The following is a 576,716-nucleotide window of genomic DNA, read 5'->3' as shown; positions in this document are numbered from 1 at the left end:
TTTCAAGGTGACAAATATATTGCGCGCATATTAAAAACTTCAAGAATAATAGCATCCTGATGGGATTAACTTGGCAATTAGACCTCCAGAGTGAATTAGCACAGACCACTCTGGCATTGTAATATTTATGGAATGTCAGCCAGGACATTCCAGTCCCACATCTAGAGCAATTCTGAAACCACAGGCCGGATGGTGCTGGATTCAGTCCCATGCCTGAGGTTTGCCAGCCACACCATCACCCCATCCATCCAAATGTACTTTTCCTTGATGTGGAGGACTAGCAAGGCAGACCCTTTTTATCAATATGCACACTCTGTGACCATACACCCGTACACCTGTTCATTAATGCAAATACTGTATTTAATTTGCCAATCATATGGCAGCAAATCAATGCATAAAAGCATGCAGGCATGGTCAAGAAGTTCAGTTATTGATCAGACTAAAATTCAGAATGGGAAAGAAGTGTGATCTAAGTGACTTTGAACGTGAAATGATTGCTTGTGTCAGACAGGATGGTTTGAATATCTCAGAAACTGCTGATTTCCTGAGATTTTCATGCACACCAGTCTTTAAATTTTACAGAGAATGGTGCAAGGATCAAAAGACATCCATTGACTGGCAGATCTGTGGGTGAAAGTAACTCGTTATTGAGAGAAGACAGAGAAGAATGACCAGACTGGTTCAAGCTGTCAGGAAGGCGACAGTAACTCAAGTAACTGATGAGAGGGGATCCCATTGAAACATATAAGATTATTAAGGGATTGGACATGCTAGAGGTAGGAAACATGTTCCCGATGTTGGGGGAGTCCAGGACCAGAGGCCACAGTTTAAGAATAAGGAGTAGACCATTTAGAACGGAGTTGAGGAAAAACTTTTTCACACAGAGGGTTGTGGATCTGTGGAATGCTCTGCCTCAGAAGGCAGTGGGGGCCAATTCTCTGGATTCTTTCAAAAAAGAGTTATATAGAGCTCTTAAAGATAGCGGAGTCAAGGGATATGGGGAGAAGGCAGGATATTGATTGTGGATGATCAGCCATGATCACAATAAATGGCAGTGCTGGCTTGAAGGGCTGAATGGCCTACTCCTGCACCTATTGTCTATTGTCTATTGTAACCAAGGGGTACAACAGAGGCACTCAGAAGAGCATTTTTGAATGCATAACTTTCCTAATAAAGTGACCACCGACAGTAGATTTTATTCATTATGTACAGTATATAAATGGTATACTTCTTGTTCAGTATTTATTGTAGAGTCAACTGGATTCCCACCGCTGCTTGTCAGCTATTTGTACATTCTCCTATGATTACATGGGTTTCCTTTGGGTGCTCCACTTTCCTCCCACAGTCCAAAGACATACCAATTGGCAGGCTAATTGGTCATGATAAATTGTCCTGTGATTAGGCTGGTATTACATTGGGGGATGGTTGGGCGGCATAGTTCAAAGGGCTGAAGGGCCTACACTGCGCTGAATCAGATTAAATAAATAAATATATACACTATTAACAGTGCATCAGTACTACTCATGTTTCCTCTTTGGTACATCCAATGCTGCAGGACCCTAGACTATGGATCTACCTCACAGAGCTTTAGTAGTGTCTGCACTGAGCTTCATTGTGTCCCCCAGCATGTACCCTCACAGTCTGCAATGTTTCATTCATCAGCCTTTCCTTATGGACATCGTGTGGCACTACAAAGTCAAAAGGTTTCAGGCAGACTTCTCCCAAGGTGAGGATCTTCCTGCAGCAGTTAGTGTTTGTCTCAGTGTGCACACCTTGGAACTGCCTGTGGATCGTAGAGTTCTCTATTAAGAGCTACCTGGGATGAATCTTGCAAAGAACTTTACATTGCTTTCCAAACTCCTCAGCAATCATACTGCCCAGAAGGAGATAGACAATCAGCTTGTCCTCATCACAGCCAGCTTTGTGAGGGAAAAGATCCCAAAGGAAATTACCCTGTCACGGTAGCATTACAATTGCACAGATATAAATTCTAGAAGAGAAGTAGAAAGAATAAAATATAAGTTACCTCAAACAGTTTAGCGGGGTGGGGGGGGGGGGGGGGAGAATCATCACTTCCCCCGGCTATAGGTTGACTCTTTATAGAGTCTAATGTCCAAGGCTAAGAATGACCTTATCTAACGCATTTTGGAGCAGGGCAGTTGCTTGTCTTAGACTATTACTAAAAGTGCTCTTCTGTTCAGCCAAGGTTCTATGCAGAGGGTCAGAAGCATTGTTCAGAATTGCCAGGATTTTCTGTCGGGTCCTTTGTTCTACCACAGCCTCCAGTGTGTCCAGTCTGGCTCCTATAACAGAGCCAGCCTTTCTAATCAGATTATTGACTCTGTTGGCACCAAGGAAGTGGATTATTTGTTTCTGATTGAAAATTATGACAATAGACAGCCAATACACACCTCTGTATGCAGAAAATGAACAAACACACACACATACAATGCATTGGCACACAGGTATCCATGCACATACTCATGCAACCCATGTTTGCACATACACACATAACAAGATGGCAGCAGCGACCAACAGCGCCCTTTGGCAGACAACTCATAATACCAATGGATACTCTAGCAGTTATTTCTTCTGAACTGTGATTGCTGCAGACGGCAGCCTGTAATTTCCATTTTAAGAATGTTCTTCTGAACCGGCAACCTGAGGATTCTGTGGTCTCCTGAGGGATTCGGTGAAGTGGACTCTCGACAGTGCAGGTACAGCCGGGTTGCATGCTGCATTGAGACCTGATGGTGGAGGACAAACCTGTGGTCAGCTCCATTACTCCGTGCCAATTAAAGCGTTGAGCAAGATTAAAATTGTCGAGGATGGGAGTGGAAAATGGACAGGTGTTCAGCACTGTCTGCCTGTGTTTTACTGTTCTTCCTTTCTTCCTGCTACTACCTTCGGATGGGAGGTGCAGTAGCTGCCAGGTTCAAGGGCAGTTGTTACCCTGTAGCCATAGGGTCCCTGGCGGACTTCATTCGCCTCAGCACTGAACAGGATCCGCAGGTGAGGACTCACTTACAGGGAACCTGCAGTTCACGTTCTATGTGTCTTTGTTTACTTCTTTTATTATTTGCATGGTTTGATCAAGATGTCAAGGCCAAGGGCGAAGGATGTACAGTGTTCAGCTCACTACTCTGTAGGTTTACTTGCTTCAGTGCTAAACTGCCTGCCACTGTGGCCTGCAGCCACTGGCACCTCAGTGCTGAACTGGCTCTGGCTGTGGCCTGCAGCCACTGGCACCTCAGTGCTGAACTGGCTCCGGCTGTGGCCTGCAGCCACTGGCACCTCAGTGCTGAACTGGCTCTGGCTGTGGCCTGCAGCCACTGGCACCTCAGTGCTGAACTGGCTCCGGCTGTGGCCTGCAGCCACTGGCACCTCAGTGCTGAACTGGCTCCGGCTGTGGCCTGCAGCCACTGGGCTCCTGGACCGGCTTCACTTGCCTCAGTGCTGAACTGGCTCCATGGCTGTGAGCTCACTTTTAGGCTCTCTGAGGTTCTTTCCTTGCGTATTGGGTGCTTAACCGTCTTGACTTCACTACACCTTGCTCCAATTCCAACCTCACTCCTTCCGAACACTCTGCTCTCCACTCCCTCTGCACCAATCCTAATCTTACTATAAAACCTGCCGATAAGCGGGGTGCTGTTGTAGTCCAGCGTACTGACGTCTACCTTGCCAAGGCACAGCATCAACTCGAGGATACCTCCTCTTATTTACCCCTCGACCATGACCCCACTAAGGAACACCAGGCCATTGTCTCCCACACCATCACCAACCTTATCAGCTCTGGGGATCTCCCATCCACTGCCACCAACCACATAGTTCCCACACCCCGCACTTCCCGTTTCTACCTCCTACCCAAGATCCACAAACCTGCCTGTCCAGGTAGACCCATTGTCTCAGCTTGCTCCTGCCCCACCAAACTCATTTCTGCATACCTCGACACTGTTTTATCCCCCCTTGTTCAATCCCTTCCCACCTATGTTCATGACACTTCTCAGGCTCTGAATCTTTTCAATGATTTTAAGTTCCCTGGCCCCCACCGTCTTATTTTCACCATGGATGTCCAGCCCCTATATACCTCCATCCCCCACCAGGAAGGTCTCAAAGCTCTCCACTTCTTTTTGGATTCTGTCTCCGCAGCATCTGCTCTCATGATGAGGCTTTTCATTCTAGGACGAAGGAGATGTCTTCCTTTTTTAAAGAAAGGGGCTTCTCTTCCTCCACCATCAACTCTGCTCTCAAACGCATCTCTCTCATTTCATGCACATCTGCTCTCACCCCATCCTCCCGCCACCCCACTAGGGGTAGGGTTCCTCTTGTCCTCACCTACCACCCCACCAGCCTCGGGTCCAACATATTATTCTCCGTAACTTCTACCACCTCCAATGGGATCCCACCGCCAAGTACATCTTTCCCTCCCCCCCCTTTCCACTTTCTGCAGGAATCGCTCCCTACGCGACTCCCTTGTCCATTCGTCCCCCCCATCCCTTCCCACCGATCTCCCTCCTGGCACTTACACTTATTGCAAGCGGAACAAGTGCTACACCTGCCCTTACACTTCCTCTCTCACCACTATTCATGGCCCCAGACAGTCCTTCCAGGTGAGGTGACACTTCACCTGTGAGTCGGCTGGTGTGATATACTGCGTCTGGTGCTCCCAGTGCGGCCTTCTGTATATTGGTGAGACCCGACGCAGACAGGGAGACTGTTTTGCTGAACACCTACGCTCTGTCCGCCAGAGGAAGTAGGATCTCCCAGTGGCCACACATTTTAATTTCACGTCCCACTCCCATTCTGATATGTCCATCCATGGCCTCTTCTACTGTAAAGATGAAGCCACAGTCAGGTTGGAGGAACAACACTTTATATTCTGTCTGGGTAGCCTCCAACCTGATGGCATGAATATTAATTTCTCTAACTTCTGCTAATGTCCCTCCTCCCCTTCTTACCCCATCCCCTATTTTATTTATTTATTTATTTAGTATTTCCCCCTCCTTTTTTCTCTCTCTGTTTCCCTCTCACAATCACTCCTTGCCTGCTCGCCATCTTCCTCTGGTGTTCCCCTCCCCCTTTCTTTCTCCCGTGTCTGCAGCTTTGTTTCCCTTTAGCCAATCAACTTCCCATCTCTTAGCTTCATCCCTCCCCCTCCTGTCTTCTCCTATCATTTCAGATCTCCCCCTCCACCTCCCTCTTTCAAATCTCTTACTATCTCTTCTTTCAGTTAGTCTTGACAAAGGGTCTCGGCCCGAAATGTCGACTGTACCTCTTCCTGTAGATGCCGCCTGGCCTGCTGTGTTCTACCAGCATTTTCAGTGTGTTGCTTGAATTTCCAGCATCTGCAGATTTTCTTGTGTTTGCATGTTTAACAGTCTTGGTTGTGTTGATTTAATGGGTTCTGTTGTGTTTCTTTGTTTTGTGGCTGCCTGCAAGAAGACAAATGTCATGGTTGTAGACAATATACATACTTTGATAACAAGTGTACTTTGAAATATAAACTTTGAATTATGCACATGCATACAGACTCTCCCAGTTCTCCCCATGCTCTTCTCATCCAGCAAGCCATGCTCCTCCAACTGGCTGCTGCTTCCATTTCATCCACCCATCACCACTAACCGTCCCAGCAACCATGACACTGAAGGCCTGAGTTCTAACATAGGGCTCCTGCGGGCAAACTTCCCAGGGGTTTCAGATATCCCTCAGATGATATCTCGGGCAGGCAGAGCAATACACTGCCTGCGGATGGTGGATACAGGAAGAGTTGCTTCATGGAACAAAAGCAGCAACCAAGTGACAGGCGCAGGATAAATTTCTGAAGTCCACCACCCAGTAGAATGTTGTTCATGAGCCACTTTGAACAGACACCTCATTGTCTAAGGGCAAGTGTATTCTGAGGTCACGGAGTGCGGGAGTCTGCACGGCACACCCTACCTGTATATGATGGCCTGAATCTCTGAAATGTCTCCCTAGTTTATTCCAGTCCTCTCCCCTTTTCCTCACCACACTTCAAAAAATGTGATTTCAAATATTTGTTCAGTTTGTCCTATCTGAATTGATCAAGTGATCGAGTGCTCTGCCGTCCCAGGAAAGCTACCAGAAGGAGAGGCAGAGACAAGGCAAGGGGCCATGATCAACTACATTTATCACTAAGTAATGCATCGAGGAAGATTGAAACATCAAGGCAAATGTGGAGGAGAGCGAACGGTTCTTGGAAAGACCGCTGGCTCATGCTGCTTCCCCCAGAGGGGCTGCTGGTTCATGTCTCTCCTCTTGGAGAGGCTGCTAGTTTATGTTGCTTCCCTCAGGGGGGCTGTTTGTTCGTGTCACTTCCATCAGAGAGGCTGCTGGGTCCCAATGCTTTCGGAGGTGTTACCAAAATTTGTGAGATTTATAGATTGGACATATTGACCTTTTTTCAGTTTCGTGTTTCGAGTTTCTTTTGTGTTCTTGCCCATTGTTTCTTGTTACCAATCGTCGAGCTGAAGGTTTGGGTGATCAGTTAGTTCTTGTGTGAGGGAGGGCTGTGGGGGTTTAGGGTATACAAGTTTTTTTCTTTTCGTATGGGGGACATGTTTGATGTCTTTCTTTCCAGTATTTCTGAGGCTTTCTGTATTTTATAGCTATCTGGAGAAGACAAATCTCAGAGTTGTACTCTGCATACATACTTTGATAATAAAATGAGCCTTTGAAGTTTGTCACTAAATTCACCACCCTTCAGGGAAGTGTTTCTCAATCATTTCATAGAACAGCACAGTATACTATAGGCTTTTTAGGCCACAATGTTGTGCCGCCCTTCTAACCTACTGCAAGATCAAATTAGCTCTTCTCACCCACATCACCCTCCATTTTGTCCTTTTATCCATGTTCCTGTGTAAGTCTCTTAGATACCTCCAATGTATCTAACTCTACCGCCACCCTGGCACTCGCTCCAGGCACCCACCACTCTCTGTATAAAGAACTTGTGTTTGATAAACTCCTCTCCCCCGTTATACTTTCCTCTAATCACTTTAAAATTATGCTCCCTCACGTTAGCCATTCTCCACCCTAGGAAGAGGTTGCTGGCTGTCCACCCTATCTATGCCTCATATAATCTTTTACACCTCTATCAATTCACTGCTCACGTTTTGCATGCCACAGTCCCGAGGAGACACCAGATTGCTTGGAGGAAGAGGGAGTTTAAAAGAAGTGCGTAGGGGCAGTGGACGCAGTTTGTATGCTACAGTCCCAAGGAGACTTTAGATTGCACACAATAAGGTAGTTGGCAAGGACCATTAAAAAAAAGTTTGGTTTAAGTGGAGCAGCCTTTGTCAGTGGGCCAGTGTTGGAGTGGGGATTTGAGGCTTTAGTTCATCGAAGCTTTGCTGAAGAGAGACTAGACCATAGGTAGGTTTTATTTTTTTTTATTACTTATTCTTTCTTTTTCTCTTATTGCACATTTAGAGCAGTGGTGATGTCAGACAGGATACGGGAATGCTCCTCTTGCGGGACGTGAGAAGGTAGGGAGCAATGTTGACAAAGTGGAGTTTACAATGATTTGTCTGCTGATTTATAGTGCTTTTATTGAAAAAATTATTGTTTCACTATATCAATTTCCAGAGAAGTAAAAGGTGTGGATCCAGCATCCTGGTAAATCCCCTCTATGCCTTCTGTAAAGCTTTAACATTCTCCCTATAATGAGGTGCCTAGAGCTGAACACAATACTCCATGTATTTCTTCTCACCCCACTTAGGTTTTTGTGCTAATTATCACAAATCCAGTTTATAGCACTGAAGCACTCTACCTGCTGGCAGATATGTCCAAAAAGCAATATCCATGAAAGTACATTTGTCAACTGTTTGAGATTTGATTGGTTGATTTCTGGTTTTGTTGATTCCTATCACGTGAATGACTGAAGGTAAGTGTTCAGTAATATAACTGGATGAAGTAACATATGCTGGAACACAGGATGTATTTCCCAAAGGCACTAAATAGTGATTCTTAAAAGCAGGACTGTAATAATTCATAAACTTTTGCTTATGATAATACTTTTCCACAAAAAAATGTATTCGTGTGAATGATGGCCTTTGTAATTTGTGTTTTGTGTGATACTTATCAATGCATGGACTATAGTTTTATAACATGAAGTATTTAATTTTGTGAAAAATATGTCATCTGAAAGCTATTTATTTACTGTTGAGGTTTCTTTAAAGTCTAATTATTGAAAATAAACAAGTTCACAAATTGCTGAAAGGGATGACTATTCCTATCAGTTCTGTTCCAGTTTTATGCATAACCAAGTTAACTAGTCATACACAACTGACCTCTCATATCTCTGAAAATTTACTTTCAAGTACCTTTCCAGCTTCATTTAGAATGTAACAATTGAATCTGCCTTCAGAACACCTTTAGGGCCATGGATTCCTGCCCCCTGAATAAATAAGGCTTTTCTTCATGTTACTTTTGGCTCTTCGGCTAGTCGAATATTTCACAATGTTATTTAGGAGCAGGAGTCAGTCGTACCTTTCCTTAAGGTCTGCCATTTAATACCTGACCTAACTGTAACATCAACCCCAAGTTCCCTTTCTCAAAGAGTAAACTTCAGCCCCTTCGTTATCAAGATTCTGTCTACCTTTTCCTTGAAAGTATTTTGCTTCCACTATCCTTTATCATCCTTAGGGGGAAACAAATTGTTTCTTCTCTATCTTAAATGGGAGATCATTGACATTTAGCAGTGACCACTTGCCCTGTTTTTTTCTCTCACCAGATAAAGCATTATCCACACATTCAGGTATCTCAGGAGCTTATTTGTTTCAATCAAGTTGCAATTATTCCATGTCCTTTTATTTCTGACCCCTCTGCCAATGGGAAGCATTTCTCTCAGCTCTTCCTAAGCACTTAAAGATATTAAATACTTCTATTAGAGCAGATGCACAAGAGACCGCAGATTCTGAAATCTGGGCCTAAAAGCAAATGTTTGGAGAAGTTCTGCTGGTCAGGCAGCATCTGCAGAGGCAGGGGTTGAAGCCTTTGCCTCCAGGGATGCTGCTGGAACCACTAAGTTCCCCTTGCAGTTTATTTCTTACTTCAATCAAATCACTGTACTCTTGTTCACTATACCATTTATTTATAATATACAGATTCCTAGTCCAATTCCTTCAGCAACTGAGATGCATTCAATCTGACCCAGTTGACTTATCCATTTTCTGTATGGCTAGCCTTTTTTAGCACCTGAATTTTTTAGCTCATCCAGTACTCAACCACATCTTCCATTTCTGACCAGCAGCTCTTTCATTTGAAAAGACCGAATAGTCCCTTGGTCACACCCAACTTAAGTAGGTCCCTTTTTTGATTGCCATATTGCCCCTACTTATTACACGTTTATTCTGCAGAATACGTCCCTGAAGATATTTGGTTCTTGGTATTGATATGGTTGTATAATTGTCACATGCTCTGAGGTACAGTGAAAAGCTTTTGCTTTGCATGCCATTCAGTCAGATCCCGCCATTCCACTGCTGTCTGTAAGGAGTTTGTACGTTCTCCCCGTGACCGTGTGGATTTCCTTTGGATGCTGTGGTTTCATCCCACAGCCCAAAGATGCACCAGTTAGTAGGTTAATTGGTCCTTGTAAATTGCCCCGTGATTTGGCTGGGTTAAGTTGGATGTCGCAGGCAGCACAGGTCAAAGGACAGGAAGGGCCTACTCCACCCTGCATCTCAATAAATAAATAAAATACGTAATTACATCACTGTACTAAAGAGAAAATAGAGGACAGAATATAGTGCTGAAGGGACAGAGAGAGTGCAATTAGACAGAAAAGGTGCAGACAGATTCCCTTTTCTGTTTTCTACCAGTTGATTCTCATGCTTGTTTTGGACTCATTTCCTTTCTCGTTTCTCTTCTAATTTATAGAAACAGCATGTTTCTCTAGATTGTCAATCACAATGGACTCAGCACAATATATCATAAGCACATCCACCCTACCATTGGTCGTAACTACAGGGGGTGCTGCCTCAGGGAGGCTGCATCTATCATTAGAGATCCTCACCACCCATGCCATGCCATCTTCTTACAGCTGCCATTGAAGAAAAGGTACAGAAGCCTGAAGTCCCACATCACCAGGTTCAAGAACAGCTACTTCCCCTCAACCATTCAGTTCTGGAACCAATCTGCACAGCATTAATCACCTCTGCTCAGCAACACTATGATCACTTTGTACCAAAATAAACATTATTCAATTTTGTTCTAATTGTGTTTTTTCTTGTAAACAATGTGTTTAATTTATGTTTTTCTCATGAATGCTACTTATCTGATGATGTGATTATCGGGCATGATTTTTACAAGATAAAACACAATTAGAACAAAAAGTAATTTAGTGCAATGCGATCAAGGTGGTCCTAGTGTTGCTATCTTGAAATAATAATTAGTGTTGTGCAGATTGTTTCAAAAACTGGTTTAATGGTTTAAGGGAAGTAGCTCTTCTTGAAACAGGTGGTGTGGGACCAAGCTTCTGTACCTTCTACCTGATGGTAGCTGCAAGGAGGTGGTATGGCCTGGATTTTGAGGCTCTCTGATGATGCCCTCTTGTGGCAGATCTTCTTGTAGTTACTACCAATGATGTGGAGGGATTAAACTGCGATGTATTGGGCAGAGTCCACTACACTTCTTCCTGTAGCTTCTTATGTTCCAGTGTATTTGAGTTGTTGTACCAGACCATGATGCAACCAGTCAGTACACTTTCAACAGTACATTTACTGAAGTTTGCTGGAGTGTTTGGTGACAAGCTAAGCCTCCACAGCCTCCTAAGGACACAAAGTCACTGGTGTGTTTTCTTTGTGATTTCACCTACGTTCTGGGCCTAGGACGAGTCATCCAATATATTATCACCCAGGAATTTAAAGTTGTAGACCCACTCTACCACCAAAACCCCAATGTAGACTGGCACCTGCTTGTCCTGCTTTCCCTTCCTGTAGTCAACAAACATCTCTTTAGTTTTAATGGCTTTGAGTGAGAGGTCGTTGCAGTTCCATTCAACCAGGTACACTTGTGATTCGTTCAAAAACAGTGGTGTCATTGGAAAATTTGCATTTGGTTTTGGAGCTAGGCTTAGCCGCACAGTTGTGTGTGTATAGAGAACAGAGCAGGGAGCTAAGCACACAGTCTTGAAGTGCACCTGTGTTGATGGCCAAGAGGAGATGTTCCTACTGATTGAAGTCTACTGATGAGGAAGTCAAGTATCTAGATGCAGAGGGAGGTACAGAGGCCCAGGCTTTGAACCTTGATAAATAGTTTAGGTGGGCTGTAGTCGACATACAGCAGCCTGATGTATGAGTTCCTCTTGTCGAGATGGTTCAGATCAGAGCAAAGAGTCAGAGATATCACACCTGCTATTGACCTGTTGTGGTGGTCAACAAATTGAAGCTGCCCAGGTCATCTCTAAAGCAGAAATCAATTTGCAATATAATCAACCTTTCGAAGCACCTCATTACATTGAGACAGCTCACCATGCCTTTCTTGCTCGCTGATGCTATTAATGCCTTTTTGAAGCAGATGAGAACCTTATTCTGCAAAAGTAAGAGTTTGAATATGCCTATAAATGGCAGTTTTCCATTAAAATGTGGAAATCCTCTATTTTCTTCCTCCAACATTGACTCGGGCATTGGAAAGTTTGAGGTTTGACTTTCATAAACCATTATATTCTTTTCAATGGGTTAGAAGTACTGATGTAATTATAATGAGCACAACATTGGCAGAAGAGCTAAAGTCCTTCAGAGAAGTCTTAAGACCAAATGCCAACATTATTTTTTATGCACTTATTCAACTTTTCAAACTGTATTCCCAATATAGTAAAACTCAATTTATCCAACAATTCAGAAGACTTGCTCACCACAACACCACTGCCTTGTCATTCATGGACACTTGGCCCCTACATTCCTATTCCACTCCCAAGGCCTTACTTCCTGCACTTTCTTTTCCATCTCCTGTGTCCCTGGATCCCATGGTCCCTCTCCATTCATTATAGCCCTGATGACTGTACTCTCCTTGAATCTGAGCAACACACACAAAATACTGGAGGAACTCAGCTGGTTAGACAGTATCAATGGAGGGAAGTAAACAGTCGACATTTCGGGCTGAGACCTTTCATCAGGACTGGAAAGGAAGGGGCAGAAGCCAGAATAAAATGCAGTGAGAGGTTTAGGAGCACAAGTTGGCAGGTAATAGGTGACTCCAGGTGATGCAAAAGGTATGTGGATGAGGGGATGATAATCAGAGAAGCTCGAAGGTGGGGGTGGAGAGGCAAAGGGCTGATGAAGAAGGAATATGATAGGAGAGGACAGTGGACCATGGAATTAAGGGAAAGAGGTGGGAAACCAAAGAGAGGTGATGGGAATGAAATAACGTTGGAGAGGGGAAGAGAAGGAGTAAGAGGCCACCAGAATGGGAAAATTCTGAGGGAAAACAAAGGGGGTGGGGTGGAAACAGAGAGGAGTGGTTACCGGAAGTTAGGAAAAACAACATTCATGCTGTCAGGTTGGAGACAACCAAGATGGAAAATGAGCTGCTGTTCCTCCAACCTTCATCTTGGCTGCAGAGGACAGCATGAACAGACGTGTTGTTAGAATGGGAAGTGGAATTGAAATGGGTGGCCATTGAAATGGAGACCTTGGCTATTATAGAGGATGAAGAGAAGGAGCTTGAAGATGCAGTCCTCCAATCTGTGTTGGGCCTCACTGATGTAGAAGAGGCCACACTGGGAATGCCAGATGCAATTAGTGACCCCAGCAGGTCCACAGCTAAAGGGCTGCCTCATCTAAAAGTACTGCTTAGGGTTTTGAATAGTGGGGAGGTTGGAGGTGTAAGGGAATGTGTAGTAACTGAAGTACCAGGAGGGGGATCAGTGGGGAGGGATGAGTGGAGAAGGAAGTCATGCAGAGAATGATTACTGCATAAAGAAGGAGGGGGGAGTAAGGCGGAAGGGTTGAGGGAATGATGTTCCTCGTAGTGGGAACCCACTGAAGATGTCGAAAGTTGCAAAAAAATGTGTTGGATACAGAGGTCTGTGGGGTTGTAGATGATGACAAGGGAAACGCTATCCCCGTTATTCAGGAATGGGGAATGAGGTGACGTAGACATGCTGAAATTGGAGGAGATAACAGTGAGGCAGCATCAATAGTGGTGGAAGGGAAATACCTCTTTTTAAAAAAAAGAGGAACATTTGGATATCCTGGAATGGAAATACCTCTTTCACCTTCTCACATCATTCTCTTTCATTCCCCCCCTCCACCACCCAACTACCTTTCTCCTCACTTGGACTCACCTGTCACTTCCCATCCCCCACCATTTTATTCCAGCTTCTACCCCCTTCCTTTCTAGTCCTGATGAGGGATCTCAGTCCGAAACGTTAATTGTTCATTGAATATCTCCATTCATTGATGCTGCCTGATCTCTTGAGTTCCTACAGCATTTTGTGCATGTTGTTGAAGATTTCCAGGATCTGCAGAATCTCTTGTGTCACCCCTTAAATTTGCCTAGTTCAGTGAAAAATTATTATAATACTGCAAACCATTTTATAAAAATAGTGTGTGTTCATGCATCGTCGACGTCGATGAGGACCTCGACTCTATTATGATGGTGTCGAGACTAGTGCGTGATTTGGATTTAAGTGAGGGAGAGTTGCACAGCGTCAACCTCACTCTCTCTTCCCAATTCCCATCTGAATCCAGTGGCAAGACAGAGTCAAGATGGCTGGAGATGAGACTAGGCGCAGTGCATGACCAGGACGTCTTCTGTATCTTGTCCTGCTCTACATGTTCCACGACACTTGCAGAGACCGCCTTCTTAACCATTGGACCTTCCATTGTTCTCGTCCGCTCAATCCACCGGAGTCTGTCTTCACATGCCGGGATAGGCAACTCTCTATCTCACTGAGGGCTTGAGACCTGTCGGCTACCCTCACCTGGTTTAGTCGGCTTGTTGTCATATGCAAACAGCTACGGAGAGCCACAGGTGAGAGCTGAGTGCCTGGTGGGGAGCAAAGGTGGACTAACCGCCTTGAAAAGGTCATGACATGTTCCCCCACCAGAGGTGCTACCCCTCCCTGACACCCCATACACCCCATAAAAACAGTACAGTAAAGCTGAATTGGTGTATTAGTAGAAATGACCTCTAATTGTCACAAAAATCTGTTTGCTTGAAGTCCCATGCATGCTATATTGTTGGACAACACACACAAAATACTGGAGGAACTCAGCAGGTCAGGAAGCATCTATGAAGGGGAATAAGCTGTCAACATTTTAGACCAAAATGCTTCATTAGGACTAGAAAGGAAGGTGGAGGAAGCCAGAATAAGATGGTTAGGGGAGGGGGAAGCTGGCAGGTGATTGATGAGACCTGGTGAGGGGGAAGGTGGGTTGTTGGGTGCACTGGTTAAGGTAAGAAGCTGTGAGGTGATAGGTGAAAGGGGAAAAAGGCTGAAGAAGAAGGAATCTAATACTAGAGGGTGGTAAACCATGGAAGAAAAGGATGGAGGAGGGAAACCAGAGGGACGTGAAGGGCAGATGAGAAGGTAACAAGAATGAGGAGTGGAAAAAGAAAGAAGGAGTGAGGGGAGCGAAATTTACCAGAAATTAGGGAAATCAAAGTTTATGCCATCAGATTGGAGACTACCCAAATGGAATATGAGGTGTTGCTTCTCATCCCAAAAAACTGACTGTTTATTCTTCTTCATAGATGCTGCTTGGCTTGCTGAGTTTGTCCAGCACTTTTGTGTGTGTTCCTGAAGATTTCCAACATCTGTAGAATCTATTGTGTTGAGGATTATCGGCATTAATTGCTTGAAATGCAATTGAAAATTCAGCAAACATGATAGTATATTCAAAGCAAAGCTATACACAGGAAGGGTCTGGTGCCAGGCGCGGGACAGTATTGTGGACTGTGTAGATTCTATTGCCATCTCCTCCTCTTCATCCAGCTTGTCACTAACATTTATACATGTGCATGGAAAAATGGGAGACAGGTAGAAGCTTGGTGCCACTCACGGCTTGGTCTGCTTTGCAGAAGGTCCAGTTTGGCTGGCATTCTTGATCCAAATCATGTTAGTGTGGCAGGCAGGCACTATGGGCAGCATCATTAGGCAAAGGACCAGCAGGAGAATGATCCAGCCTGATATCACACCACTAATTAGGTTCTTTATATCAAACAGTTTCTCATAGATTTATTTTCTATTTATTGTCACAAGCAGCAGAATGTATACAATTGGCCTTTATTTTTGACGTGTTTGCTGCGTGACCTTATGAATAATAGGACAATTGAGCTTCATCCATCGATTCACACAGAGGTTGCCTCTGACAACCCTTCACTTAGTGCATGGAAAATTATGGGTTAGTTCAGCAAGCTGCTGACTTTCTGCTTGTTGAGGAGCTTGATATTTTAAAATGCTGTCACCTCAGTCGAGATGTGCCTCTTCCCCTTGAAGAGTCCTTTTAAAACAGAACACAAGCTCTGTTCGAAAGCTAACTGGGGCTTCAGTACATTTTAACTTTGCAATTCTGTAAAGAACAAATGTTTGACTCTCGTCCATAATGTGATTAGCCCTTTTAAATTAAAGGATCCCACTTCCATTGATAATCAACAGGTTCACTAAGTTCAAGATGCTGGAGGAACGCAGCAAGGGAAAATGGATTGTGTCAGTTGCTGCTTGATGGTTGGTGTGGACTCTGCGTCAAAAACCCAATTCTGTGCTATACCGGTCTATGATAACACAGTGCAATAGTCTGTCAGCCTCCTGCCTAATACAGGCAGTCCCAGGGTTGGATAAGAGTTCCACTCCTGTGATTGTTCTATTGGACCCAGCAAGGACTGACTGAGATAAAAGCCAGTGGACTCACATTCTGCAGTAATTTACAAAAGGGAATCGAATAAATACTTGAGAGGGGAAGGGTTCTGGATCATGGAGCAAAATACATGGATTGGCTCAAATTGGGTAGATGTTCTAAAATCAGATGGGCTGACCACCTCTTTCTGTTCTGTAGAACTTCATGTTATTACCAAGGAAGCAAAGACACCTGGACTTAATATTGAATTGTCCAATTTCTGGTAACTTGAATTCTCATTCTGCACCTAAGTAGTTCAAAAAGTTCAAAGTAAATTTTATTATCAAAGTGCATATATGTCACCATATACAACCCTGAGATTCACTTTCTTGTGGGTATACTCAATAAATCTGTAGAATAATAACCATAACAGAATCAATAAAAGACTGCCCAGCTAGGATGTTCAACCAGAGTGCAGAAGACAACAAAACTGCAAATACAAAAAGAAGAAACAATAGTAAATGATAAATAAATATCGAGAACATGAAATGAAGAGTCCTTGAAAGTGAATTCATCGGTTGTGGGAATGATGGGCAAATAAAGTTGAGTGAAGTTATCCCGTTTGGTTCATGAGCCTGATGGTTGAGGGATAGTAACTGTTTCTGAGCCTAATGGTGTGAGTCCCGAGGCTCTCGTATCTTCTTTCTGATGGTGGCAGTGAGAAGAGACAAGTGGTGGTGATCCCTGATTCCACTGCCATATTCCACTGCTGTTGGACTTCGGCCATATTCCACCGAGATACAACACTGGGCGGCACGGGAGGTCGTTCCTGCCTGAGGCCATTGAACTTGCAGCTCCTTCCGTGGAGGGTCAGACACCCTGAGCCAATAGGCTGGTCCTGGACTTATTTTCCACCTGGCATAGTTTGCATTTTGTTGTTTGATTGTTTGTGTTTTTTGTATTGCTATATTTATGCTCTATTCTTGGTTGGTGCGGCTGTAACGAAACCCAATTTCCCTCGGGATCAGTAAACTATATCCATCTATCTATCTATCTATGATGGATTCTGCTATAGTATGACAGTGGTTCATGTAGATGTGCTCAATGCTTGGGAGGGCTTTACCCATGATGGACTGGGTCATATCCACTGCTTTTTGTAGGATTTTCCATTCAAGGGCATTGATGCCCAGAATCAGAATCAGAAGTAATATCACCAGCATATGTCATGAAATTTGTTCTCTCTCTCTCTCTCTCTCTATATATATATATATATATATATAAAAATCCCGAAAATAGTGTTTATGGGTTCAATGTCCATTCAGAAATTGAATGACAAAAGGAAAGAAGCTGTTCCTGAATCATTGAGTGTTTCCATGCCAGGCAGTAATGCAACCAGTCAATGTACTCTGCACTACACATCTATAGAAGTTTGTCAAAGTTTTAGATGTCATGCCAAATCTCCACAAACTCCTAAGGAAGTAGAAATACTCTGTGCTTTCTTCATAATTGCACCTATATGCTGGACCCAGGACAGGTCCACCAAAATAATAACACCTTGGAATTTAAAGCTTCTATGCTCTCCACCTCTGATCCTTTCATGAGGACTGGCTTATGGTTTCTTTCTCCTGAAGTCTATAATCAGCTCCTTGGTCTTGCTGATGTACAGTAAGAGTTTGATACCTGTGCTGATGGAGATCATGAGGAGATGTAGCTGCTAATCTGAAATGACTAGGATCTGCAAGTGAGGAGATCTAAGATCCAATTGCACAAGGAGGTATTGAAGATAAGTTCTTGGAGCCTATTGATTAGATTTGAGAGGATGATAGTATTGAATGCTGAGCTGTAGTTGATACAGCGCATCCTGGTGTACGCATCATTGCTGTCCGGATGTTCCAGGTTTGAGCAAAGAACTAATGAGATGGCACCTGCTGTGGACGTATTGCTCCGGTAGACAAATCGGAGTGGATCTAAGTTGCTTCCCAGGCAAGAGTGGATATGTTTATCACCAACTTCTCAAAATAATTCATCACCATAGATGTAAGTGTTACTGGGCAATAGTGATTGAAGCAGGTCTCCATGCTCTTCTTGGGCATTGATATAATGGAAGCCTGCCTGAAATAGGTGGGTACCACACACTGCTGAAGTGAGAGGTTAAAGATTTCAGTGAACAGACCAGCCAGATGATCAGCACAGATATTAAAGTCTGTCCAAGTATCCCATCTGGGCCGGTTACTTCCTGTGACAGAAACAGAAATCATAGGATCATTGATGTTGTGGAAGTTCACAATGGTTCCTCCATGTTTTAATGGTCAAAATGAGCACTGAAGGCATTAAGCTGATCTGGAAGTGAAGTGCTGTTGTTTCCTGCGTCGCTTGATTTAACTTTATAAGAGGTGATAGTATTCAAGCCCTGCCATAACTGTCGAGCACCTTTGTTGACTCAGCTTTGACCTGGAATTGCTACTCTGCCCATGAGATGGCTATCCCATTTTGTGTTTCTGTTTGTGTTTCTTCCCCATTTTCTTGTTCGTTCTTTGGAGTGGAGGTCATAGTCAAAGAATAACAGAGCACAGAAGCAGGTCCTTCTGTGCAACTCATCCATGCTGACCATGGTACCAAACAAGCTAGGCCCATTTCTTCGCATTTGCTTTATATCCCTCTAAAACCTTCCTATCCATGTAAGTCTCTTGAATATTGAGCAACACTCAAAATGCTGGCCAAGTAGCATCTATAGAGGGGAATAAACTGTCAATATTTTAGGTCCCAGCCTGAAACGTTAACTGTTTATCCCTCTTCATGTATACTAACTGACCTACTGAGTTCCTCAAGCATTTTGTGTTTTGCTCTGGATTTCCAGCATCTGCAGAATCTCTTGTGTTTATGTCATTTCAATAGTGTAATTGTACGTACCTTAACCACTTACTCTGGCAACTTATTCTACTTACCAGGGACTCCCTCTCTTTTTTATTGCATGGGCCCTTACTATTAACCGAGAGATCTGTGGACCCCAGGTTGGGCACCCTCTGCATGAAGAAAACACTCACCCGGTTCCTTTTTAAATTTTCACCTCTCACCTTAAACCAGTGACTTCTACTTTTCATTTCCATGTACTTTGCATCCACACACTGCCTGCTACACCCACACACAAAGAGTAAGTCACTGTTCGGTAGTTGGCATGGACTCTTTTCCATGATGCTGGCTGGCATGCTGAGTTCCTCCACCATTTCTTGTATTACTTTGATTTCCAGCATCTGAAGATTTTCTCTTGTTTGTGTGTCATGTCAAAGAATGCCACTGTCTTGGAGTGTGCAAGTACAACCAAAAAGTGTCCATGCTGCGCATTAGACTAGTGTGGGCAGGACTGCCAAACAGGGATACTGAGAATTATGGGGCTACTGGGGAGGCGGGGGGAGGGGGGAAATTACTTGTGGCAGACCTGCTCTGTCACAGAGCCATACAGTACAGAAGCAAGCCATTTCCTGAATCTGGTGGTGTGGGTCCTGAGGCTCCTGTACCTTCTTCCTGATAGCAGCAGGAAAAAGAGAGCTGGATGGTGAGGTCTTTGCTGATGGATGCTGCAACTCTGTTCCTTGTAGATATGCTCAATGATGGGGAGGGCTTTACCTATGATGGGACACTTGGACTGTTTCCATTACTTTTTGTAGGCTTTTCTGTCAAAGGTTATTGCTTTTTCCATACCACACTGTGATGTAGCCAGTCAGTATCTCACAGCTGTATGTCTGTAGGAGTTTGTCAAAGGTTTAGGTGTCATGTCAAATCTTTGAAAACTTTTAAGAAATTAGAGGTGCTGCCCTGTTTTCTTTGTAGTGGCACTTATGTGCTGGGCCCAGGAATGATCCTCTGAAATGATAGCAATGAGGAATGTTAAGTTTGCTGACCTTTTGCACCTTTGATCTCCTGATGAGGACTGGCTTCTGGACCTTTGGTTTCCTCCTCCTGTAGTCAATAATCAGCTCTTTGGTGTTGCTAACATTGAGTAAGAGATTGTTGTTGGGGCATCTCTCAAAAAGATTTTCAATCTCCATCCTGCATGCAGATTCATCACAACTTTGTTTTTGGCAAACGAAAGTGGTGTCCTCAGCAAGCTTGAATATAGCATTGAATCTGTGCTTAGCCTCACAGTCATAAGTATAAGAGCAAGGAGCTAAGCACACAGCCTTGTGGTGCACCTATGCTGATGAAGATTGTGGAGGACATGTTGTTGACAATACAAACTGACTTTGGCCCACAAGTGTAGAAATCGAGGATCCAGTTGCACAAGAAGGCATTGAGGCCAATGTCTTGGAGCTTATTGATTCATTTTGAGGGGATAACAGTATTGAATGCAGAGCTGTAATCATTGAAGAACATCCTGATGTATGCATCTTCCCTGTCCAGTTGCTGCAGAGATTTTTTTTAGATTATGAAGGACACACAGTCCTCTTTTATTGTCATTTAGTAATGCATGCATTAAGAACTGATACATTGTTCCTCCAGTGTGATATCACAGAAACACAAGACAGACCAAGACTGAAAAACTGACAAAAGCCTCATAATTATAACATATAGTTACAACAGTACAAGCAATACTGTAATTTGATAGAAGAGCGGACCATGGGCATGGTAAAAAAAAGTCTCAAGGTCTTTCGAAAGTCCCAACATCTCACGCAGACACCGCCATCTTCTCCGAGTTGATTGAAGAGCCAATGAAACAGCATCTCTGGTTGATCTGTTGTGACAGTAAGGCAAACTGGAGCAAATTCAAGTCACTCCTCAGGCAAGAATTGATGTATTTCATCATCAACCTCTCAAAAAACTTCATCACAGTGGATGTAAATGCTATTGGATGATAGTCATTGAGGTAGGTTCTCCCGTTCCTCTTGGCCAGCAGTAAAATTGAAGCCTCTTTGACTCAGGTCAGTATTTCAGACTGCCAAAGCAAGAGTTTAAAGATCTCAGCCAGCACTCCAACCAGTTAATCAGCACAGGTCTTCAGTACTCGCCCTGTTACCCTCTCTTCGCTGGATGCTTTCTGTTGGTTCACCCTCCGGGAGGATGCTCTCGCATCGGCCTCAGAGACTGGAATCACATGGTCATCGGAGGCTGTGAGAATTTGTGAAGGTGCTTCGTGTTTGTCAGTCAAAGCAAGCATAAAAGACATTGAGCTCATCTGACAGTGACACCTTGTTCTCACCTGTGTAGCTTGGTTTCACGTTGTAGGAGGTGGTAGCATTCAAACCCTGCCACCGCTGTCAAGCTGTGATTCCAGTTTGGTCTGGAAATCCCACATCTCACAAGGTGGTTTTCTGGATGTTGTACCTGGACCTATTGTAGTTTATTTGATCACCAGACCTGAATCAGGCCCTCAGCAGATTGCTGATATTTTGGTTCATCCAAGACTTCTGGTTGGGGAAAACTCTAAATGATTTTCTGAAGACACACTCATCCACGACTGATTTTATGAAGTCCGTGACAACTGTTGCATGTTCATTCACACCCTCTGATGAGTCCTTGTTAATAAATACTGATTATCAATCATTATCACTGCTGTTCATTCTTTTTTTCTTTTTTTTTGGATCAAGGCATCACTAGCAAGGCCAGAAATTATTGCCCTTGAGAAGATGCTGGTGAGTAACATCTTGAACCACAGCTGTCCATCCGTTGAATGTACTCCCATTGAGAAGGTGGGCAAGCAGTTAGACTCAGCAAAGGAGTTGGCAACATTGAAGGATCAGCGATATATGGGATAACAGCTTGAGATAGAATCTGTAGAATACAGTGTCCCCAGCTGCATGCTGTATATGTTCCTCTTTGTGGTAGAGGCCCTGGACTTGGAGACTGCAGCTGTAATATCTGTGGATATTTTGCAGATGGTACATGTTGTAGCTGGGTAGAATGTTCAGGCTGGTTGATAAATCAAGAAGGCTGCTTTATCCTTCATGGTGTTGAATCTCTTGAGAGTTGCTGGAGCTGCACACTTCCAGGCAAGTAGAGATTATTTAATCATATTCTTGATTATGAAATATTATTATGCACTATAGGTGGTGATTACGTATTATATTGCACAAGTGGAACAGGTCAAAAGCTTTAAGTTCCTTTGGGTCAGTATAACAAATGACCTGACTTGGTCCAACCAAGCAGAGTCCACTGCCAAGAAGGCCTGCCAGCGCCTTTACTTCCTAAGAAAACTAAAGAAATTTGGCCTGTCCCCTAAAACCCTCACTACTTTTTATAGATGCACTGTAGAAAGCATTCTTCTAGGGTGCATCACAACCTGGTATGGAAGTTGTCCTGTCCAAGACCGAAAGAAGCTGCAAAAGGTCGTGAACACAGGGCAGCACATCACACAAACCAATCTTCCGTCCTTGGACTCACTTTACACCGCATGCTGTCGGAGCAGTGCTGCCAGGATAATCAAGGACACGACCCACCCAGCCAACACACTTTTTGTCCCTCTTCCCTCCGGGAGAAAGCTCAGGTAGAAGACTCGTACGGCCAGATTTCGGAACAGCTTCTTTCCATCTGTGATAAGACTGCTGAACGGATCCTGACCCGGATCTGGGCCATACCCTCCAAATATCTGGACCTGCCTCTCAATTTTTTTGCACTACCTTACTTTCCATTTTTCTATTTTCTATTTATGATTTATAATTTAAATTTTTAATATTTACTATGGATTTGTAATCCAGGGAGCAGGAAGCGCAGAATCAAATATCGCTGTGATGATTGTACGTTCTAGTATCAATTGTTTGGCGACAATAATGTATAAAGTATACATGGAGTGTCATGGTAGTGTAACCATAGTATAAAGATTTACAGTGTCAGCAATCAGTGATCAGTTCCTGCTGCTGGCTGTGAGGAGTTTGCACCTTCTCCTTGTGACTGCATGGGTTTTCCCCAGATGTTTTGTTTTCCTCCCACAGTCCAAGGACCTGGAGGTAGGGTTAGTAAGTTGTGAGCAAGCTGTGCTGGCACTGGAACCATGGTGACTCTTGTGAGCTTCCCCAAGCACATCCCTGGATTGTGTTTGTTGCTGATGCATATGATGCATTTCACTGTATGTTTCAATGCACCTGTGACAAATAAAGTTAATCTTTAACCTTTAAAAATCTGTGGGGTGTCAGGAGGTGAACCATTCTCCAGCCAATACCCAGTCCCTGACTTGGTCTTATTTTGTGTGACTGAGCCAGCTGGGTCACACTATTGGAGAATTATTTATAAAGAACAACAATCCTAGTTTAAAGTCAGAAAGTCATAGCCCAGTGGGAAAATCTGTGAGGAATTCCCAGTAAATTGGTAAGGAAGTTTCTTCAAAATGGGCTGGTTTTGTTGGACAGAATTCTTTGCCAGTACAGTTCTGGGTTGTGACAGGCAGAAAGTAACACACTATTGTGATCAGCACTTGCAAATAGAAACCCTTTGACTTGCAAGTATGTCTGGGCCGAGGAATACACTGAAGTTTCATGCAGCCAATGCAGAGTCTCTTTAGGGAAGGATCACATTCCGGGCTTCTTCTGCTTCACCACCTGACTCACACCTGAGTCAGGTTTGGAAGCCCCTCAAATATTGAAAGGTAGCCACAGGAATGGTAATGGTGTTATAGTTTTCACCCTTAAAACAAAAAATACGGTTCCGGTCATGTCATCGTTCAGAATGGCAGCTTAAATCAACAGCTCCTGTGGAAAAATACATATTTTGCCTCATTAATCCATCAAATATAAGATCTTTCAAAAATATCTGAATTGATAAGGGGGGGGCAAGAATGGAGAGAAAGAATCGAGATAAAAAAAACACCACTGCGGAGCCTATGGAAGAGAGAGATACAGCATGCGGCTCTCCTACGCGTGCGCATGGCAGCAAGGCTGACATGGGGCCTTGCTCAGGCAAAGTGGTAAATATGATAAAGATTCTGGAAGAGATAAGGGAAGTCCAAGAAGATATAAAGCAGCAACTCAATGATATAAAGTCAGATCTTGTGCCAACGTCAATCAAGAAATAGCGGTGGCAGAGACACGAATTGAGAAGGTGGAAGATCGCGTGCAAAACGTGGAACAGATACTAAGTAAGAAGATAAAAATATTAAATCAACAGGAAAGTAAATTGCTTGGCCAGGAGGGGAGGTTGCGACGGAAAAATATCAGGATGTATAATGTTCCCAAAGGAGCAGAAGGATTGTCAATCTTTCTGGACTTTGTAGACAAGCTGTTGCGGGATGCACTGGAAATTCCCCTGACTATGGAGATTGAAATTGAAAGGGCGCATCGTTTGCTCGTCCAGCTGCCTTCCGGAGACAGAGAAGGTAAACCACACTCCATAGTGTTTAGATTCCTTCGATTCAAGAGCAAGGCGGAGATTCTATGAAGGGCCTGGGGTAAGAAAAGGGTTTTTTGGAACGGGAAGTTAATATACTTCCATCAAGATTACCCCCCCCCCCCCCACCTGCGTTCCTACAGAAACAGAAGGAATATTCCAAAGTGAAACAAATATTAAAGCAAGAAAAGATTAGATTCCAAACTCCGTACCCTGCTAAACTGAGGGTATTTTACCAAGAAGGGATGCGACTGTACCAGACGGTGGAGGAGTTCACTACAGACATGAACAACAGAGGACTGTCCATTAGTGTGGTCAAACCAAGGGAAACTCTGGCTGAGCTGTTGTCCCAAGCTGCTTAGGAAATAGTAAGAGAATCTAGAAAGCAAGGGATGAGAACAGGATGAGAGAAGGAGTTTAGGAAGAGACTGTCAGTTCTCCGAGGGCAGCCCTCACTTCCTCCAGAAGAGCCATAAGGTTTGGCTAACTTTAAAAGTGCTGATAAACTAAAAGGAAGCAAAAATAGACGGTGATATACCTATCTTGAGAAATACGTGTTATAATGTGGGTTTTATATTACTCAATTTTTTAAGAAAATCATTTATTCATTCCTTTTTCCCCCACCTAAATGAGAATATATACATGGGAGGAATGCACAGGGAAATCATTTTTGTGTAATGGACATAGTTTTTTTTTTACTTACTTTTATAAGTACTGCAGTGGGGGCCCTCAGCCCACAGGTAGGAGGGGCTATCCCCCACAGCTAGACTTTTCTTCTCCTTCAACCCATGGTCATCTAGAGACCCCAGCCTTGGAACCACACCTTCGCTACCTTTTTTTTATTATTCGCTTTTTTTGGTTCTTATTTGTTCAGGGAGTAGATCGATTAAGTTATATTCTTCAAATTTCAATGATATACTAACAGATAAATACACTTAGAGAGTAAGACCATATACTTTGGGTATATACCTCAAGAATGGTTGAAAAGAGATAAATATAAATATTTAATGAATGTACTGCTGGTGGCTGGTAAAAAGACCCTTACCAGGAAATGGTTATCTCAGGAGAGCCCAACTTTAAACGTATGGATGGAAATTACAAAGGACATTTACAAAATGGAGAAGATAACAACATCTGTTAATCATAAGTTGAAACAATTTTATTCATACTGGAAAAAATTGTTTAACTACATAACACCTCATAGGCCTGAATTTATTCTTACAATCAATGAATGTGTTGTAAAAAGATCACTCCCTACTCTGTACATAGTTTTCTTCTTTTGATTGTTCTTTCTTTCCTCTTCTTTCTATAAGTGTATACCTCAGATAAATATTATGTGGAGATTTGTGGCAAATATTATATGATATATATGTACAGTATCTGAAATCCATCTTATGGAAATGTCTGTTTGATGATGAAACCCAATAAAAAATAAATTACAAAATAAAACAAAAAATACACCACTGAATGTAATGGACCATGAATGTAAAAGTTTTTTTTCTGTTTCTTCTCTTGTATATACATTTTTATTATGAGGAAAGTTTATTTTAATTAAAATATACTAATCCTACACTAATTCCATTTTATTCTTCTTACATTTCCATTAATTCCACCACTCATCTACATACTAGAGGCAGATTACACTGGTCAGTGAAACTTTTGAACCATCCTTTGCACTTTAAACTCAAGAACTCAAATCAATTAAAGCCCAATCTCAGTAACAATAAATATAAAAATATCAGATTATCATAAAACCACAAATGGTGGACCAATACACTTCATGAAAGGAAATTTCCCAGATCTGGGCTATGTGTGACACTGAGCTATCAAGCCACATTTAAAAAGTTGACCAGGGAACCTAATACATAAATATAAACACAAGGCTGAGATGGTTCAGCTTAAAACAATTTAGCAGAAAGCAATGAAGCTTTGAGCTGCTTTAAACTCTTGATAATATGGTAGAACACATTATGCGTGAAAGTACATTCCAACACGTTTTATATGTTCCAGAGCTGATTCTGATGTCACTGTCTCTGTTTTTGTATTAGCTAGATGCTTTGAGGGTTTTGTGCTGCTCATACTGCTTCATTGAGTCCTGAGCGAAGCAAGCTACTAAAGAATTAGAGGTTTGGAAAGACTTTAAAATCTACTCACTCTCCTCTGCATTTGACCTCTTATTCTTTTAGTCAGTGTCTCTCTCAATCGCTCTCATTCTCTTGTTCTCTTGCCCTCTTGATCCCTTCCACTTTTACTCCTTTTTTCTTTCATTGTCTCATTCATCTGCTCCCTTGCTCTCACTTGTTTGCTTGATCTCTTACTTTCTCTCTCATTCTCTTGCTTTGTTCTCACTCATTCTCCCACTTTCTACCTCTCTTGTTCTCTGTATCTTTCTTACCCCAACTCCCCTTTCACTTATTCTATCTCTTGCTCCCTTGTACATTCCATCTCACTCCTTACACTCGAACTCTCTCGTACTCTCTTTCTCTACCCCAACTCTCATACTTTCACTCTCCCTTGTCTTTCTCCCACTCATTCGCTCTCCCACTCTCCTTCTACTGAAAAGGCAAGGGGAGGGCTGTAAACTCCAATCAAAAAGCAAGAGAAAATCTGCAGATGCTGCAAATCCAAGCAAAGCACACAAAAAGTGCCAGAGGAACTCAGCTGGTCAAACAGCATCTATGGAAAGGGGTAAACAGTCAACGTTTTGGGCAGAGACCCTTCATCAGAACAGTTTTGATGAAGGGTCTCAGCCTGAAATGTCGACTGTACTCTTTTCCATAGATGTTGTTTGGCCTGCGAAGTTCCTCCAGCATTTTGTGTGTGTTGCTGTAAACTCCAGTCAGCCATGGCTCCTTTCCACAGTGAGTAACAACAGGAAGGAGATGTCGAAAGGAACTGCAAGCTCTAAACATTAGTGCCTTTACAGACGACCATAAGACCATAAGACAAAGGAGCAGAAGTCGGTCATTCGGCCCATCGAGTCTGCTCTGCCATTTTATCATGAGCTGATCTATTCTCCCATTTAGTCCCACTCCCCCACCTTCTCACCATAACCTTTGATGCCCTGGCTACTCAGATACCTATCAATCTCTGCTTTAAATACACCCAATGACTTGGCCTCTACTGCTGCCTGTGGCAACAAATTCCATAGATTCACCACCCTCTGACTAAAAAAATTTCTTCACATTTCTGTTCTGAAAGGGCGCCCTTCAATCCTTAAGTCATGCCCTGTCGTACTAGACTCCCCCATCATGGGAAACAACTTTGCCACATCCACTCTGTCCATGCCTTTCAACATTCGAAATGTTTCTATGAGGTCTCCCCTCATAGAAGATCCTCAATCACAGTAGAAATAACCAGCGAACAAAAAATACTTTGCATCTTGTTAGTGGGTGGTTTGAAATCTTAAAGTAATGAATTGACCTCTATTCCTGGAACAACTGTTGTCTAATTCACAACATAAGCAGGTTATTAGGATACCAAGAACTGTCCAAAATTAATTTCCCACAGATTCTTACTGAGCTTGCCATGGTGAAACAAACCTTTACATTCAAATTAGATTAGATTATGAGGACATTCAGTCCTCGCTTATTGTCATTTAGAAATGCATGCATTAAAAAATAATACAACGTTCCTCCAGAATGATATCACAAGAAAACACAGGACAAACCAAGACTAAATCTTACAAAACCACATAATTATAACATATAGTTACAACAGTGCAAAGAAATACCATAATTTGATACAGAGCAGACCATGGGCACGGTAAAAAAAAGTCTCAAAGTTCCGATAGCCTCATCATCTCACCAAGACGGTAGAAGGGAGAAACTCTCCCTGCCATGAACCTCTGAGCGCCGCAAACTTGCCGATGCTGCACCATTGGAAGAACCCAACCACAGCGGACTCTGAGTCCCTCCGAAAACATCGAGCCTCCGACCAGCCCCTCCGACACAACCTCTCTGAGCACCATCATCTGCCGAGCGCTTCGACCCCGCCCCGGCTACCGAGCAACAAGCAAAGCCGAGGACTCGGGCCCTCCCCCTTCGGAGATTCTGGATCACACAGTAGCAGCAGCAGCGAAGCAGGCATTTCAGAAGCTTCACCAGATGTTCCTCCGTGCTCTCACGTCCGTCTCCACCAAATCAGGATTGTGCACAGCACCCTACTTGACAAATAACAGACATCACCACCGGAGTGGCCACTGCGAGCTGCGTTGCACTGCTATCTTCTCCTCCCTCTATCAGATGCTAAAAAAACACTGAAGTAAAAGGAAAAATTGCTGTCAGTTTGATAAAATTCAAATATATTAAATGATGCATGAACTTGGGTAAGATTTTCAACTATTGATCAACCCAAGTTCATGCATCATTTAATATTTTTGAATTTTATCTCCAAGAGATCAAATGGAACCCATTTCATGGCCAAACAGGATTCACCAGGCACCACAGGAGAAATCTCTGGAGGAGCAATTATAAAATTTAAGAGAAGTTTGAATAGGTACATGAATGGGAGAGGTATGGATGCTTATGTTCCAGGTGAAGAGATGGGACTAGGCAGAAAACTAGACTGGCATGAATTTCATTAGCCAAAAGGCCTTTTTCTGTGTTTTAGAGCTCTATGATTACATGGTGTTCCCCAACAGTACCAGTTATACATCTGTGGTAAACCATATATATATATATATATATATATATATATATATATATATATATATATATATATATATATAGGTTGTAACTGGGTTACCTGTCTGGACATGTCTGGACACTCCCCTCTGCTGACTGCTCCTGTGGCTCCTCCCACAGACCCTGAATAAAGGCAATTGTGTCACTGCTCCTCCCTCAGTCCAGGGCAGATACTCAGCATGGACACTGGTCCATTTACTGTTAATAAAAGCCTTTCAGTAATTACTCTACTTCCAGTCTTTTGGAGTATTTGATAGTGCATCAACATCACCAATCTCACAAGCGTGTAGACCCACAGAGTTGTAGACTAGAAATAAAAACAACTTGCTGTAGGAACAAAATGGGTCAGACATCTATGGAAAGAAATGAACACTTGATGTTCCCTTCCACAAACATGAATAATGACAACTAAGTGTAGAAGTTCAAAGTTGTGCATTTGAATTTATTCCAGCAGTTACCATACTATAAAACAAAACTTGATCACAAAACACACTGAAATATTTCAAAAAAAAAAGGTGAAGGATAGCAGAAATAATTTCTTCTTTTGCTCAACAAGGCAGCAGATATTGCTGCCACACCATGGCGAGGTGGTAAGAGGGGATCACTCATTTCACTGAAATTTGTTTCCTTCCTTTAATTTGCCTCAACAAGCAAACTACTTAAAGCTTTGGAGTCTGTAACAATAGCAAACCTGTCAGAACCTACCGTCATCACTGAGCTAAACTGATGCTCTTCAGATGTTGATGCATGAACAGTTAGTAATTGTATGGGGTACATTACAGTCTATTCAGATGCCATCAAAGCAAATTCAATAAATTGATGCTCCTTTCAACTTCTTATTCTCACTGCAGAAGCAAAATGTTCCTGTAGCTCAGGAGGAACCAAAAATAGGAAAGCTAAAGTGAATGGAGTTGTATTAAAGCAAATGTGTTAACCATTCTGAAACTGAGGAACATTACTATAGAGGTTGGTCATTATCTCATGAAGCAGTAGAACAAGGTTGTGCCAGGAAATATGAAGGAGGCTTAACTTAAAAGCAGTGCAGCAGAGACGATTCAGCGATGATTGATAACTTTAATAATAGACTGTGAAAATAACAAGCCACAGGGGGCCACAAAACAAGAGAGAACAGATAATTAACACAGCAAGGCAACAAGGTAACTGGAGGCTACGAGTAAGTAGTTGGTTCCTATAAGTGAACAAGGACTGTCACTGGGAGCTGGGTTTAAATAGATTGCAGGTGGTGAGTTAAAAATAAGTGGCAGCTGACTCCTGTTAGCTGGATGGAGACTGGGAGGAGCCTGTGTGTGCATGACTGACAGGTTCCCACCTTCACTAAGGCTGGCTCCTGATGGCCCAAGACGATCCAAGTGGGTCAGATGGAATTCTGCAATGAGTGAAGGATTCAAGACGTAACTGGACCTCTCCTCCTTCCCAGTTCATCGGTTAATGCACACCCCAACCACGATGACATGAGTCCATCAAATGGCAAACCATGTACACTAGACGAGCTTCCACCATCCTAGGAGGTGTGGGCTCACGTGGGCTGAGTGGTCCGTGGACAACAGGCTTCAGGCAAGATACATGGAAGGCAGGTGTGATCCTGGGGAACAGTGGCAGCTGGAGATGGTAAGTGGCTGGACTGATGCAATGGGTAATCTTGAAGGGATCAACGAACCAGAGCCAGAGCTTGTGGGAGTCAGTGAACGGGGCAGGTCCCAGGTGGACAGACAGAAATGGTGCCCAGTCCAGAGTCATCTGGCAAGGTGCCAACAGCTGTTAGCCTGGCAGCAGTAGGCACGTTTGGCAGCTAGGATGGCCCTCTGCACACTCTTCCAAGCAGTCTGACAGTGACAAACCAGGACACTGGTGCAGAGGACTTCAACTATTGGCTCCTCCACAGGGCACAACAGGAGCTGGTAGCCATAAAGCACTTCAAAGGATGACATATAGCTGACAGAGGGTGTGTGTAGATTGTGGGACAGCTCGGCCCAGAGCAGATACTATTTCCACCTGAAAGGGTTAGAGATGGCGAAGCATCACAGAAACTTCGCTACTTGTTGATGATAGCCAGAGGACAAATTCGCTGACGTGTGAAGGAGGGAGCAGAAAGTTCGCCAGAAGCAGGAGATGATTTGTGGGCCCCTGTCTGACACGGTGAGCTGGAGGAAACTGCAGAGGCGAGCTGATAGGTTGGATAACCAGGTCTGTCAACTCAACAACTGATGCAAGTTTGGGGAGAGCAATGAAGTGGGCCTCTTTGGAGAACTGGTCCATCACTATCGGGATCACTGTGGCCACATCCAGGGTGGAAAACCTGTGGTAAAATTCATGTTGATGTGAGTCCATGAGTGTCAGGGGATCCGGAGTGGACATTGGTTGGAGAATTTGGACCAGATATATAGTGAGAGCAGGTAGTGACAAATTGACATATATGTGAAATCATAATGGATCACCAGAGCCAATGTTGCACCTAGATGGCCGGAGGGGGCTGAGGAGTGAGCCCACTGGAGTGGCTCAGAGCACACAGCCACTTGTTCTCAAGTGTGTCAGCTGGAGCAAGCTCATGCTGTAGGATCTAGTGGATCTGGTTTTCAAGATCCTAGATGATCACAGCGAGGATCTGGGAGGATGGGATGAGGGGCTGAGGGTCGATCTCCGTTTCAGCTAGGTGAAACTGTCATGAGAGGGTGCCGACCTCACTGTTCTTGGAGCCGTGTTGGTAGGAGATGGTGAAGTTGAATTGCTCAAAGAAGAGGACACAGTGATTCTGAGTGGGTTGAGCTGGCAGGTCTTTTCAATGGATATGAGGTTCTGGTGGTCAGTCCAGATGAAGAAGGGCTCAGTGCTTCCCATCAGCCAATTTCTCCCTTCCTCCAAGGACCTGTAAGAGGTTTCTTCTTTTATGTTACTGCGTAGGCTAATTAAAATGGCTTCTTTGTTAGGTTATAATTAAAATGGCTTCTTTTTTATGTTAAATGCTGAGAAAGTCCTCTCACTAGCAGCTTGTTTGGGTTATATTATTGGTAATAGCGAGAACAAATCAATTGGGATAGATGTTAACAACAGGAATTCTGCAGATGCTGGAAATTCAAGCAACACACATCAAGTTGCTGGTGAACGCAGCAGGCCAGGCAGCATCTGTAGGAAGAGGTGCAGTCGACGTCTCAGGCCGAGACCCTTCGTCAGGTCATGACAGGGGTGTACTTAGGGGGTCCTTGGAGAAAATGCGGATGTCGTCAAGGTAGATGAACACATACCAGTGTAGCATGTCATGAAGGATCTCATTGACGAAGGTTTGGAAAATGGCTGGACTGTTGGATATCCAAAAGCATCACCCAGTATTCATAGTGGCCACTGGGTGTTATGAACACCGTGTTCCACTCATCTCTCTGGTGGATGCGGATCAGGTTTTACATGCTCCATAGATCCAGTATGGTGAGGTCTGGGTCCTCTGGAGAAGTTTGAATGTGCTATCCATCAAGAGGAGAGGGTAGGGGTTCATATTGTTATTTTGTTGAATCCACCATAGTCAATGCAGGGGTGAAGATCCCATCTTTCTTCTTGACAAAAATGATCCCTGTGCCAGCTGGGGGCTGGAATGGTTGAATGAAGCTCTACGGTAGCATGTCAGAAAAGCAGTCATTCATGACTTGGTCTCTGGAGGGGAGAGGGAGAACAGGTGACCTTGGGGAATGGTGGTGCCCAGGAGGCAGTCAATCGCACAGTGGTATGGTCTGTGATGTAGCAGAGTGCTGGCCTCCCTTTTACTGAAGGCAATGGCTAAGTCATGTTATTCCTGAGGGAGTCTGGTGAGTTCAATGGATTCCTCCATCTCTACAGGTTGCATGATGAGGTCAACTGAGGTGCTGGCAGGTGGGTCCCCAACTCAACAGAGAACCAGATAACCAGACTAAGTGAGGGTTGTGAGTGGAGAATCAGGGATAACCAAGATGAGGAGAGTGTTGGGTGAGTCAATCAGGAATTGGATAGACTTACGTTCCAATGCTCACAGGCTGTTTGAACACTTTGGCCATCCAAGACCCCAAGGGTTGTCTATCAAGAGCCATGGTGCAGAAGGGGTGAGAGTTAGGTTCGGTAGGGAGCTAAGGCAACCCTCAAAAAGTCCAGTCTAGAACATTACCTGCTGTGCCAGAATCCACCAGAACTTCCGTACTTAGAGCCACCGGGGTCTGGAGGAGGACAGAGAGAGTGAATCGGGCTATGGTGCTGGAACAAGGGGCCGGGGAAGATTGTCAGATACAAGAACCTTCGTCTTTACCTAGTGGCGCAATTTTCCAGATGCAGTGGGCATTTAATTCTTGGGAGCTCGCGGCTCCGCAGTAACTGCACAAGGTACTTCTCCACCAACTTTCATGCTCTTGGAGGATTTTTGGTGGTGGTGGGGAAGGGGGAGTTTAAGAGAGCTCTCCCTAACTTTTTGAGTTCTGAAGGCTTTGATGATGAGGGTTCTGCATCCTGTAATGGTTCTGAGGACTGGAGTTCTGGCTGAATGTCCGGAAGGTCATTCCATAAGATGCTTGCCAACTCAGAGGGCCAGAGTGATGAGGCTTTCGAGGTCAGTGGGTATCTCCCAGGTAGATTGCTCATCGTTTAAGCACTCCAACAGTGCATGAAGGCCAACAGTGCTTCCGCCTTCCAGCCACTCTCCGCCACGAGAGTCCTGAATTTCACTGTGTCACTCAGCACTGAACACAGGCCTTGCTGCAAGCAAAGTATACAGTCTGCTGCCCCCCCCCCCCATGTTCTGAATGGTTGAAAACCCAGCACATCTCAGCGGTGAATTCTTCATAGTTATCAGATAGTTGTTTTATTGTCCCAGTTATTGGTGGCCCAGGTCCAAGCTTGCCCAGTCAAGAGAGAGACAATTTTGGCTCAGTCCAAAAAATAGAGAGCCAACTGGAGCTCCAAGTGTAAGACGCACTGGGACAGGAAGATGCAGTAACAGGGATTTGTCAAAGCTTTCATGCACCAGACCTCAGAGCTTCAAGGGAGGAGGTTGACTGGCATGGAGTTGCTGTATCGTGATGGAGAGTTGGGTGAGAGTGGAGAGCAGATGGTCAATGGTTTCCGGCTGCTTCTGTATCGTGTACTCATGTCAGCAGACAAGTTCCTTTAAGTGAGTATACACTGATGGGACAATCAATGGTTTCCTCATCCTGTCAAGAAATGTAGAGGAGTCTTCACCCAAGAGCAGAATTCAGCGATGAACAATCATTATACTAATAGACTGCAAAATAAAAAGCCATGAGGGGCCGCAATCTAAAGAGAACAGATACTAAACATTTGGGTAACAAAGTAACTGCAGGCTAGGAGCAACTGGTTGAAGATTAGGAGGAGCCTGCATGTGGAGATCAGACTGGTTGATAGGATGAATGTACCTTTAGCCTTGGATCTTGGGGGTAATTGAACTCAGTGCCACAAACCACCTCACCCTTTGATACCAGAAATGTGAAATGATAACTCTTTTACGTGAAATAGAACGCAGAGCAATAGATTACAGGGACAAGCCCCATGGCCTACCATGTTGTGCTGAAGTAATTAAACTAGCAATTAAACAACTAAATAAACTAGCCCTTTCTACCTAATGTTTGGAATTCTCCATTCTCTACACATTCACGTGTCTATCTACTTGCCTTTTTAATGCCTCTATTGTACTTTCCTCAGCCAGCCCAGCAGCACAATCTAGGAACCCATCACCCTCTGTGTAAAAGAAATGTTTCACACATTTCTCTTCTCACCTTAAATAAATGCAGTCTGGTATTAGAGATTTTGAAATGATTAAATACTAGCAGCCTATCTATACCTCCCATAGTCTTAGAAACTTCTGGTAGATCTTCCCTTGGCCCCTGCCACTCCAGAGAAGACAGTCCAGCCTTTTACCGCCTCTCGTTGTGACCCCTTTTTGAGGCAGCATCCTGGGAAAGTCCAAAGTTCAAAGTAGATTTATTATCAATGTACATATAAGTCACCATGTCCTGCCCTGAGATGCATTTTCTTGCAGGCTTTCACAGTAAATAGAAAGAAACAGAGTCAGTGAAAAACCTCCCACAACAGAGATGGACAAACAAACAATGTGCAAAAGACAACAAGCTGTGCAATTAACAGAGCAAAAAAAACGCAACATCAAGAACACGAGCTGTAGTTTTCTTTAGAGTCCATAGTTTGTGGAATCAGTTCAGTGAGGAGTGAGTGAAGTTATCCCCATTGGTTCAAGAGGCTGACGGTTGAGGGGAAATAACCTGGTAGTGTAGAACTTGAACAACAGGAATTCTGCAGATGCTGGAAATTCAAGCAACACACATCAAAGTTGCTGGTGAATGCAGCAGGCCAGGCAGCATCTGTAGGAAGAGGTGCAGTCGACGTTTCAGGCCGAGACCCTTCGTCAGGACTAACTGAAGGAAGAGTGAGTAAGGGATTTGAAAGTTGGAGGGGGAGGGGGAGATCCAAAATGATAGGAGAAGACAGGAGGAGGAGGGATGGAGCCAAGAGCTGGACAGGTGATTGGCAAAAGGGGATACGAGAGGATCATGGGACAGGAGGTCCGGGAAGAAAGACGGCGGGGGGGGGGGACCCAGAGGATGGGCAAGAGGTATATTCAGAGGGACAGAGGGAGAAAAAGTGTAGAACTTGAGTTCTGTACCTCCTTCCTGTTGGCAGCAGCAAGAAGAGAGCATAGCCTGGATGGTGGGGGTCTTTGGTGATGGATACTGCTTTCCTGCGACAACACTCCTGTAAGTGTGCTCAATGGTGCGGAGGGCTTTACCTGTGATGGACTGGTCTGTGTCCACTACTTATTTAGGTTGTTTTTCTACTCAAGGTCATTCCAGGCCATGATGCAACCAGTCAGTATACTCACTGCTGCACATCTATAGAAATTTGTCAAAGTTTTAGATGAAATTCCAAAACTGTGCACACTTCTGAGAAAGTAGAGGCGCTGCTGTGCCTTCTTTGCAGTTACAAGCTGGACCCAGGACAGATCCTCTGAAATGACAATACTGAGGAATTTAAAGTTGATGATTCTCTTCACCTCTGATCCCCAGATGAGGACTGGCTGATAGACCTCCAGTTTCCTCCTCCTATAGTCAATAATCAGCTCTTCTGCACATTTTCCAAAGCCTCTATATTCTTCCTGCAATGGGGCAACTAGAGATGAATGGAATACTCTAGATGTGGCCTCACCAGAGTTTTAAGAAGCTGCAGTGACTGGGATTAAGAATGCTCTTCTGATATCAGAGAAGGGATTGTAGAACTCAATAGTATTGATTTGGCCCATAAAGTCTGCTCTTTTGTTCAATATTAAGTTTATAACAAAATTATGGTCAGTTCATATCAGCTCCTTCATTCCCCCAGTGACGCAAATTCCATCAGTGAAAACCTCAAGCTCTCAGACTAATGCGGAGCTTCAAACCGAAATGTTAACAATTCCTCTCGCTCACAGATGCTGCTCAACCCACTGAGTTCCTCCAGCAGCTTGCTTTTTGCGTCAGATTCGAGCATCTTTTTGTCTTTGAGACCTTTATATTTAAATCCACTTTGAGGAGTTGGATCAAAGGTCAGGAGCTACAAAAGCCTGAAGTCCCTCATCACCAAGTTCAACCATTCATTTCTTGAACTAACCTGCACAATGTTAGTTACTACCTCAGTAAAGTAACACTATGACCACTTTGCACTATAATGAACATTTTTTGTTCTAATTATGTTCTTTATTGCATAATTTATGCTTAATTTATGTTTTTCTTGTGACTGTTGTCTCTACAGTCAGCATGGCTTTGTGAAGGGCAGATCGTGTCTAACAAGCCTGATATAGTTCTTTGAGGAGATGACCAGGCATATAGATGAGTATAGTGCAGTGGATGTGATCTATATGGATTTTAGTAAGGCATTTGACAAGGCTACACACGATAGGCTTATTCAGAAAGTCAGAAGGCGTGGGATCCAGGGAAGTTTGACCAGGTAGATTCAGAATTGGCTTGCCTGCAGAAGGCAGAGGGTGGTGGTGGAGGGAGTACATTCAGATTGGAGGGTTGTGACTAGTGGTGTCCCACAAGGATTGGTTCTGGGACCTCTAATTTTCGTGATTTTTATTAATGACCCGGATATGGGGGTAGAAGGGTGGGTTGGCAAGTTTGCAGACAAAACAAACGTTGCTGGTGTTGTGAGGATTGACGAAGATTGCAGAGAGGTATTGATAGGTTGCAGAAGTGGGCTGAGAAGTGGCACATGGAGTTCAACCCGGAGAAGTGTGAGGTGGTACACTTTGGAAGGACAAACTCCAAGGCAAAGTACAAAGTAAATGGCAGGATACTTGGTAGTGTGGAGGAGCAGAGGGATCTGGGGGTACATGTCCAGAGATCCCTGAAAGTTGCCTCACAGGTAGATAGGGTAGTTAAGAAAGCTTATGGGGTATTAGCTTTCATAAGTCGAGGGTTAGAGTTTAAGAGTCGCGAAGTAATGATGCAGCTCTATAAAACTCTGGTTAGGCCACACTTGGAGTACTGTGTCCAGTTCTGTTCACCTCACGATAGGAAGGATGTGGAAGCATTGGAAAGGGTACAGAGGAGATTTACCAGGATGCTGCCTGGTTTAGAGAGTATGGATTATGATCAAAGATTAAGAGAGCTAGGGCTTTATACTTTGGAGAGAAGGAGGATGAGAAGAGGCCTGATGGAGGTTTACAAGATATTAAGAGGAATAGACAGAGTGGATTGCCAGCGCCTCTTCCCCAGGGCACCACTGCTCAATACAAGGTGGACATGGCTTTAAGGTAAGGGGTGGGAAGTTCAAGGGGGATATTAGAGGAAGGTTTTTTACTCAGAGAGTGGTTGGTGCATGGAAGACACTGCCTGAGTCAGTGGTGGAGGCAGATACACTAGTGAAAGTTAAGAGACTACTAAACAGGTATATGGAGGAATTTAAGGTCGGGGGTTATATGGGAGGCAGGGTTTGAGGGTTGGGACAACAATGTGGGCCGAAGGGCCTGTACTGTGCTGTAATAGTCTATGTTTTATGTTCTATGTACAGTCATGTGATTGTGATAATACTGCAACTAAGCTTTTCATTGGTTCCTTAAGTTGCCATAGACAAGGAGGTCTTTTAAATGCTCCAGTTGTGTGTGTCTCAAATAGCCTCTGAGAACCAGGTCCAGTGCCTGGCCTTCACATGTGGCTTAGCTACTAAGCCTGGCGGATCCGTTTCTACTTGTAGAAGGATCAAAAGCAGGTTACTGCTACCTTAACATCAGTCACTTTGGGCAGATGAGGCTTGTCAGCCATGGTTGTCAACTCACCTAGGAGGAGGAAATCTCTGATCTTAATCATCCTTTGCCTTCTGGCTATACCTACTGTTAGGGAAGGCTTCAGGAGTTAACTCCAAGGAAAAATCCAGAGCTGGAGTCCCTAAGGCAGTCCTAGGTTAAGTTCAAGACAGACTGAGCTCCTGTGACTGCGTTGGTACCAGACTGTATTGGTCTCTGCTGTTCCTTCAGATTCATTTGCTGCATTGAGAGTGGGAGGCTACTGCATGGACCACAGCTTAGTCTCCATATCGTACTGCCCTGGCTTGTGTACTGATGCAGCTAGGATCCAGCATCCATAGTCAACCCAGACCACTTGAGGGCCTCAAGCTTTTCATTGTACCTGGACATACATGTGAGAAGAAGCTTAACTTTGACTTTGTATACACAGACCTCTTCCAACTTATCAGCCCTAGCTCTAACCTCTCATACTTCATTCTACCTAAACGCTGCAACACATCTCTGCCAACAACTTAGCTGGCTCCCATGCTCTAGAATTTTTTTCTTCATCTTCTTTCTCTTCATTTGCCCTACTCTAATATTCCTTACTTCATTTTAGTCCTTACTCTTACCATTTTTTTCTGTATAACATTTTTCAAACATTGTACAAGTGTAAGTCGTTCTTAATTTAAGTACCTTGAGACAGCATTGATCAACATTTGGTATTGTTATTGGTTTATTATTGTCAAATGTACCAAGATACAGAGTGAGCTTCTTTATACATGTCAAATCATTATACAGTGCATTGAGCTAAAATACTATAAAATGATAACAATGCAGAATAAAGTGTAAAAGCTGCTATAAAGTGCAATACAGGTAAATGATAAAAGTGCAAGATCATAGCAAAGTACCTTGAGAGACAACAACTATTCATTCAACAGTTTGTTAACAGTGAGATAGAAGCTAGCCTTGAGCTTTTGTATCTTCTACCTGATGGGAGAGGGGAGGAGAGAGAATGTCCAGAGTGTGTGAGGTCTTTGATTGTGCTGACTGCTTTACTGAGGCAGTGAGAGGTACAGACCAAATCCACAGAGGGGAGTTTGTTTTCTGCGATGTGCTGATAATCAAAAATTATGTTTCTTATTCATTCCAAATTATGGATATTCTTTGTCTAGTCAAGATCTTTTGGGCCTTTTGGAGAGAAATCGAGATTCAAGCACTTTGAGTTGGGTCTGAAGTTATGTCTACACTGGGCAGGTGAAGAAGGGCGGATTTCCCTCCCTAAGAGGTATCTGTGAACCAAAAGGGAATTCACAAGTAATGCTGCAATTACTTAGCAAGTCAGGCAGCATCAATGGAGAGGGAAACAGCACATTTCAAGTGCAAGACCTTACAGTAACTGAATGTCTCTATTATTTGCTTCTTCTATTTTAGACTTCTGGTGTTTGCAAACCTTTGCGTTTGAAATTTTGCGTAACCAGTATGCACACAAGAACAGGAGCAATATTTAGTCACTCAAGTCAGCCCCACAATTCAATATGGTCCTGACTGAGCTAAGCTCTTCTTTACCAGTTCTCCGTAACCATAGTGTAGAGGTAAATAAACCTTTATTTACCTCTACCTTAAATATCTCCATTGATCTACCCTTCACAACCTCTACAAAAGAATTTCTAAGTACTTTAAATGACCTCACCTTATCTCGTAAATTTATTCTCTTGCTTGACCTTCGACCACTAATGACATTATGTCCCCTCAGGATCTAACATGTTTCAATAAGATCTCCCCTCATTCTTCCAAACGCAAGAGAATACAGGCCCAAAATTTAGAGAGATGCAGCATGGTAATAGGTCCTTCTGGCCCAACAAACCCATGTTGCTAAATTACACACATGTAACCAATCAACCTACAAACCTGTACATCCTTACAATGGGGGAGAAAACCACATCATTTGGAGGAGAATGTACAAATTCCTTGCAGATAGCAATGGGAATTGAACCAGACCACCTCTGCTGCAATAGTGTTACACTACCCTGCTACAGAGACAGGATTTTCCATTCTTATAATGTGGAAGGAGGTCATTCAACCTATCAAATCTATACCAGCTCACTGAGCAATTTCATCCCTCACTAATTTTACCTGTTTTCTATTCTCCTCATATTCCCATCAACTTCCTGGATTTAACACTCACTCGGAACAATTTACAGGGGACAATTAACCTAACACCCTACATGCCTTTGCAGTGTGGCATGAGAGGAAATCCATGTGGTCATGAGGAAAATGTTGCAAACTCCATGCCAGCAGCAGTGGAGGTAAGGATCGAACCTTGAGCAATGGAGCTGGGAGGCAGCAGGTCTGCCAGCTGTGCCAACATGCTGCACTATTCTTCTAACTAAATTAACTGAACTTGAATTCTGAAGGACTGGGATTTGAACTCATATCTCCAAATCATTTATCTCAGAGTCCAGGATTACTAGACTAATTGCCTGCCCACTGGTATCCTACCCAAACATCAGCACTAATTGTCCTCCAGCCTCTTTTGAAAGCTTCCATATTGATGAGACAGGCAGGACTAACTAAAGAATGCAAGTACTGTTGTTGAACACACAGTTCACTTTAATTAGGATTAGTTCAGTCACAAGGGATAGACAAAAACTGAACCCAGCAAGACTGGAAAGCTGATTAGTTGTTGCTACATAAACCAATACTGGAGCTTCAAACTACATTATTCTTCAATCATTTATTACCATCTCTGACAGAAATATTTTGTCTGCTTTTCATTAACATTTCTCCACAGTTTCCTCGAGATACCTCAATGATCTATTGCCAATTATTCTAGCAGAAAATACCAGCAAGATAGTCAACTGCCTGGGACACAACAGTTTCCAAGCAAGACATAGTTAGAACTATAGATATTACACAGAAGGAACTATGTTTGATGTTAATGCAAGTGGAGTACTCAGTCTCTGGTGCGAGTCCTTTCATGCTCCATCTTGTTGGAATATGTCAAATCATTGATAATCATGTTATTTTCTTTTGAAAACTGTAATTATTGATTGACCTTTTCTCTCCCAACTGTATCCGCTGAAGCTGGAGATCTCCATGCGGGGGAATAGAAAACAAGAATTGGCTGCATTAGGACAAGAATTTGTCTTTTAGCAGAGTATTACTGATGCTGCACTCCAGAGTTGTTCCTGCACTTGTTTGGTCACTGACTGCCTTCGATTTGCAGTCCCTGCCCAGCTGCACTGTGTGATCTCATTCAATATTCAAGATACCCACAGACCCTTATATTTATTCCTATCATTGCTTTGGTGACACATTCAAATTTTACCTCTCTCCTGAGGGCTGAAAGAGGCCCGATTCTAAGACAATACCAAAATACTGGAGGGATAGACATGTTCAGTCCTGAAGTAGGGTCTCGGACCGAAACATCAACTATTTATCCATATATCCTGCTTGACCTGTTGAGCTCCTCCAGCATTTTGTGTGTGTTGTCTATGTGGAGAAATAAGCAGTTTTCCAGAGGATGGGAGATAACAGAAGGATGGGATCGGAGAGAAGGCAAAGAAATAGCAGATGCAACATGGCATAGGGAAGTGCAAGGTTCTACACTTTCAAAGGAAGAATAAACATGCAGACAATTTCCTAAATAGGCAGAGATTCCAGAAATTGGAGGTGCAAAGAGACCCAGGATTCCCTTTTGAAAAGTTGCAGGTTGATTTGATAGTAAGCACTGCAAATGCAATATTAACATTCATTTGGAGAGGACTAGATTATAAAGGCAAGGATGTAATGTTGAGGCTATATAAGACATTGGTCAGACCGCACTTGGAATATTGTGAGCAATTTTAGGCGCTGGATCGAAGGAAGGATGTGCTGGCCCTGGAGATTCACAAGAATGAAAGGCTTAACATATGATGAGTATCTGATGTATTCGGGCCCGTACTCGATGAAATTCAGGAGAATGAGTGGTGATCTCATTGAAACCTTTCGGATACTGAAAGACCTAGATAGAGTGGATGTGGAGAGGAGGTGTTCATTAGTAGGAGAGTCTATGATCTGAGGGGACAGACTCCAAATAAAGGCATATCCCTTTAGAACTGCAATGAGGAAGAAGTTATTCAGCCAGAGGGTGAGTAACCTGGAATTTGATACCAAAGAAGCTGTGGAAGCCAAGCCATTGGATGCATTTAAAGTAGCGATTGATATGTTCTTGATTGTTAGAGAGGTTAAGGGTTACAGAAAGAAAGTGGGGGAATGGGGTAAAAAATAAATCAGCCATTGTCGGATGGTGGAGCAGACTTTCTGAGCCAGATTGCCTAATTCTGCTCCCCTGTCTTATGGTCTCACTGGATTTCTCTTTATCTGTGCTGAATGTGTAATAGCTCTGATATCCAGACATCAAAAACTATGATAGAGTTCTAAAGCCATACAGCAAAGAAACAGGCCCTTTGGCCCAGAATGAGCATGCTAATCATTTTGCCCACCTACACTAATCCCTTTTGGCTATATTAGGACAATTAATACCAATGTAAATAATTTATAAAATATTTAAAATACATATTAAATATAAAATTAATGCATATCTCAAAACTTTTAAATGTAAAACAAATAAGTAAAAATAATTTAAAAGTATTAAAACAATTAAAGACAAGAAGCAAGTAAGCAAATATAATTGAGCTACACAATAAAAGAATTCAAAATATAAAATAAATAATTAATAATAACCAAAATACATAATTAAATAGTGCAAAATAATTCAGAGATCAGATAGATTATGAAAATATTAAAAAAGGAAAACAAAAGAAAAATGCATTATATAATTAAATGATTAAAAAAAAGATAAAACTTTAAAATATGAGGAAAAAGTCCGATATAAATACCTTTATCCCCATCATCTGCAGGCTGGGATTCCCACTGAAAGTAACTATGAAATCTGTTCCCATATCAAGTCAGTAGGCTTGGGGTCAAATAAGTGAATTCCTGAGTAAAACACAAAGGGATCTTGGCATGGCAGCAACTCACAAAGAGTTCTGCAACAAGGCAGAATGAAGGACCTACTGCGGGCCATCATAAATTCCTGATCCAAATGACCTCACCTTGTGTGTCAGGAAATGTAAAGGAGGCTTGACCCAAAAGCAGAGCAGCAGAGACTAATTAGCAATCAATGATACTTTAATAATAAACTGCAAAATAATAAGCTCCAAGAGGCCACAAAACAAGAGAGAACAGATACTTAATGCAATGCAGCAACGTAACTGAATGTTAGGAGAAATTTATTGAGGTTGGCTTGTTCGATTGGTGAACAAAGGACCATGGATGAGAGCTGGGTTTAAATAGGCTGCAGGTGAAGAGCTGGGAATGGCTGCCAGGTGGCCCCTGTTAGCTGGTTGGAGACTGGGAGGTACCTACTAGTACAGGCCAGACTGGAACTCCCTCTCTTACAGCCAGCACCTGATTGCACAGAACGACTTGATGATCAGTGGATCCAAGATGAAACTGGACAGCACCCAAAACCTTTCCTTGGTGCCATAATCTTCCCAGGTGACCAGGTGCTGCACATCTGTACACAACAACATAACTCCATTAACCAGCAAACCCTATACAGTACACTGGACCATCTTTCCCCATCCTTGGTTCCAGAGGGGCACACTCAGGTGAGTTGAGTGGTCCAAAGACAATAGGCTTGAAGTAGGATATGCAGAAGGTAGGTGTGATCCTGAGAGATGTTGGCAACTTGAAAGTAAGTGACTGGGTTGATATGATAGGTAAGCTTAAAGGGACTAAGAACCGGGGAGAGAGCATGTGGATATCTGTGATCAGGGGCAGATCTCGAGTGGACAGCCAGACATGGTCCACAGGCTGGAGTAGTCTGGCTTGCCTCTCCAAACTTCCAAAATGACAGACCTGGTCCTGTAACATGTAGTTTGCCTCCACTGTTTCCATCAAGACATTGTATCAGACTGGGGCCCACAATTTTTGTTCGGCTTCTGGTGAGCCTTCTGCTGCCTCCTCCACGCCTCGGTGAGTTTGTCCTCTGGCTATCGTTCGCAGACCAACAGACAATCAGAAAGGGCCAATCAACAAGTGGAGAAATCTCTGTGATGCTTCATTGCCTCTGACCTTTCCAGATGTCCAGATGGAAGAAGTATCTGCTCTGCCATAAGCCTGTCAGCAGTAAGCACAGTCGGCAGCTAGGATGGCTCTTTGTGCCCACTTCCAGGCATTCCAGCATCAGCAACAAAGGGCTCTGGTGGACGGGACCTCCACAATTGGCTCCTCTGCAGGGAACAACAGGGATGGTAGCCATGACATACCCGTGATAGAGAAGGTGTGTACTTTGTGGGACAACTTAGCCCAGAACAGATACTTCTTCAATCTGGAAGGGCTAGAAGCGGCAAAGCATCACAGAAATTTCTCCACTTGCTGATTGGCCCTTTCTGTTTCTCTGTTGGTCTACGAACAATAGCCAGAGGACAAACTCACTGAGGCGTGGAGAAGGGAGCAGAAGGTTCACCAGAACCGGGAGATGAATTGTAAACCTCAGTCTAACACAATGTCCTAAAGGAAACTGTGGAGGAAACTACGTGTTGTAGAACCAAGTCTGCCGCCTCAGCAGCTGACAGAAGTTCAGGGAGGGCAATGTGTTAGGCTGCTTTGGTGAACTGGTCCATTATGTCATAATCACCATGGCCCCATTGCAAGGTGGCAAAGCTGTAATTAAACCAAGGATGATATGGGACCATGGGTGTTGGGGGGACTGGTAGCTGGAGGATTGGGACTGGGCACATTGAGAGCAGTCAGCAACGAACTGATTTACATCTGCGATCATGGTGGGCCACCAAAACTGGTATCACAGAAAATCCAGAGTTCATTGTGCGCCTGGATGGCCAGAGAGGGGTGAGGAGTGGCCCACTGGAGTTTCTCAGAGCACACAGCCTCCTACATGCACATGTGATTGTCAGGTGTGTTGACCAGAGCAGGCTTGTCCTATAGTTCATGTGGATCTGGTTCTCAAGATCCCAGACAATCAGGGAGAAGATTTGAGAGGATGGTCTGATGGGCTGTGGGTCAATCTCTGTTTCAGCTGGGTTAAACTGTGGTGATAAGGCGTCCACTTTAGTCTCTTGGAGCCAGGCCGGTAGGAGATGGTGAAGATGAATTGCACCAAGAAGAGGGACAAGCAAGCCAGACAACTATTGAGTTAGCGGGTGTGGTATATGGAAATGAGGTTCTGATGGTCAGTCCAGATCAGGAAAAGCTCGGTAGTTCACATCTGTTGATGTCTCTATTTTTTCAATGCCCATTTAATGGTGAGTAGCTCCCTGTCACCTATTCACGCGAGAAGAAGGTGCAAGGGTGCATCTTCCCATCTGTTCCTCACTGTGAGAGGATAGCCTCTGTACCCATCTCAGATGCATTCATCTCTATCATAAAAGGACCAGAAGACTTCAGGTGCTGGAGAAGTGGTGACACATCTCTTCAGCCCCTCAAAAGATTGATCTGTGAGGTAGATGATTTTCCTCAGGAGGTCAGAGGCTGGAGTTCCTGATGAAGTAGCGGTAGAAGTTGGAGAAGCCCATGAAGCACTGTACCTGTTTGAGAGAGTGTGGTTGAGGCCATTAAACAATAGTGCACAATATCACTGGGTCCATTGTTATGCCTTGGGGTGAACGGAAGTAACTAGGAAAGGAAATGACTCGGAGGTAGAACTGACAGTTTTTCTAACTTGCAGTCTAGTTGGTTTTCAAGGACACACTGAATTGAAGAGACATGACAGACGTTAGGGAGAGAAAATATTTAAAAAACAGAGCTGTAAAGGGACTTGGGAGTCCTTGTTCAGGATTCCGTGCAGGTTAATTTGCAGGTTGAGTCTGTGATGAAGAAAGCAAATGAAATGTTAGCATTCATTTCAATAGGACTAGAATTTAAAAACAAAGATGTAATGTTGAAACTTTATAAAGCATTGGTGAGGCCACACTTGAACTATTGTTAGCAGGTATGGGCCCCTCATCTTAGAAAGGGTTTGATGAAACTGGAGAGGGTTCAAAAGAAGTTCACAAAAATGTTTCCAGGATTGAATGGTTTGTCATATGAAGAGAGTTTGATGGCTCTGGGCCTGTATTCAATAGAATTCAAAAGAATGAGGGGTGATTTCATTGAAACCTATCGAACGGTGAAAGACCTTGATGGAGTGGATGTGGAGAGGATGTTTCCTATGGTGGTAGGGTCTAAGATCAGAGAACACAGCTTCAGAATAGAAGGGCATCCTTTTAAAATGGAGATGAGGAGGGATTTCTTCAGCCAAAGAGTGATGAACCTGTGCAATTCTTTGCCACAGGCATCTATGGAGGCTAAGTGTTTATGTATATTTAAAGTAGAGATTGAGAAATCCTTGATTGGTCAAGGCATGAAGGAATGTGGGGAAAAAGCAGGAGATTGGGGCTGAGAGGAAAATTGGATCAGCCATGATGAAATGGCGGATCAGACTCAATGGACCAAATAGCCTAATCCTGCTCCTGGATCTTATGGTCTTAAGGAGATCTTAAGAATCCTTGGAGAAGATAAGGATGCTGTCAAGCTAGATGGACACATACCTGTGTAGCTTTTCTCAGAGGATCTCGTTGATGAAGGCTTGGAATACAGCTGAACTATTGGAAAGTCTGGAAGGCATCACCAAGTATTCATAGTGGCCAGGGGTTTTTATGGACATTGTTTTCCACTCATCTCCCTGGTGGATGCATATCAGGATGTACATGCTTCATAGATTCAGTTTGGTGAAGATCTCAGCCCTGTGGTGTGTTACGAATGTGCTATCCATCAAGGGAGAGGGTAGCAGTACTTAATGGTGATTTTGTTGAGTCCACAGTAGTTGATGCAGGAACAAAGACTCCCACCTTTCTTCTTGACAAAGAAGAATCCTGCACCAGTTCGAGACTGGGATGGTCAAATGAAGCCTTGCTGTAGCACTTTAGTGATGTAATCATTTATGACTTGAGTATCAGGAGAGGAGAGGGAAAGGGAGAACAGACAACCTCGGGGGTTTGAGAGTTTCCTCCGTCTCCACATATTTATGGAGTGATCTCAGGTGAGGTTGCAGACAGCTGGGACCACAGCTCAGCAGTGAACCAGATGACCAGCTGAAGTGAGGGTCATGAGTGGAGAGCCAGGGGTAACTGAAGATGAGAGGAGTGTTGGGTGAGTGGATAAAGTGGAATTGGATGGGCTTGCAGTGCTCTCCGATGCTGATATGAGTGCTCTAATCACTCCAGCCCACAAGGCCGTGGCGCAGAAGGAGTGAGGGATAGGCTTGGTAGGGAGTACAAGCTGCACACAGAGTCCCGTCCAGAAAGTTGCCTGCTGTGCTAGAATCTACCAGAGTCTCCTGCATGCGTGGAACATGAAGCCGGAGTGGGTTGCTTACTAGACAAAGGGTCCCCGATCTCTACCCAGTGGTGCCACTTCCCCGGCCACAGTGGGCATTTGATGCTGGGGTGCCAGCAGCACCACAGTAGGTGCACAAGTTGTTTCTGCACTGACACTCAGGGTCTGAGGGTTAAGGAAGCTGTCCCTCCCTGCATGGGTTCTGGAGCGATTGCTGATGAGGGTCCTGCAGACTGAAATGGTTCTGGGAATGGAATTGGGGTGCTGGCTGATAAACTGGAGGGTTGTTCTTTCAGGCACTTGTCAATTCAGAGGGACAGTGATGCGGCTTATGAGGTCAGTGAGTATCTTCCAGGTAGGCGGCTGCGATGGTAACGCATTAGCCGCACTTCTGCATTCCAGCTGAACTCTTCCGCAAGGGTCCTGAATTCCACCGTGTATTCCAGCAATGAGCGTGAGCCTTGCCACAGGCAAAATAATCAATCTACTGTCTCCCTTCCACTTCCTGAATAGTCAAGAACGCATTCCAGCAATGAATTCCTCATATTTATTGCAAATGATGGTTTTATTTTCCCATTTAGTGGTGGCCCAGGTCAGAGCTTACCCAGTCGAGAGATGATGAAGGGGATTTTGGTTCAGTTTATAGAATTCAGAGACAGCTGGAGGATTGAGCTCAAAGAGTAAAATACACTGGGGCAGGAAGTTGCAGCATCAGACCAGGGATCCATAGAAACATTCAAGCACTGAAATCCAGGGCTCTGAGGGCGGAGGTGACTGGTGCAGAGTTACTGTATCAAGACGGAGGGTTGATTGAGAGTGGTGAGCAGATAATTAATGGTTTCCTGCTACTTCAGGATTGTGTGGCTCCTTTTGATAGATGATTTCCTTTAGGTGAGCATACTCTGCTGGGTCAACCATTGGTTGACCCATCCTGCCAGGAAATGTAGAGAAGGTGAATTAGCAGTAAACAATATTTTACTAATAAACTACAAAATAACAATCCACAAGGGGCCACAAAACAAAAAAGAACAGATAATTAACATGACAAAGCAGCAAGATAACTAAAGGCTAGGAGTAACTGGTTGAGGCTGGCTGGTTTGATGGATGAATAAAGGACTGTGGATAAGAGCTGAGTTTAAATAAGTTGCAGGAGATGAATTGGGAATGAATGGCAGATAATTCCTGTTAGCTGGGTGGGGACTGGGAGGTGCCTGCCTGTGCAAGCCTGACATTGGGTGGCATGTTTGTATAGCAGCGATCATGAAGTTATTACAGTGCCAGTAACCCAGGTTCAGTTCCGCTGCTGTCTGTAAGGAGCTTGCATGTTCTCCCAAAATCCATGTGGGTTTCCTCCAGATGCTCATTGAGCTGGAAGGACATGTTACCCTGCTGTATCTCTAAATTTAAATAAATCTAAAATGATCTCATCACTTTCCTGCCGCTCAGTATATTATCCTTTATCATAAGAGATGGTCTTGAAACTTTCTGTCTTTGGACAGAATCCATATTTGAATGGAAGATGTAGGAGCAGGACCAGGTCATCGGCTGTTCCCATCCGCTCCACTATTCTGCAAGGTCATAATCAAGAACTAGTTGACCTGCTCCTGCAGGTCATATTCTGACCTGGATAGATCAGCATCATTGTCAATCTCAGCACCATTCCTCTGAGACGATAGAGATGGCAGATGCTGGAATCTGGTGCACAAACAATTTTTACTGGAAGAACTCTATGGGTCGAGCAGCATCTGTGGAGAGAAGGGGATTGTCAGCTATTTCTTTGCTCCTGCAGATGCTGCTCTGGTCACTGAGCTCCTCCTGAAGAGAGCTTGTTGCATGATTTCTCAGAACTGTCCTATAAAATGTTCATCAGTAACTCAGTCTCTGTTTTGAATGACTGAGCCTCCACCTCCCTCTTGAGCAGAGGATTCCAAAGCGGCATCATCCTCAATGTGAAAGAATTTCTCCTCATCTCAATCCTGAATGGTCAGCCCCTTATATCTGAGATTCCTCAGTTGGGGAAGCACCTTTCCTACATTTGACCTGTACGAACTGAAGCAATTCCTGAAGCAGAGAGAACTGAGGTCATCTAGTTCATCACCACTTTCCGTGTGAAGTAAACTAAGGCTCCCACTGTATTAGTTACCTGTGAATCAGTAGGTAGGAAAGAAAGTTCAAGTCCCACCCTAGAGACCTGAGCAGAAAATTCCCAGCAAATGCTGCAATATTTAAGGGACTCTGTTTTGGGAAAAACATTCAACCAATATCTATTCTTTTCTCTCAGGAAGGTGACAGCTCAGAAGAGTTATCTCCGACACTTTAGTCAACGCATATCCGTCAATCAATAGCACTGCAGAAACAAATCATTTAGGCATCATTGCACTGCTGTTTGTGGAATATTGCCATGACATCATTAACTGCTGCACTCCCAATTATCTGGTTGTGATTTAATAGGCAGGGAAACACTTTGGTCATGGAAGGAGATGAACTTAAGGTTGTGGCGCATGAAGAAGTATAACCAGTAAGTGCTGGAAAGTCTCAGCAGGCCAGGCATTATCTACAGGAAGAAAAACAGTGTTAATGTTTCAGGTTGACGGCTCTTGGCTCGCATTGGGGAAGCAAGAAAGTATTGAGTTTTAACCTGCAGGCGGTTATGGGGAAGCGGTAGATCAGACAAGAAGAATGTCTGTGAAAGGGTGAGGCAAGACTTGTGACAGGGCTGGGGTGTTAATGAAGCAGTTACAGCATGACATACAAATGTGATGTGTTGCAAATAACAGTCAGGATGTCAGAGAGAGTTACAGCATGGAATGTGTGTGTGTGTGTGTGTGTGTGTGTGTGTGTGTGTGTCTGCACGTCTGAGGGAGAGAGGAAAGAGCTTATACTGTATGAGAATGAAAGACAGAGACGGGTAAATTGTTTCACAGAGATTATGTGAATCTTTTAAATTCTCTCCCCAAGAGAGCAATGGTGATGCAGTCACTGGGTACTTTCTGGGCAGTGATCAATAAATTCTTAGGTACTAAGGGAGACAGTAGTTATGAGGTTAGTCCAGAAAACCAGCACTGAGGTTAAAGATCTGCTTTAATTTTATTGAATAATGGAACAAGCAGAAGGGCACAATTGGGCTTATCCTGCTTCTACTTTTTATATCCTGAATATACTTTGCTGATTTTTGGCCTTGGGAGTGAGAGCTGCAGGAAGCAGGGGGTTAAAGCTAGGCTGGGTCAGTAATAGTTAACCCTTCCAGAGACATGATCTAGGCCATTAAGCCCTGTAACGGGAACCTGCTTCAGAAAGACACTTTGTAAATTGATGTCTTTGCTTCACGGCCCTAGCATCCATGCAATTTGAATGCATTCTTTCAACCTGGTGACATTCTTGGCTTTGTGCTGCCACTTCCCATTCAATCTCCTCCACCAAACCCCAAAGCCAATTTGGAGCTGTTGGATGCAGAGATGATGTCTTCTAAAGTGTTCATTGGAAGTCATGCAAGAGGCACAAATCTTACGATTACAGCCGTTTTATTGGTCATCTGTGTACAGGTCAGGTCATCATAGTACAGGTCAGAGATGGCGAGCCTCCACCAGCATAGATGTCTGAAAAGTAGGAAAGGAGCGGTAACTTTAACAAACTCTAAGTGGCTGTTCCTGGCTTTAACTGATTGACTGAAGCTATTCTGTAACAAAGCCAGTCCTGATGAAGCATCTCGACCCAAAGTGTTGACTGTTCATTCCCCTCACTCCTCCTAACCTGCTGAGTTCCTCCAGCATTTTGTGTGTTGATCATAAACAAACTAGTAGGTTTTTTTTTCTTAAACACTTATCTATCTTTCTGGTGAAGGGAGGAGGTCTGACATCTGCCATCCTTACCCAATCTGACCGACATGTGACTCCATACTCAGCCTATGTACTTGAATCTTAAATGCCCTCTGAAGTGGTCAAGCAAGCTAGTTAGTTGTTCCATTACTTTTGCAGTGTGAGCGCTCAGAGAAGACTTTCGATTTTCGAAAACACACCATTCATTTAACTTGCCTCAGGCACGAAAGAGCTCCTAAGCCGTTATGTTTTATTTATGGAGACACAGGAGTCTGAAGATGCTGGAGTCTGCTTCAACAAACAATCTGTTGGGGGAATTCAGGTTGCTGAGCAGAAAAGGGATAGTTGATGATTTAGGTCAAAATCTTGCATCAGAAAGTTTATTTATGGTCTTTCAGTATAGATTCACAATAAGCTGAAATATTATCCTACTGAACTTTATCACTTTAAAGACTGCTGCCAGCATACATTTCCTCTTATCAATGAACAGTGACTACAAGTGTGTACCAGCCATGGAATGCACTGCAGCCACTTGCCCAGACCTCTCTGACCTTCACCACCAAGAAAAACAAGGGGCTGAATCGGATGGGGTATCTTGTGGTTAATTTGCCCCTGCACCTGGCCAAGGCGGTCATTCACAGATCTCGGTGATGGACAATCAAGGGGTTCCAACCATGATGATTACCTGCCCCTTTCCCAAGATTACTTCTATGTCTGCAGGCTCTGGAAGAGGAGCACACAGTTTCCATGGGTACATCGGGATTTTTTAGATTAGATTAGATTAGATTATGAGGACACTCAGTCCTCGTTTATTGTCATTTAGAAATGCATGCATTTAAAAAATGATACAATGTTCCTCCAGTATGATATCACAAGAAAACACAGGACAAACCAAGACTAAAACTGACAAAACCACTTAATTATAACATAGCGTTACAACAGTGCAAAGCAATATCGTAATTTGATAATGAGCAGACCATGGGCACGGTAAAAAAAAAGTCTCAGAGTCCCAATAGACTCATCATCTCATGCAGACGGTAGAAGGGAGAAACTCTCCCTGCCATGAACCTCCAAGCGCTGCCAACTTGCTGATGCAGCACCATTGGAAGCACCCGATCGCAGCGGACTCTGAGTCCGTTCGAAAACTTGGAGCCTCCGACCAGCCCCTCTGACACAGCCTCTTCAAGCACCATCCTCTGCCGAGCGCTTCGACCCTGCCCTGGCCGCCGAGCAACAAGCAAAGCCGAGGACTCAGGTCCTTCTCCTCCAGAGATTCTGGACCACACAGTAGCAGCAGCAGCGAAGCAGGCATTTCAGAACTTCCATCAGATGTTCCTCGGTGCTCTCACGTCCGTCTCCATCAAATCAGGATTGTGCAAGGCACCCTACTTGACAAATAATAGACATCACCAATGAAGTGGCTGCTGCGAGCTGCGTTACGCCACCATTTTCTCTTCCGGGATCGTCAGCACTACAGGGGCTCAAGTATGTGCAGGGTAGAGATGACAGTGTTATAATTTGAAACTACTGATTGTGCAGAACAAGTAATACTGTAGTATTGTAATGCTATAATTACTGAATCAACTTTCTTTGGAAATAAGAGAGAAATAAGAAAAAGAAATTCAACAGCTACATTGGAATACAACCACCACCTGCAAGATTTCCTCCAAGTGCCCCACCATCCAGACTACCATCGTCCTACCCCAGCAATGGGATACGGCAGCCCGACTCTACTGCCCTGGCAGTGTGTTGTGTACAAAGCTAAGCAGGGAGTTAAACAACTCCTCAAAATCACCCAAGCTGGATCTTCTTCTTCAGGGCTTTCAATGAAACTGTAGAAAGTTAAATAAAACATGTGTCAGATTTAATACAGACATTTTGTGCCTGAGTATTCTAAAATTATTGATTATCCTCGTGATCAGCATTAAACAACGTAATACAATGCAACATTCTATATCTGTGCCATGGACTAGAGTGAACTTGTGGTGCAACGGAAGATCAATAGCGATGGATGATAAACATAATATGTCCTTCAAAGTTCAATACGTCCACTAAATGTTTACCAATATTGAGAAAGATTAAGACTCACAGATATGCTCTTTCAAGGGCAAATAAAGAGTGGGTAGAGATGGATGTCTTTCGATTATGTTTACACCATGTCAAAATCCAAATTATTATCATTATGTACTGTGTCTTATGACATTGGTGAATATAGTTTATGACCATGATTGTTCCAGGCAAATTCTACAGAAGTGATATGCCATTGACTTTTTCTGGGCAGTGTCTTTACAAGATGCTTAACCCCAGCCATTATCAATACTCTTCTGAGATTGTCTGCCTGGCATCAGTGGTCACAAAACCAGGAAGAGTGATATGTACCAGCTGCCTTACACCTCCTTTGGTCGGGACGTATCTCCACCTCAGCACACCGTGCAGGATATGATGTAAAAATAGCTTATGAATGGGATGTGATGTTTTTCCAAAACAGTCTGCATACAAGAAGTGCCTCTAGAGGCAGGACACCAACCCTTACTCTACCATGGACTTGTCTCAGATTCTGCCTTTTTTGCAACAGTTTTGTTTGTGCACAGTCTCGTCACTGTCTTGCATAATTTATGCATTATTTATGCTTAGTGCTTGTTGCCTGAACTTACTGTATGTTCATGTGATATTGCTACAAGTAAGTTTTTCATTCTAGCTGTGCTTCACCAGAATTTTGCATGTGTCTGCATTGTGTTTGTTTCATCCTGACTGGATCTAAGCTCTGGGAGTATCTTCACCAGAAGACCCGTAGCAGTTATAGATGGAGTCAGAATCATACAGCATATAACCAAGCCTTTCAGCCCCACTGCTTCATGCTAATCAAGATGTCCCATCCAAGCTAATCCCATTTGACCACAACATCTAATCCTTTCCAGTTCATGCACTTGCCAGTTGTATTTCAAAAGTTGTTATTTTATTGCCTCAACCACTTCTCCTGGCAGTTCATTCCACACACAATGCCTATTAAAAGTATTCTCCCTCCCGCCGGAAGTATTCATGTTTTATTGTTTTACAACATTGAATCACAGTGGATTTAATTTAACTTCTTTTGATACTGAACAACAGAAAACGACTCTTCCGTGTCAAAGTGAAAACAGATCTCCACAAAGCGATCCAAATTAATCACAAACATAAAGCACAAAATAGTTGATTGCATAAGTATTTATCCCCTTTAATATGATACATCAAATCATCACTGGTGCAGCCAATTGGTTTAAAGTCACAAAATTAGTTAAATGGAGATCACCATCTGCAGTCAAGATGTTTCAAGTGATTGAAATAAAAATACACCTGTATCTGGAAGGTCCAATTGTCGGTGAGTCAGTGTCCTGACAAAAACTACACCATGGAGACAAAGGAACACTCCAAACAACTCTGCAAAAAGGTTACTTAAAGCACAAGAGATGAATACAAGAAAATTTCCAAGTCACTGAATACCCCTTGGAGTCCAATCAAGTCAATCATCACCAAATGGAAAGAAAACGGCACAGCTGTAAATTTGCCAAGAGTAAGCCGTCCTCAAAAAATGAGCGACTGTTGAGGAAGGGGACAAGTGAGGGAGGCCACCAAGAGGCCTATCACAACTCTGAAGGATTACAAGCTTCAGTGGCCGAGATGGGAGAGACTGTGCATACAAACACAGTTGCCCAGGTGCTTCACCAGTCGTAATTTTATGGGGGTGTGGCAATGAGAAAGCCACTGTTGAATAAATCCCACATGAAATTTCAGCTAGAGTTTGCCAGAAGGCATATGGGAGACTCTGAAGTCAGCTGGAAGAAGGTTCTATGGTCTGATGAAACCAAAATTGAGCTTTTTAGCCATCAGACTAAGTTCTATGTTTGGCATCACCCAAACCCCACGCATGATCAAAAACACACCATCCCTACCATAAAGCATGGTCGTGGCTGCATCATGCTGTGGCGGACCCTGGAAGGCTTGTGAAGGTAGAGGGTGAAATGAATGCAGCAAAATACAAGCAAATCCTGGAGGAAAACCTGATGCAGTCTGGGAGAAGAATTGTTTTCCAGCAAGACAATTACACCAAGCATAAAACCAAAGCTACACAGGAATGGCTTAAAAACAACAAAGCTAATGTCCTGGAGTGGCCACGTCAGAGTCCAAACCTCAATCCAATTGAGAATTTGTGGCTAAACTTGAAAAGGGCTGTTCAGTCACAATCTCCATGCAATCTAACAAAGCTTGAGCAGTTTTCTAAAGAAGAATGGAGGAAAAATGCAGTGCCCAGATGTGCAAAGCTGATAAAGACCTATTCAAACAGACTCAGGGCTGTAATTGCTGCCAAAGGCGCATCTACTAAATACTGATTTGAAGGGGGTGAATACTTATGCAATCAATTATTTTGTGTTAAAAATTATAATAAGTTTAGACCAATTTGTAGAAATTTTTTTTTCACTTTCACATATAAGAATCTTTTCTGTTGATCAGTGTCAAAAAAGCCAAAGTAAATCCACTGTGATGCAATATTGTAAAACAAGAAAACATGAAACTTCCAAGAGGGCTGAATACCTTTTATAGGTACTGTATGTGACTGATGATAAATATGATTCTGATATGGGACTTTATTGTGGACTGAGAGTGGAATAGGGCAGTGACAGGGGAGTCATAGTTGGGAAAAGAGGAATAGAGAGGAGAGAGAACAGGAAGCACCAGAGAGACATTCTATAATGACAAATAAACCAATTGTTTGGAATCAAACAGCCTTGCTTGGTGTCTCAGGGTTTGGTGTGTCTGCACCCATGCCAGACCCTGCCCCTGACGTTCTTTCTCCCCCATCTGTCCCACACCCCTCCCGTGGTGCTCACCCTACTATTCTCAACATCCTTTGTCCTGCTAGATTTACAAACTTGCTCTCCACTCCACATTGACAAATACAGTACTATGCAAATACACACACATAAACAATCACACATACACTCCTTTGCTAAGGAACTGGAATTATATCAGGTGATTCAGAAGCATCTGGTACAAATCTGGAATAGGATGCATTTAGAAGACATTACAAATACATAGCCTCTGTTTGACTTTCTAAGTTTGTGGAAGTTCCTCCTGTCTTTGATTCTCTCAATGCCAGGTAGCTTTGTCCCACTCCAGGAAAGTAGAGAATGATCCCTTCTTAACAGATGACAACAAAGGTATTCCTTCAAAATAATTGCAAGAAGTCATGCAATCATAGTTCTATAGCACAAAAACAGACCCTTTCATCTACTTTGGTCAACCAGCTAACTTTACTAATCCTATTCACCAGAACTTCGTCCACAGAAGTTCATAAACTGAATTGTTCCAATGGAATGGGCAAACATCTTCATTGATTCTACCTTCAAACTGTTGGCATGCAATGATGGAACTCCATCAAATGCATTCATGACTCACACAGTTGGGCAAGGGTAGTCCCCTTCATCCCTATTACTTTCACCACTGGTGATCAAGGTTTTGAACATCTAACCTGAATAGATCTTTGGTTTTTAATGCTGCACTACTTGGTTTACCAGTGTCACTGACCAGCATAAAATATCAATCCATTTTGCTCCCAAGAGTGGATTACTCTGGATTCAACACAGTATGTTATAACTATTATAGGGACTGATGTGCTGCAGCATTAAGTCCCAAAATCAAACCCTTTCAGACTACACGAGTAGTGAGATTGGCATTTGCATTGCTATTATTGACTTTCTAGGGGTCAAAATCAGAACCAGAATCAAAACCAGGTTTATTATCACTGACATGCAGTATTTCATGAAATATGGTGTTTTTGGCAGCATTACAATTCAAGACATAAAAAAAATTAAACGTTACAATAAAAAATAAGTAAATGGTGAGGACTAGTGAGGCGGAGTTCGTGAGTTCATTGTTCATTCAGAAATCTGATGGTGGAGGGGAAAACCCTATTCCTAAACTGTTGAAGTTGAGTCTTCAGACTCCTGTTGCCCCTCCGCGATGGTCACAACAAGAAGAGGACAAGTCCTGGATGGTGAGGGTCCTTCATGATGGATGCCAGTTTCTTGAGGCACCGCCTGTTGAGAATGTCCCTGATGCTGGGGTGGGTTGCTCCCATGATGGGAGCTGGCTGAGTCTACAGGCACTCTGCAGCCTCTTCCATTCCTGTGCTTTGGAGCCTTCATACCAGGTGTTGATGCAACCAGTCAAACTTCAATGAAAGAGGGTATGAATGTCTGGACTTGAAGTGTCAACTATCCATCCCCCTCTTTAGATGCTATCTGACCCTCTGAGTTCCTCCAGAATTTTGTGTGTTGCTTTAGACTTCGTAGAATCTGCTTGTTTGGGCTGAATGATTCCTCTGTGTATGCTAAGGAATCCTCATGAGTACCGGTGATGATGCTGAAACAATGTATTTCCTACCTCTCAGTCATTGTGAACCATCAGGACTGATCGGCCATTTGAAGCAGAGAATTATTTTGCAAGTAAGAAAATTGATAATATTACTATTATGGCCCAGAAGATGCCATTCAGCCGGACACATCATAAGTGTATCTCTGGTAAAGTGAAATGGATAGTCCCATTCAGTTATCTTTTCCCCTAAATTCTCTCAAGAGTCTATCCAATTCCCCTTTGAAGACACTGATTTCTTTTGCTTCTAGTATCTTACACTATCCTAGTATAAACATTTTCCTCACATCTTCCTTCACTAAAATTTTAATCTTTGCCTTTTGGTCCTAAAATTATCTTCTCACAGTAATGGTTTCTATCTAAAACAAGTCAAGATTTTCTACAGCTCTATGGAATCTCCTCCCTAAACAGGTCAAGATCTTCTGCAGCTCTATGGAATCTCCTACCTAAACAGGTCAAGATCTTCTACAGCTCTATAGAATCTTCTTTCAATCTTCTTTACTCCGTGGTGAACTGAGCCAGGTTCTCTCGTTTAGCCTTATTTTATTCTATTGCATGATACACACACTATTGGTAGATGAAGACTGCCTTACTCAAGCTTTTTTGTAGCCGTTGACAATTTCAGGAAAGCTGTTTTGGATGTAACTGTAAACAGGAGTTAAGGTTTTCAGGAGAGAGTATTGGTGAGAGACTACTTGTTGTTACCTCTTTGTATGGGTCCTTGTCAGATAAATATCAAACTCAAGTGATGTGGGAGCAGCCAATCGCCTTCCAGATAATTTTCTCACACTGGTGGCAGAGTTGTGGAGTTAGTAGGACCTCTGTCTCTCAGCTGTAGAGAACCAAGTTCAATCCCGATCTTGGATGCTGTCTGCATGGAGCTTATATGTTCTTTCTGTAACCTTGTGGGATTCTGTTGGGTGATCTGGTTTCCTCTCATCTCCTAAAGATGAACAGATTGGTAGGTTAATTGCTTCTTGTGTGTTGGTGAGTGGTAGAATCTGGGAATTCAGAGTGACTAAAATATGGGATTAATGTAGACTTAGTGTAAATTGGATTGACAGTGTGCTGAATAGCCTATTTCTGTGCAATTTCTCTGTATAACTCTCTTGTGGGGTAGGGTCCTCAGGGGTACTCTAAGGTAATCAGATTATCTCTTTACTACCATCCAGTAAAATTCTCCTCCTCTGGAATAGGCAGAGTTGCAGGCATATCCTCTGGCATGTCTTATTGAAAGATGGACCTTGTATTGTCAGGCCCTGTGATTTAATGATTGTAGATTGAATAATTTGAGCACATTAATCTGTGGGAAGTGAAATGATTTACCAGTGTGTGTTCATTCAGATAGCACTCAACGAGTCTTATTAATTATGAGACGTTAATTTATCAGATTCCAAGTGTACATTTTGCCCATCTGCATAATGTGCAAAGTAAGCCATTTGTGAAGAAAGTGCTGTGATGAAGAAAGGCTTCTGTCCCTTTCATGCCATGGGAACTGGGAACACTTTCTTCATCATGACCCAGTCAGTTAAGTCCCTAAATTTCCTTCAGTCAATTGTTGTGTCTAGACTTTCTCGACCTGCACAACCCTATACCTACCTCAGCAATGCAACACTATGGGCCACCTCTCGCGCTACCATGGACTTGTATCTGATTGTGTATTTTTTTGCACCAATGTTTTATTTTTCACAGTCTTTCTTTCCCTCATTGTCTTGTATAATTTATTCATTCTGTGTGTGTTTGTTTGAACCCACATGCCTGTGATATTGCTGCAAACAAGTTTTTCATTGTACCAGTACCTCACTCTAATTGTGCATATGACAATAAACTCAACTTGACTTAATCTAAGCAGCAACCATTTCCTCATTAACCAGGAGGGGTAATAATACATAAATAAATCAACCAATTAAAAACCCATACTTAGAAGACTCATTATATTAATTAAAATTATATATCTTGATAATAGGATCTTAATCATTTAAGTATGGAATATATCAGGCATAATTATTTCAAATTGCATAATGCAAGCAACTTTAGACATAGGAAGCATTAAAATGATTGAATGAAATTTCACAAAATAAACAAGTAGGCGATCAGCTTTCTACATGTTCTGGGGAGGAGCAACCTTGCTTCATTCCATCTTACTTATTGCCCTTCACTCTTTCTTTCAGCTCTGTTGTTTGCCAAAGTTAACTTTCCACTTCCTTGCTGAAGAGTCAGAGCACGGGAGATGGTGGGTGGGAATGGTTGATGCATAACTTACCACACAGAATAAAATTTGCCTCCTTCAGTGAATTGGAGATTTGCTCCAGCAGCTGCATAGTCATGGTGGGGTGAATGCCAAAGGCGAGTATGAGAAAAATAATGCATGAGGAGATTTTGAAGGCAGATGTATGATTTGTTAGCATTGCAGAGATTTAAATGGTTAAATGGGCCTTTTCAACAAGTCCACACCATTGTGTGGGAAAGGAATCAAAACTTCTCATCTTTGGAACAGAGCATGTTATTGAAGGATTAAGAGCTGCTCATTGCTTCTTGGCTTCCTAGAAGAGATAGTCATGGATAATAGTCCTCAGCATTCTTATTTGAGCAGTTTATGAACCAAAGTGGTATTATGCTCACTCTTACTTCATCATATTATATCACATGAAATGGTACGGTTAAGAGATCAGAGGGAATTGTGACAAAGGAGTCAAAACTGTCACAGGGTGTTCAAGGTTGATAATGTGACATCAGTGAGCATTTTTTTTCTTTCTTGCTATAGAATGAAATCACTTACCTCAACAGGTTTTATCCCTGCTATTATTACAGAAGTATCTGGTTCCCTGGTAGACACATCCAGCAAGTCTCCAGGCATGTAATCCAGGGAAATTTAGCTGAATGGATTTGGGTTTGGCTTGCCCACAGAAGGCAGATGGTGGTATTCTACCGGCAGAAGGCAGGAAAATGCGGTTGAGAGGGATAATATGGATGTATGGAATGCTCTGCCCCAGAAGGCTGTGGAGGCCAAGTCTCTGGATGCTTTCAAGAAAGAGATGGATAGAGCTCTTAAAGATAGCGGAATCAAAGGTTATGGGGATAGGGCAGGAACTGGATACTGATAGTGGATGATCAGCCATGATCACAGTGAATGGCGGTGTTGGCTCGAAGGGCCGAATGGCCTACTCCTGCACCTATTGTCTATAATAAATCAGCCATGATGGAATGGTGGAGTAGACTTAATGGGCCAAATAGCCTAATTCTGCTCCGGTGTTTTGTGGTCTTATGGTCTAAATAATGTACCACATAATAAGATTTCCAGACCAGTAGATTATAAAATAACAAAAAAGGTTATCATTTTCAAAATGTTTTTGATTTTTTAACCTTCTGCATCTATCTTACATGTAACAGCTATTTGGTGCTCTATAAAAATTCTTGAGATATTTTTCTTATTTTGCTTCATATTTCTTAGTTTCCTGTGAGAGAAATTCTGTAATTAGATTTTTAAAAAATCATTGATAACATCTTGATGTCACAGGCAAAGCCCATGAAGCCAATAAATATACAGTATTTATTGCCTACTCCGAAATATCCCGAATTAAGAAGGCGGCAAAGTGTTAACCATAAGAGATGTAACCCAGACCAGGGTAAAGACTGCAGATTTCCTTCCTTGAAGGACAATAGTGAGCAATTTCAATGTTTATGACAATCTGTTAGTTTCATAGTTATCACATCCCAGACATACTTCATTACTTGAATTTAAGTTCACCATCTGCCGCTGTGGGATTTGAACTCACAATTCTGAATCTGTGGCTCAGGTTCCTAAATACTTGTCAATTTGACTACTTTTGCTAAATGACAAGTATCCTCTGAATGGATATCTGGTGGCAACCCAGTCTGCATTGCATGGATCCCTTAATTTTGTAGTCAACTTTCACTGGAGTCTTTCACATCACTGCTAACAGAAACATGTGCACTAATGCCTTTCCTGAATGATCCTCAGGCCAAACTGTGACTGTCAGAAAGTTTCTTCAGAGGAGCCCTCAAAAACTGCAACCTCCTCTGCTGAGAAGGATGAGGAGATAGGCTGTACAATCACAGGCAAATCATGCATCATCTCAACTTGGGAAACATCATTCTCAGGATTGGGTCAGTTCTCTGGTGCTTTCTACCCAATACAGTGGGAGCATCTTCACCAGATTCTCAGTGTATACAGATAGGCTCTAAGCTTGCTGATGAAGCCTATTTCCTGAAAATGGGACAACTTTACGGAACCCAGGATTGTCTACATTTTCTTCAAGACACTGGATGGGTGTCCCTTAATTCTACAGAACAGTGGCACACAATGTGTGGTACTAGACTACTGGGGCTACTAGCAGGGCACTGAACATGAGCAGATGGAGTGGGTAGATTCATAGTTATTGAACTGTGCTTAGTATACTTGGACTTCTGTCTGGATCAGATTTGAGCACTAACATTAATTGTGAATTAATGAGTTAGTAATTTAGTTGTTTAGTATTTAATTGTTGTCCTTTTTTCTCTCTAAGTTCTTATTAATCATTACAATTTAATTCATATTGATATACAGTCTATATCTTGCATGAATGTCTTTCCTCTGCCCATTTTAAACCAAGTCTGAGATTGCATTGGTAATACCTGCTGAATCCAATAGTGCCAATTGCCTCTCAACAGAGTGAAGCATCTCTTGATCTCACCACTGGCTGACAGGCAAGGAGGCTGGACCTTTCCAGTGGGCCACATCCTTCTGAAAAACCCCATTTAAATCCAGAATCACTGCAAAATTGAAAATAATGAAAGGAAGGAAACATATCTATGAATTATGACGCAGTCATGTGAAACGCCACTAGAGGTTCATGATTTTGTTTACAACCTCTGACGGTACTTCATTGCAGTCAAAACAGTCAGAAGAAGTGCAGAGCTTGTAAATATACCCAATGGCATCATCTTGTTCATGAACTTAAGTTCTGCAAGCATAACTGCACAACCTCTGCCTTCTGCTTATGAAAATCCCCTAAAGCACAATTTCACTCTCTGAAGAAAGATGATGACTGAACTGATATCTGGAGAGACAAGTCAGGCCAGCTTGATTGAATTTAATTAAATCACTGAAGTTGGTTTAGATACAGCTGTTCCTATTAGAAGGATTGAACCTTGGTCACTGGGACTGTGAGGCAGCCCCTCTACTAGCTGCAAGAGCACCCTATCCAGATGCATTGCAGTTTGGTCTGCCCTGCACAAAGCCGCAAGAAATAACAGAGTTTTGAATGGGGTACAGTCCATCATGGAAATCAGCCTCTGCTATGCTGAAGACTATGATTCCTTCTCCCAAAGAGCAACAGCTTACACTTCACTGTGTTTAATCTTGTCCAAGTCATTTGTCACTCAGTTCTGCTCTCTAAGCTCTAATGGTATCATTTTGGCCAACACTTCAAACTGATTTTCGTTGACAAATTTTGAAAAGTCCCTCTGCATTCCAATATGCAAGCCATTTATTCGTATCAAACTGTAAGTGTCACCAGCACTCTCCCATGGGGAACACCACACTCTATCAGATCCCGTGTGAAAAACAACCACTTACCACATCTCACTGCTTTCTGGCCATAATCCAGTTCCTTTCTCCAAACCAATGCTGACCCTTCTGATCCATGCACCTTAATTTTATTAGCTAGCCTTTTATGTAGCACTATCTAAGACCCTTTACGCCCATTTATATCCACTAAAGTCCATTCATCACACTTTATTTCTACAATATTTTACCACCATCATCATCTTTCACAGCGAAGAGCCGATACCAAGTGCTCAGTAAATATATCAGCCCCGCCCTGTATTTCTAAACTTACAGAATATCGCCTTCTTTTCTCCTAACGTATCCCACCCCATCTTTTGTCATATACTTGCAAGATTTATGTTTATTTACATTTATATGTTCCCCCAAATATAAATTTCTCCTGTTTTCTTTTTGTCAGTCTTACATAGGTCATGTGTGACACCAAGCAGAGATACTGGACGGATGATGCTAATGAGAGAGATAACGGAAGACAATGGAGAAACATTCAAAATGCTAATGAGAGAGAAGGGAGAGATTAACGAGAAAGAAACACAGTTCAGATATTGACAGATCGGTTGCTTTGGACCTGAACTGTTTGAAGTTTGATGTACAGGTGATACCCCAGCAGGAGGATAAAAGGAGCAGGTTTGCTAAGGCATAAGACACACCACGAGACCATGGAAAGAGCAGTGTGCCCACACGAGTTAGTGCGAGTTTGGAGGACCGGTACGTGGGAACCAACCAGAGGTTCACAGGGCGTAAAGGTATGATTGGTGGGAACCTGGGGTGTGTGTCCACCCTTGCCTGGGTGCCAGGTTCACCGCGGAAGAACAATTGTATCCGGAACGGAGGGGTCACAGTTGGTGACCACAGCAGGATTAGAAGACATCAAAAGGTCTGCCCAAAACCAAGTGCGAAGACATCAAAAGGTCTGCCTGAAACCAATTGCATCTCTCTCTATATATATATATATAAAACGGTACGACAACAGCGATTACTGCGAACTGAACTGAACTGACGTCTGCTTCACTTAAGACTGATCATTTTACCCCTAGACTGCGATAGAGCTTGGTTGATTCCTATTACCCAAGTTCTGTGTATATGTGTGTATTATCATTGCTAACCTGTTACATTTATATCCTTACGATTAGTGTACTGTATTGCTTATTTCTTTAATAAAACTTTATTAGTTTCTAGTAATCCAGACTCCAACGAGCGTTCCATTTCTGCTGGTTTGGCAACCCAGTTACGGGGTACGTAACACATACCTCTCTCTCAACGTAATATTTCCAGCCTGGAAGACTTTGTATCATACATTTGTTTTTTTTTTAATTTCTCTTCTCCTTTCTTATTCTGGCTTCTTTTCCCTTTCCTGTTTCAGTCTTGATGAAGGGTCTCAGCCATAAATGTTGACTGTTCATTCCTCTCCAGAGATGCTGAATTCCTCCAGCATTTTGTGTGTGTGTGTGTTCCTCAAAATTTTCAGTGTCTGAAGAATCTTGTGTTCTTATTATTTTGTTTTTATTCTCTCTCACCCTGGCCATGATTCCCCTCTCTTTCCTTCTTGTAGGAATGTAGCTGGGGATAGATAATAAATGTCTGTGATATCCAGAACCCAAAAATGAATATTTTAAAAAAGTCTTGGAAGACAGCTCAAAGATTACCTTTTGTTTTGATAACGTTGATCTTATCAGTGGTTGGTTTTATTGTGCCCCAGCAGAATGCCCTCCTATTCTTTTGCAGTTCGCTCTTTTCCAATATAAAATGTCTACTTTGGGTGAACTCTTGCTTTTCCCTGTTACAGAAAAAGCCTTACAGTGCAATGATCCCTTTTCCCCAGGTGGTCAGAAACACCATTGCCCAGGAACAGAATAGTCTATAAAAATTGATGGATACAGCCCAAGTCCATCATTTGAAATGCCCTCTCCACTGTTGAGCTCATCTGCAAAGAGCGCATCAAGAAGAAAGCAGCATCCATTATTAAGGACTCCCACAGGAACTGTTCAACCATCAGACTCCTGAACCAGCATGGATAACTTCTCACCTCAATGCTGAACTGGTCCACAACTGATAGACTCACTTTCATGTTCTCAAGAGAATTTATTTACTTATTTCAATATTATTATTTGCAGGATTTGTCTTCTTTTGCACACTGTTTGTTGATCTTTGTTTATGTATAGTTTTTCATAAATTCCATTGTATTTCTTTGTTTTCCTGTAAATGGCTTCAAAAAAAAATAGAATCTCAAGGTAGTATACAGTGACATACATTCAGTGACTATGTTATTAGGTACACCTGCCCATAAATGCAAATATCTAATAAACCAATCATGTGGCAGCAACTCAATGCATAAGGGCATACAAACATGAACAAGAGGCTCAATTCTTGTCCAGACTAACATCAGAATGGGGAAGAAGCATAGTCTAAGTGACTTTGACCATGGAATGATTGCTGGTGCCAGACAGTGTGGTTTGGGTATCTCAGAAACCGCTGATCTCCTGGAATTTTCACACACAACAATCTCCAGGGTTTACAGAGAATGGTGCAAAAAACAAAAGCCATCGAGTGGCTGGTGGTTTTGTGGGGGAAAATGCCTTGTTAATGAGATAGGTCAGAGGAGAATGGCCAGATGCTATATTGGTTCAAGCTGACAGGAAGGCAACAGTACCTCAAATAAACACATGTTACAGCAGTGGTGCACAAAAAAGCATCTCTGAATGCATAGCACATCGAACCTTGAAGTGAATAGACTGCAGCAGCAGAAGACCATGAACATACACACAATTGTATACACATTTTGTAATAAACTTACTTTGACTGTGACTGCTACCATTTTGTCCACTTAGCCATTCCATTCTCTAGCACCAGGTCCAGATCCTTCTTCAGAAATGGTCCAAAATCATATGTATTAAAAAATTTCTCCTGAATACCTATTCAGAAACTCTTTCCCCTTTTCCCTTTACTCTTCTTATCTATTTTAAGGGGAGTAATCTCTCAAACACTAATACTCCTTTCATTTTTGTATACCTCTAATTTCTTCTCAGCAGTAGGGTGGGATAGTAACTCAACTAGCAGAGGTGCTGCTTCACAGTTCTAGTGACCTTGGTTCAATCCCGACCTCTGGTGCGCACTCTTTATTTGACTTTGTGGGGTACCTCCTGGTGCTCCAGAATACCTGCACATCAAAAGAACAGGTGGATCGATGGATTAATTGGGAATTGTAAATTGTGTCTGTTGTTCAAGTGGCTGGAGGAATCTGAGAGCTGATGGGAATTTGGGCAGAATAAAATGGAATAGGTTATGATCCATGCAAAAAGTATTTGATGGTCAAATTTGATTTGCTAAAGGACTTGTTTCAAGTTCGGATCACTCTATGACACTAAATGCTCATTCACATCACCATTTTGAAGCCAATAAAATACCTCCATATTTTAAGATACTACCCATTTGTATTTCCCAACTCTAACCAAATGTATTCTTCCTTTGACCCTGCAAGGACAATGTCCCTTTTCCCCTCTTTGTGTATTCTGAATACTCTACATCCAGAAACATTAATGTTTATTGTTTTTGAGTCATAATGTTGAAGCTCAATGTAACACTGAGTTTGAAGGACCCTCACCATCTGGGACATACCCTCCTCTCATTACTACCACCAGGGAAGAGGTACAGGAATCCAAAGTCCCACACTCAAATGTTGAGGAATTTTTCCTCTTCACCATCAGAATGGTCCATGAGTTCATCAATAATGCATCACTAATCATTTTTTTTCAGTATTTATTTGTTTGTTTGTTTATTTATAATTTATATATTTGATGTAACTTAGAGTCTGGCACTGTACTGCTGCTACCAAACAACAAATTTTATGACATGTGTCAGTGATAATAAACTATATTTTGATTCTAAGTCTCCAGAGCATTCAGTTTGACTTCCCCATCTCAGTTGGGAAGGTTGCTATGCTCTCCATTCAAAGAACAGAAATTTCTATTCCACTCCAAAAGTAGTGGATTTGTAAGGATTGAAGGAATCACTGACTGTAGTTCAAAGCTCAAGCTCTGGATAAACCAATACAGTACTCCTACATTCAGAAAGTGCATGACCACCAACAATGAATCGTTTAGTTCAGGGGTCCCCAACAGTTTTGCACCGCAGACCGGTTTAATATATTCTTGCAGACTGGCCGACCGGTGGGGGGAAGGGGTTAAACTCACCTCAGCATGTCTTTTTACAGTTAAGGTTGCCAACTTTCTTACTCCCAAATAAGGGACAAGAGTAGCAGTCAAATCCTGGGACACTTTACCCCAGGAAAGACTACCATAACCATGAAGCCTTGCGCGAGCACCTGTGTGCGCATATGTGATGTGCTCATACGTGTACGTGCCGATTTTTTTCCACAAATCGGTTTTGCCTTCATCTTCTCGACTACACTGTACATACATTATTTCTACTTTATATAGGCTGTGTATTTATCATATTATTCCTGCTTTTACTTTATTTTAGTGTTATTTTCAGTTTTCTGTGTTATTTGATATGATTTGGTAGGTTACCTTCTGGGTCTGGGATCGCTCAAAAAGTTTTCCCATATAAATTAATGGTAATTGCTTCTTCACTTTACACCATTTTGGCACGAAAGGTTTCATAGGAACGCTCTACCTTAGCAGGGGAAATACGGGACAAGGGCGGTCCCAAGGGACAAACCAATTTCACCCAATATACGGGATGTCCCGGCAAATACGGGACAGTTGGCAACCCTATGTTCAAGTTCAACAGTGCGTGACAGAGAATGAGGAAAGGTGCAGCTGACTCATATCGTTTCCTCACGGCCTGGTAGCACATGCTTTGCGGCCCGGTAACGGTCCACGGCCCAGTGGTTGGGACCTGAGAGATACGCATGACACCTTCTTTCTGAAGCATAAGACCATAAAACATAGGAGCAGAAATTGGCCATACAGCCCATTGAGTCTGCTCCACCATTCCAACACGACTGATTTATTTTCTCTCTCAACCCCATTCTCCTATCTTCTCCTTGTTACCTTCCATGCCCTTACTAATCAAGAACCTATTAACCTCCATCCTAAATGTACTGAACGACTTAGCCTCTGCAGCCATCTATGGAAATGAGTCCTACAGATTCACTACCCTCTGGCTAAAGAAATTCCTCCTCATCTATGTTCTACATGGACATCCTTGTATTCTGAGGCTGTGCCCTCTGGTCCTAGACTCTGTAGCTATTTGAAAACAATTTCTTCATGTCCACTCTATCTAGGCCTTCTAATATTTAATAGGTTTCTGTGAGACCACCCCACCCCCACCCCCCACACACACACACATTCTCCTAAACTGTAGTGAGTACAGGCCCAAAGCCATCATCCCCAGGAATCAGTGTCATAAACCTCACCTGGGCCCTCTCCAATGCTAGTATAGCCTTTCTCAGATATGGAGTCCAAAACTGCTCACAATATTCCAAATGTTGTCTGACCAATGCCTTATAAAGTCTCCAATATCCTGCCCTATTTCAGGAACCATGCAGAACAAATAGATGTCTCTTAGGTTCTTGGATCACCTCCTTTATCCTTCACTCCTCACTCAAGTCAACGCTATTGGTTATTGAGACAGTGTCAGTGGCGGGGGGGGGGGGTGCAGGAAATACTGATGAAATTCCATTGGCTGCATCACTTCAAAAAGTACCTCACAATTCATTCCATTGGTGGACATCTCATTGCTTATAATATCCTGAGAATCTACCATTTTCCACCTGCGTAACATCAGGTAAAAAGAGGGAGGGAGGAAGAGGACAGAGAAGAGACCATTCCTTTGGGATAAACCTCTGTTGAATACCCAGGTCTAGAAAAATCTTGAACACTTTGAGACTATGGAGTTTACCAATACTCATCAGGCTAATGAAATTGTCGTTATTTATAGTCTTTGCAGGAACATTATAAATTGAACAATTTTTCAACTGTCATCTTTTAAGGATGTGTATAAATGCCCTGTGCTTTTATACACAGTCCTTAAATTGAGCAATTTCATTTTCCATAACTCGTAGCTACAGAAAAATAGTTCTAAAATATTCAATCTCAAAACAGGCCTGTCACCGGATCAATAGGATAATTGTGTCGTTTTCAGAACCCAAGTGTTGACATTAAGATAGCTGAATTGCTTAGAAAATACCTGTTTTGTTTCAAATGCAAAATTACAGGTCTATCATTCAACTTGGAGGAAAGTTTAGTGAAGATGTCAGAGATTAGTTTTTTACGTACAGAATGGTGAGTGCTTGGCGTGCACTGCTGGGAATGATGGTAGAGGCTGATGCAACAGGGATATTTTAAGAAACTCTTTGATGTAAGAAAAATGGAGGATTATGGGCTGTGTAGGAGGGAAGGGTCATAGTTATCATGGATCACACATCAAAGTTGCTGGTGAATGCAGCAGGCCAGGCAGCATCTCTAGGAAGAGGTACAGTCGACGTTTCGGGCCGAGACCCTTCGTCAGGACTAACTGAAAGAAGAACTAGTAAGAGATTTGAAAGTTGGAGGGGGAGGGGGAGATCCAAAATGATAGGAGAAGACAGGAGGGGGAGGGATGGAGCCAAGAGCTGGACAGGTGATTGGCAAAAGGGATATGAGAGGATCATGGGACAGGAGGCCCAGGGAGAAAGAAAAGGGGGAGGGGGGGACCTAAAGGATGGGCAGGGGGTATAGTGAGAGGGACAGAGGGAGAAAAGAATGTGTGTATATAAATAAACAACGGATGGGGTACGAGGGGGAGGTGGGGCATCAGCAGAAGTTTGAGAAGTCAATGTTCATGCCATCAGGTTGGAGGCTACCCAGATGGAATATAAGGTGTTATTCCTCCAGCCTGAGTGTGGCTTCATCTTTACAGTAGAGGAGGCCGTGGATAGACATATCAGAATGGGAATGGGATGTGGAATTAAAATCTGTGGCCACTGGGAGATCCTGCTTTCTCTGGCGGACAGAGCGTAGGTGTTCAGCGAAACGAGTCTGTGATGAAGCCACACTCAGGTTGGAGGAACAACACCTTATATTCCGTCTGGGTAGCTTCCAACCTGATGGCATGAACATTGACTTCTCAAACTTCCGCTAATGCCCCACCTCCCCTTCGTACCCCATCTGTTATTTATTTATATACACACATTCTTTCTCTCTCTCTCTCCTTTTTCTCCCTCTGTCCCTCTCACTATACCCCTTGCCCATCATCTGAGTTTCCCCCCCTCCCCCTTTTCTTTCTCCCTGGGCCTCCTGTCCCATGATCCTCTCATATCCTTTTTGCCAATCAATTGTCCAGCTCTTGGCTCCATCCCTCCCCCTCCTGTCTTCTCCTATCATTTTGGATCTCCCCCTCCCCCTCCACTTTCAATTCTCTTACTAGCTCTTCCTTCAGTTAGTCCCGACGAAGGGTCTCGGCCTGAAACGTCGACTGTACCTCTTCCTAGAGATGCAGCATTCACTAGCAACTTTGATGTGTGTTACTTGAATTTCCAGCATCTACAGAATTCCTCGTGTTTGCATATTTATCATGGACTAGGTTTATAAGACACTGGAGCATAATTAGGCCAATTGGCCCATCATGGTCAATTTATCTTTCCTCTCAAACCCATTCTCCTGCCTTCTCCCCGTAACTTATGCCCTTTCTAATCAAGAACCTATCAACTTCCATTTCAAATATACTCAATAATTTGGCCTCCACAGCCGTCCATGGCAATGAATTCCACAGATTCATCACCCTCTGGCTGTGGAAATTCCTCCTCATCTATGTTCTAAAGGGTTGCCCCTTTACTCGGAGAATGTAAGGGACATCCTTGTATTCTGAAGATGTGCCCTCTAATCCTAGGCTCCCACACTTTCAGAAACATCTCCTCCATGTCCACTCTATATACTGTGCCCATACTGTGCTGTACTGTTCTAGGTTCAATGAGCTACCTCATTCCTACCTTGTGACAGATCCAGTTTTTGAAATATATTCTGAAGCAAAAGAAATATAGGCACAGCAAACAAATGTAATTGTCATCATGGCAGAAGGTTAGTTTTTCAGTTGCCTTGGGAAAGCTTCTCAGGCTGGGAATCAGAGAAGTGGAAATTCAGGCTCCTCCGGCAGATGTGTTAGCACAGATGAGTTGTTTTCAGACTCTTTCCCGAGGTTGTGCCCTGTGTGAATAGCCCGGCTGAAACCTGTCAAAGCTCATCATCCTTTCCCTCTGGTGCCGGCTCTGAGTGTTGTCCTCTGCTGGGTCTTTAATGTGCAAGAGTACAGATGGGGATGAGTGCTTTACAAACAGAGGGGTCAGTGCCTCTGAGTGTGAGGGGTCAGGTGCGCACAAACTCCTGAGCAGCACACTGCCAAAGACCAAATGAAATTGAACGTCTGATGAAAGCAGACTAAAAATAAAGAGCAGCACGACACTAAAATGCAAACTGTAAAAATATAAGTCAAGCAGCATCCTCTGTAGACAAGCCTGCAGTATGAATGCAATTAACTCAAATTAAGCCAACATTACAGAGGCCAAGCAGCGGTTTTGGCCATCATGCTTAAAGGCAACCACATTTCCTATCTCATCATGGCATAAGGAATGGCCAGAGCTTTTAAGAAGCATTAGAAATTGACTGCAATTCGAAAGATCTAAAAAATAACAGTTGTTCATGCAGAGACTTAAACCATAAGACCATAAGACATAGGGGCAGAATTATGCCCATCGAGTCTGCTCTGCCATTATATCATGGCTGATTTGTTGGAAATACCTTTTCCATGACCACTTTATATCTCAACCTTTTAATATTCACAAGGTTTCAATGAGTTCTAACACTGCAATGGAATTAATTTATATGCTTTCTCCACAGACCTTTCATGGTATGACTGTCCATAGGATTCACAAGTTAACAGATAAATGAAGTAATTCATTGAAGTAAATATTTTTCAAAGCACTGACAAATTTGGAGTTCATCCTCGTCATCAGAGCTTTTCTGTGAAAACTGATGACAAGGATGTTAAATCATGAACTTTAAAAACTAGACTGGACACAGTCACCACAGTTGATCCGAGGAAGTATGAATCAATCAAAATTGTACTGGATATTTTTAAGAAGAGATATTCTGGGAGAAATTTGGTCGTGCAAGGAAACTATGGACAGGGACAATTGCTTGAAGAGGTGGACTGGTCTTGTCAGAGTGATCATAACAGTGAGCTATATTCAGAGTCAGCATAAGAGAAAAGTGAGTTAGTTACAGGTACAATCAAGAGTTGAAACTGCAGTGTTGAGTCTCTGTGTGGAGTCAAGTTAGTGAAGGGTATTTTGTAATGTTCTGTTACATACACTCGGTGGCTACTTTATGAGGTACATTTGTACACCCCATTAATGCAAATATTTAATCAGATAATCATGTGGCAGCAACTTAATGCATAAAAGTATGGTCAAGAGGTTCAGTTGTTGTTTAGAACCAGCATCAGAATGGGGAAGAAATGTGATGGTAATAGTCGGATAAGACTGGCCAGACTGTTTCAAACTGATAGGAAGGTGGCAGTAACTCAAATAACCATGGGTTGCAACAGTGGAGGGCAAAAGAGCATCTCTGAATGCACAACACGTCAAACCTTGAAGTGGATAGGCTACAGAAGTGGAAGACCACACTGGGTTCCACGCCTGTTCCTAATAAAGTGAACGGTGAGTTTATACTGTAATATTTTATATTAATTCCTTTGATTGCATTTATGTGATTTTATATACAGCATGATTCTAGTTTTAAGAAACTTTTAAGAGCCCTGAGTGAAATCTGATGTGTCTTACCTAACCTGGGCAGGTTTCAAGAGAGGAAGAAGGGATTAGCTACCAACACTATTAAAATTAAATCATGTGCTTTACTTAAAACTGGAAATAGAGAGTGTCAGCAGACTATTTGTATACTAGCCAAGGCACCTTGTAGCTTAGAATTCAAAACATAGGTTTTATTTTTCCCGAAGTTTAGATTAAGAAACAGAAGATTCTATATATTTGAGAAATTTGTCATGTCACTCAGAAAGATGATAAATAGTCAAGGGGAAAAGGATGTTAGTTGCAGACAATCAAATGATAGGCTTCTGTTCACTGCCTCTTTACATCACTGTGCTCTCCTCCTCACTGTGGAATCAATGCACTGTTGGAAGAAACTTGACTGGTTGCATCATAGTCTGGTACAGAAGTGAAAAAGCATAAAAATGGTCAAAGTTGTTAGCTGATTAGTGAACTCAGCCTAATGCATCATGGGTACATCACTCCCCGTCAGAAATCCTCTTCATCTGGGTTATGCCATCTTCTCACAGCTACCATCGGGCAGGAGATAACTGAAGCCAGAAATCCCACATCACTGGGTTCAAAAACAGCTATTTCCCTTCAGACATTTGATTCTTGAATAAAACCTGAGTATAGAAATACTGTGACTGTTTTGACCATAGTGAAGTGTATTTTTCCCTAGGGAATGAGACCAGAGGGATTGGAATTGGTTTATGATTGTCACAGGCATTGAAACATTGTAAAGCTTGTCTTCCATACTGTTCGTACAGATCAGATCATGACACAATGCACTGAGGTAGAACAAGGTAAAACAGTAACACAGGATAAAGTGTAACAGCTACAGAGAAAGTGTAGTGCAGGTAAATAATATGTAAGATCACAATGAAGTTGATTGTGAGGTCAAGTCCATCTGATCATGTTAGGGAAATGTTTAATAGTATTATAACAGCAGAATAGAAACTGTCCTTGAATCTTAAGCTGCATAATATACTGCAGATTTGATTGCAAACTCGATATATAAGTTTGCTGATGACACAACAATGGTAGGCCGTATCTCGGGTAATGATGAGTTTGAGTACAGAGAGGAAACTAAGAACCTGGTGGCATGGTGTGAAGACAATAACCTATCCCTCAACGTCAGCAAGACGAAGGAATTGGTTGTTGACTTCAGAAGGAGTAGCGGACCACACGACCCAATTTACATCAGTGGTGCGCAAGTGGAACAGGTCAAAAGCTATAAGTTCCTCGGGGTCAATATCACAAATGACTTGACTTGGTCCAACCAAGCAGCGGTCAATGCCAAGAAGGTCCACCAGCGCCTTTACTTCCTGAGTAAACTAAAAATATTTGGCCTGTTCCCTAAAACCCTCACTAATTTTTATAGATGCACCGTAGAAAGCATTCTTCTAGGGTGCATTACAACCTGGTATGGAAGTTGTCCTGTCCAAGATCAGAAGAAGCTGTAGAAGATAGTGAACACGGCGCAGCACATCACACAAACCAATCTTCCATCCGTGGACTCACTTTACACTGCACGCTGTCGGAGCAGTGCTGCCGGGATAATCAAGGACACGACCCACCCAGCCAACACACTTTTCGTCCTTCTTCCCTCTGGGAGAAGGTTCAGGAGCTTGAAGACTCGTACAGCCAGATTTGGGAACAGCTTCTTTCCAACTGTGATAAGACTGCTGAACGGATCCTGACCCGGAGCTGGGCCGTACCTTCCAAATATCCGGACCTGCCTCTCGGTTTTTTTGCACTACCTTACTTCCCATTTTTCTATTTTCTATTTACGATTTATAATTTATTTTTTTAATATTTACTAATTTTAACTATTTTTAATATCTTTAGTATTTAATATTTGTAATCCAGGGAGTGTGAAGCGCAGAATCAAGTATTGCTGTGATGATTATACATTCTAGTACCAATTGTTTGGCAACAATAAAGTATAAAGTATAAAGTAAAGTAAAAGATAAGTTAAATTTCTTACCAGTAAGCTCATATATCTAAGATTCACAATTTAGCCTACTGGTATTGATTGTACTGACCCACTTTCTTACCAAAGTATAATGCAAGCCTTGTTCCGGGTCCCAACAACCTCCTGTATAAGTGCAGAAGTTTCTTTATTTTTGTATTCCAGCCACAGGTGATGTAATTGAAATGCACAGAACTTCTCCAAAACTTAACACGGTCAAGGTGAAGCTGGCTGGGGTATCCAGGGGTCAACGTGTCAAGACAACAGGTCTGCTGCTCAGGATGAGAAGAAGTTTTTTCACATAGGGTGGGATGAATCTTTGAAATTCTCTGCCCCAAGAGGGCTGTGCAGGCACAGTCGCTGAGTATATTTAAGTTTTTGGAATATTAAGGGAATTTGGGGTATCAGGTTATCAGAGCAAAGTGGTGCAGAAGTTAAAGAGGCAGCAATATCCTTTACAACATCCAGGCCATGCCCTCTCTTTATGGTTACCATGGAGTTGAAAGTACAGAAGCCTGAAGTTCCACACCACCAGGGTCTCGAAAAGATGCTTCCCTTCAACCATTTAGTTCTTGATCTGAAGAACTCTAATCATTACTTTGATCTGCCAGAACTCTAATCATTACTTCAGTGTAGCAACAACATGATGATTTCACACTACAATGGACTTAGTTCTTTTGTTCTAATTGTGTTTTTTTCTTGTGAAGACTCTGTATAAATTATGTTTTTATGTGAATGTTATGTCTCTGATGCTATTTAGGGTGATGCTACTGCAAGTAACCTTTTCATTGCAATTATGTACGTATGCACTTGTGCAAATCAGAATCAAAATCAGGTTTAACATCATGGGCATATGTAACGAAATTGGTTGTTGTGCAGCAGCAGTACATTGCAAAACATAATAATCAAACTATAAACTACAGTAATAAGTATAAATATTTAAAAAGTTAAATAAAATAAGCAGTGCAAAAAGAGAAAAAGAAGTAGTGAGGTAGAGTTCATGATTTCCATGTCCATTCAGAAATTTGATAGCAGAAGGGAAGAAGCTATTCCTGAATCATTGAGTGTGTGTCTTCAAGCTATGTGTACTTTCGCCCTGATGGTAGTAAATAAGAAGAGGGCATGTCCTGGGTGATAGATGTTGCCTTCTTGAGGTATCACTCCTTGAAAATGTCCTGGATGCTGGGCAGGCTAGTGCCCATGATGGAGATGAATGAGTTTACAACTTTTTGCAGCTTATTTTGATCCTATGCAGTGCCCCCCCCCCCCATACCAGATGATGATGCAGTCAGTTAGAATGCTCTCCACGGTACATCTGTTGAAATTTGCATGTGTTTTGGGTGACATACCAAATCTCCTCAAACTCCTATTGAAGTATAGCCACTGAAATACCTTCTTTGTAATTGCCCTGATATGTTGGGCCCGGGACAGATCCTCAGAGATGTTGACACCCAGGGACTTGAAATTGCTCACCCCTTCCACTTCTGCTCCTTCGATGAGGATTGGTGTGTGTTCCCTCACCTTACCTTTCTGAAGTCCAAACTCAGTTCTTTGGACTTACCGACGTTGACACCACTCAACCAGCTGATCTGTCTTGCTCCTGTACACCTTCTCATCACCATCTCAAATTCTGCTAATAGTGCTGAGTCATCAGAAAATTTTTAGATGGCATTTGAGCTGAGCCTAAGCCACACAGTTATTGTTGTATGACAATCAACTCAACATTTTCATTTAAATGGTACCACGGGAATGAGGTGCAAAGTGACCTACTCCAAATTCTCATGGAATGCTGCAAGTCCTAATTTCCAGCCTATGATCACAAGGACTCTGCAATAACAACATAATAATAATTTCAGAATTATACCTGCATTTAGTGCATTTACTCACACATTTAGCCCTATTTATTTTCAACTTTATTTGACACTGAGATGTGTAGATCATTGTTAGGCCATTTCAGAATGCACCTACCAGCCATCCACATTGGCCAGTGTGGACAGGCCCTCAGGCACACGTCACATGATTAACAATGTCAGATTTCTCACCCTGAAGAGCATTATCTGGCTTTTCATACAGCATTCCAGTAGCACCCCAGGTCAATAAGTCACTGATGCATCGAGTGATACCAAACAAAACAGGCCCTTTTATCCGCCATGTCTACAGTGACTTATCATGTACTTATTGATGCTTACCTTATTGATCCACAATTGATCCATAGCCTCCTGTGCTCTGGTCATTAAAGTGCTCATCCAGATGATTCTTAAGTGTTGTGAGCGTTCCTACCTCCATCACCTTCACCAAAAGTTCATTTCAAATTGCAACCATCTTCTGAATAGAGCAATTCTTCCCTCTTACTCCTCGCCTTAAATCTGTACTCTTAGGCATCTTAGACATGCCTGATATGGAAACACCAATGCCCAGGAACAGCAAAGTTTACAAAATGTGGTGGATGGATACAGCCCAATCGATCCCAGCTGAGCTGTCCACATCACTGAGCACATTTACAGGGAGCGTTGCCATAAGAAAGCAGCATTCATCAAGTACTTCCATCATCCAGGTCATGCTCCCTTCTTGCAACTACCATTGGACAGGAGGTACAGGAGCCTTAGGTCCCATACCGTCAGGTTCAGGAACAGTTATCAACTATTAGGCTTCTGAACCAGCTTCAATAACTTCACTCACCTCATTGCTAAACTGACTCCACACTTACTTTCAAAGACTAAAACTCAGTATTATTTATTTTTTTTAATAATTATTTGCATGCTTTGCCAGTGTTTGTTATTTATAGTTTTTCATAAGTTCTATTGCATTCCTTTATTTTCCTTTAAATGCTTGCAAGAAAACAAATCTCAATGTAGTATATATTAAAATAGAAGTGATAATAAATTTACTTTGAATGTTAAACATTGAACTTTGAACCTATACCACAGGAAAAAGTTTATCATTGTAACTTATCTATGCCAAGAAAGGTATTTAATGTTCTTCATATTTCATATTTTCATACAACTTTATGACTAATCAAGTCTTTGCTTTCAGGTCAATCCTATAAACTCCAGTCTCACTGTAATCGCTTCTCTCTTCAATGCTCTTTGACTTGCTCACATCTATACACTAAGAACCACTTAGAGGGGCTAATTAACCTCCCAACCTAGGCATGATTGAGATACGAAAGGAAACCAGAGCACCAGAAGAAAACCCTTGGACACAAGAAAAGCGTAAAAGCTCCACACAGTCTCCCGAGGTCGGGATAAAACTGATTCAATGAAGCTGTAAGGAGCAGCTCTACTAGTTGTACTCCTAATGGAGTTAGTTACTTAGATTTAACATACCCAGGTGCCATGGTGGGACTTGAACCTGCATCTCCCAGTCAACAGTCCAAATATCTTAAAAATTAGCTTTATTTGTTACATATACATCAAAAATTACAGTAAAATGTATCATTTTGTGTCAAATCAAATCAGTGAGGATTGTGTTGGGAAGCCCGCAAGCGTTGCCACAGTTCCACGTTATCGTAGCAGGCCAACAAGTCACTAACCCCAATCCGTACATTTTTGGAGTGTGGGAGGAAACCAGAGCACCCAGCTGAAACCCACACGGACATGGGGAGAAATGTATAAGTGGCTTACCGACAGCAGCTAAAATTGAACACTGATTTTATAGCTGATCCTTTAATAGTGTTGCTAACCACTACATTACCATGTCAGCTTTCCTATTGTAACTACTTCCAAGTTTCATTCTAGTCTAACAATTTAACCAAACACTCCAATATAGCTGCTAAAAAGTATATGCATAATAATGGCTACATTAAGTTTGTCTTTCTCATCAATTATTTCCTCCCATATTCTTGTGCAGAAAGAATATGTGTTTGTTATAATATGCAGTAGTTTAGGAGAGCTGCATGGATATATTTAAAGTGAAGCTAAATAATTCTATATATAAGAGGCTCTGGGTAGACATTGAGGAGATAAAGAATAGTGGGGAACCTGCCTGATGAATAAATACCAGAATGAGTTAGGTGGGCAGAGTCCTCTACATCTGGGCTTATGGTCCAGTAAAGCAAGCTATCTCTCAGGACATGATAATGGTAGCAAAAAGGTTCTAAACCCAACTGAGAGATACATAAGACTATCCAGGTACTCCATCTGAACAGTCATTCACTTTAGATTATGAGGACACGCAGTCCTCTTTTATTGTCATTTAGTAATGCACACATTAAGAAATGATACAATGTTCCTCCAGTGTGATATCACAAAAATACAAGACAGACCAAGACTGAAAAACTGACAAAAATCACATAATTATAACATATAGTTACAACAGGGCAAGCAATACCGTAATTTGATGAAGAACAGACTATAGGCACGGTAAAAAAAAGTCTCAAAGTCTCTCGAAAGTCCCATCATCTCACGTAGATGGGAGAAGGAAGAAAACTCTCCCTACCATGAGCTTCCAGCGCCGAAAACTTGCCGATGCAGCATCCTGGAAGCACCCGACCACAGTCCGACTCTGAGTCCATCCGAAAACTTCGAGCCTCCGACCAGCCCTCGGACACCGAGCATCGAGCACCATCTCTGCCGAGCGCTTCAACCCCAGCCCCGGCTGCCAGCAACAGGCAAAGCTGAGCATTTGGGGCCTTCCCCTCCGGAGATTCTCAATCGCACAGTAGCAGTGCCCTCTAGTTCTGGATACCCCAACATTGTAAACATCCACTTCACGTCCACCCTATTTAGTCCTTTCAACATTCAGTAGGCTCCAATGAGGTCCTCCTACAATATTCTAAATTCCAGTGAATACAGGTCCAAAGCTGCCAAATGTTCCAAGTCATTTCAATTGATCTAGCTTCATTTTCAATTGACCATAGGAGCAGAATTAGGCCATTTGACCTGCTCCATCTTTCCATCACGGCTGATTTATTATCCCTCTCAACCCCATTCTCTTGACTTCTCCACATAAACTTTGATGCCCTGACTAACCAAGAAACTATCAACCTCTGCTTTAAATATACTTAATGATTCGGCTTCCAAAGTTGTCTATGGAAATGAATTCTGGCTCAAGAAATATCTCCTCATCTCTGTCCAAAATGGACATCCCTCCATTCTGAGGCTGTGCCCTCTGATCCTAGACCAACCCACTATAGCGAACATCTCCACATCCACTCCGACCGAGCCTTTCAATATTTGATAGATTTCAATGAGATCATCCCTTATTCTTCTCAATTTCAGTGAATACATGCCCAGACCCATCAGACGCTCCTCATATTGTTCCCGGAGTCATTCTTGTAAACCTCCTTTGGACCCTCTCGAATACCAGTACATAGTCTTTAGATAAGAGGCCCAAAACTGCTCAGAATACTCCAAATGTAGTCTGAACAATGCCTTATAAAGCCTCAGTATCACATCCTTGTTCTAGATTCTAGTCCTCTTGAAGTGAATACTAACATTGCATTTGCCATCCTTACCACCAACTCAAGCTGCAAATTAACTTTTAGGGAATCCTGCACAAGGACTCCCAAGTTTCTTTGCACCTCAGACTTTAAAATTTTCTCTACATTTAGAATATTGTCTATATCTTTATCCCTTTTACCAAAGTACATGACCATACACTTCACTAAAGTGTATTCTATCTGCTAATTCTTTGCCCATTCTCCCAATCTGTCCAAGGCCTTCTGCAGACTCTTTGCTTCCTCAGCACTACCTGAACTTCCATCTGCCTTGTATGATCTGGAAATTTAGTCACAAAGCCATCAATTCTGTCATTGAAATCGTTGACATATATTGTGAAAAAAAAGTCCCAGTACCTACTTCTTTGGAAGACCACCAGAATACATCCCCTTAATCTGATTCTTTCTCTCCTGCCCATCAGGCAATCTTCTGTCCATGCTAGTATCTTTCCTATAACGTAGAACTCTTATTAAGCAGCCTCACGTGTGGCATCTTATCAAAGGCCTTCTGAAAATCCAAGTATTCAACATCCACTAACTCTCCTTTGTCTATTCAGCCTGTTATTTTCTCAAAGAATTCCAACAGATTTGTCAGGAAAGATTTCTCCTTAAGGAAACAATGCTTACTTTGGCATATTTTATCACGTGCCTCCAAGTATTCCAAAACCTCCTTAATGATTGAATCCAACATCTTCCCAACCACTAAAATGAGGCTAATTGACCTATAATTTCCTTTCTTCTGCCTCCTTCCCTTCTTAAAGAGTGGAGTGGCTTTTGCAATTTTCCAGTCCTCTAGAGCTATTCCAAGATCTAATGGTTCTTGAAAGATCATTACTAATGCTTCTACAATCTCTTCAGCTACCTCTTTTAGAAAGCTGGCGTGCAGTCCATGTGGTCCAGGTTACTTACATATCTGCTTTCAGACCATTCAGTTTTTCAAGCACTTTCTCTTTAGTAATAGCATCTACACTCACTTCTGCCCCTAACACTCTGAAATTTCTGGCAATTAGCTAGAATCTTCCACAGTGAACACTGACTCAAAATACTTATTAATTCATCAGCTATTTATTTGTTCTGCATTACTATCTCTCCAACTTCATTTTTCTGCAATCCAATATCCACTCTTACCTCACTTTTACTTTATATATATCTGAAATAACATTTCATATCCTCTTTGCTATTATTGGGTGGCTTATCTTCATATTTCATTTTTTCTCTCTTTTTTTAATCAGTTGCCTTCTGTTGGTTTTTAAAATTTTCCCAATCCTTTAACTTCCCCCACAAATTTTTGCTATACTGTATGCCCTCTCTTCTCCTTTTATGCTGGCCTTGACTTCCTTTCTCAGCCACGGTTGCCTCATTCTCCATGTAGAATACAGCTTCAGTTTTGTTACGTACCTATCCTGCGTCTTCCAATTTGCCCACAGAATCTCCAGCTATTGCTGTTCTGCCATCTTCCCTACTAGAGTCTCCTTCCAATTAGTTTTGGTCAGTTCCTCTGTCATGAATCCGTAACTCCCTTGACTCCACTGTAACATTCAGTCATCTAACTTTATCTCTCCCTCTCAAACTGTAGGGTGACTTCTATCATATTGTGATCACTGCCTCCCAAAAGTTCCTTTACCATAAGCTCCCTAATCAATTCTGGTTCATTATGTAATACCCAATCCAGAATTGCCTTTCCCCAAGTGGGCTTGACTACAAGCTGCTCTAAAAATCCACCTTGCAGCCATTCCACAAATTCCCTCTTGGGATCCAGCACCAACCGGATTTCCCCAATCTACTTACAATATATGTTGAACTCCCCCATGACTATTTTAATATATGGTAATATAATGGGTGTGAGATATTTTTCATAATATAAACTGTTCTACATAATTCACAAACACTATCATTGAGCTGTGTTCACTTTCAGAGACTATGTCTGACTCAATGACATCAGTGTAATGCAATTGTTTTTGATTTGTTTGTAATGGAAGTAAAGGGCTGAGACTTCTGTTAAGTACAAAAATTTATTCACAAAATCCAACAGTAACATTGCCCATATTACAGCCCTTTTCTATTTCCCATTGAAATTTATATTCCACATCCTGGCTACTGTTTGCTGGTCTGATTATAAGTCCCATCAGGGTTTTTTTATCCTTACAGTTTCTTAACTCTACCCACAAGGTATCACAATGTTCGAATATGGCCCAAGTGCAGAGCGAAGGACACTGAAGCAGGTCAATAGTTCACAGACTTTAATGTGAACAGAGTTAGAGGGAAAATAAATCAATAAACGCTAGGCCAAAACAGAGCCGCTAATTAGAATTCTCAAAGGGAAAATGAAGCCAACACTGCAGCTGAAAGGAATAACTAAATATAAAACGAATATCACTAGTCATCAGAGTCAGTTGACTTGACAATCCAATCTCTCAGGCAAGACCGAATGCAAGCAGGCAGTGAAATGTTGCTGTGCTTTGCTCAAGTCTTGACAAGTACTACAACAAAAAGAACGGAGTAAAATACCATCACAATGAAATAATAATTAGCTGACGTGTGCATATTCAGGAGCACAATTGTTGTACTTGCTGTGCTGCCGAATCTGTGGTCTACATCTACGTCACCTCTTTCTAAGAATTTAGTTTCATTTTTAACCAATGGAGCCTCCCCAACCTCTCTGCCTACCTGCCTGTCCTTTCAATATCCTTGGATGTTAAACTCTATAATCTTCTTACAACCACATCTCAGCAATGGCCACATCATACCTGCAAATCTCTAACTGTACTATCTACTTAAAAACACTCACAGCACGCTGGAGGAACTCAGCAGGTCAGGCAGCATCAGTGGAAACGATGAGTCAACGTCTTGGGCCGGAACCCTTCATCAGGACTGAAGATATAAGGAGGGGGAAGCATTTGAAGAATGCTTGTAGTTTCAGTTGAAAAACCAGTAATTTGAAAGACAAAGGGGTGGGGGAGGGGAAGCAGGAACGTCATAGGCAGGAAAATAATGGGTACTAGAAGAAGGAGGCGGAACCATGAGGGAGGTGATAGGCAGCTGGGGGAGGGGGCAGAGTGAAATAGGAATAGAGGAAGGGAGGGGGATGGAATTACCGGAAGTTGGAGAATTCTATGTTCATACCAAGGGGCTGGAGACTACCTAGACAGTATATGAGGTGTTGCTCCTCCAGCCTGAGTTTAGGCTCATCATGGCAGTAGAGGAGGCCATGTATGGACATATCTGAATAGGAATGGGAAGCAGAGTTGAAGCGGGTGGCTACCAGAAGATCCTGTCTGTTGTGGCGGATGGAGTGGAGGTGCTCGACGAAGCGGTCCCCCAATCTGCGTCGGGTTTCACTGATGTAGAGGAGGCCGCACCGGGAGCACCGGATGCAATAGGTGACCCCAACAGACTCACAAGTGAAGTGTTGCCTCACCTGGAAGGACTGTTTGGGGCCCTGAATGGTGGCAAGAGAGGAGGTGTAGGGGTGTAGGGACAGGTGCAGCACTTACACTTACAGGGATAAGTGCCGGATGGGAGATCCGTGGGGATGGACGTGCGGATAAGGGAGTCGCGGAGGGACCGATCCCTGTGGAAAGCGGAGAGAGGTGGAGAGGGAAAGATGTGCTTAGTGGTGGTGTCCTGTTGAAGGTGGCGGAAGTTGCGGAGGATAATGTGTCGGATCCGGAGGCTGGTGGGATTGTAGGTGAGGACAAGAGGAACTCTGTCCCTGTTGTGGTGGTGGGAGGATGGGGTGAGGGCTGAAGTGTGGGAAATGGAGGAGATGCGGGTGATGGCATCATTGATGACGGTAGAAGGGAAACCACGATCCTTAAAGAAAGAGGACATTTGAGATGTCCTGGAATGGAAAGCCTCATCCTGGGAGCAGATACGGCGGAGACGGAGGAACTGGGAATAGGGAATGGCATTTTTGCATGTGGCAGGGTGGGAAGAGGGAAAGTAGAGTTAGTTATGAGAATCAGTGGGCTTGTAGAAGATGTCAGTGGACAGTCTGTCTCCAGAGATGGAGATCGGGACATCGAGAAAGGGGAGAGAAGAGTCTGAGATAGACCAAGTGAATTTGAGGGCTGGGTGGAAGTTTGAAGTAAAGTCGATGAAATTGACAAGCTCAGCATGGGTGCAGGAAGCAGCACCAATGTAGTCGTCAATGTAGCGAAGGAAAAGTTGGGGAGCAGTATCAGAATAGATTTGGAGCACAGACTGCTCCACATAACCAACACGTTGCTGGGTCCCATTCTACTTCCCATAGCTACACCCTTAGTCTGAAGAAAGTGGGAAGAGCCAAAAGAGAAGTTATTAAGTGTGAGAACCAGTTCCGTCAACCGGAGGAGGGTAGTGGTGGTGGGGAACTGGTGAGGTCTATTATCCAGGAAGTAGCGGAGGGCTTTGAGGCCTTCTTGATGGGGAATGGAGGTGTATAAGGATTGGACATCCATAGTAAAAATGAAGCAGTTGGGACTGGGGAACTGGAAGTTATTGAAGAAGTGCAGGGCATGGGATGTATCCCGGATGTAGGGGGGGAAGAGACTGACTATGGGTGACAAAATGGAGTCCAGGTAGGTAGATACAAGTTTGGTGGGACAGGAGCAGGCAGAAACTATGGGTCTACCGGGACAGTTAGGCTTGTGTATCTTTGGGAGGAGGTAAAACCGAGTGGTATGGGGTCTGGGAATAATGAGTTTAGCGGCTGAGGATGGAAGGTCTCCATTTGTGTTTAAGATCATCTACTTATTCTGCATACCGTGTGCATTCAAATACAATACCTTCAGCCCCGTATTCATCACGCTTTTCGATTTTGACCCCATGTTACACTTTACCTCATCTCACTGATTGCAATTTTGCCCTATCATCTGCATGTCCTTCCTGACAGACTGACCACACACTGCATCAACTTGTATACCCCATCCTCAGCCCTATCACTCCATTTCCCAGCTCCCCTGCAGCTTAGCTTAATCTCTCCCCAACAACTCTGGCAAACCTGCCTGCATTTGGTCTGGAAGAACACTGAATTTTTAAGCACATATTTTTGCGTCTGAGGCTTTTATTTTAGCTTAAGGTACAATGCAAATTACTTCTAATTTTAAGTATATTTAATAACTTATTGTCTCAGTTCACCCAGAGGGATATCTGCATGGAGATTTGACAGCTATGCTCTCCTCATTAGTTTTGTTCACGTGTTGACACAGGAAGAGAATTTGGTTTTGAGCTCTATTGTCCAATTTTTTTTTGCCAGCTATTGAGTTACAATGGTCAAGATTCCTTTATTACATAAAGTTTTCAGCTTCTTATTTGCAACATTAGAGGCACAACTTTTTAAGGTCCTTTGTAATGCTAACTGATATGGGAAGAATGCAAGTCTCATTCAAATCAGGAAATAATTATCAGGTAGACTCCAACTGTATGGCAAGAACATCGATTTCTCTAACTCCCAGTAATTGCTGCTCCCTCCTTGTTCTCTCTTTTTCCATTCTCTTCTTCTCCTCACCTGCTCATCACCTCCCTCTAGTTCCCCTTCCCCTTCCAATTACTTCATGGCCCATGGCCCTCTCCTATTAGGTTCCTTCTTCTTCAGCCTTTTGTCTCTTCCACCTATCACCTCGCAGCATCTTACATTATACCCCATCCCTTACTCACCTACCTTCCCCTTCACATGGTCGCACCTATCACCTGCCAGCTTTGTAACCCTCCTCTCACCTTTTTATTCTGGCTTCTGCGCCCTTCCTTCCAGTCCTGATGAAAAGTCTTGGTCTGAAACATCAAATGCTTATTCAACTCCATAGAGGCTGCTTGACTTGTTGAGCTCCTCCAGCATTTTTGAGTGTTAGTCAATATTTATTAAGAGACATTAAATGCATTAAAATTACCAGTTTAATGGATTTGTGTCATAATGATTAAAGTTCCACCATAAGGATTAGACAATAACGCAATAAATCTAGATGTCAAATGTCAAGACTTCTTGAGAGTTGGCTCACCAATTGGTACTCGTGATATTAGGACCCAAACATTAGGCTCATGGGCTGAAGACAAGAACTCCATTTAGTCTGAAAGTGGAGGAGAGAGGAGCAGAACACACTCCAAAAGTGATCTGAAGAAAATGCATATAACACAGTGAATAGTTATGAACCAGAGTAGATTGTCAGGTGGTAATAGAAAAAAACAGATATAACTATAGTGTTCAAAAGGGTCAATGTAAGTACCTGACTTGATGGTCCAAACAGCCTCCTTCCATGATGTAACCAGCCTCTGTTTTAAGGATTCTACACCTCTTGTCTGAAAGCAATAGAAGATTCACTGAAAGGAGAAAGCTTTATTTAAAAGAATCAGAATATGAAAAGAATGCAGACAGTATTTCATCTCAGGGTTATTGGCCAATGCAAGGGGTGTCGCTCACATCTCAGAGTTCGAAGGCTTGAGACCACTCCAAATAAAAATACAGCAAATCTAGACTAGCATGCCAGTGAGGTCCTGAAGGAGCATTTCACTGATGTCTCTCAGATCAGACATCGAAGCATAAACCTGCCTGTCCTCTCAGGTGAATATAAAACAGAAGTGCAAAGGGCTTCATGTTGAATAAAGCATCAAGACCAATAATAATCCCCAAGCCAACTTCACAGTGCAGATTTACTGTATAAATAAATTTGGCAAAAAGGATACTTCTCTTGAAAAAGAACCACTGCAGTTGCCAGGAAATGTTTCATGATAGTGGGTGTGAATTTAACTCAGAAGATTTAAATGGAGGTAAAAAAATATCAAGGAGATGAAATGTAGGTTCATTTACTTATGTTTATGCTGCTATCTTGTGGTAACTGATAACTGGTTATTTAATGTCACATGTACTGAGATACAATGAAAAGTTTTATTTGCTTGCAATCCAACAGGTCATTCTATGCGTAAGTATATTGAGATAAATATAAAAGGAAATAGAAGAATGCAGAATTTGGTGTTACAGTTACAAAGAAAGTGCAGTGCAGGAAGACAAATAAAACACAAGAATCATGACAAGGTAGAGTGGGAGATCATCATTGGTATATAAGAGGTCAGAATCAGAATCATGTTTATTATCACTGACTTATATGATATTAAATTTGTTGTTTTGCAGCAGCAGTACTGTGCAAAGATGTAACATTACTACAAATTACAAAATGAAATGAATAATGCAAAATTACACAGGAATAGAGAGGTAAACTCCATGGGTTCATAGACCATTCAGCAATGAGATGGAGTTGGGGAAGAAGCTTCCCTGAATCATTGAGTGTGCATCTTTAAGTTCCTGTACCTCCTCCCTGATGGTAATCATGAGAAGAAACACCAGACAGTCTACAGGTGCTGGAAATTCAAAGCAGCACACACAAAATGCTGGAGGAACTCAGTAGGTTAGGCAGCATCTATGGAAATGAATAAACAGTTGAAGTTTTGGGCCGAGATCTTTCTTCAGCATGCTTCCCTCTTTTATTTCAGTCCTGAAGAAAGGTCTCATCCCGAAACATCAACTGTTCGTTGATTTCTATTGATGCTGCCTGACTTGCTGAATTCCCCCAGAATTTTGTGTGTGTTGCTTTGAGAAGAGCTCAGGATGGTGAGTATCTTTAGTTATCTTGAGGCATTACCTCAGAAGCTGTCCCTGACCCTGCTGGTACATGTTCTTAAGTTTTTGTAGCTTTCTCCTGGTGGAAGGGAGGAGGACAGGTTTTGGAAGAAGTCCGTGATTATGGTGGCTGCTTTCCAAAGGCGATGGAAAGTGCAGACAGAGCCAATAGAGAGGAGGTTGGTTTAGGTTATGCTAATGAAGCCAGCTCCTTCACATGGTTTTTAATTTAGCAGAGTTTATTTACTGTTCACTGTTCACAAAGAAGATGGGAGAAAACTTGAGCAGACCAACCATATAATCAAATGGCTAGGCATTCAATGGCAAGCAACGCATGTCCCGAGGTATTTACTGGGCACGTCAGATATGCAATGAGATCACTTCCACCAGCCTTGGTGAATGCAGCACCAACAGCTTCTGAGAAACTCAGCACTATCCAATCTACAAGCATCGGTTTGACTGGCAGCCTGTTGAACACATGGAATATTTCTTCCCCCTGTGGAAGTTGTACAAGGAAAGGGTTAAAATGTTGTGCTTGCAGAACAGAGCGCAGACGCTTTATACTGCATTTTCTATGTGTGGCAGTTCAGTAAGGCAGATGATAATCTGACTGAGCCATTGTGCAGACGTAATGCAGTCACCCAGGCTGAACACAGCCTTGAAAGCCCAACTCCCCTTTCTGTTTAAGCCTGGGAACCAAGATCACCAGGCATACCAAGACAAGATAAAGATGCAAATGAAGGATTCTGGGACACCACTTACTATTGGTCAGTTATTCTATTAATGTTATTCTCAAGTATTATTTGCCTTTAACAAATGGATTTGATTGGTTATTAACACCTGAAATGTGTATTAAGATAGATTCTGAAATATGCAGCAGATGGGATTAAGAAGGGCACAACGTTTCTATTGGATCTATGTCTGATTTCAACTAGTTAGTTTCTGGATAAAAATGGTATTTCTTTGTTCAGACTTCAGAACAATGTGATGATAGGGGCCACGCTGGTCTCCTTGTGAACAAGTAAACCAAGTATAACTGAGGAACGAGTGCAAGTTAGTTGGCAATAACACTCCCACCACATTCTTCCCTGTGGAACCTTTAACTTATGGGTTGAATTGTCATGTGAGAAAAGCAGGCTGCATGTAAACTCCACCGTTCCCCACACCTGCAATCACAGAACAAAATGCCACAGGAAAGAACAGAAGAACTAAAAAATCTCCAAAAAACACTATGGTCTGGCATTAGACAGGGCAATAAGTTCAAATCAGTAACGTAGGGTGGCAAGGTCGTATAGCATTTAAATTCGGCCACTGTCTGTAAGAAGTTTGTACATTCTCCCCTGACCCTGTGCTTCAATTTCCTCCCGCATTCCAAAAATGAATGGTTAGCAGGTTAATTGGTCACATGGGTGTAATTGGGTGGTGTGAGCTTGCTGGCCGCAAGGGCCTGTTACCAAGCTGTTTCCCTAGTTAAATTAAAATAAACCACGGCAGCCTCAGGATGTATCATCTACAAAATTAACTGCAGTAATCCACACTACACTAACAGAACAGGCTTAACTTTACTGCAGAGAAGACCAGTTGCAGATTCCCCTCCAAACCGCAACCCGCCCTGACTTGGAAACGTATCAGGATCTTGGTCCAATCCCTGGACACCTCTGTAACAACATCTGTGAGGAGCACCTTCTCCAGAAGGACTGAAGTTGTTCAAGGCAGCTCACCATCATCCTATCAATGGGAATAAATTATGCCCAAGTTCTAAAACTAAATTTAAACAACTGGAGGGCATTTCTCATATTAGTGATATGGAGATGTGAGTTCAAGTCTCATCACTGATGCTGGTGAATTATAATTTTGTTAATTCAATAAATCTGGAATAATAAGCCTTGATTAATAATAGGGATTGTAAACCACTGCTGTCTGAAACCATCCATCCAGTTCTGCAGTGGCCTTCCAGTCCTGCTGAAGGTTTTGGCCCAAAACATTGACTGTACTCTCTTCCACACATGCTGCCTGGTCTGCTGAGTTCCTCCAGCATTTTGTGTATGTTGCTCGGATGACCAGTATCTGTAGATTTTCTCTTGTTTGTGATTAGAAAGTAAATCTGTTACCCTTACTCATGCTACCTGATTCCAAGTCCTATTTAAAGCGGCACTCAACACTTCAAGAGATACCATTCATAGGTATAGTTGTTGGAAAGACATCTGGGAGACCTTGTCATTTGAAGAAGGTTTACTCTGGAAATTTCTCCAAGAGAACCACAAACTTGTTGTGGTTTGATGGCTTTCATGCCTCATTGACCTGGAGAGCCATGTTGGCTGGAGCCAAGAATTTTTGCTTTGGCTCTTGGTAAGGTCACCCATGCCAAACAGGTCAAAGAGTGGAGGCTAGACTAAGAGTGGTCCACTGATCCTCCGGGTTCAGGGGTTCAGCTCAAGGCAAGCAACCAAACAAATTGTTATGGAAACAGCAATGAAGAATTCTACATCCCAGTGTGATGGTATTCCTGAGTCTCCACCTGGCTGTAGTGAAAATCGATACTAATACGATGAAGGAAGCTGTGAACACCACCAGAGATGAGGGACTTTCATTGTTGCCTTAAACGCCAGTGGTGTACCAGGAAAAGAGAGAATGAGACTCTGGAAATTGTCACAGGAATTACCATAAACTGATTGAGTATTGTTCAACACCACCATACTGAGCATTAATATAGGAGTCCTCAGGGAAAGGGAGCACTGAACTTAGAGGACTAGAATATATAATCAAGGGTGAAATGCTGAGGCTCTATAAGGCAATGGTCAAACCCCATTTGGAGTATTGTGAGCAGTTTTTGGTCCCTTATCTAAGAAAGGATGTACTAGTATCGGAGAGGGTTCAGATGAGTTTCATAAGAATGATCCCAGAATGAAAGGGTTAACATATGATGAGCTTTTGATAGCTCTGGCTCTGGACTCACTACTGTTTAAAAGAATGAGAGGGGGATCTGATTGAAACCTACTGAGTGCTGATAGGCCTAAATAGAGTGGGCATGGAGAGTGAGTCTATAGTGAGGGATCTAGGACCAGAGGGCACTGCATTACAATACAAGAATATCCTTTTAGAACAGAGGTGTGGAGGAATTTCTTTTGTCAAATGGTGGTGAATCTGTGGAATGCTGAGATCACTGGGTATATTTAAAGCGGGGATCGATATGCTCTTGATTAGTAAGGGCCTCAACGGTTACTGGGAGAAGGCAGCAGAATGGGATTGAGAGAGAGAAAAAAATCAGCCATGATGAAATGGAGGAGCAAACTCAGTGGGTCTGAATGGCCTAATTCTGCTCCTATGTCTTATGGTCTCATGGGGTCTTTCAAGAGATCTCCACCATTTGGACAAGATTTGGTCAAGCGGGCATGATGTCAGACAGCACAGCAACTGATATTGGAGAGAGATACAGAAGCGTAAAGAGAAAGACACATTTCCCTGAACTTCACTTCCCCTTCTAATCTATGCAGGCACCAGGCCATCTCCTCTACCTGACCATCTCCTCCATTAGAACCTGTCATGTTATATCTAGAAATCTATGCATCATTTATCCAAGAACCATGTTTCAATGCGCCATTCAGAAAAAAAATCACTCTATCAGATGATTGTACTCACACACATTGCAAATATTGAAATTGATGGAACCACACACCAGGAGCAAAGTGGACAGTCACTAACACCATGCTCGTTCTCTCTGGCAACCAAATAAATTTCTCTCTCTTTGATTCCCTGTAGACATGGGCTGGACCTGTAAGTTTCAACCAACCTTGCACCCAGCAATAAGGAACTCTACAAAATGAGAGAGGTAATCAGATACTCATGCAGGGTTTTGTTGAATGTTTGCTTGAATAGTCTGACTGATGCAGGCAAAGAAATATCCAAGTAATATTTCCATCTGTAGACATTATTTATTCCTTTCATCATCACAAAAGTTATGATGCACATTTGGACCACAGCAGGTGAATTTTTATACATCCCTGAAAGATCTTTCATGGCCAATTTAACCAAGTTAAAAGGTCCTATTTCAGCACAAGACAATGAATGGTGTGTTTTCCTTCCTACAGATTTAAAGTTCAAAAAACTTGTGCAGTTTCAAAGTTCAAAGTTCAAAGAAAAATATATTATCAAAGTACATGTCGCCACACACAACTCTGTGATTCTTTTTCTGCAGACATACCCAGCAAATCTATAGAACAGTAACTGTAAACAGGATCTGTAAATTGTAAACATCAGGAACTGTTAACTATAAACAAATTGTGCAAATGCAGATATAAGTGAATAGCAATAAATAACAAGCATGAAATAACAATATAACAGAGTCCTTCAATGAGTATAGCTACCCTCTTTTGTTCAAGAGCCTGATGGTTGAGGGCTAGTAACTGTTCTTGAACCTGGTGGTGGAAGTCCTGAGGCAGCTGCGAGAAAAGACCATGGCCTGGGTGGTGAGGACCTTTGATGGCAAATGCTGCTTTTCTACATCAATGTTTCACGTAGATGTACTCAATGGTTGGCATACTTGTGACGTACTGGGCCGAATCCATTAACTTTTGGAGGATATTCCACCCAAAGGCATTGGTGTTCTCATACCTGGCTGTAATTCAGCCAGTCAGCACACTTTCCACTGCACACCTTTAAAAGTTTGCCAAGGTTTTCGATGACATGCCAAACCCCCACAGACTCCTGACGAAGTAGAGGCGCTGTCATGCTTTCTTCACAATAATATTTATATGATGGGTCCAGGGCAAGTCTTCTGAGATAGTGACACCCAGGAATTTAGAGGTATTGACCCTCTCCACCTCTGATCCTTGGATGATGACCGGCTCATGGACCTCTGGTTTCCCTCTCTCGAAGCCAACAATCAGTTCTTAGTTCTTATTGACATTGAGTGAGAGGTTGTTGTTATTAAACCACTCAGTCAAGTTTTCAGTCTCTCTCCTGCATACTGATTCATCACCACCTTTGATACAGCCCACAACAGTGGTGTCATCAGCAAACTCGTGTATGGTGTTGGAGCTGTACTTAGCCACACAGTCATAGGTATAAAGCGAGTAGAGCAGGGGCTAAACACACATCTCTGTGGTTCTCCTGTGCTGATGGAGATTCTGGAGGAGATGAAGGCATGCAGTCATTATCGAAGGATCAAACAGAGGGTCATTTAAGATAGGAACATAATAATGTTATCTTTGTAACTTATTTAACTCATTTTAGTTATCTGACATAATTCAGCCCATATTATGGTGCTAATTTTGTCTAATTTCCTCTAAACTGTACTTCAATGTTCTAAACTGTATCTGAACATTTTTAGCTTCAAAAGGTGGGTGTCTCAAGAAGGTGGCAGTCATGGTCCGGTTTGTTAACTCTCATTTCAGTTAATTTCTTTTTCCCCATGTTCCACCGGGCTCCTTGATTAGGGCACCTGATCCTCATCCAAACCAGCAGCATAAACATTCCAGCTTACGTCTACTCAGGGCTGTTCCATCACCGTAGCCAGGGCGGCGATGAATGTTCTGAGCCACCAAGAATAAGGGACCGTCTTCCAAGCTGCCAAGAATGAGAGACCGTCTTCATGAGCTTCTCCGCTTCAAGATTCTGTATCGTCTGTTGTTGTTTATTTTTGTTGTCTCGTGTCCAGCTGAGTGTTGCCAGTTGTTTTGCCGCTGCTCCGAGCTGGGATGCTAGTGGTCTGTCATTGTTTTGTTTTGAAGGCTCCGAGTCCCAGTCCAAGTCAAAGCTCCGGGTCCAAGTCCAAGTCAAGGCTCCGAGTCCCAGTCCATGTCAAGGCTCCGGATCCCAGACCAAGTCCAGGCTCTGTGTTCCAGTCAAGTCCAAGTCCTGGCTCCGAGTCCAAGGCAAGTCCAAGTCCATCTCCATGCCTGTCTCTGTTGGTCTGCCACCAACGCCCCAATGTAACAGTGGCATTCATCATAAAGAAACCTCACCATCTGGAGCATATCCTCTTCTTATTATTACCATCAGGGAGGAGGTACAGGATTTTGAAGAGCCACACCCAATATTTTAGGAACAACTTCTTGCCCTCCACCATCATATTTCTGAATGGTCCATGATCCCATGAATACTGCTCACTATTCCTCTTTAACACTATCTATCTATCGATTATCTATCTATCTGTCAGTTTGTTTGTCTGTTTATTTGTCTGTTTGTCTGTCTATCAATCTGTCTGACCATCTATCTATCTAGGTATTGATCTATCTGTCTATCTACTCATCTATCTATATAATTAAACCTACAGTGATTTTTAATGTCTTGCACTGTTCTACTGCCATAAAACAATGGTGGTGATATATTATGATAATAAACCTGATTCCCTTTCTGTTATCCGATAAAAATTGTAGTGCTAGGTTTATCCAGTTATCTCTAAACTACAAATCAGTTTTAGAAACAGTATCCATGCATTTTTAGTGGTTGCAGTAACAGTTATTTTAACACCAAAACCATTCATTGTCCATTCGCTAGCATCCATGATTTGGCAGCCTTTTTCATAGTCATACTCATAGTCATAGTCATACTTTATTGATCACGGGGGAAATTGGTTTTCATTACAGTTGCACCATAAATAATAAATAGTAATAACACCATAAATAGTTGAATAATAATATGTAAATTATGCCAGTAAATTATGAAATAAATCCAGGACCAGCCTATTGGCTCAGGGTGTCTGACCCTCCAAGGAAGGAGTTGTAAAGTTACTCGTTAGATTCTGGACTAGTTCCTGAGGATTGGAGAGTGGCTAATGTAACCCCACTTTTTAAAAAAGGAGGGAGAGAGAAACCGGGGAATTATAGACCGGTTAGCCTAACGTCAGTGGTGGGGAAACTGCTGGAGTCAGTTATCAAAGATGTGATAACAGCACATTTGGAAAGCGGTGAAATGATCGGACAAAGTCAGCATGGATTTGTGAAAGGAAAATCATGTCTGACGAATCTCATAGGATTTTTTGAGGATGTAACTAGTGGAGTGGATAGGGGAGAACCAGTGGATGTGGTATATTTGGATTTTCAAAAGGCTTTTGACAAGGTCCCACACAGGAGATTAGTGTGCAAACTTAAAGCACATGGTATTGGGGGTAAGGTATTGATGTGGATGGAGAATTGGTTACAGACAGAAAGCAAAGAGTGGGAATAAACGAGACCTTTTCAGAATGGCAGGCGGTGATTAGTGGGGTACCGCAAGGCTCAGTGCTGGGACCCCAGTTGTTTACAATATATATTAATGACTTGGATGAGGGAATTAAATGCAGCATCTCCAAGTTTGTGGATGACACGAAGCTGGGTGGCAGTGTTAGCTGTGAGGAGGATGCAGGGTGACTTGGATAGGTTGGGTGAGTGGGCAAATTCATGGCAGATGCAATTTAATGTGGATAAATGTGAAGTTATCCACTTTGGTGGCAAAAATAGGAAAACAGATTATTATCTGAATGGTGGCCGATTAGGAAAAGGGGAGGTGCAACGAGACCTGGATGTCATTATACACCAGTCATTGAAAGTGGGCATGCAGGTACAGCAGGCGGTGAAAAAGGCGAATGGTATGCTGGCATTTATAGCGCGAGGATTCGAGTACAGGAGCAGGGAGGTACTACTGCAGTTGTACAAGGCCTTGGTGAGACCACACCTGGAGTATTGTATGCAGTTTTGGTCCCCTAATCTGAGGAAAGACATCCTTGCCATAGAGGGAGTACAAAGAAGGTTCACCAGATTGATTCCTGGGATGGCAGGACTTTCATATGAAGAAAGACTGGATGAACTGGGCTTGTACTTGTTGGAATTTAGAAGATTGAGGGGGGATCTGATTGAAACGTATAAAATCCTAAAGGGATTGGACAGGCTAGATGCAGGAAGATTGTTCCCGATGTTGGGGAAGTCCAGAACAAGGGGCCACAGTTTGAGGATAAAGGGGAAGCCTTTTAGGACCGAGATTAGGAAAAACTTCTTCACACAGAGAGTGGTGAATCTGTGGAATTCTCTGCCACAGGAAACAGTTGAGGCCAGTTCATCGGCTATATTTTAGAGGGAGTTAGATATGGCCCTTGTGGTTACGGGGGTCAGGGGGTATGGAGGGAAGGCTGGGGCGGGGTTCTGAGTTGGATGATCAGCCATGATCATAATAAATGGCGGTGCAGGCTCGAAGGGCCGAATGGCCTACTCCTGCACCTATTTTCTATGTTTCTATGTAAAGTTTGATGGCCACAGGCAGGAATGACTTCCTATGACGCTCAGCGTTGCATCTTGGTGGAATGAGTCTCTGGCTGAATGTACTCCTGTGCCCACCCAGTACATTATGTAGTTGATGGGAGACATTGACCAAGATGGCATGCAACTTATATAGCATCCTCTTTTCGGACACCACCGTGAGAGAGTCCAGTTCCATCCCCACAACATCACTGGCCTTATGAATGAGTTTTTTGATTCTGTTGGTGTCTGCTACCCTCAGCCTGCTGCCCCAGCACACAACAGTAAACATGATAGCACTGGCCACCACAGACTCGTAGAACATCCTCAGCGTTGTCCGGCAGATGTTAAAAGACCTCAGTCTCCTCAGGAAATAGAGACAGCTCCGACCCCTCTTGCAGACAGCCTCAGTATTCTTTGACCAGTCCAGTTTATTGTCAATTCATATCCCCAGATATTTGTAATCCTCCACCATGTCCACACTGACCCCCTGGATGGAAACAGGGGTCGCCGGTACCTTAGCTCTCCTCAGTCTTTTTCACATTAAGCTGCAGATAATTTTGCAGGCAGAGCTGTTACAGAGGACATGAGCAGATGGGCATATACATCAGGGAAGTTTGCCAGACTCTCTCTGCTTCATCACAGTGATCTGGACAGAAATTCATCAAGTGCAGTGTAACACTTGGCTAATCAACAGCAACTCCCAGCCCGTAACACAGATCCAGTGACCTGGGTTTGATTGTGACATCGGTTGCTATCTGGAGGTAGTTTGCACATACTCTCTCTAACTTGTACAGGCTTCCCTCCAGCGTGCTCTTAATGCCACCTACATCCCAAAGGTGTGTGGTTGATGTTAAGTCGATTAGTTTCTGTGCATCAAGCCTCCATGAACTACAATCTCCACCATCAAAAAGGACAAGGGTTGTAGCTGCAGGGAAACAGCATCTGCAGCAGAATCTTCTCCAAGTTCGACCTCATCCCAACGTGGAGCTTTATGACATTGACATGACAGTCCTAGTAAAAACTAGTTATTAACTTGCCCCGAAGCATTAATGTACTTAATCAAGGTGTAGGTTTTCTGGATTTGGAGGAATTGATGAGGTGAAATGTTCTAGACCCAGGAATCTTCTGTCTTCTGTCTCAAAGAAAATGAAAAATCCAGGAAATGGCAGCTAACTCCCTATTACAACAGCACTGTACAGATGCATTTGTATTTCCTATGCAGACTGCACTTTGTAGTTAATTTCGGGACCTCTGTGCATCTCAAAACCCATGTACTGTAGAATCATAGGGAACATGGTGTTCCGTTTGCACACAGCAAGATTCCGCAAGTAGTAATATGCTAATCACCCTGAACTCCTTTGATTAGTGCTGTTGATTGAGTGGCAGTGACACATTAATCCTTCGTCAAAATGGTCCATGGCATCCGAGAGAGCAAATGGGCTGATAGATTCACAGATCATACAATGCACCCCAAACAGACACATCTGGGTGAAATAATGAGCTGAATGTTGCGATCTGGACTGGTGAGTGAACTCAGACCGGGTGTCCTAGGTGTGTATGTCACCAACAGAGCTACTGATACGTCTCTCTGCTACATGCTATCTGACCAACAGTTAGTGAGAACTGATTAGTTAATCTTCAATGAGGTGAGGTGAACAAAACGGTTCCAAGTTCTCTGAAAAACATAAAGACCATAAGACCATAAGACAAAGGAGCAGAAATCGGCCATTCGGCCCATCGAGTCTGCTCCGCTATTTTATCATGAGCTGATCCAATCTCCCATTTAGTCCCACTCCCCCGCCTTTCCACCATAACCTTTGATGCCCTGGCTACTCCGATACCTATCAATCTCTGCCTTAATATACCCAATGACTTGGCCTCCACTGCTGCCTGTGGCAACAAATTCCATAGATTCACCACCCTCTAGCTGAAAAAATTTCTTTGCATCTCTGTTCTGAATGGGCGCCCTTCAATCCTTAAGTCATGCCCTCTCGTACTAGACTCCCCAATCATGGGAAACAATTTTGCCACATCCACTCTGCCCATGTCTTTCAACATTCGAAATGTTTCTATGAGGTCTCCCCTCATTATTCTAAACTCCAAGGAATACAGTCCAAGAGCGGACAAACTTTCTTCATATTAGTGAATTCTTCATTCTAGTGAATCTTCTCTGAACCCTCTCCAACGTCAGCACATCCTTTCTTAAATAAGGAGACCAAAACTGTCCACAGCACTCCAAGTGAGGACTTACTAGTGCCTTATAGAGCCTCAACATCACATCCCTGCTCCTATACTCTATTCCTCTAGAAATGAATGCCAACATTGCATTCGCCTTCTTCACAACCGACTCAACCTGGAGGTTAACCTTAAGGGTATCCTGCATGAGGACTCCCAAGTCCCCTTGCATCTCAGAACTTTGATTTCTCTCTCCATTTAAATAATAGTCTGCCTGTTTATTTCTTCTGCCAAAGTGCATAACCATACACTTTCCAACATTGTATTTCATTTACCACTTCTTTGCCCATTCTTCCAATCTATCCAAGTCTCTCTGCAGACTCTCTGTTTCCTCACCACCACTGGCCCCTCCACCTATCGTTGTATCATCAGCAAACTTAGCCACAAAGCCATCTATTCCATAATCCAAATCATTGATGTACAACGTAAAAAGAAGTGGCCCCAACATGGACCCCTGTGGAACACCACTGGTAACCGGCAGCCAACCAGAATAGGATCCCTTTATTCCCACTCTCTGTCTCCTGCTAATCAGCAAACGCTCTAGCCACGTATGTAACTTTCCCGTAATTCCATGGGCTCTTATTTTGATAAGCAGCGTCATGTGTGGCACCTTGTCAAATGCCTTCTGAAAATCCAAATATACAATATCCACTTCATCTCCCTTGTCTAGCCTACTTGTAATTTCTTCAAAATATTGCAATAGGTTTGTCAGGCAGGATTTTCCTTTAAGGAATCCATACTGAGTTCTGCCTATCTTGTCATATGCCTCCAGGTACTCCGTAACCTCATCCTTGACTATCGACTCCAACAAGTTGGACTTTCTTATGTTGCTTCTGTTGTTCTGTTGTACATTGTGGGCACGCTATCCTGGCATCAGAGTATGCAGGAACACTTAAGTGCTACACCCAACACACCCTTAGGTTATGTTGGTTGTTAGTGCAGATGACACATTTCACTGTATTTTTTGATGTATATGTGATAAATAAATGAATTTGAATCTGACATCTCAGAGAATTTCCACACTCAATGAAGACCTAAATTAGGATAGTGATGGAATCTTCATCACTTGCCTGGACGAGGGCAGCTCTAACCACACTCGAGACACTCAATGCCATCTGGGGCAACGCAGCCTGCTTCATTGGCACCTAATCCCACCACCGTAAACATTCATTTCTTCTGCAACTGTGATCCATCAAAAAAAAGTGCACTTTAGTAAGATGCTTGTCTGATCTGATATCCACATAGTGATCTCCTCCATTTGGAAGCATGTGGGACTACCAGCACCTACAGATTCCCTCCATGTCACACACCACCCTGCCATGGAATCCTATTTCTGTTCTTTCTTCATTGCCAGGTCCCTCCCCAGCAGCACTATGACAGTAGAAGGTCAGTAACAGTTCAACAAAGCAACTTAAAACTATCTCCACGGCAACTGGGGATGAGTAATAAATGCTGGCCTGAATGGAGCAATGAGAGAACAGCGATCTATTTCCACGTCTTCATTGTGTGTGATATAGTGGTACTCCAGAGACAAAAATGGTCATTCTTTTGGTGATATAGTACTTGCCAGATAGTATTTTGGAGGTGCCCTCACATTTTCCTAGTTGAATAAGAGCAGTGAAATTTGCAGAGGGTACACATGTCAGTAACTATGCTTGGAGTTGGAGCAAGTGAATGCTTAGGAAGGTGCCAGCTCTAAGTGAGTGCTTAGGAGGGTGCCAGCTTTATCCTCCAAGTGATGGTAACACAACCTGAAATGTTCTTCCTCTTTAGTCTACTGGAACATATTGCATTATCTGTGGAACACATTGGCACTCTGATCCTTCCAAAATTTCCTTTTTGTTTTACTATCAGAGACTTGAGCATAAAGTCTGTACTGCCCTCCGTCACTGCAGTGTGAGAATGCTGCATTGGTGGATGTGAAATCTTTAAGACAAGGTGCTATCTACTTACTCATGCTACAAGTCGAATTTCTAGAGTTGAAAGCCAGGATCTCCCGGTGGCTGCCCACTTCAATTTGGCTTCCCATTGCATGTCTGCCCGTCGCCTCCTCTACTGCCATGATGAGGCCAAACTCAGTGTGGAGGAGAAACACCTAATATTCCACCTGGGTAATCTCCAAATACATGGCATGAACACTGATTTCTCAGAGTTCCAAAAATTTTACCCCTTCCATTCTTAACTTTTCTCATTACCCATTCTGGTTACCTTCTTCTTCAGCTCTTCACCTCTTGCACCTATACTCTCCATTCCTCTTACTTCATAGCCTTTCCCCCACCCACCCACCTGGACTTACCTACCATCTGCCAGCTTCCCCTAACAACCCCCCCCCCACCTTCTTATTTTGGATTCTGCCCCCTTCCTTTCTAGTCCTGATAAGGGTCTCAGCCCAAAATGTTCAAATAATGCCTTACTCCCCACCACAGATTCTACCTGACTTGCAGAGTTCCTCCAGCACTTTGCTCAGATTTCTGGTACCTGCGGAGTTTCAAAAACAAGAGAAAATCTGCAGATGCTGGAAATCAAAGCAGTGCATATAAAATGCTTAGCGGGCCAGGCAGCATCAATGGAGAAGAGTAAACAGTTGATGTTCTGGTGCCAAGATACCTCATCAGGACTGGAAAAAAGATGAGAAATCAGAGTAAGAAGGTGGGGGGAGGGGAGGAAGAAGTATAAGGTGGTAGGTGATAAGTGAAACCGGGAGTTGGGGAGGGAGTGAAATAAAGAGCTGGGAAGTTGATTGGTGAAAGAGATGAAAGGCTGGAGCGGGTGAAATCTAATCAGAGAGGGTAGAAGACTATGGAAGAAAAGAAAGGAGGAGGAGCATCAGAGGGAGGTGATGAGGAGGTAAGTAGATAAGGTGGGAGAAGGAAATAGTAATGGGGAATGGTGAAGGGAGGGTGTTCTTTGTATGTGTGTGTGCAGGTGTGTTCATGTGTGTTTATACTGTATGTGTGCATGCATGTGTACATATGAAGGTGTCCAGTATCTTGGTGAATGCTTATACCTCAGCAATATCAATAAAACCCAAATGTCCCAGAGGTGCAAGTTTGACATGTGAGTACCAGTAAAATACATCACTGACTGTTATGTATTCTGGGGCAAGGTGCTAGATAAATCAACATTCATTGCTCCTGGATCTGGGCTGAATCTCCTAACACAGTAGCTGAATCACTTGATCTTTTCAGTGAAACATCTCCCTCATTGTTGTCACTGTCTCAATGCTTTTCTTGAACCATCTCCTCTGTCTGCCCTTATCATCATGATACCTAGCAATTTAAATCAAATGAAGCTCTTCACTCAATCTCATCTTCCTGCTTCATCTGTTTTTATCCATTGTGAATTTCTAATTTTATCTCTCACAGACTGCCAACTGGTGACAGCTTCACCTTGCTATGTACAAAATGGCAGAGCAGCAATTTACATAAACGTTACAAATGGAATTTGTACAGATATTGGGTAATTGCAGTCTACATCAGGGGAGAAAAATGCAGCAGACGTTGCGTCTGTCTAGTTGAAGGGTTCTGAGTCTCGGTGGGACATTATCTGTGCTGACAGCCTATCATTGTCATTCTCGGTAAAGTGCCAATGTATTTTCGTGTATCGCTCTGCATTTATTTTCTTTAACTTGTCTATCTTGCTCTTCATGAGCTGTTGCTAGAACTTTCACGGAAAGTGATGCAGCGTTTGCTATCAGGGACATGTTGTGAAAAGAAAAACAACCAAAAAAAAACATGCTATGTTGGTGCCAGAAGTATGGTGACACTTACGGGCTGCCCCCAGCACATCTTGGACTGTGTTAGTGAGTGATGCAAACACATTTCACTGTGTGTTTTGATGTTTCAATGTACATGTGACAAATGAAACTAATCTTTAAAAAAAACTGTAGATGCAAGAAATCTGAAATAAAAACATAACATTTTCGATAAACTCAGCAAGTCAGGCAGCATCTGTGGAGACAGAAGCAGTCAACATTGTGGGTCTGTGACTTTGAAGACCAAAAATATTGACTGTTTCTTTTCCAGAGATAGAAGATGACTTGAGTTTCTCTGACAAAGGATATCTGGTGCCCTTTCAGGAGAGAGGCAGTCTTCATAATAGTCTTTGTCGTAGGCAGTACATACTCTGGGAATGAGAGCAACATCCATGCCCTGTATAACCTCTTCCTTTCAAATGATGTGTGCCTAAATTCCCTTCAGTCTTACAGACAAGAGTAACATGACGGCAAGAGTGACCAACAATATGCTCGGGAATTCCATGGGCATCTATGGAGGGAAATGGGCAGTCGACGTTTCAGGTTGAGAACTGCACCTGGACCTCCTCGCAGTCTTGGCCACAAAGCCATTACTTTTATCATCCAGGTCAGTAACATACAACCTGAAAAGGAGCAAACCAAACAATGACCCCTGCGGAACACCACGTTACCAGCAGACAACCAGAAAAGGTCCCCTCTATTCATTCTGCCAGTCAGCCATTCCGCTGTCCATTCTACTATCTTTCCTGTGATACCATAAGCTCTTATGCTGTTTAGCAGCCTCATTGCACCACCTTGCCAAAGGCCATCTGAAAATCCAGGCAGACAATATCCACCAACTCTCCTTTGTACCTATATCTTTCTTGTTATCTTTTCAAAGAATTCCAACAGATTTGCCAGGTATGATTCACTTTAAGGAGACTATATTGATTTTGTCTACTTTATTGTGTGTCTCCAAATACCCTGAAATCTCATCCTCAATAACGGACTCTAACATCTTGATTTATACTTACAACTGAGACTAAGCACAGCTCCGATGCCATATTTAAGTTTGCTGGTGATATCACTGCTGTAGGCCGAATCAAAGGTGGTGACAGATCAGCATAGAGGAGGGAGGTTGGAAATCTGGCTGAGTGCTGCCACAACAACAACCTCTCACTCGATATCAGGAAGACTAAGGAGCTGATTATTGACTTCAGGAGGAGGAAGCCAGAGGTCCATGAGCCAGTCCTCATTGGGGGATCAGAGGTCTAGAGGGTCAGCAATTTTTAATTTCGCAGTGTCCTCATTTCAGTGAATCTGTCCTGGGCCCAGCACATAATTGCAATTACAAAGAACGCACAGCAGCACCTCTACTTCCTTCGATGTTTATGAAGATTTGGCATAAAATCTAAAACTTTGACAAACTTCTGTAGATGTGGGGTGGAGAGTATATTGACTGCATATCACAGCATGTGAGGAAGCACCAATGCCCAAGAATGGAAAATCCTCAAAAAGTAGTGGATGTGGCCCAGTCCCTCACAGGTAAAACCCTGCCCACCATTGAGCACATCTAGACAGAGCACTGTTGCAGGAAAGCAGCAACCATCAGCAAGGGCTCCTACCACCCAGGCCATGTACTCTTCCCACTGCTGCCATCAGGAAGAAGGTACAGGAGTCTCAGGACCCACACTGCCAGGTACAGAAACAGTTATTACCCCTCAACTATTAGGCTCTTGAAACAGAAAGGTTAACTTCACTCAACTTCTCTTGCCCCCATTACAGAACTGTTCCCACAACCTACAGAGTCATTTTCAAGGACTCTTCATCTCATGTTCTCAATATTTATTGCTTATTTATTTATTTATTTTTTTTTTGTCTTTTGCACAGTGATTGTTTGTCCAATCTGTTGGGTGTGGTGCTTCTTGGATTTACTGAACATGCCCACAAGAAAATGAACCTCAGAGTTGTATATCATGATACATATATACTGTACTTTGATAATACAATTACTTTGACCTGCTAAAGTTTGGTAACTGGCATATAACTTTCTTCCTAAACTGTGTTAAATTATCGCTGCAAACAGTGAAGGGGCAAGCATTGGTAAGGTGAGTTCAGGGGATGAGCTGGGATGGTGTGTTGCAGAATCGATGAAGCTGGAGTGAGCTATTTGGAGAGGGAGATGTCGGAGGGGTGGAGTTCTGATGCCCGTACAACTGCCCAGGTATGATATTGGATCACTCTGGGTGCCAATCTGACCTGAAGAGCTTGAGAGCGGCTTCAGTCTGGACGGTGAAATCAGGACCCACAGTGAGTTGCTTGGTGGCGTGGTCTAGGCCCTGAGCACCTATGCAAGGTACGATCTGCTATTTAGACAATTTAAATGCTGGCCCGGATCAGAGACGAGAACCTATTTCACCCACACTCTGCAATGTGCACTCCTCTCTTCAGGTTGCCGGAGCCTTTCACTGTTCTGTCGTTGGGTCAATTTAAACACCGGCCCAAATAAACTGAAAAGACAGGGTGTTGGGATCTGAGACGAGAGCAGATCTTGCTGCTCTCTGCAATGGTAACTCCTCTCTCCATGGCACTGAGGCAGTGAAGACTGCCCCCAGCTGCTGTGCTCCATGCCCACTAATATGATGAACTGATAGTGAGGTTTAGGGCCTTCTCTGGGTTTCTCATCTGAGGACTCAATTTGGTTCAGAATGTTGTGGTTCGCTTCAATTGTTTACAAGTTTTGTGTCCCCCGCCCCCCTTTCTCTTGCTCATCGCGTGATGGTCTTTCAATTTTATTCTTCTCTTTCTCTTTAATTGGGTCCTTTTGGGTGTCTTGCTTTGTGGCTACCTGTAAACAAACAAATCTTAAGGTTGTATCATTTATACATTATTTGATAATAAATATACTTTGAATCTTTGAATACTGAATCCTTTGCCTCCATATCTTCTTAAAGAATAGTGACATAGTGATTTTCCAGTCAGTCTGGAGTGATTCCAGAATCTACTGATTCTTGCGAGGTCACTAATAATGTCTCCACAATCTCTTCAGCTACCTCTTTCAGAACCCTGGGATGTAGTCCATCTGATCCAGGTGAATTATTTACCTTCTGACCTTTCAACTTTCCAAGCACCTTCTCCCTCATAATAGCAACTCCTCAGCCTCCAACACTCTGGGAAGAACAGCCAGAATGTTGTCTTTAGAACTTATATCCTCTAATCTGAGCAGCAATTGGTAAACCTCTTCTGCTTCCTTTCCACAGTCTGTATGTTCCTCCTGCCAATCTATTAGGGTGACAAGAACTACATCCAGTACCCCAAGTGCAGTCTGAATGAAGTTTTATCCAGCTGCACTATAACTTTCTTGTACTCAAAACCACAACCAATGAAGGCAAGTAAGTCATGTGCCTTCTTTACTCTCTTACCTACTTGTATAATCACTTTCAGTGAACTATGGACCTGAACCCTAAGAACCCTCTGCACCTCAATGCTCTTAAAGGGCTGAACACAAACTGTGTACTTTCTCCTTTCATTTGATCACCCAAAGTACAACTCTTCACTTACCTGGATAAAATTCCATCTGATATTTCTCTGCCTGGATCTGAAACTGGTCCACATACAGTGTTGCTTTTGATAGTCTTTTACATTGTCCACAACTCCACCATTCTTGGTGCCATTCAGAAATTTGCTAATTCACCCATCTAAATTTGTATCCAAACCATTGATATATATCATAAACAACACTGGTAAAGTAATTTCAAGGTAAAGGACATGGAGTCATAAATACAGAACAGAACCAGGGCCTTGGGCTCAACTAGACCACGCCGACCAAGAGGGGCAGCATAGAAACATAACCGTTAGCGCAATGTTATTACAGCACCAGTGCTTCCAATTCCACCACTGTCTGTAAGGAGTTTATGTGTTCTTCCTGTGACCATGTGAGTGTCCTCTGGGTGCTCTGGTTTCCTCCCACATTCTAGATGTACAGTTTAGTAGGTTCTTTGGTCACATAGGATGTAAATGGGCAGCTGGGGCTCATTGGGCTGGAAGGGCCTGTTACTGTGCGATATCTGTAAGTAAGCTAGTCTGATTTAAGACCGTAAGATATAGGAGCAGAAATAGGTCATTTGGCCCATCAAGTCTGCTCCGCTATTTCTTCATGGATGATCCAATGTTCCAATCACCTGCCTTCTCCCTGTATCCCTTCATGCCCTGACCACATCTGACCCATTTCCCTCCAGACCTGACCTATCCATGTACCTGTCCAAGTGTATTTTAAATGTTCTTATTGTACCTTTCTCGACCACTTACTCTGGCAGATATACTCACCACCTTCTGACTGCCTGAGAAACAACATAGGGAAAGTACAACCCTCCCTTTGCTTTCCAAAAGGAAGCAATCCACTTACACACTATGAGATGCCAGAGCATAATTTATGGTAAGGCTCCTCTCATCTTCCTCTCACTGCACCTCACTCCTCAATAAATTGAAGTCAAGAGCAATGGATTACTGAAATCAGGGAAGAGGGACTCGCAGCTGAAGAAGCCAGGAAAAGAACTGGTATAATTCTAAATAGTAGAATCCCTCAGCATGTTATCAACTTTATAGGAACATAAATTTTGATTTGAATTCAGATTTCTGAATGGTCCGCGAACACTACTTCATTATTTTACTCTCCTTTTACAATAATTATTTATATTTTTATACCTTTCTTATCATTACTAATAGTACTTTAATGCATAACACTGTAGAGCTGCCACAAAGCAACAAATTTCAGAATATATGGTGCTAAATGGTGACTCCTTCGCTTGCATCTTCAGAAACAGCTCTATTTCCATCTTTAATATCTTTATTTTTCCCTTTCAGGATTCTTCTGAAGACCCTGACCTGGAGTTACACACAGACTTGGGTTCTTTCTGGGAATGGGACTCATTCTCAGGGTTGGCTGTTGTCTTTCGGCATGGCAAGGGTTTGGCCTTTGAGTCTGGCTTGAATTCGAAAGCCTAAGATCTCGGGCCTCTGGAGACGGGCGGATCAAGGGTCGGGGTCATGGTAGGAGACTCATGTGTTGTTGGGGAAGCCGGAAAAACTTCCGAAGACCCGAGATCTTTGTGATCTTCAGGCACAGAGCTTGTAAGAAGCAATGAAGCAGACTTTTTAACATTGTCAACCAACGGGTTGTCGTTATCTCTCCTGCCCACTGTGAAAATGGGGGACACCTCCTTCTCCCTTATCAGGGAGAGAGAGAACCTGTGGGTTGTCAAAAGCTGAATGAAATGCGATAGTCTATGGGGTAACTGCAAGGTCTGCGTCTTTGCTATCGCCTGGCTCATGCTTGGCTCAGTAGCTGGTGCGCAAGTGCACTTTTTTTGCTGGGGGAGGGGGGATTGTTGTTTGCTGCCGCTTACGCACGGGAGGGGACTTTGGGGTTCTTACATTTAACTGTCGTTCATTCTTTGGAACACTTCTGTTTTCGTGGATGTTTGAGAAGAAAAAGCATTTCAGGATGTATATTGTATACATTTCTCTGACATTAAATTGGACTTTTGAACCTTTGAACATTTGTCAGTAATAATAAACCTGATTCTGATTCTCAATTTGAAAACCACTCTCTGCCTCTCAACTGCAGAGGATTCCCTCCACTGTATAAATGAGACAACCCCAGCTCCTATGGTTCTTTGCTGGTGGGAGGAACCAGATTCCAATGCAATAGAGCAATAGATGACCAAAAAAATGAATAAAGACAGGCTGGAAAATGATCATCAGTTGGTAGAGTTTCACCTTCTTTTTGACTGCATCTGCTGAAGTGGGAACAAAGCAAAATTTGAAGGTTGGCCACAGTAAGAAGCCAAATCATATATGGTGCAATTCTGTGAACATTGCCCTTCTCTGCAAGCTCCACCTCAGGTATCAGAATCAGGTTTAATATTACTGACATATGTCATGAAATTTGCTGTTTTGCAGCAGCAGTACAGAACAAATACATTAAAAATATACATATACTACTACATCAATAAAAATTTGCTAGAGTCTTTGGTAATGTCATTTACCCCCTGAATTTCAGAGGGTGATGCTACTGCACTTGGCTATACCAACCAGAGATGGACTTCCAGGTACTTGTTTCCAAGTGCAGTTTAACCTAAACTCCCAGGAAAGCAGTGTGCAACTTGGTTCATTTTCCATATCCTATTTTAAGTCAGCCTTATTGGCACCCAGTGCTTTGATCACTGTGATAATCCAGGTCTATTGTCCAAACTCCAGAATTTAGGCATTCAAAGAGCTTATTACACCACATTGTTTATTACAGATCTTTTGTAATTTTTAAACTGCCTATTCAATTACCTAATTATATCATTATTTAATTACAGCATTCAATGAAATAAAAGTTTGCAGAAAAACAATGAGTCATTAAGTGGGCCAGTCCTGCTCTCACACTGCAAAGGCACTCTAAGACGGATCGTGTGGTACATTGACATCAAAGGGAAATTAGCAAGGCTGAAAGGGACAAAGGAGTGGGATTCGTAATTGGATAGTGCTGTCAAGGAGCCAGGACAAGCATAATGGACAAAGTGGCACCCTCCTGAGCCACATCCATCCTCTGTTCTATGAGCAACACACTGGTCCAACTCACATGGTGCAGAACCAGTATTGCATGATTCATGTGGTACAGCTGCAAGTGCTGTAGTCCAAAATTTACCATTTATAGTTCGACAAAATTGATAGTGTAGTTTATGTATCAACTTTTCTTGATCGGGGCATCACCAGAATGCAACTACAATGGTTCACAGATTAGCTAACCATGCTAAACTGATTTCAGATTTGCTCACACTAGTTTAGCCATTGACTGCAGTTAGCTAACCTGCTTGGAGTTCTTTAAGCAAGGATGCTACATTAATTAAAAGAGGAGTTGAGTGGGACAGAGGACCTCATCAGTGAAATTCTACTGCTCAGGAGGTCATGCACAATTTGTTCAAAGGTGGCCCTTTCTTGCATCTGCTGTGCCACAAGGAGAGGGGAGGGAGAGACAAAACGGGAGGTAAAAGAGAGTGAGAGGAGTGGGGAAACATCAGATCCAGTGTTGGGACCAATAGTGGGAGAACTGGCAAAAAGTGGCAATAGGGTCCTGGCTTGGTACGGAAATTCCAAATGCACAGGATCTCAAGGGGCTTGGGTACATCCCTCACCTCCATTGACAGCATCTGCAGGTTGCACTGCCTCAATCAGGCGTCTCTGCTGTACATGTGATGCCTTCCAGTTGCTGCTACCATCAGGTAGGAGATACAGAAGCCTGTGGTCCTACATCTCCAGTTTAAGTAACAGCTACTTTTCTACAAGTATCAGTTTCTTGAATCAACCTGCACAAACTTCAGCCTACTTCGGCAACAGTACATTTACAGATCATCTTTTGTGTCACCATGGACTCAAGTTTTTTGTACTAATATCTTGTTTGAACTGTCATTCTCTTTTTCATGGTATTGTATAACTTGTGTATAATTTATATCCTGTGTATACTCTGAACCTACATTCAGTAGCCACATTATTAGGTACACCTAATCCCAGGTGATCTCAGCTATTTCTGAGATACTGATATCACACCGTCTGGCACCAACAATCATTTCATGGTCAAATTCATTTAGATCACATTTCTTACCCATTTTGACATTTGGTCTGAACATCAGTTGAACCTCTTGACCCTGTCTGCATGCTTTTGTGCATTGAGTGGCTGTCACATGATTGCCTTATTAGATATTTGAATTAACAAGCAGGGATTTTCAAGGACAATAGCCTTTGGGATTTACAGAAAATGGTGTGAAAAACAAAAAAAAAAAAGAACATCCAATGAGCAGCAGTTCAGTGGGCAAAAGTGCCTTGTTAATGAGAGAGGTCAGAGAAGGATGCCAAGACTGGTTCAAGCTGACGGAAAGGCAACATTAACTTAAATAACATGTGTTACAACAGCACTGCACAGAAGAGCATCTGTGAATGCTCAACAGCTCGAACCTTGAATTGGATGGATTACAGCAGCAGAATATCATGAATGTACACTCAGTGGCTGCTTTGGTGCCTACGATGCTCCTACAAGCAAATTATTCATTGTACCTGCCCCCCTCCATGCTTGTGTATATGACAATAAACTTAGTTTGGCGATGGAGGTGAGGGATTGTAGGTGAAAAGGATGCCAGTGAATGCTGGGTGTAGTAGGTGATGGGATGGCAATTGGGTCCATAATCTGCTTTTAAAAGACCATCGACAACAAGGGAAGAACGGGAACAAATACCAAGGAATCTAATTAAAAGAGAAACTACCCAGCACAAGATAAAGGACGCCACTATTATCACAGCATTGGCCCAAGTGGAATTGTGCTCCCTTTAAGTACCTCCAAGTTAGGCCTCTACAATACAATTAACGCTGGATTCAATGTGCTTTATTCATGTGTGAACATTTTAAAACCGTGGATTCTGGAAACCTGAAATAAAATCAGAAAATGCTGACAAAGCTCAGCAGGTCAGCCAGCCTCCGTGGAGAGAGAATCCCAACGAGTGCTTCCTGTTTGTCTCTCCGCAGATGCTGCCTGACCTGCAGAGGTTTCCCAACACATTTGGCATCGGTCATAGGCTCTGAATGTACAAGAAACATCATGTAAGTGATATTTAACTGTGCAAAGAGGCATTATGGATGCCTGATACATCCATGTGCATTTGGTTAACATGCAGTGGAAACTAGGGTCAAATGCACAGAAATATACTGTATAATGCAAGTGCAAACAACCTGAATGGGTGTCAGAATATGTGACAACACTTGTGGGCTGCCACCAGCACATCCTTAGACTGAATTGGTTATTAACCAAAAGATGTATTTCACTGTTATATTTCAACATACATGCCATAAATAAATGAATCTGAATCTGAATCGCACAGTAACACAGGGCTAGATAATCCTTAAGTAGCACGTAAACACACTGCACTGCATATCTTCCAGCCCAAAGTCTTGCAAGGTATTAACTACTTCCAGATTACTTCTCACTATCAGTGCAGTGAAAGCTCACACTGGTAATGTTTTCTTCAGTTAATGAAACACTATTTTTGATATGATGTGACCCTTAAATGAACAGCTGCATGATGTGTGACTTATTTCAATGACATTCCCTTCTTCTCTTGTCTTGATCTTGGTTGCAGCTTAAATGAAGGGCCATGGAAATACTTGAAGAGTAAACTCAAACCCATGGCATACTGACAGAAAGGTATTGGTTTAGAATTTTGAGAACATATTGTCTGGCTTATACTGTATAGATAAAGTCTCATGGAAACTTAGCTACTGCTATATGCTAAATGCTTATACAGGTTGAAGCTTGAAGCTCTCCAGTCTGGAACCCTTGAGTCCTAACTGATGCCAGACCACAGAAAGTCTGGACTAAAGGAATTGCCCTCAACTATCTTCCTCTGAACAGAACTGTACTTTTTAAGTATAGACACTACTATTTGACAAAATTACCTTTAATCCGGTGGCTATAGAGCTAATATTGATGCAGAGTGGATTAGGTATTCTTTGGACACCAGGCCCAGTGACAGGGGCATCATCTGAGGGAGCAGCAAACACAAGCGGTGCAAGAAGCAGAAACATGGCAAGAGAGCTGGGGCATTAACTAGGCTATGAGCTAATCCGATGAGGCTAGGAGTATTCCTGGCCACATCAGCTCGCTAGAAAGCAAAATGAGTTCACTGAGACTGTGACTGAACAGAGGGAGAGAGATAAGAAACTGCCGCATTCTGGTTTTCACTGAAACATGGCTAAACATGCTTAAATTGGTGCTTCAACGCAATTGGATGACTCTATTTTGCACAAATAGGAACTCCCTGTCAGGGAAATCCAAAGGAAGTGGATTATGTGTGTATATTAACAAAGGCTGGTGCACAAACTCATCTGTAGTTAGCAGTCACTGATCTGGGACAATTGAACATTCTACAATTAACTGCTGGACAGACTACCTTCCCTCCTGAACGCTAACACCCAGGATATACTGGGAGAGATTTACAGTATCTACAAAACAAGCATTCGGACGGTTTCTTCATAATCACTCATACAGTTACTTGTACAATGTGGATTGCTTTTATCTTTATTTTGCACTTTTTATTGTTTTCTTTGTACTTATTGTGATTTTTAGATGCTCTACCTGACCCAGAGTAACAATCTTTTTGTCCTCCTTTCACTTGTGTACTGAAGGATGACAATAAACAATCTTGAATCTTGATTAAGAGTTCCAAGAATTGTTTGTAGGCCAAAGGTTTGCTAATTCTAAAATACTGTTAGCTGAGATAACAAAAGTTGTACAGATAGGTAAATTAGCTAGATTAGTACAAAGCTTATTTCATTTTAAATATCAGTTAGAATTAGTTAATTAGTACAGATCTGAACATAGAACAGACAGCACAGGAACATTCCCTTTGGCTCATGATGTTGTAATAAACTAATTGGACTAGGAATTATAAGAGTAGCTAAAATAATCTCTCCTGCTTACACTATGTCAATATCCTCCCTCCCCACTAGATCTTAAATATCTCTATCATATTTGCCTCTACTCACACCCCTGGAAGCACATGCCTGACGACAGCCATTCAACTGCAAAAAACTTGTACCATACATCTCCGCTGAACCTACCCCCTCTCACCTTAAATGCGTGCCCTCGAGTAAGAAACATTTTGACCCTGGGAAGAAAGATAGCGGCTATCTACTCTACCTATGCACCTCATAATCTTATAATCTTCCATAAAGGCTCCTCTCAGATTCCAGCACTTAGAAAAATCCCAAGAGACTACCCCTTTCATTTTCTCCAAAATTCCCCAGCGTATTAGCATGCTCCATACTGACTTCACTATCCTTGGTAAAAACTGATGAAAAGTACTCAAAGGACGATGCCTACATTTTCTGCCTCCAAGCACATGTTCCCTCCTTTAGTTTTGACTGGTCCTACAATCTCCCTAGTTATCCTTTTGCTCTTTTTGTATGTCTAGAATGCGCTGGGATTTTCTTTAATCCAACATGCCACAGACATTTCATAGCCCCTCCTGGCTAATCCACTTCTTGAGCTCTGAACTACAGAATCAAAATATGCTGGATTGTGGGACTGTTGACTGAACTTTCTAATTTGATTTCATTGACATCACAGAACAATTTTAGAATTGAAAACCTCTACATCAGGGGTGGCCAACCTCTTACATTCCATGCGTCAATTTTTTCACGCACAAGTTCTATATTAACATAGTTTTACAAGAATTGAATGGGGGTACAAGAGTTGTATGGTGCATCTGAACTCGTGAGTGAAAAAGTTGACACATGGAAAATGTAAAAGGTTGGCCACCCCTGCTCTACATGAATATTGCAAGTAGCCAATGCACTTCTAACCCAATCCCTTTCCAGCACCATAGAAAATGAACTCAAAACAACTCTGATTGAGGTCATATGGCTTTTCTTTAGTCTAAGATATTTTGATAAGATTTTGTACTGAAGGGATGACCTTTTGACATTTTCCATGTGGGTAGCTAGTTCTCCATCTGAAGAGTCCATCGGAAATTTGTGCACTTGATTGAAATTGCACTCATACCGCACAGAAACAGACCTTTGTTCACACCAGGCAAGATGACCATCTAAGATAGTCCTATTTGTTCACATATTACTCATACTCCTCCAAACCCTTCCAATCCTTTAACTGAATATTGACCAGAAACAGTAATCCCAGAGGACACAGCCTCAGACTAGAAAGACATCCCTTTAGAACAGAGATGAGAAGGAATTTCTTTAGCCAGAGGGTGGTGAATCTGTGGAATTCATTGCCACGGGCAGCTGTGGAAGCCAAGTCATTGGGTATCTTTGAAGCAGAGGTTGATTGGTGTTGATTAGTCAGGGTGTCAAAGATCACAGGGAGAAGGCAGAAGAACGACATTGAGAGGGATAAAATGTGGGGTGGACAATGAGCCGAATGTCCCAATTCTGACTCATATCTTGTGGTTTTATCTTAGTATTTTTAGTCATTTCTTGAGAGGTAGGGTCCCTAGCCACAAATGTTTAAGTCAAAAATTTTTCCCATTTATAAAACGGATGCAACACAGGCGAAAGCATTAACCTGTGCGTTTAAGTCACAAGATTTGAATTTTCAAATTTATGATTTAGTTTCACTGCACTAAGGAGCAAATGCATACCAATTTTTTTGAAATAAAGGACACCCTGCTGCAACTGTACGAGATGTGGGTGAGACAATGCCTGGTGTACTACCAACAAATCTGGTCTTCTTGTTTGGGGAAACAAAAGTCAGCTCACAGAAAGTTCACGAGATTATTTCCTTGGATGAAAAAGTGAGAGCAGGTTGGGTCTATGAATTACAGATAAAAACAAGAGATGATTTAATTGAAAAGGTTTTGCCAAAAGACGCTGAATGGCTGTTTCACCTGGGCGGTATTTAGAACCAAAGGGAATACTTTCAGAGAGTCATGAACTTTTAAATGGCAGAGTGGTCTCATGAGACTATGCAGCCTACTCCAGCTAAAGGTGCTGATGTCTTGCAGTGCAGTCTATTTGAAGACAATACAGCGAGGGCTATTCATGTAGGTACTATCAGTGACATCCAAACCTTCTAAAAAACACGAACTAGGAAACTGGAGACAGCAGCTTTAGATTTTCCATCCAGATAAATTAACAGATGAAAAATTAATAGGAATAATTTAATATGCTAAATGTGACTCTGTTCCTTTATCAAGTAGCCAATCAGAGATTTTCCTCTTCCCTTAAAACATACTATTATTACATGGCATTTTGTAACTGGTCTAGTAAGCCGTTAATGAGCATTACTATGAAAAAAAGTTTTGCAAAGTAGAGATTAAAACAATGTAAAAGTTTTCTAACAACCTGGCAGCAAACAAAGCCACTGCTTAACAACTGGAATGACTAATTATGATTGCAAGGGGTATCAGATGTTTTACAGGTAGCCAACAGCTGGCTATGTATACATCACACTGCTCAACAGATATTAAATCAAAACACAACCTGGGAAAAAGTCAGTTCGATTCTACACAAACAAATATCATTCATATTCACACTGTTCAACATTCTTAATGGAGATCTTTGTTCTTCAGACGTTAAGCTGGACAAGATGTCAAGGATTTGGTTAAATCCATAAAGAAGTGTAATTATCCACACTCTCAATGCTATACAGCATGTTGGCTTTTAAACAGTGGCACCTGCAGCAAATCTCAGGATAATGGAATAAACAGTTTGGCTAAACAAGCAAAAGATCAAGAATTCAGCTCAAAACATTCGCGTCTGGCCGTTCAGTCAATCTCAGCCTTGGGTCCTGTCAGCTAAGATGTTTTCAATGGTCACAACCATGAGTAAGGCAGCTAAACGGTGAAAACACTTGTGGTGTGGCTCCTGCTTGGTTCAGGTTTTCGTTGGTATTATTCAAGTACCTCCTCTTCTGCTGCAAATAAAAAGAAGGATTTGGTTAGGATGCATATGAGAAAGTAGATCGCACAGGATTAATTACGAATATTGGAGCAAATTTACTTCAATAAAAATAGAAAACACTGCAAACACTTAGCAGGTCAAGCAGCAACTGTGGAAAGAGAAAGAGGGTTAATATATCAGGTCTGGGACCCATTGTCTGAGCTCTTGTTCCTGAAATTCTGACTCTTTCTTTCTCCCAAATGCTGCTTGACTTGTTGAGTGTTAACAGTGTTTTCTGATTTTATTTTGGATTTTCAGCATCTGCAGTTCTTTTATTAAAAAGATGATTTCACTTGCTACTTATCCAGGAAGACTGTCTCAGTGGGTTTGTAAATTGGATCTTGCTGGGTGTGGTCAGTTATTCCAAATTTCCCCTGATGTGCTGTAAAATTAAGAAGTTCAGGCAAACTGTCATTTATCCAACCATGTACTGGTGGTTCCACTTAGAAGTACTGTATTAGCAAGCAAGATCCAGTAGGCTGAATCCGTTACTAGGGTTGACAGTGTTCCACTGGGTAAATTGCCCCTCCGATCCCATTACAAATTAGACCAGGCATAGGATGTGAAATTCTAATGATTTTGCTGACAATTACAAGGTTATCACAGATAGATGGCATCACAGGTATAGGGTCGGAGGGCTTTTAGCACATTGGTCTTTATAAATCAGGGCACATGAGGTGGGTTGTTATGTTGACGTTGTACAAGACGTTGGTGAGGCCGAATTTGGGGTATTGTGTGCCGCTCTCACTATCTTCCTACAGGAAAAGTATCCATAAGTTTGAAAGAAAAATTACAAAGGTGTTGCTAGGACTTGAGTTATAGGGAAAACTTGAATAGGTTGGGAATTTATCCCTGAAGCACAGAAAGAGGGGAGATCATATCATTGCATACAAAATTATGAGGGGCATAGAGGGGTGAATGGCTGCGGGCTGGGTGAGACTACAGAAGTTATAAGTTTAGGGAGAAAGGTTAAATAATTCAGGGAACACGTTTTCATTCAGAGAGTTGTGTAAGTATAGATCGAGCTGCCAGTGGAAGTGATACATTGTAACATTTAAGAGAAGTTTGCATAGGTACATGGATGAGACAGGTATGGAGGGCTATGGTCCAGGTGCAGGTAGATGGGACTTGGAAGAATACCAGGCCGGCATGGACTAGATGGACTGAAAGGCTTGTTTCTGTGCTTAGTGCTCTAGCATTTAAGAAGCAAAACAGAAGTTACATTATTATTTTTTAATTAGTTTGCTTAGATTTATGTGTTTTGACTTTTAATTATTTTAATAGTCTTTGGAGGAAAGCTCAGTACTGGGAAGGTTTAAATGAGAGTGGCAGCAGGGTGAGAGTCAGGGCAGGGTTGAAGGGAAGATAGACGTTATAGCTAGTAAGTCTGAAAGGAGTACAGACAGGGCTAGATTAATGGACATGATGGGCTGTGTTTTGTTTATTTAAATGAACGGAGTATTATGAATAAGGCAGATGAACTTAGGGCCCAAAAAAAAGATTTTTTATGCACCATTACTGCAACTGGATAGTTTATAAATGTCTATGAAAGGCAGGTAGTGCGGCATTTATGGACTGAGGAAGACAGTTAATGGTTTGGGCTGGTAAATATTAAGCAGAACCTTGATCAGATAAATCTATTCCACTGCTTTGAAACCTCCCACTTATTCAACATCCAATGGCTTTTACAGTGAGAAATCTTAGATTTGCTCCATCTACTATATAGAAAAGGAATTTGTAATTCTTTTTCTCTAAATGGATCCATTCTATTTTTCCAGTCCTTTAAATTAGTAAATTGGATTATTATTGTCACAGGTACTGAGGTAGAATCTAAAACTTTGTTTTGCATGCCATCCATACAGATCATTTCATCACATTAGTACACCAAGGTCGTACAATGGGAAACACAATAACAGAATGCAGAAAAAAATAATACATTTGCAGAGAAAGTGCATTTCAGGCAGAAAATAAGGTGTAATGCCATAATGAGTGAGATTGTGAAGTCAAGAGTCCATCTTTCATACTAGGGGGCTGTTCAATAGTTTTATAACAACAGGACAGAATTAGAATCAGGTTTATTATCACTGATATATGTTGTAAAATGTGTTTGTGGTATCAGTAGAGTTGCAATTGATGGGAAGGTGGGAGAATAAAATGGGAATAATGGGCTCAGTGGACCAAAGGGCATGTTTTTGCTTCGTGTGACTCTATGAGATTGCAAATTATTTCAGAAATACAAGGCCAGCAAATGAGCTGAATCACATTCTGATGAATCTCACCTCCTACACTGGTGTCCACCCCCAGAATAACTACTTCCCCATTTGTACAGTGCATTGGTGAAACAAGCATGCCTAAGATATTTCCCAGCAACAGTCTTGAAGGAGCTCTCTCAAAAGAATCCAATGGTAGAGTTCGTTCTGGTGGCAATTCCAGTACCTTGGTAGTGAAGGCATGGACACTCAGCTTCTTAGTGTAAATATCACCAACAGTTTGTCATAGTCCAGCTACATGGATACCGCAGCAAAGAAAGCACACCAGTACCTCAACTTTGTCAGAAGGCTACGGCAATTTGGTATATCCCCAAACACCCTCACGAATTCCTACAGATATACCATTGGAAGCATCTTGTTCAGATGCAACAGACATTAGCATAGAACTTGCTCTGCCCACGGATGCAAGGGACTCCAGAGAGTTGTGAACTCAGTGCAGGCCATCACACAAACCAATCTCCTCTCTCTTAACTCTGGCTACACCACACTGCCTCGGGAAAATAAGCCAACATAAGCAAGGATCCTTCCCACCCTGGTGTTTCTCTCGTTTCCCCTCTTCCACCGGTTTCAGAATCTGGACCATCAGGCTCAAGGACAGCTTCCATCCTGCTATGATCAGACTCCTGAATGGACCTCTCATCGGCTAAAAGCTGAACTCTTCACCTCCCAATCAACCTCACCTTTGTCCTTGTACTTTATTTATTTACGTGCACTGCAATTTCTCTGTAGGTGTAACACGGTGCTCTGCATTTAGTTTTCCTTTTACTGTTTTGGTATACTTATGTACGGAATACTCCATCTGAATGGCACCGAGACAGTTTTAGACTACATATCCATACATGTGACAATAATAAAGCAATTAAGTGCAGGGTGGATTTAGAGAAACATCATCTGAGGAGGTTGAGAGGTCTGGAGGAGACTGCAGAGATATGAAGAGGACAGATGATGGAGGGACTGGGAAACAAGTATAAGAATGACACGTGTTTATGCTGCAGAACACTGTCATAAACTAGTCTTAGTTTTTAAATTCATGAAAAATCATAATGGTTCACGAACCATAAGATTTCGCCAATTCATTCGAATATTTTCCAAGTGAGGTCTTGGGCCAAAACTGAAATCTCAGTCTTCATTGTTTAACAGTTAACCTCTGCAAAATACATACTTACTGCTTAGATAAGTTCTTTCTGATGAATTAAGTTGCCAATTAATGTTCTGGGAAGGATAGAGTTCCACCAGTCAATTGTACATGGTAAACATAGCTATACCAACTTCAGTAGTGAAACAGATCACGTCAGGGTGAAACTGGTAGAGTTGCTGCTGCACAGCTCCAGAGGCCAGGTTTAATCCTGATCTCTGGTGCTGTTTCTGTGGAGTTGGAACGCTCTCCCGGTGACCATGTGAGTTTTCCCTGAATGCTCTGTTTTCTTCCCTCAATCCAGAGGCACGCAGATTGGTAGATTAACTGGCTGCTCTAAATTACTCCTTATGTGTAGGGGAGTGATGGAATCTGTGCAGGGCTATTGGAAGTGTGGGGAGAATGGCAGTAGTGTACAACGCGTGGCTGGTGGTCAGATGGACTTGGTGAGCTGGAGTGTCAAACTTCATTGATATATGACTCCATAATTCTTTGGCTCATTCAGCCAAACAGCAGGAGACTAGCTCTGTCAAAGATGCTATCTTTTCACTGTGCCCAAATACATTCTAAAGTGGACAAGGTTCCCAAACCTTGAATTGAATTGACTTTATCTCTTACATCCTTCACATATATGAGGAGTAAAAATTTTTACATTATGTCTCTGTTTGAATGTGCAATGTGCAAATTATAGTAATTTGTAATAAGTAGTATGTACGTTAAGATATACAACAGAATAGTCATATAGCTTAGAAATACAATTGTGTCAACGTGAATTAATCAGTCTGATGGCCTGGTGGAAGAAGCTACCCTGGAACCTGTTGGTCCTGGCTTTAATGCTGTGGTACTATTCCCTGGATAGTAGCAGCTGGAACACTTTGTGGTTGGGGTAACTCAGGTCTCCAATGATACTTCGGGCCCTGCAGAGTCCTGCGATTGAGGGAAGTACAGGTCCCATACCAGGCAGTGATACAGCTAGTAAGGTTGCTCACAATTCTGCCCCTGTAGAAAGTCCTTTGGATTTACGGACTCATGCCAAAATTCTTCAACCATCTGAGGTGAAAGAAGCGCTGTTGTGGTGATTTTGCAACACAGCCGATATGTACAGACCACATGAGCTCCTGGGTGATGTGTATACTGAGGAACTTAAAGCTGTTCACCATCTCAACCCCAGATCCATTGATGTCAATAGGGGTGAACCTGTCTCCATTCCTCCTGTAGTCCACAACCAGCTCCTTTGTTTTTGCAGCATTGAGGGAGAGACTGTTTTCTTGAAATCACTGTGTCAGGGTGATGACTTCTTCTCTGTAGGCTGCCTAGTTATTATTTGAGAGAAGACCATAATATATAGGAGCAGAATCAGGCCATCTGGCCCATCGAGTCTGCTCTGCCATTCAATGACGGCTGATTTTTTTTTCTATCTTCTCCTCAACCCCAGTTCCTAGCATTCTCCCCATAACCTCTGATGTCATGTCCAATCAAGAACCTATCAATCCCTGCCTTAAATACACCCAATGACCTGACCTCCACAGCTGCATGTGGCAACAAATTCCACAAATTCACCATCCTTTGGCGAAAGAAATTTCTCCGCATCTCTGTTTTGAAAGGGTGCCATTCTATCCTGAGGCTATGCCCTCTTGTCCTATACTCCCACCAGGGGAAACATCCTTTCCACATCTTCTGTCTCGGCCTTTCCACATTCAAAATGTTTTAATGAGATCCCACCTCATCTTTCTGAATTCCAGCGAGTACAGACCCAGAGCCATCAAACATTCCTCATATGATAACCCTTTCATTCCTGGAATCATCCTTGTGAACCTCCTCTGGACGCTCTCCAATGCCAGCACATCTTTTCTAAGATGAGGGGCCCAAAACTGTTCACAATACTCAGGGTGAGGCTTCACCAGTGCCTTATAAAGCCTCAGCATCACATCATTGCTCTTGTATTCTAGAATTCTTGAAATGAATGTTAACATGACATTTGCCTTCCTCACCACTGACTCAACCTGTAAGTTAACTTTCAGGGTGTTCTGCACAAGGATTCCAAGTCCCTCTGCGTCTCAGATTCCTGGATTTTCTCCCCGTTTAGAAAGTAGTCTGCACAAAGTACTACCAAAGTGCATGACCATGCATTTTTCAACATGGTATTTCATTTGCCACTTTCTTGCCCATTCTTCTAATCTGTCTAAGTCCTTCTGCATCCTACCTGCTTCCTCAACACTATCTGTCCCTCTTCCAATCTTTGTATTGTCTGAAAACTTGCCAACAAAGTTATCTATTCCACCATCTAAATCATTTATATACAGCATAAAAAGAAGTGGTCCCAACACCGACCACTGAGGAACACCACTAGTCAATGGCAGCCAACCAGAAAAGGATCTTTTTATACCCACTCGCTGCCTCCTACCAATCAGCCAATGCTCTAATCATGTTAGTAACTTCCCTGTGATACCATGGGCTCTTAACTTAGTAAGCAGCCTCACATATGGTACCTTGTCAAAGGCCTTCTAAAAGTCCAAATATACAAAATCCACTGCATCCCCTTTATCCATCCTCCTCAAAGAATTCCAACAGGTTTATCAGGCAGGAATTTCCCTGAAGGAAACCATGCTGACTTTGTACTACCTTGTCCTGTGTCACCATGTACTCCATCAGCTCATCCTTAACAATTGATTCTAATATCTTCCCAACCACTAAGGTCAGGCTAACTGGTCTATAATTTCTTTCCTGATGCCCTCCTCCTTTCTTAAAGAGTGGAGTAACATTTGCAATTTTCCATTCCTCTGGCACCATGCCAGAGTCCAATGATTTTTGAAAAATCATTTCTAATGCCACCACAATCTCTCACACTACCTCTTTCAGAACCCTAGGGTGTAGTTCCTCTGGTCCGGGTGACTTAGGTACCTTTACGTCTTTCAGCTTTTTGAGCACCTTCTCTCTTGTAACAGTAACTACACCCACTTCTCTTCCTTCACACATTAAAACATCAGGCATACTGCTAGTGTCTTCCACAGTGAAGAATGATGCAAAATACTCATTTAGTTCATCAACCATCTCCTTGTCCCCCGTTATTATTTCTCCTGCCTTATTTTCTAGCAGTCCTATATCCACTTTCATTTCTCTTTAACATACTTGAAAAAACTTATACTATCTACTTTGATATTATTTGCCAGCTCACTTTCGTATTTCATCTTTTCCCTTCTAATGATTTTTTTAGTTGCTCTCTGTAGATTTTAAAAACTTCCCAATCTCTAGCTTCCCCCTAATTTTTGCTTTGCTCTATGCCCTTTCTTTTGCTTTTACAATAGCTTTGACTTTCTTTGTCAGCCACGGTTGTACTATTTTACCATTTGAGTATTTCTTCAATTTTGGAATAGACACGTCCTGCACCTTCCTCATTTTTCCCAGAAACTGCATGCCATTGCTGCTCTACTGACATTCCTGCTTGCAGCTGGGGTAGCTTAGGAATTGTTGCTGTTGTTGGTTGCTTGTGTGTTCTGCAAAGACAATGGGCATGCTTTGTTGATGCCAGAATATGTGGCGACACTTTTGGGCTGTCCCCAGCACACCCTTAGGCTGTGTTGAAGGTTAACACAAGCAATGCATTTCACTGTACATTTTGATGTACATGTGATAAATAAATGAGTCTGAATCTGACTCTAAATTTAGAAAGAAGGTGGGCTCATAATGGCTACTATGAAAGTGGTCAAAGAAACTGAGGAAAGCTGCTGAGAGTTCACTCATCAGTACCTCTCCTAGCCTCCATCATCTCCTCATGAACCTCTTCTCTCCCAGCTCATCTCCAATTGTCCTTCCTATCTACCCCATTTCTCTCCCCTTCTTCTGTCTTCTCCTCTGAATCCAATCTCCCTCACATATCCTTTTTCTTTCATATCTCCACTCCTTTCTTAGTGCCTCATTCCTCTGTCTTTCTCTCTCTCTACCTCTTATTTCCTCTTCTCTCCTCTCTTCTCCCTTTCTATCTCCACATCTCCTTCCCACTAATCCCAATCTTTCTCTGAAACTGGCTCTGGCTCATCAATATCCTATTTGGCTGTCTAGAGTTTGAACAATTAGAGCGTGGCTGGTGGACAAAGTTGAACCAGTTTTCATATACATATGCAAATTTTCATATACAATCAAAATTTTATATATGACAACGGAGATTATAAAAGTCAAAATTTTTTCATTGAACCATTCATTTAAAGTCAAAGTAGTTTTGCTTCTACCTTTGAAAAATACTGTTTAAATTGTGTTTAATATTGTTTAAATTGTGTTTAAACTGCACAATTTATAGAAATTTTAATGGCTTGTTTTATTGGACTTTCATTACACTATACTTCTATTATGTATGAGAGTCCAATAAAAGAAGCAATTAAAATTTCTTTATATTATGCAATTAAAACAATGGAGAATCCCAAAGATTTCCAAGGATAAATACAAAAATGATGAAAATTTAAAACAAAAGCAAAAAATGCTGGAAACACTCAGCGGGTAAGGCTGCAGCTTTGGGGAGGGTAGCCAAGATGATGATTCCAGTAAAAGACCCTTCATTATGATGTCCTGACAAAGGCATGTTGACCTGCAACATCACCTTTGTCTCCTTCCCACAGATATGGTTTGACCTGCTTGAGTGCTTCCAGCATTTTCTGTTTTCCTTTTAGAAATTTGCAAGCCTGATTTTTATTATTGATCCTTTGTTACTTATTGATATGAAAAAGTGAAATACTGCAGTTGCTGAAAAGCTGAAATAAAAATAAATTGGTAGCAATACTCGGCAGGTCAGGTGCTCCTACGGAGAAAGAAGTGTTTCAGATGAATTATCTTTTATCGGAACTGGTTTTATTTTAACTTTGTTAAAAATACCAAGGCAACTGTTGTCCAGTTGCTTCCACTGACAATAGACTTCACATGGAGCCATTTAAATGAGTTTTGAAACTTACTTGAAGTATTTTTTCCCATGAATCAGCACTGTGAGCAATCAGTAGCCAGCAGTTTTCTAGAAATAAATCCTTCGATTCAGATGGATGTTTTTTCCTCACGCACAGCACTTATAGGTCACTTCAGGGGATTCTTTTCCAAACACTTTATTAGTATTGCCAGTGTGACTTTGAAAGTCTGTGTACATGCGCAGAAAAATAATAAAAACCAACTTGAGAAGTTAACTTTCTGGAGGAAGTCCAAATGAAGTTTTCTGATTTATTCACTGTCCTTTTGACAAGTGGAGCAAAATACTGAGATCGCTGGTAGGGAACCGGTTCCAAACAGCAAAAGAAAAATTTGGGATCCAGATCAGGTGCATGTGCAACATGCAAAGGGGAATCAGCATTTAATATGGGCACCATACACAGCAGGGGCTTGAAAATGCACACCAGGAAGTTGAACTCAAACTCTAGCCTGATTCTCAGGGAAGGTGCTCAGGGAGTGCCACAGTCTTGGAAGTGCCATTGATATTAGCTTGTTGACTTTTTAGTTTATTCTTCTCACATGTATTGAAGTAACAGTGAAAAGTTTGTCTCGCATACTGTTGATATTGACCAGATCATTACATAGTGCACTGAGGCAGAGCAAGGTAAAACAATAACAATGCAAAATATTCTTTGAAATACAAATTATTATTTGCTTTTCTTTTCAAAATTGCAGTTTGTCTTCTTATGCATGACTTTGGGCATAGTTTTACATTGATTCTATTATGTTTCTTTGAATCTACTGTGAATGCCCACAAGAAAATTAATCTCCGGATAGTTTATGATTTCAAGCAGCCACGAAACAAAGAAACACCATAGAACTCACTAAAGGAACCCACACATCGAAGAGCGTCAAACACTCAATGTGCGCAAGAAGGAAGAAATTCTGCAAAAGGTAAACAAAAAACACAGAACATGAACCGCAGTGTCCCTGAAAATGAGGCCACAACCATGGAGCCAATTCAGTGCTGCAGCTGGTCCAGGGGCCTGACGGCTGCAGGCCACAGTTGCGGAGCCGGGTAAAGTGCCTGCAGCCAGTCCAGGGGCCCCGGTGGCTGTAGGCCACAGCTCTGGAATCAGTTCAGCACTGTGGCTGTTGCCGATGGCTTCAGGTCACAACTGTGGAGCCAGTTCAGAACTGAGGTGAGTCAAGCTTATTGGAGTAGTCAACTGAACACCAGTTCATTCTTAGCCCTCTGCCTCAACACCTTGATCTTTTTAATCTGGCTCAGTGCTTAAATCAGCTAAACATTTGTAAAATGTCTCCTGCTCTTGGGCCAGGGCCCCGCTGCCTTGATCAACCTGAAGTTTGAGTCCAGTTCTAAGTCTATCCGAGCAATGTCATACCTGCATTCCTGAGAATCAAATTTGACAGACATTTGAGGATACCACAAAAGCACCAGGTCATGCAGACAGTTCAAAAGCACAACTCCCAAAAGGAAATTACAGGCTGTGGATTGCAGTGATCATAGTCCAGAAAAAATATAATCAATTGAATAGCTATTAGTTTTGTTTGCCACCCACAAAATGTCACTGTGTCCTGCTGACGACATCTTGACTTTGCAGGCCTTTCAGCCCACCATGTCGGTGCAGACCATGATCCCAAATCAAACAAATTATATCTGGTTACACATGGCTCATATCCTTCTAATGCCTGCCTGTTTATGTGCCTCTCTAAATGCTTCTTGGAAGTTGCTGTCATATCAGTTTCTTCCAGCTGGTGATGTACTCCAGACACCTACAGCTCTCCCTGCAAAATACTAGCCTTACAAATCTCCTTTAAACTTTCCCCCTCTCATTTTAAATCGATGCCCACTGGTATTTGACATTTGTGGAAAAGGCATTCTACCCTATCCATGCCTTTGGTAACTTTATAAAATTCTACCAGGTTGCCCCTCATCTTCCAACATTCTAGAGAAAACAACCCAAGTTTTTCCAACTTCACCTATAGTTAATGCACTCCAATCCAGGCAACATCCTGATGGGTCCCTTCTGCAAAGCTTTCACATCTTTCCTGTAGAGAAAAATGCATTCTTTCCTGAAGCATTATCCAATAAATAAATTGCTGCCCCTGTCTTAAATTCCTCCCTGGGCAGTCTTACAAGAAGCAGAGAGCCTATATATGAATAATCTCATTGAGTATCCTGATTACTAAAGGGGTTCATAAAAACAGAATCCTCGTGATGTTTATTGTTCTCTCATTGACAGCATTGATGTTCACATGCAAAGCCACAATTAGTAGTCACGCAGTAAGGTAAATTGCACCATCTCATGGTCCCAGCGTGAATAGATGCTTGAATGGTCAAAGAATTTGTCTAACAGCAGGCAGCTCTTGCTTAGAGGCCAGCTTCTGTCTGGAGCTGCTCTGTTTTGCCAACATATCCAAGGCAAGGTGAAATCGGGTTGGCAGTCCCAGTCTCATTCATCAGCCCGGTTCATCACAGGCACAGTCCTTCCCACCATTGACAGCATCACTGTGAGGCCCTGCCTCAGGGAGGCAGCATCTATCATCAAGAATCTCCACTATCTGGTTCATCTCATCTTCTTATTGCTACCAGTAGGCAGGAGGTACAGAAGCCTGAAGAACTACACCATTAGATTCAGGAACAGCTACTTTCCTATAACCCTTAAAATGGTGCTGTGCTGTGACCTCCACTGAGGTCGCGGCTCAGTTTTGGTTGTTTTTTTTGTGAGGCCATGAGGATGGTTTTGGGGACAGAGGGGGGAGTTAGGGGGCAGGTTAAGATTTTAGGAACAGGAATGTAGGTGAATTAGAGGAATTTGAGGACAGGCTGGAGACTTGGGACAGCCTTGTGGACATAGGACATCCCCAGATCTGGCCAGGACACCTGACCAACAAACGGAGTTTGGAGGTATCCCAGAGACAGCGAGTTGCTAATGGGCTCGTGTCGGAGTTCCATACAGGCAGGAGGAACAAGGTCCATTAGCCACCTGGTTTTGCGGGTCGGTGAGAAGGGGACTTGAGGCTTAGTGTTCGGTGATCAGTGAATCCTGTGGATGAAGTTGAGGATCGAAGACGGAGGGTTGAATTGGAAGTCCAAAAGTCAAGGCCCATTGTCTGGAAGCCTGGGACTACAAGTCCACCGGAGTAGTTGAAGACCCAATGTCTGCGTGTCCACGACTGAATCTGAGTCCAAACCCAGGTGTGCTGGAGAATCGAGGCCAAAGAATATAGACTTTCTTGGGGCTAGAGGGCTTTGTATGTGCATGGATGGGAGGAAGAACAGGGGTCATTTTGTGCAACACACATAAAAGATGCTGGTGAATGCAGCAGGCCAGGCAGCATCTATAGGAAGAAGTACAGGCCGAGACCCTTCATCAGGACTAACTGAAAGAAGAGATCGTAAGAGATTTGAAAGTGGGGGGGGGGAGGGGGAGATCAAAAATGATAGGAGAAGACAGGAGGGGGAGGGATTGAGCTAAGAGCTGGAAAGCTGATTGGCAAAAGGGATATGAGAGGATCATGGGACAGGAGGCCTAGGGAGAAAGAAAGGGGGAAGGGGGAAGCCCAGAGGATGGGCAAGGAGTATAGTGAGAGGGACAGAGGGAGAAAAAGGAGAGAGAGAGAGAAAAAAATTAATAATAAATAAATAAATAAATAAGGGATGGGGTACGAAGGGGAGGTGGAGCATTAACGGAAGTTAGAGAAGTCAGTGTTCATGCCATCAGGTTGGAGGGGTGTTATTCCTCCAACCTGAGTGTGGCTTCATCTTGACAGTAGAGGAGGCCGTGGATAGACATATCAGAATGGGAATGGGACGTGGAATTAAAATGTGTGGCCACTGGGAGATCCTGCTTTCTCTGGCAGACAGAGCGTAGCTGTTCAATGAAACCGTCTCCCAGCCTGTGTCGGGTCTCGCCAATATATAGAAGGCCGCATCGGGTGCACCAGACGCAGTATATCACCCCAGACGACTCACAGGTGAAGTGTCGCCTCACCTGGAAGGACTGTCTGGGGCCCCGAATGGTGGTAAGGGAGGAAGTGTAAGGGCATGTGTAGCTGGGAGGGAGATTGGTGGGAAGGGATGGGGGTGGGGGGACGAATGGACAAGAGAGTCGCGTAGGGAGCGACCCCTTCGGAAAGCAGAGAGAGGTGAGGAGGGAAAGATGTGCTTAGTGCTGGGATCCCATTGGAAGTGGCAAAAGATATGGAGAATCATATGTTGGACCCGGAGGCTGGTGGGGTGGTAGGTGAGGACAAGGGGAACACTATTCCTAGTGGGGTGGTGGGAGGATGGGGTGAGAGCAGATGTACGTGAAATGGGAGAGATACGTTTGAGGGCAGAGTTGATGGTGGAGGAAGGGAAGCCCCTTTCTTTAAAAAAGGAGGACATCTCCTCGTGTAGGGGTCATTTTGTTGTTGTTTCATTGCTTGTAAATTAACTGCTTAACTAAACTAATCCCTTTTGCCTACACAATGTCCATATTCCTCCATTTATTGCACATTCCTATCTAAGAGCCTCTTAATTGCCTCAATCAGAGTTGCCCCTGGCAACACATTCCAGGCACCCACTACTCTCCATGTAAAAAAAACTTGCCCTGCACATCTCCTTTGAACCCATCTCTTCTCACCATAAATTTACGCCCTAGGTAAAGATCCTGGCTGTTTCCTCTGGCTATGCCTCTCATATACTTAAAGAGCCATGACAAGCAGGGTTATACGCCTAGCACAAGATGGACAGATTGGGCTGGATAGGTCTTTTGTGAATGACATGTATGTAAAGGATTGAAAGGCCTTCTATAACACAAATTTTTTAATAATTCCATAAAAGCGAACTTTCTAACTCTTAATCTACAGAACCATTTATGCTTTTGATTAAAACATCCCTGTTCTTCCAAACACTAACTGTTACTCACAAAAGAGAGCAATTTATTTCACAGCAGAGAACGATGCTCCTCAAGGGAAATTAATATGCTCCCATTTATCTTTTTTGTAAATGACTATCGCATATATTGTAAGCAATCAATCTCAGTTCTAACCACACAAGCTCAAAATCTATGGGAATTAGCTCTGGTACAATGGATTAAACAATCTGAAATTAACATGTGCAGCCCTTCCCCGTTTATTAATTAATCCTGGGTTACTCAATTGCTATTATATCTGTTTATCGATGGAGCACACATAATTACAGTGGGCCTCGAGTCACATATAGTGTTAGACAGCAAACTTCCTTCGCTGAATTATAATAGTGAATTAAATGAGTTACCAGCTTCTTAAATTCTAATATTTATTTAAAATATTTATTATACTGCAGCCTTGGTATAATGCACTTCATTATCTCATGGTTTCAGGTATATTGTGGATATAACATTAAACCTTTGAGAATCTGCTATTTTACTCTCTGGGAAGTCCAATGGCTCAGCACGTGGTTCCACTCTCCACCTGACTCAAAAGAGGTTTGACGAAATGTCTTTGTAGGAGCCACATATCTATTTATTGTCTGTCTGATTTGTATTTGTGTTACGCATGCTCACTCTGTATTAAGGTAATTTGTCCCTTGGGCTTGGGTGGCAGTAAAAATAAATGAATATAGTCACCTGTTCACCTGCATGGCAGCATAGAGAGGGGGTGAGTAGGGAGCGCATGTTTTTTGTTAATCGCTAATCTTTGTTTGAATTTGATGCAATTATGCTCATCCCGCTCATCTTTGTTCTTCATAAATTACAGAAAAGTTGCGCGATTTTGTTGTTGGCTTGGAATAAAGGATTAAATGTACTTTTTCGATTTGCAATCCAGTTAATTAGAAATGTGTCATACAGTGTGATACTCTCAGCCTCTCAATGACTCTTGGTTTGTTTTCAAGTAATTGCTACAGTCATAAAAGAGAGAGAAAGGCAAGAAGTTTATGGAGGGAGTTCCAGAGCTTAGGAAACTAGTAGCAGAAGGCACTGGTATCAAAATTGGAGTAATTAAATAGATTTTTCAGCCCTATATCTTCCAATCACGTTTTTCATACAAATTGATGGAGCATTCCTTCCTTAGCTGGACATTCAGTTGTTTTATCAATTCCAAGGAGGGGCGAGTCTGTGTAAAAGCTCAGAAGTATGCTTTGCCACAGTCTGAATAAATGACACCACTCTGATGGGAGAACAGTCGAGGGGGTGTCTGAAGCCAATTCTCAACGACCAATGAACTCTGACCACAAGAACAGAGGAACAGAAGGAAACAGGAGGAGGAGTATGCCACTCAGCCCCTCAACCCTACCCTATCATTAAATATGATCATGGTTCATCTATGCGGACTTCAATCCCACTTTTGTGACAATTCCCTTTGGCCTTCAATTTCACAATCTTTCAAAAATGTATTTACCTCCTCTTTAAATACCCTCACTGACCTGGCTTCTGTTCATGCGAATTTCAGAGATTCACCACTGTCTGCAAGAAGAAATTCTGACACAAATAACCTGATCTTGTAACTATGTCTCTCAATCAAGGGTCTCCAAATTGGTGAAACATCCCAACATCTATCCAGTTCCTCCTTAGAATCTTTCATATTTCAATAAGATCCCTGCCTCATTCTTCTATACTCCAAATGACACAAATCTAACTTTTTTGTTAGCATTTTATGACTGGACAACCTTCTCATCCTAGCAATTATCCTCTTCAGGATTGCCTCCAGTGCCAGTGTATCCTTCCTCAAATAGAGACCAAAACTATAATCCAGTCTCACCAACATCCTGTGCAACAGTAACAATACTTCCCTATTGCTATTCTCCAACCCTCTTGAAATTAAAGCCAACAAACCATTTGCCTTCTTACTTACTCGTTACCCCTGCCTGCTAACATTTTATGTTTCATGTAGAAGAATATCTCTGTACTCTATTTTGTTGCAGTTTCTCTCAATTTATTAAAGATAAAGATAAAAGAAAGGCTAGCTTTATTTGTCACATGAACATCAAAACTGCAATAAAATGCATCGTTTCCATCAAATCAAATCAGTGAGGATCATGTTGCCACATTTCTGGCGCCAACACAGCATGCACGTACTCACCAACCCCAGCCATACATTTTTGGAATCTAGGGCAAAACTGGAGCACTTGGAGGAAACCCACATGTTTACAGGACGAATGTACCAACTCCTTAGAGGCAGCAGTGGGAATTGAACCTGGATTGGTGATCACTGGCGCGGTAATAGTGTAATGCCAAATACTACAATACTGTGCTATTTAGATAACAACCTGCCTTTTGATTCTTCCCACCAAAGTCCATGACCTCAAATTCCCCCACATTAAACTTATTTGTCAAGATCATGCTCACCTACTCATCCCATCTATATCTTGTTGCAAAGTCCAATGATCTTCATTGCAGGATGCCTTCCTATCTATTATTATGTCTCTGGCAAAGCAGGCATTTTACTTTATTCATTCAAGGGATGTGGGCTTTGCAAGCTGAGTCAACATTTAAGTGACTAAGTTGTTACTGAGAAGCTTGTGATGAGCTGCTTTTTTGTACCACTGAGGTACTTGAGGAGTGGGTACGCCCAGAACGTTGTCGGAGAGTTAGTTACAGGATTTTGACCCAACGATAGTGAAGGAACGGCAATATTCTTCCAAGTCTTGCTGGCAGTGCCATTAATTGTTTTTTCATATGTATCTTCGACAAGTTGCATGTGCTCCTTAGGAGACAACATTAGTGAGCATAAACTTGACTTACTCAGCTGTGCAGATGACTCACAATTATATATCTCAGTTGAGCTGGTATGGCTGCTCTAAACAAATAGAACAGCAATAATTTCCAAAAACTAAATGAAGATAAAACTGTAATACATTTGGATGGTTCTAAAGCCAAAAGTGGTAAACTTCTTGATAAACTTGGGAACTTGGCTCCTCTTGTAATATCAGAAATAACAAGAATGGGTGTTATCCTTGACTCGGATCTGAATTTTAAATCCCACACAAAGAAAGTGACTAAAGCAGCATTTCTTCACTTAAGAAATATTGCAAAGCTAAGTACATTTCTGTCACATAATGATGCTGAAAAACAATTTCGTGCTTTTATATCGAATAGACTAGATTGCACTTTTTACCAGCATTGAAAAGCAATCTTTTGACAAACTCAACTCAGTCAGAATGCCGCTGCTAGTCTTTAAATTAAACCGGGATGAAGTAACATATCTCTCCTGTCTTAACTACTCCACATTGGCTTTCTGTATCGGTTAGAATTGATTTTAAAGTTCTCTTACTTGTTTTTTGAAGTTCTTAACAGACTGGGATGAGACTATATCACAGAATCGTTTTCATTTTATAAACCTGCAAGAGCTCTCAGGTCTTCTTTTGCCAGTCTCTTAAACAACCTCCCCCTTAGTAAAGCTAAGAAACTGTAAGGATAAAAGGACCCTGATGGGGGTTACATACAGAACTCCGAACAGTAGCAAAGATGTGGTCCACAAATTACAATGGGAGATAGAAAATGCATGTCAAAAGGGCACGGTTAGTTGAGTCATAAGGGATTTCAATATACAGGTTGGAGCTGGATCCGAAGAGGGGGACTTTCTAGAATGCCTATAAGATGGCTTTGTAGGGCAGGTCATGTTGAGCTTACGAGAGGACCAGCTATTCTGGATTGGGTGATGTGCAATGAACCGGGATCAATTAGAGAGTTTGAGGTAAAAGAACCCTTAGAGTTCACCCTACAATCTGAGAAGGAGAAGTTGAAGTCAGATGTATCAGTATTACAGTGGAGTAAAGGGAATTTCAGAGGCATGAGAGAGGAGATCAAAAAAATTGATTGGAAGCGAACACTAGCAGGGATGATAGCAGAGCAGTAATGGCTGGAGCTTTGGGGAACAATTTAGAAGCCACAGGATAGATACATCCCAAAAAAGAAGTATTCTAAAGGCAAGAAGACACAACCGTGGCCCTCAAGAGAAATCAAAGCCAACATAAAAGTCAAAGGGAGGGCATAAAATAGATCAAAAATCAATGGGAAGTTAGAGGATCGGGAAGCTTTTTAAAGGCAATAGAAGGCAACTAAAGAAGTAATAAAGAAGGAGAAGATGGAATATGAAGGTAAGCTAGCCAGTGATATTGAAGACAACACCAAAAGTTGCTTTAACTATATAAAGTGTGAAAAAAGAGAGAAGAGTAGACATTGGAATGCTGGAAAATGATGCTGGAGTGGTAGTAATGGGGGACAAGGAAATGGAAAATGAACTGATTAAGTATTTTGCATCAGTCTTCACCTTGGAAGACAATAGGAGTATGCTTGAAGTTCAAGAGTGTCAGTGAGCAGAAGTGAGTGAAGTTCACATTATTAGGGAGAAGGTTCTTGGAAAACTTAGCCGGCTGGTGGCATAGTGGCATCAGCGCCAGACTTCGGAATGATGGCTCCCGAGTACGAATCCAGCCGGCTCCCTTGCATGCTTTCCATCCGTGCTGGGTTGAGCGTTGAGCTAGCAACTCGGCCTTGTAAAAATCAGAAAGCCTGCTAAAAAAAAACGCCATCATGACTCCACTTGGAGTTATGGGCTTTCTTCTTCTTATGGTCTACGTCCCAGGATTCTGGCATAGTTCTGGAGGACTGGAAAGTTGCAAAAGTCACTCATTCTTCAAGAAGGGTGACTGGCAGAAGGAAGGAAATTATAGGCCAGTAAGTCAGACCTCAGTGGTTGGGAAGATGTTGGAGTTGATTGTTAAGGATGTGGTTTTGGGGTACTAGGAGGTAGATGATAAAACAGGCTGAAATCAGCATGCTTTCCTCAAGAAATCTTGCCTGACAAATCTGTTGGAGATCTTTGAAGAAATAATAGACAAAGGTGAATCAGTGGATGTTGTGGACATGGGTTTTCAGAGAGCCTTTGACAAGATGCCACACATGAAGCTGCATAACAAGTTAAGAGCCCGTGCTATTACAGTAAAGATACTAGCTTGGATACAGCAATAACCGATTGGCAGGAAGCAAAGGGTGGGAATAAAGAGTGCCTTTTCTGGTTGACTACCAGTGATTAGTGGTGTTCTACACTGACCTGTGTTGGGACCACTTCTTTTGCCTTATAGATGAATGATTTGGATGATGGAATTGACGGTTTTGTGGGCATGTTGGTGGACTATACATGGGTAGGTGGAGGGGCAGGTAGTGTTGAGGAAGCAGAGTGGTGACAGAAGGATTTAGACAGAGTAGGAGAGTGGGCGAAGAAGTGGCAGATGGAATGCTGTGTGGGGAAGTGTATGGTCATGCACATTAGTAGAGGAAATAAAAGTGTGAACTATTTTATAAATGGAGAGAAAATTGAAAAATCTGATGTGCAAAGGGACTTGGGGGACCTCATGCAGGATTCCCTAAAGGTTAAATTGCAGGTGGAGTTGGGTGGTAAGGAAAGCAAATGCAATGTTAGCATTCATTTTGAGAGGACTAGAATATAAAAGCGAGGATGTAATGGTGAAGCTTTATAAAGCACTGGAGAGCCCTCACTTGGAGTATTGTGAACAGTCTTGGGCCCCTTATCTAAGAAAGGATGTGCTGACATTGGAGAGGGTTCAAAGGAGATTTACAAAAAATGATTCTCATAATATGAGGAGCATTTGATGGCTTTGGGCCGGTGCTACTGGAATTCAGAAGAATGGGGAGGGAATTTCATTGAAACCTATTGAATGTTGAAAGGCCTTGATAGAGTGGATGCAGAGAGAGTATTTCCTATGGTGGAGAGTCTAAGACCAGAGGACACAGCCTCAGAATAGAGAAACGTCCATTTAGATTGGCGATGAGGGGGAATTCTTTAGCCAGAGAGTGGTGAATTTGTGGAATTTATTGCTGCAGGTGGCTATGGTGGCCAAGTCATTTGGTATATGTAAGGCAGAGGTTTATAGATTCTTGATTAGTCAGGGCATGAAAGGATACGGGGAGAAGGCAGGAGACTGGGGCTGAGAGGGAAATGGATCATCCATGATGAAATGGTGAAGCAGACTCAATGGGCCAAATGGCCTAATCCTGTTCCTATATCTTGTGGTCTTAAATGATACTTGGCAGGTCTGTTTTTTTGAACTATGCTCCTAAACTGTGGAATTCCATAACTAAAAATTATAAGAGAGGTAGAATTGGTTGATACTTTTAAATGCCAGCTTGAAACCTATTTATTTAACCTTGTTTTTAACTAACATTGTTTTGTCTTTTATTTTCATATTTGCATTTTATTGCATTGTAAAGCACTTCGAACGACATCATCTCTAGGAAAAGCTCTCTATAAATAAGTTATTATATTATTATTATAAATCAGAATGATGTGCAGCTTGGAGAGCAACTTCCAGGAGGTGGTGCGATAATGATTTGCTGCCCTGGTTCCAAGTGCAAAGCACAGATTGTGCACAGATTGTAGTGCAAAGAGAAATGTAGCAAATTGGGTCAAGGCGTGTTTCGCACTGGGTGTCACAGTGCATAACCCACAGCCTCTGACTAACATGTCCTTCATATGCTCGAAGGAATTTCTGGTTTGATGATTTCACAATAGAGGCTGCCTTCCCTACTCCCCACTTGCTCTAATTCATCATTGTTCCCCATGGTGCAACAGCACTGGAAATCACCTGGTAAAAGTGTTTTAAATTAAGTTGGGTTAGATAACATTCATGAATTGTATTAAAAACCATTTCTCTGCTTAATCTGCACCCTGCAGTTAGAAGAAATTGGATCCTAATATATTGTTACTTAAAAAACAGACCATAATTCACTTTCCAGTATAAAGGACACATCCCAAGGGAAAAGCTGTAAAATTGAGATATTCATCTTCTCTCAGTATGCAGTTATAATTGGGACAGCCACGGATCTGCAACCTTGGGTAAAAACTACAACCATGGCTATTTAAAAAGCAATCCTTAATGCTTTTCTTTTGTTCTAAAAAAGATTAAAATATATTACATTAAGAATGGATTTGTAGATAACCTTTGGCAGAATAAAAGGTGAAGAGCGTGTTCTTATCTTTTAATATCCACTTGGTTTTGCTGGTTGGGAATTTCAATGCTTCCCTCAAAGCAACATTCATTGGTGATATTAAAAAAAAAGAAAGTCTTAGGGAAGCTCTTTTCTATTTGTATCTATGAGCAATATGGTTGTACAGAGGTAGTTCTGTTCCCTCAAAGCTCCAGGGACTCAACATCAATCTGAACCTCTGATGCTGTCCGTGTGGAGTTTGCATGTTCTCCCGGTGATTCCATGAGTTTCTTACTGATTCGTTGATTTCCTCCTGCACTCCAAATATATACTGGTTGGATAATCGGCTACATTGGTATTGGTTTATTGTTGTCACATGTGCCGCGATTCAGTGAAAATCCAGTCTTATAAAAATCAGAAACCTGAAAACACGTACTACCTGCTGGCTGCACAGCACATTGAGCTAGAATAAGTTAAAACAATAACAATGCAGAATAAACTGTAAAAGCTACCAAAACGGTGTAGCACAGATAAACAATAAAGTACAAGATGATAATGAGCTACATTGTCAGGCCAAGAGTCCATTCATCATACAGGAGGTCTGTTCGATAGTCTGATAACAGTGAGTTAGAAGCTGCCCTTCAGGCTGATGGTATATGTTTTCAGGTTTCTGGATCTTCTGCCTGATGGGAGAGAAGAGAATGACCAGGGTGGGTGGTGTCTTCGATCATGCTGGCTGTTTTCAGCGTCCATAGAGGGGAGGTTAGTTCCTGTGAAATGCTGAGCAGTCTCTTGCAGTCATATCTAGAGCAGCTGCCATGCCAAGCCATTGTGCATCCCGATAGAATGCTTTCTATAGTGCACCACCGAAAATTGGTAAGAGTGGATGGTGACATGCTGAATTCCATGAGCCTTCTGGGGAAATAGAGGTGTTGATGGGCTTTTTGGCCATGACATTGACATGGTTAGATCAGGACAGACTACTTGCTATGTTCACACCTAGGAACATTAAGTTCTCAACCCTCTCAACCTCAGCACCATTCATGTCGACAGGAACATGTTAACTGCCCCCTTTTCTAAAGTCAATTAGCAGTTCTTTTGTTTTGGTAACATTGAGGGAAAGGTTGTTGTCATGACACCATGTCACTAAGTTTTTTATCTCCTTCCTGTACTCCGACTCATCCTTATTTGAGATATAGCCCACTACGGGGGTATTATCTGCAAATGTACAGATGGAGTTAGAGCAGATTTTGGTCACACCATCATGAGTGAACAAGGAGTAGACTAGGGGGCTGAGGACACAACAACGTGGACCATCAGTGTATTTTATGTGGGAATATGTGGTGGAAGTCTTTTTCATACATAATGGTGGGTGTCTAGGAAGGGCTTCCAGGGCATAGGTAGTGTAGGAAGCAGATACCATTGTGGTGTTTTCGAGATTGTTGGCCATGTGAATGTGTAGGGACTGGAGGGATAGCGATCAAGTAGAGGTGGAAGAGATTTTGTTTAATTTGGCACTCAATAAAGGACTCATCTGAAAAAGGTTACAGGCTTAAAGTGAGTAAGACAGTTGGAGATGATCAAACAAAATTCTTTTGCATGTAGAGGGATTTAGAATCTTGCTCGTACTGCCTGAGGAGGTGGAGGAGGCAGGTACTCTCACAAAATTCAAGAACGAGAACTTAAATTGCCAAAGCATCATTTTCTATACATCAAGTGCTGGTAAATGGGATTACAGAAGTACTTGATGGTCAGCAAAGATATAGTGGGCTGAAAGGTCTGTTTCTGTGACCCATATAGAGTCATAAAAACAGGCAGCACAGAAATACGACCTATGGCCCATCGAGTCCATACTGAATCATTTAAACTGCCTACTCCCATCAAGCTGCACTGGGAGCATAGCCCTCCGTACCCCTATCATCCCTGCACCACTTGTGCTGGCAGCTTGTTCCACATTCTTAAGACCCTCTGAGTGAAGAAGTTCTCCCTCATTTCCCCGTAAACCTTTCACCCTTAACTCATGACCTCTAGCTGTAGTCCCATCCAACGTCAGTGGAAAAAGCCCGCTTGCATTTACCCTATCTATACCCCTCATATTTGTGTATACCTTTATCAAATCTCCCCTTTATCTTCTACGCCCCAAGGAGTAAAGTCCTCACCTATTCAATCTTTCCACATAACTCAGGTCCTCCAGTCCTGGCAACGTCCTTGTGAATATCTCTGTACTCTTTCAACATAATTTACATCTTTTTTGTGGGTAGTTGACCAAAGCTGCACACAATACTCCAAATTAGACCTCATCTACATCTTAGAAAACTTCAATATAACAGCCCAACTCCTGTACTCAGTACTTTCGTTTTGAATTCCAATGTGCAAGAGCTTTCTTTATGACCCTATCTACCTATATTAAGTATAAATGCGTTGGACTGATTCATAAGAGACTCCAAGTTTGATATATCTTATGTAGAATTCAGAAGGTTTCCAGTTTTCATTGGGGAATGCAACTTTGGGCGATAAGTGAATTTCTCTTTGGGGGGAAGATATTACTGATGGTTTAACGAAAAAAATCATAAATATCAAGGCATTTTGGTGTATTTGGTACTACAGGCACTTTGTGTACAGCCAGCATTAGACATAAGAGATTTAAATGAAGACTTAATTAAACCTGGAACACTCTGTGGAGACCTAAACAGCATACCTTCCTCCTTTCCACTTAAAATGATAGACTTGCATGTCAATAGAATGGCTAATGACCACCGGATATCTCAAGCACATAACAACCAGTGAGATGCACCCTTAAAATACAGTCACTATTGTAAAGTATGGAGCAAAAATTGTGTACAGTAAGCTCCAATAAACAACAATGCAGTAAAGTCCATGTATCACCTGTATCACCACTCCCATCTTCTCTAACCTGGACACAAATATCGATGCAGCTATAAAGAAGACAAGACAGCGGCTATACTTTATTAAGAGTTTGAGGAGACTTTGTCAACTAAAACAGGGGTCCCCAATTTTTTTGCGCCGCAGACCGGTTTAATATTAAAAATATTCTTGTGGACTCTCCGACCGGTGGACCGGTGGGCGGGGGGGGGGGGGGTGTTCATGTAGGGTTAAACTCACCTCAACATGTCTTTTACAGTTAGGGTTGCCAGCTTTCTCACTCCCAAATAAGGGACGAAAGTAGCAGTCAAACCCTGGGACACTTGTGTTTACCCCAGAAAGACTACCATGACCATGAAGCCTTGTCCGGGCACCTGTGTACGCATGCGTGACATGTGCATCTGTGACGTGCGCATGCGTGTAGTGCCGATTTTTCCTCCATAAATCGGTTTTTGGCTTACTCTTCCCGACTATACTGTACACACATTATTTCTACTTTATATAGGCTGTGTATTTATCATATCATACCTGCTTTTACTATATGTTAGTGTTATTTTAGGTTTTACGTGTTATTTGGTATGATTTGGTAGGTTGTTTTTTTGGTCTGGGAATGCTCAAAAATTTTTCCCATATAAATTAATGGTAATTGCTTCTTCGCTTTACGACATTTCGGCACAAAAGGTTTCATAGGAACGCTCAATCTTAGCAGGGGAAATACGGGACAAGGGCTGTCCCATATGGGACAAACCAATTTAGCCCAATGTACCGGATGTCCCGGCAAATATGGGACAATTGGCAACCCTATGTTCAAGTTCAACAGTGCGTGACAGGGAATGAGGATAAGGTGCAGCTGACTCATATCGTTTCCTCGCGGCCCGGTAGCACATGCTACCTGGTGGTTGGGGACCGCTGAACTAAAATACTCAAAGACTTCTACAAATGTACTATAGAGCGCATTCTGACTGTGTGCATCGCCATCTGGTATGGGGAGGGGGTGCTACTGCACAAGATCAAAGTAAGTTGCAAAAAATTGTAAAATTAGTCAGCTCCATCATGGGTACCAGCCTCCGTAGTATTGAAGATGCCTTCAGGCAGTGGTACCTTAGGAAGGCGGCAGCCATCACTGAAGTCCCCACCACACAGGACATGCTCTCTTCACACTGTTACCATCGGGAAGGAGGTACAGAAGCCTGAAGGCACACCCACTGCCATCCAATTTCTAAATGGGCATTGAACCCATGAACACTACCTCACTACTTTTTGATTCTGATTTTTTTCACTACTCATTTTAACTTAACTATTTAATATATATATCTATATATACTTCATGTAACACCTTTTTTTCCCCGATATTTATATATCATGTATTTCGTTATACTGCTGCCATAAAGTTAACAAATTTCATAACATATGCTAGTGATATTGAACCTGATTCTGATTCTGATTCTTTTTATACTGGCCATCTCCCCTCTCCATTCTCAGACCTGATGCAGGATTTCGACCAGCAATATTGACATTTCCCTTCTTCCCTCAGGTGCTGCTCGATCTGCAGAGTTCCTCCATTGCTTGTTGCTCCATGCTAGTGATATTCATTGAGGGATAAAATTGATTAGGACTCCATGTAAACAGAGATCTGCCATTAGGGTTTTACACATATTGAGAGAGAAACAGACTAGCAAGGATGAGGGCTGGGAGTCCCCTCATGTCAGCGGGTCATCAGCGAGATCGGAGTTCCATGTGGGTGGGAGGCATGAGGGCTAGTGACCCCCTAGGTTCGTGAGTTGGTAAAACCAGAGTTTGAGGCCTAGTGGCCTTTCATTGCTGAGTTCAGTGTTCGAGGCCTAGTGTTCAGGGCCCTCATCAGGACCATCATCAGCCAGTCCAGGGCTCAATACCAAAGACTGAAGCCCAAAGATTGATCAGAAGTCTGCTAACGTGTGGAACCATGAGTCTGCAAGACCGTGAGAGTCTACTGTGGAAGTTGAACCCCAATGTCTGTGAATACCACAGCCTGCTGGAGGCCGAAGGCAGAATGCCCTGGACTTGGAGAACAGAGTCTGTGTGAGGGAGTAATGTGCCTTGTTTTGCTGAAGTTGTCTTGTTGCTTGTTGTGTTCTGTGCTGTTCTGCTGAGCATCGTGGGCAAGGTATGTTGGCACTGGACTGTGCAGCGACACTTGCGGACTGTTCCCATCACATTGTAAGGTTGAGTTGGTTGTTAATGCAAATGACACATTTTTACTGTATGTTTTGATGCAGAGATAAGAAAGAAATAGAGGGAGAAAGGGAGAAGGAGAAAGGTAGAAGGAGAAAGGGAGAAGGAGAAAGGGAGAAAGAGAAAGGAAATAAACAAAAAAAAAAGCTACATCTTGTTTGATCTACCCAAATAAATAGGGAAGGTTTTCAGTTTAGCATCTTATCTAAAAGACAATGTCTTTGATTGTGCGGAACTCCTGTACCGAGCTACAGGCTCAGCCTCACTTTCTCTGGTTAAATCTCTGGACTATGACTTCAACCCACAAACCTGACATGAACATTTGAATTGGGAGGAGGAGTAGTTCGCTTGGCTCCTCGGGCAATTTAATAAGTTCATGTCAGGTTTGATTATATCTTCAGCTCCATATCCCTGTCTACCTGCGATGACCTTTCCCTACATGCTTATTACAAATCTATCTACCACTGGATCATTGGTATCTTGTGAAGAAACCCTTATTTTAAATAGAATCCTGAACTATGGTTATGGGTTCTCCCACACAAAGAATTGTTATACAGTCTGTGGCCACTTTATTAGGTACAGAAAAGGAACTCAGTGTGGTTGCAGAAAATCTACTTCAAGGTTAAATAGGTTAATTAAATAGGTTTATTCCCTGGAGTTCCCTGGAAAATCAGGGGAGATTTGATAGAGGTATACAAAATTATGAGGTGTATAGGTAGAGTAAATGCAAGCAGGCTTTTTCCACTGAGGTTGGGTGCAACCAGAGCTAGAGGTCATGGACTAAGGGTGAAAGATGAAATGTTTAAAGGGAACATGAGGGGGAAGTTCTTCACTCGGGTAGCATTGGGAATGTGGAACAAGCTGCCAGTGGAATGGTTGGATGCAGGTTTGATTTCAACACTTAAGAGAAATTTGAATAAGCACATGGAGGGGAGGGGTATGGAGGGTGATAGTCCAGGTGTAGGTTAATGGGACGAGGCAGAATAATATTTCAGCATGGACTACATGGTCTGAGGGGCCTGTTGCTGTGCTGTAGTGCTTTATGACTCTAATATGGTTGTGGCCTCTGTGATCACTATTTGATTACAGCTTCCAAGCCTCTAGAAAGTGGCAGATGGCAAGGCAGATGTCCATTCAATTTAGCATTACAAGGAAATTATTACTTATAACTTCTCCCCTCTTCATTGTTTCTTCCATCTAACAGAAGCAGGTGGAATTACGTCAGAATGGAATACTTAACCTGTCCACTTCATGTTTCTACAATGGTCAGTTCAATGATCAGTTCAAGGACACTAATTTGCCGCAATTTCAGGCAATATCCAGACTTCCATTCATTTTTGAGAAAAATTGTAAAACAGAATGAAGAGATGGCACTGAAAGGCCGATGAGAACTAGTTTTAAATTGTGTCAGATTATTCACCACCTGCTCTGGCAATCTAACAGTCTCCTGGTCACCATTACTTATGCTAGTTATTTTAATTCCAAATTTAATTACTTGAATTTAAATTGCCCAACCACTGGGGTGAGATTTAAACTCATGTCTCTAGATCGCTGGTTATTAGTCTGGCGATTTTAACAATTTTGCTGTCATACTTTCAATTCTGATGAAAGGTCATCAAGCAGAGATATCACCTCCCGATGAAAGGTCTCGTCCCAAAGAATTTTTCTGTTTATTTAAGTCTTGTCCTAAAGAAATGACTGTTTATTTTCCTTTGTAGATGCTGCCTGACTTACTAAGTTCCTCCAGCATTTTCTGTGTGTTGATTTCTAGCATCTGCAACATCTCTTCTGTCTGGAGTGCCATGTAGTTGTCAGGTCAACGTTTCTTTACAGAAGCCAGCTGTAAGATGGAGGTTCAATACCCACTGCTGTCAGTAAGGAGTTTGTACATTCTCCCAGTGATTACATAGGTTACCTCCGAGTGCTCCAGTTTCCTCCCATATTGCAAAAATGTATGGGTTAATGCTAGTGAATTTGGGCTTGCTATGTTGGTGCGTGAAGTACACAATACTTGCCGGCTTCCTGACACTATCCTCGCTGAGTTAACATGATGCAAACAATGCATTTCTCTGTATGTTTCAATGTACATGTGACAAAGTACAGAAGAACTCAAAAGACTGCAGGTCTACGCCACCAGCAAGTTGCAGGCTGGCAGAGATAATGAAGGAGCTGAACAACGCACCGCCTGAGTCGATGGGGGCTTGCAGTCAAATAGCAAGTGACCGTCATGGTTACTTTTCTTGTGATCTCAAGAGCCCCTTGGACATTGTTCATCTGGTACGCCACAAGTTCAATTCGCTGACTTATTGGATGCGAGCAGGGACAGATGGAGGGGGCCCAGTCCTGAGTTGTAGTGAGGATTAGGCCTGAAGTCACGGTGTCGCCTGATTGCAGCCGCCCGGAGTGAGGGGATGAAGCCGTTGTACTTCACTGGGAGCGGGATGGTGTGGTGTCCAGAAATGAGTTGGAACTGCCCTCCCAGACTTCCGCTCGGCAGACGACAAGCTCTGCTGTGGCCGACTGCAGATCTCTTAGTGCTATTAGTGGACTTGGGCCTCAAACTGCAGGGCCACTTTCTTTCAGCTGCTGGAGGTGAGGCGTTCAAACCACTGCACTCTGTCGGGGCGGTGTAGTGCATTTGTGGTAACTGAAGATTTAAAATGGACTGAGAGCTGTGGACTACATACATATATATTGGTCTGGTTGTGTTTTTACTAATATTCTATATATGCTGACTGAGCCTCAAAGTGACGGATTTGCCTAGCGAGAGTCGGGCATCGGGACTAGAAATGGCCCTCAAAGCTAGTGTTTTGCTTGCGGGCAATGACAGATGTTATCAGTGAGCTGGGGGGGGGGGGGTCTGGACTGTATATATACATGCATATTCTGCATTGTTCTACTTCTACTGATATTCTATGTGGGTTTGTTGCCTTGTATGAATCAAACCACAGAGACACGGGGGGACGGGGAGGTGGGTCTTGGGACGCTTATTACGTAAATGTGATCTTGGGTGTGCTTACTGTGTGTGTGACTGTTGGTAATGTGTCTTTGCACCTTGACCTGTAGTAATGCTGTCTTGTTTGATGGTGCAGGTTTCCCCCGCCATCCGAAGGCACAGCATTCCTATGAAACGGTTCGTAAGCCAAAGCATCATTTCGTTAGGTTTCTAATTTCAGATTAACTGGTTTGTGTTCATTCTTGATTGCTGCTTGCCAGAGAGGATGTTTTTGTCATACAAAGGATTTCCTCACAGCAACATAGAACTGAAATGTGACATAATTCAACCAATGCCATGTCTGTTCTCCTCTGCTTGGTCTAACCTTCCTACACTTTGTTCTGTTATACAGGTTTCCCCCCCCCATCCGAAGGTAGAGCGTTCCTATGAAACGGTTCGTAAGCCGAAATGTCGTAAAGCAAAGAAGCAATTACCATTTATTTATATGGGAAAATTTTGTGAGTGTTCGCAGACCCAAAAATAACCTACCAAATCATGCCAAATAACACATAAAACCTAAAATAACAGTAGCATATAGTAAAAGCAGGAATGATATGATAAATACACAGCTTATATAGAGTAGATATACTTTTCCACAATCATTGCCAGAACTGTTCTCTGCAGCGAAAATCTCACGCAAGCGCCGTTGGCAGAAAATCTCACGTAAGCGCTGTTGGCAAAAACACGGTGCAAGCGCTCTCCAGTAACCTTTAAGCTATGAAGCTGCCAAATCATACCAAATAACACGTAAAAATACACAGCCTATATAAAGTAGAAATAATGTATGTACAGTGTAGTATCACTTACTGGAATTGGGAAGACAGCGCAGAGCACACTGATGATGGTGTGTTAGACTGAGTCGTTGCAGGTTGGAGTGGTGCAGTGGCTCCCACCCTCCAGGCTGCCGACCGATACATTGCCATGAAGCATGCAGCAGTAGCTGGAAGGCACACAGCACATCTTTAAGAAAAAAGCCGAAATAAACATGCTAATTAATTAGGTGCTGCCTGACACGTAATTGTCGGCCCAGATCAGTGTCGATTGCCGATTGCATCGCTTCTGATCTGGGACGACATTTACGTGTCGGGCAGCACCTAATTAATTAGCATGTTTATTTTGGCTTTTTTCTTAAAGATGTGCTGGGTGCCTCCCAGCTACCGCTGCATTCTCTGCGAATCGCTATCTGCCCGTGGCCCGGGGGTTGAGGTGATTGGACACTGGAGTGTCATCTCATCATCATCTGTTTCTATTAGAGTAGGCGGCTCATCTTCTCCTATGACTGCCCGCCTTGATGTCGAAGGTCGAGGTTCGTTTCGTCGTCTGCTGTGGCTGATGTGGAAGGCTTGCTTGACTGCTGAGCCTCGCGCATTTTTCTATCATACAGTTCTTTGTAAGCACTCAAACCATCTTGCAAACATCCCCTAAACCTACGTACCCTTTCAAAATTAAAGTCGTACTTTATCATTGCAGCGAAAATCTCACGCAGTTGCTTCACATTCATTTCGCTACTGAATTTGGTTTCGATTGTTATCCTTTCCTCTTCCAACTGCATCAGCTCTTCATCTATCAGTTCTTGGTCATGGGATGCCAAAACCTCTTCAATATCATCTTCGTCGGCTTCCACAAGCCAAACTCACGTTGTCCTTACTTCGTTCACCACGATCGAAATGCTTAATTATGTCTAGTTTTACACTAAGTGTAACACCCTTACGAGCTCTTTTAGGCTTTCCCGACACCTTAGAACTCATCTTGCAAACGGCTGCTCACAGGCACGTGTTTAAGCAATGCAGTTCTGAATCCGGGGGAGAGCGGCTGCTTGGGGCACGCGCTGATGTTTTTCAGTGAAAACACCTTCTGAAAGCGAAAACAGGGTACTAATGTAGGTCTTTCGTAACAGTGAGGTTTCGTAAAGCGAGCATTTGAAAAGCAGGGGACACCTGTATTCATGAGTATTCATGTATGATTAATTGACAATTAAACTTGAATTGAATTGAAGCTAATCTTTAAATATTACCTCCATTGCCCTCTCCGTTGACTTTCACTGACTCACTGAATTGGATCCTGATGTTCTCCATTATTAACAGAGGCCACCAACGAATCTAAATACTACTGGCCAAAGTGTACAACGGTCATATTGAAAGGATGTGATAGCTTTGGAGAAGGAGCTGAGATTCATCTAGATGCTGGTGCTTTTTGGTTATAGAGAGAAATGGGATAGGCTGCTTTTTTGGGAGAGGAGGAGGCTGAGTGGTGAAGGATATGCATGAGCTGGACATGGAGGTTGCCTCTCAGCCTATTCTGAAGACATGCTCCTCATGGTTCACATACGGAGTGAGCAGGAGCGCCAACAGATCTTATTGGCCTCTTCGTCTGTAAACGATAAACTCTGCAAAGAGCTCTGGTCTCTTATTGGGTCGATAGTATATTTTTCTTACGGTGGTAGTATCGCAAGAGGGCATAGTTTTAAGGCGAGAGGTAGGAGGTTTAGATGGGATCTGAGGTGGAGTATCTTAATAGACGTTACTTGGAATGCACTGCCTGAACTAGTGATGAAAGCAGATACTCTCATGGCATTTATGAAGTATCTGGACTAGGGGTGGCAAACCTTTATGAGAGCATGTGCCCAAATTGGCAAAGTTTTTAAAAATTCTCTCATGTCCCACGGTAATCTTGAGCAGAGATTATCATTGATTAATAAATTAGTAACAATAATTATGGACATTTTAAAGGAAAGAGAATGAATCCTTTTGCTTATTATGCATACTTATTGTTTTACTATTAATAGATAGTTAGATATACTTTATTAATCCCAAGGGAAATTTGGTTTCGTTAGGGTATACTTAATAAAAGTGTAACAGAAACAGATTGAAATAAATAAAGCATATTTAAAAACCTGTTCAAAAATTATTAATACTAATCTTTTAAAAAGACAATTGAAAAACAAATATTCCTGCAGATGCTGAACTCTGCATAGTATTCATTGTTATTATGACTGACTATCCAATCTTCACTCATGAATAACAGAAGAAAAAGTATACAACTTTATTGGCTAGGAGAGCCATTTTACTGAAGTGGAAGGATTCTGATCCACCTACTGTCTTTTAGTGGCTCTCCTCCATTATGTCCTGTTTAAGTTTAGAGAAAATAAGAAGTCGGACATTCGATACATCCTTTAAATTTGAGCAAATCTGGTGACCTTTTATTCAATATGTTCATTTAATTTGATTTACTGACAAAGGGTCTCAGCCTGAAACGTCGACTGCACCTCTTCCTAGAGATGCTGCCTGGCCTGCTGCATTCACCAGCAACTTTTATGTGTGTTGTATGATTTTGATAATGTTTATTTCAATCTCTGTTTGGATTGTTATTGATATATATATATATTTGAGATAATTCTCCTCTTGTTTGTATCTATGTTCCTTTTAAATCAATAAAAAGATTAATAAAGAAAAGAAAGAAAAAATATAATCAGAGCAAAGCTGATGCTAATTGGCCCAACCATTTAATGCCCAAATACTGACACATACACTAAATCTATGAGGATTTGAAATCATACCATTCAACCCCACGTGCTGGCGCTAAGCCAGCGTGAAACGTTTTCTCAGAAAACATCTCTCAGCTCTCGGGTTGTAAAGAAATCATTCACTGCTTCCTTTGGCAGAAAAGATAATCATTAATTTTTATTAAAGATAGGGTTTAAGGAATTGAGGGGTGCCACATGCCAACTAAATAGTTTTGCATGTCATCTTGGGCATAGATGCCATAGGTTCACAACCCCTGAAAATACTTTGAACTGTGAAGACATTGAAGGCTATGGACCTACAGCTAGAAAGTGGGCTTAGTGCAATTAGGTACAAGGGGTGGCATAGACATAATGGGCTGAAGGGCCTACTTCTGTGCTGAACAACTCTACAATTGTTCATCTTAAAATATCATTCAATGCCAATCCAGAACATATCAGGTCTATCAGAGAATTAAATTGTATCAGTAACTTAATAGCTTAGAACATAGACCAGTACAGCATAGGAACAAGCCCTTCAGCCCAAATTGTTGTGCCAAAACAATTATATTAGTAATCAAATGGCTAACTAAACTAATCTGAGAGATCTTGGGGTCCATAGGACACTCAAAGCTGCTGTGCAGGTTGACAGTGTTGCTAAGAAGGCGTATGGTGTGTTGGCATTCATCAACCATGGGATTGAGTTCAAGAGCTATGAGGTAGTGTTACAGCTATATAAGACCTTGGTCAGATCCCACTTGGAGTATTGTGTTCAGTTCTGGTCACCTCACTACAGGAAGGATGTGTATACTATAAAGAGAGTGCAGAGGAGATTTACAAAGATGATTCCTGGATTGGAGAGCGTACCTTATGAGAAGAGGTTGAATGAACTTGGCCTTTTCTCCTTGGAGCGACGGAGGATGAGAGGTGACCTGATAGAGGTGTGTAAGATGATGAGAGGCATTGATCGTGTGGATAGCCAGAGGCTTTTTCCCAGGGCTGAAGTGGCTAGCACGAGGGGGCATAGTTTTAAGGTGCTTGGGAGTAGATACGGAGGGGACGTCAGGAGTAAGTTTTTCTCACAGAGTAGTGGGTGCATGGAATGCATTGTTGGAGGCGGTGGTGGAAGTGGATACAATAGGGTCTTTTAAGAGACTCTTAGATAGGTACATGAAGCTTAGAAAAATAGAGGGCTATGTGCTCGAGAAATTCTAGGCAGTTTCTAGAGTAGCTTACATGTTTGGCACAACATTGTGGGCCAAAGGGCCTATAACGTGCTGTAGATTTCTACGTTCTAAGTGCCGGGAGGGAGGTTAGTGGGGAGGGATGAGTGGACAAGGGTATCACAAAGGGTGCGATCCCTGCAGAAAACAGGGGGAAGGGGGCGGGGAGGAATGTAAAGATATATTTAATGGTAGGATCCCTTTGGAGATGGTGGAAGTTGTGGAGGATAATTTGTTGGATAGGGGGGCTGATGGGGTGTTCATATCATTCTATTTCCCTTATATTCATGTGCCTATCTAAACGTCTCTTTGCCAGGCACCCACCAATCTCTGGGTAAAAAATTTACCTCTCATCTCTCCTTTGAACTTTGACCTCCCTCCCCTTAAATGCATGCTCTCCAGTAAAGGACATTTTAACTCTGGAAAATAATACTGTACATTATTCCTCTCATAACCTTCTAAACCTCAGTCATGCCTCCCATCAGCCTCCAGGTCAAACAATACAAGTTTGCCCAGCCTCTTATGATAGCTCATGCCCTCTAATCCCGCCAGCATCCTGGTAAACTTCTTCTGCACCCTCTCCAAAGTCTTGCCATCCTTCCTATAATGGAGTGACCAGAACTATATGCAATATTCCAGATGCAACTTAACTAGTGTTTTATAAAGCTATAACATAACTTCCTGAGCTTTGATCTCAATGCCTCAACTAATAAAGGCAAGAATGCCATATGCCTTCTTAAACACCCTAAAGACCTGTACAGCCTCTTTCAGGGAGCTCTGAACTTGGATCACAATGTCACCCTACTCATCATTTGGAAGGTTAAAGAATTTCCAAATATGATAAGGCAAAATTGCAGCTTAAACTTTGTCTTTGGTCCAGTATTTTAGTTGAAGTGACAGTCTGCTGTTTAATAGCATTATGGATTACTAGAGTCAATGAAAAGAAACATCTAATTCTGCTGTGAGCAAAATGACTGTTGAATTTTGCCAATGGAACATCGATTACCAAGTAATTATCTGGTCATTATTACTTTGCTGTTTAAAATACTCTGGACGTTCTGAAGGTTGGAAAGGTAGAATAAAACTATACATTCATCTTTTCCTAAGTGGTCTAAATTGAAGAAAATTGTGCAGAGTTTAGCAAGAACACATGCCGAGCAGCCTACAGATCATTTTGGCTAAACGTGATAGCATTGCATTACAGTGACATATCCCTAACATTAACTTGGCAACTCAGACGTTCTACATTTTCATTCCATCAATGAGATGACTGAGTGCAATGCTCCTCCACGTTACATTTATATACTCAGTGTCCCCTTTATTGTGTATACCTGTGTATCTGCTTGTAAATATCTAACCAGCCAATCACTTGGCAGCAAGTCAATGCATAGGAGCATGCAGACATGGTCATGAGGTTCAGTTGTCTTTCAGACTGAACATCAGAATGGTGAAGAAATGTGACCTAAGTGACTTTGACTGTAGCATGATTGTTGGTGCCAGACGGGGTGGTTCGAGTACCTCAAAAGCTGCTGATCTCCTGGGATTTTTACTCATAACATTTTCTAGAATTTACAGAGGATGGAGTGAAGAACCAAAAAAAAATCCAGTGAGTAGCAGTTCTGTGGATGAAAACACTTTGTTAATGAGAGAGGTCAGAGAAGAATGTGCAGACTGGCTCAAGTAACTCAAATAACCACTTGTTACAACATGAACACACATCAAACCTTGAAGTGGATGAACTACAATGGTAGAGCATGTTGGTGCACCTAATAAAGTGGTCACTGAATGTACAGCATCTTCACCTGTCTCTGGACTTCCCAAAGCACTTGGCAGTCAATGAACTAATTTTCAAAGTATGGCCAGCATGGTCAGAAACAGAATAGGGAAGGAACATACCACCTCGCATTTACTTCATTCTTATTCAAAGGGTTCTTAATAACTAATAGCAAAGATTATACAACTGATCAATATTTATAAAAGCAATTTTGTGGTAACTCCTTATAGGCATTACATGCATATAATATCATATATATGTTTACCATATTTAAGAGCCTCAAGCAGAATGCTCTTTCCATTCATGTGTCTCTCCAAGAGCTTCTTAAATGCTTCTTTCTTATTTGCTTCCACTACCACATCTGGCAACACATTCCAGTCACCCACCGCTCTCTGACCCTTGTTAGTCTCTTCCTTTTTACATTACCAAAAAATGCTCTTATTGTTTACTTTCATGTTTTTCTCTGACCTTTGTCATTTTCCTGGTTTTACTTTGTGAGTTGCAAAGTACTCCCAATTCACAGAGCTTTTGCTACCTCTAGCAGCTTTTCCTTTGATTTAATACTAGCTTTACGTTCCAGTATCAGCCATGAGTGAATCACTTTTAATTTGGGGTGTTTATGGCTTAAAATAATACACTTCTTTTGCAACATATGCATAGTCTGTTTAAAGGCTAACTACCTGTCTGTGCACCACCATTGCTTTCTGCAGATGAGCCAGCTTTCCTCTTTTACATTTATAGTTTCCTTAGTTTAGATTTAAGACCCCAGTTTCAGCTTGAGCTATCTCTTTCAAAATCAGTATAAAATCCTATCACATTAGGGCTGCACTACCCCAAAGGCCCCTTAAATAAGATCATCAATCATCCCTTCTTTTTGCACCCAAATGAGATAGAAAATAACCTTTTCCCTAGTTGATTCCTCTATGTTTTGATCTGAAATGTCCCTCATTTGCATTCCACAAATTCATCTCTTTCCGTATTAATTTAATTTGTCCAGTCTGTATGTGGGTTATTATTGCCTGTTACATTCACATCTAATTTCTTGATTGCTGCCAAATTTACAACCATTATTTGGTGACCTATAAATAACTCCCAACATTTTTTCTTCCCTTTGCTATTCGTAAGATGAACCCAAATACTCTAGTTCTACCCACAATATATCCTTCTATGCAAAGCACTTTTCCCTTGCTAATAGTGCTGCACCAACCGCATATCCTTATCTCCTAACCTTCCTAAATACGGAATATCCTAAAATACTTATTTATTTAGAGATACGGCACGGTAAGAGGCTCCTCTGGCCCAGTAGGTCTGTGCCGCCCAATTACACCAGCGCGTCCAATTATCCTGCTAAATTGTACACCTTTGGAATGTGGGAGGAAACTGGAGCACCCGGAGGAAACCGACGGAGCAGAATCATGGCGAGAACGTACAAACTTTATACAGAGAGTGGCAGAATTGAACACAGGCCGCTGGTGCTGTAACAGTGTTACATTAACCGTGACACTACCACTACATTCCCAGTTTTGGTCACTTTGCACTGAAATGGACATCATTTTATTTTCATTCTCCCTCTGTTTGGTTCCTGGAACAATTGTTTGTAATTCATATTTGATTTATGTTCCTGATGTAAATGGGCGATCTGTTTGTTTTTGGTGTGTGAGAGAGGGGTTGGGGGTTTGATGCCATTGCTGCTGTTGTTTTTTGAGGTTTGGGGTTTTAGATGTTTTAGCTGCCTAGCTGCAATCTTAGATTTTGTTTAAGCGAGGGGTTGGGAGGTTGCCATTTTCCTTGTGGAAGATATCTTAGATTTTGTGTGACAGAAGTTGGGGGGGGTTTAGGGTTTGCTAGTTTTTGTTTCTTTTTCATTTTCGTGCGGGGAGTGGGGTGGATGTCTTTACTTTCAACAAATTCCCATGGTTTTTCTGCATTTTATGACTATCTGAAGAACACGAATAATCAGAGTTGTATTGTACATGCATACTTTGACACTAAAATGAACCTTTAAATGCTGCTTTTACAGTATGAAGCTATGTGGCCTATGATGCTACTGCAAGTACGTTTTTCATTACATCTGTGCATGCATTTGCTTGTGCATATGACAGCAAACTCAAACTTTATTCACCCTAGTCACATTTCAGTGATGGTCATTTGATCACATCATAAAACTATTTAACTTGTTATGAGCTGTGAGCATTCAGATACAGTGCACTTAATTTGTCATTTTAGTCCCTAACATTGTATTTGCAGATTATTTGTTTCATTTGCTGCTTTTACTTACTTTCTGTTCTCTTTCTAGTTTACTCATTCCAGAATCGCCTTTGAGTTATGCAAACCCGTCGCTGGGCAATAACACAAGCTATTTAAGGCTGGGGTGGATTTTTAGAGCATATTCAACAACTTGAACTTGTCAAAAGCAAATACACATTCCTCAATATGGGGTGCAGAACACTGGCTATCAGCCATTTGTATGGTGTATAACAAAGGGCCACTTTATTTTTTTTTATCTTTATTTAGGGATACAACACAGTAAAAGGCTCTTCTGGCCCCATGGGCTTGCACCACCCAATGGCACATATTGTGACTAATTGAGCTACCAACCGATATGTCTGGGACGTGGAGTGAAACAGGTGCACCCGAAAGAAACCCGCACAGTTACAGGGAGAACGCACAAACTGCTTACAGACAGCAGTGGAATTGAGGCTAGGCTGTTGGTGCTGTGATGGCATTCCGCTAACTGTTGTGAAGAATGAGAGGGGATCTCATAGAAACATTTTGAATGTTGAAAGGGTTGGACAGAGTAGATGTGGAAAGGCTGTTTCCCTTTGTGGGTGAGTCCAGGATAAGAGACCACCATCTTAGAATTAGAGGGTACCCATTTAAAACAGAGATGAGGAGAAATTTTTTTAGCCAGAGGGTTATAGATTTATGGAATTCGTTGCCACATACCGATCATTGAGGGTGTTTAAGGAGGAGATTGATAGGTATATAACTAGTCAGGGTATCAAGGGATATGGGGAAAAAGCCGGAAATTGGAACTAGATGGGAGAATATTTTAGCTCATGGTGGAGTGGCGGAGTAGACTCGATGGGTCGAATGGCCTACTTCTGCTCCTTTGTCTTGTGATCTTGTGATTGTGCCACCATGTCACCCTGTTGTGGTCTGCCATACATATCATACAAATACAGGCAGATGGATATGGGTGAGTATGTAAATAGACAGAAAAGAGAAAATTACAGGGAGAAACAGATCGGACAGCTGCAGAGAGAGAGGAGGGGGGAATGAGAGAGGTAAAAAGAGATTGAAAGAGAGAAGCAGGGAGGGAAACAAAGGAAAAAGTGAGGAAAAGGGGTGAGAGAAGATACAAAAAAGAATGAAAGAGTAAGGATACATACAGAGACAGAGGAAGTAAGAGAAGAAGGAGACAGAGGCAGAGAAAGGCTGAGAAAGAGGTCAACTGAGTTGACAGCAGGAGAGACAGAGCAAAAGGTTGTGATAGAAAAGGAGCAAAAGTGAAAGAAAATATGTTGGAAAGTAAGATAGGAAGAAAAGTAAATATATTTATATATGAATGAAAATAAAATCATTTATATGTGGATGGGAAAGAGAGAAAGAGTGAAATTAATGTATAGAAAGGGGGATTAGATTGCAAAAGAGATGGAAACATCTGGAGATGAGGGTGAGATGAGAGGGAGAGGGAGGGGAGAGAGAGTGAGAGAGACAGATATAAATACATAAAATGAGTAAAAGGATTGCATTAACTTTTCTCTCCTGTTTCAGTGTGTGAGATTACAACTGTTGCATAGAATTACACAATATAACAAGACTTGGCATCGCAGAAAATTTGAGCAATTCTTTCAGAGGTGAGGAAGATCCATTACTCATGAGAATGGCATGGAAAGGTGAGCAATGACGATCCATCACATAAACAGGTAGTTTATTCCCTGGACTCTGTGGGCACAGGCAGAATCTTAATTACTTTTATAAACCAACTCCATAATGGAAAAGTACTGATACTGACCATTAATTGGCAAGAATACAGAATGAGGAGTGAATCAATGCTTCTGGAATGTTGATAAAATTGGTATTCAGTGGAACCGTTATTAAAAATGTGTTATTGCAAGACTATCATTACAAATGTTACACAAACCCACTGGCTTGTCAATCAGCAGCAGTCTGCAACAAGATGGCATAGTCAATGAAAACATACACAGCACTGTTCCACTGACGTGCACTCATTACCAATTGGGACTCTATAACAACACAGTTATTTTGGATACTATTATAGTCTCACTGCTGCAGTTGACCAAGCCAACATGCCTGAAGTGAGATATGATAATGAATCCCTTAGGCATAGTAATGGCCTATTTACTCCTCCCTCTCATCCCCACTAAAATAATGTTTTTGAATCAAAATCGTACAACTGTGGATTTCCCTAGTGTATAGATGTTTTGTGTTGAACAGATACATTTATCAAGTTGTTCGTAACACAAAACCAAAGTAGCATGGATAATGGTAATCTGGAGCAGAAAAGTGCTCATTAGATCAGGAAGCATCTGGAGAAAGAAAAATTGAGCCAAGGTTTCAGTTCTGATGGCAGGCCACTGATCTGAAAAGTTAACTGTTTTTCAAAGCATAGACGTGGCCAAGCCTACTGCACATGTACAGCATTTTCTGCTATTAATTCAAATTATCTCTCCATCATAAACACAGGTAGAGGCAGCCTCCTCTACATTGGAGAGGCCCGAGATTGATGGGGGAAATGGCTATGTCGAGGACCTTCTCTCTGTGAAGCCTCCTCTACATCGAGGAGACCCAACGTAGATTGGGGAACTGCCTTGTCGAGCAATTTTGCTCCATCTGCAACAAGCAGGATTTTGCAGAGGCCAACCATTTTAATTCTAATCCCCATCCCCATTCCAACAGGTTGGTTCACAGCCTCCTCTACTGCCATGATGAGGCCACTCTCAGGTTGGAGGAGCAACACCTCAGATTCTGTCTGGGTAACCTCCGATTTGATGGGATGAACATCAATTTCTCTAACTTCAGGTAATTTTCACTCCTCCCCCTTTTCTCTTCTTCTACTCCCCACTTTGGTTCCCCTCGTACCTCTTCTCTTTTCCTCACTTGCCTATCCCTCCCTTTGTTGCCTCTCCACCTTCCCTTTTTATCATGGTCTACTTCCCTCTCCTATCAGATTCCTTCTTCTTCAGTTCTTTACCTTTTCTACCTATCACCTCTCAGATTCTCACTATGTCCCCCATTTTCAGCTATGGCCTTCCAGCTTGTATTCACTCCCCTCTCCCCACGTTCTTATTCTGGTTTCTTCCCCCTTCCTTTCCAGTCCGGATGAAGAGTCTTGGTCTGAAATGTTGACTCTTCATTTCCTTCCCGAGATGCTGCCTGACCCACAGAGTTCTTCTAGCATTTTGTATGTGTGTCTCTATATCATGTTGCAGCTGTACAAAACTTCAGTCAGTCTGCACCTGGAGTACTGTGTGCATTTCTTGTCACTTCAGTACAGGACGGATGTGATATCTTTGGAAAAAGTGCTGAAGTTGTTTACCTAGGTACTATCTGGATTAGAGGGTATGAGCTATAAGGAATGGGTGGGTTGTTTCCTCTGGAGCACCGGCAAGTGAGGAGCTAACTGATAGGTTTACAAAATCCTGGAGTGGTGAGAGGTGATTGGTGGACTGGTGAAGGGTGACAGCTGATGAGCAGGTTGTGATAAGGACCTGATAAGTACTGGCTTAAATATTGGTTTATTATTGTCATATATACCAAGATACACTGAAAAGCTTGACTTCTATACTGTTTATACAAGTCAAATCACTACACAGTGTATTGAGATAGAATGCAGTAAAACAATAACAATATAGAATGAAGTGTAAAGGGGAGGGAGGGAATGTTGACTCAGACCATGAGAGGCCTGCGTCGGGCATTTTCATGCCTTACAAGGCGCAGATTGGAAAGTGTAAAGGCCACCAAAACAGTTCAGTGCAGATCATAATGAGATAGATTATGAGGACAAGAGTCCATTTTAATGCAAGGAGCTCTGTTCAAGCCTCTGGTAATAGTGAGATAGAAGCTGTATTCAGCCTGGTGGTACAATACTGTGCAAAAGTCTTAGGCACATATAGCAAAGGTGACTAAGACTTTTGCACAGTACTGTATTTGTCAACGTGGAGCAAAGCGCAAGTTTGTAAATCTGGCAGGAGCAAAAAAAAATTGGGAATGGTGAGGGTGGAGTGCTGCACAAGGGGTGTGGGACAGGTGGCAGAGAAGGGATGCTGGGGGCAGGGTATGGTTGCAGACACACTCAGCTCTGAGACTCCAGACAGGGTCATTTGAAGCTTGGTTCAAACCAAACAATGGGTTTATGGATCATTACATAAGGTATCTTTGGTGCTTCCTGCTCACTCCCCTCGCGCTTCCCCTTTTCCTACCCATGATTGCCCTCTCTCGGCCTCCTTCCCACTCTCTGTCCACAATAGAAACTCTTATCAGAATCAGGTTTATCATCACTCCATGTATCATGAAATCTGTTTTTTTTTGTGGCAGCAGTACAATGCAATACATGATATTACTACAGTACCATGCAAAAGTCTTCGGCACCCTAGCTCTAATTATATATATATATATATATGATATAGGTTTGCACAATACTGTATGTACCTTCAGGCTTTTCTGTCTTCTGACTGGCAACATTAGGGGAAAGGTGAATGGCAGAAGAAACTAGAACTAGTTAGAGTGAGGTGGGGACAAGAAGGGATCTGGGGGTAGGGAGGAAGCCAGTGGGTAAATTGTCTTTCTTTTTCAATCTTTTTATTGGTTTCATAATGATAAACATACCATAGTAGGGATACAAAATTATTGGGATTACATTGTTATAATTAACATAGTTAAATATAAACCCAGTTGACACATGGGTATTAAACCTCCCAATCATACAGGATACAAATATAATATATAAAAAAAATCATGAAAAAGGAAAAAAAGTAAAAATGTACCCAGGTGAATTGTCTGTAGAATATGATTTCCAGTATCTGCAGTCTCTTGTGTTTCCTTGTTATCAATCCACTATTCGATTCTTGACCTCATAATATACCTCATTATGACCTTGTACCCTCATGTCTGCCTACACTGCACTTTCTCTGTAACTGTATCTCAGCATTTTGCATTCTGTTATTGTTTCCCCTTGTGCTACTTCAATCCACTGTTGTAATGAATTGATCTGTATGCACAGTATGCAGGATCAGTTTTCAGAATCAGAATCAGGTTTATTATCACCAGCATGTGCCGTGAAATTCGTTAACTTAGCAGCTGCAGTTTAATGCACCTCACTGTACCTCAGCACATATGACAAAATAAACCAACTTACCAATTAGTCAATTTCCATTTGCTGTCATGTATTCAGCTGCCAAGGACTTACATTTCTTGAACATCCGCACTGCCCTACACTTACACCTCCTATCACTTTGTTCTTGCCTTTTCTAACCACTTTCAATACCTTGCAGGCCAGCACCAGTCTTCATTTGATAGGAACATGAAGCCCTGTGGAATTTTTAAAGGCATGTTATTGGTTTGTTGCTACTTTGCTAATGTAGCCTCTAGGACACTAAGAACTCCCACAGATGAATTTCCTGTTATCAAGTTTAGGAAATTTACTTGGACCCATCCAGATAAAGGGTTTCACCCAAAACATCAACTGTGCTTTTCCTTCTCTAGCATTGTGTTGTTTGCTTAGGGAAGCAAAATACACTCAGCGGCAACTTATTAGATCCAGGAGGAACCTAATAGAGTGGCTAGTAAGCATACGTTTGTGATTTTCTGCTGCAGTAGCCCATCCATTTTAAGGTTTGATGTGTTGTGTGCTCAGAGATGCTCTCCTATACATTACTGTCGTAACATCTGGTTATTTGAGTTGTTATCACCTTCCTGTCAGCTTGAACCAGTCTGCCCATTCTCCTCTGACCTTTCTCATTAACAAAGTGTTTTTGCCCACAAAACTGCTGCTCACTGGATTTTTTTTTTCTTTACATCATTCTCTGTAAACTCCGGAACTGTTGGTGTGGAAATCCCAGGAAATCAGCAGTTTCTGAGTTACTCAAACCACCCCATCTGGCACCAAAAATCATTCCACAGTCAAAATCACTTAAATCAGAATTTCCCATTCTGAACAATAACCGAACTTCTTGATCATGTCAGCATGCATTTATGTATTGACTTGCTGCCACATGATAGGCTGATTAGATAATTGCATTAATGAGCAGCTGTGCAAGTATACCAAATGAAGTGGCTACTGAATGTATAAAACAATAACTGTGAACAGAGAGTTGGGTCACAGTTGATTCGGTCAATACAGAAACAGTAGGCCTAATTGTCTCCTTCTGTTTCACAAAATTTCTGTGATTCTAATGATGGTTTGAGGGACTGCAGGGAATTTGAGTGAGTCAGTCATTAACTGAGCTTAAAATGCATGCAATTGTCCACAGATTTGAGCTAATGAATGAAAATAACACTGGAAAGAAGGAGATGGGCACTTAAAATAATTGAATTATCAGACAATTCCAATGGAGTACAAACAATGAGATGCAAGAGGCACTGCCCTTCAGTTTTCAGCATATCATGAGTAGCCAAGATGTTTACGGAATTCTAGCAATGAATTTCTTCTCTGTCAAATCCTGGAGGTTTATTTTGATAAACATAGAGCCCAGTGTTAAATTAAAGCAGCAAGTCTATGCTGGAAGCCCTCTATCATGTTCACGAAGGTAAATGAGGGCAGGGAATAGATGTGTCATTGCCCATGTGTGTCAGTTCCAGGTGTGCAGTGATAGGGTTGATTACAACAACACTGGGAATTTGGTCTGAGAGTGCTTGACACGTCTAAACCAATGATGACTAATTTCTAGAGAATTACACAGAACTTACAGGCCACCGCAGGATAGTGATCTGCTTTTGCAAACGTCCTTAAGTCTATGTTGTTTGTAAGTGGGAAGTTGCACAAAAATCAGGTATTATGGTAATCACACTTCCATAGTTTTACAATGAAACAAAAACACACAAGACTGATAAGAAATCACTATTACTAATATTGGAGAGATAGAGAAAGGACATTAGCTCTCCCATTCATAGGAATGAAAATATACCAGACTTTTGATTTTATTAATATTATGGGATCTCACTCATATCTAGAAGTATGCATAATACATTGTTAGTCTGCACCACATTCAACTTAACTGATTATATTTAAGCTCTAAACAAGGTTTTTCCCAACACTTTTTTTTTAGCTGAATGGAGAGGGAAGAAAAGTCCAAAGTGTTTCTCACAATAAACACCCACAAAGAGCTTTATTGCTATAATAGGCTTACTTTTGTAGTTGCATCTGTATCTACACTCTGGCAGAAAATTATGGGCCAGTTGCTGCAAGCTGCCCAGGCACTCAGTGTTACTTGGATTACAACATAGTTACTGGTAAGGATGACAAGGAACATCTCCAAAATCTCAAAATAGTGTTAATTAGATGAGAAGATTATGGGCTCACAGCATGACACAATAAGCGTGAATTCTTTAAACCAAGATCACTTCCTGTAGTCACACCATTTATGCGCAAGAATTACACAAGTGTGCTGAGAAAGTTCAAGCAGTGGTAGATGTCCCAAGGCCAAAGGATGTTTCACAGTTGCAGTTCTTTTTAGGAATTGTCAATTACTGTAACAGGTTTCTGCCAAATCTGGCTACTGTGCTCCATCCCTTGAACCCATTATTGCAGATTGGGAAGAATTGGCAATGGACAAAGGAGGAGAAGTGGTTGGAGTGAATTCGAGGCATGTCCGAGATAAAGTCGGAGTCAGAGGTGGAGTGAATTGGAGAGGAATTGGAGTGAAGGAGTTTCAGAGCCTGCCCGCTGAACCAGGAGCAGGGTTGGGTCAACCTAAGTGCCAATTTGGAAAGGGCAAGTAAGGGCCAGAATATAGTGGTGGCCACGGGCTGGGCGGTGGGGTCTAGGCCCAGAGCATATTGCTGTGGTAGGGCCTGAGTCCTATTGCGGGAGATGACCCAGATTGACTGAAAAGGCAGGGTGACTGGACTGGAGATGAAGGTCAGGCCAATTCTATTTGCCCTTTCACAATGGTTATTCCTCTCTCCACAGCGCTGAAGCTGTGACACTGCTCCGGCTGCACCAGGTTTTGTATCTGCGAGCTACAGGGCAATTTGCCCTGCTGTGTGATGAACTGAGGCTGGTCAACTCCGGCTGCTCTGGGCTTCAGGTCAATGGGCTCAATTTCATTCTGAATGCTGTTGCTTGCTTTCATTGTTTGCACAAGTTGTGTTTTCTCTCTCTCTTTCGCTCTACATTGTGTACTGGTCTTTTTAAAATTAGATTCTTGCGGGCTTCTTGTTTTGGAGCTAGTTATAAGTAGGCAAACCTCAATATTGTATAATTTACACATAATTTGGTAATAAATGTACCTTGAACTTTAAATTGATCCCAAGTTCTTGGAGGGCATCTGGATTCGAGATTGTGACGCTTGAGCTAAAACAATAGTATGACAACCTACACACTGAACTTGATGCGAAGGATTGGCAGAGGGACCCTGAAAGGTGGCGCCCAAACTTGCAGTCACTAAGCTATGATACTTATGAGAACACAGTTCATTGCCTTACCCAAGTAACTTCTAGATGCAAAAGAGACTGCTGAAGTTGGAAATCTGGAGCAATATACTGGAGGCAGCAACTTTGAAGGGAAATGGCAGTCAGTGATTCAGATCAAGATCCTTCATCTGGACTAAAGTTTGATGAAGAGACTTGAATCCATTTCCCTTCATACATGTTGCCTAACCTGCCGGGTGCTTCATGTGCTGCTGAAGCAACATCTAGACAGAGTTCAAAATAAATTCAGGTTGTAGGAACTATATTGAATAAATAAGTTTCCAGAGTGAGAAGAGGAAAGCTCACCTTTGTCTTCAGTACTTTCCAAGGGCTTCATTGCTGTAAAAATAAAAAAAAGGTCATGGTTACTGAAGAGTTGAATTTGATGTTTTACTTGGAAGCATTTCCAAAAAAAAATCAGAAAGGGGACTTACTAAAATTAAGAGAGGCATAGATGGGTAAGTAAGGGCATCCGTTAGTCTTGCGAGACCATGGATCTGCGCCTGGAAAGTCTTAATTTTCCAGGGCGCAGGCCTGGGCAAGGTTCAGTGCAAGCATCATTGGTGAAAGGGTCTGTTCCTGTGCTGTACTGCTCTGTATTCAAATAGTTTTTTCCTGATGAAGGGAGAAGCCTAGTAATGCTGAGCAGAACATCTGGCCTGAATAATTTACTGAGTTGGGCTGACTAGGCTAGAGCTGACCCATGTGAAGTTTTCAGCAGAAGTTCTACCCAACTGCACCAAAAGTTTTTATATGTTCACACACTGTTGTGTCTGTTATTGAGGGAGAGTGGATAGCACACCTGAATGCCAGCATGCAGGATAATGGGCAGAATTTTACTGATAATGCTGCTTGTACAGTATGTGAACTCCTCCCATGTGGGAGTGGCCAACTGAGTGATGGAGGAATAAAGCTATTAACTACCACTACATCTCCCTTTCTTGAAAAAGAATAAAACTAGTGTGTACTTCTTGTCTATAATGCTGCATTGAAATTCTAGTCATTGAAATTGAGCAATTCAGTTCATTTTACCCATAGTGCGTAACTTATGCTCCTTACATAAACATAAAAATGAATTGCCAAATTTATAACCATCTTTCTTTAATAGCTGTTATTTCACCTTGTGATATTCTGATCAGAAATGATCATGGTGCATGCTGCCAGACTATTATTCCTTTGGTGAATTAGTTTGAAACCCAAACAGCTTCACCATTCCTGAGCAAGTGACACAGAATGCTCTCCATCTTTTCACTTTGTCTGACAACAGTAATAGCTTTCTCTAGTGTGAGATTTTCCTGCAACTGAAGTCTCTCTGACAATTTGGTGTCTAGAAGCCTGACAACGATACTGTCTGTAATGAACTCATCTCTCAGATTTCCATATACACAGTTGTCTGACAGGGCATACAATGCGGTGATGACGTCATTTACACTTTCATCTGGATCCTGTTTTCTGGGGTTGAACTTTACCTTCTCCTATATCATATTTTGCTTTCCTGCGCAATATTCTTCTGAATTTTCCCTGAACTGGTTTGTACTCCTTTTTTCTGAAAACCTGTCAATCCTAATCCATTTAATGATGTCATCTGCTTTGTCACCCATGCAGTATATCAGCGTGCTTACTTGAAGCTCCTCTGAAGCCTGACTGAGATTGTTTGCAACTCTAAATCTCTCAAAGCGTCTGAGCCAATTGTCAATGTTCCCTGTTTTAGAGAAGTCAAATGTCTAGGGGGCTTTCTTAGGTAAGTAGCTGTAGGTACTGTAGGTATTTGCTCCACTTTCCTGTTTGTTTGTTTGTTTATTTTTCTTTTGTTTGTTTGGACTACAAATGTCTTTTTCTCTCCCTGGGAGTTTGACTGACTTCTCTGCTGTGTCTGTGTCTCTGTGCACTTCTTCAGGCCAGTGGCCCATAGTTTATTATTATGTATCCACTTTTGCATGCAGCTTGAAAGTGATGCCGAGCAATCCTGATCTGGTCTCAGCTTATGCCTCATGGTGCATACAATTAGTAACTAGCATGTGCAGTTTCGGTTGATAAGTCTCTAGATATTTTTCATAGATATATATGAACAAGAACAGTTTTATTGTAAATTCTTTCTTGTTGGGGATATCACTTGGTTTGTAGCACCAACTCATTGACCACTTTGTAAACTATGTTGTGTTCATTATTGAGGGATAATACAGAGCACACCAGGGTACCAGCATGAAGGATACTCAACTGAACTTTATCGATCATTCTGCTTTTGCAGTATGTGAACTCCTCCCTTGTGGAAGTGGCTGAGTAGCATAGGAATAACACTATTAACTACCACTCCAGACACAAGCCAAAACATGATACGTACACTCATTGGCCACTTAATTAGGTACACCTGCACACCTGCAAGTATATAATTAGCCATCATGTGGCAGCAGCTCAATGAATAAAAGCATGCAGGCATGGTCAAGAAGTTCAGTTATTGTTCAGACCAAACATCAGAATGGGGACGAAACATGACCTTGACCGTGGAATGACTGTTGGTGCCAGACAGGGTGATTTGGGTATCTTGAAAACTGCTGTTCTCCTGGGATTTTCATGCATAACAGTCTCTAAGGTTTACAGGGATAGGACAAACAAAAATCCAGTGAGCGGCAGTTCTATGGGTGAAAATGCCTTGTTATGAGAGAGTTCAGAGAAGAATGGCCCCACTGATTCAAGCTGCCAGGAAGTCAACAGTAACTTAAGTAGCTATGCATTACAACAGTGGTGTGCAGGAGAGCATCTCTGAATGCACACCTTGAAGTGGATGGGCTGCAGCAGCAGAAAATCACAAACATACAGAAAAGCACCCAATGGCCACTTTATTGGTTACCTCCTGTATCTAATAAAGTGGTCACTGGACGTAGCTGGACTGGGTGGCAAGTTACAGACGTCATGTTCAGTTGATTGGTAAACTAGTTTCTTGCATGCTATCATACAGATCAATTCATTGCAACGCTGCATTGACGCAGTACAAGGTAAAAAAATAACAGTGCAGAATAAGGTGTTTCAGAGGAAATGCAAGTACAGAATAAGATGCAAAGTTAGAACAGGGTAGATTGCAGCCAAGAGTCATTTATCTTGATAGAGGTGTATAAGATGATAACAGGCATGGATAGAGTGGACAGCCAGTGCCTTTTCCCCAGGATGGAGAAAGGATATACTTTTAATGTGATTGCAGACTTTTCTATAGAGGGGATGTCAACAGAAGGTTTTTACAGAGAGAGTGGTAAGTGCATGGAACACAATGTCAGGGGTGGTGGTAGAGGCAGATATGTTAGAGACATTTAAAAGACTCTTAGATAGATACATGGATGAAAGAAAGATGGAGGGCTTCGTGGGAGGGAAGAGTTAGATTGATCTTGAAGTAGGTTAAAAGGTTGGCACAACATTGTGGGCTGAAGGGCCAGTACTTTGTTGTTTAGTGTTCTATGTCTATCATGCTAGAGAATCACTTAACAGTTTTATAACAGTAGGATAGAAGAAATCTTTATTTTAGTTAGAGAAATAGTATTGATTAGAGTGAATTATAAACTACCTTCAAGGATTTCTGTACATCTGAACGTAATGTAAATCAATAAGACTGCCACCAAGCACAATTATAATCTCATGGTGACATAACCTGACTAGGGATAGTCAGTATGACTTCAATAAGGGCAGGTCATGCCTTACGAACCCGATTGAATTCTTTGAGGATATAACAAAACACGCTGATGAAGGTAGAGCAGTGGATGGAGTGTATATAGATTTCAATAAGGCATTTGATATGGTTCCCCATGCGAGGCTCATTCAGAAAGTAATGAGGTAACGGATCCAAGGAGATGTTGCTTTGTGGATCCAGAATTGGCTTGTCCACAGAAGGCAAAAGGCGGTTGTCGATAGTTCATATTTGCATAGAGGATGGTGACCGGTGGTGTTCTGTAGGGATCTGTTCTGGGACCCCTCCTCTTTGTGACTTTTATAGATGTGTCATGGTCCGGATCAAATTCCCTTTAAATGTACTTTGTTTGTGTTACGATCCGGACCATTGACTCCCTGTTTCCCTTTCACTCCCTGTTTTCCCGTGTCCCTCGGGCTTGGGGATTAGAGGCAATTTACTCTCGGCTGAACTGGCAGTTTATAAGACTCCGGCTTTCAGCCGTTCGGCGCGAGAGCGTTACGAAGTCACCGAAGGTAGTGCGAGCCAATGTCATCTGGCCGGAGCCAACTAAGTTTCTTGCCAGAGCAAGCCCAGTCTCCTCCCGAAGCAAGTACCAGCAAGCCGCCTTCCCTTGCCAGAAGAAGTCAGTCAAAGTTAACTCGCCGGGGTGAGTCAAGAGCTCGCCGCTGCTTGGAGCGTACTTGTGCCCAGTTATAGTACTGTCCATCGTTGTGTGGTCTCTGTACCCATGTCCTGCATCAAAAAGGGGTCCCGGCCCTGTACCCTGGAAGAGTCCTGACCCTGTGTCAAGAAGAGTCCAGACTCCGTCCTGTGTCTAAGGAGGATTCCCGGCTCAGTATTTTATGTTCTCTGTCTGAGTCTGTCCAATGAGTAAGAAGAGTCCCAACTCTGTCCTGTGTCTAAGGAGGATTCCTGGCTCAATGTTTTATGTCCTGTGTCTGAGTCTATCCCGCGAATAAGAAGAGTCCCTGGCTCCAGGGGTTTCAAGTATCAACTCCTGGCTCCAGAGGGTTTCAAGTATCAAGTCCTGGCTCCGGGGTCCGTGATTCCGAGTCCTAGCCCAGACCCTTAATCCCAGCCTGGTGCAGGGCCTGAATCCTTGTCCATTACGCTATTCCCGCTTCTGCTTTGCTCTCCTTGTAACGAGCAATAAACTCAATTTAGTTAATTTCACAAGACGTATTTGTGTCTTGCATTTGGGTCCACCCTTGCTCCCCACCTTGTGACAAAATGACCTGGATGAGGAAGTAGAAGGGTGGGTTAGTATGTTTGCTGATAACACAAAGGTTGGGGGTGTTGTGGATAGTCTGGAGGGTTGTCAGAGGTTACAGCAGGACATTGACAAGATGTAGAACTGGGCTGAGAAGTGGCAGATGGAGCTCAACATAGATAATAAGTGTGAAGTGGCTCATTTTGATCGGTCAAATTTGAAGACAGAATATAATATTGATGGTAAGACTCTCGGCAGTATGATGGTTCAGTGAGATCTTTGGTCCACGTCCATAGGGCACTCAAAGCTGCTGCGTGGGTTAACAATGTTGTTGAGAAGGCGTATGGTGTGTTGGCCTTCATCAGTCGAGGGACTGAGTTCAAGGGCCGTGAGGTATGTTACAGCTATAGAAGACCTTAGTTAGACCCCACTTGGTGTGTTCAGTTCTGGTCACTCCTCTACAGGAAGGATGTGGATGCTATAGAGAGAGTGCAGAGGAGATTTTCAAGGATGTTGCCTGGATTGGAGAGCATGCCTATGAGAATGGGTTGAGTGAACTTGGCCTTTTCTCCTTGGAACGTCAGAGGATGAGAGGTGACCTGATAGAGGTGTATAAGATGATGAGAGGCATTGAAAATGTGGATAGTCAGAAGCTTTTTCCCAGGGCTGAAATGGCTAACATGAGGGGGCATAGTTTTATGGTGTTTGGAAGTAGGTACAGAGGGGATGTCAGGGGTAAGTTTTTCACACAGAGAGTGATGAGTGGATGGAATGCACTGCCAGTGAAGATGGTGGAGGCAGATACAATAAGGTCTTTTAAGAGACTCTTAGATAGGTACCTGGAGCTTAGAAAAATATATGGCTATGCCTTAGTGAATTTCTATGCAGTTTCTAGAGTAGGTTACATGGTTGGCACAACATTGTGGTGCGAAGGCCCTGTAATATGCTGTAGATTTTCTGTATTTCTATGTTCTCTATTTAGAGGGCTGTATGTGAGGATGCTAAGCTGCTTTGTCAGCAGGAGTACTGCTTTGTATGATGTTCTTTAGGGAGGAGATTTTGCCAACAGTCAGCAAAAGTTAGGAGCTAATTTGATCTTGTTCAGTGATAATGCAATAATTAGCTGTAGGCTTTTCCTACAACGGCTATGTGAAGATACTTTTGAACAATACTGCTAGAATTTGGACTGTATTAGATCAATTGCGAGAATGTGCCATGCACCAGCCAGCTGACCCGTACCAAGTGGGATAAATACTTCACTTTTTTTTCTCAGTTTAGCACTTTATTCCTTTCCTCTGTAGTTCCGATGTATTGGGGAGAGGGTAGAACCACATCAGATCGATTGCGAGAACCAAGTGATTGCACAGTGAATCGATTGAGCCTGCTATGTGTAGAGGGCAATCTCTTTTGAGCACGGACTTTCAAATGTGCATGTTTTCATCTCGGAGAAGTTTAGTTCATTGCTCCTGCTCTGTAAGTTGCCCAGCATGTTCTGTAGCTAATATCACTCAATAAAATCATTTAATCTTACTGCTCCGTTGTCAATCTTGCTCTGCGCATATGTAACAGAATTGATTATGTCAGAGCCTTGGCACCTGTGTGCAGGAGTATTCTTCTATCTGTAGCTTGGACGAAGTTCAAGTTGAAGATCAAGTTCAGTTTATTGTCATTCAACCGTACATATGTATACCGCCAAATGAGACAACGCTTCTCTGGACCAAGGTGCACACACATTACAGCACATACAGTATAACTTATACAGTGCATGAAGTGCATTACACAAATAAATTAACAAATATTAAGGTGCATTTAAAACACAAGTTAAAAAGTAAACAGTATAATGCTACTGGTGCTTCATACTTGATCAGCCAAGAATGGTGACAGCAAGTCGAATAGTCTTACAGGTTGAGGGAAGAGGCTGTTTCCCATCCTTACAGTTCTTGTTCTAATGTTACGGTACCTCATGCCCGATGGTAGGGAGTCAAAGAGATTGTTGGACGGATGAGAATGATTACTGACTTTGCATATGCAGTGCTTTAGATAAATATCTCTGTTACATGGAAAAGATGATCTTCTCAGGAGAACTCACAAGCCTTTATAAGGACTTCTGGTCATATGCCTTGCAATACCTGTACCAGATAGTAATGCATTTGGTCAGAACACTCTCGATAGTGCTCCTGTAAAATTGGTTAGAATGGGGGGTGGGAGTAGATAAAGCCTCACTCATACTAATCTCCTCAGGAAGTGGAGATGCTGTTGTGCTATCTTGACCAAAGATATAGTGTTGAGTGACCAGGTGAGACCGCGTGTTATGTGCACTCCCAGAAACGTAGTGCTGTCAACTCTTTTCACGAAGGAGCTGAGTATTTGAATTGAGTAGTGGTCAGCCTGTACTTTCCTAAAGTCCACAATCTTCTCTTTGGTCTGGTTCCCAAGGCACCTAGTTCCCATGGCAACAGCAGCAGGGTAGTCATCACCAGTACTTGAAATTACAGTGGACAGATATGATGAAGGGTTGTAACCTGTTGGCCAGAAAGAACTAGTCTACAAATCAGTGACTTCGAGGATAGTGGAAGCAGACAGACCAATTGTCTTTGTTCTTGCTGTATACTTAGAGATGGAGGCTGCCATTTTATGAAGACATTCTGTTCTCCAATTTGTGAGTCAGTCACTTGGCTTGATCAGTGTTTTAAAGTAGACACAATGATGCCTCAGGTAATCTGCTGGACTGGAGATCATTTTTAAATAAGAAGTTACTTGTGAGATGTTCTTCGGTTGGATATAACATGCAGGTTTTTGACTGTTGGGATCTGTATTTGTTCTGCATGATTCAAGCTATTTGCTGATTGAGAAGAGCCATAAATTACTGTTTGTCTCTTGCTGGAAAGCGGGCAATAAATGGTTGCAGAGCCACTTAGAAAGGTGTTAAAGGTCAGACACATGACCTACAGCTAATAACACTGGAATGCAGCTGGAATGAAGCTTCAAGCGTGCTGGTGATGGTAGCTCTGTAGGAGACCAACTATCACCATATGATATGCCCCAGGGACACATAGAGATTCAAAACGGGACTACAAGGAATATGTGGCCAGCAGCAGAAACTCTTTCTTAACTGATAATATCTTTTCTGTTCTTTGACTGTTCATGGAATGTCAGGAAAACTTAGTAGGTGTGCACACAAGTATTGGATGTGTAAGTTCACGTGTTTTTCTGTTGAGACAACAAAGGTACTTGTCGGTAAATTCAGATCACTCTGTACCTCTCTGGTCATTATTACAAGGGATGATTCTTGTAACAAACTAAAAACATTTAACTCTGTTTCCCTCTCCACAGTTGCTGCCCAACCTGCTGGGTGTTTCTAGCATTTTCAGTTTTTATTTCAGATTTTCAGCATCTGCAGTTTTTTTTAAAAATCTTCACCTCCAGCACTTGGTTTGTCCTTTGGTTCACAGCTGATGTGCACCTCATTTACTGTATCTCATTTCCAAATTCATTCCGAATTTTAAACAAGAAACACAAGAGGACTGCAGGTAATTCAGACGGAGCAACACAAAAAACAATTGAGGAAATCAGTGGATCAGACAGCGACTGTGAATAGAAATGGACAATTGATGTGTTGGGTTAAGACAAAGGGATAACTTCACTCAACTTCACTGCCCCATTATTAAAATATTCCTACAAATAATGGACTCACTGTCAAGGACTCTTTATCTGATGTTCCCTTTATTTATATTTGCATTTGCACAGTTTGTTGTCTTCTGCACTGGTTGAAAATCCTAGTTGGGCAGTCTTCCACTAATTCTGTTATGGTTATTATTCTATAGATTATTGAGTATGTCCATAAGAAAATGAATCTCAGAGTTGTATATGGTGACATACATGTACCTTGAAAATAAAATTACTTTGACTTCGAACTTCAACTGGATTTAAATTATCCCTCACTCTCATAACCTCGCAGATGTGCAAAGCCATTTGATGTAACACCTCAAAAGCTATTTCATCAGTGTCAAACCACTGCCCCCACCTCTAAGACACAAATGGAGGCTCCGTGTTCAATCCTGAAGGAAGTTCCTCACTAGGGGTTACCAGCTTTTCTCAGTTGCCGAAACAATATGATCAAGCCAGTAGCGCATGTGGTAAATTCTAAACTGCAAATGAGCAAAATCGAAACCACCACAGCACAACAGTCAGCCATTTCTCAGTGCAGGTACACCTATCTCAATTGCTAATAAACTTCTTGCAAAACATTAGACACAGCAGTCACCAGAAGACACCAAAATCAATTGGAAGTGTCAGGTCAAGAAAAGCATAATCAAATGCCCCCAGCTGACAGCATCAATCCTACATCATTGACTCAATGTGACACCATTTTGCAAGGAATTAAGCAATCATTGCAAATCTGTTAATACGCCAACCTTGTCTAAGACAAGGTGTCGAGGGAGGATTGTTATAGGGCAAAGGGCAACATGCAAGAGAAGTTCAAATATTCATATATGTGCAGCCATATCAAGCACTGGTGTTTTGGCACACATCCCAGTGATTGGGCAAAATAACAGTCCACGCCTTATCACATTCCTTGATGGGCTTTACAGACAATTCTTAGCATTCAAGGAGGAACAGGATGCCAAGATCAATGACCCACACTATGTCATCATATAGGACAACGTATCTTTCCACCACGCATCTGCAGTGACAGATCGGTTTTATGCTCATCCATACGTGTCCATGGAATTCCTTCCACCATACTTCTCATTCCTCAACCCTATTGAGGAATTTTTCTCCCCTCCTGGAGATGAAAGGTCCATGACAAGCATCCTTATGACCAAAGGTCACTGATGAACACTATGACTGAAGCTTGTCTGATAATCACTGCGTCAGACTGCCAGGGCTGGATCAGGCATTCCAGCAGGTAATTCCCCTGCTGCATCGCTAGGGAGCACAGTCCATGTGATGTTGATGAAAAAGTGGCCCAACATTAGGGACAGAATAGATCAAAGATGTACTGTACATTAGTTATCAGAGATATATGTGAAGTGTGAGCAATTTTGTCTTTGCTTTCCATGTAACAAAAGATAGTAAATTGCCGAATGTGTTCTTGCATCTCATTCTGTTGGTCCTTCAATGTTCCTACTCATGATTGGAGTAGTAATCATTATATTTATAATAATGGACAAATGTACTGATCTCTGGCATTAGACACAGTCAGGAGCAAGTATCACAATGTATAATTTACTAAAATATTCATGTTATGCCTCAGTGATAAGGATGATCAGTGTTTCGCTGGCGACTATGCAGTAATTGCTGGTACACTCTGATCCTCCACACGGCTAAAAGTCTTACCATTAATACTATATTCTGCCATCATATTTGACCTACCAAAATGAACCACTTCACACTTAGCTGGGTTGAACTCCATCTGCCACTTCTCAGCCCAGTTTTGCAACCTTCAGATGTCCCGCCGTAACCTCTAACAGCCCTCCACACTATCCACAACACCCCCAACCTTTGTGTCATCAGCAAATTTACTAACCCATCCCTCCACTTCCTTATCCAGGTCATTTATAAAAATCACGAAGATCTATGACCAAAACCAAATATCCGCTCCATTGTATTGAATTTAACTCTTCCAGTATCACAAATATTGGAAGAGTGTGAGAAAGGGGTATGGAGGATGCAAGAGGGGGAGAGGGAGAGAGGGGGTATGAGGAGGGGACAGGAGGAGAGGGAGATGGGGAGGGGAGAGAGAGAGAGAAAAAAAAGAGAGAAAGCGAGAGAGAGAGAGAGAGAGAGAGAGAGAGAGAGAGGTTTGTTTAGAGTTGTCACCATCTGTTAACAGATGTCTCAAGTCATGTAGAAGTTGTGTATCCAGACAGCTAGGTCACAACATCAGTGGTCGACTCTGACCAACAAAGGCCTCAGAGATTCTCGCACCACTCACCAACACAAGGGGTCATTTACTGTGGCCAACTAACACACCAGAACATCTTGGGAATGTGGGAGGAAACCAGAGGAGTCCATGCAGAGACAGCAGCAGAGGTCAGTATTGAACCAGGATCATTGCATGTAGATGCTCAACCAGATGTGTCACCAAACACCCTCCACACCACTCGTCCAAACCCGCTGCTAAACAAAATGACAATGTGGACAGGAGAAAGTAGTGATGCATCACTGTGGAGTCTCACCAGGTTCTCAATGTAGAAGCGTTCAGATTATAAATTGAGGCCACACTCTTCACTGCTGCTGCTTATTACTGGGATGCCAGGCTATGCCTGATCCCAATTCAATCCAGTTAACCATGGAGTTGGCATATAATTTCTTCACAGTTCGTGTGTCTTCTCCTCATTTATAGACCATTGAAAATGAAAGGAGCAAACAGTAAATAGGAAGGATATTATAAGCTTTAATTTAATCTTTGGGTTTTAAAAGCATATCAATAAAAATTATACTGACTTACACGCTCACTCTGGAGTTCAAAGACTTCTATTAACTGGAAACTGAATTTCAATTCTGCTCTGAAGCTTTTGAAAGGTTTTAAGTCAGACTTTTCCAGTTAACATAATGAGGAAAAGATGCAAATAAATAAACGGGTTCAAACTCACTACTGATAACTTGGCAGTGAAAATGTATTTGTCACTTGATGTTTGCAAACTGACTCATCCAACTGTCACAATTTCTTCAAAAGATTCGATTGTATAAAAATGCATGTAATTGTGAATGGTCAGAAAGGATTATTCAGTCACATCTTATTGGTACAGTGACTCTCGATCAACTGGAAGGGCAATTGCATCCTCTGGTGAACATCTAGATAATTCAAGAGCTCTTCAATGCAAGCTGGATGCCAACTCCAAATTTCTCCCAGGCCACTTCCTGAAGCTGAACCAGACTGATCATAATGTTGGTGATAAATGCGACACTAAGCTGAACTTCAAGTTACATATCCCACACCTAATGTTTCCAATAAAGTAGGGTAAGACCATAAGACCACAAGACATAGGCAGAGAATTAGGCAGTTCAGCCCATCAAGCCTGCTGCACCATTCTATCATGCCTGATTTACTATCGCTCTCAAATCCCATTCTCCTGCCTTCTCTCTGTAACCTTTGACAGCCTGACTAATCAGAACTTAAACCTATCACTTTAAATATATTCAATGACTTGGCCTCCACACTTTTCTGTGGCAATAAAGTCCAGGGATTCACTACAGTCTAGCTAAGGAAATTCCTCCTCATCTTTGTTCGAAATGGGCATCTCCTTATTTTGAGGCTGTGCTCTCTGGTCCTAGACTCACTCATGACAGTAAACATTCTCTCCACATCTAGGCCTTTCAGTATTTGGTAGGTTTCAGGGAGATTCTCCCTTATTCTTCTAAATTCCAGCAAATACAGGCCCAGAGCCATCAAACGCTCAATTTTTGTTAACTCTTTCATTCCCGCAATCAGTCTTGTGAACCTCCAATGGATCCTCTCCAATGCCAGCATATCTTTTCTTAGATATGGGATCAAAAACTGCTGACACTACTCCCAGTGTGGTCAGACCAAGGCGTTATATAGCCTCACCATAACATCCTTGCCCTTATATTCTAATCCTCTCAAAATGAATGCAAAAATTGTGTTTCCATTCCTTACTACCGACTCAACCTACAAGTTAACCTTTAGTGAATCCCACACAAAGACTCCCAAGTTCCTTTGCACCTCTGATTTTTGAATTTTCTCGCCTTTACTCTTTTTGCAAAAGTGCATGACCACATACTTCCCTACACTATAATCCATCTGCCACTTTTTTTGCCTTTTCTCCCAATCTAAATCCTTCTGCAGACTCCCTGCTTCCTCAATACCACCTCTCCCTCCATTTATCTACCTCACCAAATTTGGCCACAAAGCTATCAGTTCCATCATCCAAATCATTGACATATAACAAAATTTTTGTGGGACGATGGCACCAGTGAATAACGTGACCAACAGCGACATCCTGTTGACAGATCACGAAACTACTCTTTTAACTTCTCTTATTTCTTTTCTTTTCAAATATGATTCTTCTACTAAGCTGTGAGTGATTGGAAACTGTGATTTAGATTTTGATAGTGTGTTTTGCGGCCGATTGAGCAATCTAGCGCTCTACTGTCTCTGCGGGAGTTCACTGAGGTTTGGAGCGGAGTGCACGGCCTGGAGGCATTGAGGCAGGGAGTGAGCCCATGATCAACTCTATTGCTTCTCTCTGAATGAGGCATCAAGGGTGCGAGCCCGTGATCACCTCCATTGTTTCCCTCCGATTGGGGCAGCAAGCAAGGCTGAAGTCAATGCGGACAAGAGTGGAGTATAGGTGGGTTTTTGTTGCCATCCGCCTGCATTTGACCAGTCTTCCTCTCTTTCTATCTAGCTGCCGTCAGAGGAAGGTGCAAGAGTCTTGGGATCCATGTTGTCAGAAAATGGAGAAACCATCGCAAATCCCTCGTAACTCCTGATCTTTGGTCTCAGGATCTGAAGATGACATGCAGGCTGCCTTCAGGTGGGTGAATCCAAGGAAAGCATCCAGTTCGAAAGTACTGGCCAAGAACTAAAGACCAGTGTTGACCAACTCGATGGTGCGTTCATGGATATCTTCAAGCTCTTGCTTCAGCAGAGTGTGGTTCCCATCTTCTTCAAGTGGGCTTCAATCATACCAGTGCCCACGAACATCATGGTGACCTGCCTCAATGACAATCACCCAGTTGCACTTACATCCAGAGTGATGACGTGTTTTGAGAGGATAATGATGAAGCATATCAGCTCCTCTCTGTGTGGCGACTTGGATCCGCTCCAATTTGCCCACTGAAGCAACAGGTCTACAGCAGATGCCATCGCATTGGCTCTTCATGGAACCCTGGAACATCTGGACAGCAAAGGTGCATACATCAGGATGCTCTTTATCAATTACAGCTCAGCATTTTCCCCTCAAAGCTAATCAGTAAACTTCAAGACCCGGGCTTCAACACCTTCTTGTGCAATTGGATCCTGGATTTCCTTACTTCCAGACCCCAGTCAGTTCAGATTGGCAAAAACATCTCCTCCATGATCTCCACCGGCACAGGTGCAGCACGGGGCTGCGGTGCTGGGCTCTGCTCTACTCACTTTACACCTATGGCTAAATACAGCTCCGACACCATATTCAAGTTTGCTGATGATAGCACTGTTGTGGGCTGTATCAAAGGTGGTGACACAGCAGCATAAATAAGGGAGATTGAAAACTTGGCTAAGTGGTATCATAACAACAAACTCTCCCTCAATGTCAGCAAGACCAAGGAGCTGATAGAAGATTTCAGGGGAGGGAAACCAGAGGTCCATGAGCCAGCCTTCATAGAAGGATCAGAGGTGGAGAGTGTCAGTAACTTTAAATTCCTGGGTGTCACTATCTCAGAAGACCTGTCCTGGACCCATCATATACTGTAAATGTAATCGCAAAGAAAGCACGACATCAACTCTACTTCTTCAGGAGTCTGCGGAGACTCAGCATGACATATAAAACTTTGACAAACTTCTATAAATGTGTCGTGGAAAGTGTATTGACTGGCTGCATCATGGCCCAGTATGGGAACAATGCCTTTGAATGGAAAATTCCACAAAAGGTAGTGGATTCGGCCCACTACATCATCGGTAAAGCCCTCCCACCCATTGAGCACATCTACATGAAATGCTGTCATAGGAAAGCAGCATCCATCATCAAAGATCCTCACCACCCAGGCCATGCACTTTTCTCGCTGCTGCCCATCAGGTTAAGGTACAAGTGCCTCAGGACTCACATGACCAGGTTCAGGAACAGTTACAACCATCAGGCCTTTGAACAAAAGGGCATACTCACCTACTGAGATGCTCCCACAACCAATGGTCTCAACTTAAGGACACTTTATCTTGTTATTTCATGCATAAGAACATAAGAAACAGAAGCAGGAGTAGGCCATCTGGCCCGTTGATCCTACTCTGCCATTCAATAAGATCGTGGCTGATCTAGCCATGGACTCATCTCCACGTACTTGCCTTTGCTCCATAACCCTTTGTTCCCCTGCTATGCAAAAATCTATCCAACCTTGTTTTAAAAATATTTACTGAGGTAGCCTCCATTGCTTCATTGGACAGAGAATTCTACAGATTCACCACTCTTTGAGAAAAGAAGTTAACATAGAATAGTACAGCATAGTACAGCCCCTTCAGCCCACAATGTTCCTCCTCACCTTCATCCTAAATCTACTCCCCTGAATCTTGAGGCTATGTCCCCTAGTTTTATTCTCACCTACAAGTGGAAACAACTTTCCTGCCTCCATCTTATCTATCTCTTTCATTATTATGTTTCTATAAGACCTCCTCTCATTCTTCTGAATTCCAGTGAGAACAGTCCCAGACAACTCAATCTCTCCTCTTAGCCTCACCCCCTCATCTCTGGAATCAACCTGGTGAACCTCCTCTGCACTGCCTCCAAAGCCAGTTTATCATTCTTCAAGGAAGGAGACCAGAACTGCACACAGTACTCCAGGTGCGGCTTCATCGGTACCCTGTACAGTTGCAGCATAACCTCCCTGCTCTTAAATTCAATCCCTCTAGCAATGAAGCCCAACAGTCCCTTTGCCTTCTTGATAGCCTGCTGTACCTGCAAATCAACCTTTTGTGATTCATGCACAAGCACTCCCAAGGTCTTCTGCACAGCGGCGTGCTGCAATCTTTTACCATTTAAATAATAATCTGCTCTTTCATTACAGATATACTGTATAGAGAGTAAAAGAGAATGGATAAGTAAAAGACTGCTGGAAAATGACGCTGGAGGGGTAGCAATTTTGGACAAAGAAATGCCAACAAATATAATAAGTATTATATTATTATAATATTACTGCTCTTGTTATTTATATATATTTGCCTTTGCACAGTTTGTTGCCTTCTATGCTCTACTTGATCTTTCATTGATCGTATTATAGTTACTATTCTATAGATTTGCTGAGTATACCCACAGGAAAAAGAATCTCAAGAGCTGTACATGGAGACATATACTGTATCTACTCTGATAATAAAATTTACTTTGAAATTTAGGATTGATCGGCAAGGCTGTGGACTCATTTTGGGGGATGTTCTGGCTCGCGTTTCATGTGTTCCTGGATTCTGGTTACTCTTCTGTTTTTGAGCAGTTTGATCAGGGCCATCAATGTGGACTGGGGCACTCTGGCAAAGAATGGGCCTGTGGCCTTCAGTATACAGGGTGATGCCAAACTGAACCGAACTGAATATTACTGATTTGATGTTTGACATTCTATATGTTGTTCACCCGCTTTTTGCCATTTGCGCTATTTTTTTCCCGCAAGTTGGGTGCTTGACGTTTTCTTGACTGGGTTCCATGGTGATTCATGGCTGCCTGTGAGAGGATGAATCTCAGTTGTATACATACTTTGATAATAAATGTACTTTGAATCTTTGAAAAGAAACGGTCTCAACACCAACCCTCTGTGGAACATCACCAGACACCAGCAGCTAACCAGAAAAGGCCCCCTTTACTCTCACTCCTTCCAATCAGCCAATCTTCTATCCATGCCTCCATCTTTCCTGTAATACCATGCACTCTTATCTTGCTAAGCAGCCTCATGTGCAGCACCTTGTCAAAGGCCTTCTAAAAATCCAAGTGAACAACATCACCCTGCCCGTTGTTCCCTCAGAAGGTTCCAACAGATTGCGAGGCAAGATTTCCCCTCAAGGAAACAATGCTGACTTTGGCCTATCTTATCATGTGCCTCCAAGTACCCCGAAACCTCATCCTTAATAAAGAACTCCAACATCTTCCCAGTACTGAAGTTAGGCTAACTGGCCTATGATTTCCTTTCTTCGGCCTCCCTCCCTTCCTAAAGAGTGGACTGACATTTGCAGTTATCCAGTCCTCCAGAACAATTTCAGAATCTAGTGTATCTTGAAAGATCATTACCAATGTCTCCACAATCTCTTCAGCTGCCTTTTTCAGAACCCTGAGGTGCAGTCCGTCTGGTCCAAGTGATCTACCTACCCTCAAACCTTTCTGTTTCCCATACACCTTCTCGTTATTAACAGCAACTACACTCACTTCTGCCCTGTGACACTCACGAATTTCTGGCATTCTGTTTGTGTCTTCCACAATGAAGACTGATGCATGATACAAAATACTTACTATATTTGTCCAACATTTCTTTGTCCTGATTTACTACCCCTCTAGTGTCATTTTCTACCAGTCCAATATCTACTCTTGCCTCTCTTTTATTCTTTATACAGAATATCTGTAAAAAATTTTTGGTATCCTCTTTTGTTTCATTCTCTAGTTTTCCTTCATATTTCATCTTGTTTCCCTTATGACTTACTTAGTGACCTTCTGTTTGTTTTTAAAAACTTCCCAATCTTCAAACTTCCCAGTGAATTTTGCAATACTTCATGCACTCTCTTTACCTTTTATGCTGTCGTTGACTTTTCTTGTTGGCCACATTTGCCTCATCCTCCCTTTAGAATACTTCATCTTTGGGACGCATCTATCCTGTGCCTTCTGAATTCCTACCCAAAACACCAGCCTTGTTGCTATGCCATCATCCCTACCAGTGTCCCTTCCAATTAATGTTGGCCAGCTCTGCTCTCATGCCTCTGCATTTTCCTTTACTCAACTGTAATTCTGATACACCTGACTTTACCTTCCTCTCAAACTGCAGGGAGAATTCTATCATATTCTGTTCACTGCCTCCTGAAGGTTGCTTTACCATAAGTGCCTAATCAAATCTAGTTCATTATACAACATCTAATCCAGAATTTTCTTTTCCTCCATGGGCTGAAGCATAAGCTGCTCTAGAAGACATTCTACAAATTCCCCCTCTTGGGATCCAGCACCAACCTTAATTTCCCAATCTACCTGCATGATCCCCCATGACGATTGTAACATTGCCTTTTTTACATGGGCTTTCTGTCTCCTGTTGTAATTTCTATCCTGTATCCTGCGTACCTTTCAATATATAATTCCCATCAAGATCTTTTTACCCTTGCAGTTTTTCAACTCTACCCATGAGGATTCTATATCTTCTGATCCTAGATAACCTCTTTCTCAGAATTTCTCAGATTTCATTATTTATCAACAGAGCCACACCACTCCCTCTGCCCACCTACCTGTCCTTTCGATACAATATGTATCCTTGGATATTAAGCTTCCGACTATGATCTTCTTTTCAACCATGACTCATTGCTACTTATAACATCATACCTGCCAAACTCTAACTGGTTTGAGATCATCTACCTTATTCTGTATGCTGCATGCATTCAAATATACTGTATTCATCAACCTTTATGATTTTGCCCTCTTGTTACACTTCAACTCATCCAACTAACTGCAATTTTGCCCTGTCATCTGCCTGTCCTTCCTCACAGTTTCAGTACACACTGCATCTACTTGCATACCAACTGTCCCATCTTCAGCCCAATCACTCCAGTCCCACCCCCCTGTGGAATTAGTTTATTGCTTTCCCAACACCTCCAGCTAACCTGGATATTGTCCTTCTTGGGTCCAGGTGTAACCTGTTCTTTTTGAACAGATCATACTTTCCCCAATGATCCTAAAATCTGAAATACTACCCCCTGCACTAATTCCTCAGCCATGCATTCATTTGCCAAATTATCTTATTCTTACCCTTAGAGGTGCATAGCACAGACAACAATCAGGTGATTACAACCCTAGAGGTCCTGCTTTTCACTGTTCTACCTAATTCCCTATATTCTCACTTCAGGACCTACTCCCATTTCCTATCTAGGTTGTTGGAGCCAATGTGTACCACAAATACTTGCTACTCAACCTCCCCCTTTAGAATGCTGTGGACCTGATCTGAGACATCCCTGACCCTGGCACCTAGGAGGCAATATACCATCTAGGTGGCTTTTTCACATCCACAGAATCTCCTCCCTGTTCCTTAAGCTATAGAATCCCCTTTAATTAGTGCCTCCTCTTCTCCCCGCTTCCCTTCTGAGCCACAGAGTTAGAGTCGGTGCCAGAGCCCTGGTCACTGTGGCTTTCCCCTGGTAGGAAGATGATTCAACTCTGGTCCCGCCTCAGTGCATTTGCTTTTATCCCTGACTGTATCACCTCTCATTCTGGACAATTGCCTTGGTTCTATCCTCCAGGAACCTAAAGTTATATAAGGTTCATTTCCATCCCACCTTTATACTTTCCAACTTACAGTGACTCCTGTCGAATACACACAGTCTTTTTCCATGGAATTGGGAAATCAAAAACTAGAGGGTATAGGTTTAAGGTGAGAGGGGAGAGGTTGAACAGGAATCAGAGAGGCATCTTCTTCACACAGCAGATGGTCAGTATATGGAATAAGCTTCCAGAGAAGTGGCTGAGGCCAGAGCATTAACAACATATAAATGCACTTGGACAGGAAAGGTATTGGATTTGCACACTAGTGTGCTTCCATGGGTGTGTTCATCTGGAAGTTTTGCAGAGGCAGGAAGCCCAACTTTGTGCCTGGCCACAGAATACCCTGGATGGAGATCACCGAATAAGTTGCAGATATTTCAGCTGATTTCCCACAAAAGACGACATTCAAAGCATGGCATTTTATCCTTTGCAGGACCACTGAGGCAACAAAAGATGTTGTTGAAGAAGGTATAGCATTTCACTGTAACTTTAATACAGTGCTGTAGAAGATGACCAGTACCCTGGTATATACCTTGAGTCCATTTCCATGAGCAAATACACACCTGTGGGGCAGGATCATGCTCCAAGCAGCTACTATTTTACAGTGTGAATTACATACCAACAATCTAAGTGGGTGCTGGCACTACAGGATGTTGCACACTCACATGGTGCACACTCCACATACTGATATGGTGCATACTCACACACTCACTTGGTGCACATTCACACATTTTCATGGTGCACACTCACATTCTGCACACCCACACACTCATAAGGTGCATACTCACATTGTGCACACTGTACACTTCGATGTACATGGGACAAATAAACTACTCTTTGCACACTCGCACAATGCACATTCACTTTCAGGGACTCTACAACTCCTTTTCTCGGTGTTATTTGTTTATTTACTTATTTACTATTGTAATTGCAGTTTGTCCTCTTTTGCACACTGGTTGTTTGTTAGTCTTTGGATATGTGCCGTTTTTCATTGCTTCTATTGTATTTTGTTTTACTGTGAATGCCCGCAAGAAAATTAATCTCAGTGTAGTATATGGTGACATATGTACCTTGATAATAAATCTTCTTTGAACTTTGAGAGAGAGAGATGAGCTGGACTGTTGGCGCTAAATACACAGAGAATTTTTCATGTCAAGTCTTTCCCAGGTCAAGAACAGCTAGTGGGAGTGACGCGTAAGGAGAGATGAATGGCCTCCTACCTTGATCCTTTCAATGTGTTTACACCTAATGGATATTGTTGGGAAGAGTAGTCACTTTTACAATGTAGAAGGGGTCTCCTCCCCTCATTACCAGCCAATGAGGGAAGAAGGTGGTTATTTAAGGCACCCGATGGATGAATAATGTAGCAGAGCTCTGAGAGCCATTAATTTTCAGGGTAGGTTATGTTGATCAGGTGAAATGTTCTGCAGTTTGCAGAGCCTCTCGTAGTGGCAGAACTCTTTGTATCTGGGAAGTTCAGTTGCATTCCAATAACAAATGTGTTTAACTTAAAACTTAGTCTGAACATTCACTGCATCTAGCAATTTTGTTTCTAGGCATTCAATCATCAATGGCATTTGTTGAAAGCTTAGAGCTTTCACCTTGTGCTTTGACAGGTCCATTATGGTGCTGGATACCAAGTCACTTCCATGAAGGCCAGGAGTAAAGATTTACATTTTTCTAGCACCTCTTGCATCCCTTTCAGGGCATCCCCAAACATTTTACAGCCAATGAAGTACTCTGCAGTCATTGCCAGAATGTACTATGCACAGAAAATAATATGTTGTCCCAAAATATGGTGTTCCCGAGACAAAGTGAAACTGATGATGCACTTGCCCTGTTTGCCTTTGGCTTAATGCAGATCAAAAATTATCCACAGAGGGAACTGATAGATTTTGCATTGTTTGTCTAACCCTCTGCAGCGTTGTCACTTGTTAACCAGCATGAGTCATTAAACAGCTGTGACCTTTGGAGACAACTACTGTCAGCTTTCCTTTAACAAGAGGCTTACATTTTCATCTTCAGAACTGCGTATTAGCTCCCAAGATTCTACATAACAACATTTGGCAGAGAAGATAAATGTTTAATGAGAAACACTAGTAAGAGGCAATGATCAATTGAGGATTACAGTTTTATGACAAGCACCAAGCATGCCTTTCTCCAGTAATCTACTCCGTCAATCTTGAATAAAGCATTGTATTTTAAATCCAGAAAGTCAGGATGCTGAAAATAAATGATAAAATCCCAGATTTTGTATGTCCATTTATCTTGTCTATATTTTCTTCGTGGATAACTTTATTATTTATTTTAATGCTGGCACAGTAGTGTAGTGGTTAGCACAATGCTTTACAGTACCAGAGACCTGGGTCCAATTCCCTCCGCTATATGTAAGGAGTTTGTACATTTTCCCCATGACCGCATGAGATTCCTCCGGTGCTCTTGTTTCCTCCCCCAATTCCTCCTACGTTTCGCTTGGTAGGCTAATTGGTCATTATAAATTGTCCCATGATTAGCCTAGGGTTAAATCAGGAGGAGGGGTGGTTTCTGGCAGTGCAGCTCTAAGGGCCGAAGGGCCCGTTCCGAGTTGTATCTGAATAAATAACAAAGTAATGTGCCAAATTCGAGTCCCCCCTTGGCAGCTTCTGGAGTAAGGCGCTTTTCTCACAGCTCCATCTTTTACAACTCACTTTCCACTTTGCTTAAAGTTTGAAGATTTATTACTTTTGCTGAAGGATTTACAATTTAATTACGATGGCTGATACTGGATCTGGAATTGAATTAAAGGGTGGCAAAACTCTTCCCGAAGCTGAACAAACAAAGAAATCAGAGGAAGTCTCCACTTCAGAAAGAATGCTCTCTTTAATAGAAGCCATAGATGCTAAGATTGGTATGGTAGACACCAAAATCGATAAGCTGACGAACGCTAATGCAAAGCTTCAAAAAACTATTTTCGCTGTTCAGGAATCTTTGAGGAATCTGGAAGATCAATATCAGATGCTTAAACAGAGCACTCATAGAATGGAAAGTGAACAGGAGTCAATGAGTCAAACTATTAAAGAACAAGAACTGAAGTTATCTTCTATGGAAAAGAAAATTAATGAGGTTACTTCGGAGTTATTAAGAATTAAGAAGAAAATGATCGTTCTGGAAAGCAGAAGTTGCAGGATGAATTTACGCATACTGGGTTTGCCTGGAAATACGGAAACCGGTGAGCCACTAAAGTTCTTTTTGAACATGTTATATTCACTTTTCAGTGGGATTCTTGAAGCCTGTCCGCTACTGGACAGAGCTCACCAAATTCGACGTCCCAAGCCTTCAACTGAAATGAAACCTCATCCTATTATAGTATGTCTGCATTACTTTACAACCAAAGAAGCTATTCTTTGAGATGCAAGGAAAAAGGATAAGCTAATTTATGATGGAGCAAAGATTCATATAGTTGAAGAATTTACCCCAGAGATTTATGCTGAACGAATTAAATGCCGGCAAATCATAGCTGAACTTTATAAGATTAACTGTCGTCCCTCTTCGCGTTATCCGGCTCGTCTGATAATTACTCCACCTAATTCTCGTTCAAAACGGATTGACTCCTCAGAAGATGGTTGGAAATTTATAAAGTCTATTTCGTAAGCAATTTGAATAGTTAGTCCTTAGCTGGGAGCTGCTTGTAGCGGCTTTGATGAAAGTCTGTTCCATGTTTTATGAGTGCCCAGACATGGACTTGTTTGATTTACTCAGATCCGTTGTTGATTGCTTTAATAGTTAATATAGTTTTGGACTTAATAATGTGCCAAATTCAGCTGGTTTTCTAGTAGTTACATCATTTGACTTGACACTTCCTTTACTTTGAAAATGACAGTCACTTTCTGTGGTCACACTCAACACTGAAAATATTTCCAAAGAAAACTGCTAATTATTTCTCCAGTGAGATTGAGAGTTAATTCTTTAACAATGAATGAAATTAACATTTAGAATGCTGTCAATACTCAGGAGCTGGAGAAATCATCTCACATTACAATTATTTTCTTAAAGTTAGGGGACAACTAAAAGCAAATTGATGAAATCAATTCAATAAACGTTTCAGCACGGCAATGTTGGGTGTGTGATCAACAGCTTGGAGAGGATGTCAATAGCTGTGCATAGTAACAACTGGGGAAGAAGACTGGGTAGACCAGAACTAGGGGGTCACTGTTTAAAAATCACAGTCAAGTCATTTGGGAATGAAACAAGAGGACTCCACAAACTGTGGTAAAAATTAGAACTCTGTAAATGGCAACCAATGATAGATCAATCATTAGTTGGAAATCTCCAACCTAATAGGTTATGAACATATCAATCAATAGTAAGCCCTCAGAACTACTCTACCAATTAATAAAATCATGGCTGATCTAACTGCAAACATCTCCAAATTCCCTCTTGGTCTCAGTAACCTATTACCCAATGGCTTATTGAGAATGCATCCATCTCTATCTTACAAACCTCCAATGACTCTACTTCTACCATCTCCCAAATCACAATGCAGCCAGCGAAGTAGATCTTTTGAACTGTATGAAGGGGAACAACTGATTGATGGAGATTGGCATTTGGGAAGTTTAACAATGGTGGCAGCCCCAGTACAGGAATGAACTAACACAAGGAAAATGATTCAGTTTTGAGACCATTCTAATGACTTTAATGTCAGACAACACTAATGTCCTTATCAAACTGTACTGCAAATGATAAACAGTAACATGGGTGAGGTGCCTCCAAGACTTACACATAGTGCATCATCATGTCTTTAGCAGATGCTAGAAGAGTGGAGATATGTCACTACTGAAGGAGGTATAATGCACTCCTTCCCTCCGCTAGTCTACAGGTCACACCTGGGCGAGGTGTAGCACCTGTGTAGCCCCCCAATCACGGTCATGTGACACCATGAGAGCAGGTGGTGGATGGTCGTATGAGCAGCTGGTGCATATCACAAGTCCTTGTTATGCAACCACTGACACCAGGCAGACAATCTCTGAAGAGTATGGATAATGGCTGGGGTCACCCATCTTGCCCAGAAGAAGGCAATGGCAAACCACTTCTGTAGAAAAATCTGCCAAGAACAATCATGGACATGGAAAGACCATGGTCGCCCCTGTCATATGACATGACACATAACAAACAAACGAACGCAGCTCACTTTCTCTGCACTAATCGTGTAATAAATTTCTTAATTCAGCTATGTGTTTCATGCGCTTTGCAAAATTCCAAGGCTGGCAAAGTGATGCAGCTAACGGAGCTGCTGTCAGACTGTGCCAGCAACCTGAGTTCAGTCCTTGCCTCGAGCTCTGTGTGTGTGTGCTTGCACCTTGGTGTTGGTATTGAATTTGCTTTATTATTGTCACATGCACTGAGGCACAGTGAAAAGCTTGCCCTGATACTGTTCATACAGATCAGATCATTACACATTGCACTGAGGTAGAACAAGGTTAAACAATATCAACACAGAATAAAGTGCAACAGCTACAGAGAAAGTACACTATGCGCAAACAGTATAGTACAATATCATAATGAGGTAAATTGCCCCAAGAGAGTGGTAGAATTTTTTGGGGGGGGGGGTTGATGGGAGAGTGGAGAGAATAAAATGGGATTAGCGTAGGATTGGGTGCTCGCTGGTCATTGTGGACTTGAGTTGAAGATCCCATTTCCCTACTGTATAATTTTGTGACTGTACAGGTGTGCTGGAGTATGCCTCTGTGAAATGAAGCTCAGGCAATGATACTGCTGTTACAGTACGTGCTAACAGAGTCAGAGTCATATAGTACTACAACATAACAACAGCCTCTTCTGTCCACGTTGTCCATGGCAGCCTGGTCTTCTGCCTATTCTCATCTACTTGTACCATTGCCCTCCATACCCCTCTCATACATTACATATTCAAACTTCCCTTAAACATTACAACTGACATACCTGTCCTTGCTTCCGCATCCTCTTCTACACCATGCTCTGCAATTAAACAGATAAGCCTTGTTAAACATAGTTGTCTGAGAAAAGGCAATCAAGCTTAGTTAGTGCTCAGGTTCAATCGATTGTCATTTGTTCCTGAAATAGAATACACAATTACTGAGCTCTTTTCCGCATGTCCAAATGGCAAAAGTAAAGTTTATATATATACACCTCTTGCATCTATTTCAGAACATCTCTAAATGCTTTACAGAGGCTTGCATTTATCTACCATCTCCCGCCTCTCTTTTAGAACATCCCCAAATGCCTTACAACCAATCGAGTACTCTGTCTTCTCAACAGATGCTGAAATCTGAAGCAACATACGAGATATTGAAGGAACTCAACAGTCAGGCAGCATCTATAGAAGGAAATGAACAGTCAGCATTTCAGGTCAAGACCCTTCATCCCGTCTGGAGTGGAGGCAGTTCAGGAAAGGTTCACTTGATTGATTCTTATAATTAAGATATTGATATTGGAAGAACAATTGGTGCATACTGCGATTTGGAAGAGCAAGAGGTGATTCTGAAGGAGCTTATCATGGCAAATGTTAAGTGGTTCAGCAGGGGTATTTCACAAGAAGTTACCCAAGCTCTCTTCTTATTCAGTGAAGAACTTAGGTCCCACACCACCAGGTTCAGAAACAGTTATTACCCTACAACCATTGGGCTCCTGAACCATCATGGATAACTTCACTTACCTCAATTTTGAACTGATTGTACAACCTATAGGCTTGATTTCAAGTGCTCATTTCCTCAGTTTTTTACATGCACAATTTGTCTTCTTCTGAACATTGTTAGTTTGTCATTCTTAATTTATGGATAGTTTTTCATAAGTTCTACTGTATTCCTTTATTTTCTTGTAAATGCCCACAAGAAAATGAATCTCAAGGTTGTATCTGGTAACATATACGTACTTTGATAATAAATTTACTTTAGCTTTGACAATGAAAGATAACAGATACTAATAATTCCTACGCAAACAACAGGAATTCTGCAGATGCTGGAAATTCAAGCAACACACATCAAAGTTGCTGGTGAACGCAGCATCTCTAGGAAGAGGTGCAGTCGACGTTTCAGGCCGAGACCCTTCGTCATGTCCTGACGAAGGGTCTTGGCCTGAAACGTCGACTGCACCTCTTCCTAGAGATGCTGCGTTCACCAGCAACTTTGATGTGTGTTACTAAGAATTCCTGTTCTTGGAGAACGATGAACCTTTGGAATTCTCTGCCCCAAAGAGCAGTGGAGGTGAAGTCACTGAGTTTTGTTAAAGAGGAGAGAGTCAGATTTTTAAGGGAATTTAGGGTTACTTGGAACAGGCAGGAAAATGTAAATGAGATCAAATTCAAATCAAACATGATCTTATTGAATGGGGGAGATCAGGGTTTCCCAACCTGGGATCCACAGACCCCCTCGGTTAATGGTGGGGGCCCATGGCATAAAAATTTGGGAACCCTTTGGGGAGATGAATAGTATTCTACTCCTCTGATTTCTTATACTCTACAATCGACGTGTTACCCAAGGTTCAATTAATTGTCACTTAGACCATAGGACCATAAAACATAGGAGCAGAATTAGGCATCAGTCCATCGAGTCCCTTCGCCATTCCATCATAGCTGATTTACTTTGCATCTCATCCCATTCTCCTGTCTTCTCTCCATAGCCTTTGAGATTCTGACTAAATAAGAAGCTATCAGCCTCAGCTTTAAATATACCCAATGACTTGGCCTCCCCAGTCATCTGCGGCAATGAGTTCCACACATTCACCACCCTCTGGCTAAAGAAATTCCTCCTTGTCTCTGTTCTAAAGGGATGTCCTTCCATTCCCTTGTGATTGAATATTCATCAGCTCTGGAAGTGGAGAAGTAACTGTCGAAGAACATGTGTCAATTAATGTTGGTTCACATGGAAGCCATATGTTGCTGGGTAAGGAGAGATAAAGCCAGTCAACTGTTTTCAGTGGTCCAGCTTTAAATATCTTCATTGTTAGACTTCACATCTCCTTCATTACTGAGCATTTATTGCAGAGCGCACTGCACATTCAGTAGAAATGGCTCATAAACAATTGAGCCATTCTACTCATATACAATCACTTCTACTTTGTTTAATAAACAATGGTGAAGAAAGACACTTAAAAACTATGTGGAACACGCTAATAGGAAACAACACAATATCCAGGAGCTAAATCAGTCATGTAATACACAGGATGATTACTCCATGTCTATTTTATATTTCTCCATGACACAAGAGGCCACTTGGTCCAAAGACTCAATGCTAGCCCTCGGAGAAATACCATAAATCCCATTCCCCCACTAACCTAACCCCTCACACAAACTCATTCTCCTTTCCCTGATTCTGCCATCAGCCAACTCCGTGAGGGGTAATTTGCAGTAGTCAATTAACCCACTAACCTGCATGGCTTTGGGACATGAAATGAACTCAGAGAACCCGATGGAAACCCCATGCAGTCATGGGGAGAATGTGCATACTCCAAACAGACAGCACCCTGAGGTCAGCATTGAACCAAAGGTTAGTGTAGTTTCGACACTATCTGCTAAGCCAATGTTTTATTTATGAACTTGAGGGCCAAATAGTCTGGTCTCCTGTTTTCATCTCGTAGAAACTTAACAAGCTTGTTGACCTCTGGAAGATGACCCAGAGCTGCTTATAGTTCAATTTTCCATTATTGCTGTCTGCGATAGCACCACTCACCCTATTCCAAAACCCAAAGTGATCAGCTAATTCACTGATGATTAATTCAAATCCCAAACAGTAACGGGATGTATCTAAGCAGAGATATGTACATGAAGGAGAAGGAAAAGAAAGTCCGCTGAGCAACAGGAGGATGAGGAACAAAGTGAGATAGCATAAAACATAGGAGCAGAATTAGGCCATCTGGCCCATCAGCCTGCGTGCTATTTCATCATGGATGATCTATTTTTCCTCTCAGCCCCAATTTCCTGCCTTCTCTCCATATCCCTTCATGCCCTGACCGATCAGGAATCAAGATACAAAACTAGTGAAGCTACAACATGAGACTGTAAAGCAGAGGCTTTATAAAATATTGGTCAAACCTCACGGATTATTGTGAGCAATTTTGGACCCTTATCTATGAAAGGATATGCTGACATTGGAGAGGGTCCAGAGGAGGTTCACAAGATTGATCCTGGGAATGAAAGGGTTAGCATATGAGGGGTGTTTAATGGCTCTTGCGTGTAATTGTGTTATGGCAAACCAAAACATCCAATGCCTATTAGTCAGCTGACTTTCACTGATTGGTCGTCATGCTATCATTGTCTCGAATGTTCTTGGGTAAACCATTTCAATAGTCGTGCTTGGGGATGCACTGTTCAGCTTTGAGTTTTGAGATTTTTGTAGCTGCATGGCTTTACTGAATAAAGGTTTATCTTATGTAGCTTTGTTCTATGAGATCCTGGCTTTGGGTCTCATCAGTAGTATAGGCAAGCGAACACAACAAATTGGCGATGAGGTGCTGTATTATATTGCCATAGCAATTTCAGCAGAATTAAGTGCAATTCGATAACAGGAGCAAACTCAAAATGAGGCAACCCATCTGAAGTTAATTGAAACCTTGGCCAGCAGGTTACCAGTGAGTCCAACGACATTGGTGTCAAACACTGAACAGACCTTATGTGACTCAGCTGTTGTGTCCATTACCAACTTCCAGTTCGATGCTGCTTTGGGAGTCACGTTTGAACCCTGGTTCAACTGTTACAAATATATTTGTTGGGTTGAATTCGCCGGATAAACAGACAGGTGGAAGACACACACTTTGTTCAGAAAATTAGGTACTGCTGATCATGAGTGTTACTTCAACTTCATTCTGCCTAAGAACCCATGTAACTTATTGCTCAACAAAACAACTAACAAGCACTTTTGGAGAGCAGTCATCTCTCTTCAGTGTTCGCTACCATTGCTTAAAACTCGTTAAACATGACGCAGATGACTTCATCACTTATGCCAGTGTCAACAATCACGAATATGAAAAGTTCAAGATGGATACACTTTTTATGTGTTACTTCGGATTTCCAGCATCTGCAGAAGCTCTTGATTTAATATTGATAGTAATTTGGCAATCGCCAAAAATGTTCTTTTAAAATAGAAGAACAGTGGGTTTGCATTTTGGGCAGAAGCCACTTGATAAAAGTGAACACGATCCACATCTAATATGCTAAGTATTTATCTTGGACTTTGACAAGCCAGGAGCACATTCCCATGGTTCTGTTTGAAATACAATGGTGTTTTACATTCGATAGCTAGGAATCTCAGGTTCGTAGAAAGCAAAGTCTAATTGCTGTCTGGTCTCACTTGTGTTGTTAAAATCAACTCCCCCAACCTGATGGTGGAGTTGAGAAGCATTTTAGCCAGCTTCAGCAGTGCTAACAGGACATTAACAATCAGCTGAATGATTACAGTGAACGGTTTGGAGATAGGAAATCAGGCACCCAACAAATGAGCACAACACAGGAGGCAGAACTGTAATACACTTAATGACAGTGTAGATACTGAGAAGTGTTAGCAGAAGGATTGAGGGCCAGGCATCACAGACTTAATTAAGGCAAGAGAACCAAACTGAGCACAAGGGAGTTCACTTCTCGTGCGATGAGTATAATCTAGTATGCATTGAATGATACACCCAGCAGTCGGTAGCCGAATCAGCATTTTCATTCCTGGATGGTTTGGCGTTCGGGCTTGGATCGGTGGCGTTAGAACCCGGGTCGACGGTCACTCCTTATGGAAGGAGAGAGTTTATGAGGCTGCTCTCTTCATATGCAATGAAAAGACGGTCCCCGTATTCTAAGCTTTATGTGATTATTGGACTTCACTCCACATTGGTTTCCTTCAGTTTTTCGGTGTTTCCTTTCCTGTGGACCATTGTCAGGGCTGATCTGTTAATTTTTTTGTGTGCAGGGGGATTTAGGGATTTGGTGTTTCTGTCGCTGTTTTTTTCTGGGGGTTAGTGGATTGTGGATTGTGGATTGTTATGGGAAGAGGATCACTGATTGCTTTGGTGGCTGTTTTTCTGCTTCAGGCGAAGAGGGGGGATTTGGGGTCTGTGAGTTTTGTTTCTTTTCTTTTTCATGCCAGTTTGGGATGGGGGGAAGTTGACGTCTTTTCTTTCATCAACACCCATTGTCTTTCTGTATTTGATGGCTATCTGGAGTAGACAAATAAAAGAGTTGTATTGTACATGTAAACCTTTGAACCTTTGAATACTAGCCAATCATGTGGCAACAACTCAATACGTAAAAGCATGCAGACGTGGTCAAGAGGTTCAGCCGTTATTCAGACCAAACATCAGAATGGGGAATCTAAGTGACTTTAACCACAGAATGATTATTGATACCAAGCAGGGTGGTTTGAGTATCACAGAAGCTGCTGTTTTCCTAAGATTTTCATGCACAACAGTCTCTAGAGTTTACAGAGAATGGTGCGAATAAAAAAAAATCCAGTGAGTGGCAGATCTGTGGGTGGAAACGCCTTGTTAATGAGAGAAGTCAGAGGAGAATGGCTAGACTGGTGACAGAAAATCACATAAGCACATGTTTCAATTTGATATGCAAAAGAGCATCCCTGAATGCACAACACATCAAACTTTGGAGTGGATTGGCTACAGCAGCAGAAGACCACAAACGTACACTCAGTGGAGATTTCATTATACAGTAGGTACCTTAAAAAGTGGTTGTTGAGTGTCAAAGCTGGATGACCAAGAATGTAAAGGTTTTCTCACTTCTTTTTTTCCCTTTCATATATATTTTTTATCATGAATAAGTCTATTCATGAATTTTTTTAAAAAGTTCACAAGAACAGACAAAAAATAACATGAGCAAGCCAGTCTACGGAAAAGCCTATGAAAAGTGGAGGATATAGCTTCTCGGATAAAGCCCTCGCCACCATTGAGCACATCTACAGAGAGCGCTGTCACAAGAAAACAGCATCGATCATCAGTGACCCCGCTATCCAGGCCATGCTCTCTTCTCATTGCTGCAAATGGAAATGAGATACAGGAGTCTTAGTTCCACATTGCCAGGATCAGGAACAGTTATTATCCTTCAACTATCAGGCTCCTGAACGAGTGTGGACAACTTCACTCATCTCCACACTAAACTGATTCTACAATCTATAGACTTACTTTGAAGGACTCTACAACTCATGTTCTCAGTATGTATGCATTTATTTATTATAATTATTATAATCATTTGTGTTTTACTATTTGCAAATTTATCTACTTGCTCCTTTCCCAATGCTGCCATGAAGAAGATGGTACAGGAGCCTCAGGATTCACACCATCAGGGTCAGGAACAGTTATTACCTCTTAATCATCACACTCTTGAACCAAAGGGGATAATGTTACTGAACTTCACTTGCCCCATCACTGAAATGTTGCCACAATTTATGGACTCACTTACAAGAGAAAATCTGGAGATGCTGGAAATTCAAGCAACACACACAAAATGTCGGAGCAACTTTGCAGGTCAGGCAGCATCTATGGAAAGGAGTACACTCAACATTTCGAGCCAAGATCAGTCCTGTTGAAGGGTCTTAGCCCAAAATATCGACTGTACTCTTTTCCATAGATGCTGCCTGGCCTGCTGAGTTCCTTCAGTATTTTGTGTGTGTTTTATGGGCTCACTTTCAAGGGTTCTTCAACTCATGTTCTTGACATTTATTGCTTATTTATTTCGTATTATTATTAATATTATTATTATTTCTTTCTTTTTCTACTTCCAGTTTGTTGTCTTTTGCACGCTGGTTGCACACCCAGTTGGTGCAGTCTTTTATTGATTCTATTATGGTTATTGGATTTATTGAGTTATGCCTGCATGAAAATGAATCTCAGGGTGACATAGTACTGTAGTAATTTTATGTATTGCACTGTACTGCTGCTGCAAAATGAAAACAAACTTCGTACCATATGTGTGTGATAATAAACCTGATTCTGATATGGGTCTCTATTGTGGACTGAGATGGGAAGGAGGCAGGGAGAGGGGAGTCATGGTTAGAAAAACAGGAAGGGAGAGTGGAGGAAGCGGGAAGCACCAGAGAGACATTCTGTAATGTACAATAAACCAATTGTTTGGCTTACCTGGTGTCTCAGGGCTGGGTGTGTCTGCACCCGTCCCACACCCCTCTCGCCATTCCCAACATTCTTTGCTTCTGCCAGATTTACTAACTCACTCACCGCTCCACTTTGACACATACAGTACTGTGCAAAAGTCTTAGTCACCATATATATGTATATCTGCCTAAGACTTTTGCACAGAACTGTATACGGTGACAGGTATGCACTTTGGTAATAAATTTACTTTGAACTTTGAACTTTTGTACATTGGTTGTCAGTTTTCGTTTGTGGGTAGTTTTTCATGATTCCATTGTATTTCTCTGTTCTGCTGTGAATACCTACAAGACAATGAATCTCAGGATAGTATATGGTGACATATACATACTTCGATATTAAATTTATTTTGAACTTTGAGTCAGTCCATCAAGCCTATCCCATGTTCAAAACAATCATGGCTATTCCGCACTGGCCTCAACTCCACTTCTGTGCCAGTTCCCCAGTCTTCAATTCCTCTATTCTCAAATACTCATTCATCTTCACTTTAAATATATCTAATGATAATAAGACCATAAGATTTAGGAGCAGAAGTAGGCCATTTGGCCCATCGAATCTGTGCCACCATTCAATCATGGGCTCATCCAATTCTTCCAGTCAACCCCATTCCCCTGCCTTCTCCCCATACACGTTGATGCCCTGGCTAATCAGGAACCAATCTATCTCTGCCTTAAATGCACCCAATGACTTGGCCTCCACAGCCACTCATGGCAACAGATTCCACAGATTTACCAACCTCTGACTAAAGTAATTTCTCTGCATCTCTGTTCTAAATGGACATCCTTCAATCCTGAAGTCATGACCTCTTGTCCTAGACTCCCCTACCATGGGAAATAACTTTGCCATATCTAATCTGTTCAGGCCTTTTAACATTCAGAATGTATGGCATCCACCACCCTTGGGGGCAGAGAATTCCAGAGATAAATCATGCCTTTCAATAAGGAATTGGTGTGAATAGTTTCTGCATTTGATCCAGATTGTTTGTTGCATCGGAGAAAACAAACCAGGTTCACAAGTATCAGGGTTACTCTGATTGCTCTTTCAAATATGCGTTACAGGCTCATGTACTACACAGACTGACCTTGGGCTTCATACAAACAATATTATTAAATTCAAAAGTTCAATGTGTATACACACACACACACACACACATTCATGCTTATGAATAGCAGAACTGGTTTCCTCTCTCCCTCCACTTTAGGTAATTATTTTTCTTATCACTTTGATGCCAATCATTACTGATGGATAGATAAGATACCTTATTGATCCCAAAGGAAATTACAGTGTCACAGTAGCATTATAAGTGCACAGATATACAAACATACAACCATCAGAAGAGAAGAAAGAAAGAAGAAAAAAAAAGTTACCTCAAACAGTCTAACAGGAGGGTGTCATCACTTCCCCCAGCAACAGATTGACTCATTATTGAGCCTAAAGGCCAAGGGCAAGAATGACCACATATGACGCTCTTTGGAGCAGCACAGTTGTCTTTGTCTGTTACTAAAAGTGCTCCTCTGTTCAGCCAAGTTAGCATACAGAGGGTGAGAAACATTGTCTAGAATTGCCAGGATTTTCTGTAGGTCCTTTGTTCTACCACAACCTCCAGTGTCCAGTTTGACTCCTGTAACAGAGCCAGCCTTTCTAATCAGGTTATTCAGCCTGTTGACACCACCCATGTTGATGCCATTACCCCAGCTCACCACCGCATAGTAGATTGTACAGACGACGACAGAGTAGTAGAACATGTGAAGGAGAGGCCTGCAGACTTCAAAGGACCTCAGTCTCCTCAGGGAGCCGAGGCGACTCTGGTCCTTCTTGTACGCTGCCTCTGTGTTGATGCTCCACTCAAGTCTGTCATCCAGGTGCATCCCCAGGTACTTGTAGGTCCTCACCACATCCATGCCCTCACCATCAATAGTAACAGGGAGCAGTGCAGACTTAGTTGTCCTGAAGTCCATCATCATCTCGTTTGTCTTACTGATGATGAGTAGCAGATGATTCAGCTTGCACCATTGACAAAGGCCTCTTCAGGGCCCTATATTCATCCTCCTGCCAACCCTTTATACACCCAATTATTGACGAGTCATCAGAGAATTTCTGTAGACGACATGAACCAGTGTTGTATCTGAAGTCCAAGGTATACAGGGTAAACTGGAAGGGAGCCTGTGGGGTGCCAGTGCTGCTTATAGCCATGTCTGACACACAGCTCTGAAGCCACATAAACTGTAGTCTGCCACTGTAGACGTGTGACAACCATACTGAGTGATTTTTGCTTATTTTAAATTTAGGGACAAATACAACTTATGGATGTAAGAATGTTTTAGGGGGATAACTTGCAACAGTTCCATATACTTTCAAATATTTCTCTTCACACATTTTGAGCAATCTTTAGTCCAAATATTATGTTTAAATACAAAAGTATAATTAAGTTGCGATTGGTGAGATTTAACTCAAGGATGCCACATCACTGCCTCACAAAACCAAAGACCCTGATTCAGTCTTCCGCCTCCAGTGCTGGCTGTGTGGAGTTTGCACGTTCTTCCTGTGATGGTGTGGGTTTGCTCCGGGTGTTCTGATTTCCTCCCACATCCTAACGACGTGCTGACTGTAAAATTAATTGGCCACGCTAAATCATCCCTTGTGCACAGGTGAGGGGGGTTGGAACTGGGGGGTTGGAAGCATGAAAAATATTAGGGACCAACAAAGGATTAGTGCAAGTGGTGGTGGATAGTCAACACAGATTCAGTGGGTTGAATTACTTGTTTCTGTGCCCTCTCTCACTCTTTCTCTGTATCATTCTATAATTTATTGAAGTATTTGATTAATCAGTTAAGGAGAAATAATTCCTATGGTAAAAGAAGAGGACAATATTAAAAGTAGGTAGCAAGAATGGTGAAGGAGAATGTTTCTCTTATGCATTTAGACCCAGAATGTCCTGTGTGAGGAAAAGTGACATCACTAAACAGTAGTATCTGATGAAGGAGAAAACTGCAGAAATCTGTTGCACTTGGAAGAATAACAGTTCAGCACAGACTAGATGGGCTGAAGAGCCTGTTTCTGTGCTGTAAAGCTATTTCACTCTGTAACTATGGGGGGAAGAGCAGGATACTGGAACAATTCAGATTTACGTTCAGATTAGTTTATAGTTACGCACACCGGGGTGCAATGAAATTTTTGCTCCTGTGAAGCTCACAGAGTAAACAGTACACATGTTAAGAATAAATACAGGGAATACAACATAGGGCCTGTGCTGTGTCTGTAAGTGTTCTATGTTCTATTTAAAGTGACAATAACGAACGAGGTAGAATTAAGGGTTTGAGAATGTGACAGTACCACTGGGAAGGGGCTATGAAAAGGGAGATTGGTTCAGAAGTCCGATAACAGTGGTGGAGGAGCCATTGTTGAATGTGGTCATCTGGGCTTTCAAGTTCCTGTATCTTCTTGGAGAAGGTAGAAGAGAGAAAAGGGAATGGCCAGGGTGGCAGGCGTCCTTGATGACTTTGTTAGCCTTCCTCATGCAATGCACCGTGAAGATGGGTGGAAGGATAAGCCTGTGATGGACTGGGTAGTGACGGACGTTCAAGAAGCTGACCTGGGCATAGAGTTTCCTCATAAAATGGATCATTTTATGATTCTAGTACTGTTGCTCAGTTATCCATTTTCTGAATACATACACACTGGGAGATAGCTTGTTTATTTAGAAACTAGTACTGTTAGCTTGCTGAATCTATGAAGAAGTAAATAAGGAGATAAGGATAAATCTGTACTCACCTTCTGGAAACTGCAATTCACATGCATTTAATAGGGCCACATTGCACTATTGATCATCTCTTTACAGTGCTACGTACATTTTTACCCTTGAGTATTATGTCGCTTCTTTAAAGTCCATGTTTTCAACAGGGAAGGTGACATGTAATGCCAGAGGAGAAACCTGGGAATACAAGCAGCTGATTTTATAAACGGGATTTCAAAATAGTATCTGTAAACTGTGCTGAATTGAACTGAACAAAAATCAAGGAGTTGTAGATTCAATCTGACACAGATCTAGTTTACAGCTGAAGTTAATAAGATCTTCATTACTGACAGTAATCTGCACATGAGGATTGTTACAGAAAGGGAACATTGTGAACTCATGGAATTATAAAGCTTGGGCAAAGGCCTGCTGGCCAATTTGACAATGCCTGTCAAGATTTTTGGGCTCATATCCATCTGTACATTTCATATCCATGTACCTGTCCAAATGTCTTTTAAATGTTGTTATTGAACTTGCCTCAACCACCTCCCCTGTCAGCTCGTTCCATATATGCAATACTCTCTGTATGAAGATGTTGCCTCTCAGCTTCTTCTTTTTAATTTACCTTCTCAACTCAAACCTATGTCCTCTATAGTTTCTTATTCCCATTCCCTGTGTGTATTCTCTCTATCTATGAACCTCATGATTTTATACCTCTCTATAAGGTCACCACTCAGTCTCCTATGTTCCAAGGTATAAGGTCCATGCCTGTCCAATCTCTCCCTACAACTTAATCCCTTGAATCCTGGCACCATTCTTATTCACCTTCTTTGCACTCTTTCCATGTGAATAACATCTCTCCTCGAACCAAAACTACACAATACTCTAAATACGGCCTCATCAATGCCTTGCACAATTGCAACATATTGTCCCAACTTCTATATTCAATGCCCGTACCGAGATGCATGCTCAGATTATCTGTGTCAATTCAATCAAGCTGATCTTGATCCTGAACTCACACTGATGAAACTGGCCTCACTCCTATACTGTGCAAGATAGACATGGTTCCTTTGGAGAATCGAAGGATTGATGGTTACGAGGACCAGACACAGAAGAATTGAGGCCAGCATAGTTCAGCCGTGATCAATAACGTTGAGTTTACTGTCAGATGTGCAAGTATGTACGTAAAGCAGGTATTTATTTATTGAGATGCAGAATGGAATAGGCCCCTCTGGCCCCTCGAGTCACACTGCCCAGTGATCCCTCAATTTAATCCTCGACTAATCACAGGACAATTTACAATGACCAATTAACCTGCCAACTAGTACCTCTTTGGAATGTGGGAAGAAACCGGAGCACCAGGAGGAAACCCAAGTGGTTTCAGGGAGAACGTACCAAATCCTTACTCCCTTACGGGAATTGAATCCAGGTCACCTGTACTGTAAAGTGTAGTGCTACCCACTACACTACCGCGCTGACCAACATGTATGCACAGGTGTACTTGCAGCAGCATCACAGGTGCAGAGCATCATATAAGCAGCATTCACAAGAAACTAAACATATTTTTTACAAGATCACAATTAGAGCAAAAGAAAAACAAAGGTTCATTGTAATGTAAAGTAGTCATCACATTACTAAACTTAGGTAGTAATTAGGGTTGTGCAGATTGGTTCAAGAGCCAAATGGTTGAAGGGAAGTTCTTGAACCTAGTAACAAACAAGAGAAAATCTGCAAATGCTGGAAATCCGAGCAACACGCACAAAATGCTGCCTGGCTGCTGAGTTCCTCCAGCATTTTGTATGTCTTGTTCTTGAACCTAGTGGTGTGGGACTTCAGGCTTCTGCTGCTCCTGCCAAATACTTGCTGCAAAAAGGTGGCATGTCCCAGATGGTGGGGGAGTCTTGATGGGCCAAATGGCCTATTCCAGCTCCTGTTTTCTTGCATTCATTCGTTACTTCAGGACTTTCCAATGCATGCCATAGCCAAATGTTGTTAAGTATATTCAGACTGAGGTATTGCTTAGCTAGCAGTTAGTATAGTCAGCAAACCCAAGCGTGGCTGGTAGAAGACTTGCATTAGAATTCTACTTAAGAAGTTAGAACAGAGATAGCAACAAACAGGTAGCAATCCCATGGAAACAAAGCTCACCTGTTGTTGCTTTGTAGATAGGAATAATGAAAATTATCCCAGAATTGGATTACATGGTGCTATCATTTGTATATTCAGATCCTGCCACAACAAAAAAACAAAACCTAAGGGATTTGTGAATGTTGTACATATTTTATGCTTTACTGATAATATTTATTATTTGTTTATTTCCTCATGTCTTACAAGGAGGCCATTGAGCCCATCCAGACCATGAAGACACCTTGTATGATCCCATCAGACCAAGTCTCTCACTTATTTCCCTGAAGCTTTTTCTTCCTTCACCTTCCCCATTCACCAGCCACTGAGCCACATTCACTGGAGTTAATTTATAGCAGCTAATGAACCCGCCGAATTGTGATGCTTTAGGACGTGGGAGGAAACAAGAGCATCTGGAGGAAACAGGGAGGACACATTAGCTCCACACAGACAGCACTGTGGGCCAGGGTCACTCACACATCATGAGTTCGAGATCTTCTGTGGCTCTGTCACCTTAATATCAGCGGCCCCTCTCCTGATACACATACTGGCCACTGATTATATTTCATGACTGTGGTTGTCAATAGCTTGTGTATGACCCACCTTGTCCCGAGGGCATTCATCCAGGATCTGCTCCTCAGCGCAGGGTGACACCTCTGCGTCGCCAAGTAGGATCAGCTGATCTCTGGCCACAATGGGAAACTTACACAACTGGGCACTCTTCCAAGGGGATGCACAATAATTTACTTTTGGATGACCCTATCTCTCCCAAATCTATCACCGCCAAACCCAAAACTCCACTGGATACAATCTGCTGAGGATACTCAATCCCTACTAACGTCTACTGTATCCCCTTCCCACCCCTGATTACAAAGGCAATCCCAATTATTGACTAATTCTTGCCCCCATCTCCACCACTCTCAATACACAGAAGCAATGAATCATCAAAATTCCTCAATGTTTTCCCTCACCACTCTACCCCTCCCTGGTCACCTCTGACCCTTGATCAAGCACAAACCTCAGATCTACTTCAGTTCATTGAGGTGCCTGAATTATGTTAAGGAAAAGATTGAAGAGCCCAACATATATTTAATATCCTTAGCCTCAGCCACCATTGAAATTCCCAATGGTGCCACCACAGACAAAAGGTATGCCAGTGGCTAAACTTCCTTAAGAGTTTGAGGAGATGTGGTATTTTTTTGTTTATTTATTTACTTCGAACTACAGATTGGAACAGGTCCTCCTGGCCCAATAAGCCACACCACCCAGCTCAATAAGTCAAATCTCTTACTTAATATCACCAAAGACTCCAGCGAATTATATACTAATGCACCGCGGAAAGCATTCTGACTGGTTGCATCACCGTCTGGAATAGAGACGTTAACACACAGGATGGTAACAAGCTGCAGAGCGTTGTAAACTCAGCCAGCTCCACCATAAGCACTAGCCTCCCCACCATCGAATACACCTTCAAAATGCGATGCGTCAAGAAGGTGGCATCCATTATTAAGGACCCTCACGATCCAAGACATGCTCGCTTCTCATTACTGCTGTCAGTAGGGAGGCATGTGAGCCTGAAGACGCACACTCAATCTTTTAGGAATAGTTTCATCCCTCAGCCATGAGATTTCAGAACAGTCAAAGAATCCGTGAACACTACCTCATCATTCTGCTCTCTTTTTTATATATTGTTAATGTAATTTATAGTAATTTTTATATTCTGCTCTGTACTGCTGCTGTAAAACAAAAAAATTCACAGCACACATCAGTGATAATAAATGTGATTCTGATTCTTATTCACTGCTTATTTCTGAATGCTCTAACTAATCCAACTCTAGTGTGACCAACTGGTCTCCAGCCAATCCTTTCTGCTCTTTCATCTTTTACTTTCCTTCTTCAGCTCTGAAGTTCTGTGATATCACAAATGCTAGAATACTTTTTCTACTTCCTAAAGTTGATTATGTAAATTTATCGTGCAGAATATGCACTCACTTTGGAGGTGAAGAGCAGAATACTCAAGCTGATGCTGATAAATGGTGACTCTTTGCATGCAGCTCCAATGGGAATAGTCAAACACAGTGGATTCCAGGTAATTGGAACACATCGGGACCAATACATTTAACCTCAGTTAAGCGGCTGCCCCAACTAATTAGAGTTTCTTGAAAATAGTTATAAAGGTATCAAAACACAATCTATCTGAACTAACAAATTATGCATTACAATGAAATACACAACCAATCAGAACACATCCAATATACGACAGTATTACAAAACTGTGTATTAATTCCTAATAGTTATTGACAGAGGGATTGTATGCTGCTGTGTTCGTTTGATTGAATGTAAATCAGTGTGGACAATAGAAAATAGGTGCAGGAGTAGGCCATTTGGCCCTTCAAGCCAGCACCGCTATTCACTGTGATCATCCACAATCAGTACCCCATTCCTGCCTTCTCCCCATATCCCTTGACTCTGCTATCTTTAAGAGCTCTATCTAACTCTTTCTTGAAAGCATCCAGAGAATTGGCCTCCACTGCCTTCTGAGGCAGAGCATTCCACAGATCCTCAACTCTCTGGGTGAAAAAGTTTTTCCTCAACTCCGTTCTAAATGGCCTACCCCTTATTCTCAAATTGTGGCCTCTGGTTCTGGACTCCCCCAACATTGGGAACATGTTTCCTGCCTCTAGCGTGTCCAATCCCTTAATAATCTTACATGTTTCAATCAGATCCCCTCTCATCCTTCCAAATTCCAGTGTATACAAGCCCAGTCGCTCCAACCTTTCAACATATAACAGTCCCACCATCCTGGGAATTAACCTCGTGAACCTACGCTACACTCCCTCAATAGCAAGAATGTCCTTCCTCAAATTTGGAAACCAAAACTGTACACAATACTCCAGGCGTGGTCTCACCAGGGCCCTGTACAACTGCAGAAGGACCTCTTTGCTCCTATACTCAACTCCCCTTGTTATGAAGGCCAACATGCCATTAGCTTTCTTCACTGTCTGCTGTACCTGCATGCTTACTTTCAGTGACTGATGAACAAGGATACCAAGATCTCGTTGTACTTCCCCATTTCCTAACTTGACCCCATTCAAATAGTAATCTGCCTTCTTGTTCTTGCCACCAAAGTGGATAACAACACATTTATCCACATTAAACAGCATCTGCCATGCATCTGCCCACTCACCCAACCTGTCCAAGTCATCCTGCATTATCTCAACATCCTCCGCACATTTCACACTGCTACCCAGCTTTGTGTCATCTGCAAATTTGATAATGTTACTTTTAATCTGTTCACCTAAATCATTAATGTATATTGTAAATAGCTGCGGTCCCAGCACCAAACCTTGTGGTACCCCACTAGTCACCACCTGCCATTCTGAAAGGAACCCCTAAATCCCTACTCTTTGCTTCCTGTCTGTCAACCAATTTTCTATCCATGTTAGTACCCTACCCCCTATACCATGTGCTCTGATTTTGCCCACTAATCTCCTATGTGGGATCTTATCAAAGGCTTTCTGAAAGTCCAGGTACACTACATCCACTGGCTCTCCCTTGTCCATTTTCATAGATACATCCTCAAAAAATTCCAGAAGATTAGTCAAGCATGATTTCCCCTTCATAAATCCATGCTGACTTGGACTGATCCAGTGTAGATACATAATGCCTTCAAATAATGCTTTCAACGATTGCATCCTCCAAATCTTCAGTTTCACTCTAACATTCAAGATGATTGTTGATGCTTTCAAATTCTTCATAGTTCCTAACTTGTTGAAGGAGTGAAATCATTTCAATTTCACTCGCAGCAGTTTCTCATACCTCCAAGCCTGAAGCCTTGAAACCACAGTGAGCAAAACAGCTCAAGATTTTCTTATTGATTATTTCTCGCCAACTTTCAGTGACAAAAATCACTGCTCTTTGAACACAAATACATGCAACTAATGCTATTTTAATACTGTTCGCTCTAAGCACGGTGTAGTGTCTAACGGCCACACAGTGCACGGCACTGAAGCTAGTTAGAAACTGTTTGACAAAGTCTCCTGTGCCAGTTAAGTGGCATAGTGTCCTAAATAAACAAAGGGAATGCCAGCTATTTTGTCCCAAGCAAATGGTTGCTCTGATTAACTGGAATCCACTGTATTCCCTTTAGGACTGCCGCAGCTGAAATCCACGGGCACAACTATGGGAACTACAGTAAACAACATTGTTTCAAAATGTTTAACAAATCTATCGATACTCAAATCTGGAAATATCAGTGGACCCTGGTCAGCAGACTTGAGTCAAAAGTGCGGTTCCACTTTAAGAAAATGGAAACATGTAATCCGATCTGGTCTGCAGGTACAATTGAAATGCAAAGGCTTTAGGCTCCCTGCTGGTGAATATACAGTCTCTGGAAAATAAAACTGAAGAGCTCTGAGCAAGATTGCTGTACCAGAGGGACGTCAGGGACAGCCATGTACTTCGCTTTATGGACACATAACTCACACCCACCACTTTGTTCGCAGTGCTGCAGCTCGATGGCTTCACTATTCTCCGCAAAGCCAAGACAGCTCAGCCTTTTAAAGGCAGAGAAGATGGAGTCCGCATTATGATTAACTCATCGTGGCGGTTCTGTTTCAGTCCTGCTCACCTGACCTCAAACTTTATCTGCCGTCATCCTGGTAGTGGTGTAGATTCCACCTCAGCCCAACGTCAGATAGGCTCTGGAGGAGCTGAAAACCATAATCAGCAGTCATGAAAAAATCATGCCCTGTTGCCTTAACCATCATTAACCAGGCCAGCTTGAATAAATCTTTGAACAACTACCATCAACATAATCACCTGTGGAACCAGAGAAGCTGACAACTTGACCACAGTTATGCCACCATCAAGAACACTTACCATGCCATCCCACGCCCACACTTGGAAAGTCCAGTCACCTGGTTATACTTCTACTCCCAGCTTGTAGGCAGAGACTAAAGACTGCAGCACCAGTGGTGAGGATCAGGAAGGTAAGTTCGAGGGAGGCATCAGAGTGCTTACAGGACTGCTTTGAGTCAGTGAAATGGACAATATTCAAGAGCTCATCTTTGAACTTCAATGAATATGCCACAGTTGTCACCGACTTCATCAAGACCTGTGTGGATGAGTGCGTGCCTTCAAGAACATACTGGACCAAAAGCTGTGGGTGAACCAGCAGATTCGTAATCTGCTGAGGGCTAGATACGTAGCATTCAAGACCGGTGATCCAGAACTATACAAGAAGTCCATGTACAACCACAGGAAAGCTATTTCAAGAGTGAAAAGTAAAATTCTGATTTAGGTTAGAGGTGGAACCCGGTGCACATCAGCTCTGGCAGGGTTTGCAGGCCATTACTCGCTAAAAAGCAAAATGTAACATCATGAATGGCTGTGGTGCCTCACTCCCAGATGAGCTCAATGCAGGCTTTGAGAGGGAGAATAAAACCACATTTGTGCCAATCTCTGTAGCATCTGGTGACTCTGTGATCTGTGATTTGGTAGATGATGTCAGGACTTCTTTCAAGATGGAGAACTCTCGCATGGTGTCAGGCCCTGATGGGTACTGGAAACCCGTGCCAACCGACTGGCAGGAGTGTTGAAGCATATCCTCAATCTCTCACTGCTGCATTCAGTGGTCCTCACCTGCTTCAAAAGCGTGATTATCGTTAGGTGTCCAGGAAGAGTAGGGTGAGCTGCCTCAATGACTATCACCCGGTTGCACTCGCATCTACTATGATGAAGTGCGTTAAGAAGTTGGACATGGCCAGAATCAACTCTTAAAAGACTTGCAGCACTTTAGAAGTATGTAGATTCAGGAAACACACAAAACATAAGTCATGAAATGCAGGATCAAAGGTGCTGTTTATAAACTCTTAAAACAAAAGATCTGCCATCCCTTATTGTTGTCAATCTTCTAATTTGAGAAAATGTAAGATGCATCCAGGAACATACAAAATGATGGAGGAACCCAGCAGGTCAGGCAGCATCAATGCAGGAAAATGGACAGTCAATGTTTTGGGTTGAGATCCCTCAGCTGGACCAGTGCTGATAAAGGGTCTCAGCCCAAAACGTCACCTGTTTATTCCCTTTCTTTGATATCACCTGACCTGCTGAGTTCCTCCTGCATCTTGTATATTGCTGTTGAATATATATTCCTGGAAGTATCCTGCACTTTCCACACTCACTCCAATTACTTTTTCATAAAAGGACTCAAACACAATTAGAATTTTCATAATTGGCCTTTACTAGTTTATACAGGAAAAGTTTAGAACTGGAGGACCAAAGACTATAGCCATGGAAATGCACAAAGAAAAGTTTTGTTCAAATCTAGTGATGTCTTTTCATGTTTTTTTAAGGCAAAAATCAATGTCCATTCATTGCTGGACTTCTGCACAGCAACTTAACAGCAAAGAAATATTGGGTAATGCTTTTGTTATCTTACTGCTGTTACATTCTCCCTGACCACACTTTCTTTATGAGTGACATTAAGGCAACTTAGCTATATTCTCCTCAGGGGAACTATTGCCACATACTGTGATTACTTTGCTAAATTGTAGACAGACAGCTGTGTAGCAAATGACCTTAATGTAAAGATTATATATATATGTGTGTGTGTGTGTGTGTGTGTGTGTGTGTGTGCGTGTATACACACACACACACACACACACACACACACACACACACACACACTCACACGTTCGTGACAAGCAAAGACTTTTTACAGTACAAATAGTCGGCTTTCTATTCACCTCCAATAACTAATAAGGAGGCCACTGAGTTTATGTCATGGTCTTCTGCTGCTGTAGCTCATCCACTTCAAAAGTCAACATGCTGTGCATTTAGAGAAGCTCCTCTCCACTCCACTGTTGTAATGTGTGGTTATTTGAGTTACTGTCAACTTTCTGTCAGCTTGAACCAGTCTGGGCATTCTTCGCTGACCTCTTTCATTCAATGTGTTTTCACCCACAGAACTGCCACTATCTGGTGTTTTTTTTTTGTTTCTCGCCCCATTCTCTGTAAACTCTAGAGACTGTTATGCGTGAAAATCCCAGGAGATCAGTAGTGTCCGAGAAGCTCAATCCACCCTGTCTGGCACCAACAATCATTCCACAGTCAAAGTCACATATATCACACTTCTTCTCCATTCTGGTGTTTGGGCTGAGCAACAATTGAACCTCTTGACCATGCCTGCACTGAGTTGCTGCCACATGACTGACTGATTAGGTACTTGCATTAATGCTGATGTACAAGTGCACCTAATAAAGTGGCACTGGGCGTGGTTTGTATCCTATATTAACAAGTCACAACTTTTAGGAATCCAACTAGAAAACCGGGTTTACTACCTCAAGAAATGGGAAGAGAGTCATTTAAGTTCTGATGCAAAAACAACCTTCAGTGGTTGTGGCACATTTAATTCTCTTGCACTTAATTACAGGATGCTGAGCTCACATCGATTCTCCAGCTCCAATTGTGCCTGAACTGAGCAGCTCACTCAGCCATTTAAGTTAAGTCAAGCACGTTGTTATGGTTCTGGAGTCAGACCTGGTATGGAATACTTGGTTTCATTCCTAATGAACCCGATTAGTTTTCACAGCCATCAGCTCTTCCATTGCTGATGCTACCTTCACATTTAGTAATGAATTTACATGTCCAACTTGCAATGGTAAGAGAGGGGCCCATTCCTCTGGATGATAAGATCAAGCCTCTGATTTACTAAACAGAAAGCTGCCATAGTTTATCCTATGTCTCGATATAATTGCTACTTTAAAAATGCATCACAGGAGTGTTATCAATTATGTCATTCAGCTTATCAATACTGTTAAGCCATTCAATCGTGGCTGATTTTTCAAACCTGTTCTCCACCTCTCCGAAATTCCTTAATCCCTTTCTAATCAATAACCTATCAATTCTCTGCCTTAAGTATACCCAGGGACTTGCATCCATTGCTTTCTCTGACAACTAGGTCTGCAGATTCATCAACCTATGGCTAAACAAATTCCTCTCTTCATCTCAGTTTTAAAGATACATCCCTTTATTCTGAGGCTGTGCCCTTCGATCATAGATTCTCAAACTCATGGAAACATCCTCTCTACGTCCACAATATCCAGGCCTTTCAGTATATGATAGGCATTGATTAAACATACAAAGATATGAAGGTAGTTGATCAAAATCCTAATCTTAAAGGTAGATTTTTATGAAATTCTCAGTGGAGGTGAGAGAATCTCAGGGTTCCGGTGCCTATGGCTTTGGGAGCTGGAGGTAAGGCACCAGTGGTGAACCATTAAAACCCAAAGACATGAAAGAGTTGGAATGGAAGGCCTGGAGAAGTTACAAGGTTGGAGAAAGGAAGGGATGGTCAAAGCATCTCTAACCTAGTTCCACAGGTCAGACTCTCATGAGCAATCAGCGGACCTGACTGGCACGTTTTAGAGATGCATCTATGCTTTGCATTTACCTGGAGACTTTATTAAACAAAATGAAAACTTCTCAAATTGAGAAAGACTTCCATCCCTCTCACCCCACTGAGAGGGCCAAGCCCAGCCTCATAAACCATTTCTCTGTCAAAACCAACAAACAAATGAACCACTGACACAAAATGCTGGAGGAACTCAGCAGGCCTCAGCAGAACTCATTGCTAACTGCCGACGAGACATCAACTATCTCGACTTCATCACTCCTTTCTCCAAATCTAACTTCACTCCTTCCGAACGCACTGAGCTCCAATCTCTTGGCACTAATCCTAATCTCGCCATTAAACCTGCAGATAAGGGAGGTGCTGTAGAAGTCTGGCGGACTGACCTCTACTTTGCTGGGGCCAGGCGACAACTCTTAGACACCTCCTCTTACTTACCCCTCGAACAGGACCCCATTGAGGAGCACCAGGCCATTGTCACCTGCACCATCACTAACCTTATTAAGTCTAGGGATCGCCCATCCACTGCCACCAACCTCATAGTTCCCTTATCCCACACCTCCCGTTTTTGCCTCCTACCCAAGATCCACAAATCTGCCTGTCTACGTAGACACATTGTTTCTACTTGTTCCGCCCAAGAGAACTTATATTTGCATACCTCGACTCTATTTTATCCTCCCTGGTTCAGTCCCTTCTTAGATATGTCTGTGACACTTCACATGCTCTGGATCTTTTCAACTAGTTCAAGTTCCCTGGCCCCGATTGCCTCATTTTCACCATGGATGTCCAGTCCCTATACACCTCCATCCCCAATAAGAAGGTCTTTAAAGGTCTCTGCTTCTTTCTAGACAACAAACTCAACCAGTTCCCCTCCACCACCAACTCTGCTCCATCTGGCAGAACTGGTCCTCACTCTTAATAATTTCTTGTTTGGCTCCTCCCTCTTCCTCTAAACCAAAGGTGGAGCCATGGGCACTCGCATGGGTCCCAGCTATGCCTGCCTTTTTGTTGGTTTTGTGGAACAGTCTATGTTCCAAGCCTACACTGGTATCACCCCCCAACTTTTCCTACATTACATCGACGATTGCAATGGTGCTGCTTTCTGCACCCACGCTGAGCTCGCTGACTTCATCAACTTTGTCTCCAACTTCCATTCTACCCTCAAATTTACTTGATTCATTTCTGACACCTCCCTCCCCTTTCTTGATCTCTCTGTCTCTATCTCTGGAGACAGTCTAACTACTCATATCTTTTATAAACCCAGTGATTCTCACAGCTACCTGGACTATAATTCTTCCCACCCTGTTACTTGTAAAAACGCCATCCCCTTCTCTCAGTTCCCGTGTCTCCGCTGCATCTGCTCTCAGAATGAGGCTTTTCATTCCAAAGTAACTGAGATGTTCTCCTCATCACTCACCTGCATCTCGTCCCATTTCACACACATCTGTCCTCATCTCATCCTCCCGCCACCCCACTAGGGATAGGGTTCCCCTTGTCCTCACCGAACACCCCACTAGCTTCCGCATAAAGCACATAATTTTCCAAAACTTGCACCATCTCCAATATGATCCCACCACCAAGCATATCTTTCCTTCCGCCCACTTTTGGCTTTCCATTGCAATCATTCCGTATGTGACTCCCTTGTCCATTTGTCCCTCCTCACTAATCTCTGTCCTGGAACTTATCCTTGCAGGCAGAACAACCTGCCCCTAAACCCCTCACCCTCATTACCATTCTGGGCTCCAAATAGTCCTTCCAGGTGAGGTGACACTTCACCTGTGAGTCTGTTGGGGTCATCTACTGTGTCCGCTTCTCCCAGCATGGCCTCCTGTATATCGGTAACACCCGACGCAGATTGGGAGACTACTTTGCTGAGCTCCAATGCTCCATCCACCAGAAAAAGCAGGATCTCCTGGTGGCCACCCATTTCAATTCTACTTCCCATTCTCATTCTGATGTGTCAGACCATGACATTATCTACTGCCGCAATGAGGCCACACTCAGGTTGGAGGAGCAACACCTTATCTGGGTAGCCTCCAAGCTGATGACATGAACATTGATTTCTCGAACTTCCAGTAACCATACCCCCAACTTCACCATTTCCCCCATTCCTGTTTCCCTCTATCACCTTACCTCCTTACCTGCCCATCACCTCCCTCTGGTGCTCCTCCACCTCCCCTTTCTTCCATGGTCTTCTATCTCCTCCTATCAACTTCCTCTCTCCAGCCCTTTATCTCTTTCACCAGTCAACTTCCCAGCTCATTACTTTACCCCACTCCTCCCAGTTTCACCTATCACCTACCAGCTTGTACTTCTTCCTCCCCTCCTCCCACCTTCTTACTCTGACTTTTCATCTTTTTTTTCCAGTCCTGTTAAAGGGCCTCAGCACAAAACGTCGATTGTTAACCCTTTTCCATGGATGCTGCGTGGCCTGCTGACTTCCTCCAATATTTTGTGTGTGTTGCTTGGATTTCTAGAATCTGCAGATTTTCTCGTGATTGTAATGAACCATTGACTGTATGTCACATACACTGGTCAAGTACTGGCAAGCAATAAGACAGTCACCAGGATTCAACATTGCCTCTCATTGTCAAGCAAATAGAAAAAGGTGATTAGGTTAAAACACAAACAATTTTTTAACATTATTTTATCCTAATATATCTACCTCTACCACCACCCTGGCAGCATGTTCCTGTTAGCAATGATGGGGAGGATGTGGATGTGGTGAGGACCTACAAGTACCTGGGGTTGCACCTGGATGACAGACTTGAGTGGAGCACCAACACAGAGGCTGTGTACAAGAAGGGCCAGAGTTGCCTCTACTTCCTGAGGAGATTGAGGTCCTTTGGAGTATGCAGGCCTCTCCTTCATATGTTCTACCAGTCTGTTGTCACCAGTACAATCTTCTATCCAGTGGCGTGCTGGGGCAATGGCATCAATATGGGTGATGCCAACAGGCTCAATAAGCTGATAAGAAAGGCTGGCTCTGTTATAGGAGTCAAACTGGACATTGGAGGCTGTGGTAGAACAAAGGACCCTATGGAAAATCCTGGGAATTCTGGAAAATGTTTCTCACCCTCTGCATGCCACCTTGACTGAACAGAGGAGCACTTTTAGTAATAGACTAAGACAACCGCACTGCTCCAAAGAGAGCTATGTGAGGTCATTCTTACCCTCGGCCATTAGGCTCTATAATGAATCAACCTATAGCCGGGGAAGTGATGACCCCCCTCCTATTAGACTGTTTTGAGGTAACTTCTTTTTTAATTCTTTCTTACTTCTCTTCTAATATTTGTATATCTGTGCACTTGTAATGCTACTGTGACATTGCAATTTTCTTTGGGATCAATTAAGTATCTATCTAAACAACAGGAATTCTGCAGATGCTGGAAATTCTATCTATCTATCTATGTTCCATGCACCCACCACTCTGCATAAAATATCTACCTCTGACATCCCCCCTTATACTTTCCTCCAATCATCTGAAATGTATGTCCTCTCCTATTAGCCATTCCCACCCTGGAAAAAAGACATGCTGTCCACCCTACCTATATCTCTTAATGTCTTATACACTTTTATCCTGTCTCCTCTCATCCTCTTTTGCTCCTCAGCTTGCTCAACCTTTCCTCATAAAATATGGTCTCTAATCCAGATAGCATACTTGTACATCTCCTCTGTACTCTCTACAGCTTCCACATCCTTCCTAAAATGAGGTGGCCAGAACTGAACACAATACTCCAAGTGTGATTTAACCAGAGTTTCATGGAACTGCAGCATTACGTCACAGATCTTGAAGTCAATCCCCTGACTAATAATGGCCAACACACCTACGCCTTCTCAATCACCGTATCAACGTGTGCAGCAACTTTGAGATATCTATAGATTCAGACCCCAGGATCACTCTGTTCTACACTGCTAAGAATCCTTTAGACTCAGTACTTGATACTCAGCTATTAAATGTGAATAAATACATACTTGTGTGACCCATGCAGCCTTCTAATGAAGTGGACATAGAATGGGAGTATAATGGTAGCAGGATGCTAAAATCTATTTCTATTCACATTGTCAAGTCATACATTGTTGACTACTTATACAAATGTTTCAAATTTATCCAGTTTTTGAAGTTAAGCAGTAAAAACAGGATCCAGGAAGTGCAAAGCAGAGCTGGATACAACTCTGCACTTAATCTACAGCACATATGTGGAAATGAGTGGTTTAAAGTGTTCATTGTTTTGCCAGTACCAATCAAAGCATGCAGTTCCATCAGGCAGTTAACGTAAGCAACATTCATTATAAATGTAGAAGTAGGAACTTATAATTGAAATACTGGTACAAGATTCATTGCAAAGACATGACATGATGAAGTAAAGCTTTGTAGACAGAGGCATTCATATTTAATATATGATAGATCTGGTAAGATGTATCCAACAAATCATCCCACCATTCCTCCCTGTCTATTCCTACTGTCACCTTATGTACATATCATCGATCAAAGTATTGTACATAAGGTATCTTATGCATTTATACAGTACTGTGTGAAAGTCCTAGGCACATATATACATATCTATATAGATAGGATGCCTTAGACTTTTGCACAGTACTGTATATTATGTTTTTCCAGTTACTAAATAGCACTTAATACGACTGAGCTAATATGAAGTACTCTTTTTCTGTTTCACAACCTTCCAATTTTAACCAATATACATTACGGGTGGAGGGCTGCAGATACGTCTCTACCAAAGGAGGTGTAAGGCGCTCCTTCCCTCCGCTAGCCTGCTGGTCATCCTTGGGCAAGATGTAGCAACTGCTTAGCACCCCCATCAGGGTCATGTGAAACCATGGGAACAGGATGGTCGTATGAGCAGTTGGTCCATATCACAATTCCTGGTTATGCGACCACTGACACCAGGCAGGCGGTCACTGAAAAGTATTGATAATGGCTAGGGTCACCCGTTTTGTAAAGACACTGCCCAGAAGAAGACAATGGCAAACCACTTCTGTAGGAAAATTTGCCAAGCACAATCATGGTGTTGAGATAAGACCATGATTGCCTACATCATACCACATGGCACATAATGATGATGACAAAACTGTGCAAAAGCCTTAGTCACCCCAGCTATATATATGTGCCGAAGACTTTTACACAGGTCTGTAGTTATTGTAAAGAATCAATTTGATAAATTATTGTATAAGTTACCTTGGTAAAGTATAACATCCTTTATAGCCAGCGCCTCTTCCCCAGGGCACCACTGCTCAATACAAGAGGACATGGCTTTAAGGTAAGGGGTGGGAAGTTCAAGGGGGATATTAGAGGAAAGTTTTTTTACTCAGAGAGTGGTTGGTGTGTGGAATGCACTGCCTGAGTCAGTGGTGGAGGCAGATACACTAGTGAAGTTTAAGAGACTACTAGACAGGTATATGGAGGAATCTAAGGTGGGGGCTTATATGGGAGACAGGGTTTGAGGGTCGGCACAACATTGTGGGCCGAAGGGCCTGTACTGTGCTGTACTATTCTATGTTCTATGTTCTATGTTAAATTAGAATTAGGCACAGAATCATAACAAAATACCACATGAAAACTCTTTACTCCATCAACCTTTCCCCCATTTTCAACAATCCAAAATTAATCCGTTTTTATTTTCCTTACATTTCTCTCACTCCTCACAGATTCTACCATCACCCTATTCACTAGGGCTGATTGAGAGTCATCCATTAACCTACCATCCCATGTTGTGGGATGTGGGAAGACCAAAGCATTGATTTAACTACAGGAGTGTGCCTGAGACATTTTCAGTGCTGTAACTTGTTATTTTAGATCATTTCCTGCATGGGTTCATTTTGATTTGATTTATAGCACATTGTAGAAAGACATCCATCTCCATCCTCTCTTTATTTGCCATTGAAACTGCAATATATGTAAGTCAAAAGTTTTTGTTAATGTTGGTAAACATTTAGTAGATACCGTACTGTGCAAAAGTCTTAGGCACATGTAAAAACATTCCGTAAAGCGACGATGCCTTCAAAAATTCTGAATTAAAAATATCTAAATATCAAAATGACTATAAAGACCAGTAAACAGTAAAAAAAAATCAAATCAATCTTTGGTGTGAACCCCCCTCCCCCTCTGCCCTTAAAATGGCATCAATTCTCTTGCGTGTTGTGCTGTTTTACAAGAAAATCGGCTGGTAGATTGGTGCATATTGAAGAGCTTGCCATTATTCTTCTCAGCCATTGGCCGTCTGGCTTGTTTCTGTCTCACCAGTTAATCCCAGACAGCATTGATGATGTTGAGATCAGGGCTTTGTGGAGGCATTCCATCTGAAGCCATATAAAAATCTAGGGTACTTTTGCACAGTACTCTATATATATGTGCCTAAATCTTTTGCACAGTACTGTACAGTAACATTTTTGTACTTTGATAATAAACCTGCTTTGATCGTTGATATTGGAGCACCAGGAAGAGACCCACCCACTCACCAGAATAACAATCGGTGCCTAAGGTCAGGATCAAACCCCGGTCTCTGGCATTGTGAGACAGTGGCTCTGCTAACTGCACCACAACTCCCCCATTTCCCACTACAATTGGCATCCATCCCAAACCAGGGACATCTATTAAGTACTCTCTTGTATAATTAAGGATTTTAATACAGGTGCACATTCCTTTATCCGAAATTCTGAAATCCAAAAAGCTCCAAAAACCAAAGTTTTTTTCGCCAATAGCTAATGTCACTCAGGTGTGACGTGGCAGCATTAGCAGAGGCCTCCAGACGTCAGTTGTGGCTCAGCGCTTGTACTGGTTACACGTGCATTTGCTGTTTGCTAATATTTTGTGTTCACTGTTGACTTTGTGTTTAATTTCACTGTGAAAATGTCTAAAAGAGCTGCAGATACCCCTATGGGTAACAATGAGAAAAAGAGAAGGAAGCATCTATCATTATCAATAACACAGAAAGTGGAGTTATTGCAGAAGCATGATCGTGGTGTGCGGCGTCTTACTAAAGAAAACAGTGTTGGACCTATCACTATATATGATTTAAATAAACAGAAAGACAAGTTACTGAAGTTTTATAGTGACAGTGAGGTTCTACATTTACCATATTCCAGTAAGTCATTTACCATGTGTTTGATTTGGTTCATTTGAAGCTGTATGTTTTTATGTTTTATTGAATGTTTTTGTTGGAAATACATTTTTTCCTTGTCATTATTCCCTAAACAATACAGTATGACAACTATTTACATAGCATTTACACTGTATTAGGTATCATAAGTAATCTAGAGATGATTTAAAGTATACGGGAGGATGTGCGTAGGTTTGGTGCGCCGCCAGGTCCTAAAGTCCACCGCACTGAACTGGCTAAATAAGGGACTTGAGCATACGTGCTTTTTGGCATGGGGGGGGGGGGGTTGCAGTCTGAAATCCAAAAAATTCTGAATTCCAAAATGCAACTGGCCCCAAGGATTTTGGATAAGGGATTGTGGACCTGTACTGATTGTCTATTTCTTCCTGTTTATCTTTGTTTTTGAACAGTAAGGTCTAATGCTGTCACTTTTAACCATCACTGAGCTGAGTATGTAAGAGTTTAGATTGTGAAATAGTGGTTGATGATTTGAAGTGTCTGTCTCCCTGCTGTATCTTTCAATGTGTCTCTGACGACTGTGATACATGGTTCCACAGTGTCCAAGATTGTTTCTCTGTATTTAAAAACAGTCCAATCAAAGGCTTGTACAAAATTCTTGCAAGAGCAAATTAAGTCTTGTAATGTAGTTTACTGTCTATCTTCTTATCTGTTTATCTTATCTTTGTCTTTCCTTGCCTGCTTCAGTTGACCCAAACCATGGTTAAAAACAGATATCTAAAGTGACCACCTGGTCAATGTTCACCCTCAATTAACCATCAAAAACAAGCAGCTAGTGTGGTCTTGCCATGTTAAAGATTCTGCAGTGAGGTTGATTTTAAAGCAATAGCACCTGTAGCTCAAAATATTTTTTCTTTGACTGTGAAGTACTTTGGGATCATCGGGAGTGTGAAATGCACAGTATAAATTCCACTCAAGGAGATAATAAAGTCACTCTACGTCACTGCACCAGCTATGCAGGATGGAATAAATATGCTCTTATTATGATCGTAATTACAATTCAAAGATACTCTCATTGGCAGCTGTGGCTCAGTGGAGAGCTTCTTCACTTATCTGTATAAAGGCTATGCATTCATGTACCATTCCAGAAAACTGAGCACAAACACTGCTTCAAGAAGGCAACACCTATCATCAAAGGTTCCCAGCATCTTATCACATCTACCATCAGGCAGGCGAACAGAAACCTGAAGTCCCACATCACCAGGTTCAAGGACAGCTACTTCTCTTGAGCCAGTCTGTTCTTGAACCAAGCAGCACTGCCCAAATCCCTACCTCAGTATCATAAATCTACAACCACTTTGATTCACCAAAACAAATTTTATTTTGTTCTTTCTTGTAAAATTATGTTTGTTTCTTTTTTTGTGTGAATGCCGCTTATCTGATGCCATGTCTCTATGATGCTGCTGCAAGGAAGGTTTTCATTGTACCTGTGCATATGACAATAAACTTGACTTTGACTTTCCAGTGCTTAGGGGGTGCCGCAGCATTAAGCTGTTTCCCAGGTAACTGCAAAAGATTTAATGATCTTCTTTTAAGGAAGAACAGGGGAGAAACATCCGATGTTCTAGCCAATACTTAATGCTTGCCCAACATCCAGAGCCAGTAGAGGAGAGAGTCGCTCTCCAGTGTGTTATATACCTCGTAACTGGGTTGCCAAACCAGCAGAAATGGATCACTCAGTTGGAGTCTGGATTACTGGAACTAAGAAAGTTTTATTAAAGAAACAAGCAACACAGTAATCGAAAGGATAATAAATGCAACAGTTCAGCAATGATAAACACACATGTGCACAGAATTAAGATAACAGGATCAATCAAGCTCTATCGTTGTCTAGGGGTAAATGACCAATTTCAGAGTGACGCAAAGTTCAGTCTAATTTAGTTCAGTTCGCAGTAATCGTTGCCGTGGCGATGGACAATGTGGGGGGAAGGAGAGAGAGAACAAGAACGAATGATCATTCAAAATGGCGTCCACACACAGACCTGCGATATTGCTCACAAGCAGCTTTCGGGCGAGTCCTTTGTGATGTCACCTGAGGTCACCGACTGTGACCCCTCCTCCAGATGCGGTCGATCCTCTGCAGTGAACCTGGCACCCAAGCAAGGGTGGACACAGACCGGGTTCCCGCTGATCGTACCTTTCCACCCTGTGCGTCTATGGCCTGGTTCCGCAACCAGCCTTCCAAACGACTCCCGCCGACTTGCAGGGGGGCACCGCTTCCAGGGTCTCGTTACCTCGTGGTGTCGTGTGTGTCCTGCCTTAGCAAACCTGTCCCTTTTTATCCCCCTGCTGGGGTATCGCCTGTCCATCACTTCAAACAGTTCAGGGTTCAAAGGGGGAGCCGCTCTAGACAGCTCTCTCTCCCGTCCCTTCATTACACATCTCCCAAATGCTGCTCCATTGTCTTCCTCATCTCTCTCTCTCCCGAAGACAGGTGGCAGACCAACTGCTGATCACACAGGACAGCTAACATCTATGTGTATTCTTGTCACACTTCCCTCCTTTAAGGATTTTTACCGGGGGGTAAAAATTACAAACATGAATACATTATTTGATACACAGACAAATATACATCTTTATCAGCCATCTGCCTAACACAGCGAGTTTGAAGTTGTCAACACCTTGACAGACAGTCAGCCATCACATTTTCTGTTCCTTTTATATGTTATTAATAATCCCTTGGACCAGGCTCCAACTCAGCAAACTTCGTAGTGGCCAAAAACACTGATGAATTGTGATCAATGTAACCTGTCATTTGTTTTTTTCCCGGACCACAATAACAAGGGTCGTCCCATTCTGACTTAGTTTTTCTCTCGCAAGGGCTTAGTAGGAGGGGGAGGGGTAGTGACCGCAGAGTTATTGCAAAACTTCCTACAGTACCCCACTATCTCCAAGAGCCTTCTGAGGGCCCTCTTCTCTGTCGGGGTTGGGAGGTCAGCGATAGCCTGCACTGTAGCTTGCATCGCTGCCAGCAGCCCCTGTGTCACCACAATTCCCAGGTCAGTGACCTTCGTGTGGCCGAACTCATTTTTTTCAAGGTTCACTATCAAGCTGGCTTCAGACAGCCGTATTAAATTGCCAATACACACCTCTGTGTTCGTCAGCCCTTTAGTCACTGAATTACTCATTCTATATAGATGTTGTTCACTAGGCTGACCTATTATAACAGACACCACCCAACGTCCCAGTTCTTTGCATCGCCTCGGGACAATCAAACACACGGGTGCGAGTCGTTTAATTACTTCTCCTAAAAAGTCGCTTTGTTCGGGGATTAAGGGAGAGACCTTATCAGCAGACCTGGCCAAAACAATAGCCTTCTCCCATCTGGTCGATACCATACTCATCTTTTCAAAATGGTTTTTCTCTCTTATCGGGGGGACCCTAGCTTCATTGATTTCCACGCTAACCCCGACTAGGTTTGTTAGCATATCAAAAGCCTGTGACTGTCTCAGTTCGCGTCGGCCATAATCAATAACATCCTCCTCCCTGGGCAGCCGGTAAACCTCTTTCATGATTCCACCAACTGTTTCCTCCAGCACCGCAAAATGACCACCGGGGGGTACCTTGTGGGCCAGGTTAAAAATCTCATCCTCATAACTCTTTTGCACCACCCCCCCATTCCTCATCTGCGGGTACTGTACTTGATTTCCCTTTCTTCCTTAGCACTTCCTCCTCCGGACAATAGCCTACTAGTTCCCTTGTTAAGTCTGTGTCAGAGAGAGCTGTCTCTGCCAAAACCATCAGCCCCTCGTCTCGCTCCTGCGTCTGCACAAATTCTTTCCTGGCTACTGCTATGTCTGTCCCAGCTCCCTCACTACCTCTTGTCTCACTACACTCCTTCTTTTCATTTTCTACCCCCGTCTCGTACAAGACTGGCAGAAATGTCTCAGTAAATTCACTACCGCGGTCCCGTGATGAACCTGTGAGTCCATGGGCAGGGCCTCAATGCTGGCAGGCTGACCTGTCAATCTCACGACTGGGAACACGATTCCCCCGGCGATGTCGTTACCGAGCAAGACTTTCACGCCTTTCATCGGTAATTCGGACCTCACCCCGATCGTGACTAGTCCAGAGACCAGGTTGCTTTGTAAGTGTATCTGGTGCAAAGGGACTGACTCTGTCCCTTCCCCAACGCCTTTGACCTTTACCTCCCCAGTCTGGGTCTCTGAGCTAAATTCTAATACACTCTTCAGTATCAGTGACTGACACGCTCCCGTGTCTCTCCAGATCCACACTGGAACTGGTTTTAACCCCTCCTTCACTGACACCAATCCGGCCGAGATAAACCTCTCGCGCCCTTCCTGAACTTTGGCAGACCTGTCCTTCCCTAGCGGTTCGTTTACCAGCTCGATACAGCCAGTCAAAATCGCTGTTTTCCCTTTTCCCGTCTCCTTCTTTGGGGCAAAGCACCTGGACGCAAAGTGTCTGACTTTCCCGCAATTATAACAGACGACCCCAGGAGACTTCCTACCAGACTGCTCCCAGTCTACCTTATCCTTCTCAATAGTCCCCGGCTTACTTTCTGACTTTTCCGGCGGACTCTCCCCGCCGTCCTGACTACCCTTCCGGTAGTCTTTACTCGGGACAAACTTCATTTTATGCGTCAACGCATACTCATCCGCTAACTTAGCAGTTGCAGCTAACGTGGCTGCCTCTTTCTCATCTAGGTAGGGTCTCATACCCTCAGGGACACAACCCTTAAACTGCTCAATCAGGATCAGCTGTAGCAGTCTGTCATAATCCCCCTCTACCCCCTTCGAGGCGCACCAACGCTCACAATATGTCTGCATCTCACGGGCAAACTCTAAATACGTGTGGTCCCACTGCTTCCTCGCATTCCGGAACCTCTGCCGGTATGCCTCCGGGACCAACTCATAAGTCCTGAGGATGGCCTCTTTCACCACCTCATACTTCTGGGCATCTTCCGCGGACAAAGCGGAGTAAGCTTGTTGGGCTTCCCCTTTCAGCACACTCTGAAGTAAAACAGCTCACTTATCCCTCGGCCAGTCCTGACTTATAGCCACTTTTTTGAAATGGAGGAAGTACCGATCCACGTCGGTATCGTCAAATGGGGGAACCAGCCTAACCTCCTGGGTCGCCCGGAACCCTCCACCTTGGTTCGGCATGGGCCCCTGCTCTGCCCTTATCTTTAACTTCTCCAGCTCAAATTCCCTTTCCCTCTGTTTCTCCTCTCGCTGCCACTGTCTCTCTCCCTCCCACTCCTGCCTTTCTAACTGTTTCTCTTTCTCCCGCCTTTCTAACTCTCTCTCTTGCCTTTCTAACTCTCTCTCCTGCCTTTCTAACTCTCTCTCTCCTTCTCTTCTCGCTGCAACTGTCTGTCCCTCGCTTTCTCTTCTCGCTCCAACTGCCGTACCCGGAACTCGTGCTCGAGTCTCAGTTTTTCAAGCTGCACCTGTACCGCGTCTCCAGCAGGTTTTTCAATAGACACCACCTCCAGCTCGTCTTGGGGAAACACACCTTTTGATACATAGTGCTCTACGATAGCTCTGTGTATCTCCTCTCTCCTCATTGTCGACTTCCCCTTAGCAAGATTCAACCGTTTGGCCACAGCTACCAATTCCGATTTCCTGGCATCCTCTAATGCCTCCAAGGTCGGCGCCTTTATAAATTCCTCAGCCTCCATTTCTGCTGTTTTTCTTTTCTTTCTTTCGGGAATTTTGACCCAATTTACTCCATCCCAAATTTAGCGTTCAAAATCCCGGACGAGCCCCCATTTATGTTACGTATCCCGTAACTGGGTTGCCAAACCAGCAGAAATGGATCACTCAGTTGGAGTCTGGATTACTAGAACTAAGAAAGTTTTATTAAAGAAACAAGCAACACAGTAATTGGAAGGATAATAAATGCAACAGTTCAGCAATGATAAACACACATGTGCACAGAATTAAGATAACAGAATCAATCAAGCTCTATCGTTGTCTAGGGGTAAATGACCAATTTCAAAGTGACACAAAGTTCAGTCCAATTTAGTTCAGTTCACAGTAATCGTTGCCGTGGCAATGGACAATGTGGGGGGAAGGAGAGAGAGAACAAGAACGAATGATCATTCAAAACGGCTTCCACACACAGACCTGCGATATTGCTCACAAGCAGCTTTTGGGCGAGTCCTTTGTGATGTCATCTGAGGTCACTGACTGTGACCCCTCCTCCAGATGCGGTCGATCTTCTGCAGTGAACCTGGCACCCAAGCAAGGGTGGACACACACCGGGTTCCCGCTGATCGTACCTTTCCACCCTGTGCGTCTATGGCCTGGTTCCGCAACCAGCCTTCCAAACGACTCCCGCCGACTTGCGGGGGGGCACCGCTTCCAGGGTCTCATTACCTTGTGGTGTCGTGTGTGTCCTGCCTTAGCAAACCTGTCCCTTTTTATCCCCCTGCTGGGGTATCGCCTGTCCACCACTTCAAACAGTTCAGGGTTCAAAGGGGAAGCCGCTCTAGACAGCTCTCTCTCCCGTCCCTTCATTACACATCTCCAAATGCTGCCCCATTGTCTTCCTTATCTCTCTCTCCCCCGAAGACAGGTGGCAGACCAACTGCTGATCACACAGGACAGCTAACATCTATGTGTATTCTTGTCACAAGTGTTTGCTCGATGGAAAATGAGTCGGACTGTATTCGTCTGTGTCTGTACTTATGCGTGCATGTGTGTGTGTGTGTGTTTCTTTCTCTCTCTGCTATCATAACTATATGTGCTGTGTGTGACTGTTGATATTGTGTTTTACACCTTGACCCCGGAGAACGCCATTTTGTTTAACTGTAATCATGTCTATAGTTGAATGACAATTAAAGGTGAAGTTAAACATCAGTTCTGATCTCCAACTAATTTCTCTGCTGGTAGGAACTTCCAATGCATGAATTGACTCCTGTGTTCCTACATTACAAATATGACTACACTTCAAAGTAGTTCAAAATTTGTTAATGGCTTGGGACACCTAGGGGTTATGAAAGGGATCAAATAGTACAATTAATACTATTTCATTTTTAAAATAGTTCTAAATTGTGAAAAATGTCATGTAAATTATTTTCCCAGTCTTGTGTCGGCAAATGTAAATCTATTGCACAAAGTCATTGGTAAGGGATTTATTACTGTCATATGTACCAGGACAGTGAAAAATTGTGTTTCGTATGCCACCTGTACAAGTTATTTCAAAACATAAGTGCACTGAGATAGTGCAATAACTGAATGCAAAACTTAGTGTTCCAGTTACAGAGAAAGTGCAGTGTAGGTAGACAATAAGATGAGGTAGATTGTGAGTTCAAGAATTCATCTTGCTCACACAAGATGTCTGCTCAAAGGTTGGAAACTGTCCTTCAGCATGATGGCACATGCTTTCAAGCTTTTGTATCTTCTGCCCAATAGAAACGTGGAGAAGAGAGAATGATTGGGGTGGGAGCGGTCTTTGGTTATGTTGGCTGCTTTCATAAGGCAGTGGAAAATGTAGAACGGTGCCACTGGAGAGGAAGCTAATTTTTGTGCTGGAAGTAGCTGTGTCCATAACTTTCTGGTGGTTTTGGGCAGAACAGTTGACATACCTAAGCTCTGAAACAACTGGATAGGATGCTTTCTGTTTGTGTCATTACATAACAGCCAATCCAGAATTGCTGTTCCCCCAGTGGGCTCAAGCACAAGCTGCTTTGAAAAGCCATCTTGTAGGCATTCTACAAATTTCCTACCTTGGGGTCCACATCATCCTGATTTCCCCAATCTACCTAAATATTGAAATCCACCATTACTATCATAACATTGCTCTTTTTACATGCATTTTCTACCTCCTCTAGTAACTTTTATCCCAAATCCTGCCTACTGTTAGGAGGCCTGTATATAACTCCCATCAGGGTCTCTTTACCCTGCAGTGTTTTTTTTAAACTCTACCCACAAGAACTCGACATCCTTTGAGCCTATGCCACCTCCTTCTATAGATTTGATATCATTTTTTACTGTTGCCCCACCTCTTTCTATACAATGTGTATGATTGAATGTTAAGCTCCCAATTATGACATTCTTTCAGCCACACCTCAGTGATGCCTACATCATCATACCTGCCAATCCCTAATTGCGTTACAAGATCATCTACCTTGTTCGTATATTGCTTGCACTCAAATATAACAACTTCCATGCTGTATTATTCTCCCTTTATGATTTTGCCTTCATGTTACACTTCAACTCATTGGATTGACTGCAATTTTACCCTGTTACCTGCCTGTCCTTCACCACAGTCTCACTATATACTGCATCGACTTGTATACAAACTGCCCTATCCTTAGCACAACCACTGAGATTCCCAACCCCTTTCAAATTTAGTTGAAAGCCTTCCCAACAACTCTAGCAAAACTTGCCCGCTTGGATGCTGGTTCCCTCAGGTTCAGGAGTAACTCGTCCTTTTTATACAGGTTATATCTTTCCCAGAAGAGATCCCAGTGATTCAGAAATCTGAAACTTTGCCCTATGCACCAATTCTTCATCCATTCATTAATCTGCCAAATCATCCTATTCTTACCCTCACTGGCACGTGGCTTAGGGATTGCTAAGCTGGAGGTCCTGATTTTCAGTTTTCTACCTAATTCCCTAAATTCTCTCATCAGGATCTCCTCCCTTTTCCTACCTATGTCGTTGGTACCAATAAGTACCATGGCTTCCGGCTGCTCACCCTTCCCCGTATAGAATGCTGTGGACCCAATCTGAGACATCCCTGACCCTGGCACCTAGGAGCAGCATACTATCTTGGCAGACACGAGGAAATCTGCAGATGCTGGAAATTCAAGCAACACACACAAAAAATGCTGGTGAACGCAGCAGGCCAGGCAGCATCTATAGGAAGTGGTACAGTCGACGTTTCAGGCCAGGACCCTTCATCAGGACTAACTTCATCTAGTCCTGACGAACAGTCCCGGCCTGAAATGTCGATTGTACTTCTTCCTATAGATGCTGCCTGGCCTGCTGCGTTCACCAGCATTTTTTGTGTGCGATACCATCTAGGTGTCTCTTACACGTCTACAGAATCGCTGCCTGCTCCTCTAACTATGGGATCCCCTATCACTACTGCACTCCTCTTCTTCCCCACTTCCCTTCTCAACCCACAGACACTGACGCAGTGCTAGAGACCCCTTCGCTATGGCTTCCCCCAGTAGATTGTGCCCTCAGAGTATCTAAAATTGTACACAGTGCTTTTTTATTGAGGGGAATGGCTAGAGGGCTACTTGGCACTGGCTGCCTATTCCCTTTCCCTCTCCTAACAGTCACCCAACTACATGCCTCCTGTAACCTTGGGGTGACTATCCACATGTACCTTCTATCTATCACCTCTACATTCTCCTGTGTGAGCCAAAGGTCATCGAGCCACAGCTCCAGTTCCTTAACACAGTCTCTAAGGAGTTGCAGCTCAATGCACTTGGTATAGATACAGTTATCTGGGCACATGGCCAAGTGGTTAAGGCATTGGACTAGCGACCTGAAGGTCATGAGTTCGTGCCCCAGTCGAGGCAACGTGTTGTATCCCTGAGCAAGGCACTTAATCACACATTGCCCTGCGATGACACTGGTGCCAAGCTGTATGGGTCCTAATGCCCTTCCCTTGGACAGCATCGGTGTCGTGGAGAGGGGAGTCTTGCAGCAAGGGCAACTGCTGGTCTTCCAAACAACCTTGCCCAGGCCTGCACCCTGGAGAGTTAAGACTCTCCAGGCGCAGATCCATGGTCTCGCAAGACCAACGGATGCCTTTAAAGTTATCAGGGAGTTAGAAGGTCTCCCAAAGTTCCCACATCTTACACAAAGAACATACTCTGGACCCATTCTCAGTGCACTAGCTACGGTATGTACTAATAGATAGTGAAAATAAACTTACGGAAAACTTGCTTAAAACTTCCACCTGTGCTTGCCGAAGCCTTTTGAGCCAAAGCCTCCCACCCCAACACTGGTCCACACCAACAACAACTGCTGCTCCTCTTACACCTCCCTTCTTTTTATTGGCTCAAATAAAACTCACTCTCGCCGAGCCTTGTTCTTTTCAAATGGCTCCCACCTTGCAAGGATATCTCTCTCTCACTACCTATTTCAAATGCTGACTCACTGCAGATGAGATGTGTTCTTTTCAAATGGCTCCCTCCCTGCAACAAGGGTTCTCTCTTTCACTCACTACTTCAAATGATAATCAGCATAATCTTTCCATTTACAGATAGTTGAGAGATCAGGTGATAGGAGCTTTTGTAAATTCAAAGTTCAAAATTAAAAGTAAATTTATTTGCAAAGTACATATATGTCACATTTTCTTTCATGCATTCACAGTAGAACAAAGAAATACGATAGAATCAATGAAAAACCACGCACAAAAACTGACAAAACAACCAATGTGCAAAAGACAAACTGTGAGTACAATAAAAGATGTAAATAATAATTAATAAAAATAAATAATATTGAGAATATGAGTTGTAGAGTGCCTGGTGAGACTATAGGATGTCAAGTCAAGTCACTTTTATTGTCATTTCGACCATAGTTGCTGGTACAGTACACAGTAAAAACGACACAACGTTTTTCAGGACCATGGTGCTACATGAACAATACAAAAACTACACTGAACTATGTAAAAAAACAACACAAAACTACACTAGACTACAGGACTGCATAAAGTACACAAAACAGTGCAGGTACTGCAATAAATAATAAACAAGACAACATGCACAGTAGAGGGCAGTAGGTTGGTGTCAGTCCAGGCTCTGGGTATTGAGGAGTCTGATGACTTGGGGGAAGAAACTGTTACACAGTCTGGTCGTGAGAGCCTGAATACTTCGGTGCCTTTCGTCAGATGGCAGGAGGGAGAAAAGTTTGTATGAGGGGTGTGTGGTATTGGTTCAATGTTGAGTTGAGTGATGTTAATCACTCTGGTTCAGGAGCCTGATCGTTCAACTGTTCCTGAACGTGATGGTGTGGGACCTAAGGCTCCTGTACCTCCTTCCTGATGGCCTGAACGGTGGGGGTTATTAAGGGTGGATGCTGCTTTCTTGTGGCAGCGCTCCTTGTAGATTTGCTGAGTGGTGGGGAGAGCTATTCCTGTAGTGCAGGGGTCCCCACCTTTCTTGCACCGTGGACCGGTTTAATATTGACAATATTCTTGTGGACCGGCCGACCAGGGTGGGTATTCAAGTAGGGTCAAACTCACCTCAGCATGTCTTTTACAGTTAGGGTTGCCAACATTCTCACTCCCAAATAAGGGACAAAAGTAGCAGTCAAATTCCGACACCTCCCTCCCCTTTCTAGATCTTTCTGTCTCTATCTCTGGAGACAGCTTATCTACTGATGTCTACTATAAGCCTACTAACTCTCACAGCTATCTGGACTATTCCTCTTCTCACCCTGTCTCTTGCAAAAATGCCATCCCCTTCTCGCAATTCCTCCGTCTCCACTGCATCTGCTCTCAGGATGAGGCTTTTCATTCCAGGACGAGGGAGATGTCCTCCTTTTTTAAAGAAAGGGGCTTCCCTTCCTCCAACATCAACTCTGCTCTCAAACGCATCTCCCCCATTTCACATACATCTGCTCTCACTCCATCCTCCCACCACCCCACTAGGAATAGGGTTCCCCTGGTCCTCACCTACCACCCCACCAGCCTCCAGGTCCAATATATTATTCTCCGTAACTTCCGCCACCTCCAACGGGATCCCACCACTAAGCACATCTTTCCCTCCCCACTGCTCTGCTTTCCGCAAGGATCGCTCCCTACGCAACTCCCTTGTCCATTCGTCCCCCCCATCCCTCCCCACTGATCTCCCTCCTGGCACTTATCCTTGTAAGCGGAACAAGTGCTACACATGCCCTTACACTTCCTCCCTTACCACCATTCAGGGCCCAAGACAGTCCTTCCAGGTGAGGCAACACTTCACCTGTGAGTCGGCTGGGGTGATATACTGCATCCGGTGCTCCCGATGTGGCCTTCTATATATTGGTGAGACCCGACGCAGACTGGGAGATCATTTTGCTGAACACCTACGCTCTGTCCGCCAGAAAAAGCAGCATCTCCCAGTGGCCACACATTTTAATTCCACATCCCATTCCCATTCTGACATGTCCATCCACAGCCTCCTTCACTGTAAAGATGAAGCCACACTCAGGTTGGAGGAACAACACCTTATATTCCGTCTGGGTAGCCTCCAACCTGGTGGCATGAACAATGACTTCTCTAACTTCCGCTATTGCCCCACCTCCCCCTCGTACCCCATCCGTTATTTATTTATATACACACATTCTTTCTCTCTCTCTCCTTTTTCTCCCTCTGTTCCTCTGACTATACCCCTTGCCCATCCTCTGGGTCCCCCCCCCTTTTCCTTCTCCCTGGGCCTCCTGTCCCATGATCCTCTCATACCCCTTTTGCCAATCACCAGTCCAGATCTTGGCTCCATCCCTCCCCCTCCTGTCTTCTCCTATCATTTTGGATCTCCTGCTCCCAACAAATATGGGACAGTTGGCAATCCTATGTTCAAGTGCGTGACAGGGAACGAGGAAAGATGCAGCTGACTCATATCGTTTCCTCACGGCCCGGTAGCACATGCTTTGTGGCCCGGTAGTGGTCCGTGGCCCGGTGGTTGGGGACCGTTGCTGTAATGGATTGGGCTTTATACACCACTTTTTATAGGTTTTTATGTTTTGGGGCATTTGGGCTTTTAAAAGTTGAAGCAGAGTTGCTGCAGACATGATCCAGGGCCAACTGTGGATTATTAGTCTTTGTGTCTCAATGAGAATCCTCCATACATTACTGTTCTAAATCAACACTGATGAAGCTCATAAAAATCAAATGTTTGCATTACTGTGGGGAATGTCATCTTGATATATTGAAAGGACTTGAAAGAACTTAATTTTATACTGTCAATGGCTGTCTCAGTCACAAATTTTTGGCCTTCCAAGGCTAACTGATATTGAACCATGGATTATTGAGTGTTATATTTAAAATAAATTACATTTAAAAAGAATAAATAATTGCTGGGAGCTGTATTGATAATAAGATGGATAAAGTAGTATTCAGCAAGGTTGGGAAGGATATCTATGTTATGTTGTTACAATGTCCAATGCATTTCACGGTTTTCAGGGCAAGTACTATATTGAGGGGCTGGTGGTGGCAGTTGATAAAAAAAAATAGCATTATTCAATAACCAAGAATTGTTACCCCTTTTTTGTACTTACACTAAAAATGTTTAACAGAACAAATATAAAGATTCAAAGGTTCATCTTATTGTCAAATTATGCATGTACAATACAGATCTGATATTCATCTTCTCCAAATAGTCATGAAATACAGAAAGGCCATGGGGGTTGTTGAAAGAAAAGACATCAGCCCCCTTCACCGCTCAAAAAAGAAAAATAAACAAAACTCACAAGGCCCAACCCCTCCACCACCTCTCTCTCTCGCAAAAAAAACTAACAGATCGCCCACATGAAAAATGGCAGCTGGACCATCAAAACACCCAAACCGCAACCCCTTCCCTTACAACAAAAACAAGGCAGACTATAATATCACTGCATACTTTTGCCAACGATAACTTTGCCTTGGAGAGAAGCAGGTGGAATTATAATGCCGCACATTTTCACAGGTAGTTTTCATCACACCTATGAACATAAGCTTGTGTGTGAAAGAAAGTTCTCACAAAATGCACTCAGGAACAACACTTTGAATGAAGGTACACCACTAGAAAGCATCTGCTCCCAACCCTGAGTGGGCTCAATCTCCCAGAGGAGGCCAGCTAGAATTTGAAGTGACCAGCAACACTTTGACCGCAATAAGATTATTGCTCCATAAACACAAGAGATTCTGCAGAGTAACACATACAAAATACTGGAAGTACTCAGCAGCTTGGGCAGCATCCGTGGAAAGAAATACGGAGCTGACATTTTAGGCTGAGACCCTTCAGCAGGACTCAACTCGAAACATTGACTCTTTATGCCTCTCCATTTATGCTGCCTGATCTGATGAGTTCTTCCAGCATTTGTGCATGTTACTCTGAAGTCTGTTCCAATTTTTTGACAGAATTTCATAACAAACAGATGTGATTATTAAATTAGCTGCACTCATATTTGCAAATTTACACCCGCTGATGGTCTTAATTAACTGTTCTGACTTTGGTTTTCAACACTTGACAAATTAAATAAACCACTAACAAGACAAAATATCATTGCACAACTAACATCCATCCCAGCAGCAAATTGAACTGTTGATGGCTCAACGAAAACCAACAACTTTTCACAGAGAATCTATATTTACGTTCACTCGAACTGATTTGCATAAAAAGAGTGAGCCACAGTTTTTTTTAACTGAATAACGTGTTAAATCTGAGATGATTTGCAAAGAGCTTGAATATGATGTGCCTGTGAAATTATCTAATCAATAAATATGGAGCAAGATTCAATAATAAATGAAAGTTGCAGACATTGAATATAAAACCAGAGAGCACCGGAAACACTCAACAGGTCAGGCAGCATCTACAGAGGGAGCAACAGAGTCAATGTTTCAGGCTGAAAGCGACCTCTCTGATAAAGGATTGCTAGCCAGAAATGTTAACCCTGTTTTTTACTTCCACAGACGCTGCTGAATCTGCTAAGTGCTTCCAGCATTTTCTGCTTTTGTTTCAGCTTAAACTAATTTAAAAAGGGCCTCAGGTTCTCTCCTCACTAAATGAAAATACATGAGAAGTGAATGGTCCTCTGGCTGTATTCTTGACCAATGAAATCAAGTGGAAAGATCTGGAAGGCCTGACAAAGGGTTCCGGCCCGAAACATCGACACAGTCCTGACGAAGGGTTCCGGCCCGAAACGTCAACCGACCTTTTCCACGGATGCTGCCCGACCTGCTGAGTGCCTCCAGCGTGTTGTAAGTGGAAAGATCAGCTGAGAGCTAACTGGCAGGATAGGGAGAGAAAATTAATGGGTGGGAGGAGGGGGATCCTTGATTACATTAGCTGCTTTCCCAAGGCAGTGGGAAGAGTGCAAGTTTCACACTGAAATGCCTTGTTTCAAAACAGGTCAACAACACACTAGGGTACTCTCAGCGGACCTGCACTCTCTGATCACTGACTAGTGTGCCCTGGTCACTGGCCCGTGGAACAGTTGGCAAGACTTAGCAGAAGGGTTGGTTGAGACAGTTTGCGGCATGGGGGGAGTACAGATACATTAAAGAACACTGTAATTCCATTCTCTTATACTTCCCTTCTTGACAGCTCTACTTGACGTTGTGAGCTCTGAACATGAATCCCCACTAGAAGTACCAAAGTCTGTTTTTAAGGCACAAATTCGAGAATAGGTGGCACAGTGCTTCGTTTGTCCAATTTTTCAGATTTTTCCAGGAGACCAGAGTATACATCATTACCAACTTAGCAGGTGAGCTCCAATTTAAAGGCAAAACCTTGAGGCATTTTGACAGGTTAGATGCCCCTTCAATGATTCCATTCACAGGGGAGTACAGAATCAGGGAGAATAAACTCACGATAAGCTGTTGCCTCTTATTTAATTCTGAGAGCAGAAGGGATTCGTTCTCTGGGCATTTCCTGCTCCAAAGAGATATGGAGGTTGAGACTGGATTATGGAGAAATCAAGGGTTATGAGGAACTGGAGTTGAGGCTAAGATTTGATCAGCCACGATCTTACTGAATGGTGGAACAAGCTTGAGGGACTGAACAACCCATTCCTGCCCCCATTCTTGAAAGCAGATATCAAGTGCCTTGGAGCAAGAAACAAGCTGTATCTGGAATTTAATCCACATGTTATGAATGGGTTAGTTTAAAGACTTGCTGCTGTTCTGCACTCCACATTTTGTGTCCGTTGTGATTCCCATCATGTTTCCTGGATCATCTTATGCGCTGATATGGATTTTTATTTTATTATCCTTAACTTCAAAAGGAAGTTGAACACGTACATCATAAATAATACTCAGGTAAAACTAAACAAGACCCTTGGCCACTCTTGTAGAGATTTGATGTGAGCTTAATGGTCAAAATGATCTATTCACGTGCTGGATAACCTTTTGATTCTGCTTGCTTCCAAGTTAGAGCTAAAGATCTTAAAGATTCACTTTATTTGTCACATAAACATCAAAACACGAAGTGAAATGCGTCATTTTGCGTCAGTGACCAAAGCAGTCCAAGGATTATGCTGGGACAGCCTGCAAGTGTTGCCACGTTCTGGCACCAATGTGGCATGCCTACATCTCATTAATCCTAACCCTACCCACGCATCTCTGGAGTATGGGAAGAAAGCAATGCCCCTGGAGGAAGCACACACAGTTCTGGGGAGAACATACAAAAACTCCTTACGGAGATCAGCAGGAATTGAACCCCCATTAGTGATCACTGGCACTGTAAAGCAATTGCACAAACTGCTACATTAATGTAGCACCAGCAATATATGCTGCCCTCCAACTTATAGATTGTAGCTTGCAGAGCATACCTTTATGTCTGAGTTACCATCTCCCTATTGCATGATATGATGCCCATTCTGTAGTTTGTACCAATGCACTGCAGTCAATGCCAGTCTAGCCCATCCAAACATTGTACACTGCGGACACAATGACAAGAACATCCAAAGGGTTCATCACAGACTTCTGATCTTTTAGGAAGAGGCAGATGACAAACGTGCAGCAAATCACTTGTTTCCACTAGTCTTAACGGGTCGTTTAACACACTAAGAAGACGGGCTGTTAATGAAATGACAACCAGATGCTGTTTATCTCCAAAGCTGAAGACTGATCCTGTTGCTGCTATTCTGTGCGCACTTGACAAATTAATTTGAACACTCCAGAGCTATAAGAACTTCAAATAAGGAACCAGTATTTTTGCTGTAGGCACACACAGTCTCTGCTCAAAAGGCCTGGACCCTTCTTCAGTGAATCAAAGCACGGTCTCTGGGTCAAAATAGTCCAGAATACCTAGGAGGAGATCAGACTCAAGTGTCTGAAAAGTTAATGCTGTCAGTCTCCATGAGGAAGGAATCGACATGGCGGAGAACTGGGCCTGCACCTGCTGCAGTGGCACCGTGGTGGAATTGCTTAATCTAATGCTGTGGTGTACAATTAGAACAAGAGAGCTATTTATTTGGCACTAACTGGAAATGCCCATATGATACTACAAGACTGTACTGATCAAAATCAGAATCAGGTTTAATATCAGTATGTGATAATTTTGGCAGTTTTGCAGTAGTACAGTGCAATATATAAAAAACTATAAATTACAATAATGGATTCTCAATATTCCTGGATTTCAGTGCTTTAAAAGGGATAGAGAGGGCGGAAAAAGGGGAGGAGGGGTGGCATTACTGGTCAGGGATACTATTACAGCTACAGAAAGGGTGGGTAATGTAGCAGGATCCTCTTTTGAGTCATTATGGGTGGAAGTCAGGAACAGGAAGGGAGCAGTTACTCTATTCTGCATGCGCCGGTCATGCATGCAGCCTGTTACAGCCGTTCCGACCAGTATTCTTACTTTTTAACTTACATTATTTTTTTTTGGCACGGTAAAACGTTGAAGCTGCACCCTCTCTAACATGCTGGTAGAGAGAGTTTTATTTGGGTTTTTAGCGCTGGAAATAGTTACATTCCGACATGTCTCATTAACGGGACAGAAGCATGGTAGCATTGTGTATTCCAGGGACCAGCTGATTGCGCTTATGTCGGCCAGTTTAGTGAACAGAGCAGCGGACACCCCGGCTGAAATCTGGAGGAAAACACACAGAGGATCACAAAATCGAGGAAAGAGGACCGGGTCGAGACAACAGAGACTTATGGAGCAGAGGAGTTCGGTGGGTAATAAAATGGACGAGTTCACAGCGCTAGACAGGCATCAGAGAACATTTCGGGAGTGCAGTGTTATGTGTTTCACTGTTACGGGGCTGCACGAGGACATACCCGATCAAAACTTCTCCATGGACGCTTCCAGACCGTTCGGGCTGACTGAAAGTGCACTGAGAGCGGTAAGCGTAAAGGAGTTGGGTGCTTACTGCTCTGGTTAACAACAGATGGTGCAATCCGGGTCATATTACGATCGAGGAATGTGTTTGTAGCCCAGATATTGAACTTTTTGCTGTTGGACTTCGGCCATACTCCACCGAGATACAACACTGGGCGGCACGGGAGGTCGTTCTTGCCTGTGGTCATCGAACTTGCAGCTCCTCCCATGGAGGGTCAGACACCCTGAGCCAATAGGCTGGTCCTGGACTTATTTTCCATCTGGCATAGTTTGCATTTTGTTGTTTGATTGTTTGTGGTTTTTGTACTGCTATATTTATGCTCTATTCTTGGATGGTGCAGCTGTAAAGAAACCCAATTTCTCTCGGGATCAATGAAGTATATCTATCTATCTATCTATTGGGGGTATTCTATAGGCCCCTCGGTAGCAGCAGAGATACAGAGAAGCAGATTGGGAGGCAGATTTTGGAAAGGTGCAAAAATAACAGGGTTGTTATCATGAGTGACTTTAACTTCCCTAATATTGATTGGCACCTGATTAGTTCCAAGAGTTCAGATGGGGCAGAGTTTGTTAAGTGCGTTCAGGACGGATTCCTGTCACAGTATGTGGACAGGCCGACCAGGGGGAATGCCATACTAGATCTAGTACTAGGTAATGAACTGGGTCAGGTCACAAATCTCTCAGTGGGTGAGCATCTGGGGGACAGTGACCACCGCTCCCTGGAAAAGGATAGAATCAGAGAGGACAGGGAAATTTTTAATTGAGGAAGGGCAAATTATGAAGCTATAAGGCTAGAACTTGCGGGTGTGAATTGGGATGATGTTTTTGCAGGGAAATGTACTATGGACATGTTGTCGATGTTTAGAAATCTCTTGCAGGATGTTAGGGATAAATTTGTCCTGGTGAGGAAGATAAAGAATGGTAGGGTGAAGGAACCATGGGTGACAAGTGAGGTGGAAAATCTAGTCAGGTGGAAGAAGGCAGCATACATGAGGTTTAGGAAGCAGGGATTAGATGGGTCTATTGAGGAATAAAGGGAAGCAAGAAAGGAGCTTAAGAAGTGGCTCAGAAGAGCAAGAAGGGGACATGAGAAGGCCTTGGCGAGTAGGGTGAAGGAAAACCCCAAGGCATTCTTCAATTATGTGAAGAAAAAAACGATGACAGGAGTGAAGGAAGGACCGATTAGAGATAAAGGTGGGAAGATGTGCCTGGAGGCTGTGGAAGTGAGCGAGGTCCTCAATGAATACTTCTCTTCGGTATTCATCAATGAGAGGGAACTTGATGATGGTGGGGACAATATGAGTGAGGTTGATGTTCTGGAGCATGTTGATATTAAGGGAGAGGAGGTGTTGGAGTTGTTAAAATACGTTAGGACTGATAAGTCCCCGAGGCCTGACGGAATATTCCCCAGACTGCTCCACGAGGTGAGGGAAGAGATTGCTGAGCCTCTGGCTAGGATCTTTATGTCCTCATTGTCCACGGGAATGGTACCGGAGGATTGGAGGGAGGCGAATATTGTTCCCTTTTTCAAAAAAGGTAGTAGGGATAGTCCGGGTAATCATAGACCAGTGAGCCTTACATCTGTGGTGGGAAAGCTGTTGGAAAAGATTCTTAGAGATAGGATCTATAGGCATTTAGAGAATCATGGTCTGATCAGGGACAGTCAGCATGGCTTTGTAAAGGGCAGATCGTGTCTAACAAGCCTGATAGAGTTCTTTGAGGAGGTGACCAGGCATATACATGAGGGTAGTGCAGTGGATGTGATCTACATGGATTTTAGTAAGGCATTTGACAAGGTTCCACACGTTAGGCTTATTCAGAAGGTCAGAAGGCATGGGATCCAAGGAAGTTTGGCCAGGTGGATTCAGAATTGGCTTGCCTGCAGAAGGCAGAGGGTGGTGGTGGAGGGAGTACATTCAGATTGGAGGATTGTAACTAGTGGTGTCCCATAAGGATCTGTTCTGGGACCTCTACTTTTCGTGATTTTTATTAACGACCTGGATGTGGGGGTAGAAGGGTGGGTTGGCAAGTTTGCAGATGACACAAAGGTTGGTGGTGTTTTAGATAGTGTAGAGGATTATCAAAGATTGCAGAGAGACATTGATAGGGTGCAGAAGTGGGCTGAGAAGTGGCAGATAGAGTTCAACCCGGAGAAGTGTGAGGTGGTACACTTTGGAAGGACAAACTCCAAGGCAGAGTACAAAGTAAATGGCAGGATACTTGGTAGTGTGGAGGAGCAGAGGGATCTTGCGGTACATGTCCACAGATCCCTGAAAGTTGCCTCACAGGTGGATAGGGTAGTTAAGAAAGCTTATGGGGTGTTAGCTTTCATAAGTCGAGTGATAGAGTTTAAGAGTCGCGATGTAATGATGCAGCTCTATAAAACTCTGGTTAGGCCACACTTGGAGTACTGTGTCCAGTTCTGGTCGCCTCACTATAGGAAGGATGTGGAAGCATTGGAAAGGGTACAGAGGAGATTTACCAGGATGCTGCCTGGTTTGGAGAGTATGCATTATGATCAGAGATTAGGGGAGCTAGGGCTTTACACTTCAGAGAGAAGGAGGATGAGAGAAGTCATGATAGAGTTGTACAAGATAATAAGAGGAATAGATAGAGTGGATAGCCAGCGCCTCTTCCCCAGGGCACCACTGCTCAATACAAGAGGACATGGCTTTAAGGTAAGGGGTGGGAAGTCCAAGGGGGATATTAGAGGAAGGTTTTTTACTCAGAGAGTGGTTGGTGCGTGGAATGCACTGCCTGAGTCAGTGGTGGAGGCAGATACACTAGTGAAGTTTAAGAGACTACTAGACAGGTATATGGAGGAATTTAAGGTGGGGGCTTATATGGGAGGCAGGGTTTGAGGGTCGGCACAACATTGTGGGCCGAAGGGCCTGTATAGTGCTGTACTATTCTATGTTCTACAATAATAAATAAATTAAGTAATAAGTACAAAAAAGAGTGAAAAATAGGGAGGTATTGCTCATGGGGTTGGTTCATTTTCCACTCAGAAATCTGATGGTGGAGGGGGAGAAGCTGTTCCTAAAACACTGTGTGTGTGTCTTCAGGCTCCTGTACTTCTGCCTCCATGGTAGCAAGGGGAAGAGGGGTATGCCCTGGATGATGGAGGTCCTTCATGTTAGATGTCACTTTTCTGAGGCATCACCTTAATATGGCATAATCTAGTGACCTTGGTTCTGATTCAGGGTATTTTATTGTCATATTGACCAAGGTGCAATGAAATTCCTTGCCGGGATGAAGCTCACGGAGTCAAAAGCATAATAATCAATACAGTGACAAGAACACAATGTTACATGGTAATGCAAAAAGAAATACTGAGGACAAACGCTCAGAGATGTGAGGGCATGGCAGTGACCCTGTCCACTTAGCTGTTGGTATGGAGCTTACACATTCTCTCTGTTTTTTCAGATGCCCATCGGATCCTTCCTGATTGTCCTACCACCTACCTACAGCAAGGGCAATTAACCCACTTCCCAACCCCAGGAAATACTGGGGTGGATTTGAAAGGCATTTGAAGTAGCATAAGTTAAACAGATGGGGGAATGAGTGCATGGGAGGGCTAGGTAAGGGCAGCAGCCAGGCAAGTGAAGATATGGGGTTTATGGGCAACAATGCAAATACTCAAAACCATACAGACAGAATATGGGTGTTGCTCCTCCAACCTGAGAGTGACCTCATTGAAGCAGTAGAGGAGGCCGTGGACCAGCATGTAGGAATGTGAAAGGGGACAGAAAAGACAGACTGGAAAAGCTGTCGGACACTTGCGGTTCCCTCTGGAATTACATTGTATAAGTCGCTTATTGATTGGCTGATACGTATTATTTTGCCTCTTTTACTACTCAATTAACCAGTTTTATTTCTTCTATTTGCTCCTTATATTACTCTAATAAAGGAAATGTATTTTAACCTTGAACACATGTACAATGCCTCCTTTGTTTACATTACCTCTTGCTGCTGAATCTGAAAAGAGACAAGGATGAATTTTAAAATATTTTTGTTACAGCTGTCTTGGTGCTCACAGATTTAGGAATTTGTTCTTCAGTATTTCCTCCCATAACTTTGTTGCCCTTCAAGAAGAAGCACCAAGAAGAAATCAAGTACTTATCACATTCTTCCTGCCATAATTATTAAGAACTGTTGTGGGACTAACAACTCACTCAGACTGGAAGGTCCGAGGAGTATCTGCATATCATGAGGCAGATCTTAAATGTACCATATTTCTGCGATAGTGAACTTTGTAGCATCGTCCTTAAGAGGATAGTGACCTACTAACTTCACTGGAGTAGATGCCCTTATAATTAGTGTCACTGCTTAATATCCTACATGGGGATTAAAGGAACTCTTTCTTAGCTGAGCAATCTGAAGTAATGCATATGGGGCAGAAAAACAAAACAGATTAGTTTCAAGATTTCACCTATCTCCAATCAGTTTCTCAGTAACACCTCCCAGTGCCAGATCCTCCTCACTTTCTCCAGGATTTCACTGTCCTATAGTCACCTTATCTCTGACCAAGCCTTTTACAACCTGTTGAAGTATCCTTTTATTGAAATAGACATTACCCGTGAAATGCCTAAAAGTGTATTCTTAGAGCAATGGAGCTACAAAAATGATTTTACTCATAATTTGTGATATTCACAAAGCTGACATTGAGTACCCATCCATAGTATTATCTAGACTAGACTGTACTGCCATCTACAAGCAAGTTTTACATGCACGGGCATACAAGTTGTTCCTCTTTTCAAAGTTGAACATTAATGTATCTGTGCTGGACTATCTCGAAACACACAAAAACTAACAGCAGTAGATTATATTGTAGAATACAAGGACAGATAGATAAAGACTAGATTTACATCACATGTACATCAAAACATACAGTGAAGTGAGTCGCTTTCATTAAATCAAGCCAGCGAGCATTGTACTGGGCAGCCAGCAAGTGTCACCGTGTGTCCTGCACCAGCATATCATGTGCACAACTCACTAACCCTGACTGTACATCCTTGGAATGTGGGAGGGACCCGGAGCACCCAGAGGAAACCCACACAGTCACAGGGAGAACATACAAACTCCTTTCAGGCAGTGGTAGTAATCAATGATCTGTAATCACTGGCGTGGTAAGATGATGTGCTGAACACCATGCTGCTGCACTGCTCCATTCCTCAATCTTCGGAGGAAACAGCTCAAATTTAAGCATGATTACATAGGCAAACAACAATAAAACTGAATCCTGCAATGATTGCATGCATACAGCTCTTTTAGAATATCCCAAATTATGTTGCAAGCAGGACAGCAATTACTGAAGCGTAGTAATTGTTGTAGAGTTAAAATATTCCAAGGTTAATAATTTATTTGTTTTTTTTGGCTGGTTGTTAGAACATAAAGTTATAAAGCTCGTTGAGCAGATGGGTTGTATTATGCAGGCATTAAAGTACTGCTATTTATTTATCCCCCTTTGTAGAAAACAATAAATGCTACTTTTTCAGAAAACAATCAAAATATTGCATAAATTCCAACAAGAAGGCTTAGAAACAATTCCATTTCTCTTCCTAAATCTAAATCCAGTCATCAGGTAATAATAATGGCCACTATAAATTGCACTTTAACCACTTTTTATAATGCTGTTTACACTGCAAGTACATGGTGATATTTATGTGTTTATGCATATTTTATTCCATAATCTGTGCTTCTAACTTTATTTTTTTTAATAATTTTTTTTTGCTCTGTGTAACAAAACTTTCAATTTCCAGATACACTTGCATTTACGTTTCTTCCCCTCACAGATATCAGGTATCAGAACACTTCCATCAAAATATAGACATCACCAGAACATCCTATACAAAAGCCCTTATTAGTATAGCAGACAGGTTTACATCTATATACTGCAGAAAAGGTTGCCATGTTTTATGAAAACTATTTGTTTTTGAATGTACCATACATGTCAAAAAGTCCAAAGGAATGTATTCCATGATTAATTTACACCAACCAAAATGTCCGAGGGCCTTATCGGCTATCCAACAAAGTAAAATGTTCTTCCTTGCACAGAGAGTCAGGATGTTAAAAAGTTGTTTCTGATGTGCATTAATAATACGAGTGCTGGGTAAGCCTAAGAAAAAAGACACTGGGTCCAGTTCAAGCTCCGTCTTCAGAATCTTTCCCATTTCACCCAGAATATCACTCTAGTATGCCTGAAGTTTGGGACAAGTCCAAAAACAGTGGGTGAAAATTCCAGTATTTACTTTACATTTAGAACACATTGGAGAAACCCCCGTCTTAAATTTCGAGAGACGATCTGGCGTAAGGTGGGCTCTAAGCAGAATTTTGAGTTGCAATGCTTTAGTTCTATTACAAACTGAAATCTTCTTTGCATTATCACAGATGTCTTCCTGTTTCAGCTGTAATTTCTACTCCCAGCTCTTCCTCCCAGACCATTCCCAGCTGCTCAGCCTCTCCACAAGAACATTCCCTCAGGATGCTATAAAAAGTACTAATAGAGACTTCACCTTAGAACAAAACACCCTCTTTTCTATGTCAGACCTATAGAAATCAGTTAACAATTATGTTTTTTTCTGTATATAATCTCTTACCTGAAAGAAACAAAAAAGATCCTTGTTGGGTATGTTAAATTTCTGTACTATTTGACTAAAAAAAATCATCGTTTCTTCATCAAATCTCCTAGATGGAAAATACCCTTAGAAATCCAAAGTTTAAATCCAGAATCCATTATGCCAGGCTGAAAATCTGGACTGCCGGTTATTGGAGTGAAGGGTGATATTTTCGCTGCGTTGCCCTCAATTTGTCGCACCGCCCTCCAAGCCCTGACTGTATTAATTGTTATTGGATTACAATATTCCTTAACTAGTTTCATCATATTGAGGAAAAGCAAATTAATAAGAGGGCATTTTGCTTGTGAAGCTTCAATGTCTAGCCAAATTGAGGAGGGGTCTCTGCAAACCCAGTCAACCACATAAGCTAAAAAGGAAAATTGATATTTTTTGATGTCTGGAAAATCCAGACCCCCGAGAATACTGGGAACCTGTAACTTAGACATTTTAATACAGGGTCTTTTTTTGTTCAGATGAAAGAAACAAACCAGCCATTTTTTTTTAAGTATTTGTTGGGTAAAAATGACGGGATCATTCGTATTGGGTAGAGCAGACGAGGAAGAATGTTCATTTTTGAGCAAGGATATTTGTCCAAGCCAAGAAATGGAAAGAGTGCTCCATCGCTCAAGATCCTGTTTGATTTTGTCAAATATCTAACTTTATTTTTATGTAATACTTTTTTCGGTACAACTGTTGAATGTTGCCGTTTTTGTTGCATGTAGTGCATACACTACATATAGTGTTGTTATTTGAGGAGAGGGGCAGTATGAGTGTGAGGGCAGTTTGCTGTTCTTGGTGCCGGATGTGGGAGGCCCTGGAGTCTACAAGTCTCCCGGACGTCTACATCTGCGCCAAGTGCATCGAGATGCAGCTCCTTAGGGACCGTGTTACGGAACTGGAGCTGCAGGTCGATGACCTTCGTCTGGTCAGGGAGAGTGAGGAGGTGATAGAGAGGAGCTGCAGGCAGGTGGTCACGCCGGGGCCACGGGAGGCAGACAAGTGGGTCACGGTTAGGAGGGGGAAGGGGAAAGGTCAGGTAATAGGGAGTACCCCGGTGGCTGTGCCCCTTAACAACAGGTACTCCTGTTTGAGTACTGTTGGGGGGGACAGCTTACCCGGGAGAAGCGACAGTGGCCGTGCCTCCGGCACAGAGTCCGGCCCTGTAGCTCAGAAGGGTAGGGCAAGGAAGAGGAGGGCAGTTGTGATAGGGGACTCGATAGTAAGGGGGTCAGATAGGCGATTCTGTGGACGCAGTCCAGAGACCCGGATGATAGTTTGCCTCCCTGGTGCCAGGGTCCGGGATATTTCTGATCGTGTCCAAGATATCCTGAAGTGGGAGGGTGAGGAGCCAGAGGTCGCGGTACATATAGGTACCAATGACATAGGTGGGAAAAGGGATGAGGTCCTGAAAGGAGAATATAGGGAGTTAGGAAGGGAGTTGAGAAAAAGGACCGCAAAGGTAGTAATCTCGGGATTACTGCCTGTGCCACGCGACAGTGAGAGTAGGAATGCGATGAGGTGGAGGATAAATACGTGGCTGAGGGATTGGAGCAGGGGGCAGGGATTCAAGTTTTTGGATCATTGGGACCACTTTTGGCGCAGGCGTGACCTGTACAAAAAGGACGGGTTGCACTTGAATCCTCGGGGGACCAATATCCTGGCAGGGAGATTAGCGGGGGCTACTGAGGTGACTTTAAACTAGAATGGTTGCGGGGTGGGAATCAAATTAAAGAGGCTAGGCGTGAGGAGGTTAGTTCACTACAGGGGGATGGGAACCAGTGCAGAGAGGCAGAGGGGTGTAAAGTGAGGGTAGAAACAAAAAGTACTATGGAGAAAAGTAAAAGTGGCAGGCCGACAAATCCAGGGCAAGCATTAAAAAGGGCCACTTTTCAGCATAATTGTATAAGGGCTAAGGGAGTTGTAAAAGAGCGCCCGAAGGCTTTGTGTGTCAATGCAAGGAGCATTCGTAATAAGGTGGATGAATTGAAAGTGCAGATTGTTATTAATGATTATGATATAGTTGGGATCACAGAGACATGGCTCCAGGGTGACCAGGGATGGGAGCTCAACGTTCAGGGATATTCAATATTCAGGAGGGATAGACATGAAGGAAGGGGAGGTGGGGTGGCGTTGCTGGTTAAAGAAGAGATTAACACAACAGAAAGGAAGGACATAAGCTGGGAAGATGTGGAGTCGATATGGGTAGAGCTGCGTAACACTAAGGGGCAGAAGACGCTGGTGGGAGTTGTGTACAGGCCACCTAACAGTAGTAGTGAGGTCAGAGATGATATTAAACAGGAAATTAGAAATGTGTGCAATAAAGGAACAGCAGTTATAATGGGTGACTTCAATCTACATGTAGATTGGGTGAACCAAATTGGTAAAGGTGCTGAGGAAGAGGATTTCTTGGAATGTATGCGGGATGGTTTTTTGAACCAACATGTCGAGGAACCAACTAGAGAGCAGGCTATTCTGGACTGGGTTTTGAGCAATGAGGAAGGGTTAATTAGCAATTTGTCGTGAGAGGCCCCTTGGGTAAGAGTGACCATAATATGGTGGAATTCTTCATTAAGATGGAGAGTGACATAGTTAATTCAGAAACAAAGGTTCTGAACTTAAAGAGGGGTAACTTTGAAGGTATGAGACGTGAATTAGCTAAGATAGACTGGCAAATGACACTTAAAGGATTGACGGTGGATATGCAATGGCAAGCATTTAAAGGTTGCATGGATGAACTGCAACAAATGTTCATCCCTGTTTGGCAAAAGAATAAATCAAGGAAGGTAGTGCACCCGTGGCTGACAAGAGAAATTAGGGATAGTATCAATTCCAAAGAAGCAGCATACAAATTAGCCAGAGAAAGTGGCTCACCTGAGGACTGGGAGAAATTCAGAGTTCAGCAGAGGAGGACAAAGGGCTTAATTAGGAAGGGGAAAAAAGATTATGAGAGAAAACTGGCAGGCAACATAAAAACGGACTGTAAAAGCTTTTATAGATATGTAAAAAGGAAAAGACTGGTAAAGACAAATGTAGGTCCCCTGCAGGCAGAAACAGGTGAGTTGATTATGGGGAGCAAGGACATGGCAGACCAATTGAATAATTACTTTGGTTCTGTCTTCACTAAGGAGGACATAAATAATCTTCCAGAAATAGTAGGGGACAGAGGGTCCAGTGAGATGGAGGAACTGAGCGAAATACATGTTAGTAGGGAAGTGGTGTTAGGTAAATTGAAGGGATTGAAGGCAGATAAATCCCCAGGGCCAGATGGTCTGCATCCCAGGGTGCTTAAGGAAGTAGCCCAAGAAATAGTGGATGCATTAGTGATAATTTTTCAAAACTCGTTAGATTCTGGACTAGTTCCTGAGGATTGGAGGGTGGCTAATGTAACTCCACTTTTTAAAAAAGGAGGGAGAGAGAAACCGGGGAATTATAGACCGGTTAGCCTAACGTCGGTGATGGGGAAACTGCTGGAGTCAGTTATCAAGGATGTGATAACAGCACATTTGGAAAGTGGTGAAATGATCGGACAAAGTCAGCATGGATTTGTGAAAGGAAAATCATGTCTGACGAATCTCATAGAATTTTTTGAGGATGTAACTAGTAGAGTGGATAGGGGAGAACCAGTGGATGTGGTATATTTGGATTTTCAGAAGGCTTTTGACAAGGTCCCACACAGGAGATTAGTGTGCAAACTTAAAGCACACGGTATTGGGGGTAAGGTATTGGTGTGGGTGGAGAGTTGGTTAGCAGACAGGAAGCAAAGAGTGGGAATAAACGGGACCTTTTCAGAATGGCAGGCGGTGACTAGTGGGGTACCGCAAGGCTCGGTGCTGGGACCCCAGTTGTTTACAATATATATTAATGACTTGGATGAGGGAATTAAGTGCAGCATCTCCAAGTTTGCGGATGACACGAAGCTGGGTGGCAGTGTTAGCTGCGAGGAGGATGCTTAGAGGATGCAGGGTGACTTGGATAGGTTGGGTGAGTGGGCAAATTCATGGCAGATGCAATTTAATGTGGATAAATGTGAAGTTAACCACTTTGGTGGCAAAAATAGGAAAACAGATTATTATCTGAATGGTGGCCGATTAGGAAAAGGGGAGGTGCAACGTGACCTGGGTGTCATTATACACCAGTCATTGAAAGTGGGCATGCAGGTACAGCAGGCGGTGAAAAAGGCGAATGGTATGCTGGCATTTATAGCGAGAGGATTTGAGTACAGGAGCAGGGAGGTACTACTGCAGTTGTACAAGGCCTTGGTGAGACCGCACCTGGAGTATTGTGTGCAGTTTTGGTCCCCTAATCTGAGGAAAGACATCCTTGCCATAGAGGGAGTACAGAGAAGGTTCACCAGATTGATTCCTGGGATGGCAGGACTTTCATATGAAGAAAGAATGGATGAACTGGGCTTGTACTCGTTGGAATTTAGAAGATTGAGGGGGGTTCTGATTGAAACGTATAAGATCCTAAAGGGATTGGACAGGCTAGATGCAGGAAGATTGTTCCCGATGTTGGGGAAGTCCAGAACGAGGGGTCACAGTTTGAGGATAGAGGGGAAGCCTTTTAGGACTGAGATTAGGAAAAACTTCTTCACACAGAGAGTGGTGAATCTGTGGAATTCTCTGCCACAGGAAACAGTTGAGGCCAGTTCATTGGCTATATTTAAGAGGGAGTTAGATATGGCCCTTGTGGCTACGGGGGTCAGGGGGTATGGAGAGAAGGCTGGGGCGGTGTTCTGAGTTGGATGATCAGCCATGATCATAATAAATGGCGGTGCAGGCTCGAAGGGCCGAATGGCCTACTCCTGCACCTATTTTCTATGTTTCTATGTTTCTATACACACCATAGCAATTTCCTAATACATGTAAATGCATGTGATCCTTGCCCCTAGTTGTGGATCAGTGGTAGATCTGGATGAAGTTAATGGAAATGCAGGGAAAAGAAACCAGAGGTAATACAACTTTAATATAAAAGAGGGTTTGATTGTCTGCTCCGACACTGTGATTAATAACTTGCTTCCATAAGAGCAGAATTAGGCCATTCAGTCCATCTCATCTGCTATGCCATCCACTCATAGCTGAATTTTCTACGACCACATTCTCCTGCTTTCTTCCCACAACCATTAATTTGCCTCCCCCTACCAATTAGGAACCTATTAATCACTGCCTTAAATACACCCAGTGACTTGGTCTCAGCAGCACTCTGTGGCAATGAACTCCATAGAACCACAACCCTCTGGCTGAAGAAATTTCTCCTCACCTCAGTTTTTAAGGGATTGTGGCTTCAGATGCTAGAATTTCCAGCTAATGGAAACATTCTCTCTCTGCCTAATCTGTGCAGGCCTTTCTGCTGGTAGATTTTAATAAGGGATACCTCCTCATCCTCTGGATCTTCACTGAGTGCAGGCCCAGAGAAATCAAATGCCCCTCATATGTTTATGTGCTGTATAACTCCAGGGAGAATCAACCTGTTGAATTAATACCCCATCCACAACCCTAAACATTCACTGGTTCCAACAGCAGCACATAATGCACCATCTACAAAGATCACCACCTTTACCTGCTTGGGCTACTCCAACAGCACCTGCGAAACCCATAAGGCTCCACCACCAAGAATTATGAGGAGCTGCGTCATCCCCTCGAGGCCCCATCTAACTTGGAAGTATGCAGTCATGCGGGGAAACGTGCAAATTCCACACAGACAGTAACTTAGGTCAGGATTGAACCGGGGTCTCTGGCGTCACTGTGCCTCCCTTCTCATCAGAAAGCCATCACACTCTGAATGCTGTGCTAAAGTGCCAGATGACATTTCCCTTCTGAAGCCTCTGTAGCAGAGACGGAGCTCACAACCGCATCATTCTGAGCCAAGAATGCTGCCAGCTGCAGCTGACAGTATTTACCACTTGGAAATGCTGCGATAACACAAAGATACTGAGGATAGAATTCTATATTCCAAATACTGAGTCCCAAGGCACTCGACACACTTTGTATTTAAGTGAAACTGTAATTCAAGATCCATGAGTTAAAGTTGCTTATTCTCATTCTTCAGTACAGGAGTGTAAAGGAGAACAAAATGATTGTTTTTCTGGACCCAGTGCAGCATAAAACATCACAATAAGCATATAGAACACTAAAAAAAATCCATAATGAATACAAATATAAAAGCAAGCCTATAAAATACATTGTACAAATAATGGTTATAGATATAGACAGATTGTATGTACATAAACTCATGCTAGGTGATGTATTTAGAGGTGGTGGGAGGTGAGTTAATGGTTGATCAGCCTGATGGCTTGGGGAAAGTACCTGTTCTTGAATCTATTGGTCAATATATGCCAGACTGCTGCTTATAGAGTTCAGCTTGGTATTCAACACCATCGTACCCCAGAAACTGGTGGGGAAACTGTTTCCGCTGGGCCCCTGCAAATGGATACTGGAGCTCTTAACAGCAAGGCCACAGCCAGTCCGTGTGGGCAGCAACGTCTCTAGTTGCTGAGCACTGGTGCTCTCCGAGGCTGTGTGCTTAGCTCGCTGCCCACACATGACTGTGTCGCAGGATCCAGCTCAAGCCGCGTTATCAAGTTTGCGGATGAGACAACCGTGGATGGCCTTATCAAGAACAATGATGAGAAGGAGTGAAGAGAGGAAGTGGAGTGACTGGTGGATTGGTGTGAAGAAGAGCAACCTAAGCCTGAATGCTGAGAGGAGCAAGGAAATCATTGTGGACCTCAGGAACGTGCAGGCGAACCATCTCCCTCTGCGAATACATGGCTCTTTGGTAGACAGAGTTAAGTGCACCAAGTTCCTGGGAGTTCACATCACAAATGGCTTCACCTGATCCCCTAATAACACCTCCCTGAACAAGAAGGCACAGCAGCACCTCCACTTCTTAAAAAGATTGAGGTAAGCAAGACACTCCCCCCAACCCCCACCTGAACTACGTTTCACACTGAGAGTGTTCGGGTATGGGAGCGGTTGAGCATGGCACCAGGAGTCCCTGTAAAGGACTGTGAGAACAGCTGAGAGGATCATAGGGGTCTCCCTACCATCCATCGGGGACAGTTGTCAGATGCAGGTCCCTTAGTATTATTAAGGATCCCACCCATCCATCTTTGACTTTTTACCAATAGATCAGAAGTCAGAGGGGGAAAGGGAGGAAAATGTGCAACTTCTTCTTAACTTATCTCCTTACTTGCCCATCACCTCCCTCTGGTGCTCCTCGCCTTCCCTTTCTTCCAAGGCCTTCTGCCGTCTCCTATCAGTTTCCTCCTTCTCCAGCCCTTTATCTCTTTCACTAATTGACTTCCCAGCTCTTTACTCCACCGTTCCCTTCTCCCAGTTTCATTAATCACCTGCTACCTTGTACTTCTTCCTCCCTCCCCCCCCACCTTCTCATCTCTATTCCCAGTCCTGATGGAGGATTTCAGCCTGAAATGTTGACTGTTTACTCTTTTCCATAGATGTTGCCTGACCTGCTGAATTCCTCCAGCATTTCATCCGTGTTACTTTCAGACCACAAAATGAGATGTAACCATCAACCACTCCTTTGTGACAATTATTCAGAAATCAAATTTCTTACTCTCCGCACTTTCTGACCAGCCGCTCCAGAGAGGATGTCGAAGCTTTGGAGAGGGTGCTGAGGAGATTTACCGGCCTGCTCCCTGGATTAGAGCATATATCTTCTGAGAAAAGACTGAGTGAGCTAGAGCTTTTCTGTTTGGAACAAGCGATGGTGAGAGGTGACATGATAGAGAAGTACACCCACTGATTCTACCACTCACTCTTATACTGGAGGTAATTGGCTGTGGCCAATTAACCTACCACTCTACACAGCTTCAGGATGCAGGAGCAAACTCAAGTACCCGGGGGAAAACCCAAATAGTTACAGGGAGTGCATGCCATAACATGATCAGAATCATAAATATTATCACTGACACACAGTGCCTATAAAAAGTCTTCATCTCCCTTGGAAGTTTTCATGTTTTCATGTTTTACAACATTCTATTATAGTGGATTTAATTTGGCTTTTTTGACACTGATCAACAGAAAAAGACTCTTTCATGTCAAAGTGAAAACTTGCAAGGGGGTGTGGGGTTAATACTTTTCATCGGCACTGTATGCCATGAAATTTGTTGTTTTACAGCGGCAGTAAGTGCAATAAGTAAAAACTATAAAAATATAAAAAATAATAAATAGCGCAGAAAGAGAGGCAGCATTCATGGGTTCATGGTCCATTCAGAAATCTAATGGCAGACAGGAAGAAGCTTGCCCTAAAACATTGTGTGTGTGTCTTCAGGCTCTTGTACTTCCTCACTGCTGGAAGCAATGAGAAGATGTCATGTCCCGGATGGTGAAAGTCCATCATGATGGATATTGCGTTCCTGAGGCATTGCCTATTCACAATGTCCTCAGTGGTAGGGAGGCTAGTGCCCATAATGCAGGCCTGCACAGATGATACCTGAATCCTGGATTGAACTTGGGTGTCTGATACTATGAGGCTTCAGCCCTTCTAGCTCTACATCTAACTTTTCCCTCAATAGGCTTTCCAAAACCATTCTAACAGGCAGGTTCAAGGGTGTGACTAGGTGAATTAGTTTACTGTTTGATCAAAGAATGAAAGCAGGACATACTAATATGCTTGTCGGCTGTTGTTTATTGGTCAGTCCACTTGTCTCCCAACTGGAAGTAGGACTTCATGTCTGACTCCACTGGGCACAAAATTCTTCACCGCTAGAGCACCAAAGGTGTTGACTCTTACCTGAAAGATTAAACTATGGTCCCATCTCACTACTCAGGTAAGTGAAGTGATCCCATGGAAAGAAGGGGAGTCAAGGGCAGTGATCATCCCTGTTCAGATCATCTAAACATAGAATTGATTTTGGGACCCTGCTCTGCACAAATTAGTAGTAACTTTCCAATAGCAAATGTGCATCCAAAATCGGCTGTAAAGTGTGCTATAAGGCTGTGAGTCTTTCCCTTTTTTTGCCTGCAATTATCATTCAGTGCAAGTTGATCCATTAATTCCAATACATAAACATTTGCAAATTTGTTCTGCAGATCCACCAAGTGCATTAACTTCACTTCCACCTTTAAAGGGAAAGTGCTTTGATGTGAAGTTTCTGATAATTAATACTTTTTAATTCATGAGAAGCCCCAGTTTCTGAGAAAAACAGCCAGGCCCTGTGGGATTTTCATCAAAGGATTTTATTCTTCCTTAGAATGCACAAGATATGTACATACATAATGATTACATATAGATATAGGGCATGCACATATTATGCAGGTTTATTTCTGAACTAAAAGAATTAATTTTAGTCCATTAAATGCGATGAGAATGTATGGGTTAAGTTCAATGAGTTGCAGGCACGTCAGGTTGGTGCTGGAGGCATGGCAACAATTACAGGTTACCCCCAGCACAATCCTTGCTGATTTGATTTGACACAAATGAAACATTTCACTCTATGTTACGACGTAAGTACATATTAACGATGATAAATAGGCTGGGTCTCTTCCCTCAAGAAAAAGCAGCTGATGGAAGTCTAAATAGTCATCTTTAAACCTGCAAAGGATTTTGAGGAGATGGCTGCCGAGAGAATACATTCTCCCATGGTGAAAGGTAGATTTACAGGCCATCGATGTAAGGCAATCCCCAAGAAATCCATCAGGGAATTCATGAAACCTCTTTAGTGATAATGTGGAGTTCAGCCTGGATAGTTTAAGTCTGGTCCTTGTCTTATGGTCTTGCTACCTTAATGGCTGCTGAAGAGATCCCATACATTTAAGAGGAGGATTGACAAGTACAAATGTAAGAAATGAGCAGAAGGTCACATTGATGGATTTGGATTAAGGGAGAGGATTCATTGCAGAGTGGTTTGGGAGATCAGACATAATCCGAGGGATCAGTCCCTGCCATGTGACCAATCAAATCACTGCTCTCTTTCAATCTGTATATCCAATCACAAATACCAAGTCATTGGTTACCCATGTTGTCAACTGCCATATTCAGATACGAATGTTAGAAGTGGGTGCAATACAACCAAGTGGCCAATACATAGTGCAGATATAGCTAATAAAAAAAGAAAATGACCTCCACTAATACATCCAACCTGAGGGGAAATGCCTGCCTGCATTTACCCTAGCTACATAATTTTGCATACCTCTATAATATCTCCCCTGCTCTCCAGGGAATAAAATCCTAATCTATTCAATCATTCCCTACAACTTAGGTCCTCAAGTTCAAAATTTTTCTGCACTCTTTCCTGTAGGTAGATGACCAGAATTGCACACAATATTCCATACTTGGCCTCATCATGTCTTGTACAACTTCAATATAACATCTCAACTCCTGCGCTCAGTGCCCTGATTTATGAAGGCTAGTGTGTGAAAAGTTCTCTTTACGGCCATACCTATCTGTGATGCCACTTCTAAAGAATTATTTATCTGTACTCTCACGTCCCTAATAAAAGAATGAATTGTCAATCGGCTTGTTATGGCTCTGGGCAGTAAGACAATTGCACCTGGTGTTTAATATCCCCCAATAATTCTAAATTCACTGCTTAATGCCACTATATTTGGATTACATTCTTCATTGCCCTCAGTGCAATTTCATTTGCCCTTATCAACTCCAGACTGGGGCTCTGTCAGAGACTTGGAGGTACATACAGTACTGTGCAAAAGTCTTAAGCACATATACTCCATGCAGCTAGGGTGCCTAAGACTTTTGTGCAGGTACTGTAGTAATTTTACATATTGCAATGTACTGCTGCCGCAAAAAAAAAAACAAATTATATGACATATGGGAGTAATAACAAACCTGATTCTAATATGGGTCTCTATTGGGGACTGGGAGTGGGAAGGGGACAGGGAGAAGCGAATTACAGTTGGGAAAAGTGGAAGGGAGAGAGAAGGGAGTGGAAAACTCCAAAGAGACATTATGTAATGATAATAAACAAATTGCTTGGAATTAAATGACCTTGCCCGGTGTCTCAGGGATGAGTGTGTCTGCACCTGTGCCAGCCCCCGTCCCAGGCACTCCTTCTCTGCCATCTGTCCCACACCACCTCCTTTGGCACTCCACCCACGCCATTCCCAACATCCTTTGATCCCGCCAGATTTACAAACTCACTCCCTGCTCCACATTGACAAATACAGTACTGTGCAAAAGTCTTAGGCACCCTAGTTATATATATGTGCCTAAGACTTTTGTACAATGCTGAACATCTAGTTCCTGATAAAGCAGCAGTCATGTTTAGGATAGACATGGAGGTGCCATCTTGACAAGACTTAAACTGGGGTTCACTAATATATCATAAAATAACAGAAACAGGCTCTTTGGCCCACAATGCCTGTGCTAAGCTCAATGCTAAATTAAACTAAACCCCTTCTGCCTGTATATGATCCGTATCTCTCCATTCATGTGTCCTCATATTCATTTGTGCCTTTTAAAAATATTACTGGGAAAATAATTATGAACACAAAATTTTCTGCAAGTTCTGGAAATCTTGAACAACAGACACAAAATGTTGGAGGAACTCATTGGGTTCTGCAACATCTATTGGGAGAAACAAATAGTTTTGCATCTTGTCCATCCCAAGGGCCTACTCATTTCAGTCTGACTTCCCATTCCCATTCTGACATGTATTCACTAGGATTCAGAAGAATGAGGGGTGATTTCATTGAAACCTATCGAACGGTGAAAGGCCTTGATAGAGTGGATATGGAGAGGATGTTTCCTATGGTGGGATAGTCTAGGAGCAGAGGACACAGCCTCAGAATAGAGGATCATCCTTATAGAACAGAGATGAGCAAGAATATCTTTACCCAGAGAGTGGTGAATCTGTGGAATTAATTGCCACAGGCGGCTGTGGAGGTCAAGTCTTTACATATATTTAAGGCAGAGGTTGATAGATTCTTGACTGGTCAGGACATGAAGTGATATGGGCAGAAGGCAGAAGCTTGGGTTTGAGAGGAAAAATGGTGGAGCAGACTCAAAGGGCTAAATGTCCTAATTCTGCTCCTATATCTTATGGACTAATGGTCTTATGTTTATCAATGGCCATGATGAGGCCAAAATTAGGTAAGAGGAGTAACACCTCATATTTTGCCTGGGTGGCCTCCAACATTGATTTCTATAACTGCCAGTGATCTCTAAGACTTAACTCCTTCTCTCTTTTTGCATTCCTCATGCTGGTTACCTCTTCTCTTTTCCTCACATACTCGTCATCTCCCTCTAGTTGCCCTCTTCCATGATCCATTTTTCTAGCCTATTAGATTCTTTCTTCTTCAGTTTTTACCTTTTCCACCAATCACCTCCCATCTTGTTACTTCATTCCTCTCCTCTACCCAACCACCTTCCTCCTCACCTGGTTTCATCTATTACTTTCCAGCTTCTTATTTCATCCCCCCCCCACACCTTTGTCACTCACCCACCTTCTCCCTCGCATGGTCTCACCCATCATCTACCAGCTTGTACTCCTCCCTCTCTCCCTCACCTTATTCTGGCTTCTGCTCACTTCTCTTCCAGTCCTGCCAGAGGGTCTCAGCCCAAAACATTTATTCCTCTCCATAGACGCTGCCTAATTTACTGAATTTCTCCATCAATTCATGTGTGGTGGGGAAATTATTAATTCATGTATAATAATTATTAATCCAAAGAGTGGAACTTGCCGCTGTAGGAAATGGTCAAGGTGGATAAAGTCAAATGAGATATCTGATAACAATGTGAGATGACATAAATGCTATCTTGCAAATTCATGAATATTGCACTGGAAGTCAGTCTAAAGCATCTGTGAAGAGAACTGTCTCAGCAATTTGGTTGACATTTTACTCAATTGAGTTTCACTGCAAGTATCTCTAAGTGGGTTAAGAGGAAACTCAACCAGCACTTGAAGCAAAGGAGAAGAAGGATGTGATGGTACTCGATAAAATGAGGTGAAAGAGGGCTCAGAGGATCTGTCATTCAGCCAGGAACCAGTCTGTAGTGCAGTCTATGCCTGTGCTATAAGTACCCTGTAATCGTAATTCTTTATGACTTGCACCTTAGCATCAGCTATTACCACATTACTTATAGCTTTTATGATCTGTTATTTTTCTTCAGCAGTGGTAACAGACTGTTTTCACAGCCTGTACACTGCGCCAGACCTGAAATGCATATTCTATGAATTGAAAGACAGCGCTTCAACAAACAGTGAAATGTCATCATTGCACACCCTATTTTCAAGTATTCCTGAGCATATTTGTGATTAGTATCACTGCTGTATTGAACCATGGCTCTAAGATTCATTTACGCTAAAATGAAAGGTTTAGAAGCAATGCAATGTATATTAACTATTAAAATATTGAGAGGCAAAACACGATGATCAGGTAAAACTAAATATCATGCTAAATACAAAGAATGTACTGAAATAGAATCATTTAATTACGACACGGCGGCGGGGGAGTCCTTTCAGCGCCTCAAGCCTATGCCAGCTCTCCAATGATTCCTCCGCACCACACTCTCTCTCAAAGTTCAAAGTTCAAAGAAAATTATCACCAAAGTATGTACATACAGTATATGTCACTATATTCTACCCTAAGGTTTGTTTTCTTGCAGTTATTCACAGTAGAACAAAGAAATACAATAGAATGCAAACAAAAAAATAAATAATGAGAAACAAGAGTAAATTTGCAGATGCTGGAAATCCAGAGCAACACACACACACACACCCACACACACACACACACACACACACGCACACACACACACACACACGCACACACACACACACGCACACACATGCACACACACGCACACACACACACACACGCACACACACGCACACACACACACACACACACACACACACACGCACACACGCAATGCTGGAGGAAGTCAGCAGGCAAGGAAGCATCTATGGAAAAGAGTAAACAGTCGACGTTTCGGGCTGAGACCCTTCAGCAGGACTGGAGAAAAAAGATGAAAAGTCAGAGTGAGATGTAAGTAATGAGAGAATGTGAGTTCTCACATGCCCATCAAACCCTCGTCCTGCCACCCACCTACCCTAGGGGTAATTTACATTCAATAATTAATTACCAGCACGTCACTGAGATATGCCCGGAAAATGGAACAGCGAGAGGAAAGCCCCAGGGTCACATGAAGAAGAAGCAGACTTTCTATAGACACGACCGGGATGAAAACCTGTAAAAGCTGCTGTGCAAGTGTAAGTCTGTGCTGCTGCGGCACTGTGTCATCACAGATCTTACAAGATGAGCAAGTCAGGGCGCTAATTTAGACTCTTGTGATACGTTAGACATAGACATCCCGAGAGAGAACAAGTGCATTATATCTACCAGGAAGATGGCAATGAAATAAGCTCCTTGAAATAAGTCAGATCAGAACACCAATTAAGAAACAGAGACAAAGAAAATGTTGAAATGTCCAGGGGCTCTGTGTTACTGAAGCAAGCAACACCTGTGGCAGAGCTCGGGGATATTTGTATAAGGCTGGCATTTTAAGACGAGCTCATCCCTGTGAGTGAGTGAAAAAGGAACGGCTCAATCTGCAGACAGAGATCGGGGAGGGGCCCAGAATGAATACTGGAAGTTTGTTAGTTCGATCAAAGTATAGGATTAAACAGGATGAGAAAGAGAGAGAGAGAGAGGAAATGACGCAGGAGAAGGATTGAGGTACAATCAGATTAGAGAGGAAAAGGGGGCATGAAGAAAGAGAGGGAAGGGAGAAAGGGAGAGAGGAAGAGTGGGGGAGAGTGGGATAAGGAGGAGGAAGAAAGAAAAGAGAGAGCACAGGGAAGAAGCAGAGAGTGGGAGGAGGGGGAGTGAGAGCGATGGGAGAAGGAACGAGTAGGGGAGAAAGATGGGAGAGAGAGGAGTGTGGAGAAGGTGAGGGAAAAGTGAGACAGAGGGGAGACAGAGACGTTAGGGAGGATGGAGACAGAGTGCGAGAGAGGAAGATCAGAACTAGAAGGGAGGAGAAAATTCAGTAAAAGGGATGACTTGAAACATCGACAATTCCTTTCCTCCCACAGATGCTGCTCAACCCGCTGAGTTCCGCCTGACACGAGGAATTCTGCAGATGCTGGAATTTCAAGCAACACACATAAAAGTTGCTGGTGAACGCAGCAGTTCAGGCAGCATCTATAGGAAGAGGTACAGTCGACGTTTCGGGCCGAGACCCTTCGTCAGTTCCGCCTGAGATTGTTTAATGCTCCAGCATCTGCAGTCTCATGTATCTCCTCCTCCGGGTGTGGTCTCCCATAGACAGTAAGTTTCTCAGTTAAATGGACATACAGTTAGCATCAGGTTATCTATTTGGATATACAGCATGACAACAGGTCCCTCCAGTTCAACATTTCCATGCTGCCCAATCACACCCAAGTGACCTATGTACTGTCCCGTATGTCTTTGGAATGAGGGAGGAAACCAGAAGGTCATGGGAAGAAGGTACAGACTTATAGACAGGGGCAGCATTGGACCTGTGTTGCTGGCACTGCAATAGCGTTATGCTAACCACTACAACGCTACCATGCCAACCCCGTCAAGGGAACATCATCCGAATGATTGATTTGCCCTCTCCTTCAGACCGCAGACTCTCAAGCTTTTCAATCTGCACGGGTGTGATGTAAATCACAGAATCAATAAGTCAGTCTTCAAAGCATATCTCAGCAGATGAATATTGATAATCCACTGATCAATGGAGAACGCGGTATAGGCAGTATTGAGCTGGTGCAGTTAATGGCCCTTACAGAAACTAAAATACAGGACTCACCTCCCTCATTCTCCTTGCAACTCTGCTGTATCTTCCGCCTGCACACATAGCCCAGGGCACCCAGCAATGCCAGCAGACACACAGAGAGTCCAATCGTCAGCCACAAAGCAACGGCTGGGAATTTCAGGTGCTGCCCTGTGGAAAGGGATAGAAAGCAAGTCAGTCACTGCGCTGAAAAATAACAACAGAACTTAATTCTGATATGTTTGCAGCTGAGAACATCCAATTCCTTGTTGAAACATATTACAGCAAAACTCCAATAATCTGCAGCCCGATGGCTCGAAAATCACAGTGATTCATCAGTGAACACACATAAAAGTTGCTGGTGAACGCAGCAGGCCAGGCAGCATCTCTAGGAAGAGGTGCAGTCGACGTTTCAGGCCGAGACCCTTCGTCAGGACTGCGTTCACCAGCAACTTTTATGTGTGTTGCTTGAATTTCCAGCATCTGCAGAATTCCTGTTGTTTGTGATTCATCAGTGGTTCACCCATACCAGACCATGTGTTCCCTTCAAACATATTGTGGTCCCAGTACCCTCACTCCCTTGAAGCTCACCGGGCCCTAGTTCCTGCATTTTCTTGAAACTTCACCAGGATCCTGGTCCCCACACTCTTCTGAAACTCGCCAGTTCTGGTTCTCCAAAGCCTTTGAAAATCATCCAGTTTGTAGAGGCAGATATCATTACAATATTTGAAAAATATGAAGGATATGTACCAAATGCAGGCAAACAGGATTAGTCGTATTTAGGCATCTTGATTGGCATGGATGACTTGGACTAAAGTGCCTGTTTCCATGCTGTTTCACTCTATGAATCCCCTCTCTTCCTACAAAAACACCTGTCTATCCAGGTTTTTGGTCATCGGTCAAAATATGTGGCAAGTACATGAGAGATGTCGCAAATGCTGTAAATCCGGAGCAACATACTCAGAATGCTGGAGGAACTCAGCAGGTCAGACTGCATCACTGGAAATGAATGAATGGCCAATGTTGCAGGCCAGGGCCCTTCAAGAGGCCCTGATGAAGGGTCTCATGCCGAAACAGTGAGGTTTTATTCATTTCTATTGATGCTGCCTGACCTGCTGAGTTTCTCCAGCATCTTGTGTGTGCCTGTGGCTTTGTATCAAGTGCTGTCTCTCAACCTTTGAATATTGGACATCTTACTTCATTAAGGTACCATCTCAATGGCAGTTATTTTTGGATATAAATACGGGCAAGACGCATAGCTGAGAAATAAATTTAAAATAGAAAATTAATTAGAAGGCATTCCTTCTGAAACCGCTCATGTTTGTGCCAATTATTCCTTACTCACAAATGTGCATAGGCACTACTGATTATGTTGAACTCTAACCTAATATGCTAATCTGCATTGCCATTTGGTCATTGTTGCCAGTGCCTACCCTACAACACTATGGAAGCACCTTCAGAGGAAGGGCTGCAGAGTTTTATACGTGGCTCAAGGGAAACTAAGGATGGTTAATAGGTTCCGGGGCTATCAGCAATACTCACGTTCTAGTGAATGAAATAATCAAAAATTCTTTCTCCACATTCATATCAGCAGAAGGGACATTTTTCATTCCACAACGTTTTTTTTAGTACAAAAACCTGTCCTGAATGTTAATGGCTCTGCTTTGTACTAGTTTAAAGCAGCTTAAGACTCTGAGCTTGATTTAGCATCTGCGTATTACCTCGTAAGTAAGAGCAGATTGTATGTGGGTGTCTGCTGATCTGCATTAATTAAACCAGGGTTCTCCCCAAGCACATCAGGCCTGTTGTCATCACTTACAACTGCTCAAGCATTCCATTTAAAATCTCAATGTCAAAGCCTTTAAAAATAATTGTTCCCTCTTGTGGGCAGCTTAAAAGATGCAATACATCTGTGCTAGAAACTGAGATGTTTTATAGTCCGTAACACACCCCCGGCTGAACTCGTAGCTAGCATCTGTAAAAAGATGTTGCTAAACAAAAACCCCATTAACAACACAGGTCTTCTTCAAATTTAGAAGTTACATGTTAAAAGACAACTTGTCTACAAGCGCCAGTAGTGATTTCAATTGGTGTTTGAATCACTCTGCAATTTGTATTGCAAGCATGGGTCCTTCAACGGTCTGCTCTCTGCTACCAAACTAATAGAGTTCAACAGAGTCATTGCAATGACATCTGCATGGACTACCATCTGGGCAAATGGCCAGGGTCTTGCAAGGTCTTTCACTTGAAAAGAAAGAACAAAAGCAACTCTAATTGCCACAAGGATGAGCAGATTAGGAAAAAGTAAAGTGGGGCTGGCTGAGGGCTTCATTCAGAAAATCGAAAAAAAAGCAGGTGCTGAAAATCTGAAATAAAATAGAAAATGCTGGGAAAACTGCAGGTCAGGAAGAGAGAAAACAGTTAACATATCAAGTCAAAGGTCTCAGGGTTATAGAATAATGCTGCATGAAAATAGGGTCTTGGACCCATTAGGCTGCACATCTAAGCTAGTCCCATTTGTCCGTGTTTGACCCGACGCAATCACCTCTGATCTGGGCCGACATTTACGTGCCCGATGGCACTTAATTAATTAGTTTGTTTATTTGGCTTTTTTCTTAAAGGTGTGCTGGGTGCGCTCTGGCTACCGCTGTACCGCTGCGTTCTTCGTGACAATGTATCGGTCCGCGGCCCAGAGGTTGGGGACCACTGCTTTAAAGCAAATGAAATAGCGAATGAGAAAGAAGTGCCAGTTTTGCTGAGTGCATTGCATTTAGAGGCATATTGTTTGCTTCGAAGTTTGACAGCTCCAATCAAACCAGCAGGCTTGAGCTTTGCTGCTATTGTCAAAATAATGCAGGTATATTACAACTGAAGTCATTGTTGATTCCAGAATGCTTTAGGTTTCATAAGTGGAATCAAAAGAAAGGGAAGTCCGTTTCAGCATACATGACTGAGTTAAAGAGATTTTCTGAGCACGAACAGTTCAATAATGAGCTTAATTATCCAACAAGAGATTAGTTAATTACAAAAAAGCACTCAAAAATGACTCTTAACTGAAGCACAACTTACACTTAAATGAGCAGTTGAAATTATTGTTTTAATGGAAACCGCAGAGGCGCAATTGCCTAGCAGTCAGGAATGGAAATAAGTGTGAACAAAATTGGAGCATCTACATGGAAACCGGCCTGGATGAACAAATTGTGTTACTGCTGTGGCAGGGGTTCACATACATCAGACCAATGTAGGTTTAAAGGTGAAATTTGCAGAAAATGCAACAAAGTCAGACACAATCAAAGAGCATGTCAGGCAGACATAAATAAGTGGACTCCACAAGGAAGAGAAAAAGCTAAAAAGTTAAGTTACAGATTCATAAAGAGCACTAATCTGCATGGGTTAGTGAAAAATCTGATAATGATGACAATGACACAGAGCTGTGTAGCATTGAGATTTACAGTCCAAAATTAACAACAGATAAGCAATATTGGTTATGCCAGAAGTGAACAGCAAATTAATTAAAATGGAATTGAACACTGGTTCAGTTGTAATTCCACAAAATGAGTTTGAACAGCATTTCAACGATACTAAATTATAGACCCGCATTCCTGGACTCCCGTGTCTTCCTTTGAATTAGTTTAATGTTTTGGAGATACAAAGCATACCATTATGCACCTCCATAAAGTGACTCCTCACTCTCCTAAATTCCATGTAATAACCACCCCCTATAATTTAGGCACTTAAGTGCAGAAGGTAAAGAAACCTGATATCCCACACCACCAGATTCAAGAACAGCTTCCCATCAACTATTCAGTTCTTGAGCCACCATAACAACCCTAATCACAAGGGTTTAGCAACACTTTTGCTGACCTAACGGTAAAATTGACTTTGTCCTTTTTGTTCTAATTGTGCTCTTTCTTGTAAAAATTGTGTTTCATTTAGATTAGATTAGATTAGATTTATGTTTAATTTTTAGTTTGCTTGTGAATGCAGCGTATTGATGCTATTTTCCCTTAAAGCTGCTATAAGTTAGTTTTTCATTGCACCTGTGCATACATGTACTTGTGCAGATGACAGTAAGCTTAACTTTGACTTTTACTTTGATGAAGGACTTCATCAGCACCTGAACAGTTTTAGTTTTCTTTTTACAGATGCTTCCTGACCTGCAGAGGGTCTCTAATATTTTCTGCTTTGATTTTGTAAATCTGAAGCGTAACCTCGCTGATGAGGGTTTTAATGGTGTGTGAAATGGCACAGGACAGATCCTTCCTGCTTCTCTTGGCAAAATAACATCAGCAGTTGCCACAGCAAAATTCTGGGAGAGGTTACTTGGGAAGTATGAATTAGCATCACCCACCCCACATCAAAGTGAACTAGAGGTTAGTTGAAAGCAGAGATTACATGTTCACTTTCTCAACCTCAACCTCATAAGCAGCCATGTTTATTGAACTGAATTTCATAATAGTGGGTGGTAGCTTGTGTGGCGCGTGGCCAAGTGGTTAAGGCATTGGTCTAGCGACCTGAAGGTCGCTACTTCAAGCCTCAGCTGAGGCAGCGTGTTGTGTCCTTGAGCAAGTTACTTAACCATACATTTCCCTGCAACGACACTGGTGCCAAGCTGTATGGGTCCTAGTGCCCTTTCCTTGGATAACATCAGTGGCGTGAAGAGGGGAGACCTGCAGCGTGGGCAACTGCCGGTCTTCCATACAACCTTGCCCAGGCCTCAGTCATCATCGAAAATCGATGGACAGCCGAAGAAGAAGAGGATGGTAGCTTATTCTATGTTCATACCACCCTCTGCATGAAAAAGTTGACTCTTAAGTCCCTTTTCTTTTCCCTCGCACATTAAACCTATAGCCTCCAGTTTTTTGATTCCCTATCTCTAGGAAAAAGGCACTCACCCTATCTATGCCCCTTATGATTTTATGCACCTTTCACACCCCTCAGCCTCGGCAATTCCAAAGAATGACCTCTGATCATTTCACATCCTAGTCCAGAACTTGGTGATGGCACAGGGGGCTGGACGGTGGTGCTATATCATCTCATTGCACCAGTGACCTGGGTTCAATACTGACCCCTGGTGCTGTGTATGTATGTATGTGGAGTTTGCACATTCCTCTTGTGATGACATGGAGTTTCCCTGGGTACACCAGACTCCTCCCACATCCCAAAGACACGTGGATTGGTAGGTTGCTGTAAATTGCTTCTAGTGTGAGTGGTAGAGTCTGGGAGAAGTTGATGAGAAAGTGGAGAGAAGAAAATGGGATTAAGATCAGGTTAGTGTCAGAGAATGCTTTGTGGACACTGAAGAGTTGGTGGGCCAAAGGACCAGTTTCTGTGCTGTGTGATTTTATGAACAGATTCCTTTATTTGTTATTTTGTGGAATCTTATTGTGTATAACCTGGCTACTGTACTTAATTACAAAGAGCTTTTGAAACATTGGCAATTTATATTTGACTCTTCATTATGGGCAGGTTTGTCACTTGTAGGATTAAATACTGATGTACTCTAACAGTCCTTTGAGAGTAGAGGACTTTGAGATCAAAAGTGTTTCTGTCAAAATCCATCAAGACAGATGGCTCACCCCCCGTTTTCCAAACAAAACATCCAATACTGGTCCAACCTTGCATTACAGTTATGGTCCTATAAAATCACTAAAAAACTGCATTGAACAAATCACTAATTAGATGAGCCAAAATTTCCTCTAGTTCAACGAAGGGAAAACTGAAATAGTTGTCTTTGGCACCAAAAAAGAACGTTTAAAAATCAGTGCTTACTTAGAATCCCTGTTGTTACAGATCGCAAACCAAGTCAGAAACCTTGGCGTTGTGATGGACTCCAACTTAAACTTTAACTGCCACATTAACACAATTACAAAGTCAGCCTACTACCATCTTACAAATTTAGCATGAGTTAAAGGTCTCAGCAAGATCACAGTTTCTGTGATATCTTTCTGGAGGAACATTGTATCATTTTTTAATGCATGCATTTCTAAATGACAATAAACAAGGACGGAGTGTCCTCATAATCTAAAAAAACTCATCCATGCATTTATTTTTAGTAGGCTTGGTTACTGTAATGGTGCTTTCACAGGTCTCTGTAAAAAATCCCTCAGACAGCTACAGCTCATTCAGAACGCTGCTACTAGAGTAATCACGAAGACCAAGAAAGTAGGACACATCACCCCAGTTCTCAGATCACTACACTGGCTTCCTGTCCATCAGAGGACTGACTTTAACATATTACTATTGGCTTATAAAGCACTTAATGATCTAGGGCCACAATACATCTCCCATCACTTGCTTCATTACAAATCTTCCTGAGCTCTCAGATCATCTGGGGCGGGTCTGCTTACCATCCCCAGGGTCAAAACTAAACATGGTGAAACAACTTCTAGTTACTATGCTCCACGTATCTGGAATAACCTTCCAGGGGATCTGAAGTCTGTCCCAACTTTAAGCTCTTTTTAAATTGAGGCTTAAAACCTTTTGCTGTAGCTTTTAATTAGAATGTCCTGCACTGTAACTTTTATTTCTTTTTAATTTGTTTATCATGTGTATTTTTGTGTGATTTTATTCTCTTTCATATTGTCTGAAATTTGATGGTTGATTTTTATATCCTGTTCTATGTGAAGCACTTTGAACTGCCTTGTGTTTGAAAAGTGCTATATAAGTAAACTTGCTTCACCTTACAGTTACATTTTCCCATTGTAGACAGCTCCGCACAAGCCTCCTCAGATCCTTAGCAGTGTGGTCACCTTCCGCCCAACAGTGTGGTGGCCAGAACTGTATGTGGTGTCTTACCTTGTCTTCTGCACCTCTGCAAGAGCAGTCTCACTTCCAGCACTTGCATCATTAGCGCTACAAGACATGTCTTTAAGCACACTTCAGAATATCCTTTAGCTTTTGATAAGGGTTTCTGCCTGTTATACCTTGTCAAGTCATTGATATTTCGCACCATCTCAGTTAGAAATATTGTCATGCCTTCCCCCCAATCATTTCTCCAGTGTTTTAACTCTATATCGTTCAGAATTCAATGTTCATACCAAGGTACTGGAGACTACCTAGACAGTATATGAGGTGCTGCTCCTCCAACCTGAGTTTAGCCTCATCATGGCAGTAGAGGAAGCCATGTATGGACATATCTGAATGGGAATGGGAAGCAGAGTTGAAGTGGGTGGCTACCGGGAGATCCTGTCTGTTGTGGCGGACGGAGCGGAGGTGCTCGACGAAGCGGTCCCCCAATCTGCAGTTATTACAGAGAGGTTATGTTTCAATAGGAGTTGGAGATTTGATACATCACCAAAGACTATAGCAATTTTCTACATATGTACTGTGGAGAGCATTACTGAAAAAAAAGGCTGCAGAGGGTTGTAAACTCAGCCAGCCCCATCATGGGCACTAGCTTCCCCACCATGGAGGACACCTTCAAACGGCAACATAAATGATCCCAAAGGGCTACAGAACAAGAGCTAGAATGTGGAATTGGTCTAAATAGCACTTTTCAAATAACGTGGGAGGCACATGGTGCAGCTAATGGACTCGCTGCACCACAGCTCCAGAGACCCAGGTTCAGTACTGGTCTCCAGTGCTGTCTGCGTGGAGTTTGTCCGGTCTCCCTGTTACTGTGTGGGCTTTCTCCGAGTACTCTCCATTGTTACCAAGTCACAAAGATACGCAGTAGGCAGATTAAGTGGCTACTGTACTGTAAGCACAGTAGCATAGCGGTGAGCGCAATGCGTTAGAACACCACTGTAGGATGAGAGTTCGGTTCCCACCACTGTCGGGAAAGAGTTTATACATTCTTCCATGACCGTGTGGGCTTCCTCCAGATGCTCCAGTTTCCTCCCACATTCAAAAGATATACAGTTAGGGTTAGTGAGTTGTGGGCATGCTATGTTGGCACTGGAAGCGTGGTGACACTTGCAGGCTGCCCAGCACAATCCTCGCTGATTTGGTTTGATGCAAACAACATTATTTCACTGTATACTTCAAAGTACATGTGGCAAATAAAACTAACCTCTTCCCCTAGTGTGTAGGTAAGTGGTACAATTTGGGGGAATTGAAGGGAGAGTAAAATTCGATTACTGTGAAAGCATGTTGATGGGTGGCATGGACTAGATGGGCTGAAGGGCTTGTTTCTATGAACACGATGGACCCAAGGGCATCAATTTCTACCAGAGATTAATCGGATTTAATGATTCTTCTTTCAAATTTCAAATATTTTCTTGCAATGTATGAGATCAGTTGGGTTCTTAAGTCTAAGTTGCTTCTTAGAGCAATTCCATCAACCCCATTTCCCCACTAATTCCTTGTGACCTCTTCGTTCTCACATGCTCTTCGACTGCCTCTTGATTGCCCTACAACCTGACCACAATAGCGGCAAATCACAGTTGCCACCTAACTCTCTAATATGCCTTTAAGAAAGTAAACTGGAGTGCATGGGAGGAAACCCACGTGGTCACAGGGAATATGTGCAGACTCCATGTGGACAGCACTCGAGGTCCTGGCTCTCAGGAACTCTGAAGCAGCAGCACTAACCGCTGCTCTAATAGCCGAAGCTCCCTTTATTACCTGGCAGGGTGAGCGTACTTAATACCATCTCCTCTATCCACAAACTCAAGTCTCTTACAACAGAAACTTTGTCAAAACGTCTCTGAGCACTGAAGGGCAATTTATATTTCAACAGACTCAACATGTTACAATCAGAAGCCAAGAATAAATAACTTTATTATTGAATGTTTAATTATATCCCTGAATGAATTTGTTACACACAGAAATCGCTTTTTTGACAAATTGGGATTTATTTGCCCAGCTGTGTGCAATAGTTTGTGCTTCCATCCCAGACCTCTCGCTCTCTATTGCTCCTCTGAGTGTGATTATCTGATTAATGTCAAATTGCAGCCAGTATTTATTGCACCACAGACTCTCATCTGTTTGAAATTGGGTAGTAGCAGTCTGAAATTTATAGCAATAGCATTTCAATACAACAAATCTAATGAAGAGAAGGGAGACCCAATCACTTGAGAGAGGTGAGGCGTTAAATGCTAGAAACAAAGAATGCATCGAAAGCAAGGTCAGTAAGGTAAGGCTGAGGCTGTGATGGTTCATCTCAGTGCAGCTTCCTTAGCCACTGGCTCCAATGCACAGGATTTAAAGAGTCTGAAGAATGCTGGAGACTCAGTCTGCTCCGACACAGGGACTGCCCTCAATAATGCGGCTTCCATTATCACCACCTGGGACATGCCCTCTTCTCACTAGTACCATCAGGAAGGAGATACAAATGCCTGAAGGCACACACGCACTGTTTAAGGAACAGTTTCTTCCGCTCTGGCATCAGATTTCAAGACGGTCTGTGAATCTATGAACACTACCTCACTATTTCTCCTTTGCGCTATTTATCTTCATTTTTCATTGATTCTGTTACGGTTATTATTTTATAGATTTGTTGAGTATTCCCACAAGACAATGAATCTCAGGATCGTATATGGTGTCATGTACGTACTTGGTGTTGGGCACGTGGCCAAGTGGTTAAGGTGTTCGTCTAGTGATCTGAAGGTCGCTAGTTCGAGCCTCAGCTGTGGCAGCGTGTTTGTGCCCTTGAGCAAGGCACTTAATCACACATTGCTCTAGTGTCTGTGCGAGGAGTGGCGCCCCACACAGACTTCCAATCTGTGTCTTGTAAGGCATGAAAATGCCCGATGCAGGCCTCTCATGGTCTGAGTCGACATCCCCTCCGTTCCTTATGTACCTTGATAATAAAATATACTTTGAACTTGTATCTATTTATTTTTATTGTAACTTACAAATATAGAACATTACAGCACAGTACAGGCCCTTCATGATGTTGCACCTACCTCTTAAATAACTCTAAGATCAATCTGATCCTTCCCTCCCTCATAGCCCTCTATTTTCCTTCATCCATGTGCCTATCCAAGAGTCTCTGGAATGTCGCTAATGTATCTGCCTCTACCAGCACCCCTGGTAGGGCATTCCACGCACCCACCACTCTCAGGACATCAAAATTACATAAACTGCAAAAATAAATGAACAGTGCAAAAGCAAAAGGAATAGCAAAGTGAAGGATCTCGGCCCGAAACATTGACTCTTTATACTTTTTCTAGAGCTGCTGCCTGACCTGCACAGTTCCTCCAGCATTTTGTGTGTGTCTACTCTGGACTTCCAGCATCTGCAGGATCTCTTGTGTTTCTTGGAGTTCATCTGTACATGGGTAGTGGGTAGCGTCACTACTGCAGGGTGTGACGACCCTGCCTTACACAAATCCCAGGCTCAGCTGGCTCTGGCTGACAGTACCCGGTATGGACCCCTATCCATCATTACGGATCCCACTGCCTTGTGGGTGTCTTCGGGAGAAGAGAAGGCTAAGGAGTAAACCCTACACAAATCCGGAGTGGAGCCCCTAAGGCGGTTGGATGATGCACCACGTCACCTCCCGGCAGCTCCTGCAGCCAAGCTGGTGCCAAATGTACTGCTTCGCGTTCCTTTGGACCACATCCGCGAGGCCGAGAGGCGGGAGGAACTTGATATCTGGGCAGCCCAGGATCTCCATATTTATCGCCCAGGTCTGAGCCCCGGACGGGTGCATCCATTGTCTTCTTAGACAGACAGAGCCATGAATGTACATGGATCATTCATAAATCCAATACAAGAAAGGAAGAAGCAGTTTCTGAATCCTTGAGTGTGGGTCTTCAGGCTCCTGTACCTCTTCCCTTGTTTATTTATTATTTACTGTATTTAAAGACACAATGTGGAACCATTCCAGTCCAATGAACCGCACTCCCAAGCAACAGACCGACTTAACCCTAGCCTAATCATAGGACAATTTACATTGACCAATTAATCTATTAACTGGTACATGGGAAGAAAGCGGAGAACCTGGAGGAAACCCACACTTTCACAGAGAAGGACGAATAAACTCCTTACAAAGGATGTCGAAATTAAAAGATGCCAAAATTAAACGCCAAATTCTGATTCCTTGAGATGTAATAATGCCGCACTAACCGCTACGCTACCATGGCGCCCACATACTGATAGCAATGAGAAGGCATGGACCAATTGGGCCAAAGGGCCTGTTTCCGTGAAGTATGATTCCATGAAGTGGATATAAGGGAAGGTACAGATGAAATGTGGTTTGCATCTTGGTAATGAACGGTGGCAAGAGGAAGGAGACTACATGTATGAATCATTTAACACGAAAGGACAGGGTGATAAACTGTTACAGACAAGGATATTTATAACTTTGTTTTACTTGGAGAAGAAAACAATACAGATGTCATTTAAAATCACTGGTTCGGCTTCAGCAGGAATTTACATTTTAAGCTGTTGACGAGTGGGAAAATGTTGCAAGTTGCTTTTCTGGAAAGGTACCACAGGTGAGGGAGGAGGAAGATGGAGAGGTGAAAGCTGCTGGACTGGTTTTCCAAGAACAGAGGTTCAGAGGCCATAATCACAGACTGTTATGACAGGAGATGAGGAGAAGCTATCCATTATAGCATTGTGGTCTATAAATAGATGACTCTGACTGAGTGGGAAGAAAGGCAGAGGCATAGGCATAAGACAATAAAAGTTATTTTGCAAGTTGTTCATTCTTTGAAAGGCCAAGGGAAGAAGGTTGAACTTGTTAAAGTAAATTGGATAAATATGTGAAGGGGAGATCATTCTCAGGAAAATTAGGGAAAAAACCTAAGAGTGAGACAGTGAACAACAGATTATGTTAGGGAGTATTCTCGAGTTTTGTGAATATAGCAGATATTAATTCACACAAGAACCAGACTTCAGTTTTTAAAGTAAGTTGCAAAGTGAAAGCAGTAAATTTAAGTTCAAAGCACAGGCTGGCCCATGGACTAAGAGATATGGTTTCTAAAATGGTGACCATGAGATGTTTTCATATCCATCAGCCAAACATTAAGACAACAGGGTTGTGTTATTTGGCCTGTATTAGTCCAGACAATTATGAGTTTAAATAATTTGCACCATTGTAAACAAGTTTAAGGAAGCTTGCAGACCAGACTTATGTCGCTATTTAGCATATCAAACATTGTCACAGGTATAGGCAATCAAGAGTTGGAATGTTTGTGTACTCAGGCTATTTGTATACTCTGAGAGTCAACTTGCACAACCAATAATATTGGATGTCTGGCTCTCTGTGTTCAGAAGCTTTTAGACTATCCATGTCAATTACTTTGTCCCAGGAAAAGTGATTGAATATTCAGAGGTGTCTCCCACTGTAGATATGTATTTCAAAGGAAGTATTGTCAGCTCAAAATATTTAAGTAAATAATGTCATTGTAACTATTGAAATTGTACTCCTTCTTTCATTTTAAACATATAAAAATGTGATAAACTTTTGAGTTTGTGAGACACTACCGTGAGAGGCTCTGGAAGAATGCCTGCTTGTCATGATGAACAAGGACTTCTTTATCACCAGCTTCAATGTCTGTCATAAGCTGGTGTGGAAGGCTGACCCAAATGTAAGACACAGACACTGAGGTACTAGGAACAGGACTCGGTGTATCAAGAAAGCAAGGGAAGTGGGGAAGAAAGGATGCTGGATATTGACACAGGCCCTGGACGAGACTAGGATTCAGGGCCTGGGCTAGGACTTGGACAAGAAACACGGAACCCGGACAAGGAACTTGGAACAAGGAGCCTGGACTAGGGACACCAGACTCCGGAACTAGAGCCTGGGCAAGGACCTGGAACCTAGGTCTTGGTTGGGACTGGGAACCTGGATCTTGGTTGGGACTAGGAACCTGGGTCTTGGTTGGGACTAGGAACCTGGGTCTTGGTTGGGACTAGGAACCTGGGTCTTGACTCGGAACCAGAATCCGGGTTTGGCTAGGACAAGACATGGCTACAGGTCGTAGCATGGCTACTGGACTGGACGTGAGACTCCTGGACAGGACGAGGGAACTCCAGCACCGGACGAGGGATCTCCAGCACAGGGCTGGGCAAGATATTCCTGGGCTGGGGAAGGCATATGGACACGACGAGATACATGGACAGGATGAGAACGCGAAGACTTGACTTGGTCTTGTGAGACAGGAACCTCAGAGTCTTGGACTTGGAACTCAGGAACCTCGGAGCCTTGGACGTGGAACTCAGGAACACGGAACACAGAGCCGGGACCCCTCCTTGGGTGCACGATGTAGGGCCAGGGCTCGTACACAGCACACACAGCCAGGACCCCCTCCTTGGGAACAGGACAGAGGACAGACGCTCTTTCTATACACAGTGCACTGAACAAAAAGAGACAGTTCTCCACTCAGAGTAGCGGCAAACGGCCGGTCCTACCCAGCAGAGGTGAGGACACAAAGAGACAATTCCAAACAATGACAGCCTGTTCCTTATCTTGACACAGCAAGGCCTCGGTCTTGCTCCGGCAGTTGAACTTGACGGCATTACAGGCGAGGACGCAGGCGATGCTTCAGGCGAAGGTTGCAGGCAGGGCTTCAGTAGAACGGGGAAGGGGAAGGGAACAGTCCAGCAAATGAAGCTGAACTCAGGAGCTATTTATGTAGCCAGCCCAAAATGAGAATCAGGTACCTCAACTGAGGCACTCAACAGAATAAGGGAGAAAACAGGTAAAGCCGGAACAAGGATCGATGGACCGGACCGCGAACTGGAATGCAGACTTTATGGACTGGACCAATGACAGTGTCTTGCTGCAATCGCATTCCTTCCTCAGCACTACCTACCACTTCACCTATCTTTGTATCTACCACAAACTTTGTGTCAAAGCCATCAATTCTATTATCTAAGTCATAGACAAATAATGTGAAAAGCAGCAGACCCAATACTGACCCCTGAGGAACACTACTAGTTACTGGCATCCAACCAGAAAAGGCCCCTTTTATTCCCACTCGCTACCTCCTGCCTGTCAGCCACTCCACGATCCATGCCAGTATCTTTCCTGTAATGTCATAGGATTTTATCTTGTTAAGCAACCTCACCATTTACACCTCGGACTTCAACTACTGCACAGAGTCTTGTCATCTTCAGAAGTTTTCGGATGACTCTGCCATAGTTGGATACATCAGAAAGGGAGATGAGGCTGAGTACAGGGCCACGGTAGGAAACTTTATCACATGGTGTGAACAGAATTATCTGCAGCTTAATGTGAAAAAGACTAAGGAGCTGGTGGTAGACCTGAGGAGAGCTAAGGTACTGGTGACCCCCGTTTCCATCCAGGGGGTGAGTGTGGACATGGTGTGGGATTACAAATACCTGGGGATATGAATTGACAATAAACTGGACTGGTCAAAGAACACTGAGGCTGTCTACAAGAAGAGTCAGAGCCGAGTCTATTTCCTGAGGAGACTGAGGTCCTTTAACATCTGCCGGATGATGCTGAGGATGTTCTACGACTCTGTGGTGGCCAGTGCTATCATGTTTGCTGTTGTGTGCTGGGGCAGCAGGCTGAGGGTAGCAGACACCAACAGAATCAACAAACTCATTCGTAAGGCCAGTGATGTTGTGGGGATGGAACTGGACTCTCTCACGGTGGTGTCTGAAAGAGGATGCTGTCTAAGTTTCATGCCATCTTGGTCAATGTCTCCTATCCACTACATAATGTACTGGGTGGGCACAGGAGTACATTCAGCCAGAGACTCATTCCACGGAGATGCAGCACAGAGCGTCATAGGAAGTCATTCCTGCCTGTGCCCATCAAACTTTACAACTCCTCCCTTGGAGGGTCAGACACCCTGAGCCGATAGGCTGGTCCTGGACTTACTTCATAATTTACTGGCATAATTTACATATTACTATTTAACTATTTATGGGTTTATTATTATTTATTATTTATGGTGCAGCTGTAACGAAAACCAGTTTCCCCTGGGATCAATAAAGTATGAATATGACTATGACTATGACTATGTGTGGCACATTACCAAATGCCTTCTGAAAATTCAAGTAAATAATATTCACTGTCTCTCCTTTCTCCACTCTGCTTCTTACTTTCTCAAAGAACTCTAACAGATTTGTCAGGCAAGATTTCCCTTTACAGAAACCATGCTGACTTTGACTTATTTTATCATTAGTCTCCAAGAACCTTGAAAACTCATCCTTAATAATAGACTCCAACACTTTCCCAACCACTGAGGTTAGTCTAACTGACCTTTAATTTCCTTTCTTTTGCCTTCCTTCCTTCTTAAAGACCAGAGAGGCATTTGCAATCTTCCAGTCCTCTGGGACTATACCAGAATCAAGTGATTATTGAAAGACCATGACCAGTGCATCCTTTATCTCTTCAGCAACCTCTCTCAAGACTCTGGGATGTAGTCCATCTGGCCCAGGTGATTTATCTACCTTAAGAACTTGGAGTTTACCTTGCACTTTTTCCTTTGCAATAGCAATGGGGCACTTCCTCCTGCTCCCTGACACTCATGGACCTCTGGCACACTGCTGGCGTCTTTCACACAATTCTCACCTCCCTTTTACTCTTTACATAACTGAAAAAACTTTTGGTATCCTGCTTTATATTATTTGCTAGTCTGCCCTCATATTTCATCTTTTCACTGCTTATAGCTCCTTTAGTTGCCTTTTGTTAAATTTTAAAAGCTTCCCAATCATCCAACTTCCCACTCACTTCTGCTACCTTATGTGCCCTTTCCTTGGTCTTTATGCAGTCCTTATCTTCCTTTGTCAGTCACGATTGCCTACCTCTGCCATCTGAGAACTTCTTCCTCTGTGGGACATATCTATCCTGCACCTTGCGAACTACTCTTAGATTCTTCAGCTTTCTCTACTCTTCCATCATCCCTGGGAGTATCCTCCACCAATCCACCTGGGTAAATTCCTCTCTCATGCCTCTGTAAGTCCCTTTACCATTGCAATGCTGATGCATGTGACTTATGCTTCTTCCTCTCAAATTGCAGTATGAATTCAATCATATTATGATCACTGCCTTCTAAGTGCTCCTTTAAGTTGCTCCCTAATAAAATCTGGGTTACTGCACGACATGCAATAGCCTTTCCCTTAGTAGGCTCAAGCACAAGCTGCTCCAAAAAGCCATCTCGTAGGCATTCAATAAATTCCCTCTCTTACAATCCAACACCAACCTGATTTTCCCAATTCCCTTCTCTATTGAAGTTCACCATTACAATTGTTTCATTACCCTTATTACATGTCTCTTCCAGCTCCCTTTGCAATCTCAACCCCACATCTTGGCTACTATTTGGAGGCCTATATATGATTCCAATGATTTTTTTTTAACCCTTGCAATTTCTTAACTCCACCCACAATGATTCAACATTGTCTGACCTTATGTCACCTTTTTCTAAAGATGTAATTCCATCTCTTACCAACAGAGCAACATCACCGCTCATGCCTTCCTGCCTGTCCTTTCAATACAAAGTATATCCTTTGATGCTAAGCTCTGAACTATGGCCTTCTTTCAGCCACAACTTAGACCCACAATGTCACACTAACCAATTTCTAACTGCGCCACGAGTTCGTCCACATCCGGTATGATTGGCCACATATTGCAATTCATTATTGACTCCATAACCTTTCCTTAAAATTGACTTTTCCAACCAAGAATTTGGTCACCTGGCCTAACAGTTCCTCATGCAACAAGTTTGGGTTGGCAATGCTCTTGTTAAGCCCCTTCAAGATGACTTATTATTATTTTGTTGCAAGTTTATTATTGTCACATGTACCAAGATACAGTGAAAGGCTTACCTTGCATACTTTTTATACAGATCAAATCATTACACGGTACATTGAGCTAAGATGAGGTACAACAACAGCAATGCAGAATAAAGTGTAAAGTTCCCAAAAAACTGCAGTTCAGGTAAATGATGAAATGCAATTTTTAATATTAAAAGCACTGTATTGCACAGATTGCTAGAGTGGTAAAAGAAGGTGTGCGGCATGCTTGTCTTTATTTGTCGAGGCATCACCCTCAAGGGTCAGGTAGTTAAATTGTTCTGGCCATATGTGGAGCATTGCATTCAATTCTGTTTGCCCCCTTATAGGAAGTGTAGTGGTTACTTTAAAATAAACCAAACCCGCTGAGAGACTGAGCGAGGGGTCTCGACACCGTATGGCCCACTTCCAAATAACTGAGTTCCAAGTTGCAAAAAATACAATCAATTCTTTATTACGATACCAGCAAAGGTAAACGATCTTATAGCGATATGAGACCAATGAAACTCACGTAACCAAAATCAGAGAAATAATGAAATAAACAGAAAAAGAGTAATTAGCGGTCAGCAAACAAATCATCCCCAGCTCACTCACAATCCATTAAACTAGACTAACTAACTATGACAAAGCGTGAATATGCAACTATACTCATTTCCTTCTACCATGCCCCAAACCCGTGACAGATTACCATAACCCGTAGTAAACGCACAACACGAAACACAATAAAGAACAGAAAATAGATACACTGCTCCTACAGGGAAAATATGGAGGCTTTGGAGAAAGTGCAGAAGAGCCTTAGCAGGATGCTATCAGGACTGGAGGGTTATAAGGAGAGATTGGACAAACTACATTGTTTTATATGGAGTGGAAGAGATTGAGGAGAAACTTTATCTAAGTTTATGAGAAGCATAGGTAGAGGAGACAGCCAGTATTTTTGAAGTATGGTCAAGATATCTAATACTATAGGGTATACAGTTAAGCTGAGAGACAGTAAGGGCATGTGCAGGGCAAGGTTTCTTCTTATAGGGAGTGGTAGTGCCTGGAATGTGCGTCTAGCAGTAGTAGTGGAGACAAATACACTAGAGGCATTTAAAAGGCTCTGACGCAGATGAATGTGCAGAGGATAGAGGGATATGGTCATTGTGTGGGTGAACAACAGGAATTCTGCAGATGCTGGAAATTCAAGCAACGCACTTCAAAGTTGCTGGTGAATGCAGCAGGCCAGGCAGCATCTCTAGGAAGAGGTACAGTCGATGTTTCAGGCTGAGACCCTTCGTCAGGACTAACTGAAGGAAGAGTTAGTAAGAGATTTGAAAGTGGGAGGGGGAAGGGGAGATCCAAAATGATAGGAGAAGACAGGAGGGGGAGGGATGGAGCCAAGAGCTGGACAGGTGATTGGCAAGATATGAGAGGATCATGGGACAGGAGGTCCGGGGAGAAAGACAGTAGGGGGGGAACCCAGAGGATGGGCAAGGGGTATAGTCAGAAGGACAGAGGGAGAAAAAGGAGAGTGAGAGAAAGAATGTGTGTATAAAAATAAATAACGAATGGGGTACGAGGGGGAGGTGGGGCATTAGCGGAAATTAGATAAGTCGATGTTCATGTCATCAGGTTGGAGGCTACCCAGACGGAATATAAGGTGTTGTTCCTCCAACCTGAGTGTGGCTTCATCTTTACAGTAGAGGAGGCTGTGGATAGACATGTCAGAATGGGAATGGGATAAGGAATTAAAATGCGTGGCCACTGGGAGATCCTGCTTTCTCTGGCGGACAGCCAAATTGTGTGGGTGGAAGGGATTCGTTTAGTTAGGTATTTAATTACTTGTTTAATTAGTTTGGCACAACAGCATGGGCCAAAGGACCTGTTCCTGTGCTATACTGTTCCATGGTCTATGTATTTTATACTCACTGTGCTATTTTATTTTTAAGTTCAGATAACTCAACATGCATGGGTGTTTGGAAATTGCCACAATCGTCAAGTACATGAAAATGGCTGAAATGACTAGAAGTCCCCTGGCGCCTTAATCAGCCATCTTTATTGAGAAGCTTAGTCGCCAAGGCAACAGAATACTTTTAAAAGCACCGAGAAACCAATGGGGCTTTCTTCGAAAAACTATGGCAGTGAAAACTTCACACATGCTCTTCAATTTAAACTGATAAACAATCAATGGAAGGCCAAAAATGAAAGGCAATGTGAGTAATTGTAGAGAACAGTAGGTAGCTATTCAACATGGTGGAGCAGAAGCATTTCAGAGTTGATTTGTGGTGAACTCTGCTCCTTTCCTGTCAGCACTGCCAGCTCTAACACATTCATTTTGAGTCTTGCAGTGAATCACATCAAGTAATTTAGTCCCACTCAACTGTTTCTGCTTCCTATTAAAAATGAAACATATAACATATATATATGTAAGGGGTTTCTTCTTTTATGTTACTGCGAAGGCGAATAAAAATGGCTTCTTTGTTATGTTAATATAAAAAGGCTTCTTTGTTAAGTTAACTGCTGAGAAAGTTCTCTCTCTAGCAGCTTGTTTGGGTTATATTACTGATAATGAGAATTGTATTCATTTGCTAACCAATTGGGATAGATGTTTTTCTTTCTTGTGTGTCTGTGAGCTATTGTTTTTGAGGGCTTTGGGGGAGAACATGCGATGGGGACAGAGAGAGGCGATGCGATTCTGTAAGCTGGGCGACGGAACGGACCCCGAGCGGGCGTCCAAGGCCCAGGGTTTTCAGGAGGAGAACCGAAAAGGAAGGACGTGCTGGACGCGCTCTGGTCGACCACTGTGGTTGGTCCCAGGCGGTGGGTTGAGGGGGTCAGAGAAGGTCGCATGGTGGAAAGAAGACCCCATTCATTGAGCTCCAACGGTTGTGCCCGAAGTGGTTGAACTTTGATAAGTCTGGCGCCTTTTACTTTCCTTTTATATTGTATCTCAGTGTAAGAGGTTTCTTCTTTTATGTTACTGCGTAGTCTAATTAAAATGGCTTCTTTGTTATGTTAACTGCTGAGAAAGTCCTCCCGCTAGCAGTTTGTTTGGATTATGTTATTGATAAGAAGATGTTACGAACCAATTGGGATAGATGTTATTCTTTCTGTGTGTCTATAAGATATTGCGATGCGGGGGTTTTTGGCAGAAGGCGGGAGAGAGAGACAGAGGATGGAGAAGGTGCTGTGAGTCCACTACTGGGGTTGGACCCCGCACAGGAGTCTGAGGTCCAGGGTGTGCGGTAAGGAGAGGAAACGGAGACGGAGACGGAGACGGAGACAGACTCGTGTGGAGCGTCTAGTCGAGCACCGTTGTTGGTCCCAGGCAGCAGGTCGAGGTGGTCCAAGGGGATCGCAGAGTGAAGAAGGAAGGTCCTGAGCTCCAACTGTTTGTGCACAAATAGATTGAACTTTGATAAGTGTGGCACATCACACAGCATCTACACAAACTTGATTACCCAGTTTGGCGGGGCCGAAGGCTGGTCCCCCTGGACGAAAGCGAGCTGAGCAAGCCTGAGGCTTACCAGGGGGATATATCCTTGTAATGCTATTCGTTTATTTTCAGTGGTAAGAATTAGTGGTAAGAATTCTCAATCCCACCACCCCAGCCCACATTCAAGTTACTTCCTCAAAATCCACTACTGGACAATCTGCTCCTCTGAGCCACAAGGCATGGAAATGTAGTGACTAGCATAACAATTTACAGCACCAGTGATCAGGGTTCAACGCCCACTTCTACCACATACCTACCAGTCTCTGTGTAACAAACCTACCTCTAATATCCCCCCATACTTTCCTTCAAACACCTTAAAGTTATGACCCCTCGTTTTAGGCATTGTTACACTGGGAAAATGTTTCTTGCTACCCACTCCATCTATGCCTCGTGTCATCAAGTGACCTCGCATCCTCCTTTGCTCCAATGAGAAAAGCCCTAGCTCGCTCAAACTAACTTCATAAGGAATGCTTTCTAAGCCAGGTAGCATCCTGGTAAATCTCCTCTGTGCCCTCTCCAAAGCGCTCATATCTTTCCTATAATGAGGTAATCAACACTGAACACAATATTCCAAGTCTGCTCTAACGATGCTTTTATAGAGCTGCAATATAACTTTGTGGCTCTTGTACTCAATTCCCTGATGAATGAAAGCAAGCACATCATGTCATCAATCAATAGAACAGTCCTTAGCCATTTTCTCTGGAACCTATTCAACAGTCAAAGGGACTGCAAGCAAAGTCTATCCATCTGTTTTTTCCTAATATCCTCTAATATCTGTGGTTAACGACCCACCAACCACAAAATTTACAACAGGCATCAACTGTTATTAGCTGATGAGAGTTGCAAATTTCTACCATCAAAATGTAGAATTATTTCCAATACTTCACTACTGAAAGAATAAAACAAAATTAAAACAAAAAAAAATCATGCACATGCAGTAGATCAGGTGGCACTTGTAGAACCAGAAGAGGTAATACTTCATATTAAAGAACTTTAGTCAGTTCTAATGAATGGTCTTTTGACCTGAAACAATAACAGCTTTTTTTCCTTTCTATAGATGCTCGGTGATTTGCTGAGTGTTTCCAGCATTTTGCCTGTTTTAAGATCATAAGACCATAAGATATAGGAGTGGAATTAGGCCATTTTAGCCCATCGAGTCTAATCTGCCATTACATAATGGCTGATCTATTTTCCTCTCAGCCCCAATCTCCTGACTTTTCGCTGTATCCCTTCATGCCCAGACTAATAAAGAATCTATCAACCTCTGCCTTAAATATACCAAATGATGGCCTCCACAGCTGTCTGCGGCAACAAATTCCACAGATTCACCACTCTCTGGCTAATGAAATTCTTCCTCATCTCCATTCCAAAAGAACGCCCCTCTATTCTGAGGCTGTGTCCCCTGGTCTTAAGCCTCCCCGACCATCATCCCCACATCCACTCTAGTGAGGCCTTTCAACATTCAATAGGTTTCAAAGATATCAACCCTCATTCTTCTGAATTTCAGTGAGTACAGGCCCAGAGCCATCAAGTGCTCTTTATACAACAAGCCCAAGTTTCCCAAGAACCTCCTACTTAGTAATGGCAACTTCACACACTCCTGCCCCCTGACTTCCGGCATACAGCTAATGTCTTCCTAATGAAGACTGATGCAAAATACTTAATCAGTTGGTCAACCACTTCCTTGTCTCACCTTGTTACCTTTCCAGCATTGTTTTCCAATGGTCTGATACCACTCTTGCCTCTCTTTTACACTTTATATATCTGAAGAAACTTTTGGTATCCTCTTCAATATAACTGGCTAGCTTACTTTTGTATTCCATTGTTTCCTTCTTAATGACTCTTTTAGTTGCCTTTTGTTAGTTTTTTAAAGCATCCCAATCCTCTAACTTTCCACTAATGTTTGCTCTAGTATATTCCGTCTCTTTGGCTTTTATGTTGGCTTTGACTTCTCTTGTTAGCCATGGCTGTGTCATCTTGACTTTTGAATAATTCTTCTTCTTTGGGATGTATACATCCTGCAACTTCCGAAATTGCTTTCAGATATTCCAGTCATTGATGCTCTGCCATCATCTCTACCAGGGTTCTTTTCTAATCACTTTTGGCCAGACCTCTGTCATGCCTCTATAATTCCCTTTACTCCACTGGAATACTAATACATCTGACTTTAGCTTCTCCTTCTCAAATTTCGGGGTGAATTTGATCATATTATGATCACTCTTCCCTAAGACTTCCTCTACCTTCAGCCTGATTTATACTTCTGCCTCAAATTACGCTGTAGGTACCGCGTACCCTATGCCGTAGGGTGACGTGCATCTCCTTAAAAAAGTAACTCACGCATCGCAGCGACGCAGACCGCAACAACTGTGATTGGTCCGCTTGGTAGCATCACATTTCCAGTTGTTTTTCTCCGCCATGTCTGTACACTGATGTGAAATAAATGGTTGGAGGCAATGAACCGAATTGTCAAATCTACCTGCCGACACCCGAAAATATTTGAAAAGCATTTCCTCGTCCATGTCTCTCACGAAGAAACACAACACAGTGGCATAGAAACCCCACCGCCAACTAGCATTTTGGCAGTGAATTGCAGAGCGACGCAGAAACAACAACGCATTGTGGCTACGACATAGGGCTATGCAGAAGTATAAATCAGGCCTACGGCGTAGCCCGTACACACAAGTATAAATCAGGCTTTAAGCTCTCTAATCAAAGTCAGTTTGTTGCACAGCACCTAATCTGAATAAATGATCCCCTAGTGGGCTCAACCACAAGCTGCTCTAAAAAGCCATCTTGTAGGCATTCTCCCCCTTCTGGAATCCAGCACGAACTTGATGCTTCCAATCTACCTGCATATTGAAATCCCCCATGATTATTGTAACATTGCCTTTTTGGCATGCATTTTCTATCCCCCCCATTGTAACTTATAGAGCACATCAGGGTCTTTTTACCCTTGCAGTTCCTTAGCTCTACCTACAATGATTCAACACCTCCTAAACCTATGTCATTTCATTCCAATGATTTGATTTCATTTTTTACCAACTGAGCCACGGCAGCTACTCTGCCTACCCTTTTGATTCAATCTGTATCCTTGGATGTTAAGCTTCTAACTATAATCTTCTTTCATCCACGATTCAGTGACGCCTACAACATCATACATGCCAATCTGTAACTGTGCTACAAGTTAATCTACCTCATTCGGCATACTGTGTGCTTTCAAATATAACACCTTCAGTCCTGTATTCAACCTTTACGATTTTGTCCACCTTTAACATTGCAACTCATCCTGTTGATTGCAACCTTTCCCTATCATCGGCCTCTCATTGCTAGCAGTCTCACTTCACACTGCCTCTGTTTGTAAACCAACTACCACATCCTCAGCACTATCACTCCAGTTCCCCTCTCCCTGCCAAATTAGATTAAACCCTCCAAAACAACTCTAGTAAACATGTCTGCAAGGATATTGGTCCCCGTCGGGTTCAAGTGTAACCTTTTGTACAAGTCCTACCTTCCCCGAAAGCGATCCCAATGATCCATAAATCTGAAACCCTGCCCCCGCAACAGTTCCTTAGCCATGCAATCACCTGCCAAATTATCTTATTCTTACCCTCACTGGCACGTGGCATGGGCAGCAATCCAGCGATAGTCACCCTGGAGCTCCTGCTTTTCAGCTTTCTACTTAGCTCCATAAAATCTCTCTTCAGAACTTCCTCACCTTTTCCACCTATATCATTGGTACCGATATATACAAAGATCAGAGCAGACCAGTATTGAAATTTTTTGCTCTCAGAGTAAAGTGCACATGTGGTAATAATAAATACAACGATGAGTACAAACAACTGAATTATGCTAACAGTAGGGCAAACTATTTTGTACAAAATAGTACAAAAATGCTAAAGCTACAGAAACAGTAATCTGAAAGTTTTCCAGCACCAGCAGTATCCTTGGATCTTCTATTACTGCTATGGATGTCTGACAGTAGTGTAATAAATAGGAGCTGGAGTCAGCCACTCAGCCCATCGAACCTACTGCTCCATTTAATAAGATCAATGCTGTCTCCACTTACCTGCCTGTTACCTATAACCCATGACTCCTCCATTGTTGAAAAACATGTTAATCTTGACCATAGACTGAATCATTCAATGATTCATCCTCAACAACATTTTGGGATGGAGAATTTCAGTGATTATTAACCTGCTGGTCGAAGAAATTCTTCATCTCCTTCTTTCGAACAAAGATGAAGAATTTCTTTAGTCTGAGAGTAGTGAATTTGTGGAACACCTAGCTGGTAATGAATATTAATTATTTTTTTTACTCTTTTTCTATTTGTACAGTTTGTTGTCTTTTACAAATTTGTGGTTTGTCCATCTTGTTGTGTGCGGTCTTTCATTGACTCTATTATGTTTCTTTGTATTTGCAGCGAATGCCCACAGGAAAATGGATCTCGGGGTTGTTTATGGTGACGTATATGTACTTTGATAATAAATTTACTTTGAAGTCATTGAGTGCACTTAAAGCAGAGGTTGTTATGTTCTTGATTAGTAAGGGTGACAAATGTTACAGAAAGAAGACAGGAGAATGGCGTTGAGAGGGAAAATAAATCAGCCATGATTAAATGATGAAGCAGACCCAATCAGCCAATTGGTCTAATTCTGCTCCTATGCCTTATGGTCTTACCGTCATGAAGGCTGACCTTACTGAGACATAAGGTTCTGCAGAGGCACGACAGGGGTAGGTAGTCACTGAGATGGGATAAGGGGTCATCATTTGAGACAGAGGTGTGTATGCATTTCTTTTCATGAGGCCGGTCATTTTCTGGAATTTTCTTCACCTAAGTACTTAAGACAAAGTTTTTTAAGTAATGGAAGAATTAAAGACTATTGGGAACCAGTGTAGCCAATGAGTAAAAGTTAATGTAGAACAGTCATGATCATATTGCATTACTTTATTTTATTTATATTTATTGAAATACTGCATGGAATAGGCCCTTCCAGGCCTTTGAGCTGCACTGCCCAGCAATCCACCAATTTAACCCTCATCTAATCATGGGGCAATTTACCCTGATCAATTAACCTACCAACAGGAATGTATGTGGAGCGTGGGAGGAAAGGGGACCACCCGGAATAAACCCACGTGGTCATGGAAAGACTGTACAGAGAGGAAATTAAGAACTTGGTGGCATGGTGCGAAGACAATAACCTATCCTTCAATGTCAGCAAGACGAAGGAATTGGTTGTTGACTTCTGAAGGAGTAGCGGACCGCACGACCCAATTTACATCGGTGGTGCACAAGTGGAACAGGTCAAAAGCTTTAAGTTCCTCCGGGTCAATTTCACAAATGACCTGACTTGGTCCAACCAAGCAGAGTCCACTGCCAAGAAGGCCCACCAGCGCCTTTACTTCCTGAGGAAGCTAAGGAAATATGGCCTGTCCCTAAAACCCTCACTAATTTTTATAGATGCACCGTAGAAAGCATTCTTCTAGGGTGCATCACAACCTGGTATGGAAGTTGTCCTGTCCAAGACCGGAAGAAGCCACAGAAGATCGTGAACACAGTCCAGCACATCACACAAACCAATCTTACATCCTTGGACTCACTTTACACCGCATGCTGTCGGAGCAGTGGTGCCAGGATAATCAAGGACACAACCCACCCAGCCAACACACCTTTCGCCCCTCTTCCCTCCGGGAGAAGGTTCAGGAGCTTGAAGACTCGTACAGCCAGATTTCGGAACAGCTTCTTTCCATCTGTGATAAGACTGCTGAACGGACCCTGACCCGGATCTGGGCCATACCCTCCAAATATCCGGACCTGCCTCCCAGTTTTTTTGTACTACCTTACTTTCCCTTTTCTACTTTCTATTTATGATTATAATTTAAATTTTTAATATTTACTATTGATTTGTACTCCAGGGAGCACGAAGAGCAGAATCAAATATCACTGTGATGATTGTACGCTCTAGTATCAATTGTTTGGCGACAATAAAGTATAAAGTACAAACTTCTTACCGGCAGTGGCGGGAATTGAACCCAGGTCACTGGTACTGTAAGGTACTGAGCTAACCTCTGTGTTACCACTTTATGGGGCAGGCAGGAGAGGCCCAATAGCCTGCTGCTGCTCCTATTTTCTAGTGTTATAATTCTAGTTACCCTAGAAGGAGATGCATCTTCCCCGCACCATTTATTTTTTTTACTAATCCCCAAATTCCTGGAATTCTCCTAAAATTAGTAGATATTGCTCTCCTTGATATACCTTAATGACTTAAAGCTTTTAACTAATTCACCCTTTATTTTTATACAACAGGAAATATAGTCCTGATTTATAAGTCAAGCCTCCAGGTCTGAGCATCATGCTGAACATGCTTTGCTGGGAAGATTTGGAAGTTTAAACAAATGTAAGCACAGAGCAAGGACAACTCCACCCAAATGAATAGACCAAAGAAATTTATCATCTGAGTGGAAAAGTTCAACTTCACTGAATGGAGTACTTACCCAGACAAAAGGAAACTTTGGTACACAGTTGGGCATCTATTATAAACTGTCTTTATTTGCAATCATCTTTCTTTACAATAGAGCAATCAAGCAAACACTGAAACCTGCCAAGTAAAGCCAAAGGAGTGGGAGATAATTCTAGATGCAGACAGCAGATGCTGGGCTCTGAAGCAACACACAACATGAAGGAGGAACTCACTGGGTCAGGGAGCATCAGTGGAGAGAAGTGGACAGTCGACTTTCTGCTTAGGACTCTTCACCTTGGCTGGTGAAGGTCCAGATGAACAGTGACGACCTGAAATTTTGACTGTACATTAGATCTTGCACTGTACTGCTGCCACAAGATATTAAAGTTCACAAAAAAATTCATGCCAGTGATAATAAACCCATCACCTTCATCTGGGGCCTCTTCTCCTTCACTTCCATGGTCTAATGTCCTCTCCTATCAGATTCCTTCTTCTTCAGTGCTTTATCTGTTCCACCCATCATCTCCCAGCTTCTTACTTCAACCACCACCCCCATCTACCCACTGTTCCCCTCACCTGGCCTCACCTATCACCGGCCATCTTGTACTCCTTCCCTTCCCCTACTTTCTTATTCTCATGACTAGCCCCCTTCCCACTCCAGTCCTGATGAAGGGCTTTGTCCCAAAACATCGACTATTTATCCCACTCCATAGACACTGCTTGACCTGCTGAGTTCCTCCAGCACTTTAAGTGTACTGCTCAAGATTGCCAGTATCAGCAAGATCCCTTGTGTTTATAATAAACCTGATCTGATTCTGACTCTATGGTAGATTTACTTGGCAGAAGTATCATTATTGTCAAAATCAAAAAGCAACAAGGGTTCCCAGTCTTTAGTCTGATCACTTGAGCCGAGTGTGATGTTCTCCTAAGAGGTTGTCTGTTGGTGGGTCTTCATGTAGCCATAGAGGCTGACCTGGGATCCACATTCAGAGGACCTTCCAGACCTCACAATCCGCCCCCCTTTGCCACTTGCTGAGTGCCACAGGACTTAACCTGGGACGTTCGGGTGAAATCCCTTAATGGAGAGCGCCTGTGCATTACTTTGGTTAACATGGAGAGTCTGATGCACGGGCAGCCACCGCACAGTCTTAGACAGATCAGGGTCAAGGTCCGTTGGCATGACATGCAAGACCCTTCACTGTGGCAGCCTTCCTCTACCTTTAGTGATATTGTGATGTGTTGTCATCGTCTGACAGCTCCACCATTGAGGTCTTGGTTGGATAATTCTTTGTTTGAATCTTCCCCCTTGACATAACTGCTATGAATGTCCCTACCAGAGCTAAGTGCCAAGTGGCTAACTCCAGATGGCATCATGCTTGAGATCTCAGGAACTCACAAGCCTCTCCACCACGATAAGATGACAACACCCACCCTGACCCACAACATGTAGATGCTCATCCATGTGAAGTCTTTCCTGACTGAGTAGCCGCTGCAAATTTCCATTTAGCCTCACTTATGAAGTAGACATTGTAAGCAGAATTTACAGGGATACAGTTGTTTGAGGATTCGTCACTGTGAATTAGTACCTTCAATGACAAGTGGAATAAATTAGAGAAGGATTGGAAAGCACTCTTCTGGGGTGCATCACAACCTGGTATGGAAGTTGTCCTGTCCAAGACCGGAAGAAGCTGCAGAAGATCGTGAACACAGCCCAGCACATCACACAAAACAATCTTCCATCCTTGGACTCACTTTACATCGCACGCTGTTGGAGCAGTGCTGCCAGGACAATCAAGGACACGACCCACCCAGCCAACACACTTTTCATCCCTCTTCCCTCCGGGAGAAGGCTCAGGACCTTGAAGACTTGTACGGCCAGATTTAGGAACAGCTTCTTTCCAATTGTGAAAAGACTGCTGAACGGATCCTGACCCAGATCTGGGCCATACCCTCCAAATACTTGGACCTGCCTCTTGGTTTTTTTGCACTACCTTACTTTCCCTTTTCTATTTTCTATTTACGATTTTTAATTTAAATTTTTAATATTTACTATTGATTTGTACTCCAGGGAGCACGAAGAGCAGAATCAAATATCACTGTGATGATTGTACGCTCTAGTATCAATTGTTTGGCCACAATAAATTATAAAGTAAAGTATAGGAAGATTGCTAAAGAAGACCACAATGCAAAACGCAGCCCTTTCAGACTTGGTAAAACATTGCTTCTTTAATATGTCTCTCTTTACTACTAATGCATTCATTATTCTGTTTTGTATTAAGCTGAAGTGTGTGCGGATAACGCATGATTTTGAACACCTTGGTACCTAACAAGGTAGCACCTCTGTGTGGTTGAGATAGTGTGAATGGCTCACGTTTCTCAATTCTAAGTCAATGATTTCACATGCTGTTTCGCTGTGCATTAATTCATAGAGTGAGTGCTGCTTTTAATGCCCATCGTTAAATGCCCCTTGAGAAGGTGAGATTAATAGAGACTCATAGAGTCATAAAGCACAGAAACATGTCCTTTGGCCCACTATTCACTGCACCTTTAAAATAATTCTGCCCAAACCCATTTCATTACCTTCATTCTCATCAATGCCCCAGATTTGAACACTCAGCTTCACACAAGGGGCGACTTGTTAAGCCACAGGACTTTGGGATGTGGGAGGAAACCAGAGAACCTGGAGGAAACCCATATGGTCACAAGGAGAATGTGCAAACTTCAAAGAGATAGCATCCAAACTCAGGGTTGAACCAACGTCCCTCATACGTGAGCAAGTGGCACAATCATGGGTTGGGATATGTGGGGAAGTTAATGGAATTGAATATGTTATAGAGCAAAAGATTCATGGGGGAATGGGATTGCTCTGTGCGCCAGCATAGACTTGATGGGCTGAATAGCCATTCTTCACTGTCATAGACAATATGAAAATTGGATTCATACACACATAATGTACGACAAATATACAAAATGTACACAAACATGTAATTTTTTTCAGAATGCACACACATGCACACTTTTGGTCATACGATGGCTGTGAATGCCACCAGCAGATTCACGAAGATGTACTGCTAGGGTTAGAGAGTTGTGGGTATGTTATGGTGGCATTGGAAACGTGGTGATATTTGCGGGCTGCTCAGGACAATCCTCGCTGATTTGATTTGACGCAAACAACACATTCGCTGTATGTTTCCATGTTTCAATGTACATGTGACAAATAAAGTTAATCTCTAATGACAGGACCACTCGCAGAATCAGTGTATGAAGGGACCCAAATAATAGCTCCCTGAAAGCGGCCACACAAGTCAATAGGCTGGTGAAGTGTAAAGTTCAAAGTAAATTTACATTCGAAATACATATACGTCACCATTTACAACCCTGAGATTAATTTTCTTGCGGGCATACTCAATAAAACCAATAACCATAATAGAATCAACAAAAGACTGCACCAACAGGGCAGACAACCCGTGTACAAAAGGCATAATGGCATAATTCTGCTCCCATGCTTGTCTTATGGTCTTATGGATTCTTCACTTCATGATCTCGCACCTTACTACTTACCTGCATTGAATGTTCTCTGTGCACGATATTCAGCATGTTTGTTTTACCTTGTTCCACCTCAATGCACTGTGTAATGACCTGATCTGCAAGAAAAGCCTCAGTAAATGTGACAATAATAAGCCAAGACTAATTTGTCAGTCTGGCTGGCTCAAACTGGAATAGTCACACTTTTTCCCAGGGTAGGAGAAGCTAAAGCTAAAGCCATAGTTTTAAGGTGTGAGGGAAGGATTTAAAGAGCAAGTTGCTCACACAGAGGGTGGCAGGTATGAGGAATGAACTGCTAGAGGAAGTGGCAACTGCAATTATATTTAAAAGACATCAAAACAGGTGCATGGGTTGAGTAAGAAGAGTCATACATCACAGAAACAGGCCCTTTGGCTCAACTTGACCATACCGATCAAGATCTTCACTATGCAAGTCGAGGAAATTTTGTAGTTAGACAAAAATAAGTCTTCACATGACAATATGTGTGGTTCCATCTTCAAGCAATTGACAATGAACCAGAATCTGAAGTGACAAAACAGACCTGTCCTGAACTGTGCAATAAGTGGCAGGAAACCACCCATAAAGATGCATTAATACCTCATTAATATATCTCGTCTATGTGTGGGAGTTGGCACAAGTGAAGGCCACAGGATGAATCAGCTCAGGAGAAGCCTGTACGGAGTTTAGATTTATGGAGTTACGCAGCATGAAAACAGGGCCTTTGACCAAACTCATCAATGCCAATCAAGGTACCTTCCTGAGCCAGTCCCTTTTCCCACCCAACCCAGGAAGAGGAGCAGGCAAATGATGCAGTATGCATATAGGTGTATGAGCCGAGATGAGTTTCTATAGGTTGGGGAGGGATAATGCCTGCTGAAAGTGATGCACAAAACCATAACATGAAGCCAATACCTCATTCCTACTGCCTTGGTGTGGGTCCCGTGCTGGTGGATAGACACCCGCCAGGAATGCAGTTTCATTGTGTGATGTATCACAAGAGATCCAGGTCAATCTGAAGCAATGTACTGCAAGAAAGTCCCTGGTGTAGATCCCAAATGTTTCCCAATATGTACTATTATGTGAATGAGAGAAAGAGATGTCGAGTGTGTGTGTGTGTGTGTGTGTGTGTGTGTGTGAGAGAGAGAGAGAGAGAGAGAGAGAGAGAGCTAGTCTGCAGGCAGAAATATTATTTTCCAAAAAGCCTTCAGCCCTGTGATTCCATTTCTCTGAAAACAATGTGGGGGGACAAAGAGAAAGAGTGTATGGGTGAGAGAGAGAGAAAGGAGCAGAGAGAGACAGAGCAAGATCAAGCCAGTCATGGGATGGTAAATACTGAGCTCTACCTACCCACACAATCAATTCAGTCACACTTGGTCCCTCATCCAAATCCCAGCCAAAAGCTGACAGCACATCACAGACTGGGAACTACAACCCTCCACTCTCTGGTCTGAAGGTGGCCCTTTACAGCCACATACAGTCATGGAGAAGCAGGTCTTGCACATCTGTAAACACACATCTCTCCACAATACTGGATATCTAGCTTACTTCTCTCAGAATTCATCAGCCACAGTTTGAGCTTCCAACCTAAGAGACTGAGATGTAAATGCTTTATAACTGAAAGTAGTCACACCATCCCATCAGATCAATAGTTTTATCTTTCTGCCAAGCAGCTCTGTCTTGCAACCAGAACTGAACTCAACTAATCATTTAAAACTCAGAAAATGTTGCACAAAATGACAGACCAATTAATTGCTAATGGATTACTAGGATCCCAGACACGATGCATTCTGTTGCATTCCACCAGTTACTCAGAACTAGTTTACGTGCAGGGGTATACTTTCCGAAAAGCCTTCAGCACTGTTGGACAACAGCTTAATTACTGAACTGTGACAACTTTCAAAGAAGTGTTATACAAAAAAGGGAGATGTCTTAACAGAGCTAATTAGTACTTTAGAAAAATGAGTTACACAGAGGTACACTAATAGGTGAGCAGAGTGCTGTGTACATTCAAATACATCAAAGCCTCTAAAGTCCCTGATAATCTATTAAGAAAATTCAAAATGGATATAACCTCATTAAATGCTCCTCAAATCTCAACAGTGAACAATCAACACTTTTGTCTAATGCGGTTGATAAATATGGCAGTAAAAAATCATGGTTTTGGAAATGACTCGGAAAATGTGTAGCTCAGGTGGTTGGTGGTTGGGTTGCTCAGGAACAGCACACCGATGATGTCCTGTCATATGGTGACAAAACATTTGCAAATGGATTGCCAAGATCAGAGAACAACTCAACCCAACAGTCATGTTTTTGGTTCCCAAACGCACTCTGGTATGTGGGAAGAAACATTTCTGACATTCCTTTGCTTTTCCATAAGCTATTTGTCCCTCAGAGGGTATTAGTTCATGAGGATATTTGTACCCAATGACAACACAGTGACACAGTTAGTAAAGTTGCTGTCTCACCTCACCACTGACACATGTTCAATCATGACCTCTGGTGTTGTCAGTGTGGAGTTTGCACATTCTTCCTGTGACCCTGTGAGTTTCCTCTAGGTGCTCTGGTTTCCTCCCACATCCCAAAAACATGCAAGTTGATAAGTTACTTTCCCACCTGAAATTGACAAAAGTGTGTTGGTGAATGGTGGAATCTCGGGAGCATGAAGGGAGAATAAAATTGGATTAATTTTGGATGAGTATAAATGGGTGCTTTATGTGGAGTCAGTGAGCAGACAGGTTTATTTCCCTTCTGAAAGATGCTTTGGGTCTCCATCACCTTCTGAGATAGTGACTGGCTGAAGTAGTGCAGTTGGAAAGTCCAAAGTCTTAGTTCCCCCTCCCCCCAACCATCACCCTGTGAGCATATGCTAAGTGACGGGGCCCTGTGTCACCATTGAAGACACAAGAGATTGCATATGCTGGAACCTGGAGCCAGTCAGGGGAAGGGGATATGTGGAGTTGGGAGACAGGCAAGAGAGTGATAGCTAGGGGTGGACAAAAAGAGGAGGCGGATGGATCCAGGAGGAGAGGGAGGAGATCTTGAGGGTAGAGAGCTAGGGGAACAGTGAGAAAGGGTCTTTCACCGCCCCTGTCAAAGAGAGGAGGGAGACTTCTTCAAAGAAAGCCTACCTTGAAGAGACATTTCTTCAAGGCACATACAACAGAGAGAGAGGATGCTGCTGATGCTGGAACCTGGAGCAACAAACAATCTGCCGGAGGAACTCAGCAGGTTGAGCAACATCTGTGGGAGGAAAATAATTGTTTATATTTTGGGCTGAAACACTTCCAAATGAAATGTTGACAAATCCATTCTACCTGCCACGTTCCTCCAGCAGGTTGTTTTTTTTGTCAGTGATGGGAAGTTTGGGAATGAAACCTTAGTGACACATTGGCACATTGCAGGTGACTGTAATGATATGCTTGGTACAGTGAATAACGACAAGACCCAGTGCGCATGCGCCAGTCGTGCATGCAGCCTGGTACAGCTGTTCTGATCTATTCTTACTTTCTTCTTCTTACTTTTTAATTTACATTATTTTTGTATTTTTTTTCTCACGGTAACACGTCAAAGCTGCACCCTCTCTAACATGCTGGTAGAGAGAGTTTTATTTGGGTTTTCGTTAGCGCTGGAAATGGTTACATCCCGACATGCGGGACAGGAGCAAGGTCGCATTGTGTATTTCACGGACCAGCAAAGACCAGCCGACTTAGCGAACAGAGCGGTGGACACCCCTGCTGAAATCCGGAGGAAAACACACAGAGGGGGATCACAAAGCCGAGGAAAGAGGACCGGGTCGAGACAACAGAGACTTTTGGAGAAGAGGAGTTCGGTGGGTAATACCGTTCCAGCTGACCGGAAGTGCACTGAGAGTGGTAAGCGGTAAGGAGTTGGGTGCTTACTGATCTGGCTAACAACGGATGGTGCAATCCTGGGCATATTACGATCGAGGAACGTGTTTGCAGACTGGATATTGAACTTTTTACTGTTGGACTTCGGCCACATTCTACTGTGATACAACACTTGGCGGCACAGGAGGTAGTTCCTGCCTGTGGCCATCGAACGTGCAGCTCCTCCCGTGGAGGGTCAGACACCCTGAGCCAATAGACTGGTCCTGGACTTATTTTCCATCTGGCATAGTTTGTATTTTGGTGTTTGATTGTTGGGGTTTTTTGTATTGTTATATTTACGCCCTATTCTTGGTTGGTGCGGCAGTAACGAAACCAAATTTCCCTCAGGATTAATAAAGTATATCTATCTATCTATCTATCTACCTTGTACTGTTTGTGCAACTACACTTGTATCGGCACTGGTTTTTTATTGTCACACATACCAAGATACAGTGAAAAGCTGTCTTGCATCCTGTTCATACAGATCAAAGCATTACACAGTGCACTTAGCAAAAAATATGGTAAAGTAATAACAATGTAAAATAAAATATCTTATATAGGTATCAGTTAGTCTCATGAGACCATGGATTTGCACCTTGGAAGGTTTTCAGGGTGCAGGCCTGGGCAAGTTTGTATGGAAGACCAGCAGTTGCCCATGCTGCAAGTCTCCCCTCTCCACGCCACCAATGTTGTCCAAGGAAAGGACATTAGGACCTATACAGCTTGGCACCGGTGTCGTCACAGAGCAATGTGTGGTAAAGTGCCCTGCTCAAGGACACGCACGCTGCCTCGGCCAAGGCTCGAACTAGCAGCCTTCGAATCACTTGACAAACGCCTTAACCACTTGGACACGCGCCAACACAAAATATAAAAGCTACCAAAAATGTGCAGTGCTGGTAAACAATCAAGTGCAAAACCATAATGAGGTAGATTGTGAGGCCAAAAGTCCATCTTGCCATTCCACAGTCTGATGACAGTGAAATAGAAGCTGCCCTTGACTCTAGTGAGATGTGCTTTCATTCTTTGTATCTTCTGCCCAATGGGAGAGGCAAGAAGAATGCCCAGGATAGGTGTGGTCTTTGTGTGCGTTACCTGTCTGAGTATGGACAGAAGTATGGACAGTCATAGAAGAGAGGAATACATCGTAGGAATCATATATACTTTTGAAACTGGTGGTGCTGCTGCCTCACAGTGCTAGAGACCATGATTCAATCCTGTCCTCAGCCTCTGCTCATGCAGAGTTTGCACATTCTCCCTGTGACCAAGTGGCTTTCCATTGTTCTGATTTCCAATGGGATCCCAAAGATGGCTCATTACTTAATTAGCTGCTGAAAAACTAGCCTGAGTACAGTGGATGGTGCATTTGTTGGGGGGGGGGGGTGCATTGGGAATATGGGGAGAATAGCTTACGGGGAAAATTGGTAGGGGTGGGGGAATGGGATTGCTCCAGCAGCATGTGCAGGGCAGAATGGTTTTCTTGCTTCAAAGGAAATTAGAAGAAAGTATCTTGCCAGTAACACCCACACCCCATTGGTAACTTATTGATAAACCAATCACAGCAGTAGAAATGCCTTCTTAAACCAGTACAGACATGAGAGGCTCCAATGCAGCCTGGCAGAAGTGCTGCCCTGCCAGACATGTGAGGATTCAATTCGAACACTACCTTGCCTGCTTATTCTATTTAAATGCAAGAGACCCTCAACACAATTTCAGTGAGGAGCAGAACTTTCCCTGTCACCTAAAATACAACCTCTGGTCCAGGCAGCACCTCCTGGGAGCTTGCTGAGCAAAATATAACAGCTTAATTTCCTAAGCAACACGCACAAGATCCTGGAGGAACTCAGCAGGTCAGGCAGCATCAATGGAAATGAATAGATAGACCACGTTTTGGGCCAAGAACCTTCTTCAGGACTGAAAGGGAAGGGAAAGAAAGGAAGCTTAATTTCCCGCCTCAGTGCAGCAAGCCAACTTCATTTTTGTAGTGTCTTGAGGATGACCTAAGATTATGAAAGTCATTACATAAATGCTATTAATTCTACACTAGAATTATAGAAGCTAAAATTACAGGACTCGCAAAATAACCTATCAATATTCATCCCATTTTCCAGCTCTCGGAGACACTGAATGAAGCCAATGTTTTATTTGTCACTCATTTTCAGAGTCAGATTCAGGTTTATTATCACTGACATATGTCATGTCATGAAATGCATCGCTGTGCAGCAGCAGTATTTGGTAAGACATACCACAGTTAAAGAAATAAATAAACAGCACTGAAGTAGAATAACGAGGTGGTATTCATGGGTCAGGGACTGTCAGAAATGTGATGGCCAAGGGGAAGAAGATGTTTCTGAATCATTGAGAGTGGGTCTTCAGGCTCCTATACCACCTCCCTGATGGATGGATGAATGGATGGATGTTGCCTTCCTGAAGTACCATCTCTTGAAGATATCCCCATAATCCGTTGGGCCCGCGATAGATTCTCTGAGATGTTGATATCCAAGAACTTAAAGTCGCTCACCCTTTCCACCACTAACCACTCAATGAAGATGGTGTGTTGTTCTCCTGATTTCTGCTTCCTGAAGTCCACAATCAATCCCTTTGTCTTGCAGACATTGAGTGTGAGGCCGTTGTCACAACACCAGTCAACCAGCCAAACGATCTCACTCTTGTATCCCTCCTCATCTTATACTAGAGTGTGCACCACCCACAAACCGCACTGCACTTATACTGACTCAGCCAGTTCCTTCATGGACACAACTCTCCCTGCCATCTTCTGGAGGCAGTGCCTCAGGAAGAAAGCATCAGTCATTAATGATGCTAATCACCTGGTTATTCCTCCTTCTTACACTATTGAGGTGGAGGTACAGGAGCCTTTAAACACACACCCAACATTTGGGGAACAGCCTTTTCTTTTCTGCTATCAGATATCTGAACAGTTCTAGAACCCATGGACACTTTGTATTCCTCGTTTGCAGAGTTTATTTGCTTTTGTATCTTATAATCATTCCTATGTCTTGCACTGTAATGCTGCCGCAAAACCACAGATTTCAAGATATATGTCAGTGAAAACCCGAAATGCTGAGTGTTTATTCCCTTCTGTAGATGCTACCTGACTGCTGAATTCCTCCAAGATTTTGCGTGTGAAGATTTCCAACATCTGCAGAATATTCTGTGTCAGTGATAATAAACCTGTTTCTTATTCTGAACCAACATCACTTCCTAAACCCTTGCCCCTTCCCACCAAAGGATGCCCATAAGCACAATGTCTGCTGTAGATACCCCTCCATGTTGCACACCATCTTTACTTGAAAACATACTGCATCTGTTCAGTGTCACTTGGTCCAAATTCTGGAATTCCCTACCCAATGAGAATGTAGAAGTCCCTTCAACAATTGCCTCACCATACCTTATCAGGGATAATTGCCTTAAGACCATAAGAAAGTGGAACAAATTAGGCTATTGAGTTTTCTCCGACATTCAATCATGGCTGATTTATTATCTCTCTCACAGCCACATCCTCCTATCAGTTAGGGAGAGGTGATAAATGCCCTCACAGGTGAAGCCCAGATCCTGATCTATGAATTAAAAATAGTTTCCATTTATGCAGCTCCTTTCATGTGGAGAACCCCAACAGGTTTTACATGGTCAAAGTCAAAGTAAACTCATTATCAAAATGCATATATGTCACTATATACTACTTTGAGGTCCGATTTCTTGCAGGCGTTTATGGGAAAGTAAAGAAATAAAAGCTTGACAAACAACCAATGTGCAAAAGAAAACAAATTGAGAAAAAGATAAAAATAATATTGATAACATGAATTGTGGAGTGCTTGAAAGTAGGTCTGCAGGTTGTGGAATCAGTTCAGAGCTGAGAAGAACAAACACTGGCTTAGCAGCCTGATGGTTGTAGGATAGTAACTTTTCCTGGTTCTGGTGGTATGGAACCTAAGGCTCCTGTACCTCCTGCCCAGGGATAGGAGTGAAAAGAGAGCACGGCCCAGATGGTGTGGTCCATGATGATGAATGCTCCTTGCTTGTGCCCGTGCTCCTTGTAAAAGTGCTCAATGGTGGAGAGAGCTTTGCTTGTGATGGTAAACAAAATTCTTGCTCAGTAAAGAAAATACACCGGATCCACATGAGGAGCAGAGGATCAAGTACTGAGACAGAGTGAGAGGAGGAGAAAGAGTGGCAGATGTTGAAGGGCAGAAACCCAGATGTGGAAACTGAGGTCATGGCAAAGGAAGGGAATTAGTTCTTGATCCTTCAGCATGCCTCGTTGTGACCCTTGTACTTTATTTGCCTACCCTCACTCCACATTCTCTGTGACTGCAAAACTATTTGCTGCATCCTGTTTGCTTTTTACTGTCTACTTATACTTTTATATATCCTGACCTGACTGGATAGCACACAAACAAAGCTTTCACTGTATCCAGTTAGACATGACAATGATAAACCAACAATTCATGCATGGAATTACCAAGAGTCTAAAACAGAATTTCATTTACACTTCCATTTATTTCTCCCTGGAGTATGTAACTAACTTCCTCATTTGATTCATAAGCTCCACAGTCACACCACATTTTGTAAACAGCTATGTAAAAATAATCTCAAAGCACTCCACAGAAACGTGCCGAGCAAAGAGACTTCACTCTTACCTCTGGTTCCAGAAGCAGGCACTTACTTGTCGAGACCTTCAAATTCTTCCTAGTTCCTAACTTGTCGAAGTAGTGAAAGCATTTCACTTTCCGGCATCTCCAAGCCTAAATGCTTGAAGCCGCAGTGAGCAAAACAGTTCTGAATTGTCTTATTGCTCATTTCTCGCCAGCCATCAGTAGCAAAAGTTACTGTTTTTCAGTACAAACACCCATAGCTGACGCTATTTAAAACTACCCAAAGCACGGCGTAGTGTCTAATAGCCGCACAGATGCACGTGACTGACTCTAGTTAGAAACTGTTCAGCAACAATCCCCTGTCCCAATTAAGCATCATAGTGTCCCAAATAAACAATGGAAATCCCAGCAATTTTCTCAATTAGTTTTTGTTCTTTAAGAGTTGTCCCAGATAAGCAGCTGCCTGAATTAACCAGAAGCCACATTTATCATGTGTGTGTTGTAACATACAGTGAAATGTATTGTTTGTGTTAACAATCAGTACAACCCGGGGATGTTCAGGGGCAGCCCGCAAGTTGTCGCCACACATTCCAACACCAGCATAGTATGCCCACAATGCTTGACAGAACAACACAGAACAAAGACAACAAAATAACAGCAAAACAAGCTCCATTCCTACCTCCCACCCGCCTACACACATAGGCAGTCCTCCAGCTCTAGGACAGGCTTCTAGTCTCTATTCTCCAGGCTTTGCCCATTAGGCTTCAACTTCTGGATTTCCAATAGAACTTTGTGCTTTGATCTTTAGTATCAACCTCTGCCCTAGTCAATGATAGGACCCCGAAATCCAGGCTTGAATTCCAAGTGTGCTGACTGGTCCTCGTGTCTCCTACACGTAGAGACATCTGATCCTGGCACCCGTATCCCTTGCACATTATTTTCTGCCGGCACTGCACTTTCCTCTGTAACTCGAACACAGTATTTGCTATCCTGATTTAATTTTTTCCTTTGTACCACCACAATGTACCTTGTATCGATCTGTCTGGATGGCATGCAAAACAGAATTGTTCCTGTATCTCAGTACATGTGACAATAATACACCAATTATTTATTGTCCACACAGAGACCACTTACAATAGACACTTAATCCACCAACAGGACTTAGAGATGTGGGAGGAAACTGAAGAACCCAGTGGGAAATCCACGGGAAGCACCCAAAGTCAGGACTGAAGTTGCAATATTTCAAGCGCAAAGTTCGGGGTCTTTTTATTGGCTAGTTTGGGGGTTGATACCGAAGATCGGAGCCTGAAGATTGAACAGTAGTCCAGATGCCAAAGCTTGATGGCAAAAGCCTGGAGACTGGAAGCTGGAATCCTGTCCTGGAGTTGCAGGACTGTCCATGTGCATGGGATGGACAGAATTATGGTCATGCTATGTTGGTGCTGGAATATGTGGCCATTCTTGCAGGCTGTTGTCAGCACATCCCTAGGCTGTGTTGGTTGTTAACTCAAATGATGCAATTCACTCAATGTTTTGATACAAATGAATAAATGACATCTGAATTATGTCAGGCTGCAATACCAGCGCAATACTGAACCACCAGAGGTATGTTCTTTGGGTAATTAGATTATTAAAAATGCTGTCCCATGTATAGGGGGCCTTCTCCTGCATTGCTCCCACAATTCTCAGAAGAAAATGGCAATGGAACCATTCTCCTTTAAGAATGAGTCAATGAGTGAACAAGCTAATTAAATAAAATAAAAGACATGAAATGATTCAATCACTCAATGAACGAAAAAGAAATTAATTTCAACAGCAGGGAACCAAAATTATTCATATTTGAAATACCAGATAAAACATTTATTAGCACTGCAGATATCGGACCTATAAATATCTGGAATGAACAAATTCCTTCCTCGCTTTCTGAGTCTGATAATTAACTTTTGTTGCCATGGTTACTGCAAAATCTGAAGGCTTGTAAATCAACGCTTAATGGCATGGTCACACAGTAAATAACTCGCCGCAGAAGAAGCAATGTATAATCTTTCATTTGAGTTATTCTGAGATATGGGATTCATTTTTATTGGCTCTTTATTGTCCACCCCAAGATGACCTTGCGAAGGTTGCGTGGATTTTGCTTGCAGACTTTGCAGCAATTACCCTGGCCCTAAAATACTCTTTAACCCAGTTTTAGAATTAGAGATATCTGGCACAGTTTTGTTGATAATTATGGCACAATATGGTGCCGTAGAGGAACACTGATAGATACTTCAGGACAAATAAGTCACTGCCTGTGAGTGACCAGGCAGCACAGTCGTGTGGCTGACGGAGCTGCAGTCGCACAGCTCCACCGGCGCGGGTTCAGCTCTGACCTTGGCTTCTCCCTGTGACTGTATGTGTCTCCTCTGGATGCTCCCATTTCGTCCCCACATCCCAAAGACATGTGGGTCAGTGGGTCAGTGGGTCAGTAGGTTAAGTGGTCATTGTAAATTGTGGAATAAAAATGGCCATTGTAAGTTCAAATTTCTGAATGGTCTAGAACCCATGAACACTATCTCACTATTTCTGCTTTTTTTGTACTACACACACACACACACAAGCACAGCAGAGTACTATATATATATATATATATATATATATTCTACACACACAAATCACTGTATTTGTTCCACTTTTAAGTCTTTACTTATAAGAAAGTGTTTAATGACCCAGTATTTAGGTCTCCTCTGACTTTATTATAATTTTATAATTACTGGGGCATTATCAATAATGATTGATAATATAAGTAAGTCAGAGTTTAAAAGGAGGTACAGTTGCAAGTTTCCAAATCACCTCAGTCACTTATTTCTCACTTTTCCTAACCCTGAGACCGTCGTTGGTTGAAACATTGTTGATAATTTTGAGTAAAGTGTAAGCCTTTGAACAAAAAACCCAACTATTTCTCAAATATTAATGATTAAATTATCAACCCAACACCAACAAGGTTTTATTAAGCCATATACATACTTTTTAATTGCATATTATAGAATACTTTATATCTTGCATTGTGCTGATGCCGCAAAATAACAAATTTCATGACATATATTAGTGATAATAAACCTGATTCTGATTTTCAGAGGACCTGAAGAAATTGTGGAGAGAATAAAGATGAGGAAATTAATGTAGGATTAATACTGTATAACTTAGTATAAAGTGTTTCATGGTCAACACAGTCTCAATGGGTTGAATGGCCTGTTTCCATGATGAATGACAGTATGACTGTTTCTAAAGTTAAAAGGGGAATTGTACTGCATTCAAGGAAAACCAAAGATAACTCAATATCCTGCCAAAGTCCTGCCGAAGGGTTTTGACCAGAAACCTCGACTGTACTCTTTTCCATAGATGCTGCCTGGCCTGCTGAATTCCTCCAGCATTTTGTGTGTGTTGCTTGGATTTCCAGCATCTGCAGATTTTCTCTCGTTTGTGATATCGTCATTATGTCCTTCACCATTCTTAAAACAGCAGGTCACAATATCACAAAACAGACAGCGTGGTGACACAGTGATACGTGCTGGCTCCTCAGAACTCCAGGAACCTGGGTTTGATCCTGACCTTGGATACCATTTGTGAGGATTATACATGGTCTCCGCATTGACCCTGAGTGTTCCCTCCCACGGTCCAAAAACTGTACTGGTTGATTGAATTCTACTGTAAATTTCGCTTTAGATTAGAGTAATGGCAAAAATACATGTGTGAGAGAAAGTAAGATGCCTGAGAAAGAAAAGAAAGGAGCAAAGGGATTGCTTCTTTCAAAATTACTTGGTCTATTTCTGACACATCTCTCCACTTTCTCAATCTTCCTGTCTCCATCTCTGGAGACGGTCTATCTACTGATATCTTTTATAAACCCACTGGCCCTCACAGCTATCTGGACTATACCTCTTTCCACCCTGTCACTTGTAAAAATGCTATTTCCTTCTCTCAGTTCCTCCGCCTCTGCCGCATCTGCTCACAGGATCTGCATACCTTTTTATTCCAGAACAACTGAGATGTATGCCGTCTTCAAATAAAGGAGCTTCCCTTTCTCCACCGTCAACGATGGCCTCACCCGCATCTCTTCTATTTCACACACTTCTGTCCTCACCCCATCCTCCTGCCGCCACCCCAGGGGCAGGCTTCCTCTTGTCCTCACTTACCACGCCACAAGCCTCCACATCCAGCACATAATTCTCCGTAACTCCCATCATCTCCAACGGGATCCCACCACCAAGCACATCTTTCCCTTCCCCCTACTTTCCACTTTCTGCAGGGATCACCCCCTTGTCCACTCATCCCTCCACGCTGATATCCCTCCTGGTACTTATCCTTGTAGGCAGAACAAGTGCCTTACCTGCCCTTACACCTCTCCCCTCACTGCAATTCAGGGCCCCAAATAGTCCTTCCAGGTGAGGTGACACCTCACCTAAGAGTCAGTTGGGGTCATCTACTGTATCTGGTGCTCCCGGTGTGTCCTCCTGTATATTAAGCACCTTCACTCCATCTGTCAGAAAAAGCATGATATCCCAATGGCCTCCCATTTCAATTCTACTTCCCATTCCATTCTGACAGATCAGTCCATGGCCTCCTCTACTGTCGCAATGAAGCGACACTCAGGTTGGAGAAGCAACACCTTATATTCCGTCTGGATAACCTCCAACGATGGCATAAGCATCAATTTCTTGAACTTCTGATAATTGTACCCATCCTCTCTTTCACTACTTCCCATTCCTGTATCCCTCTCCCACCTTCTCTTTTTACCTGCCCGTCACTTCCCTCTAGTGCTCCTCTCCCTTCCATTTCTTCCATGCTCTTCTCTCCTCTGTAGCCAGGCTCCCCCTTCTCCAGCCCTTTATCCCTTCCGCCAGTTAACTTCCCAGCTCTTTACTTCAACTACTCCCCCTTTCACCTATCACCTGCCACTTTGTACTTCTTTCTCCCCTCCCCCCACCTTCTTATTCTCAATTCTTCCCCCTTCCTTTCCAGTCCTGATGAAGGGTCTCAGCTCAAAATGTGGACTGCTTAGACCCATTCTGCTGCCTAACCAGCTGAGCTCCTCCAGCACATTGTGTGTATTGCTCAAGATTTCCAGCATCTGCAGTAACTCCTGTGTTTACAACAGTTTATCCTGAGTTTATTCACCATTATTCTGAGCTCCCGCATGAATGAAACAATTCAAATGGCGTCCAACCTGCCAAACCGCTTCAAGATTTTGCCTTTAAATTGCAGTCCACCTGCTAATGTGATAAAGTTGGTAATAATGTATGCTCTGGTCTCCTGGAAAAATCTGAAAAATTGGACAATGGAAGCACTGTGCCATCTATTCTAGAACCTGTGCCTTAAAAGCAGACTTTGGTTGTTCTGGTGGGGATTCATGTTCAGAGCTCACAGAGTCAAGTAGAGCTGAGCTGTCAAGAGGGGAAGCATAGGGGAATGGGATTACAGTGTTCCTTAACGTATCCGGTCTCCTCTCATGCCGCAAACTGACTCAATCAACTCCTCCGCCAAGCCATGTCCCATGGGCCAGTGGTCACATCTCAAAACTTCGACTATTTACTCTTTCCCAGAGATGCTGCCTGCCCTGCTGAGTTCCTTCAGCAGTTTTTGTGTGTGTTGCTTCAGATTTCCAGCATCTACAGACTTTCTCGTGTTTGAGCAAAAGGATTGATGGCATGGCTCCCTCAGGAGCTAGTATGGATGCAGTGGAGCAACCAGCCTCCTTCTGTGTTGATTTAAGGGTAAGAAAGATTCCACACTTGGGAGTATTGTATTCAGTTTTGGTCACCATTCTATAGGGAAGAGGTCATTATGCAGGAAAGAGTTACAAAGCTGTTGCCAAGACTTGAGGGACCAGTTCATAGGGAGGTATTGAGCAGGTTGGGACGTTATTCACTAGAGCATAGCAGAATGAATGGTGATATTATAAAGATGCATAAAATCACATGGGCATAGACAGGGTGAAGGCGCACAGTCCTTTTCCCAGAGTTGGGGAATCAATAAAAGGAGGACCATGATTTAAGGTGTGAGAGGAGAGATTGAATTGAACCTGAAGGCTAATATTTTCACACAGAGTGTGTTCAATATACGGATCAAGCTACCAGAGGAAATGGTTGAGACAGGTATATTATCAATATTTTAAAGGCACTCAGATGGAAAATATCAATAGGAACAGTTTAGAGAGTTAATAGCCAAATACCAGGCAAATGGGAATAGTTAGAGGGCATTGTGGTCAGCATAGACTAGCTGGGCTGAAGGGTCTGCTTCCATGTTGCATGTCTGTATGAGTCTTACATGCCCACTCAACCCCTTTAGATCCTTTCTGCCATTCTCCTAAACTACAGGGGAATTTACAGTCATCATTTGACCTACCCGTACACCTTTGAGAAGAGGAAACTAGAGCATCTGAAAAAACACATACTTCAGCTGCAAGAAGAACATGTAAATTCTACATGGGCAGCGTGGCAGGATTGAACCTGTCTGTCTGGATCTGTGAGGCAGCAGTTCTTCCTGTTGCCCTCTTATGTCTTTTTTGTTGGGGACGTCGACTCAGACCATGAGAGGCCTGTGTCAGGCATTTTCATGCCTTACAAGGCACAGATTGGAAGTCCATGTGGGACGCCACTCCTCGCACAGACACTAGAGCAATATGTGGTTAAGTGCCTTGCTCAAGGACACAAACATGCTGCCACAGCTGAGACTCGAACTAGCGACCTTCAGATCACCAGACGAATGCCTTAACCACTTGGCCCACATGTCTTTAGTAAACTACAATCACACTCACTAAAGCATTAGAAAACATTTCCCTTGCCATTTAATACCCATAACTGTTAGAAATTTATAAATTTTAGTCTATACATCTCACTGAGAGTTAGAGATGCAAACCAACATCACTTTCTGTCCCTGGGCAAGTGGCTGTGAAAACCTGTGATAACCCAAGATCTCATTTATCCCAGTAATTCTACAGCCTCCTGTTCAAAACGCATCAAATCCACAGCATAAGCCTTTTACAATCACCTAGTCATAGCCAAAGTTCTAAGCATCAATCCTAAATAATCCTTTTAAGTGCTGAGCTGACAATGAGTGCTCAAAGATGGAATTACTACCTTCAGACTGAATGAGGCAACTTCTCAAGCCAGAGGATCCAAACTCTCCAGGGAAAGTCTGCACATTAAGGACGTAGTGGCTGCAGATCAAGGCCAGGACAGAGAGATAGAAGCACCTTCAATTACTCCAAAAGACTGAGGTTTGGTAAAATACTGAAAGGCTTTTATTCGCTGTACAATACGACCTCCACAGTGAGTGTCTGCCCCTGGACTGAGGGGGAAGGGTAAGGCGAACACCTTTATACAGGACTCTGTGGGAGGAGCCACAGGGGCAGTCAGCAGAGGGGTGTGTCCAGACAGGCAACCGAGTTACAACATATATACATGGTTTACCACAGAGAACTTCTTTTATTTTATTTAGAGATACAGTGCAAAACAGAGCGTCCTGCCCAGCGAGCCACACTGACCAGCATCCCACCTATTTAACCACAACCTAATCACAGGATAATGTATAATGACCAATTAACCTACTGACTGGTATGTCTTTAGAATGTGGGAGGAAACCTGGAGTGCCTGGAGTAAACCCGCGCGCTTCACGGGAAGGATGTATAAACTTCTTACAGACGACGTCGGAATTGAACTCTGAACTCCGATACACCGAGCTGTAATAGCGTTGTGCTAACCACTACACTACTGTGGCACCCCCATTCACTGAGCAATACAACACTGAAGTCAGTCTGTTAGCCCACCAAGGTCACTCTGACCTGTAAGTGCCTTCATCCCTAATAACCTCCTTCACATTCCTCTCAATTATCCCCAGGTTCTACTGCTTAAGTACGCACGAGCATCAATTTACAGCGACCAATTATTCTACCAATGAACATCTTGGGACGTGGTAGAAAACTGGAGTGCCCAGGATGAAGCCATGCAGCTACAGGGAGAAAGTTCAAACTCCACGTAGATGGCACCTGAATTCCAGATTGGATTCAGGTCACTGGAGCCATGAGGCACCTGATCCACTTGCTACATCACTGTGATTTTAAAACAGCGGCAACACCATCACTCCATAGGAAGTCCAGCAGAGTCAGCATCAAGTTTATTATCACTGACAAGTGTCATGGAATTTGTTGGGGTTTGCTGACAGCAGTACAGTGCAAGAGAAAAAAATGTACTATAAGTTACAATTCAAAAAATAAATCGTGCAGAAGATGAATAATGACACATTGGGGGTTTTTAGCACTGTGCTCGCCTCTCTAATCCTACACCGGTCAGACCTAGCCTGAACCGGAGTCCTCATTAATTTAATTAGCGATAAGGGGGAAAATGGTGTTATTAATATTTCATCTAATTTTAATATTCTCAATCATTTCTTTAAGATTTGACTCATCGTATTTATTCAGACAAGGAGGCAAGTAGCATGGAAACAGGCCCTTTGGCCCACTGGGTCTAAACTGATCATCAACCACTCATTTACTAATCCTGCACTAATTGGATTTCAAAAACAACAGGAATACTGCAGATGCTGGAAATTCAAGCAACACACATCAAAGTTGCTGGTGAACGCAGCAGGCCAGGCAGCATCTCTAGGAAGAGGTACAGTCGATGTTTCAGGCCGAGACCCTTCGTCAGGACTAACTGAAGGAAAAGTTAGTAAGAGATTTGAAAGTGGGAGGGGAAGGGAGAGATCCTGTCATATCCCCTTTGCCAATCACCTGTCCAGCTCTTGGCTCCATCCCTCCCCCTCCTGTCTTCTCCTATCATTTTGGATCTCCCACTCCCCCTTCCACTTTCAAATCTCTTACTAACTCTTCCTTCAGTTAGTCCTGACAAAGGGTCTCGGCCTGAAACGTCGACTGTCCCTCTTCCTAGAGATGCTGCCTGGCCTGCTGCGTTCACCAGCAACTTTGATGTGTGTTGGTAATCGGATTCCACATTCTCCAACTCCCCCACCCCCAAATACTACCCTTGCCCTGGAGCAATCGACAACAGCCAGTTAGCCCGCCAACTAGCACGTGAGAGGAAATCAGAGCACCCCGAAGAAATCCAAGCGGTTTCAGGAAGAGTGTGCAGACTGCATATAGACAGCACCCGAGTTCAAGATTGAACCTCTGATGCTGTGAGGCACCAGCAAACACTACAAGCAACAGAGAAGGTTATTATTCAGTCTACTGGGTTCATAAAATTTAGTTTTACAGCAGATTAATATATTTTAAATATTTTTGAATATCAATGATATTAAATCTGATAAGAATGATATGAATCCATGGCCTCCTCTACTGTCACGATGAGGCCACATTCAGGTTGGAGGAACAACACCTTATATTCCATCTGAGTAGCTTCCAACCTGATGGGATGAACATCAATTTCTCAAAATTCCGGTAAAGCCCACCACCCCCTCACCATTCCCCATCTCCTTTTCCCGCTCTCACCTTATCTACTTGCCTGCCCATCGCCTCCTTCTGGTGCTCCTTCCCCCCGCCCAACTTTTCTTTTGTCCGTGGCCTTCTGTTCTCTCCCATTAGATTTTCCCTTCTCCAATTATCCCTTCTCCGGCCCTGTATCTCTTACACTGATCAAGTACCTAGTTCGTTACTTCACCCCTCCCCCTCCCGGTTTCACCTATCACCTTCTGTTCCACCCTCCCCTCTCCCCACCATTTAAGTCTACTCCTCTTCTTTTTTCCTCCAGTCCTGCTGAAGGTTCTCAGCCCGAAATGTTGACTGTGCTCTTTTCCATCGATATGCTACCTGGCCTGCTGAGTTCCTCCAGCATTTTGTGTGTGTTGCTGATAAGAATGCTTCCCGGTTTTGACAGAAGGAGAAGCCTACCTTTAGCCTTGCCTACTATCAAAAACTGACAGGTGCTCTGAGGACAGGCTTCAGCACTATGCCTCTGAGGTCTTGCCAGACTCCTGGTTGGCAGGGGTAGAGTGGCAAGGTTCAATTTGTTTGGCCCTTTGTAACTGGCCTGGGTAAGTGTGAGCAAGAAGGGACCAGAGGTTGAATCTACTCAGTTTGCCCCATAAATTGGCTCAGTTAAATTGTTCTATAACGGCCACCTTTGTAGCTAACTGGTTTACCAGAATGGCCTATTGGTTACCTGGGACATTTAGAATTATCCCACTGATTTCCATGATATCACACAAAATATAAATTATGTGTTTACACCATGCCTTGATGAGATGAACTTTGTTGGTTTGAAGGTCAAGTCCCTTCCATTTCTCCCACATTGAACTTTACAGCCCAACCAACTGAGAAGCTAAACAAGAGAGACACAAGAGGCTGTACGTCATGAATCTGCAGCAAAAAATAAAAGCTGCTGGAGGAACTATGTGAGACAGGCAGCATTGTGATGGAAAATGGACAGTCAACGTTTTGGGTTGAGACTCTTCTGGGAGATAGCCAGAATTAGATATGAACAAGAGGGATAGGGCAAAGGAAATGATTGGCAGGGGGAGTCCGGTGGGGGGAGAGAAGGGTGGAGATTGTGGCAGAGCCTACGAGGTGATGGTGGAGGCAAAGGCCCGCAGATCATGAAATCGGATAGGGCTAGAAGGTAAAGAAGAACCAAATAATGGAGATGGATTGGGTAGTTGGAAGGAGTGTGTGGGTGAAACAGTGAAAGAAAAGTTTTATATTCAATATCAGCAAAATTATTTAATACTTAATTGCTGGATACACTCAGCAGGTTGGGCAACATTTATGGAAAAGAAGAGAGAGCTACTGCTTAAAATCAGAATCTTCTCTATGAAGATTCCAGTATCTGTAATTTTCACTGTGAAAGACACTAGCAGTGCGCCAGATGTTGAAGGGGTGGAGGAAGAGAACTGAGTGCAGTTACTATTACAAGGGAGAAGGTACTGAAAAAGCTGAAACACCTAAGGATACAGAAGTCACCCGGACCAGATGAACTGCACGCAGTGAGCCTTACGTCTGTGGTGGGACAGCTGTTGGAAAAGATTTTTAGAGATAGGATTTATGGGCACTTAGAGAATCATGGTCTGATCAGGGACAGTCAGCATGGCTTTGTGAGGGGCAGATCATGTCTTACAAGACTGATAGAGTTCTTTGAGGAGGTGACCAGGCATATAGATGAGGGTAGCGTAGTGGATGTGATCTACATGGATTTTAGTAAGGCATTTGACAAGGTGCCATACGATAGGCTTATTCAGAAAGTCAGAAGGCATGGGATCCAGGGAAGTTTGGCCAGGTGGATTCAGAATTGGCTTGCCTGCAGAAGGCAGAGGGTCATGGTGGAGAGAGTACATTCAGATTGGAGGGTTGTGACTAGTGGTGTCCCACAAGGATCTGTTCTGGGACCTCTACTTTTCGTGATTTTTATTAACGACCTGGATGTGGGGGTAGAAGGGTGGGTTGGCAAGTTTGCAGATGACACAAAGGTTGGTGCTGTTGCGGATAGTGTAGAGGATTGTCGAAGATTGCAGAGAGACATTGATAGGATGCAGAAGTGGGCTGAGAAGTGGCAGACGGAGTTCAACCCGGAGAAGTGTGAGGTGGTACTCTTTGGAAGGACAAACTCCAAGGCAGAGTACAAAGTAAATGGCAGGATACTTGGTAGTCTGGAGGAGCAGAGGGATCTGGGGGTACATGTCCACAGATTGCTGAAAGTTGCCTCACAGGTAGATAGGGTAGTTAAGAAAGCTTATAGGGTGTTAGCTTTCATAAGTCGAGGGATAGAGTTTAAGAGTCACGATGTAATGATGCAGCTCTATAAAACTCTGGTTAGGCCACACTTGGAGTACTGTGTCCAGTTCTGGTTGCCTCACTATAGGAAGGATGTGGAAGCATTGGAAAGGGTACAGAATAGGTTTACCAGGATGCTACCTGGTTTAGAGAGTATGGATGATGATGATTATGAAGACACGTATTCCTCTTTTATTGTCATTTAGTAATGCATGCATTAAGAATTGATACATTATTTCCTCCGGTGTGATATCACACAAACACAGGACAAACCAAGACTGAAAAAACTAACAAAACCATATAATTATAACATATAGTTACAAACAGTGTAACGATACCATAACTTGAAGAAGAAGTCCATGAGCACAGTAAAGTTCAAAGTTTCTCAAATATCCCACATCTCACGCAGACGGGAGAAGGAAGAAAAAAAAATCTCCCTGCCATGTCAACCACAACCCGACTCTGAGTCATCCAAAAACTTTGAGCTCTGATCAGCTCTCCGACACTGAATACTGAGCACCATCTCTGTCTGAATGATTCAACCTCCTTCTCGGTCGCCAAAAACAGGCAAGGCCAGGGATTTTGAGGCCTACCCTCCGAAAGTTCCCAACCACACAGTAACGACAGCAGCGAACGGGCGTTTCAGAAATTTTTCCAGATGTTCCTCTGTGCTTTCACGTCCATTCTCCATCAAATCAGAATTGTCCACGGCCCCTATTTAACAGATACGATATCATTTTTCACCGGAGAGCTGCACACATGCAGGCGTGCCGCCATCTTCTCCTCCCGCCGATGATCAGAGATTAAGAGAGCTAGGGCTTTACTCTTTGGAGAGAAGGAAGATGAGGGGAAACATGATAGAGATGTACAAGATATTAAGAGGAATAGATAGAGCAGATAGCCAGCACCTCTTCCTCAGGGCACCAATGCTCAATACAAGAGGACATGGCTTTAAGGTAAGGGGTGGGAAGTTCAAGGGGGATATTAGAGGAAGGTTTTTTACTCAGAGAGTGGTTGGTGTGTGGAATGCACTGCCTGAGTCAGTGGTGGAGGCAGATACACTAGTGAAGTTTAAGAGACTACTAGACAGGTATATGGAGGAATCTAAGGTGGGGGGTTATATGGGAGGCAGGGTTTGAGGGTCTGCACAACATTGTGGGCCGAAGGGCCTGTATTGTGCTGTGCTATTCTATGTTCTATGTTCTAGGGTTCTGAAAGTGGTAGTGGTAGAAATTGTGGAGGCATTAGCAATGATTTTTTAATAATCGTTGGACTCTGGCATGGTGCTAGAGGACTGGAAAATTGCAAATATCACTCCACTCTTCAAGAAAGGAAGAAGGCAGCAAAAAGAAAAGTATAGACTAGTTAACCTGACCTAAGTGGTTGGCGAGATGTTGGAGTCAATTGTTAAGGATGAGGTTATGGAGTACTTGGTGACACAGGACAAGATAGGACAATGTCAGCATGGTTTCCTTAAGGGAAATTCTTGCTTGACGAATCCGTTGGAATTCTTTGAGGAGATTATAAGTAGGATGGATAAAGGAGATGCAGTGGATGTTGTATATTTGGACTTTCAAAAGGCCTTTGACAAGGTGCCTCACATAAGACTGCTTACCAAGTTAAGAGCCTATGGTATTACAAGAAAGTTACTGCCATGGTTAGAGCATTGGCTGACTGGTAGAGGCAGTGAGTGGGAATAAAAGGATTCTTTTCTGGTTGGCTGCCATGTCCTCTTGTATTGAACAGTGGTGTTCCGCAGGGATTGGTGTCAGGACCACTTCACTTTATGCTGTACATAAATGATTTAGATGATAGAATAGATGGCTTTGTTGCCAAGTTTGCAGATGATGCAAAGATTGGTGGAGGATCAGGTAGTGTTGAGGAAACAGGTAGGCTGCAGAAGGATTTAGATAGATTCAGAGAATGGGCAAAAGAGTGGCAAATGAAATGCAATGTTGGAAAATGCATGATCATTCACTTCTTTTGTAGAAATAAATGTGCAGACTATTTTCTAAATGGGGAGAAAATCCAAAAATCTGAGATGCAAAGGGATTTGAGAGTCCTTGTGCAGAACACTCTAAAGGTTACCTTGCAGGTTGAGTTGGTGGTGAGGAAGGCAAATGCAATGTTAGTATTCATTTCAAGAGGACTAGAATAGAAGAGAAAGGATGTGATGCTGAGGCTTTATAAGGCACTGGTGAGGCCTCACCTTGAGTATTGTGAACAGTTTTGAACCCCTCACCTAAGAAAGGATGTGTTGGCATTGGAGAGGGTTCAGAGGAGGTTCACAAAGATGATTCCAGGAATGAGGGGGTTATCATACAAGGAATGGATGATGGCTCAGGGTCTGCACTTGCTGGAATTTAGAAGCATGGGGGGAACCACATTGAAACCTTTCAAATAATGAAAGGCCTAGACAGAGTAGATGTGGAAAGAATGTTTCCCATGGTGGATGTGTCTAGGAAGAGAGGGCACAGCCTCAGGATAGAGGGGCATCCATTTAAAATAGAGATGCGGAGAAATTTCTTCAGCTAGAGGTTGGTGAATTTATGGAATATGTTACTACAGGCAGCCCTGAAGGCCAGGTCTTCGAGTGTATTTAAGGCAGGGCCAGATAGGTTCTTGATTGGACATGGAGTCAAAAGTTATGGGGAGAAGGACAAGGAGTGTAGCTGAGGAGAGGAAAAATGTTCAACCATGATTGAATGGCGGAGTAGACTTGATAGGCCAAATGGCCTAATTCTGCTCCTATGTCTTGTGGTCTTAATGATTTTTGGAGGGCTCATATGCAGCTGGACATGGGATCAACCACAAATGCTGTGAGTTACGGTCTGCATCTCTATGAAGTTGGACTTTGTTGCTTCCACAGCCAATGAAGAAATAGGAATAGAATGAAGCCAATCAGCCCTTCATGTTCAGCCCTACCAACAATACAATGACTGATCTTCAATCTCGGCTCCATTTTCCTGCGCTGTCCCCCATTATCCCTCGATCACTCCATATAGGATATTAGGATAATGTCTTTATTTTATCTAACACATCTAAAGGTATTTCATGGAACAGGGGAGCAAGACAGATTCCAACCACCGGCATCATCAGTAGTGCTGTCTTTCGCATTAACCATTATACCATCAATAAGACACTGCCTCTTTCCTTTGGATGTAAATGATCACACACAGCTCCAAAGAGAAGAAGGGGACTTCTCCCTAATACCCTGCACAAAATATAACCTTGGACCAACACTTAGAGTCATTGAGTTATACAGCAGGCAAACTGGCTCTTAGACCACACTTGTCCATGCTGACCCGAGCTTGTCCTATTTGTCTATGTTAGCCAATATGACTCTAAATCTTTCCTATCCACGTACCGGCCCAGTTGTGTTCTCAACATTGTTACTGTATGCACCTCCAGCACTTCCATTGATAGGTTGTTCCACATAAACTCCACTTTCTTTGTGAAAAAATTGCTCTTCAGGTTCTTTGTAATACTTTCCCCTCTCACCTTATATCAAAGCCATCTATCTAGTTTTAAACTCCCTTAGCTTGGGAAAAAAGACTGTGACTATCCAACTTTGATGTGTGTTACTATCCAGCTTATCTAAGCCTCTCATAATTTTATAAATATTCCTCAACCTTATTTACTCCAGTGAATACAATTCCAACCTATCCAGTCTCTCCTTATGAACACAATCCCTGGTAGCATCCTATTGAATCTTTTCTGCACTCTCGCAATTTTAGGCTCTTCCTTCCTATTGCTGCACACAATTCTCCACTATTTTGCACAATTGTAACATGATGTCCCAACTCAAGTATTGCATGCCATAAATCTTGAAGACAATCAAGCCACATTCCTTCTACACCACCCTGTTTATCTATGTTCAGAGAACTGTGTTCTTGTACCAGGATCTCTGTTCAACAACACTCCCCAGATCCTTGCCTTTCAGTGTGTGTGCTGCCCTGGCTTAACTTCTGAAAATGCATCAGTTCACACTTTTCTGAGTTAATTTCCATCTGCACTGCTTTGCACATATTCTCTGTTGATTTAGAACCTGTAAGTAACCTTAGATAATGTACTTCAGTGTCTACAACATCACCAATTTTGGTGTCTATGCACATATACTAATTATACAACCTAGATACAGATCCAAATTGTTAATATATTTAAAATTATGTTTGAAAATTACTTGAGAAAAAATATTATTAAAGAGATTTGGAGATCAAACTGAAAAATGGGGTGAGGCAGAGGAGCTAATGTGAAGCTAGTACACGTCCGATGGACCACACTGCTTGTTTCATCTACACGCACGACTGTATGACTAGGCATAGCTCAAATGCCATCCAAGAACTTGCTGATGTTACAACCATTGCCGGCAAAATCTCAGATGATGATGAGAGGGTGTACACGAGCGAGATATACCAGTTAGTTGATTGATGTCACAGCAACAACCTTTAACACAACATCAGCAAGACCAAAGAGCTGAATGTGGACTTCAGAAAGGGTAAGAAGAGGGAACACAAACTAATCCTCATTAAGGGATCAGAAGTGGAGAGAGTGAGCAGTTTAAAGTTCCTCTGTGTCAATACATCTGAAGGATCTAACCTGGTTACGACATATTGATGCAGCTATAAAGAAGGCAAGAGGGATGATACATTTCATTAGGAGTTTGAGGAGAGTTGTCAACTAGAACACTCGAAAACTTCTACAGATTTACAATGGAGAGCATCCTGACTGGCTGCATCATCGTCTGGCATGGGGAACCACTGCGCAGGATCGAAGTAAGTTGCAGAAAGTTGTCAAATTAGTCAGCTCCATCATGGGTACTAGCTTCTATAGTATCCAAGACATCTCCAAGGGGCAGTGCCTCAGGAAGGCAGCATCCATCATTAAGGACCCCCACCACCTAGAAACATGCCCTTTTCTCATTGTTACCATCAGGAAGGAGGTACAGAAGCCTGAATGAACACACGCAGTGATTTAAGAACAGCTTTTTCCCCTCTGCCAATTGATTTCTAAATGGACAATGAATCCATGAACACTACCTCTTTATTTTTTATTTATTTCTGTTTTGCACTATTTAACTTAACTATTTAATATACATATATATACTTCCTGTCATTCAGTTTTTTCCTACATCTATCATGTATTGCATTGTACTGTTCCTGCAAAGCTCACAAATTTCATGACACATGCTGGTGATATTAAACCTGATTCTGATTCCGTTCCTGTTTCTATGATCATTGGGATAAAATGATATTCAGCCACCCGTTTATTCTTCATTCAAACTGGATTCTATCTCCTTTTACTAAAGTTGAGTAATTGGTTTATTATTGTACCAAGATATAATGAAAGGCTTCTATCTGCATGCTGTCAGAACAGATCATTCTATACATAAGTACTTTAAGGAAGTACAAAAGGTGTGAAATACAGCATATAGTGTTACAAATACAAAGAAAGTTCAGCACTGGTAAACAAATGAGTTGCAAAATCCATGATGAGGTTGATTGAGAATTCCTTTGGATTGTTTGCAATTCTCACCTCACAAAGTTATCACTCTCAATTTTGGAAACTGGTAATATTCCACCATCAGTGATCTTTTCCCACAGGGTAAATTACAGATGTCTGCTACCCTCTGTGTACAAGAAGATTTTTCTTCCTGAAATGACTCATTATGGTGTTAAGATTGTGGCCCTTCCTCTCGATTTCCCAAAAAGTTGAATGAAATCATTTTTCTGCATCTTTTTGATTAATATTATTTCAATAGTAGATCCAATCATGCCTCCTCAGGGTAAAACTGAGGGGCCACATGTGAAGTGCATCATCTAGTGCTGCCCTATCTCAATGGCAAGTCTAGCAGATAGACTAGATGTTAGGTGAGCAGCACCTGCCTCAGCAATCTGTGTTTTGACTCTACCCGCATGGAACTCTGAAACAACTGTATCTGAACTGTAGCTCCAGGTAACTTCCAATTACATGTAAGCTCAATCAGAATCATTAACATTTGTGATTCTCCCTGCAGATGCTGCCTGACCTGAAGTGTTTCCACCATCCGCTGCACTTAGATTTGTGTCAATATGACAGAGTCAGTCAACAGAACTGATAACTCAAAAACATCTACTTCTGACATAAAATGTTAAGTATGAGAAAGAAATAATTCATATAAATGCAAAGAATCTGAGTGATTTGAGATTTATTTTGTGTCATTATTGGGGAACATCAATATTTTTCTTGTTTTCCCATTTACGAAAAGTTTTTTCTATGCTCTGGTAAGTTTTATTGGAATTTTTCAGCTCCTGTCATAATAGTTTTTTAATGTATAATGCCCATGACAAATGTAATATAATTCATAAATAGCCTACTGTGAGGCAGCAGTGATAGAATATTGGTTTCAGTATTGGTGCAGGCCATTAATATCATGAGGAATGAACATTGTGAACTGATTTGAACTGATTGATATTCTTAGAGAGAATTCTGACAATTTTAATCAGTAAACCCAAAATCCCATTGTGGGAGGTAGCACTGCTTTAAACCAGACTGAACACTCTAACTCTTGTGGGCAACTGCATTATACTAAAAGACCAATTACTGTATAATTGTTTTTGTTCAAATAAGTGGCCACTCTTTAAATGAAAATCTGATGTAACACCATTATGACAAATGATAAACATTCTGATATGCAAACATCACTGTGGAGGGCCACCAGTGTGCAGGAGCATCAAAAGCAGGAGAACTGAGAGAAAGAGGAATTGACATTAGCCCCAACACTTCCCATGGGTAACCTAAGCCTACTAACCCTGCCAAAAAATTCAAAAGTTAATCTATTATCAAAGTTCATATATGTAACCACATACTACCCTGAGATTCATTTTCTTCTGGGCATTCACAATTAATACAAAAAAAAAAGAAAAACTGCACACAAAAAAGATAAACAACCAATGTGCAAAGTCAATAAATCGTGCAAATACAAAAAGAAAAAATAAACTTAAGAATACTAATAATAAATAAATAATATATATTGAGAAGTGAGTTGTACAGTCTTTGAAAGTGAGTCCATGAATTGTGGAATCAGTTCGGTGTTGGCATGAGTGAAGTTACCGACTCTGGTTCAGGAGGCTGATGGTTGGGGGGGAATAACTATTCCTGAGCCTGCTGGTGTGGCCGCTCAAAGTATTTCATGACTGTTGAGGTTAGTATCACTGGGTGGGAGTCATTTGGACCAGATACCATCGGTCTCTTCTGCAGTGGAATGATGGTGGCTGCCTTAAAGCCTGCAGGGACAGTGGACTGTTGCAAAGAGATAATAAAGATGTCCATTAAGACCTCTGTTAGCTGGGCCACACGATCCACAGCATCTGACCAGGTATGATGCCTGGCCCCGCAGATTTATGTGGGTTTAGCCTGACTAACATCATCCTCGCCTCCGCTGTGGCCAGACAGGATGCCTGTTCCTCAGGAAGAGATTGGGCTTTCCTCAATGTCACTTCAGTCGTTGCATCAAATAGTGCCTTCTGCAGAAGGCTTCACTGTTGTTGACGCGTAGGATGGACTTGTAATCAGTTATGATTTGTAGACCTTGCCGCATGCACTAGGTATCCCTGATGTCACAAAGGTGTCTGTGAGTTTTCTGTGAGTACTCTTGCTTTGCCTTCCCGGTAGCACGAGAGAGCAGAGCTTTTGCTGACCTTAGAATCGTCTGAAAGCAGCATCTAAATCCCCAAGTAATGCACGAACCTTTGCAGTCAGCCATGGCTTCAGATTTGCCCTGGCAGTTTAATCACAGTTATGTCCTCACCGCATTTTCCTATGTAGCCAGTCAACAATCCCGCATATTCATCAATGGTGACATGATGATCGTAGGGAGCTGCCTCCCTAAACATGCTCCAGTCCATACAGGGACTGCTCCAACGAGCACAGATCCAGAGCCATCAAATACTCCTCATCCATTTTATTCCCAGCATTATTCTCTCAACCTTCTCTGGACCCTCTCCAATTCCAGCACATCCTTTCTTAGATATGGAGCCCAGAACAGCCAAAAATATTCCAAATACGATCTGGCCAATGCCTTGTAAGGTCTCAGCATTACATCCTTGTTTTTATTTTCTAGTTCTCTCAAAAGATCCTATTGCTTAGAGGTTGAAGGGTTTATGTCCAATGTATATTGCCCCTGGCGTGAAAGTGGGGGGGGGTAGTGAGGAACCTATGGGAATGTGGAGAGAATAAAAATGGAATTGGCCCTGATGCAGCATTCCAACTGGAAATGAGGACCATCCCTTTCCTCCCATGGATGCTGCTCATCCTGCTGAGTTCTTCCAGCGGATTGTTTCTTGCTCCATCATGGAATTAGTGCCAGGCCATTCAGCCCACGATATCTGTACCAACCATGATATCCAATGAAACTAAATGCATCTGCCTGCACTTACTCTTTATTCCCCCTCCTCCAATACTCTGCATGTTCGTGTCTCTTAAATTCCACTATCATGTCTGCTTCCACCACTTTCCCAGGCAGTGAGATCCAGCAACATCCTACTCTCTGTAAAAAAAAATGCTGGCCACACACATCTCCTTTGAACTTACCCCCACCCCCTTCAGCGTTAATGCTTGCCCTCTAATATTAGACACTTTAACCCTGAGCAAAAGATATCAGATGTCTATTCTCATATGCTTCTCTTATGTAACCTTATCAACTTCTATTTTGTAGCCTGGGGAAAAATACACACGCAGGACAACAAATACTTTTCTGCGTCTTAAATTACTTTATCTGTTTTAGATGTTTTATTGCAGAAGGATGGTATCAAAATAAAAACAATAAAGTAAATTTTAAAAAACAGTTCCTGCTATTATAATCTCAGTTTAACTTCAGGCCATACCCTTGTTACACATGCAGTATGAAAATAACTAAAACAAAATACACAAAACCAAGAGAGTAGTTGCAATTCTCTCCTCACCAAACCTTGGAAAAGCATTCCTAAATCGTCCTTTCTAGAACATGGCAACTCTTCGTTCTACTCCACCCATGCAAAATGACTTCACCCTTTTCTCTTAAAGGCACAAGCAGCTATTTTAGCATTACCAAGGTGAATACATAAGTGCACTTTAACAATAAAAAAGCGATATTCAACGGTCACCTGGTTACATCTATAAGGTTTCCCCTTAACTTTTGTAACTCCAGAGAAAATAACTCAAATTTGTCCAGCCTCTCCATATAGCACACGCCTTCTTACCCAGGTAGCATCTTGGTAAATCTCTGCATTCTTCCGATAATGGGATGTTACTGTTTTAACTGAATACACTATGTAATGATCTGATCTGTATGAACAGTATGCAAGATGAGCTTGTCACTATATCTCAGTGCAGGTGACAATAGTAAACCAGTTTCAGTTCCAAGGATGATTCACCTCGTGTACACACAGGCATGTGTAGGAGACAGCTCAGACACTAAATTAAATCACAATCCAAAAAAGTATGCTACTCACAAATAGTTATTTCAGGCAAGATCGAGACTGCAAACTAGTGTAGAAACCACAGCACCTGGTTTCTATTATTGAATAAACTAACCATTCTTACTAAGTCTTTTCATCAGGCAGAAAGTCTTCCACCTGGGTAAGGGTGCAGATTTCCATCCTTGTAGGGATGTGAATGAACACGATGGGCTTTGGTGACAATTGATCACCATTTCGTAATCCTACCTCGTTATATCCGACTTGTTTCATTGAATGCATTTTTTTAAATTAAATTTAAAAAGATGATTTGGTATGTCGCCAAATGCTCCAGAAAATTTCTACAGATATACTGTGGAGAGCATTCTGTCTGGTTACTTCACCATCTGGTATGGAGGGGCCAATGCTCGGCGCTGGAAAAAGCTGCAGAGAGTTGTAAACTGAGCCAGCTCCATCATGGGCACTGGTCCCTCCACATTCAAAGTCATCTTCAACAGATGATGCCTCAAAAAGGCAGCATCCATTATTACGACCCCAATCAACCAGGACATGACTGTTCCCATCAGGCAGAAGGCATACAGTCAACATTTCAGGAACAGACTCTTCCCCTGCGCCATCAGATTTGTGACCGGTCCATGAACCCTTGAACACTGCCTCACTGTTTCACTCTCTTTTTGCACTACTTACTTATTTTTTTTATGTATTTCTTATTCTAACTTCTAGTATTTTTATGTATTGCCCTGAACTGCTGCAATAAAACAACAAATTCCATGACATTTGTCAGTGATGATAGACCTAGTGCTGACTCTGAAAGTCTCTCACTAGGGAGAGACTGTAAACTGATATGTAAACTGATGTCTACGAGTCATTAGTCTGTAAGTTATCAGACCTAAAGTCGCCACTGAGTGTATGTTTGTCTTCTGCTGTTGCTGTAGCCCATCCACTTCAAGGTTTAACCTGCTGTGCATTCAGAGATGTTCTCCTGCACACCACTGTTGTCAAAATTATTTGAGTTACTGTCACCTTCCTATCATCTTGAACCAGTCTGGTCATTCTCCTCTGACCTCTCTCAACAAGGCGCTTTCACCCACAGAACTGCCACTCACTGGATGACAGACACCCTCCCACTTTCAAATCTCTTACTAGCTCTTCTTTCGGTTAGTCCTGACGAAGGGTCTCGGCCCGAAACGTCGACTGTACCTCTTCCTAGAGATGCTGCCTGGCCTGCTGCGTTCACCAGCAACTTTGATGTGTGTTCCTTGAACTTCCAGCATCTGCAGAATTCCTCGCATTTGCGACTCACTGGATGTGTTCTGTTTCTCAGACCATTCTCTGTAAACTCTAGAGAATGTTGTGCATAAAAATCGCAGGAGATCAGCAGTTTCTGAGACACTCAAACCACCCCATTTAGCACCAATATTCATTCCATGGTCAATGTCCCTTAATTTATATTTCTTCCCCATTCTGGTGACTGCTCTGATCAATAACTGAACCTCTTGACTGCGCTACAATACCTTTGTCCAGTTGAGAGCAACAATTAACTTCAGACTGATATCAACTGATACAATAACTCATATTCCCCCATTCGGCACCAACAACACCCACTGCTTCATAGCTTGTTTTGTGTAATTTCAACATACAAAACCACAGCACTGAGTTCCTCAGTTTTAATGTTGCATAAGAACAACCAACCAGTACATCAAGAGAGAAACACATATTCTGTTCATTTGTTTCCAGTGAGTGGAAACCTTAAACACAGGAGTCAGTGTCATGCACAGCAGACCAATATAAATTATTTCAATAAGCTGTTTTGCTGGAGCAAGAAGAATTCATAAGGAAGATCTGCAAGAGAACCAATGTTGTCAACTGTGGTAATGACTCCCATTAAACTGCTGTGTGAAATTCACTGCAGGTGAAACAATTGGCATGTTTCTTAAACCAATCATACTTTGCTGTTCTTCACTGGAACGTGGGCGTCTCTAGCGAGACTAACACCTACCGTTAGCTGAAAATATTGTTATTATTATAACCCATCAAAGTGGAGGTAATTGGGCAATTCTCCTGTCAATCAGGCCTGGGTCTACTCCGCTGAGATTTTAAGCACATGTTCAAAATAAATTTATGATCAAAGAATATACATGTCATCATATATTAACTACCCTGAGATTCATTTTCTTGCAGGCTTTCGCAGAAGGACAGAGAAATACAACACAATCAATGAAAAACTACACACAAAAACAGACCAATGGAAAACTGTGCAAATACAAAGAGAAACACATAATAATAATGATAGTAATTATATATATATATATATATATATATATATATACATATACATAATATCCTCTACTCAGTGCATTTTCTCTTCACCTTGCTCCTGTTCAGAGAGGTTGCTGGTGCCTTCTGTCTCTTTCGTCCACTTAGTTAAGTAAACCTGACCTAATTTGCAGAAAAATTTTGACTATCTATTATGAATCCAATGCTCTCCTCCTTAGCCTCTTTTACTCACTGAAAGCTGTCATGTTGTCAATAAATTTGTAATTTACGACATTCGTCCACAATTTACTGCAGGTGGTGGGTTAGTGAAGCCATTAGCACTAACGCTTTGCAGCGCCAGTGAGAACCAATCAGCGTTCAATTTCCACTGCTGTCTGTAAGGAGTCTGTATTTTCTCCCAGTAACCAGGTGGGTTTCTTCTAGCAGCACTGGTGTTCGGCCACAAATCAAAGACGTACAGGCTAGGATTGTTAAGTGTGCACATGCTATGTTGGCACTGGAAATGTGTGACACTTGTGAGCTGTCTGAAGCACAAACCTTGCTGATTTGATTTGGTACACTATATCTTTTGATGTTTCAATGCACAGTGTCTATAAGTATTCACCTCCCCTTGGAAGTTTTCATGTTTTATTGTTTTACAACATTGAATCACAGTGGACTTAATTTGGTTTATCAACAGAAAAAGACTCTTTTGTGTCAAAGTGAAAATAGATCTCTACAAAGTGATCTAAGTTAATTACAAATATAAAACACAAACCAATTGATTGCAGAAGTATTCAACCCCTTTAATGCGATGCACCAAATCATCACTGGTGTTGCCAATTTGTTTTAGAAGTCACATAATTAATTAAATGGAGATCTGTTTTTGGAGACCTGTGTACAGACAAGGTGTTTCAATTGATTGTAGTAAAAATACACCTGTACCTGGAAGGTCCAACTGCTGGTGAGTCGGTATCAAAAGCTACACCATGAAGACAAAAGGACACTCCAAACAACTCCGTGAAAAAGTTATTGAAAAGCACAAGTCAGGAGATGGATACAAGGAAATTTCCAAGTCACTGAATATCCCTTGGAGTACTGTTAGTCAATCGTCAAAAAATGTAAAGAATATGGTACAGCTGTAAATCTGTCTAGAACAGGCTGTCTTCAAAAACTGAGTGACAAATCTGGCGGAGTTACAAGTTTCATTGGCAGAGATGAGAGGGACTGCATATACAACAACTGTCGCCGGGGTGCTTCACTCGTTGCAGCTTTATAGGAGAGTGGCAAAGAGAAAGCAACTGTTGAGAAAAATTTGCATGAATTCCCAGCTAGAGTTTGCCAGAGGGCATGTGGGAGACTCTAAAGTCAGTTGGAAAAAGGTTCTATGGTGTAATAAAGCCAAAATTAAGCGTTTTAGCCATCAGTCTAAACACTGCACATCACCAAAAACACACCATCCATACCGTGAAGCATGGTGATGGCTGCATCATGTTGTAGGGATGCTTCACTGCAGCAGGCCCTGGAAGGCTTGTGAAGGTAGAGGGTAAAATGAATGCAGCAAAATACAGGGAAATCCTGGAGGAAAACCTGATGCTGTCTGCAAGAGAACTGCAATTTGGGAGAAGATTTGTTTTGCCATAAGGCAATGACCACAAGCTTAAAGCTAAAGCTACATAGGAATGGCTTAAGAACAACAAAGTTAATGTCCTGGAGAGGCCAAATCAGAGTCCAGACCTCAATCCAATTGAGAATTTGTGGCTGGGCTTGAAAAAGGTTGTTCACTCATGATCCCCATTCAATCTGACAGAGTTTGAGCAGTTTGGTAAAGAAGAATGGGGAAAAATTGCAGTGTCCAGATGTGCAAAGCTGATAGAGACCTATCCACTCAGACTCAAGGCTGTAATTGCTGTCAAAGGTGCATCTACTAAATACTGACTTGAAGGGTGTGAATACTCAAGCAATCAATTATTTTGTGTTTTATATGTATAATTAATTTAGATCACTTTGTAGAGATCTTTCCATTTTGACACGAAAGAGTCCTTTTCTGTTGATCACTGTCAAAAAGGCTAAAATAAATCCATGGTGATTCAATATTGTAAAACAATAAAACAGAAAACTTCCAAAGGGAGGTGAATACATTTTATAGGCACTGCACATGTGACAAATAAAGTTAATCTTATCTTGCTCTTTAATTTTCTGGAAGCAGAAGGACAACATGAATAATCGCTATGAAATGGTTACCCAGCCTAATTTCTTTACTGCATGCAAGAGCCACCTCTTCTTATTCGATTTGCTGCCCCTGTCCTCCTTCCCCTCCTCCAAGTCCTATGTACATTTCAATACTTAAAATCATTGAGCACTAAAGCACAGAAGCAGGCCCGTTAGCCCATCTAGTCCATGCCAAGTAATTATTATGCCTAGTACTATCCAGGACCACAGTATCCATAACCCTCCCATCCATCTACTTATCTAAACTTCTCTTAAATATTGAAATCAAACTCTCATCTACCATTTCTATTGGCAGCTCGTTCCTCACTTACACCCTTCTCAGTGAAGAAGTTTTTCCTCATGTTTTCTTTAAATATTTTCCCTTTCACCCTTAACCCAGGAGCTCTAGATCTAGTCTCACCCAGTCTCAATGGTAAAAGCCTGACTGCATTTACCGTATCGATACCACTTATAATTTTGTATACCTTTTCTTCTATTCTCCTTTAGATGCTTGTCCAAGAGCCGTTTCAATTTTCTCATTTAAATGGAGTAATGCTTTGTACTCTAGATATTTTATTCATTCATCTTTGAAGACCAGGACTTCATAAACAAGGCTGACATTTATTGCCCATCCATAGCTGCCCTCAAAGTAAATGCTGACAGAATTCCTGGATTTAGACCCAACGATTCTGGGTGAATTGAGCCATTTCCAAGCATGTGATGTGGTGTGGTGTGACTTGGAGGGGATCCTGCCGATGGTAATGTCCCCTTGCACCTGCTGCCTTGTTCTTTTTGGTAGTAGAGATCATGGCGATGTTGTCAGATACCTTCGATGAACAACCGGAGTGCACTTTGTAGATGATACGCACTGTGGCCATGGTGCACCAGTATTAGTAGAACTTAATGCCTAGTGTGGCAAATAGGCAGCCAAGTTTTTTGAGAATTGTTGGCACTACACTCATCCAGGTGAATAAAGAATAATTCATCACAGTTCTGACTAGTGAAGAGGCTTTGGCAAGATATGTCACTTATCAGGATCAGACTGGGAAAACAATTCTGCTGACTGCAACATTTATGTTTCAAGGACCAAATGTAAATGTGCATCTTAGGTTAATTATTGAAAAGTATAAACTTTGTAGATGTGTCTTGAGAATTATATAAGTTGTAATGGAGATCTTCCAAAACCAGCAATTTTGTCAAACTGGTCGCATTCTCACTTTCATGGTGCTACAGCAGGATTTCAACACACAACTCATGCACTAGGATAGCGTGCTGCATTTTCTTGAGACCACTGTCCTTCACATTAATCCCTCTTCCTGCTGTGCTGGGCACTTTTGGAATGAACTGCAAGAGTTAATGACCTGCAACATCTGTTTCTCCCACTGCAGACACTACTTGACCTGATAAGCATTTCCCGTATTGTCTATTTTTATTTCTCATTTCCAGCATCTACAAAATTTCACTTCAAAGACATTCCATTGATTCCTGCCTACATCAACAGCAAAGACTAAAAACGTTCATATGTTACTGCTGGCTTACTTGGCTAAGTGCAGCTATGGCTGTGTAATGACAAGCTACAAATTCACCCACACTCAGTGTGTACAGCACAGCTGAGTAAAAAACTAATAATCCATCAAGGATCAGGTCTCCTTTCTCCTCACAGTAGTGTTCAGTATGTTTTCCAACAAGGTCCATGACAACTCAGGCACTAATTGATTAAAAAGTAGCAAAAAGCAATAGCCATCTCAAAAATACAAATCTAACAACATTCAACCTTCATCGTGCCTCACATCATCAAAGTTCTGGAGCGTATGATGCAGGGAGTCAGGCGGAGTTTACGGATTTCCATTTCCAAGTGCCTTATCTGACCTAGTTACAGTACATAACCACTGTGGTACAACAGCAGAGCAGGCAGAGATGGGGCTATGTTACAGAGAGTGGCTCACCGCCAAAGCCAAAATACACAAGTTAGGAGCATCGTAAAATTATCTAACACAATGAGCGTAGCTCCAGTGACACCCAAGAAGCTCGGCACCATCCAGGACAAACCAGCCCATTCATTTGATACCTTGCACCTTCACATCTCAAGCGAAAAATGCCAAACCTTCCATAGAAACCATAGAAAAACTACAGCACAAAAACAGGCTTTTTGGCCCTTCTTGGCTGTGCCAAACCATTTTCTGCCTAGTCCCACTGACCAGCACACGGACCATATCCCTCCATACAACTCCCATCCATGTATCTGTCCAATTTATTCTTAAATGTTAAAAAAGAACCCGCATTTACCACCTCGTCTGGCAGCTCATTCCATACTCCCACCACTTTCTGTGTGAAGAAGCCCCCATTATGTTCCCTTTAAACTTTTTCCCCCTCACCCTTAACCCATGTCCTCTGTTTTTTCTGTCCCCTTGCCTCAGTGGAAAAAGCCTGCTTGCATTCACTCTATCTATACCCATCATAATTTTATACACCTCTATCAAATCTCCCCTCATTCTTCTACGCTCCGGGAAATAAAGTCCTAACCTATTCAACCTTTCTCTGTAACTGAGTTTCTCAAGTCCCGGCAACATCCTTGTAAACCTTCTCTGCACTCTTTCAACCTTTATATCCTTCCTGTAATTTGGTGACCAAAACTGAACACAATACTCCAGATTCGGCCTCACCAATGCCTTATACAACCTCATCATAACATTACAGCTCTTATACTCAATACTTTGATTAATAAAGGCCAATGTACCAAAAGCTCTCTTTACGACCCTATCTACCTGTGACGCCACTTTTAGCGAATTTTGTATCTGTATTCCCAGATCCCTCTGTTCTACTGCACTCCTCAGTGCTTTACCATTAACCCTGTATGTTCTACCTTTGTTTGTCCTTCCAACGTGCAATGCCTCACACTTGTCTGTATTAAACTCCATCTGCCATTTTTCAGCCCATTTTTCCAGCTGGTCCAAGTCCCTCTGCAGGCTCTGAACACCTTCCTCACTGTCTACTACACCTCCAATCTTTGTATCATCAGCAAATTTGCTGATTCAATTTACCACATTATCATCCAGATCATTGATATAGATGACAAATAACAATGGACCCAGCACTGATCCTTGTGGCACACCACTAGTCACAGGCCTCCACTCAGAGAAGCAATTCTCTACTACCACTCTTTGGCTTCTACCATTGAGCCAATGTCTAATCCAATTTACCACCTCTCCATGTATACCTAGTGACTGAATTTTCCTAACTAACCTCCCATGCGGGACCTTGTCAAAGGCCTTGCTGAAGTCCATGTAGACAATATCCACTGCCTTCCCTTCATCCACTTTCCTGGTAACCTCGTCAAAAAACTCCATAGATTGGTCAAACATGACCTACCACGCACAAAACCATGTTGACTCTCCCTAACAAGTCCCTGTTTATCCAAATGCTTGTAGATTCTGTCTCTTAGTACTCCCTCCAATAACTTACCTACTACCAACGTTAAAATTACTGGCCTATAATTTCCCGGATTATTTTTCGATCCTTTTTTAAACAACGGAACAACATGAGCCACTCTCCAATCCTCCGGCACCTCACCTGTAGACAGCAACATTTTAAATATTTCTGCCAGGGTCCCTGCAATTTCAACACTAGTCTCCTTCAAGGTCCGAGAGAACACCCTGTCAGGTCCCGGGGATTTATCCACTTTAATTTTCCTCAAGACAGCAAGCACCTCCTCCTTTTCAATCTGTACAATTTCCATGATCTCACTACTTGTTTCCCTTAACTCCATAGACTTCATGCCAGTTTCGTTAGTAAATACAGACGCAAAAAACCTATTTAAGATCTCCCCCATTTCCTTTGGTTCCACACATAGCCGACCACTCTGATCTTCAAGAGGACCAATTTTATCCCTTACAATCCTTTTGCTCTTAATATACCTGTAAAACCTTTTTGGATTATCCTTCACTTTGACTGCCAAGGCAACCTCATGTCTTCTTTTAGCCTCCTGATTTTTTTCTTAAGTATTTTCTTGCACTTCTTATACTCCTCAAGCACCTTATTTACTCCCTGTTTCCTATACATGTCATACAACTCCCTCTTCTTCTTTATCAGAGATGCAGTATCTCTTGAGAACCAAGGTTCCTTATTCCTATACACTTTGCCTTTAATCCTGACAGGAACATACACTCTCAAAATTTCTCCTTTGAAGGCTTCCCACCTACCGATCATACCTGTGCCAGACAGTATCCTTTCTCCCTACAGATGTCACTCAACCAGCTGAGCTGCTGCAGCAGATTGCCTGTTGCCCAAGATTCCAACATATGATGTCTCTTGTGTCTCCACTGCACTACTTCACTGCAAAGTCTCTTCAAGGGATGCCGACTTTGAAGAAGTTTTCCTCCTCTCCCCAATGGGAGATCTCCCTCACTGCTCCCACTTTGTCGCTTCTACAACTCTCTGGCTCTTTCACCACAGTCTCACACCAAAACTCACTCCTACGGCCCCATATCCTCCCTCAGTACTTGGCCTCACAGTATCCTGTCCAGTCCCAAAGCTGGGTTTTTATCTGAAATATTGATAGTTCCTTTCCACCCACAGAATCCTTCAACCCACTGAGTTCCTCCAGCAGATAGCTTGTTTCTTCAGCTAATGTTACTGACATATTGTGATTTCAATATGCACAATCTTGAAAATGTAGTACTAACATTAGTTGCCCAGGTTCTTTTGATATCATTTCCCAAACCCACATCTTCTATTGCAGCACAAATACTGGAGAAATTTAATATATCAGGCAGCACTTATAATGGGGAATGGACCGTCAAAGTTTCAGGTCAAGAACCTTCACATCGATTGTCCATTGCCCTCCATAGTTGCCACCCAATGGAGTGCCCCAGCATTTTGTGCGCCATTCCAGATTTCCAGCATCTGAAGTTTATCTTGAGTCTCCACATCTTCTACCACTTGGGACACCATACTTGCAATATTATAGGTCTTGACCCAAAAGCACTCTGGGACAAACTTGTGCTCCACAATAGCAAACTCAAGAGGAAGGTTCATCTCTAGAGTTCAAGAAGGTGTTGAGGTAGAAGACAAGACATGATCAGCAAGACCAAAGTTCAAGGTCCTGTTATTGGCAGGTCCAGAGCTCGAAGCCTAGAGCTCAGGTCCTCATCCAAAATCCTCACTCATTGTCATCAGCAAATCTTAGGGTTGATAATGAAGATCAAAGTCGAAAGTTCGATCAGAAGTCTGGAAGTTAAGGCCGAATGGCAGGAGAACCAGGTCTATGAAACTCCACAAGTCCACTGGAGGCATTAAAGGTCCAGTGTCTGCGAGTTTGATTCTGTTGGAGGCTGAAGGTCAAAAGCAGCCTGCCCTAGGGTTGGCTGGGGGGGGGGGGGGGGGTAAGTGTGTGTGTGTGTGTGTGTGTGTGTGTGTGTGTGTGTGTGTACGTATGCATGTGGGTGAGTTAGTGGGTAAGAGGGAGGTTGTTTTGCTGTCGTTGTTTTGTTCTGTCCTTGTATTGTGTTCTGTTTTTTTGTGCTCTTTGTTATTCAGTTGAGCATGGTGGGCATTGTATGTTGCTGCTAGAATATATAGCAACATTTGTGAGCTGCCCCCCGCAGATCCTTATGTGTGTTGGTTTAGATGTATATATGATAAATAAATCTGAGAGAGTAGGTTCGAAGGCTCCTGTTTCATATTTCGTAACTTCATGAATTGCTATCTCATCCCTTGATCACAAAGCAATATTTCAGCCTCTCTCTTTCATATGGAGCTTCATAATAATGCAGATTTGCCAAGGAGGATTAATTGCAATGTTGTCTCCTTCCTTATTGACACCAGTGGTCTGTGGTGTCAGCCCAGGTATTGTGAACCAATCAGCTAAAATGACAGCCTTGTTGTGTACAGCAGGTTGGAAACTGATCGTATTAAGCCTCAGGCATCTGCACGCACCCTCAGTACAAGGACTGAGTGACCGAAGGGTTGCAGAAATCCTTCAGCAGCCACAGACTCTGTCATCTTAACATACATGCCACAATTTCAATGGATTTCTGATGGAAGTATAATTAAACTGCATTTGTATTTAATTTTGTGTTAATCTTCTGTCATTTTTTATATGAAAATGACTCTTAATCTTCCCAAACCCTGCTGTTTTGTAGTGAACTTCTCCAAAAGGAAATTATGAACTTGTCGGCATTACCACTTGAAATAGCTCCAAATTCCGCAGATCTGACGGGATGTTTCAAAGGAAGGCTTGTGGAGGAATGTAAAAAGAGGTAGGGAGGTGTAAATTCAAAATAAGGACTCACTCGCTTCAGATGATAACTTCACCTGCCCCATCACTAAGCTGTTCCTACCACCTATGGATTCACTTTCAAGGTCTCTTCATCTCACGTCCTCGATATTTGTTGCTTAATTGTTATTACTATTATTTCTTTTTTATCTTTTGCATTTGCAGTTTGTTGTCTTTTGCACACTGGTTGTCCGCCCTATTGGGTGCAGTCTTTCATTGATTCTATTATGATTATTGGATTTATTGAGTATGCCCACAAGAAAATGAAACTCAGGGTTGTATATGGGCTTTGACCAAATGCAGACAAATGGGGCTCAGTGGGAATCTTGTCAACATAGACCAGCTGGGCAAAGGGCCTGGTTCCTTTCTGTACAACTCTATGATGCTAATTCCTAAATCTCAAATAACAAAAAGGTCAATGAACTTCACCTGGTCAGCATCCCTTGAATGGGGTTTTCATTGTTTACATAATCTAAGCCTGGAACTTCAATTAAACAGACCATTGGCACCTTTACTTCTGCATAAATCATATATATATAAATCTTTTGTCCACAGCTAATTGAGTCTACTTCTGGGAAAAAGTTCAGCCGATCAAGAAATTGGGCTGGGTACTCCCTGCGATGATTTACCCAAAATACCAATGTCATTTCCCCACCATATTTGACACTTAATAACGTCATCAATCTGTGTGCAACAGTAAGTCCAGCTTATCAGCAAGAAAGAACATAGAATATTACAGGCCCTTCAGACCACAATGTTGTGCCAGTCTTTTAACCTACTCTAAGATCAATCTAACCCTTCTCTCCTGCATAGCCCTCAATTTTTCTATCATTCATGTGCCTATTTAAGAATTTCATAAATTCGACTACAATATCTGCCTCCACTACAAACCCGGCAGTGCACTCCACATACCTTTGTAAAAAAAATCTACCTCTGATATCCCTCCTATACTTTCCTCCAATCAACTTAAAATTATGCCATCCCATATTAGCCATTTCCGTCCTGAGGAAATGTCCCTGGCTGTCCACTTGATCTATGCCACTTATCATTTTATACACCCATATTAAGTCACCTCTCCTCTTCAAAATTCAAAGTAAATTTATTATCAAAGTACATATATGTCACCATATACAACCCTGTAACACATTTTTTGTGGGTATACTCAATTAATCCAGAATAGAATAATAGCCATAGCAGAATCAATGAAAGACTGCACCAACTTGGGTGTTCAACCAGTATGCAAAAGACAACTAACTGTGCAAATACAAAAAGAAAGATATAATAATAATAAATAAATAAGCAATAAATACTGAGAACGTGAGATGAAGACTCCTTGAAAGGGAGTCTATAAGTTGTGGGAACAGTCCAGTGAAGGGGCAAGTGAAGTTATCTTCCTTGTTTCAAGAGCTTGATGGTTGAAGGGTAATAACTGTTCCTGAACCTGATGATGTGAGTCCTGAGGCTCTTGCACATTCTTCCTGATGACAGCAGTGAGAAGGGAGCAGGGATGCCCAGGCAGTGGGCATCCCTGATGATGGATGCTGTTTCCTGTAACAAGCTTTGTGCAGATGTGCTCAATGGTGGGGAGGGGTTGGACTTTGAGAGGATTTGGAATTCAAGGGCATTAGTGTTTTCATACCAGTCTGTGATGCAGCCAGTCAATATACTCTCCACTAAACATCTATGGAAGTTTGTCCTGCACTCCAAAGAGAAAAGCTCCAGTTCTTTCAACCTATCCTCATAAGACATGCTCTCTAATCCAGGAAGCATCCTGGTAAGTCTCCTCTGTACCCCCTCTAAAGCTTCCGCATCATTCCTATAATGAGGTGACCAGAACTGAATACAATATCCCAGGTGTGGTCTAACCAGGATTTTACAGAGCTGCAACATTGCCTCAGGGTTATTGAAAGCAACACATTATATGCTTTATTAACAATCTTATCGATATGTGGAAACTTTGTGGGATCCATGGACAAGGACCCAAGGATCCCTCTATTCCTCTACACTGCTAAAAATCTTGCCATTTACCCTGTATTTTGCCCTGAAATTCGACCTTCCAAAGTGAATCACTTCACATTTTTCCAGGTTGAACTCCATCTGCCACTTCTCTGCCCAGCTCTGCATTCTGACAATATCCTATTGTAACCCACGACAACCTTCTACAATATCACAACACCAATCTTTGTGTCATCTCTAAACTTACTAATCCACGCTTCCACTTCCTCATCCTAATCACTTATATAAATCACAAAGAGCAGGGGTCCCAACACAGAACCCTATGGAACACTACTGGGCATAGAGATCCAAGCAGAATACGATCCATCTACAACCATCTATTCAAGTTAATTCTGAATCCACACAGCCAAGTTTCCTGCATGCCTTCTAACTTTCTGAATAAGCCTACCATAGGGAGCATTATCAAACACCTTACTAAACTTCACATACATCACATCATTGCTCTACCTTCATTAATGCGCTTTGTCACATCCTCAAAGAATTCAATAAGGCAATAGGCCGTAAAACATAGGGGTAGAATTAGGCCACTCAGCCAATTGAATCTGCTCCGTCATTCCGTTGTGGCTGATTTATTATCCTTTGCAACCCCATTCTCCTGTCTTCTCTTTGCAACCTTTGCCGCCCTAACTTATCAAGAACCCATCAATCTCCACTTTAAATGTACCCAATGACTTACCCAATCAGGCTCATAAGGCACAGCCTGTCCACTCACAAATCCATGCTGACTATCCTTAATCAGACTATGCTTCTTGAAATGCTCATAAATTCTGTCTCTAACAATCTTCTCCAATAATTTACTTACAACTGAAAACTCACTGGTCTGTAAATCCCAGGGTTATCCCTACTCTCTTTCTTGAACAAAGCAATAACATTTTCCACCCTCCAATCATTTGGTACTAGTCTTGTGGCCAGTGAGGATGCAAAAACTATCAACAAAGTCGCGACAATCTCTTCCATCAATTTCCACAGTAAAGGAAACAAGGGGCTGCAACCATTTACTCAGAGCGAAAGAAGAAGTGAATCAGACTGAAAGTTGGGACATATACAGGAATTGAAAGGTCCCATTTTAACCCACTCACCCCCAAATCCAAAGAACAATAGGCTTCATTTTCTCAAGCAAGACATAAAATGCAAAAGAAAAATCAGGAACAGTGATGATGTTATTCCCTGGGGAATACTGCTGGCCGATGGATCCATTTTGGGACATGTAGCCCATAAAATATATGAATTTCAAAATCATCACTGAGTCACAGAGGGATAACTTGAGTGGGTGCAAGTATTTTTCCTCCATCAACACATCACTTCTCATTAGTCACAGCAAGTACTAATACTGATCAATTAGTGTGAACATTCAAATCATTATCACATTACCATTAATTCCAATAGTCACTATTGCCAACATTGTTTTTTAGCGGTACATAGAAGCCAAACCACTTTCACATTAAGACCAATACAACTAGTACATTAGTTTATCTTTAAATGCATCAAGTTGCTGCACAGGACAATATCTGTGCAAGGTTATGCAGAATGGAGGTTAGTGAGTGCTATTCTAGTTCATTGGATTTTCATGAAAAGACAGACTGACAGAGAAAAATGGGGCCATTCTGCCCATTGCATCTGTGCTAGCTCCTGGTAGACCTTGCTATCAGCTCCATTCTCTTACTCTTTCCTCAAGGCCCTGAAAATTTCTTTAAGTGCCTCTCCAATTTTTCTTTGAAGTCCTCATTCTACCATCCCTACAAATAATGAGCTTCAGAGCATAACAACCCTCTGCACCAAAAGGTTTTCAGCGTTCCGCCCTAGTAATTTTTTTGCAAACTTTGACACCTACCCCAAGTCCTTCATCTGTCTAGCATCAGGAACAGTTTCTCCCTATCCGCCCACTCTAAATATGTCATGATCTTGTCCACCTCCAGCAAATCATCATGTTCCTTTGCTCCAAGGAGAACAACTCCAGCTTCCCCAGTCTAATCTCCCGTTCCTATAATGCTTTTAATGCAACACACAAGAAGTTGGAGGAGCTCAGCAGATCAAGCAGTACCTATGTAGAAAAATGACAGTCGATGCGTCGGGTTGAGATCTTTCATCTGAACTCTAAATAACCCATAAAGTAGCACCAGTTCTGACAGGATTGCAGCTGTATTGAACCTAAAGCTCTGAAGTCACATTGCAGAGCCACGTTGCTGCCTTCTTTATCAACTGGGGGTTTATAGGACATTGGTCAGATGACCCTTAACTGAGAACAGATGTGCTCGCACTGGAAAGGGTTAAGGTACACTTGATAGCTTTGGGCCTTTACTCGCCGGCATTTAGAAGAATGAGGGGGGAATCTCATTGAAACCTATCGAATATTGAAAGACCTACAGAGAATAGACATTCAGAGGATATTTCCTATAGTGGGGGAGTCTACACCCAGAGGGCACAGCCTCAGAATAGAATGGTGCTTCTTTAGAACAGAGATGAGGAGGAATCTCTTTAACCAGAGTGTGATGAATCTGTGGAATTCAATGCCACAGACAGCTGAGGAGGCCAGTCATTGGGTATATTTAAAGTACAGGTTGATAGGTCCTTAATTAATAAGGACATCAAAGGTTATTGGAAGAAGACATGAGAATGGGATTGAGAGGGATAATAAATCAACTATACCGGAATGGCAGAGCAGACTCGATGGGCTGAATGGTCAAATTCAGCTCCTTTACCTCGTGGTCTTATGGTGTTATGGTCTTCTGTTTTATCCTGCACCGCCACCTTCAGGGATTCATTGATATATACCCTCTGTTCCCCCTGCTCCTGCCATCCTTAGCAGTAAATGCAGTGTCATTTTAACTTCAGAAGCCAGGTTCAACAATTGCATTCTATTACATCTCATGTATGGTACTGTACGAAGTCTTAGGCATGTATATATATATATAGCTAGGATGCCTAAGACTTTTGTACAGTACTGTATTTGATAATGCGGAGCAGAGAGTGAGTTGGTAAATCCGGTGGGAGCAGAGGATATGGGAATGGTGAGGGTGGAGCGCCACGTGAGAGTTGTGGGCCAGGTGGCAGAGAAGGAGTGCCAGGCGGAGAATGGCACAGTTGCAGACACACCCAGCCCTGAGACACCAGGCAAGGCAATTTGATTCCAAACAATTACAGAATATCTCTCTGGTGCTTCCCACTTCCTCCTTTCTCCCTTCTCCTTTTCCCATCCATGATTCACTCTCCCTGTCGCCTTCCCACTCACAGTCCACAACAGAGATCCGCATCAGAATCAGGTTTATCATCACTCACTTATATCAAGAAATTTATTTTTTTTTACTGCAGCAGTTACAGTGCAATACATAAAATTACTTCAGTACCATGACAAAGTCTTAAGCACTCTAACTAAATATACACATGAGAAAGTCTGCTGATGCTGAAAGTCCAGAGCAACACACATAAAATGCTGCAGGAACTCAGCAGGACAGGCAGCATCTATGGAAATCTATGGAAATGGATAGAAATGGCTTCCAGTCAAGATGGCGCCAACAAACAATGATTCCTTGGGCAGCAGCTTCCAGATAGATGATCACTTCAACTACTTCACTTTTTCTATGCCTTCTGCTAGTTCTTTTTGTCTTGTTCATGTTACAGAAATGGTTGGAGCCTGTGACATGCAGTTTAGAACAGCTGTGCTATGTTTGGAGAGCTGCCTCGTTTGAGAGACCAGAGGCCTGAATGACTCCATCTCAAACAGGCAAGGGAGATTGAAGCATTGAGGTGAATGCGATTGGAGTCAGCTATCACCAACGGAGGCCACCAAGGCAACGATGGTCAGCGGCGTTTGGACCTGGCATGGTAGTCACTCTTTATGGAAGAATTGAGTTCCTGCGGCCATGCTCCTCATATGCCGATGGAAAAAATTTTTTCAGTATCCTGAGATTTATGTGATTTGGACCGTATTTTAGATTGGTCTCCTTCAGTTTTTCGGTGTTTTCTCTCTTGTGGCTAATTGGCAGGTGAGTGATAATTTCATTTTTTTGTGTAGCGGAAGGGGTTGAGAAGTTTTGATGTTACTGTCACTCTTCCCTTCTGCAAAGGAAGAGGTCGGGATTGTTAATTATATTTTTTTCCCGTGGTGAGGGGAGGGGGGATTTTGGGGTTTGTGAGTTTTGTTTCTTTTTCTCTTTCATGCCAAAGAGGAAGTTGATGTCTTTTCTTTCAACAACTCCCATGGTCTTTCTGTATTTCATGGCTATCTGGAGAAGATGAATATCAGAGATATATTGTACATGCATACTTTAATAATAAAATGAACCTTTGAACCTTTACATAGTCAACGTTTCGGGCCGAGACCATTCTTCAGGACTGAAAAAGAAGATATCTGAATAAAAAGGTGTGGGGAGGGGAAGGAGGCTAGCAGGAAGTTGATAGGTGAAGCCAGGTTGGAGACATAGATGCTGCCTGACTTGCTGAGCTCCTCCAGCATTTTGTGTGTGTATGTTGCTAGCGATATATATGTGCCTAAGACCTTCGCACGGCACTATACAGCACATACAGCAGAGGACAAATTTCTCGTCCAAGGACCTGGCAGTGATTTACTAAATATATTTAGCTCCTGTCACAGGACTCAGTGGAGATGTTTCCCATTTCTGACTTGAGACACTAAGGACACACTTTGTCGCTGGAACAACAAAGGCAGGCATTCACAATCACTTTGAATCACTCAATAGTTACTCAAATCCCAGCACAGCCATTTGCAGTGTGCAGGCTGTGTACGAACAATAGTTCCGGCCGTTGTTTCCTGGCACACACATCACATCACTGTCAAGCCTGTTGTTAGCACTTAATAGCACCTCCAAACTGTGGTTAGCCAGCTCCTTGAGTCATATCCTAATGATATCAACCATATGTTCTTGCTGCAAAATCTAATTTACTCAAAGAAAGAGTTCATTATGTAAACCCATCTTTAGTTAACACAAATTAGCTCATTTAACAATGGCCTGATTTACTCATAGGTAGAGTACAAAGCAGGACTCAAAGCCTATCAAGGTAATCCCTTCCCTGAATTCTTCTGGAGAAAAGGAGGACTGGCCGGATTAACAACTCCTGTAAACATGCAGTCATCTCCCAGAAAGTGAAGCAATTTGGAAAGAATGTGTTCTTTCTCTTCAGTGGGTTTAGCCTGTAGACCAGCAATGACAAAATTTTCCCCCGTGGCAGTAGCTCATAAAGAACCACCATTATATTCCAGAACAGCTTCAATCCCACTGCTATCAGATTCTTGATTGGACATCTCAAACATCAAAAATGAACTCTTAATTTCCCAGGCTACCTTGTTTGGCTGGCCGCACTATACTTTCTCTGTAATGGCAGCACTATTTTCTGCATTCTGTTTTTTCTTTACTACCTCAGAATCGTTATCTATGGCGTGCTCTGCCTGACAATAATAAGCAGACGGCAACACAATGGACCTTACGGGTTCGACACTGACCTCCAATCCTGCCTGTGTGGACCTCGTACATTCTCCATACATTATTTAGAGGTAGACTACAGCAAAAAGGCCTTTCTGGTCCAATGAGCCCACGCCACCCAATTACACCCATGTGACCAAATAACCTACTAACCCATACATCTTTGGAATGTGAGAGGAAACCAGAGCACCCAGAGGAAATGCACGTAGTCACAGGGAGAATGTATAAACTCACAGGCAGCAGCAGGAATTGAATCCAGCTCACTCACACTATAACAGCAGTACGCTAACTGTGATGCTGCCATGACACCCCATGTTGGATTTCCTCCCACAACCCAAAGGCACATGGTTATGATTATGATTATGAGGACATGCAGTCCCCTTTTATTGTCATTTAGTAATGCATGCATTAAGAAATGATACGATGTTTTTCCAGAATGATATCACGAAAACACGTGACAAACCGACTTAAAAACTAACAAAAACCACATAATTGTAACATATAGTTACAACAGTGCAAAGCAATACCGTAATTTGATAAGAACAGACCATGGCACAGTAAAAGTCTCAAAGTCTCTCGAAAGTCCCATCATCTCATGCAGATGGTAAACCTCCAGCACCGCAAACTTGCCAATGCAGCATCCTGGAAGCATCCGACCACAGTCCGACTCCGAGTCCGTCCGAAAACTCCGAGCCTCCAACCACCTTTTCGACACTGAGCACCGAGCACCACCTCTGCTGTGTGCTTCAACCCCGGCCCCGGCAACAGACGATAGGCAAAGCCGAGGATTTGGGGCCTTCGTCTCCAGAGATTCTCGATCGCACAGTAGCAGCGGCAGCGAAGCAGGCATTTCAGAATTTACTCCAGCTGTTTCTCTGCACTTCTCACGGCTGTCTCCTTCAAATCCAGATTGTCCATGGCCCCCTAGTTACAAATAATCGATATTCATTCGGAACGGCCGCATGCACTGTGTCGCGCCGCCATCTTCTCCTTCCGCAGCGGTTAACCAGCCATTGTAAATTGCCTGGAGCATGGACAATAGTAGAATCTTCAGGAGAAGGAAGGAGTTGATGAAAACACAGGGGGACATGCATTGGGATTAGAGTTGGGTTACTGCAAATGATGCTGAGAGATAAATTAGCCCAGACCAGCAAAAGATTCGCCCAAAGGTAGTTATGTGAAATAAGTCTGCTGGTGGATCAGGTATTCCAGTAAAATGTGAAGTACAGAAGGGAACTGGCTTACTTTAAAACCAGTAGTAAAAGAGTTTTCTCAACAAGGAGGAATGCTGATTGCAGTAACTAGATTAAAATGGCTCTGGCACTCTTAAAGAGACCCAGAGAGAGAAATAATAAAATCTGGTTGCGCAATGAGCAGTTGACTTTAGTTGAAATTATCCTTCAGCTTCCTCCTTTACAGCCTTCCCAAGCACCGCAGAGTTTTGATGGATCCAACACAAATGCCTTCTTCCTCATCTCTAACCATGAACCTTGATGCAAACAAGTTGGCCCTAGCAATCTTTCAGGAGCAAAGTGTGGCTGGTTCACTACATCATGGAAAGACTTTCTTGGCCTTCCTCATGAGGAAGGTGCACAGCCTTATTAATAAGTTAATGTTTGCATTCAGTTCAAATGACTTTCAATCTCCTTCTCAAAGAAGGATGCTCTTGACATCCTTAGCTCTAAGTGACTCAATAAAAGTGCCACCTACCACTGGGGATTCAGGAAAGGGAATGTTGCTTTGACATATTTATAACCTCTTTAACCTAGTCAATGTTGCTGCACCGTAAATGGGCCTAAAATGTCAACCACAATGTTTCCATCTCAAAGCCAATTAGATCTCTCAGCATCATTCAGAACAATATGATACAAGAGGGTCTGCCTGTCCCTCCATAGGCTCATTGCATGCTTAATACTTGTATCACTCTTGCCATGATTTGTAGCTCCAAAACATCAAACTGATTGAAAGGAAAACAAGGGAGCTGGGAATGCGAGTCTAATTTCATTTTTTAATTTGTGAGATGCACACATATGATGTGGCAGCCATTTCCAAATGCTTTCTTGTAAGATTCCACAAAGTAAACAATCTCTCAGTGCATCATTCAGGCCACTACTGAACTGACAGTGCTCAGCTAATCTCTTCAATTCAACCAAGTATGATGAAATGGACTCACCTTCTTTTTGATTCCGTTTATGAAACCTAAAACGTTCTGCAGTCAACAATGGTTTTGGTTCTAAACGTCCTTGCATAATTCTCACAATATCAGCAAAGCTCATTTCAGCTAGTTTGTAGCAGTTAAACTTCTAAGCAAACTTAAATCCAATGCACTCAGCAAAACTGGCACTCAAATCTCATTGCCTGTTTCATTTGTTTCAAAGTACTGCTCAATTTGCTATCAAATGCATCAAAATTTACAACGTAGCCAGCCACTTCTGCTTTTATTATCACCCAGTGCTCACTATTTATGAACCCGTGCCTTTTTTTTTAACTCAATTGTTTCTCACTACCTTTATAAAACTCAAACAGTTCGCTGCACTTCAACAGGTAGTTAGTTGTTTCGGTTCGCTGAAAACTTCCTCAATGTTTTATAACTCCAAAACAAAAAACTAATTGCAAGAAAAAGCTGGGATCCCAGGAGAGTGGGTCTTAGTTTTCTTTATTACTTTGAGCAAGGTGTGCACGTTTGACGTGGTGGCGTAATGATGTATGCCATTTACTGTACCTACTTTTATACTTAACCCAAAATGCATTATGTAAACAACAAAGAATGCTTTACAATATTACTCAGATATTACTGAAATACTAAATACACAACACCCTGCATCATTGCATACATTTAACAGGACACACTGGAGAGGTTTCTCTCATAAAAATAATTTGTATAGGAAAACAAACTTTCTTTAAACAACGCAAACAACAGGAATTCTGCAGATGCTGGAAATTCAAGCAACACACATCAAAGTTGCTGGTGAACGCAGCAGGCCAGGCAGCATCTCTAGGAAGAAGTACAGTCGACGTTTCAGGCCGAGACGGGTCTCGGCCTGAAACGTCGACTGTACCTCTTCCTAGAGATGCTGCCTGGCCTGCTGCGTTCACCAGCAACTTTGATATGTGTTGCTTTCTTTAAACAGCAAGCTTATTTAGGCATGCTTAAAATAAACTGAAATGCTACAATCCACATTAGTGAAGTAAGTTTCAAAAAAAGAACAAAAGGAATCTCTTCCGGATGTCTCCCACTTAATCGATCTGTCCCCATGGTAAGTGAAGCGGCAACTGCTGATGCATTCAGCCTCGAGATGCTGATTGCTACCCCAGGCCTTTTAGAGAACCATTGGCCTGCTTCTGCCAGATGCATCAGTGCATTTCAGCACACGTGCATCACAGTGCAGAAATAGCTCATGCACAGGTACAACTGCCTCCACTCTGGCACCACCAAGTCCAGCCATAAATCTGTAATTACTGAGTCAAGAAACTGCATGCCATTTATATCCGGTCTGTCAGCTTCACTTCAGGAGTGGCTGATGCACCTAATGCAGCCCTGGTCACAGGAAACCATACATCACTTAAAAATTGTCCTCTCCTAATAGTGTTCCTCAGCTGCGCTTGCAATTCAATATGAGAAGCCATGCTCAACTTTAAATTGCCCCTGTTGAGTTTTGTGCCTTGTGACACTTTATACTTTATACTTTTGTAGCCCCCCTGGCCAGCCTCAGGGTCGCTCAGCTCGCTGTCGTCTAGGGAAACAGCCCTCGGCCCCGCCAACCTGGGTAATTAGTTTGTGTGGATGTTGTGTGATGTAGCCCACCCCGCCCAAATAACAGACAATACACCAGATACAATTAAACAATTTACAGATTATAGATATTACTGGGACTATATTATTAATAGAGAATAAAATATAAAAGGAAAATAAAAAGCGCCACACTTATCAAAGTTCAATCTCTTCGTGCACAAACAGTTGGAGCTCAGGACCCTTCTTCCTCACCCTGCGACCCGTCAGACCACCTCGATCGGCCGCCTGGGACCAACAACGGTGGTCGACCAGACGCTCCACACGAGTCCGTCTCCATCTCCTCGCTGAACACCCTCCTCGGGGTCCGACCCCGTTAGCAGGCATCACAGCACCAGGTCTATCCTCTGTCTCTCTCACCCGCCTTCTGCCCCAAAACCCCGCGCATACAATATCTTACAGATACACCAAAAACATAACAACTATCGCAATTGGTTCATAACATCTTCTTATCAGTAACGTGATTCAACAAACTGCTAGCGGGAGGACTTTCTCAGCATTTAACATAACAAAGAAGCATTCCCAAGTATAACATAACAAAGAAGCCATTTTAATTAGCCTACGCAATAACATAAGAGACTAAACCCCCTTACACTTTATTGTCGCCAAACATTTGGTACTAGAATGTACAATCATCACAGCGATATTTGATTCTGCGCTTCACACTCCCTGGATTACAAATATTAAATACTAAAAATAGTTAAAATTAGTAAACATTAAAAATTTAAATTATAAGTCATAAATAGAAGATAGAAAAATGGGAAGTAAGGTGGTGCAAAAAAACCGAGAAGCATGTACTCCTCTCTGTACTCAAACTCATCATGACCCGAGATACGGCCTACAATTGTTGTGTCATCAGCAAACTTATATATTGAGTTTGATGGAAACTTGGCTACACAAACATGGGTGTACAGTGGTACAGCAGGGGGCTGAGTACACAGCCTTGTGGGGCACCGATGCTCAGAGTGATTATAGAGGAGAGCTTGTCCCCTATTTATACAGCCTGGGTCCTGCCTGCGAGGAAGTTGAAGATCCAGCTGCAGATCTGAGTGCTAAAGCCCAGGTTCCGGAGTTTAGGAATCAGTTTATTTGGAACGATGGTATTAAAGGCAGAGCTGTAGTCAATGAAAAGGAGCCCTATGTATGTGTCTTTATTCTCCAGGTGTTCTAAGGAGGAAGGTAGGGCCAGAGAGATGGCATCTGCCATTGACCTGTTGCTCTGGTAGGCGACTTGCAAAGCGTCAAGGTTGACCGGTAGGCTGTGGTTGATGTGTGCCGAAACGAATCTCTCGAAGCACTTCATAACAATTGATGTCAGAGCCACAAGTTGACAGTCATTCAAGCATGCCACCTTGCTCTTCATCGGCACTGAGATTATCGTTGCCTTCTTAAAACACAAGGGGATCTTAGACTCAAGCAGGGAACAGTTGAAGATGTCAGCAAACACTCCAGCTAGCTCGCTTGCGCAGACCTGGAGAACCCGTCCCTGGACGTCATCTGGGCCCGTCGCCTTTCTTGGATTTATCTTCAGGAAGGCCCTTCTAACGTCCTCCTCGGTGACGATGAATCTCGATGCCACCAGGTCCGGTTCATCCAGAGGGAGCAGGACCCTCCTCTTCTGTTCAAATCTTCCATAGAATACATTAAGTTTGTCACTTCCCAGGCTCTTGACCTTTTCAATGACTTCAAGTTCCCTGGCCCTGATCATCTCATTTTCACTGTGGATGTCCAGTCCCTATACAACTCCAACCCCCATCAAGAGAGCCTTAAAGCTCCTGGCTTCTTCCTGGACACCAGACCCAACCAGTTCCCCTCCACCATCACTCTCCTCCGTCTGGCAGAATCCTCTTCTTCCAATTCCTCCGGCTCCAACACATCTACTCTCAGGATGAGGCTTTTCATTCCCGAACTAATCTCTTTCATTTTGCAACACATCTGCCCTCACCCCATCCTCCCACTGCCACACCAAAGATAGGGTTCCTCTTATACCCATCTACCATCCCACTACTCTCCACATTCAGCATATAGTTCTTCGTAACTTCCACCATCTCCAAAGGAATCCCACCGCAAAGCACATCTTTTCCTCCCCCCCACTTCCTGCTTTCCACAGGGATTTCTCCCTCCACGACTCCCTTGTCCACTCATTCCTCACTACTTATCTCCCTCCTGGTACTATTCATTGCAAGTGGAACAAGTGCCACACCTGCCCCTACACTTGTTCCCTCACTACAATTCAGGGCCCCAAACAGTCTTTCCAGGTGAGGTAACACTTCACCTGCGATTCTGTTGGGGTCATGTACTGTGTCCGGTGCTCCCAGTATGGCCTCCTGTACACTGGTGAGACCCGGCATAAATTGGGAGACCACTTCATTGAGCACCTACGCTCCATCCACCAGAAAAAGCGGGATCTCCCTTTAGCCACCCATTTCACTTTCACTTCTCATTCACATTCTGACATGTCAGCTAATGGCCTCCTCTACTGTTGCGATGAGGCCACACTTAGGTTGGAGGAGTAGCACCTTATATTCCATCTGGGTAGCCTAGAACATGTTGGCATGACCATCGATTTCTCGAACTTCTAGTAATTGACTCCACTCCTGTATCCCTCTCTCACCTTATCTCCTTTCCTGGCCCATTATCTCTCTCTGGTGCTTCTCCCCCTTCCCTTTCTTCCATGGTCTTTCTATCCTCTCCTATCAGATTCCCCCTTCTCCAGCCCTTTCACCAATCAATTTCCCAGCTCTTTGCCCTCTCCCGGTTTCATCTATCACCTGCCACTTGTCAACTGTTTTCTCTGCTCCATCAGTGCTGCCTGGTCTGCTCAGTTCCTCCATCATTTTGCGTGTGTTGCTTTGGATTTCCAGCATCTGCAGCTTTTCTTGTGTTTTTGACTTTGGATATAGTTATTAGTCTAGCTATTTATCTTCCTAATTGAGTTAGTTGTGCAATCAAATCTAGTTAGTTATTAAAATTCATTAGTATTGTTTTGAGTATATAAATTAATTTAAGCTGATTATAAATTTCAAGTTCAAATTTATTGTCATGGGCAGGATATATATAGCATGAAAGTCAGCTATTTTACAGCAGCAGCACAGTGCATTACAAATATAAAGTTACATAAACTTGAGTTAATATAAACTATACATAACATTGAGTCTATTTCATTGTTCTGGTTTAGAAATTACTAAAATTAAAGTTACAGAAAATGGAATATTTAATCTATACACACTTAATAGTCACAGTCCAGAGGTGACTGAATGGTTTGTTAATTCCTTGTACTACTCTGTCACAGGGACTTTGCAGAAATGAACGTAATCTCAATAGTATGAGGACGAAACAAAGGACTTCCCTCAATTTATTCACTAGCTTCAGCTTATGCTACATCCTTTGATGATTACAAAAGCTCCTGTGGCAGAAGCTGCAAACTGGCTCCAATTGATTTATGTCCAGCCTGGGTAAATCTTCAATCCAGTTACATCATAAAAGTATTCTATAAACCACAGCATGCTCATAAAGCACTGACAAGACCAATAATATAAAGTGGATCGTTTTGCCTAAGAATTTATCAAGAATGGATTAAATAATCCCTTATCCTTCAAACCAATCAAGGAAATGACAATCCTGGCTGGGATCATGAACGCTTTCTTATGGGCTGCTGTGCCAGGAACACCTGACCAGCCTAATACTAGTCTTTATTTATTCATTCTATAGTGATTAATTTATTTAATGGTTTCCAAAAATATATATGAAAGGAGTTTAATTGCAGGGCACATTATTAAATGTGTCTGAAACATAGTTAAGAAAAATACCTGCATACATACAAGTGGCTTCTTGTTCCCTTCACAATACCTCACAGAGTTTTAGTAAGCAATGGGGCGCTGTCAGTGTTACAATGTAGGAAGCATTGCAGCCAGTTTGAGCACCACAGACTCCAAAGAAGACCAATTTGTTTTTGTAAGGTTCAGTAAAAATTCAGCTATGATCCAGTGCAATAATTAACAACTATTTGTTGTGGATTGAAGGTTAGAACCTGGCCTGGATTTCACCTGTAGAAACAGGTGATTGGCAACAACAGTCATCTCACGACCCAAGCAGAAACCCTGGCTGAACGCTGAGGTGCGCTCCCTCCTAAAAGCCCAGGACACTGCCTTTAAATCCAGTGACTGAACAGCTTTCAGAACAGTCAAGCAAAACCTCACCTTAGGCAACAAGAGGGCAAAGACTGTCTACTCACAAAAAAATTCAGGAGCAGCTGTCTGACAATGATCCCTGGCATATGTGGCTAGGCATCAAGGATATTACTGACTATGCAAGGGAAGCAACGTCGACTGTACCAGTGATACCTCCTTCCCTGACGCTCTAAATAACTTTCATGCATGCTTCAAGGCAGGTAAGACAACACCAGCTACTGAAGCTACCTCTCTCCACGGTAAGCAGCCATGGTATGACAGGAAAGATAGCAGCATTGATAGAACATTAGCTGACTGGCAGAAGGCAAGGAGTGGGAATAAAGGGGGCCCATTCTGGTTGGCTGGCAGTGAGGGGTGATTCAACCAAGTACTGAGCAAAGGGAGATGAATACTTTTGAACTGTTTACATTTCAGTTTTTTTTTAGTTTTTCATGCTATACAATTTTCCCAGGTTTTTTTTTTTGGTTCTACTATGAAAAAATGTGATTCAGAAATAAAAATTCTCAGTTAAGCTGATCAAAATCCCTGGTTGTAATACTCATTTATGTGAACAAAAGTTTGGGGGGCTGAATACTTTTTCAAGGTGCTATATTTAAATAGGTTCACGATTAGTTTGCACATTAAGGGTTACAAAGAATGTTTCTCCACCCCAAAAGATTCCATAAAGGACAAATAAAGTGGGTACCGGTTGACATTGTTGCGGAAATACTGTATTTTCCAAATGTTACGAAGTGATCTTACAAATAATCTGTTTAACATTTCTATTGATTAGCACCAAGGACTCTCTCAGGACTATACATCCTGGAAATGCAATTCAACAGCTAACTGAGGGAAGGCAGGTAGTAACAACCAAACTCTTTGGAAGAAAATAAAAAAGACAGATTCATCCTCAGTTGCATGCACTAACTGCACAACACAGCAACCTATCCACTTTGAATTGCACTCTGGAATCCAATTCCACTGCACGAATCCAATGCACGAGCTGCAGGGTATTAGAGCTGGTGGTGCTGCTGCCTCAGTTACAGAGACTGGGCTCAGTCTGTGTTGGATATTTCCAGGCTCAGGGTGCTTATTGCTAACCTCAGCTTTTTAGTACAGAGGGAACTGTCCCAGGTTTAAGATGCACTCAGAGGTTAACTTTGAGGTAACAGCTGTACCTGGTAAGTAGCCACTGAGTGAATGCTTGTTGTCCCCTGCTGCCATAACCCATCCACTTTAAGGTTTGACATGTTATGTGTTCAGAGATGCTCTTCCACGGCACTGTGGTAAAGAGTGGTTGTTTAAGTTATTGTTGCCTTCCTGTCAGCTTGAACCAATCTGGCTATTCTCCTCTGATCTCTCTGATTAAGAAGGTGTTTTTGCCCACAAAACTGCTGATCACTGGAGCAAGACACACAAAATGCTCAAAGAAACCAGCAGCTCAGGTAGCATCAATGTAAATGACTAACGTGGTGGCATCCGTTAGTCTCGCGAGACCATGGATCTGCGCCTGGAAAGTCTTGCGAGTGTCCTCTCCAAGACGCAGGCCTGGGCAAGGTTGTATGGAAGATCGGCAGTTGCCCATGCAGCAAGTCTCCCCTCTCCACTTTACAGGCTGTGACCGTTCATCAGGACTGGCCTCTTACCTCTTCTCTCTTCTCTCTTCTCTCAACCTGTCTATCATTTCATCCTGGTGCTCCTCCCCCTTCCTTTTCGCCCATGATTCATTCTCCTATCAGATTCCTTCTCCAGCCCTTTACCTTTTCCACCTACCACAGCCCAGCTTCTTAACTTCATCTCACCCCTTACACCACCCACCTATCACGTTCTAGCTTTTCCTCCTTTCCCTCTCCCCATCTTCCTTTTCCAGCATCTTCCCCTTCATTTCTATACCTGCCGAAGGGCCTCAGCCTGAAACATCGACGGTACTCTTTTCCATAGATGGCCTGGCCTGCTGAGCTCCTCCAGCATTTTGTGAGTGTTGCCTGGCCTTCCAGCATCTGCAGATTTTCTCATGTTTGTGATATGAAACAATACTTGTAGATGAACTGATTACCAGATGATTGGTTAAAAAGTGATATAAATAATATAAGTCAGTAGTGGTTCTTAAGCGACACAGAGATGAAGACATAGAATCTGCTCCTTCACCCTTGGTCTGAGAAGGATCTCTTGCCAGAGCCACCTTTCTGTGATGGACAACTTGCTTGTCTGCAGTGCATCGGTATATTTTTCTAGGTTGTAAGAAAATGTACTTGTATTTTGGAAATCCTTTGTAGAATTATAATCCCTGTGAGAGTTACTCAAAATAAAGTGTGCTGCACTTAATCTGCTCCATTAGCTGGAAGTATCCCCGTTTGATTGAGAGAGGGAGCCCACAGCTTGAGACTGATCTCTGACAGATAAACCCCTTCGGAAAAGAGACTAAGAGTAGTTAAGTAAATCAGTTTTTCAAATATAAGATGATACTGTATAACCTCTTTAAAGTGAGAGTACTACTAGACTCTTTAAACTGTTCAGACTTAAGGTGTTGACTTGAGTTGAGGACTCCAGAAGGGGTACATTCAACATCATCACCAGACCTGGCTCCTGGTGTTGTTCGTGTGATTGATACATTCTCTTCCTGACTATGTGAGTTTGCACCAGGTGCTCCCTATTTTCCCTACATTCCAAAGACCTGTAATTTGATAGGTTATTTAGCCACTGTACAATGTCCCTAATGTATAGTTGAGCAGTAGAATCTGGGGGAATATAGTGGGTAGCATAGTGGCTATTGTAACGATTTACTGCACCAGTGACCCAGGTTCAAGTCCGTGGCTACCTGTCCAGAGTCCATATGTTTTACCCGTGACCACAAAGGTTTCCTCCAGATGCTCCGGATCCTTCATACATTCCAATGGCGTTTATGTTAGTAAGTTGAGTGCATGCTAGGTTGGCGCTAGAAGCATGGAGACACCTGCGGGCTGTCCCCAGCACATTCTCGGATGATCCATGGGCACAAACCAGGCCACTGTATGCACAGTTTTGTACATGTAATCCCTCTTTAACATGAGATTAGCACAGATAAGTGCAACACAAGTTCAAGTTCGACTTTATTGTCATCTAACTGTACATATATACCACCAAACGAAACAACATTCCTCCGGACCACATTGCACCCACAAAACGTATCTCACACACAGCATGTAAAACAAAATAATACCACAAGTAAGTTGATAAAATAAAATTTCAAGTGCATGTAGTGCACAACACAGGTAAACAGAGAACTGTAAAATAAACAGTAAACAGCTCGCTGTCCCAGTGGCAAGAGCTCAGTGGTGGCCACGTATTCATTAGTCTCACAGCCTGAGGGAAGAATCTGTTACCCAGTCTGGCAGTCCTAGTCCCAATGCTCCTGCATCTTCTTCCTGATGGGAGTGGGGATTGGTGGTAGGGATCCTCAATGATGCTCTGGTCCCTTTGCATACAACGCTCCCAATAAATGTCACAAATAGGGGTGAGGGAGACCCCAGTGATCCACTTGGAGGTTTTTACTATCCTCTGTAGGGTCCTGCATGAGACGTCTTGCAGATATCGTAACACGCAACGATGCAGCCAGAGAGGACACTCTCAATGGTGCTCCTGCAGAAAGTTGTTAGAACGGGGGCAGGGAGTCTTGCGCGCCTCATTCTCCTCAGAAAGCGTAGACACCGCTGTGCCTTCTTGACTAGTGAGGAGGTGTTGTGGGTCTAGGTTAGATCGTCCGTTATGTGCTCACGAAGGAAGTTTGTGCTCTTGACTCTCTCCACAGCGGAGCCACTGACGTGCAATGGAGAATGGTCAGCCTGCACCCTCCTGAAGTCCACAATCATCTATTTTGTCTTATCCATGTGGAGACTCTGATTGCTGTTCTCACACCACTTAACAAGCCTCTCTTCCTCATTTCCCTATGCCGACTCATCGTTGCTGCTGATGAGTCCAAACACTGTTGTATCATCGGCGAACTTGATGATGCAGTTTGATCTGGATCTTGCAGTGCAGTCGCCAATCAGCAGGTCAAGTCTCCTTGAAGTATGTCCAGATTCCAACATCTGCTGTCTCTTGTATCTCACTGTTACATTCCCTAATGCCATCAGGTTGATCAGGTTGTTTTTTTTTTGGGGCATCAAATTCAGAGTATCAATCATTTTTTTCTTTTTTACACTCATGTATTTAAGAAAGACAGTAAACAATCTTGAATCTCGAACATAGACGAGTGCCTGAAGGTCTGTCTGGATGCAGTGAGTCAAAGGAACCTCTCTCCATGCTTGTGACTGTGATTCCATGAACGTTAGACAAAAATCCTCAACATGCGTTCCTTACCGGAAGCCACATACAATGGATACAACTTAAGAGAAAAATCTACCCAGCATTCTGCTTGGAACTGTGCTTCAATTGCCACATCATAACATTGAATCATTCTAGTAGGCCACATTGTAATTAGCATCAGTGAATTCAGCATCTTGTGAAACTGCTGCAGAGGAAACAAAAAGAGACAGGAGGAGGCAGGACCGAGAGTAATAAACCTAAGCTAATTTATCTGAGAAAGCAGAGTAATTACAAAGCCATGACATGTCTTATCTATAAAGAAAAAAATCTTGTTTTCACTGGCTTTGTTCCAGATCACCTGGTTACAAGTATAGTGATGAATGAGATGTTAACTGAGACTCTTTCTACCCTCTTTAAGTGGACATAAAAGATCCCAATACACTATTTGCATTGATTTCCAGTGTCAGTATGTATCTCTTGACTATTCATCTATAGACATTTTATGTTACAATTTAAACATCTTGCTTTGCCTGTTGCATTCCCAATGTACCCTGACTGGTCGCATCACAGTCAAGAACAGCATCTGAATACGACGGAACGTAAGAAGCTGCAGAGAGTCGTGGACTTAGCCCAATACATCACAGGCACATCTACCACACCATCGATAGTATCTACATGAGGCAGAATCGGCATACTGGAGGAAGATTGAAAATTTGGCTGAGTGGTGTCATGAGAACCACCTCTCACTCATGTCAGCAAGACGAAGGAACTGATCGTAGACTTCAGGAGAGGGAAACCAGCAGTTCATCAGCCAGTAATCAGAGGTGGAGTGGGTCAGTAACTTCAAATTCCTGAGGGTCACTATCTCAGAGGACCTGTCCTGGACCCATCAAATAAATGTAATTGTAAAGAAAGCACAACAACGCCTCTACTTCCTTAGGGGTTTGCGAAGATTTGGCATGTCATCAAAAACCTTGAAAAACTTTTATAGATGTGTGGTGGAAAGTGGATTGACTGGCTGCATTACAGCAAGGTATGGGATCACCAAAGCATTTGAGTGATAAATCCTACAATAGGTAGTGGATTCGACCCAGTATGGCATGGGTAAAGTTCTCCCAACCATTGAGCACATCTTCATGACACATGGCCGCAGAGAAGCAGCATCCATCATCAAAGATCCTCGCCACCAGGCCATGTTCTTTTCTCACTGCTGCCATCAGGTGGAAGGTACAGGAACCTCAGGCCTTACACCACCAGGTTCAAAACAGTTACTACCCCTCAGCCATCAGGCTTTTGAACAAAAGAGAATAATTACACTCATTCTATTTCTGGAGTTCCCACAACCAATGATCTCACTTTGAGGACTCTTTATTTTGTTATTCCATGCTCTCATTATTTATTGCTATTTATTTATATTTACATTTCTACAGTTTGTTATTCATTGATCCAGTTTACAGTTACTGTTCTATGGACTTGCTGAGTATGCCCACAGGAAAAAGAATCTCAGGGTTGTATGTGGTGACTTGCATGTTCTCTGACAATAAATTTTACTTTGAACTTTGCCTCAAGAAGGCAATATATGTCATCAAAGATTCTCATCATCTAGGTCATGCAACCTTCTCACAGCTACCATTAGATAAGAGGTATAGAGTTCCACACCATGAGGATCAAGAACAGATACTTACCTTCAATCATTCAGTTCTTCAAGAAGCCAGCGCAACCCTAATCACTCCCTCAGTACAGCAACTCTGTGATCACCTTACACTACAATGGGATTTTCTTTTGCTCTAATGTTCTTTCATGTAAATATTCAATATAATTTATATTTTTATCATTGCAACACTCTCACTGGGGCTCGTACAGTAACTTGGCTCATTAGCTAACTCTGCTAAGGGTGATGTGACTCGGTGAGAAGGCCACCTTTCATAAGCAATATGTGTCAAGGGTTGATATGATTTGGGGTTCAACTGAACAGGAACATCAGAGTGTTCCAACTAAAGGAACCTCGGTTTGAGCGAATGTGGTGCAAATACTGCACATACACAGTTATCAGGAGCCCAGAAACGACCAGATCATACACCAACATAAAATTATAAAGAAAGCATATTTACCAATTTTCAACTTGAATGAACAGTTAACTGAGAAAGAAAAAGAAAGATAAAAGGGTCCATTACAGTTAAACCAGTGCACATAAACTCTGGTGCTCATTTCTGTAGTAGCTGGGTATATCGCTTTACTCACGCACTGAACTCACATTCTGCGTGAAGGACACCAGGCACAGTTTGACCATCTCGAACGAACTGGCTTTCTCAGGAGTATTGGCACTTCCTCCTTGGAGCCATTCATCTGCACAACCACTTCTTACAATGTGGTCACTCCTTTGAATGGCATTCTGTGTCCCGCTCAGCAGCTCCCACCAAAAGACCCAAAACCAGACTACTGTCCTTTAAAAATCTGATCTTGCCCACCTCTCTCACACAAACCCATCAACTCTTCTTTGATCTGTTTGCCATTTATGTGGGCTCAGGAGTAATTTATAAGAACCTACGAACATAACAAATAGGAGCAGAAGTACGCCATCTGGCCCATCAAGCCTGCTCTGCCAGTAAATAAGATTATGGCTGATCAAGCCATGGTTGAATGTTGAATGTTGAATTGACTTTATTTCTTGCATCCTTCACATACATGAAGAGTAAAAATCTTTATGTTACGTCTCCATCTAAATGTGCAAAGTGCAATCATAGTAATTTCTAATAATTAAAATAGTTAATGTAACATAGAAGTACACTCAAATCAGCATGAGTTAATCAGTCTGATGGCCTCATGAAAGAAGCTGCCCCGGAGCCTGTTGATCCTGGCTTTTATGCTGCGGTATTGTTTCCCGAATGGTAAAAGCTAGAATAGATTGTGGTTGGGATGACTCTGGGCCCCAATGATCCTTCAGGCCGTTTTCTCACACCTGTCTTTGTAGAAGTCCTGAATCATGGTAAGCTTACAACTACAAATACGCTAAGCTGTCCACACCACTCTCTGCAGAGTCCTGCGATTAAGGGAGGTACAGTTCCCATACCAGGCAGTGATGCAGCCAGTCAGGATGCTCTCAATTGTGCCCCTGTAGAAAGTTCTTGGGATTTGGGGCCCATACCAAGCTTCCTCAACTGTCTGAGGTGAAAGAGGCGCTGTTGCACCTTTTTCACCACATAGCTGGTGTGTACAGACCATGTGAGGTCCTCGGTGATGTGGATGATGAGGAACTTAAAGCTGTTTACTCTCTCAACCCTAGATCCATTGATGTCAATAGGGTAGCCTCCAACCTGATGGCATGAACATTGGCTTCTCTAACTTCCGTTAATGCTCCACCTCCCCTTCATACCCCATCGGTTATTTATTTATTAATTATTATTATTAATTTTTTTTAATCTCTTTTTCTCCCTCTGTCCCTCTCACTATACTCCTTGCCCATCCTCTGGGCTTCCCCCCGCCCCCTTTCTTTCTCCCTAGGTGTCCCGTCCCATGATCCTTTCACATCCCTTTTGCCAATCAACTGTCCAGCTCTTGGCTCCATCCCTCCCCCTCCTGTCTTCTCCTATTATTTCAGATCTCCCCCTCCCCCTCCCACTTTCAAATCTCTTACTATCTCTTCTTTCAGTTAGTCCTGATAAAGGGTCTCGACCCGAAACATCGACTGTACCTTTTCCTATAGATGCTGCCTGGCCTGCTGCATTCACCAGCAATTTTTATGTGTGTTGCTTGAAATTCCAGCATCAGCAGATTTCCTCGTGTTTGCGATGTCAGTCGGGGTTAGCCCGTCTCCATTCCTCCTGTATTCCACAACTAGCTCCTTTGTTTTTGCGACATTGAGAGAGAGGTTATTTTCTTAACACCGCTGTGTCAGAGAGATGACTTCTTTCCTGTAGGCCACCTCGTTATTGTTTGACATCAGGCCAATCAATGTAGTGTCATTGGCAAATGTAATTAGCAGATTAGAGCTGTGGGTGGCGACACAGTCATGGGTATACAGGGTGTAAAGGAGGGGACAGTACACAGCCGTGAGGGGCTCCTGTGTTTAGAGTCAGAGGGGTGGAGGTGAGGGAGCCCACTCTTACCATCTGCTGGCGATCTAACAGGAAGTCCAAAATCCAGCTGCACAGGGCAGGGTCAAGGCCAAGGTCTCTGAGCTTCTTTTCGAGCCAGGATGGAATTATGGTGTTGAATGCTGAAATGTAGTCCAAGAACAGCATTCTCACATAAGCATTCCTCTCCTCCAGAAGAAGGACAGTATGTAGAGCAGTGGCTATTGCGCCATCTGTCGATCGGTTGTGTTGGTAGACGAATTGTAGAGGTCCAGTTTGGGTAGGAGCAAGCTGCAGGTGTAATCCTTGACCAGCCTCTCAGAGCATTTGCTTATTGTTGAGGTGAGTGCAACAGGACGCCATTCGTTCAGGCATGTTACCTTGGTCTTTTTTGGTACATGGACTCATCTCCACCTACCTGCCTTTTCCCCCGTAATCCTTAATACCCCTACTATGCAAAAAAACTAAGGTAACCTCCACAGCTTCATTAGGCAGAGAATTCCACAGACTGGTGGATCAATACCCTAAAAGCACCGGGTTGGAAGTGGGAGGAAACCAAACAGTGGAAATTTACACAGTCCCAGAGGGATCTCAGACTCCTGGCACTCATGAAACAGTAGTGTGATCTGCTGTACCAGGGCTACCTTCATTTGATGGAGAATCAACCCGGGCAGGGAATGTTCAAAACAAAGTAGAAGTGTACAATGTACAAAGTACAGCACCAGTAGTGAGGACCACGATGGGATGGTCAAGGGAGTGGCACAATTTTTGCTCTCCTTTTGTGCTATTTTTTACTGTAATTTATTGTACACTTTATGTATTGCACATAACACCAAATTTCACAGCACGTGTTGGTGAAAATAAACTTGATTCTGATTCTGATTTTAAAGTTCAGTTAACAGGAAGAAGAACATTTTCTTGATGCTTAGATTAAGATAAATGTTAAATCGTAAAATATCTCATTTTAATTTTAAGGACATTGTAATCAAGTCTTTCTTACTTACTTGTGCTTTAGAACATAGAACAGTATGGGCCCTTTGGCCCATCATGTTGTGCCAACCTTTTAACCTACTCCACAATCAATCTAACCCTTCCTTCCTACATATCCAATAACCCTCCAGTTTTCTTATATTTATGTGCCTATCTAGGATTCTCTGAAATATCCCTAATGTATCAGCCTTCTCCACCACCCCGGCAGAACATTCCAGGCATTTAGCACTGTCTATAAAAAAATATTACCTCTGACATCTACACTAAAGTTTCTCCCACTCACTTTAAAAGGATGTCCTCTGGCTAACTTGCCTGGGAAAAAAAGATGCTGGCTGTTCACTCTGTCTATTCCTCTTATAATCTTATACTGCTCTGTCAAGTTGCCTTTCTTCCTCCTTTGCTCCAAAGAAAAAAGCCCTAGCTCACTCAGCCATTGCATTGTGAATACAATGGTTAAAGTCAAAATAACTTGAAATACTGGACATTCACCCATTTACGGAGAGAATGTGCAAAGTCTACAATGACAGCTTCCAAGGTCAGAATCAAATCAGGTTTACTATCACTGACTTATGTTATGAAATTTGTTTTGCAGCAGCAGTACAGTGCAATATGTAAAATATACTAAAAATTACAATTAGAAATTTCTATAAAAATTAAATAAGTAATGCAAAAAAAAGAAGAACAGTGAGGTAGAATTAAGGGGTTCATTGTCCATTCGGACTCTGCTGGCGGAGGGGAGAAGCTGCTTCTAAAAAGTTGAGTGTGTGTCTTCAGGCTCCCGCACCTACTCCCTGATGGTAGTAATGAGAAGAGGGTATGTTCTGGGTGGTGAGGGTCCTTAATAATGAGCGCTGCCTTTTGGGGGCATCCCTTTTCAAAGGTGTCCTCACTGATGGGGAGGCTAGTGCCCATGATGAAATTGATAAAGGTCAGGTTCAAATCCAAAATTAAAACAGAACTGCTCAGAATAATCAGCGGGATAGGAAATACCAGCAGATAGAGAAACAGAGCTAATATTTCAAATCAAAGGAATGTCTCCTCTTGCCACAGATGCTGCATGAACTGCAGAGCATTTCTAGCATTTTAAGCTAACAATTTCACTTAAAGATTTCAAAATATACTTTGAAAATACGTGACTGTTCATTCGAAAGCAATCCAAACAGCTTCCAAAGTGGTACTCTGCATACCAAGTATTGTGTTATAGTATTTTGGATACACGCTAAATCATAAATTTTAAAAAGTAAGTTAGATAGCCTATTTACAAAACTGCTCTGAACATCTCTGCTTACGCAGACCCTCTGCATGCACCAAAAAGATAAAGATATTCCTTAGTATTATCATTCTTCATCCTGTCACAAAAGACTGACTGGCTAAAGCTAAAAATAAATACGAGGGACTTCCTTCATTTAGCTGAATAAAAGGTTTCACTCCACGGCAGAAGCCTATGGCGCAGTGGTACAGCTTGTGGAACTGCTGCTTCACAGCTTCAGAGACCCAGCCTCAATCTTAAACTCCAGTTCCTCGTGAATGGAGTTTGCACCGTCTTTCTGTGACCAGTGAGTTTCCTCCAGGTGCTCCATGTTCCTCCCACATCCCAAAGTTAGTTTGTTAACTGCACACTGTGAATTTCTTCCAGTGTGGTGGTGAGCGGTAGAATCTGGGGTGGATCGAGGTAAGCTAATGATAAAGTAGGGAAAACAAAAGCATTTTAATGTAAGATTAGTGGAAATGGTGCAAGGGAGGCTACAGAGGCAGGTATATGGAGCAGCACAGAAATCACAGAAGGAATTCAGTGGAGCAGGCAGAAACAATGCAGGGAAATAGACAAAAAGCATTTCACGTCACAGCCCGCAGTATGCAAAGGGCCTGTTTCCATGGTTATTAACAATGACATCTTAATTTTGGCTGAGATTAGATAACTTAGTTCCATTAGATCAAATGCTTGAAGTTAAAGGCAGGGCATGTTTCAGTCGATCATGATCTGGTTTAGGTCCTGAGCAACACAGGCAAAATGCCAGAGAAACTCAATGGGTCAGGCAGCATCTGTGGAAAGGAATAAACAATTAGGACTCACGATGAAGGATCTCGGCTTGAAACATCAACTGTTTATTCCTCTCCATAGATACTGCCTGAGCTGCTGAGTTCCTCCAGAATTTTGTGTGTGGTATTCTGTATTTCCAGCACCTACAGAACCTCTTGTGTGTCTGGTTTTAGCTCCTTGTGGGAAATATCCTAGCTGTCTGCCCGAGCACAAGGACTAAATGATTGGCACATCACCCTAGGGCATGCAATAGCCCAAATTCTTGCAAGGTGCAAGCTGCCAGCTGTATTTCATTTCCCCATGCTACAACAGTAACAACACCAGTCAAGTGAAATATTCCTGTTTGGTTACAAAACACTTGGCTCCATCTGAATCTGACATAGAAATCAAAAAGGAACTTCTATCTGAGTGCTGGACTTACTAAGCCACAGACAAGTGAAAATACAAAAATAAGTAAATCAGAAATCAGGGATTATTTACTCTTTAGAACTAAATCCATATTCAAATTAAACGCTTATCAGAACTAGACATTCAATTCCCTTTCGAATAACATTATTACTCACTGCTACATCCAGCTAAATAATTTTCTTCTTAGGCCATCCCTCAAGACCGAGGAGGTCTTGCTCCCATTCCAGGTCTGTATGCTCTGAGGTAACTGATGCAGCCAATATTGGAACTGCCAACTCTTCTAGGGAGGGGCAGCAGATGCGAGACTGGAAGCGAGTAAACAGCTTGAGAGGTGCTACACTCTGTCTACTGCTTGCACAAGGTGTCTGTGTAGTCCTGATGTATGGGCCCAAGGTTCACCACACCATCCCGTGCTTCTTCTCCACAAAGAATCATCATGGGCCAGAGGTTTACAAGAGTCAGTGGGGATGGTCTTCAAGGTTTTGAACAAATCCTTTCAAGATTTTCCTCTACCTACCAGGGTAACCCCTTCCCACGACAAAACATGGAATAAAGTGCACTGGAAATAGAGTTACAGAGCATGGAAGGTAGCTCATTGGCCTAACTCATCCATGCCAACCTTGGTACCTACCTGAGCTAGCCCCATATCTCTCTAAACCTTTCCCTATCCACGTACCTGGCCAACTATCTTTTAAATGTTATTATTGTACTCATCTCTAACACTTCATCTGGCAGCTCATTCTATACATACACCACACTCTGAGTGAAAACCTGGCCCCTCGTGCCTCCTTTAAATCTTTCTTCTCTCACCATAAACCTATACAGTCTAGACTCCTTTAAGCTGGGGGAAAAGACTATGGTCATCGACCTTATCTATGCCCCTCACAATTTTATAGACCTCTATAAGGTCATCTGTCAGTGTACTTTGCTCCAGGAAAAAGCCTCAACCTATACCATCTCCCTTTATAACTCAAACCTTCCAACAACATTCCTGTGAATCATTTGGCACCCTCTCCAATTTAATCACATCCTTCCTTTCGTAGAGCCTAATAGATAGATAGAGAGAGAGAAAGTGAGTGAGAGAGAGAATGAGAATGAATGTTTGTGTGTTTGGTGGGAGAGGGAAGTGAAGCAGTAAGATGGGCACTGTAACAGAAAAATTATGAAGACTTCCTATTGAACCTACCTCTTCAAAACAAAACCATCAATATCATTAGACAGCTACCTCCTCAAGGATAAACTCTTCAAATTTCCAGCTTGTTTAATATGCAATGGAAACAGCAGGTTTGTTAAGTTGCTCCAATGATTGAACATCAGATCATTATAAGCCACGTAGGAACCTCTCCCTCAAAGTAATGTTCCAAGTCTTTCTCTCTTCAAGCAAATACACACACACTCTCTCTCTCTCTCCCTCTCTCTCTCTCTCTGTTATGCTTGACATATGATAGACAAAAGAAGTGGGTGAACATATTGTGAAAGCTGCTGATAAGCTCATCAGAACACAATGCGAATCCTTCACTGGCTACTGATGGCACATTCCCTCTGCTAACCAATTTTCATGTTCATTATATTATTCTGATGTCCAAAAGTAGAACAAAGGCTTCTGGGAATACAGGTCAATAATTCATTGAAAGTGGTGTCACAGGTAGATTGCTCTTCCTAAATCGAAGTATTGAGTACTGGAGTTCAGATGTTATGTTGAAGTTGTATAAGACATTGGTGAGACCTCATTTGGAGAACCGTATGCAGTTTTGGTCATCTACCTACAGGAAAGATGTACATAAGGTTGAAAGAGTACAGAGAAAATTTACGACGATGTTGCCAGGACTGGAGAACCTGAGTTATAAGGAAAGACTGAATAGGTTAGAACTCCATTCCCCAGAACATCGAAGATTGAGGGGAGATTTGATAGCGGTATACAAAATGAGGAGTATAGATAGGGTAAATGAAAACAGGCTTTTCCACTGAGGTTGGGTGAAACTAAAACTAGAGGTCATGGGTTAAGGGTGAATGGTGAAATGTTTAACAGGAATATGAGGGGAAGCTTCATCCTCAGAGAGTGGTGAGAGTGTGGGACAAGCTGTAAGCACAACTGGTGGATGCGATTTCAATTTCAACACTCAAGAGAAGTTTAGATAGGTACATGGATGGGAGAGATATGGAAGGCTATCGTAAGGGTGCGGGTCAATGGGACCAGGCAGTTTAAATGAACTGGATGGGCCGAAGGATCTGTTTCTGTACTGAAGTTTTCTATGATTCTAAGTGACTACATTTAGACATGTAGCATAGAACGAGACCCTTTTGCCCAACTTGCCCATGTTGACTTTGTGAGCTAGTCCCATCTGCCTATGTGTGGACCAATCAAAAAAAAACAAGAGCTGGTCATTGACTTCAGAAAGGGGTGAGGTGTACATGCTCCTGTCTACATCAACGGTGTTGCATCAGGTCTCAATCACCGGTGATTAAATCAACTGATAACATTGTGAAAAGGTAGAAGACTCCCAGTCAATACTCACGCTGCACCTCAATACTACAATGCTAATTTCTCAAGGGCATCATAAAGTCTATCCTCAGAGTATTGTTCAACTTCTGGTTGGGAAGAGGTCAAGGGAGGCACCTGACAGGTACAGCTGCTTCCTCACCACTTCAGCAACCCTGGTTCAATACTGACCTCAGGTGTGGTCTGTGTGGAGTTTACACGTCCCTTTCTGTATTCACATGAGTTCCCTCCAAGTGCTCCAGTTTCTTCCCACATCCCATAGTCACACTGGTTGATATGTTCATGGGCTTCTGTGAATTACCTCCAATGACTGATAGGAAAATCAGGGCAGGTTTGATGGCCGTGCGACATATAATAGATTGCAAAGAAATACAAGAAGGGAAGTGATTCATGGTTTTGATCTGATGGCCAGCACGTACTTTATGGGCTGAATGGACTTCATCAAGTAACAGAATCAGAATCTGATTCAGCTTTATTATCACTGGCATGTGTCGTATAATTTGTTAACTTAGCAGCAGCAGTTCAATGCAATACATAATATAGAAGAGGAGGAAATAAATAAATAAATACATTACAGTGTATGTATATTGAATAGATTAAAATCGTGCAAAAAACCAGAAATATATATTAAAAAAGTGAGGTAGTGTTCAAAAGTTCAATGTCCATTCAGGAATCGGATGGCAAAGGGGAAGAAGCTGTTCCCGAATCACTGAGTGTGTGTCTTCAGGCTTCTGTACCTCCTACTTGATGGTAACAGTGAGAAAAGGGCATGCCCTGGGTGCTGGACGTTCTTAATAATGGACACTCCTACAAAGTACACTCCTGGGTACTTTGTAGGCTAGTACCCAAGATGGTTGTTATCATCAGCAAATTTACAGATAGCATTTGAGCTATGTCTAGCCACACAGTCGTGGGTATATAGAGAGTCGAGCAGTGGCCTTAGCAGACACCCCTGAGGTGCACCAGTGTTAATCGTCAGTGAGGAGGAATTATCACCAATCCACACAGACTGTGGTCTTCCAGTTAGGAAGTCCAGGCTCCATTTGCAGAGGGAGGTACAGAGGCCCAGGTTCTGTAACTTCTCAATCAGGATTGTGGGAATGATGGTGTTGAATGGTGAGCTATAGTCGACGAACAGAATCCTGACATAGGTGTTTGTATTGTTCAGGTGATCTAAGGCCGTGTGAAGAGCCATTGAGACTGCATCTGCCGTTGACCCATTGCGCCAATAGGCAAATTGCAATGGGTCCAGGTCCTTGCTGAGGCAGGAGTTCAGTCTAGTCTCAAAGCATTTCATCACTGTAGATGTGAGTGCTACCGGGCGTGTAGCATGACAATATAGCCTTTCTGAGAAAATTAATATAGCATTTTGAGAACTGCACATGCTACATATGTGAAATAAAAGCAAAAAAAAATCATAAAGTATCGTCAGGTCAGGCAGCATCAATTGAAAAAGAAATGGCTAACATTTCAGATCTAAGACCATTCGTTATAACCAAACGTATAATTCTCACTTTTGGTGAAGGCCTGACTTGTTGAGTTTAGCCAGCGTTTGCTGTGATCTTTTTCACATTAGTTTTAAACTAATCAAACCAATACATTATGTTTGCTTTTCCACCTGCGGTTTCTGCCTTCAAAGTCATCATGAGTGCTAGTCCTCTGAGGTCTAACTGTTTTGCACTCAATAAAATTTATGTAACAAACTGAATGGTACAATTCTTAGGAACATGGAAACACTCTCCCTTCCCTTGAGTCTCACCATCACCCAATGAGATCATGGCTGATCTGTAATCTATTTCTATATATCTGCCAAATTGTAGTGTGATAGATTAATATTTCAAGTTAATCAATATTCAATGTAGTCCCATCAGGTTCTGTTTTCTTTTCCAATTTTGAATTTCCACCACCCATAGTATTTAGCTTTGAGTTCGACTTGCTGCCTTGGACATTCTTAATCACCAGTCTGTTCTGGTAGAACAGGTACTCTGATCAGTATATCACGACTGTTTGACACAGCTAGCTGCGCATATATTGACCGCTGTGTTCCCTGCATTACCCTACACTTCAGACTGCAGCATTAGACAGAAACCACGCTGCAGAAATGCAAATCTTTCTTTTTACATCTGAGGCAAACAAATGTCAAACACAAGGACTGGAATCTACACCTTCTCAGTTTGTCAGTGCACTTGCCCATTACATGATCATTGAGCCAATTTCCCCACCTGAGAGATGCATTGGTACTGATCCCAGCTGATTCACAACGCCTGGATGATCAACAGATTTGAACAGCTAGGAGTCTGAACTTAGTGGTCGGAGATACACTAAACATCTGGACACAATCCAATGGTCAGGAGATGCACAGTATCTGCAAACCTACGGTGAGGAATATGCTGAACAACTGGATGCTTTAAATTGATTGTTAGGATATGTGGAACAGCTGGAAGCCTGAACTTAATGTCAGGAGAATGGTGAACTATGACTTGCATTTAAATGTCAGGGAACGCACTGAACAGCTGAACTTAATGTAGGAATACTGTACATGGAACAGCTGGACACTTCAATTCAATAGTAAGGAGATGCACTGAACATTTGGAGGTCTGAATTTGATGATTTTTTATAAAGGGTTCCTTCAGATTCACACCAAGACAGGCATTAAATATTGCCATAGACCACTAGCGTTGTGTATGGACCCCGTGGATTCCCCCAGCAGAAGGAATTACTCTTCATCAAATGTTGTAGCCAGAACACTCCCAGGGCAATGCGGAATATATCCAAGGAACACTTGACTTATGAGGGAAGGCCATCATGGTACCACTGTCACCAAATCTCCCTGCACACAATTCATGTAACCCACACCCCACGGTCTTTCCCCACTCCCACTAGATCTCACCTAACTCTCCATTCACCTTTTCTTTCTCTTCCCCCTCACTCACTACCCTCACCCATCTGACTCCATCTGTCCATCACCCACTTAACCCCCGTCCATCTGGGCTTCCTCTCCCTGGGTTCACCACCCCCTCGCAGTCACATCTACCCATCATCCCACCTTTAACTGTTCTTAACTATCACTTGCAAGTTGCACCCCACCTTCTCTTCCTTCCTACTGCATTCCCACCCCTTCATCTCATTGCCGATATCACCTACCAGACCCTAAACTCACTCCTTCCTCTCACTTCCATTTTCTAGCTATCTTCGCTGGAGACCCACTGCAGGGCCTCATCCCAACACGTCAACCATCCGTTTGCTTCCATAATTGCATTGAGCTCCTCCAGCAGTCTGTTTTCTAACGCTACCTGTAAGGAAGGTGCATTATCGAACCTGGGATTGTCCAAGGAATGCAGTGGAAACATCATTGTAGTGAGCCCTTGCAAGAAAATGGTGTATATACACTGTGTGGGTGGCACGGCAACATTGTGGATAGCACAGTCACAGACATCCCACCCTGCAAAAACTCATTTCAAGGAGGTAGCACCACAACCCCCACCCCCCGCAACCCCATATCCCCCCCCCCAGTCGACCTCCAAGGGTGTATGTATACAGGCCATTTGATTATAAAAGAACACAGCGATTATTTGATCACATATTGAAAATATTCACACACACATTTATATATATATATATATTCCTTGTTGAGTATTTTGTTGGCAGTCTCAATGTTAATAGCTAAATGCTAATGCAAATAGCTTTTCTATTTCTTTTGCAAACCTTCCTTGTACTGTGATGTGGCTTGCTTGGCAGATTTGAGCATTTTGCCAGAAGTCTCAACCTCATAGCAGTCTGTGTCAATGAATTTGTTAATTTTGCAAGACATCAGATTCACAAGTGTTTTGTGAGATAGCTGACTTCTGAATTCTGTCTTAATGTGACGCACCATGCTGAATGCCCTTTCTACATCACAATTAGAATTTGGCAGCACCAAAAGCAGCTTCATCAACTGGCAGAGCTCTTTGAATCTCAACTTATCATGAAGTCATGGAGTCATTTTTTTTATTCTATTACAACTTTAAGCAAATCTACAGGGAGCTTGGCCTCATCACGTAGGACATCAATACAGCAGCTTCTTAGCAGCTAGCCAGCTAGTTTAAATAACATTAGCAATGCTAATGAAGGAATGACACCTGTTACACTTGCCTCAACATGTCTTTTACAGTCATTTAACCCACCATGGGCAATAGAAAAGTCACTATTGCAAACAGTGCAGTGAGCAACACTGTCATTATTTTTGACCCCTATTAGGCAGGCGTACACTTTAATGTAGTCTGGGGTGAAGTACGTTTTATGTTTTCTTTTTTTGGAACACACTGCCATGGCGCTGCAGGACACTAAACTGAATAAACTGGACTGATGGCCAATGAAAGAGAGAGAGACGTTGACTGTAAAGCCCGCCCACAGAAAAAACTGATAGGTCTACTTAGCACAAAGAAGAGATCAATCAGAATGCTCATTTTCTCTCTCTCCCTCCCTCTCTCTCTTTCTCCCTCTCTCTCACCCCACCTCTCTCTCCCTCTCTCTCTCCCTCTCTCTCCCCCCTCACCCGCTCACTCGCTCTCAAAAAAACCGACTTTTGGGATATTGTATATAATTTGCGGGCATCAGGGAGCAGCTATCAATATGCAGGAGACTCCCAGAACTTCCGGGAGAGGTGGTATGTCTGCAGTCGCTTTACTGCACAGACAATTGGCATTGGATTCAATTCCCGCTGCTGTCCACAAGTAGTTTGTACATTCTCCCTGTGACCACATGGTTTTCCTCCGGGTGCTCTGGTTTCATCCCACATTCCAAAGAAGTACAGTCAGGGTTAGTGGACTGCGAACATGCTGTGCTATATCGGAAGCAAGACCACACTTGTGGACTACCCTCAGCATGATCTGTGGATTGTGTTGTTCACTGATGCAAAACAACACATTTCACTGATATTTCAATGTGCATGTGACAAATAAAACAAACGTTTATCTTCTCTTTATCTCTATCTTTTATTATCTACCACAATATTCTATGAAATACATAGTATTTTGTGCAAAAGTCTTAGAAAAATATCTGTAGATAGGGTGCTGCAATTTTATGTATAGCACTGTACTGCCGCTGCAAAAAAAATCATGACATACGTGAGTGATAATAAACTTGATTCCTGATATGGGTTTCAATTGTGGACTAAGAATGGGAAAAAGAAAGGGAGAGGGGAATCATGGTTGAGAAAAGGGGAAGGGAGAGGGAGGAAGCAGGATGCACCAGTGAGACATTCTGTAATGATCAATAAACCAATTACTTGGAATCAAATTATCTTGTCTGGTGTCTCAGGGCTGGGCGTGTCTGCACCCAAAACGACCTCACCTCTGGTACTCCTTTTCATCTAACTGACCCCCACACCCCCACCCCTTCCCTCGTGCTCCACCCTCACCATTCCCAGCATCCTTTGCTCCCGCCAGATATATAAACTCTCTCTCGCTCTACGTTGACAAATACGGTACTGTGCAAGTCTCAGGTATCCTAGCAATACACTATATACTGTATGTGCCTTTTGCACCATACTCCATGTACTTAAATTTCTCATGATGTGGTATTCAGCTCTATTGGATCATGCTGGCTCCCAGGGTATGATCCCTTCGGTCACATTCCCCTCCTCCTCATTTTCCTGTGCTTCAGCAGCCTACTTACTCTCACCCTTGCCCGTCAACTCCCCTTTGACTTTTTATACTGAAATATTTAATTTTGTTAGAAGGAATTAAAACTCATCACATGCAACGTACTCTCTAATGTCCTTCGACTATTGTTCGGGGGTAGCAAGAAAGAACTTGGCTGAAGAGCTGGCATTAGTCCAAATCCCAGGGTGAATGAGCTGGGCCTGAAATAAGGACATCTAGATGTATTTTCTCATTTCTTTAAAAGCTTATCATAATATAAAATCACACTTCACATTGAATTATGTGCATTTTACACCCATAAAACTAAATCACACAAATGAGATAGCTTCTACATGTAACACATATTAATTTGTCTAAAGATGTCTATCTTTACTTGATCATTTTGCTTAATGCTTAGAATCCATTCCCAAGAATGGGAGGGTTCTTGGAACAAGTTAAAAGTTGTGACTACGTGTCACGCGCAGAGATATGCCTACTGAGACCTCTGATGGAAACCTATCACAAACTCTCAGCCTTCCCACTTCCATGCCAGCACCCTGTTTGAAGGTAATTTTCTCCCCTTTGCTGACTTTCTTATGGCAATGAACTAGTCAAAGCCGTCTCCTCGGCAGATGGCTTTGGTGTGGAGTGAGTCTCCGGGACAGTGTGCAGAGACTGCCAATGAGCATTGGCGTTGGGCGGAGTGGGGAAAATAGTGCAGGTACGGTGGTAGGATTGCGGAGCAGAGAGGGGCACCGTGCTACATAATGAGTGTGGACTTTATGGGGGACTGGTCAACGCTAACCGGCACCCACAGCCTCTCTCGTCATGTCCTGCTCAGTGGGATGTACACGATCTTCTCCCCCTCTCTGCTTGCTCCCTAGCCTACAAATTTCTCTGTGGTAATAGGCTCAACAGTGGTCACTGACTACATTTCTCACCAGCATAACCAAGGACCCCATCCCAGCAGGACCATTCTCTCTTCTTCCTCTGGTCAGACAGGAGATAAAAAAAGTTTGAGACCATGGACTGCCGGGCTCAAGGACAGTTCCTACCCCACTGTTAATAGCCTTGCCATATGTTAAAAGATAAACTCAATTTCCCAATGCACCTCATTGCGGATCAGTTGACAACCCGTATTGGATTTTCCCAAAAACCGTAACTTTACATTCTGCCAAAATGTTATCTGGTTATTCAAAGTCAAAGTCAATTTATTGTCAAAGTACATATATGTCAACATATACAACCCTGAGATTCATTTTCTTGCAGGCATTCACAGGAAAATAAGGAAATACAATAGAATTTATGAAAACTATAATTAACAAAGACAGACAAACAACCAGGGGAGTTGGATTTCAGAGCTCAATTCTGGCATCCTCTGTAAAAAAATTCTGTACATTCTTCCTGTGTACGTGCCTCCTCAGGTTGCTCCAGTTTCCTCCCACAGTCCAATGATGCACCATTTAATAGGTTAATTGGTCATTGTAACTTGTCCTGTGATGAGGCTAGGGTTAAATTGCAGGGTTGCTAGGCAGCACGGCTTGGTGGGATGGAAGGGCCTGGTCCTCACTGTAGCTCTACAAAAGGGGACAAATAATGCAATCTGCCCGACCTGCTGAGCTCCTCCAGCATTTGTTGTGATTTCCAGCATCTGCAGAATCTCTTATTGTTTACTATATGGAAGGATTTGTCTGGATGGCATGCAAGCTGGCTTGTCCCTGTACCTGGGTACATGTGACAATAATAAACCAATTCCAATTCCCACCCACCACCATCCCGCCAACATAGACAGCCTTGACTGATTCACTCCAAACCAGGTGATATGGCAATGGGACCTTGGCTTCCTCGGAGGGTGGGGGTTCACACGTGGGCCCAATAACGGTCCAGGGAAAAGCAAGCAGATGTCTCTTTTAAAATACGGAGTCAGAACTATCCTCGTGATTGCTATCCAGAATAAAGAGTGCCACACTGAATCAGTACTCTGTAGTTAGTGCCAGGCAAGGTAGCTAAGAGATTCCTTCATATGTAACACCACTGTCTGAAATCAACTACTCCGTCTTCATTAGCGTTAACTTTCTTTCTCTCTGTTCACACATTCTTCCTGAATTGTTGACCACTTTTGGCATTTATTTCAGATATCCTTTTTCTGCTTCTTCCTAGCAGTAACCTCGCATATACCTTTCCTTTACTCCCTCTACGCTCACAACTCTGTGACCAGGTCCTGCTTGAACTCCATCTACCTGTCTGCAGATGACACCAGGGAACTGCCCACATCTCAAATAATAACAAGATGGAGTTCAGGAAGGAGATACAAAGATAGAGAGCATGGTGTCAAAACAATAGCTCCTCCCTCAACAGCAGCATACAGTACGGTTGATCATTAACTCCGGGAAGGAAAGTGAAGAACACACCAATGACTGTGTCAATGCTACTGAGGTGGAGATGGTTGAGAGCTTTGAGTTTCTAGGTGTAAGAATCATCAACTTATCCTGGCCTGGCCATGTTGATGCTGTGGTCAAGAAAGTACATCAGTGCCTCTACTTCCTAGGGTAGGGAAATGTATTTATTTATTTGTCGAAAAGCAGCGCGGAATAGGCCTTCCTGTCCTTCAAGACACACAGCACAGCATTCCCCCAACTTAATCCTAGCCTAATCATAAGACAATTTACAATGACCAATTAACCTACCAACTGGTACATCTTTGGACAGTGGGAGGAAACCCATGTGGTCACGGGGAAAATGTACAAACTCTTTACAGGCAGCAGTGGGAATTGAACCTGTGTCACTGGTACTGTGAAGCGTTGCGTTAACCACTACACTACCAGGCCACTCTTCAACTTGCCCAGGATGATGCTCGCTAACTTTTACAGATGCACCATATGAAGCATTAGATCTGGATGTATCACAGCTTAATACAGTAACTACTCGGCTCAAGACTGTAACAAGTTGCAGAGTTATGAACGCAGCACATCTAACATGAAAACCAGCCAGCCCTCCATGTGCTCTGGCTCTACTTTGTGCTGCTTTGGGAAAGCAGCCAGCATAATCAAAAACCCTTCCCATTCTGTTCACTCTCTCTTTTCCCCTCTCTCATCAGGCAGAAAGCACAAAAGCTTGAGAACTCATACCACCAGGCTCAAAGGACAACTTCTATCCCATTGTTATCAGACTCTTGAACATCCTCTTAATCTCTCAATCTACCTTGTCATGGTCCTTACAACCTATTTGTCTATCTACACAGCACTTTCTCTGAAACTATGACACAGAGTTCTGTATTCTATTAGTTCCTTTTTTTCTATTTTGATGTACTTATTGTTGTTATTCCCTCAGGTAAATCAGGTGGCATTTTTGCCGTTTCTGTATCTTCTGAGGCCGAGTTGGTTGCTCGAAACTCAACCCAGCATGGATGGAAAGCAGCAGGATTCGAACTCAGGACCATTTTCCTCAAAGTCCAGTGCTGATGGCACTACACCACCGGCCGGCATAAAGATCAACTCTTGATATTCAGTCTACCTTGTCATGGCCCTTACAACCTATTTGTCTATCTGTATGGCACTTTCTCTGTAACTATGACTTGAAGTTCTGCATTCTGTTAATTCCTGTTATTAATAAACCAATTACCAATCAAAAACTACCTGAAAAAGGAAACGCTAAATGTGCAGCACTCAGGCAACTGTCAGCACTTTCTTATATTTGCATCTGCATCCTTCCTTTCCTGTGCTGGTAAAGAGTCTCATCCGTTTCGCTGAACACCTATGCTCTGTCCACCAGAAAAAGCAGGATCTCCCAGTGGCCACACATTTTAATTCCATGTCCCATTCCCATTCTGATATGTCTATTTACGGCCTCCTCCACTGTCAAGATGAAGCCACACTCAGGTTGGAGGAACAACACCTTATATTCCGTCTGGGTAGCCTCCAACCTGATGGCATGAACGTTGATTTCTCTAACTTCCATTAATGCCCCACTTCCCCTTCTTATCCCATCCGTTATTTATTTTTTATTATTTTTTTCCCTCTCACCTTTTTCTCCCTGTGTCCCTCTCACTATACTCCTTGCCCATCCTCTGGGCTTCCCCCGTCCCCCTTTCTTTCTCCCTGGGCCTCCTGTCCCATGATCCTCTCACATCCCTTTTGCCAATCACCTGTCCAGCTCTTGGCTCCATCCCTCCCCCTTCTGTCTTCTCCTATCATTTCGGATCTCCCCCTCCCCCTCCCAATTTCAAATCTCTTACTATCTCTTCTTTCAGTTAGTCCTGACGAAGGGTCTCGGCCCGAAATGTCACCTGTACCTCTTCCTATAGATGCTGCCTGGCCTGCTGCGTTCACCAGCAATTTTTATGCGTGTTGCTTGAAATTCCAGCATCTGCAGATTCCCTCGTGTTTGCGGATCCAAAAATGTTGACTGTTTATTCCCCTCCATAGATGCTGCCTGACTTGCTGAGCTCTTCCAGCATTTTGTGTGTGTTGCTCTAGATTTCCAGCACCTACGGAATCTACTTGTGGCCAGGTTTGACCTGATCATGCAGACCTATTTTTATTCCTTGCCTAGTCACCTCTAACTATGGTTCTGAAAAGAGCACAAGAAATGGATGAGGAGCTAAAATTTGTTTCTTATCAAACAGGAAAAACACAGTTCTAGCTGGTGTGGAAAGTTATAGAATTTAGAATAAAATCTTATTTATGATATCTGAAAGGCAAAGAAAAAAAGATTGGATGTCATTTGATCATTTGCTGCAGTCTCAATAACCAGAAAAACAGCACTCCCAAGGCACAGTTTGTTGGTAAGCAAAACAGGGCCCGGCAATTTACAGAATTTATAGTATTTAGATCGTAAAAGATAGAACAGTACAGCAGGAAAAGGCCTTTCAGCCTGCAAAGTTTGTTTGCCATCTATATTAATGATCTGAATGATAACGTGGTTAACTGGATCAGCAAATTCGCAGATGACACCAAGATTGGGGGCGTAGTAGACAGTGAGGAAATGATCATGGCTTGCAGGGGGATCTGCATAAGCTGGAAAAATAGGCTGAAAATAGCAGATGGAATTTAATGCAGACATGTGCAAGGTTTTGTACTTTGGTAGGATTAACCAGAGTAGGTAATACACAATGAACGGCAGGGCACTGAGGAGTGTCGTAGATCAAAGGAACCTGGGAACACAGGTACAAAATTCTTTGAAAATGGTGTCACAGGTAGATAGGGTTGTAAAGAATGTTTTCGGCACATTGGCCTTCATAAATGAATGTATTAAGAACAGAAGATGGGATGTTATGTTGAAATTGTATATGATGTTGGTGAGGACTAATATGGATTATTGCGTGCTGTTTTGATCACTTGGGGAATAGAAAGAGTAAGTGCAAGCAGGCTTTTTCCACTGAGGTTGGGTAGGACTACAACCATGGGTTAAGGGTGAAAGGTGAGAAGTTGAAAGGGAACATGAGGGGAAACTTCTTCACTCAGAGGATCATGAGAGTGTGGAATGAGCTGCCAGCACAAGTGGTCCACGCAAGCTTGATTTCAATATTTAAGAGAAGTTTGGACAGGTACATGGATAGTAGGGATGTGAAGCCCTTTGGTCCCAGTGCAGGTCATTGGGAGTATGCAGTCTAAATGGTTTTTGGCATAGACTAGATTGGTAAAGGGCATTTTTCTGTGCTGTACTTCTCTAAGACTCTATGACTGTAATGTCTAGACCAAACATGATGCCAAATTCCTCTACATCTCTTCTGCCTGTACATAAATCCATGTTCCTCCAGTACGAGGAGTTTGAATAGATTCAGTATGTCAACAAAAACCCTTACAAATTTATTTAGATATGTGGTGGGGTTGAAACTTGCCTCGCACATTTCCTTTAAACTTTCTTCCACTTACCTTTAAATACTAATTTGACATTTGCACCCTGGTAAAAGACCAAGAATATTGTTGCCTTTTGCTTGAAGGATGGTCTGCTTCTGACCACAGTGTAACTTACCATGGCATTGCTAAAGTACGAAAGCTATTCCAGCAAAATCCTATGCAATTTTAGGCACATGGGCTGTTGTAGATGGATGTGGGGTTTTGGGGTGGGGGATGTTGGGAGGAAGGAAACCAGATGACAACAATCTGCAATAGGCAGAGAAATGCTCCCTAAAAGGAATTTCAGATCCTTGCATTGGAGATTCTTCCACGTCTCTTGGTGATCCTGTCAAACCAGCAAATGATGAAAATAAAAAGCCCCATTCTTTTTTAATCCAATGATGACAAGTTCATGAAGTGGTTATACAAAATAATTAGAACAATCCTTAGACTCCTGTCTTTCAATCTGCAATGAATTTCAGTACTTCAGATCTCATAGTTAAGATTCAATTTTAAATTCTATAATTTTTTCAGGCCAGCTGGAACTCTGATTTATCTACCTAATAAGAAAGGCGTGACAAACAGATGTTGCCGCAGCTTCAAAATGAAAGTTCCTTTTTCATTCTGGCTGCAACTTTGAAATTAAGCATTTGCACAAGTCTTGCAATCTTCTGCAGAGACTAGGCTGCAAACAGATATAATTTTGGCAGATTTATTAAGTCTAATTTTCAAGTAGCTTCTGAAGCATTGACATTACTTATGGCCTGCTTGAAGAGCAGCTTAAGGCAGAATGGATGTCTACTGAGAATTTGGGACTTTCACCGAAATACAAATAGGAGTCAATGTAGAGATGAAAATATGTCCTTGATTGCATGGACATAATCAAACCAGCAAATGATCCTAATAAAAAACTCATACTTTATAAATCTATGTGCTGCATGCTTTATTGGGTGGCATGGTAGCATATCAGTTAGTGTAATGCTTTAGGGCACCAGCTAAAGGCTGGGTTTCAATTCCCACTACCGTCTGTAAGGAGCTTGTTCAGTCTCCCCGTGACTTCTTGTATTTCCTCTGAGTGCTCCATTTTCCTCACACATTGCAAAAAGACGTATAGATTAGGGTTGGTAAGTTGTGGGCGTACTAAGTTGGTGCCAGAAACATGTTGACACTTGTGAGCCTTCCCCAGTACATCTTGTGTGTTGGTCATTGATACAAACAATTCACTTCACAGTATTTTCCTATATACATGTGACAAATAACGCTAACCTTTCTTTAATCTTTAAACACAGCTGCACATTTGAAGTTCAATGTCACCAGATTTCTCAAGAGATACAGAACTCGCCTCTCCCATTATAATATTAACACGAAAGACTTAAGATAAATCTTCATCCAATATCTTCATAAGGCGATCTGTCAGCTTTTCTCACCATTTACTTACATTATTTCTGATTTGCATCTTAACTCCATCACCCTCATTGGATCTGGAGCAATTCATCAATCATTGGCTTGAAACCAGTAGTGTAGTGGAGTTTTTGTTCCAGGTATTGGCCATGCGTCGGCTGAGCAGTGTCTGATGTCACTGCAGTACAAATCAGTTCTAACGATAATATAAGACCATAAGTCAAGAAGTAGAATTAGACTATTCACCCCATGGAATCTGCTCTGCCATTCCATCACAGCTGATTTATGATCTCTCTCAACCCCATTCTCCTGCCTTCTCCCCATAATCTTTAATACCCCTACTAATTAAGAAGATATCAACCTACATTTTAAATATACTCAAGGACTTGACCTCCATAGCTATCTGTAGCAATGAATTCCACAGAAAATAAATTTCTCCTCATCTCTGTTCTAGAGGGATGCCCCTGTATTCGGAGGCTATATCCCCTGGTCCTAGGCTCTCCTACTGTAGGAAACACCCCCTATACCTTCACACCATCTGGGCCTTTCAATAGTATTCTTCTCCCATGCTTGTGCAACAGGATGGTAACATGGGCCAAATCATTTTCACATGGTTCACACTGCTATACATCATAAGGCCAGAAGTAAAGATGCTCCCTGATGATCGTCCAACATTCAGTTCCATTTGGAACACCTCAGAAAATGAAGCAAAAGATCCCTGCAAGACTTGGACAACATTCAGATGTGACAAATGATCTGCTAGAGGAGCTCAGTGGACAGCACAGTATCTGTGAGGGAAAAGGAAATTCTGATGCTTTGGGTCAAAACCCTGCACCGATTCCTTCCAATCTCCCACCCCACACAATATTGACATTGTAATAGTGTTGCTCTATCACTTGAGCGTCATTAGGCAGCACAGGCTCGCTAGACCAGAAGGACTTGTTGCCATGCTGTATCTCTATATAAAATGAAAAAAAACTGGAGCAGTTCAAAGGGTGGGTATGTAGCAGTCAAAAGCCCATCTACACAGGATGTATTGCTGAAGCTTCGTAAGGCATTGGTAGATTGAATTTGCAATATTGTGAGCAATTTTGGGCCCTACACGGTACCTAGGGAAAGATGCCCCATGAAAGGGAAAAAATTTGCCCCAGGAAAAAATTGACCCTTTAAAACTAAGGCGAGGATGAATTCATGCAGCCAAAGGTGTGTGTGAAATTCATTGCCACGAGGGTTGTCGGGGGCAAGTCATAGGAAATATTTGAGGCAGAATTTTTTTCAACAGGGTAAGAGTTACTATCGTAAGGAAGGAAAGCGGGTTTGATTGATTGCATGACTGGATGCAGAGCAGAGTTAATTGGCCATATAGCTTAATTCTGATCCTATACTGAATGATCTTACAGTCTACAGCATCTGGGAATGATCTCCGGTTGCGTGGATGACCGTGGCTACAACAACACCCATGTCTCCAAGTTTTTTAAGGCAAGATTCTACTGGATGTATTTGTCCTACTGTGAATGTCTGCAAGAAAATGTATCTCAGTATAGTATATGGTTACATACTGTACACATACTTTGATAATAAACTTACTTTGAACTATTTCATACTTTGAACTATTTCATACTTTGAACTTTGAAGGTAGGTTGTTTCTCTGACAACCCACTCACCAACATAAACATTCTTTCCCTTCAGTTCTAGTGCACAATTGACACTAGAGATTCTGCAGATGCTGGATATTTGGTCAGGCAACATTTACGGAGGGAAATAAACAGCTGACGGTTTGGGCTGAGACCTTGCTGAAGGATCTCAGGACATCAACAGTTTATTTCCATCCATGGATGCTGCCTGATACGTTGCGTTCTTCCAGCATTTCGAGTACAATGCACTAATGTGTCCCACCTTCCAAATGGTCACCCAGGGTACTCATAGCACCTCCCCAACCTGCAACGTTGCCACTGAGAAGGACAAGGGCAGCTGCCATATGAATCTACCAGTTGTATTTTCACCACTAAGGCACACACCATCCTGACTTAAAGATCAGCTTTAGTTATCACGTGTACATTGAAACATACAGCAAAACGCATTGTTTAATGCCAACAGCGAGGTCTGAGGATGGCGCTGGGCAGCCCACAAGTACCGCCACTCTTGTGACGCCAACATAGCAGCCCAAAACTAACTGTACTAACTGCATGTCTTTGGAATGGGGAGGAAACCAGAACACCCGAAGGAAACCCAAGCGGTTACGGGGAGAATGTTCAAACTCCTTACAAAAAGGCAGCGGGAATTGAGCCCCAACTGATGATCGCTGGCACTGTTAAGGAATTGTTCTAACCATGATGCTACCATTGCAATAATGCATCACCATTTTGCAGACACTCATCAAGGTTACTCCAACAGCCCCTCCTCATCCCACAACCTCTACAATGAGGATGAGGGCAGCAGGTGCTTGTGAACAGCACTAACTCCTCTCTAAGTTAAACACCATCCTGATGTGGAAGCTGTTCCTTCATCATGACTGGGTCTGGATCTTGGAACTCTCTCCAACTGCACTGGAGGAGCACCTTCGCCACAGATGGTCTACAGCAGTTCAAGGGGGCAGCTCACCATTTCCTTCTTGAGGGCAAATTAATGATGGGCTAACAATAAATGCTGGCCCTTGCCAGAGTCGGCCAATTGAATGAGACAAAATGTTTCATCCATTTCAAAAGTAGACTATCAGCAAGATTTCATTGTGATATGAAATGCATCAATAATCCTGAAGGATCAAAAATAACAATCCCACATACCCAGGCAAAAACGGCTTATTAACAGCATAAAAAGCAGTTGTGTACCCACAGACCAGCTCCCTGCAATTCCTATCCATTACTCTGTCTTGTGTAACCGCTGTGCTATACCTAACATTAAAATATCAGCTATAGTCCCTCATTATAAATTATATAATAAAACTTCTAAATAAAAATTACCTCAAATTTATTTTACTCCATGTCATGCCAAAACCATCAAAGTCACTGTAGAAAGCTGCTCTTTGAAGATTGCATACTGATCACTGTGTTTTCAAAGCAAGACAAAGTCAGTATTAAAAGACCAATGTGTGGTGTGTTAAAATGGCACAAAGGGCCAATATCTGGAAACCATAATCTCTGCAAAACCTCTTTAGGTGAAGAGTCATTAACTGTCACACTGTTGGAATAAGGCACTGTATCACTCAAATTGCCTTCTCTAAAATTAGCAGCACGTCCAATACCTAGAACCCACGGAAAATTTACAACGGAGGCATTAACAGAGATTGATGAATTGTGTGAACAGTCAAAAATGCAATACGTAAGGGCAAATGAATGTGTTGACAAAGTACCTGCTTTTCAGTGATATGGAAATGTTTGCCACAGCGATTACACCTTCTCATAAGGAAAAATAGATGACTGTAAATGAAAACTACATTTGATACAATTACACTGGACCAACTTAATCACAACAATTGACTATTAATAGGTAAGATAGTCCAGGAAACATTAAAGGGTTCTGATAGATCAGGAGATGTAACAGATAATACAGGCGGTGTACAGCCGAACCCATTCTCTGCTCTTGAGTTGCTGATGGATTGAGTTATGTTGGTTACAGCCATCACTTCCATGAGGAAGTACTGACGATGAGTCTTGACCCAAAACGTTGACAGTTGTTACTCTTTTGCATAGATCAATAGATGCTGCTTGGCCTGCTGGGTTCCTCCAGCATTGAGTGTGTGTTGCTTGGATTTCCAGCACCTGCGGATTTTCTTGTCTTCGTGCTGCTTCCATAAGGAATTGCCAATGTACCATAGCTACCTGGCAGATAATTTACAGATTTACAGGCCCTCAGGTTGAGGGGTTACCAAGGGTGGATGAGAACACAGTGTTCAGCTCACAGAACAATCAACCGTGACCTTACCAAACGGTGAGGCCGTCTCAAGGACAGCTTCTGACATGATACCCGCAAGCCCAGGGCATGCTGTGTGACAGATGCCAGTTCTCTGTTTCATTGTTGGCCTCCGCATGCAGTCCAACAGCAGAGAATGGCTTTTGCTTTATAATTTCAAAAATAATCTTCATTCATAAGTATACACACAACATGCAAAACTATGAATGGTTTTCTTTGCATTCAGGGCGTCATCCAGTCTGTACACTCATAGACAAAAGAAAATCTGCAGATGCTCGAAAACCAAGCAATACACACTAAATGCTGGAGGAACTCAACAGGCCAGACAGCATCTATGGAAAAGAGTACAGTCGACATTTCGGGCCGAAACCCTTCAGCGGGACTGGAGAAAAAAAGCTGAGGAATAGATTTAACAGGGGGGGAGAGAGGTGAGAAAAACACAAGGTGATAAGTGAAACTGGGAGGGGCAGGAATGAAGTAAACAGCTGGGAAATTGATTGGTGAAAGAGATACAGGGCTGGAGAAGGGGGAGTCTGATAGATGAGGACAGATAGATGAAGAAAGAGAAGAAGGGAGGAGCACCAGGGGCAAGTGATGGGCAGGCAAGGAGGTACAATGAAAAAGGGAAAAGGGGATGGGGAATGGTGAAGGCGGGGTGGGCATTACTGGAAGTTCAAGAAATCAGTGTTCATGCCTTCAGGCTGGAGGCTCCCAAATGGAATATAAGGTGTTGTTCCTCCAACCTGAGTATGGCCTCATCACAACAGTGGAGGAGCTCATGGATAGACAAATTGGAATCAGAATGGGAAGTGGAAACAAAATGGATGGCCACTGGGAGATCCCGCTTTTTCTGGCAGATGGAGCATAGGTGCTCAGCAAAACAGTCTCACAGTCTACGTTGGGTCTCACTGCTATACAGGAGGCCACGCCGGGAGCACCAGACACAGTATATGACCCCAACAGACTCAAAGGTAAAGTATCACCTCTCCCCTCACCATTCCCCAACCGCTTTTCCCTTTCTCACCTCATCTCCTTGCCCACCCATCACGTCCCCCGGTGCTCCTCCCGCCTTTTCTTTCTTCCAAGGCCTTCAGTCCTCGTCTATCAGACTTCCCCTACTCCAGCTCTGTATCTCTTTCACCAATCAACTTCCCAGCTATTTACTTCATCCCTCCCACTTAAGGTTTCACCTATCACCTTGCGTTTCTCTCTCCCTTCTCTCCACCTTTAAAATCTACACCTCAGCTTTTCCTTTCCAGTCCTGCTGAAGGGTTTCGGCCTGAAACATCGACTGTACTCTTTTCCACAGATGCTGCCTGGCCTGTTGAGTTCCTCCAGCATTTGTGCTTGTACACTCATACTTTTGTCAAGTCCACTCATTTGTGCTGGTAATGAGTTACATTCAAAGCAGCAATGGACTCATGTGGCATAAGAGACTTTGCAGATGTTAGAAATATGAAGCAACATACACAAAGACCAGAAGAGCTTAAGACATAGGAGCAAAATTAGGCCATCGAGTCTGCTCCGCCATTCAATCATGGCTGATCCTCTTTATTTTTAACCTCCTCCTCAATCTCAGTTCCCGGCCTTCTCCCCAAAACCTTTGATGCCATGTCCAATCAAGAATCTATCAATCTCTGCCTTAAATACACCCAACGACCTGGCCTCCACAGCTGAATGTGGCAACAAATTCCACAAATTCACCACCCTTTGGCTCAAGGTATTTCTCCGCATCTCTGCTTTGAAAGGGTGCCCCTCTATCCTGACGGTGTGCTCTCTTCTCCGAGATTCTCACACCATGTCAAACATCCTTTCCACATCTACTCTGTCTAGACCTTTCAGCATTCGAAAGGTTTCAATGATATCCCCCCTCATCCTTCTGAATTCCAGCAAGTACAAACCCAGAGACATCAAACATTCCTCGTATGATTACCCTTTAATTCCTGGAATCATCCTTGTGAACCTCCTCTGGAACCTCTCCAATGCCAACACATCTTTTCTAAGACGAGGAGCCCAAAACTGTTCACAATACTCAAGGTGAGGCCTCACCAGTGCCTTATAAAGCCTCAGCATCACATCCTTGCTCTTGTATTCTAGAATTCTTGAAATGAATGCTAACATGGCATTTGCCTTCCTCACCACCGACTCAACCTGCAAGGTAACCTTCATGGTGTTCTGCACAAGGACTCTCAAGTTCTTCTGCGTCTCAGATTCCTGGATTTTTCTCCCCATTTAGAAAATAGTCCTCACATTTATTTCTACTACCAAAGTGCATGACCATGCATTCTTCAACATTGTACTTCATTTGCCACTTACTCACCCATTCTCTTCTTCTGTCTAAGTCCTTCTGCATCCTACCTGATTCCTCAACACTACCTGCCCCTCCACCAATCTTCGCATCATCTGCAAGCTTGGCAACAAAGCCACCCATTCCATCATCTAAATCATTTGTATACAGCATAAAAAGAAGTGGTCTGAACACCGACCACTACGGAACACCACTAGTCACTGACAGCCAACCAAAAAAGGATCCTTTTTTCACACTCACTGCTTCCTACCAATCAGCCAATGCTCTAACCATGTTAGTAACTTTCCTGTAATACCATGGGCTCTTAACTTGTAAGCAACCTCATGTGAGGCACCTTGTCGAAGGCCTTCTGAAAGTCCAAATATTCAACATCCACTGCATCTATCCTACTTGCAATCTCCTCAAAGAATTCCAACAGGGTCATCAGGCAGGATTTTCCCTGAAGGAAACCATGCTAACTTTGTACTATCTTGTCCTGTGGCACCATGTACTCTATCACCTCATCCTTAACAATTCACTCTTACATCTTCCCAACCACTGAGGTCAGGCTAACTGGTCTATAATTTCCTTTCTGCTGCCTTCCTCCTTTCATAAAGACTGGAGTAATATTTTCAATTTTCCATTCCTCTGATACCATGCCAAGGTCTAATAATTTTTGAAAGATCATTTCTAATGCCACCACAATCTCTAACGCTACCTCTTTCAGAACCCTAGGGTGCAGTTCCTCTGGTCTGGGTGACTTGTGTACTTTTAGGTCTTTCAGCTTTTTGAGCACCTTCTCTCTTGTAACAGTAACTGCACCCACTTCTCTTCCTTCACACACTATAACATCAGGCATACTGCTAGTGTCTTCCACAGTGAAGACTGATGCAAAATACTCATTTAGTTCATCGGCCATCTCCTTGTCTCCTTGCCGTGTTTTCTAATGGTCCTATATCCACTCTCATTTCTCTCAATAAGTGACATGGCACATAATGATGATGATACTCAATGCTACTGATGTGGACTCTTTGGACATGACACTCCTCAAATGTTTCTTGTGATGTTGCACAGGATGCTAGCCCTCAGTGTCCTGTGGTAGTAGGTCATTAGACTGCAGTGTTTCCTCACAAACTTTTTTGAAGATGTGACTAAACACATTGATGAAGGTAGAGCAGTAGATGTAGTGTATATGGATTTCAGCAAGGCATTTGATAAGGTACCCCAAGCAAGCCTTGTTGAGAAAGTAAGAAGGTGTGGGATCCGAGAGGACATTGCTTGTGTATCCAGAACTGGCTTGTGCACAGTGGTTGTAGACGGGTCATATTCTGCATGGAGATCGGTGACCAGTGATGTGCCTCAGAGATCTGTTCTGGGGCCCCTACTCTTCGTGATTTTTATAAGTGACTTGGATGAGGAAGTGGAGGGATGGGTTAGTAAATTTGCTGATGACACAAAGGTTGGAGGTGTGTGGATAGTGTGGAGGGCTGTCAGAGGTTACAGTGGGACATTGATAGGATACAAAACTGGGCTGAGAAGTGGCAGATGGGGTTTAACCCAGATAAGTGTGAGTTGGTCCATTTTGGTAAGTCAAATATGATGGCAGAATATAGTATTAATGGTAAGACTCTTGGCAGTGTGGAGGATCAGAGGGATCTGGGAGTCCGAGTCCATAGGACACTCAAAAGGCAGTTTGTGTTGGGAGTGAAACCTCCAACTGTACAGTAAAGATCCGACAGAGAGGGTCCCTCTCACAGACAGCCAAATAAGGTCTTTGTGCTTGTTGCTAAGTTCACACAATGAGCTATTCTACCACGTAGTTTGGACAGCTGCTCAATGAACCATCCCACAGTATCAACAATGTACTGTAGTTCTCCTGCAAAACATTCTGTAATGGACTTGCGATCAAAGTTAAACACACAAAATGCTGGAGGATCTCAGCAGATGAGGCAACATCCATGGAAATGAACAAACAATCCACATTTTTTATTAAAACTATTATTCAGGACTGAAATTTGCTTTCACACATTCGTTCATTTCCAGGATCTGCAGAATTACTTGTGCTTGCCATCAAAGTTGTTTTCCAGCAGGAACTCATCCACGAAGAATGGGCAGCAACAAGGCAAGGACCGTCCTTCACAACACCAGGGACAAGCAGAGCCTCAGCATGTGGTGACCCCTGTTACCCACATATGAGACAGAAAGCTTGATGTAGCTTCACACAAAAGTGGCTGTCAGGATGGGGGCGATGTTCGGAAATCTTCTTGCCTGACGCAACGCCTGATGAAATGGTAAATGGCTGGGGTTGAGTGCCTCAGTGCAGGAGTTGAGTATGCCTATGCCGGGAGACTTCCGGTAGAGCTCATGGAGTGAAGTCGTGTTCTTGACTCGCTCCATTACCTCTGAGTTTTTCTTCTTATGATCAGCTATATTTTAATTAACCATTAAGGCATCGACTTTTACAATATTTTGAAATAAATTGGGCTCTTTGATAATCGGATGCTTTTAAGCAACACACATCAAAGTTGCTGGTGAACGCAGCAGGCCAGGCAGCATCTCTAGGAAGAGGTGCAGTCGACGTTTCACGCCGAGACCCTTCGTCAGGACTAACTGAAGGAAGAGTGAGTAAGGGATTTGAAAGTTGGAGGGGGAGGGGGAGATCCAAAATGATAGGAGAAGACAGGAGGGGGAGGGATGGAGCCAAGAGCTGGACAGGTGATTGGCAAAAGGGGATACGAGAGGATCATGGGACAGGAGGTCCGGGAAGAAAGACAGGGGGGGGGGACCCAGAGGATGGGCAAGAGGTATATTCAGAGGGACAGAGGGAGAAAAAGGAGAGTGAGAGAAAGAATGTGTGCATAAAAATAAGTAACAGATGGGATACGAGGGGGAGGTGGGGCCTAGCGGAAGTTAGGATGTGGAAATAAAATGTGTGGCCACTGGGAGATCCTGCTTTCTCTGACGGACAGAGCGTAGATGTTCAGCAAAGCGGTCTCCCAGTCTGCGTCGGGTCTCGCCAATATATAAAGGGCCACATCGGGAGCACCGGACGCAGTATATCACCCCAGTCGACTCACAGGTGAAGTGTTGCCTCACCTGGAAGCCACACTCAGGTTGGAGGAACAACACCTTATATTCCGTCTGAGTAGCCTCCAACCTGACGGCATGAACATCGACTTCTCTAACTTCCGCTAAGGCCCCACCTCCCCGTCGTACCCCATCTGTTACTTATTTTTATTCACACATTCTTTCTCTCTCCTTTTTCTCCCTCTGTCCCTCTGAATATACCTCTTGCCCATCCTCTGGGTCCCCCCCGCCTTGTCTTTCTTCCCGGACCTCCTGTCCCATGATCCTCTCGTATCCCCTTTTGCCTATCACCTGTCCAGCCCTTGGCTCCATTCCTCCCCCTCCTGTCTTCTCCTATCATTTTGGATCTCCCCCTCCCCCTCCAACTTTCAAATCCCTTACTCACTCTTCCTTCAGTTAGTCCTGACGAAGGGTCTCGGCCTGAAACGTCGACTGCACCTCTTCCTACAGATGCTGCCTGGCCTGCTGCGTTCACCAGCAACTTTGATGTGTGTTGCTTGAATTTCCAGCATCTGCAGAATTCCTGTTGGATGCTTTTAAGGTCTGCTATGTCTAAGAATGGAAAAAACGGGAAGGACGGCAAACCTCCAGTTAGACCGAAAGGTACCGATTTTCCTCCGACTGAACCACCGCTGACTTTGAAAGCTATATCGGAGCTAATTCAAAGGGAAATTTCAACCTCTGTTATGGAGCTGATTCGTGCGGAAATTTCAATTAATTTCCAGAAAATTGCAGATTCAATTGATAAGATACAAACATCTATTACGGAACATCAGTCGGCTATATCTGATCTTCAAAAATCCACGCAACAAAATGAACTCAAGATGGAGAAAATCGAAGAAACAATTAATGTAATGAAGAAGAAACTTGACTTTCTGACCTTTAAAAACTCTGACTTAGAATCCAGAATGCGACGGCAGAATCTTCCAATGATTGGGGCGCGTGAAGCTGTTGAATCTGATAACCCTATGAAGTATTTTTCTCAACTTTTAAAAGATGCATTTCCTACTGTATTTCCTGACCAACCACCGTTATTGGATCGTGTTCACAGAGTTCCATCATACTCATCTAAGTCAGATAAACCTTGACATGTCATCTTACGCTTTCATTACTTTCAAGACAAGGAGAAACTGTTTCGTTTCGTTTGATCTAAGGGTTACATTGATTTTTTGGATCTTAAGTTCCGAGTCGTGGAGGATTTCAGTAAACCAATTCGGGATCAACGGGTTTGTTACAGATCTGTGATGTCGGAACTCTACAAGATGGATTTAAAACCAGCGCAGCTTTACCCTGCACGTCTAAGGATTCGTACGTTGGATGGAGCCCTCCGTTTTTTTGAATCTCCATCGGATGCCCAGAGTTATCTGGATCAATTTTCACCTTCAACATCTTAATCGTAATTTTTAACTATCTCCGTTTGATCGGAGGTTGTGAATTTGTCAGTTTTAATTTTTTTTTGCCTTATATGGGCAGAAAAGTTTATTTTTGATTAATTAATATGGTTGCTAAACTTTCTTTCTATCTGCATCATTCGTTTCTTTTTCCCAGGGGATTCTGGGTGGTTATTCCCTCATCGTCATTCTACGTTTTTCCTTTGAGGCCTTAAATTTTGTAGTTTTTAAATCTACTTCTTTTTGTGGGTTTTCGTAACTAGTTTATGTTAATAATTTCATTTCTTTTTTTGTTTACTCATAGGGACTGGGGTTTGTTGCGTTTTTTTTTATATTTTCTGGCTTTTTCCCTGTTATATTAAGTGTTTGTTTTAATTGACTTACTTTTTTTTATTCTTTTACTGTTTTATAACTAGCTGATCTTTTTTATATTTACACTTTTTTTAGGGAGCGTATACCGAAAGTCATGGGGGTAGTTTTAGTGCTTGCTTCTTTCTGGTTGGTCTGTGTTAGATTTAGCCTTGGGGTCTTGGGGTGGGGGGTGGTGGGAGGGGCTTCACGTTTTAGTTTCTTTCTTCTTGGGCTATGTACACTATTGAAGTATTGGTTGCGTTCTCCTTCCCGGTATCTCTTATTTGTTCTGTTCCCTTTCCGGGTTCATGGGTCGAGCCTATCGTCAATCCTCCTTGTTGCGGGTTGACTTTAGGGTTTATGGAGTCTATTATTAATTTTGTCTCCTGGAATACTAATGGTCTTAATCATCCTATTAAAAGGAAAAAAGTTTTTAAAGTGTTCCGGAGACTTAAAGCACAAATTTTATTTTTACAAGAGACCCATGTGCGGAGGGGGGACAGACTATGTTTTTTTAAATTCTGGAAGGAACAACAGTTTCACTCGAACTCCAACGCTAAGATTCGAGGTGTCTCTATTTTTATAGACTCCTCAGTTACTTTTATACAACATGATATTATTTCTGATCCGAATGGTAGATTTCTACTGGTTAGTGGTCTACTATTTAATAAAAAGGTAGTTTTGGTTAATGTTTATGCTCCTAATAAGGATTGTCCGGAATTTTATAAATCATTATTCAATCAGTTCCCGAATTTGAATGAGTTTTCATTGATCTGGGGCGGAGATCTTAATACCTGTTTAATCTCCAGCTTTGGACCGTTCGGCTCCTCTACGGACCTTACCTAATAAATCTGCAACTTTGATTAATTCATTCCTCTCTGATTCTGGGTCGACGGACATTTGGCGTTTTTTGCATCCTCAGGAAAAAGATTTTTCTTTTTTTTCACATGTTCACCATTCCTATTCAAGAATTGATTATTTCTTTATTGACTCTCGTCTTATTTCTTCAGTGATTAAATGTGATTATGACTCTATAACCATTTCGGATCATGCTCCACTTAAGTTTTCTATTAAAATTCAGGCCAATACACAAAATAATAGACAATGGTGTTTTAATTCGCTGTTGCTTCAGGACTCGGACTTTGTTAACTTTATGAATGAACAGATTGATCTTTATTTTACAATCAACTATACAGAGGATATTTCTGTGAATATTCTTTGGGATACTTTTAAAGCTTATATTCGTGGTCAGATTATCTCGTATTCTGCTGCTTTGAGGAAGAAGCTGAAGCAGGAGGAGTTGGTAATTGTGGACAAGATTAAGGCAATTGATAAGAAATATGTTACAGCTCCCTCTGAGGAGTTATATAAACAAAGAACTGAACTTCAAATGGAACACAGTTTATTACTTTCGTCCTCGATTGTAAACCAATTAAAGAAAACAAAAAGTGAATTTTATGTACACAGTGACAAAATTGGCAAACTGCTGGCTAACCAATTGAAGTCTAATTATGCTAAATCTCAAATTAATCAGATTTATAATCAAAATAACCGACTGATACTTGATCATGCGGGGATTAATCAAACCTTCTGTGATTTTTATTCTTCCTTATATCAATCAGAGTCTCCTCGAGACTCTAAATATATGAATGATTTTTTAGATAACCTAGACTTCCCTGAGATTTCACAGGATATGTCTTCTATGTTAGATACTCCCATTACCACTGATGAGATTAAGAATGTTATTTCCTCTATGAATTTGGGGAAAGCTCCTGGCCCTGATGGGTTTACCGTAGAATTTTATAAATGTTTTGCACCTTCATTAATCCCTTGGTTCTGTAGGGTTTTCGAGGCTTCATTAAAACTAGGTAAACTTCCCGAATCTTTCAATAGAGCGTCAATCTCTCTAATATTAAAGAAGGATAAAGATCCTGCTCAATGTGCATCTTATAGACCAATATCTTTATTAAATGTTGATTCTAAAATTTTTTCTAAGTTATTAGCAAACAGATTAGAAAAAGTACTTCCTTTTATTATTTCGGAAGACCAAACGGGTTTTATTAAAGGTCGTTACTCTTTTTATAACATTCGCACACTGTTAAATATTGTTTATACCCCCTCACAAAATGTTCCTGAGTGTGTTATCTCTTTAGATGCTGAGAAAGCTTTTGATAGAGTAGAATGGCCTTACTTATTTAAGGTGCTTGAAATGTTTAATTTTAGCTCGAAATTTATATCCTGGATCAAACTGATATATCATTCTCCTGTGGCCTCGGTCCGTACTAACTCTCTAAGCTCACCTTTTTTCCCTCTTTCTCGAGGTGCTCGACAAGGTTGTCCTCTTAGTCCTTTATTATTTGATATTGCATTAGAACCTCTTGCAATTGCCATTCAAGAATCTCCAATTATTACTGGGATAACTCAGGGCTTAAAGTCCCATAAAATATCACTCTATGCTGATGACTTACTTTTATATATTTCTAATCCTCAAAAATCCATCCCTGCTGTTTTAGAGTTATTAGCACAATTTAGTCTCTTTTCAGGTTATAAATTAAATCCTAGTAAGAGTGAACTTTTCCCAATTAATAAACAACTTCCCTTATATCATAACTTTCCATTTAAATTGATTAATAATTATTTTTCATATCTTGGGATTAAACTTACTTGTAAATACAAAGATTTATTTAAGATTAACTTTTTACCCTTAATTGACCACATTATTCAACTTTCATCTAAATGGTTTCCTTTATATTTAACTTTGATTGGTCGTATTAATGCAATTAAGATGTTTTTTTTGCCAAAATTTCTATATATATTTCAGGCATTACCAATTTTTGTTCCAAAAACTTTTTTTGATAAAGTTGACTCAAAAATTTCTTCATTTATTTGGCAAAATAAAAACCCGAGACTGGGTAAAATACATTTACAGAAAGCTAAGAGAGATGGAGGTTTAGCGTTACCTAACTTTAGATTCTATTATTGGGCAATTAATATTCGACATATGAAATTTTGGTTACTTGACCAGGATATACTATCCATTCCTAAATGGGTAGCATTGGAATTACAATCTGTTCAGGGCTATACACTTGGCTCTATTTTAGGTTCCTCTCTTCCTTTTGATTTGAAACGCCTCAAACAGGTATCTAACCCGATAGTTAAATATACCTTATGTATTTGGTTTCAATTCAGAAAATTTTTTGATCTTAACCAATTTGGGATAGCGAATCCTATTTTAGGTAACATATTTTTTCCTCCCCCTTTTACGGATCGTGCTTTTCAAATTTGGAAGACTAAGGGTATTTCACGGTTTTTGGATTTATTTTTAGATGGTTCCCTTATGTCTTTTGAACAATTATCTAATAAATATAATTTATCAAGAATACATTTTTTTAGATATCTACAAGTTAGAAATTTCCTAAGTACTATACTTTTTTCCTTTCCAATGCTTCCTCCTACATACATTTTAGATACTATAATTAACCTTAATCCATGTCAGAAAGGTGCATCGGCTATGATTTATAATATTATTATGAAACATAGGAAAGCTCCATTTGATAAGATTAGGGTAGATTGGGAACAGGAATTGGGGTCTATCATTTCCGTGGATGACTGGGGGCAGATTTTACAATTAGTCAATACTTCCTCTATCTGTGCTAAACATTCCCTAATTCAATTTAAAGTTGTTCATAGAGCACATATGTCCAAAGATAAATTAGCTCGCTTTTACTCTCATATTAATCCTTTTTGTGATAGATGTCCGGGGCAGATAGCCTCTTTAACTCATATGTTTTGGTCTTGTCCTACTCTGGAAACTTTTTGGAGAGACATTTTTTAATATTATCTCCAAGGTATTGAATATAGATATCCCTCCTCACCCTATTACAGCTATCTTTGGACTACCTAAAATTTCCAGTAATCTTTCTCCTTCAGCCCGTAGAATGATTGCATTTCTTACTTTAATGGCGAAAAGATGTATCTTACAACATTGGAAAGAGCTTAATGCTCCAACTACCTTTTTTTGGTTTTCTCAGATGATATTATGCTTGAATTTGTTGAAAATTAGAGGCAATCTTTATGATTCCTCACTTAAATTTGAACAGACCCAGAGATCTTTTATTCAATATTTTCATTTAATGTAATTTTTTTTTCTCCTCTTTTTTTGCTCCATATTTATATACCCTTCTTGTTTTTTTTTACTGTTTTTAATGGAGGTCGGGATTGAGGACGTGATTTTATGTTTTTTAACTCTGCTTGGTTCCAAGTTAGCCCATTGCTTTGCTTTGCTTTTAGTTAGTTGCACGGTGGGTTTTTTGGGTTTTTTTTTCCTTTTCTCTATTGATATATATATATATGAAAATTAGTATACTATTATGTTACCTTAGTATGTTATGTTTAAATTACATTGTTTGTATCATTTTTTTTGTATTAATATCTCCTGTAATTTTATTATATTCTAACAGTGTATTAGTGCCTATATGGCTTACCTTTTTGTATACTTATTCAATAAAAAGATTTAAAAAGAAAAGGGTATGCCTATGTCATGGACTGCAACATCCAGGGCTGCTCAAATGCAATGATACGGCTCTTGCCATCAAGGAATACCATTCCCACATTCCCAATTTTTGTTGGACTTTACCCACTGGCTCCTGCCAATTCTTGTCATGCATTCTAGCATTTCCAAACCTAATCCCCAGCACTTTCAGGTGGACAGACAGTGGGAAAGGGAATAGTGGGTCAGTCAGTCTATTTGCCAGAGAAGATGGCCTCTCTATCCCTGCGGTTGGCTCTGACCCTCAACTCAAACTAATCCACCTGCAAACCAACTGCGAATGCAAGCAGAAGGCAGTGACGTCTTTCTTGTACAGGGAGCCTGTGATCCGAGTGTCCCCACTGCCTGACATCATGACCCCCTTCTACACTCCTATCCCTTCCTGACAGATTCTGAAAAGGTTTCTATGCTCCACACAAAGTCAGGGAGAGGGGAAACCCTGCCTGTCTCTGGAGTTGATGGAGAAAGTATCTGTTCACCACTGTTGATTAGGTGTAGAGCAGATGGATTCATTTCCTGATCTACATCCCAAGTTCAGTTTAGAGAGGTTCCTGTGAAAGGCTTTCTCATGCTCCAAGCTGACCAGGCAAGTGCTACCCCATACCTCCCCAGCCATGGACATAGGTGACAGCATCTCAGAGCAGGGCAAGGATGTCAGAGATTCTTCCTCTGAGTTCCAAAGCAGACATGATCAGCAGTGATCTTGGGTAGAATCTTTTAATCCAGAGTCAATAGTGAGGTGGCCCCTCAGTTCTTAAATCCTGCTCTCGTCCCCTTCAGTTGTAGATGTTGCCCTTCCTCATGAATTCTGACATATGGCCAACTAGGAGCATGGCATTATTCACTTCCAGAAAGTCCCAGCTCATCCAGTCCCCCATGAGCTGAATACAGCTCAGCTGGTAAATCGTAACTTCAGTGAAGCCACAGTCCATGGCTGGTCCAGACATTCCCACTGGACAGAGGGCAGAATTTCTGGGAGGTTGTGCTGTCTGCAGCCTCACAATCACACAGGTTGGCACAGATCTAGAATCGCTGGTGTTCTCCAGTGCTATGATAGGGAATTCCGTGCTCAGTCTTATACCAGTCAGTCACAGGATCAGAACCCTCACACAGTTCAATGGGAATTGACAACTAGGAAGAGAAACATAATCACTCCTTATCCTGGTTACCTCTTCCCCTCACCTACCCATCACTTCCCTCTGGTGCCCCTCCTCCTTCCCTTTCTTCCATGGTCCACTCTCCTCTTCTATAGATTCTTTCTTCTTCAGCCTTTTACCTTTTCCATCTATCATCTCCCAACTTCTTATGTCATCTCACCTGCCCCACCCACTCACCTTTCCCGTCACCTGGTCTCCCCTCTCAACTGCTAGCTTGTACTCTTTCCCCTTTCCCAACTACTCGTTCTGGCTTCTGCCTTCTTCTTTTCCAGACCAGATGAAGGGTTTCAGCCCGAAATATCGACTGTTTATTCCCCTCCATAGATGCTGCCTGACTCGTCGTTCTGATGGGCTGGCTGTTGCACTGGCCGCTAGCGTCTGCTGGGTCTCGGCCAACCGGATAGCTAAGTGATCTCCACTGGCCCATATCCCTGGTTATTGGTCGTTATGAGTGTTGGTTCCTCGAATAATGAGTCGGACCAATGTAAATGCGAGCACTCGGCAGAAACAACACTTAATTGGACTGTGAGGATGCCACCTCAATTGATGACGAAATGTTTGCGACCTAACCTCCAGGCTTGGCGAAGAACCCTATAAACAGGTTAATGTTGTTAGTGGGAGCCGTTGCAGGTGAGCAAATGTGGTCAAAGGATGCCTATACTCATGGAAGACTGTATACTGTATTTCTCTGTACATCACTGTTCACACTTGTAGTGAGTAGATCCTCACAGGAAATGCTTCTTTTTGATGCTGTGGCATTGATTTCCTTAAGTGAGTCATCACTCAGCAGGAGATAAAAGAGAGGGAGCAGCAAGTTGATGGAATTCTAACAGGGATTCATTCATTGGTGTGTTCTGTTCAGTGCAGATGGACCTGCCCAGCATGTACGAGGGGATTTCTTGCATCGCTGGGGATTTCCTGCTGGTTATCAGTATGCTATGGTGGTGCTAAGCATTGCTCTGTGGAAAGGGTGACTTAGATGGACAATGTTGGTTTGAAGCATCTAATTAATGCTGCCTCCCTAATAGAGAATCTCTAGTATCCCATGGCAACACTGTCTTGCAAATTTTTACAGATACTTGGCAGAGAGCATACTGTCTGGTTACATCACTGAGTGGTTTGTAGACAATTCCATCACAGTCACACCCCTCTCCACCACCAAAGAGAGCATGCTTCAAGAAGGCAGCATCCATCATAAAGGACCTTCACCATCCAGGACATCTCCTCTTCTCATTACTACTGTCAGGAAGGAGGTACAGGAGCCTGAAGACCCACACTCAATGACACAGGAGGTCTTTCTTCCCCTTCCCCACCAGATTTCTGAATGGTCCATGAACCTATGAACACAACCTAAGTATTCTTTTCACTCTGCACTATTTTATTTATTTTGCAATTTATAATAATCTTATGTGTTTGCACTGTACTGCTGCTGAAAAATAATTTCATGTCATTTAAGACAGAGATCATAAACTCGATTCTGATTGTTCCACCTCCCTTCAGCTTAGAGTCCTGAGCTGAGCTTTCTCCCTGGCAAACTTCTCTCCCTCCTGCTCCTCTTCAGGCTCCACATCCTGGCTCTCAGACTCCATCCTTTCCTTCTCCACTTCAGCACTGACTGCTCATTGGATGGTGCAGCTACAGACCCCACACTGCAGTCTCCAGTTCTGCTTGATGTGTGCACTTGGACTGACTTTGGAATATGGGAGGAAACTGCAGACACCAAAGGAAACTCACACTGTCACCAGGAGAACATAGAAACTCCTTGCAGACAGTGATAGAATTCAACACAGGAAAAATATAAAGAAAACTAGGGATCACAGTGATCTCAGAGAAAGTAACTGATACCATAACAACTTTTTGAGGAGGAACACCTCATATTCCTTCTAGGTAGCCTCCAACCTGATAACATGAAAATTGGTTTTTCCTTATTATTATTTATTATTATCCCGCTTCTCTATTCCTCCATTCCCCACTCTGGCTCTGTTACCTCATCTCCTTACCTGCCTAACACCTTCCCCTGGTGCCTTTCCTTCTTCACTTTCTCCTGTGCTCCAATCTCCTCTCCTACCAGATTCATTCTTCTCCAGCCTTTCTCACCCACCTGGCTTCACTTGTCAGCTTCTAGCTTGTCCTCCTTCCTCTCCACCCACCTTTTATTCTGGCATCTTCTATTCGTTTCAGACCTAAAGAAGGGTCTCGGCCCGAAACATCGACTGTTCATTCATTTCCATAGACGCTGCCTGAACTGCTGAGTTCCTCCAGCATTTTGTGTGTGTTCCATTGGATTTTCTGCATCTGCAGAAACTCTCATGTTTACAAAAAAATTTCTTGTTAATAATGTAGAGAAAACAACAATATAAAAATGTTCTTCATTCCTAGCAACACATAGCTCACACAATTCTTTTTCTGAATATGAGTCATCATTTTTCTCTGATATTTTCTCTTCATCTGAAGCCAGAGATACAAACAGAATAATGGACTCCTCTGGATAAAAACTAGGTCAGAGAATGTACAACATTTACAAAGCTCCTCTAATTTTTCATTACAACAATAACTTACATCTATATGGCCTCCCTGAATTGCGGTGAAATTAGCAGGATGCTTCACAGGAGCATTATTGAACACCTTCAGCCAACAAAAGTTCAGGATGCTGGTTCCATTTCAACACTTAAGAGAAATTTGGATAAATACATGGATGGCAGGGGCAAGGAGGGCTATGGTCCAGGTGCACATCGATGTGACTGGGCAGAATTATAGTTCAGCACAGACCAGATCAGTCAAAGGGCCTGTTTCTGTGTTGTAATGTTCCATGACTTCTGAGTTGGCATGGAGAGTTTGGGCCATGCTGCCCATCCTGTCTGACTCCATGACAATTTGACAGAGACCCACATAAGAAGGTTTCAGGACAAATGACATAAAATAAATCAAAAAAGGTGGGTTTTAAAGATTTTTTTTAAAAAGAGAAGAGGCTGTGTGAAGGATTGAAAGGGTTAAAAGCCTACTGAGCTGAAGGCATGATCAATTGAGATCAAAAGTGTACAGGAATTGAGAACTGGATGGAATGAAATTGGTCGTTCCCATGAAGATTCCTGGGAGATTTTACCACATTACAGAGGCTAAAGGGGATGAGAGGTGTGAAGTTGAAGGATAAAGACAAGGGCTGGAATGGGAAAAGTTACTTACTCTAATTTAGGCTGTCAATAATAGAAACTCACACTGAATCAGTAAGACTCCCACATCCAATACTGGGCTGCAAAGCAGTAGTCTCTCACCGTCTCCTGGGATGTGGTGTTCCAGTGACATCTACTGCCAATGAATAATATTGCATTCACCTGCAGACATGACCAGCCCCCCTTTATAACATTATGATGTGTGAATGCATACAGGCTTTTTCCCATCAGGACCTGTGAAACTAAAACTAAAGGTCATACATAGGTTTAAGATGAAAGGTGAAATATGTAACAGGAATTTGAGGGTGAAATGCTCTAGGCAGAGGGAACTGCAAGTGTGGAACAAGCTGCCTAGGGAACTGGTGATTGTGGGTTCAAATGAAACATTTAAGAAAACTTTGAATAGATACCTACAGTGCTGTGCAATAGTCTTAGGCACAAAATACAGATCAGGAGCCTAAGACATTCGCACAGTACCATAGTAGTGTTATGTATTGCACTGTATTACTGCCGCAAAAAGAAACAAATTTCATAACATATGTGAGTGATGACAAACCTGATTCTGATATGCGTCCATATGATGGACTGAGAGTGGGAAGCGGGCAGGGAGAGGGGAAAATGAGAGGGGAGAGAGTGAGAAGCATCAGATGTTCTGTAATGATGAATAAACCAATTACTTGGAATCAAATAACATTGCCTGGTGTCTCAGGGCTGGGTGTATCTGTACCAGTGTCACCTCATACCCCTGGCACCCTACACTCCTTCTCTCCCACAGCACTCCACCCTCCCCATTCCCAACATCATTTGCTCCTGCCAGACTGGCAAACTCAGTCTCCACTCCACGTTGACAAATACAGCGCTGTGCAGTGAGCCGAACTATATATTTGTGCCTAAGACTTTTACACACAACTGTATATAGGAGGGTAGATGGGAATTAGACTGGGTTGGCACCTACTGGAAGGGCCAAAGGGCCTCTTTCTGTGCTGTAGTACTCTTTTACAGACAGTAATTTAACCTCGTTTATGAATCCAAATAGGAGTAGGCCACTCGGCCTCTGACTGTAACTTGAGCTCTGCTCTCTGGTACGCTTTGCTCATCATGGTCCATCTACCTCTGCCTTAAACAAATTCTGTTTCCACAGCTCTTAGAGGGAAAGAGTTCCAAAGATTGACAAACCTCTGAAAGAAAAAAATCATCTCGCTTCTGTATTAAATAGGTGAGCCTTTATTTTTTTAAACACTGCACCCCAGCTCCAGGTTTCTTTTAAGTAAACACCCCATTACAACACACAGAAAATGCTGGTGGAACTCAGCAGGTCAGGAGGGGAATGAACAGTTGATGGCTGGGCTGAGTCCCTTCATCAGGACTGGAAAGGAAGTGAGATGAAGTCAGAATAAGGAGGTGGAGGTAAGAGAAGGAGTATAAGCTGGCAGGTGATAAATGAGAGCAGGTGAGGGAGAAGATGGGTGTGTGGGGGAATGGGGACAAAGTAAGATTCTGGGAAGGGATAGGCAGAAGAGACAAATGTCATGGTCCGGTCCGTGAAGTCCGTATTCCGGTTCATGGTCCGGTTCATCGACCCTTGCTCCAGGTTTTCCTGTCTACCCTGTTTCTGTTCTTGTTGAGCTCTAATTGAGTCAGCTGATGCTCGTTGGGGCTGGCTGCATAAATACCTTCAGAGAGCAGGGCATGGCTGCAGGATTGTTCTTGTCCTTACTCCTTGTATCCCTTCCTCTGCCTTCTGTTTCCTCGCCTGAAGCCCTGAATTGTCTTGCCAGTAACTCTCGCCTTGCCTGAAGTTCTAGTCTCGCCTTGCTTTGCCAGAAGCCTTGCCTTGTCTTGCTGATAACTTTCGCCTCGTCTCATCTGCAGTCATGTCCTGGAGCCACCCTGTACCTAGCTCCCTTCTTGTCCCTTGCCTCCATCGGGTGGAGATCCGCGCCCTGCCCAGGAGCTTCCAGTCTCCCACCTCCAGCCTCGCCTCGCCTCAAGTCTCCTGCCTCCAGCCTCGCCTCGCCTCAAGTCTCCTGCCTCCAGCCTCGCCTCGCCTCAAGTCTCCTGCCTCCAGCCTCGCCTCGCCTCAAGTCTCCTGCCTCCAGCCTCCAGCCTCGCCTCGCCTCAAGTCTCCTGCCTCCAGCCTCCAGCCTCGCCTCAAGTCTCCAGCCTCCAGCCTCCTGCCTCCTGCCTCGCCTCCTGCCTCCTGCCTCCTGCCTCCAGCCTCGCCTCGCCTCAAGTCTCCTGCCTCCAGCCTCCAGCCTCGCCTAGCCTCAAGTCTCCAGCCGCCTGCCTCCAGCCTCGCCTCGCTTCCTCGCCTCCAGCCTCGCCTCGCTTCCTCGCCCCCTGCCTCCAGCCTCGCCTCGCTTCCTCGCCCCCTGCCTCCAGCCTCGCCCCCTGCCTCCAGCCTCGCCTCGCTTCCTCGCCCCCTGCCTCCAGCCTCGCCTCGCTTCCTCGCCCCCTGCCTCCAGCCTCGCCTCGCTTCCTCGCCCCCTGCCTCCAGCCTCGCCTCGCTTCCTCGCCCCCTGCCTCCAGCCTCCAGCCTCACCTCAAGTTTCTAGCCTCTAGCCTGAAGACTCCAGTCTCTTTCCGCCTGCTAGCCAAGCCTCGTCCTTGCCTAGTTCTGGGGTCCAAGCCAGAGGCAAGACCCAAGTACTGGGTCCTTGTCCAGTCTCTGGCTCGGAGTCCAAGCCCGGGCTCCTAGCTCTCTTGTCCAGTCCTGTTCCGGGTTCCCGGTTTTCGTGTCCATGGCCTTGCCCTCACCGTGTATCCTAGTCCTGTCCCTAGTACTTCCATGTCTGTGTCTTGCACTTGGGTCTGTTTCCAGCCACCCCCGTATGACAACAAAAGGCTGTAGAAGAAGAAATCGGATAGAACAGTGCACCATGGAAGAAGGGGAAGGAGGACCAGAAACAGGGGGAGATGATGGGCAGGTGAAGAGCACAGAAAGACTGAGAGGGTAACCAGAGTGGGGAATAGGGAAAAGAGAGAAGGGAGGAGGGGGCAAAATTACCAGAATTTTGAGAAGTTGATATTCATGCCATCAGGTTGGAGGCAACCCAGATGGAATATGAGGCTTTACTCTGCCTACCCGAGTTTGGCATCACTGTGGCAGTACAGTATCTCCATATCCATCGTTTCAAGACCCCTCTTACACATTTCAATCAAGTCGCTCTTAATCTTCCAAACTCGTACATATATAAGCTCAGCCTGTCTAATTTTTCCTCCAAAGCCAATTTGCCTATACGAACTATACGTAAACTTTTCTCTGAGTAGCTTCCAATGCATATTTACGGTAGCGTAGCAATGACAGCGCCAGCAACTGTGTTCAATTCCACCGCTATCTGTAAGCAGTTTGTATGCTCTCTGCGTGACCACATGGATTTCCTCAGGGTGCTCCAATTCCTTCTGCAATCCAAAGATGTATGGGTTAGTAGGTTAACTGGGCAGATGGCTGTAAATGTGGGGGGGTGGGAGGAATTGTGGACTAGAAGGGCCAGTGTCTAAGTGGAAAAAAAACATTAAAAATAAAATAAAACTTGTATCCCAAAATAAAAATATATTAAAAATAAAATTATTGGTCCTTACCATTATTAAAACTAAGCAAATAGTTAATTATATTTCATCTCCAGTAAATTCAGGTTATCGGTCTCTGCCATACTCGTAATGTATATGCTTTAGATCCAGCTATGTTGGCTCTTCGAGCTCAGCGATTGAGCAAATGACTAACAGGAAGAGATAAGACAGAGGTCTGTGAGTGTCAGTGATCTGGAGTGAGTGCCATCGCTATTACAAAGGAAAAAGTGCTAGGCAAACTCAAGGTCTTAAGGTGGATAAGTCACCCGGACCAGACAGACAGCATCGTAGAGTCCTAAAAGAGGTTGCTGAAGAGATAACAGATGTACTGGTCATGATCTTTCAAGAATCACTTGATTCTGGCATTGTCCCAGAGGACTGGAAAATTGCAAATATCACTCAACTCTTAAAGAAGGGAAGAAAGCAAAAGAAAGGGAATTATAGGCCAATTAGCCCAGTGGTCCCCAACCACCGGGCCGCAAAGCATATGCAAAGCATTCCGCGAGTAAACGTTATGATTTGGTGATATGAAACGATATGAGTCAGCTGCACCTTTCCTCATTCCTTGTCACGCACCGTTGAACTTGAAATAACCTACCAAATTATACCAAATAACATATATAACCTAAAATAACACTAATGTATAGTAAAAGCAGGAATGATATGATAAATACACAGCCTATATGAAGTAGAAATAATGTATGTACAGTGTAGTTTCACTTAACAGAATCGGAAAGCTTAAGCCAAAATCGATTTGTAGAAAAAAATCGGCACATACACGCATGCGCACACAGGTGCCCGCGCAAGGCTTCATGGTCATGGTAGTCTTTCTCGGGGTAAACACAAGTGTCCCATATTTGACTGCTACTTTTGTCCCTTATTTGGGAGTGAGAAAGTTGGCAACCCTACTTGAATAAACCCACCCCACCCCCATCGGCCAGTCCACAAGTATATTGTCAAAATTAAACCTGTCCGCGATGCAAAAGAGGTTGGGGAGCCCTGAATTAGCCTAACCTCAGTGGTTGGGAAAGTGTTGGAGTCTATTGTTAAGGATGAAATTTCGGGGTACTTGGAGACTAATGATAAAATATAGTCAAAGTCAGCATGGTTTCTGTAAAGGGAAACCTTGCCTGACAAATCTGTTAGAGTTTTTTGAGGAAGTGAAAAGCAGGGTGGAAAAGGAAAGGCAGTGAATGTCATTTACTTGGATTTTGAGAAAGCATTTGATACGGTACCACGCTATGGTACAATCCTATGGCGTAACAGGAAAGATACTGGTATGGATAGACGACTGTTTGGCAGGAGGCAGAGAGTGGGAATAAATAGGGTCTTTTCTGGTTGGCTGCCAGTGACTAGTAGTGTTCCTCAGGGGTCAGTATTGAGACTGCTACTTTTCATATTGTTAGACAATGATTTGGATAATGGAATTGAGGATTTTGTGGCAAAGCTTGCAGATGATACAAAGGTAGGTGGAGGGGTAGGTAGTGTTGAGGAAGCAATGTGATTGTAACAGGACTTAAGACAAATTGGAAGAATAGGCAAAAGAGTGGCAGATGGAATAGTGTTAGGAAATGTATGATAATGCATTTTGGTGAAAGGAACAATGTTGCAGACAGTTATTTAAATGGGGAGAAGTTTCAAACATCAGAGGTATAGAGAGACTTCTTTCCAAAGTACGGAAATTAAGGATGAATCTATGGCCAGATCAGCCATGATCTTATTGAATGGTGGAGCAGGCTCGATGGGCCAGATGACCAACTCCTGCTCCTACTTCTTAAGTTCTTATGTTCTTATGAATTAGGAATCCTCCTGAAAGATCCCCAGAAGGCTAATCTACAGGTTGGGTCTGTGGTAAAGAAAGCAACTGCGATGATGGCATTTATTTCAAGAAGAATAGAATATAAAAGTAAGGAGATAATGCTGAGCCTTTATAAGACAATAGTCAGGCCACATTTGGAGTATTGTCAGCAGTTTTGGGCCCCATATTTCAGAAAGGATTATTCTAGGAATGAAGGGGTTAACATATGAGGAAAACCTGGCAGCTGTGGGCCTGTACTCACTGGAATTAGAAGAATGCAAGGGGGGTGGGATCTCATTGAAACCTACTGAATATTGAAAGGGCTAGATAGGGTCAATATGGTGAGGATGTTTCCTATGGTGGGGGTATCCAGAACTAGAGGGCACAGCCTCAAAATTGAGGGGTAACCTTTTAGAGCAGAGGTAAGGAGAATTTTTTTTTTTAGCCGGAGAATAGTGAATCTGTGGAATGCTGTGCCACAGCATGCAGTGGAGGCCAAGCCCATGGGTATATTTAAGGTGGAAGTTGATAGTTTACTGATTCATCAGGGCATCAAAGGGTATGGTGAGGAGGCAGGTGTATGGGGTTGAGTGGGATCCAGTATCAGCTATAATGGAATGGTGAGCAGACTCGATGGGCTGAATGGCCAAATTCTGCTCCTATGTCTTATGGTCTTATGGTCTTATAGCAGCAGAAGCTAGTTTGAAGGCTTGAACTGGAAATTAGAAGTAACTTGAGACAGACTGAGTTGAGTACAAGTATCTAGTGCCCAACGATGGTGCACAAGTATCCTAAAGTCTGATGGTACACATGTCTCAGTTTTCCATTCTAAATCTAATGGGTTAGAAGGTGCTTCTAATCCATTATTTCTAAGAGTAGATGGTCTCCTTCAATCGTCTGTGTTTTCTCTCTTGTTGCTGATTGGTGGGTTGGAGTTCTGAGGGGGCGATGTGTTGGTTTTATTCAAGGGAGGGGTTAGGAATATAAGGTCTGATGTTCTTGTTGGTTTTTCTGTGTGGCAATCTGCTGGTTTTTGTATGTAGGAGAGGGGGTTAGAGGTTTGGGGCTGTTGGCACTGTCCTTTTTTGCAGAGGGTGTTGAGGCTTTGTTGTCATTTTTTTGAGAGGGAGGGAGTTGGGGGTTTGGAGTTTTTGATGATTCTGCTGCCGTTTTCTCTGTTGGCAATCTGTTGGTTTTTGTGTGTTGCAGAGGGGGTGGTTTGATGGCTTTTTTGTGGTGAGGGGTTTGATGGCTTTTCTTTCAATGGCTCTCATGTTTTTTCCGTATTTCATGGCTATCTGGAGAAGGTGAATATCAGAGTTGTATTGTACATGCATACTTTGACAATAAAATGAACCTTCGAACCTTGACAAACAGCCTGTGTGTACATCTGATTGGTGGTGTGTTGAATAATCTCCTACAACACCTCCTCACACACTTGTGTTTGCTGTGAAACAATAACACAAAAAAATGCTACAATTTTATGATCTGGGACTCTCAGAACTTGTCTAAGCAGTCACAGCGCCAATTTTTCTCAATGCACCCCCTGTAACATTGAGTCTGCAACACAGGGCCTGTATTGTTTGTAGTCTTCCCCAGCCATCTTTAAAGCAGTACAGAACAGAAACAGGCTCTTTAGCCCACAGTAAACTTCCTTTAAGGCAGTAAGTTTGAATTATTATCCTACGCAAGATATTTCAAACATTTACTTATCTCTGGCTTACTATTTCTCCACCATCCTTGGAGTCAGAGAACCCCAGAGGTTCACTCCACTCTGAGAGAAGCTGCTTCTATGTACTTTGGTTTTAAATTAGCAGCCCTTTACTTGGTAACTACATCTCTTTGCTCCTAAACTCCAGTGAAAACATTTCAACATCTGCCCAGTGAAACCCTTTTGAGATCTTTTATTTTGAATTAAGTCACCTCTCATTCTTCTAAATGCCAAAATGTCATTAAATGCCATTCTTCTCACCGCCTGGCCTCTCTTGATAGAACAATGCCTGATGGAAAATGTCAATGCACTGGGAGTCATTAATTAAAATAGCTGCCTTCATTTCTGCTCATTCACTTGTGGGCAATACCAGTATTTGTCCAGCCCAAGTTGTCCCTGACCAAGTGGCAAGTTTGGAGTAAACCAACTGATGGGTATGGAGTCACATCTGGGACCCGACTGCATAAGAACAGAAGGTTTCCTTTCATGAAGTGAAATTAGTGAACTTGATGGGCTTTCAACCACAATCGAGCAGTTCATTACGGTAGCAACAAACAATATCAGTGGGAGGAAAGGAATTGTCAATGTTTTGGGTTTTAACCTGCATCATGATCATGTATAATTCCTTTCCTCCCACTGACGCTGTTGCTCCAATATTGTGTTTGTTGCTCCAGATTCCAACATTTGTGGTCACTAATGTCTCCCAGTACATCAGATGCAAAGGCTTCTCAACTTACAGGATGAACCAAACTGCTGATTTGGAAATCACCAGATTCAGGATCAGTTATTACCCCTCAATCATCAAGCTGTTGAACCAAAGGGGATAACTTCACTCAATTTACCCCATCACTAAAATGTTCCCACAACCTATTGACTCACTTTTAACAACTCTTCATCTCATGCTCTCAATATTTATTGCTTATTTATTTATTATTATTTATTTATTTTTGTATTTGCACAGTTTGTTGCCTTGTGCACACTAGTTGAATGCCCATAGTTGAATGCCCAGTTGGTGTGGTCTTTAATTGAGTCTATTATGGTTATTATTCTATTATGGATTTATTGAGTATACCCACAAGAAAATGCATCTCAGGGTCATATATAGTGACACATAGGTACTTTGATAGGAAATTTACCTTGAACTTCATAACTGTCACTGGTATTTTTTTTACAAATTTCCGGTAAGCAGTTTTTACAGGGGCTATTAACATTTAACACAGACTAGTACAATACAGGAACAGACCCTTAGGCCCACAATGTTATGCCAAACTAATTAACCTAGTAATTAAACTAGTTCCTCTACCTACACAATCCATCTATCACTGCATATCCATGTGCTTATCTAAGAGCTTTTTCAAAATCTCTATCATATCTGGCTCCAGCACCAACACTGGTAGCTCATGCAACACACATCAAAGTTGCTGGTGAACGCAGCAGACCAGGCAGCATCTCTAGGAAGAGGTACAGTCGACGTTTCAAGCCGAGACCCTTCGTCAGGACAGCTCATTCCAGGCATGCACCAACCACTCCCTGTACAAACATTTGATCTGCACATGTCCTTTGAATTTACTCTCTCTCACTTTAAATGCCTGCTCTCCTGTAATAAATATTGTAACTCCGAGGAAAGGATAACAGCTGTCTACCCTATCCCCTAATCTTTTCTATCAGGTATCCCCTCAGCCTCTATCATTCCCACTTCCGAGCAAACAACCTATTTTTGTCCAACCTTTTTTCATAGCACATGCCTTCTAATCCACAGAGGCTCCTGGTAAACCTCTTCTGCACCCTCTCCAAAGCTTCCACATCCATCCTATAACAGAGCAACCAGAAATGAATGCTGTAGTCTGGTTTGGCCTAACAGAGCATGATAAAACTACACCATAATTTCCTGACTATTGAACTTGATGTCACAACTAATAAAAGACCAGCATGCCATGCACTTTCATTATCACCCAGTCGACTTGTACAGCCATTAGGTATGTGCAGGTATTAACCAGGTGATGGAGTGTCGAAGTTGGCTGGTAAGGAAAGTCAATACCTGCTTTTGCATGAGTGTGCAGGAGACTGGCTTATCACCTGTGCAGGAAGCATCCTCCCCAAGCAAACCTGAAGCAGCAGATCAGGCAAGGGAAAAGTTCCTGCAACAGGTTTTACAGGCAGACCTTTCCATGTGGATAAGATTAGATTTATTTGTGACATCTACATCAAAATATCAAAAATGCATCATTTACATCAAATCAAATTAAGAAGGATTGTGCCAGGCAGCCATAAGTGTCACCAAGATTCCAGCGCCAACCTGCTATGCCCACATCTCACTAACCCTAGCCCGTACATCTTTGGAAGGTGGGAGGAAACTGGAGCAGCCAGAGGCCAACAGTCATGGGGAGAAAGTGCAAACTCTTTACAGACAGTGGCACAATTGATCCCAGGTAGCTAGCGCTGTATTAGCGGTACGTTACCGTGCAGCGCCAGAGAACAGACAAAGGTGACACCTCAGACAGGAATTGCACGTGCAGCAGTGGAGGAGTTGGCATCACTTTGCGAGGTTCTAGTTAACTCCAGATGATGAACCTAACCCATACCTAGGATTCCCTTCAAGGTTGGCAACTGCTAACAGTCCCCACTTTTGAAGCCTCTCAGGCTTCAGTATTCTATGTATTATAACTAAAAAAGATATGAGGCGATTGAGCCAGAATAAGGCCACACTGAACAGAGGAGCAACACTTCATGCTCTATCTGAAAACCTGAATGTGAATTTCTCTCTTCCATTAACCCTTCCCCTCTATTCCTCCACCCTCACATTTCTGTTTATCCCCATTCTGGTGGCCCTCTCCTCCCCCACCCTCATGATTTACCTATCACATCCCTCTGGTTTCCCACTACCTTCCTTTATTCAATGCTTCAGTGCCCCCTCCTATCGGATACCTCTTTCACCTATCACCTCCCAGTCTCTCACATCATCCACCTTCCCCCTCTCCTGGTGAGACCTATCTTCTGCTGGATCATGATCTTCACCCTCCCTCACTTTCTTATTCTGGTTTCTGCCCCCTTCCTTTCCCATCCTGATGGAGGGGGTCTCCACCCAAGACATGCACAGCTTACTTCCCTCCATAGATGCTGCTGAGTTCCTTCAACACTTTTGTGTGTGTTGCTCAAGATCGGCAGCATCAGAGTCTCTTGTATCTCTGATTGAAGCACCTGTTGTTTCATTGGATTTCTGTCATTGAACCAGAGGGAATTCCACGGTGCAGAATCCCATATCCTTCACGCACATTACTCTATTATTTTCCCTTTTACATCTAGCATGATGCAGTTACTAATCCACTGCATATTAATGGAACTGAAGGATGGCGTTTGGGACGGATCCAGATGAATATGTAAGACTCCTTGTAGGCCAGAATCCTGCTGCCACAATTTGCTGTCAGCTTGTCTCACTTTATATTTGGCAAGTTAATGACGTTTAATATTGAAGAGAGTCTGTATTTCACTAATTATGGGCACACATGGGTCTGACAAAATGATGGACAAGATGGATGTTCGAGTGATGTGAAGTTTGGGTCTGTCAATCTTTTGATTTAACCTCAATCTGACAAGACAGAGGACTGATACATTCCACATCAATCTCACAATCCTGCCTTTTATAATCATTCTGCTTCATTTGGTGTGTATTAAGAAACACAAAGTGAAATCGTTTTCCTTGAACTTAGAGTGTTAAGTGGAACGTTTCAAATCTAATAAACCAAGGAACATCATCACTTTTGATCAACAGTGTTTCTGTCTAATTACTCATTTAAATTTAATTGATTAGAGATGTCCAAAGGTTAAGATAACTTTGTACAGACTTGAAGATGAAGAATCCTTTCAGCTAATCCACCACCGACAAAGTCAAGAAGACCTGTTTTACAAAGTCTTTTTGTGAAGAAGATATTTCTACCTCTATTATTTGTGATGCACTGATCTCTGTGCATTTTGCCAGCAGACTGATTCTGATAACATGCGAGCAAGCTTGGGAAACTAGTGCGAACACAGACATTCCAAAGATACCGGGCAAGCTCATGTGGCAATCTCCCAGATGTGCTCCACCGCTGGATTTCACAGTTGCCAGCTATAGGGCAGGGGCTTGTACAAATCCCACCAGTCGCTAGATCCGTGAGTCCTTTCACTGTGACAGGAATTTAGAACTGTGCAGAAAAGTGTGTTAGTTATATTTTAACATAACTTTCTTTTGCATTTGTTGATTTCATTTTAAATAATTATAAAATACTCCTGGGACAGACGGCAGCAATGATAAAAAGATCATTTATCCCCAATCTGGGCAGTTTTTCTCTCTCCACTGAGGCTATCTGACCTGCTGAGTACAGAAAAAGCCCTCCCCACCATTGACCACATCTACGAGAAGCACTGATTGCATGGTCAGTGACCATGCAGACCATGCTCTCTTCCCACTGCTGCCATCGGGAAGACCCTACAGCAGCCTTAGGTCCCACACAACCAGGTTCGGGTAGTTATTACTCTTTCACCATCAGGATACTGAACCAGAGTGGATATCTTCACACACCTCAACACTGAACTGATTCCACAACATATGGACTCACTTTCCGGGACTCTGTAGCTCATGTTTTTAGTGTTGTTTATTTACATTTTTATTAGTATTATTTTATATGTTTTTTTGTATTGGTATGGTTTGTCTTTTGCACATTGTTGGTTAGTCTTTGAGTGAAGATTGTCATTGATTCTGCTGTATTTCTTTGTTCTACTGTGAATGCCTGCAACAAAATGATTCTCAGGGTATTATATGGTGATATACTACTTTAATAGTAAATTTGCTTTGAAATTTGAACTTTGAGAATTTGCAATATTCTCCTCTGTTTTGGAAATCCGGCAAATCACAATCTGCCTCTCACAGTTCCAGCGATGTTTGCTTTACTTGCTCCCATCTGCCCTCATTCATATTCTCTGTTTACACCTCCTCCAGACAGATCAGGTATGATGAGTAGGCATTCGCCTCTCTCCCTTTCACAGCACTAATACATCCATCATCTGGATTCCCTTGTTGTCTGCCCATCTCCGGAACTCACTGTTCTCTCCACCCCTCTGCCAATCAAAACACACTTAAACACAGTAGCCACTTTATTAGGTGTGGGAGTAGAACCCAGCATGGCCTTCGGCTGCTGTAGCCTATCCACTTTAAATTTCAACGTGTTGCGCATTCAGAGATGTTTTTCTGCACGCCATGTAGTTATTTGAGTTACAGTCACCTCCTTTCAGCTTGAACCAGTCTGGCCATTCTCTTCTGACCTCTCTCATTAACTGGCATTTTTCACCCACAGAACTGCCATTCACTAGGTGCTTTTATTTTCCCTTTTCACACCATTCTCTGCAAACTCTGGAGACTGTTGTGCATGTGAACCCCAGGAGATCAGCAGTACCTGAGACATTCAAACCAGCTCATCCGGCACTAACAATCAAAGTCACTTAGATCGTATTTCTACCCTGCTCTGATGTTTGATGTGAACAGCAACTGAAGCTCTGTGCCCTTCTATGTGTTGAGTTGCTGCCACATGATTAGCTGATGAGATATCTGTATTAACGAGCAGATATACCTAATAAAATGGCCACTGAATGTATTTTCTCACTCTTCCAGAACTGAATGTCACTGACCTGAAACCCTAACCATTTTTCTCTCCACTCTCCTACTGTGTATCCCCAGCATTTTCTTGACACCCTTGAAAGCCTTGACAGACCCACCCACATAAGATTCTGCCACTGCTCAGTTTCAGCAAGAAATCTTCACTTACTGGTTGTGAGTATCATCGTTACACAATTTTGTCTACAGTTCAGTAGGAACTGTGTGTCTGATGGTTTCATCTGCAAAATCTGAGCCAATGTAGCCATTCAGCCAACTTGCCTGTATCAGCTCTCTAATTATCTCCACTCCCTATTCATTCACCCAGCTCTGCCAAGCTTTCCATTTAATATATTGTTATTGAAATGCATTGAATATGTTTATGCAACCTCTTTAGGAAGTCCCTCCTACAACATTACAACTCTTCTATAAAGAAAACCTCAGATTCTTTCACCAATCACCTCAGTATGATTCTTTTAGTTACTGACCTGCTAGCAGTGACTAAAAGCAGTTTACGTACCTTACACACTGCAAGGTGATAATTTTAGTTCCCCTGCAGAACATGTGAAATAGAAGCAGGAATACACCATTCAGTCACTCTGCTGAACAGTAAGTTCACAGCTGGTCTTTTCACTCAGCACTGTGTTCCCATACTCATCCCTTTGATTTTTTTTTAATATCTAAAAGTCTATCAATCTGTATATCTTCTAATGAAGAAATTTCTTCCCACCCTGGTCCTTAATAGTAAGCCATTTAGTTTGAGACTGTGTCTCCAGGTTATGGATCCAAGTCAAGGATGACATCAATTACATATCTATCGAGCCTCCAAAGAATGTGAAACATATTCTAAATTCAATAGAGAAGTTCTATCCTTTTACAACAAGCCCATCATTCCAGGAATCCATCTGACTAACCTTCATTGCAGTCCATCTATTGCCAGTCTACTCTTCCTTGGTCTGGAGACCAGACCTACACACAACATTTGAGGTCCGGTCTCACCCACATCTCTATATGAACGGAGTGGGACACTTAGCAATGTAGCTTTTCCCTTCCTAAGTGCCTGCTGAACCTGCATGTTCACGTTTAACCTGATCCAACACACACAAAACAGTGGTAATTAGCCAAAACTAAACACTGACTTCAGCCAAACACCTTTCTTGAAGGATAATACTTAAAACACTAATCAATCTCTCACTATTACTTTTTACTCCCAGATTTGCAAGGTAGTTCCATTTCTTGTTGTGCTTATTGTGTATTTTATGCCACACAGGATCCAGAGTAACAATCTGCCACTACCTTGGGTCATTGTTAGAGTTTTCTGAGGCTTCTGAGTTTTTTGATGCTGTGTTTTTTTGTATTCTTTGCATTTTATTAATTGTAATTTTCTGTATTGTTGCATTTCGGGTTTTTATGTGTTTTTGTTAGGTCTTCTCTAGTTTACATTGAGGTTATAATTGTCCTCGATTACTTCCAAATAATTCCCCGAGACTTCACAGAGCGCCAATTAAATACCCTTGGACTTAAGTCTCTTATTAGAATAGTTAATTGTAAGCTTGTAATTAGCTTGGAGTTTTATTAAATGGGCACTTTCGTGCCCTGGAGTGTATTTAAAGTGGTTCAGTTGTCCTGATTCTGGCTGAGTTATCCAAGACCTTGTAAGTTGTACTATTTTGTTTTGTCTCTTTTGTAAATAAAACTCTTCGTTTTGTTTAATCCTCCCAAGTCTCTGTGTGATCCTGCACTTGGGTCCAAGAATACAGCGTGACACAGCCACTTCATTTTCCTTTACTCTTTTGTACTGACAAATGACTCCAAACTATCTTGAATCTGGAATCATGAATCTACGTGCTATTGCTGCAACAAATGTAGTTTATTCCATTACACTGACTGTAGGTGTGCATCTCTTTCACATCTTCATTAAAGGCAAACCATATGCTCAAAATTTCGAAACATATGGCGATGCTGAGAGTTCCTTACACAGCAGAGATAAATGCTTCCAATTTATGGAATAAGCTGCCAGCAAGAGTGGTTAAGGTACATATATTAATAATATTTAAAACAAACTTGGACAGGTACAAGGATTTGAAAGGTTTCGAGGGACAGAGGCCAAATATGGGCAAATGGGACTAGCTTATTAAAGGAATCCTGCCCAGCTTTGCCCCGATTGGATGGTAGGCCTTGTTTCTGTGCTGTACGATTCTACATGTTTTTTAAGAAAGTAATCAGTAATTGGGGAGGTTTTGTTGAAGATTTTAGGGGCCAATCTACTAATGGATCTACTGGAAGTGTGCTGTAACTGGGTTGATGTCTGAGGGGAGATTATGGCTTTGCCCTCTGCTCAGTAGAGTTCTAGCTGCTGCTGAGGTCTTTACAGGTCAGAGCCAGCTACTTGTCTCTCATGCTGGGATATCTGCCCAGGTGCAGGGAAGCCAATTCAAGCATGGCAGCCAATTGAAATCAAAGGGGGATGAGATACAAATGAAAGAAGAAGATTCAAAATAAAATTTATTATCAAAGAATATATAAATAATACAGCCTTGAGATTTGTTTGCTCACAGGTAGCCACAAAGCAAGAAACCTGAAAGAAACCAATTAAAGAAAAAAAAGTAAAAATAAAAATAAAAGCCCAACACCCAGGAAGCAAGAAAAAAAAGTACAAATCATGCAAACAAGTGAAGCAAATAACAGCGTTCCGAACCAAAATTGAGTCCTCAGATCCGAATAGGGTTGCCACTTTCTCACTCCCAGATAAGGGACAAAAGTAGCAGTCAAATACAGGACACGTGTTTACCCTGAAAAAGACTGCCATGACCATGAAGCCTTGCGCGGGCACCTGTGTGCGCATGCGTGACGTGTGCATGCGCGTACATACCGATTTCTTTCCCACAAATCGGTTTTGCCTTCATCTTCCCGACTATACATTACATACATTATTTCTACTTTATATAGGCTGTGTATTTATCATATCATTCCTGCTTTTACTATATGTTAGTGTTATTTTGGTTTTATGTGTTATTGGTATGATTTGGTAGGTTATCTTTTGGGTCTGGGAACGCTCAAAAATTTTTCCCATATAAATTAATGGCAATTGTTTCTGCGCTTTACGCCATTTCGGCTTACGAACGGTTTCATAGGAACACTCTAACTTAGTGGGGGAAATACGGGACAAGGGCGGTCCCGTATGGGACAAACCAATTTAGCCCGATATACGGGATGTCCCGGCTAATACAGGACAGCTGGCAACCCTAGATCCGAACCCCAGAGCAGCCTCACTTATCAGTCCATCATATTAGTGGGCATGGATCACAACAGCCGGGGCAGACTTCATAGCCTCAGCTCCATGGAGAGAGGAGTGAGCATTGCACAGAACAAGCGAAATCGGCTCTTGCCTCGGATCCCAACATCCCATCTCTGCACTCTATCTGGGCCAGTGTTTAAATTGACCAAATAATGGAACAGCATAAAACTTGAGGTACAGAGTTATAAAGAGGGGTTGAGAAGCCAGGACTTAGTTTATTGAAGTGTAGGAGAATGAGGGGGAACTTACAGAAGTGTCTAAAGTCATGAGGGCCACAGACAGGGTGAATGCACACTATCTTTTCCCAGAATTAAGAACCAGGCAACATTGGTTTAAAGTGAGAGGGGAGATTTAAAGGGAATGTAAGGAGTAATTTTTTGCACACAGAGAGTGATTAGTGTACTGAATGGGCTGCCAGAGGAAGTTGTTGATGCAGGTACATCAACAACATTTAAAAGGCACTTAGACAGCTGCATAGATCAAGTAAAGTCAAGTCAAGTCACTTTTAATGTAATTTCGACCATAACTGCTGGTACAGTACACAATAAAAATGAGACAACGTTTTTCAGGACCATGGTGCTACATGAACAATACAAAAACTACACTGAACTATGTAAAACAACACAAAACTACACTAGACTACAGACCTACCCAGGACTACATAAAGTGCACAAAACAGTGCAGGCATTACAATAAATAATGAACAAGACAATAGGCACAGTAGAGGGCAGTAGGTTGGTGTCAGTCCAGGCTCTGGGTATTGAGGAGTCTGATGGCTTGGGGGAAGAAACTGTTACATAGACTGGTCATGAGAGCCCAAATGCTTCAGTGCCTTTTGCCAGATGGCAGGAGGGAGAAGAGTTTGTATGAGGGGTGTGTGGGGTCCTTCATAATGCTGTTTGCTTTGTGGATGCAGCGTGTGGTGTAGATGTCTGTAATGGCAGGAAGAGAGACCCCGATGATCTTCTCAGCTGACCTCACTATCCACTGCAGGGTCTTGCGATCTGAGATGGTGCAATTTCTGAACCAGGCAGTGATGCAGCTGCTCAGGATGCTCTCAATACAACCTCTGTAGAATGTGGTGAGGATGGTGGGTGGGAAATGGACTTTTCTCAGTCTTCGCAGAAAGTAGAGAAGCTCCTGGGCTTTCTTTGCTATGGAGCTGGTGTTGAGGGACCAGCTGAGATTCTCCGCCAGGTGACAACCAAGAAATTTGGTGCCCTTAACGATCTCTACGGAGGAGCCGTCGATGTTCAGCAGAGAGTGGTCATTCCGTGTCCTCCTGAAGTCAACAACCATCTCTTTTGTTTTGTTCACATTCAGAGACAGGTTGTGGCTCTGTACCAGTCCGTTAGCCGCTGCACCTCCTTTCTGTATGCTGACTCATCATTCTTGCTGATGAGACCCACCACAGTCCTGTCATCAGCGAATCTGATGATGTGGTTCGAGCTGTGTGTTGCAGCACAGTCGTGGGTCAGCAGAGTGAACAGCAGTGGACTGAGCACACAGCCCCGGGGCGTGATGGTGTTGGAGATGCTGCTTCCAATCCGGACTGACTGAAGTCTCCCAGTCAGGAAGTCTAAGATCTAGTTGCAGAGGGAGGTGTACAGGCCCAGTAGGCTCAGCTTTCCAATCAGTTTCTGAGGAATGATTGTGTTGAATGCTGAACTGAAGTCTATGAACAGCATTCGAACATACATGTCTTTTTTGTCCAGGTGGGTTAGGGCCAGGTGGAGGGTGATGGCAATGGCGTCGTCTGTTGAACAGTTGGGATGGTACACGAACTGCAGGCCTCATGGCGAGTCTCTCGAAACACTTCATGATGATGAATGTGAATGCAACAGGATGGTAATCATTGAGGCAGGATACTGAAGACTTCTTTGGCACTGGGACGATGGTGGCAGCCTTGAAGCACGTAGGAACGACGGCACTGCTCAGGGAGATGTTGAAGAAGTCAATGAGAATCTCAGCTAGCTGGTCCTCTAAGCACTCTGCCAGGAATATTGTCTGGTCCAGCAGGCTTCCGTGGGTTGACCCTGCGCAGGGTTCTCCTCACATCAGCCACGGTAAGACACAGCACCTGGTCGTTTGGAGGAGGGGTGGTCTTCCTCGCTGCCACGTCATTTTCCACCTCAAAACGAGCGTAGAAGTTATTCAACGCATCTGGGAGGGAGGCATCACCAGTACAGGCAGGTGGTGGTATCTTGTAATTGGTGATGTCCTGAATGCCCTTCCACATGTGCCGCGTGTCGCCACTGTCCTGGAGGTGGCTGTGGATTCACTGGGCGTGTGCACGCTTTGCCTCTCTGATGGCTGGGGACAGTTTGGCCCTCACTGTTTTTAGGGCTGCCTTGTCACCTGCTCTGAAGGCGAAGTCACGGGTCCTCAGCAGTGCACACACCTCCGCAGTCATCCATGGCTTCTGGTTTGCGCGTATAGTGATGGTCTTTGCCACAGTGACGTCATTGATGCACTTGCTAATGTAGCTAATCACTGATGCCGTGTACTCCTCTAAGTTGGTAGAGTCGCCATCGGTTGCAGCCTCCCTGAACATGTGCCAGTCAGGGTGCTCAAAGCAGTCTTGAAGAGCAGAGATGGCTCCTGCGGGCCAGGTTTTCACCTGCTTCTGAACTGGTCTGGAGCGCCTGATGAGCGGTCTGTGTGCTGGGATTAGCATGATGGGAAAAGCTCAGAGCGATATGGGTCAAATGTGGGACATGGACTAGCTTAGCTGGGAATCTTGGTTGCCATGGACCACAGAGGTGAAGACCCTGTTTCAGCACTGTACAGTCTATGAAATCTTAGATTGCATTAGAGATTGTGTGTGTATGTGTTTACATGTTTATTTTAGCATTTTAATCATGGACGTATATCAACATTGCATACAGTTTTACATTTTTATCATTATAAACCTCCAAGGCCGTACGCAAGTTTGCTGATGCAACCACTATTATTGGGCGAATATTGGGTGGTGAAGAATCAGCATAAGGGAGCAAAATAGGACACATGGATGAGCGGTGCCTCAACAACATAGTCATAGTCATACTTTACTAATCCCGGGGCAAACAACAACCTCTCACTGAACGCCAGCAAAGCTGCAGAACCGATGGTTGACTTAGGAAGGGAAAATAGCCAAATGAACCAGAGGTGGAGATGCTGAACAGCTTTAAGCTCCTGGACACTAACACCTGTCCTTGTCCTTGTCCAGTACATAAATACAATCACGCAGAAAGCGCACCAGCGTGTTTACATTCTTAGAAAACTTAGAAGGTTCAATGAATACAGTCAAACTTCTGCATATGTAGTGCTGAAAATATCCCGGCTGCTGACCTCCTGGTCTGGGATGGCGATTCAAATGCACAAAAACATAAGAAGCTGTAGGTGGTAGCGGGCTCCATCCAATACATCTAAGGCACGTTCCTCCCCCACTCTTGTAGAATCTACGAGGTATTGCTTCAAGAAGGCAACACCTATCATCAAAGATCCCGACCATCCAAACGCTGCTGTCTTCACACAGGCAGGAGGTATTGAAGCCTGAAGTCCCAATCACCAGGTTCAACAGCAATTACTTCCCTTCAACTATTCAGATCTTGAACCAGCTTTCACATCCCTAATCACTACCTCAGTACACCAACATAATGACCACTTTACATACAATTGGACTTCTTTTTTCTTCTAATTGTGCCCTTTCTTGTATAATTTGTTGATCCCCTCCGCTCCATCCACCAAAAGCGAAACTTCCCCGTGGCCAAACATTTTAATTCCGATTCCGATTCCCATTTCCATTCCGATATGTGCCATGATGAGCCCACGCTCAGGGGAGAGGAGCACCGCCTTATTTTCCATCTGGATAACCTCCAACCTGATGGCATGAAAATCAAGTTCTCCTTCCAGTAAAAAAAAATTCCCTCACCCTCCCCTCTTCTTCTATTTCCTTCTCTGGCCTCTGACCTCCTCAGCTACCTATCACCTCCCCCTGCATACCCTTCTCCTTCCCGTTCTCCTATAGTCCACTCTCCTCTCCTTTCAGATTCCTTCCTCTCCAGTTCTTTACCTTTCCTACCCACCCGGTTTCACATATCACCTTCCAGTTGTTCACCTTCCCCTCCCCACCATTTTATTCTGGCGTCTTCCCCCTTCCTTTCCAGTCCTGAAGGAGGAACTCAGCTGAGACACTGTCTGCTTATTCATTTCCATAGATGCTACCTGACCTGCGCTGAGTTCCACCAGCATTTTGTGTGTGTGTTGCCCTGTATAATTAATGTTTTAATGTATGACTTCCTTGGGAATGTTGCATTAGTGATGCTCTATGCTGTGATGAAGCTGCAAGTAGGTTTTTCATTCCAACTGCTGAAACATGTACAGTAGTTGTGTACATGACAATAGGCTGAATATTGACTATTTTGGCATTCCATAAGTGTAGATGCTCTGAATTACTCTGATAATCTGGAAGCCAAGCCACTCTAGAATGAAAAATATGGGCCAGCAATCTCAGGCACCGGACCTGGCAGCACACTTGTAAGGTGTTTTCCCCTCCAATGAACAGCAGACTTCAAATTGCTGAGACGTAGGACTGACCTGTAATAGTAGCCGAAGTCAATGACTCCTCGTTCAGCAGCTCATTCCTCACCATGCAACTATACGTGCTGTTTGGCTCCAGTATCACCCGGATCACACTGTGCACTTCAAACAGGCCCTCCTCATTGGCCACCTGCGACGTCGTGATGTTCTCAGTGATGTTGCTCCCTTTCCCGTCGAGCCACTGGACCGTTGCCGGCGGGTAGCCCCCTGAGGAATGGCAAGCGATGGCCACCTCATCACCAGGCTTCAGGTCTTTGCGGGGCTCCAGTTGAAGGTTGGGCTTGGAGTAAGAAGCTGAAATAATGAAAGAGATAGGAGTATCAGCAGCGTGAAAACTGTGCGTCTGTAATTTGCTTTCTGAGAATCATAAACAGGCCCTTCAGACAGTGTCTACACCAACCATCAACCACCCAATTACAATAATCCTACATCAGGAACACAGAGTACAGCACAGGAACAGACCCCCTAGCCCACAATATTGGACAAACTAATTAAGCTATTGACACCTACTCCTTTTTGTCTATACATGGTCCATATGCTTCCATTCTCCACACATATCTCTTAAACACCTCTATCATATCTTTCTCCATCACCAACACTGGTGGTGCATTCCAGGCACCTACCACTCTCCTTTGAAGAACTGATCTGAGCATCCCCTTTGGATTTACCCTCTCACACCTTACAAGTATCCCCTCTAGTATTAGATATTTTGTCCCTGGGACATGTGCAGGACATTTCTCACTGGCAGACTTCATATGAACTGAAGCATCCTCAATATTATCAAGCCCTCACCAAATGGCGGATTGGAGCAGAGTTTAACAAATTTCTCAAAACAAAGTGTGCCCACAACAGTGGATCCAACTTGAGCTTTATGCACCATATTCCCTCTTGGCTTGCTGTGCTTTCACTCATGGTGAAAACACGTACCACATCACAAACACAAGGCGTTCTGCAAATCACGGAAATCCTGAGCTACACCAAACATGCTGGAGGAAGTCAGCAAGTCAGGTGGCATCGATGGAGGGGAATAAGCAGTTGATGTTTTGGGCTGGAACCCTTCATCAGGTCTAGAATGGAAGGGGGCAGAAGCCAGAATAAAAAGGTGAGGGGAGTGGGAGGTTAGCACAATGCCATTACAGCGCAAGCATTTCAGAACTCAGAGTTCAATACCAGCACTGTCTGCAAGGAGATGGTGGGTTCTCCACATGAACCGCTGGTTTCCTACCACAGTTCAAAGTCATACGGTTAGTAGGTCAACTGGTCACTGTAAATTGTCCTGTGATTAGGCTAGTGTTAAGCAGGTGGACTGCTGAGCAGGGCGGCTTGTTGGGCTGGAAGGGCTTGTTCCCTGCTGTATTTCTAAATAAATAAAATACAAACTGGCAAGGAACTGGTGAGGCCAGGTGAGGGGGAAGGGGGATGTGTGGGAGAGGGTAGAGGGGAATTGGTGAGGCCAGGTGAGGGGGAAGGGGGATGTGTGGGGGAGGGGAAGGAGAAATTAGTGAGACCAGGTGAGGGGGAAGGGGGATGTGTGGGAGAGGGTAGAGGGGAATTGGTGAGGCCAGGTGAGGGGGAAGGGGGACATGTAGGAGAGGGTAGAGAGGAATCGGTGAGACCAGTTGAGGGAGAAGGGGGATGTGTGGGGGAGGGTAGAGAGGAATCAGTGAGACCAGTGAGGAGGAAGGGGGATGTGTGGGAGAGGGGAAGGGGAAATTGGTGAGACCAGGTGAGGGGCAGGGGCTGTGCGGGGGAGGGGAAGAGGGGAATAGGTGAGACCAGATGAGGAGGAAAGGGGGAGTCAGGGAGTCACATTGGGGGAAGGGGATGTGTGAGGGAGGGATGCTGAAGTAAGAAGCTGGGACAGGATTGGTGAAAGAGGTAAAGGAGTGAAGAAGAAGGAATCTAATAGGAGCAGACAATGGTCCATGGAGAAGGGAACCAGAGGAAGGTGATGACATGTTAGGAGAAGAGAAGGGGGACGAGGCTAACCAGAATGGGGAATGGAGAAAGAGGAGGGAGGGAGGAGAAATTACCACAAGTTGGAGAAATTGATACTTATGCCACCCAGGTTGGAGACTACCCATGCGGAACATTAGGGTTGCTCCTCGAACCTGAATTTGGCCTCATTATGTCAACAGAGGAAGCTATGGACAGACATGTCAAAACAGGAATGAGAAGTCAAATTGACATGGAAGGGAGAATTTTACTCACAGTGGGTGCTGAACCCTAATAGCTAAAGTTTGTATTATTGTTTTGCACTTATCACTGTACTTATTGATAACATGTACTTGTTTAATCTGGGAACTTCACAGCTAGGAGCTTTATTGCATCCTCGTGCATATGAAGATAAACTAATCTGATCTGATAAAGGACTGGTCCCGGCAAGAGCACGTGCTGAGCAGGAAAGCACTGACACCTGGTGTAGCCAAAGCAGGGAATCTGTGAGGAAGGACTACAGTCTAGGATCCTGCCATGACTGGGCACTGGGGTGGGGAGGTTGTTGGGTCCTGTGTGACAGCCTCTCAAACGCTTAGTGGATGCAATGAAATGGAAGCACACGTGTATATAGAATGTATTGATTTGATGATAAAATTAATCTGTGCACTGATACGCACTGATTGTCTTGCATTTCCTGTGTACACACTCAGTGGCCTCTTAATTTTGTACCTCCAGTACACTTGTGATCTTCTGCTGCTGTAGCCCACCCACTTCAAGCTTCGACGTGTTGTGCATTCAGGGATGGTCTTCTGCACACCACTGTTGTAACACGTGGTTATTTGAGTTACTGTCGCCTTCCTGTCAGTTTGAAACAGTCTGGCAATTCTCATTTAACCTCACTCATTGACAAGGCACTTTCGTCCACAGAACAGCCACTCACTGGATTGTCTTTTTTTAGTTTTTCACACCGTTCTCTGTAAACTCTAGAGACTGCTGTGCGTGAAAATCCCAGGAGATCAGCAGATTCTGAGATACTCAAACTGGCATCAACCATCATTCCACGGTCAAGGTAATTTAGATCACATTTCTTCCCCTTTCTGATATTTGGTCTGAACAACAAGTGAACTTCGTGACCATGACTGCGTGCTTTTATGCATTGGGATGTACCCACATGATTGGCTGATTCGATATCAGCACTCATGAGCAGGTGTAGAGGTGTGCCTAATAAAGTGGCCACTGAGGGTACTTCAATGATAAAAATATACTCTTGAATTAAAAAGCATGGGCTAGTGATGAAAGCAAGAATAAGAATGGTTGGTTGGGAACTGATCGAGGTCAGTAAATTGTTCTAATGAACAACAGGGTACCTGCGAGTTGGAGCATGATGGGAGCGCTGTTGTGGTCTTTAATTCGAACAAAGCAGGTGAAGCTGCCTTCATCCTCAATCCTCACGTGCCTCAGGAGTAAGGAGGCATTCCCTTTGTCCAGCTCCTCCAGGAAGAGGGCTGTCCTGTTCACAAAGCTGTCTTCCTGGTCGCTCTGCGTGTTCTGTTGGTGGGAGAAGGTGTGCACCATGGTTCGAGTCTCGGTCAGCTGCCATATGACACTGAGGTCACTGAGGGAAAAGTTGCCCTCCGCTGTGAAAGAGCAGTTCAGGGTGACATCCTTCCCATATCTGGCAATCACAGGAAATTCGGGAACTTGGATCTCCAAAGCTCCTGGAAGAAATCAAAGTGAATAAGTATGTGAAGTCAGCTGACTGTATCTTCAAGTGTGAGACATAGTGATAAGAATACTGCGCAGGAACATGCCCTTCAGCCCACGATGTTATGCTGAACTCATTAAACTAGTTATTAAATACCCAACTAAACTATAACAGGTTTCCGCCTGCACAATGTCCATATGCCTCCTGCATATTCATCTGCCTATCTAAGAGCCTCGTAAACACTTGTGTCACATTTGCCTCCACTACCACCCTGGCAGCATATTCAGGACACTCACCACCCTCTGTGTAAAGGACTGTGGTCCGCACATCTCCTTTGAATTTTCCCCCTCTCACCTTAAATGTATGCCCTCGAGCTTTAGATATTTTGACCATGGGATAAAGAGACTTGCTATCTACTCTATATATGCCTCTCTTAATCTTTTAAACTTCTGTCAGGTCTCACCTCAGCCCATGTTTGTGCAACCCTTCCTCTGGCAAATGCACTCTAATGCTGGCAGCATCCTGTTAAACCTCTTCTGTCCCCTCGGCACAGCTTCCACACAATGGGGCAATCAGAATTGAATGCAGAACTCCAGAGGCAGCCTGACAGTTTCCCAGTGAGGGCAACTTGACTCACCTCAACACTAAACTGCTTCCACACATATGGACATATTCTCAAGGAATTTACAACCATGTTCTCAATATTATTCATTTCCTTACAGTACTGTACAAAAGTCTTCAGCACATATATATTGCTAGGGTACCTAAGACTTTTGCACAGTACTGCATTTGTCAACATGAAGCGGAGAGAGAGTTTGTAAATCTGGCAGGAGCAAGGATGTTGGGAAAGGTAATGGTGGAGCACCACAGCAGGGGTGTGAGACAGGGGGCAGAGAAGGAGTGCCAGGGACGGTAGGGAGGGTTGGAGTATCACAGGAACCAGCCTCCCTTCTATGGACTCTGTTTAAACCTTTCAGTGCCTCAGTTAAGCAGCCAACATAATGAGAGGCCACACCCACCCCAGTCATTCCCTCTTCTTGCCTCGCCCATTGGGCAGAAGGTACAAAAGCCTGAAAGCACATACCACCAGGCTCACAGACAACTTCTACCTTCCTGTTATCAGACACATGAATGGATCTCTCGTAAAATAAAATGGACTCTCGGCCTCACAATCTACCTCGATATGATCTTGCACCTTATTGTTTACCTGCACTTCCGTTGCAGCTTCTAAACTTTATTCTGCATTGTTAATATTTCACCTTATGCACGGTGCGATGATGTGATCAGTATAAACAGTGTGAAAGACAAGCTTTTCACTGTATCTGGGTGCATGTAACAACAAAATACTAATACCAATAATTTATGCATACTCAGCACAATCTTGATGAGCCTTTCCAACACTCTGTTTTTCTTTATATCAGGTTTGTGGCAAGGAAATAATCCTCAAAGTTCCTTCTTAATTTTTATCTGCCCTCTCCTAAACTCCATCACAGCCAATTAAAATCTATCCTGAAGACCTCTTTAATATCTGATAATATAGGCTATCCCCCACTAACAATTCTGATTTTACTCATGTCCTTAGGTTGATTGTCTCTGTAAGTCAGAAAGTAAACAATAATCACTCTAGCTCTACAATATTATCACGAATGACATAAAAGGGACATCATCAGAATCAGGTTTGATATCACCAGCATATGTTGTGAGATTTGTTAACAGCGGCAGCAGTGCAATGCAAGACATGATAATATAGAACAGTTAAGTAAATAAATTACAATAAGTATATACTGTATATGTATATTAAATAGTTACATTTAAAATAGTGCAAAAACAGAAACAATAAATACTGATAAGAAATAGGAACTACGAAAAGTGTACTAAAGTGGGGGAGGGACAAGCAAGAGAGAGTGAGAGAGAGAGAGAGGGAGAGAGCACAAGAGGGTGAGTGAGACAGGGAGTAAGAGATAAGACAGAGGGAGACCGAGGAAGAAGAGAATAGGAGAGCAAGGAAGGGAGAAAGATGGAGGGAGAGGGGGCGAGGGAGGGAGAGGGAGAGAGAGCAAGAGGGAAAAAGAGAGAGGGAAAGAGGAAGGGAGAGGGAGAGGGAGTGAGAGCGGGAGGGAGAGGGACAGAGGGAGGGAGAGGTAGGGAAAAGGAGGGAGGGAGGGAGTGGGAAGGGGAGAGGGAGGGAGACAGGGAGAGGGAAGGAGAGGGAGGGAGTGAGAAGGAGCAGGAAAGGGGGAGGGAGAGAGGGAGACAGAGAGGGAGGGAGAGACAGAGGGAGCGAGGAATCTATTTCAGCCATAGCAGAAACAAACATACATATTAACTTTGGAATTCCAAATTTCATGATGTTATGGAAGATCACTTATACGCAGCATGCCAAGAAATTGGGTGCTTGTAACCCACAGAAGAACACAGACCAGTATTAAAGTCTCAGCTCATAAGTGTACCAATTGCATTGTTGTTTCTTTAAGGAAAGCAAATACTTTAAGTACCAAACATTAATGCTGATCACACAGATAGCCAGCTCAGGAATAGTCGCTGGTTAGGTTCCTGCTAACAAAGGTTATTTGCCTTCATACTGGACCTCCTGCTCTTTTGGACCATGTTCTGCTTTTCTCTTCTGAAGAGAGACATTCATTAGTTTAATAATTAATGTAAATGAAAGCATTTAACCACCACCCCCCCAACATCATTTTGTCTTCCAATCTTATGCCAGCTTCCTGACAAGAGTTTGTAATGGAAAATCCTTCACGAAACCCCAATATCACCTGCCACAGTGATGAGAAGCGACCTGCTTGCTGAAACTCTGTCAATATATAAATCACAACAGGGAAGCAGACACATTTTCCGCAGGGAAATGAGCTATATAGAGAGGGTAGACAACATTGGGCTGTTTTCTCCGAAGTGTCAGAGGCTAAAGGAAGAATTGTTTATAAAATTGCAGGAGGCATAGATTGGGTGGACTCTCAGAATCTTTTTCCCAAGATACGGGAGAATATTCATTAAAAGCAAGGGAGCAAAAGCTTAAAACAAATGTGCAGGGTAAAGTTTTATTTACACTGAGAGTAGTAGGTGCCTCGTTCCTTACAGTTATTATAGCCGGGGTGGTAATGGGGATAAACTCTCACTACCCATTAAATGCTCCCAGTGGCATGTGTCCCAAAGAGCCTCTGACAACCAAGTCCAGCCCCGGACTTCACACGTGTGGCTCAGCTGCTAAGCCCAGCAGAAACGTTTCTACTGACAGAAGTGTAGTGTATTTGTATTGAATATTTACGTAATATTTCTATTGTAAATATATGGTTAATTAAGCATTCTTTGTTTACATAATTTATTACAATTTATATTTTAGAAGTATGTGAATGGCACGTGTCATTACGCCACTATGTCATTAGTGTGCACCTGCTAAACGTAAAGGCAAAGAGTACATGTTTGTCCCAGTCTCCCCATGTTTATCTTTCGATTAGTTTCATGTTTTGGGGTGAATTGTCAGAGAAGAAAGATGTCAGAACCACTTCCCGCAGGCCAAGAGTCAACTCCTACAACCACCATGAAGAACACCCCATAACCAGGGATAACTTTACAGCCAGAAGTCTCACCTACCAAGCAGAGTGACCCCCTCAATGCCCCCCCACCCCAGTCAGGAAAGACATTATCCTGCAAGAGTAAGAAATACTCCACAGCGACTAAACCTTAAGGCCTGATTGGGACAATTTAAAATTTATTATGCTGTGGATATAGTAGTTATATTATATAGTGTTTTGTGTGTGTGTGTGTGTGTGTGTGTGTGTGTGTGTGTGTGTATGTACACGTAAGAGCGCGAAGGAACATCTGGAGAAACTTCTGAAATGCCCACTTTGCTGCTGCTGCTACTGTGTGGTCTGGAATCTCCAGAGGAGTAGGCCTCTGAGTCCTCGGCTTTGCTTGTTTTGGCGGCCGGGACGAGGTCGAAGGCGCTCGGCAGAGGATGGGGCTGGGGAGACTGTATCGGAGGGGCTGGTCGGAGGCTCGAAGTTTTCGGATGCACTCAGTTGGCTGTGGTCGGGTGCTTCCAATGCATCAGCAGTTGTCAGTTGTCGGAGCCTGGAGGTTTATGGCAGGGGAGCTTCTCCCTTTTTGCCGCCTGCTATCAGGGACTATAGGAGTCCATCGGGACTTGAGACTTCTTTTTTTACCATGCCCATGGTCTGTTCTTTATCAAATTATGGGATTGTTTTGCACTACTGTAACTATATGTTATAATTATATGGTTCTGTCAGTGTTAGTCTTTGATTTGTCATGTTTTTGTGTGATATCACTCTGGAGGAACATTATATCATTTCGTAATGCATGCATGCATTTCTAAATGACAATAAATGAGGACTAAGTGCCCTCATAATCTAATCTAATCTAATACACACACAGTATCGAACAGTATATATAAGATGACTACAGAGTGACACATTACATATTTGAGTTGAGATGCATTCTGTATTGAGTTGGAGTTTATAGCAAAGCAGGGAGGAGTATAGTGTGTTTACTATTTCAGTGATATTTGAGTAATATTGTAAACATATTATTTCAATAAGCATGCTTTGTTTAGATAATTCATTGTGGTTTATATGTAAAAGTATGTGAACAGCGTACGTCATTATGACACCATGTCATATGTGAGACCCTCACGAAAAGAAAACTAAGAACGGGAGTATCCCTGGCTCCTGTGCTTCTCCTTTGATTGGTTTATGGAGTGACATGACAAGGAAAAAGGGCAAAGGCAGGTTACGGGCGCCTTAAAACCAGCCGCTTCAGGCAGATGGGGCTCGTCAGCCACAGTTGGCAGCACAGCTAGGAGAAGGAAAACTCATCTCAAACTCAACTCCTCTCAAACCTCCGCTGCCTTGTTGAGTTCAACACTAACTGGCAACTCCTGCGACGCTGTCGGTACCAAAATGTATCGTTCCCTGCCATTCCTCAGCTGCATGGAGAGGGGGAGCCTGCTGCTTGGGCAATGTTGTGTGTGAGTGAAGTCACTGGTGAAAAGTACTGATAGATATGAAGCAGTCCCTTTATTCGAGAAAATATCACAATACGCTGACAGCCTTCGGAAGTGGGGGAGAGGGGGATGGGGAGGAAGGGAGAAGGAGAGAGAGGGAGAGGGAAAGGGGGAGAGAGAGGGAAAGAGACAGACAGACAGACAGAGACTGACTGATGTTCGGAGCAAGAGGTCTGCTTGACCCAACACCGCATTAAACTTATTTGCTAAAAATCAAAGTAAAATTTGGGCCAATTCAAACAAATCCATATTTACAATGCTTCCTTTGAACTACATGTAACAGTTTCAAATGCCTGGATCGCCCCACCTTCCTGGTCACACCTATATTGTAGACACCTAAAGACACACAAGTAACAAATTTAAATAAGTATGCATGTTCTCTTCTTAACTTGGTTCACGGTTCTTAGGAATCCCTTGTTCAGGGCTGCATTTTAGACTTAATCCACAATTCATATTCAAATCTAAAGGCTAGTGGCTGACATCTGTTAAGGTTATGTGCTACATGTCCCAACCCCAAAGATCATTCTAACAGGCAACAGCTTGCTCTCCATAACATACTGCCCTGGCTTGAGTACTGGCTTGTGTAGACAACTTGGATGCAACTTTCCTGTTTGAACTTATCAATGAAGGACCTTCGGTAGGTGCCTGAAAAGGGTTGCTGGGGTAGTGGTGGAAACAGATACGATAGTGGTGTTTATGTGGCTGTTAGATAGACATATGTATAAGCAGGAAATGGATCTTGTGGAGTCAGAAGGGATTTAGTCCAATTCAGCGGGGTGGTCAGCATAGACATTGTGGGCCGAAGAGCCTGTTGCAGTGCTGTACTGTTATGTTCTAGGACAGCTGACTCTTAGAAATTGTAAGCAACCCACACAAAATGCCAGAGAAACTCAGCAGATCAGGCAGTGTCTACATAGATGTTGCTTAAGATTTCCTGCATCTGCAGAATCTCCAGTGTCTCCTACAAATTATAACTAGGCTGATCTTCCAGCACGGTACTAAAGGAGCATGACTGCTTTTTTTAAAGCTGGCACCTTTCAGAGGAGGAATTGAACTGAGGTCCCATTTCTCATTTGGATGCAAAAGGCTCCATGGTATTCTTGATTCTTGAAGAATCACAAAGAAGTTGCTCCTGCTGCCATTGTGGCACAGTGATCAGTCTAGTAGAACCACTGCTTCACAGCTCCAGAAACTCATGCTCAATCTGAGCAAAAAGTGCGTGTTCTCCATGTGACCACATAGGTTTCCTTCAAGTGCTTGTTTCCTCGTGTATCTCAAAGACACACTGATTGACAGGTTAATTAGTCAGTATAAACTGTTTCCATGTATAGGAAGCAAGTGGTAGAATCTGGGGGGGGGGGCGGCGAGGTCATGCAAGAAGAATGAAACAAAAAGTGATGCAAACAGTTGCTTGATGGTCAGCACAAAGTGGAATGGGTTAGAACAAACTGGATGGGTTAATTGGGTGACAGAAAAATGGAGGGTTATGCAAGCGGGAAGAATTAGATTGATCTTGGAGTAGGTTAAAAGGTTGGTACAACATTGTGGGCCGAAAACATTGGGCTTCCGTGTCCCTCTCCCAGGACACCACACAGAGTGGCATGATGGAACAGCAGTCAGTGCCCTGGAGAACTGGGCTCGATTCTGGCCTCAGGTGCTGTCTGCCTGCAGGTGGCATGTTCTCACTGTGATCCACATGGGTATATATGTCACCAAAGATTCTTGCAAATATCTACAGATGTTCAGTGGAGAGCATTCTGACTGGGCTCTTCACCACCTGGTATGGAGACCCCACTGTGCAGGATCATAAGAGCTACAGAGAGTTGTAAGTTCAGCCAGCTCTGTCACAAATACAAGCCTCCCCACTATCAAGGACATATTGTATAGGCGGTGCCTCAAGATGGCAGCATCTCTCACTAAGAACCCTCACTATCCAGAAAATACCCTCTTCTCAATACTATTGTCAGGGAAGAGATTCAGGAACCTGAAAACCACTCAACATTATAGGAACAGCTTCTTCCTCTCTGCTACTGGATTTCTGAACAGTTCATGAACCCATGGACGCTATTTCGTTATTCCTCTTTTGCTTTTTTTTTTGGTAACTGGGTAATTTTTTCATGTCTTACATTGTACTGCTAACATAAAACAATGAATTTCACTACATATTTTAATGATAATAAACGTGACGCTGATCTTCCCAGTTAGGTTAGGCTCTAATGTGCAACATCATAGGAGGCTGCCGAGACTGAACGGTAGGGCACTGAGGAGGGGGGTAGAACAGAGGGATATGGGAATACAGATCCATCGTTCCTTGAAAGTGCTGTCACACTAGATCGGGTCATGAGGGGAGCTTTTGGCATGCTGGCCTTCATAAATCAAAATACTGAGTACAGGCATTGGGATGTTATTTTGAAGTCATGTAAGACATTGGTGAGGCCTAATTTTGAATATTGTGTACAGTTTTCGTCACGTGCCTACAGGAAATATGTATAACTCTGGAATTACTTTGAAAACATTGAGTCGGCCACTCTGAAGAGCCCTGTGTGCATTTCTGGTCACCTCACTGTGGGAAGAATGTGATGGCACTATAGAAAATGCAGAACGGGGTTAAACTAAAATGCTGCCGGATTTGGAGGACTTGAGTTATGGGGAGAGATTAGATAGGCTGGGCTTGTTTTCCCTGAAGTGAAGGAAGCTGAAGGCTGCCATGATATACAAGATTATGAGAGGGCAAGATAGAGGGGATATTCAGAAGCCTTTTTCCCATGGCATGGAAGCCAAAAACAAGAGGACACCGGTTTAAGGTGAGAAGACGGAGTTTTAAAGGGATCTGAGAGTCAGTTCTTTTTCACAGACAGTAGTTGATACCTGACACATATCAACAGAGGAGGTAGTAGCATTAGATAAAGAAATGCTTCAGGGGAATTAGACAGACATGCAAATAGGTAAGGTGCAGAAGGATATGGTCCCAATGCCAGCAGGTGTTATTAGCATAGTTGGCAAAAAAGACTGGCGTATACACAATAGCCCCAAGAGCCTGTTTCTGTGCTGTACAGCTCCATGGCCATAACTTACAGTTAATAAAAGAAATCAGAACAGGTTGGTTCTGCGAGTTCACAATGAGCTTGTGTAAAACAATGAATGCTTCATAGACTCCAATAATAGAAAATGCATGTTCTTCTGTAAACTCGACCTGAAGGTGTTGGGGAAGAGCCCAGATGGAACATGATAAATCCAGGGCTTGTGACATCAAGCAAAATATACATAGGCCACATTTTTTTCCATTGGGAGCAAAGAAAATTAGAACTATAATCGCACATTGCAGAACAGTAGAGCACAATGCAAATGGAAGTTCATTTGTTAACTTGGTCTGTGGGGTGTAAGATTAAAAAGCATCACAAATGACATAAGACGAGAAAGAATTACTCCCTGTGGAATGGAAGATGTGTATGGAACAGACAACCGGCAAACTCCAGTTAATCAGCACAAAGAAAACAGCCGGCAAAACATCTGCTCAGGAATGCATCTGAGACCTTTAAAGATAAATAGCCTTCACGGACAGAATTCTCAGTATAACATAGTTTCATTCACTGAAGAATACAAACATCATTAAAGTTAAGCCTGAGTAATATACCATAAATAGTGGGAGCTATAATTTCATTCTTGAACCACCCTGCACAGCACTAATCACTACATTAGTATAGCAATACCATGATCACTTTGTAGTACAATGGATTTTATAAATTATATCCTTTCTTATAAAACTTGTGTAAAGTTTAATCTTTATCTTTTTCTTGTCAATATTGTATATCTGATGTTATATACCTGCGATGCTGCTGCCAGTCGGATTTATCATTGCACCTCCTGTAGTTATGCATACAACATTAAACTCAATTTTGACCTTGAAGCAGCATCCATTTCACAAGTCTAGTATTGATGCAAGCACATTTTATATTGGTGTAAAAATAACAGAGAAACCAATTGAAAATTCAGCTGACTAAGTCCTGACGAAGGGTCTCGGCCTGAAACGTCGACTGCACCTCTTCCTAGAGATGCTGCCTGGCCTGCTGCGTTCACCAGCAACTTTGATGTGTGTTGCTTGAATTTCCAGCATCTGCAGAATTCCTGTTGAAAATTCAGCTCTGCTCTTTCTGTGCATTGATTCTCAAACCACCTTGCAGTCAACCCTGGATGGTTATCTGGATAACAGAACTAGGCATAGATTATGAAGGAAATATCAACAGATCAGGCAGCATCTGTGGAAGAGGGGTCAGTTACTCCATATCGTGCTAAGTGTACTGTTTTAATGTATAGCTAACTTTAACCCTTACTCTGCCATCTGGTTAAATTTTGGGCTCAAAACTCAGCTGCAGGGTTTGAATGTGGAAACACTTATCTCTGAAGGCAGAGCACTACTCAATGAGCCAGAGGTAACCACAAATACATTGACCCCAGCCCTCCTGCAGTCAGCTTACTCCAATGGCTCAAAGTTCCAAGTCATGTCCGGCTTGTGTGGTACAGGTGCTGCAAGTCATCGGACTGCAAGACCCTAGAGAGAGTAAAAACTATTGAGTGGATCATCGGGGTCTCCCTCCCCCTATCTGTGACACATACTGAGCATTGCTGACAAAGGGGCCAAAACATTGCTGAGGATCCCTACCACCTATTGCGCAACCTCTCTGACCCACTACCATTAAGAAGAAGGTGCAGAAGCATCAGGACTAGGACTGCCAGACTGGGTAACAGCTTCTTCCCTTGGGCTGTGAGACCCTGCCACCACCTACAAAAAGTCCAAGTATAAACTACGGAAGGCCATCGTGAGAGTGAAACTGTCACAACTGCGGATTCAGCAGTGCAGTAGATACGGCAATTGCGCTTGTAAATCTGCATGTGTCAGCTAATTATTATTTAATCATGGTAGTAATTAACTCCATGCTTGTCAAGAATTGGACAGAGCACAGCAATGCTTTGCTGCCTTTTGCTTTCGGTCATTCCCTGAGAAATTGGACTTTCGAATCAACTGACTCTGAAGACTAGCGGTGTCCGTTTAATGTTTAGATTTTCTTTTCAGCGGCAGTGTAGGCTTCATTTTCCATTTGACAGTTTTAGTTAATGGCCCTATCTGGCCTAGCATTTATTGTTTATTTTCCCTTTAAAATGTTTGCACTAAAGTTTGTGAACTATCGACCTGCTTCAGTGTCTGTTACTCCACACTCGGGCCATATCCGAACTTGGTAAAAGAAACGGCAAGTCCCTGTGAAGTCAAAGAAAAATTGGATGCATGACAGCTGTGGCAGGGTTTGCATGCTATTATTTTCTACAATACGAATTCCAACAGTATAAATGGTTGTGATGCTTCACTCCCAGATGCCTCTTATGAAAACTTTGAAAGGGAGAGTAACACTACACCTGTGCGAATCCCACAGCATCTAGCGACCCTGTGATTTCTGTCTCAGAAGCCAACATCAAGGGGATGGTGTCAGGCCCTGATGGTGTAGGAATGTTCAAGGGCACTTTCACCTTCTCACTGCTGTAATTAGAGGTTGCTCCTGAAGTACATCAACCATTCTAGTACCCAAGAAGAGCAGGAGCAGCTGCCTCAATTACTATCACCCAGTAGCACAAACATCTACTGTGATAAAACGTATCGAGAGATTAATCATGGCTAGAATTATCTCCTGCCCGAGGAAGGACCTGGACCCAATGCAATTTGCCTATTACCTCAACAGGTTGACAGCGGATGTGATCTCACTGGCTCTCCACTTGGCTTGCAGACTCTGGACACAGCAATACATACGTCAGACTGCTGCTCATCACCTACAGCTTGGCTTTTGTTACGAACCCCGTAACTGGGTTGCCAAACCAGCAGAAATGGAACGCTCGTTGGAGTCTGGATTACTAGGAACTAATAAAGTTTTATTAAAGAAATAAGTAATACAGTACTCTAATCGTAAGGATATAAATGTAACAGGTTAGCAATGATAATGCACACTTATACACAGAACTAGGGTAATAGGAATCAACCAAGCTCTATCGCAGTCTAGGGATAAAACGATCAGTCTTAAGTGATGCAGAGTTCAGTTCAGTTTAGTGCAGTTCGCAGTAATCGCTGTTGTCGTACCATTGGGGAGAGAGAGAGATACAATTTGGTTTCAGGCAGACCTTTTGGATGTCTTCGCAGTTGGTTTTGGGCAGACCCTTTGATGTCTTCTATCCAGCTGTGGTCACTGACTGTGACCACTCCGTTCCGGATACGATCGTTCTTCCGTGGTGAACCCGGCACCAAGGCAAGGGCGGACACACACCTCAGGTTCCCACCGATCGTACCTTTACACCCTGTGAGCCTCTGGTCGGTTCCCGCGAACCGGTCCTCCAAACTCCCACCAACTTGTGAGGGCACACTGCTCTTTCCAGGGTCTCATGGCATGTGTGTCCCGTGCCTTAGCAAACCTGCTCCTTTTATCCACCTGCTGGGGTATCACCTGTCCATCAAACTTCAAACAGTTCAGGTTCAAAGCAACCAGTCTGTCAATAGCTGAATTGTGTTTCTTTCCCGTTAATCCCTCCCTTCTCTCTTATTAGCATTTTGAATGTTTCTCCATTGTCTTTCTTATCTCTCTCATTAGCCTCATCCATCCTGTACCTCTGCTGGGCATCACACATGACACTTTCAACACAACCATCCCCTCAATACTAATCAATGAGTTTCATAACCTGGGCTTCTCTATCTTCCTTTGCAACTGGATCGTCATCAGGTGACCATAGTCAGTGCAGATCGGTAATAACATCCCCTCTGCTCTGACAATCAATATCAGAGCACCTCAAGGTTGTGTGCATAGCCCACTGCTCTACTCACTCTACAGTTATGACTAATCTCAGTGTGGCTAGGTATTGCCGAAAGACCGTCTATAAATTCACCAACAGCAACATTATTGGCAGAATCTCAGATCACGATAAGGAGGTGCACAGATTGGTGAGTTGAGTGGTGTTACAACAACAACCTTGCACACCACATCAGCAAGACCAGGGAATTGACTGTGGACTTCAGGAAGGGGAAGTCAGCAGAAGACCCACCAATCCTCATTGAGGGGTCAGCGATGGAAAGGGTGAGAAGGGTCAAGTTCCTGGGTGTCAACATCTCAGAGGATCTACTCTGAACCCAAGCACACTGACAAAAGCACAAAGGAGGCACACCAGCAGCGATAACTAATTATGAGTTTGAGGAGTTTTGGTATGTCACCAAACACTTCTGCAAATTTTTACAGATATACCATGGAGAGCATGCTGACTGGTTGCATCACCCTCTGGAATGAAGGCACCAATGTGTAGGATTAAAAGAGACTGCGTAGGGCATAACCCTCCCTCCATTGAGGGCATCTTCAAAAGTCAATGCTTCAAGAAGGTAACACACATAAAAGTTGCTGGTGAACGCAGCAGGCCAGGCAGCATCTCTAGGAAGAGGTGCAGTCGACTTTTGAGGCCGAGACGAAGGCTCTCGGCCTGAAACGTCGACTGCACCTCTTCCTAGAGATGCCGCCTGGCCTGCTGCGTTCACCAGCAACTTTTATGTGTGTTGCTTGAATTTCCAGCATCTGCAGAATTCCTGTTGTTTGCGCTTCAAGAAGGTGAAAGGCTTTTTTGCACTACCTTACTTCCCATTTTTCTATTTTCTATTTATAATTTATAATTTAAATTTTTAATATTTACTAATTTTAACTATTTTTAATATTTAGTATTTGTAACCCAGGGAGAGTGAAGCACAGAATCAAATATCGCTGTGATGATTGTGCGTTCTAGTACCAATTGTTTGGCAACAAAAATATGAAGTATAAGTATCCATCATTAACAGTCCCCACCATCCGGGACTTCTTATTACTACAATAGGGGAGGAAGTACGAGAGCCCGAAGACCCACACTCAATGTTTTAGAAAATGTTTCTTCCCTTCCACCATCAGATTTCCGAACTGTGCATGAACACTATCTCTCTATTCCTGTTTTCACTGTTTGTTTATTTATTGTAACATAGTCATGTTTATCTTGTACTGTACAACTGCCACAAAACAACAAATTTCATGACATGTGTCTATGATAATAAAAAACTGATCTGAGTCTCCGCATGCAGCCCAAAGGAGCGAACATCCAACATTTACAAGATGGTACCCTGAATAAACCAGGGACATTCTCTTAATTTATTCCTGGAATGTGAACCTGAATTATTCATCTCATTAATTATACATCAAAGCTTGTGGAGTTATCACTCTAGCTGGGGAAAATCACACAAGATCTGGAATAAGTTAACCTTTGCCGTTGTACAACAGTGGTATAGGCTTTTTGTATTGATATCATGGGTACGATATTAGACTCAAAATCAACCTACGCTTCGACTGACAGTAGACCAGCCTCAAGCTTTCACACTTTCTGATAGACTGATTTCATAAAGTCATAGAAATATACAGCGCGGAAATAGGCCCACTGAGTCCTTAATCACCATCAAATATCCATGGACTCAAATCCAATTTACGCTTCTGGCATTCCCCTCATCTCCCCCATCTCACCTACACGGTGCAGTTTGACAATCAACCTGCCATTTAGTCTTACGGAATGGAAACACTTCATGTTCCTGGGTGTGAACATTATCAATAGCTTTTCTTAGTGTCTCAGTCAAGAAAGCTCTCCAATAGCTTCACTTCCTTAGGGGGCTAAAGAAATTCAACATATCCTTGTTGTCTGTTACCATTTTTATTCATACACCAGAGAAAGCATTCTGTTTCAATGCATATCGACTTGGTATGGCAAATACTCCGCACATGTCTGCAAGAATCTGTAGAGAGTTGTGGACACAGCTCAGCACATCATAGAAACCAGCCTTCCCTCAATAGACTATGTCTTTACTTCTTGCTGCCTCAGTAAAGCAGCCAGCCTCATCAAAAACCCCACCCACCCTAGAAGTTCTCTTTTCTCCCTTTTCCCATTAGGCAGAAGATATAAAAGTCTAAAAGCACATACCAGCAGGCTCACAGACAGCTTCTACCCCATTAGTATCAAACTCCTGAACAGACTTCTTGTACAATAAGCTGGACTCTTGGCTTCACGATCTACCTTGTCATGATCTTGCACTTTATCGTTTACCTGCACTGTACCTTTTTAGGTAGCATTTACACTTTATTCTGCATTGTTATTATTTTACCTTATTCTAACTCAATGTACTATGCAACAATTTTATCTGTATGAACAGCAAGCTTTTCACTGTAGCCTGGTGCATGTGAGAATAATAAACCAATATCAATATCATTGGTCCAACCGATCTATGCTAATGAAGATTCCGGTCGAATAAGGGATGCAGAGAAGCAGTTTGATTGTGAAGTGAACATTCAGTGAGGAATTTGCAGACTAAAATATATATAGGGAATTGCATATGTTGAATGTTTAATACCTTACTAGGCACAGAACAACCCTTTGGAATTTCAAACACAACAGATTCAGCAGATACTGGATATCCTGAGCAACACATACAAAATTCTGCAGGAGCTGAAGCAACTTGGCCCGAAACAGCTTCTGTTTACTCCCTCGTGCAAAATTTTCACAACTTACATGTGATGCCCACAGTCAATGTGGTTGTTCATTTCTGATCTAAAAACTGCTTTGGTTATGAACGTTTCTAAGGAACAGTGATACAAGCGATTGCAGATGCTGTAATCTGGTGCAAGAAGCAATCTGCTGGAGGAACTCAGGGAGTCGAGCAGCATCTGCTGGGCGAAGAGAACTGTCGATATTTAGGGCTGAGACTCTGCCTTATAACCTGGGGGCTGGCTACATTTCTACTGTCACAAATGCAGTCTGAACTAACCAATATTTTCAGCATTTTCTTTTTTTTTGCTTTAGATTTCTCAGCTTTACTGTTTTTCTTTTCTCAACTACATTGACCGTGTGGTCACATATAGTCCACGGCGCATGGAGAGGAGGTTTTTATAAGTAAATGAATACAACTGCATTTTCCAACACACTCAACAAGGTTACTGGATGTAACAACTGTCGTGGTCAGTCCTCCTTCGCTTTCTGATCCTCCTTGGCCCCACCATTCTCCATAGGAGTACAACTGTGAGAGATCATTTTGGATGAATACCCCACCACCCCTCATCACTACATCCACATCAGCCCCTCCTCTTCACGGCCCCTTAGCACCCTTCATCATCCCATGCACTGCCACTCCACACCTCAAACCTACACTGACTGAGTCTCGGTCCTACTGCATTTTCACATGCCCTGCTGCTATCTAGAAGAGATCCCCTTGTCAAAAGTCACTTTGTCATTTCCTGTCAGAGTCACCTCATGTTCAGATACTAGTGTGCCCAAGACTTTTGTTTAGCACTGCAGTACTTCTGCACTGTATTACTGCCGTATGTGAGTGATGATAAACCTGATTCTGATACGGGTCTCTATTGTGGACTGAGAGTGGAAAAGGGACAGGGAGAGGGGAATCATGATTGGAAAAAGGGTAAGAGGGAGGTGAGGGAGCAGGATGTACCAGAGAGACAATATGTAATGATCGATAAACCAATTGTTTGGTACCAAATGAACTTGCCCGTTTTCTCAGGCTGGGTGTTTCTGCACCCGCACCATCCGCCCCCACTCTCTTTCTCTGCCACCTGTCCCACACCCCTCCCCCCCCGCACTCCACCCTTGTCCTTCCCAACATCCTTTGTTCCTACCAGATTTACAAACTTGCTCTCCACTCCACATTGACAAATACAGTACTGTGCAAAAGTCTTAGGCATTCGAGCTACATATATGGGCCTAAGACTTTTGCACGGTAACGTATATATAATCGGTCTACCTATATAAGCTAATCTTATGTATTTGTGGCCACACTGAGCAGTTACTTGTACATTGCATTTATATTGTTGTTTTATATTTACGGTTATTGTGCTTTTTTTGTTTATTGAGTTTTTGTTACGCTGCATTGGATCCAGACTAACAATCATTTCATTCTCCTTTACACCTGTGTACAGAAGAATGATAATAAATAATCTTGCTCCCACGGTTACATTATTCATTTCTTCTGCAAATTCAAGCTCCCACTTTCCTCCGTCCTTTGTCCTCCATCTGTCAAACCATTTAAAATATGGGGATGATCATTCGGCAGATGATGGAAGTAGAAAACATTGGAGAACATCCTGAAGGTCAAAGAGGATCCAATGGAAGGAGGGATCAGGTAACGTTATAGGCCAATGACCCTTTGTCAGATCCGGAAAGGAGAGAAAACAAGTTGGCTTTCAGTAGCAGATGAGGGAGGGATGGGTAGAAAGTTGGAATATCTCCTATAGGGTGAGACCGAAGTGGGTTAATGTGACAATGGGAGACTTGTGCTCTTTGGCTAAGCTATGTGATGCAGATAGCAGGGCTGTGGGACAAAACATGTTAAACTTGATGTCACAGAAAACTCCCTTTCTGCTCTGCCTGCTGAACTTGAATCCTGGTTTTGGGAAGCCGAAGTCAGACATATGACTTTGCCAGGTTTACCAAGGTAAAGGAGGGATGGTGCCTAAACATGAATAAGGTAGTTATTAGTATTTCCAACATGGAATCCAGGGAAAACAGCTCACCCAGAAAAGAAAAACCACAGACCTGGAGGGGTGTTATTTTCTTATGAGGAAAGGTTAGACTTGCTGTAATAAAAGATAACTTGATTGGAAAACTAAAAATCTGAGGTGTCAACACGTTAGGTGGAGGGAATAGTTCATCTAATAACAGAATTTAAAGGGGATATTAAAGAATAGATTCTGAGTTACTGAGTTACTCACCTATATAAGACATAGATGAGAAGATACAGAGACAGATAGAAGGTTATAAATTTATGAGAAGCTTATCAGACATAGACAACCTGAAACATTCTACCAGGGTAGAAATGTCAAATACTAGAAGACATGGTCTTAAGGCAAGAGGGAGTTTAAAGGAGATGTGAAAGGCAAGTTTTTTTTTACACAGAGAGTATCAGGTATCCGGAGCATACTCTGCCGGGGGTTGTGATGGAAGCAGATATGATCATGGCTTTTAAGAGACTGCTTGACACATGAATATATAAAGACTAGGGGAACGTGGATCACGTGCAGACAAAAGGAATTAGGTTAATTTGACATCATGTTTGGCAGAGACATCTTGGGCTGAAGGGCCTGATCCTGTGCAGTGAGAACTTCTTTCCTCGACAAGCAGTGGAACAGTCTCTGAATATCTTGAAAGGCAGAGCTGGGCAGATTCTTGATAAGAAAACAGTGAAAGGTCACCCCAATGAACATGAATCTGAGTTCCCAGTGGCAGTTGGACCAGCCAGTCTCACTGAATGGTGGGACAGATTCGAGGGGCCGAGTGGCCTTCTCCTGCCCCCACTTTGTACATTTGTAGGTACAGCTGAGGAAACTGGCACTGCTGCACTGCAGGCAGAGGAATACATTCCAGGAGCGAGGGGGAAAGATTTTGGATTGAACATTCATGTAGTTCTGCTCTAATGTGATTGATGGATGAAGGAACAGCATTTGCAATTTGTTGATCAAGTTGGTTACTCATGATTGGAAAAACTTGTTTAAATCTGTGATTCGAAGGCAACCAGAGCCACAAAGGACAACGCTGATTCCCATTTATCATTAACACACGTCAAAATAAGTGAATAAAATCTAGTGCTTTATAAACCAAGTCCACCTGTACATACACAGGTATACCTCATTGTATATAGTTCACGATTATTTGCACTATTGTTTTGTTTGCTTTTTTTTTGATTCTGTACAGCGAGAGTTCAGGAAAACCGGCATCAAATTCCCTGTATGTGTCCACGTACTTGGCGATAATAAAGGATTCTGATTCTGATTCTGAGCTTGTTTTCCTACAATGTGAAAAAGTAAGTCACCAGAGCAATGGACAATGATCCTCACTGACTTCATAAAATCAGTCATGAATGAGTGTATCCCCAGAAAATCATTCAGAATCTTCCCCAACCAGACGCCCTGGATAAACCAAGAAATCCACTATCTGCTGAGGGCCAGATCAGTGGCATTCAGATCTGGCGTGCAAGTAAATTACAAGATGTCTAGATACAACCTTTAGAAAGCCACCTCACATGTGAAGTGGCAATTCCAACCAAACCTGAATCACAGAAGGATCCTCAACAGCTGTGGCCGGGGTTGAATGCTATCACCTCCTACAAGGTGTACCTTGTACCAAATTTTGTACCAAATTTTGCTCCCAGACATTTATGCTTTTTATGCTCACTTTGATCGACAAAACATGGAGGCATCTTCACGAACTCCCACAGTACTCGATGACTTGTGATTCATTAAAGCATCATTCAGAAAGCACCTGTCCCAAATGGATTACCTGGCTGACTACTGAAGACCTGTGCTGGTTAACTGGCTGGAGTGTTCACTGATATCTTTAAGCTCTCACTTCGGCAGTATGTAGTACCCATCTGCTTCAATTCTACTAGTGCCCAGAAAGAATGTGGTAATCTGCCTCAATGCATCCAGTAGCATTTACTGTACATCCACAGTGACGAAGTGCTTTGCGAGGTAAACTGATCAACCACCTGAGGTGCAAGTTGGATCCACTTCAATTTGCCTACTATCACAGCAGATGCCATTTCATTGGCTCTTCTCTCAACCCTGGAACATCCAGACAGTAAGGATGCAAACATCAGAATGTTCTTCATTGATTACAGCTCAACATTCAACACTATCCTCCCTTCAACATTAATCAATAAGCTCCAGGACTTTGGTCTCAGTACTTCTTTGCGCAACTGGATCCTCAATTTCTTCACTTGAAGACCCCAATCAGTTCGGATTGGCAACAACATCACCTCCACAATCACATCAGCACAGGTGCCCCACTAGGTGTGTGCTTAGCCCCATATTTTAATCTCTTTACACTTATGTCTGGGAGGCATAGGTCCCCTCCACCTTCCCTTTCTTGTATGGTTCACTCTCCTCTCCTCTCAGATATCCCTTCTTCTCTAGACCTTGAACTTTTCCACCCACCTGGCTTCATCTATAATCTTCCAGCTAGCCTCCTTCCCCTCCCCCTACCTTTTTATTTTGGCATCTTCCCCTTCCTTCTCAGTCCTGAAGAAGGGTCTCGGCCTGAAACATCAACTATTTATCCATTTCCATAGATGCTGCCTGGCCTGCTGAGTTCCTCCAGCATGTTACGTGTGTTGTAAGAGATAAAGAAACTCTATTTCCACTGGCACAGACACAGAGGTTGAAAGACCTCCTGTTGTATCACAAACATTCACACACCCCCAATTTATTTGGCAGTGGGAGGTGGATCATTCAAATGTCGCCCACCTATCTATTGAAGCACTATGTGTAAATGCTCCAACAGAGTACAGACTTCAGTGACAGCCCATACAAAGTGGAACTGAATGAAAAATATAATTGTGCAGCATAGGAGAAGGCCATTCAGCCCATAAGATTTGTGATGAGCATGATGCCAAATTAAACTAATCACGCCTGCTTACACGTGAGCCCTATTCCTCCATTCCTTCTGCTTTCAAGTCTATCTAAAACAGGGGTTCCCAACCAGGGATCCACAAACCCCCTCCGTTAGTGGTAAGGCCTCACAGCACTTAAAAGATTGGGAATCCCAGCCTTTCAACCAATTCTAAAAGCTTCTTAAATACCACTATTGCATCAGCTTTCACCACTAACCTGGGGGAAGAGGGGTTCCAGGCACCTACCACTCCGTGTAACAAAAAGCTCGCCCGACACGAGATGTTGCCAGGACCAGAGGGCCTGAGCTCTATGGGGAGGTTGGCCAGGCTAGCGTTTTATTTCTTGGGATGTAGGAGAATGAGTGGCAAGCTTAGAGAACTGTTTAAAATTATGAGAGACATTGATAAGCTGGTTGGTAACAGTCACTTCCCCAAGGCAGGGGAGCCCAGAACTAGGCAGCATTGGTTTAGGATTTTAAAGGGACCCAAGAAGCAGCTTTTTCACCAAAAATGTGTTGAGAGTATGGGACAGGCTGCCATTATATCAGGTGGAATTATATCATTTAGGAAGCACAATGGAGAGATGCGGCTTGGAGTGATATGGGACAAACACAGGACATTGGAACTAGCTAGGTAGACACCATGGTTTGTACGGAATTGTTAGGATGAAGGACCCATGTCCAAGCTATAGTGATCTATGACTCCATCCACTTTAAACCTCACTGTAAAGCCATGTCTTTTAGTATTTAACATTTCTACCCTGGGTAAAATACCCCATCTGTGATAATTTTATCACCTATGACAATTTTATAAACTACTATCATGCTTCCCCTCGGCCTCTAAGGTTTAAGGTTGTTATAAAGTTCCAGAACTTATGCAGCCAGGCCGAATCAAAGTTTTCAACTTAAAATACGATCACGAGATGCACATTGAGCAGTCTGTGCTCTCATCGGTCCACAGTCCTGGATTAAACCTCTATTGACAAAGAGAAAGCAAAAATACTAGTATGTATGGTGCCTCTATTGTACGCACGCTGTTCACTGGATAGTGGCGCAATCGCTCAATTAAATTCCCTAATGAATCCAGAATCACGGACACAACATAAAAAAGGATAGACAACTTATGAAAGGACTGTAACAAGTTACAGAAGAGACAGTTGTGACAATTAAATTAGTGTTGGAGAATTTTCACTTAACCAACCCATGGTAAGAAAACAATTTCAAAAATGTAATTAATTAAAATGATTTCACATAACACTCCGGTAACACATTTCAACTGTAATTCCCAGTTTTTATTCAAAGCACTTAATATAATTCATACTCAGTAAAATATCTAAAATAATGGAACTAGATCACTAGTCCACATTATAAATGAACGTGTACTCCACTCTGAAAGTGGTTTCTTGAACCTCAGAGCCACAAGGACCATACTGATTACTATTTATCATTAACATACTTCAAATCTGTGAATAAAATCTAGTGCATTTTGATCGTCTTGCAGTTTTTTGACAAGCTGGGGGAAAAGAACTTATACACTAAGTGTTACAGAAACTTAATTACCACATATAACAGATTGCCTGAAAGTATACACTGAAAATAAAAGTTTAGTGTCCACAGAAACAGTGGAAGAACAAACAAAACAGACTAATTCATATAGTATAAACGGAAAACATCAGAAGCACTCAGCAGTTCATGCAGCATCTATGGTGAGAGAAACAGTCAAATGTTTCAAGTCTGTGACCCTTTATGGGTTAGTTTTCAATGGGAGAGAAGGGGAGAAGTACAGTTAAAGGAGAATGTTTATGATAGGATGAGTCCAAATGGCTTAATGGGAGTACTTACCATCTCATGAAGATTTTTGGTCTGTGTGATCTGTCTAGCAAGCTGGATATAACAAGTTAGTCTTTTACAGCCAACAAAGGATGTGGAGGGTGATGGCTAGAACAAAGGAATAAAGTGAAGGCACATAGCACATGGGATCAGATGAAGACACTCTGGCTGTGTAACTTGTTGCCTATATGGTTCAGATTCAATAGGATATCTCAAATTGCACTGTCCAATTAAGGATATTTTAATAGGCATCACTGAGGCCATAAAGAGAGGAGCTGCCAAAAAATTAAACAACTGGGATCAAAGCAACACTCACAACATGCTGGAGGAACTCAGCAGGTCGGGCAGCATCGTGGAAATGATCAGTCAACATTTCGGGCCGGAACCCTTTGTCAGGACTGAAGATGGAAGGGGCAGAGGCTCTATAAAGAAGGTGGGGGGGTGATGGGAAGGAGAAGGCTTGTAGGTTCCAGATGAAAAACCAGTAAAGGGAAAGATAAAGGGGTGGGGGAAGGGAAGCAGGGAGGTGATAGGCAGGAAAGGTGAAGAAGGAATAGGGGAAAACACAATGGGTAGTAGAAGGAGGCAGAACCATGAGGGAGGTGATAGGCAGCTGGAGGAGGGGGCAGAGTGAAATAGGGATAGGGGAGGGAGGGGGAGGAAATTACCGGAAGTTGGAGAATTCTATGTTCCTATGTTCATACCAAGGGGCTGGAGGTATATGACGGTATATGAGGTGTTGCTCCTCCAACTTGAGTTTAGCCTCATCATGGCAGTAGAAGAGGCCATGTATGGGCATATCTGAATGGGAATGTGAAGCAGAGTTGAAGTGGGTGGCAACCGGGAGATCCTGTCTGTTGTGGCGGACGGAGCAGAGGTGCTTGACGAAGCGGTCCCCCAATCTGTGTCGGGTTTCACCGATGTAGAGGAGGCCGCACCGGGAGCACCGGATGCAATAGATGACCCCAACAGACTCACAAGTGAAGTGTTGCCTCACCTGGAAGGACTGTTTGGGGTCCTGAATGGTGGCAAGAGAGGAGATGTAGGGACAGGTGTAGCACTTACGCTTACAGGGATAAGTGCCGGGTGGGAGATCCATGGGGAGGGACGTGTGGATCAGGGAGTCACGGAGGGACCGATCCCTGCGGAAAGCAGAGAGGGGTGGAGAGGGAAAGATGTGCTTAGTTGTGGGGTCCTGTTGAAGGTGGCAGAAGTTGCGGAGGATAATGTGCTGGATCCGGAGGCTGGTGGGGTGGTAGGTGAGGACAAGGGGAACTCTGTCCCCGTGGTGGTGGTGGGAGGATGGGGTGAGGGCCGAAGTGTGGAAAATGGAGGAGATGCGGGTGAGGGCATCATTGATGACTGCAGAAGGGAAACCATGATCCTTAAAGAAAGAGGACATTTGAGATGTCCTGGAATGGAAAGTCTCATCCTGGGAGCAGATGCAGCAGAGACGGAGAAACTGGGAATAGGGAATAGCATTTTTGCATGTGGCAGGGTGGGAAGAGGTATAGTCGAGGTAGTTATGAGAGTCAGTAGACTTGTAGAAGATGTCAGTGGACAGTCTGTCTCCAGAGATGGAGACCCAGCGGTCGAGAAAGGAGGGAGAAGTGTCTGAGATGGACCAAATGAATTTGAGGGCTGGGTGGAAGTTAGAAGTAAAGTGGATGAAATTGATGAGCTCAGCATGGGTGCAGGAAGCAGCACCAATGTAGTCGTCAATGTAGCGAAGGAAAAGTTGGGGAGCAGTACCAGAATAGGTTTGGAGCACAGACTGTTCAACATAACCAATGAAGAGACAGGCATAGCTGGGGCCCATGTGAGTGCCCATAGCTACACCCTTGGTCTGAAGAAAGTGGGAAGAGCCAAAAGAGAAGTTATTAAGTGTGAGTACCAGTTTCACCAACCGGAGGAGGGTAGTGGTGGTGGGGAACTGGTGAGGTCTATTGTCCAGAAAGTAGCGGAGGGCTTTGAGGCCTTCTTGATGGGGAATGGAGGTGTATAAGGATTGGACATCCATAGTGAAAATGAAGCGGTCGGGACCAGGGAACTGGAAGTTATTGAAAGGTGGAGGGCGTGGGATGTATCCTGGATATAGGAGGGGAGGGACTGAACTATGGGTGACAAAATGGAGTCCAGGTAGGCAGACACAAGTTTGGTGGGGCAGGAGCAGGCAGAAACTATGGGTCTACCGGGACAGTCAGGCTTGTGGATCTTGGGAAGGAGGTAAAACCGAGCGGTACGGGGTGTGGGAATTATGAGTTTTGTGGCTGAGGATGGAAGGTCTCCGGAGTTGATAAGGGCGGTGATGGTACGGGACAATTATCCTTCCATACATCATGAAGAACTTAATCTACGGGTTATCTTGGGATCTGCTGTAAATCCCCCTGTAATTGGCAAGGGACTACTTAACCACTACTCCTGAACCAACCCAACCCTTCCTTGGTACCGAGTAAAAATTCATTTGGACAAACTCCTTTTACAAAATTGTGTTAAATGAAACACTAGAACTAAAGCTCCACAACAAAGCAGTAATATTGTAATTTGACCAGTAAAACTTCTGTTTCTTTGAGTGCTGCCTCATTTTAGAAAGAAAATCCACTTCGTCCTACCTGCTGTGAGTATCCAGACCATACAGGAATCCTTCAGATTTTCAGGCATGGAAGAATATTGGTGATCTGTGCTCCAATGGCACAACTTTCTCATCATCTGCTGTCCTTTTCATTCAGCTTACACCAGATCATATCAACTCCCACAACCCTCTTGTATTTTGCAAACTCCTGGTCTATGTTATGGAGTAAAATAAACTAGCACTTGGGGAGGATTTTCTCTTAACCAATAACCAAGGACAAAGAGCTGATCTCCAGCGTGAAGGCACAGAATTCAGAAGAGGGCAGGCGGGATGAAGCCACAAACAGTACATTTTCTCCAATTATTACTCAACCTTCCCCAGAAACATTGACACCTCTATCTTCCTGGTGGGCAGCCATTCCTTGATTTACAAAGAGGATGCAAATCTGGAAAATGTTTTGTGGAAATTTTGTAAATCAAAAAAGCTGGGTAAGCTTTTCACCTCAGACGGCTGAAGAAGTTCAGCATGAGTCCCCAAATCCTAAGGACTTTCTACAGGGGCACAATTGAGAGCATCCTGACTGGCTGCGTCACTGCCTGGTATGAGAACTGTACTTCCCTCAATCGCAGGACTCTGCAGAGAGTGGTGCAGACAGCCCAGCACACCTGTAGTTGTGAACTTCCCATGATTCAGGATATTTACAAGGACAGGTGTGTAAAAAGAGCCCGTAGGATCACTGGGGACCAACAGGCTCTGGGACAGCTCCTTCCACCAGGCCATCAGACTGATTAATTCACTCTGACACAATTGTATTTCTAAACTATATTGACTGTTCTGTTGTATACCTTACTGCACATACTATTTATTACAAATTACTATAATTTGCACATTGCATATTCAGATGGAGACGTAACATAAAGATTTTTTTCCTCATGTATGTGAAGGATGTAAGAAATAAAGTCAAGTCAATTCAATTCGAGTATTCCTTCGTTATACCCTAGGCTCTCAAATCAAAAATTTCAGTCCGAAGAGTCAACGGCATTACAGTAAATATTTACAAATTAAACCTTCATAAATTGTATCATTACCTTAAATCACTTCGAATTCACTTATAGAACATGGACATTATTAGCATTATTGCCATTTTATCTCAAGCTGGAAATTGCGGGTTGGTTCAAGAACTGAATGGATGAAGGGAAGTAGCTGGTTTTGAACCAGGTGGTGTGGGATTCAGGACTTCTTATACTGAGCAACACACACACACAAAATGCTGGAGGAACTCAACAGGCCAGGCAGCATCTGTGGAAAAGAGTACAGTCAATGTTTCTGGCCAAAACCCATATTGAGTCATGCCTCCATGAGAACCCAATTCCAATGATGCAAATTTCACCACTCCTTGTGCAATGTTGTTCTACACACCAGGAGCTCTTGGTACCAGTACAGCAACATACTGAGACCCCTATTTTATTTTTATTATTTACCATCCTCCTCTCCCTATCTTACAATCACAATTTTACCCTAGATGCCCCCACAAAGTTTGCAACAGTAAAAACAATCTTCTCTTAGGCAATGAAGGCACACTAGAACTAAGCTATGAGACTGGCAGCTGTGGATAAGAGGCAGCGACTGACTCATCCAAAGAAGGATGAAAAACTAAATAAACATATTTCCATTCCCTCTCCTTTCTATCATGTTGGTTCAGTTTTATTTATCATGATTTCACAAGTCTAATTTCCTGGGAAGGTCCCACAACCTTCCAAGTAACGACATATTACAGAGTTCAGCTTAAGGGAATGATACCTGCCTCCTTTTGACCCATCCTATTACAGACATTCGCTTTATTCTGCACATCCCTCCCCTACCTTCCTTCATAATGGAAACTTGTATCTCTCTTTCTCTATCTCTTGCAGATACACCATTGTTTCTTGTTCTATAGTTTCCAGACCTGCTGGAGTCTTTCTAACCTTATCAATCATCCAATTGTGGAGAAAATTTGAGTGACTATGAGAAAGTGTGAGGAGGAGGGCTTGGCTGGGAAGGCTGGTGAGGAGAGTGGTGGGATGGAAGGAACAACAAAGATTAGACATCTAGACCCAGGAGTCTAAGATTCCTTTCTCACTTATGATTTTTGACAGGGGCCCTGTCGGCATGCCAAGTGTTTTTTTTAGAAGACAAACAAGAAGGATGTTTTCCCCCACATCAAACCCAATAATTTCCCCTCAACCAGCATCATAAAAAACAGAGAATTCATTTATTATCATACCTGTGTTAATGTCTGTTTCCTGTGCACAGATTGACTGCTGTGTTACCTACATTTCTGCAATGGCTAAACATCAAATGATTTGAGGGGTTATGAACTGCTTCAAAGAAATGTAAATCTTCCCTTCACTTTTTAAACAAGATCCCCTCAAACATAGAAATCTGTTTAAGGAGTAGCAAAACCAGTAAGCTCTTCTTGTCTGCCCAGGTATTTAATCATTGAGTTGATTGTAGTCTGACGACTTGTCCAGGATCTCTGCCATAAAAAAATCAAAGTCTCTGCTTCTACCACCTTTGAGGATGAGAGTTCCCAAGATTACATTTCCCCAGTCACCCCATGGGTTCCACAAGCTCTGAGTGCCAAGTATGATGGCATTAAATTGCAACTCCTTCATGTTCATCTATGAAAATAGCTAATTTCTATCCTTGATGCCTCTTCTTTCCCTAGAGAACCTTCTAACTCTGACTCCTCATCTTTTTTTTCCAGTCCTGATGAAGAGCCTCGGCCCAAAAATGTCAGCTATACTCTTTTCCATCGATGCTGCCTGGCCTGCTGAGTTCCTCCAGCATTTTGTGTGTGTAATGTCAAATTCAGGTCGATAATCACCGACATGTCATGAAATTTGTTGTTTTGCAGGAGAAGTACAATGCAAAACATGAAATATGCTCTAAATTACATAAGATATATATATTAAATAAGTCGCAAATGATTCAGTAAAAGCTGATAAACCAAGTGGAGATCACCAAGGCTGACAATCTTAATAAGAACTGTAACCAGTTAGGTCAGTACATCCCAGAATGAAGGACAGCATTGTCTTAATGGCTTCTGTGGCTTCTGATAAGCAACCAATCTTAAGCCTTAAATTTCAAAATAGCAGGTCAGCACATGAAGGGAAACTAGATGAGTCACTCCCTCACTGCTTCGGTGACTCAAGATCAATTCCAACTTCCGGTGCTGTCCGTGTGTAATGAAGTTTGTAAGTTGTCCCTGTGAACTTGTGATTGCTTCAATTTCCTGCCACATCCTAAAGACGAGTTTGTTGGGTATTACTCCAGTGTTATGAAATTATATGGATAGCACTTATTAATTAAAATGAGAACTAGTCTTCACACAAAAAATGACCTGATTGCAATTCTATTGATATTTTAAGGCCATTGAACCTGATCTGATGCCAGCTGTGGGACAATCTGATTGTGTAGATTGAGCAACGTGTTCAAAATGCTGAAGGAACTCAACATGTCAGACACCACCTGTGGAGGGGTATATGCAGTCGACGTTTCAGGCCAGTCTTGATGAATGGTCTCGGCCTGAAAAGACAACATCATTCTCCTCCATAGATGCTGCCTAACTCGCTGAGTTTCTCTAGCATTCTGTGTGCATTGAAGACAATGGATGTTTATGTTTGTTCTGAACTTCAAAACATTAAATTAATTCAAAGGAAGACAGAGAATCTAAGAATGCAGGTGTAACTTTGTCTTTTACTTTAAGCGAGGCGCACATGTATCACGTGGTAGTGTGATGACGTACGCATTTACATATAACCCGTTATTAATTATTCAAGTGAGCAAGAATGCTTAATCAAACAATACATAAACAAGATTAGTCAAATATTATTGAAATATTAAATACACAACACTCCTCCCTGCCTAGTTATAAACTCCAACTCACTGTATAATAGAACTACTATAAACAGACATCCACAGCATAGTAAATTGTTTTAAACTGTCCCAATTTGTTTTAAAGATTTTCAACTTCTGTGGGATAACGTCTATCCTGACGGGAGGTGGGGGGGTCAATCTGCTTGGCGTGTGAGCCTTGTGACTGTGGAAACAATCACAGGCTCTGGGACCTCATCCATGATGGTTGCAGGAATTGACTCTGAGAACGCAGAAAGCAGTTCTGACAGCGGTAGCCACCTTTCCTCTTCCCTTTCTCCTTCTGGATCAACTTTGACCCCTTTCTTTTTCTTTCTCACATTCCTTCTCTCCGTCTCTTCCTTTTTTTTCTTCTTCTAGTTTGTCCATCTTGATCTTGGGGAGCTGCATTTAGTTCACTGGAGTATTCTCTAATTGACCCTTCTATTGCTCCCTTTATGATCTGATCTCTCTTTTTTGTTTCCTCATTCACAACATCCTTGGATGAACCTTCTGTTTTTTTTTTATCTTCATTGGCTCCTTACTTTTTTGCCTTCTGTTCATCCAACTGGGCTTTGGTTTTGGCATCTACTTTTACAAGCAGCTTTTTGTCTCCCGCTTGAAGTTCATGCAAAACCTTAATGCGCACAGCGTGGATTCTGGTTCTTTACATTCACGAAACCCAATTGCTTGCAATTTTCCTCAAGCTTCTTGAATTCTCTTCCAGCTTAAAACCAAGCTACATTTCACAAGTAACTGCCTGAATAACGTACCAGAAGTTTTCTTAGGTATGTTGCCTACAAAAACTTTTGCAGTCAGACCACTGTTTTCATCACTTTCACAATTCCTCTGAGCAGCATGGTCCTTCCTTGCTCCAATATGCTTTCCAGCCAGAGGCACAGATGTTAATACCAACATCTGCCTGCCCTCTGTTGGGGAAAGGTTAAGGTGTTTGGCATGGAACCAGTTGTGGCATCATATAGTACCTTTCTTAATTTGCTTTCAGTTGGCTTCACTGCAGGGGACAAGGCATGAAAATGATGGATGGATCTCCAATCAAGTTGTGTTTGTCTCAGTCAATCACATCCCCACAATGCTGTTCCTTCTGCTTGTACCAGAGACCAGCTCAATATGGCTTGTTGGTTGCTGTATTTCACTGTTATGGATGTCATTTCCACAGGAGTTATCTTCCTTCCAGTATAAGTTCTTGGTTGGATATCTGTAGACTTCAGTTTGGTATTTTTAAAATGCCCCACAAATTCATTTTGTAGAATGGCTACATCAGCTGAGCCAGTGTCCAATTCCATTTTAATTAATCTGCCGTTCACTTCTGATGCATGCCATATTATTTGTCTATTGTTAATTTTCATATTATAAATCTCAAGGCTACACAGTCCTGTGTCACTTTCATCATTATCAGATTTTTATTCAGCAGCATGTAAATTAGTGCTCTTTTTGAAACCGTAACTTGACTTTTTAGCTTTTTCTCTTCCCTGAGCAGTCCATTTATTTTTGTCTGCCCAACGTATACTTTGTATGTACTGTATCCTACTTTGTTGCATTTTCTGCAAGTTTCAACTTTAAATTCGCATTTGTTTGATGCATGTGACCCCAGCACCATAACGGCAACGCAGTTTGTTTGGTCAGGCTGGTTTCTGTTTAGACGACGCAGATTTTTCATGCTCATTTTCATTTCTGACTGCAACTCAAAAAGAGCACTAATTTACATGCTGCTGTAGTTTCCATTGAAACAGCAATTTCCACTGCTCATTTGAATGTCAGCTATGCTTCAGTTAGGAGCCATTTTTTAATGTTTTCTTGCAAGATTCCACAAATTAAACAATCTCTCAGTGTATAATTAAGTCCATTACCAAACTGACAATGCTCAGACAATCTCCTCAATTCAGTCACGTATGCAGAAATGGACTCTCTTTTTTGATGATGTTTATGAAACCTAAAGCTTTATACAAACTTTAGAAGCTTTGGTTCTAAATGTTCCTGCATTACTTTCACCATATCAGCAAAGATCATTTCTGATGGTTCGGTTGCAGCAGTCAAACTTTGTAGCAAACTGTATGCCTCTAAAATTGGCACTCACTTCTCATCGGTTATTTCAATTCGCTCAAAATACTGTTCCAATAACTCAGTATACATAAGCCAATTACCCCTTGTGTAATCACACTCAACAACCTTTCCAATTCAGCCAGTTATTTCTTATGTTTTTTAAAATGATTATTATCATCCTGCACTCTCTCTTTATAAGCCCATGAATTCTTCCATTTTCTTAACTTCTTTTGAAAATGTTCATGTCTTTCCTTCCCAAGAATATGTGTTTTGCTGCTTTTTGCTTAAAACTCGATCATTTCCACATGCTGGACTGTTTTTTTTAAAATCCAAGTTCCTCTATATTTTTTTTATTTTGAACGTCTTGCTGCACTTTAACAGATCAGTAGCCATGTTGGGCTCATTTTAAAAATTACTTTGCTGCCAATGTTAAGTTTTATAACTTAAAACATTAAATTCATTGAAAGGAAGACAGAGAGTCCAAGAATACAGGTGTAACATCGCCTTTTGCTTTAAGCAAGCCATGCACATATCACGTGGTAGCGTGAAGACGTATGCATCTAATTTACTTTTACATACAGTGGCATGCAAAAGTTCGGGCACCCCTGATCAAAATTTCTGTTACTGTGAATAGTTAAGTGAGTAGAAGATGACCTGATCTCCAAAAGTCATAAAGTTAAAGATGAAACATTCTTTTCAACATTTTAAGCAAGATTAGTGTATTATTTTTGTTTTGTACAATATTAGAGTGAAAAAAAGGAAAGGAGCACCATGTAAAAATTTGGACACCCCAAGAGATTTGAGCTCTCAGATAACTTTTACCAAGGGCTCAGACATTAAATAGCTTGTTAGGGCTATGGCTTGTTCACAATCATCGTTCGGAAAGGACAAATGATGCAAATTTCAAAGCTTTATAAATACCCTGACTCCTCAAACCTTGTCCCAATAATCAGCAGCCATCGGCTTCTCTAAGCAGCTACCTAGTACTCTGAAAATTAAAATAAATGATGCCCACAATGAAGGAGAAGGCTATAAGAAGAGAGCAAAGCATTTTCAGGTAGCCATTTCCACAGTTCAATGTAATTAAGAAATGGTAGTTAACAGGAACGGTGGAGGTCAAGTTGAGGTCTGGAAGACCAAGAAAACTTTCTGAGAGAACTGCTCATAGGATTGCTAGAAAGGCAAATCAAAACCCCCATATGACTGCAAAAGACCTTCGGGAAGACTTAGCAGACTCTGGAGTGGTGGTGCACTGTTCTACTGTGCAGCGACACCTGCACAATTATGACCTTCATGGAAGAGTCATCAGAAGAAAACCTTTCCTGCATCCTCACCACAAAATTCAGCATCAGAAGTTTGCAAAGGAACATCTAAACAAGCCTGATGCATTTTGGAAACAAGTCCTGTGGATTGATGAAGTTAAAATGGAACTTTTTGGCTGCAATGAGCAAAGGTATGTTTGGAGAAAAAAGGGTGCAGAATTTCATGAAAAGAACACCTCTCCAACTGTTAAGCACAGGGGTGGATCAATCATGCTTTGGGCTCGTGTTGCAGCCAGTGGCACGGGGAACATCTCACTGGTAGAGAGAACAATGAATTCAATTAAATACCAGCAAATTCTGGAAGCAAACATCACACCATCTGTAAAAAAGCCGAAGATGAAAAGAGGATGGCTTCTGCAACAGGATAATGATCCTAAACACACCTCAAAATTCACAATGGACTACCTCAAGAGGTGCAAGCTGAAGGTTTTGCCATGGCCCTCACAGTCCCCTGACCTAAACATCATCGAAAATCTGTGGATAGACCTCAAAAGAGCAGTGCATGCAAGTCGGCCCAAGAATCTCACAGAACTAGAAGCCTTTTGCAAGGAAGAATGGGCAAAAATCCCCCAAACAAGAATTGAAAGACTCTTAGCTGGCTACAGAAAGCATTTACAAGCCGTGTCCTGACAAAGAGTCTCGGCCCGAAACGTCGACTGTACCTCTTCCTATAGATGCTGCCTGGCCTGCTGCATTCCAAGAGCATTTTGTGTGTGTTGCTTGAATTTCCAGCATCTGCAGATTTCCTCATCTTTACAAGCTGTGTTACTTGCCAAAGGGGGTGTTACTAAGCACTGACCATGAAGAGTGCCCAAACTTTTGGTTCAGGCCCTTTTCCTGTTTTGTTATTTTGAAACTGTAAAAGATGGAAACAAAAAAGTAATCTTGCTTAAAATATTAAAGAAATGCGTCATCTTTAACTTTATAGCTTTTGGAAATCAGGTCATCTTTTACTCGCTTAGCTATTCACAGTAACAGAAATTTTGACAGGGCTGCCCAAACTTTTGCATGCCATTGTATAACCTGCAATTAATTATTTAAACAAACAAGGATGCTTAAAAATATAATATATACATACACAAGATTACTCAAATATAATTGAAATATTAAATACACAACAATATTCACAAGAGATTCTGCCGGTGCTGGAAATCTTGAGCAACATGCAGAAATTGCTGGAGGAACTCAGCAGGTCAGGCAGCATGTATGGACAGGAATGAAAAATCAATATTTCAGGCTAATTGGTGGTCACTGAAACCTCATGATGAGATCAGGGAAGCATTAATTCACCATTTCCTGCATTAATACGTTGTTAAGTTGAGGTAAGATAAGATAAGGCTTTATTTAACCCAAAGGAAATTATTGTTGCAGGGTTGCTCAGTCAGAAATATATACTTTAAAATACAAAGTGTACACCTGGCTCGTTGTATATTCAGGGAATCATCCCTTAACACTGTCCCATAAAGGTATATTTTGGGTATCTGGAGTTTATGCTCAGAACTCCTTGGACCAGCTATTTTTAGTTGAATATGCAAAGGGGTTCATAAGTTTATGTCACTTCATATATGCTTCTATTGTAAATATAGTGCCTTGTAAAAGGATTCAGCCCCCAAACTTTTGTTCACATGATTACAACCAGGGATTATGATCAATTTAACTGATGGTTTTTATTTTATGAATCACACCCCCCTTTTTTCACTGTAGAGCCCAAAAAGGGAAAATTGTAAAGCATTCAAAAACTAAAATGTCAACAGTTCAAAAGTATTCATTCCCCTTTGCTCAGTTCTTAGCTGAATCACCTCTGGTAGCTATTGGTCTTTTTGCATAAGTCCCTATTAGTTTAGTACAATGTGATGGAGCAAGATTTCATTACAAAATTGCTCAAGCTGTGTCAGGTTAGTTAGGGAGCAGCAGTGGACAGGAATCTTGAAGCTTTGCAAGAAAAGGTGATTGGTTAATGTCAGGACTCTGACTGGATCACAGGGATATCAATTTTCTTCATTTGAAGCCATTCCATAGTTGCTCTAGCAGTATGCTTTAGGTTGTTGTTCTGCTGAGAGACAAACTTCCTCCCATTTAAGCTTTCTGGCAGAGGCTAGTAGGTTATTTATCCAGGATCTCTGTATTTAGCAGCATTCATCTTCCAATTAATCCTGACTAGGTGTCCAGTCCCTGCTGCTGTAAAGCATCATTATAGCATGATGCTACCTCCACCATAATTTACATTAGGGATGGTGTTACCTGCCTGATGTGCAGAGTTAGATTTACAGCACAAGTACCAATTAATGTTGAGGTCACAAAGTTCCACTTTAGTTTCATCCAACCACAAGATGTTCTTTCACATCTTTACAGTAACTTCTAAGCGACATTTTGCAAAGTCTTTACAGGCAACAATATCTTTTTTTTAGCCAGGACTTCTTCCTTAAATACCTTTTTTGTGCGAGGCCCTAGAGATTGTGGAGTCATGAAATTCATCTCCAGTTGCAATCACTGATTTCTGCAGCTCAGCGTGACTGGTGATATCACAATGGCCTGTCTTATAAGTGCCATTCTTCTCCAGTGACTAAGTTTAGAGGGGCGGCCCGATCTAGGTAGTGTGCAGTGGTTTCATATTTTTTCCACTTTTTCATGATGGACTGCCCTGAGCTCTGATGTACGTTCATTGTCTTTGAGATGGTCTTGTACCCTTCCCCAGATTTGTGCTTTTTTATTATCATTTCCTCGCCTTCTCTTAAATGTTCTTTTGTCTTCATTTTATTTGGTCTTTTGAAAATCTACCATTCTGTTGGACCATACAAAGAAAGGGGTTATTTATTCTTAAGAATTCATTGGACACAGATGATCCTCCAACAAATTGGGTGTGTTGGTAAGTAAATTGCACCTGAGGAAAGTTAGCATTGTAATTACAAAGGGAATGAATACTTTTTCAATCTTGTAATTTGTTTTATTAATTTTTAGTAAATTGTTGACAAGTTTTGGAATTTGAAAATAAGATAGTAAAATGTGGAAATAGTTGTGGGGGCTGAATACCTTTTCAAGGCACTATGCGTAATTTTACAAAAGTTAGTTCCAGTTTATTGTCGTCACAGCCATTCATACAGATATAAATACCTCAAAAATTAGCTTTTTACAGCAACAGCACAGTACATCACAAGACGAGGACAAACACAAGTTGACATAAATTAACCTGTCAACACTGAAAATGTTAACGTTAAGATGATAATTACAGCCATTGAAACTGTAGTAAATTGTTCACTGTTGTCTTTGGATTTAACAAGTATAAAACATCACTGTACTGTTGAAAGTTGTGGGAGGAAAAAGAGATTCTCCAGAGAGTTGCTGTGTTGATTAAAATGTGTTTTATTTCCCAGCTGCAGTGCCCTGTGATTTAGTTCACACTCAGAACAGTGCTCATAGGTCAACTGGCCACTATCAATTGCCCCGAAATTAAAAGTGTTCAGGGAATTGGGAAGAAGGCTATTAATGGACATGAGGGAGAGAAGAAGTTATAGCGAAATGGGACTGATCCCATTGCTAGAAGGGTACTTGATGGGTTGAATGCCCTTCCTGCGCATTGCAAGAAATACGATGAAAATAAATATAAGGAAACTGTTAGATGGCTGGTGAAACACCCTTCTTAATATTTTATTTAAATTGCTAATTATTTTTACCTTTTTGGTTACTTTATTTCTTTCCAATGTTCCAATGCATCAGAAACACTTTACAACACTTACAAATCTTTACAAGCATGGACAGGAGGCGAGGCCTACCCAGCATGCCAAGAGTCGTCAAGGTGCTCCTGGGGCATGGCCTCCAGGCTACAGCAGGTCTGGTGTCTCTACACTGAGCGTAAGGAGATCCAGGGGCATTGCACACACTCATCCACCAGAGGGCAATATGGGGAATCAGGAAGGTGAAGCATGGACAAACATGAGGAATTCTGCAGATGCTGGAAATTCAAGCAACACACGTCAAAGTTGCTGGTGAACGCAGCAGGCCAGGCAGCATCTCTAGGAAGAGGTAGCATGGGAACCAGACATTCTGCACCACTACCGACTTATATACAACAATTGAAAGGCAATCCCATTCTTTTAAACTTAGAGTTAACAGGCCCTGCTGGCCCAACAATCCTGTACCACCCAATTACACCAAAGTGACCAATTAACCTGCACATCGTTGAAATGTGGGGAGGTGGGGGGAACTGGAGCATCCAAAGGAAAGCCGTGGGGAAGTAACTATAAACACTTTCAAGGCAGCAGCAGGAATTGAACCCATGTCGCTGGTGCTATAATAGTGTTATGCTCACCACAACACTACCATGCTAGTTTCCCCATAATCCCATCAATCACCCACTCATATACAATATTGTGCAAAAGCCTTAGGCACATATATATAGCTAGGATGCTAAGACTTTTGCACAGTATCGTATTTGTCAACGTGGAGCAGAGAGCGAGTTTGCGAATCTGGCGGGAGCAAAGGATGTTGGGAGTGGTGAGGATGTAAGTGCTGCAGGAAGGGTGTGGGGCAGGTGGTAGAGAAGGAGTGCCAGGGGCAGGGGTGGCATGGATGCAGACACACCCAGCCCTGAGACACCAGGCAAGGCCATTTGATTCCAAACAATTGGTTTATTGATCATTACAAAATGTCTCTCTGGTGCTTCCCTCTTCCTCCCCTCTTCCTTTCCTTTTTCCCAGCCATGATTCATTTCTCCCTGTCCCCTTTCCACTCTTAGTCCACAATAGAGACCTACATCAGAATCAGGTTCATCATCATTTCACATGTGTCATGAAAATTTTGGGTTTTTGTTTTGCAGCAGCAGGACAGTGCAATACATAAAATTACAACAGTACTGTGCAAAAGTCTTAGGCACCCAATCTATATAAATGTGCCTAAGACTTTTGCACAGTACTGTACGTACATGGCGCAATTTATAGCAACCAGACTACATCTGTGGGATAATGGGAGGGATTTGGGGAAGCCACTTGGTCACAGGGAGAATATGCAGACTCCACACAGACAGCACCAGAGGTCAGGATCGAACCTGTCTCTGACTCTGTGAGACAGTGGCTCCAATGGATCATGGGCTGGATCCCGCAGCCTGTTAGACAGGAACTGCATATCTTAGCTGATACACTTTCCTCTCCATGATTCCATTTATAATTTCTGTTATTACAATCTCTGCCACGGCGCTGAATTTAATGGATAACAAGAGATTGCATACATTGCGAAGATCCCGATCTTTCTGCACCCTACCCCACTGATCATTGTTCATTCTATATTCAGTCAATAAGCTATTAATATTATCTATCTCAGGCAAGATAAGTTGTTGGACACAGATCCATAAGTAACTGTATGGGGAGAGAACAGATAATCCTTGTGCTATTAAAGTTGTGTCTGTTACTCCAGTAATGAGCTGCCAGGATGTGTGATAGCTTCCATCTGTTACTGCTGGGCTGCTGAGCAGACCAGGAGCATGGCAAAGCTTACAAATTGGTAAGTGTTCAATAAGCATCACTATGAAGTGAATCAAGCCTTATGTACACATGCTTTTTTTTCCTTTGAAAAGCTACCTTCATCCCGTTGAAGGTCAACCTTGAGTGGAGATCCAATCCCTTCCCGTTGTCTGTACTCTGAGCGGCTCAGCACATCGTAGAAACTAGCATCACCCTCCATGGACCCTATCTACACCTTCACTGCCTCAGTAAGGCAGCCAACATATTTACCGATCCCACCCACCCCAGATATTCTCCCTTCTCCCCTCTACCATCGGGCAAAAGATACAAAAGCGTGAAAGAACTTACTACCAGGCTCAAGGACAGCTCCTATCCCACTGTTATTGGATGACTGAATAACCTTCTTGGAGGATAATATGGACTCTTGGCCTCACAATCTTCCTCGTTACGATCTTACACTTTATTGTTTGCCCCTACTGCACTTTCGCTGTATTTGTTACATTGTTATTGTTTTATATTGTTTTACGTCAATGCTCCTTGTAATGATTTGATCTATATTAACAGTATGCAAGACCAGCTTTTCACTTGTGCGATCATTTGAATCAAGTACAATGCTCTCCAAATGGGTTATTGCCTGAACTGAAAACACCTGTGCATGACTTTGCTAATGTGGAGAGTCTGATCCATGGGCAGCCACCACGTGGTCCTTGGCAGATCAGGGTCAAGGTCCAACAGCATAGAATACAAAATGACTGGGGATCCTTCACTGCTACAGTCTTCCTTCATCTTCACTGCCATTGTGATGTGTCATCATTTTCTGCCAGCTCCACCACTGAGGTCTTGGTTGGATCACTCTTTCTCTGGAACCTCCCCCTTCACCTTACCGAAATGGGTGATCCTACCAGCAGCTAAGATCCAGATGGCATCACTCTCGGGATCTTCGGATCCCACAAGCCTCTCCAACACGACAAGGTGACAATCTCTGGAGAAGATTTGCACTGCATCTTCGTACATGTGACAACAATAAGTTTCCTTCTCCTGTCACCAGTTTGCCCACAATTCCACAGGCTGTGACAAGCGACAGCTGGAGTGAAATCCAGCCACCAATTATCACATGTAACAAGACACAGTGAAATTCTATTGTTTATGTGCCATCCAGACAGATTGTTCACAGACCTGCACAGCACAGTAGCACAAAAGGTAAAACAGGAAGTAGAATATAGTGTTACCAAGGAAGTGTAGTGCGGCTAAACAAATAAAGTACAAGGATCACAACAAGTAGACTGGGAGATCCAGAGTTCATCTTTTAGTGTGCAAGAGGTCTATTCAAGAGTTTGATAATGGTGGGATAGAAACTCTGCTTGAGCCTGTTCTAAAGTGTTTGTCTCTACCATGCCTGTGCTGGCAACTGGGGTGGAATACATCACACTTGAGGTAGCAGACAGAGAGACCAAAAAACTCATTTACACTAGCGGTGGAACACTTGAGGCCCGGAGAGGGTGGTGGTTGAAGGTTGAGACTTCAATTCAGGGCCTAGTGTTAGGAGCAGGGTTTGGCTCTGCAGAAGCTATTAGTACAACATTGTGCTAGTCCTCAACAATCAGAGGGGATTGATTGTTCAGTAGACGCTAAACATCCCAGCAAAAACAAAAAGTCCTCTGGTTTTTCTCCTCAGCGACAAAAGCTCCAGAATTCCATGCTGCCTGGACCAGACCACCTGAATTATATAGAGTGGTTGGCCAAGCTGGACCTTAGTTCCTTGGAGCACAGAAGAATGAGAGGTGACAGCGAACAAGTTTATAAGAGTCGTCACATCAGATGGTCATAGACTTTTTCCCTGGGTTGTGGAGTCCAAACCTAAATGGCACAGAAACAAGTTAAGAGGGGAGAGATTTAAAAGGAACCTTAAAGGAACAGGCTGGAGTAGTCACACTATTCTGTTTCAGACATCAAGTTCCTTTTTAACATAGAAACATAGAAAATAGGTGCAGGAGTAGGCCATTCAGTCCTTCGAGCCTGCACCGCCATTCAGTACGATCCTGGCTGATCATCCAACTCAGAACCCTGTACCTGCCTTCTCTCCATACCCCCGATCCCTTTAGCCATAAGGGCCATATCTAACTCCCTCTTAAATACAGCCAATGAACTGGCCTCAACTGTTTCCCGTGGCAGAGAATTCCACAGATTCACCACTCTCTGTGTGAAGAAGTTTTTCCTCATCTCGGTTCTAAAAGGCTTCCCCTTTAGCCACAGGACATCTTTGTACTCCTATACAGCATTACGAATTCAAATGCAAATGCTAAAGGGGTGTTGTTCACTGTGAGTTATGATTGATTCTTTATCTGATAGAACCAGAAAAGTACAAACATTTTCCTGGCTGCACGTTCCACACTCCAAAGACTACTTCAATTGGATTAACCGGGAACAGTGAATAGTGAATACCTGGAATGAGCTGCCAGGGTACATGGTCAAGGCATCTACAATCGCAATGTTTAAGAGCTATGGCGGTTACTTGAAAACAAACCAAAATCACTCAAAGTCTAACACGGGGTCGACACTGCACAACGCGCTATCCACAATAACAAAGTTCTAAGTTGAAAAATATACGTTCAATCCTTTATTAAGAAACCAGCAAAGGCAAACAATCTTGTAACAATAAAAAAACTAATGAAACCAAAACTATCAATATAACAAAATAATGAAGTTATCAATCTTAATTGTTGGCATTAACATTCCAATTAGCATTCTTAAGTGTATTTAAATGGTCAACAAAAAATATCAAGCTGCGGCTTATTCCCTGGCTCTACTAGACTAAACTGACCTAAGACGAAATGTGAATACGTAACTGTACTCTTTGCTTCAACCGCACCCCCATGTGACAACTTATCCATAATAAACACACAACACAAAATACAATATAGACAGACAGAAAATAGATACATGGCATCTACAAGAGGCATGTGGATAGGTACGTGGAGGGTTATATGCCAAACGCTGGCAACTGGCACTAGCAGGAAATATGCAGTGGTCAGCATGGACCAATTGGCCTGAAGGGCCTATTTCCATGCGGTGTTGCTCTACGGCTGAGTAACTTAAATTCCTGAATTGTAAATCACTCAGACTTCGAGCATCAGGATTGATAGTCTGGCAAACCCCTTCACCAAAAATTGATTCCTTTCGAAAATCCAAAGCAAGATCCCACTTCTCCATCATATTTATGTCTTAAAATACATTGCAGTAATTTGTTGATTAACAGCTTTATTGCAGGCCATTGGGCAACCATAGAGTCCCACCACCTGCCTAACTGGGTAATTAAATAGGAAGCTGCTGTTCCTGAGACATACTCATTTTAAGTGGAATTTTGCACATTCTAATTGGCTGGCACACAGTAGACACTAAATAGTGGCTATAATACAGGCTTTGAAGTGGAATATAATAACGCCCTCTGTAGATCTCCCTTGGCAGTCCTTGTCACATTGGTAGAATTGCAGTCAGCAGCTCGGAACTCAGGCTATGTCAGAAACACTGCCCGACCAACAACAGACTATGTCTGAGCCACCCTCCTCACCCCATCGAAAGAGAGGATTGCAAAGATTTTGCTATTAAAGCATTCAACAAGCTCAAACCTCGCAATAATTTCAATACAAATGCATTATTTGCACATCTGCCATGCACCAGGTATTATGCCTCTGAGATTCTAAGATGTGTCCAAAAGCATCAGTAGATGCATGTACACAGCAATTACAGAGATAATCAACGTACAGGAAATCCAGGGATTAGCCTAGAGCCTGAAATTTGTAAATAATCTCTTAGAAACCTGAACAGTTTATGATCTGAGTTAACAATTGAAAGGAAAAGACTGCAAAAGCCACACTATTCTGTCACAGACATCAACTCTTCAGCCACAGGAGATCATTGTACTCCTTTACAGCTTCAAGTTCCACAAACTGAAGTGTCAATTCTGCAGGGAAACACAAAATGCTGGAGCAACTCAGGAGTTCAGGCAACATCTATGGAGAGGGATAAACAGTCACTGTTTTGGGATGAGGCCCTTCATTAGGACTCACCAGAAACATCGACTATTCATTCATTTCCATATAAGCAGCCTGACCTGCTGAGTTCCTCCAGCATGTTGTGTGTTACTCTAGATTTCCAGTATCTGCAGAATCTCTTGTACTTATGAATTTTACAGGAAGTCGCTGTGAGTCTGTCAGGTTTTGTAACTCCAAAGACTAATCAATAAAAAAAACACAGGAGCCGGGAAATGCAAGTCTACTTCATTTTAACTTAGTGAGGCGCTTACTTATCATGTGCTGGTGTAATGACGTATACTATTTACATACGTTTACATATAACCTGTAATGAATTATAGAAACAACAAATAATCCTTTATCAAACAATATACAATAGCATGCAAATGTTTGGGCACCCCTGGTCAAAATTTCTGTTACTGTGAATAGTTAAGTGAGTAGAATATGAACTGATCTCCAAAAATCATAAAGTTAAAGATGACACATTCTTTTCAACATTTTAAGCAAGATTAGTGTATTATTTTTGTTTTGAACAATTTTAGAGTGGAAAAAAAGGAAAGGAGCATCATGCAAAAGTTTGGGAACCCCAAGAGATTTGAGCTCTCAGATAACTTTAGCTTGTTAGGGCTCTGGTTTGTTCACAATCATCGTTAGGAAAGGCCAGGTGATGCAAATTTCAAAGATTTATAAATACCCTGACTCCTCAAACCTTGTCCCAACAATCAGCAGCCATGGGCTCCTCTAAGCAGCTGCTAGCACTCTAAAAATTAAAATAAATGATGTCCACAAAGCAGGAGAAGGCTATAAGAAAATAGCAAAGCATTTTCAGGTAGCCGTTTTCTCAGTTTGTAATGTAATTAAGAAATGGCAGTTAACAGGAATAGTGGAGGTCAAGTTGAGGTCAAAGACCAAGAAAACTTTCTGAGAGATCTGCTCGTAGGATTGCTAGAAAGGCAAATCAAAACCCCCGCTTGACTGCAAAAGACTTTCAGGAAGATTTAGCAGACTCTGGAGTGGTGGTGCACTCTTCTACTGTGCAGCGACACCTGCACAAATATGACCTTCATGGAAGAGTCATCAGAAGAAAACCTTTCCTGCGTCCTCACCACAAAATTCAGCATCAAAAGTTTGCAAAGGAACATCTAAACAAGCCTCAGGAATAATTTGAAAACGCAAACAAAGGGTCTCGGCCTGAAACGTCGACTGTACCTCTTCCTAGAGATGCTGCCTGACCTGCTGCGTTCACCAGCAACTTTGATGTGTGTTTTTATCTAAACAAGTCTGATGTATTTTGGAAACAAGTCCTGGGCACAGATTAAGTTAAAATAGAACTTTTTGACCACAATGAGCAAAGGTATGTTTGGAGAAAAAAGGGTGCAGAATTTCATGAAAAGAACCCCCCTCAAACTGTTAAGCATGGGGGTGGATCAATCATGCTTTGGGCTTGTTTTGCAGCCAGTGGCACAGGAAGAATGAATTCAATTAAATACCAGCAAATTCTGGAAGCAAACATCACACCGTCTATAAAATAGCTGGAAATGAAAAGAGGATGGCTTCTACAACAGGATAATGATCCGAAACACACCTCAAAATCCACAATGGACTACCTCAAGAGGCGCAAGCTGAAGGTTTTGCCATGGCCCTCACAGTCCCCCGACCTAAACATCATCGAAAATCTGTGGATAGACCTCAAAAGAGCAGTGCATGTAAGTCGGCCCAAGAATCTTACAGAACTAGAAACGTTTTGCAAGGAAGAATGGGTGAAAATCCCCCACACAAGAATTGAAAGACTCTTTGCTGGCTACAGAAAGAGTTTACAAGCTGTGATATTTGCCAAAAGGGGTGTTACTAAGCACTGACCATGCGGGGTGCCCAAACTTTTACTTCAGGCCCTTTTCCTTTTTTGTTACTTTGAAACTGTAAAAGATGGAAATTAAAAAATAATCTTACTTAAAACATTAAAGGAATGTGTCATCTTTAACTGTAAGCCTTTTGGAAATCAGGTCATCTTTTACTCGCTTAGCTATTCACAGTAACAGAAATTTTGACCAGGGGTGCCCAAACTTATGCATGTTACTGAAATATTAAATACACAAGACTCCTCCCTGCTTAGCTAAAAAACTCCAACTCAATTATGAATGCGCCACAACTTATATATACATACACTATACAGTATACTATATAATGCAACTACTACGTAGACATTCAGAGCACGGTAAATTTTAAATTGTCCCATAATGGCTTAAAGATATAATCACTGTGGAGGATTTCTTACTCTTGTGGCATAACGTCTTTCCTGACAAGTGGAATCACTCAGCTTGGCAGGAGAGACTTGTGGCTGTGAAACAGTCTCTGTTTTTTGGGGCCTCCTCCATGGTGGTTGTAGGTGTTGACTCTGAGACCGCAGGAAGTAGTTCCGACAGGTCTGGACACCATTATTCTGTACGTGTTGGCATCCTGAAGCGTGCATGAATGCTGCTAGATCTGCTGATCTATCCCAGGCCACCAGACAAAGATATGAGAGGCTTTCATTTTGACCACGCCTAGATGACCAGCATGTAGCTCCTCTAAAACTTGCTCCTCTCAGCTTGGATGCAAAGACTGTGGGGTGTCCACTTCCATCACTCATAACATGTGACATAACTGCACCTATGCCACAAGGCAAAGCATCAGAGGCAAGCTTCACTAGACGATGTGGATCATAATGTGTGTGTACATTGTCTGTCATCACCATTTCCTTTATCTTTTTGAAAGCCTCCTCACACTGCTTTGTCCATTGCCATTTCTTCCTAATCTATAACAGGTTCCTGCCAAACCTGGCCAATAAGTACCACCCCTTGAGTTCAAGTGTTGACACATATTAGCCAGGTTTGGCTGGAACATGTTATAGTAATTAACAAATCCTATAAAGGATTACAACTGTGGCAAGTATTCTGGCCTATGGGCATCCACCAGTGCTTGGATTTTCTCAGCACACTTGTGTAATCCTTATGCATCAATGATGTGACCACAGCAGTGATGCTTTGTTTAAAGAATCCACACCTTGTTGCATTATCCTCTGAGCCCATAATCATCTAATCTTTTTAAACTGTCTTGAGATTTTGGAGGTGTTCCTTGTCATCCTGACCATAACAATGATGCTATCCAGGGCAAGGTTCTGAGTGCCTGGGCAGCCTTGCTGCACCTAGTCTGCAGCTCTCTGCCAGAGTACCCGTGCAAATGCAACACCAAAAATAAGCCTATAATAGTGCTAAAACCCTTTGTGAGTGCTTATGGTGAGAAACACTTTCGACACTTCTTCTACCTCCATCTGTAGGTAGCCCTCAGCTAAGTCCACTTCACTGAAGTGTTTCCCTCCAGGAAGGTTTGCAAAGGTACCCTCTATCCTGGGCAAATGGTATGATCTACTTTCAGTACTGGGTTGAAGGTGACCTTAACATCACCACAGATCCTGACAGACCCATTCTTATTGACTACTGGGATCATTGCCATTGCTCAAGGGCTCCACTCTACTTTGAAAAGAATTCCTTCGGCCTCCAGTCTAGCTCACTGGCCACTTTATGACATATGGTGTAAGGAACCAGACAAGCTTTGTAAAACTTGAGTGTGGCATTTCATTTAACAATATTTTACCCTTGATATGCTTGAGTTTTCCAGTGCTATCCTTGAACACTGCTGTGAAATCATCCAATACCTTATTTAATTTGCTGTCAGTTGCTGTCAGTTGACTCTATTGCAGGGAATGTGGCATGCGGATGGTGTATGGATTTCCAATCAAGTTGCAGTTGTCTCAGCCAATCGTGGCCCCACAATGCTGGCCCTTCTGCTTTTACCCCATACAAGCCCAATGCGGCTTGCCGGTTGCTGTATTTCACTATCATAAATATGATTCCCATTGGAGTTTTCTTTTCTTCAGTATAAGTACTTTGGTGGATATCTCCAGGCTTCAGTTCAGTATCTTTGAAATGCCATTCAAACTCTTGTGTTTTCTGTAAGTTTTAATTTTAAACTTACATTGGTCAGGTGTATGTGAGCCCCTGCTACAATGGTAACACAACTTGTTCAACGAGGCAGAATTCTGTTTAGGCATCGCAATTTTGTTCACGCTCATTTTCATTCCTGACTGCAACTCAATAGCATCGCTGGCTGCTGTTTCCATTGATACAACGATTTCAACTGCTCTTTGAAATGCGAGTTGTGCTTCAGTTAGGGGCTATTGTTGAATTTTTTTTTCTAAGATTCCGTAAACTAAGCAATCTCAGTGCATCATTAAACCCATCACTGAACTGATAATGGACAGACAATTTCTTCAATTCAGCCATGCAAGCTGAAATGGACTCACTTGCCTTTTGATTCCACTTATGAAACCTAAAGCATTCTGCAGTCAACAATGGTTTCAGTTCTAAATGTTCCTGCATTTCTTTTATGATATCAGCAATCAGCAAAGCTCATACTGGCTAGTTTGGTTGGTGCAGTCAAACTTGTAAGCAACCTGTATGCTTTTCCACCTATTACACTCAGTAAAACTGGTACTCACTCTTCATTGGCTGTTACTTTTGCTTCAAGATACTGCTCAATTTGTTCAGTATACACTACCTACCTGTTGTCTAATTGAACTTGTCTATCTCTCTGTTGTTGTCAGCCATTTCTGCTTACTTAAAAAATTACTCTTCCTATCACCCTGTACTCACTGTTTATGAACCCATGAATTTCACCCATTTTCTGCCTTTTTTAAAAACTCAACCTTCTTTCTCCCCTTGCAAAGGTAAAATCTTGCTACCCTTCAGCAGGTAGGGAGTCATCTTGGGTTTGTTTTAAAACTTACTTGTCACCACTGTTATGTTTTGGTAACTCCAGAAACTGATCGAAAGAAAAGGAGCCAGTCTACTTCATTTGACTTTGGTGAGGCCCTCATTTGTGACGCGGTGACATAATGACGTTTGCCATTCACGTACTTTTACATATACCCCGTTATGTAAACAACAAATTATGTACACAAAGAATGCTTAATCAAACAATATATTAGCAATATTACTCAAATATTACTTAAATATTATATACATAACAGAGTTGTGCTTTCTTTCTATAATCTGACATACCTAGAAGTACAGATATTTTCCAAACTGCACACTTCCCACACCAAAGATCACTTCAGTTCTCATATTTACTTGGATGTACTGAGAACAATCAGGCTTTGGAGATCTGAAAGGGTCAAGCCAGCCAACTTGCTTTAATAGGAGGAGAATCTTAAATACAGGACACTACAATAAAATAGCATTTCCTTTTTACTGTGAATAACAAGAACGGATCATCAGCATGAGAATTATCCCAAGAATAAAAGGGTTAACATATAAGGAGCATCTGATGTACTCATTAGAGTTTAGAAAAATGATTGGAGATCTCATTGAAACCTAACAAATATTGAAATGCCTAGATGGAGTGTACTCTAGAATCTAGGACCAGAGTACACAAACCTTTGTGCCATTAGAACAGAGATGAGGAGGAAATTTTTTACCCAGATGGTGGTGAGTCTGTGGAATTCATTGCCACAGACCGCAGTATAGGCCAAGTCATTGGGGATATTTAAAGCGGAGATTGATATGTTCTTGATTAGTAAGGGTATCAAAGGCTGTGGGAAGAAGGCAAGAGGAAGAGTTTGAGAGGGAAAATAAATCAGCCATGATTGACTGGTAGAGCACATTTATTTGCAATTCAGCACAGATAGGACCTTCCAGCCCTACGAGGCACACCACCCCAACAATCCCCGACAATTCCAATTAACCCTTATCACGGGACAATTTACAATAGCCAATTAATCTACTCAGTACGTCTTTGGACTGTGGGAGGAAATTGGAGGACCCAGGGAAAACCCACGCATTCCATGGGAAGGAGGTATAGAGACTCCTTACAGAACAGTACTGGAGTTGAACAAGCTGCAGAACTCTCCGAGCTGTAATAACATCACGCAACCGCTACACTAGTGTGATGGGCTGAATGGCTTGTTCCTGCTCCTATGTCTTATGGTCTTACTGTATGTTCTTCTAACCTATTCACTGGATGTGGATGCCACTTGTAATTCCAGTCTATACATTACTGCCTCTGTGCTGAGGAGGTGGTTAACAGTCAGACATCGGGGTCACAAGTAAGCCAGATAGTGTAATGACAGTAATGGACATGAGGAGAGCCACATGGGTTTTTACTAGAGTTCAATGAATTCAAAACTCTGCCATAGACAGTCCCAAACCCAGCTGTGAAAGGTGGAGGGTTGGGCATGGGGCTAGCAACCCAATCTCATAAAAACCCAGAGCTACAGAACTGCCAACAGAAGCTCCAAAGACCTCATCCCTGGGAGAGGAAGGACCTTCGAAATGAGCTGCACCTAGAGACAACATAAAAGACTGGCCCGAGGCAGAGGACTCTGGCAAGCTGCTGTTGGCGACCTATGCAAGCAAGTCAGTGACTTCACTGGCATTACAGTGAACAGTTTATTGATTTCCACACTCTTATTAATTACTCAAATTTAGATACCTAGCTGATCCCTTAGAGATGTACACAATCATGAGGGGCATAGATATGGTGAATGCACACAGTCATTTTCCCAATTAAAGGGAATCAAAAAGTAGAGGGCACAGCTTCAGGATGACAGAGGGACAATTTAAAAGGAACCCAAGTGTAAACTTCTTCACTGAGAGGGAAGTCCATATTTTGAACGAGCTGCCAGAGGAAGTATTTGAGACTGGTACATTGGCAACATTTAAAAGACATTTGGACAGCTACATGAAGAGGAAAAGTTTAGAGTATATGGGCCAAATGCAAGCAAATGGGACTGACTTAGATACATGTGTTGGTTGGCATGGACAAGTCTGATTCTGCATTGTATGACTCTGTGGTGTTGCACTATAATGTACAAAAGTCTCAGACACATTTATATAGCCAGGTTGCCCCAGCCTTTTGCTCAATACCCTACTTGTCCACATGGAGCAGAGAGCAAGTTCGTAAATCTGGCAGGAGCAAAGGATATGGGAATGGCAAAGGTGGTGAGCCTTGGGAGAGGTGTAGGACAGGTGGCAGAGAAGGAGTGTCAAGAATGCCAGGAGCAGACACAGCCAACCTTAAAACACCAGGCAAGGTCATATGATTCCAAACAGTTGGTTTATTGATCATTACAGACTGTCTTTCTAAAGCTTCCTGCTCCCTCCCCTTTCCCTTCCCCTTTTCCCAACCATAATTCCCCTCTCCCTGCCCCCTTCCCACTCTCTGTCCAGAATAGAGACCCAGATAAGAACCAGGTTTATCATTACTCACGTATGTCACAAAATTTATTTTTTGTAGTAGTACAACACATAAAATAACTATGTAAAATTACAAAATGAGCAGAGGAACCAAGTGCCTCTGTCCCACCCAGATATCTAACAACCCATTAGTCTTGGAGATCTTTATATACCTTTGTGGCATCAGGTTCCACAAACTAAAGTGCAACTCCACAGGAACATTGACCACTGTCTGTATACTTTTCCCTTTTAACTCACAATGCCAAAAGTAATCTATACCTTCAAATCAAGGATTATGTTCCACTGTGCAGCTCATCCCCAGGATACAAACACCCAATTTACAAGCACATATGCATACAAGCAAGCTCCTATGATATTATTAAGTTCATTAACCTGACATACCTACATACAGACATTCATTCCTACAAGTCGCAGAATGAGATTCAGGTTCGGAATTACTTATCACATGTATGCGGAAATAGACGGTGGAACGTGTCATTTGTGTTAACAGCCAACACAAACTAAGGATGTGCCGGAGGCAGCCCACAAGTGCCAGCCACAATGTTCAGCAGAACAACACAGAACACACAAGCAACAAAACAACAGCAAAACAAACCCTCTTCCCTCCCTCCTTTTCCCTCTCCTTGCCCCTCTCACATCTTTTGGTAATTATTCTTTCTAATTTACATTGAGTGCCATTCTCTACCTGACTGTGGAAGTGTGTTTACAATATTAGGTAATTTTTGTGTAGATTCTAACTTAAGGACAAAAACTTCAACTTAAGGACGTCTGTGAAAAAAAACAATCCACTCATTACTCAGGGACAGCCTGTTATGAACTTGTGATGGAACAGTTTGCCAACAATGAGCATCTGGACTCACATCTGCACAGCCACTGAGAGGTCCCTTGTAAGGAGACCACCCAGTATTATTTTCAGGGTGGGACTGGGTGATGGAGAGGGGCTTTAAGTTATGTGTCCCATCTCTCACTCTGACATAATCACTGGAGAAACTGGCAGAATAGAACCAAAGGCCAGGGTCAAATTCTCCACAGAGAAAAGAATTCCATAATCAATGTCTGATAAACATGTGGGTTAATATGTACATAGCTGAAGGGGAACAGAGACCAAGGGTGTAAGTCGCAAGTGCCAAGAAACTAAGGGAGTTCAAGGAAAGTAGTGCAATCCAGAGCGGTGTGCTAGAGGAGGGATGTGGGACACAGATTGCAAAGCCCACTTCGCCCATCAACTCTCTGAGATTCCAGTGTTGTTCCAGTCTGGCCTGTTATGCAACATCTTGAACCTTCCTCCCCCAGTTGACAGTGGCACAGATACAATATGCAGAGACAAGGCATAAATCAGAATCAGGTTTATTATCACTGATATACTGTATACCATGAAAATCGTTTTTATGTGGCAACATTCCAGTGTACAATATAAAAATTACTATAAGTTACAAAAATAAATAAATAGAGCAAAAGAGGTACTGTTATGGATTCAATGTTCAAAGTTCAAAGTAAATTAATTATCAAAGTACATATAAGTCAATATATACAACTCTGAGATTCATTTTCTTTCTAGCAAACTCAATAATTCCATAGAATAATGCCCATAACAAAATCAATGAAAGACCACCTGAGGTCCTCCAGCTTGTTGTGAGTGTTGCTTTGACCACCCAACTTGGGTGTTCAACCAGAGTGCAGAAAACAACAAAAATAATAATAAATAAATAAATATCGAGAACATGAGATGAAAAGTCCTTGAAAGTGAGTTCATTTGATGTGGGAACATTTCAATGATGGGACAAATGAAGTTGAGTCAAGTTATTCTCTTTGGTTCAAGAGCCTGATAGTTGAGGGGTTGTATCTGTTCCTGGACTATTGAGAAAGTTGATGGCAGAGGGGAAGAACTTTGTCTTAAAGTATTGAGTGCGGATCTTCAGGATATTATATCTCCTGCCTGATGGTGGTAACCATCCATCTCAGATGTCAGATGAGATCACATGGGATCTCAGAACTGGTCTTCTCTGACCAGATACATTCACAACGAACATCAGTCACTGCTGTTTTTAGGCTGGTTATACACTGCACCCTCTCCACTCTTTATTCCTCTGACTCTACACCTCTTCACATCCTGTCCGCTAACCCAACTGTGGGCAGTCTTTGGATTTACTAAAAGCACATGCAGAAGGAACACATGGCACGGGAGCGTAGCACTTGTCATAAAGCAGTGCCAGTGGTCAAGGTTCAACTCCCGCTGATGTCTGTACGGAGTTTGTACGTTCTGCCCACAACAGCATAGATTTCATCTGGATGAACCGGTTTTCTCTCATATTCCAAACACGCACGAGTTAAGGTTAGTAAGTGTAGACACACTGTATTATCGCCAGAAGCTTGACAACACTTGGGGCTATCCCTTCAGCACATCCTTGGATAGTGTCGGTCGTTGACACAAAGAACACATTTCACTGTATGTTTCAATATTTCAATACACATAAGACAAAGAAAGCCAATTTTATCTTTTCTGTCTTTAAGGATGCAAGGGTCCTCGTCTCGGTTCATCTCAAGCAACTGCATAACATAGGACCTTCGATCTACAGAGTCCTCCCACGGACACACAAAGAAGAACATCGTATTGCTGGAAAATCATCAGCTTGGTGAAAAACGCTCTATAGTCTACCCAAGGCAAGTTGGTCTTCCCAGACTATGAGATGCCCATAAGGGAATGCTGCTGAAGGACACATTCCAGGCTGCAGAAATACCTGCTAAGGGATGCACTAAAGCTTGATGCAACCAATGAAAGACCTCTGTGGGGATAGACTCCTGTTCAGGGTCCTTCTGCAACAGGACATGGAGGAACTGAGATGGGTAGTAAAGTCCCTCAAAAACAAAAGGGTGTATCACCACAGGTTGCATGGGGGGGGGGGGCGGGGGTCACTTATATCAATAGTGCTATTGTTATAATTGACAAAATTACACCAAGTACTAGTGATGAATTCCCTTACTTGTGTTACACCTCCATCTTAAACACCATGTTCCCAGGCTGGCCCACCTTCAGCACGAGACCATGCTGAGCACAGTCCACGACCTTTGATAGTCCAAGGCCATAAACTTTGAGCTCAACCTCAACTATCTACTTCCACATCAATTCCTTTCCCACAATCTCTTTGACCTACTTCAATCAGGAAGGAGGTACAGGAGCATCAGGACTAGGTCTGCCTTACTTGGTTCTTCCCTCAGGCTGAGAGACTAAAGGTTACCCGACCACCACTGAGGTCTCGTCACTAGGACAGCAATCTATTTACTTTTACTGTACTGTCTACTGCTTACAGTTTACCTGTGCTGCACAATACATGCAATTTTAATTATATTTTGTTAATTTATTGGTGATAATATTTTGTTTTATATGCTGTGGGTACTATATGTTTTGTGGGTGCACCTGGTCCAGAGGAACATTGCTTCATTTGGTTGTACATATGATTATGATTATGAAGACACGTAGTCCTCTTTAATTGTCATTTAGTAATGCATGCATTAAGAAATGATACATTATTTCCTCCGGTGTGATATCACAAAACACAGGACAAACCAAGACTGAAAAAGTTGACAAATCCACATAATTATAACATATAGTTACAAACAGCGTAACAATACCATAACTTGATGAAGAAGTCCATGAGCACAGTAAAGTTCAAAGTTTCTCAAATGTCCCACATCTCACGCAGATGGGAGAAGGAAGAAAAACTCTCCCTGTCATGCCAACCACAATCCGACTCTGAGTCATCCGAAAACTTCAAGCTCTGATCAGCTCTCTGACACCGAGTACTGAACGCTATCTCTGTCCAAATGATTCGACCTCCTTCTCGGTCACCAAAAGCAGGCAAGGCCGGGGATTTTGAGGCCCACCCTCCGAAAGATTCCCGACCACACAGTAACGACAGCAGCGAACGAGCGTTTCAGAAATTTCACCAGATGTTCCTCTGTGTTTTATAGGTACATTCACATGGCAATAAACTTGAACGTGAACTTCAAGATTGCCACAGGATCTTCTACATGGACCAGAGCTGGCAGGCAGATCCTTGGTGCAACACCTCACCTCAACCACTACCACACTCCTTCAGTACAACACTGGAGTGTACTGATACGCAGTACTATGCATAAGTCTTGGGCACACATATATATGTAGGGGCAGGGTGGGGGAGAGTGGCCCGGTGCAGACACACCTAGCCCTTTGATACCAGCCGAGATCATTTGATTCCAATTACAGAATGTCTGTGTGGTGCTTCCTGCTCCCTCCCATTTCCTTTTGTCTTTTCCCACCCATGATTTCCCTCTCCCTGCCCCCTTCCCACTCTCAGTACACAATAGAGACCCATATCAGAATCAGATTCATCACCACTCACATATATCATGAATTTTGATTTTTTTTTGTTGCAGCAGTACAGTGCAATAAATTACCACAGTGCTGTGCAGAAGTCTTAGGCTATACATACTTATGGGTCTAAGACTTTTGCACAGCACCATACATTTTACTATACCAGCTTTTTGATACTGGTTAACTCCCCCTCTGTTTCCAGTCCTGATGAAAGCTCTCGACCTAAAACATCCACAGCCCATTTCTCTCTGTAGAGGCTGCCTGACCGCTGAGTTTCTCCTGCTTCTTGCATTCTGCTAAGAGTTCTGTACCTTATTTGTGTTTTGTGTTTACACTTTGTTATGAATGAAGTCTACTTTTGAGTCCCCTCCAGTTCGCCTACCAGCCCCGACTAGGAGTTGAGGATGCCATCGTCTACCTGCTGAGCCGTGTCTACGCCCACCTGGACAAGCCAGCGAGCACTGTGAGGGTCATGTTTTTTGACTTCTCCAGTGCGTTCAACAGCATCCGCCCTGCTCTGCTGGGGGAGAAGCTGACAGCAATACAGGTGGCTGCTTTCTTAGTGTCATGGATTCTTGATTACCTGACTGGCAGACCACAGTACGTGGGCTTGCAACACTGTGTGTCAGACAGAGTGATCAGCAGCACTGGGGCTCCACAGGGGACTGTCTTGTCTCCCTTTCTCTTCACCATTTACACCTCGGACTTCAACTACTACACAGAGTCTTGTCATCTTCAGAAGTTTTCGGATGACTCTGCCATAGTTGGATACATCAGCAAGGGAGATGAGGTTGAGTACAGGGCTACGGTAGGAAACTTTGTCACATGGTGTGAGCAGAATTATCTGCAGCTTAATGTGAAAAAGACTAAGGAGCTGGTGGTAGACCTGAGGAGAGCTAAGGTACTGGTGACCCCTGTTTCCATCCAGGGGGTCAGTGTGGACATGGTGGAGGATTACAAATACCCGGGAATGCGAATTGACAATAAACTGAACTGGTCAAAGAACACTGAGGCTGTCTACAAGAAGGGTCAGAGCCGTCTCTACTTCCTGAGGAGACTGAGGTCCTTTAACATCTGCCGGACAATGCTGAGGATGTTCTACGGGTCTGTGGTGGCCAGTGCTATCATGTTTGCTGTTGTGTGCTGGGGCAGCAGGCTGAGGGTAGCAGACACCAGCAGAATCAACAAAATCATTCGTAAGGCCAGTGATGTTGTGGGGATGGAACTGGACTCTCTCATGGTGGTGTCTGAAAAGAGGATGCTGTCTAAGTTGCATGCCATCTTGGTCAATGTCTCCCATCCACTACATAATGTAGTGGTTGGGCACAGGAGTACATTCAGCCAGAGACTCATTCCTCCGAGATGCAGCACAGAGCATCATAGGAAGTCATTCCTGCCTGTGGCCATCAAACTTTACCACTCCTCCCTTGGAGGGTCAGACACCCTGAGGCAATAGGCTGGTCCTGGACTTATTTCATAATTTACTGGCGTAATTTACATATTACTATTTAACTATTTATTACTATTTTTCTATTACTATTCTATTTCTATTTATTATTTCTATGACTATTACTATTACTATTTCTATTACTATTTCTTATTTATGGTGCAACTGTAACGAAAACCAATTTCCCCCAGGATCAATAAAGTACTACTACTACTACTACTACTACTACTACTACTACTACTACTACTAAAAGATAACCAACTTGTGAGTCGGTGTCCCACTACCATCAGCCCCTCCCCAACAGTTTAGCGGTTAGTGCAACACTATTTCAGCACGAGTGACCTGGGTTCATATCCCGCCACTGTCTGTAATGAGTTTGTATGTTTTGCCAGTCATCACATGGGTTTTCTCCGGGCGCTCCGCTTCCACTCACGTTCCAAAGCCGTACAGGTTAGCACATTAACTGGTCACATGGGTGTAATTGGGCAGTGCAGGATCATTGGGCCAGTAGGGACTCTTAACATATTTTATCTCTAAAAATAAAAAAAACTTCCACATTGACATGCCAAGTCCAGACCTTCTCCTGGGTCTGGGCTGAGCCAACAGTTCCCTGCTGAGACCATGAATGAGAGGGACGAAGGGAGAGATGACTGCGTGGGGAAAGGAAAAGAAAATCATAACGTTCTCAATCCTCACTCCCTGGGCTGAGAACATAGGATCAAACAGCTGACCAACACCACATGTCTGGTTTCATATGTAGAATAAAGTAAAGCAGCAGAGAACAGATCTACCCACGACTACTGGGGGCAAGGGGTAAAGGAGGGGCTTCAATTACTTGCCTCTTCTCACCCTAATGGGTAAACGCTGGGAAAGCTGGCAAAACAGAGCTAGTGTTCAGGGACAAGTTCATATCAAGAAGAAAGTAGTCAGGTCAAGCAGAGATTGATCGCTACACATCCTAGGAGAATGCAACAGGCACAGGACTCCACCAGAAGTAGCATTATCACAATGGATTTGTTGTGCTCAGACACTAGAAGGTAGCAATTGTTGGATTGGGGTATAGAATTCTTATTTTTCTTGTAGTTTAAATTTCCTATGTATGTTGCATATATATATATAATCACCGATATATGTATAATTTTTCAGAGAATTTTCAATATTTACAGTACAGTTGATTCAGTTTTCAGCAGCAGGTGCCACATCACTCGATCTTCCTATTTTATAGGTTAATTGTTATCATTGGAATTGTGTTATCTCCACTCTGGGTATGAGATGTCACAACCGTTTCTTCTTTTGTCTTTTCTTTGTTCTCTTGGCTCCCCTTTTCTTGTTGTTTTCCACTCCTGCTTCACTTAACAAAAGGATCATTAGCAATGGGGTTTATACCTCATTCTCAACTTCTGAAGAACCTTTGGATCATAAAAGCATCAGCATCCAACACAATTCAGCTTCTTGTGAGACAGTTCAATTCCAGTGATATCAATCAAACAGGAAGAATTAAGGATGTTTAATAGAAGTTATTTTATTACTGCCTTGTTAGGAAAACATATGCAGTACAAAATTGCTAGTACTTACAGAGCTAAAATTCCAGTTCTTTTTAAGCTAATTTAAGCAAAATCCTAACCCCGTATTTTCTCCAATGTATTTATCTCCTCCCTGGATAATTATATAGAAACTGTATGCATATGCTTCCCAAAGGAAAACCCAGCAAGAAATTGGAGAACTAAATTAAAAGAAACTGTTAAAAACTGTTAAAAATGATTAACCAGGCCAGTCAGCATCAGTTGAAAAGTCATCAACTGAAACACAAACTCTCTCTCCACAAAGATGCTATCTGACCCGTTAAATTTCCCCAACATTTCTGTGCCTATCACAATAAAACAATTTTGAAATGAAGTCACTGTTGTAGCTTATGCAACAAAGACTCCACACAACAACGATAGAAACCCAGTAATTCTGTCCATTAAGGTTTAATCATTGGCCATATTACTGGTGGTAACTACCCTAGTCCTGACAAAGGGTCTCGGCCCGAAACGTCGACTGTACCTCTTCCTATGGATGCTGCCTGGCCTGCTGCGTTCACCAGCAATTTTTATGTGTATTGCTTGAAATTCCAGCATCTGCAGATTTCCTCGTGTTTGCGTAACTACCTTTCTTGTTTTATGCCTCCAGTTTGAATAACCCTGATCCTTTCAGTCAGCTACAGCTCAGCAACTTTCTGAGTAAAATAGCTATGAGTTCAATCTTATTCCAGGGACGTGAACAGAAAGTCTTCATCAACACATCAAAACCAATGTAAAGAATATTCCCGTAGGGACTCTGCTGAGTTGGTCCACCCTGAGCACAAACACAGTCTGTGAGGCGTTGACAGTCCAAAGCCATGACCTTTGAACTCAACCTCAATCATCTCCTTCCACATCAACTCCTCTTCTTCAAGACTGCCACGGGACCTTCTCCACCCACCTGAAAGGGAAGGGCATCCTTGGTGAAACATCTCATTTCAATACAGCACCCCCAACACTGCAGCATTCCTTCGTTACATTAGTGGAGGGTGACAGTGAAGACTTTATGTTCAGATCACTGGAGTGCAATTGAACCCACAAACGTTTTAATTCAAATTGAATTGTAATGGACTGAAAGGTGATCTGGTTCAATTCCCGCTGCTGACCATAAGCAGGTCTACCTGTGTCCATATGGGTTTCTTAGGGATGCTCCAGTTTCCTTCCTCATTCCAAAGGCATACAGATCAGGATTAGTATACCGTGCGCATGCTATGTCAGTGCCGGAATAATGGTCACACTTGTGTACTGCTCTCAGCACATCCTTGGACTTTGTTGCTATTGATGTAAACAAAGCATTTTCCATGTTCATGTGACGAATAAAGCTAATCCTTCTTCACCTTTTTAAAAGGATCAGCAGTATGCCGGCATTGGATTTTGCAGGCACAGGGAGTGGAATTCTTTGAAGTCTTCAACCTCACCATATCTTAAGAAAGATACAGTAGGTCAGTATTATATCCTGGTATAACTGTCTCACTAACAGTGTACTTTTACGATGATGTGCTATCCAAAGGCATCTAACTATAAATGCTGCCAGTTACTTAGCCAATCAGCTGTCAGAATGATTGGACTCAGAGAGGCCCTCAAACTGCAAAAATAATCTTTCTCAAAATACAGACGTGGTTAGTGTTTGCTGTACCCAATTACTGTAGCGCTAACTATAATAACCTTCACCAGATACCAAGGCTGTAATGTAAATGAACCCTACATACTGGTTGGATCATACATCTGAGTAGAAGGCAGTTCAACCATTGAAAAAGTCTGTACAATTCTTCAAACTCCTTCTCCACAGTGCTACAGTTTTTCCCTCCCTAAAGAGAATTGAGAATTAAACATTTGGAAAAGTAATACTGAATCTGGCTCCAATTCCCTTTTAGGGTTGTGCCTTCCAAGTCTTCAATCCATCGTGTGAACAAGGGTTCTCTCAATTCATCTCCCTAGATTTGTTGCCAGGATTCAGTATTTCCTGCTTACTGAACACCCTGCCAAAGGAGAGCATCACTCCCCGTCCTTCCAATCTGGGACGCACCATGAGCAAATCAAGTGGGTGGAGCAAGTAACAATTTATTCAAGGTATCCCAACTCCAAACACGTGCACTGAATCATTGCTATAATTAGGAAATATAACAGCTCCCACAAAAGCAGTAATGTGATAACGACCATTGGTTCCCAAGTCAGTCGGGGTCATCTACTGTACCTGGTGCTCCCCGTGTGGCCTCCCCTAAACTGGTCAGATCTGGGGTTCACTTGGTCAAGCACCCTCGCTCCATCTGACACATTTCCCTGGGGCCACCCATTTTAATTCTACTTCCCGTTCCCATTCCCACATGTCGGTCCATGGCCTTCTCTACCATCATGATGAGGCCATCAAGTTGCAAGAGCAACTTCTCGTATACCATCTGGAGAGCTTCCAATGGCAACATGAACACCAATTGCTCTAATTTCCAGTAAAGTCTCCCCGCTCACCTTCTCTCTTTTTCCATTCCCCATTCTTGTTCTCTCTTACTCCTTCAATTCTCCTCACCTGCCCACCACCTTCCTCTGGTGCCTCTCCCCCTTTGCTTTCTCCCACAGTTCACTCTCCTCCCCTATCAGATTTCACCTTCTTCAGCCCTTATACATTTTCCACCTACCACCTCCAAGCTTCATTCTTCATTTCCATCCAACTTCCATCCAAGGCAGAACTCCCATTGAACTGCCACAAAAATATGACTATTGACAGCAATAGAAAGTAAGTTAAGAGATGTTTAACTGAGGAGTTCAAAAAGAGTTAGAAATCACAAGAACAAAACTAGTTTGCATTATTGCCAAGATAGAATTACAGCCCTTGACTCTCCCTTTAGTCAGGACTATATTTTATTTTATATATTCTCTGCAGAACAGTTTACATTATTGTTTCAAGACCAAGGTCAGGAAAGCAAAGACAACAAGTACTGTGGATTTACAGACTTCCTGTGGTGGCACATCATAGCTTAAGATTACTTGTGCAGATGATAAATAGCCACATATAATAACAGCAAGAGAACCATTTTCAAAAGCCATTGCAGAAGCACAGTATCATTCTTACCTTTGACAGGCGCAAGGCTATGACAGAGGAGGACCGATGAAATTGCTATGTGATGTATCACCAAGACAATTGTTATATGGGCAGACCATTCACCTTCCACAAGCATTGAATCTCTGACTCTCTCCCTCACCTGCACACACACTTCTCCCTTGGACCTTTGTTTTCTTTCTCCCTAAATTGCACACACTCTCCCTTGCACACTTCCTCTCACAACCCCTCCTATGCCCCTCCCTCCATCTCTCTCACCAGCACACGCACTCTCCTTCACTTTGACTCACTTACCCTCTCCTACACGCTTGTTCTCTCTCCATCACTTGGACACTTGCTTGCCCTCTCGATCACTTATGCACTCACATCCTCTCCCTTTCTTGCATACTCACTTTTCTCCTGCACACAGGCTCTCCCTCACCCTTGCCTGAACACTCCCTCATTGTTGTTTGCACCTTGTCCTTCCTCTCCCTTGCTTGCACACTTCCTCTCCCTCACTTGCACATTTCCTCTCCCTTGCTTGCACACTTGCTCTACCTATCCTACACACCAACTCTCACTCTCTTGATTGCACACTTTCTCTACCTATCCTACACACCAACTCTCACTCTTTCGCTTGCACACTTGCTCTCCCTCTCTTGCACACTCGTTCTCCCTCACCCTTGCTTGCACACTTTCTCTACCTCCAACACATTTGCTCTCCCTCTCCTTCTCTTGCATACTTGCTTTCCCTCACTCTCCCTCTCTCTCATTGGAACACTCACTCTTCCCACCCTGCACACACTCACATTCCCTCTCCTTCACTTGCACACTCACTCTTATTCTCCCTCACATCCGCACTTGCTTTTCCACTCCTGACACACGTTCTTCCTCTCCTTGCTTGCAACTCACTCTCCTGCTCCTTCACTTGCACACTAGCTGTCGTTCTCACTCGCTTGCACTCTTGCACTCCATCACCCGCACACTTGCTCTCCATATCTCACACATCCCCTCTCCCTCTCGTTTACTTGTACTCACTCTCCCTCTCTTTCACTTACACATTCGCTCTCCCTCACCCTTACTTGCACAATCACCCTCCCTCTCCTACACATACACTCTCCTTACCTGCAATACTCTCTCTCCCCCATTTGCACACTCACTCTCACTCTCCTACACACTCGCTCTCCCTCACTTATAGTGAACAGTGGTTATTTTGGGACAAGACCCTGCATTAGGACCTAATTGAAAAGATATGTTCTGAGAAGAGTTTCAAAAGCAAAGAGGAACAGGCCCACACAACACACAAAGCATTAAGCCCCAGAGAATGAGACAAAATAAAAAAGTATTTTGATACTTTTCCTAAATATATTACAGTGGTCAAATGCCAAGAAAGGGTGAAGTTGTACGACAAACTTTACCACATCTCTGAAATGGGGGAGAAACCTGGGTGAAAACATATGCAGTCCTAGGGAGTATGTGTAAACTCCATTTGTACTGCATCCCATCGTGAGAATACTTGTGAATGCTGCTTACATGATACTCTGTGTCTGTGATGCTGCTGCAAGTAAGTTTCGCATTGGACCTGGGCATACGTGCATTTGTGCATACGACAATAAACTCAGCTTTGACCTTTGACTTGGAATTGGGGACAGAATCAAACCAAAATCACTGGAGAACAGTTCTGATATAACCACACTGAAACTACTGCAATCACTTAGGAATCTCATACATCCCCCTTTAGGCTTATCTATTTAGTAATAGAAAGGATATAGAATAGATAGAGAAAATATCTACTTCACAACATTTCAGCTATATAAATGTGCTTTTTATCTTGATACAGAGCCATTTGATCAAAGTCAACAAAACGATAAAAGCACAAGATACATCCAGTCTTAGAAATTAAGCATAGATGTCTATAGTCATCTATTTTCTCCACAACCATGACTCACTAAAAAAAACATAAAAAATTGTATAAATCAGCGGTCCCCAACCACCGGGCCGTGGACTGGTATCGGGCCACAAGGTATGCGCTACCGGGCCGCGAGGAAAGGATATGATTTGGCGATAGGAGTCAGCTGCACCTTTCCTCATTCCCTGTCACGCCCACTGTTGAGCTCGAACGCACGCGAGCTCATTACGCATGCGTCATCCATGTCAAAGCGGGAAGGAGATCAACTCCTCGAGCTTGCAAATGACGGCGGGCTGACATAACATCTCTGCCAGCATTCCGGATCAAAGTCAAGGCTAAATATCCTGAGATAGACACAGAAGTACTGAAAACGTTGCTTCCATTTCCAACACATCTCTGCAATGAATGCAATGAAAACTAAATTGTGGAATAGACTGGACATAAGGAACCCCCTTCAAGTATCGCTGTCTCCCATCACCCCTCGATAGGACCGTCTTGTTGCAGGAAAGCAAGTACTCAGGCCAGGGCTCCCACTGATTCAGCGATATTGGTGCGTTGCAATGATTTTATATGTTCATACAAGGAAAATATGCGCTGTGTGTTTAATATCCAAACGTTACTTAAAATGTTATGATGCTATTGACTTATAAGTGACTTATCTAACCATATAGCAATTACAGCATGGATACAGGACATCTCTGCCCTTCTAGTCCGTGCCAAACACTACTCTCACCTCGTCCCATCGACCTGCACCCTGCCCATAACCCTCCATTCCTTTCTTGTCCATATAGCTGTCCAGTTTAACTTTAAATGATAATATCAAACTTGCCTCTACCACTTCTACTGGAAGTTCATTCAACACTTACTTCAAGCTCCCCTGTCCTCCCCTGATAGTTGACTTATCGCTATATTCATGTGAGGAAAATATGCGCTGTGTGTTTAATATGAAATTCGTTAGATAAACCCTTTTAGAAACAAAATTGGGTGTATTAGTCATTTATCACCTATATTCCGGTCATGATTAACACGCCCCCCCAAACAGAATCGCCAAAAACGATTTGCAGAAAAGAAATCGGCATGTACACGCATGCGCAAGTCACGAATGCGCACTGGTGCCCGCGCAAGGCTTCATGGTCATTGTAGTCTTTCTCGGGGTAAACACAATGTATTGGACTGCTACTCTTGTCCGTTGGCAACCATTCCCCCCTCCCCCACCCCCACCCCCACCCCACCAGTCAGCCGGTCTGCAAGAATATTGTCAATATGAAACCGGTCCACAGTGTAAAAAAGGTTGGGGACCCCTGGTATAAATGATAGAGGATGTTCACTGTCACAGTGCATGCTGGGATATCCCTGCCTCCATTGTTCTTCTGCAGGCTCTTTCACCAAGAGGCAAGCCTAAATAACATCTGAGGCTTATGCAGTGCCTGCTAATTCACAATATACTATTAAAAAATGTAGGAAAGATCATGTTCAGATCATGTCATTCAAGAAACAGGTACCATGGTCTACATAATTACTTTCCAGGATGTTTTTGCTCTACTCAGTTTTGGGCTCCACAATCTGCTTTCCTAGCCTCGAGCTCTCTCCTGTGTTCACATGGAATCTAATACAGGGAGCCTTGTGCAATACACAAAACTCTCTAGAACAGGCGAACTAACAAGCCACCCTGTTCTTGTCTGACCTTTTCCTAAGTGCATTAGAAAAATTACGGGAATATTTGTTCAGGAAACCCAACTATAAATTGTAAAGCAATAAGACAGGTGAATTATTACAATTCTATATCACATGACAAAATATTTATCGACTTAATTCAGCCTAAGTTGGCGCGTGACCAAGTGGTTAAGGCTTCGGTCTAGTGACGCTAGTTCGAGCGTCAGCCGAGGCAGCGTGTTGTGTCCTTGAGCAAGGCACTTAACCACACATTGCTCTGCGACGACACCGGTGCCAAGCTGTATCAGCCCTAGTGCCCTTCCCTTGGACAACATCGGTGGCGTGGAGAGGGGAGACTTGCAGCATAGGCAACTGCCGGTCTTCCATACAACCTTGCCCAGGCCTGCACCCTGGAAACCTTCCAAGGTGCAAATCCATGGTCTCACGAGACTAACGGATGCCTATATCACATGACAAAATATTTATCGACTTAATTCAGCCTAAGTGGTCTGCATTGGATGTTATACAGTCTTCTCTCACTTCTCCTTATCTACGTATCCTTCAGTTCCTTTCTCCTTGAATAAATCTATAATCACATCTACATAATAATATCCAACAATGTATCAACGAATAATATCCTGGAGGAATTCAACAGATCAGGCAACTGTGGAATGAACAGTTGATGTTCCGGGTTTAAACACTTCTGTTGTCAGACTCATGGAAATGTTGTGGCACTAAAAAAGGCTATAAGGTTTTGACATGAAACGTCAACTGTCCACTTCTCTCCACAAACTCACTGACCCACTGAGTTCTTCCAGCATTTTGTTTGTTGCTCCAGTTTCCAGCATTTGCAATCTCCAATAATATTTTAATTCAATTATACATAAAATAAATAATTACATTCTTATAAATCTATTATCTACCACTTCACACAATTTAATATAACTAATTTAGTGGTGATCAATGTCACCTATGATCTCTAAATGTTTGTTGTTCCACCAGTATAAGTTCAGAAAAATATGATGACAATCAAAGCACGTTAACAGATTTTTTAAGCAACACACACAAAAAATGCTGGTAAACGCAGCAGGCCAGGCAGCATCTATAGGACGAGGTACAGTCGACGTTTCGGACCTGACCCTGACAAATGCTGCATTCCATCAGCATTTTTTGTGAGTGCTGCTTGAATTTCCAGCATCTGCAGATTTCCTCGTGTCTGTGTTAACGGATTTTTTTGATGTGTTACAAATATCCTATACAATTCCACATTGATATTTACTGATTTTATAAAATCTCACCTCAGTATATAGATTCTTCAACTGTTTAGATCCACAGCATAAACTTATTTTATATGAGATAACATTTTTCACACAGGAGTGTGTTACGTACCCCGTAACTGGGTTGCCAAACCAGCAGAAATGGATCACTCAGTTGGAGTCTGGATTACGAGAACTAAGAAAGTTTTATTAAAGAAACAAGCAACACAGTAATTGAAAGGATAATAAATGCAACAGTTCAGCAATGATAAACACATGTGCACAGAATTAAGATAACAGGATCAATCAAGCTCTATCGTTGTCTAGGGGTAGATGACCAATTTCACAGTGACACAAAAGTCCAGTTCGATTTTAGTTCAGTTCGCAGTAATCGTTGCCATGGCGATGGACAACGTGGGGGGGGGAGGGAGAGAGAGAACGAGAACGTCTGATCATCCAGAAATGGCTTCCACTCACAGACCGGCGATATTGCTCACAAGTAGTTTTCGGGCGGGTCCTTTGTGATGTCACCTGAGGTCACCGACTGTGACCCCTCCTCCAGATGCGGTCGATCCTCTGCAGTGAATCCGGCACCCAAGCGAGGGCGGACACACACCGGGTTCCCGCTGGTCGTACCTTTCCACCCTGTGCGTTTAAGGTCTGGTACTTCCCACCGACTCGTGAGAGGCGCACCGCTTCCAGGGTCTCGTTACCTCGGGTGTCGTGTGTGTGTCCTGCATTAGCGAACCTGTCCCTTTTTATCCCCCTGCTGGGGTATCGCCTGTCCATCACTTCAAACAGTTCAGGGTTCAAAGGGGGAGCCGTTCCAGACAGCTCTCTCTCCCGTCCCTTCATCACACATCTCCAGATCGCCTGTCCATCACTTCAAACAGTTCAGGGTTCAAAGGGGGAGCCGCTCTAGACAGCTCTCTCTCCCGTCCCTTCATTACACATCTCCAGATGCTGCTTCATTGTTCCTTATCTCTCCTTCCCCTGAGGACAGGTGGCAGACCAACTGCTAATCTCACAGGACAGCTAACATCTATGTGTATTCTCATCACAAGTGTCAGTGTATGACTATTAGCACAAAACTCTCTCAATGCCCACTGGAGCTACTTGCAACCTTCCTCTCATTTACAACTGAAGCTCATGTTGTGCCTCTGAGGCTTAGCATGCGAAGTCCATGTCATCGATATATCACCAAAGCCTCTAGCAAATCTCTACAGATGTAAGAAGAGCATTCTCTCCGGTTGCATCACCGACAGGCATGGAGCCTCCAATGCAGAGGATCAAAACGGACTGCAGACGGTTCTAGACTCAGCCAGCAACATCATGGACACAACTCTCCCCACCACTGAGGACATCTTCAAAAGGCAGTGCCTCAAGAAGGTGGCACCCGTCTCTAAGGACCCTTGCCATCCTGGACATGGCCTCTTTTGTTTACTGTCATTGGCAAGGAGGCACAGGATCTGGAAAACCAATACTCAACATTTTAAGAACAGTTCCTTTTCCTCTGTCATCAAATTTCTGAATGCCCATGAACACTGCCTTGCCATTCCTCTTTTGCACTATTATTTATTTTTCTTATAACTTAGAGCAATTTGTGTCTTTTTGCTGCCACAAAACAACAAATTAATGACATAAGTCAGTGATAATAAACCTGTTTCTGATTCTGATTCTTACCTCGACAATGTCCCAACAGCAGATGCAGTCCGAGGCATGCAGACAAGATGGTGATGATCATCTTTGTGAGTCGTGGTAGGTGAGGGGAGAACGGGGAATTTCGCTCAGAGGCTTTGTTGTGTCTGATGACACACTTCCCTTCAAGATTCTCACAAAAGAAACAACTGTGTGCCTGCAGGGGTGACAATCAATAAACATTGGTCAAGGATTCCAGAGAACAGAAGTGATGGAATCTTACAGTAATAAGTTCAAACAAACTGAACAGCTTTTCAAAGCTGCTGCTCATTCACCGAGATCATGGGTTCATCTACAGTGACTCTGCATGCTTGTTCTGCATATCAATCAACATCAATACTGTGAGGCCCCACTGTCCTGTGGCGATTAGCACAACATTATTACAGCTTGGGGCATTGGAGTTCAATGTTCAGTTCTGGCATCCTCTTTACCTTCTTTCCTGTGTACGCATGGGTTTCCTCCCACAGTCCAACGACATACCAGTTAATAGGTCAACTGACCGTTGTAAATTGCCCCATGATTAGGCTAGGATTAAATCGGTGGGTTGCTGCACAGCACGTCTCGTAAGGCCATAAGGGCCTGTTCCACACTGTATCTCTAAATAAATAAAATTTTTAAAACTGCCTCTCCTGAACGGTCTGATAGAGCATATCTACATTAAAAAAATTACTTTCAACTGAAATAGCCAATGCCAGCACTGATAGTCCACTTCCTCCTCATCTTATTCTATGAGGAGAAGCTGGGAAAATGGGGCTGAGAAGGAAAATAAATCAGACATGATCAAATGCAGCAGACTCGATGCACTGAATGGCTTCACTGGGCTCCTATATCATATCGTCTTATCTTTCTTCCTCTAGCTCTAGCAATGCAATCCTCTAGGGAGTATGAATTTAAGGTGCTTCAAGCATAGGGGGAATATCAGAGGTAGGTTTTTCTACACAGTGTATTTGGTGCATGGTATGCAGTGCCGGTGGTGGTCTTAGAGGCAGATATACTATGCAGGGTTAAGAGACGTTCAGATGAGCACATCGATGATACAAAAATGGAGGGCTTATATGGGAGGAAAGGATTAGATTGATCTTGGAGTAGGTTAAAGGGTTGGCACATCGTGAGCCAGAGGGCTCGTACTGTGCTACACTGTTCTATCCTCTTCTCCCTCCCTGTGTGCTCTATTTCAATGTAGTGACACTATTCAAACACTACATTGTCACTGTCCTTTGTATAAAGAAGATTTTTTTGTTAAATATCTCTCATATATAATCCTTGTTATGGTCTTTTTCACAATGGGAATGCCCTCTCCAATTCCATAGCAATGCCCTCTCCAAATCCATAGAGATGCCCTCTCCAGATCCATGGGGACACCCTCCCTTTATCCATGGGGATATCCTCTCTGAATCCATGGGGGCACACTCCTGATCCATGGGGGCACCCTCTGTCGTGGTCCAGATCGGGGTCCCTTTAACTTTACTTTGTTTATGTTACGATCTGGACCGTTGACTCCCTGTTTCCCTTTGGTTCCCTGTTTTCCCGTGTCCCCCGGCTTTGGTGATTGGAGGCAATTTACTCTCGACTGAACCGGTAGTTTACAGTCTCCAGCTTTCAGCCGTTCAGCTCGAGGGCATTTGCAAAGTCACCAAGGTACGGCATGCCAATGTCATCTGGCCGGAGCCAGCCTAGTCTCCGCCCGAAGCGAGTGCCGGTAATTCGCCCTTCCTCTCCGGAGCAACCCTGTCAAGTTACCTTGCCAAAGCGAGCCTGCAAAGTTTCCTCACCGAGGTGGTCCGTCAGTTAACCCGCAGGAGAGAATCAAGAACAGCTGTCTACTGTTCCCGGGCCGAGTCGAGAGCTCACCACTACCCGGCGGCATCCAAGTACCAAGTCAAGTCCCGGCCCTGGCAGCATCCAAACTCCGAGTCAAGTCCTGGTCATGGCGGCATGCAAGCTCCGAGTCAAGTCCTGGTCCTGGTGGCATCCAAGTTCCAAGTCAAGTCCTGGCCCTGGCGGCATCCAAGTTCCGAGTCAAGTCCTGGCCCTGGCGGCATCCAAGTTCCAAGTCAAGTCCTGGCCCTGGCGGTCTGTGATTCCTGTCCTACCCCCCTGTCTGAATCCCTTCTCTGCCCCTCTCGCCTCTCGCCCTCGTCTGCAGCCCTTGCCTGCAGCTCGGTCTAGTTCTATCGCCGGAGCTAGATAGGTACTGTCTGGTGTTCTTTCGTGTTTGCCTTGTCTTGTCCTCGCCTCCGTGGGGTAAGTCAGGCCATCTTGCTGTTGCCCCGCGGGGGGTCATGAGTCCCGGCCCAATGTCCTGTACCCAAGGAGGGGTCCCGGCTCTCTGTTCTGTGTGTGAGTCCCGGCCCTATGTCCTGTACCCAAGGAGGGGTCCCGACTCTGTGTTCTGTGTATGTGTCCATGGTTCCATGCACCTGCTCTCTTGAGACCGAGGCTCTGTTTTTCCATGTTCCTCCGCTCCCTAGCCCATGTCATGTCCATGCCTGGTTCTGGGGTCCGAGCCCGAGGCAAGACCCAGGCACTGGGTCCTTGCCCAGTCCCTGGCTCGGAGTCCATACCCGAGCCTCTTCATGTCACCTCTTGTTCTGGGATCCGATTCCGAGTCCTAGCCCAGACCCTTGTCCCAGCCTAGTCGTAGTCCTGAGTCCTTGTCCAGTTCGCTATTTCTTCTCCTGCCTTGCTCTCCTGGTTTTGAACAATAAACTAAATTTAATTAACCTCACAAGATGTGTCTTGCATTTGGGTCCACCCTTGCTCCCTATGCCCCCCATTGTGACACCCTTTCCAGATCCATGAGGATGCCATCTTCAGATCTATGGGGATGCCCTCTCCGGATCCATGGGGATGCCATCTTCAGATCCATGGGGATGCCCTCTCCGGATCCATGGGGATACCCTCTCCAGATCCATGGGGATACCCTCTCCAGATCCATGGGGATGCCCTCTCCAGATCCATGGGGATGCCATCTTCAGATCCATGGGGATGCCCTCTCCGGATCCATGGGGATGCCATCTTCAGATCCATGGGGATGCCCTCTCCAGATCCATGGGGATGCCCTCTCCGAATCCATGGGGACAGTCTCTCCAAATCCATGGGGGCATCCTCTCTGAATCTATGGGGACATCCTCACTGAGTCCATTCTAACAGAACCTTCCAGAATTTTTAAAACCACTACTACACTGCTGTTCAACCTTTTTTCACAAAAAGCGAGATCCAGTCTCTGCATCCCCACACTGGTGATGTCTTCCTTGTAAATCTTCTTCAGTTCCTTTGTACCATTTGTAAAATATGAGCAAGGTTGCACATGCAACAGAAGTTCAGGGCACTACAAATAAGCAGTGAGTTGAGGAATGCCTATGAGAGGAAGGGAATGGCCAACCTTGCACTGGTTTCGACCTAAAATATCAACAATTCATTCCCTACCCCCAGCCATACCTCACCGACCGCCACTGACCACCACCCATCCCTTACCCACCACCTCTCTTCTCTCCCAGCTCTTCTATTGTGGCTGTAGATGATAAAAAAAAAGAAGCCTTGTGTGAATAAAGTGTGCAAGGCTTGCTTACAAGAAAATCATGTGCGAAACAAGCACTTCCTCCAATAACTAAACACCAGCTTATTGAAGCACCTTGAGATCCACAGCACCCCCTAACCTACTGGGCTTTATGTGTAAAATAACCATCTTTCTTCATGGTGACACTAGTGTTAGATGTAGAGACAGCGAGGATGGGTAAAACACATAAAGTACCAATTAACAAGTAGAGACCAGAATAATACAACTTTCATACCTTGAAATAAGGATGTAATAAGTGTAGAGATTGTTTTATCAACAGGATATACAGGGCATTTATTGTAAGTTACAGAGAAATATAGGCAGGAAACAGCCAATCACCCATTGTTACACCATTCTTCAAACTTTTAAGTCCCACACCACCAGGTTCAAGAACGGCTACTTCCCTTCAACCAGTCACTTCTTGATCAAACCTCCACAACCATAATCACTACCTCAGTATAGCATCGCTATGACCACTTTGCATTACAATGCACTTTTTTGTTCAAATTGTGTTCATTCTTGTATAATTGTGTGTGATTTATTTTTAATTTACGATCCTCCTTGCCTGTGATGCCACTGTAAGTTTTTCAATACACCTGTGCATAAGCGTACTTATGACAGTAAATTCAAAGTTGACTTTTAACCTCCCCTCAATTGCTCCAAGATTCTCTCATTCATCTCTGGCACAGGTGTGATTTACAGAACCCAATCAGCCTAACAACCTCCATATTATGAGTAAGCAGGACAAATCCGGAGCACCTCGAAGAAAGGGAGAACAAAGGCAGCATTCGAACCCAGATCACTGCAACTGTGAGTTGGGTAGCATTACAGCACTGGGTATACTGTGTTCCTCTGCTAACTATTTACAAACCTGTCCAAGTTAACTCCTCTACCCAAGTGACAGGTACTATAAAGACCTTTCAGAAGCAGTTAAGCAGATATGAACTGCCTCCCCATGTTAGACTCAGGGAATATCTGTCAACACTCAATCACCGACAGAACAATAGCTGGGGGTAGTAATCAGTTCAGAGACAACTATTCCTTTGACCTTGGTTGCAAGTCAAGGATCCCCCGGACCAACACAGAGCCAGGATATTAAGAGCAGTATCATGCTCACTGTTCACCCACTGGAAAAGGAGGAAGGGACATCACAGGAAATTTGGTAAACACCTTCCCACATTGTGATTACTGCATGGTATGCTTGAAAGATAAAGTGGGCAATGGGGAAATGAGGGTTATTTAAAAGATATCATCAAACTATCATCACTGCACTACAGTTCAGCATTCAACACCATAGTTCCATCCAGGCTCGACAAGAAGCTCAGAGACCTCGTTCTTGACCCTGCCTTGTGCAGCTGGATCCTGGACTTCCTGTCAGAACGCCAGCAGGTTGTAGGAGTTGGATCCCTCACCTCCAACCCTTTGACTCTCACTGCAGGAGCCCCTCAGGGCTGCGTACTGAGTCCCCTCCTTTACCCCCTGTGTACCCACGACTGTATTGCCATCCACAGCACCAATCTGCTAATTAAATTTGCCGACAACACTACATTGATTGGCGTTATCTCAAACAATAACAAGGTGGCCTATAGGGAAGAAGTCATCTCTCTGACACAGTGGTGTCAAGAAAACAACCTCTCCCTCAATATCGCAAAAACAAAGGAGCTGGTTGTGGATTACAGGAGGAATAGAGAGGGGCTAACCCCTATTGACATCAATGGATCTGAGGTTGAGATGGGTGAACAGCTTTAAGTTCCTCAGCATCCGCATCACCAAGGATCTCATGTGGGTTGTACACACAAGCGTATGTAGTGAAAAAGACACAACAGCGCCTCTTTCACCTCAGACGGTTGAGGAAGTTTGGTATGGGCCCCCAAATTCTAAGAACTTTCTACAGGAGCACAATTGAGAGCATCCTGACTGGCTGCATCACTGCCTGGTATGAGAACTGTATTTCCCTTAATCACAGGACTCCGCAGAGAGTGGTGCGGACAGCCCAGCACATCTGTAGCTGTGAACTTCCCATGATTCAGGACATTTACACGGACAGGTGTGTAAATGTGTAAAAAAGGCCTGTAGGATCATCGTCATCCTAACAAGTCATACCGAGTCATCCCAACCACAATCTATTCCAGTTACTACCATCCGAGAAGCAGTACTGTAGCATAAACAGCAGGCTCCGGGACAGCTTCTTCCACCAGGATATCAGGCTGATGAACTCACGCTGATTTGAGTATACTCTATATTACACTGAAGAAGAAGAAGAAAGCCATTAACTCTGAGTGGAGTCAGCGGGACACCATCATTACGACGCTTTTTTAGCAGGCTTTCTTATTTTTACGAGGCCAAGTTGCTAGCTCAATGCTCAACCCAGCACGGATGGAAAGTGTGCAAGGGAGCCGGTTGGATTCGAACTCAGGAGCCTTCGTTCCAAAGTCCGGCACTGATGCCACTATGCCACCAGCGGGCTATATTACATTGACTGTTCTATTTATTATAAATTATTATAAATTACTATGATTGCACATGGCACAATTAGATGGAGACGTAACATAAAGATTTTTACTCCTCAGGTTTGTGAAGGATGTAAAAGTAAAGTCAATTCAATTCAAACTGTGCTATGATAGCAGAGTGAGACAACTGTGGTGTGTGGTTCTTCACTCAGAGCTGCAGGTATGGAAAGATCTGCCAGGGGAAGTGGTGGATGAGGGTTCAATTGCAACATTTCAGAGAAGCTAGAAATCATAGAGGGATGGGAAGTGTTTGCAGAGATATGGTCCAGGTGCAGAAAGATGGGACTCGGTTGAAGAGCAGATCAGTAAGGGCTAGATGGGCTGAAAGGCCTGTTTCTGTGCTGCAGTACTCTATGACTCTTTTACACGGGCTTAAGTGTGACTGCTTGTAGAGAAAGCAGATAAAACTGAATGCACCAATCACATTGACTGCAGCCACCCAGGTAGAAAGGAACAGCTGGCGTTCAGTGCGCTAAGTTAGGTAATTTCCAATCTCGTGACGTCGGCACGTACTGAGTGACAGGTGCCAAAACACTTGGCACTCCACTCCATTGATGGACCAAGATCAGCTAGACATGGACCAAGAGTCAGTCGCCAGCCATCTGAATGGGAAGGACACAGCTTGGAAGGTAGGGCGGGGAAGTTAAATTTAGGTTTACATGAAAAGGCACTGTTATGTAGAACACTTGATAAATGCACTCCTTGCAGACAAACACACACAAACACTGTCTTGACCTTCTGCTGTTGTTACACTGAGTCCATGCACTTCACTATCTTCCCCAGTATATTCTCATAATGGGTCCTCAACCGAGCTGATGCACTTGAGTTGGCATAATGAGGCAACAACTCTACTCATGGCTCTTTATAGAGCTTTTCCCGCTACACACAGCAAAATATTCAATTTCTTTTGCAATGAGGATGTGTAAATGTGTATTTGTTGTTTGTAGACTATATTTAAGGTAGGTATGTCTGTTTATTTTGTAGTATGATTGTAACTGCATTGTGGGGTGCATCATATTCTAGTAGGTGTGGAATCTTAAGTTAGCCTTGAGAGTAATTAAAGATGGTATGTCTTGATGCCTAATAAACGGAGTTCGTCGCTCTCAGTGGGAGAGATAGGGTCTACCACGAGTTCACACTGGACAAAAATAGTACGGAGCTATTGTTATGGTTTCTACTAGATATCTTTTTCTAAGTATTGACAGTTTTCTTTTTAATATTTTCACTAATCTTGGTAAGTTTGATTTTTGACACACCTAATAAACACCATGGCACTGACGTGCTAAGCGACTCCAGCTACTTTTCCTTTGGTCAAAACCTACGTATCTAACATATGGTGGCAGTGGAGGGATAGCCAGTCGCAAAGAGGGGCGTTTAACCCAGGGGAGGGGGATTGCGGTCCCAAGTCAGGAAACCTGAGGGTGAAAATGAAACAGATTCCTGGGAAACACTGGAGACCTCAGAGGAGTAAAAACTTCACATCAGGGCTAAACTCAGGCTAGAAGTAGAAGGACCTTCAAGTGGCACCACCTCTGAAACCTCCCTGGAAGATCTGTCTGGAGACTTTTTGTCTGCCCAGCAGAGGAGAGGTGATGCTTATAGGAAGGAACTCCAAAGCCTGCGGAAGGGTCCTATCCTTCCTATCAACAAGGAGACAATATTTGTAACTATCTCCTCAGATTCAAGGGGATGGCCAAAATATGGCAATGACCAGAGGAAGAGTAGGAGAAACAAGGGCAAAAGAACCTTTGGTAGTTTCTTCAAAGACTTTTATTTTCTACCATTGTCGGCAGCCAGGTCATAAGTCCTCTGTGTGGTTCTCTCAAGTTATCAGGTATGTGCTAGTGGGAGAATGTGATGTTGATGGTAACCCCTGTAATTTTTATGAGTATGGTAATGGAAAACAAGGAGAAAGTGAGGAGAAAAAAGCCAATGTTTATAATAGTCAAAGTAAATGGAAAACTTGTTAAATTTCTTTAAGATTCTGATAGCCGGTTGTCATTAATTAAGAAAAATTATGCCGCTGCTTTTAGTACTGACTGCAGTTACAAAACACCTATCCAATGCAGCCATTGTGACTGGAAATTTGAGCCACTGGCAAAACTCAGTATTGAGCTGGATGACCACAAGTACTTGAGGAATGTGGTGGTGCTGAAAAAAAACTATCAGCTGACATGATTCTGGGGAGAGATTTGCCTGTGTTATATGAGCTACTGAGGAAGGAATCATATCCATCTGTTACTCCAGGAAAGGATAGTGCTGTTTCTTATTTTGTCATCATGCTAAAACCAAAGTAATGGTCGAGTTTAAAAACGCAAACACGAGGAAATCTGCAGATACTGGAATTTCAAGCAACACACATAAAAATTGCTGGTGAACGCAGCAGGCCAGGCACCCTCTATAGGAAGAGGTACAGTCGATGACTCGGCCCGAAACTTCGACTGTACCTCTTCCTATAGTTGCTGCCTGGCCTGCTGTCTTCACCAGCAATTATTAATGGTAGGGTTACAGCCTCTGCCTGACTTGGATGGTAATCTGTGTGAGGGAGGAATCAAAAGGCCCGGAAAGTCATGCCAGCAATGACACCTTGAGAAGCATGCCAGTTTTCCTGCCTCTGTTGCTATTTCTACAGATGATGTACCCATTGATGAAGGCATGGGGTCGGGGGGGAGTTAAATGAGATGTACCACAGTACATTGTCACATTTCAAAGGTTATATCTTGCTTTAAAAGCTCTGTATGAAAAAGTTTTAGCTGGGGATAAACACACTACATACTCAGGAGGCTCAGTTTTTAGCATTCACAACCAAATTCTGTACCTGGATAAAGCTTCGGAAAGTATAAGATTGCTGGTGCCAGGTAGTTGCAGGCCAGTGGTACTTTATCAGGCACACTCAAAACCATTGACAGGGCACCTTGGGCAGCACAAAACTTACTTAAGATTAGGTAGTTGTTTTTTCTGGCCTTCTATGTACACTGATGTACTAACATACTGCAACATATGCACAGACCGAGAGCTCTGCAGTCCATGCCAATAATTACCACACCAATCAGGCACGTTGTTAGCCCATTGTTGGCTCATTAGAGAAGAGCAGCTCCAGGTACCAATACACATTAGTGGCGTGCGACTATGCAACCAATTTCCTGAGGCACTCCTTCTTCGCTCTGTTACCAAACCAGAGCTAATTACTGCCCTTGTCTACATCTTTCCTTGTGTAAGTATTCCTACTGACCAAGGAACAAACTTCACCACATGGCTGATGATTTGTCTGTATATGGAGCTAAGATCACTGTCTTGAAGACCACTCCATACCATCTGGAGAAAGACGGCCTGGTTGGGTGGTTGCAGCGACGTTAAGGAAATTTGTATTTGACACTGGAAAAGATTGGGACTGTTAGAGTGACTTTTGAGTATAGGACGTATACATTCAGCAATTGACTTTGGCTACCGATCTTCACATCTGAATATGTATTGTGGATTTAATTTGGAGAGCAGCTCGGAACAGTGGGTTCTTAAAAGCTGTGAATCCCAATCCAGACAATGCTGATTAAAATTCATTTGGATGTCTGTGGTGTGGATGTGAATCAGGAGGTGTGACGGTTGCATGTAGTTTCATTGTCCATACATTATAAATATGGAATTGTCCTTTGATGTTCGGCACATAAAATATCGAGCCCCTCACTGGGCCAGCAGACCTTCCCCTTTCCCTTGAAGCTGCAGAGGATGTTTGCCTTTCACAGCTGTTCCAGCTGACACCAAGGCTAACAAAGGTTTTGAAACATTCCATCAGGATCAGACCTGACCAGGGATCAGTTATAGAGTGTCTGAGTGACTAGCTAGAGCTCGGAAGGATGACATTTGGGCCACGTTGCAGCAGGGATTCATCGAGCCTTCAAACAGTGAGTGGAGCAGTCCTTGACCTCACACCAAGAAGCAAGTGAAGTCCTTCCTGGGTCTGGTAGGGGGGGCATCACAGGTTCATTCCCCAATTCCCATTCTGGCCGCACCTCAACCAAGTCTTACTGGGAAGCTTGACAAGTGAGTGTGAAAATGCTTTTCAAGTCCTTAAGGCTCACACGTGTTCTTCACCTTTCCTTCAGAGCCCAGATTTTGACAAACAGTTCCTTGTCCAGGTAGATGCCTCGGGAGTACGCATTGGAGAAGTTCTGGCCCAAGGGTAACCTGAGAAAGAGCAACCTGTCCTTTACCTGAGCTGAAGGGAGGCCAGGTTTTCCACCATTGAAGAGGAGTGTCTGGCCATTAAATGGCCTTTGGCAGCCTCTAGTACTACCTCCCTGGCAAGGAGTATGGCCTTTACGCAGACCATACAGCATTGACCTAGTTTTAGACAAGGAAAGACCATAAAGCTGGAGTGACATGGTAGTAGCTAGAGCTCCAATCTTTCAAACTCTGTGTCCACCACAAAAGAAAATGTTACTGCAGACTACCTGTCTCAGCTGCCAAGCATCGTCGCTGCAGGAGAGAAGGATGGTAATGTGACACTCGGTAAGCACACTCCTTATATACACACACACACACACACACACACACACACACACACACACACACACAACATGCAAGCACACATACGCACACACAAACACTACCTTGGCATTCTGCTGTCATTGTGCTGAGTGTATGCACTTCAATGTCCTGCCCAGGTCCTAAACCTATCTGATGTGCTTGGGTTGGCATAGTGAGGCAACAATTCTACTGCTGACACCACTGAAACTGGATCTCAATCTAACAGGAAATCTCTGCGCTGAAGTCACCAGAGTCTTTCTCTCTTTGCATTGTTCCAAACGCAACACATCCCTGCTCTGAGTTCTTTGCTCTCATATTTGAATAGCAAAACACCCTGAGCATGCCACGTGGCAGCAACTCAATGTATAAAAACATTCAGACATGGTCAAGAGGTTCAGTTGTTGTTCAGCCCAAACATCAGAACGGGGAAGAAATGCCATTGAAGTGACTTTGACCTTGTAATGACTATTGCTACCAGGCAGGAAGGTTTGAGTATCTCAGAGACTGCTAACCTCCTGGGATTTTCACGCATAGCAGTTTCTCAAGCTTACATTGAATAATGCAAAACACAAAAAAAAAAATCCAGTGAGTAAGTGCTGTGGTTGGAATTGCCTTGTTAATGAGAGAGGTCAGAGGAGAATGGCCACATTGGTTGACAGGCTGACAGGAAGGCAACTGTAACTCAAATAACCACACAGCACAACAATAGTGTATAGAAAAGCATCTCTGAATGCACAATATGTCACACCTGGAAGTGCATGGGCTGCAGCAGTGAAAGACTGCAAGATCACGAGCATACATTCAGTGGCCACTTTGTTAAGTATAGGAGGTACCTAATAAATTGGCCACTAAGTGTATGTGGAATAATAAACCAATTCCAAGTTCAACCCATGACAACCAGGCAAAAGTTTCAGCTCTTCTATGAGACAATGCAGGCCGGTTTTTCATATGCACTGAGCTGACAGCAAGAGTGAATACCTCATCCAGGAGGGTGGATGTGGCTGTGGAACTCTTCCTCAGTGGGGCACTACCATCCACAGACTTTAGGTTTGTACTTAATTAAACCATATTCATGGCAACTGAAAGCAAATTGCATTTTGGCTGATTTGAAATGAGCCTTTGATAAGACTGTGTTCTTTTAAACAAAGAATCCTTTTTGGCTTTGTGTGTAATGCTAAGATTTTATTCTTAAAAAAATAAATCACCGATAGCCTGCCCTGGTTTAACGTCAACCCACGACCATTTTTATTGATGCATCATAGAAAGTATCTGCATGACTCACACCTTGGTATGGCAACTGCTCTGCCCATGACTGTAAGAAACCACAGAGACTTGTGGACATACGTCAGCACATCATAAACTCTGCCTCCACGGACCTCCACTCATGACTCTATACTCCTTGCTGCCTTGGTAAAGCAGCCAGCATAATCAAAGACCCCACGGAGCCTGAAAATTCTCTCTTCTCCCTTCTCCCACAGGCCAGAAGATATAGAAGCCTGGAAGTACATACCATCAAGCTCAAGGACAGTTCTATCCAACTGAATGGTCCTCTTGTATGATCAGATGGATTCGTGACCTTACTGTCTACCTCACTGTGAGGTTGCGTTTTATTGTTTGCTTGCACTGCACTTCCTCTGTCACTTTTACACTTTATTCTGCATTGTTATTGTTTTATGTCAAGGAACATGTAATAATTTATCTGTATGAGCAGTATGCAAGACAAGCTTTTCAGTGTACCTTGGTACATTTGACAATAATAAATCAATACCTAATCCGATTTGCTGGAGGAATTCAGCAGCTCTTACAGCATCTGTGGATGGTACTTTCCTCTGTCCGCCACAAAATGCAGGATCTTCTAGTGGCCACCCATTTCAATTCAGCTTGCCATTCCCACACAGACATTGCCTCCTCCACTGACATGATGAGACCAAACTCAGGTTGAAGGAGCAACACTTCATATTTTCGCTGGGTTGCCTTCACCATGACAGCATGAAGACTGATTTCTCTACCTTCTTGCGATTATTCCTTCCTTCTTGCTTTTTCTACTTCTCATTCTGGTTATCCTCTCACTTCTCTTACCCTCTCCTCCCAATCTTCTCCCTCTTGTACTCCCTCCTCTTTCTCTTTCTTCCATGGCCCACTGTCCACTCCTATTAGCTTCCTTTATCTTCAGCTCTTTCCCTCTTCCACCAATCACCTCCAAGCTTCTTACTTCGTTCGCTCTCCCCCATCCACCCACCTCTCCCTTCTCACCTATCACCTGCCTGCTTGTATTCCTAACCCTCCCCTACCCCCTTATTCTGGCTTCTGCTCCCTTTCTTTCCAGTCCTGATAAAGGGTCTTCGTCCCAAAACGTTGACTATTTATTCCCCTCCATAGATACTGCCTGACTTGCTAAGTGCCTCCAGCATTTTGTAAGTGCAGCTCAAGACATGCAGGATCCTCAGAATCCCGTGTCTATGATCTGTGGATGGAAATAGACAGTTGATGTTTTAGGTCGAGATCCCCCAGCTGGTATCAAGTCACAGAGGTAAGAGAACTGACAAACGATAGGTGGATGTTATTTCACATCCACTCAGACTGTGGCCACCCGGTGAAGAAGTCAAGGATCCAGTTGCAGAGGGAGGTGCAGAGGCCAAGGTTTTGGAGCTTGAAGCCCAAAATCCCACTCATCTAGATTCAAGAACCGTTACTTCCCTTCAACCATTCCATTCTTAAAACCAAGCTACACAACCCTAATCACTACCTCAGCTTACCAACACCATAACTCAACATCTGCCTTACGTCCAATCACAAACGGGAGAAAATCTGCAAATGCTGGAAATCCAAGCAACACACACACAAAATGCTGGAGGAACGCAGCAGGTCAGGTAGCATGGAAAAGAGTATAGTCGACATTTCGGGCCAAGACGCTTCAGCAGGATCCTTTGTCACTTTGTGCCGTGTTGTTTGACATGGGAGATCATGGTCTATGACCATGATTGTTCTTGGCAAATTCTACGGACGTGGTTTACCATTGCCTTCTTCTGGGCAGTGTCTTTACAATACAGGTGACCCCAGCCATTATCAATACTCTTCAGAGATTGTCTGCCTGATGTCAATACTTGCAGAATACAACCACCTACTAACTGTTCCCATAGCTTCATGTGACCCTGACTGGAGGGGGTTTTGGGAGCTAACCAGGTGCTATACTTTGCCCAAGGGTGACCTGCGGGCTAGCGGAGGGAAGGATTGCCTTACACCTCCCTTGGTAGAGACGTATCGCCACTCCTCCACCTGTAACACCATAACTACTTTGCAGAATAGACATTTTTTGTTCTAATTCTGTTCTTTCTCATATAATTTTGTATAATTTATGTTGTTAATGTATTTCTGATGCTGCGTACCTGTGAGCCTCTGCTTGGTATTACATTGCAGCTATACATAGATGTACTTATGCATAAGACAATGAACTCAGCCTTGACTTTTAAATGGCACACTAATTCAAAGTCAAAGTCAATGTCCTGGCCAACAGTTATTTTTCAAATAAATCCAACACAGCAAAATAACCTGCTATTTAGATCACTGCAGACTGTGAGACATTGCTTGGTAGCTTTGAGACGACACAACTATCATTACGATGCAGCTGCTGCAGTTTCTGGTTGCTTGCCAATTTGTTGACTGAAATGTCCCTGGGATGGGCAGGGCTGAACAGGAAACAGTCTGAAAATGATGCATACGCACAGTATGTGCTAAGAGCGGCAGACGTTATTGGGTTACATGTGAAACACATAGCCAAAAACCAGGAGATCAGTTTTTGTACCAAAACAGAAAGCAGTCAAGCAGCTTCTATGGAAAGGCCATTGGACTTAGGACAGTACAGCAGGAGATTCCCTTTGGCCCACAATGTCTACAGTGAATATGACGCTGAATTAAACTAAGTCTCTTCTGCCTGCACATGATCCACATCTCTCTATGCCCTGCATATTCATATGTCTGTCTAAAGCCTCTTAAATACCACTCTCATATCTGCCTCCTCCACTTCCCCGGCAGCCTGGTCCAAGCATTCACTACTCTACATGTAAAACCATTGCCCTGCCCATCTCCTTTACACTTTCCCCTCTCATCTTAAATTCATGTCCTCCCGTATTTGACATGTTTACCTGAGGGAAAAGATATAGGTGTCTCATAATCTTACAAACATCTGTCAGGTCTCTCCTCAACCTCCAAATCTCCAGAGAAAACAACCCAAATTTGTCCGATCTCCTTTTAGCAGATGCCCTCAAATCAAGAGAACATCCTGGTAAACCTCTTCTGCACCCTTTCCAAAAGCATGACATCCTTTCTTTAATGGAGCAACCAGAAGATGCAATACACCAGATGCAGCCTAACCAGCATTTTATGAAGCTGCAATATAATTTCCCGACCCTTAAACTCATTGTCTCAACTAGTAAGGGTAAGCATGCCATGTGCCTTGTTTACTACCCTATCAACTCGTGCGGCCACTTTCAGGGAGTTGTTGGCTTGTATCTCAGGGTCCCCCTGTATATCAAGGGTCCTGTCATCAACTGTGTACTTTCCTTTGACGGGTTAATTTCCCTCTGCCATTTCTCACAACATATCTTATCTATTTCTCTCTCTGTCCTTTGGCAATCTTTCACACTACCTACACAATGCTAACAACCTTTGGGGAAAAGGAACAAAATGTGCAGACCTCACTGTATTTCAGTAAGCTACTAAAGACATTAACTGCAAAGAATCAAATACAGTCTAATATGCCAGTTCTTTGAAAGACCTCTGGATTTTACTAGCAGGCCCCTGTTTACCCCTAGTCACTTGTTTCCCTTCAAGCATATACCCAAAACCCTGTTCTTTCAATCTTGTCAATCAGGTTTGCACCTAAGTGCTACGTGAAGTAATTTCTCCCTTGCTATTGATCCATGTGGAGAGCCAGCTGTTCATTCATGACCATTCCTAATGGCTGTAGTTTGCAGTATCAGAATCATTAAGTATATTCTTGTATTGAAAAGGGAGATAGAAGGACGGAGAGAGGAAAAAAAACATTTATAGAGTGACACAAGAGACTGCAGATGCTTTAAATTTGGAACAACATGCATAACACTGGAACTCAGCAGGTCAGGCAGTATCTGTGGAGGGAAATGGGCAGTCAGCACTTCGGGTCAAGATTGGCAAGAAGAATTCTCTCAATTCCAGCCCAGTGCAGATGAAGAGTCTTGACTCGAGCCCTCAAATGTCCTTTTCGCTTCATAGATGCTGCCTGACCTGCTGTGTTTTGTGCGCTGCTCTGCATTTACATAGCACCCCTTTCAAACCCCAAACCATCACAAAGCAGTTTACCCATAGAAGTGGAAACACCATGCAATATAATAATGTAGTATATTGTCAACGAAATCAAAATTCAGATATAACTTAGACTGAATGCCTTTAAAGCAGAAAAATATTCCCTGAACATTCCTGGGAGGTAGACAGGTGACCTTAATGCAAGAGGCAAGGGGGTCAAATGAAACGGATTCTGAGCAGGCTCAGAAAATGGGACAATAACCCAATAGTCCTCTTTTGTTCTTGTAATGGAGACTTCATGGAAAGTATTCCAGGAAAGTGGCAGGAGCAGAAATAGTGGCCTAGTACAGCTGGGAACACTTGGCATGTCTGAGAGAAGTTACAGAGTAAGACACAAAATATTTCAACACCTGCATTTTTCTGATTTTCTTATCCAATCTTATTTATTCCTCTTTTGCACTTTGTATTGTTTGTAACTTACACTGCACTCCAAAAACAATGCAACAAAGTTCATGACATTGTGTCAGTGATAATAAACCAGATTCTGATTCTGAATCCGAACCATACAATCTTTGCTTGGATTGAGTTCATTGCTACAGATCAGTCAGTCATAGCAAAGCTCAAAGACTTTCTAGCTGTGTGTGTCTTCTAAAGATAATGATTGTTCTTCCTTATCAAACATTGGTACCATCTGAAAACCATTGATAAATCATCTGAAAAATATTACATGGGTATCATTTACTGGTTAATTATATCATGCTATAATTACACTACACTTTCCTCTGCCAAAGCACCATGGCTGTCAAACTGAGGTATAAATTTATCATTTGAGATATTGTTGCACTTGTACATTCCAATTCTAAATATATCACATTGCCGACTTCCACAGGAACAGGATTTTTTTTAAGCACACAAAACTGGATTTGTATGTAGTCCTGGCAACAAGCAAGTTATTATTACCCACGCGTTAATTTTAATATTACTAACATTTGGAGCAACACACAACATGCTGGAAGAACTTGGCAGGTCAGGCAGTATCTATGAAGGGAATTACAGAGTCAATGTTTCATTCAAGCCTCTTCATCAGGACTGGCATGCCATTAACATTTGGGTGTTTTTGTTCCAAAAACTATTAAAGATAAATAAGGGCAATGTTATGTAGCTCCCTAAAAGATACAAATGTAAAGGCAATTTCAGATAGAAAGTGAATGTATTGTTCAATGTCATTTCCCAAAAACTACTGTCAACTGGTGTACATGCCATCACAGGAAGGCACGACAGCACCTTACTTTCTTAGGGGTTTGCATAGAATCAGCATGTCATCTTAAACTTTGACAAACTTCTTTACATGCACACAGGAGAGTATCCTGTGGTTGCATCTGATGCCCAGGGAAGGAAGGGTCTATAGAAAGTGGTGGATGCAGCCCAGTCCATCACAGACAAAACCCTCCCCATCATTGCGCACGTTTACAGAGAGCTCTGCCACAGGAAAGCAGAATCCATCATCAAGGACCTCACCATTCAGGTCATGTTCTTTTTACACTGCTACTATTGGGCAAGAGGTATTATGCAACCAGGAGGTACTATACAACTTTACAACCAGCCTTAGGTCCTATACAACCAGGTTTAGGAACGGTTATTACCCTTCAACCATCAGGTTCCTGAACCACTGAGAATAAATTCACTCACCCCAGCACTGAATGGATTCCACAACCAAAAGACTCACTCCAAGGACTTTACAACGCAGTATTATTTGTTTACATTTTTATTATTTGTACAATTTGTCTTCTTTTGCATATTGGTTGTTCGTCAAACTTGGTTACTTAAAGTCTTTCATAAATTCTTTTGTATTTCTTTATTTTCTTTTAAGTGTCTACAACAAAGTAAATCTTAAGGAAGTATATGGTGACATATACTGTATGTGCATTGAACTTTGTACTTCGCTATCACTTCTGTAGAAATAGAGTGCATTATCGGACATGCTACGTTTTGGACTCCATGCAACCTCTCAACGTTAAAGTTTACCGGACAGCAGTCCTACCCAGCATAAAGGTTGTTCAGACCACGTTGGCCCATGAATGATGGGTGTCCCTGGAAAACCATAGTTCAGGTATCCCGATATTCCAAAAGGAGCACTTCACATTGAATTACCACATCATGGGTAACACCAGTGTGGCAATCGTGTTAGGATCACAAGAGTGACCAACACTCAGTCAATCCAAAAAGGGATCACATCTCCTAGAAATGTTCATTGTTGCATTTCACTCTGGAGAGAGAAATCAAGTTTCTAATTACACAAAATTGAAAGAGTACAGTGACCTATAACTTGCACTTGTTAACAAAAATATGACAAGAGAAAAGCTTTGGTAGGACAGTGGATTGCCAGTATCCTATGAAAATTTTTCTACATCGACCAGGCAGAAATATAAAGTTGGAAGAAAACCGAACCATTCTGTCGGTGAACGCAGCAGGCCAGGCAGCATCTCTAGGAAGAGGTACAGTCGACGTTTCGGGCCGAGACCCTTCATCAGGTCCATTCTGTACCTCTTCTGGGCACAAAATATATCAGAGCTCAGGTGAAGAGAGTAGTGCTGGTGGTGGACATTTCAGGTACTGTGGTGATGAAAAACCAAGCAAAGTGGATTACTTCTCACAGAATCATTGCCTTGAATTGATCAGGCAAAACTCACCAATTCCTCTACTTCCTCAAGGGCTAAAGAAATTCAGCATGTCCCTGTTGACCCCTAACCAATTTTATCAACGCACATAGAAAGCATCCTACCCAGATACATCACGATTTGGTACAGCAACTGCTATGCCGTCACAAGAAACTGCAGAGAGTTGTGGACACACTTCAGTTCATCGCAGAAATCAGCCTCCTCCAATTGATCCTGTCTCACACTTCTCGCTGTCTCAGCATAGCAGCAGCATAATCAAAGACCCCACCCATCCTGAGCTTTCTAGAATTATAGAGTTATACAGCACTACAGCACAGAAAGGGGCCCATCAGCCCATCTAGTCCATGTCAAACTGTTTCTTTACCTGGTCCCATCAATCCACGCCTGGACCATAGCCGTCCGTACCCCTCCCATCCATGTATTTATCTAAATATCTCTCAAATGTGACCACGTGGGTTTCCTCTCAGTGCTCTAGCTTCCTCCCACATTCCAAAGACGTACAGGTCAGTAGGTTAACTGGTTCCATGGGTGTACTTGGGCGTCTACAATCCTCCCATTGATCAGAAGATACAAAACCCTGAAAGCACGTACCACTGAGCTCAAGGACAGATTCTACTCTGCTGTAATAAGACTATTGAATAGTTCCCGAGTACAATAAGATGGACTCTTAACCTTACCATCTACCTTGTTATGACCTTGCACCTTATTGTCTACCTGCACTACACTTTATCTGTAACTGGCAAACTTTAGCTGAATTGTTACTGTTTTACTTTGTTCTATCTCAATATCCTGTGTAATGATCTCATCTGTATGAACAGTGTGCAAGACAAGCTGTTCACTATGCCTTGGTACATGTGACAATAATAAACCAATTCCAGTTCAGTCTTTCACCCGTAAGTTGGTACTCCCTCAATGTTGAAACAAAACATCAGTTCAGAAGGGCATTAACATCATGGAATGGCCTATCACCTTCCTGTTTAGAGAGAAGAAAGCTACAAGTGAACAGAGAATCAAAAACAAGGGATGCAGGAACTTAAGAAGCAGTGGCTTATGGCCTCCCAGCTCTGCTCTGTCATTTGTGAAGAGCCTGACCAATCTGATCTTTGCCTCAGCTCTACATTTCCGCATTTCCCAGGAACAAAATGCTATTTCAAAGATTGAGCCTCAACAGTTTCTGGAGTGGAGAACTCCTAAGATTTAAGACCTTCTGAGAAGAACCTTCCCTGCAACTCCATCTTAAATGGATATTCCCTTATTCTGAAGGAGATTCCCCACGCCCCATTCTAGATCCCAGCGCCAGTAGAAGTGTTTCCTCAGCGTCTGTTTGCCAGTGACTCTGAGAATCTCTTGATTCAATAATATTACCTCATTCTTGAGGCAGCATATGAAGACTGATGTCTCTAGATGTACATGATGGAGTTCAGAAAGAGGAGTGGAGATGTAAAACAAGAAAAAAAAGAGAATCACAACAAATTTCATGGCATTTGGCAGTGATAATAAAGCTGATTCTGATACTGAAAAATACCAGATATCAAAAAGCCTGAATAGAGTGGGCGTGGAGTAGATGTTTTCATTGGTAGGAGAATCAAGAATCCAAGGACACAGCCTCAGAGTAAAGGAGTGTCCCTTTAAGACTGAGATAAGGATGATTTCTTCAGCCAGACGGTGGTGAATTTGCGGAATTCATTGCCACAGAGGGCTGTGAAGTCCAAGCCATTGGGTATATTTAAGGCAGAAATTCATAGGTTCTTGATTAGGGGTTAAGGGCTAGGGGAAGAAGGGGTTTGAAAAAAAAATCAGCCATGATTACATGGCAGAGCAGACTCAATAGACTGAATGGCCGAATTCTGCATTTATGCTTTCCTCCAAATGTATAGGGTTAGTGTCCTTGACCTTTCCTCAAATCAGCCTCTTCATCCAGTAATCAACCTTATCTGGACTGTTTCCAATGCAGGATTCATCATCATTGTATGACATAGGCGATCATGGTCCCATGACCATGAGTGTTCTTGGCAAATTTTTTGACAGAAGTGGTTTGCCATTGCTTTCTTCTGGGCAGTGTGTTTACAAGACAGGTGACCCCAGCCATTATAACTTTTCAGAGACTGTCTGCCTGGCGTCAGTGGTCGCATAACCAGGCCTTGTGAGATGCGCCAGCTGCTCACACGACCATCCACCACCTGCTCCCATGGCTTCACGTGACCATGATAGGCGGGGGTGGGGGGTGCTAAACAGGTTCTACACCTTCCCAAGAGTGACCTGCAGATTACCCCTCCTCAAAAAAACAGAACCAAAACTGTACACTGATACAGAACATAAAACAGAAACAATACAGGGCCTTCAGCCCATGATGTTGTGCTGACCTATACTTAGTCGCCACATAATCAGGTGAATCCTGTTGCTGCTAAAGTGGTCACTGAGTATATGTTCATGGTTTTCATAACAAGGGGAGTTGAGTATAGGAGCAAAGAGGTCCTTCTGCAGTTGTACAGGGCCCTGATGAGACCACACTGGAGTACTGTATTGTGTAGTTTTGGTCTCCAAATTTGAGGAAGGACATTCTTGCTATTGAGGGAGTGCAGCATAGATTCACAAGGCTAATTCCTGGGATGGCGGGACTGTCATATGTTGAAAGATTGGAGCGACTGGGCTTGTATACACTGGAATTTAGAAGGATGAGAGGGATCTGATTGAAACGTATAAGATTATTAAGGGATTGGACATGCTAGAGGCAGGAAACATGTTCCTGATGTTGGGGGAGTCCAGAACCAGAGGCCACAATTTGAGAATAAGGAGTAGGCCATTTAGAACGGAGTTGAGGAAAAACTTCTTCACCCAGACAGTTGTGGATCTGTGGAATGCTGTGCCCCAGAAGGCAGTGGAGGCCAATTCTCTGGATGCTTTCAAGAAAGAGTTAGATAGAACTCTTAACGATAGTGAAGTCAAGGGATATGGGGAGAAATCAGGAACGGGGTACTGATTGTGGATGATCAGCCATGATCACAGTGAATGGCAGTGCTGGTTCGAAGGGCCGAATGGCCTACTCCTGCACCTAATGTCTATTGCCTATCATCTTCTGCTGCTGTAGCCCATCCATTTCAAGGCTCGACACGTTGTGCATTCGCAGATGTTCTTCTGCACACCACTATTGTAATGTATGATTATCTGAGTTACTGCTTGAATCAGTCTGGCCATTTTCCTATGACCTCTCTCATTAACAAGGCATCTTTGCTCAACTGAACTGCTGCTCACTGGACTTTTTTTTTGTTTTCGCATCATTCTTGGTAAACTTTGGAGACTGTTACGCGTAAAAATCTCAAGAGATCAACAATTTCTGAGATACTCAAACGACCCTGTCTACCACCTCGGTCAAAGTCACTTAGATCACATTTCTTCCCCATTCTAAAGTCTGACCTGAATAACAACTGAATCTCTTGACCCTGTCCGCATGCTTTTATGCTTTGAGTTGCTGTCACATGATTGATTAGATATTTGCATTAATGAGCAGGTGTACAAGGGTACCTAATTAAGTGGCCACCGGGTGAAAATAAACTACTTCAAGATAAATCTAATGCTTCCCTCCTAGACAGCCCTCCATTTTTCTTTCATCCATGTACCTATCTAAGAGTCTCTTAAATGTCCCTAATATATCTGTCTCTACTACCACCCCGACAGTGTGTTCCATGAACTTACCACTCTCTGTGTGAAGAAAGAATTACCCCTTACATCCCCACTCTACAGGCTTCAAGTTCGCTCTGAAGCCTGAAACCATCCATAGAGAAAAGAATGCAACTTAACCCAAAGTGGCATTTAGCCAGCAGAGATTTCAATTAATCATTGCCAACAAAGGCCCCTAAATACCCTGATGAGTGAATATTCCCATATGGTATCATTGGCAATTCTCACACCAGTCTAATTTGATATTTCAAGGAGTCGCAGGTCACCAGGCCATTCTCTGAAAGTTCTCAGTTCTGTAAATGTTCTTATTTTCCATTCAAACCAACAATTAGCCTTGAACAAGAAGAAAAAATCAGAGTGCTTTGTTTTGCTGACTAAAACGGATCCCTCATTTAATTCTGCCCCTTATCCCTTAAAGTAGTGCAGCTTCCAGTCAAGATGGCGCCTGTGTACAATGCTCCTTTGGTCGACATCTTCCAGCTACATCATGAAATCATATATTTCATCTTGAATGTGATTCCAGAACTGTTTGCAGTTTGGATATCGTTTGGGTGTTTCAGCACTCTGCAGTCTCCGAGGTGATTCCAGGAGGCAGAGGCAGCGCGTGGGAACCTCGTGGAGAGAAGGTTGCAAGCCGATGTTCACTCTACTTCGCCGATTAAAACTTCCATTGTTCACTGATTAAAATGATGAGGGAGATTGAAGTGTTGGCTGCCTGCCTTTTTAAATCGCTGGGGGATTGCTCTGCTGCTGGAGAGGGAAAACTGCATTTTTATCGCTGGTCAGATCTTTCTGCTACAGAGAGGGGAGACAGCCTTTTTACTGCTGGTGAGATTGCTCTGCTACAGAGAGAGGAAAATGCTTTTTTTTTATCACTGGTGAGATCAGAACCAGGTTTATTATCACAGGCATGTGACGTGAAATTTGTTAACTTAGCAGCAGCAGTTCAATGCAATACATAATCTAGCAGAGAGAGAAAAAAAAATAATAATAATAAATAAAATAAACATAATAATAAATAAACAAGTAAATCAATTCCGTATATTGAATATTTTTAAATGTGCAAAAACAGAAATACTGTATATTAAAAAAAATGAGGTAGTGTCCAAAGCTTCAAAGTCCATTCAGGAATTGGATGACAGAGGGGAAGAATCTGTTCCTGAATCACTGAGTGTGTGCCTTCAGGCTTCTGTATCTCCTACCTGATGGTAACAGTGAGAAAATGGCATGTCCTGGGTGCTGGAGGTCTTTAATAATGGATGCTGCCATTCTGAGACTCCGCTCCCTAAAGATGTCCTGGGTACTTTGTAGTCTAGTGCCCAAGAAGGAGCTGACTAGATTTACAACCTTCTGCAGCTTCTTTCGGTCCTGTGCAGTAGCCCCTCCATACCAGACAATTATGCAGCCTGTCAGAATGCTCTCCAAGGTACCACTATAGAAGTTTTTGTGTGTATTTGTTGACATGCCAAATTGCTTCAAACTCCTAATAAGGTATAGCCGTTGCCTTGTCTTCTTTATGACTACATCAATGTTTTGGGACCAGGTTAGATCCTCAGAGATCTTGACACTGAGGAACTTGAAGCTGCTCACTCTCTCCACTACTGATCCTTCTCTGAGGATTGGTATGTGCTCCTTTGTCTTACCCTTCCTGAAATCCACAATCAGCTCTTTTGTCTTACCGATGTTGAGTGTCAGTTTGTTGCTGCGGCACCATTCCACTAGTTGGCATATCTCACTCCTGTACTCCCTCTCGTCACCATCTGAGATTCTACCAACAATGGCTGTATCGTCAGCAAATTTGTAGATGGTACTTGAGCCTTGCCTAGCCACACAGTCATGTGTATACAGAGAGTAGAGTAGCTAAGCACATACCCCTGAGGTGCACCAGTGTTGATCGTCAGCGAGGAGGATATGTTATCATCAATCAGCACAGACTGTGGTCTTCCAATTAGGAAGTCGAGGCTCCAATTGCAGAGGGAGATACAGAGGCCCAGGTTCTGCAACTTTTCAATCAGCATTGTGGGAATGATGGTATTAAATGCTAAGCTATAGTCGATGAACAGCATCTTGACGTAGGTGTTTGTGTTGTCTAGGTGGTCTAAAGCTCTGTGAAGAGCCGTTGAGATTGCATCTGCCATTGACCTATTGTGGCAATAGGCAAATTGCAATGGGTCCAGGTCCTTGCAGGATCTCTCAAAGCATTTCATCACTGTCGATGTGAGTGCTACCAGGCGATAGTCATTACTGCAGCCCACATTATTCTTCTTTGGCAGTGGTATAATTGTTGCCTTTTTGAAGCAAGTGGGAACTTCTGCCTGTAGCAGTGATAGATTGAAAATGTTCTTGAATACTCCCGCTAGTTGGTTGGCACAGGTACTCCATCTGGACCTTCCGCCTTGCGAGGATTCACTCTCTTTAAAGACAGCCTAACATCAGCCTCTGAGACAGAGATCACAGGGTCATCAGGTGCAGCAGGGATCTTCACAGCTGTAGTTGTGCTCTCCCTTTCAAAGTGTGCATAGAAGGCATTGAGTTCATTTGGTAGTGAAGCATTGCTTCCATTCATACTATTGGGTTTCGCTTTGTAGGAAGAAATGTCTTGCAGACCCTGCCAGAGTTGCCGTGCATCTGGTATCGCCTCCAACCTCATTCGAAATTGTCTTTTTGCCCTTGAAATAGCCCTCCACAAATGGCCTGTACCTGGTTTTCTGGTACAGGCCTGGGTTGCCAGACTTGACTGCTTTGTAGCAGATCACTCTGCTACAAAGGATTTGTGTGACAGGAGTGGGACTGATGTACGTTTTTGACTTGAAATGTGGACAGTTCTTTCCCTCTCACAACCTGCAGAGTTTCTCCAGCAAACTGTGTGTTGTTCTAGCAATGGCAGTACACGTGTTCCTGTTTCGCACCCTCCAGCTGCTGTCTCCACTTTCACCTTCCTCTTCTCCCACCTGACTCCATCTGCCCTTCTTCTGTATACATCCACCCACTGCCCACCAGCCTCTGTCTCCCAGTTCCACCCATCTCCCTCACTCAACCTGCCCGCCATCCTTCGCCCCTCCTTGGTCCGCCACTCTGTGAAGATCATCAGTTTGGGGAAAAAAGTGGGAATGGTCCCCAATGAACTACCAAAAAATTATCACTTGGGCATTGTTACACATGGATGACACAGAACTGTTGGTGGGATCTTGCTGTGCACAAATTGACTAAAATCTTTCCCAGATCACAACTAGACACCCCCTTTCTTTTTCACTTCACTATTCCCAAAACCAGCTGGAATATCTGTGCTCCTTCACTTCCAACCTACTGCCACAAACTCTGGAATTCCTTCCCTAAATCTCTCTAAAATTCTGTACTCCCTGTTAAAAAAAGTATATGCCTCAGAAAACATTTATTCTGAACAAACCATGGCTATCTGTCCTAATATCTCATGTGCCTTGGAGTCATTTATTGAAGAAATCATTCTGCAAATCTTAGGACATTTTACTGTATTGGAAGTTACATAAATTGTTGCTGACTGCAAAGAATTACCAGTATTGTCAATCTTTTTCAGAAGACTGGTAGTGAAACTGCCTTCTGTATTTTTTTAAATCAGGTCCTTTCGCTCTCCTGACAGACTACATGGCTTTAAATGACTCACGCACACTTGCTTAAAACTAAGCAAGAGTGCAGAGGACATTGAACCAAACAATAGGCTTCTTCCTGCCAGCATTCCGGACATCTTGGTGCAATTAATAGTTTTTCTTTACTTTGAAGAGTTTACAACAAAAGTTGCCAGTTCCCATCCTGAGAAGCTGCCCCTGAAAATTTCCATCAGAAAATTAAAGTGAGTAGAAACCATTCCCCATCGGTGCAGGAACAAGCAACAGTCTGCTGCATCCTATGAAACCCAGCCAGAGGAACACCTCCCAGGCTTTTGCCTCATTCCATATTGTCTTATAATATAGGAGGAGGTGTCTAGTCAATGTTGGCTCAGAAAGCAATCCCATAACACAATAATCTTCCCTGTAACCTCCTGCTCTCCCACATTTCCATCAGTTCCACCACTCACCTAAGTACATATTAAGGGCAACTTACTGACTCCATTTAACCTTCCAACCAACATTCCTTCGAGATTTTGGAAGGAAACCCAAAAAGTCACGAGGAGAACATGTAAACTCCAAGCAGCACTGGTGGTCAAGACCAAACTTGGGTCCCTGGAGCCATGAGGCAGCAGCTCTACTGTTTGTACCACTTTGCCACATTATCTCCAAACATCACAAGACCATGCTCTTAAAACTTTGGTTATTCAATTACAGGACATTGCCTTGTCACTAATTGTCGTACCTGCTCATTAAAGCAGAAAATGCATTGCAGCCAAGAAGCATGGACCACATTTAATACCTCAGAATCACAGAGGCAGCAACGCAACATGCAATCAGAAAATTGTCTCTTCAAGCCCTTGTCCAGAGACTTAATCACAAAATATCAAGATGGACACTCCACTGCAGCCCCGCCACACTGTTTTTGGTTCCGTCCTCTACAAGAAGTAGCAAACTAAGGACCCATCTGCAGGTGCAAGTGGGGAGTAAGTTTTCCACTCGACTATTTCAAGGTATCCTAATAACAGATGATTTTATCAACAACTTTATCACCAAGATAACCCTGGTTTCACACGTTCAGAAATATCTCATCCATCCCTACCATACGTCAGTGAAACACAGAACTAAGTTGTTCTCTTTCCTAGTTCTCTTGAAAGGACCTGAAGCATTAAGCTTGCTTCTCTCTCCACAGATTCTGCCTGACCTGTTGAGTCATGCCAGCATTTTATGGTTTTGTTTTAGACTTCCATTTTCCTCCAGCATCTGGGCTAATAGTCCCTTCACCAAAACTGATTACTGGTTTGTTATCAATGCAGCTCTCATGGGACCTGACATAGATTGGTTATCAATGCAGCTCTCATGGGACCTGACATAGATTGGGGGAATACTTTTTTGACCGCCTTTGTTCTATCCACAAAAGGTAGGATTTCTCGGCAGGCAACCAATTTAATTCCACTCCCCATTCCCACTCCAATATGTCATTCCATGGCCTCCTCTACTGCCACGATGAGGCTACACTCAGGTTGGAGGAACAACTCCCCATATTCTGACTAGGTAGCCTCCAACCTGACGGTATGAACATTCCCTCCCTTCCCCCACCCACCTAGGTTCACCTATCACCGACTAACTTGTACTTCTCCCCCTCCCCCACCACCTTCTTATTACAGCATCTTCCCCCTTCCTTTCCAGTCCTAATGAAGGGTCTTGACCTGAAAGGTCAACGGTTCATATAGTTCAAATGGTTCCATTTATTATCAGAGAATATATACAGCACACAACCTGAAATTCTTACCCTTCGCAGACATCCACGAAAAGCAGAAGAACCCCAAAGGAATGAACAACAGAAAAACATTAGAACCCCAAAGCCCCTTATCCTCCATCCTCACACAAGCAGCAGCAAAGCATTAACCTTCCCCTCTCCCACACATTTCATCGAAAGCTTCAATGCCCACCACGCACCAAACAGCAAAGCACCCAAAGAGACACCATGATCTCAGTTCCCCAGCAGTTCAACATTGTTCTCTCTCTCTCTCTCTCTCTCTCTCTCTCTCTCTCTCTCTCCCCCTCCCTCCCTCTCTCTGTCTCTCACACTAACAAGGGAGAGAGAGATGTCACCCATTTCACAGCGAAAGGGGAGACTGACATTCGCTGTTACAATGTTACAATATGCAGTATTCAAGATTCAATGACTCGAGAATTGGTAGCAAGCTCTCCCCACCATCGATCGCTCGACTCCAAAGACCTCCGTCTGCAGCGTCCACCGCCACAAAATCCTCATGCTCCTTCTCCCGCAACGCCTCAGTGGGCAGCATCAGCCTGGAGTCAGTCGTCCACAGGGCCGCACCTGGAAAACTGTTCATTCATTTCCATAGGTGCTGCCTGACCTGCTGAGCTCCTCCAGCATTTTGTGTTTGTAACATTGCTTATTATTTCCTGGACTTGAAAGCAGACCCTAATATAGGTCCTGTCATATAAAAGGAAATAGCAAAACCCTGTAAAATATTTCCAATGGTGTTCACAGATGAACATGACCTGGTGGCATCGAGGAGGATGTTAGAAGGGCCTTCCTGAAGATAAATCCAAGGAAGGCGACGGGCCCAGATGGCGTCCCAGGACGGGTTCTCCGGACCTGTGCAAGCGAGCTAGCTGGAGTGTTTGCTGACATCTTCAACTGCTCCCTGCTTCAGTCTAAGATCCCCTCATGTTTTAAGAAGGCAATGATAATCCCAGTGCCAAAGAAGAGCAAGGTGGCATGCCTGAATGACTATCGACCTGTGGCTCTGACATCAATTGCTATGAAGTGCTTTGAGAGATTGGTTATGGCACACATCAACCACAGCCTACCTACCGGTCAACCTCGACACTTTGCAATTCGCCTACCGGAGCAACAGGACAACGGCAGATGTCATCTCTCTGGCCCTACATTCCTCCTAAGAACACCTGGAGAATAAAGACGCATACGTAAGGCTCCTTTTCATTGACTACCGCTCTGCCTTTAATACCATCATTCCAAATAAACTGATCCCTAAGCTCCGGAACCTGGGCCTTAGCACTCAGATCTGCAGCTGGATCTTCAACTTCCTCACAGACAGGACCCAGGCTGTTAAAATAGGGGACAAGCTCTCCTCTACAATCACTCTGAGCACCGGTGCCCCACAAGGCTGTGACTCAGCCCCCTGCTGTACTCACTGTACACCCATGATTGTGTAGCCAAGTTTCCATCGAACTCAATATATAAGTTTGCTGATGACACAACAATTATAGGCCGTATCTCGGGTAATGATAAGTTTGAGTACAGAGAGGAAATTAAGAACCTGGTGGCACAGTGCGAAGACAATAACCTATCTCTCAACGTCAGCAAGACGAAGGAATTGGTTGTTGACTTCAGAAGGAGTAGCGGACTGCACGACCCAATTTACGTCGGTGGTGCGCAAGTGGAACAGGTCAAAAGTTTTAAGTTCCTCGGGGTCAATATCACAAATGACTTGACTTGGTCCAACCAAGCAGAGTTCACTGCCAAGAAGGCCCACCAGCACCTTTACTTCCTGAGAAAACTAAGGAAATTTGGCCTGTCCCCTAAAACCCTCACTAATTTTTATAGATGCACCATAGAAAGCATCCTTCTAGGGTGCATCATAACCTGGTATGGAAGTTGTCCTGTCCAAGACCGAAAGAAGCTGCAGAAGATCGTGAACACAGCGCAGCACATCACACAAACCAATCTTCCGTCCTTGGACTCACTTTACACCGCACGCTGTCGGAGCAGTGCTGCCAGGATAATCAAGGACACGACCCACCCAGCCAACACACGTTTCGTCCCTCTTCCCTCCAGGAGAAGGCTCAGGAGCTTGAACACTCATATGGCCAGATTTGGGAACAGCTTCTTTCCAACTGTGATAAGACTGCTGAACAGATCCTGACCTAGATCTGGGCCGTACCCTCCAAATATCCGGACCTGCCTCTCGGTTTTTTTGCACTACCTTACTTTCCATTTTTCTATTTTCTATTTATGATTTACAATTTAAATTTTTAATATTTACTAATTTTCACTATTTTTAATATTTTTAATATTTAATACTTGTAATCCAGGGAGTGAGAAGTGCAGAATCAAATATCGCTGTGACGATTTACGTTCTAGTATCAATTGTTTGGCGACAATAAAGTATAAAGTATAAAGATTGACAGTCTATTTTCATTAGTTATGGGGAGATTCATGATTGCCATTGTAAATTTAAAAGCTAAGAACTCAAGGCAGTATAATTGTGGTGTTTAGAACTAAAGGGTATAGGTTTAAGCTGAAGACAGGAGAAACTGAAAGGCATAAAGGCGTATAATTTTCTACACAGAGGGTGGTGGGTGAAAAACAGTTAACCCAGTAGCTCTATCACCTACCACCATGAAGTACTTCAGGAGGAAGGCAGTGGCATGCATTAGTGCCGATACAGACAAAACCAGACACTATCTCCCTGCCCACGCACCACAGATGCCCTTTAATCTTTGCTGATCTCCTGCAGAGTTTGCAGGTGTGACACATACCGTGCAGTTTAACGATATCGTGATAGATGGTCTCCCCTTTCCCCCATTTCTCTTGACCTCTTTGTGCTAACTTGCAGTCCATGTTAGTTCTACTGTGAGTTCTAGTGCTTGTTAGAAAACTATTAAATGGTTTCCTAGAATGACAGGATGGACTCTTGATCTTGTAATTGACCTTGATATCATTTTACATTTTATTGTTTACCTGTACTGCACTTTCTCTGCAGTTGTTACACTTTATGCTGCATTGTTATTGTTTTACCTTGTTCTATCTTAATGCACTGTGTAATCGATTGCATCGCCTTTGATCTGGGTCGACAATTACGTGCTAGGCGGCACCTAATTAATCAGCATGTTTATTTTGGCTTTTTTCTTAAAGATGTGCTGTGTGCCTCCCGGCTACCGCTGCATTCTCCGCGAATCGGTACAGTATCTGTCCGGGGCCCGGGAGTTGGGGTGGTGGGACACGGGGGTGTCATCTCATCGTCGATCAGGGCAGGCAGCTCATCTTCTCCTATGACTGCCCGCCTCGATGTCAAAGGTCGAGGTTCATTGTCTGCTGTGGCTGATGTGGAAGGCTTGCTTTACTGCTGAACCTCGGACATTTTTCTATCACACAGTTGTTTGTAAGCACTCAAATCATCCTGCAAATATCCCCTAAACCTACGTACCCTTTCAAAATTAAAGTTGTACTTTATCATTGCAGCGAAAATCTCACGCAGTTGCTTCATTTTCTGCATTTGGTTTCGATTGTTATCCTTTCCTCTTCCAATTGCATCAGCTCTTCATCTATCAGTTCTTGGTCATGGGATGCCAAAACCTCTTCAACATCATCTTCGTCAACTTCCACAAGCCAAATTCACTTTGTCCTTGCTTCGTTCACCACGATCGAAACGCTTAATTATGTCTAGTTTTAGCTAAGCGTAACACCCTTACTCTTTCAGGCTTTTCCGACACCTTAGAACTCATCTTGCTAACAGCTGCTCAATGCAACGTGTTAAAGCAATGCTGTTCCGAATCCGGGGGAGAGCGGCTGCTCGGGGCGCACGCTGCCTTTTATCGCGCACTGATTTTTTATCGCACGCTGCCTTTCTTCGTAACAGTGAAAACACCTTCTGAAAGCGAAATCAGGGTACTAATGTACGTCTTTCGTAACAGTGAGGTTTTGTAAAGTGAACGTTCGAAAAGCAGGGAACACCTGTATTTCTATTTAAGCGTGTGTTTTCAAATGTTGTCCCGCTCAGCACGTCTACACTCTCACACACCCACTTTAGCCTTTGCTGCTCTCCCAAAAGTTTTAGGGGTGTGATATTCAAGTGCTTTTTAAAAATATCACAATTGAGTGGACTCCCCTATCTCTCACCACTCTCACCCTCCACGTGGTTGTGAGTCCGTTGAGGGTACTGTCAAATATGGGTACAGGACAGCATGTTAGTTCATTAAGAGACACTCTAGGCTTTCCTCGTGCCGTACCGAAGGATTGCTTCATGCCCAGAAGTACAATCGCGCAGCTTTTTCTTCCCCCCGCCTCCCAGAACCTCTAATTAGAAAGGGCATAGCCAAGGTAGCATAGTGCTTTGCGTGACACTATTACAGCTTGGGGCATCAGTGTTTAGAGTTCAATCCCAGCGTCCACTGTAAGGGATTTGTATGTCCTCCCCATGGAAAGCATGGGTATGCTCCAGATACTCTCGTTTCCTCCCACAGTCCAAAGATGTACTGATTAGTAAGTTAAGTGGTCAATGCAAATTGTCCCGTGATTAGGCTAGGGTTAAATCAGGAGTTTCTGGCGGCTCGGAGGGCCAGAAGTTCCTATCCTGAGCTGTATTCCTAAATAAATAAATAGCTTTTGGTTAAGGCATCAAACTGAGGAGCCATCTATCGTTACAGGTGGACTCAGGAGATCCCTAGGAACTATGGAGACACAGGACACTGCAGATGCCCTAATATGGACAAACCAACAGTCTGCTGGAGGAACACAGAGCGTTGAGCGTCTGTGGGGATGCAGAGATGACTTGGCCTCCAAAGCTCTCCGTGCTCTCATATACATTCCTTTTGAGACACTGAAGCTCAGCTAGCAAGTGTTCCAACTGTGGAATGCAGGAAAGACTAAAAAGAACAAAATTTAAGGAAATGGCTTACTATGTTGCCAGGAAAAACAGTAAGTTTGATGTTTGGGAGCATTTTAGAACTCAACAAAGGCTTCTGATAAATTAGTAAAGGAAAGATGGAATATGTGAGTCCGCTTGCAAAAAACTATAAGAGTTTTTATCTGTCTGAAAAAAAGGAAAAAGTTATGAGGTAAAATAGAGATCAATTACACAGAGAGAGAGATTGGGAATAAGGAAATGGAAGAGGAAATAAGCAATGTTTTGCTCCTGTCTTCACAGATGAAACAAAACAAAACTTCCAGAAATAATAGAACATCAAAAGCCCAGTGTAAATAGAAAAATACTAGTAATAAGTATTTGTAAAGAAATATTACCCGAAAAGTTGATGAACCTAAAATAAAAATGATAAATCAGAAAGATCTCATGATCTACAAGCTGTTTGGAAATGGTCAACCAACCATCATGGTAAAGGTACAGGAAGGAGCCTGAAGACAAACACCTAATGATTCAGATTTCTCTGCCATCACATTTCTGAATGTTCCATGAAACTTCTATTCATTTTTGTGGTTTATAATAACTTTATACCTTTGCACTGTACTGTGCTGAAAAATAACAAATTTCTGGCCATCAGCAATACACACAAAATGCTGGAGGAACTCAGCAAGTCAGGCAGCATTTTCATCAGTCCTGAAGAAGGGTTTTGGCCTGAAACATCGACTGTTTACTCTTTTCCATGGATGCTGCCTGGCCTGCTGAGTTCCTCCAGTATTCTGTGTATGTTGCTTAGCATCTATGGACGGGAATACACAGCTGATGTTTCGGGACAAGACCCTTCATCAGGACTGGAAAGGGAAGGAGACAAAGCCAGTTAAGTAGTGGTGGTGGGGGTGGGAGGGAGGAGGACAAGCCGGTAGGTGATAGGTGAGATCAGGTGAGGAGAAAGATACATAAAGTATTCTTCAGTTGCTACAAATTTTGAGCAACACAAAATGGTGGAGGAACTCAGCATCCATGGAGGGTACCACCTATAGTAATTTTACGCCTTGCACTGTACTATTGCCACTAAACAACAAATTTCATGATGTAGATCAGTGATAATGACAAACCTGATATTGCGCCTGAGCAAGACTATGGTTAAAATGGACCTGGAATATTATTAGTAGTTTTGTTTGCCATACTATAGGTAGGACGTCATTAAGGTAGAGGGTGTATAGAAATGACTCACAAGAATGTTGCCAAGTCTGAAGGGCTTAAGTTATGAGGATAGACCAGATAAACTTAAACTGCTTTCCCCAGAGCGAACGAGGCTGAGGGGAAGGAGACCTTATAAAGGTTTATAAAACCGGTGAGAAAGATGATACAGTGCAGAGTTAATTTAATTCAACCAGGTCTTTGCAAAATTACACACACAAAATGCTGGAGGAACTCAGCAGGTCAGACAGCTTCTATGGAAATGAATAAGCAATCGATGATTTGGGCAAAAGCCCTTCTTCAGGGATGCAAAACTGGTGCGACTGATACAACCTTGCCTCACGCCTTCGATTTTTCCAAGTTTCTTCTCCGCTGCACAACTCAGACGCCATTGATCCGGGAGTAAGGCTGATGGGATGGTATTTCTGCACAGTATGTTTGGTTAAAATCATGCGGAAGGGATCATTTGTTGGACTGATTAGAAATTATTGTGTCACTTATATCAATGGATGTTAATTTTTCTCACCCGTTAATTCATGAGTGAATAACTGACTGACACTCAGTGGCCACTTTACTAGGTACGCTTGTACACCAGCTCATTAATACCAATATCTAATTTATCAATCATCTGCAACAGCTCAATTCATCAAACCATGCAGACATGGTTAAGAGCTTCAGTTGTTGTTCAGCCCAAACATCAGAATTAGGAAGAAATGTGATCTAAGTGACTTTGACCATGGAATGATTGTTTGTGCCAGATGGGGTTGTTTGAGTATCTCAGAAACTGCTGATCCCCTGGGACTTTTGCACACAAGAGTCTCCAGTGTTTACAAAGAAGGGGTGAAGATGCCTTGGCAATGTGAGAGGTCAGAGCAGACTGGTTCAAGCTGACAGGAAGGCGACAGTAACTCAAATAATCTGTAATCAGGCGTTACAACAGTGGTGTGCAGAAGAGCATCTCTGAACGAACAACACGTCAAACCATGAAGTAAATGGTCGACAGCAGCAGAAGAACATACACACAGTGACCACTTTATTAGGTAGAGGAGGTTCCTAATACATTGACCACTGAGCATAGGCTGCTTAAATCAGTGAAATAAGTTCCTAATAACAACAAGCTTTAACAGAGCTAACATTTCAGATCCAGAAGTCTTCTCTTTCTCAGTTCTGCTGAGAAATCTCCAACCAGAAACGCCAACTTCATTTCACTTCCCACGGATGTGGCCTGACCTGCTAACCAGGATGACTCACTGTGGCCACACCATTTACGCACAAATTCACACAAGTGTGCAGAGAAAATTCAGTGGTGAATGCCACAAGGCCAAATGATGTGTCACAGTTGCAGTCCTTATTAGGATTTGTCAATTACTATAACAGATTCTGGCCAAACCTGGCTACTGTGTTCCACCCCTGAACTCATTACTACAGTTTGAGAGGAAATGGCAATGGACAAAACAGTGTGAGGTGCTTTTCCAAAATACAAAGGAAACAGTGACATCAGACACTGCGCTCACACATTATGATCCACATCGTACAGAGAAGCTTGCCTGTAAAGCCTCACCTTATTGTATAGGTGCAGTCATGCCACGTGCTATGAGTGATGGAAGTCAATGCCTCGTAGCCTTTGTTTCTCTTTCCCTTACTGCCAGGGTTGCCAACTTTCTCACTCCCAATTAAGGGACAAAAGTAGCAGTCAAATACAGGACACTTGTGTGTTTACCCCGAGAAAGACTACCATGACCGTGAAGCCTTGCGCAGGCACCTGTGTGCACATACGTGACGTGTGCATGCATGTACGTGCCGATCTTTTTCTACAAATCGGTTTTGGCTTAATCTTCCCGATTCTGCTTTTACTATATGTTAGTGTTATTTTAGGTTTTATGTGTTATTTGGTATGATTTGGTAGGTTATTTTTTGGGTCTGGGAATGCTCAAAAATTTTTCCTGCATAAATTAATGGTAGTTGCTTCTTTGTTTTACGCCATTTCGGCTTATGAACGGTTTCATAGGAACGCTCTACCTTAGCAGGGGAAATACAGGACAAGGGCGGTCCCGTGTGGGACAAACCAGTTTAGCGCAATATAAGGGATGTCCTGGCTAATACAGGACAGTTGGCAACCCTACTTACCGCTGTATAGAAGAGTTAAGCACAGATTGATAGAGGCCTGGTTTGGGGTGTAAAACATTTCAGCCAGTTCTTGTATATGGAGTTTACCCTCATTACTGTTCATCAACCACCACAGAAGGGTCTCCAGGGCTGTCAGAACCACTGCCAGCAGTCCCAGCGTCAACTCCTACAATAGCTGCAGACAAGGCCCCGAACCTGAGACTGTTTCACAGCTACGTCTCACCTGCCGAGCAGAGTGACCCCCCTCCCCCCACCCCGGCAGGTTAGGAATGACACTATCCCACAAAAGTAAGAAACCCTCAACCACAATTAAATCTTTAGACCTGAATTGGACATTTTAAAATTTTCTATGCCTGTGGGTGTGTATATAGGATACCATGTATATGGTTGAGATGCATTCTATATTAAGTTGGAGTTTATTGCTAAGCAGGGAGGAGAGTTGTGTATTTAACATTTCAGTGATCTTTGAGTAATATTGTAAATATATTGTTCGATTAAGCATTCTTTGGTTGTTTATGCAATTCAGTATGGATTATATGGAATAGTACATGATTGGCATATGTCAACACGCCACCACATCATACGTGCATGCTTTGCTGAAAGTAAAAACTTAACTAATGTACGCAAGTTATCTCCTGGCTCTGTGTTTCTCTTTTAACTAGTGTGTAAGATTTAGAGTTACAGAACAGAAAATACAATAGAATTTTACAAAAAAAAACTTACACATAAACAAACAGATGTTCAGAAGATGAACTGTGCAAATAGAAGTAACTCTGAGAACAGAAGTTGTAAGGAGTCCGTGAAAGTGAGTGTGAGGATGTAGAATCAGTTCAGAGTAGTGATGAGTGAAGTGATCCTCACTGGTTCTAGAGCCTGACGATTGCAGGGTTATAACTGTTCCTGACGTTGATGGTGTAGGACTTCAGGATTCTCTGCTTTTTGCCTACTGGTAGTAGCAAGAAGCACGTGCCCGATATGGTGAGGATATTTAACGATAGATGCTGCTTCCCTGTGGCAGCGCTGAATGTAAATGTATTCAACTGTGGGGAAGGTTTCGCCTGTGATGGACTGGGCTACATCCACCACTTTCTGCAGCCTTTTCCATTCCTGGGCATTGGTGTTTCCATACCAGGCTATGATGCAACCAGTCAAGATACTCTGCATTGTGCATCTGTAGGTGTTTCTGAAAGATATTAGTGATATGCCAAATCCATGTAATCTAAGAATCAGAGGTGCTGTCAGCCTTCTTTGTGATGACACTGACATGCTGATCCCAGGATAGATCCTCCAATATGGTACTGCCAACGAACTTAAAACTCTTGACCCCCTCCCATAATCAGGACTGGCTCATGGACCTCGGGTTTCTTCCTCCTGTGGTCAATAGGCTGAGGACTATATCTGCATTTGCCACACTGAACAATACTAAGGGAGTACAGCATTGCAAAGGCACTTAATCAAAGAAGAGCCAGGACTTCTGCCAGGAACCACAATAGCATCACATCCTTGACCAGGAAAACAGATCAACCTTAAGGAATGTTGGCTGGTTTACCAGGAATTATCACTGCTGGCTGAAAATGGAGACCTTTGGAGCTCAACTTAGGTTGCGATGGACTTGCTTCAGTGCCACATCCACAATATTGACATCTGTGTTCATAGTTAGGAGCATCAGATTCAAGGAAAAATATTTTTGCTCGCCAAAATTCTCCAGTTGTTCTGGTGTTTTCCTAAAACTTGAACGTAATCGAAGTATTTTGTTGCTTTCCAGTCTTTGATCACGTCTGACAAGTGATGAAAAAAGTGAAAACACACACACTAAAACAGAAATAACTGAACACAAATGAAAGGGCATCTTGCATTTGTCTCATTTCCTTCCCAGACAGAGACAAATCTTCATGGTCAGACTTACTACAAGAATCTCGATCAAACAATGAAGGTAAGAAAGTCTCTGACAAATCAAAAAAATTTGAGTCCCAAATTGAATGGTCATGGTTTGCAGACCCATCCGCATCAGCAATCTTTTTTTCTATAGCTCGGGTTACAACACAGGAGGAATCCCTGTTAGAATCCATCTTTGGTTTATCAGAGATGGGCTTAATTGTCAAATGCACTTCTGGAAAAACTTGTCCATCTGCTAGGTTTCTGCTAGAGAAACATCATTCACAGGTAAACTGGGTTGTAGTCCTACTATAACAGGTCCTGAAACCAACCCTGACCTTAAAATTACTCTATGCAGATGTACAGGCATAAGGGCACTTCCAACACTTCTTATATAGTTTACCTCACCAATATCAGACTCATTACTAAACTTTAGAACACTGTCTAACATAAGTGACTGAGAAGCTCCAGTATCCCTAAGAATTTTTATTGGCACTGCAGTGGACTCCTCTTTCAAGGATACAAATCCCTCAGTTATAAAATGATCATATCCCCTCTTAACCTGGTCAGACCCTGACAAAGCTTCATTTGAATTTCTCGAACCCTGTGGATTTACAGGTTTTTCCATATGTTGCACACAAGCATCTAGGACTGCCTCCTCCTCCCTCTTCTTCAGTCGGAAACAGTTAGCTATTACACGACCAGGTTTCTCGCAATAATTACAAATAGGACTAAAAGGCCTTTCCTTCACTTGTTTCCCTTCCTCCTTACCTTTCGCACTAATATCAGATTTAATTTCTGGTCTACCCTGACTATCCATGCTAAATTTTTCTTATAGTTCTACCCAAAGGAAATTTACTCTTATGGATTAAAGCATACTCATCTGCTAATTTAGCAGATTCCTGCAATGTAGCAGTGTCCCTCTAATTTAAGTATATCTTTATGTCAATAGGGAGACACCTTTTAAATTCCTCCATTAAAATCAACTCTTTCAAGGTATCATACTCCCCATTCACATTTTTAGAGGTAACCCATCGCTCAAAACACAGAGATTTATCATAAGCAAATTCCACATAAGTTTGGTCCATAGATTTCTTCAAATTTCTAAATCTTTCTCGATAAGCTTCCAGAACCAGTTCATATGCTTTCAGCTAATGCTGCATCACAATATCATAATCAAGTGCTTGTTCAGCAGTTAAAGCTGTATAAACATGTTGTGCTTTACCTCTAATTACACTTTGTAACGGCACTGACCATTTCTCTTTCGGCCACTCTGAAATCCAAGCAACTGTCTCAAAATGCTGGAAATATTTATCTATTCCTACCTCATTAAATGGAGGAGCCAATTTAACATCCTGACTAGCAACAAACGGTTTCCTAGAACCAGAGGACTGACTCTCGGACCTTATCTTCGCTATCGCAAGCTCAAATTCCCTGTTTATGTGCTTCTCTAGCAGCCACCTCCGCTTTATATTGCTCTAAGTCAGCTTCTAATCGTTTTTGTTTGAACTCAGCCTCTACTATAAGCTTCTCTAACACTATCTGTTCCATGTGTAACTGGATCGCTTCTTTACTTACAGGGAACCTATCTAACTCTGCTTCATCAAAAACTCCTGAATTTATATAGTGTTCCACTATTTTCCTCTGAACTACTGGCTTAGTTGTAACCATCAATATTCCTTTAAGGTCCAAACTTCTAGCAATCTCTAATACATTACCCTTTTTCGCCTTCACTAATACCGCTGGGGCTGGTGACGTCAGAAAGCCATCAATATCCATTGCTGCTGATTACCACACACAAACCTATCAAACAAAAGGAATCGAATATTTCCCCTTTTCCAAATCGGATTGATAATTAAACAAGCAATTAAGCTCAAAATCGGAACAGATGCGGACGAGCCCCCACTTTTATCATGTGTCCAGCAACAATGGATATTAAACTGAGTCAGGTTATATAAACAAACAACGATATTTATTAACCTCTACTCAAAACACAGGAAAGTAAACAAACTAGCTTAACTGGAAGTTAACCATTATGCGGCTATCTCGAACAAACAGTCAAACTCAGAAATAGTTCTTAACGAGTTCTTATTCACGCACAGTCTTAAAGTAGTAAGTTGAAAAGTCCAAGAGACTTCATTACAGTCTTTACGAAGAGACTTTACTGCAGCAATAATTCCTCCGAAGAAAATGACGATTCTGCCAAACACAGTCGAGCGATCCCTTGTTGAGGCAATCACGAAGAAATAAAGGAAGTGACCTTTCGGCTGGAGGGTGGACACTGCACAAAACCATCCTGACCTTGCAGAGGTTTTATCTCAAACGTGCCTGCCACAATTTCCCGAACAAAGATTAAAAAGGTCGATCATTCCCAAGAAGCTGAATGACATTAACTTTACCCAATCATTTGTTCCCGTACTTTGGTAAGGTCTTCACTCTCCAATACTAGACTGTAAAGGTAAAACAAAGATGCAACAAACAAAAACTGGCAGCAATTGGCGAAACTGCTGGCAACAACATTTGCACCTTAAAATAGAAAGTAAGACGGCGTCACACTTTGGCTGCTTCCTTAAATACCGTGGGGAACATGCCATCATGTGAACATAACATCACCCCACGGTCACGAGACAATTACATCATCCCACTGTCCCGTGATCAAACTGTGGGCACGTAACACTGGAGACCGGAGAAGATGGGTGTCCTGGGGTTAGAGAACTGTGTATGTATGTGCGGGAGTGGGTACAGGAACGGAGCTTGCATTGCTGGTGTGGCTTTGTCACACGGCAGGTGCTGCTCTGTGTTGTTCTACTGAGCATTGCGGGTATGCTACGTTGGCGGCAGAATGTGTGGCGACACTTGTGGGCTGCCCCCAGCATAACCTTGGGTGTGTTGGTTGTTAATGCAAATGACATATTTCACTGTATGTTTTGATGTACACGTGATGATGAAATCTGAATCTGAAGCTCAACACTAGTCAGGGCAAATAATCCACCTGCCTGTCACCCAAACCACCATCCACCCTCTCCACCACTGAAACTTCATGGCTCCTGTGTAAACTATATGCATATGCATTTCAACCTCTCATCTAACCACTTCACTTCCAAATCCCCCAAATTGCCTTTAAGAAAGATTTGGGCAAATATGATTATATGATATATATGTACAGTATCTGAAATACATCTTATGGAAATGCTTGTTTGATGATGAACTTCAATAAAAATAAAATACAAAAAAAAAGAAAGAGAGGCATTCAGGTACATAAAAGCTCCACCCCTTCAGGCTCCCCTCGAGGCCATACATCAGGTTCCTCTCTAGGCCGAACATCGCTCTGACCTGGAAACACACCACTGGTGCTTCACTGTAAGTCCTCCCCAATAGCATTCATGCACACCATCATGGACTTCAAGAGGAAACGCAGCAGTAAAGCCAACATTGCCACCTCACTCCCGGACGGGCTAAATGTTTTCTTACACTCGATTCCAGGTTGATGGGACTGAGCCCCGAGGAGGGCCGCTGCTGAGTCCTGCACCTTGGTCATCTCGGAGGCTGAGGTACATAGAACGTTCCAAGATCTCTACAGCCGCAAGGCAGCAGGGCCATATGGCATCCCAGGGCACGTCCTCAAAGTGTGTGCTGAACAGCTGGCTGGTGTGTATACGGACATTTTTAATCTCTCCCTCTCCCAGTGTGTAGTGCTCTCCTGTTTCAAATCTTCCATCATTGTCCCTATACCTAAGAAAACCAAGGTAGCATGCCTGTCACTCTCACCTCAATTATAAGCAAATGCTTTGACAGGCTGGTTAAAGCCACATCTGCGACATGCTACCACCCACACTGGACCCCCTACAATTTGTCCACCAACGGAATCGGTCCACCAGTGATGCCACAGCCACAGCACTAAACACCATCCTCATCTGGAGAAGAGGGATACACACGTTAGAATGCTCTTCCTGGACTGCAGTTCAGTATTCAACACCATAATTCCCTCCAGACTTGACAGGGAGCTCCGAGACCTCAGCCTTCACCCCACCTTGTGCAGCCGGATCCTGGACTTCCTACTGGATCGTCAACAGGTGGTAAGGATGGACACCCTCACCTCTGCCTCTCTGACCCTCAACACAGGTGCCCCCAGGGTTGTGTTCTGAGTCCTCTTCTCTACTCCCTTTACACTCATGTCTGTACTGTCACATACAGCTCTAATCTGCTGATCAAATTCACAGACGACACGACTTTGATCGACCTTATTTCTGGCGGTGATGAAACAGCCTGCAAAGGAGAGGCTGACACCCTGACACAGTGGTGCCAGGAAAACAACCTCTCCCTCAATGTCCCAAAAACAAGAGCTGATGGTTGATTACAGGAGGAGCAGAGACAGGCTCACCCCAATCAACATCAATGGGTCTGCATTTGAGAGGTTAACTAGTTTCAAGCTCCTCAGTATACACATCTCACCTGGCCTGTACACGCTGGCTTTGTGGCAAAAAAAGCACAACAGCGTCTCTTCCACCTCAGTCGACTAAAGAAGTTCAGCATGAGCCCTCACATCCTCAAGACTTTCGACAGGGGCACCATTGAGAGCAACCTGACTGGCTCTATCACTGCCTGGTACAGGAACTGCACCAACCTTGATTGCTGGGTACTGCAGAGAGTGGAACAGACAGCCCAGCATATCTGTGGACGTGAACTTCCCTCCATTGAAGACATTTATAACAGCAGGTGCAGAAAGAAGGCCTGGAAGATCATCACCCCAACCAAAATCTTCTTCAGCTGCTTCCATTTGGCAAATGGTACCACAGCATTAAAGCCAGGACCAGCAGGCAACAGGGCAGCTTCTTACTATAAGCCATTAAGACTTTTAAATTCCTTTGTCTACACATTGTGACGGAGTCAAAACACAAAGATTTGTACTCCCTCACACTGTGGGATAGATGTAAGATTTAAATAAATAAATTCTAAATTCTAAATAAATTCTATGGGAGCATCTTAGCAGAAAATCAGCAGAGGTTCATGATGAGGACCCAGCAGATCCTACAAGAGTATTAATGGACAAAGCAATAACTGCCTGACTTGCCAGCAACATCCAGATTGTGGGGAACTAAATATTTTGAAAATATTTTTAAGGTCTTTCATTCAGACTCAGAGACAAAAGAGGTTCTATTCCAATTGAGACACACATCAAAAATACATTCTGAATTTCAAGCCTGTCCCTTTGTACTTGAGAAGTCCATTTCAAATGATACAGGTCATGTGAAATACCTGCACAAAACAAACCCCCCAGATTACCATTGTTCACTAGTCAATGCAGACTGCATCCTGCAAATTCTGACTGTCAGATACAATTTCACTGTGGCAGAAAGCCTGCTGACTCTCCTTACCTTCATCCAAAGTCCCAAGTGGAAATCAGATTTGTACATTTCACTCAATCCAGTAGCCAGTTCAAAATAACTAGAGCAGATACAAGGAATTTTGCCAGGAGTCTGAGGTAACCTTAATTCACCCTGGCTCTTGCTTGTGTGTCCATCGTCACTGAACCAACATCTGGGCTGCATGAATCCAAGGAATGCAATCACCATCTCATTCCAGCTCCCTTCCACGTAACCTCTCACAAATTAGCCAGTTCTTTCTCCACTCATCAGTCTTTCCAGCAGTGTGGAAATGAGGATAGAATGGAAGAGTTCAGATAAATATTGTGGATGAGTGGTGACTTGCAATAATAGGAATACCACAGACAAAAAAAACACAGAGAAAAGGAAGTCTTAGAGGCATAGAGCAAGAAAACAAGCCTTTTGGCCCAACTCACACATGACAACCACGATGCCTTTCTAAGCTAATCTCATTTGCCCGCATTTTCCCCAAATACCTCTCGGCCTTTTCCACACACATACATGTCAAAATGTCTTTTAAATGTTGTTATTGTACCTTCCTCGACTATTTCCTCTGGTAGCTCAACCACTTACGAACCACCCTCTACGTGAAGAATTTTCCCCTCAGGTCTCAGTTGAAACTCTCCCCACTCACCAATGCCCTCTAGGTTTCAATCCTTTTCCCTGCAGCCAAATAAAAAGGTGTAGTTTCAACAAGGTACAACAATACATCTGCTGTGGTTTCTGCAAACAGCACTGTGGATTGTGGAATCACCCACGTACAGTATATGGGGGGAACGGATTTGCTCTGTGAGGCAGCATGAGCTAAAAGGGCAGAATAGCCTCCTCCCTCATCATAGGGAAAAGTAAACAAAATATTGAAAATACAAGTGAATCAATGTTGTCAGTTTCTCTTTGAAAGAACTACAAGGGTTTTAACAGTGTAACATGCTGTGTGAAAATATAAACACATCATACACCCATTTAAAATTCCTTGATTCATTGCTGTAGCCTTTCATCCTTTTGGCCTAAATTTAAAAATACAGACAAAATAACTTTCAGCAAACATACAATTTGGAGCTTAAGTTCTATTGAAAGGGAACAGATGAAGCTGTGCTAAGCTCAAGGACAAGAGTGAGAAAACAGGATATTATTGGTCAGTCAGACAGACATCAAAGGAGGAAAAGGCTGGAGGCAATCGGAAGGAATGTACTAACAGGTCTTTGCGAAAGCCAGTGTCAAAACTCAAAGTAAATGTATTATCGAAGTACATCTATGTCAGCATATACTATCCTGAGATTCAATTTCCTGCAGGCACAATGAAAAACTGCACACAAAGTCTGACAAACAACCAATCTACAAAAGAAGACAAACTGTGCAAATACAAAAAAAGTCAATAATAATAATAAATAAGTAAATAAATAATACTGCGAACACGGGTTGTAGAGTCCTTCAAAGTGAGTCCACAGGCTGTGAATCAGTTCAGTGTTGAGGTAAGTGAAGCTGGTTCCAGAGCCTGGTCGTTGATAGCGGCACATCTGGATAGCAGTAACAAGATCGGTCCGAGTCAGCATGGATTTACGAAGGGGAAATCGTGCTTGACTAACCTTCTGGAATTTTTTGAGGGCGTAACTATGAAAATGGACAAGGGAGAGCCAGTGGATGTAGTGTATCTGGACTTTCAGAGAGCCTTTGATAAGGTCCCACATAGGATATTAGTGGGCAAAATTAGGGCACATGGTATTGGTGGTAGGGTACTGACATGGATAGAAACTTGGTTGACAGACAGGAAACAAAGAGTAGGGATTAACATGTCCCTTTCAGAATGGCAGGCCGTGACTAGTGGGCTACCGCAAAGCTCGGTGCTGGGACCGCAGCTATTTACAATATACATTAATGATTTAGATGAAGGGATTAAAAGTAACATTTGCAAATTTGCAGATGACACAAAGCTGGGTGGCAGTGTGAAATGTGAAGAGGATGTTATGAGCATGCAGGGTGACTTGGACAGGTTGGGTGAGTGGGCAGATGCATGGCAGATGCTGTTTAATGTGGATAAATGTGAGGTTATCCACTTTGGTGGCAAAAACAGGAAGGCAGATTACTGTCCGAATGGTGTCAAGTTAGGAAAAGGGGAAGTACAACAAGATCTAGGCGTCCTTGTTCATCAGTCACTGAAAGTAAGCAGGCAGGTACAGCAGGCAGTAAAGAAAGTTAATGGCATGCTGGCCTTCATAACAAGGGGAGTTGAGCATAGGAGCAAAGAGGTCCTTCTGCAGTTGTACAGGACCCTGGAGAAATCACACTTGGAGTATTGTGTGCAGTTTTGGTCTCCAAATTTGAGGAAGGACATTCTTGCTATTGAGGGAGTGCAGCGTTGGTTCACGCAGTTAATTGCCAAGATGGTGGGACTGCTATATGTTGAAAGATTGGAGCAACTGGGCTTGTATACACTGGAATTTAGAAGGATGAGAGGGGATAAGATTATTAAGGGATTGGACACGCTCGAGGCAGGAAACATGTTCCCGATGTTGGGGGAGTCCAGAACCAGAGGCCACAGTTTAAGAATAAGGGGCAGGCCATTTAGAACAGAGTTGAGGAAAAACTTTTTCACCTAGAGAGTTGTGGATCTGTGGAATGCTCTGCCTCAGAGGGCAGTGGAGGCCAATTCTCTGGATGCTTTCAAGAAAGAGTTAGATAGAGCTCTTAAAGATAGCGGAGTCAAGGGATATGGGGAGAAGGCAGAAACGGGGTACTGATTGTGGATGATCAGCCATGATCACAGTGAATGGCGGTGCTGGCTCGAAGGGCCGAATGGCCTACTCCTGCACCTGTTGTCTATTGTCTATTGTTAAGGGTAGTATCTCCTTCCTGATGGCAGCAACGAGAAGAGAGTGTGACCTGGGAGGCTGGCATGAGGCAGAGTTAACAATTTCCAAAAGGGAAGTTGTTTGATAAATGTAGAGTACTCAGGTGGGTAGATGCAGAATGGAGGTCTCTCTGACTAAAGACTGACAAGGGTGCAACAGACAACACTGCTGCCTCACAGCTCCAGAGGCCCAGTTTCAATCCTGACCTCGGGCATTGTCAGTGAGGAGATTGCAGGTTCTGTCTGTGAAAATGTCATCTTTTCTCGGGCGCTCAGGTCCCCATCCCCGGCCCACCGCATCCCAAAGATATGCTGTTCAGTTGGTTAATCAGCCTCTGTAAATTGCCCTTGCTGGATGTGTGTGGCAGGGGAAATGGAATGAGGTGGCTAAGGGCAATTCCAGGTGGGTGCTGTTGAAACACTGGCTTCACACAGTATCAATGTATGTTGTTAAGAGTACAGAACACAGAAAAAACAGCACAATACATGCCTTTTGACTCAAGATCTTGTGCCGACCTTTTAACTTACTCCAAGATCGGTCTAACTCTTCCCTCCTCTATAACCCTCTATTTTTCTTCCATCTATGTGTCTATCTAAGAGTTTCTAAACATCCCTTTCATATCTGCCTCTACCTCACATGGCAGTGCCTTCCAGCCACATATCACTCAGTGTAAGAAATCCTGCCTCTGCCATCCCCCCATACTCTCTTCTGGTCACCTGGAAGGTAATGGTATTAGCCATTGCCACCCTTGGAAAAAGGTGCTGGTTCTCCACTCTGTCTGTGCCCCTTGCCACCTTATATACCTCTATCAAGTCGTCTCTGACCCTCCTTCACTCCAAAGTGCAAAGCTCTTAAAAGAAATCTCTGAGAATGCCAAGAGCCTGGGAAGAAATAAGGATAGTTAAAAGAGTCTGAATTACTAAAGCAGTAGGAAATAGCTATTCTTCCCAGAAAGTCCATGATAGTTCTGTGCAAGTACGATCCAAAAATTCACACTTCTCATTGTCCTATAATTGTTTTTCATTCAACTACTTAATCATGAAAACTGTGATTGAACCTATGTCCACTACGTCCCATTGCAGATCCTAACTGCTATATATTATACCACAGAAGGACTGCGACTTCACCAAACCTCTAGGTCACTCTTATGCTGTTTGCTTAGTATATTATGTATTGATATACAGTATTATATCACCCTAACCCCCACACCACTACTTTACCATTTCCTATCAGAGTCACCTTATGTATAGATACTCCTGTGGTTAGCATCACTTCATGGACATACAGTCCATCTATGCGTATAAGCTATCTTATGTATTTATATTTATTGAGTTTATTTTATTATTGCGTTCTTTACCTAATTGCTGCATCTCACAGACGATCACCAGTACCACCTTGTTTTTATTTGTGCAGCATCAAATCCAGGGTAACAATCATTTCGCTCTCCTCTGCACTTGTGTAGTGGAAATGACACTAAACAATCTTGAACTGGCCTGAACTTCAAATGTAATTCATCAGCTGTAATGCCACCAGTAGCCACAAAAGACTTCAAGTCCTAAAGTGCCCCATCCTCTGCCTCTTCACTTTGGTTCCCAACCCCCTACAAATCTAATTTAAACCTTCCCCAATTGTATTAGCAAATCTCCCTGCCAAGATATTGGTCCCCCTTGGATTGAAGTGCAATCCATCCTTTTTGTACAGGTCACACCTGCCCCAGAAGAGGTCTGAATTATCCAGAAATCTGAATCCCTGCCCCCTGCTCCAATCCTTCAGTCACACATTGATCCACCACCTCATTCTACTCCGACACTCACTGTCGTGTGGCACAGGCAGCAATCCCGAGATTACTACCCTTGAGGTCCTGCTTCTCAGCTTCCTTCCTAACTGCCGGTATTCTGCTTTCAGGACCTCCTCCCTCTTTCTACCTATGTCGTTGGTATCAATACGTACCACGACTTCTGGCAGCCACCCTCCCATTTCAGGATATTGTGGACGCACTTAAAAACAGTACGGACCCTGGCACCTGGGAGGCAAACCACTATCTGAGTTTCTTTTTCACGCCCACAGAATCACCTATCTGTCCCCTGACTGTAGAGCTCCCTATTACTGCTGTCATCCTCTTCAGTTCCCTCCCCTTCTGAGCCACAGGCCAGACTCAGTGCCAGAGGCACAGACACTGTTGCTTCCCCTAAGTAGGTCTTCCCCCACAACAATACTCAAAATGGAGTACTTATTGTTAAGGGGGACAACCACAGGGGTGCTCTCCACTACCTGATGCTCTCCCTTCCCTCTCCTGTCACTCACTTATCTGTCTCCTGTGGCTCCCAGTGTGACCACCAGCCTGTAGCTCCTACCGATCACCTCCTCACTTTCCCTAACAAGCTGAAGGTCATCGAGCTGCAGCTCCAGTTCCCTAACTCGGTCTCTGAGGAGCTGAAACTCAATGCACCTGATGCAGGTGCAGCCATCAGGAAGCCTGGAAGCCTCCCGGATATCCCACATCTGACACCCAGAGAAGAAAACTGCCATTGGAGTCATACCCACTACTCTTAAGTTAGAGGGGAAGAAAGAGATATGAAAGTAATTTACTTCCTTACCTCACCTAGGCCCGTCCTTGCCAAAGCCCCGATGAGCCAAAGCCCTACTACTCTGCCTCACACTACTCTGATGACCAGTCTGCTAGGTACTATCTCCCTTTTATCCTGAAACCTTCTCAGCGGCCTTGCGCGATGACGAGCCACTGCGTCTGCACACGTCTCCCAATCGAATCTTCAGGATACCATGCACCAAAATATAGGTACAAGATTTAAACTGAAGTGACCCCTGTTGTAAGAGCTTTTCCAGAACTGCCCTTCCAGTAATTTGCCCTCTCAAGTAGACAAGCACATTCACTCCATCCACCACAACAGGCTGGCTTTCCCAGTCGCCTCCTGCTTTAATTCTACTTCCCATTCCCATTCCAACATATCGGTCTTTGGCCTCTTGTACTGCCATAATGAGACCACTCTCAGATTGGAAGTGCAACACCTTATATTCCATCTGATGGCATGAACAATGAATTCTCTGACCTATTGATTTCTTCCCCCTCCTTCTCCTCTCTTTTTCCATTCCTCATTCTGGCTCCCCTCGTACCCACTTTCTTCTCCTCACCTGCCCATCACCTCCATCTGCTGCCCCTTCTCCTTCCATTTCTCCCATGGTCAACTCTCCTCTCCTATCAAATTCCTTCTTCTTTTGCCTTTTACCTCTACGCCTATCACCTTCCAGCTTCTCATTTCATCACCCCTCCCCCACACACCCACCTTCCCTCTCACCTGGCTTTACCTATCACCTGCCGGCTTGTACTCCTTCCCCTCCCCCCTCCACCTTCTTATTCTGGCTTCTGCCCCCTTTCCTTTTTTGTCCCAATGAAGGGTCTCAGTCAGAAACGTTGACTGTTTATTCCCCTCCATAGCTGCTGCCCGGTCTGCTGAGTTCCTCCTGCATTTTATGTGTTTTGTTCTCACCTAGTAGTCTATAACATTCAGCTAATTCATTTATGACTGTCACATGCACTAAGATAGTTAAAGGTTTTTGTACATTGAGTTAGTACACAAATCAGAATATACTATCACAGAAAAATTGACTGAACAAATAGACAGGTACAAGGGCCATTATAAGGCAGACAGATAGGTCAAGAGTTCACCTTTGGTGTCCAGGAGTCCTATTCAGTAGTCTGATAACTAATAAGAGTGGGACAGAAGTTGTCCTTGAGCCTGGAGGTAGATATTTTCAATCATTTGTATCTTCTGCCTCATGTGAGGAGAAGGGAAGAGAGAATGATTGTGGTGGGAGGGGACCTTGATTATATTGGCTACTTTCCCAAGGCAGCAGGAGGGTAGTAGATAGAGTCAATGGAGGGAGGCTGGTTCCAAGAGCTCTAATTCCATATCAGATGTTCAAGCATTAAAGCTGGTTTGCACTGAGGACGCTCCACATTTTTCAGAGGTGCTACTTCCAAGTGAGCCCCCCCCCCCCTACACTTCTTGCTCAAGTCTCAAAGCAGTATATCAGAGCAGGAGAGATATCCCTACTGCCCTAGTCCTCAACTAACGTCACTAAAATCATATATCTACTTGTCATCATATTGACATCCTCCCAGGTGTCAATCAACTGCCACATTTCACAACAGTAATACAACATCAAACATATCCATTGGCTATCCTGAAATAGATGGGGATACATCCTCCTTGTAAAATTCAGTGCTAAGTCTTATAACACTGGACAACAAATTTTTTCAAAAGTGTTGCTTCCTCAGAATTTTTTTTGTTTATGATAGGCTGCTTGAAGGTGAACACAAATATAACTTCAGACCACTTGTATCATGTAGGAATTTGCAGAAACAACAAATTAACTTTTATTGAATATAATGTGTTTAATTGAATAATGGTGCTGATGCTTTGCAATAGTTCAACTAAGTTAAAGTATTTTGTTAATGATTTTCATTTGTACTCAGTGTCTGAGGCTTCTCACTTAAATGACCAACAATAATTCGCCAGCATTGATGGATTCAAGTCGCCCTGCTATCTTTTCTCCATGACCGCAATGTCCTGGTGAAACCTTTCACCATGCTCGTCACTAACAGCACCAAGATTTGCAGGGAAGAAATCTAAATGGGAATGCAGAAAATGAATCTTTAGTGACATGTTGCATTTCATGGTTTTATAAGCTTGAAGCATGCCTTCAACCAGCTGCATGTAGTTTGGTGTTCTGTAGATGCCAAGAAAAATTTCAACAACTTCCTTGAATGCCTTCCATGTGATTTTCTCCAGTCCCACTAGAAGTTCTTCAAATTGTCTGTCATTGATGACCTGTTTGATTTGTGGACCAACAAAAATGCTTTCCTTAATCTTGGCATCAGTTATTCTGGGAAACATCTGTCTCAAACATCAAAATCATTCACAGAAATTTTTGTGCCTGGTGATAGCAAATTCCATCCTTACAGTCCTGAACCCAATAATTATTACTAAAACCTGTCCAGCAATACAGCAGCTGCACCACCTAAGCATGCCCAAGCATGCCTGGACAAGATAGGAAACTTTCCAGCTTACATTGTAGGCAACATTTTAATTGCCTTGAATTATGAATTGAAATAATAAACATAAGTTTATTAAAAAATGGTGCGTGATAGGGAAATTTCATGGTGATTTTCATGATCAGTAGCCCAAAATTCAGAAGATACACCTAAAGGTATTCAGGAAGCAAAATCTTTGTTGTCCAGTGTAATTTGTCATAGTGTGGCATTGTGTTGGTCACTGACAGGATGTCTAAAGTAACAGGAGTTGCCATTAACTGAAACAACAGAACCATTATGGCAATGTGCCAAGAGATCTTCTCAATACGCCAAGAGCCAGTAAGCTTAAATCAGCTGCAAATGGAGCAAATCTGCACTTCAGAGGCAGAAACTACAAAATCACCTTCTAATGAGATTTTGGGTACTTCAATCATGGTAACGTAGCAGTTAGTGTATACCACTAGCAATCGGGATTCAACTCTCACCACTCTCTGTAAAGTGTTTGTACTGCGACTGTGTGGCTTTCCTCCAGGTGCTCTGGTTGACTCCCACATTCCAAAGAAGTACCGGTAAAAAGTTGTGGGCATGCTATGTTGGCACAAAAGCATGGTGACACTTGTGGGCTGCCCCCAGTACATCATCAGACTGTGCTGACTGTTGATGCAAACAACACATTTCACTGTAGGTTTTGATGTGTGTGTGAAAATCAATGATAATCTTTAATCCCTTTGATCTTCAATCCTCATTGGACGATAAAGCATTGGAAATTAAATTGACTTGTAAACCGTCTAAGAGTGATCTGTTTAGTATTTACCAGTGGTAGAAGACTCACATTGTTACTTCAATGCATACGAAAAGGCACAATGGTCAGAGATGTCGTTAATGCACCTATGTCATAAACAAACAAGTAGCCTTGCTGATAACTCTTCGAGTCAGTCATCCTTCTCGACAGAATGAAAGCAACATCTACCCAAACTTGCAGCAGATCTCTGAGATCCAGCCTCTGAGAGAAACCAGTAGCCGACCACATTGACTGCTTTATCCAGCAAAAATACAATGAGAGAATATTGCAAGAATGTGGGAAATGAACAAAAGAGTGAGATTCATCTGATAGCTCCTTAGAGAGATGTCTCTGGAGCAATAGGCCAACTGGGATCCTGCTATGCAGTTCTTTTTTCATTCCATGAAGCCAGTGCTTTTGTTTGTACCATTGTCTTAGTACAGCCATAGAGCACGGAAGCAGGTCATTCGGCCCACCATATCTGTGCTGACCATCAATCACTCCTCATATATTATTCCCCTATGTTCTCATCTGGTCCCTCCAGATTCTGCCTCTCACCTACAATGCAAGGGGCAATTTTTACAGTAGCCAATTAAACAATCAACTCACATGTCCTTTGGGTGTGTGTAGGAAGCCAAAGCACCAATGGGGAAAACTACACCTTCAAGGGGGAGCTTGTAGACTCCACATAAAGAGCATCAGAGCCAGGTCCGAACCCACATTACTGAAACTGTGAACATGCAGTACTAACAGCTGCACCGCAGGCTGTTTCCGGGTAATAAATAGGTTCCCCCTTTGATAGATGTCCATAATTTCAATTTCAGTTACAATTTCAATTCACTTTATTATCACAATAGATAATAAATATTAAGAATTAATGCATGTGATTTAAAATACAAATAGACATAATAAAACTGATTTTACTGTCTATGGTGCTTGCATACCATATATTCAAAATTGGGTGCTGAGAAGGCGAATGGAGGAAGGCACAAAACTGAATAAGGCTCTTCTGGTGCTGATGGGCAGGGACCTGTAGCAGTGTCCAGATAGCATGAAAGTGTGAAGTATATGTGTAATGTCTTCTACTATTTGTTGAGCCTTCTTTATTGTCCATCTCTTATGGAAGCTGCTGAGCAATTTTCCTTCCTGGCCAATGATTTTACTACTTATTCTGACAATCCTGTTGAGTGGGCTGAGGGTGATAGTTGCTTATTGCTCCGAGCAATGCCATGATGTTGCCAGTTGATATTGATTCATTGAAGCATTTATAAAATGACGGGAGAATCGATGTCTAGACCTGAAGTTTCTGCATCTTCTAAAGGAAAAATACCTATTGTTGGCACTTGGAGAGTATCAACCACCATTAGTCTTAAAGCTGATTTTGTTATCTGTAGTTTTACTGATGTACTTGTATTCTGCAACACGCTTTATTGACTGGCCACTTATTTCCAGGGTTGGGACAGTGTACTGTTGTTTTCTAAAGTCCACGACCATTTCCTTAGTTTTACTGGGGTTCAGGTCCAGAAGTTGTTTGTGCACCATCCAGCAAATTTATTGATTTCCTCATTGATGCAGTTATCAGTGTTGGTAGTATCAATGACCACCATGTTATCTGAGTACTTGATGCATGCCTTGGTATGAGCTTCTGCAGTCAGCTGTGCACGGTGTGAACAAGACTGGTGAGATAACCAAGCCCTGTGGTGCTCCAGTTGATATTTGCCTGTTGGTGCTCAGGTAACCATTATATCTCACTTTTTGATGTCTGTCTGTGAGGAAGGAGAGTCAGAAAATTCACACAAATATATTAAACTCCTTTTTACTGGGCATTTCTAGAAACATGGCTCGTTAGCCCCTCACTAATGGCCACTGGACTCAGCAGTGAGAAAGCCACCTTTCTCAGACTCTACATCTAGGGCCCGTATGATTTGGGTCCCACCAAAACCAGAAAGCTGGGATGTCTTACCCACCTGAACCCCAATCTGTGTGAATACTCCGTAACTACTGCCCCCATGCAGTTTGCCGTCAACAAGAAATAACACATCGTACACGGAGTACAATTATAAAAAAAGTATATTTATAAATGTTAACTTAACAAAATCATTATTAAAGCAGAAAGAAAAGAATAAAACAAAAGAGCCCATTATAATTAAAACAGTCAAATGTCCACAAGGTTGGAGCTCAAATTTTCCAAAGCTAATGTATCCGGTGAACTTACGGCGCCAACTCCTATTCACCAATCACCGGTAGAATTCCCCTTCTCACAGTCCATCGAGTCATGCATTCCAGTTGGATTGAATCCTACAGCCAGTTCTCTAGGGCTTCTTCATTCTCCATCTCCCGCTGATAAAGACCTCGACCCATCCTAGTGCCCATCACAAAACCTCTCTGCCCAGTGTTCTCCAGGACCTTCCCCCAATTCCAACATCCTGATTGGATGACACAGCATTCCTAAACTGAACATCACAACCTCTTTATCGGTAACCCAAACACTGCCAGTAGAACACACTGCTTCTAAAGAAAACCATCAGATGAAATACCCTACAAAGCTAGCAGTGAAATCTTAACCAAGGAATTACATACGGTAACTATACCTCCATAATATTGTACCAAATAGCATCATAAGCAGAAAAAGTTCAAAGTTCAAAGTGTGCATAAATTATACAAACTTGAGATACGTCTGCTTATAGCTAGCCACAAAATAAGAAACCCAAACAAATCCAATTTTAAAAAAAGACTAACACACAAGGTGCAGAGAGAGAAAAAACACAAGTCATGTAAACAATAAAATCAAGTAACAGCATTCAGAACCAGATTGAGTTCAAAAACATGAAGCCCAAAGCAGACAGAGCAGGCCCAAAGCCTCAGGCTCAAGTTTATCACACAGTGGGGAAAGCACCATGAAGCTCACAGACATGAAGCCTGGAGCAGTTTCACAGCCTGATAAGAAATAGCAATTACTAATAGTGGAAAGAGGCAGAGTGCAATGGAGGAAACTTGTTCTGCCTTTTGTAGGAATGAATGTATACACATATGTCAGAGTTTTAAATTTAATAATAATTTAGGAGTTCCTTCATATGTAGGGGCTGCCATAAATCGGATACAGCTTGTACCACTCACCCCCAACTCATGTACTGTACAGCAGGACCTGGTCTCTGAGTCTGGAAAATCCTGGCTCTTGTTATCTAGTAACGAGCTGCAGATGGAAAGACTGAAATCAGGAGCAAAGCTTTGGGAAAGAAACAGTAAAAGAACCATTTTTATTGCAACACTACCCTAGGTGCAGTATGTAAATGTCCACCCTAGTGTGACGGATGTTCCTTTGTGGGTGGTTTCATTGCTTTCATCCCGACACTTAGACTCATTCATCAGTCTGCTGACTTGATTCCATTCTCTCTTCACTTGCCTGGATCCTATATATTCTTGACTTTGCTTGTGAAGGTGGAAGTGCTTTCTTCTGAACCAGACCACCGTAAGTTCAAACCCACTCCAGCCTGAATCAGAAACTCGAGGTCAATCCTTTGGTGCAGTGGATTGGAAAGGAACAGAAAAGCAAATTGGAATATCATTACCACAGGCACAGGGGATTGTGAAGATGTGGGAAAACCAGTGCAACACACGCAAAATGCCAGTCAGGCAGCATCTGTGTAAGTGAATAAACAGTTGATGTTTTGGGCCGAGACACTTCATCAGGACTGGGGGGGTGGGGGGTGGGGAGGTGGTAGCGGGGAGGAAGCCAGAATATGAAGGTGGGAGAGGGGAAGAAGTACAAGCTGGCAGGTGTTAGGTGAAGCCAGGTGAGGAGGAAAGTGGGTGGGTGGGGGAGTTGGGAAGAAGTGAGAAGCTGGGAGAGTATTAGGTGGAAAAGATAAAGGGCTGAAGAAGGAATCTGACAGGGGAGGAGAGTGGGCCATGGGAGAAAGGGAAGAAGGAGTTCGCAGAGGGAGGTAATAGGAAAGTGAGGAGAAGAGAAAGGGTAGAAGGGGAGCCAGAATGGGGAATGGAAAAAGAGGAAATGGTGAGCGGGGAGACATTACCAGAAGTTTGAGAACTCAATGTTCATGCCATCCTCCTAAAGGGTACCCAGATGGAACATGAGGTGTTGCTCCTCCAACCTGAGTGTGACCTCATCACAGCAGTAGAGGAGACCATGGATGAACAAGTAGGAATGGGAATTAGAAGCAGAATTAAAATGGGTGGCCGCCCAGTTTAATCATGAATATTGGTTTATTATTGTCACATGTACCAAGATACAGTGAAAAGCTTTTTGTTTTGCATGCCACCCAGGCAGATCATGCCCCATATATAACAGTAAGGTAGTGAAGAGGAAAACAGAATGCAGAATATTGTGTTGCTATTATGCACGTTGCAAGTTGGTTTGGGTTCATACCTCTATATCATTTTTGAGATTTTCCCATGACTTTGATGACAGTGCTTGGAAATAATGATAATGACCGAATCAAGATTAAAAAGCATCTCACACCACACCAAAGAGTCCAATTTAACTATTTCCATTTGTTGGCTATTTCTAGACTGTGGTCAGAAAGTGCAAGACATTGCAATTTACTTACTGTGTAAACCAAGGAACAGCAGGCAGAACAGGAAATCACAGCAAACCACAATAGCAAAAATCACACCACAAAGTCATACACAATGTCATAGCACTCAGTAGTGATCTTTAAAATCAAGCAAGGTTAAAACAAAACTTTAAACCAGTTGCTTCTAATGACTGAACAGGTTCACTGAGATTTACACACACACACACACACACACACACACACAAATATTCCTGATATTCAGCTTTACAAACAGGCCAATTAAGTGCAAAGTCTCATCCATTTTCTACAGTGTTAAAATATGCTTTCATAACTGCTACATGTACACAGAATAAGCTACACTTGATGCTTTAATGGCACACATTATTCAACACTGTATCACTGACACGAGGCTTGTCACACAGAAGGACTTCATTTGGTCCCCCCCATTGGGAAACGTGCTCTGTGCATCACAGCCCTTAGTCAGGAGCAGCAGTGATCCCAATAAAGACAAACACCAGCTTCTGCATCTTGCCTCACTGCATCAAAATAGCTCAAAGCATCTGACACAGCAAATCACTTCAGATGCGTACTTCAGTATTTCATGGCCAGCATCCCACAAGCAGTGCAGATTATTAACGTCCGTCTGCTCTGAGTTACAGCTTGAGCAGCAAACTTTTTCTTTGACGTGACAGGAAATTAATATTTATTTGAACTGTAAGCCCTTTACCTCAAAACATGCGTTTAAGAATTCATTCCCAGTCTCACTACAATAACAGTGTCTATACTGCTGTTGTTATCTGGAAAGGACCTCTTGAGGTGAAAGATAAACTTGATTTCTCAGTCTACTTCATCGTGACCCTTGCACCTTATTGTCCACTGGCTCTGCACTTCTTCTGTAACTATAACACGATAATCTTCACTGTGTTATTGCTTTGCCCTTGTACTTACGATTTGAAATGATATGTCTGGATGATTTGCAAAACTAAGTCTTTCACTTGACCTTGAAAAATACGACAATAATAAAGCAATAATAAACCAATACCACTTACTACAGGATAACCAAACTCCTTTGAAGTTGAATGGAGCCAGATTTCCAGGGATGAATATGTCTTAAGTCCATCTGTTGCTACTGACGAGGGTGTATATCTCAGCAATTCTGTCTAAAGTGTGCTAGGCATTTGTCCCCTCGAGTCTGCTCCACCATTCGATCACAGTTATTGTATTATTACTCTCAACTCCATTCCCCCGACTTGTCCCCAGAATCTTTGACACCCTTACTAATTGAGAACCTATCAACCTCCACTTTAAATGTGCCCAATGACTTGGTCTCCGCAGCTATCTAGGGCAAAGAATTTCACAAACTCATCACTTTCTGGCTCCAGAAGTTCCTCTTCATCTCTCTTATAAAGGGATGCCTTTTTATTCTGAGCCTGTACCCACTGGCCCTAGATTCTCCCACTATGGGAAACATCCTCTCCGCATCGACTCTATCCAAGCCTTTTAATAGTCAGTTGCATTCAATGAGATCCTCCCTCATCCAGCAAGAACAGGCCCAATCCCATTAAATATTCCTCTTCTGTTAACCCTTTTATCCCCGGGATCATTCCCATAAACCTCCTCTGGACCATCTCCAATGCCAGCACATCCTTCCTAATATATGGGGCCCAAAATTGCCCACAGTCTTCCAAATGTGCTCTGATCAATGCATTAAAAAGCCTCAACATTACATTCTTGCTTTTATATTGTGGCGGCATGGTAGTGTAGTGGTTAGGACAATGCTTCACAGTACACGCATTAATTCTTGCCACTGCCAGTAAGGAGTTTGTACGTTCTCCCCTTGACCCCATGGGTTTCCTCCAGGTGCTTTGGTTTCCTCCCACAGTCCAAAAACACACCATTTGATGAGTTAATTCGTCATTCTAAATTGCTCCTTGATTAGAGCTCGGATTAAATCAGGAGATTGCTGGCGAAATGGCTCAAAAGGACGGAAGAGCCCATTCCACACTGTATTTCAATATATGAATAAATATTCAAATCCTCTCCAGTATCATTTTCCAACAGACCAAAGTCCATTCTTGCCTATTATTGACTTCCCTTATCAGCCAAAGTTACCTCATCCTCCCTTAAGAATACTGTTTCTTCTTTGGGATGAAATGAACCCGCATCTTCTAAATTACTGCCAGAAATTCCTGCCAGAGCTACTCTACTGTCATCCATGCTAGTGTTTGTTTCCAATCGAGTTGGGCCAACTCCTCACATGTGCAATTGTAGTTACATTTACTCAACTGTACTACTGATACAACTGATATTAAACTTTCCTTCTCAAGCTGAAGGCTGAATTCTATCATTTTGTGATCACTACCTACTGAAGGTGCCTTTACCTTAAGCTCCTAATCAAATCAGGTTCATTTTACAACACCAAATTCAGAGATGCCTTTTTCCTAGCTGCTCTGAAGAGCCATCTTGTAGGCATTCTACAAGTTCCTTCTTTTGGAATCCTTCAAAAGGATGGCATCCATCATTAAGGACCGCCATCACCCAGGACATCACCTCTTCTCATTGTTATGTTCAAGGAGGAAGTACAGGAGACTGAAGACTCACATTCACTCAAAGTTTCAGGAAAAGATTCTTCATCTCTGCAATCAGATTTCTGGATGGACAATGAACCCATTAATACTTCATCATGGTGTATTTTCTTCCTCTCTTTTGTTTTATATATATATAATGATGGCAACATCCATCATAAAAATATCATGTGCGCTCTGGGTCAGTCCATGGTAGAGCTGCAACGCCTACTATGGCTGTACGGTCCAATTTTGGAGCGGCAGGTCTTGCGGCAGTTTCTGCAAGTGAATCTTGTACATTGCTGTGGAGGTGTTAATGTCGATGCTACCCTCAGCCATCTGCGCTCTTTCTTTGCTTCCATTGCTTGTCTCTTCCGCTCGCTTCTCTTTAGACCTGCCTTGATGCTCTGTCTCCAGCTGCTGCGGTCGGCTGCCACGACTTCCCAAGTTGTTTGGTCCAAGTCCGCTGCCTTCATGTCGCACCTACAGGTGTCTTTATAATGCAGGGCTGGTCTTCCAGTGGGTCTGCTGCCAGTAGGGAGCTCTCCATACATTATGTCTTTGGGGATCCAGCCGTCCTCCATGTGGCTGACATGAACAAGCAACTGCAGATGCTGAGTGAGGAGGGCAAACATGCTTGTGACGGCTGCTTGCTTGTTCTAGAACGCCCTTGTCTGGGACGTGATCACTTAATTTGAAATCTGTTTACTCTTGTAAATAAAGCTTCACCAGAACATCACTCCCTATGTGAGAACAATTTTGTTTAAAGCAAGGGTAAAATAACTTATTGTGAAGTATAATGATAAACACAAGAAAGTCTGCAGATGCTGGAATTCCAGGGCAACACACACAAAATGCCGAAGGAACCCAGCAGGTGAGGCAGCGTCTATGGAGAAGAGTAAACGTTCAACATTTCGGGCTGAGACCATTCTTCAGGACTGAAAGGAAGTGTGAAGATGCCAGAATGAAAAAGCAGAGCAAGGGGAAGGAGGCTATCTGAAGTCTGTCTGCCACTGAAGCCTGAAGCCACTGCTGTAATGCACGGTTACTTGAGTTACTGTCACCTTCCTGTCAGCTTGAACCAGTCTGGCCACTCTCCTCTGACTTCTCTCATTAATAAAGCATTTTCATCCACAGTACTGCCACCACTGCATGTTTTTTTTTCATTTTTCTCACCATTCAAACTCTGGAGCAGGGGTTCTCAATCTTTTTATGCCATGGACTCCTACCGTTAACCGAGTGGTGCCTGGACCTCAGATTGGTGACCCCTGCTCTAGAGACTGTTATGTGTGAAAATCCCAGCGTATCAGCGATGCTCAAATCACCCTGTCTGGCACCAACAATCATTCCATGGTCAAAGTCACTTGGATCACATTTCTTGCCCATTCTGATGGTTGGTCTGAACAACGACTGAATCCTTTGACCATGTCAGCGTGCGTTTACGTATTGAGTTGCTGCCACAAGATTGGCTGATTAAATATCTGCATTAACGAGCAGGTGTACAGGTGTACTTAAGTGGCCACAGAGTGTATAATCACAAGCAGCAAAGATCCCAGACATAATGCCTCTCAAGTAGCTCTTTTCATTGTGTATTGGGGCATTATTGTCACATGTACTGAGATAGTGAAAAACTCGTTTGATGAGCCATCCATACACAGGTACACCAGGCCAGTACAAAGAGAAAAGTTGTGTCTGTAGTCACCTGACTGGAAAGTTCACACGAACAGTAAGATGACAAAGGTACTCTGTTTGCAGTTCTGTCAACAAAGGATAAATATTAACCAGGAAATAGAAGGAACATTCCTATTCCAAAGTTACTCCACAGAACCTCTTGCATTGCTTTGGTTTGATATCCCCCCCACTGGAGGCCCAGCCCGCAGTGCAGCAACCAGAGCTCAGTCTGATTGCTATGCCCATGCCTCTGGTGGGTTTTCAACCTGCAGACATCTTGTTCAGAGACAAAGGAGATTGCACTGAGCCACAGCTGATGGACAACTTGAACGTAAAAATAATGCTCTGACTTATGTTTTCCCCGGCTGGTTGAGGGTGGATGTTATAGGGTCGGTGCACAGGACTGGGACATGGGACAAGCAGTAGCTGGGGTGAGAGTTAGTGGCTGCAAATGAGATATGGGCTCGGCACATTGGCTCACTGTAATGTGTGCCATAGTAATGAGAGTTTGACATATAGTTTATAAAATGCAGTGGAGATCAAAATGGAACAGTCCAAGAGGGAGAAGGTTCTGAGGAAATGATATAAAATTGGATGTTACGCATTGATAACTCACACTCCGTCCCCACCACATCACCTTTATCCTGATGCGTCAGTGACAAAATGGAGGCACAAGAGACTGCAGATGCTGGAATCTGAGGCAAAAAGGAGAAGTGTTGGACTACCCAGATAAAGGGGCTTGACCCAAAGCATTGACTGATTATTTCCCTTCACAGATATTGAGTTCCTCCAGCACCACGTTTTTGCAGCAGTGGTCCACTCCAGACAGTATGTCCTCCTGACTGCCTTTCCTGCTGCTCTCTGCCTGAGAAGTAGGCAGAGAGCAGCATGGTGAGCCCCAAGACCCAAAAGTCCACGTGAGGTCCTTCCGTGTGAACCAAAGGGTCATGAAGATTAATCACACTGATGGAGATATTAACCAACTCGAACTTGTGCAGCGAGGTGCCATATGGAGCAGCAAGTCCTGGAGGCTATTTGAGAATTCCTAAGGCAACTATCGCTACCTGAAGCACAACTTTGGCCCAAATGTCAAACATGGTCCAGTTGGGCCAAAGTGGCCTGTTTACAAGCTGTATGACTATGAACAAGACAGATGACTGACCTCCTAACCTATGCCAAAACTCTGTATGACTAAATCCCGAATTCCAAATTATTGCCCTACTTTAAATTCCATAGTTGCCATGGTAGGATTCAACCTTGCATCTCTGGATTATTTGTCCAGGCCTCAGGATCACTGGTCCTGTGTTATAACCACTGAGCCACTGCTCCTTGCCTTCATATCAGGGGACAACAATTCTAAAAGCAGCCAACGAGTGAGAAGGGCATTGAAGATCAAATGTGCTCCATAACTGAAAGTTTGTTTTTACTCAATGACCTTGGCTAAAAGGACATAAGTAACGTAATCACCTCAAACTCCAATGACTGTTCTCCACCAAGTAGCTTTGATAAAAAGTATGTGTGTACGTGTTTGGGGGTGCAGATAAAAACATAAGGTGAGTGGATAACTTAACTCACTTCAACAATGAACTGATTCCACAACCCATGAACTCACTTTCAAGGACTCTACAATTCATGTTCTCAGCATTATTTGTTTGTTTATTTATTTATTTATTATTTGTATTTGCACAGTTTGCCTTCTTTTGCACATAGGTTGATTAACTGTCTTTGTGTTTAATTTTTCATTGACTCTGTTTTATTTCTTGTTCTATTGTGAATGTCTGCAAGAAAATGAATCTCAGGGTTGTATATGGTGACACAGGTGTACTTTGATACCTTTGGAGGAGGAGAAGATGGCGGCGCGACGCAGCTTGCGCGGTCACTCCGGTGAATGATACCTGTAATCTGTCAAGTAGGGGGCCCTGCACAATCCTAATTTGATGGAGACAGACGTGAGAGAATGGAGGAACACCTGGAGAAACTTCTGAAATGCGTTTTTTGCTGCCACTGTTACTGTGTGATCCAGAATCTCCGGAGGGGAAAGCCCCAAACCCTCGGCTTTGCTTGTTGCTCGGCGGCCAGGACGGGGTCGAAACACTCGGCAGAGATGGTGCTTGGTGTCAAAGGGCTGGTCGGAGGCTCGAAGTTTTCGGACGGACTCAGAGTCGGCTGTGGTCAGGTGCTTCCAATGCATCAACAGTTGTCGGTGCCTGGAGGTTTAAGGCAGAGAGAGTTTCTCCCTTCTGCCGCCTGCTATCATGAACTATCGGGGGTCGATCAGAACTTTGAGACTTTTTTTACCGTGCCCATGGTCTGCTCTTTATCAAATTATGGTATTGCTTTGCACTGCTGTAACTATATGTTATAATTATGTGGTCTTGTCAGTGTTAGTCTTTGTGTGACGAGAATACACATAAATTAAGATGTTTGCTGGCCTGGAATAGCACCAGTGGCATCAGCAGTTGGTCTGCCACCTGTCCTCAGGGGAGGGAGAGATAAGGAACAATGAAGCAGCATTTGGAGGTGTTAATGAAGGAGCCATCAGTCTGGGTATTGTCAAGAGCGGCTCCCCCTTTGAACCCTGAACTGTTTGAAGTGATGGACAGGCAATCTGGAGATGTGTAATGAAGGGACGGGAGAGAGAGCTGTCTAGAGCGGCTCCCCCTTTGAACCCTGAACTGTTTGAAGTGATGGACAGGCGATACCCCAGCAGGGGGATAAAAAGGGACAGGTTCGCTAAGGCAGGACACACACGACACCCGAGGTAACGAGACCCTGGAAGTGGTGCGCCTCTCACGAGTCGGTGGGAAGCTCTTGGACGGCTGATCGGGGGATCAGCCTTAAACGCACAGGGTGGAAAGGTACGATCAGCGGGAACCCGGTGTGTGTCCGCCCTTGCTTGGGTGCCGGGTTCACTGCAGAGGATCGACCGCATCTGGAGGAGGGGACACAGTCGGTGACCTCAGGTGACATCACAAAGGAACCGCCCAAAAGCTGCTTGTAAGCAATATCGCAGGTCTGTGAGTGGAAGCCGTTCTGAATGATCAGTCGTTCTCGTTCTCTCTCTCCCTCCCCCCACGTTGTCCATCGCCATGGCAACGATTACTGCGAACTGAACTGAACTGAACTGAACTTTGTGTCACTTTGAAACTGGTCATTTGCCCCTAGACAACGATAGAGCTTGATTGGTTCTGTTATCTTAATTCTGTGCACATGTGTGTTTATCATTGCTGAACTGTTGCATTTATTATCCTTTCGATTACTGTGTTGCTTGTTTCTTTAATAAAACTTTCTTAGTTCTAGTAATCCAGACTCCAACTGAGTGATCCATTTCTGCTGGTTTGGCAACCCAGTTACAGGGTACATAACATTTGGTTTGTCTTTTTTTTTGTGATATCACTCTGGAGGAACATTGTATCATTTCTTAATGCATGCATGCATTTCTGAATGACAATAAATGAGGGCTGAGTGTCCTCATAATCTAATATAATCTAATAAACTTACTTTAAAATTTGAACTTGAAATATGCAACGTAACTCTGATCCAAATCAGTAAGTTCTATCCCACTGACTGTCCCTATAAACAATTCCCAAACTGCTGAGATAAAATTTCAGATAGAGGCTCCAATGAAATGCCATGTTTACAGAAACTCAGATGCTTTTAAAATGTTCAAAGTTCAAAGTCCAAAGTAAAATCAGAGTACATACATGTCACCACATACAAACCTGAGATTCTTTTTCTTTGGGCTTACTTAGCAAATCTATAGAACAATAAATGTAAACAGGATCTGTAAACTGTAAATATCAGGAACTGTGAACTGTAAACAAACTGCATAAATACATACAATAAATAAATAGCAATAAATAACAAGCGTTAAGTAACAAGGTAAAAGCGTCCTTAAATAGGTATAGTTATCCCCTTTTGTTCAACAGCCTGATGTTTGAGGGGTAGTAACTGTTCTTGAACATGATGGTGCAAGTCCTGAGGCTCTTGTACCTTTTACCTGATGGCAGCAGCAAGAAAAGACCATGGCCTGGGTGGTGAGGATCTTTGATGATGGATGCTGCTTTCTTATGTCACCTCAATGGTTGGGAGGGTTTTACCTTGATGTACCAGGCTGAATCCACTACTTTTTATAGGATTTTCCTCTCAAAGGCATTGATGTTCCCAAACCAGGCCACAATGACGCCAGCCAGTACATTTTCCACCACACATCTATCGAAGTTTGCCAAGATTTTTGATGACATGCCAAATCTCCACAGACTCCTGAGGAAGTAGACGCGCTGTCATGCTTTCTTCATGATTATACTTATCTGGTGGGTCCAGAACAGATCTTCTGAGATACTGACACCAAGGAACTTAAAGTTACTGACCCTTTCCACCTCTGATCCTCCAATGATCATAGCTTATGAACCTCTGGTTTCCTTCTCCTGAAGTCTACTCTCAGTCCCTTGGTCTTACTGACATTGAGAGAGAGGTTGTTGTTATGACACCACTCAGGCAAGTTTGCAATCTCGCTCCTGTATGCTATCTCATCACCACCTTTGACGCAGCCCAAAACAGTGTGTCATCAGCAAACTAGGACATGGCATTGGAGATGTGCTTAGCCATAGGTGTAAAGTGAGTAGAGCAGGGGGCTAAGTACACATCCCTGTGCTGCTCCTGTGCTGATGGAGATTGTGGAGGAGATGCTTTTGGCATGATGTCACGATTCCCTTCAGGATCCAAGAGAATTTGTATTAATGGTCAGATACTTCAATACAGAAGTATGTATTACAGTACAAAAAGGAAAAGGAGCACAAGTGAGATTAATTCACTATCACACTACAACTCGCGTTTGGTATCAATTATACAGGTAGATGAACTGCAAATTATTTACTTGAAGTAACACACAAGACACTGGAGGAAATCAGCACCTATGAAGGGAAATGAATAGTCGATGTTTATTTGAAATATCAGACTTGAAAGTCACAATCTTCAGTTCTCATTGAGGAGATGAAGATTAGTTTGAATTATCACATGTACATTGAAATATATAGTGAAACGCACTGCTTGTGTTGGGGATGAGCTGAAGACAGCCCACAAGTGTTGCTATGCGTCCGGTATCAACATAGCATGCCCAGAACTAATGAACCCGAACCGGACACCTTTGGAATGAGCCAGGGAACCGGAGCATCAAGATGTAACCCATGTGATCACAAGGAAAACAACCAAACTTCTTACAGACAGCGGCAGGAATTGAACCCTGATTTTCCAGCTGGCATTGTAGAGTGTTGCACTAAATGCTATGTTCCTGGGAATATTGGGAAATAGTGACATCTGAACTTGATCCATCCTTGTGCTAATATCTCTGGTATTTTATTAAGACATGGGAGGAAGCCACTCAGCCCCTCTCATCCATGCCAGCTCTTACAGCAGTTATATTGGTTGCTTAAGAGTCTTTGTGTGTAAAAACTCACCCCCAATAAGCTTTCCTCTCTTGTCTCAATTCCTGACATCCTACAGCAGGAGTCATTTACAGAGGTCAATTAACTTTGCAATCACACATCTTCATGATTTGGAAGGGCAGCTGAGCATCTGGAGGAAACTCAGAGTGGTCAAGGGAAGAGTGGAAAATCAGCAATAACATCAGCGGTAGGGATTATGATGCAGCGGCTCACAACTCGGTCCTGGTTCCAGGAACCCAGATTCAAGCCCAAACTCATGTCCGAGCTCCACACAGACAGCCCTTGCTGGGATTGAATCGGGACCCTGGAGCAATACACTGCCCACTGTCTCGGCTAGTAGAGCCACTGCTTTGGAGAGCCAGAGACGCAGGTTCAAAGCCAACATCCGGTTCTGTCTCTGTGGAGTTTGCAAGTTCTCCCTGTGACAGTGTGGATTTCCTCCCACATTCCAAAAGTGTGCTTGTTGTGAGGCAACACAGCATCTAATGGCTATTCATGCCACAGAGCTGGGAAGGCCATTACTGGCAGTGCACAAGAGGGTATCAGGCCCCAACCATGGCAGGCAGATTGAAGACTGATACCAGAAGGGAAAGCAAAAGTCATTTGTTTTTCTCTCTCAAGCTAACATGATACTTAAAATTTCCAAAAAAGGGGATCTTTTGAGGAAGAAAACTAGTCATTTGGCACATCCTAGGATTCCCAGAAAGAGTTACTCTGGTCATGCTCATTGTTGGCATTGCTTTCTTTGGGCAGTGACAAAATTACATGCAATTTTAAGAAACATTGTGGCCACATCTGATTGTAGCCCACTAAGTAAGGTCCTATTTTTTCATCCTCATCTGATCTTCTAGATCCATTTACACTATCTTAGCTATCACATGGGTGCTCAAAGTGATTTACATTTTCCCCTGTGGCAAGTTCAACTTCTGGCAAAGGCATAAAAAAAGGTGTAACTAAGGGATGAGAGGGTAACCCAAATGATGAATGAAAAAGGAGGGAAGGAGGGAGAGGGTGAAATTACCAGAGGATGTTGTTGCCAAGATGAAATGTGAGGTGTTGCTCCTCCACCCTGAGTTTAGCCTAATCAAGACACTAGAGGAGGCCATGGACAGACATGGCAATGTGAAGACACGGGGAGTTCCTACCTTTTGCGGCAGACAGATGGAAGGTGCTCGTCAAAACAATCCCAGGTTGAGCAGCAGTGGGGGGAAGAAACAATTAACGTTTGAAATCCCAGACCATTCATCAGAACTGAGAAAGAGAAATGACTGGAAATACAAGAGAATACAGACGCCGGAATATGGAGCAGAAAAAAAACTGCTGGAGGATGAAGGATCTCAATGCAAAATGTTGGCTGTCCATTGACATCCCAGACTCACTTTTCCTTCAGTGCTTACAGTGGTACTAAAAAGTTTGTGAACGCTGTAGAATTTTCTCTATTTCTACATAAATATGACCTACAATATGATCAGATCTTCACAAAAGTCCTAAAACTAGATAAAGAAAACCTAATTAAATAACACAAAATTACATTATACTTATCCACTATTTATTAAGAAAAATGATCTAATATTACATGTCCTTTGGAAAAAGTACAGTATGTGAAGCTCAGGGCTACAATAGCTACTTGGAGTCAAATGTTCTAATCAATGAGATGAGATTGGACGTGTGGGTTGTAGAGGTGACCTGCCCTATAAAAAAGAGACACAAAGTCAGGTTACTGACAGAGCCTGCTTTCCCAAGAAGGATCTATTTATGTACACCATGCCTCAATCAAAACAACGTTCAAAGGAGCGTAAAAGAGGAATTGTAGACATGTATGAAGCTGGAAAAGGCTACAAAACCATTTCTACAAACCTGAGTATTCATTAGTCCAGAGTAAGAGAAACTGTCTACAAATGGAGGAAACTCAGTGTTATTGCTACTCTCTCTGGGAGTAGGCATCCTGCAAAGATCACACCAAGAGCACAATGTGCAATGCTAAAGAAGGTGAAAAAGAATCCAAGGGTAACAGCAAAAGACCTGCAGAAATCTCTAAACTTGCTAAAGCCTCTGTTCATGTGTCCACTATAAGAAAAACACCGAACAAGAATGGTGTTCATGGAATGACACCACAAAGGAAACCACTGCTTCCCAAGAAAAACACAGCTGCACATCTCAAGTTTGCAAAAGACCACCTGGATGTTCTAAAATGCTTCTAGGCCAATTTTCCTTGGACAGATGAGACAAAATTTGAACTTTTTGGCAGAAATGCACATTGCTATGTTTAGAGGAAAAACCAACACCAACACCAGAACCTCATCCCAACTGTGAAGCATAGTGGAAGGAACACAATGGTTTGTGGCTGCTTTACTGCTTCAAGGCCTGGACAACCTGCAATCATTGAGGGAACAATTAATTCAAAATTGCATCAAGACATTTTACAGGAGAATTTCAAGGTAGCAGCAGAATAGAAGTTAGATAATGCAACAAGAAAATAATCCGAAAGACAAAAGTAAATCAACAACAGAATGGTTTAAAAAGAAGAAATCATTCCACAGTCAAAACCACTTAGATCAAATTTCTTCCCCATTCTGATGTTTGGTCTGAACAACAACTGAACCTCTGCAGGCTATTATGCATGGAGTTGCTGCCACATGATTGGCTGATTAGATATTTGCATTAACAAGCAGGTGTACCCCATAAAGTGGCCATTGAGTGTAATATCTAAAAGTAACAAGATTAAATTATTTTCCATCCTTCAAATGCACCCATTCTGACCAGGGACGTTTGTCTGTTGGTCAAGGGGTTAACTGTGCTGTCAGTATTACCTGTATTACCTGTTGAAAGTCTGAAAGCCTCCTGAATTTAGTGGAAATTTGGCAGCCGGCATAGAATTTGGTTCTTGTGACTTCATATTGCAATTTGGCACTGAGCATGGGTCCTTGGTTCAGAAGGGAAAGAGGGGGAAGAGGAAGGAAAATTTAGAGAGCTAAGCAGGCAGAAACCTGAGAAGCAGGACCTCCAGGGTAGTAATTTCTGGATTGCTACCTGTACCATGTGCCAGTGAGGGTAGAAATAGGGTGATTTAACAGATGAATGTGTGGCTGAGCAGCTGGTGCAGGGGAAAGGGTTTAAGGTTCTTGGATCCTGGGATCTATTCTGGAGATGTATGACCTGTACAAAAATGAGCTAAACCCAAGGGGGACCAATATTCTCGTGAGCAGGTTGGTTAGAGCTGTTAGGGATGCTTTAAACTAATTTGGCAGGGGGATGGGAAACAGTGTGAAGGGAGTCAGGATAGGACAGATGGTAATAAAGCAAAGATAGTGTACAGTCAGATTGTCAGGAAGGGCAGGGAGATGAATGGACAAAACTGCAGCCAGCAGGGTGAGTATCAGCACATTAGGGATGCAGAATCAAAAAGGATAGCAAATACAATACTCAAAATGTTATATTTCAATTCACGGAGTATAAAAAATAAGGTGGATGATCTTGTTGCACTATTACAGATTGTCAGGTATGATGTTGTGGCAATCACTGAATCATGGCTGAAGGATAGCTGTAATTGGGAGCTGAATGTCCAAGGTTACACATTGTCTTGGAGGGATAGGAAGGTAGGCAGAGGAGATGGTGTGGCTCTGCTGGTAAAGAATGGCATCAAATCTGTATAAAGATGTGGCATAGGATCGGAAGATGTTGAATCCTTGTGGATTGCGTTACGAAACTGCAAGGGTAAAAGGACCATGATGGCAGGACTCCAAACAGTAGCTGGGAAGTGGACTACAGATTATAACAGGAAATAGAAAAAGCGCGTCAAAGGGGCAATGCTATGATAGTCACGGGACATTTTAACATGCAAGTAGATTGGGAAAATCAGGTTGGAAATGGATTTCAAAAGAGTGAATTTGTTGATTGCCTATGAGATGGCTTTTTAGAGCAGTTTGTCACTGAGCCCACTGGGAGATCAGCTATACTGGATTGGGCGTTATGTAATGAACTAGAATGACTTGGGAGCTTAAGCTAAAGGAACCCTTAGGAGGCAGTGGTCACTATATGATTGAGTTCAACTTGAAATTTGATAGGGAGAAAGCAAAGTCTGACATAGCAGTATTTCAGTGGAATAAATTAAATTACAGTGGCATGAGACAGGAGTTGGCCAAAGTAATTTGGAAGGAGATGCTGGCAGGGATGACAGCAGAATAGCAATGGCTTGATTTTCTGGGAAAAATGAGGAAAGTGCAGGATAGATGTATTCCAAAAACAAAGAAATACTCAAATGGCAAAATTGTACAACTGTGGCTGACAAGAGAAGTCAAAGCCAATGGAAAAGCAAAAGGGAGGACATACAACAAAGCAAAAATTAGCAGGAAGACAGAGGATTAGGAAGCTTTTAAAAACCTACAGAAAGCAACTAAAAGAATCATTAGGAGGGAAAAGATGAAATATTAAAGCAAGATAGCAAACAATATTAGTTGGATAGAAAAAAACATTTTCAAGAATGTAAAAAATAAAAGAGAGATGAGACTGGATATAGGACTGCTAGAAAATGAGGTTACAGAAATAATAATGGGGGACACAAAGATGGCAGATGAACTAAATGAGTATTTTGCATCAGTCTGCATTGTGGAAAACACTAGCAGGGTGCCAGGTGCTGAAGGGTGTGGGGGAAGATAAATGAGTGCAATTACTATTACAAGGGAGAAGTTGCTCAAAATGCTAAAAGATCTAAAGGTACATAAGTCACCTGGACCAGATGAACTGCACCATAGGGTTCTGAAAAGGGTAGCGGTAGAGATTGTGCAGGCATCTGTAAAGACCTTTCAAGCATCATTTGACTCTGGCATGGGTCTGGAGGACCAGAAAATTGCAAAGGTTCAGTCGAAGCAAGCAGCTGAGAAGCAGTGAAGAAATCAGGTAGAAAAAGTTGTTTTTTTTTAAACACTGCTCGGGGAGAAGGGTCTGCACTGCGCAGGCGCGTGACGTAGCGCGCCAAGGTTTATAAAGAGAAATTTTCAACGGTTCTTGTTTCAGTCGAAGCAAGCAGCTGAGAAGGAGTGAAGAAATCGGGTAGAAAAAGTTGCTTTTTTTTTTAAACACTGCTCGGGGAGAAGGGTCTGCACCGCGCAGGCGCGTGATGTAGCGCGCCAAGGTTTAAAAAGCAGACCACCATATACAGCGGCCATCGTTGTAGCAGCCATCGTCGGAGTGGACTGAGTCAGAGCGGGACGGCTTTGGCTCAAACAGGCTTTGGTGAGAACAGGCAAAGGCCAGGGTAGGTTCCAGTAGGTTTTTTGTTCAGATTGTTTAGTGCAGTGAGAATGCCAGGCAGGATGTTGGAATGCTCCTCTTGCAGGATGTGGGAAGTCAGGGAGCCCTCCGGTGTCCCTGACAACGACACCTGTAAGAAGTGCATCCAGCTGCAGCTCCTGACAAACCACGTTAGGGAACTGGAGCAGGAGCTGGATGACCTGCGGATCATTCGGGAGAATGAGGAGATTATAGATAGTAGCTACAGGGAGGTAGTTACGCCAAAGGAGCAGAGGACAGGAAAATTGGGTCACTGTCAGGCAAGGGAAGAGGAAAGGGCAGGCAGAGCAGGGTTCCCCTGTGGCCATTCCCCTCAGCAACAAGTATATCACATTGGATACTGTTGGGGGGGATGACTTACCTGGGACTAGCTGCAGTAGCCGGATCTCTGGCACTGAGTCTGGCTCTGCAGTGCAGAAGGGAGGGGGGAAAAACAGGAGAGCGGTAGTGATAGGAGACTCGATAGTTAGAGGTGCAGATAGGAGGTTCTGTGGTCACGACAGAGAATCCAGGATGGTTTGTTGCCTCCCAGGTGCCAGGGTCAAGGATGTCTCTGATCCATTGCATGACATTCTGAAGTGGGAAGGTGACCAGCCAGATGTCGTGGTGCACGTCGGTACCAATGACATAGCAAGGAAGAGTGAAGAGGTCCTGGACAGTGAGTATAGAGAGCTTGGTAGGAAGTTGAAAAGCAGGACCTCAAGGGTGCTAATCTCAGGATTGCTACCTGTGCTAGGTGCCAGTGAGGGTAGGAATAGGATGCTCTGGAGGAGGAACAAGTGGCTGAGGAACTGGTGTAGGGGGCAGGGTTTCAGATTTCAGGATCATTGGGACCTCTTCTGGGGCAGGTGGGACCTGTACAAGAGAGACGGGTTACACTTGAACCACAGGGGGACCAATATCCTTTCCGGGAGGTTTGTTAGTGCTATGGGGGAGGTTTTAAACTAGATTTGCAGGGGGATGGGAACCAGAGTGCCAGAGCTGACAGTGTGGCTGGGGTGAAAATAAATGATGTTGAAAGTTTAAGCAAATCCGCTGATAGAAAGGTTGTGAGTGGTGGTAAAAATCTTCTGAGGTGTATATATTTCAATGCTAGGAGTATTGAGGGGAAGGCGGATGAGTTGAGGGCGTGGATTGACATGTGGAATTATGATGTTGTAGCAATTAGTGAAACTTGGCTACAGGAGGGGCAGGACTGGCAGCTTAATATTCCAGGGTTCCGATGTTTCAGATGTGATCGAGGCAGAGGAATGAAAGGTGGGGGAGTAGCATTGCTTGTTAGGGAAAATATTACAGCAGTGCTCAGGCAGGACAGATTAGAGGGCTTGTCTACTGAGTCCTTATGGGTGGAGCTGAGAAACAGGAAAGGTATGGCCACATTAGTGGGATTGTATTACAGACCACCCAATAGTCAACGAGACTTGGAAGAGCAAATCTGCAGAGAGATAGCAGGCAACTGCAGGAAACATAAAGTTGTGGTGGTAGGGGATTTTAATTTTCCATACATTGATTGGGACTCCCATACTGTTAGGGGTCTAGATGGTTTACAGTTTGTAAAATGTGTTCAGGAAAGTTTTCTAAATCAATATATAGAGGGACCAACTAGAGGGGATGCAATATTGGATCTCATGTTAGGAAATGAATTAGGGCAAGTGACAGAAGTCTGTGTAGGGGAGCACTTTGGTTCCAGTGATCATAACACCATTAGCTTCAACTTGATCATGGACAAGGATAGATCTGGTCCTAGGGTTGAGGTTCTGAACTGGAAGAAGGCCAAATTTGAAGAAATGAGAAAGGATCTAAAAAGCGTGGATTGGGACAGGTTGCTCTCTGGCAAAGATGTGATCGGTAGGTGGGAAGCCTTCAAAGGGGAAATTTTGAGAGTGCAGTTTGTATGTTCCTGTCAGGATTAAAGGCAAATTGAATAGGAATAAGGAACCTTGGTTCTCAAGGGATATTGCAACTCTGATAAAGAAGAAGAGGGAGTTGTATGAAATGTATAGGAAACAGGGGGTAAATCAGGTGCTTGAGGAGTATAAGAAGTGCAAGAAAATACTTAAGAAAGAAATCAGGAGGGCTAAAAGAAGACATGAGGTTGCCTTGGCAGTCAAAGTGAAGGATAATCCAAAGAGCTTTTACAAGTATATTAAGAGCAAAAGGATTGTAAGGGATAAAATTGGTCCTCTTGAAGATCAGAGTGGTCGCCTATGTGCGGAACCAAAGGAAATGGGGGAGATCTTAAATAGGTTTTTTGCGTCTGTATTTACTAAGGAAGCTGGCATGAAATCTATGGAATTGAGGGAATCAAGTAGTGAGACCACGGAAATTGTACAGATTGAAAAGGAGGAGGTGCTTGCTGTCTTGAGGTAAATTAAAGTGGATAAATCCCCGGGACCTGACAGAGTGTTCCCTCGGACCTTGAAGGGGACTATGTTGAAATTGCGGGGGCCCTGGCAGGAATACTTAAAATGTCGCTGTCTACGGGTGAAGTGCCGGAGGATTGGAGAGTGGCTCACGTTGTTCCGTTGTTTAAAAAAGGATCGAAAAGTAAGCCGGGAAATTATAGGCCAGTGAGTTTAATGTCAGTAGTAGGTAAGTTATTGGAGGGAGTACTAAGAGACAGAATCTACAAGCATTTGGATAGACAGGGGCTAATTAGGGAGAGTCAACATGGCTTTGTGCGTGGTAGGTCATGTTTGACCAATCTGTTGGAGCTTTTCGAGGAGGTTACCAGGAAAGTGGATGAAGGGAAGGCAGTGGATATTGTCTACATGGACTTCAGTAAGGCCCTTGACAAGGTCCCGCATGGGAGGTTAGTTAGGAAAATTCAGTCGCTAGGTATACATGGAGAGGTGGTAAATTGGATTAGACATTGGCTCGATGGAAGAAGCCAGAGAGTGGTAGTAGAGAATTGCTTCTCTGAGTGGAGGCCTGTGACTAGTGGTGTGCCACAGGGATCAGTGCTGGGTCCATTGTTATTTGTCATCTATATCAATGATCTGAATGATAATGTGGTAAATTGGATCAGCAAGTTTGCTGATGATACAAAGATTGGAGGTGTAGTAGACAGTGAGGAAGGTTTTCAGAGCCTGCAGAGGGACTTGGACCAGCTGGAAAAATGGCAGATGGAGTTTAATACTGACAAGTGTGAGGTATTGCACGTTGGAAGGACAAATCAACGTAGAACATACAGGGTTAATGGTAAGGCTCTGAGGAGTGCAGTGGAACAGAGGGATCTGGGAATACGGATACAAAATTCCCTAAAAGTGTCGTCACAGGTAGATAGGGTCGTAAAGAGAGCTTTTGGTACATTGGCCTTTATTAATCAAAGTATTGAGTATAAGAGCTGGAACGTTATGATGAGGTTGTTTAAGGCATTGGTGAGGCCGAATCTGGAGTATTGTGTTCAGTTTTGGTCTCCAAATTACAGGAAAGATATAAGTAAGGTTGAAAGAATGCAGAGAAGGTTTACAAGGATGTTGCCGGGACTTGAGAAACTCAGTTACAGAGAAAGGTTGAATAGGTTAGGACTTTATTCCCTGGAGCGTAGAAGAATGAGGGGAGATTTGATAGAAGTATATAAAATTATGATGGTTATAGATAGAGTGAGTGCAAGCAGGCTTTTTCCACTGAGGCAAGGGGAGAAAAAAACCAGAGGACATGGGTTAAGGGTGAGGGGGGAAAAGTTTAAAGGGAACATTAGGGGGGGCTTCTTCACACAGAGAGTGGTGGGAGTATGGAATGAGCTGCCAGACGAGGTGGTAAATGCGGGTTCTTTTTTAACATTTAAGAATAAATTGGACAGGTACATGGATGGGAGGTGTATGGAGGGATATGGTCCGTGTGCAGGTCGGTGGGACTAGGCAGAAAATGGTTCGGCACAGCCAAGAAGGGCCAAAGGGCCTGTTTCTGTGTTGTGGTTTCTATGGTTCTATGGTTACTCCACTCTTTAAGAAAGGAGGGAGGCAGCAGGAAGTTAATTATAGACCAGTTAGGCTGACCTCAGTGGTTGGAAAAATTTTGGAGTCTATTGTTAAGGATGAGGTTATGAAGTACTTGATGACTCAGGTCAAGATAGGACAAAGTCCACATGGTTTCCTTAAGGGAAAATCTTGCCTAATGAATCTGTTGGCACTCATTGAGATTACAAGTAGGGTGGATAAAGGGGATTCAGTAGATGTTGCATATTTGGATTTTCAGAAGGCCCTTGACAAGGTGCCACACATGAGGCTGCTTACCAAAATCAGAGTCCATGGTATTACAGGAAAGGTACTAGCATGGTTAGAGCTTTGGCTAACTGGTAGGAGGCAACAAGTAGGAATAAAAGGATCCTTTTCTGGTTAGCTGCCAATGACTAATGGTGTTCCGCAGGGATTGGTGTTGGGACCACTTGTTTCTAGGCTGTATATCAATGATTTAAGTAATGGAATAGATGACTTTGTTGACAAGTTTGCAGATGATACCAAGATTAGTGGAAGGGCAAGTAGTATTGAGGAAACAGGAAGGCTCCAGAAGAACTTAGACAGATTAGGAGAATGGGCAAGAGAGTGGCAAATGAATTTCAATGTAGGAAAATGCATAATCATGCATTTTGGTAGTAGAAGTAAATGTGCAGACTAATGGGGAGAATGAACTAATGGACTAAATGGGGAGAAAATCCAAAAATCTGAGATGTAAAGGGACTTGGGAGTCCTTGTGCAGAACACTCAAAAGGTTAACTTGCAGGTAGAGTAGGTGAGGAAGGTAAATACAATGTTCGCATTCATTCAGAGGTCAAGAATATAAGAGCTGGGATGTGATGCTGAGGCCTTATAAGGCACTGGTAAGGACTCACCTTGTGTATTGTGAACAGTTTTGAGCCCCTCATCTTAGAAAAGATGCGCTGGCATTGGAGAGGGTTCAGAGGAGGTTAACAAGAATGGTTCTGGGAATGAAAAGCTTATCACATGAGGAACGCTTGATGACTCTGGACCTGTACTCGCTGGAGATTAGAAAGATGAGGGGGGATCTTATTGAAACCTTCAAATATTTTAAGGTCTAGACAGAGAAAACGTGGAAAGGATGTTTCCATAGTGGGGGAATCTAGGACAAGAGGGCACAGCCTCAGGATATAGGGACATCCATTTAAAACAGAGATGCAGAGAGATTTCTTTAGCCAGAGAGTGGTCAATTTGTGGAATTTGTTACCACAGGCAGCTGTGGAGGCTAGGTGGCTGGGTGTATTTAAGGTGAAGATTGATAGGTTCTTGATTGGTCACGGCATCAAAGGTTAGGGAAAAAAAGGATCAGCCATAATTGAATGGTGGAGCAGATTCAATGGGCTTACTTTCTTATCATGTTATAATTCCTGACCAAATAGAAATGAAACAAACTGACCACACTGCGATGACTCAGTAGATTTAGCAGAACTTCAAAAAAGTGTTGGTTAAGTAAAACCAGCTTAGATTCTGCAAAACATTGCTACAGATGCGCGAAGCAAGAACAACAACAGAGTAGTATGATTAAATGTTTTTACAGAGTCATGTTAGTAACAGTACATACTCGGCAACTTACAGTGTGGGAGCTAGGAACCAGGCCCACCAAAATGAAAACATGCACACACAAAAGCCCACTCTTAGGAGTCCCAATCAGTTCACCACATGATCAATTGGCTGCACGCATAGCTGCCAGTTCTTGCTATCAATTTGGTATGGTTCAGAAATGTCATGGCATCAGCAGTTTTTTTTTCCCAAAATCAGATCCAGCGCTGTTTTGCAAGTGACCTCTGAGCCAAATATCCACTGATAAATTTCATTAAATGCAAGAAGCATCATGGAAGTCCCAATCTTATTCTCTCAAAGAAATTATTTTTCTGAGAAACATCATTTCATATAAGCTAGTTGTTAGGGTCCGGAGCAGTGGAGAAGGAGACAGCTCTGGTGTTTAACATAGCAAGCAGCACGCTGGCAGTACAGTTATCTCACATCCCCAACACCTTCAATACTGTGTGGAGTTTGCATGTTATCTCTACTCTGATTCCCTCCCACAGCCGAAACTCTTGAAGGTTGGTATGTTAATCATCTGCTGTACATCACTCCCAGTTTGAGAGAGTGATAGAAAAATCAATGGGATGTTTATGGGAATATGAGAGAGAACAAGTTAGAAGGAATTAGGTGGGAGAGGCGGGGATGAGATTGGCCTGAGTGCTGGCTAGACTCAATAAAGATGATGACCTTCTACATTGTTATGAAACATAAATATGAAAAGGGAGGTGGAAAAGAAAAATAAACTTGCAGGTCCATAGTGAGGGGGAGAGTAAGATAAGCTGGAAACTCACTTCATCACAGGGAGAATGTGAAGATTCCAGGAGTAAACCTGGGTCTCAGGTGCTAATAGGCAGCAGTCCACGGCTGCATGTGTGGCTCCTGGTTCTAGACTCCTCAGCCAGGAGTGACACCTTCCCTAAATCCACCCTTTAGTGTTCTGTACCTTGAGCAAAGTTAATGGCACAACTGTCCACCATCAGGACAGTTGCCTGACCTTGCCAACAGCCAGACATCAAAAGCCCCACCCCTGGTCGCACTTCCTTTGGCAAAAGGCTCAACCCACCTTCCAACTATGGCCATGTGTCAAATCACTCAGGGGATTGGGTGATAGTGAATATCTCTGACTCTCTCTTCTCATTACCACCAATAGGAAGATGATACAGGAACCTGAAGACCAACATTGAACAAATTTGAAACAGCTTCTTCCCTTCCACCAACAGGCTTCTGAATGGTTCATGAACCAATGAACACTACCTCATTAATCCTTTTGTTTTTACTCTTTTTATTTTTGTAATTTACTTTAATTTTCAGTCTTGCACTGTATTGTTGCCGCAAAGCAACAAGTCGATGATAATAAACCTGACTGAAATACTGGATGTATTTTTTAAATTATGATGTAGAATGGGTGGCACAATGGTGCCGCTGGTGAAGACCTGGGTTCAATCATAATGCTGGGTACTGTCTGTGTGGAGTTTGTATGTTCTTGTAACCATTTGGGTTTCCTCCAGGTGCTCCCATATCAACCCACATTCCACACAAGGTTTGTCAGGTTAATTGCCCCTTGTGAATTGGTGAGTGATAGAATCTGGAGCTGATGAGAATGCAAGGAAAGTAAGAATGGGATGAAAGCATGATTAACGGGTGATTGATAGTCGGCATGGACTCGTTGGGCCAAATAGCCTATATCCATGACTTGCATCTCTAAAACATAAAAGGAGATAATATATTTAAATCAAAAATGACATCTTCTCATACTTAATCTTCTGAATGCAGCTATTTCCCTGTACTGAAGTCAATGGGGACATTGAAGACACTGGTACATTGCCCAGCTGAAGTTACAGACCACTACATCCCTCTACTGGACTCCGCATGGAGTACAATGGCAAGGCACCTTCTCTCCAAGATCGACAATCGATTGCACAAAAGTCCAAGGTCTGCTGTACTCAATTGGGGTCCTCAAGTTTCACCCAGTTACATTTCCCAGAATAACTGCCAACTTTTAGTCCAGAAGCTCCAAGCCCATAACAGCTTTCAAACTAGAAGGAAATCAAGACACATCATGATCAACACACATATCGCTGGAGGAATTAAGACAGTCAGGCAGCACCCCTGGAGGGAAATCGAGAGTTAACATTTCAGGTTGCGACCAGGACTGATGAAGGGTCTCAGCCCATATCATCGAATGTCAATTTCCCTCCACAGCTGCTGCCTGAACCACTAAGCTCCTCCAGATTTATGTATGTATCTCCAGATTTATTTATGTCCATATTTCCAGCATCTGCAGTTTCTTGTGCCCCGAGATACATTATGATTCAGTGGTTTCCATAGGTTAAAGCACAAAAATCCAGCCTGACACTCCAAGTTTGGGATTGAAGGAATATTGTGCTCTCTTTCAAACACAACTTTAAACCAAGCAGAAACAAAATGATCCATGACAATATTTTGCAGAAGAGCACAGCTGTTCCTGGTGCCCTTGCCAATCGATGCTACAGAGTAGATTACTTGAGCAGATCACATTGTTTTTCCTGTTTTATTTCACACTACAATAACTATGCTTCAAAAGTAATTAGTTTGCCATTAAGTACTTTGGAATAACCAAAAATTTTGAAAGATATATAAATGCATACATTTATTTCTTGAATCCTTGTAAGGCGTTCACTGTTGATGCCAATGAACTCAGCCCAGACCACGTGGATAGAGTCTGAGACTCCTTCTGGGCTCCACCTCTCAGCTACGTTGTGCCTTAACAAACCATAAAGATCAGATGCAAAGTCAGGCACCAACTTTGGGAAAAAGTATTTGGCAAACTTTCTGCACTGATGAGAGGTCACTGATCTGAAATGTTATTCTCATTTTTCTTCTAACTCTCTTGAGTATTTCAAGCAGTTCATGACAGAAAAAAAATCAAAATTTGCATTTGGCAAACTTGACAGTTCGTTTCATTTTCCAAAATGCTGATTTTTTTTTCTTTCCTGCATAAATTGAAATCTCTTTTTTTTAATACGGATCATCTTTAGATTCTCATTCAGGATTGTACAAAAATTGTTATCACTCATCCATGTCAAATTTAATAGGGGCTTATTCTTTGAAAATCAGTAGAATTACTATAGTACTTGGTTAACAGAATCTTAATCTAAAGCATACAGGTAATACTTTGCAGGAGTTAATTTAAATTTAATCTCTTGATATTGTGATCTATTCACCAAACAATATGTCTTTCATTTCAATAGCAATGAGTTGTGCCTTTGGTAATCTGCTGAACAATTAAAAACACAGAATTATACTGTTTGTCCCCATTTTATAGTCGGGTTCTTTTCCATGACCTGTTTATACACAGAACAGTTTGCAAGTCAGAAATACAGTTGCAAACTCAGTTCACAGGGAGCAGGATATGTCTGCAGCCTGAAGCAGCAGCAATATCCATCCCACAAATTTTGCCAACACTTGTTTGTATGTATTGGTGTACATAAGCCAGGTGCTTGCAAGATGGAGAAGAACATGTAAATCTCGAATTCTAAATTCTAACAGATAATGTCCTATTGAAAGTGCTTCAGCATATGTAGATTGCTAAGTATATAATTATCAAAGCTGCAACTGTATTCACACATTTGAGTAGTGTCTTTTTGCAACTCTATTACCATAGTACACTGTTTGTACAGCTGCCCCTTATACACAGTATCACCCACTCCACCACATATAATGTAGTATTGTGAAGATGTCCAAACACTTCTGCATTGTAACACTGGCGGTATAATGCAACAAATGGCTAGACAGACTGCATCAGTCAAGCCAGGAGATTTCTCACTTGCAAATGCTTTCACTTCCTCAAATATTAGTGTATCTCCCATGGTCAGATAAGCTCAGATCATGAGCCAAAAGGCAAGTTGAATGCAGTAGTGCAAAAGTAAACAGAACTTTTGAAGTAACATTAGTGAAAATTAATGCTGTTAATGGCAGAATCCTTGATTAAACTAAGGGTTCTTATATCTAACACACAATGGCCACATTATAAGGTATCTCCTGTACCTAATAAAGTGGCCACTGAGTACATGTTCGTGGTCTTCAAATATTATAGCCCATCCATTTTCACCTGCGCAGATGCCACTCACTAGATGTTTTTGCTTTTTTCCACCATTCTCTATAAACTCTAGAGACTGCTGTGCGTGAAAACCCCAGGAAATCAGCAGTTTCTGAGGTACGCAAACCGCCCTGACTGGCATCAACTATCATTCCGCCGCCAAAGTCACTTAGATCACATTTCTTCCCCATTCTGCTGTTTGGTCTGAACAACAAATGAACCCCTTGACCATGTCTACCTGCTTGTATGCATGGAGTTGCTGCCACGTGGTTGGCTGGCCAGATGTTTGCATTAATGAGCAGGTGTAAAAAAGTGTAGACGGAGAGTGCATCTCCGCTAGCTTGTGTTAGCCAAGATAGCGACAAGCTGAGGATCTGGCAACTCACAGCTCCAGTGACCTTGATTCAATCCTGACCTCTGCTCCTGTCTCTCTTGAGGTTGCACATTCTCTCCAAGACTGTGCGGGTTCCCCCAGGGTGCCCTGGTTTCACCTCACAATGGTCGGTAGATTAGTTTTGGCCCCTGTGCATGGTAGCATGTTAGGAGATAATAGGAAAGTAGGGGTAAAAAAATGGGATCACTAGGCTGCTTGATGACAGACGTGCACTGGATGGGCTGAAGGGCCTTTTCTGTCCTATGTGACTCCATTAGTGACCAGTTCCTGTCAAAACCTGCTGGAACCCTATCTATTCCATCAGTTATGCCATCTGTTAGAAGCTGAGTCTGGAGCTGATTACAGATATTGCCCAGTTTCTGCCAGTGAACAGCACTACCAGATGCTAGTCCAACAAATCTGGTCTTGGAGTTAGTTGGTTATTGTCACATGTACCGGGATACAGTCAAAAACTCGTCTTGCATACTCCTCATACAGATCAGATCATTTCACAGTGTATTGAGATAGAAGGTAAAGCAGTATCAATGCAGAATAAAATGTAACAGCTACAGGAAAAAGTGCAGCACAGGTAATCAGTAGGGTGCAAGTTCATAACAGAGTATTTTCTGAGGTCAAGATTCCAACTGTTCGTCCTGGGAAACCATGTAATAGTCTTACAACAGCAGGATAGAAACTGTTCAAGTCTAGTGGTACGGGCTTCCAGGCTTTTGCATCTTCTGCTCAATGGAAGAAGATAGAAGAAAAACTGCCCGTGGTCATTTGTTTTCAATGGTTTCGTGGTTCAACTTAATATCAGACTGTATACAGCATACCACCTGAAAACCTTACTCTTTGCAAACATCCATGAAACAGAGAGGAAAAAAAACCCAAAGAATGAATGACAGAAAAACGTTAGAACCCCAAAGAACCCCCACCCCACCCATGCCCAAGCAGCAGCAAAAGGATCAACCCACCCCCCCCAACTCCCCCTCCCCACGCTTGCTCCAACAAAAGCATCGGCAGCCCCACCATCCAGCGGGTAAGCTTACTCAGAAAGCGAGAAGTAGAGACAGAGTCCATGGATGGGAGGCCAGTTCCTGTGATGTGCTGAGTTGTGTCCACAAGTTTCTGTAGTTACTCATAGCATGTGTAAAGCAGTTGCCATACCAAGCTGTCACATATCCAGACAGGATGCTTCCTATGGTACATTTATAAGAATTGGCAACGATCGACAGGAGACAAGCCAAGTTTCTTTAGCCTCCTGAGAAAATGGACTTTACACTTCAGGCAGAAGTTACAGGCTGACCATTGTGCTTTTAACCCGCATGAGCTTTCTCCACCTCTAACACTAACATATAGATGTAGCAGATAAATTACTGGACTACTACTAATCCAGTGGGCAGAACTAACAGTCCAGAGTTCCACATTCAAATCCCACCAAAAGAGCCGTGGAAATTAAATTGCTATTGATTGATTGATTGATGGATGGATCAACTTTGATGGAGATGGATGTGAGAGTACAGAGGAACATCTGGAAAACTTCTGAAATGCCCGCTTCGCTGCCACTGCTACTATGTGGTAACCGGAATCTCCGGAGCAGAAGGCCCCGAATCCTCGGCTTTGCTTGTTTCAGCGGCCGGGGCGAGGTCGAGGGCGCTCGGCAGAGGATGGTGCTCGGGAGGCTGTATCGGAGGGGCTGGTCGAAGGCGCGAAGTTTTTGGATGGACGGACTCAGTGTCGGCTGTGGTCGGCCGCTTCCAAGGCATCGGCAAGTTGACGGTGCCTGGAGGTTTATAGCAGGGAGTTTCTCCCTTTTGCCACCTGCTATTGGGGACTCGGGAGTTGATCGACTCGGGGACTTTTGAGATTTTATTTACCATGCCCATGGTTTGTTCTTCATCAAATCATGGTTGCAGACTTCAATCAGGTTTGTCTAAAGAAATCTCTGTCCTATTATCATCGGCATATAACCTGCAGCACCACGGGTTCCAAAAGATTTGACCATTGCTAAAGTAAGAATAGGAACGCCCACCATTCCATGCTAGACCGCATTTTGGGAAATCTGATTACTTGGTTGCCCTTCTCCGACCTGGATACAGGCAGAGGCTAAACAGCAAGACTCCAGAGGTAAGGACAACAGAGAGGTGGTTGTGGGAGGCAAAGGAGCAGCTACAGGATTGTTTCGATTCAGTGGAATAGACTGTGTACAAGGACTCATCAAAGGATCTGAATGAATACACCATGGTTGTCACATACTTTATAAAAAGTTGTAGATGAGCATCCCCACAAAATCATTCAGAGTCTTTCCCAACCAGAACCTCTGGATGATCCATGAGATCCGTAGTCTTCTGAAGGCAGATCAGTGGCATTCAGCTCGGACAACCAAGTAGGATACAAGAGGTCCATGTATGATCTCTGGAAAGCCATCTCACATGCGAAGTGGCAATTCCAAGCCAAACTGGAGCCACTCGGGGATGCTCAACAGCTGTGGCGGGGCTTGAATGCTATCAACTCTTAAAAAATTAAACCAAGCAACATAGTGACAACAGGGCTTCGCTCCTATACGAGCTCAATGTCTTCTATGCTCATTTTGACCGTCAAAACATGCGGGAACCTGCACAAACTCCCACAGCCCCCGATGACCCTGTGATTTCAGTCTCTGAGGCCAACAGGAGGGGCATCCGGCCCAGTGGGGTATGTGGCTGAGTACAAAAGACCTGTGCTGATCAACTGGCTGGAGTGCTCACTGATATTTTTAACCCATCATTTTGGCAATCTGAGGTATCTACTTCTTTCAAGCAGGATTCAATTATACCAGTGCCTGAGAAGAACATGGTAACCTGCCGTAGTAACTATGGTCCGCTAGCACTTACATCCAATGTGATGAAGTGCTTTGAGAGGTTGGTGATGAAACATACCAAATCTTGCCTGAGAAGAGACTTGGATACGCTCCAGTTTGGCTACCATCACAACAGGTCAACAGCAGATGCCATCTCTTTGGCTCTTCCCTCAGCCCTGGAACATCTGGACAGCAAAGATGCATACATCAAAATGCTCTTTATCAACTACAGCTCAGCATTCAATACTATCATCCCCTTAAAACTAATCAATAAACTTCAAGACCTTGGCATCAATAACTCCTTGTGCAGTTGGATCCTCGATTTCCTCACTTGCAGACCCCAGGTTTAGAACAGCAACAGCATCTCCTCCATGATCTCCATCAGCACAGATGCATCAGAAGGCAATGTGCTTAGCTCCCTACTCTACTCACTTTATACTTGTGACTGTCAATGCTAAGCACAGCTCCACAGCCATATTTCAGTTTGCTGACCTTGCCACTGTCGTTGGCCGAATCAGCACATAGGCGAGAGATTGAAAATCTGGCTGAGTGGTGCCACAACAGCCTCTCAGTCAATGTCAGCAAGACCAATGAGCTGATTATTGACTTCAGGAGGAGGAAACTAGAGGTCATGAACCAGTCCTCATCGGAGGATCAGAGGTGGAGAGGGTCAGCAACTCTAAATTCCTCAATGTTTCAACATTTCAATGGATCTATATTCAGCCGAGCAAGTAATTGCCATCAGAAAGCAAGCACTGCAGCACCCCTACTTCCTTAGAAGTTTGCAAAGATTCAGCATGACATTCAAAAACTTGACAAAGTTCTCTAGATGTTTGATGCAGAATATATTGACTGACTGTATCACGGCCTGGTACAGAAGCACCCTTGACCAGAAAATCCAACAAAAAGACATGGCTCAGTCCATCACAGTTAAAGCCTTTCCCACCAATGAGCAAATCTACACAGAGCACTTTCACAGGAAAGCAGTAACCATCATCAAGGACCATCAGGCTCTCGAACCAGAGGGATAGCTTCACTCAATACATCACTGAATTATTGCCACACACTATGGACTCCCTGTCTTCATTCTTGATATTCATTGTTTATTTATTTATTATTATTCTTTGTATTTGCACAGTTTGTTGTCTTTTGCATATCAGTTGTTTGCCCATCCTGTTGGATGCAGTCTTTCAATGATTCTATTATGTTTCTTGGATTTACTGTGTATGCCCACAAGAAAATGAATCTCGGGGTGGAAAATGGTGACATATATGCAGTTTGATAATAAATTTACTTTGGACTTTGATTTATTATCCCTCTCAACCCCAACTCTTCTGGCATCTCCCTGTAACATTTGACACCGTGACTAAACAAGAACCTATCAACTTCTATGTTAAATATACCAATCACATGGTCTCCACAGAATCACCACCCTCTGGCTAAAAAAATTCCTCATCTCTGTGTGAAATGGATATTCCTCTATTCTGAGGCTGCGCCCTCTTGTCCTAGACTCTCGTACTGCACCTTTCAATATTCAATAGATTTCAGTAATATCCCATGCCAAAAGGTCTTGGTCCGAAATGTCGACTGTACTCTTTTCCATAGATGCTGCCTGGCCTGCATTTTGTGTGTGTTGTTTCAATAATACCCCCCTTCATTCTTCTAAACTCCAGCAAGTACAGGCCCAGAGCTAACACTCCTCATACATTAACCCTTTCATTCCCAGAAACATTCTTGTGAACCTCCTCTGGACTCTCTCTAATGCCAGCACATCTTTTCTCAGATCAGGTACCCAAAACTGCTCACAATACTCCACGTGCAGTCTGATCAATGCCTTGTAAAGCCTCAGCATTATATCTCTGCTTTGATATTCTAGTCCTCTTGAAATCAATGTGAACATTGCATTTGCCTTCCTTACTACTGACTCAATCAGCAAGTTAACCTTCAGGGAATCCTGCATGAGGATTCCCAAGTCCTTTTGTCTTTAATTAATAATTAAAAAGGTATAAAAAAGACAAACCACCATCTGAGTAACAAATTATGTATTTAAATGAAATGAACCACAGTAAAGATTAGAATACTATCAATACTACCACAGTACAATAAAACTGTATTATCAGAGTATGCTGCCGCATTCTCTTGATTGACTGTAAATGAACAAAACATCCACACGTACACCTAATGTAGATCATAGACCGCCTTCACACAATGCTATTGATGACTGCATCCTGCAAATCTTCATTTTCATTGTAACATTCAAAATTATTGTTAAAACCTTCAAATTCTTCGTAGTTCCCAATCTGTATCAGTAATGACACAAGGATCGTTCCCTACGTGAATCCCTTGTCCATTTGTCCCTCCCCACTGATCCTCCTCCTGGCACTTATCCTTGCAAATGGAACAAGTTCTACACCAGCCCCGACGCCTCCTCCCTCACTCTTAAAATAACATTCCATTATGGAATTGAAGAAATAGAAGGTGGAGTGAAGGAAATCAGGAGTGATCGCGATCAGATACAGAGGATGAATTTGTAATTTTTTTTAAAGTCTAGTCATTGGTAAAGAACACAAATCTCCTAGATTGTTACAAAAACACAGTGTAGATAATCATACCCACCTCAACTCTTAGCTGATTCCAGAATCTAGGAACTCGCTTTCGAGAACTCTATGAATCATGTGCTTAGCATTATTTATTTAATTAATTAATTATCATTATTATTTTGTATTTGCACAGTTGGTCTTTTACACACTGATTGTTTGTCATTTTTGGCATGTACTGTTGTTTTTCATTGATTCTATAGTACTAGTTTGTTCTACTGTGAATGCCTGCAAAAATAAATCTCAGGATGTTGTTCAGTCATTGAGTCTGACTCTTCATGACTTCATAGGGTCCATGGGGTTTTCATGGCAAAACACGGGAAGCAGATTGCCAGGCCTTTCTTCCGTGAAGATACTGCTGCTGCCCAGGTTGGGACCCAGCTGGGTTTGACCATCTGCCTTGAAGTCCAGTGCTGAAGCCACTACACCACCAGCCAGCCCAACATATAAATACTTTGAAAATAAATTTACTTTGAACTTTGAGAAGTCGCCTGATTCACCAGTACTCTTCAGGGAACCTGCTGCCCTTACCGTCTGATCGATACACAAACACAAAGAAATGGGGAAGAGAAATTCCAGGGATAAGGATTTAAAACCAGAATGCAAATTTTAAGACTGCAACGCTTGGCTGGAATCAAACGTAGGGCAACTGGCTGAGGTCTATGGGTGGGGACACAGCCTTGGGTGAAGATATTGTTATTCACATATGTTTTGGGGATGACGACACAGAGAAATATTCTGGCAAAATTTTTCATTTCCTCTGGCAATCCCAGCAGACACTGACGCCACATTGTGATCTCTTCACGTCTGATTGATAGACTTACCACGGCTCAATAATAAAAACTTTCCTGGTCTTCCTGCTCTTGCTATACAAACATTGTACAATTGCTCTGTTGCATATTAGGGGAATGTAATTACTTTTTTACTAATTGCACTCTTTGTCCTTACAGACTAGATGTCATGTGGTTTCATGCCAAACTTTGTACAGCTTTAGAATCCACCTCAGAGCACTCAGAATGAAACAGAAACTATGTCAATTTCAGACAATTTCTCTGTGATATTCATCCTATTATCCAGGACAGCAGTGCTACCAAATATGGCATCGAACATAAAGATTTAATCTACATGCCTTTGCCACTGGCTGAAACAATGAGTCCTTGGAATAAAACTTTTGATATCTTTGGCCCAAAGAAGACAATGATAAACGCAGACAGCACACACTAGTCAGCCACAAGCTTCACCTGTAACTCTCTCGCGTTCCTGAACAGACTTGTGCTGCAGTCCTGAGTGAATTTAGCTATTTAGCTCCATTACTGAAAGAAAGTTTCTCACCAAACTTGCAAATGTTGATAATTATGCATGTACAATAAATGCATAGATTCAATGTATGAACAGTCATAAAGTTATAGAGCCTACAGTACAGAAACAGGCCATTTGGCCCATCTAGTCCATGCCAAGTTGACCTTCTGCATACTGTAGTTCCATCTAATTTTCCATTACTCTCATTCAAATTTCCCTTAAACACTGCAATTGAACCTATATCCACCACTTCTGCTGGCAGCTCATTCGACACCCACATCACCCTCTGAGTGAAACAGTTCCCACTCAGGACCCCCTTAAATATTTCAGCTTTCGGCCCAAATCTATGACTTCTAGTTCTAGTCTCACCCAACTTCAGGGGAAAAATAGCCAGCATGTATTTACCCTATGTATCCCACTCATAATTTTGGATACCTCTGTAAGACCTTCCTTTATCCCCGTACGTTCCAGAGAACAAATTCCTAACCTGTTCAACCTTTCCCTGTATCTCAGGTCCTCAAGCCCCAGCATATCATCATAAATTATCTCTGAACTCTTTCAAGCTTAAGTTGGTCAGAAATACAAAGAAATACCTTGCAATTATAACATAGGCAGGGACATTCAGTTGCCAAGCCAGTTCCAACTTTCCATCAGCTCACAACTTCAAGACATCCTATAAGACAACACAACCAATGTATTATTTTGGGAATGTAATCACTGCTATCATGCAGGGAAGATGGCTGCTAAGCTATGTGCACCAGGTTCCCAAAGAGATTCTGCAGATACTGGAAATCCCAGAGTTACACACACAAAATGCTAGAGGAACTCAGCAGGTCACACAACATCTATGGAAAGGAATTAGGAGTCGCTGTTTCGGGCTGAGACTTTTCATCGATTCTCGGCCCAAAATGGCAAATTCTTCATTCCTTTCCATTGATGCTGTTGAGTTCCTCCAGTATGTCGTTGTGTTACAAAGGTGATTAGTGAATATTCTCTTAGTGATGTTGGTCAAATGCGAAATATTGACTTGAAAATGATCAATGTCAGCAAGGGAAGAATGCATTGACTGAAATGTCCTCCGACAACACTCAGAACCACACAGGCTTGACATGATCCAAAGTTATGTTTAGTTGACCTCAGTAACAACTTTCTAAAGGCATTGAGAGGAATCAAAAGAATTTAAAAAACGCTTGTAAAAGTTTACTGAGAAGTCTCAGCTTGTTTTCAAGAGTGAATTTGGAAAATAATACACAAAAATCAGAGCCGTAATTAAACAGTAATTAATGCTAATTATTCAGCCACTGCAAAGTCAAGTTTCTAGATTATTTATTGTCATTCATCAGCGCACAAGTGTAAAGCAGAACAAAATAATTGTTACTCCAGATACGATGCATTAAAAAAAATAAAAATCCATAATAAATATAAATACATAAAATTAGTTTACATACACAAAGAGATTTATGTGTGTAAAGTGGTGCTAGATACAGGAGTATCTGTACATAAGGTGACTCTGACAGTAAATGGTAATGTAATGGTAGTGGGCAATGTGGTGAGGTGAGTTAATGGGTAGAGGTGTTGATCAGCCTCTGCACGGCTTCTTCTCTGTTGGGAGTGGGACAAACAGTCCACGAGCAGGGTGGGTGAGATCCATAATGATATTGCTCAAGTATCAAGCTCAAGTTTATTGTCATTCAACCATACACATGTATACTGCCAAATGAAACAATGGACCACCAGCCCAAGGTACACAATACAGTACATATAATGTATTATATGTTCTGAAGCCCAACACGCAACCTTTCAGGAACACCTTCTTACTCTCCGCCATCTTTATGCCGGTTTTTTCCATATATACAATATGTCATTTGCTGGTGGGTAGCTGGTACCAGGGATGGATTGGCCAGGTTTAACTACCCGTGTGGAGCTGTCCTGTCTGCCGCAGTGCAGTTTCCATACCACACAATGATGCAGTATGTTAGGATGCTCTCAACTGTGCATTTATAGAAAGTCATGAATTTTGTTGTGTATAGTCCAGCTCTCTTCATCTTCCTTAGGAAGCAGAGGTTTTGATGAGCTTCTGCAACTGTGGCGAATGTGCTCTGGGACCATGATGCTAACTCCAAGGAGTTTGAAACTTTCTTTTGTGCGTAGGCAAGTGGGAGAATCTGAGAAAAGTCGATGAGAATTGGGGAGGAATAAAAACTGAATTAATGTACAATTAGTGTAAGTAGGCCAATGTTACTGACATATGCACAAGAGCAATCCAAAACTTACCAGCACCAGCATCACAAAGTGGCTGATGGTCAGTATAGAGTGCAAGGGCCAAAGGGCCACTTTATGTGTGGTATTTCTATAACTATGACTGGTAATTTTTGTTGCACGAGATTTTGAAAACCTATGGGATTAGGGGTGGGAGGCAGACATGTGGGTTAAGGTTCAGAATCAATAGACAATAGACAATAGGTGCAGGAGTAGGCCATCCAGCCCTTCGAGCCAGCACCGCCACTCATTGTGATCATGGCTGATCATCCACAATCAGTACCCTTTTCCTGCCTTCTCCCCATATTCCTTCACTCCGCTATCTCTAAGAGCTCTACCTAACTTTTTCTTGAAAGAATCCAGAGAATTGGCCTCCACTGCCTTCTGAGGCAGAGCATTCCACAGAACCACAACCCTCTGTGTGAAAAAGTTTTCCTCAACTCCATTCTAAATTGTCTATGCTTTATTCTTAAACTGTGGCCTCTGGTTCTGGACTTCCCCAACATTGGGAACATGTTTTCTGCCTCTAGAGTGTCCAATCCCTTAATAATCTTATATGTTTCAATCAGATCCCCTCTCATCCTTCTAAATTCCAGTGTATACAACCCCAGTTGCTCCAATCTTTCAACATAAAACAGCCCCTCCATCCCGGGAATTAACCTCGTGAACCTACGCTGCACTCCCTCAATAGCAAGAATGTCCTTCCTCAAATTTGAAGACCAAAACTGTACACAATATTCCAGGTGTGGTCTCACCAGGGCCCTGTACAACTGCAGAAGGACCTCTTTGCTCCTGTACTCAATTCCCCTTGTTATGAAGGCCAGCATGCCATTAGCTTTCTTCACTGCCTGCTGTACTTGCATGCTTACTTTCAGTGACTGATGAACAAGGACACCTAGATCTCGTTGTACTTCCCCTTTTCCTAACTTGACACCATTCAGATAGTAATCTACCTTCCTGTTCTTACCACCAAAGTGGATAACCTCACACTTACCCACATTAAACTGTATCTGCCATGCATCTGCCCACTCACTCAACCTGTCCAAGTCACCCTGCATTATCTCAACATCCTCCTCACATTTCACACTGCCACCCAGCTTTGTGTCATCTGCAAATTTGCTAATATTACTTTTAACCCCTTCATCTAAATCATTAATGTATATTGTAAATAGCTGCAGTCCCAACACCGAACATTGTGGTACCCCACTAGTCACTTCCTGCCATTCTGAAAAGGATCTATTAATCCCTACTGTTTGTTTCCTGTAATAGTAACAAATCAGGTTTGTTATTACTGACATAGGTCATGAAATTTGTTATTTTGCAGCAGCAGTGCAGTGCAAAGACATAAAAATTAATATAAGTTCCATAAATTAATACACAGGCCCACCACTGCCTGGAAGGAGTTTGTACGTTCCCCCCCACCCCCGTGACTGTGTGGGTTTCCTCCGGGTGCTCCAGTTTCCTCCCACAGTCCGAAGACCTACCAGTTAGTAGGTTAATTGGTCATTACAAATTGTCCCATGACTAAGCTCGGATTAAATTGTCCTATGAGTCGGACAGGACTGGCCTATTCCACACTATATCTCAATAAATAAATAAATAGATAGATAGATAGATAGATAGAATGAATAATTTGTGCTCATGGACTGTTCAGAAATCCAATGGCTCACAGGAAGCTATTGCCAACGATTCCAATAAATGCAAAGCACGTCTGATGAGCCAAATCAGTTTATTATTGAAGATCAAAATCAGGTTTATGATCACTGGCATATGCCATTCATTTTTTTTTGTTCTGTAGCAGTATACAGGGCAAGACATAAAAAATTACTCTAAGATACAAATAAATAAATAAATACTGTTCAGAAATCTGAAGGTAGAATGAAAGAAGCTGTTCCTGAAAGGTTGAGTATGGGTCTTCAGGTTCCTGTACTTCCTCCCCAGTGTTAGAAATAAGAAGAAGGCATGTCCCAGATGGTGACGGTCTGTGATAATAATTATCACATACACAGAGATACGGGAAAGAACTTGTTTTGCTGCTGTCAAACTGATCATTCCGAAGTGGGTCACTGAGGTAGTAAAAAAGGGAAAGCAAGAAGAGAACGCGGGAAATGGTGTCACAGTTACAGTGAAAACACAGTGCAGGGGGACAAGTGAGGTGCAAGGGCCGTAACGAGGTAGAAGGAGAGATAAAGAGTTCGCCTTTTAGTTGAAGTAACTGGGGAAGAATTGGGCATGATTACAATCAGTCTGATTATACAGACCAAGTGCTGCAAACTGAGGAGGATTAGGCCCAACCACTTGCCGCTCCTACAACACTCTAGGGTAAAATGAGTTCATGGCATACAGAATATCTATTTAGGATTTCGAGAAATAATTCCGAGCTGCAACAAAAAGACAATGAACTAAGCGCGTGGATCGCAATGACCGATGACACTCACTCACTCGGAGTTCATTCCTTTAAGACGTAGCTGTACATATTGTGATGTGAATAGATTTTATTTTAGCTCAACTGCTAAATTTTTTCTGCTGCTTGTTTGAACTGGACTTTGCCTTTATGCCCAGCCATTTCCGCCCTCACAAACTCTTCCCACTTTCTATCAGTACTTCAGTGGCTTTTCATTGAAACAAAGAAGAAAGCTTACTCACCCCTGTCAGTTAACGCCGGGTCAAAGAGAAATCTGATCGCGATTATGTCTAAAAATCTTCCAGCCCTAGGCAACCGCACCTCAGTGCACTCAGGGCGGGGAGCGGCCACCGTGAATCAGTAAGGAACATGCAAAAAAAAAGCAGGGATTAAAACTTGGTGCAAACAACGTGGATCGTTGAATAACCTCTCAGATCCCCTTTCCTGCCGGTGATGTCAGCACACCGGACGAAAATTACTCTCAGCCACTTCATTGGTTACGGTTGAACCGTTTGAGGGAGTTCCCTGAGGGGATCTTTGCCAAGATCACGCTCCCTCTATCCTGCTAGCATTTCCAGCGTGGAGACTAACTCCACCTCTGCCAGTATCCCACCTACAATTTACAGAATCAAACACCCTACTATGTGGGAATCACTTCTATCCTGGTAGTTTGACAGTTTTAAGCAACCACGTCCACCCCACCCCCCAAGTTTTCTTTGGTGTTGTAACGGTGTATCTGCTTCGATTCTTTTAATTTGTGGGTATAAGCAGGCACAAGGACAACACATTATTTGTTTGGCGGGTTAATTAAACTAGGACTTGAGCTCTGCTTCTAAAAGAACCAGACTCTGTCTTTAAATGCAGTTGTTTTTCCCAACATGACCCCAAGATTTCACCAATTGCTGCTTTCCTAAGTTATCAGAACTGCCTCCACACACCTGTAATTTCTAATTTCAAGGTAAATTTATATTGAAACTAATAATGTCATGATAAACTCTACTACCTTAAGATTCATTTCCTTGAAGGCATTCGCAGTAAAAACAAAGAAAATACAAATACAAAGAATATCAAAAATAAATTGCACTGAAAACATGAGTTGTGGAGCCCTTTAAAGTGAGTCTATAGTTTTTGGGATCTGCTCGAAGTTGAGATGAGTGGCGTTACCCACCCTGGGTCAGAAGCCCGATGGCTGAATGGTAACAACTTTTCCTGAACCCAGTGGTGTGGTACCTAAAGCTCCTGTACCTCCGTCTTGATGGCAGTAGTAAGTGTGTGGTCTGGATACTGGGGAACCTTGATGATGGATGCTGCTTTCTTGTGGCAGATCTCCTTGCAGATATGCACACTGGTGGGGAAGGTTTTACCTGTGATGGACTGGACTGCATCCACCACTTTTTGTAGGCTTTTCCATCCTTGGGCATTGGTGTTTCCATATTGGGTTGAGATGCAACTACAGGATACTCTCCACTGTGCATTTGTAGAATTCTGTCAAAGTTTTAGATGTCACGCCGAATAAGTTTAACCTTTAAATATGCAGAGTATTTATACTGTGATATTTATGTTACAAGCAGATAGAGGAACAGCATCTCCAATTCCCACTTGGTAGTGTCCAACATGATGGCATCAACATCAATTTCCCTAACTTCTGATAACTACCCCCCTCTGTTCCCCTTATTTTGCCATTATCCCTCCAACCCTATCACCCCATCTCTTCTCCCTCACACCCACTCTTTTGGTTTGCTCATCACCCACAATTCTCTCCACATTTCCCTTCTGTATATTCCACGATCCACTGTCCATCTTCTTTAGCCCTTTGTCATTATTGTATAGAATTTAGAGCTAAGAGCTAAGGTACCGGTGACCCCTGTTTCCATCCAGGGGGTCAGCGTGGACATGGTGGAGGATTACAAATACCTGGGGATACGAATTGCCAATAAACTGGACTGGTCAAAGAACACTGACGCTGTCTACAAGAAGGGTCAGAGCCGTCTTTATTTCCTGAGGAGACTGAGGTCCTTTAACATCTGCCAGATGACACTGAGGATGTTCTACGAGTCTGTGGTGGCCAGTGCTATCATGTTTGCTGTTGTGTGCTGGGGCAGCAGGCTGAGGGTAGCAGACACCAACAGAATCAACAAACTCATTCGTAAGGCCAGTGATGTTTTGGGGATGGAACTGGACTCTCTCACGGCTGTGTCTGAAAAGTGGATGCTGTCTAAGTTGCATGCCATCTTGGTCAATATCTCCCATCCACTACATAATGTACTGGGTGGGCACAGGAGTACATTCAGCCAGAGACTCATTCCTCCGAGATGCAGCACAGAGCGTCATAGGAAGTCATTCCTGCCTGTGACCATCAAACTTTACAACTCCTCCCTTGGAGGGTCAGACACCCTGAGCCAATAGGCTGGTCCTGGACATTTCATAATTTACTGGCATAATTTACATATTACTATTTAACTATTTATTACTATTCTATTACTATTTATTATTTCTATTACTATTTATTATTTCTATGACTATTACTATTTACTATTTACTAATAGTAATATTACTATTACTATTTCTATTACTATTTATTATTTATGGTGCAACTATAATGAAAACCAATTTCCCCTGGGATCAATAAAGTATGACTATGACTATGACTATTTGCACCTATCACCTCGTAGCTTCAATCATTACCACTCTTCCGCTCTCTTTCACCTGCCTATCATTCATGCTCACCTGGATCTACCCATCACCTGTCAGCTCATGCTCCACATTTTTATATGGTTATACCTACCCTCTTTCTCCCCAGTCTAGATGAAGCGTCTCAACCCCCAAATGTTGACTGTCCACATCCCTCCACAGATGCTGCCTGACCTACCAAGTTCCCTTAGCATTTTGTGTTGTATTCTTACAAATACTTCAGTGTTCAATGTCTCATTACTCTAAAACTGCGTTTATGTATAAAAACACAGAACTCTCTTCCTATTAATTTTTTTAGAATGACTATTCCTATATGTGGGAGGGGGGGCGGTGGGGCATCATGAGAACCACAGCACCAGAACAGATAGTGGAGTGGTTGTGGAGGTTCGAGGCTGCATATATTTCAATGCAAAGGGTATTATAGGAAAGGCAGATGAGCTTATTTCATGGATCAGCATGTGCATTGATGACATTTTTAAAAAATTTTATGGTGGTTGGCAAACCAGCTTTAAGGTGCATTACCACCACGTGCTATATTGGAGTGTGGATCGTTGGATAAACAGGAGAAGGGAAAAGAATTGCATTCCCTAAATTCTATACAATAAAGCTGAGTCTTTCAGATACTTCATTATACAGATCTGTATTTCTCTTGAATTCCCACTTAAGATGTCTTCTTGTCATAAGGATGGGTAGTGGGGACGGATCCAAGTGCAAGACACAGACACAGAAGTACTAGGGACAGGACTAGGACATGGAACCAAAAACCGGCAACCCGGAACAGGACTGAACAAGAGAGCTAGGAGCCCAGGCTTGGACTCAAAGCCAGAGACTGGACAAGGACCCAGAACCTGGGTCTTGCCTCTGCCTCAGACCCCAGAACTAGGCAAGGACATGACTTGACTGGCAGGCAGGATGAGGCTGGAGTCTTCAGACTTGAGGCGAAGCCAGAGACCAGAGGCTTGAGACGAGGCTTGAGACTAGAGACTTGAGACTTGGGGTCTTGAAGCTTGGCTTGGGGTGAGGCTTGGGGTCTTGAAGCTTGGCTTGGGGTGAGGCTTGGGGTCTTGAAGCTTGGCTTGGAGCAAGGCTTGGAGTCTTGAAGCTTGGCTTGAGGTGAGGCTTGAGGCCTGGGGTCTTGAAGCTTGGTTTGGGGCGAGGCTCGAGTCTTGGGGTCTTGAAGCTTGGTTTGGGGCAAGGCTTGAGGCTTGGGGGGTCTTAAAACTTGGCTTGGGGTCTTGAAGCTCGGCTTGGGGTGAAGCTTGAGGCTTGGGTCTTGAAGCTCCTCCTGGGCAGGGCGCAGTACTCCACCTGACGGAGGCAAGGGACAGGAAGGGACAGAACCAATCGCAGGGTAATGACAATATGGCCTGGCTTACCCGACAGAGGCAAGGGACTGGAAGGGACTGAACCATCTGCAGGGTAACGGCAATACAGCCTGGCTTACCCGACGGAGGCAAGGGACAGGAAGGGACCAAACCATCCGCAGGGTAACGGCAATACAGCCTGGCTTACCCAACGGAGGCAAGGGACAGGAAGGGACAGAACCAACCACAAGGTAACGGCAAGTCGGTCTAACTTACCCAGCGGAGGCAAGGGACAGGAAGGGAGCTAGGTACAGCATGGCTCCAAGACAAGACTTCAGGCGAGATGAGACGAGAGTTACCAGCAAGACAAGGCAGGGCTTCAGGCAATACAAGGTGAGACAAGAACTTCAGGCGAGGCGAGAGTTACCAGCAAGACAAGGCAAGGCTTCAGGTAATGCAAGGCGAGACAAGAACTTCAGGTGAGGCGAGAGTTATCGGCAAGACGAGGCAAAGCTTCAGACAATGCAAGGTGAGACAAGAACTTCAGGTGAGGTGAGAGTTACCGGCAAGACAAGGCAAGGCTTCGGGCAAGGAAACAGAAGGCAGGGGAAGGGATACAAGGAGTAAGGACAAGAACAATCCAGCAGCCACGCCCTGGTCTCTGAAGGTATTTATGCAGCCAGCCCCAACGAGAATCAGCTGCCTCAATTAGCGCTCAACAGGAACAGAAACAGGGTAGACAGGAAAACCTGGAGCAAGGGTCGATGGACCGGACCTTGAACAGGAGTGCAGATTTCATGGACCGGCCATGACAGTAACCTTCCCCCCGAACCCCCCACGCCCTTACAGGACCTCCTGGTGACCAAACAGGCTATGCAGACCACGGACGACCCAGGAGGGTGAGAGGGTATTTAACAGAAGGGAAACCCGGGTGGCAAGAGGAAAGCAACAGTGTCTGTGTCACTGGGTCCATGGTTGGCTGGATTGTTCTGTCATAAGGATGGGCGCTGCGGACGGATCCAAGTGCAAGACACAGACACTGAAGTACTAGGGACAGGAGTAGGATATCTGGGTGAGGGTTAGGACATGGACACGAAAACTGGGAACCAGGAACAGGACTGGACAAGAGAGCTAGGAGCCCGAGCTTAGACTCCGAGTCAGAGACTGGACGAAGACCCAGAACCTAGGTCTTGCCTCTGGCTCGGACCCCAGAACTAGGCAAGGATGTGACTGACTGGCAGGCAGGACGAGGCTGGAGTCTTCAGATTTGAGGCGAGGCCGGTGACCAGAGACTTGAGGCAAGGCCGGAGACCAGAGGTTTGAGGCAAGGCTGGAATCTAGAGGCTTGAGACGAGAGACTTGAGGCTTGGGGTTTTGAAGCTTGGTTTGGGGAGAGGCTCAAGGCTTGGGGTCTTGAAGCTTGGCTTGGTGCAAGGCTGGAGGCTTGGGGTCTTGAAGCTTGGCTTGGGGCGAGGCTTGAGGCTTGGGGGTCTTGAAGCTTGGCTTGGGGCGAGGCTTGAGGCTTGGGGTCTTGAAGCTCCTCCTGGGCAGGGCGCAGTACTCCACCCGATGGAGGCAAGGGACAGGAAGGGACAGAACCAACCGTAGGGTAACGGCAAGGTGGCCTGGCTTACCCGACGGAGGCAAGCAACAAGAAGGGAGCTAGGTACAGGGTGGCTCCAAGACAAGACTTCAGGCGAGACGAGGCAAGAGTTACCAGCAAGACAAGGCAAGGCTTCAGGCGAGGAAACAGAAGGCAGGGGAAGGGATACAAGGAGTAAGGACAAGAACAATCCAGCAGCCACGCCCTGGTCTCTGGAGGTATTTATGCAGCCAGCCCCAACAAGAATCAGCTGCCTCAATTAGTGCTCAACAGGAACAGAAACAGGATAGACAGGAAAACCTGGAGCAAGGGTCGATGGACCAGACCATGAACCGGAATGCGGACTCCACGGACCGGACCGTGACACTTCTATACCCACATCAGTTTTTTTGTTTATCTTAAGCGCTCCTATCATCTTCACTTTTTCTTTTTGATACTTCTTACATTTTATCAATACCATGTTCAACTGTTTCTGGTTTATTACAGTATTCACACAACCCAGTTGGATGTTTCTCTATTTTGTGTAATGTGTAATTAAGACTAGTGTGTCCAATTCTCAAACGACTGATGATCACTTCTATCTTTCTATATCTACTTGACAATCTTTTGTATCTGACTTGCCCCTGTATTTTGTACAGTTGTCTCCCTGTTTCACACTCATCCCAATGCTTCTGCCGTGTCTCCTCAATATGTGTTTTAATAATGCTCCTGACTTCTGCTTTGCTAAGAGGGATCTGGACCTCTATTAAAGATGATTTGAGCGATTGTTTAGCTATACTATCCACATTTTCATTATGATATTTATGACACTGTAGCCATTAGTGAGACTTGGCTGCAGGAGGGAGAGGACTCAGAAATCAATGTTCCATGGTTCCGTTGTTTTAGACGTGATAGAGTGGGAGTGATTAAAGCGAGAGGCCTGGCAAAACTAGTCATGGAAAATGTCACAACAGTGCTCAGAACAGACTGGAGAGCTCATCTAGTGAGGTATTATGGGTATAACTGAGGAATAAGAAAGGTATGGCTACATTAATGGGATTATATTATAGATCACCCAATAGTCCATTGGACTTAAAGGAGGAAATTTGTAAAGAGATTACAGACTGTTGCAAGAAACATAAGGCTGTGATAGTAGGTGTTGTAACTTTCTACATATTGACTGGGACTCCAATACTGTAAAAGGGCTGGATGGGAAAGAGTTCGTCAAATATGTTCAGGAAAGTTTCATTAATCAATACATAGAAGTCCCAACTAGAAAGAATGTGGTACTAGATCTCCTATTAAGGAATGAGACAGAGCAGGAGATAGATATTTGTGTAGGGGAATACTAGAGGTCATAATGCCATTAGTTTCGGGGTAATTATGGAAAAGAACAGGTCTGGTCCTCAGGT

At 42.9% G+C, this 576,716-nt stretch overlaps 1 protein-coding gene across 4 annotated transcripts; it reads right to left on the bottom strand.

Annotated features, from left to right (window-relative positions):
* Nucleotides 1-110,550: 110,550 nt before the first annotated feature.
* cd276 (CD276 molecule) lies at nt 110,551-570,233 on the bottom strand. 4 transcript variants are annotated; one of them, XM_072282363.1, is made up of 9 exons: nt 569,970-570,233; nt 565,658-565,737; nt 477,122-477,293; nt 411,924-412,274; nt 408,616-408,912; nt 255,025-255,159; nt 186,114-186,149; nt 161,447-161,479; nt 110,551-115,621 (listed from the first exon to the last, which is right to left on the bottom strand). In XM_072282363.1, the coding sequence occupies exons 3-9, from the start codon at nt 477,180-477,182 to the stop codon at nt 115,602-115,604; spliced, it is 933 nt and encodes a 310-aa protein (XP_072138464.1). In that variant the 5' UTR covers nt 477,183-477,293; nt 565,658-565,737; nt 569,970-570,233; the 3' UTR covers nt 110,551-115,601. The 4 variants fall into 4 exon arrangements, with proteins under 4 accessions (XP_072138464.1, XP_072138461.1, XP_072138463.1 ...); XM_072282360.1 differs by having other exon boundaries at nt 110,551-115,624; nt 569,970-570,232; XM_072282362.1 differs by lacking the exon at nt 565,658-565,737 and adding an exon at nt 505,795-505,886 and having other exon boundaries at nt 110,551-115,624; nt 569,970-570,232.
* Nucleotides 570,234-576,716: the final 6,483 nt, after the last annotated feature.

This window comes from Mobula birostris, chromosome 18, assembly GCF_030028105.1.
Source record: "Mobula birostris isolate sMobBir1 chromosome 18, sMobBir1.hap1, whole genome shotgun sequence".
Classification (NCBI taxonomy): domain Eukaryota; kingdom Metazoa; phylum Chordata; class Chondrichthyes; order Myliobatiformes; family Myliobatidae; genus Mobula; species Mobula birostris.
The sequence above is the reverse complement of the archived record's forward strand: the minus strand, read 5'-3'. Positions and strand labels throughout refer to the sequence as shown.

Coding starts and splice junctions, on each gene's coding strand:
- cd276 (XM_072282360.1), bottom strand. CDS start 477,182: ATGATCATCACCATCTTGTCTGCATGCCTCGGACTGCATCTGCTGTTG. Junction 186,150..255,024: donor TTGCAAGGAGAATGAGGGAG/GTGAGTCCTGTA, acceptor GTTTAATTGCAG/AGCATGGTGTAGAAGAGGAT. Junction 161,480..186,113: donor GGATGCGGAAGCAAGGACAG/GTATGTCAGTTG, acceptor TTATTTTTACAG/CAATGAAGCCCTTGGAAAGT.